Source organism: Callithrix jacchus, chromosome 3 (assembly GCF_049354715.1).
Source record: "Callithrix jacchus isolate 240 chromosome 3, calJac240_pri, whole genome shotgun sequence".
In the NCBI taxonomy this organism is placed as follows: Eukaryota; Metazoa; Chordata; class Mammalia; order Primates; family Cebidae; genus Callithrix; species Callithrix jacchus.
In genome coordinates, this window is record NC_133504.1 from 173141138 (window position 1) to 173717853 (window position 576716).

A 576716-nucleotide genomic window follows, 5' to 3' on the forward strand; every position below is an offset into this window, starting at 1 on the left:
AACAAGTACTCCTAACAGCATTAAAGGCCAAATCTGTCCTCTTTCCCTGACTTCCTCACAGCATGTTTATATTACAAGCCATTCAGGGACAAAGAAACCTTGACTACCCATTGTCTACTAGGAACCAGCAGTAAGCAAAATTCACTTTGAAAGCACCGGTGATTCCATTACATTGAGAATTACTACCAAGATTTAGTAGAAAATAAATAAGTGCTCAACCACTAATCCAGATTACAGTCTGATTTAGCTCATTATAAAATTCCAACAATTCAGATTATTTTTAATGATCTTAGCCAAAACTATAAAGTTGTCACATTACTAAAGACACACACATCTTCCCTGTTTTGTAGAAATATCACGGAGACCAAAAGGCTACAGAAGGAGGAAATTTGCCACTGTCTTTGCAACAATAAATCAGGTATCTATTCTGGTGTAGAGATAGGATGTTGAAAGCTGCCCTGCTATCACCAGTGTAGAAATTAAGAGTAGTACAATACATGTACACTGAAATTTGCCATCGCGTGTTCGTGTAAACTCAATGTGCACATTTTGTATTTCAAAAAGAAAAAATAAAAGCAAAATAAAATGTTTATAACTCTACTGTCTATGTTATAGGTCTTTTTCAAGTAATTTTGTAATTATTAGATTTAAACAAGACTTTTTCTTATAGTATTTTCTAGATCACAGATATCTCTGCATGGTGCTAAATGCTATGAAAACAGGTAAAAACAAGGCCAGCAAGCAGACAGCTGCTGTATCCAGTGCGATTGGAGGATGTGACAAGGGAGTAGAGACCTGCGGAAAAAGCATGCCAGATAGACAAAGGGCTCAGGACAGACAAGTTCTGAGGGAGGAGGAGCATTTCTACATGAAGAACCCTCAGAAATTACTTGAACTCTTTCAAATTACAGTTGTGAGATTATATCTGAAATGAGAATCACAGAGTTCACTCCAGGTGTTTGGGGAATAGAGCAAAGAAAGGGCATTGTTCAAAGCTTCTGAGATGCAACACTGCTGCTCCTATATACAAGACCGATCTTTCCTTTCCATCCCTTTCAAGTCTTGTTTGCTTTGGATATGGTATGGCTACAGAAATCCCTATGGCCTCTCCTTTTGCCCATAAGATAAAAGGTCTTATTCTTGTTTTCCATTTCTCTTCCTGACCTCTACTCCTCTCTTGCAGAGGGAATCGCTTCTATTATATCAAAATTCTGAACTATGTCTAAATTATGTTTTAAAAGCTCCTTAAAAAGTAATTGCTAAACATAAGCACAACAAAATCAATGAATGCATATATGAGTTTTCAGATTTTAATTGCTGAGTATCTATGTGAACATCAGTATTTTCTGGCTATGAAATGCAAAAATAACATTTACTTAAATACAGTTAATGCCCAAAATTTAGGTAGTTGTAATGAGTTGTAATAAACAACATACTTGTAATAGAATTCACAGTTAGAAAAAAAGTCTTAAACTAGAATACTCTGAAAATTTTCCCTGCATTGTACATTATAAAATACGTATTTACAAACACTAATTAATAGTGTACTCATGGGGCCAGGCATGGTGGCTCACTCCGGTAATCCCAGCACTTTGGAAATCAATTGCGGAGGATAGCTTTCAGAATTTCGAGACCAGCCTGGATAACAGAGAGAGATCCTGTCTCTACAAGCAAATTTTTTTTTTTTTTTTAATTTATAAAGAAAAGAGATTTATTTAGTTCATGGTTCTGCAGGATGTACATGAAACCTAGTGTTGGTCCTCAGAACCTCACAAATGTTGCAGAAGGTAAAGGGGTGTTCTCTCTCCCTCTTTTTCTTCCTCTTTCTTCCTCTCCTTCTCTCCTTTTTTTACTTTTCAACATCCTAGTTCCTCACCTCTACTCAATACATTCCTCTGAACACCTGATTCCTTGTGATTCTCCCATCCCACTGAAACCTCCAAATAAATAAATAAATAAATAAAATAAAATCACCAGAAGAGCTTTCAAACTGTATATTGCACCCGTGACCAACACTATTAGTATTTTGGGGTGAGGCCCTAGGAATTTTTTCAGAAGCACCTAAGGTAATTCTAATATTCATCTTAGTGTAGACACCACTGCTCTACTGAACCATATGATTGATGCTCAATGTATCTTGCCTCATCGAGTCATATCTACAAGCAAATTTTAAAATTAGCTGGACAGGGTGGCACATGCCTGTAGTCCCAGCTAATCAGGAGTCTAAGATGAAAGAATCATCTGAGCACAAAAATTCAAGGCTTGCAGTGAGCTATGATTATGCCACCGTACTCCAGTCTGGGCAACAAAGCAAGACCCCTTCTCTCTTTTAAAACAATTTTAAAATAGTGTATTCACAAATGTTTGTTCACTATTTTAAATTTCTACAGCCTTGTTAAATATGAAACCCAAGAAATGGCAAAATATCTAGGAAAATAAGTGCACAGCTACAAATTTGATTACAAAACAAGTATTATAAATAGGCACTAGAAAATACATCTTATCTTGCAAACTCAATAATGGTTCTTCACACAAATAATAAAAATACAAAAAATAAACCTCACAAAATTATATTATAGAACTTACTTTAATAACTTTCCATTAGTAACTTCTTTTTTGTTGATGAATAACTTTGATTCAGTGTATATTCATCTTAACCTAGTGAATAATAAATAATGGCTGTGATTTACAATAAAATGGAATAAAGGTTCCATGAGTACCTGGGGTCAGTGTTTGATATGTCAACAGGAAGAAAAAACAATGTTTGTTGGCTCCCTTCTTCAACAGCATATGGAGCAGTATGTTGGAATCTTAGATTTGATGATGCTAAGGCTTCCCTGTCGACAGAAAAAAAAAAATTGAGCATCGTTACTCTCATGCAGAGTTCCCCCAATAGGTATTGTATTTGCAGGAATATGCCTAGAAAGTATCCAAAACTCAAAACAAACAAAAAGGGATTAGAACAAAATGATGACATAAGAAGTGTTTTTACCGAGTTACATAAAATATAGGCTGTTTCTTTTTTTTTTAAGTATCTAACTAGAGCAGCAGTTAGAAGCGAGACTACCAGGACCTGAATACAGCATCTACTAGTCACTTCTTTGTCAAACCTGGACTAATTACCTCTCTGTGCCTAAGTTCCTTGATCTTTAAAGGGAGATAAAATGTCTCTCTGATGACTAGGAAGAGTAAATGAGTTTTATATCTAAAAAGTACTCAAGCAGAGTATACCATGTAATAAGTTCCCACATAATCAACAAAGATCAGTGTCTGTGTTGTGCCTTTCCCAAAATAAATGTGCATTTCACTTAGAAAAAAAATCAAATCAGGCTAAGAATGAACTGATTTTTCAATTTAAGGCATATCAGTTCTAATAAAGTAACACTGTGACTGTAACAGATATTTTCATGTCCCAGAGGCTGAATAGTTCCATCACTGATATACACAACTCCTAAGAAATGAGAAACCGCAACTGAGAACAATCATTTTTAAAGACTTATTTCTAACATTAAAAGAAAGAGATACATAAGCTTTTAGAAGAGAAAGAAGAACATTCATTAATTTCATGAAGGATTACGAAGTAATGGAAGCTAGCAAAATAACTATTAAGCCAAGAAAGTCTTTGGCATGTAATTGCAATAGAAATTTTTCTATTCTAATTGTCAATCATTATTATAATATTAAGTAGGATATAAAAAGGAAGAAACATGAGGAGTCAGAAGAAAATAAATAATAGCCCTTGTAACTATAAAATCTTTTTAAAAATTCTGTATTAGCAACACTCAATGCTAGTAAGATGTAGTAGCAACAAAAGAATTTGATATTTCTGGAATCCTGGATTGGTCAACTACGCCTCTGTGTTCCCCTTCCAAATCTTAATGCGCTGTTTCTAAACTTTATTTACATGCATACCATCTCCTGCTCCACACCCCCTCCATTCCCACCACGAAATCTGACATGCTGGTCCTGTCCCTTTCTACTTGTCCCATCTCCCATACCGGCTCATAGGATATGGAAAACCATTTAGGGAGGGTTTCCTACTGAAAAGCTGTGGCATCATTATTTAGCCTCTGTTTACTTCCACTCCACAGAAGAAAGGAAAAATATATTTTGCATTCAAATTCTCAGAAGAGCAAACAAGAATTTCCTTGACATGGGATTAACTAGAGGATGGTTCTGCACATCTCCTCAACAAGGTCTCTGAATGCTAATTCTCTGCCTAGCACCCAAACACAACAAAGAAATTCATTATCTTGTAGGCTTAGGGACTTACTTCCTCCTGTAAACTTTATTCTAGGCATCCATGATGGAAAGATTACAATCAATGAAACCATTGAAATTGGTCAAATTAGGTAATTTTGCTAAAGCTTTATGTCTGTCATTTTAAAATTGTATATGATCACACAGATTTTCTTATAATTAATTCCTTTAGCAAGTACCTAGAATGAAACTAAGTTCTGCAATATTAAGACAGTCATAGGCAATTCTATCAAGATCTGATTAAACAAAATTTCCAAAAGCAAGACTGCTTTTATGGAAATATTTCTAAGACTAGATTATCTGAATGCTTCCTTCAAATGCTGAAAACTCAATTAATCTAGTAATCTGACACCACATAGTTATGAAATCCTGCATATTTTTTTACCTTGAAAAGTTAGAATAATCAATTAAACTATTCCAGCACTGTGTGCACGTGTCTGTGTGTGTGTACACCTGTGAGGGTACGCACGCACTTACAGAGAGAATAGTGCAATTATTTGGACGTTTGAGGCAGAAAAGACAGCAAATGAAAGGGAAAAATATTCTTCCTCAATGAGCTAAATTAACCCTTTGGTTTTCTGAACTTTTCAATGGTCAAAACTAAACCACTAAAAATAAAGAAAAAAACTGTACCACTATGCCACATGCAGTGCCATATTAAGCACTGTGGAAGTGTACAAGCCCTGTGTTTATTCAACCTGAGTCTGAGTTGCAGGGCTTGAAAAACAGTGTGACCAAGAGACAGCTCTAAAAAGAAAATAACAGTATCAATTTCATATAGTTACTTGTGGCTGAAATGAGGAGTACATGTTAAATATATAGTCAATTTACTAATATGCCTGAAAGTTGAAAAAAAAAAAAAAAAAAAAGACTCTTAAGGAATAATGTTCTACTCACACTTCCGCCACGTTGCTCTAGCTTCTGTAATGCGCTGGTGATTGGCTCTTTGAATTTCTTGTCCATTAACCTTTTGGAAAGCTTTCAAAGTAAGATTAGGGGGAAATGAAATGACTTTAAAATTAACCACGTTCACCATACACATAAGTAAATCTTCAGGAGCACCCCTTGTTTTAGATTTCAAGGCTTCTTTTAGGAAGCATCTCATTGAAATTTACATATAAGGGGTACCTCTGTATGTTTTAAAAAACAATGACTTTACATTCTTTTAAGTAAAACCAATCCTATAAGATCTGCTATAGTATGCTATCTGAAGTTTTCTAAAAAATAGCACATTTTGCAATTTTGTAATTTGCAAGAACATTCAGAGGACCAGGATGGAAAGCTTTGCCTCTAAAACACACATTTTCCCACAATAAAATGGGAAGAGAGGACAAAGGGTGGAGGATTTACCTGAGCAATTTAGTAACAGTGAATGCTCTGGGGATGGACAAGGTCCCTCTATGGTCTTTCAGTTGCTTTCTTCAGACTGAATTACCCTACTGAATCTGTATACACCCTGTATAGCATAGAAGTTCATAGGCAGATCTGTGGACCATCAGCATCAGAATCACTGGAGATGCTGTTTAAAAATGTAGATTCTTGGGTCTCACACCATACTTAATTGAGAATCTCAGGGAAAAGCCCAGATGCTACATTTTAAGCAAGATTTTCAGGTGATTTATTCCCTCTTTAAAGTCCCATACATTTGCAGCTCAGAAAAGGTATAGTTTATTTTGCATAGAGAAAAAAATGAGTTGTATATAGGTTCAATAACTGGTTTTAAAAAACTTTTTCTAGAAGAGTACTCTTTCTTCCAATAAATATCTAATATAAACGTCTATAAACCAGATGAAAATGAAGGCTTTGAGGCTGAAGGGTGTGGAAGATGGGGGTGAGGGATGAAGGGGGTCCAATAGCACTGCACTGACATCCTCAGTGGTGTTTGTCTCATAGGGAGTGGCTAACAGACCAGCAACTAACCCTCACACAACCTACTTCTAGACCTCTTTATATAACACCAGAATCTGAAGGTCAGGGTGGTGTCTAAGTATTCCCAAAGTGCCGACAGCCCAGGAAAGCTAGAGGCCCTTTCAGTCACTCCTTGCCTAGGAAAAGCAGAGCTCTGAGGGGGAATTCAAGTGACCAAAGAAAATGCCACCAACCCAGAAAGATTAAAAAACAAAACAAATTTATACAATTGTTAGTCTGGCCTTTTCTTTCTGCCACTGGAGGTGGGACTTGGCTATTTAGGTAGTTAAGGTTCTGATCCTTGCTTGACTGACTTTGATGAAGGATCCAGTGTGAGTCATTTTCTTTACATCTCACATGCCCTTGACCCCATCCCAATTTTCTCAGCAGATGTCTGTACTGCTTATTTCTACATCCCCACCCACCTGCAAAAAAAAACAAAACCAAAACCAAAATTAATCTCCACGAGGGCTGAGAGCATGCATTATATTCTCAATGCTTGGTGTACCCGGAACAAAACAGAAGGGGAAAGTGCAGAGTGCAAGAGATTATTACACTACTGAATATTTGAAAGAGTCATTTTATACACTAGTGTGAAATTCCTGTAGTTGGTCAGCCACACTTCCTGACCTGAAGCTTACAAATATCTGCCAAGATTCTCTCTCTTCTGTCCTAACACTTCTCACATGTCAAGGCTTGAGAATCTATTCTATGTCTTCTGCCCACCTGAAACCTCATGGAATTTAAATATCACCTACCAGTATACCTATCCTGATAGAGTCACCATCACCCCTATTCCTAATAATGTCAACCAGGTGGTTCCGGGGGTGTATTACACTCTTTGTAGAATAGGAAGTTAAAAATACAGTTCTAGTATCTCTCATATGGATGGATCCAAGAAAAAAACAGTAAAACCATGATCAAAATCATGCCTCAGCTGTGAAATACAGAAGAATGCAGGCAGGGAGGTCCTATCTAAGACTTCAATCTTTCTATCGGTATGCAGTATAGACTTTCCCTTGCCTAATGTTTGGCCCTTGCCCCTAGCTCTTGAATGATAACCTCTAAGCTCTTGGAATGTCCTGCCGGACAGAGTATCTTTGTCAACATGGGTGTTTAGGGGCGACACCAGGCAGTCTATACAACGTAATTTATGGTGGGAACTTTGGTTCAGAGGATATTAGCTCAACTTCTAGAGAGGCTGTTGATTAATGTCAATCACACGACATGTGTCTTGCCTACATAATGTCTTGCCTGTGTGACAGACAGCAATAAAAAATTTGGCAATACTCCATGCACGTTGCCAAACATTGCTGCTGGAAGAAGTAAACGCTGCATGAACCACTCCACTGGGAGAAGACAACTGAAAACTCCATTCCTGGTCTCTCTTGGACCCTGCCCTATGTGCCTCTTACCTTCGCTGATTTTAATCTTTATCATTTTGTTGTAAGAAACCATACAGATCCTGAGTTCCCTGAATCCTTCTGGCAAATAATCAAACTTAAGAGTGGTCTTGGGAACCTCGTGAGCTGCATAGTGTCCCAGAATATATTTATAGTAAAGATTAAAGTTACACATATCAGGAAAAAGTCTCTTCCTGAATGCAATTTACAGATTCACTAAAACACCAAAATGAAAAACAAAGAAAAACATTAATAAAAAAAATAACGTTTGCTAACATGGAATTACACAAGACAGTATATGAGCACTGCTTATAATTCATAGTTAATCAACATGAGCAAAATATCATCTTACTGTTCCTTAGCTTTTATCCAACTTTTGGCTTTTTTTTTTTGGATGAAGTCTCGCTCTGTCACCCAGGCTGGAGCGCAGTGGTACAATCTTGGCTCACTGCAACCTCTGCTTCCCAGGTTCAAGCAATTCCCCTGTGTCAGCCTCCCAAAGCTGGGACTATAGGCACACACCACCACCCAACTGATTTTATGTATTTTAGTAGAGACGGGGTTTCACCATGTTGCCCAGGCCTGTCTCAAACTCCTGAGCTCAGGAAATCCATTCACCTCTGCCTCTCAAAGTGTTAGGATTACAGGCATGAGCCACCATGCCCAGCCGGCTTACTTTTTATTATAACCCTAAACCCTGCTCATGTAGGTGCTTTCCATTTAAAAAAGAGAAAGTAATGCTGTCCATTAGTAAAATGTTTTACAAACGATCTCTCCATTTTTTTGCTAAAAATTAGATTTTGTAAGGTTTTGAGTTATTTTAAAGATTTGAAGCTATTAAAGCATGAAGATATATGGACAGTGAATGACACATACAGCCAGCCATTATCTAATCTTTGAAGTGACTTACGCTTGTAAGCAGATGCTTCAGATGGTCATTTAGAGAAGGACCAACCACAACACTTAGCTGAACTAGAGCATTCAATCCTCTTTCAAACACTTCATCATCCGAATGGACCTGTAAGGTTGGTTGATTGGGGGTGTAGGCGGATCAAGGGAGAGAGGATGATAAAAGGAAAGACAGGTTAGAAAAAACAACAAGCAGGTGGAGAAAAGCATAAGATTAAACATTTAAAATCAGAAGAGAGTCAACAAAATCTAGAATGTAAAAAATAACCTTCAATACAGGACATCCAGAAGAAAAAAGAAAGTTTTGATCTGACTAAAGCAGTAACTAAAACATATCTAGCAGACAGAAAGACTGAGCTGACATTATTTTCTCTAATTACTTACAATGTCCCTATTTACCTTTAGTACATCCTCTAAAAGTGTCTTCAAGTATGTAGTCATCTGGCCCTGAGTAACAGTAGCCTAATTCTGCAAATATGTCAGAATCACAGGTAAAGGACTCATTTGCATTTAATTTGGAGTACAAAAAGGCATAAAATATTCTAAATATATTACAGCTTTCTTTTCTATCACATGTTTTGAAATAGAAAGTACAATAAGATAAATGACATACCAGAGCTGCCTTTAGCACAGGAATCAGTCTAGGTAGCAAAGGAACAGCTTTTTCAGGAGCACCTTTGACCAAAAGTAATTCTCTAAAACCCTCCTTTGACACAAAGGTATATGGATGCTTCGTCTCCCTCAGACCCTGCCAAAAACCAAGAAGAAACATGATTTACTACCCATTTCATTATGCTAATAACAGACAAATTCAGTCTTTACTTGCCTAAACAAAAATTTAAAGTTTCATTATTCTTTTCCTACTCATGATTATAATTTCAGCAGTTACAATTTCAATTATACTGAGAAACTGGGGGGACAAAGGGTCACTTGGTATCCCAAGGTAGGCTGGTTCCAGGACCTCACTGGATACCAAAACCCATGGATACTCAAGTTCTTCATATAAAATAGCATAGTATCTGGACATACTATATATACTTTAAATAATCTCTAGATTTTTATAATGCCTATTACAATGTAACTGTCATATAAATAATTTTTATATTACATTGTTTTATTTGTATTTTTTATTGTTGCATTGTATTTTTTTAAATCGTTCTGATCTGCAGCTAGTTGAAACCCTAGATGTGGAACCCATGAATACGTAGGGTCAACTGTACATGAGACAGGAGTAATTTCTACCCACAGAAGGGAAGGAAGGGAGAAGAAAAGGAAAAAAGAGAAAGAAAGAGAAATGGGAAACAGATGAGGCAAGCAAAAATACAGGAAGTAAAGAAGAAAGAGAAAATAAAATAGGAAGGAAGGAAAAGCAGGGAATGGAAGGAGGAAAAGAGGTAAATGGAGAAAAAATGAAGGGAAACTCACTAGGATAATAAAAACATTTTGTTATGTACAAACACTTTCTGAAAGCAGGGCAAATTAGTTTAAAATATGTTTATAACTACTCCTTTATGAAAGTATGACTATGAGATTTCCCTACATTTACAATGATTTTATGACTTAATGAGTTCCTAAATTTCCTCCACATTTAAATATTTTATATTAACATATTTAGACAAGTATCATACTATGTGCATTTTAAAGTCATGTTAAGATTTTACATGTCATTTGTAATACTGAAATGCAGTATGAAACCATTAAAAAAAACTGTAATTTCTCACAATGCCTTTCACCCTAAAGGCATTAGAAACAGTTAGAACTCTTATGATATAACCAATCACAGCAAGTCAAGATCTTTATCTTTTAAAAAAGATAAAGCAAAACATACAAAAATCAACAGTAAACTCCTTCAGTTTGACTCATTATGAAGTAAACATAATCAACTGCAAAATCATGCTTAGAAATACTAATTTTCTTCCATTTGACCCAGCAATCCCATTACTGGGTATATATCCAAAGGATTATAAATCGTTCTACTATAAGGACATATGCACACGACTGTTCACTGCAGCACTGTTCACAATAGCAAAGACATGGAACCAACCCAAATGCCCATCAATGATAGACTGGACAGGGAAAATGTGGCACATATACACCATGGAATATTATGCAGCCATCAAAAACGATGAGTTTGTGTCCTTTGTAGGGACATGGATGAATCTGGAAACCATCAATCTCAGCAAACTGACACAAGAACAGAAAATCAAACACTGCATGTTCTCAATCTTAGGTGGGTGTTGAATGAGAACACATGGACACACGGAGGGGAGCATCACACACTGGGGTCTGTTGGGGGAAAATAGGGGAGGGACAGCAGTGGTGGGGAGTTGAGGAGAAATAGCATGGGGAGAAATGCCAGATATAGGTGAAGGGGAGGAAGGCAGCAAATCACGCTGCCATGTGTGTACCTATGCAACAATCTTACATGTTCTTCACATGTACCCCAAAACCTAAAATGCTATTAAAATAAGAAAAAAAAAACTAATTTTCAACTAATTTTTCCTTCAGATCTAAATATCTGCTTCTAAATAGTAATCAAGAATTTTTTTTCTTTTCTTCGAAGCTGTCATACTTTTGAAAACCATCATATCCTGTCAGCCACAAGGGCATCATTTTGGATCACAGGTTCCATCATTTAAGCAGTGTTCTACATCCAGTTCATTTTAAAGAGAAAAAATCTCAGATTAAAGGCAGAAGTGGATTTCAACAGTGGTTTTTCTGTCACTATTTACCCATTAGTAAATATGGACAGGAGAAAGATAGAAATCTACTCAATACAGAAAAAAAAAAGCATTGACATTTAGACAATAGGTATGTAACAGGCTGACTCTAAACAGAAGTTAGAGTCCCTTTAAGGATATTCCAAATTAAAGGGTTCCCTGTGTATTGTGATCAGCTACAGTATATTTTCAAAGCTATCACCAATTTTGATTAGTCTAAAAAAAAAATGGTTCACCACCTGGTATAAAAGGATTAAGGTTTAAAAAAGAACTAAGGAAACATCACTCATTTTTTGTTTATGTGTTTGTCTGAGACAGCATGTCACTCTGCCATGCCTGGCTAATGTGATTTTTTTTTTCTTTTTTTTTAAGAGACAGGGTCTCTCTCCTCCCTCTGTTGCTCATGCTGGTCTCAAACTCCTGGGCTCAAATGATCCTCCCACCTTGGCCTTGTACAGTGCTGGGATGACAAGCATGAGCCATAGCACCCAGCCTAACCTTTAATACCAACTTCAAAAATGAATTTCAAAATAGGCTACCTATAAAAATACCCTGCTTGTAATATTGAACGATAAATTAAGAGAAACAAAACTTACAGTTTTTGCTAGTAACTGATCAGTTACTGATTACTCTTGAGAGTAAGCATATTTGGAAAATTAAAGGAGGAACTAGAGATTTTGATGTTTCATTTTAATTAAGGAATCTCAATTGATAAAATTACTTATTTCTGTTCTGCACCCACTTGGTCCGCCCCACTGGTTTTCTAGGAAAGGCAAATGATACTAACCTAAAAAGGCACTGCACCATATTAAGTCACACAGTAACTAATCCAAGTAAAAATATCAGTGAAAGAACTCAGATGTTTTATTACTAGTATCTCGAAAACTCTAATCATCTGTTTCTTAATAATGACAATGAAATTACCCTTAACTTTTAAAAAGGCAAGTAATTAAAAGTTTAAATACAAGACAACTGGTTAAATCATTTGTCTTTTTATTCTAACTCTAGGAATAAAATTCACAGAAGATAGCAATGATTGATTTGAAGCTAAAACTCCAACTTTTTTTTCCTGACACAAATGTTAAATTATATAAAAAACCTATCTAAAGCTTTTTAAAAATAATCTAGAAAACCACCTCCATGATATTGTACCAGAAATGTACAAGTAAAGCATAGAGCTGGAGGGTTCTCCAAAAGAACATTTAGGTAGGTAGTATCAATTTCCTAAGAAACACATCATGTCAGCATGATTGGTTGTATACAGAACCACTAACCATTATCTGACATAGTTTTAAAGTTTAAATCCTGATGTTTTCCTGATTTCACCAGTACCAAAAAATCTTTCTCTTCATTATGAGTCCACATATTTTTCCTTTTTTGAAATAAGTATAAATATTTCATCCCCTTATCTACAAATTCCTAAGGGAGTGCAGTGTTTCAATGCCTATTGTGTGCTTCCTTTTCCAAAGGGACAGAATGAAATTTACTGACAAACTGCAAAGTAACATTTAATGCAACTTTTCAAGTATTTTTTCTGATAAATATTCAGAAAAGATGGCATATTTACCTCAGCTAAAGTAATAAGAAGTGGATCAAACGAAAGACTTTCAAGAGGACACTCCCACTGTAATCTGTGTTTCACTGAACCATGTACCAATCTAAAATGTAAAAGACAGTAAATTCAACAAGAAAAATATAATTATATATTAAGCAGGGGTCATCTAACATACAGTATAACCATAAAATGATTTTGTAACATGTAGGAATACCATAAACTTTGTAAGATAGTACAAGGACATTTTACAAAGCCATGTCAATAATCCTACAAATTACTACTCTTTCAGCAAAATTGTTTGGCAACCCCATGTGTTAAGGCTACAATTTTGGTGCTTAAACATGTTGCTATCTGTGAATCTTAACGCAAATGTTCCAAGTGATATCTTTCAGTGATATGAACACAATAGGTAATCTACAGAAATGAAAAATGCAAACAAAAAAATGGAGTAATTATTAAAAATGTTACCAGGAACATTGTTTTTCAGATATAGATCATGTATCCCTAACACTAATAATCTGAAGGCAAAACCAAGTTTTATCTCTGTTAAAGAGGAGAAAACTGAGGCAGGGAAGGTAATATGGCCCATGAAGGGTTATAAAGTGGTGGCCCCTGAATTAGGGTTTCTGCTTCTTTTAACAGTTTTTGAGGCATAACTCACATGCAATAAACTGCATATATTTACGGTAAATAACTTTTAAGTTTTTATGTACAAATACACTCAAGGACCTATCATCGCAATTATGATAGTGAACTTAATTCTCAACTTAAATGCTTCTTTGAACTCCTTTGTAATGTTCTTAACTTCTTGTCTCCTTTAGGCTTATTTTCTTAAGAGCAAGACGTCTCTGTAAAATTGTTTTTACATCTTTGCAACAATAAATTGTTAAGGGATAAGGAGTAGAGAGTTAAGAACCTTAAAATAGGGTTTCAATTCTAAATCTAAATGTGAAATAACAATAAACTGAAGAACATTTCTTGAGCTTATTTTTCACCTCAAATCTGAAAATACCATTAAAATCTAGATTTCTTGAATTTTGGAACAAAAAAATAAATGTTGTGATTCTTTCCACAATCAAAATAAAATTTTCTATCATCTAGAACAGGCTAAAACTGAATATACTTCAAAGAAATAAATGCTTTTTAGCAATTAATCCTAAAATGATACATTATCCATTTAAAAAAAAACAGTTCTGATATCTGTCTAGAAAGGTAGCAGGAATTATATCTGAAAGGAAGCAAAATCAGCCACACGTATTTAAGAAATATAAACAATTTCATTAAATTGACAATTTCCATTTTACCAACAAAATAGGATTCTTTAATTTGCAACTTGCCCAAGTCTGTGAATGCTTAAATTGATTTTAGAAAAAGGGGTCAAGTAAATTTCTTAAACTAATTGATGGTTTATCACAGATCTCAATAACTGTAGATTGGAATTAAATGGTTTTCTCCAACAACATCCAGGAATCTATACCAGTCCAAAACAAAGTGTTAATAAGACACCTTTATTTCAACCTCACTAGTAAATAAAACTTTCAATACATTTAAATTGAATACTATATTGATGTTACTCAGTAATTTTGAGTAATTTGGTCAGTTATAAATCATATTGATTTTACCTGCAAGGAATACCTCCTTTAGAGTAAATAGCTGCAAATGCCGAAGGGGGTCGAGACTGTTCACCAAACTAAAATGAAAAATGAAAATAATACTATCACCTGTACTTCTGAGGTCAGAAGCAAACAGCCATCCTGCTTTTCAAACTGCCAAGCTGGTATCAAAGTGCACCATTTCTACTCAGCAACAGAACTGAGAAAAATTGTCAATCCTCTCACTACTAGAATACCACAAATACACTTTGTACATCTCTTTTCACCCATAACCATTCAGAATGCTTGAAGGCAGCTGAAACCATATATGGATTAATAGTTCTTTCTACCCTCTTCCCCAACTGTGACCTTTCAAGGTGAGAACTAAATGGAGAAGAGGTGTTAAGTACAGGAAAAGTATATTTGTTTTTTTGCCACCTGCACATCTCCTACTTGTCCTCCAGCCAAATATGGATGGTGTGCATAGTCATTTCTCCAAACCAGCTTTAGGCTTCCATAAAAAAACAAAGGAATACACTGGGCAGGAGGGAGAGAATTGAAGATGGAGAAGATTCTCACAAATATATGCCCAGATGCGTTTTCTTAGATGTATAACTTCACAACCTTTCAGTTTTGCTATATATTACCGTAATAGATTGACTTTATACCTACTCTCAAAGATGATTTAAGAGATGATCAATCACAATAGCTAAACAATCACAGCATAATTTTAATATAATTGACCAGAGACTTGAAGAGAATTTAACAAAAAGTATTTTATCACATGGTGCTTTTAATATAATCAAATGAAAAATAGTTGTCTCAATTACAAAATATAAATTGACCTGTTTTAAAGACATAACTATATTTCTTTTTCTTTTAATCACACACAGTGGTAGTTTTTAAATGTGCTTAAAGTTTAGAATCAGCTCTTTTCTCCTCTGGAAAACATGAGTCTTGAGTAAAAGCACATAGGTGGAAATTTGTTCAAATTAAATTATAATAAAAGATTCTTATCCAAAACTCAATCCATTGAGTTTTTCTGTAAACTCAATGGTGAACTCTGTGAACTCTGGTGAATTCTGTGTAACAATTCACTACAACAGGAACGTTTCACTCATCTAGTCACAATTTCTGCTGATAAAGAAATACAAGTTTTAAAAATTATTTTCTAACAAACATAACAATAAAGTTATTTGAAAAAATACTACACATATGGGGAAAAAAATTAAGACAAATTCACACTATACTGTCAACATATTTTACTTCCATCTACAAGCAAATTATCTTTTTGGCTCTTACAAGCCATGAAAATAATCCCTAAATTCTCAAAATCCCCACAGAAACTAAATTTCTGATTGAAATGCTAAACAATTCCTTTCTTTGCATTTCAATTTTGTTCTAGAGATTAATCATGGTTTCATCTTCCACATCCCACAAAATCAGAATTTTTTTATGAATGGATTACTTTTATCAATTTTAACCAAATTTTACCAAGTCTATTAAAGTGAAAAATGTTATCCCATTCAATTTTTAACAATATCAGACAATATTTAAACTCCGCCTTAATGTTACATACCATTCTACACTGAATTACGATTTGAAAAAAATTAACTCAAATATTTAAAATGTATACACTTTAATGTACATAAATCACAATAGCGAATTCACAAAAAATGAACACACTTATGAGTTGAAAAATCTAACTGTAACCAGCCCAAAGGTAAACACTATTTTGACTTCCAACTCATTTGTCTTACATCGGTAGCCTGTACATATCTTAGACATGCTTTTCTCAGGTCAAATTATTTAATTATTATTTCCCAAAACCTTCCTCAATTTTTACTAAAACTTAGGACTAAGGTCACTAAACATTAATTCAAACAGTTCTTTTTTAAAGAGAGGAAGAAAATTGAAGTGTCACCATAAACTCCCTCAACTAAACATAAGCAAAGGAAGTGAGAGCAACAAGATTATCCGGGCCTTCTTCAGGTAACAATTTCCTTGACACTGTAGATTACAAAAAGAAGAAACGGAACACAGCTGCTCAAACTATTTTTCACTTTTGCTTTATCAAGTCAGATCCTCTCTTTCTGTCTTAGAGAGCTCACTATACCCTGGCTTCCTTGCTTAAGTACCTGCCATTCTCTACCTGCCATTAAACTCAGTCAGGAGCTTCAGCCACTCTCACAATCCCCATCGAAGGTTGAAATCACTAACATCTTACCTTAACAAAGCTGGGCCTGGAGCAAATAACAGCTGGTGTTGCACAGGTGTGTTCACTTCTGAATATTTATTTTTATTGCATAAATCCCATGTTTATTGAATCTTGTTAAATTGTTATGAGAGGGCAAAGGAGACTAGTACTACAATGATTTCTGGTGGAGCTAATTTACACAATACAGAGGAATGGTCAGAAACCTTTATGCAATTATGGAAGCACGAAAAGCATTCTGTGGCAACTGAATACAAGTTTATTCATTGATATTGGAAAGCAAAACAACACAGCAAATAAAATCTAAAGCTAAAATGCAGTTTTTTATGCACTACAATGCGATAACCCGAACAGGTTAACTTGTGTCTTACCTCCATACTCACTGCCACCTGTGACTGATTATCTCAGCTCATCATAACAAACACATGCCCTTCTCTCATCATTAGGTCAAAACTAGCACAGGGACAAAACTCAAGACAGCATCCAGAATTGTTCAATGCTGTGAGAAATGCCTTCAAAAAATCTAGTGAGTTACGAATCATTTTGGACCTACCGGGTTAATTGTTTTAGGGTTCAGTTTATCACTTGGTCGAGGATGAAGTTTTCTTGCAGACTCCGGAGAACTGGTTGACAATGAGGATTTGCTTCGTTGAACTGCATTCCTGTATTTTATTTGTGTGCCTGATGATGTCCTTTGATCATCGTTACCTGGACAAAACAACATCCATAAGAAGCAGGTAAAAGCAATAAAGTTCACCCTGCCTCCACCTGTAACCCAGAATAGTGTCATTAACAAACTTGGCCTCTTCACTTAAAAAACAAAGCTGTACCTGTTACTCTGTTTTTCAAGTGTGTACCTCCAGAGCACTCTGATTTCTGCATTGTTTCTCTTTCACTCCTGCAGTTAAAAAAAAAATAAAAAGTTGACTTCAAAATTTTTTGGAGAGTTATTCATTATCAATATAGACAAAAAAACATAACAGAGGATACAATACAGTAAAAGATACATTAAAAAAGTTATGATATGGAGCAAAATACCAGAAAGACTAATGAGAAAACATGAAATCATGTCAACTTCAATAGTATGAATAACAGCAAAATAATCATCTCCAAGAAAATGTCTAAAAGTAAACTTTTCTTCCATTCAAACTGTCAAACTGTTAGAAACTCACTTGCAATCCTCTGGCCACATTAGAAAACAGACTAGATTTCTGAAAATTGAGCTTCTATAGTTTACGAGTAAACAGGACAATTTTTATATACAATATACTAATGTAATTTTCAGCAACAAATACATCCTCTTTCAAAATCCTGTATTGGGGAGTTTCTTTCCAAAACAATTGCTTTTTCACTTGTTAAAAATGTTTATCCTTTACCTTAAGGACAAACTACGGTTGGCTCTCCATATATGCAGGTTCCACATCTACAGATTCACCCAACCACGGATACCTAGAACAGACTGGGGGACTTCAGCATGGGTAGATATTTGGGTATCTGAAAGAGGCTCGAGGGGAGGGAGTGAGTTCTGGAACCAATCCTCCACGGACACCAAGGAAAAACTGGAAGTGTGGTCAATGTTTTTAAATATTATTCACCTGGGAGCATGCCACTGACAAACCTGGAGCATGAGGTGTTTGTGAAAGAAAATGCAATAAATCTTATCCTCAGTAACACTTTTAAGTGGTTTTTCATAAGGTCATCGCTCATTTTACAAAACAAGATAAAGATTCTAATTATAGATACTAGAATCCATAAATCCACTTAACCTGGAACACTTAAATTATGACACAATATCAGAAAGCAAACCAACCACCCTATGAAGTCCACACAAGGAACTGCTGGAATCCGTGTCAATGGTAGGAAAGTGTACTTTCTATCATTGTTTGGGCAGCTGATATAGCCTATATCTTTCCCTGTATGTACTTTATTTCTCCCGCACTCAGGTTTTGGATCATGAACTAAATTGCTTGTTAAATTCTCAGTCAGCAGAGGCCACGGTTTTTCGGGCTTTCTAATCCAGGTCTAGAAAGCTCCAAAAGTGTAGGACGAGCCCCACTAAAGAAACCCTGTTCCATTTGTAAAGCTCTGTAAAATTCTAAAAGACAGACCCTGAGCCCGATAGTCATTATCCCAATCCCCCCCCTTTTTTTAAATCATAAAGTAAATCCAAAGGGTAAGTATTAGGTGGTCGTAAAATCTGCTTAGGGGGTCTTAGAATCGTCTTTCCATCTTCCCAGCCACCCCTCCTACACTTCTAGATACTTAAAGGCGAGTCCAGGGCCAGGATGCTATCAAAGTTAGCAAAAGAGGAAGACACAAGAAAACAAAAAAATAAAAAAAAAAAAAAGCGAGATTTTTTTAAAGGGACAGAGGGAGAAGGAGTTTACCAGTTTCAATTAAGGTTAACGAATGCTACTCTCGATTGACTCCCCCGGAAAAGGAGGGGCACACTTCAAGCGCTCAGGTTCTCAAGAATCCTTGGCAACAGGGTCCGGCGGCCCTAGCAACAGATCAGGAAGCAAGCCTGGTTGGCCGAGAGCGCGGACGGGACACCAGTACCCGCGGTTCATGGCTCTGGGGACCCGTTCATACCGTGCCTCTCTCCCGCCGAGATCCACACACCACCTGCCTCTCGCCGGTGGGGCTTATGCTCGGCTCTTGGTCTCCCAACAGCCGCGGCTCTCGCCACCGGCCGCCCGGGATCTGGGAAATGAAGGTCCACGAGGCCCACCCCAGAATCTGGTCGCGCCACGAAATGACATCAGACGCAGGCTGCGTCCTCTAAACCAATAGTAAGAGGTCGTGGAGGCGCCCCGGAAAAGGGTTGCCCAGGCAACCAGGCGCCAGTCGTTCAGAGGGCAGCTGTCTTTCGCGACAAAGAAGCACCAGGTGGAGGATGTTTTTCGAGTAAGAGTTGCAGAGAGCAGAGAGAAGATAACGGGTTCCCAGTCGCCCGCGCCTTAACCTCTCTCCAGTATGTGAGCTTAACTCTTAGGCTTTTCTCGCACGCTTAATCCTCATTGTTCCTCAGCTTTCTTGCCCTAGATCCCTGGAAAGCTGAAGACTGTGAACTCCCCACGAGTCTTCAGGAGTGAGAGCCAAAGCCATCTGCATGCCCAGCTGTGGGATTTCCTTGTAGTTTACTGTCCTATCTAGCTAACTCATAAGCCTAGCTGTGGAAATTAGTTAACAGTAGTATTTTACTAGTCTTATATGCCATTTCACTCTTCACAGTACATCCGCATTTTAATAGCAAAAATCACGATTTGTGCACCACATTATTTTTAAATAGTAAAAATATTTAATAGTAAAAAGCACGATTTTATGCTCCACATTATGACAACTGATGCTGCAGAAGAATGCATATCCCCTTGCATTGCATTCCACTAGCAACAATTTGGGTTGTCAGTTAAGTCCAAGCCCTTTGAACCTATCCACTGCACTCTTCGTTAGCATCCTCTACTGTTGCCAACCCAAAGCCTTAACTTTTTGCGTGTGTAACACTAAATTGGCATTGTCTGAGCACTCTAAGCTCTGTAATCCTCTGCTCCTGTAGTTCCATCCTTGCCACTTGACTACCATCGCGGAAACATCTTCATTAGACTGTGAGTTTCTTCCGGATAAGGATTTTATCTTTCCCCTTTTTATTTCTCCGGCTTCAAGCATAATGTAGCGGGTATTCAGGAAATTCCCTGTGAAAGAATATGATGAATGAATAAATTCTGTCTATATCTAATTTCTCTAATGTTCTGTGAACCTTGCCTACAAATCTATTTTAATTTTAAAATTCATTATAATGTATGTACCTATCTTTCTTACTAGACTGAAATTGTCTTCGTTGCTTTTCTATCCCGTTTCTAGCACAAGGCTTGTTTAACTAATGTTTTAAAAAAGAAAAAGGAAATTTTAGAAAGTCTTACATCTTGTATCTTTGGCTAATTTTACTTAATAATCTCTCCTCTCCAGCCTCCTCAAGACCTATTATATTTTCCTTACCCCTAGCATCTTCAGTGTTAGACTCAGTAGCTCCAAGTTCATGACTTTTTAACCCCTCCTCCTTCGACTGTAAGAATAATTTGTATTCAGTGTCGCAGAGGAATGACCTGCATATATGTTCTGGAGTTAGGCTGTCTGAAACTCACCTCCACCCCTTATCAGCTATGAGTTGTTGTGCATGACAACTCCTACAAGCTTCAGTTTCCTCCTCATCATTGGGTTCTTGTGAGACTTAAATTTGTTTGCGCACAGTTAAATACCTGACACAAAGGAAGTATTCAATAAGTATTAGCTAGTGCAATTATTCAGGTGAAAGCAAATTAAGACTGACATGGAGGACGTCATTAGTGGCAAAAGTCTTCCATGCTATGTGTTGGTGTATGAACCATGGACAATGATACGGATTTTTCAGATCTTTATAATAACCACAATTAGTGTAATCTTCTCCTAATCATGATTAAAACAGCCTCTTCTAAACTTTCTGTCCTCATTTTGGAAAATGAACAGAAAACATGCTCCTTGGCATTGCAACTCTATCAGGATATCATGCAGTAAGTGGAGGGTGCTTTCTTGAACACATTAGTTTGAGAAGCCTGTGAGGCATCTGGGGGAGCTAACTGGCAGGCAGTTGGATATGCTCATCTAGAGGGCAGGAACAAGACCTGGGAATAGCTATGGATTTTAGAGCCATCAGCATATGTAGACACTGGGCAGGGCCATAGGAGTAATGCCTTCTCAGAAAAGCTAACAGTGTGTAAGAAATAGAGCACTGATTGTAGACTTTCATCTTCTATTAAAATTTTAAGGTTTATTTTTTTATTTAAGAGAGAATGGGATGAGGGAAAGAAGGTGACCTATTTGTCTAGCAATATGGTAAATGATTCTGAAAAGACAGAATATGCAATATATTTTCCGTTTGCTCTCGTATAGGTACATTCTTACCTTTGTCCTGTTATTTGCTCTGGGATCCTGATCGATATGAACTGTATCAACAAGGCTCCAATGCCCTCTGGTTTCTGTTTGGGTTTGGTTACTGAAGAACACTCATAGGAGATTAGAGAATCAGCGGAGAGTGAAGTCAGAGTATTCATTCTCCTGCTCCAATCCTTAGCAGCTTCCCTAAAGTTGGTCATACCCATAAGTGAAGGTTACATCTTTCTTCTATGGTCTGATTGTTTGTGTTCTTCCAAAATTCATAGGTTAAAATTCGAATTCCCAAGGTGATGGTATTTGGAGATGAGGCTTTTGGGTGGTGATGAAGTCACAGGGTTGGAACACTCATGAATGGAATTAGTCTCCTAATAATAGAGGCTGAGAGAGGACCCTCACTCCTTCCACTATGTGAGGACGCAGTGAGACAATAGCACCTTTGAACCAGAAAGTAGGCCCTTACCAGACACTGAATCTGTTGGCACTTCCCAGCCTCCAGAACTGTGAGAAATAAATTTCTGTTGTTTATAAGCCACCCAATCTATGATATTTCACGATAGCAGCCCAAATAGACTAAAAAACTTTCTAAATGGCAAACTTCAGTTTTAGGCACAAAATCTCAGTGGTTACTATCTCGATTACTGTACTGTCTTGTGATTCCCTGTACCTTTATAAATAAAATGTATTCAAATTGTCCTATGTTTAATTTGTTACTCCATATTATTATAACATTATGAATTAGGTAATAAATCTAACCAAAGTAAACCACTCAAGGCACTTTTTTTTCTCATTGTCCTGGTTTTCATTGTCTTCTAAAAAAATTATTTATTCATTATTTTATATTTATTTACATTTAAGTCACCAAAAAGTTTTAAGAACATATTAGCAGTATGAACGTGTTTGTCTTAATTTTTATGAAGAAAATCTCTTCCTTTTTGTACAAATTACAGACACAGTAATCATTCCTAATGATTATTCATTCCCAAGTCCCATCATCGAGAAATTAGATATAAGAAATTTGTATAATTTCCAGTACACATAGTCGGTAAATGTTATAAAGTCATAGAGTGTCCACTTATGCATGGAGCAAATTAAGCGATGACAATAGCTCCTTAGTTGAAAGCAAATGAAATCAAAGTGAGTGAGCATATAGGCTAGCATTGTTCAATAGAAAAATGATGCAAGTCACATACGAAATTTTAAATTGCCTAGAAGGCACATTTTTTTAAAGGTGAAAAGAATCATGTGAAAGTAATTTTAGTAGTATATTTTTATTTAACCCAATATGTCCAAAATATCACCTCAACTTGCAATAAACACTATTAATGTGATATTTTTACATTCTTGTCATTTGTGCTAAGTCTTCTAAAGCTGATGTGTATTTTACATGCATAGCACATTTCAATTCATACTAGCCACGTTTCAAATATTCAATAACCACAGATAGCTAGTGGCTACCGTATTGGAGAGTACAGAGAGCTGTGGCCACTGAGAATTGGGCAAACATAGAATGAAGTAAATAAATTTGTCAAATAGCTACAGAGTACATACTGTTTGTAGAACACAGTATTAGATGTTTGAAGACCAATCCAAATGTAAAGGATATGAATTGAGTATGAATCTCAGACTACAGAGTCTGCAAATAACAACTTCCTTTGTGATTCATAGTTGTTTTCAATTTCTTTTACTAATTTCTTTTCTTTCCATGAAAGTAGGTTGCCCTTCCTCTCCTTGAAATTGTGTAGAGAGGATAAGGCTTGGAGGAATGTGGCATCTGGTCCTCTGTTGTCATCTGCTGGGATGTACATACTTTGGTCTTTCTGGTCCTCAGTCATTTATCCTTTATTCAGGTAAATTGCTCATGTTTGTTTTTCATTCCAGGTTCTCATTGAGCGCTAAGTCCAGTTTCCTCTTAACTATCCAGAAAGTAGTCTCTTCCTCCAATCTGAAGCCAAAGAAATTCAGCTGTTAGTTTTTACCTTATAGAAACCACGGGAATCTGTGAGGTTGCCTTAGAGTCTTTTGTCTAGACACATTACAAGACCATTTCTTCTCATTCTGTACTCTAGTTTCAGGGGTATTTAGGCCCTTATTAGTTCTGGGGCATTGCCCTGGTAGGAGTTTGGAGGATGGGAGAAGGACAGGGCATACTGTCTCTTTGCTCTCAGATCTAGACTTTGGCTCTGACTGATGACATATTCTTCTCGTTTTTCCAAATAATGTCTGGTCTTGACCTTAACTTTTGAAAGTCCAGAGTCAAGAATTCAATTCTTAGTGTCAGAACTCTTAGGATGACAACTCCTCCCTGAGGCAGTAAACATAAAATAGGTTAGCTATAGTTTGCATGGAAAAAATGCTGTGGTGTAGCAGGAAATGTTATTTTTACAGAAATAATTTATGACATTAGTTTATAATCTATTTTAGAATCAGTTATAGAATTGTTGCCAACTTTATTGAGGTATAAGTGATATATAAAAAATGTAAATAAGCTGTACAATGTGATGTTTTGACATATATACATTGTAAAGTGATGACTGCAATCATGTGAACTAGTATACCTCACATATATTCATTACATGGATCTATTAATAGTAACTATATGAGGTTACCGTTTTGGTAATGTATACTTATACTTAATAGTAATCTTATGAATTACTTTTAAACTATTATAGAAACCATAATATCAAAATGAAAGAGAATGTCATTATCTATTAAGATATAACAAAACAATTTGAAAGAGATTAAGTCAAAGATTCCACTGAGAGTAATTACAATAATTAATATAATATATAATTATTAATATATATTCACAAAATGGTAACCTCACAGTTACCATTTTGCATATATGATGAGAACATTTAAGATCTATTCTCTCACCAAATTTCAAGTGTACAATGCAGCATTGTCAACTGGAGTACCATGATGTACAATATATCTCCAGGACTTAGCCATCCCGCCTAAATAAAACTTCGTAACCTTTGACCCTGATGTCTTCATTTTCCTCATCCCCAACTACAGATTATTTTTAATTCTTAGGTGTTAGTCAGAATAAGATACTGTTTAATGAGAATTTTATTCCACTTAGCTCAGTACAACCAGTTAAATTGATGGTTAGAAGTAAATAAAAAAGAAATGGCATTTCTCCTATGTCCATTAAAAAGCAAAACATCAACCACTGCACAATCAGTTCCTTAAATGTTAAGTAATTACTGTTCGGCTGATCTGAGGTTAATGAATCTTCTTTCACCAAGTCATTTGCCAAAGGACAAAAAAAAAAAAAGAAAGCCTTGATATGACTTCAGTAGACCTGAGGTGGGACCTGAGATTCTGCCTTTCTTACAAGCTCCTAGGTGATGATAACAATACTGACCCAAGTCATAAAAAGAAGTACTCTCACTATAGTATTGAGTAGCCGGAAATATGGAGCTGCTATTTTTTTTTCTAGCATACTTCCTACTTACATGAGGGAGCAAATCTTTGCCATTACCCAGAAATATTAAGAGAACACCTCAAATAGTTTTTATGTAAAGGGCACACTAAAAGTTTTATTATTCTAAACTGGGGGTGTGGATTTGTCAAAGGAAATCTTTAAAATATTGTTAAAAGAGCAAAATTTATGAAAATATAAATACAAGAAATCATTGCAGGTTTGATTCAGAGTAATATATATATATGTGTATATATATATGTGTGTGTATATATATGTGTGTGTGTATATATATATATATATATATATATATATATATATTCAGCATAGCAACAAATAGCAAGAACCATTAAAAACTCTAAACTTTGCAAAAGTGACCCTTTTGTTATCCTACCTAGGAGCTAAAGGAGGCTAATTCAATTTGCTGGCAGAATTCAGTCCCACCTGCTTATGATCCTGAGATTCTCCCTTCTTGTTAGCTATAAGCTGAAGGCCTTTCTCAAATTCCAGAGGGCACCATATTCTTTATTCATTTCTAAAGACTCATGTCATTAGATTAGGCCCATCTGGATAATCCATGGTAGTCTTTCCTTTTCAAAGCCTTCAGCATTAATCGCATTTGCAAAATCCTTTTTGCCATACAAAGTAACCCCTTACACTTCTGTGGACTAGGGTGCTGACACCTTTAATGGACTGTTTTTCTGCCTACCGTGAAGCAGGATCGGCCTCTAGAAACAGACCTCTCAGACCCTGAACTAGGAAGGAAGAGGTGTTTTATTATGCCTGGGAGCGAGGTGACATGTATTCTCTAACAGCCAAGCTCATTTAACAAAAAGAAGCTCTGCCTTTATATATGCTTACAACACTAGATATTACACATGAAAGGGTCTTGGGTTTACAGTTTTAGAAATTGCATGTGAAAGGGTCTTGGGTTTACAGTTTTAGAAATTGCATGTGAAAGGGTCTTGGATTTACAGTTTTAGAATTTACATGTGAAAGAGTCTTGGGTTTACAGTTTTAGAAATTACATGTGAAAGGGTCTTGGTTGATAGAGTAGGAGTTGGGTAGGGGTTTGACCTTGTGTAAGTAAAAGCAATGCCTTCCGGAGAGATTCTCCCATACTATGCCTGCTATCTACAGGAAGGTGACTTAGGAGGTGCCAGTCCCTTTTCTTCTATTGAAATGCAGTGTAGGAGTCAAGGAGGAGGTGATCTTAGATGTTTGGGTCTCCTTACTCAACTACACATTGACAACTGCAAAGACATTGGACTGAAGATGGCTTTATCTCTTCCTGTGTTAAGTGAAGAAATAGAAGTAATGATTTTCTTTTTTTTTTTTTTTAATTGCATTTTAGGTTTTGGGGTACATGTGCAGAACATGCAAGATAGTTGGATAGGTACACACGTGGCAGTGTGCTTTGCTGCCTTCCTCCCCTTCACCCACATCTGGCATTTCTCCCCACGCTATCCCTCCCCAGCTTCCCCCACATGCTGTCCCTCCCCTATTCCCCCAATAGACCCCAGTATGTAGTGCTCCCTTCCCTGTGTCCATCTGTTCTCATTGTTCATCACCTGCCTATAAGTGAGAATATGCGGTATTTCATTTTCTGTTCTTGTGTCAGTTTGCTGAGAATGATGTTCTCCAGATTTATCCATGTCCCTACAAAGGACGTGAACTCATCATTTTTTATTGCTGCATAATATTCCATGGTGTATATGTGCCACATTTTCCCAGTCCAGTCTATCATCGATGGGCATTTGGGTTGGTTTCAGGTCTTTGCTATTGTAAACAGTGCTGCAATGAACATTCGTGTGCATGTGTCCTTATAGTAGAACGATTTATAGTCCTTTGGATATATACCCAGTAATGGGATTGCTGGGTCAAATGGAATTTCTGTTTCTATGTCCTTAAAATCAGTGTGCAAAAATCACAAGCATTCCTATACACCAATAACAGACTTAAAGAGAGCCAAATCAAGAATGAACTGCCATTCACAATTGCTACAAAGAGAGTAAAATACCTAGGAATACAACTTACAAGGAACGTAAGAGACCTCTTCAAGGACAACTACAAACCACTGCTCAACGAAATAAGAGAGGACACAAACAGATGGAGAAACATTCCATGTTCATGGTTAGGAAGAATCAATATCATGAAAATGGCCATACTGCCCAAAGTAATTTACAGACTCAATGCTATCCCCATCAAGCTACCATTGACTTTCTTCACAGAACTGGGAAAAAACCACCATGAACTTCATGTGGAACCAAAAGAGAGCCCGCATAGCCAAGTCAATTCTAAGCAAAAAGAACACAGCAGGAGGCATCACACTACCGGACTTCAAACTATACTACAAGGCTACAGTAATCAAAACAGCGTGGTACTGGTACCAAAACAGAGATATAGACCAATGGAACAGAACAGAGGCATTGGAGGCAACACAACATATCTACAACCATACAATCTTTGATAAACCTGACAAAAACAAGCAATGGGGAAAGGATTCCCTGTTTAATAAATGGTGTTGGGAAAACTGGCTAGCCATGTGCAGAAAGCGGAAACTGGACTCCTTCCTGACACCTTACACTAAAATTAACTCCAGATGGATTAAAGATTTAAACATAAGGCCTGGCACCATAAAAACCCTAGAAGAAAATCTAGGCAAAACCATTCAGGACATAGGAGTAGGCAAGGACTTCATGACCAAAACACCAAAAGCATTGGCAACAAAAGCCAAAATAGACAAATGGGACCTAATCAAACTTCACAGCTTCTGCACGGCAAAAGAAATAGTCACTAGAGTGAATCGGCAACCAACAGAATGGGAAAAATTTTTTGCAGTTTACCCATCTGACAAAGGGCTGATATCCAGAATTTACAAAGAACTAAAACAGATTTACAAGAAAAAAACAAACAAGCCCATTAAAAAATGGGCAAAGGATATAAACAGACAATTTACAAAAGAAGACATACATGAGGCCAACAAACATATGAAAAAATGCTCATTATCACCGGTCATTAGAGAAGTAATGATTTTCATGGAAGAAAATAGTTTGATGGTTAAAATCAGAGCAAATCTTCAGTGGAGTTAGTGCCTGGGAAGGGGCATTAAGGGGCTTCCGAGAATCTGGATATTGGTTACGTGAATGTGTAGACACATTCATGTAACAGGTGAACATACATGATTTGGGGACTTTTCTGCATGCATACATGTTTTGTTAAAGGGTTTATTTTTAGCGGAGCAGGCATGGCTGTGATCCCAGCATTTTGGGAGGCCAGCGTGGGCAGATCATGGGAGGCCGGGTGATTGAGACCATCCTGGCCAACATGGTGAAACCCTGTCTCTACTTAAAAAATACAAAAATTACCTGAGAGTGGTGGTGCATGCCTGGAATCCCAGCTACTTGGGAGCCTGAGGCTGGAGAATTGCTTGAACCTGGGAGCAGAGGTTGCAGTGAGCCAAGATGGTGCCACTGCATTCCAGCCTGGCGACAGAGTGAGACTCCATCTCAAAAAATAAAAGAGTTTATTTTTAAAAATCAAAGGAATCACTCAAAATATTCTCTTCATTGATATGTGGTTTATGCATAGAGTTGGTGCATTAAAAATATAGTATATGGAACTTTAAATATTTCTTTTAATTAAAAAAAATTAAGTCATCAAATTTTGTAAAATTTCATTGTATTCCAGATTTTGATATTTGAGTAGTGAGTGACCAAATAACATAATACATAAATTCATGTAGATTTTTTTGAGAATAATAAATCTATAAAGACAACTTACTCTTTTTTTTAAAGAATATAATTCTTTCTAATCAAAGAACTAACACAAACCATCTGGGCAAACCAAGATCAATTAAATAATGTTCTTGTCCATTAGGAGCTAATGAGAAATTAATCTGTTACAAATACTTATAATTCAGTGAAACTAGCACTTCAATAGCAACACATATAAAATACACTGGTAACCTACTTGTCTTAGTTTATTTTCTCCTGTGATAACAGAATACCATAGATTGGGTAATTTATAAAGAAGAGTATATTTGGATCATTGTTCTGGAGGCCTGGAAGTCCAAGATGGAGGGGCTGCATTGGATAAGGACCCTCTTGCTCCATCATAATGTGGTGGAAGAGCAAGTGAGCATGAGAGACAGAGAGAAAATTAGACTATGTTCCTAGTTTTGTCAGGAACCCACTCCTGCAATAATTACATTAATTCATTCATAAGGGTGGAGACCTTATAGCTGAATAACCTCTAGAAGGTCCCACTTCTTAATGCCATCAATTATATTTGGACGTGAGTTTTTCAGAGAACATTCAAACTAGAGCACCAGTTAAAGGAGCAAGTAATTCTATTTTAAGAGTCACGAGAATAACAATTATGGAATGCTACAAAAATGTTTTCTTTGAACTAGGCCATAAAGAATAAGTTAGAGTATTCAGGTAAAGAAAAGTCAGAAGAGTTTGGTTGGAGAACTAAAGATAGCCATCTAATTTTGACCTGCTGCAACACCACCAGAGCTTCAGTAAATTTTTTTTTTTTTTAATGTGTAACCCCACAATGATAGGGAGAGCAGAGGAAGAGACAACAGCAACAATACAATTTCGTTATCAGAACCTTGACAACTTGCTTAGCAGATCTCAGAATGCCAATCCTCAAACCTCAGTGAAGAAAGCAAAGAAAAGGCTCATTTTACACCCCTAAAACTTGAAGGGCTAGTAACTTGAAGGTCTTAGTGGCAAACAGGTGCAGCTCACATGAGGAGGACTAAGGTAAAAACACTTAGAAAAGTTAGAAATCTAGATCCTTCTATTCCCCTTCTGAACTGCTTCTGATTGACTTCTCTCCTACTCAGTAAGAAATCTGTAAGTGTATTCTCTACTGAGGGTTAAGTAGAGGATCTCTGACACGGCACAGGTGACAGTGTGACTACTCTACTGAAAGTAGAGTAATTAGAGACCATATGCTTCCCAAAAGTTAGTTCAGAAATCCTTAGTTTTGTCATACAACTTGTGTCCAGATAATGGCAGCCAGTCCAATATTCTCCAGAGAGGAGAATAAACAATTCTTCACTCTGTAAGCTGATCATCTCAAGGAGGAAGACATTTAAAAAATATCCAATAGATGGCATGACAGTGAAACTCCAAGTTAACAAGCTTTTTCCATAGTTTTAGAGCTTCCAAATATTTTTCTCACTTTCCTTGATTATGAACAGACCCCAAGATACTACTCAGTTTCTTTTTTCTTTTTTTTTTTTAATATAGTCATGGATTTTTGTTTGTTTGTTTTCTTTTCTTTTAATTGCATTTTAGGTTTTGGGGATCATGTGCAGAACGTGCAAGATAGTTGCATAGGTACACACATGGCAGTGTGTTTTGCTGCCTTCCTCCCCTTCACCCACATTTGGCATTTCTCCCCAGGCTATCCCTCCCCAGCTCCCCACCCCGCTGTCCCCCCCATTCCCCCCAATAGACCCCAGTGTGTAGTACCCCCTTCCCTGTCAGTTTATTTTTTCTTAAGAGCCTTTATCTAATTGTGAACAATATTGTATTATCTTTACTTTCCTAGGCTTATGCTATGTTTAAATAAATAAATATATAAACTGGGGTAAACTTAAAAAGAAACAGTAATGAAACATGAACCATAAGGCAAGGAAATTATAATAGAACAAACATAATAGCAAAAAAATATAATTGTAATAAAATTATAATACTCTATGCTACAGAAGCAAATTACCCCATATTAGTTTGCTAGCGTTGCCATAACAAAATACAACACACTGTATGACTAAAACAACAAAATGCTGTTTATTTTCTCACAGCTCTGGGGGCTAGAATTCTGAAATCAAGATGTTGGCAGGGTTGGATTCTTTTGAGGGCCGTGAAGACAGAATCTGTTCTAGGCTCTCTTATTGGCTTATAGATGATTGACCTGATGTTCACACAGTAGTCTCACTATGTGTGTGCCTGTGTCCAAATTTCCCCTTTTTATAAGGATAGCAGTCATTGGATTAGAGGTCCATCCTACTCCAGTTTTATCTCATCCTATTACCTCTGCAGTAGCCCTATTTCCAAATAAGGTCAGATTCTGACATACTGGATATTAGGGTTTTTAAACGTGAATTTTTGGGTGGGCACAATATGACCCATAACAATCCCCAAATCACAGTGGCTGAAGAAAATAAAAGTTTTTCACTTACATACTGTGTCGTGCAAGTTAGATAGCCACCTTTCATTCTGTGGTTCAACGTGTGGAGAAAAGAAGTGGCCTCACCAAGGATGGACAGCAGGTCAACAGCAGAATGAAGGGGACACACCAGCTCTACCACCTCGGCCCAGGAGAGACACAAATCACTTCCACCTCACAGACATTGACCAGAGCTAGTCACATGCCCCGATCTAACTGCAAGATGTATCAGAGTGGATATTTAGTGAGCTGAATGGGCCAGAATTGATCACACAATTCATTCCCAGGCAACCCAGTCAGACTTTTACCTGATTAAGTTGAACTAAGAGACATAGATTGTATCCAGTCAGAACATAATGTGTAGCAGTTTATGTGACCACCTGTCAATAGGGCTTTGTGCCAAGTGCATGCTGTTAAGGCAGAGAAAGCAATCCTACAGAACAAGGAAGAGCACGGAGTAGAATAAAAGAGTAGAGGAAAAACAAGAAAAGTAGACGACTGTGGAGCTATGTGAGGCTAATTCTATGATAATCATCTGAGTCTTTGAAATAAACATTCTCATTCAAGCAATAGGCAAGTATATCCAGTTGCCTTTATATGCTCACCTTTTCTTCCTTACTAAGAGAAACCCAATTTGTTCAGGACAGTGACATATATATAAAACATAATACAATATATACATGCATATTAAAAGTAAAAATAAAAAATAGACTTCCCATTGTCCTCAGTGTGATACAGGTCTGGCCACGTGATGACAAATGAGTATATGCTGCTGATTTATGAAAAAGCGCCTTTTTTGATGCAAGTGACATATTTTCTTGTGGCTTCATTCTTTATCCTTTTTAGAATGCAAGAGTAAACATGGACAAAAAATGCAGAAGCCATATGCTAATAATGATGGAACAAGAAGGCAAGAGGAACCTGGGGCACTTGGACTTCAAGTAGCTGTCAAACCACTTCTAAACTGCATCTCTCTTCCTGACCTCTTGTTTTTTGAAAAAAATAAGCTGACCAAATTTCAGTGGTTTATTTTCCAGTAAGTTCAACCTAACTCAATGCCTAGGTTCAATACTAGAGAAGAGACTCTTCTATAAAAGCAAGCTTGAAGTGTATATTTTTCTTTTTTTAATTAATTATGGTAAGAAAACGCAAGCACATAACATAAAATTTACCAACTGAGATCCATTTTGAACTGTACAGTCCCGTAGCGTCAAGTATTTTCACATTGTTGTGCAACAAACCTTTTTCTTGTGTTGTTATTTGAGGATGGGATCTTAGGAGTTAATTAAGTTGAGATTAGGTTATGAGGGTGAGTCTCCCATGATGGAATTAGTGCTTTCATATGAAAAGATAATAGAGTTTCTGTGTGTGCACTCTCTTGTTCTCTCTCTCTCTCTCTCTCTCTCTCTCTCTCTCTCTCTCTCTCTCTCTCTCTCTCTCTCTCTCGCCCCCCCAACCCTCTCTCTGCTAAGTGAGGACACAATAAGAAGGCAGCCTTCTGTAAGCCAGGAAGAGACCCCCTTACCAAGATCTGGTCATGCTAGCACCCTGATCTCATACTTCCAGCTCCAGAACTGGGGGGAATATGATTTCTGGTGTGTAAACCCCTCAGTCAGTGGTATTTTGGTATGGCAGCCTGAGCTGACTGAGACACACAATACAGGAAATAACTTTCATGTCCATCAGTGGGAGAATAATTGGATAATTATTGAGCATTATTTATCTATTAAAAAGAATGAATAAGAGATGAATGTATTGATTTCATTAGTGTCCATGATCCTTTTTAAGAGAGAAAAAAAAGGAAGTTGTAAAGTGACGCATATGGATTGAACTTCTGTTTGTAAATGAAATTAAAACAACTAAAATACATGCATATTTTTATATATAAACGTACACACATAGACATATCTTATTTACCTGTCTATCCTTGTGTTTGCCTCTATCCACCCCCATTTGTCTGTCTGTGAATCCATCTGATCTATCTAATGCTACCTGTTAGTCTAGAGAAATGCTTAAAATGGCGCTTTCTTCTGAAGAGTGTAATTAATAGCAGAGGAAAGATTAATTTTATTCTTTATATATCTCTGCATTGTTTTACTTCTTAAGCAACTTTGAAGTTTTGTAATTCAGACAGAAAAAAATTAGTTTTTTTAATGGTGGGGATTTTAAAACACTTTACTATGTAGCTTAAGAATTAAAACACTCAAGAGAAGGTTGATCAGAGATATTTTCCATCTGAGTATTTCTTATCTCATCCTATCCCATATGGTAAAAAGGAATTCTCTCATTAGTGGAGTATGCTATTTAAGTCCTAATTACAGAAAGCCTGTAAATATTTGGAAATCTGTAAAGTTAATTGTATGATTTCTCAAAGCCAGTTATTATAAAGAGAAAAAGAAAACATTATCCAAATAAACTGCTTGAAATGTTCTAAAACACTGTGTATTAAAAATATTTATCTTCCATACTTCATTTTTTAGAGTTGAAAGATACACTCAGAGGCCAAATAGCAAAGATCCCTTATTTTAAAGTTTAGACAAATGAAGCCCAGAAAGTATTCACAACTTGCCCACAGTCTACAATGAATTTGTAAGAAAAATGAAGACAGCAGTTGAAAACCTAGTGATTAGAAAACTGTATGGAAAACTATAAGAAAATTATGTTTCATCTACTTGGTACATACAGTAAACAACCCTAGAACTTAGTAGCTTAAAACAATAGGAATTTATTACTTTTCGTGATCCATGGGTCAGGAATTTGGGCTGAGCTTGCTTTCTTTCCACATAGTGTTGGCCAGGGATTTTTCACTTGGCTGCATTGAGCTCAAAGCTGGTTGTCTTGGTGCCTTTCCATGCTTCACATGATGAGCATGGGTTTCCTTACAGCATGGTGATCTAAGTGTAGTCCAACCTCCTTCCAAGAAGGAATGTTCCAAGAGGATCAGCACCAATGTCTTAAAGCTCACACAAGCTCTTTTTTTACCATATGTACTAATGCCACACTGGTCAGAGCAAGTCATGAGGCAGACATATGACTGTCAAACCACAGTCTATAAAAAAGAAGGCATAAGTGGGTATAATTTTATGTTAACCTTTAAGCAACAAGGAATCCTAATTTAAAGGAATAAATGTGACTACACTGGATTTTTTTAGTATAGGAGTTGGCAAACATTGGCACTAAGTCCAGCAGACTAAAATGTCACTGTGGTCTACTGGCTGGCACAGGGACTTATGAAGGTCAGGTGATTAATGCAGTTTTAGCTCAGATCTATCCCACAGTGGCTCCAGTGAGTCTCTGAACCCAGGCTGTGATTATTTCCCCATTTCTGGGATGCATAATATAAATAGACGTCCTCAGAAACTGGCAGAATTTTCACATTCATTCCTTGGCCTGTGAAGTGAGGGCTACAGTAGTAGAAAAGGCCAAGAGAAACCACTAGAACAGCATTTACCTAGGAAAATAGTAGGCCAAAAACAACATCACATGCCTAGAGGGGTATCAGTGATGAATGCCACCAACAAGCACTGAAACTATATAGACGTTGTAACTGCCATCACATTTCCATTCAACTCACCTATTTGACCAGTGTGGAAAACTGACAAAACTAGGAGAAACACGGTAGATTTTCACAAAGCTAAATCAATTACTTCAGACACAGCTACTGTACCATATGTGGTTCATTGCTTGGGGAAATTACCGTATCTTCTGGTACCTCGTATGCGACTATTGATCTGGCAAATGCTTTTACGCTCACTATGCATTAGTAAAGTCTCAGTGATTCTAGCATTGAAAGTTAGAGTTTGGGAACACAGATACAGTGATGCCTTTTACGCTCACTATGCATTAGTAAAGTCTCAGTGAAGCAGTTTGCTTTCATCTGACAAAGCCAACAATACTCCTTTACTGTCCCACTTCAGGGGTATATGGGCTGTCCTACCATGCTTCATAATTTAATTGACGGAAACTTAGATAGCCTTTTCCTTCCATAACAAATTACACTGGTTATTTGCACTGATGATATTATGATGACTGGACTGAATGAGCAAGGAGTAACAACTCCACTGTATTTATAGGGAAGACATTTACATGTCAGAATGTGGAAAATAAATCTGACCAAAATTCAAGTACGTCCACCTCAGTATAATTTCTAGGGATCCAGTGGTATGTGGCATGTCGAGATAGTCCTTCTAAGGCAAAGGACACATTGTCGCATCTCACCACAAAAAGAGACACGACACCTAGTGGGCCTCTTTGGATGTTGGAGGCAACATATTTGACTCTTGGGTGCAATATTATAGCCCATTTACAGAGAGACCCTAAAAGCTACCAGTTTTGAGTGAGGTCCAGAGCAAGAGAAGGCTCTGCAACAGCTCCAGGCTGCTATCCAAGCTGCTTTACCATATAATCCAGTACATCTAATGGTGTTTGACGTGTCAGTGGTAAATACAGGTGCTGTTTAGAACCAATGACATAAAGCAATCATTTTATTTAGGTGAATGATAAGCACACTTTGAAACTTTTCACAAATTCTCCCAAATCTTTCATTTTTCACTCTATACCTTTCACCTGGTGTGATGGTTAATTTTATGTGTCAACTCGACTGGGCCATGATGCCTTGATACTTGATTAATCATTATTCTGGATGTTTTTGTGAGGGTGTTTTGCTAAGGGATTTACATTTAAGTTAGTAGACTTTGAGTAAAGCAGATTGCCTTCCATAATGTGGGTAGTCTTCACCCAGTCAGTTGAAGGCCTTAATAGAACAAAAGAATGACCTTCCCTGAAGCAAGATGGAATTCTACAGCTTAACAGCCTTCACACTTGAACTGTAGCCTTGGCTCTTCTGGATCCCTGCTCTGCAAGTTTTGGACATGGCAGCCTCCATAAATACATGAGCCAGTTCCTCAAATATCTTTCTCATTCACACACACACACACACACACACACACACACACACACACACTATTGATTCTATTTCTTTAGAGAATAATGCACTTGATTTCTCCATATTTTGTATAAATTCTAGTTGTCCAGTAGGGCAGCCTTGAATAGCAGTATCAAAACTCTGTAAAAAGGCTAATCTGTGTATCTGTGTTCCCAAACTCTAACTTTCAATGCTAGAATCTCTGAAGTACTTGTTTTGCTGCTGAGAGGAATTGGCTGTCTTTGGTCTTCGGCTCCCACATTGGTTTAAAGAAAGAGATCAGTGTTGGGAATAAGATAGCTCCAAAGAGCAGAATGAAGGGAAATCAACGAGTTGGCTCCATCAGTGATTGCTATAATTTTCTGATTAAGGACTAATCTAGGAGAAAACCTTCCCGATTAGCTGTTTTCTCCGGGAAGATATCCCAATACTTGTCATTTCATTTTTTGCTCCACATGAACGATCTTACCTGTCTTATTGTTGAGATATGAGTAGTGGAGTTAAAATAAACTTAATTTTAAGGTGTTTATTATTTGTTCATATTTTTATTCAAAATTGTTAAAGAATCATATGCACCAATATTTATTTCTCTGCTATGTTCAAAGAAAAAGATTCAAAAACTTTGGTCGAATTTTAAGGTTTAGCCACTAGATGGCAGTGGTTAACCACCTTTCAGTTTGTTAACCTGCATTCAATTCCAGCTAATGTTTTCTATTGTCCGCTGGCAAATTGAAGAGAGGAAATACATAAAGGCTATTTACTGGAGATGTTGAACAAGATAGAGATTTTATTAATGGAGTGTTGAGCAGATTTTGTAATTCGACTGCTAGCAAAATTATTTTCTTTATTGTTATATATTTGTACTATTAAAAGGAGAAAATAGGATCGGCATTGAAACGTACAAAAACATGGTCAGGCTAAATGCAATCAGCATTGACTGGAAACGCTTATCTTGACCAAATGCTAAGCTGAGCAGAATGACTACAGCCTGATACATCTGCTGAGCTGCTTTGAAACATTGTTTTTGATCACATGTAAGAAACCCTTTGCATTTTCATGACACCTGCACCCAAGAACACTACCACTAGGGCTTGTGACTGTCAAGAGAGACGCTTTCTGCCGGAGTCTTTTACCTTAAACTGAAGAAAAAGGGATTCCTCTAAGAAAATGTGCTTGGAGACTTAGGATTTAAACTTTATCACTGGTTGTCTCTTTGTATTATATTTAACATTAGATTTTTCCAACTTATATAGAACATTCAGTGTGTGGTCTACGATGGTCTTTTGGGGATGGAGTGACGGCAAGGTAGAGCTCTGGAGTCATGTGATCCATAGGTAATATTATGTTGCTATCGTTTAAAAAATATTTGGAGAGGCAGAAGTCTGAGCTTAAAATTCTTAGGATCTTTAATAAGTGGAGAAGATTTGGGAAATAAAAATAATGAAGCAATCCAAAGAACAATGGAGGCATTTCTCCCTAAAAACCTAGAGGAGGAAGGATGAAAATACTAGAAAAGTTGACCAAGGTATACATAGGTCTTAAAAACATTTTTTTTTTTTTTGAGATGGAGTCTCACTCTGTCACCCAGGCTGGAGAGAAATGGTGTGGTCAGCTCACTGCAACCTCTGCCTCCCAGGTTCGAGCGATTCTCCTGCCTCAGCCTCCCAAGTAGCTGGGACTATAGGCGTGTGTCACCACACCCGGCTAATTTTGTATTTTTAGTAGAGACTGGGTTTCACTATGTTGGCCAGGCTGATCTCAAACTCCTGACCTCGTGATCTGCCAGCCTCGGCCTCCTAAAGTGCTGGTATTAACAGACATGAGCCACTGCACCTGGACCTTAAAAACATTTTTAAGCAGCAAGGGAAGAAATTAATGTTCAGTAGAGTGCCACTTCAAAAGGAAAGGGGCAAAATACTTGGCTAACAGCACGTGACTTGTAGGAGAATCAGTGCTCTTGGATATAGGCTAAGGAAGGTCACCATTAACAGCCAAAGTGAGTGTCATAGTCCTAGTCACAGCAACCTCCACCCCCTTCACCTTCTACAGGAGTAGATAGGAGTAGAAGGCAGGAATCCATGCTCAGACTATTTAAGGAGCCAAACCTTCAAAGTGTGTTGAGAGACTAAAATCCCCCAGCCTATACCTTCATCTTATTCTTATTTATGAATAAGCATCCCTTAGCCTTCTTTTCCCGCAGCGTGTTGCACTCATGTCCCTCCGTGACATAACAAGGAGGAAAATAAATGCATACATATTGGATGCTATTTTCCGGATGCCAAGTCTCTCTCCAGGTAGTAATTAGGAAGGAGTTTTATAGAACATTTAGCAAAAGCACCCTGGGCATCTGAAAGAGTTAATTTCTCTCTTTATACAATTACTACCAAAGGATTGCTTCTGGGAGGAAATCTATTTAATTCTGTTCATAAAAGACATAAAGCTGGGGACTAAAATTGTACAGGAGGAGATGTGCATCGCTAATATCTTTAAAAACAGAAAAGAATGGGATTCAAAAGGCCTCAATAAATTTAAAAGAAGACCTTTTAAAAATAGTGATATATGCCAGATGGCACACACAGGAATCGATATTCTGAGTCCTTTAGGGACCAGGTTTAATTCTTTTGGGTCTCATGTAGCATCTGATGCAGCACTCTGCACTTAGTGGGCACCTAGTTAATATTTATTAAAATTAGATTGCGTGCGGAACAAGCACACACACACACACACACACACACACACACACACGCTGGTCATCAGAAGTACCCATGCTGAAAAAGGCACTAATGCTACAAGCATTATATCAAAGGTATCATTTCACTCATTTGCTTAACACACATTTTGTGATAAGATAAATAACAACCTGCGTCTGCCTTGAAGGAGTTCATGGTTAAGGGATGATTCTTCTGAAGCACTATCTTGCACAGAGCAAAATGACCCAGTTCTCCAAAGCAGGGTGGGGTAGGCTTGAAGGACCTCCTTTATAATAGAGCTGCCTCCCTGCGCTGGTTATGAAGCTCTGTTTCTCAGCCTCAACCCTCCCTTTCACACTCTATTTTGCAACGCTGGCACTGGGTCGGTAGACGGCATTTCTCCTGTGCTGCTGGCTCCCTCATAAACTCTGCAAATAGGGATGCTAGAAGCAGACTGGAAGGCAGGCAAGCTGCTGAACGGAGGTTCTTCTTTTCTGTTGGCTTGCTGGTCCTGTTGGTGTCACGATGGCTCAGCAGGTGGTTATGGTGAACAGATTCATTCCAAACCTTCCAAAGCAACCTTAGCTGCTTCCTTAGAGATACCATCCCCAGTTTGTCAGCCACCCAGCTGCTTCTGGACTCAGTTCCATAGCCACAGAGAATGGCAGGCAGGGCCATCTCCACCTCTTCAGTGGTCTGGATCCTAGCACCACCGTCATCTTTTCTCAGTTTCTAGGTCCTAAAAACTTTATTCTGTTCCCTTTGTATCACCAGCCCTGGGAGGGAGTAGCAGCAACTTTCTGAAGCTACTATCTCTGTATCCTCTTTTCACTTTTGTAGCCTTTGTGTTCCTCCTATACCTTGTTTACTCATTCCCTCTATGACATTCTACTCTTAAAATTGCTGGGTGTGCTCTTAACCAAACCCTGAAGAACACCCTCCGTCATACCTTTCTTTTTCTCTTGCACTACTTCTCATCTTAGCATCTGTGAACACCAAGTCCGTTAGATATCTTCTTATTCATAGTTCCCCACACTCCATTTGAATATAAGCTCCATGAGAACATAAAATTTGTGTTTTCTTTCCTGCTGAATTCCCAGACCTCAGAACAGTTTCTTCTATTTAGTACGTCTTCAATATGTATCTGTCAAAAGAATAAATGAATGAATGAATGAGTGTAGAATGAATAAATGAATGGTTATTTCTACTGGCTATCATTATTTCTACTGCTTTATCCTTCCACTCTCTGCTGTCTGATCCTATGTCTATTCTTGGCACTCTGTTACGCTCTCTAAACTAAACAGCTTCAATAGCTTCCTTCTAGGCTAGTTGGCACAGGATAAGACTATTGAAATTGGATACTATAGCTTAGTGGTTCTCAACTGTTCTCTTGGGGGTTATTGGGCAATGTCTGGAGACCACTTCATTGTCACGACTAGGAGGCAAACGTTCTTCTGGCATCTAATGGATAGAAGCCAGGGATGCTGCAAAACATCCAACCGTGTGTGGAACAGCCCCCCATGACCAAGAATCATCTGGTCCAAAATGTCAACAGTGCCGCTATTGCTGTTAAGAAACCCTGATTTACGTGTTAATGGTTTAGAAACAAGAAATTCCTCAGATGATACTTTCAGGCATCTTTTGGTCCTGTTTATTTATTTCTCTGGCTGTATAAGGCCAAGTATCCTTGATGAAGAAAGATACAACTCATTTTGTCATGGCGAAAGACCCAGATGTTTTTTAACAGAATGATATTTAAAATGCTGAGAGCAGAATATCCGGAGGACGGACTAAATATTTGGCTATCTGGCTGGACTTTTGTAGAGTTATACAGACAAAGCCTGTGATTAAAAGGCAGAGAGCGATGTGATAGCCAGAGGGCCGGGGTGGGGTGAGGGCAGGCAGTAGGTTGTTTATGATGTTGCATAAGAAATGTTTAAAAGAACAGAGTGTCTTCTTTCTATTGATCCAAATCCCCTAATAATAATTATAAGAACCGGCTGTTTTCCTCCCAGATAATCCAAAGAATAGCCATTAACTGGAGACAAAGAGTTTAAAAATGACATAAATCACTTGGGAATTTACATTTTGAAGGTCATTGTGGATGAGCCAGGTGGTCTCCTTCTGGACTTCAATTATCAAAATACATTTTCCTAAAAAAAAATTGACCTGCTTGGGTAATTGCTATGCTGATGAACTCCGACCCTAAGCTTCCTCCTCTACTCCCACATTTCCTTGAACAAGTTCATTCTATCACCTTAGCTACCAAAATATCCACAAGGTATATTTTTCTACTCAGTGTATGGCTGCAATCCTGTCTAATGCATCAAGCAGAATACAAAGTACTATGCAACTGTTAGAAATTTTTCCGGCACAATTCCCAGAGTCATTACTTAGTGTCATCTTCTTTCCAAACTGTACTTACTAACTTTTTAGTAAACACATTTGAGCCTTCACCCATATTCATCATCTTTAAATTATAACTCTTCTAATCAAATAATTGAAGATGGTCATTAAAAGAACATTTAGTTGGTTTCACACAGTTGCCGCTAAAATTGCAGTTGTTTAAAGACATTAAAGATAGTTTGTCCCAGGGGGTACCTGTGAAGTTTGCCAAATAACACAGAGATGTCCAGCTAAATTTACATGCCAGATAAACCACGTGTTTTTCAGCAAAAGGATATCTCATGCAATATATGGGAAAGCTTTGTGCTTGAAAAATTGTGGTTTATCTGAAATTCAAGTTTAACTGAATGACCTATATTTTTATTTGCTAAATCTGAAAAACCTAGTGCTTGTCTGCCAAGGTTTACATATTTGCAAACTCTTTTAATACAGAATTTCTTTTAAATAATATTGGCAAGAATATTTTCTTTGTGATTCATGAACTCTTTCTGTCATGAAGAGATACTCACAGAATAATTAGAATCTCTAGGAATATTTACCACACCAAAAATAATGCAGTCATGAACTCTGGTTTCAAATTATCAACCCATAATGTCCTGAAAACAAGTTCTGTGATCTTGACCATTTGCAAAGTGCATAGTTGCTATGTCTGTTAGACTCTAATGCAAGTAAAACTCAGTTCCCGTCTCTCCACTTAATCACAGGTCCCAGAGGAAAACCCAGTGATTTCCCTTTTTGTTGATGATCAGTGGACATGGCATGTGAAGAAAATAACTCCTTAGCCATGTCACATATGGTCATCAAACCAGACTTGGCTCAGCTGATCTGATTACCTGAGTTTTCTCCTGATTAATTCTGAATGACACAGAAAAATCAATCATGAGGACAGCCAAAATAATCATCTAGTCAGATGATTCACTTATATAAACTTGACCTTAACCTCCTCCTCTCAACCTATGTTCATTTCAAAGAGATTTTAACAGATATGTGGGGGGAAGAAGTAATAGCATTGTTTTCCTCAAAATCTACTGTCTTACAAGCCAGTGATTTTAAGCGATTCCATTAAATGCAATTAACTAGCTTTAGGAATTCTTTTGTTTTGCTTCTTTTCTTTATACTAAAGAACGCACACTATAAAATCTTATAAAACTTCTACTCTGAATTGAATACCAAACACTGAGTAATTCAGCCCCAACCTCACAACTGGAAACACTTAGGCACATTTTTTTTCCTCACACTATACTGATATTTGTATTCGTGAAAAATATATACTATTAAAAAATAAAGATGTTTGCCTTTCTGTATTTCAGGACACTATGACAGAAGTCGCTTCACTCCTGTGTGAAAATTATGTTTTTTCTCTTTAATATAAATGCAAATGCCTTCTTACTTTAAAATTACAAAGATGAAATTCTTAATTGTGACCTATTCATTAACTCATGATGCAGTGATTAAAAGCCTGCTGTAATAGACATTGGTTATAGACACTAAAATGAGGGCAGAAAATGAGGAAGCAAAGTTATACATACAGTGAGCGATAAATGTGCCAATAACACAGTAAAGAAGCTTAAAAGTAGAAGATTTCAATAACATTATCTAAGATGTCAAAGAATTCTCCTGGGAGGTACTGCACGTACTACATGCTGTCATTTTTTTGTTTGTTTGTTTGACAGGGAGTCTCACTCTGTCACCCAGGCTGGAGTGCAGTAGCGCAATCTCGGCTCACTGCAACCTCCACCTCCCGGGTTTAAGCAATTCTCCTGCCTCAGCATCCTGAGTAGCTGGGACTACAGGTGCTTGCCACTGTGTCTGGCTAATTTTTGTATTTTTAGCAGAGACAGTGTCTCACCATGTTTGCTAGGCTGATATTAAGCTCCTGACCTCTGATGATCCACCTGCCTCAGCTTCCCATAGTGCTGGGACTGCAGGCATGAGCCATCATGCCTGTCCCATGGTGTAAGTTTTGAAGGAGAAATATGAGTTTGTCACCTGAACCAAAAGAACAAGAACATTCCCTGGACACACTTAAAAAAAAACAATCAACTCCCCTCCCCAGAACAGCACACGTTATGACTGCGTGAATAAAATGATGTATTTGGAAGCCCCTGGCATTTTAGGGGGTTTGAACTCCAGCATAAAGCAGAGTGGGAATGAGACATTGCTGCTTCCTTTTGAAGTAATGATGGATCAACTAAGAAAATCTGAGAACAGGGGCTGAGCTGTCAAAGTGAGCAGATTGGCTCAAGGGCTGAAGGAATAGTAGTGGTGAACTGTTGAGCAAGTGAAGGGAGAATGAAAAGTCCCTACAGAGGGGAACTAAGAAGCCAGGGCACTGAAGAGGAATTGGTGACTTTGAAAGTGAGAGGGAGTTGGCCTTGGGATAGTTGGACATGAATCATTTGTTCAGCCAACGTTTATTAAGTAACTGCTCTATGCCAGCTCTGGGCTCGCTGTGGTTTGAGTGTGGTTTCTCCAAAATACAGGCATTGCCAGTATGATAGTACTAAGCATGGGGGTTTTTAATGGGTAATGAGGCCGTGAGGGCTCCTCCCATGTGAATGGAATTAAGTCCCTTACAGAGGAAGCTTCACACAGTTCAATCACTTGCCCTTCTGCCATGTGAACACACAACATTCCTCCCCTCCAGAGGAGCTGCCCTCATGAGACAATGAACCTGCTAGTGCCTTGATCTAAAACTTCTCAGCCTGCAGAACGGTCAAAAGTGAATTTCTGTTGTTCAAAATGAAAGATAATTAAAATCATATGCTTTCTTTTATTAGTTTCCTATTTCTACTCTAACAAATTATCACAAACATCGTGACTTAAAACAACACACATTCATTATTTTACTGTGCTAGGGGTCAGTAGTGTGAAACGTTTCTCACTGGGCTGCAATCAAGGTGTCAGCAGGGCTGCATTCCTTTCTGGAAGATCTCAGGAAAGATTCATTTTCTTGCCTTTTGCAGCCTTTTGCAGCTGCTAGAGGCTGCTCACTTTCCTTGGCTTGTGGCTGTCTTGTCATCGTCAAAGCGAGTTATGGTCGGTAGAATCTTTCTCATCTCACATCACTCCGCGGGGAAAGTCTGCCTCTCTCTCCCACTTTGAAGGATTCCTGTGATTATACTGGGCCCACCGGATAATCCAGACTCATCTTTTCATCTCAAGGACAGCTAATTAGCAAACTTAATTCCACCTGAAACCTTAATTCCCCCTTGCCAGGTAGCACATTCCATGGGTTTCAGGGATTAGGGCGTGGACATATTTGAGAAGGAGGCATTATTCGGCCCACCATACTTTTTTTAGAAATGTATATTGTAATATCCAAAGACCGTGGTAGAGTGCACCAGCCACAGAAGCCACGTGACACAACAGCGTTGCAGAAAGGAAAATCCTTGTTCCATCCACTGGCTTGTGGCATGGGACAGAATTGGAGCTTAGGACTATTCAAGGTAAAATGAGGGGAAATCTGACCAGTGCTGCTTTACAAATTTCTTGAAATAAAGAAGGAGACTTTTTGCTTGATCTAGCTTATATCCTGTTAGAAACACAATAGCCAGGCAGAACTGCAGGAGAAAATGTATCATTAAATAGAATAAGACTAAAAGACCGGGAAAGTTTGATCTTTTCCAGGTGGGATAAGCAGTGGACAATGTTTCCTGTTGCTAGGCTGACTGGCGGTGGTGGCCAAGCTGTTTATCTTTAAGAAAACATACCTATATCTTTTTACTTGACAGCTGCAATATCATCTGTCTGGGGGTTGTTCATCATTTAAGAAAGGGTGAAAAAAGTCCTCTCCCAGAAAGTGTTCAAATCCGTGAGCTGAAATGATGATAACATCATGAGAGGGATCATAATTTATCTGTAGCATGTAAATCACTGGGGGCCCCCTCTGAGGATGCTCGCTAAAATGATGAATAGCTCTGTGCACTGTGAGAGCAACCCCGAGGAATTCACCAGCCAGACTTTGACAGGAGCGCTGCCTCCCAGTCTCTTCCGGATGGGAAGAAGCAATGACTTAACAGGTTTGAAGATTCAGTTTTTTTAACCACTTGTTAAAACATTTAGTTTGACTTTATCCACAAAGGCACAGTTGAACAATGACCCTAAGAAACCGATCAAGATCCAACCTGGTCTGGGTGATGCTGGCCTGCCAGACATTTTTTCCCCCCCACTGGATGTATTCAGCTATGTCTCAACTTGCTCTTTGCCAGTAAAACTAGTCCTAGCGCCAAACATTTCCTACATTTTCTAACACAAGAGGTCTCTCGTGTGTCTACATACCCTTGCAGCCACCTGCAAAATACAGAAGCGAAAATGGTAGAGAAAAGGAAATGTCATTCTGTTGAAGTTGTTTCTGTAGTGCACTGTGGAGGTGTGGATGATTGAATTCTTTTTAGTTTTAGCAATTGTTATGGGCTGAATGCGTTCACCCCTCAAAATTCCTGTGTCGAAGCTCTACCTGCCAATGTGAAAGCATCTGGAGGTGGAGCCTTTAGGAAGTAATTAGGTTTAGATTGGCTCATGAGGGCAGGACTCTCATGATGGGATTAGTGCCCTTGAGATAATAAAAAAGACAGAGGTGTCTCCCCCCTCCCTCTTGTCTCCCTCTCTCCTTCTTTTCTCTCTTTCCCTCTGTCCCTCTCTTCTTGTCCTCTCTCCCTGTCTCCCTCTCTCCCTCCTCTTTCTCCTCGCTCCTTTTCTCCCTATCTCTCCATATGCCCAAGCATTGAAAAAGCCATGTGATCTCTCAGTGAGAAGGTAGCTCTCTACAAACTGGGAATCTGGCCTCCCCACCAGGAACCAAATCTGCCGGCATTTTGACCCTGGACTTTGAGCCTCCAAAACTGTGAGCAATAAATGTCTGTTGTTAATCCACCCAGTCTACGGTACTTTTTATAGCAGCCTGAGCTGACCAAGAAAGTAATTTAAGGGTAATAAATATCTTATTAAATTACATTTTGCCTGTAGCATCCATCATAGAGCTTCAAATATAGAGAACACTCAGTGTGATATTATTAAAAACAATGAGAGTGGAGATGATAAGAAACGTGGGTGGAGTGCTTACTCTGTGTCAGGTACAATGTTAAGCACATCGTATATATGATTTCATTTAATTCTCACAGAAGCCACAAGTATTAGGTACTATCTATCCATATTATTGCTAAGGAAGTTAACATGTGGAGAGGTAAGTTGACCTTTCCAAAGTCTCCCAGCTAGGAAGCGGCAGAGCTGTGTTATAACTCCTGGTGCGTCTAACTACAGGTTGAGACACTTAATCTGCATGATCCTAACTGCATTAGTTTACCAAGGTTTCCATGACAAGTTATCACACACAGCGGGCTCAGAACAAGAGAAATTCATTTTGTCACAGCATTGGAGGGTAGAATCAAGGTGTGAGCAGGACTGTGCTCCATCTGGAAGCGCTAGGGAAAAATACTTCCTTGTGTCTTCCTAACTCCTGGGGGCTCCCGGCATCCCTTGGTACTCCTGGGCTTGTAGACTCATTGTTTAAATCTCTTCCTCCATCTTCACATGGCCTTCTGTCCTGTGTCTCTTTATGTATCCTACCTGATTCTTTTCTCCCCACAATACCATTCATTGGATTTAGAGACCACCATAGTCCATTATGACCTCATCTTAACTACTTCAGTTTGCAAAGCCTCTATTTCCAAATAAGGTCCCTTCCCGAGATTCAGATAGCCATGAGTTTGGTGGGGAGCACACTGTTCAACCCACTAAGTTCATGTGGGCTGAATTCCACTCATCTTCTTCTACTTCTACTATATTTGTGTCTCCTTAAAATTTATATGTTGAAATCTTAACCCCCAATGTGATGATAATGGGAGGTGGGGCTCTTGGAGGACAATTTGGACATGAGATTAATGCTCTTATTTAAAAGGACTAGAAAATTTCTCACCCCTTCTACCACGAAGACTCAGCAAGGAGGTACAATCAATGAGACAGAGAACAGGCCCTCATCAGATATGGAGTCTCCCTTGATCTTGGACTTCCCAGCCTCTACAATATTCAGAATAAATTTCTGTTATTTACAAGCTACCCATTTATGGCATTTTGTTATAGCAGCCCAAACAGATTAAGATAAGTCCCTTATCTGAGCATCCTTCTTTCCCGGCAGGATTATTTCTTGCTGGGCTGGGCATGGTGGCTCACACCTGTAATCCCAACAGTTTGGGAGGTTGAGGCAGGTGGATCACTTGAAGTCAGGAGTTCCAGACCAGCCCGGCCAACAGGGAAAAACCCCATCTCCACTAAAACTACAAAAATTAGTTGAGTGCAGTGGCACACACCTATAATCCCAGTTAGTCGGAGGCTGAGGCAAGGGAATCACTTGAATCCAGGAGATGGAGGTGACAGTGAGCCAAGATGGCACCACTGCACTCCAGCCTGGTTGACAGAGTCAGACTCCATCTCAAATGAAAAAAAAAATTATTTATTGCTGGATTTCCTTTGTAATTTACTACTACCCCTGTTTAAAATGTTCCTTCTGCTGATCCATGCACACAGCAGCATTAAACCTGACCCTATCATGAAATGTTTTATTTCTTGTCCATGTCATTTTCTTGGTACAGAATCAAAAGTTGCTTCTAAAGTCTTAGGTTTGTGAAATTTTATGACTGTGGAACCCTTGCATTGCTGTTTAGGATTTGAAGTTTCCACCCCTGGCTTGTTTGCTACTTTGGATCTGGATCTGTTGAGCTTTACTCTTTGGTGTCCATTCTGTTCTTAGCATGGGATCCAACAGAGCCAACTGAATTCTTGTGCAGCGACTGTTCATTGGATGGCTACATAGAGAAATGAGTGGAGGGTACGTGTGACATCTTGTCAATAGTATATCTTCAAGTTGCCTTTATATCAATGAAGAGGAATATGCCATGAGCATTGGGTTTAGCACAACATGTAAAAGATACTACAAAACTCTGCATACCCTTCCTTGGCAGGTTCTAAGACTATAAAAGAGAAGATACTGTATTAGTCTGGGTTCTCTAGAGGGACAAAACTAATAGGAGATATACATCCATACATAGGAGTTTATTAAGTATTAACTCACATGATCACAAGGTTATACCATATGCCATTTGCAAGCTGAGAAGCAAGGAGCAAGCCAGTCTGAGTCCCCAAACTGAAGAACTTGGGGTCCAGTGTTCAAGGGCAGGAAGCATCGAGCACAGGAGAAAGATGTAGTCTGGGAGGCTAGGCCAGTTTAGTCTTTTCACATTTTTCTGCCTGCTTTATATTCTAGCCACACTGACAGCGGATTAGATGGTGCCCACCCAGTTAAGGGTGGGTCTGCCTTTCCCAGCCCACTGAGTCAAATGTTAATCTCCGTTAGCAACACCCTCACATTACTCAGGATCATTACTTTGCATCCTTCAACCCAAGGAAGTTGACACTCAGTATTAATTATCACAGACACAGACTGTCATAGTGGAATTCCCAGTCCAAATGTTCCAGCTTAGGTAACAGAGGAATAAGAGCTAAGTGAGAAGGAAAGGGGTCCTAGAAGCTGTGTCACAACCTTGTTCATATATACATATATATTTAAATTAATTATTATTTTTTTAATTTTACTTTAAGTTCTGGGGTACATCTGCATATTTTGCAGGATTGTTACATAGGTACACACATGCCATGGTGGTTTGCTGCCTCCATCTCCCCATCACTTACATTAGGTATTTTTCCTAATGTTATCCCTCCCCAATCTCCCCACCCCCTCTGTCCCTCCCTTATCCCCCCAACCCCCAACAGACCTCAGTGTGTGATGTTTCCCTCCCTGTGTCCATGTGTTCTTATTGTTCAACACCCACTTATAGTGAGAACATGTGATGTTTAGTTTTCTGTTATTGCGTCATTTTGCTGAGAATGATGGTTTTCAGATTCATCCATGTCCCTGCATAGGACATGAACTCGTCCTTTTTTATGGCTGCATAGTATTCCATGGTGTATATGTGCCTGACTTAAATATAAAAATAGCCCTTCCTTAGCTGACACCCCACCCCTTACTAAGACAGCGGTTGAAAACTTGTAACACCGATCTCTAAGATTCACACAAATGAATAGGGTCACCTTTATTAAGACAAAACACAGGACTATAGTTTTTGGAAAAGCAGGACAAGTTTGGTGTGGATATTCGAAAAACAAGGTGAGGTCTTTTGCTTCAGAGACTCATATCTCTCTTTTTGTACAAGGACCTGCTCTTTGTAGAAAATGCTAGACTCTCCATCAACACAGCTCTTGTCCACGATTTATCTGAGCACAAGTGAAGAAGCCTTGTGTTTCCAACAGAGTGTTCACTAAATTCTCAGGGATATAAAAAGACAATATTGGAGGAAAAAAAGAGAGAAAAGGACAAGAAAAAAGAATAAAAGGGAAAAGTGTGAGGTGCGTATAAGTCTCTAAAATCACTACGCCCTGGAAGATGACAGAGTGGTAGGTGTTAGCACGGGCTTTGGTGTCAACCTTGCCAGGCTCAGGGACCCACTCTGGTCATTTCCTCACCCACAGCTTGCCCACTTTGGACTGGGGCCCTCAGCAGCTGTTGTCTGGCTTCCCTTATCCCAGCTCCCTTCTGCCTGCTTCCTGCTTCCTGCCTTCTTTCTTCTTTTCTGAGTGTTGAAAGTACCTAGACTGGCATTTCTTCCAACAAGATCGAAAATCCACACGCTCCTTCACTTAGTAACCCAAGCCCTTTCTTTGTGTTCTTAACTCTAGGAATGTCATCTTGAGCTGACTGTCAGGACGGTGGCATCGGTCTAGATAATCATGGTAAAATATGTCCTCTTTCAGATATGTCTGTCTTTCCACCTTATTTATTTCATGGAACTCTCCTGAATAAAGCTTGTTATTTGGTCCTGGGAACATAAAGCTGAAAAAGACAAATTGAAGATCTCAAGGTCTTTACTGTGTAGGATGCAGGGAGTTAGTAACTACAGAAAGGGGTGCTAAGTGCTAGGGAGGAAATACACGTCAGATATTCAGATAGCAAAAAAAGACACTGGTCGAAATAATTTGGGTGCTACAGAGTTACATACAGCTTCTCAAAGGATGTAAATTGTCACTTACTATGTTTCACACTTTGATCTGACCTTCTCCATAGAAAAAACAATATTATTTCAGCAGGAAATTTATTCGATTACCACCCCCACAAAAAACCACACACACACACACAATTATTTGATAACTGCATTGTTTGTGTCTTACACCCAGCAAGTTGGATTTGAAAGGACATTTCTTAAGCACCTGCTTTCCTGGGTCATTCCTCTGGGAAATCAGACATAGCCTAAGGGTGTACATTAGGCTTTCTCAGAGTTCCCAAAGTACCGCAGACTGGGTGACTTAGCAACAGAAACTTCTTAAAGTTCTAGAGGCTAGAAGTCTAAGATCAAGGTTTCAGCGGGGTCAATTTCTTCTGAGGCTTCTCTCCTTGGCTTGTAGATGTTTGTCTTCTCTCTGCCTTCACAGGGTCTTCCTTCTGTAACAGTTTGTGTCCAGATTTTCTCTTCCTCTAAGGATGCCAGTTATAATGAATTAGGACCACTCTAATGACCTCACTTTAACTCAATTACCTCTTTAAAGCCTTTTCTGTAAATGCAGTCACATTCTGAGGAACTTGGGGTTGGAGCTTCAACCCATGAATTTTTGGTAGACACAACTGGGCCCATCACAGGATGATCGAGGTGTGTACTTCAGAACCAGACAAACACAGGGTCAAATTTAAGCTCAAACTGTGCGATCTGAAGGGATCTTTCGGGTCTCTGGCCTCAGTTATATTTATTAGGAAGTAAGATTAATGAGATTTCGCAAGGGATGTGCTACACTTAGCACTAGCTTGTGTCTGGTAAATTGCAGCTACTTGATAAATGGTAACTGTTATTCCATTGCTAATGCTCAGTGTCACCAATGATAGTTTACGATGCTTCTCCCGGCAGCCGATCCTCTCTTACTATTACTTCTTCCCTCTCTGCTATGTTTTCAATTACTGGAGCTCTTTGATAAACATGTTTGCCCTGTGGATTCCTGCCCCTCTTATCAGGACAGTTGGGAACATAGACATTTCTAGCCTCTCTTTTGTCTCAGTTCCAGGCACTGATCCTGCACTTTGACAACATTTTCTTGACTCTTACTGGAAATAAGAAAAAAAGAAAAAGAAAAAATTGTGGTCTTTGCCTTCCAGTAATGCAATGGAGTCTTTTTCCTTGGGGTTTGGCAGAAAGAGGCGCTGGTGGCAGCATGACAGGGTCATGTCCTCCTGCTCATGGCTGCTGTTCCTTTTGAGCCCCCCCCCCCAACACAGATGAGGGCCGTGGGGAGCCCACAATACCACCTGTCATCAGGAAGCCCTGGGAAACACAAATTGTGTTTTGGAATAAAACAAACAAACACGCCCAAGGTTATTTGTGTCACCCACTTGGCCTGCGGGACCCCAGGGAAACATAAAACCAGTAAGCAGCCCTTTGATCTTACACCTTCTTTGGACCATTTTAATCAATTAACCATGAAGTCCCTCCACTTCGCTTATGCAGACCTGTATATAAAATGACTTTGGTCTGGCTGACACTTTACTGCATCTGAGATCAAAGATTGTAGCAAATGCCAAATGCAGCCAGGATAATTCTGAGCCTTTTTTTCCCAGCACGCTCCTCCCCCAGCTCTTAGAAGCACTTTTCTTGCAAGGACAGAAAGGGGAGATTTTGAAAGCTGATGGACACAAAAACGAGCTTCGTGAGGATTTAAGGAGCCCATCAGTACAAGAGGTGAGGTGGTGGCTGGCAGAGGAGGCTGGGATGCACTCAGCTAAAACAAAGTACATTTTAAAAGTTAATAATGCCCAAAGAAGGAAAACATGAAAAATGCTTTCTGAAGTCATTTTAAGAGTGGCCTCCTGTTTAGTTGTGAGATTAATTAGATCTCTGGAAGCAGACACTGAATCCCCTGGACTCAGGATTGCAGCCTAACCTAATCACACACTATTAGTGATATATGGTACCGTCATTCTCAGGAATAAAACTCCTTCCCATGCGTGTGTGCCTTAGTGAGCCAGTGTGGGGGTGGGACTGTGCTTCCCACCATTTTACCACAAAGGGAAATTGAGAATGATCATTTGCGGCCACCCTACTGTGTCTTGGGCCAGTGCTAGGAATTTTATGTATTATCTGAATGTTTGTCATCACAGTAACTCTGGGGAGGGCAGGATAGATTATCTTCATTTCTCAGAAGATGAGCCCAAATCTCAGAGCAGTTCAAAGGCTCACTGGTGGTCAGACACTGACCTCCAAACCACACCTCTTTAATAATACCTACTTGTCATTGCTCACTTGTGTAATCTTTCACCTGTGGGCTTCATCTTGTGAAATATTTGGTCCACTCGACCCTCTGACATAATTTATTTTCTTGATTTCAAGTACAGACATCTATAACTGCTGATCATAGCTCTCGGTCAGCATGAGGTAACCAGGGTCAGGATACCAAGCTCATAAATTGCCAGTCAAAAAGAAAGAAAGTGCAGACTCATTGCAGGAAAATAAATTACACCTACCTGAAAGATGGAAAATATTAATTATTGTAATTCTTGATTAAGCACCTTTTATGTACCAGTCACGGCTGTGGGTACCTTGCTCATGTCATCATTAATCTTTCTTCCTGTCCTGTGACACAGCCATTCCTATCCCCATTTTATATATATTATGGATAAAGAGGAAGGGGAAAGACTTACTCAGTGTTTCTCAGTAACTGGGATTTGAATTTTGAGTTCCTTTCATACAATTTCTTAATCTCGATTAATTTCCTTTTTAGAATTCCAGAGTTTGAGAATACAGACTATGAAGGTTTAGATGTAAGAAGTGCTGTTACTACTTTGAAGAAAATGTGATACTCTTAAAAGGTTCTTCCAACATTTGAACATTTCTGCAAGGTAGAGAGATCTCACTGAGCCATTGTGGTCTGGCCCTTGGCTGGATGTGAATGCCCAGTGGACTTCCAACCTGTGAGCTTCATGAAGCCAGCACCAAAGCAGTTAGTGGACCATTAAGTTTAATTCTTATTTCATACAAAAGTATCTCCTAATACTGGTTCCAATAGGAAGACAAAAAAGCAAGGAGTTTTTTAGTAGCTTTAAAAAATAAGTGACTCTATATACTGTCAAACTCAGAAAAGGAAAAATTACCAAAGAGCAAAGTAAAATAAACTTTCAATTCAATTCCAAGAAGAATCAAGAAGCTGGAAACATATCCGGAGTCCACATGTGCAGAGTTGAGCCGCAATCATCATACGAAGCAAAGCAGAACATTTGGTGTGAGCTTTGGAAAGGAAGAGAGCCTGGCTCTGTGGCTTGGGGATTGTCGTCCAGAGAGCTGGGTATGGAAAGAGCCCCCTGCATCATGTCATGCTTAACAGCACATGTGGTAGGGACCAGGGTTAGAAGCATTGAGTGAACTAGAACAAGCAGATGTCTGTGTGGTTAGGAGGCAACTTGGTTGACGAAGAATTCTGAAATTCTAAGAAGGTAGCTTAGGTTTATAATCCAGTTGGAAACCAGTGAAGGGAGGTGGTTCCAATATAGGAACCAAGGCACTGGATGAGGATGCTGTCACTGCTCTGGTTGGGTTTGGAATCTCTCTTTTAAGAACAACAGAATCTCAAACCAAAAAGAAATTCTTCCTCAGCATAAGTGTAGCACATAGGATATGGGACAGAACCGCTTATAATAATAGCTAGTAGCTATTGAGTGTTTAATAAGTGCTGATTCTAATCACTGGTTATGGCTGAAGTCATTATACCCTCAGAGTAACCCTGTGAAGAGAACACTTTGTAGATGAGGAAACAGAGGCACTAAGACTGGTAAATTGACTTGCCTAAGATCATGTGGTAGATGTGTGTAGAGTTGAGGTTTGACAGTTAGACACTGGACATCAGACATAGCTCACTAAGCCACTGTATTTCAGTGGCTTCCATTGCATATTAGAGCACTAATGCATTCACACAGCTGCTATTCAATCTACATTCTTTTCAGTAGGTTAAAGAATTTCATTCCAGGGTGCGGAAGGTCATATAGTATTTCCTTATCATTATGTTTAATTTTTACTTCATGTGAATATGCTTCTCAAAAACATAAAAATTAGGGATTGGGACACAATCCTGAAATAATGACTATGTGATTGCCCTAAAGGTATTATACTAACCGAATTTCACTGGACATAGATTTCTGTGGGAAGAAGTTGCCCCAGGGATGAATAAACTGGAGACTCAGACACTGAGACAAGGCAGCTGATTCCTTAAGGTTAGCGCTAAAGCTGAGGGGAGTATCTACCTGGGCAGCTACTATGCATCAAGCACCCAGATTAGGGCATTACCCACATAAATATCAAGATCATCCATCCCCTCAGGAAAATAGAACTGGGATGGCATCACCATTCAACATGGGTCTATTTTATTCTAATATGGGTACCTTTTCCTCATATCATAGTATCACACAAAGGCAAAAGAAAATTTAAAAATGAAAACTTTGCAGGCTCTGGTCAGAGCACATGACCGTAGTAGCCTGTCCTTCAATTCTCAATGAAAGTTCAACTATGACAAAAAAGGAATTTAATATTCATGGATGATTAACTAAAGCAGAGGTCTCTCAAAGTTAATTTTTTTTTTATTGTGGTAAAATATACATAATATAATATTCAACATTTTAACTATTTTTAAGTATGTAATCCAGTGGCATTGAATAAATTTACATTGTTGTAAAGCCATCGCTTCCATCCATCTCCAGAACTTTTTCATCTTCCCCAGTGAGACTATGTACTCATTAAATAACTCCCCATTTCTGCCTTCCACCAGCTCCTGGTAACCACTATTCTATTTTTTGTCTCTATGATTTTGACTTTTCTGGGTACCTCATATAAGTAGAATTATCCAGTACTTGTTCTTTTGGGTCTGGCTTGTTCATATAGCATAGTTCTTCAAAGTTCATCTATGTTAGAGCATGCATGAGAAATTCTTTCCTTTTTGAGGCTGATAGTACTCCATTATATATTTTATATGCATCTCGCTTTTTTGCTTATCTGGATATGGACATAGGTTGCGTCCACATTTTTGGCTATTCCTGTTTTGTGATATAAGTTAAATAAATATTTTAGTATATTTGATTATTATGAATATACTTATTTTTAAATAGATTATTTCCTAGTATGTCCACTAGGAAAATACAGATATTTGGGAACTAAGTAAAAACACAAAAGTGTGAAATAAAACTAAGTATTGCTGAAAGTTGTAGATACTGTCTCCCCTTGCTTTCTGGATTATTTTGCACATATCCTGGGGCATTTGACTTCCTTCTTGGGGAGCACAGGCACCAAGGGTGTGTTCCTTCATTCCTGTGGATCTTTGAATGTTATTCTTTGGTCAAGTTAAGTAATCAGGGAGCTGCTTATTTGGCCTTCATTTTGTTTACCCTTATAGAATTGAGTTTTTTTCAAATTTGGTTTTGGTAGCGTGTCCCTGAAGGTAATTACAACAAAAGACAGTTCTAGAAAAGTTGTTACTCATTTGAGGTTACTTTGGTTGAGAATGTGACTCACTTCCTAAACCACTGTCCCTTTTATAAAATTTCTCTCAAGTTTCAGTGTCAGGAAATTCTGGGTTTCTCTGGACACCTGATATGTTTTCATTTTCTGGATGTGAGCTCTGATCACATTGCCCACTCTGGGGCCATTTGATTGCTCAGAGTTTAATGTATCAGTTTCTTTACCATTTTTCCAAGACCTTAAGACAATTGCGCATTAAATACTTAGATTTTTTCTCGTCAGCCAAACCTCATTTCATTTTACTCTTATTTATCTCATTAGAAAAATCACATTAAGAGAGCTACTAATCATTGAGCTTATACCATGTACCAGGCATATTTTGGGGGACTTTGCATGTATTATTTATTTCTAACAATTACATTCTAAGACATGTACTATTTTCTACAATTTAATGATGAGGAAAACCAGGTATGTTTGACTCCAAAGCTAATATTCGCTCTCTGCTTATTATCATAGATGTCATTTGGAACCTCAGGTTCAGTTTAGAAACCAAGGCTTATAAATCAATGAATCAAGGAGGATAAATCTAACAGTCCCCAAATTCTAAACTCTATATGCATAAGCAGTGTCTCAAGAAACAAACAAACAAAGTCATTTTGAATCCCTCCTCTGACATTCCTAGACCAGCCACCAGGACAATTGCCTAACAAGGCAGAGACTAGCTACCTGTTTCCAAATTCATTTCCTCTATCTCCCAGGAAACAGCTAAATTTCCTTTCACAGTTTCCCTTGCAGGCAGGTATGTCCATGTGACTGAGTTCTAGCCAATGAGATGCCCCATAAAAAAGATTCATTGCAAGTGTGCCACAGGAAACACAGCAGAGAAGGGGCTGTCTAAAAAGAGGCAGGGGCTGGAGGGAAGTTTTATAGGGTCATGCTGGAGGGGCCTACATGCAGAATGAGGTTATGCTGCTGGAGCTGTGTGTGGAGTGAGGTACTTGATAGCAAGTTTTCTATGATTAGCTCTCTCGGAACAATTGTCCCCAACCCCCACCTGAGACCCCTTCCTTGTTGCTGCTTACTTATTAGTACTCCATAAATGGGGGTAGTCCTTCATGAATGGTTTAGAACCATCCTTTTGGTGTTGTTCTTTTGACAGTGAGTGAGTTAACATGAAATCTGGTTGTTTAAAAGTGTACAACACTTCCACCTCCCCTCCTCTCTTGCTCCTACACCAGCCATGTGAAGTGCTAGCTTACTGTTTGCCTTCCATCACGGTGGTAAGTTTCCTAAGGCCTCCCAAGAAGCCTAACAGGTGCCAGAATTATGCTTTCTGTACAGCCTGTGAAACTGTGAGCCAATTAAACTTTTAAAAATAAATTACTCAGTCTTGGGTATTTCTTTATAGTAATGCAAGAACAGATTAATACAGAAGCCTTACTATTTTCTTCTTCTATGTCCCTTTATAGAGCCACCATTTGTAGAGAAATCTTCTGTTCACAGAAATGTAAGAGTGATAATGATCACTTCATGCCTATTCCATTGCTAACTCAATTAGATAATGTGATACTTGGAATTCACTTCAAGGCTCCATTGTTGACTTTGTTGGTCTCAGTATGTTGTAAGCATTTGTGCTTTCCCTCTACTCTGCCTTTCTTTATCTATGACTGTCTTGGTAAATTCTTTCACTACCCCCAATGCCAGCCCCATCCAATAGCACCTGTGACATTTTGATGGCCCATATGGGAAGTGCTACTCCTCGGGGACCAGAACCTTCCAGAGGAAAGATGTCTGGCCACTGTCATCAAATTGGGTGAGAGTTGAGAGTTTGCTTTCCTTTTCCATCTTCTGGCGGACAAACTTTAGTATCCCTCTGGCAATTGAGGGTCACCTGTCAGGGGCACTCCCTGGTGTAGACTGAAGGTCAGGGAGTGAACAGGTTTGGCTGCCTTGCTGGAAGGGAAGAAGGCTCTGTCCTATTTTTTTTTTAATTAAAAATCTCCTATCCCTACATGTAGTATGATTGGTAGTGGAAGCTCACCCAAGGTGAACCTACACATGTTTTAAGGAAATCAGACTCCTTCTGTCTCTAAGTTGAGAACTGTGATGCTCACTAGCTCTCTTGGTCCAGACATCTTAAGCCAAGTGATTTCAGCACTTAAGCCAAGTGCTCTTGCGTAGGGATGGCTAGTTTTCCCTCAACTCTTTCCCCTTATACCTGGATTGAGCACCAGCATAACTTGTACCTGGGCTGCCTCCCCAGTATAATTTTCACCTGGACTGACCTGGGGTTGCTCATCCGGGTTCATTCAGCATAAGACCCTGGTGCCCAGAGATTCTTTCCAATACGTAAGATGCCCCTTTGGAAAGTGCATCTCAAAGATCCTCTGTAGATGTGAGTGGAGCCCTTATCCTTCTGTGGGACACCCCAAGAGAAACTGCAGTTCATGTCCCCAGTGGATGTTTTTATCCTGGTTCCACCATGAAAAAGCTCATCAATCCCTCAGACTCACCGCTGGGCTGCATTTTAAAGCATTGGGATATATTTAACCCCCCCACTCTCAAAAAGAGACATCTAATTTTCTTGTGTAAAGCAGCATGGTCCCTGTGCAAAAACATCCCCGAATTAGCCTCCTCAGTCTTTTATAACTGAGAGAAGAATAAGGAGGACAGGGCTAAGGAGAAAGAAAAACACAGGGACAAGAGGCAGGCTCGACTGTTGGCTGCTTTACAACCCCCTATCCCCACTCTAGGTTGCCCTAAGAACACTCCTCCAGGTACCTGCCATTTGTGCAGAAATTTAGGCCACTGGAAGGCAAAGTGCCCCAGTGGGATAAATGAGAACAAGCCCACACAGCTTTCTCCCTCTGCAGAAAGTTTGGCTGCTGAAAATGGAACTCCCTTGAGGGTCAGGGCCCACAGGAACTTACCTGAGGGGTCAGGGCCCCCATCAGATTCCCAACTCCTGATGACCTTGGGCTGAAGGGGCTCTCTGTTCTGGCTGGCTTCCAAATCAGACATCATCATCAATAAGGCAAAGTGAAAAGAAATTCTGGAGGCATCAAGTAAAATTAAAAATTTCCCTTTTGGGTTCAGGAGCTGCCTCCTCTGTACTAATTTTCTCTGAGCAACTGTCCTTCAAATCCTGTGGAGTAATGGGTATAAATGGCACACCCTCACTCCAAAAGAAAAAATTCACACCCGTTTATATTATTTAACGGACCTAATACCATTCTCCTATCAGTCCTAAGTAATGTCTAAATTAGGGTACTAGCTCCTCACAGATTAGCTCCCGCATATCAGTGAGAACATAAGATGTTTGACTTTCCATTCCTGAGCTACTTCACCTAGAATAATAGTCTCCAATCTCATCCAGGTCACTGCAAATGCCATTAATTCATTCCTTTTTATGGCTGAGTAGTATTCCATCATCTAAACATAAGGTTATGTCCTTTCCTGATTTTGGTATGAGGGTGATACTGGCTTCGTAGAATGAATTAGGGAGGGCTTCTTCTTTCTTTATCTTGTGGAATAGTGTCAAAAGTATTGGTACCAATTCTTCTTTGAATATCTCATAGAATTCTGCTGTGAATCTATCAGGTCTTGGACTTTTGTTGTTGGTAATTTTTAAATTGCCATTTCAATCTTACTGCTTGTTATTGGTTTGCTTGTGGTATCTAATTCTTCCTGATTTAAGCAAGGAGGGTTGTATTTTTCCAGGAATTTATCCAACTCTTCTAAGTTTTCTAGTTTATGTGCATAAAGTTGTTCAAATTGAGGCTCATTTTTGGCTGATAATTGTTTTGTTTGAAAAGGCTGAAGAGAGGATTCCAGTCCCTTCTGGATTATAGGGTTTCTGCTGAGAAATATGCTAATCTGATAGGATTTCCTTTATAGGTTACCTGGTGCTTCTGTCTCACAGATCTTACAATTTTTTACTTTATCTTAACTTTAGATAACTGATGACAATGTGCCTAGGCAATGATCTTTTTGTGATGAATTTTCCAAATATTCTTTGTGCTTCTTACATTTGGGTATCTAGATCTCTAGCAAAGCCAGGGACGTTTTCCTCAATTATTCCCCCAAATACGTTTTCCAAACTTTTAGATTTATCTTCTTCCTCAAAAACACTGATTATATAATCCCAGACTTCTTGGAGGCTTTGTCATGTTTTCTTATGTTTTTTTTTTTTTTCCTTTGTCTTAGTTGGATTGGATCAATTCAAAAACCTTGTCTTTTAGCTCTGAAATTCCTTCTTCTACTTATTCAGTTCTATTGCTGAGACTTTCTGGAGCATTTTGGATTTCTATAACTATGTCCAATGGTTTCTGAATTTCTGATTTCTTTTCCTTTTCGATATCTATTTCCTTGACTATTTCTCCCTTCACTTGTTGTAACAGCTTAATAACTAATCTCCTGAATTCTTTTTCATGTAAATCGGGGATTTCTTCTTGGCTTGGATCTATTGCTGGTGAACTAGTGTGCTTTTTTGGGCGTGTGACGGAGCCTTGTTTTGTCATATTACCAGAGTTGTTTTCCTGATTCCTTCTCATTTGGGTAGGCTCTGTCAGAGGGACGGTCTAGGGCTGAAGACTGTTGCTCAGATTCTTTTTTTCTCACAAGGTATTCCCTTGCTATAGTACTCTCCCCCTTTTTTTATGAATGTGGCTTTCTGTCAGCCAAAATGCAGACTGTTGTTTTCCTTTTAGGTCTAGTCACCCAGCAAGTCTACCCAGCTTCAATTTGCTACTGGGGGTTGTCTGCAGAGTCCTGTGATTGAACTGTCTATGGGGTTATAGGCCTGAACACGTGACCTCTATTGTGTTATTAATAATTTCCTCAAATCTATTTTCTGGTTCCTTAATTTTCTTTTCAGTTGTATCTGTATACTTTTTAACTTATTGATGCTTAAGTTGAACCATTACGTTTTCATATTTCTTTCATCATTTTTAAATCTACTTGGTCTTGTTCCTGGCTTATAGTTTCATTTCTCTTATTTCTTTAAATATTTAAATATACTTTTTGATATTTTATGTCTGATAAATTCTACTGCATATATGATATGTTGATTTAATTTTGCTGACTCATTCCAGTTGATCTTCTGTCGGCTTATTTCCTTCAGTGTTTTATTGTTTATAATTTTGGATTTTGAGCTAATAGTTAAATTGCTAGTATTCATCCTTCACAGAGTATTGATATCTGCTTCTTCCAGATCCCCTCTGACCTATTAGGATCATTTTGATTTATTGAGATATAATGTAAATTTAAATCTCAAATGCACGGGAAAGTGTACCTATGGTTACAGATTTTTCCAGCTTCCTATTTGTTTTTGGTCCTTGGTAATTTCCTCTACTTTCTTACATTTTTGACTATAAATTTGAAAGGGTGTCTTTTTTTTTCTATTATATCTAGGTATTTTTTGGCAAAGGGGATTTAAAAGATTATTTTCTAAACAATTCTAAAATTCATATAGAACCAAAAACAGCCCACATAGTCAAAACGATACTAAGTAAAAAGAACAAATCTGGAGGCATCATATTTCTTGACTTCAGTGCTACAAGGCTGTAGTTTCCAAAACAGCATGGTACTGATATCAAAATAGGCATGCAGACCAACTAAAGAGAACAGTGAATCCAGAAATAAAGCCAAATACAAATACAGCCAAATCACTGACAAAGCATACAAAAACATAAATTGGGGAAAGGACACCCTTTTCAATAAATGGTACTGGGAAAGCTGGAAAGCCACATGTAGAAGAATGAGGGGTCCTCATCTCTCACCTAATACAAAAATCAACTCAAGATGGATCAAGTACTTAAACCTAAGACCTGAAACTATAAAAATTCTAGAAGATTAACAATGCAAAAACTCTTCTAGAGATTGGCCTAGGCAGAGTTCATGACCAAGAACCCAAGATAAATGCAACAAAATAGAAATAAATAGATGGGACCTAATTAAACTAAAATGCTTCTACACAGCAACAGAAATATTCACCAGAGTAAACAGACAACCCATAGAATGAGAGAATATATTTACAAACTATGCATTCAACAAAGGACTAATATCCAGAATCTACAAGGAACTCAAACAAATCAGCCAGAAAAAAAGTAAATAATCCCATCAAAAAGTAGGCAAAAGACATGAATAAACAGTTCTCAAAAGAAAATATGCAAACAGCCAACAAGCATGTGAAAAAAAATTTAACATCACTAATTATCAGGGAAATGCAGATTAAAACCACAATGAGATACCACCTTACTCCTGCAAGAGCAGGAATAATTAAAAAGTCAAAAAATAAAAGACATCGAAATAAAAATAAAAAACGTGGTGACAAGGGAACACGTTTACACTGCTGGTGGGACTGTAAAATGGTACAACAATTATGGAAAACAGTGTGGAGATTCCATAAAGAACTAAAAATAGGACTACCATTTGATCCAGCAGTCCCACTACTGGGTATCTACGCAATGGAAAATAAGTGATTATATGAAAAAGACACATGCACATTATATGAAAAAGACACATGCACAATTGTTTATAGCAGTACAATTTGCAATTGCAAACATACAGAACCAACTTAAGTGCCCATCAACCAATGAGTGGATAAAGAAAATGTGGTATATATACACCAAGGAATACTACTCACCCATAAAAAGGAAAAAAATAATGTATTTTGCAATAACTTGGATGGAGTTGGGGCCATTATTCTAAGTGAAGAATGGAAAACCAAACATTGTATGTTCTTACTTATAAGTGTGAGCTAAGCTATGAGGATGCAAAGACATAATAATAATATAATGGACTTTGAGAACTGGGCAGAGAGGAAAGTTGGGAGGTGGGGATAAGGGATAGCAAACTACATGTTGGGTACAATGTACACTGCTTGGGTGATGTTGCCCCAAAATGTCAGAAAGTACCACTAAAGAACTTACTCATATAACCAAGAACCAAGTGTTCCCCCAAAGCTATTGAAGTCAAAGTATTTATTTTTTCTGAAATATTTCTGGAAATGATAGATGTTCAATGTATTAATTTTCCAGTATTTTATAAAGGCACTGAATGTATTCTCCAGCTCCTTCAGACTGCATTTCTAGGTTCCAGCTTGGCAGCAGCAGCCAGGTGTACAAGTAAGAACTTGTAGGAGGGTAAGATTAATAGAAAGCCAACAGCCCTCTTATTTGTAAGTTATTCTTTCTTGGGAAGTGTGGCTAACGATTCCCTAGAAGTACAGCCCGGGGTCTGCCCACCTGTTTTGTGTTTGGCATCCCCAGGTGAACAGCATTTATGTTAGCTCTGCAGTGGGTATCTGTCTTCTCCAAGTTGTCAATCCCAATCCCAGCTGCCTATGACCTGCTCTTCTCAGTGCCACAACAGAAGAATAACTTGGATTGCTTTCCCCATAATTTCTGCCAGACTAAATGCCGCCTTCTCCAGAAATCCTCGTTTAATTCCCTTTGATCCAACTGATTATATCAGTCCCTTTTCTCTGTTACTGCTAATTACGTTACTTCCACCTATCACACTGTGCTATTATTAATTTCCTAAGTACCTGTTTCTCTTCTCAAAGTAGCAATTACTTAATGACTTGTATCCCAGTGTATTCACTTGTGTTTATTTAATCCCTAGGAAGGGTTCTTGAGATTTTTTCATTAATTAATAAATTCATTAAGCATTCATTTATTCAATTAATGTTTACTGAGCACCAGCCTTTACTAGACATAATGTTATCCCAGGGCTACAGCAGTAAGAAGATGCAGTGGCGGGAAATTTCCATTGAATTGAATTATTTCCTTCTCCTTTTTATTTATTTAAATTGTCATTCTAGCATATTTTTCTTCTTTTATAAAAAATTTTTCTAGTCTTCCATGGTTCCCTGTTGCAGTTATCGTACTTACCATTTTATGAGGTATTTACTTCATTGAATGCCCAAGTCTCCAGCACGATCATTTGTTCTTCCAGGACAGAGCACAATAGCTTATTTATTTTGGCTCTTGATCATCTAGCATTAGCAAACTATGGCTTGTGGGCCAAATTTGGCTTGCTGCCTATTTTTAAGCCTGTGAGCTAAGAATGGTTTCTATGTTCTTAAATACTTGAAAGAAATCAAAAGAAGAGGAACAATTTATGATACATGACAATTCTATGAAATATAATTTTCTGTGTCCATAGATAAGGTTTTATTAGAATGTAGCCTTTCATTCACTTATATATTATCTGTGGCCATCATTTACATATTAATAATGCAGAGTTAAGTGGTTGCAAAAGAGACCATATGGACCCAAGGTAAAAAATATTTACTATCTTGTTGTTTATAAAAAAAAAATTTGTGGACTGCAAATATGGCACAGTATCCTTTTTGAATGAGGCTACTCCAGAGGCAGGTAAAGTATGGGCTAGGAGAAGAGACGAAGAAAAACAATCCCTCACATCATTGTGGCAAACTTTGCCGAGGCACCGATTGGGTTTCTCTAGAGGAACAGGAAACATTTCACTGAGAGGACAGTTATTCTGTCATGATATCCATATCATTCCAGAGGAGCAGTAAGACTGCATGACCTCATTACAGAATAATAGTTGCCAAGAGCAGAAAATGGAGGTCAACTGGATGGAGGGGAAGGAGTGGTAGGATTATTGCAGAAAGAGAAAGGGAGAGAGCAAGACTGGTGAAGTGGTAGTGGGAAGCAGGGCAGGGGGAGGATGTAGAAGTCTTCCATAGGCCCTCTAAATACAGAAGTGTTTGAGGAAGTAATTACACTTTTAGTTAATGTTCAGTCTTTCTTTTAAAAGAATATTCAATGACTTTATATTTGAGTTTTAAAAAAATTTAAATTCCTTCCCCTCCACAGCCCTTTGTGATCTGACCCCTGCTTCCCCTTGCAATCCCAGCTCACCCGTCATCACCCTGTCAGCCTTGATCTCCCCACATGCTTACTATTGCTAAAGCACACTTTTCTCACCACAGGATTCTGCAGGTAATGGTTTTCCTTCTTCCTGGAATGCTCTTTCTTCTCAGTTGAGCTTCTTGTTTGTCAGATTCCACTCAAACCTCACCTCCGTGCCGAAACCTTTTCTGACCACCTTCTAGAAAACAAGTCCCATAACACTATCACTTCCTATTCCAGTAGCCCTCACAGAACTTATTGCCATTTTGACTTGTACAATTCCTTGTTGTTTTACTTGATTTTTTGTCTTTTCTGCTAGATTGTAAGTTCCACAAGGATAGAGGCCACTTTTGTATTGTTCAATATGTTATATTCAGCACCTGGCACATTCAGTCATTCAAAATTTATTTAAAGACTATCTGTTTGGGAGTTTTTCTAATCTTTTGGGATGAAAGTGTTAGCTATTGAGTAGCACACCCCCTACTAGGGAAGATATTTGAATAGTCAAGAGTGATGAGATAACTTGTTTAAGTAGTAATTATCTAGAGCTATATGTTTTATGAACATATTCCAGACACAGGTTTCTTTAGAGTTTAGTCCTGGGTTAATCACTGGCCAGTGCTTCCTTTCCCATCTTCCATGTAAATGGCTAAATCTTTCCTTAGATGTTTTTCATGGGAATCAGGCTCCAAGAGGGCTCTAATGACCCTCACTTCATCTCTCGTATTCAAGCCCTGGTATAGCTGCCTCATAGGTTGAATTAGAACTAAACCTGGAGCTGGTAGAGTACTGCAGGAATGATGCTGTGTGACTTTTAAGACTAGGTCATAAAAGGCAGCTTCCACTGTGGTGTCTTAGACTACTTAATCTAGGGGAAGCCAGCTACCATGCAATGAGGACGTTCAAAAAGCTCTATGAGAGGCCCATATGCAGAAGGACTGAAGCCTTGGCCCTTAGCCAGCTGCAGTCAAGCCATCAAATGAAAGCAGTCCCAGCCTATAAATATCAAAGTCTAGTTCCAAAAATCCTAAGAGAAGCTGAGAAAGAATATGATGATTATTTTTAAGCTACTATGTTGTGGGGAGATTTGTTATATAACAATCAATAACTAAAATACCTCTCCTTCCTGTGACTGTCTGGCTGGCCAGAGTAATAAGTGTATAGCCTCTTTTTTGTCCTTCCTAATATTTTGCCCTCCTCTGTGGCCAGCATAAACTAATGCATCATGCTAGAGATAACTTTATTTCTGCATCTGCCCTGATGAGAAATGTCAGGTGTTACAGTGTGAATGCTTAGGTATCCCCATTCCCCTGGTGTGATGGTATTTGGGGATGGGGCCTTTAGGATATAAGGCAATTAGAGTTAGATTATGTCATGAGGGTGGAGCCTTCCTGAGGAGATTATTGGCCTTATCATAAGAGGAACCCATATCTTGCCACCACTGAACATTTCATCAATTCAAGTGTAAGCACCAAGCAATGACCATGAGTCTTAGTCTGTTCAGACTGCTATAACAAAGTGCCATAGACTGGACAGTTTATGAGCAATATAAATGTATTTCTATAATTTTAGAGGCTAGAAGTCTGAGATCAGAATACCAGCATAGTGTGTCTAGTGAGGCCTCTCTTTCACGTTAAGGACTGCCAATTTCTTATGCCCTCACATGGTAGAAAGAACGCAATTCTGTAATCCCAGCACTTTGGGAGGTCAAGGCAGGAGGATTTCTTGAGGCCAGGAGTTACAGGCCAGCCTGGGAAACATAGCAAGACCCTGCCTCCTCAAAAAAATTAAAATAAAATAAATAAAAGGGCACTAATCCCATTGACCTAATCACCTCCAAAACATTCCACCTTCTCTACTTTGGGGGTTATAGTTCCAATGTATACACTTTGAGGGGGCATAAAGATTCACCCCACAACACTATGTGAGGACATAGTGTTATAAGTAAAATTTTGATGCCACAAAAGAAATAGCACTCAAAGATATGTCCTCTCAGCAAGGCAGTTTACTCCTATAGAAGGGTGCGGGGCACACAGATGGAGCAGTGATGGCCACTGCATGCTTGGACAAGGAGGAAAGGGGTACTTATGCCTGAAGAGGGTCGTCCCTGCTGCCATGTAGTCCCCTATTGGCTAGAGTTAGACTGCACAAACTAGACTCATCCCGATTGGCTATTTTAAAAAGAGCAGGGGTCCGAGCTGGAGTGGCAAGCTGGGTGTTTTGTCAGGAAGGACAGTTATGGACATCTCAGTGCAGGTAGACAGGGGTGATCATGTGACCGGAATGAGTCAGGATTGTGGGGGTGGGGAGGGGGACAGATGTGAACTACCGATGAACTGGTGGAGAAGGTTGTTTACTGGAATTACAAGAAAAAATTTAAAGAATAAGAGAGCTGACATACAGATTATTTGAAGAGAAACTTGGGGTTCACTATAATAGTGAGAAGGTACTATCTGCAAGTCAGGAGAGCCCTCATCAGAAACCAAACCAGGTAGCGCCTTGCCCCCGGACTTTCCAGCTTCCAGGCCTGTGAGAGTAAATTTCTATTGTTAAGCCACTCAGTCTATGTTTTTTTCAACAGTAGCGCAAACTGACTAAGACACTGGGTAATTTTTCTTGATCTTTGAAAAATGGAAGGCCACAGTTATAGGAGGTCTTTAGGGTATCAACATCAAGATTTCTTGGGGAAGATGAAGTTCTCCAGTGCAGAGGTGGTAATAGTCTCTTTTTATGTTTAAGAGTTTGAGTGCAGAGACTGCCAGAACCTTGAAAGAAAAGCACGAAAGGGAAAGTAGTGGAGTTCAGGTCCTGTAAGACAGCAGGCTGGGATCCTGGCTGAGGAATACATGTGAGGATAGCTGTGGAGGAACCTTCTGGAAGTTTCTAGAACACTAGCCACATGGGGCTTAGGGAGTAATGATGGTCTCTTGAAAGGAAAATAAATCTTAGATCCCCAAAATCACTAAGTTAAAGGCAAAAGTCAGGCTGGGAACTGCTTAGGGCAAACCTACCTCCCATTCTATTCAAAGTCACCCCTCTGCTCACTGAGATAAATGCATATCTAATTGCCTCCTTTGGAGAGGCTAATCAGAAACTCGGACGATTGCATCCATTTGTCTCTCATCTACCTATGATGTGGAAAACCTCTCCCCGCTTTGAGTTGCCCATCTTTCTGGTCCAAACCAATGTTCATATTATATATGTTAACTGATGTCTCATGTTTCTCTAAAATATAAAACCAAGCTGTGCTCTGACCATCTTGGGCACATGCCATCAGGACCTCCTGAGGTTGTGTCACAGGCCTGTGTCCTCAACCTTGGAAAAATAAAATTTCTGAAATAACTGAGACCTGTCTCAGATCTCAGTTCACATTTTGGCAACCATGAAGGGATTCTGAGTGCTGGTGCCCCTGACCTTTGACAGATCTCCTATCTGGAGATTTGGTACCAGCATGAGCTAACTTTATGGCTAAAACGAATAGGATAATTTGCTGAGGTCTGGGAGTATCCCCTCCAGAGAATCCCTGATCTCCTCAAATGTAGTTGAGATCTAAAGTTGATTTTGCTGTTCAACTTCCTCTTTTTTTTTTTTAGTTTTAGTTGTTTCCAACAAGGAAGACAAGATTTCTTGCTTCCATCACAATGGAAGGCAGGTAACTCCTTTATGGAGTTTGAGCTCGCTCTAACAGGGGAGATGAGTTTGACTTTTTTTCCTGCTTCTCGGATGGTAGACAACAGTCTTCAGCCTGAGACCCATTTGTAGGTAAGTTAACAACCAGCTGATCTTAATTTCTCCTTACAATTAAAGCACTAATGATAATATTGTTGGAGTTTTTTGTTGTTGTTTGTTCTAATCTTTCTCCCATCAGATTTGACCAACTACCTGACTTGGTCAAACCTGAGTGAGAATTCCAAATTATGGGGAACAAAGCATCTCTAATTTGGCTGAAATTCTTTGCAGCTGCAAAAGGGGGGGAAAAAACAAAAACCAAGTGCTTGGTTTCTGTGTTTGCTTCTTGTCTTTAGAAAAAAAATGTTTCTTCATTTACTTTCTTCCACCTCATACTTTCTTCCCCCTTTTCCATCTGTAGTGCCAAAAAATCTAGTGAAAGCTTCAAATGACTTCAACCCCTTTAAATAATTCAGAACAAAGCTGCCACTCACACTTTTGGGGGTGTTCTATTTCCTTTGTTGAGTTGCAAGAGTCATAGGCAGCTCTGTTTTCCTGTATTGCATGACCTGACCTCTTTGGCTTTGGGAGTACCATGTACTGTGAGAGGATTTGACCTTGGTGTGTAAAACGGCAGACAAGAGCTACAAAGTTAGGGGTGGCTGAGGACAGTTTACAGGAAGTGGTCTTCCTGCTGTTTATTTTCTCCTGGAAGTTGTTGTTTAAGAATCCTAATTCTAGTTCAGAAATGCATTCTGAAGGATCTTCTCTATTACCTTTCTTCCAAAATTAATCTTGATTCAGCTTGTCTGTGTGTATTTGCATGAGGAACTAAACTGTTGTTTTCATAGGTAAATGAGAGACTGAGTTTTCTCAGCTCCAAATTAAAAGGGCATTTTGCTCCTTCCAGCAGAAAGGCCCGCCTGGGTGACTGAGGAAGTGGTGGGAGTGTTTGGGGGTTTGACTTCTAATGATGTGCAGTGGCCCCACAGGAAAATCCCCCAAATTTAAGCAATAGCTCATCTAGGAAATGCATATAAGTGCTGATCACTCAGTATTTTGAGCCCTTTCAGAGGTTATAGACCTCTGGGAGAGAAAATGAGACATGTAAGAGTGTGGAAACAACTCGGTGGTCACATGCTGAGGAGTCCTGTCCAAAAGCAGCACGTGTCAATCCACCACACAGCTCAGGCCACAGCTCAGGTCCTCCTTTAAAAACAAAAGTGGGAAGCAACCTAAGAATGAGAAAAAAAAAAAGAATGAACCTCTTTCAAGCACTCTGTAAGTTTTATGGCCCCTCTCTTTGCCAGAGTTTAATGTAAAATTGAAGGAATATGGTATTTGTGCACATTTACATTAAAGTAAAAGAGCCCTAAGGTCTACCTGCAGACTGTAGAGTTCCTAAGTTCTCTCTTTCTCTATTTTCTTTTCTGCCTGCTTCAAATCTGCTGTTATTTTTCTATAAGATAAAAACTACTCTTTGGATCTAGCAGCGTCTTTTTTGCAAGCCGGTGAGTTTATATTTATCTCATGGCTAAAGTTCTGAAGTAAAAGGTATAGGTTTTCTCTCTCTCTCTCTCTCTCTCTCTCTCTCTCTCTCTCTCTCTCTCTCTCTGAGTGTATATTTAAAAGGCCTTTATAATTGCTATAATTGTGTTTAATTGGCAAGTAAATTCATTTTAATTTTCCTCCAGTGCAACAGGCTTTTTCTTTCTGTACCTTATGATGTAAATTTGCTATTTGATTTTCACCTGAATTGTTTCCTTTAATATGTAAATTTAAGGCTATTTAGCTGACAACTGCCTAGGGTAGTGAAGCAGGTTATGAAGAATTTGAAAGTCTAAGACAGGAAAAACAAGAAGGTTTTCCTCAATCCATAAGATCTACTTCTGTCAACATACTTAATATATCTATGTATTTATATGTTATGTACACAATGTTTCACTACTCAAAATATTTAAAAGAGCTCTAATTAATTTGCTTAAGAAAATAAAAGTGCTTGAATCAAATACTTCATCAGGGAAAAATAAAAGACTAGTCAAATGCTTTTTCAAGTTCATATAACAAGTAGAATCTTTAATAAATAAGCTAGCTTTAAATTATTGGTAAAATAATATTAGAAATGTTTTCAGAATTGCCAGCATACATTTTTGTTTACATTTATTGATCAAGAACTTTTATACTTATCCTTGCCAAATGCTACAAGGTGTCAAAATTTGGCATAAGTGTTACAAAAGAGTAAACCTAGCCCCAAAGAGTAGGCAGTCTAGTCCACAGACAGTAAGGTTTGTTTTGGGAAAGGACTGTTACCATTTTTGTTTCAAAGCTCAACTATAAGTTACTTTCTACATGATTTCTGCAGAATTTGAAAACTATTGGTGAGTATTCTTAACTTGTGGCAATATAGTTATTTGCGTAGGTGCAAAAAGAATCTGTTTTCATTTATAACAGTACACAATTGGACAAGCTGGTTATTTCCAAGGATTTGCCTGGAATGGTGTGCTTTCCTTTAAGGAATCAAACTTGACTTATGGAACCAATAAAACCCCTTTGGGAAAACTGGCCTCATACATTGTCTTCACAGTCTCAATACAGGGTTCCTGACCTGTGATAAGTAAAGAGTGTCACGTTCTGACAGGTCTGAGAGCCCCAAGTTTATCTTGGGACCTCAAGATAAGAGGAATTCACCCAACTCATAGGTATTTGATGGTACAAACCCAAGGCTCAACTCAGCTTTAGAAAAGTCTTATCTGAGATTCCCTCTATGGAACAAAGTTCCATCAAAGCCAATTTAAAAGCCTATGTATTAAAAATAATTGTTCTGGCCAGGTGCGGTGGCTCATGCCATTGGGAGGCCGAGTCAGGTGGATCACAAGGTCAAGAGATAGAGACCATCTTGGCCAATGTAGTGAAACCCCATCTCTACTAAAATACAAAAAAATTAGCTGGGTGTGGTGGAATGCATCTGTAGTTCCAGCTACTTGGGAGGCTGAGGCAGGAGAATTGCTTGAACCCGGAAGGTGGAGGTTGCAGTGAGCCGAGATTGCACCACTGCACTCCAGCCTAGCACCTGGTGACAGAGCAAAACTCTGTCTCAAAAAAAAAAATAATATTCTTGCTGCATTATAGAAAAATAATTAGGCTAAGTATAATAAAGCAAATTAGTCCTACCATAGTTTGTCTTAAGTGAAAATGGAAAACTAGAGAGAGAAAAAATATGTTTCAAAGTCTATAGTATACCTGTTGTTAGATTCTACTCTTGCCTAATGTTTTTCAATTTTTTAAACTATTATTATTACTATTATTTTTTTGAGACAGAGTCTCACTCTGTCCCCAGGCTGGAGTTCAGTGGTGCCATCTCAGCTCACTGCAACCTCCACCTCCCAAGTTCAGGTGATTCCCCTGCCTCAGCCTCCTGAGTGCTGGGACTACAGGGGTGCACCACCATGCCAGGCTATTTTTTTTTTTTTTTTTAGTAGAGATGGGGTTTCACCATGTTGGCCAGGATGGTCTCAATCTCCTGACCTCATGATCTGCCCACCTCGGCCTCCTGAAGTCCTATAAATATAGGTGTGAACCCATGCCCGGCCAATTTTTATTACTTTCTAAAATTTGGACCAAATTCTAATTTTTTTGACTATAAGTCTTTAAAATTATGTTTTCAGTTTTTTCCTTCTTCCCACACTTCCCCCTCTATTTTCCTAATTTGGAGTCACTGAAAACTAATCTGTGCTTCCTTAAAGCTCTGTGAACCAAAGCTGGACAGCCTAAACTTCAGAAGGAAATAACAGCAACCTATTTACATACATAAGCCACTTTCCTACTTGCCTACTGATGTGTGGATGTCAGTGTAATGTGGCCTATTTCAGTTTTCCAGGATTGTTCTTTTGTTTGTCGTTTTTCTCCCTTCCTCCTCATATTTTCTCTTCATAGGACGTGGGACTTCACAACCTGCTAAAAGCTGAGCTTTCCTAATAACTTGGGACCTACTCATCTAGGAATACAGCATTCTAGCCATGAGAGACCAGGCAAACTGTGACCAGAGACACATTTTCTTCTAAAACGTTTTCTCCAAAATATTTTTAAAAAGAAAAGGGGGAAAATATGAAAGTAAAATCAGTCTTGGGGCCCCCAAATCACCAAGCTAAAGGGAAAAGTCAGGCTGGAAACTGTTTAGGGTAAACCTGCCTCCCATTCTATTCAGAGTCACCCCTCTGCACATTAAGGTAAATGCTTACCTGATTGCCTCCTTTGAAGAGGCTAATCAGAAACTCAAAATAATGCAACCATCTGTCTTTTATCTACTTATGACCTGGAAGCCCCTTCTCTGCTTGGGTTGTCCTGCCTTTCTGGACTGAACCAATGTTCATATTACATATGTTGATTGATGTCTCATGTCTTCCTAAAATGTATAAAACCAAGCTGTGCTCTAACCACTTTAGGCACTTGTCACTAGGACCTCCTGAAGCTGTGTCATAGGTATGTGTCCTCAACCTTGGCAAAGTAAACTTTCTAAAATAACTGAGACCTGTCTTAGATATTCAGGGTTCACTGTCTCATCCAAGCAGGCTGCCACCTGGCCATCATACTTTAAGAAATGTTATTTTTAAGTTCCAGAATTGCCTGTGAGGTATAAGTTTGCTGCTTTCTGAATCTCAAAAGGACAGCTCATTTCTTCACTGCAGTCTCCTGCTTTCTATGTAACTCAGAGACAGGAGGATTCCAGGTATATTCCTGAAGACACTGATGCTATGTGCATGAGTTTTATGAGGGAGTGTTCTGGAGGTCACCACCTGTGGATGAAAGAAAGGAAAGTAGGCTTGGGCAGAGGTAAAAGTTGCACTGTGATGCTCTGTTAAAGAAGGTTTCAGCTGATCCCACGAGGGCCTATGAACTGGGATGGCCCTTCATAAATATCCCGAACTGGGGAGAGGGGTCAGATATTTATATCTCTGCATCACACTGCTCTAGGAAAGGTGTGTGATATAGGGCAAGATGCTTCCCTTTATCCAGGTAATTCCAAAGTTGGCCGAGAGCTGCGGACTGTCAACTGGGAGAGGCCAGAAGCTGGCAGGATAAGTCCTTTAGTCCTGACGTTTTTCTGGTAGATACATCACACTGTCCATAGGAGACTGACTAGGGCATGTTGGTGTCTCCTGAGAAATGGGGTGGATACACACTTGTATTACATTGTAAAGCAAAAGAAGACTTAAGCTGGGGTGAGAAAAGGAACATGGAAAGGTAACTTCCCCATTGTTCTCAGCCCAAAGATGTTTTTCCTATTATGGACCCCCTGGTTGGGTCCCATACTGAAACTCGTTTTCTATGTACCGAGATTCTGCTTTTAAAAGGAAAAGAATTCAAGTGAAGGAGATGAGGTGCTACACAAACTATTACCTTTTAGATTTGGAAATGAGTCAATCCTTTGAGCAACTTTTTTTCCTTTATTTCTACATTGTTGCACATTCCTGTTTTTGTGTGCGTGTGTGTCTGTGCATGTGTGTATATGTGTATATCAGGGTCCACAGCAGCAGCCCTGGGTTTGACTCAGTTGCACTGCCTGGGCCTCTTGCCTCCTGGGTGTGCCCAGTTGGGAAAGAGTAGGATGTGAATTGCTGTACTGCACTTCTTCATTCTCAGACTATCTTTTCTAATGATACAATTGTGTGCCAATTTTCTAAAACATGAAAGCATGTATAAAAAAAGGGAAAAAAGAAAACAAGTTTAAATGAGGAAACAGATATAATGATTCCTATGATTCCTGCTTCATTTACTCAACTGTTAGACCAGCAGGTCCTTTTTTTTGTTGTTGCCAAATGATAAGTGATTTATTTCCCCAACGGGGTATCGTGCATGTCATTCAGAAATGTGTTCCTGTTCATTCAGGGTTCCGTGAAAGAGCTGACAAACATCAGCGGAGAACTACGGCTAACACAGAAGAATAGGAAGAAAAAAATCAATGTAGAGATGTAATTGAAAGCAACATGTAATTGACAGTGGTGGAGGTAATTGAATGGTAATATTGTGAGCAGGGACCAAGCAAGGTCAAGCAAGTGCAAGATTAGGCAATTCAAAGATGTTCATCTTTCTCCTTTCTGAGATAACACAAGCCTCTGAGATTATGGTTAAGGCACATTATCAGATATGCTCATTCAAAAAGAAATTCCTCTATAGTTTTTTTATCCTTGTCTCTTTTTTCCTTACAAAGAGTATCTTTTGAGCTGGATTAAGTCCAAGGATGTGACTTTGCAACTGATATAACTGGACTAGGGCGAGTTTGGTCCTGTCCTTGTGACTATGTTAGCAACAGAATTCAGTTGCTCCAGGTCAGCCCACTCAATCAAAGCTTATCTGTTGAGAACAATGACCAAAAATACTGAAGCAACCATGATATTCCATCCCTCCACTTTCATTTTTTGGAAGAAAATTCCAATAAAAAGCACTATTTTGTTTTCCTTTACTAAGTGGAATATATTTTTTAAAAATGTGTTTTTATTGGGAAAGTGAGTACGATTCATGGGCATTTTTAAAAACCAAAATAACTACCCTTGAGAAATACTTTCTACTCCAGCATTAGCTCATGGGAATGTTTATGGAGTTTGCCTTTCAGTTCCAGTGAGATCAATATTGCATTATGGTTGAAGTCAGGAGACCTGGATTGTGTGACCTTGGGCAAGTCACTTACTCTCTCTGATACCATCTGTGTGAAAACAACAATGAAAATGATTCTTGCCTCTTCAAGAAGGGAGAGTAAGATTAATGATAGAAGATTTTCTAGACAATGGTCTCTGTGGCTGTTTTCCCTGCTCCCTGTTTTCTTGTGTGTGCTTTTTAATTTTTGATTCTCTTTTGAATCTAAATTCAGCTGGCCACTTACTGACACAAAGATCTAATTCCAAATGCCAATGGCAATACCTCCACTCAGCTGAATTTTATATGTCTGGACAAGGCCCTGAGAAATGCTGTATCCCTTTTGTGAGAGGAGGAGGAGGAAGGCAACAGAGAACTCCATTTGGAAAAGAATTCTTGCACATACATTGCTTTCTTAACTCTGGGTGATTTTGTGACTTTTTATTCTCAGGCACCTGTTTCCTCAACCTCACTGTATCTGGCTTCTGATTTTTACCTCCATTGATCAATAAGCTCATGTAAGGGATGACTCAGGTTAGTCTTGCTCTTCCAGCTTGGATCTCAGGATGATCCCCAGAGTATACATCAAGTGTTTGCCCCACTTATTCTCAAGCTGTGACCATAGGTGATAAATCAATACTTATTGATTCATTGAATGACCCTGTGACCTCACCAACTTTTCCAGCTGCCACTCCCTCTTCTTTTGTTATCAGACTTATTAAGAGAGCAGTCTATTATTCCTTGACCACGACCGGCCAGTGACTACCCCATTACTTTATTAAAACTTCCCCTTTCTTTCTTTCTATTCTGGGATTATATTCCAGAAATGTATCATCTAAAGTGGGGTTAGTTTTCTGGTTAAGTTCATTCTGTTGTGTTACTTAATGTACCCATTTTCTCAGCTTCAACTACCACCTGTATGTGGCTGAATCTCATATATACAAGGTGGCCATTCCACTCCAGAATTTGCTTTACAATATCCCTCCCTAGCATTTGTCAATCTAAGAGCACATTCTCAAGGCTTGTTTGAGAAGACCACTTTGTGAGGAATCTGGAATACCAAACCAAAGAGTTTGGATTTTTATCCTACAGTGGGAGTTAGAGATATTTTTTCAAATAATCTAGAGGAATACATTGTTTTCATTCAGCAGCGTAGAGGATGGGTTGGAGGGCAGAAGACTGGGCTTTCCCAGCCCAATTCCGTCACCATGATGTAACTAGAACTCAGATTTTAATTGACACCTAATGCACAGGATTTTCTGCTATATTTCCAGTTGACTCATTTCCCAATCCTCTGGTCTTAGTATACAGGGCAGGAAAAATGTACATGAGATTCAAAGCATGAATTGGCCAGCAGTCGTTTTCTTCTAACCAGCTTTATCGGTCTTCAATTTGTGAACATTCACTACTATTCTTAACTTTCAGTGCTACTTCGAGTATTTATATCCTCAGAGATATTTCATTTGGAAGTTTAGAGGAACCACAATTAGGCACAGCCAACTAGCTGCTATTCTAAAATGAAAATCCCTTCTAGTTGATGTTTTGAGACCTCACTGCAAACAGATGCTCAGAAGACACATATGGACTATATGGTGAGTTAAGAAATCCTGAAAATGGCCACTGTTGTGTTACACACAAAAAACAATTGTGCACCTCACGCCAGCCACACTGAATTCTTTTGTTTCCTTGACTACATGAGTTCTTTTCTTCCTAAGGCCTACACATAGGCTGCTCTGTCTGCATAAACTCCCAACCCCTATCCCCACACAAACTTCCATCTGCCTTCATCCTAGACTAGATTTGATCCTTCATGACTCAGTGTAAATGTCATTTCCTCACAGAGGCATTCCCGAACCTCCTTATATGTATTTGATTGGATCCTTCTGCCATTCTTTCTTCTAGTATCCCATAATTTCCTTCAGGGTGCTTACCATAATCTAGAATTATGCACTAGTGTGAACATTTGTATAATATCTATTACCCACTTCAACTTCAAACCCAACTGCATAGTGTAAACTCTAAAATGGCTGAAGTGATGTCTGTTTCATGTGAACTGTGTATCAAAAGTTTAGTGTATCCTCTTGCACATGATAGATTAATAACTGATTTTTGACTATACAGGAGAGAAAATAAAGATAACATATATTTTACATAGTTTTATGGACTTAAGGTAAAGCTTTGTGTGAAGCTTCATATCCTTGTATAGCTTCCTTTTTTACAAACATTATTTTTAAAATAATGGTCACTTTGAGGTAGATGACACCATAAAGCTGGAGATCCTTAAGTACTGAATCAGTTTCAATAATCTTTTGATCATTTATCCAGAAAGAATTTCTGCTGACAAAACAAATCATCCAGAAAAGAAAATGCTCAGAGCAATCTAAAAAATAGGGGTTTGTCTATATTGCTTAGAAATAATTTCAGAAAATCTGTAGTGAAAACAAATTTCAAAGATTGAGATAGTTATTAATGAATGAACACATCTTAAATCAAACGCATGTCAAAACCCCATGCCATTTCCTGATGGTGCCTCATTCATGTGAGAATTTAAATTAAGCACATTAGAGATGTTTAGCTACTTTATCACTTCCGATTGCAATGCACATTATTCCAGGTAGTAGCTTTGATTCTAATATGCATGAAAATTTTTGTTTGTTGTGATGCATAGAGTTCTGTTGGATATGCTCTAGAATAATTTTTATTTAAAGTAATCCTACTGGCAAGACCTTCTAAGAAAGGAACATTTTATAACATGATTACCCTCAATTTATCTTGTTTGCTAGTAATTATTTGGCTATAGGATTTTTTTTTAAATGGTGCATGTACAGAAGGTATTTGTATCTCAAGGCAAACAATCCCCTAACAAACTTGCTATCTCAGCTCATATCCCAGACAGCCATCATTTTATTTTGTGTCTTTATAAGTAGGAAGGAGAAATAACAAAATCTGGAAGCTGTGAAGGTTTCACTTTTGTTTTCCTTAAAAAAAAAATGAGATTCAAAGCATGAATTGGTCAGCAGTTGTTTTCTTTTAACCAGCTTTATTGGTCTTCAATTCATGAACATTCACTACTATTCTTAACTTTCAGTGCTACTTCGAGAATTTATATCCTCAGAGATATTTCATTTGGAAGCAAATGTAAAGTCTCTAGTCTGGAATGCCTAAACCTACATAATCAAGAAGGAAAAAATCACTGGGCTGTGGAGTAAGGCTCCAAGGCTTAAAAGTCCCCTAGTAGAGTTGGTAGTTACTAAGCTACTGCCTTAACTACAGACAATGTGGTCTGAAATACCTGAGATGGAATCCAGCTCTTCTGTTTACGAGCCCTGTATGCATCTGTAGAGCAGGAAGCACAATAATCTTAGAGTTTTATACAGATGAAAGAGACATGTCATAGAAAACCCTGAGCATAGTACCTGGCATATAAGAAGCACCCAAAAAACAGTGGCTATGTGGATAACACATGTCTAAATCACATCATCTTCACAGATGTTGCCTTGTTTAATGAACGATTTAAACCCCTTAGAAAAAAGAAACTCAATGGGAATAAATATTTTACAGTAGCTACATAATTGTTTCTATAATTAAAATTTAGACATTTTTAAACAAGAATGAATAAATGGTTGGAATGTCTGTGTCTGAGAGACCAAGTGTGTGTATGTGTGTGTGTGTGCGTGTGTGTGTGCATGTTTTTGTTGTTGTTGTTGTTTACAAGGAAACAAAGACATTGTATCATGGTGGATGAGGATTATTTCTCCCAGCCAACGTTGTTTTCTGTCCTGGATAGCACATCTTGATGTCACCAACCCTGGCCTAAGAGGGACTGTCATTTATTGTTTTCTACCTGGTTGTATTGAGGAGGGGGGACCAAGGAAGAACAAAAACAAGAATATTTCATCTTAGACTTCATCTTACAGTTTTTGAAAAAATTAATTAAATACCTTTTTTTTTCAGGCAAATAGTATGTTTTTATATCCATCTCTTTTATGTGGCCATTTCAAAATCAGTCCCCAGAAATAACATGTGAATCTCAAACCAATTCTTGGCGACAAAAAGGTATAGGTTTTCTTCCTTACTCTTTATCATTTTGATTAATTCTTAAGGAGTGGCCTATTGTGCAATTTCTAAGAAAACCACCAAGCTGTTAATGAAGTAAATATCTGTTTAATTTACAAACATCAGCAGTGTAACTGATATTAGTCTGGAGAGAGACAAAGCACACTGAATTGTACATGTACATCTAATTTTCTTTGTAAAAAAAGTTTTCAGGAAGAAACATCTGCATCTTTACAGGGCACCCTGGGATTTTAATGAGTGAAGAGCACAGTCCACTATAAATCATTATCAATTCTACACTGTAATTTAGCAGCAAACATGTTAACATGGGAACATTAAGATAATTAAGGAGTTTTATTGTTTGGGGGAAAAAAAAATCACAGTTCTTGACATGACAGTCTTTTTATCCCCACCCCACCCCCAGAAAAGGGCAAAAAAGGTCAAGGACATATTACTTTGCAAAAGGTCTACTTTCTAGTGTTGACTGCTACACACCATTTCTTTTCTGTGAGGACATGCTGCAGAGCGGCCACTTCTTTCTGTACAATGACCATCTCGTATACAGACTTGTGTTTTCCTCTCCTGGACTTTGCACGCTCTCTGCAGGTGTCCTGAATGAGGCCAGTGGGTCAGTGACATCAGTGATCAGATGCCAAGGTCAACAAACAGACCAACACATATTTATCCCAAGATAAAACCCGATGTTAGTACTATTGCCAAAAAAAATCCTGATTTTTAAGTTTGAAAAATGTACAAAAATATCAGGATAATTATAAATTAATATATATTAAAGCATCAAGGAACAGTAAAAGCATGGCCTAAAATGTTAAGTACAATGTACTTTGATATAATAAATATTTCTCATGGAAACTGAATACTGTATAGGGCTGTTTAGAACTCATAGAAACAAAAAAATCATATTACTAATTTATTTATCAATAATCTATTGGTTCTTTATCATCTCCTTTATCATTTATATTACAAAAAAATTAATACTGGAAAATGGTAGATAAAGACTTTTGTGTGCTGCTTCTGCGGACATGCTGACATTTAAAAGGAAGATAAAATTTATTTTAGCATTTTCATTTCCTCTCATGAATGGAACCCAGATCCTCAGGACACTTTATATTTTGCACAAAGTATTTCTCATCCATTTGTTCTGTCTGTGAATTCTGGAGTTCCATTCCCTTGCCTTGCGTCCTCATTCACATGCATGTGCTTGGTATGTCCTAGTGAACTTAGTTGATGTGAAGGAGGGCACACAGGTTTTATGCTCTGGGCAATTTCACATCAGCGCACAGTCGCTCCACTGCCCCTGGTGCATGTGCTTCTGCTTGTCTTCAGCATGTTACAAAGATGGACCCAAGTAGCGATGGTTCCTGTCGCTGTTCTAATGCCTCCGGGTATATCTTTCTTCATACTTCTCCAGCATAGGGGAAGCTTGAGTTCAAGCATTTCTTCTTTTTTTTTTTTCCCAAACGCAGAAAAAAAGTCTTTATTCTCATAATAAAAATAAGTCTGTTCTGTATTTTACAATATATTTCAAATATTTCCACTATGAAGCATTAATTAGTCCAACATGGTCAAGAAGTATACAACATTTTTCAGACAGAGCTGCGGGGAGTGCGTTTAGGACACACACCTCATACAGCCGCACTTCACCACTTTCTCAACCTCGTCCACAAAAGAGGACCCGTCAGTGCATTCGAAAGAGTATTTCCGCCGTTTGCTCCTCAGAGGTCCACAGCACTGCCCTCCTGTGCACCCACCTCGGCACTCCAATCGGGACACCTTCTTGGTTGTTTGGCAAGCGGCATAACCTTGCTGCTTTTGGTAATAATCTCTTATCCGTTCTCCTCGACAAGAGATTTCTAGAAAAGAACAAAAAGCACAAGCATTTTTAAGAACAGCTGGAGAGGATGTGGAGAAATAGGAATGCTTTTACACTGTTGGTGGGAGTGTAAGTTAGTTCAACCATTATGGAAGACAATGTGGTGATTCCTCAAAGATCTAGAACTGGAAATACCATTTGACCCAGGATTATATATCATATATATATATCACCCAAAGGATTATATGTCATTCTGTTATAAAGACACGTGCACATGTATGTTTATCGCAGCACTGTTTACAACAGCAAAGATTTGGAACCAACCCAAATGCCCATCAATGATAGACTGGATAAAGAAAATGTGGCACATATATACCATGGAATACTGTGCAGCCATAACAAAGGGTGAGTTCATGTCATTTGCAGGGACATGGATGAAGCTGGAAACCATCATTCTCAGCAAACTGACACAAGAACAGAAAACCAAACACTGCATGTTCTCACTCATAAGTGGGTATTGTACAATGATAACACATGGACACAGGGAGGGACATCACACACCGGGGCCTGTATGGGGGTGGGGGGTCTAGGGAAGGGATAGCAGGGGGTGGGGGGCTAGGGGAGGGATAGCATTAGGAGAAATACCTACTGTAGGTGACGGGGGGATGGATGCAACACACCACCATGGCATGTGTATACCTATGTAACAAACCTGCACATTCTGCAACATGTACCCCAGGACTTAAAGTATTAAAAATAAAAAAAAAGAACAGTCGCTGTAAGTCCTGCAGAGTGACTGTGAACCCACAACTCAATTCAGGAGATAATGCTGTTGTTTCTCCTTTGTAACCTGCATTACATATTATTAGCTGGTGGTACTGCCTCCTGTTCTTTGAAAAATACTTTTTGTTCTTTATTTTCAGCAAAGTGAATGGTATATATGTAGACCACAAATACAATGCTATTGCAGTGACAAGTAAATCTTTTGTTTCATTGCATAAAAGGAAAAAAAAATACACATCTTCTGTTTTTACATTACGAACAGCTGGTTTTGTTTACCACAGGGAGCAGTTTCAGAGAGTATGCAATTTAATTTATTAGACCTGGAGTTTAATATTATCCAATCTGTTACTTAATACAAGTAACATTCCACTAACTTCATAAATTACCCCGGTATGAAGTATGTAGTTCAAAAGAGAGACATCTGCTAAAGGCTTCCAAGGGCACGTGTTCCCTTGGCTCGTCCCTCTGACACACAAAACGAAATCCGTGCCAGCTGGAGCCAAGGCGAGCTCTGATCACGCAGACAAAGGAGGAGGAGGAAGGTGAACTCAGAAGCCAGCCTGTTTCCATTCCTCTCACCCACATGATGTGCTGTGATAAATCAGTCGGTTCTAAGGTCGAAGGTCATTTTTGTACTGAAACTAGAGTGGAATTATTAGCACCATCTCTGTGCCAGAATATAAATTAATAATTTGTATGAATGAGAACAGCCAGTAAAGGTAAGAGAGGCATAAAGTAAATGTGATTCTTTATCAGGTAAAAAGGAATATTTCTTTCACAGCAAATCAAGTTGTGAGAAGCATTTGAAGGCTGCGTACAATCCTGCGGTGGAGGTTTAGGCCATTTCACATCTGGTCCTTCATAACACTTAAAAATAAATCAATAGCAGCACTGAAGTAATGCGAGGACTCGGTGTTCTCTCCTATCACTCCCCTCTCTCTGTCTCTGTTGCTCCCGTTTTTTCACCTCTTCTCTCTCTCTTTTCAAAGAGGCAGGATCCCTCTTGCTTTGCCAAGAGAGAGAGGTGCCCGGCAGGGCTGGCTTACCTACCTCGATCGCAGCTGTCCCCTGTGTAACCGCTGCTGCATTCACAGTAGGGCTGCCCCAGGCCTGAAAGCCTGCACTTCCCATGCTTGCACTTGATTGCCTGGCATGGATTAAATAGATCCTCCTCTTCATCACAGAGGACTCCACCATGGCCCTCCAAGCACTTACAGCTGTAGGAGAATGCATTGATGGGCAAGCAGGTGCCATGCACGCATCTGCAGAGGGGAGGAACACAGGAGTGGGAATGCACTCAGAAGAGGAGGTAAGACTGGACGGAGGTGATATAAGAATGGAGGATAATTGAAAAAATATGAAGGACAGAGTGCTAATGCCTAACTCATCTCCCTGCCCTCCTTCCCTCCGTCCTCCCTTCTTTCCTTCCTCCCTCCCTCCCTTCCCTTCCTCCCTTCCTTCTTCCCTGTGTCTAACTTATCTCCCTTCCCTCCTCCCTTCCTCCCTTCTATTCTTCCTTCCCTCCCTCCCTGTGCCTATCTCCCTCCCCTCCCTCCCTCCTCCCTTCCCTTCCTCCCTGCCATCCTCTTTCCCTCCCTCTCTCCCTTCCCCTCTTCCATCCTTCCTCCTTCCCTCCCTCCCTCCCTCCCTCCCTCCCTCCCTATGCCTAACTTATCTCCCTCCCTTCCTTTCCTCCTTTCCTACCTTCCCTCCCTCCTTCTCTCCCTTTTCTCCTTCCCTCTCTCCCTCAATCCATCCTTCCTTCCTTTTTCCCTTCCTTCTTTCCTTCCTTCCTCCCTCCCTCCAATCCATCCTTCCTTCTTCCCTGCAATCCTTCCTCCCTCCAATCCTTCTCTCCCTCTAATCCTTCCTTCCTTCCTTCTTCCTTCCTTCCCCCCTCCCTCCCTCCCTCCCTCCCTCCCTCCCTCCCTTCCTTCCTTCCCTCCCTCCCTTCTTTTCACCCTCCATCCCTCCCTCCCTCCCTCCCTCCCTCCCTCCCTCCCTTCTTTCCACCCTTCATCCCTCTCTCCCTCCCTCTCTCCCTCCCTTCAGTTTGGCTTTGAGGCTTTCAGGTATGTACTCAACTAACAAGCAGCAGAAACGTACTTATTTCCAAGGCAGGGGTCATTGGTCCGTTGGTCACAGAGGGGCCCCATCCATCCTTCCTGGCACTCGCAGGTGAAGCCTGCCTGGCTGCTGGGCTGGCAGGTGCCATGGGCACACACCTTCTTGTGGCATGGCTCACAGCCAGGCAAAATGCCTGTTTGCATTGGCACCTTGTGGAAGTCCTGCAGCTCACTGTTGATGTAGAGGTTCCGGATGCAGCCGTGGAAGCTGGTGCCGTTCTGCCCAGGCGCCTGGCGCAGAGATGCCACGTTGCTCTTCCCTGGCATGCCTGGGGAAGAACACCAGGTCAGAGGTCAGGCTCTTTGGGGGTTCCTCGGCCATTTACTATCCAGAAATCCTGATGCTTGGGACCCCACTGACAACCTATTGTGGCAGGATATTTGGGCAGGGTGGTAGGGGAGTGAGGTGGAGAAGAGATGTGTGTTTTTGTTTTGTTCTGTATTTTGGAAGATGCTCCAGGAAGTTTGAATCCACAACTAGAATAAAATACCTAGTTCACTGGTGGTCAATCTTTAACTTTTAAAATTTGCATCAAAGAAAACATTACATGTACACAAATACATAACCTAGAGGCAAAGCTGCTGTCCTTAAAGCAAGACTGGGGGAAGGGAATGCTTCGTCTCCGTTTGCCCTCCACCCCCCACCTCCAGGCATACACTCCTGGAAGTCTGGAGCTCCATGAAGCTCAGTTTGTGGTGCTCTGACTAACTCTAGCCCTTATCTTAAAGACGAGGAGCCAGGGCCCAGGAAGCCCTGATGACATGCCCAATATGACCCAGCGAGTTCAAGTGAGTCAGGCTGACGAGAAGAAACTCCTCCATCTCTAGAGCCAGGGCGAGGTCCGCCAGGTCTCAGAGGCTTAGCGCTGGCGTTCACAGTGACCATTCACCACAGCCCTGCCACATCCGAAGTTAGCAAGGAATCCAGCTCACTCCTGGCAACGTCTCTGAGCTTGGCCAGTGATGCCAATGCCTAAAAACTCACTCCTGATTCTTTTCAGGGCAACACCTCATTCACAACATTCTTTTTCTTCCTAATTGAGAGTGAAGACTACATAGTCCAAGAAATCAGAAATATAAAAGAAATCTCTTTCAAAACGGAATATTTGCAATCTTTGCATGAATACATTCCACTAGTGATAGTCATCTGGTAACCCTCAATTTGGCAAAATGGAAGACTCTTTTCATGGCCTAAGCCAGACCCTTAAATAGTTCCTGGAAGGTATCCTTCAGGAGGCGCCCATCCAGGGAAGGGAAGGGGAGGTGGAGGCTTTCAGAGTGCTGACCACACCACCATTGCCTCCCCACACCCCCCAGTTATGCCTTAACTGTGCCTGGACTTTGGACTACTGACTGGAAGTTCTAGGCTGAGTGAGACCCAATTTCTCATTCTATAGGGGGTTTGTTGGTTATAAAGACAAAGAACTGTAGCAAACTCTGGGTCTGAACTTATGCCACCTTCTCCTTTCCCATCCACGGGAAATGACTCAACCATTGGCATTCAAAGCAGGCACCAAAGTCAGACAGCTAGGTGTACGTGTACAAAACCACTAGGTTAGAGGGTAAGGATTTCTGGTTCTGCGTGCACTTGGAGCAGTTATTTCTTCTCTCTGGGGCTTAGTATTGTCATCTATATACCATGAGCATATGAACCAGAGAAGTTGCCCTAAGTTTGCCCTAAGTAAAAACCACCAGCAGTGCAGGCTCAAAGGCAGCTTCTCAGGCTCCACTCTCTCCCCCTTCTGAGGTTCTGATGCTGTAGGAACAGGAGAGGTGCTGAACCCTAAATATCTACATGCAGCTCAGGTGATTCAGATAGTCCATGGTCACACTCTGACAGGCAATGAATGAAGTCTCCTGGCTGTGAAGTTCTGTGAGTGCAGGACTTTCGTCTATGTCCCTCTTGCTTTGGGTTGCTTTCTAGAGCAGGGTCAAAAGGAAGAAATTTACCATTTCCAGGAGAGGACTGGTGGCAGAAAATTCCTTGCTCTGGGGTAAGTTTTTCTAATTTAATTATATCCATCCATCACAAGGACTTTAATGACCACACATTTATGGTCCTTTTTTCAGTGGTTAAAAATGAACTTCTTCCAAAACTATTTTTAATAGCTCATTTTGATGTAGGCACAACACATATGTGCACATGTCAAGACTAAATACAGATTGGCAAAGTTCCACGGCACCGAGAAACTATTAGTCAATCTGTTCCTTTTTGTTCCAAAGCTAACAATTAGGCCCAGCTTTGACTAGAGTAATTTGTAAATAAAAATGTTTATACATCATATATTTGACTTTCAATAGGCTACCATAAAATCAAGAATTATTCTTAGTCAATCTTTTCATGTGCTCGCTAAGAAAAAGCTAGGTCTTTAGTGATAAACAGAAGTAGATCCATGTTTTTTTTAAGCCTTTCCTCTATGCCATGGACCTGTTTGGAATTCAGTCAATCAGTCATTCAATCAATCAGCAGATAACTTAGCAGACACCTTTTAGCCTTATTTGTATAGGCTTCAAAATGGCAAAAAAAAAAAAAAGACCAAGTATCAAGCCTAGGTCCTCTGTCCCATGCCAGGACAAGGAGAGCATTTATCGCATATGCACAGATCTCCATGCACGGGTCTTATTTATTGATTTATTTCCCTATTAGGTAATAAAGGCTCAGTTGGACTGTAGATAGAAAACTGAAAATTACATTATTTTGTGTCAGCCAGGCACGGTGGCTAATGTATGTAATTTTACAACTTTGGGAGGCCTAGGTGGGTGGATCATATGAGGGGGTCAGGAGTTTGAGACCAGCCTGCCCAACATGATGAAACTCCGTCTCTACTAAAAATACAAAAACTAGCTGGGTGTGTTGGTGGAAGCCTGTAATCCTAGCTACTCAGGAGGCTGAGGTGGGAGAATCACTTGAACCTTGGAGGCGGAGGTTGGAGTGAGCCAAAATCGTGCCATTGCACTTGTAGCCTGGGCAACAAGAGTGAAACTCTGTTTCAGGAAAAAAAAATTATTTTGTGTCAGGACCTATCATGGGTAGTTGATAACCAAGGGTTAAGCTGCCTCTCCATATATCCATATACTCCCGAAGGGGCTGAGGCATATATTCCTCTAGAGGCTGCTTCTCCTCAGATGCTGGGGCATCACCTTCAGGCAGTCCTCCTTGGGTAGCATCCCTGTTTGTTTTGTTTTGTTTTTTAATTCAGGGGTATATGAGCAGGTTTGTCATACAGATAAACCATGTCATGAGGGGCTTGTTGTACAGACTATTTCATCACCCAGGAATTAAACTTATTGCCTATTAGTTGTTTTTCCTGATCCTTTCCCTTCTCCCACCCTCAACCCTCCCATAGGCCCCAGTGTGTGTTGTTCCTCTCTATGTGTCCATGTGTTCTCATCATTTGGCTCCCATTTGTAAGTGAGAACATGCAGAATGTATTTTTCTGTTCCTGTGTTAGTTTTCTAAGGATAATGGCCTCCACTCCATTCATGCTACTGCCAAGGGCATTAGCTTAATTCTTTTTTATGGGTATATAGTATTTCATGGTGTATATGTACCACATTTTCCTTATCCAGTCTAGAATTGATGGGCATTTAGGTTGATTCCATGTCTTCACCAGTGTGATTGTGCTGCAATGACATACAGGCATGTGTCTTTATGACAGAATGATTGAGATTCCTTTGGCTATATACTCAGTTGTGGGATTGCTGGGTTGAATGGTAGCTCTGTTTTTAGGTCTTTAAGAATTACTACACTGTTTATCACAATAGCTGAACTAATTTACACTCCTACCAACAGTGTTTAAGTGTTTCTTTTTCTCCACAACCTTGCCAGCAACGGTTCGTTTTGACTTTTTAATAATGGTCATTCTGACTGGTATGAGATGGTAGGTATCTCACTGTAGTCACCATTTTTAAAGGGAACTTAGTTAACTCACTCACCTTTTCTCCCTCTGCTTCTCATCCCTTTACTCCACAGTATTCAAAGCTGTGGTCTTACAGGTGTCTTGTGTTTTTAAAATCTGAATCACCCTTGAGACTGCACTCTAAGCTGGGAGGAAGTGGCCCATGGTGCTCTCTGGCAGTGGGACTGGGATGCAAGTGGCTTCCTTGAGGCCTGGGTGGACAGATGTGCTATTTGAATTTTTCCAGACCCTCTACCTTCAGAAGGACAGGTACTTTTCATTTTGTAGTTAAAAAAATTTTTTTTTCATCTTTATTTTTTTGGAGAAATGTTCTGACCTAAACAATGCCATCCTGTTTCTTTTTTTTTTTTTGAGATAGTGTCTGGCTGTTTCCCAGGCTATCCTGCAATGGTGCAATCATGGCTCACTACAGCTTAAACATCCTAGGCTTACATGACCCTCCTTTCTCAGTCTCCCAGAGTGCTGAGATTATGGTTGTGAGCCACCATGCCCAGCCTCCCTGTATTTTTAAAATTTGTCTTGTACTACATTCTAAAGGGGGTCAAAAGATTTAACAAAGTGGTTTCCAATGAAAGCATGATAAAATCAAATGAATGAAAAGTCCATAAGCAACAAAAGGCCACAACACTTAGATTTCTTCTTTTTCTGCTTCACACCAAGAAGTGAATGGCCATGCAGGTGACTCTGGAGTCAGGAGGACCTGGACTTAAATGAGATGTCTATTACGTAATAGCTTTGTGAACTTGGACAAGTTATATAAAATCCTTGAGACTGCTCCTCAGGGACTACAAAACAGAGAAAATCATACCTACTTCCTAAGATCTCTGAAGATTAAGGCTATAAAAGGAGCACTATGTTGTGGACATAGCATGTACTCAATAAATATAAGCTATTTTCTCTCAAATCACAGATACACTTGTGACTTTGCTTCCCCCATCCAAAAGCAACCTTGTTAACTGGAGTGCCAGCAAGAATGGAAGACTCAGTTTTAATGAGACCCTCCACTGTGATTCCCATGAAGCAATTAGTCAACTTGCTGAGTAGACTCACTATGCAATACTTTATTTATAATGCATTATAGTTCCTTGAAGATCCCTCTGCATTCCCCAAGTTTTAGGGAGTAGAGTGGAAATTTATTCTTCAACTTTGTATCCTTTATGTATCCATTTACTTAGTGCCTAGTATGTGGTAGGTACTCAATAAATATTTACAGAATTGAACCAAAGATTTCAAATTGTTTCTAAAGCAATTCAAGTCTGTCAAAGTGTTAAGAATTTCTACTACTGAAATATTAAAAACAGAAGTGCCCTGGACTAAGGGAGTAAAGACAAGGCTTTGAGTGGTTGAGATAATGGTGTAGCATGGGTTATCATTTTCCAGAGAATGATGTGAAACTCATGAAAATACCTGTCGTTCTGATGAAATTGTACATTAACCTGTTCATCAAAGCTTTTACTTATTTATCTGTAAAATAAGTTAGCTTTATCAGTCAGTTCAAATAAATTCAATGTAGTTTAATTCAATGCTTCTCAATTCAGCATTAACTGCCTTCTAGCTCCTTTACCAGAATTTTGAAATTTTCTGCCTCCAGTTTGTATTTGTTCCTTCAAAAAAAGGCAAGATTGGGAACTCCCTCCTTTGTGGGTCCTCTCCGATGGGCTCCTTTAGAACTTTGCTTATATCTCTGTCCCTCATTTATTCACTCATCTGCCTTCTTTTCACTTAAAAATAAAGCCCAGCATCTTCACTCTATGATTTCAAGCCCTAAGCTACCTTTCCAACCCACTCTCTTGTTCATTCACCTTAAGGTCTTAGTGGTACAGAACTATTGCTTGTTATTCCAATACAATTTGTATATTTAATTTGTTCATTCAATCATTCAGTCAATCATTAGATCACATTGATAATTATCCTATCATCCACATGAATTAGCAACTGGTAGTGTAGAAGCTCCAGCATGGTAACATTTTACTGAGCTGATAGGGTATGCCTCCTTAAGGGAGCTGGGGTGGGGTCATATACTCTCCATTTTGCATTGAACTTGTTTTATCATTTTCTTTATTGCATGATTTAACCTCTAACCACCTTTCCTTTTCCATAGACCAGATCAAATATAAGATGAAATTATACATAAATCACCTAGCATGTCATTGATACAAAATAACTATTAATTAATGTCCTTCTCTACCCAGATGATATATTTAGTTAGAACTAGAGATGGGATTATAAAATGATTCTTTAATACCCACCTAGAGATCTTTCTGTTCTGTCTTTGCTGTCCATCTTTCAATGATTGATCACTATTGGTCAGTGAGAAATACTGATGCACTAGGCGTTAATAAACTTCTGAATTTATCCGCGATGAGAATTACACAGTTTGAGGACCAACTGAATTTGAAAGAGAACTTACCTCCTACATAAAGTGGAGAGTCAAAATTCAGAGTGGACTGCTTTGACAAGTTGGTGATGATTTTGGGGCTCCCACCATCCACAGACAAAGAGAGACTCTGATCCAGGGCGAGTAGTTCCACAATGTGGAAGTTTCCATCATTGATTGTCTCCACACTACAATGGAAAAAGAAAACTTGGCTGATTCTTCCATTTTCTTTTCATTAAAGCAAAGTAGTTAAAATACAAACTTCAATAAGTGCTCCTTGGGAAAAAAACATGGCTATCTAACAGTAATGAAGATAAAGATAATATTAATGAAGATAAAAACAAGTAGTTGAATTTTTTTCAAAAATAGTTATTTTCAAGGAGATGTGATAGATTGCAGCTTCTCAGGAACTGAATACAAAATAAGTTTGTTCTTCCATGGGAGAAGTAGAAATAACTACATTTAATCATTGTCCATCCACATTCTCTCAAAATGTAGCAATTACAAAGGATGATTTATTTATTTGCTTTTAAACCCCATAAAAGTTCTATTTACCAAGATACTGTCACTTCAAATTGTTCTGAAAAGACAAGGAACGTAGGCCAGTGCCAAAAACACTCCAGACACATCGATGTTAGGTAACTGCTGGCTTCTTCTCTTAAAAAAGCCTTTATATTAGGACTTACCAGAAGCAAACATACACACAAATGCAAGGAGAACCAACTTGGTGGGATCTCAGCACTTTTTGAAATTTGTTAATAATATCCTCTTGCTTTCTGTGCATTTTTCATAGGGGTACTCATCAAATGACATTACTGTGAAAAGTCTATGCTCAGTAGGGACATGAGAACAGCAGATTAAATAAAATGCTACACACAGTCATATCTAGGAAATGGTGCAGTGACAGTGGTTCTCCAGATTCTTTTCTAAAATTTTCCAGGGCCAGCTCTAACAATTGTTACTGTCACCTTCCAAAAACCTTGGAAGGGCATATAGAAATTGATGTAGTGAATAAATACAAAAAGATGAAATGAGGTAAATGGAAAATGAACATGAAAAAATAAGATGAAGTTGAGTGCAATTAGTAAATATGTGTTACACGGTTTTAAAGTGTGGTTGCAAATCTAACTCTGGTGTTACAGCAGGCATAAAAAGCAAACCAGAGCAATGAAACAAGACCGAAGAAGAAATGGGACCAATACCCAGTGCAGTGTCAGGAACATACTCACCTTTCGCTATACAAGCAAAATATGGCATAATGGAAGTTGGGATAAAAAAGTTAGTAGTGATTATTAAAGATCTAACATGCCGGGATACTGACTGGGAAGACTGAGAAAGGTTCCAACATGGAAACAAGGGAGCAAGTAATAGATTAATCCCAAATGTGAACACTTAATATTCCAGATGCAAGATGACTCCTTAAATTTCTAGGTACTGATATTTAAATTTGCAAAATGGTGAAGCCCAGGGAGTAACAGAAATGCATTAACATATTTCTGCTTGGTTCTCACCACTGGAGTCTGATCACATTCCATTGTATTGCTGACAGACAACAAAACGTTTTTTGATTTGAGAACAACAGAAACCATTCTGCAGAAATGTGAAAACATTTGACATTCTTTCTGTTTAAGTGGTTAGAAGAGTCCACATGTGCAGGAATCTTTGATAGCCTGTCTCAGATAATGACTTTATAAAATGAAATATTAGATATGTCCATCAATATTTTTGCCTTTTACACATTTAGTCATCCTAACACTGAACATCAATACAATTGGCAGAGGAAAAGAGACCAGAAAATTATTTTCTAAGTTAAATCACACACCATCCATTAGTGGTTTTAAATATGACTCTTTTCTGAGGATGTGCCAAGTAGTAACGTCAGCTGGTGGTTAAGCATATAGACTCTGTAGTCAGAGAATCCTGGATTTGAATCTTGATCCTGCATTTATTGTTTGAATTAGACAAGTTACTTTATTACTAATACATTTCAGTTTTCTCTTTGGAAAATGCTAATAAATATTTCTGCCTTCCATGGTTAATTTGAGGACTATGTAAAGTGACTGAAAGATACACAGCATAGCCAAAATGAATGTGAGATATTATTATCACCATCACTATCATATCAGCACCCCACCCAACCATGATCATCATGATACAAATAATTCAATACAATTTCTGATTCTTCTTGATGAAAGAATTTAATTTAGCTTTATTTTAAATAGTATTTATAAGATAATGTTAAAGCCTGGCAGAAATATATTAACTTCATTGGAGGCATATCTTGTTCAAGTTACTAAAAGTTTTAAAATAAAATATTGAAGTAAAGGTAGACATAGAAAGAGCAGAAGTCAAATCCTTTTTACTTTGGCATTATACATAACTCTCCAAGTAGTTTCATATGGATGTCATAGCAACATCAACCTTAATAAATATTAATAACGAGGTCCTGCTTTTCTCTTTAAAATTGCAAAAGGGGCTGGGCGCGGTGGCTCAAGCCTGTAATCATAGCACTTTGGGAGGCCAAGGCGGGTGGATCACAAGGTCAAGAGATCGAGACCATCCTGGTCAACATGGTGAAACCCCGTCTCTACTAAAAATACAAAAAATTAGCTGGGCATTGTGTCGCATGCCTGTAATCCCAGCTACTCAGGAGGCTGAGGCAGGAGAATTGCCTGAACCCAGGAGGCGGAGGTTGCGGTGAGCCAGGATCGTGCCATTGCACTCCAGCCTGGGTAACAAGAGCAAAACTCCGTCTCAAAAAAAAAAAAAAAAAATTGCAAAAGGAAGACCCATGCAATACTGAGGAATAGATTCTTGGTCACGTATGGGTCTTAGACATTCAATTTAGGCATGTCATTGTCAATGATGGTGTTTGCTGCAGTATAGTTGTATGGTCTAATTTAACACACTTTACAGTTTTACACACCCTAATGCAGTGTGTCAGAGGGGGACCTTGGAGGTAGGTAGTTGCATCATCAATTCACAAATATAAGGGAGATCTATTAGGAATAACATAAATTAATTTTTTTTACCAATACTATTGGATGATAGCTATAGATAATCATTATGCTTCAAGAATGTTTAAGACAAGACCTCTGAAAATTCATTTTATAAAACATATTTGGAATTTTCAGTGGCAGTCTTGTCAAGGGTAATGCTGAGAGATTAATCTTGCTCGGCTTGTCCTAGGTCTCATTAGAGGTATCATCTTTGGTTAGTGTGACCTTAGGCAACTTTTCTTTGTAGTTTTTTTCTTTTTCCTTTTAAGAGAAGTGCAAATAGTAAGAGCAAAGGATTATACATACAGCACATACTATGGGCCTGGTACTAAGAACTTTACAAATATTACCTCATATAAGCTTCACAACAAGAGGTGGGTACTTAGAACATCCAAGGTGACATATCTAGTTAGTGGCTAAACAGTTCTGAAGCCAGGTTGTCTGGCTTAAGTGTATGTGCCCTTTTTTTTAATTGGAGACAGAGTCTTGCTCTGTTACCCAGGCTGGAGTGTAGTGGTGCGATCTTGGCTCACTGCAACCTCTGCAGTGAGCCTTTCAGGTTCAAGCGATTTTCCCTGCCTCAACCTCCCAAGGAGCTGGGATTAAGGGCACCCACCACCACGTCCAGCTAATATTTTGTATTTTGAGTAGAGATGGGGTTTCACCATGTTGGGCAGGTTGGTCTCAAACTGCTGACCTCAGGTGATCCACCCACCTCTGCCTCCCAAAGTGCTGGGATTTCAGGCGTGAGCCACTGCGCCCAACCTGTGCTTTTAATTATTATGTACTACTGTTATAATCAACAACCTGAGGAATACCTATTCCCAGACAAATGGCATATGTTTTCACCACTAACAAGCTTTTAATACATGATTTCTGCCCCAAATTGCCTGAGAATAAAGTTCTATAGTAAATAATCTCATATGATAGCAAAACTTGGTTCATTTACTAAAAAACACTGGAATGTTAACAAAAGTAATAATCTTACAATGAGAGTTTGAAGAATGCATATAAATTATATGGATTTAAAAACTGAGTTTGCATTTTATTTTCCCAATTAAGAGTGAGATTCAGACTGATTATACTTTTCTCTCTCTAAAAGTTTTAAGTGTCTAATCTGATCACATCAGAATTTCATAAGAGTTATCGAGATTAATTCCATTTATATCTCCCTGGAATTAAATAAAGCCCCATTTTGACCTTTTAACAGGTAAATATAGTAAAGTTACTGTTTTTAGATTTTTTTTTTTTTTAGACAGGGTCTCACTCTGTCAGCCAGGCTGGAGTACAGTGACATAATTACTGCTCACTGCAGCCTCAGCCTGCTGGACTCAGGGGATCCTGCTGCCTTAGCTTACTAAGTAGCTAGGACCATAGGTGCATGCCACCATGCCCAGCTACTTTTTAAATTTTTTTGTAGAGATAGGTTCTTGCCATGTTTCCCAGGCTTGTCTCAAGCGATCTTCCTGTTCTGGCCTCCCAAGTGCTAAGATTAGAGATGTAAACTGTGACTGGCCAAGTTGTTTTTCAAGATGGTATTTTACACATGGGACCTAAAGAGATTTTTTCAGTTAATAACATTCTAACTTGGTGTTTCATGCTTCTTTCATAGCATGAGGTAATCTGAGGGATGTCCAGGAATCCTTTGTCTACACATTTGCTTAAAATTAAAGCAGTGATTGACATGGCAGTTGCTACACAGTAAGACTGCCTGAGCCATAATCCACTTATCAGTCTATCACTGCTGTCTCCTATGTACCCACATGCAATGCATGGCATCCTTTGGGTTCTGATAAGTATCCATAAACTCTCTTTCACCATCCACTAGAAAACAATATATTTTATGACTCACGAAACCCACAAGTGAACCACTTAACTTTGAGCCTTTCCACTGGGAATTTGAAGTGCATTTATTATTCTTACCATGTGGTTTAGTTTTACTACACTCACCTATTTATTCAGATTTGTTTTCTTGAATTTATACACTGTAAATGGATTCATGAAAACAAAGCAGACACCCAACCATTGGTGGACTGCTCCAGAACAATAGTTAGAGACTTGGGGCTTAAAAGAGGGGCTTTAGAATGTCTCTGATTTTCTTTCTCCGCTTTGTTTACACGCAACAGATTAACACTGATATTTGAATATTCCTACCACAGCCATCAACATTAAGGTATTTATAGTTTAACAAACAGTTTGTTTTTCCTTATGTGTGCTCCAACTTTTTGCCTTAAAATTTTAAAGTATCTGGTGGCATACTCCATGCATTGGAATAGAAAATGGAAACGAGACAAACCGTACTGGTCATTGCATTTTGGTTTCTCTGCGCTGATGATACTTCACCTTTGAAGTGGGAGTGATACTAAAAAATATTCTCGGTCAGGTCCGGTGGCTCACACCTGTATTCCAGCACTTTGGGAGCCTGAGGCGGGCGGATCACGAGGTCAGGAGATTGAGACCATCCTGGCTAACATGGTGAAACCCCATCTCTACTAAAAGTATAAAAAAATTTAGCCAGGCATAGTGGAATGTGCCTGTACTCCCAGCTACTCAGGAAGCTAAGGCAAGAGAATTGCTTGAACCCAGGAGGCAGAAGTTGCAGTGAGCCGAGATTGCGCCACTCACTCCAGCCTGGATGACAGAGTGTGACTCCATCTCAAAAAAAAAAAAAAAAAAAAAAAAAAAATTCTTGTATATCTCTTTAAGTCAAAAGGAATAGTAAGCCCAATGAGATTAAAGATATCTATGTATACTCATAAGAATTTTTCAGAAGAAAGTTTTATGAAATAGTTTTTCAAGTAATATTTTAACCAGTACTTTTAAAACAGATTACTTTGAATAAAATTCACTAAACTAGAAGGGCTCCTCTAAACTTGAACATACTGTAGAGTGAGATGTCAGGCTATAAAACTCCCATTTGGATATCTATTTTTCAGTATTTGGATATCTGAGCAGGAAGAGAATCTGTGAATAATCAGCATTACTCATTATCGTGAGCCGGCTCTGTGCCAAGCACTATGCTAGGTACTTTACATTCATTCAGTTCTCATAACCAAACATGAAAAGCAGATCTAATGGCATTTATTGAGATGAGGAAAATGAAGCACAAAGAAATGAAGCAACTTGACCAATGTTATAAGCTAGTAAATGGGTGGGGGGGATCTTTCCATATGGCATATCAAGAATGGCTGAATAAACATCTTAAAAACAAGAAGATCATATAGGTTCTGTCTACTGTCTGTCTCCCCAATGAGACTGAGCCTCTCAGATACAGAGATACTCTTCATTGAGTTTCTTTTGTATTTTTGCTAAAATGTAAGCCTGTAAGTTGCACAACCCTATGGAGCTAATCGAACATAACAATAGGTGACAGAAAGTCCCCTGAATTTGAACAGGTTGACTAAATATGAAAACTGATCGATGTATGAACCACTAGTAAGGTAGTTCATCTGATTTCCTCTTTTTTTTTTTTGTTTTGTTTTTGAGATGGAGTCTCATTCTGTAGCACAGGTTGGAGTGCAATGGCATGATCTTGGCTTACTGCTACCTCTACCTCCTGGTCCCTGTTCAAGCAATTCCTCTGCCACAGCCTTCTGAGTATCTGGGATTACAGACACGTGCCACCACGCCCAGCTAATTTTTGTATTTTTAGTAGAGATGGGATTTCACCATGTTGGCCAGACTGGTCTTGAACTTCTGACCTCGTGATCTGCCTGCCTCAGCCTCGCAAAGGGCTGGGATTACAGGCATTAGCCATCATGCCCAGCTTCACTAACTCATTTTTAAACGGTAGTTAGCTGTGTTTCCAAAGAAGCTGTCTGGTTTGGAAAATGACATTAATATGAATCTTAAAAAAAAAGCATATATTTTTAATTAATAACTTCTGTTTTAAAAAGTTTAACTTTTCCTACATGAAAAGAAAGTCACTTTGAAGGACAGCATAGTATTAGCTAACTTAAGAATAAAAATCTAATACTCCTGCCCTGTCTGAGGACCTCTTGCTTAAATTTAGGCTGCTATTCATTTTTCCATTCATTCATGGTACTATTACTGATAGGGTTTGGCTGTATCCCCACCCAAATCTCATCTTGAATTGTAGTTCCCATAATTCCCATGTGTTGTGGGAGGGACCCAGTGGGAGAAAACTGAATTATGGGGGCGGTTTCCCCAATACTGTTATCATAGTAGTGAATAAGTCTCAGGAGATGTGATGGTTTTATTGGAGTTTTCCCCTTTCGCTTGGTTCTCAGTTCTCTCTTGCCTGCCACCGTGTAAGACATTCCTTTCACCTTCTGCTATGATTGTGAGACCTCCCTAGCCACGTGGAACTGTGAGTCCATTAAACTTCTTTTTCTTTATAAATTATCCAGTCTCTGGTATGTCTTTATTAGCAGTGTAAGGTGGACTAATACAATTACTGAGTCCCTCAATGCTATTCCCTAAGTGCTGTAAAAATTACGCCTGTGTGCCATATTCCAAATCCATTCCCTTGTTAGGCAGCTCATTTCATCTATGTTGCTGGTTGTGGGAAGTAGAAAAGTTCCTTTTTACGGTTTCCTTTCTTGTTAAAGAATAAGTATACTAGTCGCTCTTGTTAAGCCCTATCCTATATAGCTGTTAAACACGCTGCCTGCAGGCACCTGGTACATTCTATGTCCTTGTACTTTAACCAAGATATCTGTGCTGGATGTGCTCACAGGCATGTCCCAACTCCCCATTGCTTTACCTGTTTAGAAAAGTTTTAAGTTGTTAGCCAATCAAATTTTAGTTTAGATTGTAAGGTCCGGCTCAAGCCAACGGAGATCAGACACAGCAGTAAGGATGACCCCAAATGCATAATGGATACATTCGTGTGTTTTCCTTTGTTCATTGTGCTCTTGTGGCACAATAGCTAGGGAGGGTACCCTTACTGCAGTCCAGGAAGTAAAAATTGTTTTGCTGAAAAATCCTTTGTCCCAGTGCTAATTTTTCTTTGTGGCATCAAGCATCTATTTCCAACACTGGTTAGAGCCCTAAATTAGGCAGTAGGTTGTTGGCAAACGTTTAACAACTGGTATTGTCAAAAAAGCAAAAATCTGGATTTGTAGGCTTTGCTGAATTTTTATGGTGGGAATACCCGCAACATGGCTGATTTTAATGTGAGCATCAAGCATGATGTTGTAGAACTTGGATATGGGAAGAGACGCAGACAATTGGCTCTCAAAGTATGTATTCCTTTCAGACAAGGGATTCTCAAAGTGCAGTCCCTGGCATACAAGATCTCCTCGAAACTTGTTAAAAATGCAAATTCTCAGGCCTTCCTGAGACCTACTGAATCAGAAACTAGGGGTGGTGCCCTTAAACCTGTAGTTTAACATTTCTTTCAGGTGATTCCAATGTAGGCTTTTGAAAACAACCTTTCTACACAGCTGCTTGTATGCTTGGTGCTGTTAACAGCAGGCATGTCTTCTCTCAGGATGTAAGAGATAAGATGAGAATATGTGCATACCACTTTATTTTTACTGCTAAAAGAATAATGACTACATCTTGAGTTTTCTTAAATGCACTTAAAACATGTTAACTAATATCTTAACTTTTAAAATATTTGACTGTGTTTTCAAAGAGGCTGTCTGGTTTGGAAAATGACATTAATGTGAATTTAAAGAAAGAAATATATATTTTTCATTAATAACTTTTGTAAAAAATGTTTCTCCTTATCTAGATTTAAAGAAAATCTTGTTGAAGGGCAGCAAATTACTAGTATAGACTTAATTTCATAAAATAATTGTCTTCATACTGATTTCTGTGAAACAATAGTTGACATCTAAAATAAAAATTTTAACCAAAAATATCCTATAGGAATAATTACAATGTATTACTTTCCCCCTCATTTTATCAGATTTCATTTTGCTAAAATAAAATCAATTTTCTTCAATGTGGAGAATTAATCAGGCAATTGAAATGATGCACCTGGGATATGAAATTATTTCCATGTGCAAGGCCCAATAACATGGTAAAGAATGCAAAATTTAGAAAATCATGTTTTACCAAAGTAAATTTTATATCACAAAAAATGGCAATAAAAACAAACTGAAGTGGAAACAAATCAAAATTTGAAAATTTACTTCACCCAGACAAAATATTTATTAGCAACTTATGGGACAGCTGATTGCAACAATGTTATTGATAGATTTTACTATGGGGATGGAGAAGTACTATCTTTTATCAAAGATTTTACATTGTAATAAATTCCTGGCCCAGGACAGAGGTTGCCTTGCTTGGCATTTTCTGACATTTAAGAAAAAGGCCAACAAATTAGCCATAGCAGAGTTAAGTGTTGAGAAAAATTGCAAATTGAAGGAAGGAAAGGAGAGGATTAAGAGTAGATCCACTGCACCTGTGATGCCTTTCAATGAAAGAAGGAATTCGATGGGAACATAGGTTTGGATGAAGCAAATGAAATGAATTCAGTTTTGGACATTCTGAATTTGTGATACCAATAGCCATCATTGTTTATCGTTTCCAAGCATTGTTGCAAATATTTTATTTGTATCATGTCATACAATTCTTACCGTAATCCCACAGAAAGGACACTATTATTTATTGTCCCATTTGTCAGATGAGGCCCAGAGAGCTGAAGCAATCTGCCCCAGAAACATGGTTAATTGATGACTGAGCAGGGACTTGAATCAAGGCAGACTATCTCTAGGGCACTTGCTTTTTTCTATTATTTCAATTTGATTTTTGAGTGGTAGTGACATTGAAATGGCCCAAAATTCAAAGTGATATAAAATGGTATTCATGAAGAAGGCTTGTTTCTATTTCTTCTTTTCTATGTCTAGTTTTTCTTTGAGCAAATTCGTGATACTTGTTCTTTCTCACATTTCCTTCCTGTCTTCCTCTTTTCTTCATCGCTTCCTTCCTTTCTTCATTTTTTCTATTATTAATTTTCTTAATATAAAAATAATATATAATTAATATGTATTAATAAAATGTATTATACATACCTATACATCTGAATTCTTGGTAATTATTGCCTCTTTTATTAAAAAATAAGGTCATAGCTTTTCTTGATTGGTGTGTCACAAACCAAAAGGCAAAAATTAAATTAAAGCTACATTTGCTCTAGGCCTCATATTTTGTATCTCTATTAGGTGATCCACCAGCAGAAACATGGGCTTGCAGCTCCTAATAAGGAATATGCAACATGACAGTCCTTTTATAAATGTCACAAGATACACTCCATTCTTTGTTAGGTGAAATGGCAATGAATATAAAATGATAAAATGAAAAAACCTCTTTATGGTAGGTCCTCATTAGGATATAATCCCTTGGGTTTCTACAAAGTATATAGAAATATTTTTGGGCTAGGTGATGTGAATACTAACTTTAATAAGCCAAACCAAAACCTTCACTATGGTTTGAGAATTCTATGCCACATCATTACATAAAATTAAACTAAAATATATATACAATGAACCACAAATTTCTGAAATCATTTTATGGGCTGAAACACACTGAGGCAAAATAATTGAAGGCCTAGTAATGTCTAAAATCTTGTCACTAATTCCTCACCTTTTGGAGATAAAATAAGTATTGTATTCAACTTGGAAACCAACAATTATGTGTTTGTTTCCATGCTCCAAATATTTCCAAGGGGTGAAGATACTTGGTGGACAGGTCCACCAAAAAGGACTTATCAAATTCCATTCATGGCTACAAGTGGTATATACTTTCCCAGAATTATTATGAAGCATCAAATAAGATGGGAATTCTTTTGAAGCACCTTGATACACATCAGAGTATCAATAACATGCAGGCCAGTGTCTCCACTTTATGTCATAATCAATGTCTACTCACTTGTTGCCAAGTGTGTTTGATCTACAGATACGTTTTGTTCATCGTATATGGCATTTAAAATGCAGACTAATATCTAAAGGAGAGGAAACTGTATATTTAAAAAAGCCCAGGTTTCTCTCTTTTTCCTAAAAATCCGGTGTCTGACAAAAGCTAAGTCCATATTTTCTCCATGGGGAGCTGAGTAGATGCAATCCTGTTTTGACAAATATTTACTTTTGGTTCATTCCAGTCACAACCACTTCTTTTATATGGTAACATCAAGGCTATTTGTGATCAAACAATACCTATCTAAAAATTTAGATCTTTCACAGAATGAAAGGGTGAGAGCATATTATTTTCTTGCATTTAACCTGTTTAATCATTTATGTTGCTTATCTGGAAAAACTGAGTATTTAGGAGTTTGTGACCCCTTCTCTAAAGGGTGAATTTCCATGTGTAAAAAAATTAACTAGCTAAATGGTCTGCTGGACGTTAGGGAATTGGTGTTAGGTTCCAACAGAGGGGCTCTGGCAGTTAGTCTTATGCAAGAAGCTCTAAAATTTATACCCCACGAACACCATGTCTCCAGAATATCATTAATATCATTACATCATTAGAAAATTTCCAAAACGAACAGTCAAGATGCCCTATGACAAGATTGTATGAATCCATTTGCTTATTCTGTGTAAGTTAAAAATGAGCAGGGTCTGTGTTCCTTAAAGCTCAGGGCAGTGTTTGGCACACAGTGGGTGCTCAATAAATGTGTGAGGTATGACTGGCAACCTGAAGTTACAGTGCTGGGTATCTTCATTTGATTATCTGGAGCTCCCTTCCAACTTTCTTTACCCAACTCTGAGCCCTGTGAAGCTCATGTGCAAGCTATATTACTAGAGTCTGTAGATTCCTTCTTTCCTACCATGCAGTGTGGCCGTTGGGAACACAGACAGGACATCTTTGGGAAGAAAGAGAGTGAAGTTGTGTATTTCAAAAGCTGGTTGTTTCCTTGTGAGCTTACTGCAAACCTCTATTAAAGGTCCCAGCTCCTGGCGGGCAAGCCTCTCTACAAAGCCTTTACAAAGCATGAGTTGCTCTCTACCCTTGATCCTTCAGGCATATGGGTAGCAGCACCTCCCTGCATCCCTGTTTCCAGCTCCAGGTTACTGTACTATACCAGTCACCTCTTTGTACATAGCAGTCCCTTACAAATCCCTCCTCAAACTATCCCATTTGAGCATACCCTCTGTTCCCACCAGGTCTCTCACTAATATCCTCATCCTAAGTCCTGCTGGAGCCAACTTAGTCCCTCTCCTCCTTATTAACAAAATAATAAAGGAGAAGCAGTTCTTCATTAAGCAGTTTTTTTCACCTTTACCCGTAACTGAGAGATCTTCACCTGTAAATGGCAGAAGCCGGGTGAGAGCCGGTGTCATAGCTGGCACGAACACGCCCCCGATAGAGTTCTACTGCGATATGGTCTTTGTCACCCTTATACAGGAGGATTCCGCTGTCTTCATCGGTGGCAATCTAGTAGAAAGTAACCTTGGCATTACTAAGATGTGTAGACAGCCAAACATATTTTATCAGAAAGAGACTGCTAAGTGAGGTGAAGAGGTTTTACTATGGTTTATGTTTTCTTGATGGCTATGAGAAAATAGTGCTGAAATTATTACTTGGAAGGTGACTTGTTCTTAAATTGCTTTGTTGCAAATAAATCCATAAAGAAACTTAAAAAGAACAATAAGGAATCCTCAAGTAAGCATGTTGGATATGTTTAGAACTTTCTGTGCTGGAGATTTTCACTAACTTACTCCTTTTGCTCCTGTTTTTATTTATAGTACCTGTGAAAATGACTACATTGTCAAGGATGGATTTTTACATTCTCACATTAAAAAAAGATTCTTCACAGTTATGCCATGTGCAGGGGGGAATCTTTTTTTTTATCCTGCTCTTCAGCCCTGTTTGGCTTTTAAGGAATTAATTAGGTAAGTTAAGACTTAAGCCCCAACCTCACTGTGCAGTTCTCGTAACAATTTGGCGGGGTAAACACTGGAAGGTAGAGACTCATGCCTTCTAGGATTCTCTTCTTCCTGATCTCAAAAGGACCCCCTGTCCCTCACTAGAATATCAGGGTAAAACAGAAAAAAAGGTGGGGGTGGCAACTACAAGAAATTGTCTAAGTCATTTACCAGATAAAACAAATATATAGACCTAATTCGCCCCATGTACACTATATTTATTTATCCCTAATCTACTGAAGCTTCTTCCATAGGGATCTGAACGACTTGATCAAAGGTACACAGTGAGTTGGTGGAAAGAGTTAAAATTTGAGTTTGTTAATTTCATGTCAATTCTTCAAAGTTCTGGGTGAAGAGTTAAAAGGTGCTGGTTGGCAAGGCGCGGTGGCTCACGCCTGTAATCCCAGCACTCTGGGAGGCCGAGGCGTGTAGATCACATGAGGTCAGGAGTTTGAGGCCATTGTGGCCAACATGGTGAACTCCTGTCTCTATTAAAGCAGGAGAATTGCTCCAACCTGGGAGATGTTGGTTGCAGTGAGCCCAAGATCATGCCACTACACTCCAGCCTGGCAACAAAGCAAGACTCTATCTCAACAACAACAAAAAAGAGGTCTTGGTTGAATTCAGGTGTTCTTTATCAGCTGCACTCTTCCTAGCTGCAGATTTCCTAAGAAAAGCATCCCCCTGTGCAGAGGCTGAACTGCAGAGTTATAAAAGTAAATGAATAAAATGTCTTTCCCTGAGCACAATACAAAAAGACATATTAGTTTTTACTGTCTGCTTATCAAGTAATAGATAAAAGTATTTGGTTTTCATTTCGTCTTGAAAACAAAAATGTTGAAGAGAATAATTACTAACGCTGTCCACACAAGGAGCATTTTCTGTTTTTAACTGTCTATTTAAGACATACTATCAATCATTCACAAACTACCACAAATGTTTATTCTTTGAAGCTGAATTTTAAGATATCATCTCTCTATAGACAGAGCTCTCTTACCTGAAGTGTGATGTTTGTCTGAGGCCGAACCTTGGCCGAAGGAATCTGAAGGTAAGACTCTTTGTTGATAAAATTCACACTGACCAATTTTTCACACTTTTCTCCCTGATAGCCAGGCAAACACTGACATATTGGCTCATTTATTCTGATGATGCACTGAGCTCCATTCTGACAATCAAAATTATCACAGGGGCTGGTACGAGGGAGGACCATGGGGGGAGAAAACTCACAGAACAAGCCACTAAAGAATAAGGAGAAAAAAATATGTTAATACGATTTTACCTAATTGCCAATCTGAATTGAGACCTGTATGACCTAACTCTATATTATAAATGTGCAGTTCTTTGTTTTCCAGTTTTCAAATATTCTTAACTATTAATCAAAATCATCACTGTGCTGTACAACAGGTATTCCAAACTTACTCATCCTGTCTAAATGACACTTTGTACCTTTTGACCAACATCTCCCCAAATGCCATCCCTCTCCCCACGTCCCTGGCAACCTTCATTCTACCCTTTGCTTCTATAAGTTCTACTTTTTGTCTTATTCGTTTTTTTATTTTAATTTTGCTGGGTACCTAGTAAGTGTATACAATGATGGGGGACAAGAGGTATTTTGTTACAGGCGTGCAATGCATAATAATCACATCATGTAAAATGGGGTATCCATCCCTTCAAGTATTTATCCTTTGTGTTACATACAATCCAGTTATACTCTTTTAGTTATTTTAAAGCATGCCATTACACTATTACTGACTACAGTCACCCTGTCATGCTAGGTCTTATTTAATACGAGGTCTTATTCATTTCTGCTTTTACCTGTAACCTTCGGGGCATATGCACGTATAGCCATTCACTGCATCCGTGCAGTGGGCTCCATTTTTACACTTGTTGTCTTGGCAGTCGTCAAAATCAATGTCGCAGTGTTCACCTATGTACCCTGGTGTGCAGTCACATCTGTTTGAACAAGTAGGTAATGGTTTCAAACCCAACTGAGCCAAAATAAGTAAACCAGGCATTTTATCTAGACAGAATGACATCATCTATAAAACGCTTACTTACAATAGGCTCATAGAGCCCCACATTAAAGGAAACCTGGAAATTAGAACGGTTCTGCAGTGTATTCCATGTTCTATCACTGTGAGCTACCAGATAAATAGTGATTTTATCTCCTTGATGATAGTGAGCGACCACAGTCCAAATAAGAATAGGATAATTGCAGCAGAGTAACTCCCTCCCTCTCTCTCCTTCCTCTTCCTTCCTTTCTTTCTCTCCATTTTGTTTGCTTAACAGTGCCCTATATTTTCAGTTTGGCCTAATTCATTTGATCATCGAGATTATAAAAGAGCTATGTTGTAAAATTTTCTGGGAATATTAAATGTATTTTTAAAAACTGTTTAACATTTTTAACTTTACAACAGAAACTAAATACATCAGAACAAAGTATTATTTTAAGAAGAACGGTAATGACAAAATGGGTTGTGATAGAGGAACTGATAGCAAATTCACGGGGCCAATCCCATGGACAGTTTTCAGTCTGTTCACCATGGTGGTAAAGGGTCTTGGCTGCACTGATGGTGAAGAACCAGGAGTAATAGTACAGCTGACACCCACTGCCCACTTTCTCTGGCCCTGCTCTAACCACCTGGCATCAATGGATTCACTGAATCCTCTCCATGGTCCTGTGACATTAGTGGTTTTATTTCATCCAATCTACAGGTGAGGAAACTAAGGAACAAAAAGGTAAAGTACTTTGCCCCAGAACGCTCAACTTCTAGGTGACAGAGCCAGGAATCAAACTCAAGCAATCTGACAAGAAAGCTTGTATTTCTAACCCCTGCACTATGCTGTTGGCTAATTAATTCCGCAGGCTCCCTTTCAATCTGTGCTTCTCTAGTGCTGACCACCGGGATCTCTAGTTATGATACCAAGGATACAGGATTTTATAACTGCATGAAGAAAGGCAGTGTGGCACATGCAGCAGTTTTCAAACTTCATTGTAGACCTACAGGGGTCCATGGAACCCCTACAGGTATGGCCATAAATGCGGATGGGCTTCTGGAAGCCTCCCTCTACCCTCCCACCATTTCCTCAACACTCTACTGTTGCAATTTATTAGGTTTATACATTGGCTTCCAAGAGTGTTTGTGTTTTGAGTTTAAGAGCGAGTTCACTGAGTATAAATATATATATATGTACACACACACACATAAATATGTATATATATATGTGTGTATATATATGTATATATCAGAAAACCATAACTTAGCTCTGCAGAATTCAGGCTTTGCAGGTATACAGAACTGTGTTTGTACCCTGATTTTATTCTTTTTTGTTTTTTTGAGATGGAGTATGACTGTGTCTCCCAGGCTGGAGTGCAGTGGCACAATTATATCCTGGCTTCGTTCTTAAGTGTATGTTATCAACTTTATTCCAGATTTGTTGAGGTATAATTGAAAATGAAAATCATTATATTCTAAAGATGTACATGATGATATTTTATACATACATGCATTGTGAAATAATTACCACAGTCTAGCTAATTAACATATCCATCACCTCACATAGTTACCTTTTTTCTTTCGTGGTGAAAATATTTCAGATCTGCTCTCTTAGCAAATTTCAAGTATATAATACAGTATTATTAACTATAGTCACTATGCTGTGATATTAGGTGTCTAGAACTTATTTTTCACCTTCGAACTGAAAATGTGTGCCACTGACCAACATCCTCTCATCTTCACCCCAGTTCCTGGTAACCACCCTTCTAATTTGTTTTTCTATAAGTTTGACATTTTAAAATTCCACATATAAATGAGATCATCCAGTATTTGTCTTACTATGTCTGGCTTATTTCACTTAGCATAAGGTGTACATAATCTTGATTAAATTACTTAATCTTTGTAAGTGTTCTTTTCCTCATTTTCAACATGTATATAATTCCACCTCACCCATTTAAAGATTAAACGCAACTATGTGTAAAGTAATTAGTATACTTTTTATATATGATGCATGATCTATGAATGGCTGTTTTTTAGAATAATTCTCTATATACATCTTTATAATTCTATGAAAGTTTTTAGGGTTTGGTCTGTACTAATTATCCACTTTTGTATTTCAAAGCTATTAGTATCTGAAGTAAGGATAATTAAAAACACCCAAGTGAACGTGGCATTACTGAATGCTAGAGGTTTTGTCTGAAAATGCAAAATCAGGATTTGAGAGTTACTGGAGAGTGGATGAATTAAAACAAATGGGAGTATATAGCCTCTAAGAGTAGCAAACAGACTTTCAGCTCTGAATGTATGAATTAAGAAATAAAATGAGCTCACTGCATAAGCATGCTTGCTTTTCAGCCAGTTGGTTTTAATGCTAAATCATAACAAAGCAAAGTAAACAACAAGTCTGAAGTTAAATAGACCCTAAGTGGCCATATACATTCTCAAATAGATGGACAAGGCCCGAGAAGAGACCTTCCATCAATGTTAATGTGAGCAGAGCCGTTGAAGTGCCAAGCATTAAAAGAAAGAAGAAATGCTTTGAAACACTCTGAATTATTTATCTGAAAAAAGAAATCAAAGTGAAAGATAAGAGAACCACACATCCACCATAGTGGCTGTCTAAGAGCTATTTTATATTCTCTTCTCTCCAAATACTAGTTTTCAAGACCATGAGAGCTTGGAGCTACATTATGTCCAACATTTTTGTCTTTCTTTTGCTCCTCAGACTGAGTTTCAAAACAGAAAGAAAAAATTTAAATAAGAATTCCTTGGTTTGTATTATCAATAAAACCTATCACATTCCTTCAACTCTATTATCTGAGAAGGAGGGAGGAAGAAGCAAAGAATATAAAACACACTGTTTAGAAGCCCAAAAGCTGGCTACATAAGATGCATGTTTGAAAATACTGCTTATGGTGTATCACAGTCTAAAAATATCTCAAAGCAATTTGGGAGATTTATGAGGCATATAACAAAGCAATAAAAGTAAAACCAGTTCTGTTAGCTTAGTAATAAGAAAATGAAGTCGAAGTAACATAGTATAACTTGTCTAAACAACATTTGTCAGTAGAGATTTTCCTTAGCAGTTTCACATCATTTGGTTTTTAAGTCTATTTTGTTCCTGCAGCTACCTTTCCCACAATGTGCAATAATTTACAAGTCAGGAGTAATAGCACACACACTGATTTAACCTGTTTTCTGCTAAACATACATACAGCTATGAAACAAGCTCATGAATCATGACTGAAAACAGTGGGTTTCCAATCATTTAGTCCATAATGCAGCAAAATGCACTTTTAAGAATGTCCAATCTATCTGGTAGTGAGAGGAGATATTTAATTAAGAATTAGTCTTTTTGCAGACAAACTCACTTATTTTTTAATGGTTTCAGTTAAGTCTTACTAATACTTTATCTCATACTTACAATGCACAAAGTCTTGTGAAATCTGTTCAGCAGATGAGCAGTTCTGGAAAACTTGCCTTACTGGCTAATTTCTTTAAGAAATGATGTTTATTATGTAAGAAATGTGTTTTCAATTTGCCAAATTAAATTTTGAGTGTACCATTGACATGAGGACTAAAAACAACTTACCTACCGTGTTTGGTTGAATAAAATATAATGTAGAGTTTTGTATAAAGTGAAAATGAAATAACATTGGTTTTTTTGCATAGGGTTGTAAACTAAAATATAATGCAAAATAGAATCAAATTTATTATTTCCTTTTTCTAAAAGACATTGTAGGAAATCTGGAGGTGCTACAACTGTATCTATGTGTTCTACTGTTTTGAATTTTAAACCAAATTAAAGTAAAAGAACATTGTCAAAAGAGAGCTTGGGAATAAATATTTCATTTAGATTGATATTTGAAAAGCAGTGAGGATCTGGCGATTCTAACCCCACTCTCCCACCCAACTTAAAATATCTGATAATCTGTTCAGTAAGTATAAATATTTTAGCAATCCAGTTCAAATCCCAGCTTCTCTTATAAAATTCATCCTGACCTGAGTGATTGTTAATTCTCTGAATCCTATAGCAATTAAGCTTGGGTCATTTCACTAAGAAGATGAAGTAAGTGAAGGTGAATAGCTATAAAGGACTATAAAATCATAAGATGGTATTATTACCATGTGCTCCGGCCATGGCAGGCACTCAGTAAATATTGCTCAAAGTAACAACAATGCGGTTTGCTAGTTGTCCGAAGTAAGCACAGCTCAACTCCTGTACCCAACTGTGTAATTCCTAAGAATCCAGTTTATTTGCTATACAAAATCAACTGTAATGTTAATAAACTATAAAACTTCTTATAGGTAACACATAGTAAAAAAAAAAAAATCACCCAACTGGAAAGTATAAATCCTAGCTCTAGCTCTGCCAATAAATAATCTTAAGATCGCTGGACAGTCAACTAACCTCTGTGAGCCATGGTTTCCTCATGTTTAACATGAAGAATTTGGACTAAATGATCTCGTAACTACTGCCAGCTCTAAAAAGAGAAGTTGCTGTTGAAAGACCCTTAAAATATTTCAGGATGGTGGCAAAGGAATCACACAATTTGATAGCAAACATATTTCAGGAATCTTTCTGGGAAGGAAAAAATAAGTGATTTTTGAAGCTCTGTGTTCACTTGAGGTTGTACACTTAGCGTGGTTATAATGCTTTAACACCTCGTGCAAAAAAAATTTAAGATGGAAAAGAAACTACCAATAATTACAGTGACCCTCACAGGTATACCTGGGCCTCTCTGGGTCAGCCTGAGACATATGGTCACTCTATCCTTCTCACCTTGGAGAGTAAAATTATTGTTTCAGACTATAACATCTTCAGTTCCATTAAAATCAAATTCTATTTTACCAAAGACTGACCTTCAGATAATGAAGCATCTGGAATATATTACAAATGTCACTGTATGGGCCTTCAAATAAATTTAGAGGTAAGTATTTTCAAAGGCTGCTCAGTGTCATAAGTGACTTCACACACACAAAAAATCATGGATGAAAGAAAATATTTCTTCTTTTATTTATTTATTTTTTAAATCTGTTTGTTTATTTTTTTTTTTGAGATGGAGTCTCACTCTGTCACCCAGGCTGGAATGTAATGGTGAGGTCTAAGCTCACTGCAACCTCTGCCTCCTGGGTTTAAGTGATTCTCCCACCTCAGCCTCCTGAGTAGCTGGGACTACAGGCGTGTGCCACCATACCCAGCTAATTTTTGTATTTTTAGTAGAGATGGGGTTTCACTATGTTGGCCAGGATGGTCTTGACCTCTTGACCATGTGATCCTCCTGCCTTGGTCTCCCAAAGTCATGGGATTACAGGCATGAGCCATCATGCCTGGCCTTCATTTTTCTTTAGTGTACTAAACAAAAAGTCCATACTGTATATGGACAATTAAAAAATTTCATTGTTACTAGTGAATAGGTTCCTTTAATCCTGAGCAGAGGTGTGAAGCTAAGGATGAAGGAGAAGAAGCGCTCCTCAAATAACACATTCCCTACCCTGACCATGAGCCCAAAAGGCAGCTTTTGACTTACTTGAATCCCTTTGGAGTTAGGATGCATTTGGAGTCATGCTGGCAAGGGTTCAGGTCCTGGGCACAGAAGTCCAGCTTCTCCTCACACAGCTCACCTGCAACATGGCAAACAGCTTTCACTCATAAAAAACGGTCAACAGGCTTCCTGCCAGCACACTGTGTCATTGTCATGGGTCTTAGAGGTTAGGGCAGCTTTTTATTGAAAACAAAAGAAAGCAGCAGAGCCCAAACCAAAGCCACAAGGAATAAGACCAGATGTTCCCTTATCCAGTTCTGGTTCTGCTGCTAAATGGCGTTGTGATTTTGAACAACAGGACTATTGTGATCTGTGACTAATATGGGCCCCTTCCAAATAGATTACAGGAATTGGGAAAAGGAAATCGGAATGCTTTTCATTCCTGCTGTTTATTTTGTTTTTTTTTTTCTTGATATATAGTATAGACCCAAGGGATAAATGAATAGCTAACGATTTTTCACAAACTGAACGCACTCAGGTCACCAGCACCCATATCCAGAAACACACCAGGTACCAGCATCCCAGACGCCTTCCCCGTCGTCCCCGCGAAGAAGACCACTATCATGACAAGACATCAATAGGCTAGTTGTGACTGCTTTCGAGCTTGACATAAAAGAAATTATTCCATATGTGCCCTTTTCTGCCTGGCTTATTCTATAGTTTCATGTTTGAAAAAAAATTCTCAACTCCTCCTAGTCTCTAGTCTTAAAAGTCTAAAAGAAAAACACTTTGTTACTGTCTTATGAATCATTTCCACAACTCAACAGAATACTCCTTAGAGCCACATCCTCTGAGATATAAAGAAAAAGTAAAAGGAGAATTAATTCAGAGAGAGAGAGCATATATTTTTTCGAGGAAAGTCGGCTAGCTCATGAAATAGAACTTCTATCAACAAATGAGAGCTGAAGGCATAACCACGCAGATTCTAGGTACGCTTTGTTGAATCACGTGACTGATCATTTCTTTAGAAAATTTCTTCTGTTACAAATAACATGGTTATTATTTCAGATATATTAGACCAAATGTAATTTTCATTTAGAAGACTTTCCCAATTGTTGTGTAAGGTGTTAAGGTGACTGGAAAGGTATTCATATATATAATGTATATTAACTTACATAATACCTTTTCTACTTTATTTCTACTTTCAAAATGTTTTATATGCAACAAGTGGACAAATAAAATGACACATTTATAGACAGCTGTTCATTTCTGGGAAACTACTAAAACTATCATTTGTAACAGCACTGGTTAAAATTTCAGGAGTGTGCACCTTGTAACAGCACCCCTTTGTTACAAAATGATCCTTTAAAGTATTACACCACTAGTGGGTAGAAATCATTGCCTGACAACTAAGTGTGGCATATTATTTAGGCTTCGAGGGCTTTTTCCATGATGCAAATTAATAAATGTATTCATCTAGTTATTATATTAATCTGGTATATGATGTTAGTTTTTATCTGTCTCTTAAAAAGAACTAACTGCACTGAAAGTCTCATAAACTTCTGCAAGTTTTCTGAGATACAAATGATTTTTAGCAACATATGCAGATGAGCTATTTTTAAACAGGTTTTATTTAAAGCTTGCAGTTTCAATTAGTATTACTCTAGGTTGGCTATCTTGATGAAATGCATTCATCATATTTTATCAGCTTACTATGATGAAATCACTTTCAGTTTCTAATCAAATCTATCTGATGGAGATACAGGCTGTTTATAGTAGTATTTATCCAAGACAGTGTGTAAAAACCGATGGTAAAGAAGGACCATTTGAGATATATAATAAATGCCATTTTATATATTTTTCACTTTATACCTAAATAAGAAATTGTTTTAAAATTATAATAAAGGGAAATGTTTTATTCCTTATTTACTCTGACGCATTCCAACCCAATTCATCCAATCTAAGTCACAGTCCATGAGGATTTACTATATGATGTTGTGCTATAGTTGCTGGAGGAACAAGGGTGAACGTAATGGATTCTGCACCTAATCTGTTCCCAGTCTACCAGCAGAGAAAGTCTGAGCTAGGAAAGAAAAGAGTCAGTGAATTTCATCTCTAAAAAAATAAAACCAAGAGTTGAGCCTTGTCTACAAGGAATTTTTCCATAGACTTGATAACAGGAAGGAGTGAACAAGGACAAAGTTCTAAGAAACTGTTAGCTAATCACATTGTTAAATCTCCAAACAACAGCTTTAAGACTAAGCAAGCCAACTTGAACATTTAAAACTACAACAATGTCAAGTATTCCTTATCTCTATAAAAGTGGCAAACTAGCAATAATCATCATTATTGAGATGGTATATGATACTTCTCTGCGACCTTTGCATAGCTATACACCTGACTTTAGTAATATAGGTTGATGACTTATACATGATTTGATTTTTGGCCAGGTGCAGTGGCTCACACCTGTAATCTCAGCACTTTGGGAGGCCGAGACAGGTGGATTGTCTGAGGTCAGGAGTTCGAGACCAGCCTGACCAACATGGTGAAACCCTGTCCCTACTAAAAATACAAAAATTAGCCGGGTGTGGTGTCAGGTGCCTGTAATCCCAGCTACTTGGGAGGCTGAGGCAGGAGAATTGCTTGAACCCAGGAGGCGGAGGGTGACAAGAGTGAGACTTTGTCTCAAAAAAAAAAAAGGATTTGATTTTATTTATCATCACCAAACATTATAAGGCTAACAAATATTACAAAAACATTTTCTGCATCCCATTACTGCCTAACTTGCTTTCAAAGACCAATCTTTCACCCTACGTTCACGTCGCCTGGGCTAATGGTTTCTCCTTATGCTTTAGTCACATCCTTTCACACTTCTGCTGTCACTTTTCTTATCCATTACAGTTCCCTTTTCCATGGACTCATGCCAGATTTTTCCAACTATTTCTTATCTACCTCTAATTTTATATCGTGTTGGATTGTGCCTATCTTATGGCATACATGTTGTATACATTTGTTTATGTACTTATTGAGCATTTAGATCGTGCTTACGATATGTCAGATAGTTTTAGACATTGTATAAATATGCAGTCACGTAATATTAATTACAATCATGTAAGGTAAAGTTTTAGGGTTGCATTTTTACGTGTGCGTTTTGTATTACCTGTGTTTATCTGATTCCGTTTCCTTGACTGTAAAATCACTAAGGGCAGAACCCTTGCCACATCTGCTTTTGTGTTTTTCCCAGAGTGTGGCATGCTGACATACTCAAACAATAGTTATGAAAAGGAAGAATCTAGCTTTTTAAGGCTTTTTAAGGCATGAGCTCTATCTTGTTGACCTGTAATCAACTTGGATTTCATTTTAGCCTTTAATTTTAATTTGTTTAATTTTGTATTTAATTACTCACTCATGATTGGTAATAACATAGCTTATGCTATTCTCTTTAAGCTTTACTGTAAATTTTCACTGACTAAATATTAACATAAATGTTTTCACTGGACTGTTTCTTTAATTTTCCTTAATTATACTGGATTCTGCTATACTTGAGGGTAGGGCAGCTTTCAAAACAGGGCAACAGTGGTGAGGTTCAGGAACTCAAAATAAGATGGGAAACTCAGCAAGCTCGTTAGACAAATACTGGACTGCATATCTACTTCTCAACCAGCAAGAGGAAACTGGACAGCTAAAAGCTGCATTGGCTTTCCGGGAAGAATAGAGATAAAATGACTAACATTAGTGAGCTAATGTGTTTTTAGTTCCTAATACTGAAAAGTTCCCCCAAACCTCACAGTATTATGAGGACATGATGCCATTTTTACTTGGTTTTTATTTTTGCTGTAAGGGTAGTCAGAGATAGTACTGAGTTAGTGGGAAAATAATGAAAAATATGGGAATTGAGTTTGCTTTTGTGATGGCTCAGGGCCTGAGATAATACTATCAAAGGCTGCCTCCGTTCTGGAGATGATAAAGTTTGAGGTGACGAAAAGGAAAACTGAAAATATTTTTATTCCACTATACAGAGTTAGTGTTGTAACTGATTACCTTATAAGCAGGCCTTAATAGGTTTAAACTGACATCAAGAAAGATAAGTCAATCCATTGGAGTGGTTTAGGGCAATGTGGTCGAATACAGGGTAAATGTTGGCGCCCATGAGCCTCTCAAGAGATGGGAGCCTAGACAAGCTTTGACTCCATGACCTGGCTTCAACCCATTTCTCCAAAGGAAACCCTATTTATTTATTTTTGGCCATGTACCCTTAAAATTTCCCAATAGTGTAGAACACAAGCCTGGCATTTGTGATTTCACTTTTGATCAAATGAGTCGATTAGTTTTCATCTTGATTCTAGTTTTCATCTCTTGTTGATGAGAAGTTAAAGCATTCTGAGTGTATGTATATATGTTGGTTGTGTATGATTCAGAGAGAAAGAGTGGCCACTGAGGAGTCTACGGTTACCTCTTCAGGATAAGAGTGGTTAGTAAATGACTTACTATAACTGGTAATAAATATTGCTAGTAACCAATATCTGGGGATGCCAGAACTTCTGGAGAAAAAGTGCCACATGCTGTAAACTGAGGAATCTTTTTGTTACATAGGTTTATTTTTTTCTTTTTTCTTTTTTTTTTTTTAATATCATTCCTTATTTATTTAGTAGGTAATTCGTTGCATATTTTTTTTTTTATTTTTTTATTGGATTATAGGTTTTGGGGTACATGAGCAGAGCATGCAAGACAGTTGCGTAGGTACACACATGGCAGTGTGCTTTGCTTTTCTTCTCCCCTTCACCCACATTTGGCATTTCTCCCCAGGCTATCCCTCCCCACCTCCCCCTCCCACTGGCCCTCCCTTTTTCCCCCCAATAGACCCCAGTATTTAGTACTCCCCTTTCTGTGTCCATGTGTTCTCGAGATGAAGTCTTGCTCTGTCACTCAGGCTGGAGTACAGTGGCATGATTTTGGCTCACTATAACTTCTGCCTCCCAGGCTCAAGCAATTTTCCTGTTTCAGACTCCCTAGTAGCTGAAATTACAGGTACCCGCCGTCATGCCCAGCTATTTTTTGTACTTTTAGTAGAGACAGGGTTTCACCATGTTGGCCAGGCTTGTCTCAAACTCCTGGGCTCAAGTGATCCTCCTGCCTTGGCTCACCAAAGTGCTGGGATTACAGGCGTGAGTCACCAGATACAGAGTTTTGTCTATTTCTTAGATCACCTCCTCCTGATTTTGTCCGTCGAGTATGTATGGCACATAGCGGGACTAGAAATGACCTATAGTAGCACTATTACGACTTGTGAAAGAGCATGCCAAAAGTGATACCCGCTCTTCTAAAAGGGAATTATTTTTCGAATGCACTCTTGAAAAGGAGATAAAAATGCTACTTATTAAAAATCTGTGAAGGTGTTTCTTCTGAAAAATGTCATGGAGTGTTAATGTGCCCATTCATCCTGGCTTGCACAACTGTCCGGGTTTACACCAGTTGTCCCAAGGTAATAGTCAATAGTGTCCCTGGGCACTCACATAAGTACCCTGATTTGGATGATAAATGTTGTGGTCACCTTCTAGGTGGAATAGTAAAAGCGGGAGCATCAGAGTTGATAATATTCTGAAGTGACGACTGAATCAGCATAAAGATACCCCAGGGAGGAACTGTTATTGCGGAAAATGACCTTTGGTGAGTTGTGTTACTGTCTGAGATGGCCTTCTGCAATTGTATTCAATATACAAGAGTTGTCTGATTATAGAACTATTTTATTGTTCTTGGCCTCAGTTCTTCATCTATAAACTGAGGCTCTGGAATTAAAGATGTGTAAAGTCGACTGTGGCTCTAAAATATCCCTTTTCTTTGATAAAAAGGAAAATGCTTCTGAAGATATGTTTAATGCAGATAGCAAGCTACCAGAGGGAATATCACTCTTTGCTGTAAAAAACAACATTATTGCATTCAGCGGTAAAAATAAAGTGTCAGCATGTGTTCAGAGCCCCCTGTGGTACCAGTATTGTGAGTATCATTACAATGAGGCAGAAACCTCAATGCACATTGGTAGTTTTTATGAGAACTAGTACCTGAGTTTGGCTTGACCCTGTGTTTCATTTTAGATCTATGAACCTAACTTTCCTTTTTGTTTTGTTTTTTTAGATGGAGTCTTGCTCTGTTGCCAGGCTGGAGTGCAGTGGTGCAATCTTGGCTCACTGCAACCTTCACCTCCTGGGTTCAAGTGATTCTCCTGCCTCAGCCTCCTGAGTAGCTGGGACTACAGGTGCGTGCCACCACGCCCAGCTAATTTTCGTATGTTTAGTAGAGACGGAGTTTCACCACATTGGCCAGGATGTCTCGATCTCTTGACCTCGTGATCCACCCACCTTGGCCTCCTAAAGTGCTGGGATTACAGGCGAGAGACACTGTGCCCAGCCCGAGCTGTTTTTAAGCACAAAGGGGCCCTTCCTATTACCTTCATTTGTATTTCCTTCCTAGAATCTTAAGTCATGTTTTTCTTTAAATTTGTTATCACACCTACAGAAATAGTTTTAGAACTCTTCTACAAAGTTCTTCCCTGATACTTACGGAGTGATCTGCCTGTGGCTTTTTCAAATAATTAAAATGGAAAATCAGATTTTTAACATCACCATATATTTTGAGTTCCAATTACATATGGGAACCTGCATCAATGCTAGAAATATAATGGTAAACAACAACAACAACAACAAACTATTCCTATTTTCATGGAGTTTATGTGTGAGAGGAGGAGAAAGACATTAATGCAAACATTTCCCAAGTACAGTCGTCTCCCTTCATCGGCAGTTTTGTTTTCTGTGGTTTCAGTTACCCACTCTTAACAGCGGCCGAAAAATATTAAATGGAAAATTCCAGAAACAATTTGAAAGTCTTGAATTGCATACCATTCTGAGTAGCTTGGTGAAATCTTGTGCCATTCCACTCCATCCCACCTGGCACGTAAATCATCTCCATCCAGAGTATCCAGCTGGAGAAGCCTCCTGCCCATCAGTCACTTACAAGCCATCTCAGTTATCAAATCTATTATTGTGGTATTGCAGCCCTCCTGTTCAAGGAAACTTTGTTTTACTTAATAATGGCCCCAAAGTGCAAGAGTAGTGATGTCGGTAATTTGAACATGTCAAAGAGAAAGTTTCAAGTGCTTCCTTTAAGTGAAAAGGTGAAAGTTCTTAACTTAATAAGGAAAGAAAAACTTGTACGCTGAGGTTGCTAAGATCTACAGTAAAAATGAATCCCCTAACTCTGCAAAATTATGAAGAAGGAAAAAAGAAATTCAGACTAGTTTTGCTGTCATACCTCAAACTGCAAAAGTTACAGCCAGTGTGCGTGCTAAGGGCTTAGTTGGGATGGAGAAGGCATTTAGTTTGCGGGTTGAAAGACATGAACAGAAACATGTTCTGATTGACAGCAACTGGCTTTAGTACTCCGTGTGGTTTCAGGCATCTCCTGGGGGTCTTGGAACGTATCACCCGCAGATAATGCAGGGACTGCTCTATGTATAAAATTGCCTCTGTGTTGAATGCTAAGCAGGAACATTTGCTGGGGCTCTAGAAAGGGGACTGTTTCTTCTGAAGAAGGACAGAATTTCTTCTAAAGAGTTGAGAGTTGAAGCAAGGGTTAAGTGGAGAATGAAGAGCTCTGACAGAGGCTTCTGCAGGAGGCAGCATGAAGAACAGGAGCCCTGAGAGATGGGGAGTGAGCCTGGGAAAACATGGGGCCAGAGGAGCCACAGAGGTTGGCGGGGCCACAGGGTCGAAGGTCTTAATTCTATCAATAATAGGCTGCCACTGAAATGTCTTGAGTTGGGGCATGGTCAGATGGCATCTGCACTTTGAAAAGAGCACGCTAGGCATGGTGGCTCACACCTGTAATCCCAGCACTTTGGGAGGCCAAGGCGGACAGATCACCTGAGGTTAGGAGTTTGAGACCAGCCTGGCCAACATGGTGAAACCCCATCTCTACTGAAAATACAAAAATTAGCCAGGTGTGGTGACTGGCACCTGTAATTCCAGCTGCTCGGGAGGCTGAGACAGGAGAATTGCTTGAACCCAGGAGGCGGAAGTTACAGTGCGCCAAGATTGTGCCACTGCATTACTCCAGACGGGGCAACAAAGAGCATAACTCCGTCTCAAAAAAAAAAAAAAAAAAAAAACCGAGAAAAAAGAAAAGAACACCCTGTCTTCAATGGAGGATGGCAAATTGCATAAGTCGGGATATAAGTGCACTTGAGAGGTGACCTCTTGTGCAGGGTAGGGGTGGGGTGGAGGTATACATGGCCCAAAGCAGTGGTTAGGAAGCAAAATAGATGGGACTTTGTGATGGACAGATAAGCACACGGGGAAAGAGAGAGGGAGCTGTCTAGGATGTCTATGATTTGGGCATGTAAACTGGGAATTACTTTTTGGTGACATAAAGGCCATGGAGGAAGACCAGGCTTTCTAGTGCAAACACAGAGATTAAAATATAGTGATATGGTATTGAGGATTCGATTGTGCCCCTCAAAAAAGCAAACAAAAAACCGGTATATTTGAGTTATTTATTTCCTCAGAATGCGACCTTATATTGAAATAGAGTTTTTACTGAGGAAATCAAGTTAAAATAAGTCATTAGGATCGGCCCTAATCCAACATGGCTGGTGTTATCAAAAAGGGAAAACTGGATATCAAGAAAGACGGGCATAGAGGGAAGATGATATGTAAAGCAGGCATAGAGGGGGAAGTCCACTAGACAGGAATCCTCGACAGGAATCCACACCATGGACACCTTGATTTCAGACCTGTAGCCTCCAGAATGGTAAGATAATAAACCCTGTGGTTTGTCTTACAGTTTGCAGTAATTTGTTATGGAAGCCTTAGCAAAACAATACAGGTAGTAAATTTCAAATCACTGGAGGTTTACAGTGGGGAATAAAATGTTCAACTTATGCTACTATTTCTTCCTTTTCCTTTTTTTCCATTTTTATGTCTCTTTCCTCTCATTTTATTTCATGTGGCTGTCCTCTCCTTTGTCTCATTTTCTTAGAGGACTCTAAGCTTCTCCAATAGTCAGTCTGTAATAAGCAGTGCACAAAAGGAGAAGGAATGGCCCATGACAAGGCTCCCTGTGCTTCCAGAGAGTCAAGAGGTAAGTGGAGCACAGTAGTGTGGATGAATTCTACATTTGTGCTGTGCCCAGAAGCCTCTCTGCAAAGCACTGTGAGTTGTGATTGACTGGGTCCAATCATCACTTACTCCTCTGTTCAAGGGAGCTGGTATTGGCAGTTAGGGCTTGCAAGACAGGCTATCTACTTAATAACAACAATTCTCTTCAAGGTCTTAGAGGTGGCAAAGGCAAGAGAAACATAGACTACTGTGTCTTGCAGAAGAAAAGTGAGTCCAATGCCTGTGTCATCAGCTTTATGGCAAGTTTGGAAATGATCTTGAACTTTGAATGACAGTTGCAATTATTAAATACTTATGGTGTTTGTGTGTGTGTGTGTCATACATATATATATATATATATATATATATATATATATATATATACATACATATATATACACACACACACATCCATATATATACTATCATTATGTATGTATATATACACACCCATATATAAATCTGCTATCATTAAGTATAAAAATAATTTTGACTCCGGGCAAGGTGGCTCACATCTATAATCCCAGCACTTTGGGAGGCTGAGGTGGGTGGATCATGAAGTCAGGAAATTGAGACCATCCTGGCCAACATGGTGAAACCCCATCTCTACTAAAAATACAAAAATTAGCTGGGGTGTGGTGGCACATGCCTATAGTCCCAGCTACTCAGGAGGCTGAGGCAGGAAAATTACTTGAACCCAGGAGGTGAAGGTTGCAGTGAGTCAAGATTGCACCACTGCACTTCAGCCTGGTAGCAGAGTGAGACTCCATCTCAAATAATAATCATCATCATCTTGAAAACATTTTACTACTTTATATTATGTTGACTGGGTGCAGTGGCTCATGCCTGTAATCCGAGCACTCTGGGAGGTCGAAGCTGAGCTCAACATGGCAAACCACTGTCTCTACTAAAAATAAAAAAAATAGCTGGATGTGGTGGTGCACACCAGGCACAAGAATCACTAGAACCTGGGAGGTGGGGGTTGCAATGAGCTGAGATCATGCCACTGCACTCCAACCTGGGCCAGAAACTATATATATGCTGGGTGTGGTGGCGGGCACCCATACTCCCATCTACTTGGGAGGTTGAGGCAGGAGAATAACTTGAACGCAGGTCTTGGGGAGTGTGCAGAGGTTGCAGTGAACTGAGATCATGCCACTCCACTCTAGTCAAAAGAGCAAAACTCGTCTCAAAAAAAAAAAATATATATATATTATATATATATATATAATGTCATAACATCCAAGCTCATCACAAGTGGAGGATATGCCACTTGGTTTCCATTTCCTGCACATACTGTCAAATTTCTTAAACATACTTTTTCTTTAAAAGCTACTACTTAAACTCATTAAGCATTGTTGAAAATTCTTAACATTAGTAATTTTTTGACAAATGAATGAATAGTGAACATAGTATATGTTCCATGGGAGTTAACATTAAATGTTTCCTGAAATGAATAAGAATAGTTTAAAAATAAATTTACTTATAATATCATTAGCTTATGTGTACTCTGTCAGAGTGAGGTTTTTTATTTAACCAACAAAAGCTGATTTCAAGTTTAATTTCATTATACAATGTTTGGGAGAAACTTTTTGTGCTAGATCTAGCACATGATGGAAGGACGAGTATGACAAAGCGTCACCCTGGAGAAGTTACTATATGGAAAATGTAGAGAAATAAGGTCAACATCTAATTTTCTACTATTTTTCTAACATGGCTTATTTGTTCTCTTTGCTAAATAAGCTGTGTTAATTACAGAGAGGACATTTTGAAGAATTGTTCATTGGTGGCTGGACTGTTTTGTTGTTGTTATTGTTTGCTTTTTTAACCCAAGACAGAGTCTTGCTCCGTCGCCCAGGCTGAAGTGCAATGGTGCAATCGTGGCTCACTGTAACCTCTGTCTCCTGGGTTTGAGCAATTCTCCTGCCTCAGCCTCCAGAGTAGCTGGGATTACAGGTGCATGCCACCACGCCAGGCTAATTTTCTTTGTATTTTTAGTAGAGACAAGGTTTCACCATGTTGGCCAGGCTGGTCTCTAACTCCTGACCACATGATCCACCACCTGCCTCAGCCTCCCAAAGTGCTGAGATCTCAGGCATGAGCCACTGTGCCTGGCCTTGGCTGGACTATTAATTGCTTTCTATCTATGAAGAAATCTGGGCAATGGGATGTTTCATCTAGGCTTATTTAGTCCTCAAAGCCTGCTTATCAAAACGGTGAGTCAGTTGTCCCCAGATTAAGATTTCTGAAATTTTCCAACTCAGATCACTGTTTAAAAATATTAATTTGTTTTACTCTAACTGGATATTAGTTCCTCTATTTAATTTTCCCCAAAGTTAGCTTTTTAAATTCAAGTTGGGCATGTCTACAACAAAATAATTTTAGATAACAAACAGTACATGGTGTTGCTGGCACACATAACCCTTGCTACTGTTGCTACCTTCTGCTAATGTAACTAGATTAGATTATTCTCTCTTTGAAATAGATAAAAATCTAAGTCCATTCTGGATATCAAAGATGTATGAAAGAGGAGATGAGGGTACTAGAGCTTACATTCCAGCCCATTTTTATTCCCACCATAACTTGTAACAAACTGGTTGTTGTTTTTTTATTTTTTTGAGATGGAGTTTTGCTCTTGTTACCCAGGCTGGAGTGCAATGGCCTGATCTCGGCTCACCACAACCTCCACCTCCTGGGTTCAGGCAATTCTCCTGCCTCAGCCTCCTGAGTAGCTGGGATTACAGGCATGCACCACTGTGCCCAGCTAATTTTTTGTATTTTTAATAGAGACAGGGTTTCACCATGTTGACCAGGATGGTCTTGATCTCTTGACCTCGTGATCCACCCGCAGCCTCCCAAAGTGCTGGGATTACAGGCGTGAGCCACCGCGCCCAGCCACACACTGTTTTTTTTTTTTTTTGTAAGAAATAATTATTCATATTGATAATAATGAAGAAGAAATTTAGGACAGCAATCTGGATAACTGGACCAGAATTCTAGTACTAAACTTAATCATTTCGACTCAAGAAAGATTTGAATAAATGTACTAATTTTATTCTCTTTGACTTAGCTCAGCAAAGGAAGATATCAAAATAAGCAACCTAATGGATAACATAAATATGATTTAATTCTTAAAAGTATGCTATTTGAGGGCATGGGATACTTTTACTATATTTGTGTATCTCTCCATTTCCACTGCATTCACTAGTAAATTGTCTGGCACAAGGTAGGCGCTAGATTTAAAAAAATTGGAAAGATAGCATTTATTTGATTGCTTCTTGCAGGCAAATGCTTTTTAAATGTTAATGGAGATCCAGATCACATAAAGAACAATGTAAAAAAGCAAAGAAAGAATTAAAAAACTGGTAGCAGATTTGTGTTCTGAGATACTAGCCTGAGGTATGCCCTTGTAGACTGGACAAGATGGGTAGACTGTTGACTTTCAGATATCCCTACTATATTTTTATGCCTCACAATTACCATTCCAATGGAGGATGGAGAGGATGAGCTCCGTTATTAAGAAATTGCACTTGTCAGCACTTAAGTGGCATGTCTGAGGAAGGTTATGATGAATGGACCCAAATGTTTCTCATTTCCAAATTTTGTAAATTCAATCCAATTCTGATTTTAAAAAGTTTTTCCATTTGCTCTTTATTTATATAAACAGAAACATCTCTTTCCTCCTACAGAGCATGCAGTGTGGCAGAGAGATTGATGATCTATAGCACAAGGTGGATATAGCTGATGAGATTATGGGAGTCATCTCAGGGCAGCTTAAGTTGGACCTGAAACAAAAGTATATACATTTTCTCCTCTTTTGCTAAACCAAGCCATCCCTATTTGTTACATACTCGAGGTCCAGGCACCACAACACAATAACACAGGCCGATGCCCAGTCTCTAATCTGAATATTCAGTATCCTCAACAGTGGAGACAGCAATAATTGGCTTTATTTCCATCAGTAAGTAAAGAATTCCTGTGCATAGGGCATTTCTGTTGATTGTTTTTTCAAAGAGCCAACTCTTCCTGAAGATTCCTGTTTTAATAATCTGATGCTTTCTTTTTTGTGTTGAGACTATTCTGAAGTGTGTCCTATCAACTGGAAATAATAAATTGACCTTCAATATATAATAAGTAAAGTATTTAGACTTCCTGCACTTTCCTAAACTTAATTAAATCCAGTTTTTGGTGCAGAAACATAGGGAACTCACCAGAGGGCTCCAGAATTCTTGAAGATACATTAGCCATTAACAGATGTTCTCTTTGTGTAAAATATGTGCAAAATGGGACATGTACATCATCAGAATACTGCCATAGAGAAGCCCCGTGAGATCAAGTTTATCATAATTCAAAATAGGAAGGTTCAAGAAAATATGCTATAAACATAGATATGAAGATGTTTCAAAGAAGGAAAATCAGTTTTCGGTATCTATTTTTGTTTTTGAAGTGATATGAAATGAGTTTCTGGAGTCTGTTAGAGAGCTTGGTCTGTGTCCCTACTCAGAAGGAATGTTTTTCTTTAGTAAAGTAGCTATATTATATTATTGACGCTCTTGGGATATAAGAAGTGATGGTTATATACTGAGAAAGATTTTACCTGATCTGACCTTGCAGTAAAGAATCAAAGCCAAAGAGTTTGCCCAGTAGACAAGGGCAATGTTTTATGGATTCTGGTATCACTTTCAATACTTAGTATGGTGTCCTGCATAAGATATTTTCTCAATAAACATCTGGCATATTATTTAATAAAAAAAACCTTAACCTCTCCAAATAAACACAAAATGAAGTGTTTTTCAGTACTTCCTTATTGGAACACTGAGGCTAAATAATATAGCCAATTCCAGCAGCTACTGAAACTTCAGAAAATATTTAACTCCGTTTTCAAAATAAATAAATAAATTCAAATTTGAAAAAGACTTGGTTAAACTAAATTATTGTTCTGGGCTCAATGGGTACTGCCTATTCACTAAAGAGCAAACAAGATCTTTAAAATGTTTTTTGAGATTCTTCTGCCTTTAAGAAAGCTTTGAAAGGCTGGAGGATGAATACAAATGACATAATATTATTGGGCTGCCAAAGTACTCTCTCTAGTAAAAACAGACGGAAACTTTATTTCCCTTATTTGAGGCGCACAAGTATATCTGCAACTATAATGACCTTGATATAAAGACCTTACACATCTCAAAGCAAATTTAACAGAAGTCACTGTTATTAAGAGATCATGAAAATCTAACAATATACACAAAACCTACAAACCCAACTCAGCTAAACCCAAGATCTCGTCAGCATTCTGTATTTTCTTATGTTTCAAAGTAGTACATGGGGGCAAGGAGGACCAAAGACCTATCCGTAAATAAAATCTTTCTATATGAAGTGAGCATACAAAGTAAAATTAAATAACAATAACAAAGACAGACAATACTGAACAATATGGGGAGAGAAATTTCCATTCTATACATAATTTACCTTAAGTAATTTTCTTTATAAAAATCAGAATAAAGAATTATAAGAATTCTTCCGCCATGAGGAATGGCATCACACAAATCTGAACCATGTCACTGTAGTGATGATGGTCGGAATTAAATGATGCAAAATTCAAACCTGTCTTGCAGGGCAGCCTTCGATATTTCTGGGGCATAGACATTTACCAATTCAAAGTGTCTTCCTATACATGATTACATGTTATTCTCAAATGTCTATGGGAATGATATGACAGATATCATTCCTGTTTCACAGAAGAAAAATAAAGACTGGGAGTCATCCCAGAATTTATAAATATTCGTGCCAGGATGAGATACCTGAACTTTCCCCCTTACCTACACAAACTAACCACCTGCCTTATGGGATGAAAGGTACCCTAGTTCTCAGGAGGGAATTAATTCATTAGTTGTACAGACATTCATTCGGTGCTTTTTTGATGTCAAGATAAAATAGATGGCTTGGCTGCACTTGAATTTTGTGGATACAGCTTTCCTTACATAAGGACAATTGTGCGTGGCGAGCTGAAGAGACAGCAGGAGAGCAGAAGGAAAGCTTGTTTGGCATAAACAATGAATCAGAAATGAGCTATTGTGAGATAGAAAAGAAGCCATGCCTGGAAGAAGACTGCAAGGCAGAAGGGACAGGCTCCAGCCGAGGCCCCCACCTCAGAGCGCAGGCTTTGGGGCCAATGAGACAATCGATTGCATCTGGGCCTCTACTTACAAGGTGCGTATCCTTGATTAAGTGCTTTATAACTGTTTCATAAAAGTTTCTGCCCACGTTTGCGTTGTTCACATAAACTACAGAGTTCTTTTAAATTAACAATGCATCAACTAATGACATACAGTCTTTTTATTTAAAAAAATTTCCCCAGTTGTTAGAGAAAACGAAAATTCTATTTCCAATTAAGTTTGAATTAAAAATATAGAGAATTATTTGACTGCTTTTAAAAGCAAATTCAGTCAGCAGCAAATTCTTGGAAATAAAAGAGCTTTCATAAACATAAGCATGAAATTTAGTCAACACAGGAAACCACATGGTGATTTAAAACACTTGGACTGCCAAGATTGTTTCTGAGAGTATACACAACAATTTAAGGACCTATTCCTGTGATGGAATAATTGCTACTAGGTTTCTGAGATAGACTCAGACCTTAGATATCCCTGACTCAGACCATCAACTGCTTGGTACTTGTAAAGAGAAAAGATGGTGTTTGACCTAGGAAGGTATTAGATGCATTAATCCACAGAGAATAGCATATGTTATAATGTTATATTCTATAATATGGAGCCATTTTTTTCATGTTTCTCAGCTTAAACTCTGCACACTGTAAAAGTAAGTCAGCAAACACATAAATCATCCAAACAATGCAACAGAAGAAAAAGAAGGCCATAGCAAGAGAAGACAGAGAGACCAGCTATATAATAAATTTTTTTTTTTTTTTTTTTTTTTTTTGAGAGGAAGTCTCACTCTGTCTTCCATCTGTAGTGCAGTGGCACAATCTCAGCTCACTGCAACCTCTACCTCCTGCGTTCAAGCGATTCTCCTGCCTCAGCCTCCCAAGTAGCTGAGATTATAAGCGCATGCCACAATGCCCGGCTCAGTTATATATTTTTAGTAGAGATGGGGTTTCACCATGTTGCCCAGGCTGGGCTCAAAGGATCCACCTGCCTCGGCCTCTCAAAGTGCTGGGATTACAGGCATGAGTCACCGTGCCCAGTCTATAATAACTTCTCTATTATCCCCATACTCCGACTGCAAATGCTTCAGATACAACTGGAACTATCAAGAAAAGCAAACATGGTGCTCCTTGTAGGAGGCTGTGCCTGCACTTGGTACTTGAAGACTTTTGGTAAGCTGAATAATTAAAAATTCAACATTATTAGTTAAAATTCTGAGTCTTTAAGATAACATTTCATGATAATTTCCCAGACATGGCTATCACTGTAATAATTCTATGACTCACTTTCTTGAGCCCTGATGTATTTGGGGAGCTGGGTGAATCGTACCGATGTCAATGATTAAATATGACTTTTTAAATGCTGAAACATACTGCCTAGCAGTCACAGCATCCTATAATATGAGTTTATAAGCCAACTTCTTGGGCTTTAAATATTTATTTCATAAAGTGTTTCAATGAATGTATACATCTTCTAATATTTTTCATGTTTCATGTTACTAAAGATATTTGCTTAAGGTTATGGGAACAGTCTTTTTTTTTCCTTTCTTGTCCAGAGCCAGAGAACAGTCTTTCTAACTTAAAAATTTTTCTATCTACATCCTTATCTACAATACTAAATAACCTATGTTTTTCATCATAAAAATAATACGTTTGTGATATATTTCAAAAGGAAAAGCATACAGACAAGCATAAAATAAAAAAAAAAGATATTAGTCCCTTTTTCTAGCCACCCCTTCTTCCCACTCAAAAAGTTTCTATTAATTATCTTCTAACAATAGATAAATTGCATTTCAGAGGCCCATTTTATAGTGTTTGGCACAGCGATGCATAAAGATCTGAATGACTAATTTGACATAGTGTTTTCAGATTTTTATATTTTGTCAACGTACCTTTTTACCGTGTACACATAGTGAAATCTATGTAACTTTACAAGAAAGAGGGAGACTAAAATGAAAATGATAATAGACTTAAAAGGCAACTAACCTTTTTCCACCTCATTCAGATTAGCAGCTGGCAGCGACAAAGACAGAAGAGACAAAAGACTTTTTACATTGCGATACAACAGCAGAGCACAGGAAGCCAATGCGCAGCATTAACAACAGAGAAGCAGGGGTGGGCGAGCGAACTGAAGCAATCTTGGATTTCTTACCTACGGCCGGGCCACACGCACAAACATGGAGAAAATGAGGCAAAAGGTAAATGCCATCACAGGGAGCTAGAGGTCTGCATCTAAACCAGGGGATGGAACAACCAGCAGCTTTACTGTCTAAGATGGACACTGAACGGCTTGTGTATTCGCATCAGAGATTCGGAAAACAAAGAGAAAATGGGTACAAAATGGAAAATTTAAAGTGGTCTGAATATTGCCCACAAAATGTGTTCTAAGGCTTTACATTTTGCCTGGAGACCTTCATTTTACGGAATTTAAGTAATCCCATTAAGTGAAAGGAGGGCTTAAAATGTGATCATCTGTGCCATACTTGTATGCGGTCCTGTAAGAATAAGAGTTAATTAAGACACACAGTCTTGATATAGCTGATCCAGGGTTCTGATTGTTGGAAAATATACAAAAGCAGATATTTCAATTAAACATCTAAGATAACACTAGAGACTAAAAAAAGCTGTCCATTTAAAAAAAACAGGGGTGCCATATTTATAGTTTTATTTTTATAGGTCTTAGGTTTATGTCATTTCAGGAGTTCCTTGGAAATTTAGCTCCAAGAAATGTCTTGTCTCTAGAAAGAAAATGATCATGATTTTTAAAAAACAACCTAAGAAAAACAAAATCAAAACCAACAAAACCTCTCAAGCTAAAATTAAAACTTTAGATTTAATTTTAAAATTATTTATTTAACAATTCTGAAGTCTTACTTTCTTAACAGTACAGGGATTTTAATTTACTCTTGTCTAAAATATACTAGTAATCAGCAGTCATGCATTTTGCAACTGGAAGGACAGATGATGAAGTGGAGTGTATGGAGAATGGTTTTGGTGATTAGGGTGGTGAAGTCACAGCAAGATTTAGATAACAGGAAAAGAGTATTTGTCCCTACAGTTTACTCTGTTAATCCCTGGAGCAGAAAAGAGCAGAGAATTTTCTCCTCTAACAAATCAGTAACTACTTCTGTGAGATTTTGGTCACATGGGGCTTAAATAAAGCTTAATAAATTCCCCGATGGTGGCTCATTTTATTTTGAATGTTTCTAGTCATGTTTTGTAACCTGCTCATCACATCATAACTTCTCTGTCAGATCTCTCTCAGATCTCTGAATTTGTTTCATTGACATTATGTCCGTTCTGATTCTTGACATAGGTGTCAAATACAAAAACTGTCACAATAATAATTTACACATTTTTTTCTGTAAAGCATTGTTTGTTCCTATTAAGCCGGGTTCACTTCTCATTGTATGCCTTTGGGATATAGTGTAAAACATTTTCAAAGAAAAAAATCAACTTGTTACTAGGATGATTTTTAAACACTGACCACATTATTATATTCCCTGAACATAACAGGGCTTCTGCTCCCAGATCTCATGCTCATTAATCAGATCCCAAACTTAAATTTAAAACCATATAATCACATTATCAGAAAACTCTAGAGCCTAACTCATACTTCTCCATAATTAAAGGTCACTTATGTGTCAATGATTTCAAATTCTGCAGATGGTTGTCTGAAATTTTGTAAATGAGCTCATTTCACGTGTGCACAAAAATACTACAATTAATAGATGAGTTATAAATTTGCCCCATTTAGATAACTTCTCTCATACCAAACTGTCAAATTCTTCATGGTCCCCAGTACCCATTCCTAAGATAAAATGGTAGTATCTTCATGTTCTGTATATCATGCACTTTCTCTTTAGTATTTTTGTTGATCCTTTGCCCAGATTAAGTCAAACTGACATTAGCAGTAATTATAAGTAAAAAGACTAAAGCAGTCCCAGTTCTTGTGGAGACCCAAATGGCTCTTAACAGATAGTCATGGCGAATTCCCACACGACAGGTTTTATAGTATCACATTTTGGCTAAAGAATGGTTTGGCTAAGCTTTAGGCATTTATGATATGTTTCAAAGAAAGAGATCTGATATATTTGGGGAAGTGAGGCTTCATAATAACACTTCTCCAAGGAAACTTCTCTGAAATGACACTCAGAATTGGAGAAAATATGTGTTCAAGAGGAGCAGGTAGGTGTAGGGAGGGAGCTGGGGAAATGAAGGGTGAACAGGTAAGACAAAGACTCAAAATAAATGGATAAGGATAAGGAATAGCAAATCTAAAGCCAAAGCAGGAGGACCCCTCCAAACCAACTCAAAAAGTCCTCCACCACATTCTAGAAATTTTATTGTCAAGAAGACACATAGAACCTGGTTGCAGCCATGCTCCCAAGTTTAGGTTTTCATCAGGAAACATTATTCCTGGTTCTGTGCTTAGGAAGGTTTTGGTTAGGCAAAGTTCGCTTGAAATGCTTGGGTCCGATTTGTCTGGTGGAGTGAGAGTGTGTTGGTTTAAGGAGGCCTCCAAAATTAACTGGGTTCTTAAGCCCTTTCTATAAAGATCAGAAAAATGATGGAAAAAGAGAGTTATTCTATTCCTAAGAAAGTACCAGGTCGCAGATATTAGTGCAAATATTGGGCTTCTTGGACAAGCCTAAATTAGTCCATCCAGTGAAGTTAAATTCTCAGGGTAGCTCAAAGGTTCCAGGATTTGTGGTCACAGGCTACTGTCAACTTTCTGAGGCATGATAATATTGGTAACATTAGTGTGAAAGTCAAAGCTACATAATACATTCTTTCCAGACACTCTAGAAAGGTGCATGTTGAAGGTACTTGTTATCCTTTGTTTATGTAAAATATCAAAGAATGCTAAAATTCTGCCCACTAAGCAGTCTAAGGGCTCTATATATGTACTAGAACACTTGGTAATACAGCATGTTCAAATTTCTAATGGAAACTTAGTATGTTATTACTGCTTTATATGACATCTGTTTTACTGGTGCCAAAAAATAAAAATAAAAATAAGATCCTAGAAAAGGCAGCTTCAGAGGCACTCAAACAGATCTGGGTTGCCAAAACAGAGCCTCATTATTCTACCTAGCATTTTCCCATCAAGAAAAGTACCTAGTAGTTAGGGTACTCCATAAAACCTTCAATTTTAACAATTTTCCAACAAGTCCCTGGGAAAATTTAATTATACAGATGTATGTTCATCTTTCATGTTGGGAGATGTTAACTCCAGTCACCAGCATTGTCATTTCATCCTTTGATTTTCTTGCTATGTATTAAATTACATGAAAATAGATATAATTAATGAAATGCACCAAGAATGAAAATGGTAACTTTGAGTAGAATGACCAAAATTACTTCTTCATCTTTTTCTTACTAATAAAATGTGCAAAATTCTTGTTTTTCCTTTGTTAATGTTAAGTGATTCATTAAAGGAAAAAGAGTATATTTATGAAGTTTCTAAATCAGAGTCACAAAAAAAAATTAAAAAATCGAATAGGCAAGTCATAATCTTGATGTTGACTTTACAGCAAATTGGTTTGAATAGGGAGGAAATTTAGCAATTAATAGTCTAATGAGATGTGCCATCCAAAGAAACGAATTGTTAGAAAAATGTGACAGTCTCGTAACCCTATCCAAAGTGCTCAATATCTTCCTGACTTTTATTTTGAGGGACCTGGGTTACTAGAGGCAAACACTCACAGGTGAAGACATAAGAATGAATATGAACTATCTCAAATGCTTAATAATGTTGTGGCTATTAAATAAAAGTCCTCTTTTCACATGGGTACTGGGGGTTGGTTTGCACAGGGAAAATGGTTTGTACAAAAATGCCATTGAATTGTGGGACTAAAAGCTTTAGCACAATAGCTTTAGCTTCTTTTATTACTGGATAGCATGGCTTTATAATAGATGCATATGTTTGAACAGAGATTGCTGGGTCTTTTATTTGGTTAGCTAAAACTATCTTTAAGTCCTTATGTTATTTACATTACATCTGATTTTCAAAATGCTTACCATCTGTCAAATAACAATACGATTTACTAAACATATATAACGTAGTTTCAATGATGCTTTCAAAAAGACATATACTTATTAAAGGCAAAATATTTCCCATTCTTTGTACCTGTATACTCAGGTGGGCAGAGGCATGTGTAGTTATTAATGCCATCGACACATGTAGAATTATTTTCACAGTCATTATCTTCACAATCATCAATGTTGACTTCACAATTTTCTCCTTCAAATCCATCAGCACAAATACACCTGAATGCCAGAGGAGGAAAAGGCCAAAAATGTCTTTTATGCTGCATTTTAAAATCATGTGGTGTAAATATTGAAAAAAGCATAATTACACTCATCAACCATACAGCCATAGAGCTTTTAACTACCAGAAATTGATTTTTTAAATGCTTTTAAATGACATGTTGTAAACGTCAATTTAAGATAATACCCACCAAAGCAGAAACCATTCAAAAAATAAAATTTAGCTGGTTGCAAGAAGGCAAATGGCTCCATGGTCTCAAAATCAATAAACCCACTATATTTGAGGTCTAAAACACAGGCAGATTTATTCCACTGCCCTAGATATCTTAATCTTGAGTCACGCTCTAATGAAATAAATCAGGCTTCTTTGCTCATAAATGAAGAGGAACTGGTTTTAATTTTTAAAATTACAACATCTACTAACATATGTATAATGTCCTTGATATCTTGAAACAAAAATGAATCTGAAAATAAAATTTTGTCTTCCTTGCATTTACAAAATGTGAATGTTCTCTTTGTCTTAATAATACAATTTTCCCTCAGCATAACACAATCTTGAGTATGTATTGAATAATTTTTAAGTAAAGTCTAGATGAATAAGAAACAACTTCATAACAGAATGCAGAAGTGAAGTCTATTTCTTCTAAAAAGTGAAATTCTAACTAGTTTTAGTAGTATATTAGCATTCTCATGTGACATTAGTAATATCATTTAATAAAGAGCTCCAGTTCATAATTCATGAAGTACATCTGAAGTAATTGTACCATATGATTAAATAACTCCAGATTAAAATCGTTCACAACATGTCTACTTATATTGTGTCTTAGAAATAAATCATTAATTTTCTGTTTCAGTGGAACTCATATCTTATCATTACACACTGTTACAGCAGGAAGCAGAACAACAGATGAATATATGACTAGCAGTAGGGGACTAGTTGGATATTAATTAGTATAATGGAGCCAATATTAATACTTTGTCTTGCCCTAATCTGACCTGATTAATCATAATGTGTGTATGTGTATGTTTTTAAATTATTTTTGGTTTTGTAGCATCCTGTGCTGAGAATACTGTAGAGTTTTCATTTTTTTTTTTAATATTGCAATATCTCTGAGAGGGACAAATACATACTGCCCTTTCTCTGGCATTCTTTGAAAAAGACTGCTCTTTGATTTGAAAAGGAAAATCATGTTGGCTTAGTTATCCTTGCTCCAGTACTTCAGATACAGACTATCATAGACTAATGACCTACCAGAATCCATCTTCTCCTTCTTTTAAGTGGCAAGTTCCTCCATGTTTACATGGGTTACTGATGCAGGCGTGAATTGGGACATCACAGTCCTGCCCCTGAAGAAGAAGGGGCAAGTAAAGTTGAATGTAAATAAAGTAGTTCTTCGCACATAGAGAAATCACCATAGAATACTAAAGGCGCACCAAGAGAAGTTATATTCTCAAACTGGGACTCTTAAATTGCTTCTACTTACCTTGAAACCATATGGACAGGTGCATCGGTAAAAGTCAACTGGATCACTATTACATGTGCCATCATTTTTACATGGATTTGATAGGCAGGGGTTACATTTAGCTAGAATGTTGACATCCACAGGACCTGAAAATTAATTGAAAAATATGAGCAACTGATGCTCTTCTAGTTTATTTATTATTTGTATGCCTTAACATAATGGTACATTTTATATAAAATTATTATTGGTCACATATCTATACGTGTCTCTCATCCACGACAAGCCAGAAATCAGCATCATCCTATAATGCTGGCCGGGTATGGTGGCTCAAGCCTATAATCCCAGCATTTTGGGAGGCCGAGGTGGGCAGATCACCAGAGGTCAGAAGTTTAAGACCAACCTGGCCAACATAGTGAAACCCCATCTCTACTACAAATACAAAAAATTAGCTAGGCATGGTGGTGGGGGCCTAAAGTCCCAGCTACTTGGGAGGCGGAGTCAGGAGCATCACTTAAACCTGGGTGGCAGATGTTGCAGTGAGCCGAGATCACACCATCGCACTCCAGCCTGGCAATGAATGAAACTCCGACTCAACAAATAAAAATAAAATGCAACAGGAGGCCTTCTCAACTGGATGTACTGTGAGACTCTGAGGTCAGTGTGGCTCTGAGTTAGTATCTGAGGTTAATGGTGCCAGTATCACCAAGTGAGTCCCCTCATGGGCTGACTAGTTGATGTGGATGTGTTTCATGGCCACCGTCTGTATGTACGTCAACCTTCTCCCGCTTCATGGAAATGCATATCGCAGTCCCAGAGAGGACTGTGTGTGTTGTTGTGGGGTGGGGTGAGCAAATTTTATAAATAAGTAGAAACTTATCATTGCCATTAAAAACACAATACAATATACCTGCCCAGGTAACACTGGCTCAGTAGTACAACTTTCAATAGGAGATACAAAACTGGGCCACTTAATGCATATAGAAATAAGCCAAAACCATAAGCTACATTATAATCTCCCTTGTTTTTTTTCAATCAGCTTTTTGGTTCATTTGCACAATATGTGATGGGTAATGATTTGGTATCTTACTCTCTGAGAAGAAAACATCTTTGAAATGATTTCTACTTGCAATCTCGTGTTTGGGACATAGCTTTAAAAAACTTAATCAGCTGTACAATGTCTGGAATAAATGCATATTTAGCCACAGCCATTTTCCTTTGTTTAGACATTTTTATTTGACTAACAATGTGGAAATCGTACTGTCCTTGATAAAATTATGTTCCACCTATGTTACTTTCTGCATTGTGTGTGAGAGCTCACTACACTTTTGGCAACTGTGTCTGACAAGGACACTGACACCTTTATATATAAAACACAAATATTTTTTATTGTAAACATTAATTATATTTCACCAATCTCTCTGTAGTTCTTTAACCTCTTTGGAACAAACAAGTGGCAATAATTCTAACTGCACATTTCATCACATGTAATTTCTAGAAAAGTTATCTGGATAATTACATAGCAGCTCGGCAGCCCCACCATCACTGCTCTAACCTTCTAAGGTACCTTCACCAAAAAGCTATGTAACTTCTACTCACAAAAAATACCTGCATCAAATTATTCTACAGAGTAGAGCCATGTTTGAGTTGTTGGTCTACCAACAGAAACTCATGTATATAAAAGAACATGAGTAAATAGAGAGGCCACAGAGATTCGGTGTATCTCTTCATATCCTTTACCCTGAGAAATACTAGTACATATTCAAGTAATGGTATTGAAATAAAATCCATGAAAATGATAGTGCTCTGTATTGTTTAGTTTTTCTATTGATTAAAAAATTCTTGAAATGTTTCTACAGATAATTTCTGGGTTTGGTTTTTTTTTTAACCATTTGGAAATAGTTGACTGCTCCGAGGATGACTGTACTAAGGGAACGAGTGCTTACTTCTTCTAGTGATGCCTTAGTTGCTAGGAGAGACCACTCCAGTGCTAATGTCCCCTACATATTGTCTTGGTAACAAGAATAACTAAAGGAGTCTCTATATCAAATTACAACTGGGAAACTGCTGGCATTAATTCTGAAGTAAAGTGAGCTCCATAGAAATTTAATTTCTCCCTGCCCTCCCTAATTTATTTATCAATTAAGGGCAGAAAACTTAGCTGTTCAGCACACTGCAGAAATGAATGGTGACAGTTAAGTCAGTTAAATTAGCATAATACCTAACAATAAATGGTTTTGCGTTTGCTAAAGTTGTATACGAGTCAGCTAGAGGAAAGAAAATAGCTAATTGCTAGTGGATCCCTTAACTAGGTTACAGGAAAGAAGAACCTAACTCAGAACAAAGGCGTAGGATGAAGTGGTTAAGAATGTATGCCAGCAAAACAGCAAGTCAGCAAATGCAAGGACTGTAAGCATTCATCTGGCCACATCCCAAGGCCTTGAGAAAAAATGTCTTTTGGCCTGTTACTATGCTTTCAACCTTGTAAGGCTATGGTTTAAATAAAAGGAGTTGAGGGTTGGTAGTTTGTAAGTTCATCCTGTGGAATGTGACATGTTCAGAAAATTATGTTTGAGTAATTAGATGAGAAATTAAGAGATTGTCTTAGGGAAGAAAATGGAATACATCTTGAAGAATTTAATAGAGTATACTGGCAGGATCACTGCCTGGCTGAAGCAGTCCATGTTCATTTTACCACATAGTGGGGATTTATTTAATGAATGTCCACTAGACCATATCTGATTAATAATCACTATCTAATTTCTTTGCGTTTTATTCAAGACCAAATTTGGTTTTCCATAGAGATAATTATGCTGAATTATTTTCATATCTGGAATTTGTTATGGGAGATTGCTGCTTCCTCATATATGTTCAGTTTAGCTTAAAAAAAAAATCAAGAGAACAAGCATTCTCATATACCCAGGACTCTTTCAACAACTTTTTACATCTGCTGAACTGCCATTGCATATGATTTGGGAATATAGCAAAACATTGAGTTTCAACTTCTTCAGGTTGGTAAAATTCATGGTTACCAACTTTACCAATGGTAAAACTAGCTATCATTCCATTTGCTTCTCCCTTCTCATATCCTTTTAAACCTTCCATGATCACTTCTTATTTTTAGCACTTGAGTTTGAGTGAAGGGTAATAAAAAAGATGTTTGTAAGTCAAATAAATTCCACATTGCAACATCCTCTGATATCTCTAAAGGTCTATAAATGATATAAATTGTTTTCCTTTTCTATGTAGCTTATAATTCCCCTTAACTAAAAATCCCTTTTAGAATGTGATTTTTATATCTACCTGGTTTATCTAAATCTGCTTATTTCTGTAGTCTAATCTCTTGAAATGGTATTCCTTGCATTTGGCTCTCCTCCCACTCATCTTCCTGTCCATATTTTGCCCTTCTAAGTTCATCTTATGTCTTCTATTTGCAACCAACTTGTGATTCATTTTGTAACCACTACACTTTCTCAGGGCTCCTCTCCTGCAATCTTCTTATGCAAGGAAAATGACAACTTTAATCTGTTTATACAAAAAGGAGATGACATCAGAGCTAAAGAGAGATGCCAAATAAAGTCATCCTAAAATGAGGGAAGAGTTAAGCACACCTCTCCACAAGCAAACCAACACTTGGCAGAATTTTGCACACTTGATTAGACCTAGGTGAAAAGATGGTGTCCATAATATGTAGCAATCTTGGGCACAGAATCTGAAATCCATCAACCCAAGTTAAACCCAGATTCTCTACTTAAGTGTGTGGCATTAAAATTATGGCAGCCTTTCCAATAGGGTGTATTAAGCATTAAGTGAGATGTCAATGAATGTCAAGCAGGGAACCCAGTGAGATAAGCACAAAGTCACAGCAAGTGGTAACACTCTGTCTTAGATGTCCAGAGAGTTGGAGTACGTAGGGGGAACAAAAAGTGTTTTACTTCAAAGGAGAAAAGCAGTCATTTTCTTGTTTGTCCCAATTTCAACATAGACAAAGGCAAATTAGATCTTGCCATTTATCTATTCATTGCAGACTCCCTAAGAACCTTCTATATATGCTAGGAGCTGCTCAAATCTGGAGAAACTATAGGGACTATTACAAAACCCATGGGACACAGAAGTGGGCACTGGGTATAACACTGAGAGTTAATGGCTTTATGCTGTCACAGAATGAAATTGTGATTTGCAAATTAGCACAAGCAGCAGAAATAATAGTACACCTTTAAGAAACAGAAGAGGTTCTTTTTGTTCTTTCATTGCTGCTCAGTAAAGAACTGTGATCTTTAAGCTTTTCTCCTTTCAAAAGCTAACTAGTTCCAAGAAACATTAACATATTGTTAACAAATTAGCCTTCATGAGATGTGTGCCATGGAGGGGAAAGGAAATGTAGCTTCAGGGATAAAGATCTTTACTAATGTCACTGAAATGAAGGAGAACAGTATAGGCAAACTGGATTGATTTAAGATTTTGTCTTGATTAAGAGCACTATAGTGTTAGCTGTATGGGTGGAGGGAGCTATATGGGTGGTTAGCTTAATAATTCAAAGCGGAGGAGGACTCATGATGGCGCTGTGAGAACAACCCAGGATTGGAGCTCTCGTTGAATCCGCAAACGGTGAGTCTGAGCTGCATTTCAGACTGATCTTTGTTGCCCACAGAACGGGGAAACTCCCAAGTATAAAAAAGACACGGGACGCCAGGCAGTAGGTCTGCCTGGCGAAGCCGGCAGCCAGGGCGGCGGCGGCCAGCCCTACCCAGCAATCCCCACAGGGCGCGCTTGTCCGGGTGCCCTGTTGAACCGGCAACCTGAGTCTTGAGAGGGCTGGACTTGAGACTGAATGAGACTTGGACAGTAGGCCAGCCCAGGGGATTGCAGGGACAGATCGTTTGGGATACCCAGTGGGACGAACAAAACCGCGATTTCAAACTATCCCAAGCAGACGGTCCGAGACGCTCTGTGGGGGAGGGGCGTCCACCACTACCGAGGCAACCCGCCCCAACCGAGATACACGCCCACTGCTGACGCAGCCAGCCGTTGCCGAGGCAACCCGTCCCTACTGAGATACACGCCCACTGCTGACGCAGCCTGCCGTTGCTGAGGCAACACGCTACAATGAAGAGACTCCACCCCAGGGCGTGGCGGAGACCACAGCAGAGCCTGCAGGAACAGGGCGAATCACACAACAGCAGGGCGGAGTCTTGGCAGCCAAACAGTGGCTAGTCTACCTTCTAGCTGGGCAGGACACCTAATCAGACATCGAAAAATAAAGCCCGAACCCCCCAACACAGAGCATTTGAGAAAAAAAGGGTTTTTTTTTAATGAGCTCTGTTGCAGCAGAATCAAACATAGCAGCCTAACAGCCCTGAATGAACAACAGAGCTCACAGCTCAGCAATTGAGCTCCAAAAAAGTACACAGACTGTCTCCTCAAGCAGCTCCCTGACCCCTCTATATCCAAAAGACTGACATTTGGCAGGCATCATCCAGGGCAAAGATAGCAGAAAAAGAAATGGGTAGCATCCCTCACTGTGCCACAGCTGCTAGAGGTGCACACCAGACAAGCAGGGCCTGGAGTGGACCTCAGCAGTCATACAGCGAAGGGGCTAGGCTGGTAGAAGAAACACCAAGTAACAGAAATACTTCATCATCAACAATGTGGGTGTCCACTCAGAGACCCAATCGAAAAGTCAGCAACTACGCAGACGACAAGCAGATAAACTCACAAAGATGGTAAGAAACCAGCGAAAAAAGGAGGAAAACACCCGAAACCAGAACACCTCGCCTCCTAGAAAGGACCAAAACTCCTCACCAGCAAGGGAGCAAAGCTGGACGGAGAATGACTGTGACGAAATGAAGGAATTAGACTTCAGAAGGTGGATAATGAGAAACTTTTGTGAGTTAAAAGAACATGTATTAAATCAATGCAAAGAAACTAAGGAACTTAAAAAAAATATGAGGAAATGATAACAAGAATGGATAACTTAGAGAGGAATATGAATGAATTAAAGGAGCTGAAAAACACAATACAAGAACTTCGCGAAGCATGCACAAGTTTCAATAGCGGAATTGACCAAGCAGAAGAAAGAATATCTGAAGTCGAAGACCGACTCAATGAAATAAAACGAGAAACCAAGATTAGAGAAAAAAGCGCAAAAAGGAATGAACAAAGTCTCCAAGAAATGTGGGACTATGTGAAAAGACCTAATCTACGTTTGATAGGTGTACCAGAAGGGGACGAAGAGAATGAATCCAAGCTGGAAAATACTCTTCAGGACATCATCCAGGAAAACTTCCCCAACCTAGCAAGACAGGCCAACACTCAAATGCAGGAAATACAGAGAACACCACAAAGATATTCTGCAAGAAGAGCAACCCCAAGGCACATAATCGTCAGATTCAACAAGGTTGAAATAAAGGAGAAAATACTAAGGGCAGCCAGAGAGAAAGGTCAAGTTACCCACAAAGGGAAGCCCATCAGACTCACAGCAGATCTCTCGGCAGAAACACTACAAGCCAGAAGAGAGTGGGGGCCAATATTCAACATTCTTAAAGAAAAGAACTTTCAACCCAGAATTTCATATCCAGCAAAACTGAGCTTCAGAAGTGAAGGAAATATAAAATCCTTTGCGAACAAGCAAGTACTCAGAGATTTTGTCACCACCAGGCCTGCTTTACAAGAGCTCCTAAAAGAGGCACTACACATAGAAAGGAACAACCAGTACCAGCCATTCCAAAATCACACTAAAAGTTAAAGAGCATCAACATAATGAAGAATCTACAACAACTAACAGGCAAAACAGCCACTTAGCATCAAAATGGCAGTATCAAATTCACACATAACAATATTAACCCTAAATGTAAATGGACTAAATGCACCAATCAAAAGACACAGACTGGCAAATTGGATAAAAATCCAAAACGCATCAGTGTGCTGTATCCAGGAAACCCATCTCAGATGCAAGGATACACAAAGGCTCAAAATAAAGGGATGGAGGAAGATTTACCAAGCAAATGGAGAGCAAAAAAAAGCAGAAGTTGCAATACTCGTCTCTGATAAAACAGATTTTAAAGCAACAAAGATCAAAAGAGACAAAGAAGGCCATTACATACTGGTAAAAGGATCGATAAAACAAGAAGAGCTAACGATCCTAAACATATATGGACCCAATGCAGGAGCACCCAGATACATAAGGCAAGTTCTTAATGACTTACAAAGAGACTTAGACTCCCACCCAATAATAGTGGGAGACTTTAACACTCCACTGTCAATATTAGACAGATCAACCAGACAGAAAATCAACAAGGATATCCAGGGCTTGAACTCAGACCTGGAGCAAGCAAACCTGATAGACATTTACAGAACTCTCCACCCCAAATCCACAGAATATACATTCTTCTCAGCACCACATCACACCTACTCAAAAATTGACCACATAATTGGAAGTAAAGCACTGCTCAACAAATGCAAAACAACTGAAATCATAACAAACAGCCTCTCAGACCATAGTGCAATCAAGTTAGAACTCAGAATTCAGAAACAGACCCAGAACCGCACAGCTTCATGGAAACTGAACAACTGGCTCTTGAATGTGGACTGGGTAAACAATGAAATGAAGTCAGAAATAAAGAAGTTCTTCGAAACCAATGAGAACGAAGACACAACATGCCAGAACCTCTGGGACACATTTAAAGCAGTCTCTAGAGGAAAGTATATAGCAATAAGTGCCCATATGAGGAGAATGGAGAGATCCAAAATTGACACCCTATCGTCAAAATTGAAAGAGCTAGAGGAGCAAGATCAACAAAACTCAAAACCCAGCAAAGACAAGAAATAACTAAGATCAGAGCTGAACTGAAGGAGATTGAGATACGAAAAACCCTTCAAAAAATCAATAAATCCAAGAGCTGGTTTTTTGAAAAGATCAACAAAATAGACAGACCACTAGCCAGATTGATTAAAAAGAAAAGAGAGAACAACCAAATAGATGCAATAAAAAATGATAAAGGGGAAATCACCACAGATTCCACAGAAATTCAAACCATCATCAGAGAATATTACAAACAACTCTATGCACACAAACTAGTAAACCTGGAAGAAATGGATAAATTCCTGGACTCCTGTGTCCTCCCAAGCCTAAACCAGGAGGAAGCTGAAACTATGAATAGACCAATAACAAGGTCAGAAGTCGAGGCAGCAATTAAGAGCCTACCACACAAAAAAAGCCCAGGTCCTGACGGGTTCACAGCCGAATTCTACCAGACACACAAAGAGGAGCTAGTACCATTCCTTCTAAAACTATTTCAAACAATCCAAAAAGAGGGAATACTTCCCAAATCATTTTACGAGACCAACATCATCCTGATACCAAAACCCGGCAGAGACCCAACAAGAAAAGAAAACTTCAGGCTAATATCCATGATGAACATAGACGCAAAAATCTTCAATAAAATATTGGCAAGCTGAATGCAACAGCAAATCAAAAAACTTATTCACCATGATCAAGTAGGATTCATCCCGGGGATGCAAGGCTGGTTCAACATACGCAAGTCTATAAACGTAATTCACCACATAAACAGAACCAAAAACAAAAACCACATGATTATCTCAATTGATGCAGAGAAGGCATTTGACAAAATCCAACAGCCCTTTATGCTAAAAACCCTCAATAAACTCGGTATCGATGGAACGTATCTCAAAGTAATAAAAGCTATTTATGACAAACCAACAGCCAATATCATACTGAATGGGCAAAAACTGGAAGCATTCCCTTTGAAATCTGGCACTAGACAAGGATGCCCTCTTTCACCACTCCTATTCAACATAGATCTGGAAGTTCTAGCCAGAGCAATCAGGCAAGAAAAAGAAATAAAGGGTATTCAAATAGGAAAGGTGGAAGCCAAATTGTCTCTATTTGCAGACGACATGATAGTATACCTAGAAGACCCCATTGCCTCAGCCCAAAAACTCCTGAAACTGATAAGCAACTTCAGCAAAGTCTCCGGATATAAAATCAATGTGCAAAAATCACAAGCATTCGTCTACACCAATAACAGACTTAAAGAAAGCCAAATCAAGAACGAACTGCCATTCACAATTGCTACAAAAAGAATAAAATACCTTGGAATACAACTCACAAGGAACATAAGGGACCTCTTCAAAGAGAACTACAAACCACTGCTCAACGAAATCAGAGAGGACACAAACAGATGGAGAAACATTCCATGTTCATGGTTAGGAAGAATTAATATCGTGAAAATGGCTATACTTCCCAAAGTAATTTACAGAATCAACGCTATCCCCATTAAGCTACCATGGACTTTCTTCACAGAACTGGAAAAAACCACCATGAACTTCATATGGAACCAAAAGAGAGCCCGCATAGCCAAGTCAATTCTAAGCAAAAAGAACACAGTGGGGGGCATCACACTACCAGATTTCAAACTATACTACAAGGCTACTGTAATCAAAACAGCATGGTACTGGTACCAAAACAGAGATATAGACCAATGGAACAAAACAGAGGCACCGGAGGCAACACAACATATCTACAACTATACAATCTTTGATAAACCTGACAAAAACAAGCAAGGGGGAAAAGGATTCCCTGTTTAACAAATGGTGTTGGGAAAACTGGCTAGCCATGTGCAGAAAGCAGAAACTGGACCCCTTCCTGACACCTTACACTAAAATTAACTCCAGATGGATTAAAGACTTAAACATAAGACCTGGCACCATAAAAACCCTAGAAGGAAATCTAGGCAAAACTATCCAGGACATAGGAGTAGGCAAGGACTTCATGAACAAAACACCAAAAGCATTGGCAACAAAAGCCAAAATAGACAAATGGGACCTAATGAAACTCCACAGCTTCTGCATGGCAAAAGAAACCATCACTAGAGTGGATCGGCAACCAACAGAATGGGAAAAAATTTTCGCAGTTTACCCATCTGACAAAGGGCTGATATCCAGAATTTACAAAGAACTCAAACGGATTTACAGGAAAAAAACAAACAAGCCCATTCAAAAGTGGGCAAAGGATATGAACAGACACTTTACGAAAGAAGACATATATGAGGCCAACAATCATATGAAAAAATGCTCATCGTCACTGGTCATCAGAGAGATGCAAATCAAAACCACATTGAGATACCATCTCACGCCAGTTAGAATGGCGATCATTAAAAAATCTGGAGACAACAGATGCTGGAGAGGATGTGGAGAAAAAGGAACACTTTTACACTGTTGGTGCGAGTGTAAATTAGTTCAACCATTGTGGAAGACAGTGTGGCGATTCCTCAAGGCCTTAGAAATAGAAATTCCATTTGACCCAGTAATCCCATTACTGGGTATATATCCAAAGGACTATAAATCGTTCTACTATAAGGACACATGTACACGAATGTTCACTGCAGCACTGTTTACAATAGCAAAGACCTGGAATCAACCCAAATGCCCATTGATAATAGACTGGATTGGAAAAATGTGGCACATATACACCATGGAATATTATGCAGCAATCAGAAATGACGAGTTCGTGTCGTTTGTAGGGACATGGATGAATCTGGAGAACGTCATCCTCAGCAAACTGACACAAGAACAGAAAATGAAACACTGCATATTCTCACTCATAGGCGGGTGATGAAAAATGAGAACACATGGACACAGAAAGGAGAGTACTAAACACTGGGGTCTACTGAGGGGAAAAGGGGAGGGCCAGTGGGAGGGGGAGGTGGGGAGGGATAGCCTGGGGAGAAATGCCAAATGTGGGTGAAGGGGAGAAGGAAAGAAAAGCACACTGCCATGTGTGTTCCTACGCAACTGTCTTACATGCTCTGCTCATATACCCTAAAACCTAAAATCCAATAAAAAATTAAAAAAAAAATAATTCAAAGCAAAAATGAGAAGAGTTTGGTTAACAATCTGTCTCTGTCAGTTACTTTAATCTTTGAAGGAAGAGCTGTCGGACCTCAAATCCATTAGAGCTTGCAGGCAGACTTGCTTACTTGACTCAAATCACTAGTTATGCACCTGGCACCACTATTGTTACCCACTGAGTACTGTATCTCACTTTGATTTATTACCAAAAGCTCCAGACAAAAACTTCCCGCTATATTCTAGAATCTGCCTTCATTTTGGAATCCTTTGGAAACATGAGTCAAATAAAATCCTGTAGCACTGCCCTTGTATCAAGCCAGAAGTACATCAAAGGAAACTCAGGGAAGTATGTCAGGGATATTTGATGTTGGGTATAATTAACCAAAAGGAGATTTTGATTTAAAACCAATGCTTTTATGCTCCATTTGCAATTAAATTATGGCATTTCTCAAGTATTATTAATATCAAATGCATATTTGTTAACAACATTCCATCATGACATCACTCATTTATCAATATTTATTGAGCATATATATTATGCCAGGCACTAGGCCAGGTTTTAAGAGACCAAAGACAAGTGAAATGCCTGAGTTTCTGAAAAACTTACAGTTCAGCAGTAAAGACATACATGTATCAATTAGAGAACGAATGCAGGGAATGAGAATGCATATCTTAGAATATGCGTTTTAAGTTTCTGTGAGCCATAAAGGGAGAAGAATCCACTAAGTGAATGGAAATATGAGTTTGAAGTTCTTAAGAAAAGCCATGGCTAGAGATTTAAAGGCATGGATTGAAATCAATTGAGAATTTAATAGGGCTAAAGAGAGAACGCCACACGTCTACATGAAAAAGTGGGTGAAAAAACAAAAGGAATGATGACGCCAAGGGAATGTAGAGGAAGGAGCAATGGCCACCAGTGTCGAACATGTAAGAGAGCAAAGAAAGATAACTTAAAAAAAAGCCACTGAAATTGGCAAGATGGAGGACACTGGTGTCCTAGTTTCAGTGGAGGGGTGGAGACAATCTCCAGATGATGGGAGTTAAATTCTGTAAATTTGCATTGCAAAAATGGTCAACTAAAAACACAAAGACCAAATTACTAATCCTCTTGGATTACCAGGCTTGGCTATTTGCAACACCTCGATGTGACTTTGGGCCACTAAATGAACTTCTTGAGTCAAAATTAAATGGAAGAGACAATAATTATTTTACAAAACCTTTTCATCAGAGAGAATATGGATGTAAAACATGTAAGAACAAAGTTTTAATTGTTAGTTCTCTTTATCTACTAAAATAAATCTCTGTTAAGTTTTTCCCAGTGTTTTAAGTTTTAAAAAGTATAAAAAGAGCCCCTACTTTGTTTAAATGGCACTTTTAACAGATTACCACATCCAAACCTGAATGTTCTCTTTAGCCAATGAGCAAACCCAAATCCCCCAAATCTAAGGCAATTCCCTAGATATAACTATGTACTAGTAATATTAAATCTGAAAATGTAAAAATGTAGAAAAGATTGGACCAAGTTCTCAATAATGCTTCAAAATTGATCTAACTTGTGAATTTTTCATCCCTCTAGTTTGGGCTGAATTATTTAATCACCGTCATACGTAATTAAATGACTAAGGACAATATCAATAATTTTGAGACACAGAACAAAAGCTCTCAATCAAGCTTATCAAAAACTGATTCAAAATGGTAAATATCGATCTTGCTAAGAGAAACAATAATATTACAATGTTATCACTGAGAGTTGTGAAATTTTTTATAGGAATCCAGAATTTAGAGGATTCCTAACATATAAAATTAGAGAAAGAGATCAACCATGTGCTAAATGTTGATTATCTTGGGATATGTCAAGGTCTCAGGTTTCTTTGACCCTTCGGCGGGCCTTTACAAATGAAGTAATGAAGTCTGTTCAGCACCATATCCCGGCCTTTCTTTTGAGCTCATGGCTACCAGACCTCTGCCCATTTGGACATCCTCCCATCTTTGTGTTATATTCCATTTGGTTCACAAGAAGAATTTCCTGTTGGCCTCTTGGACCTGACAGTATCAGTTTACAATTCCATAGTCATTTGGTAAGGATGTATTATTAGCACCTTACACATATTTCTATAACCAGACTTCCATACCAATGTTTAGAATTATCTATAAGTATCTATCAGTAGAATATCAGTTTCATGAGGACAGAGATTTTACTCTGAATTGTTTATTGTTTTTTCTTACCACCTAGAAACAGTGCCTTGTACATTGTAGGAACTTGAATAAAATTTGTTTAATAAATGAAGAAATACATTATTCCTTTCCATTAGACTGTTCACTCTTTAGCACATGTAAGTGTTTAATAAATGTCTTTCAAGTAAAAACAATAACAATTTAGTTGCCTCTATAGCCAAAATTTCCTGAACAAAGAGAAATGAAGGGAATATTGGAAATTAACAATGTTCCACTTTCCACACTGACTTTCTCAGTGAATATCTGGAGAGGACAAAACCTGTTTCATTGCAGACTGCTTAATCACCCTAACGTCATCTCATATTTAAAAGATGAGGACAGGACATTTGGGTTGTAAAGACAAGTCGTGGCCATCTGCTTCCCACTCAGGAATGCTCTACTTGAGTATTAATTAAATATGATCTGATAATCAATTTCTTTCTGTTCATTTATTTCTATTATGCATCAAAATGATGAGAGTTTACCGTAAAGAACATACTTTTTTTTCTATATTAAAATAATTAGTGACTCAAAATAACAGCATGGCATGGCATCTTCTAGCAGAAAAATATCACTTAAGTTATATTTAAATATAGCTATGTAAACATGTATTCAATTAAAAATATTCATCTTCCTGCTATATTTTGAAACTAAACACTGACAAACCTCAATATTGGGAGTTGGTACTTACATAATTTTTATGAAAAAATACATTAGACTGGCATAACTGGAGGGAAAGTTAAAATATGTAAACTTGAATCATAAAATATTACAAAAAACATTATTTTGTTGCTTTAAAACTCATAAAGCATATATGCTTAACAGTATAGTACTCAGTGGATTTCCTTAAATGAATTATTTTAATTAATAGATTAAAATATTTGGCATTCTACCAATCCATTTTCATAAGCAAATATTTCTAGTAAAGCTTTTGAAGTAGTTCAGAATTTTCATTTTCTAAGTATGTTTCAATAATAGGGTAAAAGTCTTATTTACACCGCAAATTTATTTTGAAAATACTAAACACTAGGGTCTATTGGGGGGAAAGGGGGAGGGCCAGCGGAGGGGGGAGCTGGGGAGGGATAGCCTGGGGAAGAATGACAAATGTGGGTGAAGGGGAGAAAGGAAGGAAGACACACTGCCATGTGTGTACCTATGCAACTGTCTTGCACGTTCTGCACATGTACCCCAAAACCTAAAATGCAATAAAAAATTAAAAAAAGAAAATACATTTATTGAAAACTATAAAATAAACTTTAGCAGTAAGCTTTGGAATCAAAATAAAGGTTCAAATTCTGACTCCACTCAGCAGATGAGTGATTTTTAAAAATTGCTGAATAACTCTAAAACACAGTATTTTCAGATCTCAAATGGGGAAATGATAGGATTCACAATAGGAATCGTAGAAAGATTAAGAGATAAAACCGATGTGAAGTACCTGGCATTAGGTAAACTACTCAGTAGAACTTCGCTATCATTCTTATCATTATTCGTAGCAGTAGAAGTGTTGGCAAAGATCCAATCTAAATTGTCATTAAACCTTGAACTAGCAGAGTCTTCATTAATAGGACAATGAAACTTCAAAATAGTTTGACAAATGCAATCTATTGATCTGATAGTTTAGTGAATATTTAACTGAACTTCCACAGTTGAACTGATAAATTTAGGGCTTTACATCATCTTACAATTAACGAGTTTCAGCTCAACTGTTTTTGGTGGCCTGGAACAGTTCCAGAAGTTTCCTACAGTGCAAGCTCCGCTCCCATAGTTCTGCCCACTTGTAGTGCTATACTCACACTTGTTTGCTTGTCCACTTATGCCATTAAATCTTTCATAGCCATCCTTCTTTTACACAAATTATTCCTGAGTTCTTATAGCAACTACACTCTCCACTATGGTAGCCACTAGCCATGCATGTATATTTAAGTTTAAATGTAAATAAAATAAAAATTAGTTTTCTCAATTGCATTAGCCATATTGCAAGTGCTCAATAATCCTATGTAGCTAGTGGCTACCATATTGAATGGCACAGATTTGGAACATTTCTATCATTGCAGAAAATTGCATCGGACAGTGCTGAAAAGAGCTAATTTTCCCTCAAACATATTTCCATTCATGCTGCATCAAGGACATTAAATTTTGTAGCCATTCAATAAAAAAAAGCTCAAGTTAGTCAGATAATTAGTGAGTTACACAAAAATGTATGTACATATGAAGATATGTACAGGCAGACCTCAGAGATATTGTGGGATTTGTTCCAGACTACTGCAATAAAGTGAATATTGCAATAAAGACAGTCAAACAAAGTTTTTGGTTTGCCAGTGCATATAAAAGTTATTTTTAACTATACTGTTATATATTAAGTGTGTCTTAAAATGTACATACCTTAATTATCAAATATGTTATTGCTGAAAAAATGTGAATAATATCTGAGCCTTCAGTGAGTTGTAATCTTTTTGCTAGTCAAGGGTCTTGCCTTGGAGTTACTGGCTGCTGACACTGATCAGGGTGATTGTTGCTGAAGGCTGGGGTGGCTGTAACAATTTTTTAAAATAACACAACAATGAAGTTTGCTGCCCTGATTGACTCTTCCTTTCACCCAATATTTCTCTGTGGTACTTGATGCTGTTTGATAGCCTTTTATCCACAGTAGAACATTTTTCAAAATTGAAGTCAATTCTCTCAAATTCTGCCAGTGTGTTATCAGATAAGTTTACATAATATTCTAAATCCTTTGTGTCTATTTCAACAACGTTCACAGCATCTTCGCCAGGAGTGGACTGCATCTTAACAAACCGTTTTCTTTGCTCATCCACAAGAAGCATCTCCTTACTCACTGAAGCATGCGATTGCAGCAATTCGGTCACATCTTCAGGCTCCACTTCTAATTCTAATCTCTTGCTGTTTCTACCACATCATAGTTACCTACTCTATTGAAGTTTTTCAGCTCTTCAAAGTCATCTATGCAGATTGGAATCAACGTCTTCCAAACTCCTGTTAATATTGATATTTTGCCCTCCTCCCATAAATCACAAGTGTTCTTAATGGCATCTGGAATGGTGAATCTTTTCCAGAATGACTTAAATTTACTATGTCCAAATCCATCAGAAGAACCACTATATACAGCTGCTCTAGCCTTATGAAGTGTATTTCTGAAATAATAAGACTTGAAAATCAAAACCCCTCCTTGATCCATGGGCTGCAGAATGGATACTGCAGCAGCAGGCATATAAACATTATTCTCCTTGGGTATTTCCAGCAGAGCTCTTGGGTGACTAGGTGCGTTGTGAAGAAGCAGTAATATTTTGAAAGAAATCATTCTGAGCAATAGGTCTCAATAGTGGGCTTAAATTTAGGAAACCATGTGTAAACAGATGTGCTGTCATCCAGGGCTCTGTTGTTCCATTTACGGAGCATAAGCAGAGTAGATTTACCATAATTCTCAAGGGCTCTAGGATTTTCAAAATGGTAAGTGCTCAAGCACTGGCTTCAACTTAAAGTCACCAGCTGCCTTAACCCCTAACAAGAGAGTTAGCCTGTCCTCTGAAACTCTGAAGCCAGGCACTGACTTCTCTCTGGCTATGAAAGTCCTAGATGACATCTGCTTCCAATAAAGTCTGTTTCATCTACATTGAAAATCTGTTGTTTAATGTCACCACCTTCATCAATTATCTTAGATCTTCTGGGTAACTTGCTGTAGCTTCTACATCAGTACTTGCAGCTTCACCTTGCACTTTTATGTGACAGAGAAGGCTTGTTTCCTTACACCTCACGAATCAACCTCAGCTAGCTTCCAACTTTTCTCCTGCAGCTTCCTAACCTCTCTGAGCCTTCACAGAAATAAAAAGAGTTGGGGCCTTACTCTAGATTAGGGTTTTGTTTAAGGGAATGCTATGGCCGGTTTGATTTTCTATTTGGATCACTAACACTTTCTTCATATCAGCAATAAGGCTGTTTCATTTTCTTATTATTGGTGTGTTTGCGGGAGTACCACGTTTAATTTCCTTCAAGAACTTTTGCTTGTATTCACAACTTGGCTAACTGTTGGGCACCAGAGGCTTAGCTTCTGACCTATCTAGACTTTCAACATGGCCTTCCTCATTACATTTTCTGTTGTTGTTGTTGTTAACTATTTCTAGCTTTCGATTTAAAGTGAGAGATATGAGACTCTTCCTTTCACTTGAACACTTAGAAGCCATTGTAGTTTTATGATTGGCCTATTTTCAATATTGTTGGGTCTCAGAGAATTGGGATTCCCAAGGTAGGTGGGGGGGAGAGACAGAGAGAGAGAGAGAGAGAGAGAGAGAGAGAGAGAGAGAGAGAGAGAGAGAGAGAGAGAGAGAGAGGAGAGAGAGAGAGGACTTATCTTGAATTTCTGAGAACATTTAACAAATTAATGTAAACTGTGATGCTCTAAGTGGAATACAAATATACAGGTTTTCTCAAATTTGTGTTGTAATTTTTTTTTTTGAAAAATACCTCTAGGGAATTATAAACTTTAAGCAATACAGTTAAGAATCAGCATTATTAAAAATAAAGTATGAGTATCGCTGGGCACAGAAAGGTGTAAGAGAATCAGTTTGCAGTTTGTCAACTTCCCCATGTAATTTGCCTAGTAATGTGTTGAATGGAAGGTTTCATGCCAGTTTCACCTTCCTTGCCTCCCCTTTTGACAGTCATCTCTCTCCCCCTTTACAGAATGATCTACTTCTCAGCCCAACAGAAAGTTATCACAGAGTACTGTCCCAGTAAAGATCTAGAATGGTAAAAGACCAATTACTGCAAAAATTATTGCAATCAATGCACATAATCCCAGAGAGGTGTTGCAATAAAATTTTACTGTCAACTTTAAATAAAATAAAACATGGAAAAATAATTATGCATTTTCAATCAGTGATGCACTAGTATTTTTTTTTTTTCATAGCAAGCTTCAGTTTTTATTTTTTCCCCTTGCAGCTGAACAATTGCAAGCAGAAAGAAAAATTGAGTGCTTTATTTCTGCAACCACCATGCTAATACTGAGTGAAGGACAGAGAGAGATGAGAGCTCTCCTTCTTTCCTTGTGTGTGTGGTTTTTTTAAATTGAATTTTAGGTTTTAGGGTACATGTGCACTAGCATTAACAGCAATAGTTCAAAGAAGATGTAAAAATTTACAGACTAGGTGGCAGGAAATTTTAAAATTCCAATTATATACATATTATTTGGAGCAAAAATCAAACAATTTTTGGATGTATTGACAATAGGAAATCAAGGAGAAAAATTACATTTTAAGAAAAAAGGTAATTTATTTATTTATTATTATTTTTGTATTGCATTTTAGGTTTTGGGGTACATATGAAGAACTTGCAAGATAGTTGCATAGGTACACATGTGGCAGTGTGATTTTCTGAAAAAAGGCAATTTATTAAGGAGGATCTTCTTTTTTTCTCTTCCAAATTTAGCTCTGGTATTTAGATTCCTGAGCTAATGACAATATTTACAATGTGCTGGAAATTACCTTTTGCAAACATTTACCACTATGAAATACATTAGAGGCCAAATTAAAAACACTGAGGGTATATATAGTTTTGAAAATTACTTTTTTATTAATATATTATGAAGTATCCTATATCACTGTTTTTCAGTGTTTTGAAATGTCATAATAATACAATCAGCGGCTAACTTACATTGAATGCTTCTGTGTGTGAGGCAGTCTTTTACCTATATTAACTCACCCAATCTTAATAAAATCCTTTCAGCTTGTAACCATCACCACCTTTGCTTACAATGAGGAAACTGAGGCACAAACCAGTGAAGTAATAAAACCAAGTACTGAAGAAAAGTGAAGCTGCAATTCCGTTCTAGCCAGGCTGGGCTTCAGAGCTCACACTACAACCTGCGGCACAGTATTACATACTTACATATGTTTTTACTGCACAAATATTCAAATGTTTAAAGCTTATCTTTTGAGTTAGGTTTCCAAGTCATGAAAGGCAAGACCATACCATAAAGTTCCCTATGCTCCATAACACCTAGGATTTAGTTTTGCACATAAAATATGCTTAACATTTTCTGATTAGACATTTAACATTTTCAAGAATTTCTCTCCTTTATCTAATAATCTTGAATGACCTTCTTAAAACACAGATAATCTAAGAATCATAGTAAACTTTATTCTATTTTTCACAGAAACATAAGTCCATATAGTTGGCTACCATCTGTGGAAATCTATACAGAACAGCTTGAGTAGTGGTTATCTCTAGGTATGGTGATGAATGGTTAATTTTATTTCTTCTTGCAGAAAATAAATTGTTTCTTACTGTTCACATTTTCCTATTGGGGGACGTATTATTTTTATAATAAAAAAGGAAAACAATATTAGTTATTTGGATGATATTTAGAATTCACAAATACATCAAACAAAGGGAAAAGAAAGGGATATAAACAAGCGAGAAACAAGAACATCAACACAGGAAGGCCGCAGAACATGAGGCAAGTCAGAAGGTTTGGGCTGGACACCTGGGAGTGCCTGTTTCTCCTTACCTGGGATGAGGAAGCCACAGGGCCCTGGCAGCCCTAGGAGCAGAGCACGTGTTCAGAAAGGGCAAAAGCAAAACATTTGACTTGTTAGAGACTATGAAAGGAATTGCCAGAAATTGTGAACTCTGCATTTTTGATACGTTTTCAAGAAAACGTGATCATTTCCAATGGACTATTTCAGAGATTTTATTGAAAAGCCTAATTCTTTCCTTGGGCACTTCAGGAAACTGCTCTGTCTTATCCAAGCATAGTCTGAAAATATAATTATTTATTGGGCTTCTCAACTCTACCTTTGGAGTGACAATTGGTTATCTTTTTCTTTTTTTTACTTAACATAGTAATTCTTAAAAGAAGTACAACTGATTCGAAACCATACCTTGACAGGTAAATTTTTTGGAGGGAGTTGTGAGTAACAGTTTATCTGCCATTTCTCCAGGACCAGCACAACGAGCAATTCCGGGCTCCTTATATTCCGACTTCACCCAGTCGGATAACCACTGCATGTTACAATCACAGTAAAGAGGGTTGGCTCCAATTGCTCTGGAAAAACAACACCACAAAAGCACACACACATACACACACACACACAAGTATGGAAGTATTGTTATTTCCTAAGGGCACAGAATTCAATGTGATGCTCAGCAGAAAATCCCCATAGATTTATTGAGGATAACAATCTAGCAGAAAATAGAGACACTGGGGATTCCCCATTTTCCTGAATGACATGCATTGGGATTTAGTGAGTTGTCACTGGTGTTAACACTCATCTTGCTTTAGAAGGTCTGGTAATATTTTCACAGACATGTTTATATTGAGTGTTAGCTCACCCTGAGTACATTAACACTTCATTCACCGATTATTTACTGATGACTTAAATCACAATGAAAGGTTCTGAGGACCCAAATATAAATAACACATTATTCTTACCTCCAAAGAACTCCTCCTGCAGAGGAGATTAGCATTAGCATTACGATATACTCACAGTGCAAAGAATTTTCTTTGGAAGTCATATAGGAGAAGTATTTACAAGATGATGGTAAACAAACAGACTAACTGTTCTGGGAGACTAGTGATTAAGAAAGTCTACGTTGTGTAGGATAGTTAATTACGTAGAAAGAAAGGTTGCAAATAATGTTGCAGATAAACGACAGGTAAGTACAAAGAAAGAACATGAAATACTGAAGATATCTAGAGCTCGCTCACCAGAGCTGAGCTGGACCTGCACTGGGTGTCTGTCCCTTCTCAAGGTTGTTCATTTTATCTTTGTTCATTAGTAGTAGTGTCAGGAAAGTAATCAAGGTAATAGCTAACATTTATTGCACTATTACTATATGCAGGAGCTGGGCAAAGCCATTTACATGAATTACTTCATTTTATCCTAAATAGTAACTTTATGAGGTCCATATAATTAATATTTCACGTTATAGATTAAGAAACTGAGACCTGAGAAGCAAACCAATGGACTCATAACCTTATGAAGCTTGGATCGAAGCAGTAGATTCACACTATGGCATTTAAAAACTGCTTAATTCTGATTTACAATTAGCTTCTAACAAGTAAAACTTCTAGGTCCACTGTCAGTATAGTTATTTGTTTTACGTGGTCCCCCAAATATATGTGTAGAATCATAATACTTGATATTGTGGAAGTTTTAATGCCCAACTTAAGAATAAGAAGGCAGCGAATGCTATGCTTGTGTGTATGTCAGGTTCAAACCATTCAAATTAAAAATGAGCAAAATGATGTATTTTAGTCATTTGATCTTATCTCTGCTGATTTGCTATGATGGGAGAGGAAGTGGGAAAAGTGAAAAAGCAGAGCTCTTTATGATCTAGGGGGTAAAAGACAAGGCACAAATGAAATGGAAGGCAGAACAAGGCACAGGACAAGGAAGGCTCCACTTGCTCTCACTGTTGGGGGCAGAGGCTGGTAACAGGGAGGGAAGTACTGCTGAGATCAAGCAGCGCCTTTCCTGTGCAGCCATTTCTGATGCCTGACCATAACACTAGCGGAACGCTACCTCCTCAACCAGGCTGCAATATCTGCACCTCTGGGCCTAGCAGCTTCCTTCATATTGCAGCTCATGCACAGGGCAGCCATGGAGCTTGTAAAAGAGTGACTTAGAGGTAGGTTCTTGGTTCCAAGATGAAAACGTAAAGGCCCTGCCTTCCTGGACCTAGTAGTGTAGTGGAAGGAATGTTAATAGGCACCAGTGTGATAGATTGATGTATGAAACGTCAATTGATAACACAGACTCTATAAGGCAAATGCAGACATAACATGATTATTTGGATCTCCAATGTAATTCAAAGAAGATGTAAAACTTAGACTTTTGGGCAGGAAATTTAAAAATTCCAATTATATACATGTTTTTGGAACCAAAAATGATTATTCCTTTCTCAATTTTGTAAACTCACATCTTGGAGTTCGTGGGTTTTGGAGAGAAGTGTAAAACCAGGAGAGGATATGGCAGGAAATCTCTTAGGAAACGGGCACAACTGATACTGATATTTAGGCTGAAGCAGGTAGTTGCCACCAGGCACCCAACTCAGCATGACCCAAGGAGGCGCTGGATCCTGAGGCTGCTCGCTGGATTTCCTTGTAGGTTTGCCATGATCTTAACATTGTAAAAATGGAATAATGGAATTTGACTGAAATGAGGTTTTTGGACCCCACTTATCTCATACTTCTCAAATGTTTTTATTGTACTTCCAAAAACTATGGAGGTACAAATAAGTTGCAATCAAAGAAAACACAAAGGAAAAACCGTTTCACCCAATCTAAGCATTTGGCTATGTCCTACTTCCAAACTATAACCTTGAAGCACGTTGAATTGGTGTTTGCATGGTGGCACAGTTGATGCTGAATAAATAAATTCATTTTGAGCATATCAGAATAGGCTTCTTAGAGAAGGCGACATTTGGGATGTGACTTAGAAAAGCAAGGTTTGGATAGATAATTGAAAGGGAGCTGATATTCTATATTCAGAAAATAATAAGAAAAAAGCACAGGCTAGTAAAGCGGGAGAGCCATATTTGTAGAAGAGACACGTTTAGTTAAGCAAAGGTAATTTGACTAATGTAAAATAAGAGGCAGAAGGGAAAATTAAAGCCATCTTATAGAAGGCATCATATCCAGTTTGAAAATCTTCACATTTTCTTTAAAGATGAAACCAATCACATGTTATGACATTAGAATAAAAGAAGTGCCAGAGGACTGTTCCAAGTCACTCACTGGGAAGGGTTTGACCCTAAACCTATATTAATAAACTAGATACTCACAGGTGTGATAATGCAGAAAGATCATTGAAAGCACCTTCAGGGACAACAGAAATGTCATTTCCATGTAGAGAACTAAAAGAGAGAAAAAGGAAAATTAAACTTCCTACATTTCTGAACTCGAGTCCAGAGAAATTCTAAGATTTTAGTTTATAATAAGCATTTAAAATCAGTGCAGAGAAAGTGGCCTATAAAATAAACAGTCTTGATACTACTGGGTATCTGAGAAAGCAAACAGCTTCCACTTCACATTATGTGTACAAAATAATTTCCAGAATGAATAATTAAATGTAAAATTAAGAATGTATTGAAAGAAAGTCTAGAAGAGCTCCCTTTTATAAACGTGGGATGACGAAGCTCTCAAAGGCTCAATATAAAATCCAGAAATCATCAAGGAAAAGAGGGGGAAATTTTTGACGACATAAAATACATCCAAACAATAAAATATTCCATATAAGAAACAGAATGATATATATTTGCAACTTAGATAAGATATAAGGTTTCATTCTTCTTTTCTTATTCCTTTTCCTTTTTTTTTAGACAGAGTCTCACTCTGTCGCCCAGGCTGTAGTGCAATGGCACGACGATCTCAGCTTACTGCAACCTCTGCCTCCTGGGTTCAAGTGATTCTTCTGCTTTGGCCTTGTAGCTGGGATTACAGGCCCATGCCACCACCCCCGGCTAATTTTAGTATTTTTAGTAGAGAGTGTAGGGTTTCACCATGTTGGTCAGGCTGGTCTCAAACTCCTGACCTCATGATCTGCCTGCCTCAGCCTCCCAAAATGCTGGGATTACAGGTATGAACAACCGCGCCTGGCCAGGATTGATTCTCTTATTTAAAAAACCCTGCAAGCATAGAGTCAAGTAGATATCTACATTAATAAGAAAAATGTAAAATACCTAACAGAGAATAGGGAAATGATAAAATGAAGCTCATTAGAATAAAAAGCGTAAGTGCCCAGTAAACAAATACTCAAATGCTCTACTAATTAGAAATGCAAATTAAGACAGGAATGCAGAATAACTTTCAATCTGTGATATGGACAAAAATAAAAGAATAAATTATATTCAATGGCTGCAAGAGTGTTTTGAAAAAGGCACTCTATTAAATAGATGGTGGAAAAATAAACTTCTAAATGGACAAAGTCTTGTCTGGGGAACAAATCCTCCCAAACACTTGACTGTACCTTCCCACGCACCCGAAGTTCTTGCCAAAATGCCAGCACATTTGCACCAAGATGAATGAATAGGATGTTCATTAGAGTACTGGATGGTACTTATGAAGATTTGAAATTAAACCAAGTTATAGTAAAGACGAGGATGATTAAATCAGTTTCTCCCACAGATAGAACAGTCTATATCAGTTAAACAGTTGATTTATATAAATATATTCTATTCTTATATGTATTTATATTCATATATATGAGACAGACCAGAAATATGCAAAAGCATATGTTGAATAACAATAGACAATGGCAGAACAAAAACAGATCCTATTAATATTTGTGGCTTTTAAAAGTTACATAGCCATTGACTGGGTGCGGTAGGTCACACCTGTAATCCCAGCACTTTAGGAGGCCGAGGCAGATGGATCACAAGGTCAGGAGTTCGAGACCAGTCTGGTCAACATAGTGAAAACCCATCTCTACTAAAAACACAAAAAATTAGCTGAGTGTGGTGGTGTGCGCCTGTAATCCCAACTACTTGAGAGGCTGAGGCAGGAGAATCCTGTGAATCCGGGAGGTAGAAGTTGCAGTGAGCCAAGATGACACCATTGCACTCCAGCCCGGGTGACAGTGTGAGACTCTGTCTCAAAAAAAAAAAAAGTTGTACCGGGCGTAGTGGCTCACGCCTGTAATCCTAACACTTTGGGAGGCCAAGGCAGGTGGATCACCGAAGGTTGGGAGTTTGAGACCAGCCTGACCAACATGAAGAAACCCCATCTCTACTAAAAATACAGAATTAGCTTGGCTTGGTGGGTACATTCCTGTAATCCCAGCTACTTGGGAGGCTGAGGCAAGAGAATCACTTGAACTTGGGAGGTGGAGGTTGTGATGAGCCGAGATCATGCCATTGCACTCCAGCCTAGGTAACAAGAGTAAACTCTGTCTCAAAAAAAAAAAATAAAAAAGGCTATACAGCCATGAGCATACATCTATCAGAATAGAAAAACAAATGCATCTGCAACAGGACCAGCGAGCCCATCAGTTTTAACTGTGAATTCTGAGGCAGGAGAGCAGGATCAAGGATCATGTTTTATTTCACATATTTCCAAGTACATTTTTATAGTAAAAATATTTTTATATATTATGTAATTCCTAAAGAAATTAATTTTGAAAGTTTCTTTCAAAGTTAATTGAAACTATATGAAACACATCTTCATGTTACATATAAACAAATAAATAACTATAACAACAATGAGTATTACTAAAAAGAAAGTTATATTGTCCAAAGCAAAAGTGTTGGAAAATGATCCAGTAAGACATAATTTTTCTATTTTCTAATTTATAATAAATCCTAATGCCTGTATCTTTAAGCACCAAGAATCAACAAAGGAGTTGAATCCTTAAAAAGACAACCCCAAACTCCTATCTCTGAGAAAAGAGGTATTTTGTTGAACATGAGATGCTTACAGTAATCGAAGAGACTTTAATCCATCGAAGGTGCGAGGAGGAATACATCTCAGACGGTTGTAACTAAGAATTCTGAAAGCATACATAACAGTTTGTTTTATTTAGGAAACCAGAAGGGGCCAAATATTTTCCAAATAAAGCAGTTAAGAAAGGTTTATTAAAACATCTTATTAACTGACAGTGTTAACACACAATATATTGTTATTTTTTGTGTTTTCTCCCTAACACAACATATTTATTTCCTAAATACACCCGAGAATGCTTCCCTCTGCCTACCCCGCCCAACCATCCTTTCCCTAAGGTGCATTTTCCTTATCTTAAGGATCTCCCCTAACCTCACCACAAATATAAACTATCCTTTGTTTCTTTTTCAAAATTAAATACTTTTTCTAATATCTACATTTGTTCATGTTTTATGGTTTTGTCTATTTCTCCCAACAGAAACATCCCTTGAGGATAGAGACTGTCTTGTTCAGTAGCGATGTCCAGCATCTAGAGAATGCCTTTGGTCCAGTGAATTAATGAATACTCAGTACCACACTTTCACACTCACAAGGTGAGGAGCTGGGTCATGTTGCTGAAGCTCTGATTAGAAAGGGTGCTTATTCTGTTGTTACTTAAGTCTCTAAAAGAGAAAAAGAAATGGAGTACACTATTAACCACAGAAAGGAAAATATTAGTGATTCTTAGAAGGAGAAGGGTCTTCTTACTCATAGTCACAGCAGTATTGTCAGCATTCAGCTATTATCTGAAAACAATAAAACACCGAATGACCCACTGGGGTAGACCGTAGTGTTATTCATGATGATTTATACCCCACTGTTTTGAAATTAGGAGTAATTATACAAATACACACACACACACACACACACACACACACACGCACGCATTGCTTTAGCTGATAAAGTGTGTGCGCAAGGGGTCAGTTCACTTCAGAGCAGCTTCAGAGCAGAGTTCATTTTCCTTTATCCCTCTGCTTCCAGCTCCATAAAGCTTTTGATATTTTACAGAGAGCTTCCTTGGAGGTGACTTGCGATAGACAAATTATATAGGTGGGAAATCCTCATCCTCAAAAGTCCTATCAGATACACAGACTTTACCCTTATTGATACATATGTTCACTGATATACAGACTCAAATTTGATCACTAAAAGAATCCCTGATTAATTACATTCAAAATGCCATCAATAAAAACGTCTGTGCTCCTGCCCCTGGCTGAGTCATGGTCGTCACATAGTATGTCCTCGATAAGTATTTGTTTTATGAATGTTAAGTAAATGGGAGAGATGTTTAATTTTTACCAATGTTTAACGTCTGTTTATAAGTATAGTTTGTACTATGGGTCGTAATTTACATTCCATGAACTTGATCCTATTCTCATTATATATACAGTATATATATATATACAGACTATATATACACACACACAATAAATATATATATACATACACATATGTGTACATATATACACGTGTGTACATATATACACATGTGTACATATGTCAGAAATATATTAAAATATATAGAGAATATATTATACTAAATAATAACTACATATGTTCTTTAATTTTTTTCTGAAGCAAAATAAAAAATATATGAATAAATGGAAGGTTCAGCAAAGCTGAGGATAATCTATTCCTTTATTAAAATACAAAAATATCAGTAAAACGGACCCATGAAATTGTGAAAATGGTAAGAATCTGAGGAGCTTTATACTCATATTTTTAGCTGCTGAAGAACTATTCCTAAATTTTAAAATAAATGTATCTGTATTAGCATAAATAACTTGCCTAGAGTCGTATAATGAGTCACTAGTAAAACCATTTTTGGATCTACAAATCCTCATTTGTCATTTCGAACTGGCTCAAAAGTAATCACATGCTGTCCAACAAATGACCCAATTCTGCTAAAGTAACCCTTTGTAAATTGCAGCAATTTAATGGTTTATTTAACAGAACAAAATGTATGTAATCTGCATTAGTGCAATAACAGCACTTCTTGCTGCTATCAAATAAATAAGTAGAAGCAGAACAAGACACCTTAGGGGATATCTTTTCCGGTTATTTAATCATTTGCCATTTAAATAGTCCTATATACTTTCTATAAAGTGTTTGATTTGCCCATACTTTCAAGGAAAGTGATCAGCAGCAGTTTTAACTAGCTTCAGTGTACCTAGTTTACATCAGGCATTTAACATTTTTGGCTACTTAGGTTTCTAGAATCCACTTAGAAATAATCCTTCTGATTCTAGGAACACTAGTAATCTGCTTGTTATGCTAGTCATATTTACCCTAAAATCAGATAGACTTAAACTAACGTTAAGGTGTTTTCTATTAAGATCTGCTATCTGTTTCCTGATTTTTTGTGTGTTCCGAAAAGTTTTCTCAATTACCAATAAGACTACTCTAAAAGTATGGTTTGTATGTAAAAGATTATATCAATTTTTAAACATTGTGCATATAATTAGATCAAATGTTTGTATATTTAAATATTTTTTGTATTTACAACTCAAGGATGGTTAAAAGTTGCTTACATTAATGAAAAAAGATTTTATTTTAAGCTAAAAAATCAATATTTTGAAATTTACACTCAAAATGTTAGTATCTTTGTCAAATTTACTTAAAGACTACATGAATATATATGAATTTTATAAAATAAATTTTAATACCAGAAACCCATAACTGACTTCATAATGCTTTGTGTAAGAAACAAACATAATAAACTAAATTTATGTTTTGGTAAAGTCATTTCCACCTACCACCTTTTGCTTAGAGTCAAGAATAAAGGCATTGCTTTCTATCTTTCTTTCCTTTGTTTGTCATAAAATAACACATACCATTATCAATAAAAATACCTAGGTTTACTACGTTTTCATAATTCTCTGATTACTTAGACTTCATTGTATTGGTGCTTTTTTGAAGAGGGGGAGGGCCTTTTGCTAAGACACTCCATCTCCCGACTGATATTCAATGAAGATGGAACCAGTGGTGCAGAACCACATGAGCAAGGAGGGGAGCATCTAACTGCAAATAATTTATATTATCTGAAAGGTTGACTGAATCTTCTGTCCCTTGCCATCCCCCTTTTCTGTAAATAGAGTAAGTCAAAGAAAAGTGCAATATATTACTCACATAAGTGTTAAATGTTTGTAGTTGGAGAGTTCCTTGGGAATCAGTGTAAACTGGTTTCCATCCAGATACCTAAAAACAAGGAAATAATATTATCTTCTTACACAGTAATGGTGGTCTAGCATAAAATAAGTACACTGTACTTTACTCTTAACTGAAGCAAGGAACCCCTTGACAATTTTTCCTTTAAGATGTCATGTTCCAGGCATGGATTATTATTTAAGAGAAGTAAAGAAAAAACAAAAATCAGAGTTGTCCAATACAGCAGAATTCTTTGTGGATCACTTAGACTAAATTATAAAACCAAGAAGAGACTCATGAGTCCAGTTCTTTGTGGTTGATCTAACAAGGCAAGCCAAGCACTTAGCCATCTGTGTGCAAGGAAGGAGGTTTGTTCAATTCACCATATTTTTAGTCGGACTTCAGTTTGCTTGTGTTTATGTGAACACAATACATGAAATGCATTAATTACTAACAAAATCTTGCTGCTGTGGCCAAGACCACTCACTGCTGCCTTAATATATGTCAATACACTTGGCGAATAACATTGGGCACATTAAAGGCATATTTGGGGATTTGAACATACTAGGTTTAAGTTTAAACATAGTTTTAACCAGTATATATCTGCTTAGTGATGATAACATTAGGATATTTTATGGGAATATAAATTGATCAAGTGTACATATATATATGTAACAGTAATAATCAAATAACCACATAAAAGTAAAATTTTCCTTTCTTATTAGAAAGGGAAATAATCAGAAGAATAATCAAAAAATAGGCCTTGGGCTAACTGGAAAGACACAAAGATAATCGAACGCTTGAAGTTATATCTATGATGCCACAATAAGGAAAATAAATTTCATCTCTTTCCAAGGCTGCTTTTCCCAGAACATAGATGGTGAAGTACAAATGTCTTGCAGAAACTGGGCCATCTGGCTACAGATGTGCCCGCAAACACTTCTGGGACATTAAACATGTGACCCCTTCTACCCCAGTGTCGTGGTACATTTCAAGATTCCGGGTTGAAGTTGGTATTTTTTCTGGATACAGAAGTAGCTGAGAAGTTGCCTAAGATAATCTATTTCTAATATTTCAAAATAAAAACAATGATATAAAAGGCACTAGTTATCAAAAATACAATTAGTGTTTGATTAATAATTGGGTCTATGTTATGACTCATCATGTCATCTAATTTTTCCGACGATATTTCTTCTTCCACTCCTCTCCATTTTGTTCTTTCCTCTACCTAAGTTTTTCTTGATAACACTAGAGGGCAGCATCATCCTATATAATTCAGCACTCTCCCTTTATTCCAGAAAACCCCGAAGGTCAGAAAGATTCACAATGTGAGCTAGGAATGTTTATATGTAAAATAATCTAAGGGGGAAGTTATATGGAACTGATTAAAAATAATGGATACCATTTGTTCAAACTAGTCCACCGATAATACCAATTTTTGCGTCTTTAATTATTTAATGTAATACACATATGAAATTCTTCTAATAAAACATGCCTATATGTTAACTGCTGAGAAGCATTCTGCTGACTCAGTAAGGTTACACGAATAAGCTTGCTAGGGGGTAAATCTTGAATTCACAACAGATGAGTTAATATTTTTCTCATCTCTATAACATACTGTTTCTTAGGAAAAAAAAAGACTACCTTTTAATAATTTGTTATAAAATAGATAGAAAATTCAGCTTTTTGTATAGTTGAAGAAACATGTAGATAGCACAGTGCATAACCCAAAAAGGATGTCCACTGAAGCTTAATAAGAAATGTTTAAAGCTATTTAATGGGAATAAAGTAAAGGGACCAAGACATAGAGCAGTTAAAATAGTAGAAGAAGGGATTTAACATCAAAGGTGGTCTGCGTATAAGCTCTTCATTGGTGTACTCATAAAATTAATGCTTTGAACACAGAATATTCCATAGGCATTTAGCCTCCCCACAGAGGAGGGTTTCAGAAGATCCCTATGTGATCTTCTGAAATAAAAAACATGACTATAAGAATTAAATGGTTAATTACACACATATACATCTGTAAAACAGTGCTTCTAGTTGACTGGTAATGAGAGGAACTGAACACTTCACAGTAGTTCAAATCTTTAAGAGGCATGTTCTCTGCACATGTGCTTAGATTGCGCCTTCTTCCTCTAAGCGTTCCATTCAGGATCAAACTTTTGATTCAAAGAATTGCACATGGTTTCAAAATAAGATCCTTAAAACCTGAAATGACATCTTCTTGAACCTCATTATCTATGTTGCACAGTGTCAAAAGTTTGTCAAACCTGCTCATTTGGAATAAGTGTCTCATTTGGAATAAGTGTGTACTTATTCCAAATAAATGACTGATACACATCTGTATAAATTCCATTTAGGTTTAAATCATTATTGATCTATGGTTCCATATAGATTTAAAAAAAAAACAGAGGCAAAGTGACTCAGTTGTATTCAGATCAAGTATACCAAGAATATGACATTAGGTTAGAGACAAAGGAATGGAATGAAAGGGGCATGGAAGCATCATTATTCTGGCAGCACATTTTCTAATTAATTCCATTCTGCAATTGTAGCATGAGCAGCCAAGGGAGTGTGGGAGTGCAGAAGGTCTAGATGTGTATATATTAGGTATGTAACTTGTGGTTAAATATCAGTTATGAAAATGTCAAGGATAATTGGTCTTGTACCCTTTAGGATCTAAAGGACTTTGAGTCAAGCCACCAGAAGCAGCATCTCTTCTTAAGGGAAGAGATCATGCTAGTTTCTTCCATATACCAGATAATTATATATCCCATGTGGTAAAATTTTCTCCCAGCAGTCATAGAGGTAAAAAAAAATCCTGTATGGAATATCTTAGACTGTAAATAAACTAAATGTCCCATGTGATAAAATATTCTCCCAGGGGTCATAGAGGTAAAAAAAAAAAAAAAAGGTTTCCCATATGGAATGTCCTAGAATGTGAATAAACTAAACATAAAGTATTTCACAAAGTACATTCTATGGGCCATTAGTCTTGTAAGTTGCTTCATGAGAAAAGGAGTATAGGAACAAATAAATGTGGAAGACACCTTATATTTCACCACTGTTTCTTGAAGAGTCATAGTACACCTTAGCATAGTAAAGGCACTGAGAAATTCTATAGCGCAAACATACACACACACACACACACACACACACAGAGAGAGAGAGAGAGAGAGAGAGAGAGAGAGAGAGAGAGAGAGAGAGAGCAATTCCCAAGGGCCTCTAAAGTAGCTCTTGCATTAATTGTTTACCGTTTTACAGGGTAATAATTATCCTTAGAATATAATTTGCAAAGAAGATTGTAAAAATTTGTGTTTGGTCTCCATTCCTGTGTGTGTGTGAAACATTTATCATCAAGGAGAATGAAAAGAAAAGAAAGACAAGCTCTACTTACAACTCTGTGACATCTCTGGGAATACCTTTTGGCAAGACCTTCAAACCCTTGTTGCTACATCGGACAACTGTATCCAAACACGTGCATTCGGTAGGACAGCGAGAATGTGGGGAGCAGCTATTGTCATCATTTCCTAAATTGCAGAGGAAATACAGGAAAACCCAGATTTGTGGTCTTGAAGGTGCTAGAGGGATTTTATGCCTTTAAATTAACTTAACAAAGAGTCTTTGGCTATATAATCATTTATTTACTGGGCATTCAGCATTTGCAAATTGATACCATACGTTCTGTACAGCACTGTTTTCAGACTGCCTAGAGAAGAATACCAGAAAATGGTTTGCAATTTGTAAACTGTAATTACAATCACCAGTACAATTGAAATTATTTGTACAAATTATATTTTTAATTAGAATATGTAAATGTAAAGTGAGTTACACAGAAACTGCAAGAAAACAGATAGGAAGAGACATAAAGGAGTAATTTAACTTAAAAGTTTAGGTCCTTCATTTAGAAAACTTAAATTAGCTCTCTGTTGACTGGAAGTAAGAATAGAACTTGCTCTATGTATCTGATAGGGCTATGTGCGAATCAAATGTGATGATATAGAAAAAGATTAAAGAGTGACAACCAGTATTTTTGTCAGATTTACTGAAACTTGTATTTTATAAGTTAATTTCTTTTCTCCTTTGAATATGGTAGATAATAAAAAACATGCCTGGGATAATAAAGAAATGTTAAAATAAAGCTATATAAATAAGATCCATCACAAGTTGAAAACTAGAAAATCTTCTAAAACATTCAGAAATGTACATCAAGTAAACTCAAATGTGGAAGGGAAGTCTGAGAAAGTAAGTGTCCTAGTACTAAAACAAAACGCCAACAACAAAGCAAAGGCACAGGATCATTATTTGCTGATCAGAAATATGCTATACATTTGTGCAAAGCTGCATCCGAACAGGCGTGTGAATGCCTGATAACCAAAGATTTGACAAGGATTTCTTACCATCATCACAAGTGAAGTCCTGAATGGCCACATCCTGGATGGGTATTTCTTTTAGGAAGTATGGTTTCTGACATCGAGGATTTCCCGTGACAATTCTCTTCTTCCTGAGCCACTCTCCCAACCAAGCCAGGTAGCAGTTACAGTTAAAAGGATTGGCCAAGAGGTTTCTAAGAGCCACAAGCAAACAATGCATGGTTTTGTTGGGGTTACATTTCCTTCTCAAAACCCCATGCTACCATTCTCTGCACTATTTCTGCTGAAACGATTCCTTCTTCTTTGTATTCCCTGCCCCCCCATTCATACTCAGAATCACATGCACCATATGGAATGTATTTTTTTTTTTTTTGCTCAAATATTTATGCTTGGAACTTAAACAATAACAACACTTTTACATAAGGCAATTCTTCACATAATTTCATGCAAAAAATCAGGTGAGGTAGAATTTGGGGTTTATACAGTGGATCCTGATAGATACTTCATTTAGAAATAATTTAAACTTGTCAGAAATCTGACTTGCTGTCAAACTTCTCTGCACTGATAATGCAGTAGTTTAATATAAAGATGAAGGCTGATTACCTTATATTATTGAGTTTAACCTGACAACAGCTAATTCATTAATTTGTCATCTCAAGATTTCCATCTCTTATTTGCTCTAGAGAATAGGTTTCCCATCTCAACTGACAGCTGAGTTGATTAAATGCCAGTTATAAAAATGAATTTACTTCTGCAAATCTCAATACTTTTGGCATCTCACCACTTCAGCATAAACCTATTGACAATCTCATTATTTATAAACATGCCATCTTTAATATGCGCAAATTAGTCACTCGATGTAAAATGTCACATTTTATGCAGAAAGAGGATTAAGTACTTTACTGATGGATGGATGCTTCTGTCAAATTATTTCTTCACGGACTTAAGCTATGAATTTTTTTTCCTCTATCTTTATTCCCCTCCTTTTAAGTTAGATTAGTATATTTGCCTGCAGCCATTACTGGGGAATCTTATGAGTTGTATAACTAATAGTTTCAAATGCTGCTTTTTAGATACTGAAATACATTGTTTGGAGGTGTGTGGCTTTTTAAAATTTTATATTTTATTTATTTATTTTACATTTCTTGAGTTCTTTCTATAGGCCTACAAATATTCTTTATTTCCAAGCTGTCTACATAAAATATTCTCTTGGATACGCTCAACCTATTTCTTCAATATTTTGTTAATATTATAGTATATGCCCTCTAGTAAACAGCTTTAATTGTTGATCTGGCCATCCTAATATATCTCTTGTCATTTCAAATGATCCTTTTTTTTCCTTGAGATGGAGTCTTGCTCTGTCGCATAGGCTGGGGTGCAGTGATGCCATCTCAGATCACAGCAACCTCTGCCTCCTGGGTTCAAGCAATTCTCTTACCCCAGCCTCCTGAGTAGCTGGGACTACAGGCATGAGCCACCATGCTTGGCTAATTTTTTTATTTTTTATTTTTTAATTTTCAGTAGGGACAGGGATTGGTCATGTTGGCTAGTCTGGTCTTGAACTTCTGACCTCAAATAATCCGTTTGCCTCAGCCTCCCAAAGTGCTGGAATTACAGATGTGAACCACCATGTTCAGCCAATCCTTTTGAGCAGATTTATTGGCAATAACCCTATCAATTCTCCATTTATAATACTTCTACTGAAAATACTCCAATGTGAGAACACTGGTAAAAATCTATAACATTTCTTTTATACACAGCAATATCAAGTTATAATAAATTTAAAAATTAGAATTAAGCTACATCATTGATCACATCATTATGAAAGAGAATTCACTAAACAATACTGTAATTTTTTTTTTAAATTTAATGTAAGAGAGTAGGTAATACTTTAAAAAAAATTAAATAAATTTGATGTAAACAAGTTTGTCGTTTTTTAAGTCCTAAACCCTTGATCCCATTTTAATGAAATGCACAATAATGCATTAAATACGTTAACAAATAAAATAAATGGCTCAAGTAATACATAAAGAAGATTTTTCATACTTACAGAGTAGATAAAGAATGGAGAGTATCAAATGCCCCTGGTGCAACTGTAGTAATTTGATTATCATATAAAGAAAGCAAACGCACAGAACTCAGTCCTATGAAACTGTCATTCCCCACACAGCTTATTCGATTGCTTCTCAACATCCTGGGTTGGGGGGGAAAGGACATTGTTATGGAGACAAAGCATCAGGCAATCAATTTTTGCCTATCTGAGGATCGAAATCATCCTTGCACATATGTAGCATCCATTACTACTTTTAAAAAATGTTCTTTTGCTATTAGATATTACTATGACTATATACTGGGGATATCTTGCAAGAATGAAATGCTTTGAGTTGTCAATGATTAATCTCAGTTACAAAAGGCATGGTGAGTCTAGGCATGGATTTAAAATCCCACAATGAGGGCAGAATGTTTTCTTTTGATGCTACAATTATGTTTGCATGATTGCATAATGTCCTAAATCACCTACAGCTCCCTAAGTCCTTGGAGCCCTGTGATTTGTGTATTCAGTGTAGTATTACATTTGAGGTTGAACAGAAGGGAGGCAGAAAAGAATCAATAGCTATTGCAGATGAAAAACTAAGGGCGTCTCAGGGACTTACATATTGAGTCAATGTCAAATGGGGTGGGGGAGCCAAAATGGATAGAATATCCACAAAGACTACACAAATAATTTTATTTATGAAAATTAGTTCATTGTTTTAAGTTGAGACCTCAGAAAGAATCAATAGTAACAGATTCCATATCTACAATAAAGTTTAAATACATTTACCATGAAAAAATACTGACTTTTTTTTGTCATTACCATTAATAGGATTAACACTATTGTCATTTCCTTGTTATTGCTGAAGTTTTGGCTCAATTATCAATTCTTTGCTAATTATTTATTTGTCTGGCTTAGAAACCGAACAAAGAGCTCAAAATCCCATGTGAAAGCAGTTATGAGTATATGCATAATCGTCTTACGTCTTATTCAGAATTCCTGAAAGATTAACTTATTCCTTAATTTTTCTAAACATGAGTTGGCTACTAAAAATTAAAGAATGTAAAAGAGAGAGGTAAAAATAAAGGAACATAGTTTCACTTTAAAATTCCAGATTGCCCTATAATAAACAAACACAAATGTTTGCATTCTGGTAAGTCACAGGTAAGCAGAAAAGATGATGTTCTCCTTATGAAGGCATCATTTTATGTTAGAAAACAAATGCGCAACAGAAACGCATTCCTATCAGTGCTTTCCTTTGTCTTAAATGATGAAGAGCACTGGGTCTTAATCGTGCTGGAATCGCATGCCCCTGGGAGAAGCTGGAGAATAGTTAGATCTCTGTTGTTAGAAAAATCCATAAGCACACATACGCACAAATTTCACCTGTGATGTCAAGGAATTCAACAACTGGCTGAAATATGTATATGAACTAGTAAGTGACCCATTAGGGTTCAGAAGCCTAGGGAGAATGGAAATGTGCTCTCAAAATCTTCATAGCTCCAAGTAAAAATATACCAAGAATAGGTGTGTTCAGATAAACTTGTTCTAGGATTTTGACTACCCTGAGTTTGGTCCTAAACTGCTCTATTGCACTTGTTGGAACATAGCCAGATTAAGGAGAGAGTCAGTGAATACCTGTCTCAGGTGCTAAAACATAAGCACTTCAAAAACATCCACAGAAATATAATGAAAGGAGAAAGTGGAAATTAAATAACTTTTTGTAGGGAGAGTCCTGTGAATGAACAACAAAATAAGAAGAAATACTTTGATAAGTTCCTTGAGGTGGTGTTATGGATTGAACTGTGTCCTTTTTAAATTCATATTTTGAAGCCCTAACCCCCAAATATGAGTGCCCAGTCATGCACCACATAACGATATTTCGGTCAGGCAAATCTATACAAAAGTTGTCCAATAAGATTGCAGAACAGCTGAAAATTTCCCATTGCCTCGAGATGTCATGGCTATAAACATGCCATAGCCCAACACATTATTCCCATGTTTGTGGTGATGCTGGTGTAAATAAACCTACTGTGCTCCCAGTTGTATAAAGTATAGCGTAACAATTGCGTATAGCACATAACACTCCATAATGACAACAAACAACTATATCATTGGTTTATGTATTTACTGTTCTATTAATTGTTATTTTAGAGTGTACTACTTATTAACAAAAAGTTAACTATAACACATCCCCAGGCAGGTCCTTCATGAAGTATTCCAGAAGAAGCATTTTTATCCTAGGAGATGACAGCACCTTGCATGATATTGTCCCTGAAGACCTTCCAGTGAGACAAGGTGTGGAGGAAGAGGACAGTAATATTGATATATTGATTATCCTGACCCTGGGCAGGCCTAGGCTAATGTGTGTGTTTGTGTTTTAGTTTTTAAAAAAACCGTTTAAAAACACAAAAGTAAATAAATAAAACATTTTTAAAAAATAGAAAAGAATTTAAAAATTCTTATATAAATATAAGAATAAAAAAATTTGTACAGCTGAAAAGTATGTGTGTGTTTAAGCTAGGTGTCATTATAAAAGAGTAAAAAAAAGGGGCAGATCCAAGGTGGCTGAATAGGAACAACTCTGGAGTGCAGTTCCCAGCAAGAACAATGCAGAGGGTGAGTGATCACTGCATTTCCAAACAAGTTATTACTGCTTACAGACTAGGAGATTCCTGGGCTGAAAAGCACCATGAGTTTCCAGCATGGCTGTTTCAGCTGGCATAGCAGGTCTCCGTAAAAAACTCACACAAATCTGTGCTTGGAACACCTGGGAGACAGACCTGCCCATTCAACTGAATAAAAGGGGGGCTGAAACAGGGAACCAGGTGATCTGGCTTGGTGGGTCCCACCCCAATAAAGACCAGCAATCTGAAAAGCTCTGGATTAAGAGTTTCACAGCAAGTGCAGCTGGATCCGGGATGGTAGAGTTCTGTGGGGGAAAGGGCATCTGCCATTACCAAGGCAGTCTACCACTACTGAGGCAGTCTGCCATTATCGAGGCAGTCAGCCATTACTGAGGCAGTCCACCATTACAGAGGCAGTCCACCATTACTGAGGCAGACTGCTATTACCAAGGCAGTTCTAACTATACCTTTATAAACAAAACCGCAAGGAAGTTCACACACCATCTGGGCAGAGTCCACGTCAGCTCAACAATGCCTCTGCTGGCAGACCATGACTAGGCTACCTCTTTGCTGCACAGGGCATCTCTGAAAAAAGTCAGCAGCATGTCAGGAACTTATATATAAAGCCCTACCTTCCCAGGACAGAGCACCTGGGAAAAAACAAAGGTTATGAGTTCCACTGCAGCAGACTTAAACGTACCTGCCCAGCAGCTCTGAACGGAACAACAGAGCTCAGAGCTCAGCACCTGAGCTCCTATAAGAGACGGACTGTCTCCTCAAGTAGCTCCCCAACCCCTGTATATCCAAAGAGACACCTCATAAAAGAGAGCTCAGGCTGACATCTGGCAGGTATCCTTCTGAGATGAAGATAACAGAAGAAGAAATTGGTAGAAACCCTTATTATTTTGCAGCTGCCACAGATGATCCCAAGGCAAGCAGGGTCTGGAGTGGATCTCCAGCAGTTCTACAGCAGCGGGGTCCTGACTATTAGAAGGAAGACTAAAAAACAGAAGGAAGTAGCTTCATCATCAACAAAAAGGATGTCTACTCAGAGACGCATCTGAAAGTCACCAACTACAAAGACCAGAGGTAGATAAATCCACAAAGGTGGGAAGAAACCAGAACAAAAAGGAGGAAAATACCCAAAACCAGAACACCTCTACTCCTCCAAGGGATCACAACTCCTCACCAGCAGGAGAACAAAGCTGGATGGAGAATGAGTCTGATGAACTGACAGAAACAGGCTTCAGAAGGTGGGTAATAACAAACTTCTCTGAACTAAAAGAACTTGTTCTAACCCAATGCAAAGAAACTAAGAACCTCAAAAAAAGATTTGATGAAATGCTAATGAGAATACAGCATAGAGAAGAATATAAATGAATTGATGGAGCTGAAAAACACAGCATGAGAACTTCATGAAGCGTACATAGTTTCAATAATGAATCAATCAAGCAGAAGAAAGGATACCAGAGACTGAAGATCAACTCAATGAAATAAAACAAGAAGGCGAGATTAGAGAAAAAAGAGTAAAAAATGAATGAAGCTTCCAAGAAATATGGTATTATGTGAAAAGACCTAATCTATGTTTGATAGGTTACCTGAATGTGACGGAGAGAATGAATTCAAGCTGGAAGACACTCTTCAGGATATTATCCAGGAGAATTTCCCCAACCTAGCAAGGCAGGCCAATATTCAAGTCCAGGAAATACAGCGAACACAACAAAGATATTCCTCAAGAAGAGCAACTGCAAGGCACATAATTGTCAGATTCACTAGGGTTGAAATGAAGGAGAAAATGCTAAGGGCAGCCAGAGATATAGGTTGGGTTACCCACAAAGGGAAGCCCATCAGACTCACAGCAGATCTCTCAGCATAAACCCTACAAGCCAAAAGAGAGTAGGGGCCAATATTCAACATGCTTAAAGAAAAGAACTTTCAACCTAGAATTTCATATACAGCCAAACTAAGTTTCATAAGCGAAGGAGAAATAAAATCTTACAAACAAGCAATTGCTGAGAGATTTTGTCACCATCAGGCCTGCCTTATAAGAGCTCCTGAAAGAAGCACCAAACATAGAAAGGAATAACCAGTACCAGCCACTCCAAAAACATACCAAATGGTAAAGAGCATCCAGATAATGAAGAAACTGCATCAACTAAAGGGCAAAACAACCAGCTAGCATCAAAATGGAAGGATCAAATTCGCACATAACAAAGTTAACCTTAAATGTAAATGGGTTAAATGCCCCAATTGAAAGACACAGACTGGCAAATTAGATAAAAAGTCAACCAATGGGTGTGATGTATCCAGAAAATCCATCTCATGTGCAAGGACACACATAGGCTCAAAATAAAGAGATGGAGGAAGATTTACCAAGCAAATGGATAGCAAAAAAAAAAAGCAGGAGTTGCAATCCTAGTCTCTGATAAAAGAGACTTTAAACCAACAAAGATCAAAAGATACAAAGAAGAGCATTACATAATGGTAAAAGGATCAATGCAACAAGGAGAACTAATGATCCTAAATATATATGCACCCAATACAGGAGCACCCAGATATATAAAGCAAGTTCTTAATGACTTACAAAGAGACTTAGACTCTGACACAATAATGTTGGGAGACTTTAATACTCTACTACTGTCAACATAGACAGATCAATGAGACACAAAATTAACAAGGATATCCAGGACTTGAACTTCAGATCTGGAGCAAGAAAACCTAATAGACATTTACAAAACTCTGCACCCCAAATCCACAGAATATACATTCTTCTCCGCACCACATCACACCTAATCAAACATTAACTACATAATTGAAAGTAAGTCACTCCTCAGCAAATGCAAAAGAATGGAAATCCTAACAAACTATCCCTCAGACCACAGTGCCATCAAATTAGAACTCAGGATTTAGAAACTAACTCAGAACCACACAACTTCATGAAAACTGAACACTGGCTTTTGAATGTTTACTGGATAAACAATGAAATGAAGGGAGATATAAAGATGTTCTTCAAAACCAAGGAGAATGAAGACAGAATGTATCAGAATCTCTGGGACACATTTAAAGCAGTGTCTAGAGGGAAATTTACAGCAATAAATTCCCACATGAGAAGCAAGAAAAGATCTAAAATTGACACCCTATCATCAAAATTGAAAGAGATAGAGGAGCAAGATAAAAAAAAAAACTCAAAAGCTAGCAGAAGACAAGAAATAACCAAGATCAGAGCAGACCTGAAGGAGACAGAGATACAAAAAACCCCTTCAAAAATCAATAAATCCAGGAGCTAGTTTTTTGAAAAGATCAACAAAATAGACTGCTAGCCAGATTAATAAAAAGCAAAGAGAGAAGAAACAAATAGATGCAATAAAAAATGATAAAGGGGATATCACCACAGATTCCAAAGAAATAAAAATTACCATCAGAGATTACTACAAAGAAGTCTATGCACATAAACCAGTAAACCTGGAAGAAATGGATAAATTCTGGGACACTTGCACCCTCCCAACCCTAAACCAGGAAGAAGTTGAAACCCTGAATAAACCAATAATAAGGGCTGAAGTGGAGGCAGCAATTAATAGCTTGCCAACCAAAAAAAGCCCAGGTCCAGATGGGTTCACAGCCGAATTCTACCAGACATGCAAAGAGGAGCTGGTGCCACTCCTTCTGAAACTATTCCAAATAATCCAAAAAGAGGGAATCCTTCCCAAATCATTTTATGAGACCAACATCATCCTGATACAAAAACCCGGCAGAGACTTAACAAAAAAAGAAAACTTCAGGCCAATATCATGACAAACATAGATGCAAAAATCTTCAATAAAATACTGGCAAACTGACTGCAACAGCACATCAAAGAGCTTATCCATTATAGTCAAGTAGGCTTCATCTGGGGGATGCAAGGCTGGTTCAACACACTCAAGTCTATAAACATAATTCACCACATAAACAGAACCAAAAACAAAAGCCACATGATTATTTCAATAGATGCAGAGGAGGCCTTCAACAAAATTCAACAGCCTTTTATACTAAAAACTCTCAAAGAACTAGGTATCAATGGAACGTATCTCAAAATAATAAAACTATTTATGACAAACCCACAGCCAGTATCATACTGAATGGGCAAAAACTGGAAGCATTCCCCTTGAAATCTGGCACTAGACAAGGATGCCTTCTCTCACTACTCCTATTCAATATAGTATTGGAAGTTCTAGCCAGAGCAATCAGGTAAGAAAAAGAAATAAAGGGTATTCAATTAGGAAAGGAAGAAGTCCAATTGTTCCTATCTGCCGATGACATGATAGTATATTTAGAAGACCCCATCATCTCAGCCGCAAAACTCCTAAAACTGATAAGCAACTTCAGCAAAGTCTCAGGATACAAAACCAATGTGCAGATATCACAAGCATTCCTATATGCCAATAACAGACTAAAAGAGAACCAAACCAAGAACAAACTGCCATTCACAATTGCGACAAAGAGAATAAAATACCTAGGAATACAACTAACAAAGGATGTAAAGGACCTCTTCAAGAACTACAAACCACTGCTCAATGAAATAAGAGAGAACACAAACAGATGGAAAAACATTCCATGCTCATGGTTAGGAAGAATGAATATTGTGAAAATGGTCATACTGCCCAAAGTAATTTACAGATTCAATGCTATCCCCACCAAGCTACCTATGACCCTCTTCACAGAACTGGAAAAAACCACCTTAAATTTCATATGGAACCAAAAGGGAGCCTGCATAACCAAGACATTTCTAAGCAAAAAGAACAAAGCTGGAGGCATCACACTACCTGACTTCGAACTATCCTGGAAGGGTAAAGTAATCAAAACAGCATGACATGGGTACCAAAACAGAAATATAGACCAATAGAACAGAACAGAGGTCTCAGAGGCAACACCACACATCTACGACCATCTGATCTTTGACAAACCTGACAAAAACAAGCAATGGGGAAATGATTCCCTGTTTAAAAAATGGTGTTGGGAAAGTTGGCTAGGCATGTACAGACAGCAGAAACTGGACCCCTTCCTGACATCTACACTAAAATTAACTCCAAATTGATTAAAGACTTATACATAAGACCTAACATCATAAAAACCCTAGAAGAAAACCTAGGCAAAACCATTCAGGACATAGGCATAGGCAAGGACTTCATGACTAAAACACCAAAAGCATTGGCAGCAAATGCCAAAATAGATCATTGGGATCTAATTAAACTCCAGAGCTTCTGCACAGCAAAAGAAACAATCATTAGAGTGAACTGGAAACCAACAGAATGGGCAAAAAATTTTTGCAATGTACCCTTCTGACAAAGGGCTAATATCCAGAATCTACAAAGATCTAAAACAGATTTACAAGAAAAAAAAAAACATTCAAAAGTGGGTGAAGGATATGAACAGACACTTTTCAAAAGAAGACATATATGTGGCCAACAAACGTGAAAAAAAGCACATCATCACTAGTAATTACAGAAATGCAAATCAAAACCACATTGAGATACCACCTCACGCCAGTTAGAATGGCAATCATTAAAAAATCTGGAGACAGGTGTTGGAGAGGATGTGGAGAAATAGGAACACTTTTCCACTATTGGTGGGAGTGTAAATTAGTTCAACCATTGTGGAAGACAGTGTGGCGATTCCTCAAGGATCTAGAAATAAAAATTCCATTTGATCCAGCGATCCCATTTCTGGGTATATATCCAAAGGATTATAAATCGTTCTATTATAAAGACACACGCATGTGTATGTTAATTGCATGCTCACAATAGCAAAGACCTGCAACCAACCCAAATGCCCAATGATGATAAACTGGTCAGGAAAATGTGGCACATATACACCATAGAATATTATGCAACAATCAGAAATGATGAGTTCGTGTTGTTTGTAGGGACATGGATGAATCTGGAGAACATCATTCTCAGCAAACTGACACAAGAACAGAAAATGAAACACCGCATATTCTCACTCATAGGCGGGTGATGAAAAATGAGAACACATGGACACAGAGAGGGGAGTACTAAACACTGGGGTCTATTGGGGAGAAAAGGGGAGGGCCAGTGGGAGGTGGAGGTGGAGAGGGATAGCCTGGGGAGAAATGTCAAATGTGGGTGAAGGGGAGAAAGCAAACAACACACTGCCATGTGTGTACCTATGCAACTGTATTGCATGCTCTACACATGTACCCCAAAACCTAAAATGCAATAAAAAATAAAAATAAAAAAATAAAAAATAAAATAAATAAAATAAAAAAAAAGCACAATGAGTTTGTGTCCTTTGTAGGGACTTGGATGAATCTGGAAATCATCATTCTCAGCAAACTGACACAAGAACAGAAAATCAAACACCACATGTTCTCACTCATAGGCAGGTGCTGAACAATGAGAACACATGGACACAGGGAGAAAAGCATCACACACTGGGGTCTGTTGGCAGGGAATAGGGGAGGGACAGTGGGGGTTAGGGAGGTTGGGGAGGGATAACATGGAGAGAAATACCAGATATATAGGTGATGGGGAGATGGAGGCAGCAAGCCATATTGCCATGTATGAACCTATGCAACAATGCTGTATTTTCTGCACATGTACCCCAGAACCTAAAGTGCAGTACAAAAAAAAGTTAAAACACTTTTTTAACTTAAAAAAGTTAAAACATTAAAAAGTTCATAAAGTAAAAACGTTTATTAATGAAGGAATACATTAAAAAATAAATGTAGTGTTTATAAGGCCTGTCTTAGTGTACAGTAATGTTCTTTGCCCTCAAGCTCACTCACCACTCACTCACTCACCATTCACCCAGAGAAACTTCCAGCCCTGCAAGCTCTGTTCTTATTAAGTGCCCTACATAGTTGTAGTATTTTCAATATTTTGTACCATATTTTTACTGTACTTCTATGTTTGTGTACTTCCTATGTTTATATATGTTTAGATACACAAATGCTTTAGGTTGTGTTAGTAACAACTGCCTACACTATTCAGTATGGTAACATGCTGCACAGGTTTGCAGCCTAGGAGCAATAGGTTGTGCCATATAGCCTAGGCATGTAGTAGGCTCTACCATCGAGGCTTTTGTAAGTCCACTGTCCACTCTAGGATGTTTGCACAAGGGCAACATTGCTAATGACCCATTTATCGGAACATATGTATGACTACATTTGGAGAGAGGGACTTCAGGGAGGTGATTAAGGTTGAGTGAGATTATAAGAGTGGGGCCCCATTCTGAAGGTCTGCCATCCTTCTAAGAAGAAAATGATACCAGCCAGCTCTATCTCCCTATGATCAGTCAGAAGAAAGGCCATGTGAAGAAATAGTGAGAAGGTGACTATCTACAGGCCAAGAAACGAGGCCTCATCAGAACCCACCCTGTCAGCACCTCCATCTTCAGCTTCTAGCCCCCAAAATGACGAGAAAATACCTTTCTGTTGTGTAAGCTCCCCAGTCTGTGGAAGTTCATCATGGCAGCCTGAACGGATGCCTACAGGTGGAGTTCCAGCCCACTGCCTTCCTCCCATTCCGAGGTACTTCCCTGTCAGAAGTTTCCAGTAACAAGAAGCAGTCCTTCAACTGCTGTCTGAAAGGGAGGCTTCTACTTGTTGCATTTTTGTATTTTTTCTGAGACAACTCTGGAAAAGGTTAGATGCAGCCACCTGTGGTCTCTTTTCCATCCTCTTCCTACACATTCCTCAGCATCTCTTTCATCGCAAAGCTGAATGAATGTTTGCCTATCATTTGGAAGGGGTATCAAGTTAGCCCTCAGGATGGGTCAGCCGGTCCCAGACTGGTCCTGCTGGGTGGTCAGGTTTCAGGCTATTCCTGCAAAACTCAAGGAGCACACTTCTGCTTTTACTTGCAGGGAGGATGTTTGGGGTGGGATTTGAATTTGGGATGCTATAAACACATCTTGCTGGCTGTGAGGGAATGCCCTTCTCCCTCCATATCTGATAAAGAGCAGACAATGGACTCAGCCATCAGCCCACTGGTGGTACATGGCTCTCACAGGCTGCATGGGGCAGGGTTGTGGGTTTAGGCGAAACAGACTTCCCACTACAATCACCGAGGACTGCTTCTTAGTTACAAATATTTTCCTTTCTGTCTTCTAAAGGCTTCAGAGTTTGGTTTGTCTCTTTTCCAAATTTTAGGCTACCACTTTGTCAAACATAATTATATACCTCATAGATAAAATATATATGTGTGTGTAGGCAGCGTGGAAAATTCAAGCAATATAAAAAGTGTTGTACATACTTTTGATTGAAATATCTCAATCTAATCCCCATCTTTCTTGGACAACAACCTTTTGGAAACATATAATTTTTTTCCCCAAACTCCCTACCCCTGAGCAAATAGATATAACTCTTAGCATGTTTTTTTTTTTGAAAAAATGGTGAAAGATATATCACCAGCCAGTCTTTCTATTACACCAAGACATTGCAGGGGCAAAAAACAATAGTCTCCAGATAAACTGTCAGAATTATTCTACTGTAAAGATTCGAGAAGATTTGAAAGCTAGAGTCATTGGGCCAAGAGAGAGTATAGTATAGAGAGGTGTTTGAAGACAAGGAAATAAAATGACCATTTTTAGGCAGGACAGTGTAGTCAGATCCATATAAGCACTGGAGCAAGAATGATCTACTTTGCAGAGGAGACAGCAGCCATGAGGAATGCCCCTGATCATTTGCCATGAACACACCAAAGACAGGAATACTGGGGTAGGGGACCATCTGCATTCACAATGTGTGTATGTGTGCGTGTGTAACGGAGAACATGTGAAAGAGATAGAGTGAGTGGGGTTGGTAAAAGTAGGAGGTGTTTCTCTTGCCAGGATTATAAAGAACAATAAACTGCAATCCTTAGGTAGAAGAACTGCGATGCAAGTACGAATACTTACAAAGTTTTGAGGCTTTCCAATCCCTTGAACATCTTATGCCGCACATTTTCCAAACGATTACTTGTGAGAAGTATTTCATTTACACCAGATGCTCCTTCAAATGCTCCCTCCTCAATATCTGTGATCTTATTGTTGCTAAAGTTTCTGAATAAAAATTGTTGGAACAAAGATTATAAATAATTTCCAATAATGAGGACATTGAAACATGTTAGATCACTTTCTTCTAATGATCCAAGTCTTCACACTTCAGTGCCCAGCACTGCCAGGGATCTGAAAAGATTCCACTTCCCTACTCCATCAAGACAAAGGAACAATAATACTAAGAGGGAATGTCTATGGTTAAAAGAAAAGCCAGCCTGACCCATGTTAAACCCTCCAAGGGTCCCCAGGAATATAAAATTCTTGCGGTCAGGTATTGGGTTACACAAACCTTTATGTCATCTATAAAACCTAACAAGAAACTTTTCAAAGAAATATCCCTGATTAAAATTGTCCAATGAATTAATGACTGAAAGAAGGCAACTGGGTAGAGAGATAGATAGGCTAAAATTTGTTAGTGTTTTACAGATAGCATCAGAAATGTATTTGAATATGGGTTTATTCCCAGTAAAACTTTTCATGTAATAATGCGTTGAAACAACCAACTTAACTGTCAGTATTATGTATGATACCAACTACTACAATGCTCGACAGAAAGCAAGAGTATCTAGTTGAGATCAACTGTCTGTCAGCTTTTTCTTTCTCGTTCTCACTGACCAGGAGTGTACGCCAAACAAGGTTCATTTTTATTCATATTTTAATTTTTCTTATAGAATCACACACAGTAGCTTCTTAATAAATATTTTTTGCATTGGAAATCATCTTATAGTTAAAAAGAAAGTGCATTTCATAACAGTGAAAAAGTAGGGCAAGTAAGATATCAGAAACCATTTGGGAGGTAGCCTAATACGGATGTCGACACGCAAGCAGTCTGTTCTGTAACTTACAGTCTATGATACTAAGGGCCAGTTACATATGCGGACACAGGGCTAAAGGGAGCCAATGCTTCTTTCCTCCTGCTGATGTTTCTGCATGTGTGAAGGGTGATCCATTGGCCCCACAGTATTGACCTATATCCTGTCAGTCCCCCACACCTCCCCAGGGGCATGGAGTTACCCACTGCAAGTTTCTGAAACTGCTGAGCTTATGAACTTATTTTAAAATATGAGTTGTGGACATGTAGTAACACAGATGAGCTATCAAGCCAGTTTACCAATCATTAATTTTGACTATCTTCTAATGAAAGTTTAATGACGCAAAAAGTCCAATAGTTGACATGAAAGTGCTGAAAAAGAAATAACAGCATGGTTTGGGGAATAGTAAAGGAAGTTACAAAACATTACGGAATGCATTTTAATGTGCTTAGATTGCTGGATTCCTGCTGTGGCCACATAACAGACCAGCTGTCTGAGATAAAGCAAGATGCTTAGGCTCTGCCACGGAAAATATGGTTGACACTGTTGAACATACAGAAAAGTTTGTTGCAGAGATTACCCTAAATTCATGTCACAGGCAGTCACACAGGGAAATTTCCCTGGATTTTTAGTATCTTCTAATATTCTAAGAAACTTACATAAAACGAACACAACAAAACATTAAGAAAAATTTTAAAATAGCTAACAAATGACTTACATTTTACGTAGTTGAGGAAGTTTCTTAAAGATTCCTGTAGCTTCCAGTACAGTAAATTCATTATTATTGAGACGCCTGGAGAAAAAAGGAACAGAGAAGTTTTATTACCAATAGTTGGGAAAGGATTAAAATTGATTTCTCTAAATGAATTCTAACATCATTTAATCATACCATGAAAATAAAAGGAAGTACATATATCACAGAAGATTTGTGGAACATATCGATTTTTCTTTTCATTTTATTCAAATTTTAATTATCAAAATAAAATATGTTAGGAAGCACAGAGTAAGGAAAACCAAAGCTCAAAACCAGCTCCCAGTAATCTCTAGAACCAATTCTCTCCAATTTTTTCCAATATTGTCCCCACTGAAAAGGATTTTAGATCATTTTTCCCTGTTTGCTTCACAATTGGAAAAAAATTACAGCTTTATTAGAATGCAATTCACATGCCAGAACATTTACCCTTTTAAAGTGTACAATTCAGTGGTTTTTAGTACATTCTCAGAAATGTGCAATCATCTTTGCTATCTAATTCCAGAACATTTTTATTATCCCCCAAAAAAACCCCATTTTTATTACCAGTCACTCCGGGTGGCTATTTTCCCACAGTCCTTGGCAAACACCAGGTTACTTTTTGTTTTTATTGATTTTCCTATTCTGGGCATTTTGTATAAATGGAATCATATATGATGTAGCCTTTTCTGTCTGGCTTCTTTTGCTTTGTATAATGTTTTATTTCTGGGGTAGCATATGTCAGAGCTTCATTAATTTTTAAGAATGATTGATATTTCATTACATAGGCACGACACATTTGTTTATCCATTTATCAATTAGGAGACAGTTGTGTTGCTTCCATTCTTTGACGGCTATAAGTGATGCTGCTATGAACATGGTGTGCATGTTTCTGTCTGGATATGTGTTTTCATTTTTTGGACATATACATAGGAGTGGCATTACTGGATCACATGGTAAAATTTGTGATTAACTCTTTGAGAAACAGCAAAAAAGATTTTACATTCAGACCAATGATGCATGAAGGTCCAATTTCTTCCACTATGTTACTCTCCCTTTTTGTTTTTTTCATAGCCATTCCAGTGGGTCTAAATTGGTATCTCATTGTAGTTTTGACTGGAATTTCCCTAGTCACAGTTGTCATGTGTTTATTGGACATTTGTATATGTTATTTGGAGAAATGCCAATATGCATAATTTGACCATTCTTTAACTGAGTAATGTACATTTTAATCTGAATTATAAGGGTTTTTTTTTATATACTACGAATATGTGTCTTATTAGATACATGATTTGCAAATATTTTCTTCTCAGTACTGATTTTATTGTATAATTTAAAAAATTATAAATCTCTTACATTACATACATTTGCCAAAGTCTAAATTGGAGGCTAGTTTCTACTATAATTTTTCCATGACAAACAAAATTATTTAAAGTGCTAGGCCTGGCTCAGTGTGTCATGCCTCTAACCCTGGCACTTTGGGACGCAGAGGCAAGAGGACTGCTTGAGCTCAGGAGTTTGAGACCAACCTGGGCATCATGGCAAAATCCCATCTCTACAAAAAAATACAAAACTTAGCTGTGTGTGGTGGTGCATGCCTGAGGTCCCCGCATCTTGGGGGTATGGGGGTGGAGGGTTGAGGTAGGAGGATCCCTTGAGCCCAGGAGGCCAAGGCTGCAGGGAGCTGTGATTGTGCCACTACACTCATGCTTGGGTGACAGAGTGAGAGGCTGTCTCAAAGAAAAAGAAGTGCTATTGTGCTGGAAGATATCACTTGTTTGTAACGTTATAGGTCATAATCATAAATCCCTATATGACTATAAAAAGTAAAATTCAGGGCCTTGGTTGCAAGGTCTTCGTGCATTTCTAAAATCCTTGGAGTTGTGAAATAGCTTCACCACCTAACAGGAGTTAAAAAAAATCACTATAACTACAAGATAGTTGATTTCTGTCGATGCTTTGAAAGGCATATTTTATTTTTAGTTATTCAAATTGCTAAAAATTAATTAAGTACAGGCATGAGTATAGGCACAGTGGGAGATAAACAATAACACACAATCCGTGTCATCAAGGAGCTATAATCTAGTTAAGGACAGAAGGATTATATACCAACAAACAGACAACGAACTTTGCAAAGCAGTAAATGACAAATACCAGATGGTGCCACATATAAACATGCGTAAGATGTTTAGAGAATGATGAAGTTTTGCTAGTTTTTTTCTTGAATTGTTAGAACACTAGCATTAAAGGTCCTCTTTTTATAAATAAAGTCAGTAAAAGCAAACCACGCATGGGCATAGAATCTATAAATGCTCTAACAAACATATTTTAGCACCTAATATGTGCAAGGTCCTATGGTAAGGTTGTAAGTGTAAATGCCATCATAGTCTGCCTTTTCAGCTTCTCTTGCATTGTTCAGAAAAAGCTATCCTTTCTACTTTAATACTTGATAATCACTGAATCTTTCCACCCATAAGCCAATGAAGTAGTAAATTAGGTTAGATGGACTCCTTGAATATATTGATAGTTAACAGAGATTGAAGATGGAGACTCTCAAACTACTTTACTTAGTTGCTGTAAGGATTAAATAGATTAAAAAACGAAGTATTTAGAAAATAATTTGGGAATAAATAATACCCAATAAATAAGCATCAAATGAACACTAATAGTATTAAGAGCTTAGTGAATTTTGAGAGATAAATTAATTTCTGTACTTAATTGTATGGTTGGCTAGAAAGAAAAACACACGTAGCCTCTAATATATTCTTGTACAAAGAAGTTATGCCGATGAAATCTATATTAATTAAAATTAATGCAATTATTAATACTAAAAAATGTCAAGACAAAAATTTCTCTGCTTTAATGCTTTCATTCCCTCCACCTCAACCAGAATTTTGTTGGGGGATGAACTTACAGCTCTGCCGTGTACTGGGGAATGTGATCCGGAATTTTGTTGAGTTTTTGATTAGAACAGTCTACTGTGGTTCCTTCACAGCGACACTTTTCAGGGCAAGCCAAATCCGCAAAGCAGTCTCCACTTAATTTTGATCGATAATCTTCTGTACCTATTGAGAATTCAAACCAGAAAAAAGATACTGAGTCTAAAGGTTAGAATATTTATTAGTTCGTAGGAAGAAAAAAGTAAGGTAACTATAGATTATGTAGCAGGGAGACAACTTGGGGAATTTTGGTCAATGGATGTCAGGAGGAAGGTTAAAAGAAAGGCTTGGAATTTTCTGGAAAAAAGAGTGACCAGATTCACATGACAGGAAAACATTAATAAAGTTGAGCTTTTCACAGCTGTACTTTCTGCTGATCCAATTCTGAGCCATTCTAGCCTATTTCACAGCTAGTCACACAATGGATATTCATTGTTAAAAAGTTTATTTTTTTTTCTCTGAGTCAAGAATTGAAAATATATCAAGTAATAAACATGATCCTATATATCATTGTAAATTAGGGCTTTCAAGGCAAATAGATGTACTCAGGCTTTCAAATTTTCTATGGACTTTTTACTATTCTCTCCCTCTCACATAATCTCAGAAATGCCTAAAAAGCCCTCTTTTTTCATTTTGATTTTGTAGAAAGAGACAGGTAAATCTTGATTTAAGCCTCAGCAGCTTGTCATGCTGTAGAAAGCTGCGTGACGTTCCATGGTGCTTGACGGAACCATGTTTTACTCATACCTTGCAACCACATGGTTAGATCAAGCACAACAGAAAATCTCGCTACATTATCACTACACCAACCACTAGGCCAAAGGCAGGACCAAGAGGAAAATGGAGGGAAGGAGGAGAAAAGCTACAGACGTTCTGGAAATGTAATACTGTTTACATGACATGCATTCTTCCCGCAGAATGTTTATGACCATAGTAAGAGTATTACTACCGAAGATTTCCTGGAAACACAAAGAAGGGGCTATACGGAAAAGGTGCCTCCACCATTCCTCAGAACTGCAGAATGGAAACGACAGCTTTCGGGAACAACAACCAGGAAGAAGTTGAAGGTGAGCTACAAGGACAACAGAGAAGCTCAAAAGATCTGTGGTTTCTTCTTGAAAAAAAAAAAAAAAAAGGTGCAAAAGACCAAGACTAGAAGAAGGTATATCCGGATTGAAAAAGGAGGGTATTAAGTTTCAGATCACACACTTTTACTTACAGCCAAAATGGTGAATTCCTGCAAAAGTAAAAATCACCAAGGAGAGAAAGAGTAATCCCAATTAAGATTAATATACATATTTATAAAACTAAGCTCTCTCTTCCTTCTTTATTATGGTAATTATAGAAAAAATGGTATGATGTGATGGGAATCGTCATGCTTTGTAACATAATATTTTGAAGTGTGGTGGTCTCACTAGAAAACCAGTGTAATAAAAGATGCATAGTGCAAATTAAGTGCTCGAATCCTTTAAAAGGTGAACTCTCTGTAACACAGATTTTCTTTTATCACTATGTAGAGTGCCATATAAAATGGCATTAGGCAGGTACACATATAAAAGTGAATGAAAAGCTAATCATGGAGATCCTCAAGGGCAATCATTAGAACATTTAGATTAATCCTGACATTGTGATGTACAGTTTTTAATGAACTTTTCAACTTATGAATGATGTTTAGTGGAAATGGAATTAGAACCTCATAAGTTTACAACAGTGAATATAACAGTTTCATCACATTTGGCACTTAATGTCATGATATTTATTGAGGATCTGTTGTCTTATGATTTAAGTTTCACTCCAAAATAAAATAAAAGGTCACAAAGTCTAAGGGACAGATACACTGGGTATCTTATGATTCAAATAATCTGCATTCAACACAACAGCAATAATGCTTATTTCACAGTGGCTCTTAGGTAGGCTCAAATTTTAACTAAAAGTTTTGGGAAAAAAAAGGAGAGGAGGCCCAAGTGATCCTTTCATGTCCTGACTTTTACAATTATTATGCTGAAATAATGTAAAATAAATTATCAAAAATTGAAAGACATATTTGATATAAAAGATAATTTCCAAATCCTATTTTGGCTGCTGTCTGTAACAGAGAAAAACTATCAGAATATATGAAAACAATCTGACTTTTGCTCTTTATTCAGTGAGCTGAAAATATTAAACATCAGTTATTAATAAAGTATATTTAAGTGAAATGGTTGGAATAATTTGGTACCAGTTACATTACTGACATAATTTTAGGATTTAAATCATATTTATGTTTTATTCTGTAGGTAGTTTGGTGCGTAGAATAGAGCTTTTTTCTGGTTAAACAATAGCTATCAGATTACTTTCCACTTAATTGGGTAAAGTGATTAATATTAAACATTGTCAATGAAGGCCAATCAACTGTTCTTTTCAACATGTTTACTTTTATGCAGCCAGTATAATATATATAATACTATTTATCATTCAAGCTCAAAATAAGTAATAGAACCAAATCTACTAAATCCATAAAATTATCCAAATTGTAATTCAATATGGCAAGCAATAAATATCTCTTTAAAATAGAGACTAAACTGAGAGTTCTTCTTAAGAAATTAAGGAAATGTAGACTAACACTGTACACTAAAGCTGTAGAACTATCCTTTGATCTATAGCTCTTAAAATACATTATAGTCTAGAAAATACCCAAGAGATGGTGAATGTGGCCAATCAATACTTAACATATAATGGTCTAAAACAAACAAGTCAAGAGGCATTTTACACAATTGGCAGGCAAGAAAAAGAAGTAAAGAAACATATTTTAAAGAGCTAGTTCTAGAATCATCAGTCTTGATAGTGCTAGGATTGAAGTAGTAAAACATTGTGATTACTTTTCTTAGAAACATTTTATCCATCTGCCTAAATTGTTCAAGGCATTTTGTGTCCATGAACTTCTGATGCTTTCATGTCAGACATCAATATTCTTTCTATGGAGTTATATTTTAATTCTGGATATAAAAGAATGTAAAGTCATAAACAAGAAACGACTGCAAATAAATCAGCAGGAAGCTGCTGTTTTTCTATAAACAGTGAAGCAGAAGTAAAGCAGTAAGTACAGTTTTTAAATATAAGCATCTATAAAAAAGTAAAGTCTCATGATTGAAAATAAAATTCTGTGAGTCTGTAACTACTTTCATGTAGAACTAGCTCTTTGACATCAGAGAGGTTTCTGTCTTTAAAACCAGCTCAGTAAGCTGTATTTTAAAAACAGATTGGAAGATCAGATATACAATGGAAGGAAAGAAAATGATTTAAGTAGAAAGCCACAGCTTCAAACATTTTAGCTACTGTGAGAAACTTTAGATAATGCGTCAAAGTAAAAGAGAGAGAGAAAGGTGGATTTTAATAATATATATGTTTAACGTCAGAAGCATGCAAAGGTCAGGTTTTCAGGAAACAGCTACAAGTGATATATGCATAAGTCAATCTATATATAGAGTATCCACTGTACTTTCAGAGGCATGCATATCAGTTTTAGAAGCTATATTTTATAAGGCGAGGAAAGGGTGTCTGCAGTTAGTCCTACTACCGAGCACAACCTACCTGGAATGAAATACTGTTCTTTAGCTAAATAAAAAAAGAGAAAAAAAATAGAAGATGCACCTGAATGTCAGCAAGCAGAGATATGAGTTATATTAGATTAAGAATGGACTAAAGTTACTACAATTAAATGAAAAATGTATATTCACAGAGGTGATTGAAGTACAATAATGTACACTGAGTAGTAAATGCATCTATAATTATGGACAACAACCAGCTTGGTTCTTACATTAGCTTTTTAGTATGAAATTAACTGCTGAATGTGAAATAGGCCTGGAATAGTTAGGTAGCATACTACCAAAAACACACATAATTAATTCTATCATAAAAAAAAGAAATATTAGATTAAAGCAAATAGTAAATTTGAATGACAGAAGCCTTCCATTTAATATCAATACAATGCATTTATATTTAGCTTTTTACAAATAAATGCAATATTCTCAAGATGTTTTAAAAAATAGCTTTTGGAAAAAAATGTATCCTCACAGTTGTATGCAAAATAAGAGAATGCAAACTGAGAAAGTGCATTCAGAGTAAGAAGCCAGGGATCTGGAGTCCCTCCCGGCTCCCCACAATCCTTTGAAGCCCAAACAAATCATGTAACCAATACTTAATCCACTTTCTGAAGAAATGAAAACAGTTAGTTACTTGAGGTGGGTCAAGAGAGAATGATACAGTAAACATGAGACTTAACATACTTTAAAGATGTTCTGAATTAGCTAAAAGCCTCTTATTAAGTTTGAATTTTGGAAAGGTGTATGAAGTATCTAGGCATCTTTTCAACTTGGTCAACAGCCTATTTCTTCTGCTGTATGTAGTATTAAAAATGTTACAAATAGAAGTATTATTTGAATTGTGTCTACATTTCTCTTATTTTATTATTCATGGGCAGAAGAAAAAGAAATATAATTCTACAATGTTCATTAATCAGCCGAAGGCCAGCTGCTTTCCTTAGGTCTCATGTAACCATTGTTTCTGGTCACAGGGGAAATAACATGTAAAGAAATTACCTGAACAACGAAATTTCTTGCTTTTGATCTGTCCAATTCTTTTGTTTGCCAGGCGGCGGGGGCTGGTGCAACGGGCACCACTGGTCTCAATTGGGTTGGTATGAAGATAATCCGCTAGCCACTTGAGATGGCAGTCACAAATAAAGGGGTTCTGGGCCAAATGCCTTTGGAAACACATACAGAACCATTTTATAGATGATTTGCAATAGACTCAACTCTTACATTCAGAGTGGAAACAATGTCATCAAATGTGATCCAAATCATGTATACATACATAGTTTGAATGGCCCGAAGAGGTGAAAAGGTCCCCTTGGCGATGGTCTGAAGCTTGTTGTCATATAGGGAGAGAAGGTTCAAGTTGTGGAGATCCTGAAAAGCATCTACCCGAAGGCAGTTTATCTTGTTGGCATTCAATAATCTGTTTGATTAAATAGTTGCAGAATTAAAGTGTAGCATCTCATTAACTCACCTGCAAGAGTTTGTCCTTTTAAAGAAAACCCAGTCAAGAAATATATTTCTTTTAATCTCAACACTAACTTTTTAATTTTATTAATTTAGGAATTAGAGGCTGGAGATGTGGGGTTTTACCATATAAAGCAAAAGTCATGTGATCAAATGAACTCAAATCTGGTGGTACTCATACATGTATTCAATACAAATTATTAAGCTTTCCCTCTGGAAGATGCAAAGGTGAAACAGTACACAAAGGTGGGTGAGAGAGACCCAGCCTCCACTGGCAAAGACACCATAAAAAAATGCCCTCAAACATTATTAATCCCTCAACATACTGTGGAAAAGTAGCTTAGGCTATTCTCTTTTCCTTTTCTTTCTTTTTTTCTGAGATGTAGTTTTGCGCTTTTTGCCTAGGCTGTAGTGCAGTGGCACAATCTTAGGTCACTGCAACCTCTGCCTCCCAGGTTCAAGCAATTTTACTTGAACTACTTGAATCCCTGCCTCAGCCTCTCGAGTAGCAGGGATTACAGGCACATGCCACCACACCCAGCTAATTTTTGTATTTTTGATAGAGATGGGGTTTCACCATGTTGGCTAGGATGGTCTCGAACTCCTGACCTTAGATGATCCACCTGCCTTGGCCTCCCAGCCCCTCAAAGTACTGGGATCACAGGTGTGAGCCACCATGACTGGCCTTAGGCTGTTCTCAAAACAGTAGCTGGTGTGATCCTTCTAAACATAGAATAGATCATGTCACCCCTTTCTCAGAACCATGCGACAGCTCCCAATTGGCTCTGAGCAGAAGCCTAAGTCATCACAACAGCCTGTCCTGTAGCCCACTCTTCAAACCCTGCAGTCTCCCAGTTCTCTCCTCCTGGCTGTTTCAGCTCCAATCACTGATCACCTTGCTCTTTCTTAAACATACCAAACTCTCCTATTCTCTGTCTGGAATGTTCCTCTCCCAGATGTCAAGCTTGCTCTAATATTGCCTTCTCAATCCAGCTTCCTGGACCCCGCTCCTTAATACATGTAGGCTGTCTTCTTTCTCAACCCCTAGCACTCTCAATTTCTTTGACTTTGATCTGCTTTTTCTGTTTTCTAAAGCATATATATTTGTTCTGCTATGCACAACTTATTTATTATGTTACTGCTGTCATCTATATGTCCTGCCGTCCCCACAGTGGATCATCTTTATGTCTCATTCATTTAATTTCCCTTTCTTTCCCAACTGCCCAGCACATACTGGCAGCTCAATAAATATCAGTTGTTGAATGAATACTTTACAGTCCTCTTGGAGAGTCACATGGTACATGGCTCTACTATAGGGGCTCAAGTCTTACAAACACCTGTTTAACTTTTTAACATAATTCCACAGACTCCTTTTTCCCCCATGTATTATATCAATATTCTGTGGAACTGTGGTTTATGGATTATACTTTGGCAAACATCATTCTTGCGGATGTGACTGTGTGAGCTTAGGCTTATTCTTCAGCATGTTCTCTGCTCTCCACTTTCCTCAACCACCTTCTGAATGCAACTTCCACGCAACAAAGGCCTCCTCCCTCTGGGTTCTTCAAAATGTTATTTCATGCTGTGCAGTCTCGTCATCTGTTTTATGCAGACTTGCTTGTTTGTCCAATGACAGTTTCTCCCTCTTCAGGCAGGACTTTTTTTTTTTTAATATTCTTTTTCTCCATCCCCAGTAGGCACCACTGGTCTCACTCGGGTTGGTATGGAGATACTCCGCTAGCCCCTTGAGATGGCAGTCACAAAAAAGGGGTTCTGGGCCAAATGCCTTTGGAAACAGTGCCATCAGCATGATCCAAATCATGTATACATACATAGTTTGAATGGCCCAAAGAGGTGAACAGGTCCCTTTGGCGATGGTCTGAAGCTTGTTATTATATAAAGAGAGAAACAGTATTTTTCTCCATAGGAGTGGAGAAATTTTTTAATTCCTGGCTTAAGTGGGAGAAACGGTAGGCAATACTAGGAAACAGCATCAAGCTATATCTAGCTATATTTAGTCCAGTGCTTTGATAGTTAGAACTTTTAACAAATATGTAACAGCTCAAAAAATATGTGCCATGTGGTTTGGGTATGACTCATTATCTAATATACTAAAAAGTATTTTCTCCTTTGGCAATAAAACAATCTCTATTAACATGGGATATTTCTATTTTACTTGATGTTTTTAAGGGGCTACGTAAGCAAGGTCCAAAGTGATGACTTTCTCATAGTGACTCACTTGGCTGTGCTCTTTGATTCCCCCATCAGGAGCTGAGTTTTCATCTTCCCTCTGGTATATCCAATACCTGCTTAAAAGCCCTCAAGAAATGGTGGGTGACAGGGGTTGATTAACCCTATACCTCTCTTCCCTGGGCCACAACACAAGTAATGCTGATCTGTTCTTTAATTAATCATATAATTGAATAAAACAGAGAGCAAACAAGGACAATAAATTGTGTGGAGCCTGAATAAACTGAAAGATGCTGTTTTGCATCATCTTGCATCTATGCAGTTTGTACTCACTTTAACTCAGTGTGGCCCAAGGAGTAGTAAAATAAATATTAAGCAACAACTTGTTTTGTTTCTTTTATTTACCTGCCTCTTCTCTCTAATATCTAACCAAACAAAACTAAGACACTTAACTTTACCAAGTTCTCAGCTATCTGTAAATACATAGTCATGCCATTTTCCCCTCTGGCAGACATTAGAATGAGCCTTAATGTAGAGATGAAACTTTACAAAGATGGCTTTAGAAGGAAGGTTTATCTGTATAGATCTCCATATTTTATTAGCATGAGTGTCACATGAACCACCAATAAATGTGCATGGAAAGAAAAAGAAGGTGACATAATAGTAGTAGACAGGACAGTGATAGTAAGAAGAATTGTGAATAACTGGCATGGAGAGTAATTCTAGGGAAATGTGGAGAATGGCAGAGAGATGAGTCACAAGTAGGCAATACTTGATTACAGCATCAAGCTATATCTACAATGTGTACAGACATCTAGACTGTAAATGGCATAATTTTATCAATTTAGAAATAATATTTAATAATGGAAATGCAAAGCTTAAAAAATTTGAAACCCAAATAAAGTAACAAAATCAGTATTTATGATGACTCATTGATCTATTGTAAAATAAATTTACTGGTTTATGTAGCATTGAGAAAATAGAGAGAATTGGGGCAGGGGTGAACAGAAAGGAAAGCACTTCACATAATAAAGTTCATTACTGTTTCATTAACATTTTGCTTCATTTGTTTGTGTGTGTGTGTGCTGGGGTATAATGTAAAATACATCTCTGCATAATGGCAAAACAGTGTAAGACATATAATAGGATGTAATTAAGAAAATAAGTTTATCAATTCAAGAATGAGATCTATATTCAGGAAGATGTTGGGATTAGGAATAAATAGTTACCAAATAAATGCCAAGAAATGAATATACTCCAGAGAGGAAATAACATTCTACATATATAAGAATTTTAAAGGATATTTACTAAGAAAAAAAATGACAACACAATTACCTTTGTATCTAAAGCATCTAGGCCATTGTGTGCCCCAAATGAGGTACTCTATGTTTGATGACATGAATACAATTTGATGATTAACCACTACCAGTTTCAATATTCGCATTTTTCCCAACTTTACTTTTCATATAGGCATGCATTAAAACACATGGTGTTACATCTGCTTTTTTGCAAATACGTATGGTAAACATTTCTTTTGAGACAAACGAGTAGTATCTATTGTATAATTAGAGTGATCTTTGATTTACAAATAATTCTCTCTCAAAAGGTTAGTCTGAGGACTATTGTGTGTTATAGCTCACCGCACACCATCTGTGTTTGAGGGAGTTATTGCAGCACTATGGTGGCTCCTGCAGAATCTTTGGACAAAAGTTCATGAGTATATCACCATAGCTGTCTCAGTTCCAACTACTGGTTGTATTAAAACAGAGATGTTTCACAAGGATGGGGATTATAGAAGCTTTAGATATACAGCAGCCAGAATGTATCCATTCATGATAGTGTAGAGAAAATGGTTTGGGGACTATTCCAAAAAGTTGTGCCTTCAAGTAAATAACCACAAATGTTAACTAATCTTTTCTAGTTTGCTAAACTATATTATTTTGAATCTAATTTTTCTAAAGCCTCCATAAAATATGAGATAACAAAGTGGCTAATATATATAATTAGGCTCGAGAAATCCAAAACAATCAAATACTTACAGGAGCTGTAAGGAAAAAAGTCCTTCAAATAAACTTTTGGGGAGTTCTGTGATTTTATTTCCATAGAGGACACTGAAAAAATGTTTTAAATGAAAAAAATTAGACACCAAATCTGCATAACAAATTCATCTAATACATATTTACTCAGGCATAGAGGAAGGTAGTAGGCACTCTATTCTTCATAAAAGTTACAGCTGAACAAACTTCATTCACAAACGTCTTTTTGTAAACAAAAATAAACATACAGTAAACAAAAGTAAACATACAGCAAACAAACTTCATTCACAAATGTCTTTTGCCTGATTACAGATCAGATATATGCTTATTGCAGAACATTTGGAAAACAAAAAATAAAGATTTTATATATATATATAATTTCCACTTGCATTGTCCTTTCATAGAAATGTTTCCTTTTAAGTTGTTTTTCTACACACATGCATACACAGTTCATATTTAACAATAGTGAGCATACTGTATATAACAAAGAAGAATGTTAAGTGTAGAATCCATTGCACCCTTTAATACAGCTTTAATATGGGATGAGTTTGGGTCTCATGATACTGGTAAACAGTAGAAGAAACCTGAATAAAGGTAAAGCTTTTCTTTGAAACATATAATGTATATGCTTGAGAAATGACAATCTCTGAAAACAGCAATTGTGAATATGAACTTGGGAGAATTTTTGAAATTTATGTTCTCCCCCATATGTATAAACTAAAATGAATCATGATGGTATCCAGCTCTGATTAGACACTAAGTGTAGCCACTAAGGAACATGAAATCATGTCAGTATCCCTGGAGCCTGGCACAGTTTTTAGCATAGGGAGCTTCTAACACTGGATTGATCAGTAAAATGATAAATTAGAAGAAAAACAAACTAAGAAATAAATCAACAAAAAGGGTGATGTGAGGGGATGTCAAGAGCAAATAAATGGAATGGCTGACTCATTGTGTCAGCTATTAACAACAGGTATACAAGCCAGGTGTGGTGGTTCACTCCTGTAATCCCAGCACTTTGGGAGGCTGAGGTGGTGGATCACCTGAGGTCATGAGTTCGAGACCAGCCTGACCAACATGGAAAAACCCCATCTCTACTAAAAATACAAAATTAGCCAGGTGTGGTGGCACACATCTGTAATCCCAGCCACTCGGGAGGCTGAGGCAGGAGAATCACTTGAACCTGGGAGGCGGAGGTTGCAGTGAGGCAAGATTATGCCATTGCACTCCAGCCTGGGTAACAAGAGCAAAACTCCATCTCAAAAACAAAAACAAAAAGAAAAAATCAAAAAACAAAAACAACAACAAAAAACAACAGGTGTACAATGAAGCCCATATACTTTTAGTTCCCCAATGTAGGGTACCTCAACTATGTGTAGAGGAAGATAAAAATTATATTTTGAAAGGACATTTTGGCAACATATAGTAAAAATCATAAAGATGTGCATATAAATTACAACTTAATAGTTCTGCTTTTGGGAGTTAAATTTAAGAAAACACAGATAAACACAATATTTTATTTACAAAAGGTTAGTCATGGCATCATTTGTAACAGTAAAAAAATATACACAAATAAAATGTCACCAAATCCTAAAATGGGAGATTGGTTAAACACACAATTCATATTGATAAAAAGCGAGTATAGAAGAGTATATAGTGATACTGTTTACCAGTATTGTGAGTCCTCATGATACAACATTAAGTAAAAAAGAGGCATATTAAGGTATTATGTTCATTTTGTTTTAAATACATATACCTTATACATATATACATAAAATAAAAGGGAAACATATCTAGATGGCAGATGATTTGCCATCTAGAGGTGATTTGACTTTACATCTACATATAATTGTGTATTTTGATATCTCTCTAAATAAGCATGTATTATTTTCAAAGATCAGAGACATATTCTCTTGGGAAATAAAAAAATGGCTGCCATAGCATATAAATGAAAAGCTGAAATGAGAATCTAAATAATTGATATGTTTGCCAGCAGTATATAATCTCTTTTTGAAAAGGAAGAAAATAACAATACAAGAGAAACAAATAAGTGAGAGAAAAGTGTTTCCTCTTTCAAGACATCAGAGAGAGGTAAGGTATATGATAAAATGTGAAGAAAATTCTCAACGGAATAAATAAAGTTGGGTGCTATTACAGTGTAAAGAGATTCCATTTGTCTCTTTAGATTCCATGATAGAACTTTAACATAGAACATTATAATTTCATTTGTAGAAAATGTACATTTCTTCAGAAAGACGAATCAGAGAAGAAACAATTTTAAAAATCAAAGAACCAAAGAGAGGATTCTATACTGTCAGGAACATGGCAGAAAGGGAATTAGAAAAAGTACAGCGTGAATAAATGAATATTTTGTGGTCAGGATCAGGAGAAAAGAGGGCATTAGGAAACACAAGTAGGTGAATAGGATGGCACCAGTTTGGTTAATTCAATTCAAGTCCTCAATTAATTCATTCAACAACAGAGACTGTGCACTTACTATGTGCCAGTAACTTTGCCAGATTCTAAGTTTGGTACTCAATTCAATTGAATCAAACCATCATTTTTTGAATGTCTATCATCTGCCCATGTCCCAGGTACTGATAGGCCTGAGATAAAGAAGGTATGGCTTCAAAAGGCAATCCAAAAGAGTAATTTTGAATAGTCAAAGAGTCTGATATGTGTATAAATTATGGAGGACTCACATAAGGATCAGGGGGTGGATGATTTAGGAGGCTGTTCACTTGAGACTTTTGCTTTGATGGTTGGCCCAAACAGCATGAAAGGAGAACAAGGAGATGCATCATATTTATATTGTGGGGGTTATTTCTTTTTCTAAGAAATCATTCTGTTTTCTTTAAGACCATTTTACAAAGTACCTTATGCTATTTTTAATGAGATAAAATGGGTAAATGATAAAAAAGGAGGAATTACACTAGGAGGCAGGAAATCTATCTGCATAGGTATTATTGCTATATGGAGTATCAACCATAAAAATAGTATAATAAAGAAATACTCAGTATGATGGGAATGACATTTCTCTAACAAGCTCTGGCAGGACTAGGGCTGGACATAGTATTATACATAGCAATGAGATCAAAATGACAGCAAGGAAAATAGGTTAAAATATAAAAAATCCAAAGACCAGGATAGAGAAGCTGGATGACAGCCAAGGAAAACAGGGCCAAAATCTATAAAAATGAGGGAAAGAAATATCATCACATAAAGATATAAAGTAAGACAAGGCCAGTGAGAATTTATGCTACACTGTTAGGAGAAAAAGAAATTTTCAAAGAAATTGAAAGTTAAAAGTGGAATCAGCTGAAAAGAAAATCAATACATGAAGGATGTGTATAATATTATCCAAATACTAAGAATGACCAATTGAGAATCTTCTCTACAGTTTCTTACACATGACTTCTGTTTAGCATATCACATAGACAGTATATACATATGAAATATTATATGTCAACAACGTACAAATAGTCCAACAAAGATTTTTGTATGATCGTCTTTTGGAACAATAGGGAAATTTTAAGGCAGTTCTTGTACCTGCTGCTATAAGGAAGGCCAACAATGTTAAACACAGTTTAGCTTATGAGTTTCAGCATTAGGACAGTGAGAGGAAACAATAGCTGATGACCAGTTTTTGAGCTCTCCTGCTCTTGTTGAAAGCTGACAGAGGACAGAAAACCTATTGAAGAGAAAGAAATGTCCCAAATAGCAACCTATGAGATGACTATCATGAAAAAGGTGCCATGGGCAGAGACTTTATTATTCAAAAAAATGTCAAGGAAGTTACACATTTTTTTCAATTGTATACATTTGAAAATTATAATTATAATTTTAGAGGAGTACATAAAGCTAAAGCAGGGGAAAAAACAGAGGTGCTACCTTTTAATTTTCATTGAAAACCTGTAGTAAAATGCAAGACACTAGGCAGAAGAGTTAGCAGCAGTTTAAGAAAAGTTCGTGTCGTTTGTAGGGACATGGATGAATCTGGAGAACATCATTCTCAGCAAACTGACACAAGAACAGAAAATGAAACACCGCATATTCTCACTCATAGGCGGGTGATGAAAAATGAGAACACATGGACACAGAGAGGGGAGTACTAAACACTGGGGTCTATTGGGGGGAAAAGGGGAGGGCCAGTGGGAGGGGGAGGTGGGGAGGGATAGCCTGGGAAGAAATGCCAAATGTGGGTGAAGGGGAGAAAGCAAACAAAACACACTGCCGTGTGTGTACCTATGCAACTGTATTGCATGCTCTGCACATGTACCCCAAAACCTAAAATGCAATAAAAAATAAAAATAAAAATAAAAAAGAAAAGGCTGCTGGAAACGTAAGTATAGTTTCACTGTGAACCCCTGTGGAATTTGGGAGCTAGTTAAGGACAAAAGGAAATTAGAGTAAGTGAATTAAAATGGTTTACAAAGGGCTAATGAAAAAATGGGAAAAGAGAAAAATCATATGTTGAGGACCTTAGACATTAAGAAAGTTTCTCTGGAATAACTGAAATCCAGAAACATACAAATTGCTTTGTAATAAGAGATTAATTTGCCATGGTCATACCCATTATCTCTTGATGTTTTCTCTATACTTTAACAAAGCCAGCAGGGAAGTAACTTTACCCTCATTTCAGAGAGGGAAGAACTAATACTCAGGGAAATTCATAACTTGCTCAGCCTCTAATTAGAAAGTACTAGAGCCAGGAATTGAACACAGCCATCTAGTGTCCTAAAGGTGATATACTTAGCAGTATGCTACACTGATACTACTATTAAAATGTTTTGTTAATATAGAAGGAAGTTTCCAAGTAATAAATAGAAAACAATAAAAACTGTTTATAGACAATGCTAAAAACACTAGTATGCTGAATTCTTAAGAAATTATTACTAAATGTTATAGAAATTTTAATGATGTCACATTGAAAGAAATTTTAAAATCCCTGAAGATAAAATGACATGATGAATGTTTGCTTTTGAAAGATGTTTTGTTAATAATCTATTGCATATTATACTATGTATTATATATTATACTATATATTAATATAACAATACAATTTTATATAATACATAATAAAAATAAATGGTAATGGTAATAAAAAATACGACATAGGATTTTGTAGTAAAAGAGGCCTTAAAGCACATTAGGTAAATCAAGTCCACTTGTCTCTAAGAGATGCAATTTTGGTGATTAGATAACTTGAAATTTTTATTTATTTATTTATTTTTCTGAGACAGAGGCTCACTCTTGTTCAGGTTGAAAGGCAGTGGTGCAATCTTGACTCACTACAACCTCCGCCTCCCAGGTTCAAGCAATTCTTGTGCCTCAGCCTCCCAAGAAGCTGGGATTACAGGCATCTGCCACCACATCTGACTAATTTTTGTATTTTTAGTAGAGACAGGGTTTCACTATGTTGGCCAGGCTGGTCTCAAACTCCTGACTTCAAGTGATCTGCTTACCTCAGCCTCCTGAAGTGGTAAGATTACAGGTATGAATCACCATGCCTAGCCAAAATTTTTATTTTTAAAGAAAAATGCAGTAGAGGTACTTGGCATCATATCACCTTTAAATATTTTCATTTTTTAAGCAAATGTAGTGATTAAGTTAATTTGGCTATATTCTTGAGTACAGTTCTAGAAAGGCATGGTATTAAAATACGAGGTGTAAGCGAAACTTGTAAGCAAAAATTTTATTTAAATAAAAAGAGGTGTTGCCTTGTACTTGCTTGGTTTCTGTAGTAAACTACCTACTCCCAAGTACTCTGCTCCCTTCTGGAAGATTTTATCTCCCAGTCACTATCAGAATCTCCAGCACAATTCTCTTCTGGAAAACCTTTCACTGGCTTTCACTGGCTTTCCTTCCCCACACTAATTAGAGCATCCCAGACCTCAAGTTACCAACAATTGCATTCTCTTCATTATTTCAGTTTCAAGCATCCGCTTCTGTCCAGTCTCACAGTGATAATACTTTTTGCTAAATCTTGAAACATCAGGCATACTCATGCTGAAGGTCCTTAGTACTCATCTGTTCCCTCTGTCTTGAATGCCTTTCCTCTACATATCTGCACTATCTGCACAGTTCAATTCCATAACTTGAATCTTTAGATATTTGCCCAGTATCACCTTTTTGGGAGGTCTTTGTTGATCATCCTATTTAAGGTTTTAGCCTACCCCCAGCCACAGCATTCCTTATCTCTTTTTCTGTCTTTATTTTTATTCATTGCATTTTCATCTACAGATAGATGTAATACTGTAAATATATGTAAACTTTATGTATACTAGATGTTTGCCCATTTATCTAGTTTATCACTGGTCTCTTCCATGAGGCAGGGATTTTTGTGCTCTGGTCACTCTGCAACTCCAGAGCCTCTGCTATGGCCTAGTGCATAATAGGGCCCAATGCATTTCTTTTGAACATATTAAGTGTGCTTCAATGAAGAAAAGAGTTATTGTAAATATGTGTAGTTATGTATTTTATGGAGGGGAAAAAAGTTAATCTTTGGAAAGTGAACTCAAATGGTGAACATAACCAGGAAAATGATATGTGTTATAATGCATGGGCTTTCTCTAAGATAACTCAGTTATTTGATTATCTTCTAGTTTATCTGTTTTCCAATATTATGCAGCTTTTCCAGTTATGGCAAACAGTTTGTATTCTTCCACATACTGCTACATTGTGAACTGGAAAACCCCCAGTGACTTAACTCCCTGACTCAACTGCAGTTTGCTTTATCCACAAGTAAAGAAAAAGGCTTTTCTATGGCCTTCTAACATAACTGTGTGCATGAGTGCTCTCATCACAGAATCTTAGATTTCAATGCAGCAAGCATGTTATTTTACCTGTTAGCAAATAGAAAAAGGAGTGACGACACATTATTTTAGTGTTTATATAGATTATTACATAATTTATAATAATTAATTACAGGAACCCTGTTGATCAACAAACATAATGTAATTTATTGAGAGAAGTAACAAATTATAATAAGCTGTTCTTATAATTTACTTTTAAATTTCTTTTAATTCTCACAAACACAGACGTATCAATTAACATTATTAAGGCAAGAGCTTAATATCAAACTCTACAAGCAAGCAGATATAAATAAGAATTTCCCACTGATTTCTCTTCTTCTTGACATTTAATGGTTATCTTTGAGGACCAAAGATGTGGAGGATCAGGAACTGATAAACTGATATGCTGATTTGCCTTTTGTCCTTCTGTATGGTGGGGAGGTTGTCAATGTTTACTCTGGAAAGTACTACTGTTCAAGATGGTACTGATAGTACTTTATAGACAATCTGACCAGGTGATCTGAGTTTTACTTTGAACTTACTTTAGAACCTGACAGTACAGCCTGAGAGCAATACATGACTACACTCTATATTTTCTGCCAACAATTGTTCCTTTAAACCTGTGCTTCTTCTAGTCAAAACCTTCCAAGACAAAAACAAGCAAAAGTGAACCCAAGCAGATACTGCCATTTAAGTAACGGTTTTCCATTTTCCTTTTTAATGAAAATTGCAGTTTTTTTGACAGACTAACATAGCAATCTGAACACCCATGTGCCCAGATGAGCACTCTAATTCAGTTCTCCCCTTGGAAAGAGTGCCAGCAAGTTGTTCCACAAACTCCAGGGGTTTATCTGGGTCTCACACATGTGTATCCTGGCATTCTCACTGGCTACCCCTGACCTCTGAAATCTGAAAGATTTCAGCAGGAATTGACATCAATAAGAACCCTTCTCTGAGTAACACCTCTTTAAAAATAAAAACGTGCTGGCTTCCACTTCCAAATTTTAAAATCTGATCTAAAGATTACTTGGTGGACTTTTGAAGATTTTTCACAAAATCTGATTTAAAGGTTAGTTGGTGGACTTTTGAAGATTTTTTTGCAAAGGTGAAGTAATATTAGTGACAGCCTCTATACACTTACTTTCAAACTTCTTTAATTTACATAGCTATCTTTTTGAGGTTCTCTTGACATTAAAAAGCTGTCATATTTTAAAATCTTTGTTCTTTGAGAGATTTAAAGCTTACTCTTTTAGGAAAGTATTAGGGTGATGAAAAGGAGCAAAGGTTTCCTCTCAGTGGTCATCTTCAACTGTTCTCAGCAAGACTTGTTTAGCACTTCTAAGGAGATGATACTGTCCCCAGACACTAGCAATATGCTTTCCAAAATAAATACTTTTTTTCTTTTAGAAAAAAAAGAATTGTCACAAGGGATCTGATTTTTGCCCTCCCAACAGCAAAATTATCAAACCATAGAATATACACCCCTAAGAATTGGCTAATTTTAGTGATGGGTGGCAGGCCTCCATAAAAACAATGGGATCCACTAGTGATGAATAATAATTAACATTATTATTAACTCATTATTCATAATGAAAACCTGAGAGCATTTCTTAAACCCCAATTTAAAAAGTGTAGCCACTCTTTGCTGTGGCTGTTTTTCTTCAGTAACACAGTGAATACTTACAGCGAATTCAGAGAGCGTAGTCCTTGGAAAGCATCTGGTGCAAGTTCAGAGATCTGATTATTGCTCAGGTCACTACGATCAGAAATAGGGTTAGGTTACATTCAATATAATGCCAGTGAGATTGATTGTGGAAAAAGCTACGTATGGCTTTTAAACGTTAGTTTTGTACTTATCAATACATGTACAAAATGTGCAACATTTAACATCTGAAGGATCCTAAATATAAAAAAAAAATACTTTTAAAAATAACCATTGTCTACTTTCCTATATAAGATGCCATGTCTTATTTTGATAATAGAACACCTGAACATTTGCAAAATATATCGACCATAAACATTCACATTGCGTGAATCAGTTTGCTAAATTACAGAGACCTTTAACAATTACATAGTTAGTTTAGATATTAAGATTGAAATATTATTCCAAAATCAATAATCAGTCACATCACTTACTATTTAAGCTGTCAAACATTTACACACTCATACTTAGGTTTCTTTGCATCGTCACATGACCTGTGTAATTTGTAACGTTCCATATATTGTAGAATATGGTTCACTCACATTCTTCTAAGCTTTTTATACGGTGAAAAAGCTCCAGGAGGGATGACTTTGATTGAGTTCTGTTCCAAACGTCTGCAATGAAAAATTCAATTTTTAACTGGAAATACAAACTTTCAGACATGTTTAATTCAAGCTCAGTATTCATGTCAAGAAGTAAAGTTGATATTCTTCATGAGTGATATATTTTTTCCTTAAAAATAACTACTAAATTTAATTTGGGTGTCCCTAAATGTGAAGCAAATTCAGATTAAAAACAATGCAATTATAAAAATAATTAAAACTTTCAGATTTTTAAGTACTACACATTCATCAATATTTAAGTCTGGTCTTTGTCCAAAAAATAATACCTTTAAGAAACTAACTTAGGAGTACATTTTAATCACCTGAATGTAAGTAAGAGAAATAGGTAGAAATGCTGAAGAGATCTATTACATATTTTAGTTACAGCCACAAGTCTTCCACAAAGAAAACTACCGTTGAATATTAAATTTTATAAACCTTTTATTTCCTCTGCAGAAAGCATATTATAGGTTAAAAACAATTTTATACTCACAAAATTAATTTTGAAGCTTCTTATGAAGCAAAATGTTAAATTCTAAATTCATATATGCTACAGATATTTTCAGCAAGACAGTCTAGACTTTGGATTCATTATGTGAATATTCCACATAAAACCACTGCAGCAAAGTGCATTCAAGCACAACTGAAGTATTTTTATGGTATACTAAAATTGCAAGTTGAAAATAACTCTGAAATCATCTACTCTGTGGTCCTGCTAACAGAAAAAGACAAGATTTTACCCACCTAGCTATGAAACACACAAAGAAGTAGATTTCATGAAGTCTTTTAATAAATATATTAGTCTATCAAAAAAATGTTGCCTCTCAGTCTCTTTTCTCTTCAAAGAACCATTGTTATGATCAATTCCCATCCCCTTCTCCTCTGTTCTGCTTTAACTCCCAAAGAGCTGACTGCAGTGAATCATATATCCCAGGCTCACTTGCCAACAGGCTTCTGTGAGATTTGCCAATGACAGACACTGGCAGGGGGGTGAAGGGTTGGGGTGGAGAAGAAGCCAGGGTATTTCTTCTCTTCTCTGTCTCAGGGGATGTGCACAGCAGTGGTCTCGTCTCCTTCCTAATTTTGGTTTGATGGGGCCACCTCCTAATTTTGTAAAAGACCACCTTCTTCTTCTTCTTTGTAGCCCTGGGGTGATAGTAGTTTTTTCTCTATTACCTTCCAGCAACTGTTTAGTCCCTTCTCTGTATTAAATCCCTTGTTTTTCAATAGAAAAATAGAGTTCATTTTCAATAGGAAAATAAAGCCCACCTAGCATGAGCTCCACTTCCTGACTGGATTTGAAAAAATATGCATATATATTATGTATATATATGTATGTATATATACATATGTGTATATATTTAAACATATTATAAATATGACAACATATTGATCTTATATGTGTCATATACATTAATTCATTTTTAATGAATGTTGGTAATACTTTAGCACACACAGCCACGCACACGTAACATTTAATGAAAATAAACTCAAAACAAATTATCCCTACGACATTAAATCAAATTGCCAAATTTTGGTCTTTTCTGATTTCAAAGCCCTTGTCACAGGGCCATGGCTTTGGTTTTTCTTCAATAGTATCAGGGTTCACTCTCTGACCTCTTTATTTCACCAATCAATAGGTTTCCTCAGTTTTCACTACTCTGGACTTCACTGTAGCATTTGAAATTACTAACACTTCTTTTTCCCTGTGATGACACATTCTATCTCTTTGGTGCTTACTGTACTTGGAAAATGTTTAAAAACCTAAATCCATAATGCACTACTCAGATCAGTGAGTTTTACTTTAGTGTTTTTTTTTTTTTTTGCTTACACACTTATTTTATATAACTGAAGTATTACTGCATATAGAATTAAGTGTATTGTCTTTATACTTAATATCATTCATACATGCATTCCTATATCATTAAACATTTTAGAAGACATTACTTTTAATGCCTTCATAATATCCCATGGTTGAAACACATCCCATTTCCTTAATTCTTTTTTTTTTTTTTTTGGACATGTATGTCGGTGATAATTTTATACTAGTATTAATATTAATAATGCTTAGTTATTTAAAGACAATGAAACCATGGCTTCCTTTGAAATCCTTTCCTTATTTTCTTAGGTATAATGAGTTTCTCCTTTTCCTATACACCCAAGGACATCTTCTTAACTCCTCTGTTCCTATTTCACTGTATTCTATTCATTTTCACATATCCATGCTCATTGGGTTCTTGGCTCCTAATAGGCAGATTTATTCCAGTAGTCAGTAAATAAACTGTCTGAAGGAAACATGGATTTTTCATCTGTATTATTTATCTAGGTCTTAAGAAAGGGAATTTTTTTTCAAAAGCTCTAAATGTAGTGAAGGACATTTAAATTATTTTCCTGTTACTTTATTGATTAGAATGTTTTGAATGATGGTTAAAAAAACCCCTCATTTTGGCCATTATTCATTCTTATAGTAAAATTTTAAGTTTAAAATGTAATCAATAAAAATACAGAGAAAACGAGCTATAGATGGAATCATATTGACTGGTTAGAAGACTTTTCATATCCTGGCCAATTAAATATCATTTCAATGTCTTAAAGATTTGCTCACAATAACATGATGCTATGGTGAGAAAAAATTAATAATGCTTAGTGACTAGTAGATTTCTTTTAACAGTAATGCAAAGCTAGTTCATATACTACTTTTCATAGATATTATTTCAGGTTCTTGGAAATAATCTAAAGAAACCAGTAATCACTAACTCATTCATTAATTCACCCTATAAATATTTAATGTCTACTCTGTACAAAATATTATGCTATATGACTAGAATTCAATTAATATCAAAAAGCAGACATGTTCATACATTTATGAAAGTTTTATTGATAAACAATCTAATTTCGCAGTTAGATTTCAAAACAATTTCCCCAGTATAAGTATTTTTTTAATGCTATATGCAGCATAGAGACTTAACTCACAAATGTGGCCAAACTAATTCTATAATTTAATGTAACTGAAGATTTTCCTTGGACATTTTAAAATTCATTTATTATTTTAAAGTTTCAAAATAGAATACTCTTAAAGATCACTAATTTTTCTAATGACACTCAAATATGTTATGGTAATTTCTGTAAATAATCTACAACTAATTTCACTGATTGTAGCAAAAAAAAAACCCCAAATATGGGCGGGGCGCGGTAGCTCAAGCCTGTAATCCTAGCACTTTGGGAGGCCGAGGCAGGTGGATCACGAGGTCAAGAGATCGAGACCATCCTGGTCAACATGGTGAAACCCTGTCTCTACTAAAGATACAAAAAATATTAGCTGGGCATGGTGGCACGTGCCTGTAATCCCAGCTACTCAGGAGGCTGAGGCAGGAGAATTGCCTGAACCCAGGAGGCGAAGGGTGGGTGAGCCGAGATCGCGCCATTGCACTCCAGCCTGGGTAACAAGATCGAAACTCCATCTCAAAACAACAACAACAACAAAAAAACCCAAATATAAAATAAATTAGGCCTTTGTTTTGTGAAAATGCATGTTCAAAAAGTTATAAAACAAAGAGGAGCCATGATGAAATGGTATTATATTTTTATATGCAAAAATAAGACTTCAGGCATAGTAGAGTGATGCTGCCTGTATCATGTGTTACTGTTATGTGCCATGACTTGATCTTCATATTGCACACTATTGGATTTGCATGTACAATGACATGTACCAGGACATGTAACATGGATTTGTTTACTTTTATTCATTTATCTTTTTATTTTCAATCTTGTTCCCAAAAAAGTATTTGAAACAGAGTTTAAGTTATTATCTACACTGACTCAGCAGCTAATTGGTTTTTATTACACTGTCTCAGCAGTACATGAAAGCAAAACATAATTGCATTCTTCATTCAGAGGGACAGATTCTCAAGCAGAAAAATATTCTACCATGGACAGATGTCAAACAATAAATTTTAATATATTAAAAAATGTCTTTTGTGTCTTTAGTGGACAAACAATAAACTAATTTGTACTTATTGTAAACTTCTGGGTCTTTAGAACAAAAGGGTTTTCTTTTTCATTGTAAGAACTTTAGAATATATTTGATAAACTAAAACCAACATACATTTCAAATGATGTCCTTTGTCCTACAAAAAAGAGGAAAAGATATTTAAATCAGATTATAAAAAAGGAAGAAGAGAAATACTATAGGTTTTAGGTTGAGGTAGAAAGAAAGGACAAATAAAATTTACATTTTCTAGTGTTGCTGTCCTGTAATCTGTGCTTTAATAGCATAGAAACAGCTGAATTTTATAGAGTGCAAATTTGAATCCATTGTTCCATAAAGAACCTAATTAACAACATTCCAGGATTACAAAATTAGATTGTATAATGGCTAAGATATATTTGCATGCCATGGATAAAATCCACCATAATTAAGAGATTTTCCAACAGTCCTTCTGAGAAAATTCAGAATCGTGGGTTTCAAAGTAAAAATAGATTTACAAAGTGAATAGAGGAAGAAAATACTGTAAACCACATATTACAAGAAAGAATTTTCCACATAAAAGGCACTAGCATCTTTTTTCCCACATAATTTATGTAGATGATTGCATAACATTCTATCACTATATGTGTTTGTGTGGTTACATACATACGTACATGAAACCAAAGCAATGGCTGTCACCACTCTTTCAAACATAGAAGGAAATTTTAGTTACATGCTTAATATACAAGAAGAAGACACTTTTCTAATTGCATCAATAAAAATAACTCAAAAGTGTGTTTATCCAATAAAAGACTTCTCTCCATTCTGTCCCTGCATCTACATTTTTTTTCTTTTGCTCCCTAATTACCGCTACTTCATTATACATGTCTTCATGCCTTTAAAGTTCCTAAAGAATGAACTACAAACGATATATAACACTTTCTGGTGTCTATTTCAAAGAATATAGGAAATAAAAAATAATGAAATATCCATCTGCTTTAATACACAAGACCCTTAGAACGTGTCAGTTATGGGCAGGTATCTTTTAGCCCAATGAAGTCTAATTCTGCCAACTGTGGATTGATGGGCTCTGTAACACATAAAATACTCTAGTGGTTTTCAGTGAGCAGATCTTACATCAGTAAACAACATGCAGTGTGTATGACTAGGAAATTAAATAACTAGTTCTAAAGACATATACAAGACATTAAACAGTATTAGCACTTTAAATGACACTCTCAGCTCTCTAGCATTCAATTCTTAGACATTATTTTCAATGTTTTAAAATACTGTTATTTTGACAAACTATATAAAATCACATTCACATGCCAAATCTTACACAGTCCTCCTCGAGAGATATTTCTATGCTTTATAGACATACACAGAATTTTTCAAGGTGTGACATTAAGGGATTAAAGTATGAGCTTTGCACTTATATAGACTTGGACTAAATTTTGGATCTGCAGTTGATTAGCTCTGTTGACCTTACAAAAGCTATTTTCTTTCTCTGTGTCTCAGTTTCTCTTCCTGAAAAATGGGAAGTATAGAACTTACCATAAATGTTTTCTAAAAATTACATGAGATGTAGAAAAAAAGATGGTATTTCATTTCTTATACAAAAATAGTGAAATAATAAAATATGTATATATACACACCATAAAAATATAATATATAGCACAATATGTTAAATAATAAAAAGTCTGCAGCATATACAGTAGTCTCCCCTTATCCACAGGGGATACATTCCAAGATCCCCTGAATGTCTGAAACGGCAGACTGTACTGAACCCTAACATACATACATGCCTGTATAAACATACATGCCTATGATCAAGTTTAATTAAAGAGATTAACAATAACTAACACTAAAATATAGTTATAATAATATATTAGAATAAAAGTTATGTGAATGTGGTCTCTTTCTCAAAATACAGTAATATTTTCAGACTGAGGTTTACTATGGGTAATTGAAATTATGGAGATCAAAACTGTGGATGAGAGGGGACTACTGTATAGTCATACCCCCCCCACCCCCATACATACGTTATATAATAATTAAATAAATGTATATATAAATCTAATGCGATTTGATTTTTAGTGTGAAATAAATATATATGCTTCCGCATCATGTTTTTAAACAAATTAGCAGTCCAGTTTGGAAGACAACTCAGTAACTGTATATTAAACACATTCACACATACGTCATTCACACTGAAGCTGAAAAAATATAACTGGTTGCAATCTCTGTGATCAACAGGATTAAAATTTAGCACTATCTGTAATTTGGGGACTGCCTTAGAAACACAAAAAAGTTTTTATAATACCCAGTAAAATATGTGTTTGGATTGATTGTGTCTGTAATGCACAGCCCAGATGCTGATTATACATGGCAATAAAACTGACAGTTCTTTGCATTTTCTCCATCTGCTTTTAACATAAATGGCAAAAACAGCTGCCACAGAATAGAGCATAGTCTTAATGGGGCAAGGGGAGGGGAAGCAGAATGACTGTAGCTTCTGAATCACAAATTATCTACTGTAGTCAACACATTCTCCTCATAGGTAAGACTGGGCCATCATTTGAAAAGGAGGAAGATAATATTCCTTTCCTTTAATGTTAAGGATTACCTTGCCTATTACATATAATTGTTAAGGAAGCACTTTCTATTTTTGGGATGTTACTTCCAATTTTAGCAGTAAATCATGACATTAAATCTTTCCTATATTCCTACACAAAATGCTCCAACATATTTTAGCCTATTGAATTATTTGTTTTGTAACTGTGGTTGCCAGAACTTTGGAAATAAATAAATCTCTTCAGCAGCTTAGTGAATATTGGTCTCTAGAGCAACATACTTTGCATATAGCTAGAATTTTTGCCTTAGGATTGTGTCCATACTAATTGTTCTTAGCAATTTCTGCCTTGGGATTACTTGTTCCTCAAAAGTATTCATTTAAAAATTTTATTTTACATTTTGTGATGTCATTCTAAAATACATATTCCCTGAGTGTAAGTTCAATTGATGTTTTTATGGTAGAGAAGTACCTCATTTTCCATTTGGTCCTTAAGCATCTGAAGTAAGACAAAAATATCTGTGTGTGCACCTTCTGAATGAGTGTTCAAATTTTCATGCAGGTATTCACAAGGACACATATTCAAATACAAAGATATACTCAATATATGCAACCAAATGGTGTAGACTCAGGAAAAAAATGGGCTTAGGCACATGGCCCACAGATTTCAGTGGGATGGAATATGTCACTATCATTATGTTTTCATATATGATTTTAAAAATCAACCCGAGAAAGAAAAATGCTTAGAGGTTTTGTTGTTTTATTTCTCATTAATAACTATACATTTTAGACACTTCCTATGACTTAGGCATTGAGCTAACTCTCCCACTTGCTGATCATTCTAGTTTTAAAAACATTACAAAGATCATCTTTCTGTATCACTTGGTTAACAGTATTAGTCAATAAGCAGACAGTAGTTTTCATGATTCTCCACTCCTGTACTGAGTTATTCTCCACATTATCCATCACCTTTTCCCCAAAGTTTAAATAACGCTGATCACTAGTAAATATGAACTATATAATTTTCACCTGTCTTTCCAGCTGATTAACCATCAATCTACAACATAATTGCTAAAATGCAAATAATACTTTTACTAATTATGAAAATAAATAACATTGTGACTATGCCCCAGATGTCTTCATTCTTATGTTAGAGCCTACACCAGTCTTATTTGACATTTGAGGGGACCTCCATTTTTTTCTCATAGAAGTTTTAGGGGAATCAACTGCATGAGCCATAGAGCCACCTCTTAAAATAACTTCCCATCACTATCTGCTGCTAGTTCTGCCTTCATTATCCCTTACAGAGTTTGTTGCTGTTGCATTCTCAGTGGGCTCCTTTCCTTCAAACCACCCTCCACTCTATGTTAGAGTGATTCTTCTATCAAAGAAATCTAATCTGTGGCTCACATCTGTAATTCCAGCACTTTGGGAGGCCGAGGCAGGTGAATCATGAGGTCAGAAGTTCGAGACAAGCCTCACCAACATAGTGAAACCCCATCTCTATTAAAAATACAAAAAAATTAGCCTGCATGATGGCTAGAAACTGTAATCCCAGCTACTCAGGAGGCTGAGGCAGGAGAATCACTTTAACTCGGGAAGCAGAGGTTGCAGTGAGCCCAGATTACGCCATTGCATTCCAGCCTAGTCGACAGTGTGAGACTTCGTCTCAAAAAAAAAAAAAAAAAAAAAAGGAACCTACTATGCTACTACCTTGCTAGAAAATTTCCCTCATATTCTATTGTCATCAGGACATCTCTTCTTACAGATTTGGCTTCCACTTTATATTCTAAAAACTGCAAATTTTAATTTTTCCAGAAACACACTACTCTATCATTATCCTGGGACTTTGCACATGCTGCTTCTTATGTCTAAAAAAAAAAAAGCCCTCAATTTCACTGCCTGCAAAACACATCCTAATTCCTAAAGATTATTTGATTCTCCAAGGCAGACCAAGGTGACCCTCCCTTTTTGTTTTCTGTGCACATATATTTTACTACTTATATCATTTTAAAAATTCTGTTTGTGGAAATCTTCAATTTTCTGCACTGTAAACATTTTAAAGATTGGAACTGTCCCCTTTCATCCATAATGTCTGATGCAGAGCAAGCACTCAGAAATGTTTGTTGAGTATGTAGTAGTACATTTTTAAAATGCTACTTTTCTACATGCCCTTTTTGTGTTGAAATAGTATTCATCAGATTCCTTGGACATTTAAAGAGAAACCAGTTGGACTTTCTGTCTGTCCCTATCATTTTAATCTCTGCACTTATTTTAATATTTCTTTTTCTCCAATTTGTTTATAAGGTTATTATATTCATTTTTACTACTCAATTAATATTACAAAAATTTGATTCCATCTTCCACATTTTTCTCTTGAGAAAGATATCACATAGTTTTCTGCTTAAATTATCACACAATTTAACAAAAACACATGTACAGCATTTGTGTGTATGAGTATACATATGTATAACATGCATGTTACCCAAATAACTTACTGGGAAATTAGGTACAAGAAAGAAATAAGTTGTAAAAAATGAATACAAGTGAAGAATTTTCTTATCATGAATACAAAGCCTTCATGAAAATGTTGTCTGCACATACTGAATATATGACGCCTTTTGAAGATAATTTTTCTACTATTCTTTCAATAGTAGAATTCCTTCTGTTCTATCATTCCTTCGATGACAATTAGAGACTGCTCGAGATATGCATATACCATTAGGAATTTTACCGAAATAAAGATGCAAACACTCTAATGATTAGTAGTAAACTCAATAATGGCTTGTGGAACTACAAGTATGCTTTCATCTATAAATGTATTTTACATAATATATTTTACACTATTTTGCTATGGAGCTATTAAAGTTGCTATAAGGAGTACACTGAGTGTGGCTACAATTAACTGAGAATTAACATGAGAAGCTGCCAGGTATAGTGGGTCAGACCTGTAATCTCAGCAGTTTGGGAAGCCAAGGTAGGCAGATCACTTGAGCTCAGAAGCTTAAGACCAGCCCCAGCAACGAGGTGAAATCCCATCTCTACCAAAAAGACAAAAAATTAGCCCTGTGTGGTGGCATGCACATGTTGTCCCAGCTACATGGGAGGCTGAGGTGGGAGGATTGCTTGAGAACTGGAGGTGGAGGTTGCACTGATCCGAGATCACACCACTGCTCTCCAGTCTAGGTGACAGAGTGAGACCTGAACTCAAAATAAATAAATAAATAAATAATAAAAAATTAACAGGAGAAGCTTGTTCTGTGGAACACTGTTTTGTATGCTGAGTAATGAGATGTTCCGTGTCTGTAGGAAGCTAAAATATTTTCCCTTTTTCTGGGCTCATCTGTTAAAATCATATTATGAAAACTTGAGAAACTATATTTAAAAAGAAACCATAATCCAAAAACACAAGGGAATAAAAATAATAATGAATGATATTTACATGAACAATTCTTTTATATAAAATGACATTATGACTACTAAACTCACACAAAAATAATCCATAGAGGAATCATTGTATTTTTTTTTCTAACCATATATATTAGTACAGAATAAGAGATAAAATAATATTGACTTGTTTAACCCTAGGATTGTTTATTTAGTGACATTTCTAGGCACGTTATATTTGATAGAGGAAACCTAGTACTTTCATACTACATAAGAAATACCTAGGTAGTTTCTGCTATTGTGAGGATCTAGAACAAGATTTGAAAACACAATTCTAATTGCCTACATTGGAGTGACAGCTTCTTATCTCAAACCAGGTTTTCATTTTAAAAAATAATACGCTGGGCGCGGTGGCTCACGCCTGTAATCCCAGCACTTTGGGAGGCCGAGGCGGGTGGATCACGAGGTCAAGAGAACGAGACCATCCTGGTCAGCATGATGAAATCCCGTCTCTACTAAAAAATATGCAAAAAATTAGCTGGGCATGGTGGCGCGTGCCTGTAATCCCAGCTACTCAGGAGACTGAGGCAGGAGAATTGCCTGAACCCAGGAGGCGGAGGTTGCGGTGAGCCGAGATCACGCCATTGCACTCCAGCCTGGGTAACAGGAGCGAAACTCCGTCTCAAAAAAAAAATAAAAAAAATAAAAAAAATAACACAACTATTGTCTACACTACAAAAGAATTAAAAAGATTTTACTAACCTTTAGTAGATGTATTTTACATAATTTATTTTACACTATTTTGCTATGGAGCTATCAAAGTTACTAAAAGGAGTATGTAGCTATGTAGCTTCCTATATAGTGTTCCCATGGGAATTAAGTGAAACAAACTAAAATGTTTGAAACATTTTTTATCACAAAAAAGGTTTTTATTACGTATGATACAATATAATTTTAAAAAGTACTATTTCTTCTATATTTCTAACATATAAAATATTGAAAGTGTTTTCATATTAGTTTGCCTGAAAAGCACTAAGTTATAAAAACATAAAATGTGAAGCCAAAGTAATGTTGTAGGCTAGCTAATTTGTGGGTGAGTTTGAAGTAGTAATAATATCAGAAAAGTATAAAACTGAAAAATGGTAACAAGTGCTTGGTGTGTTAAAAGTGCTCTAACAAAATTCTGAACTAAAGTAGAATTGCTCAAATTTTAACTTTTATAACATTTTCTAAATTTTGCCTATTTTCCATTGCATTTTATTATCCTTAAGTTGAATATATTTATGTTTTAAAATATTTTCACAATGAAACAATGAAATTCCTTCAAAGTGAAAACAACTGCACTTTAAAATTACCATCCTATCATACCATGTTACATTTAAACATGTTATCATTTGCCTTACTTATTTTATTAATATTGTCTGAACAGTAGTCAAGTTTATCTATATGTGCTGTAAAAATATTAGTCAAAGTGTGTATTGTATTATTTAACATTTAGCAAAATTAAAATACTAACCATTACACAGCATGATAGTCTATTAGTTGAAATATTACTAAGTACATCTTAATTAAAAATCCATACTTGATTTCATGAGTACTTGTAATTATTTTAAATCAGCCAGTACACAATAGGCTAAAGGCAAGTTGACCAAATCTAACTTCCATATCTTTACATTTAAAAATCAGATGACTTTAAAATATATGAATTCAAAATTAGGTATTATTTAATAAACTAATGATCCAAAATTTTGAGTAGGACAAATGAGAAATAGCATGCGAAAAGAGTTAAGACTATATGGGAGGTAGTTATCTAAACAGAAATAAACAGAAAAAGACATTTTAAAAATTACATTTGCAATTTATGCCTACAACAAACAACTAATACCCAGAATCCATAAGGAACTCTAACAATTCAACATGAAAAAAAAAAAATTCCATTAAAATGTGGGCAAAGGGCCGGGCGCGGTGGCTCAAGCCTGTAATCCCAGCACTTTGGGAGGCCGAGGCGGGTGGATCACAAGGTCAACAGATCGAGACCATCCTGGTCAACATGGTGAAACCCCGTCTCTACTAAAAATTACAAAAAATTAGCTGGGCACAGTGGCGCGTGCCTGTAATCCCAGCTACTCAGGAGGCTGAGGCAGGAGAATTGCCTGAACCCAGGAGGCGGAGGTTGCGGTGAGAGGAGATCGCGCCATTGCACTCCAGCCTGGGTAACAGGAGCGAAACTCCATCTCAAAAAAAAAAAAAAAAAAAAGAAAGAAAAAAAAGAAAGAAAACATGTAAACAACCAACAAACATAAAAAATGCTCAACATCACTAATCATCAAAGAAATAATAGCAGTTGTTAATAGCCATTCTGATTTGTGTAAGATGATGACGTGGATGCAGAGAAAAGGGAATGCTTAATTACTGTTGATAGGAATGTAAATTAGTTAAATTTCAATCTTTATGGAAAACAGTACAGAAATTTCTCAAATAACAAAAAGTAAAATTATTATTTGACCTATCAATCCCATTACTGGGTATCTACCCAAAGGAGAAGAAATCATAATATAAGACACCTTCACTCATATGTTTATCATGGTATTACTCAAAATAGCAAAGTCATGGAACCAACCTAAGCATCCATCAACGACTGAATAAAGAAAATGTGTAACATACACAACATGGAAAACTATACAGCCAGAAAAATGAATGAAATCATGTCCTCTCCAGTAACATGGATGGAGCTGGAGGTCTGAAAAAGTCAGCCAAGAGTAAAGGCAGGAGGATGTAGGAGCAAACACGAGAAACCAAATTGTTATAACTTATGTTCTTACTAAATATTCTCTATGATTCATGAAATTTCCATATAATGGTTTGAAAAGTCAATACAGAAAGTCTACAAATAGATTGAAAAGAACTAGATATCAACTTTATTGCAATCTATCACATAGCATTCAAAATTTTATACCTCAAAAGGTATCTAAGTAATTAATTCTGAGGATTTGATATAGTCAGAATCCACTTGCTATTAATTATCCTGTTGCCATAGACTAGATCATGTAGAGACTTGAAGGAGGCTTTGCATCTATTGAAGAATCGGGTTTTCAACTAGCAGAGTTCAAAGCAGAAAAGTGCTGGGATGACCCTAAGGCAGCTAACAGCTTTCCCTTTTACAGCTTAAGTTTATCATATGTTATACATTGTACTTTTCTCCCTCTATATTTTCTTCATTAGTCCACATTACTTTGCCACATTTAAAAAAAAATTTTTGCTATGAAGAATGGAAGCTTGGAAGGTCTCCAGATTGTGTGTCCAAGATCTTCTTTCCTGCTCCCAACACCGTCTTCCTCCCCCTACAATATGCTAGATATTGGGGCAGAAATGGTGAGGAAAATAGACATAATCTGCTGCTATCGAGATCATAATAGGAGAGTTTTACATTATTCCAAATTACTAATTAAACTGTTGTAAGTGCTGCCCAGACAAGATTCAGGGAAATAAGAGAATATTTACATGTGTTTAATGCCGGCACTTTGGGAGGCTGAGGCGGGTGGATCACAAGGTCAAGAGATCGAGACCATTCTGGTCAACATGGTGAAACCCCGTCTCTACTAAAAATACAAAAAATTAGCTGGGCATGGTGGCGCGTGCCTGTAATCCCAGCTACTCAGGAGGCTGAGGCAGGAGAATTGCCTGAGCCCAGGAGGCAGAAGTTGCCGTGAGCCGAGATCGCGCCATTGCACTCCAGCCTGGATAAGAGCAAACTCTGCCTCAAAAAAAAAAAAAAAAAAAAAGAGAATATTTAACAGAGAATAGGAAAAATGACATTATAGTAGTTATAGATATAAAGTAATATTAAGCAGCTCTCAGTTTTGCCAAGAATCCTGTATCTTAAGGCTTTGTCTTTCTGTTCATTCTAAGATCTCTTCACAGGTAAGTTTCTTAAAGTTTCTCTTGTCCTTTTTGTGATAGTATCAGTCATTCTCTCTTCATGATTTTTAAAATTTTTCCTTTTATGATATTCCAAAAAGACAAGGCTATGCCTACCTCCTTTATAACTTGATTGAGGAAAGAACATGGGCTTGAGAGTCAAGGAAATGTATGACTGAAGTCATTTTAGCCACTTCACAATTGAAGTTTTTTACAAAATTTCTAAGTTTTTTGAGGCTGTTATTTTTTAAGGCTTTTTTTTTTTAAAAAAAAAAAACAATGAAGTTGTCAGACTGAAAGATTTGAGTTAAAGGTCTATAGGCTTCATTAAAGAGGGAATATGACTGTAGAAAAAGATGTCTAAGACATCTGTAAGATGATTAAGTTAATATATCTCCATAATAGGGTACCTATTAAATGCTGGGTTCATCAGCTGAGAATAGAAAAGAGATCTCAGAAATGTTTAAGGAGTGGAATTCCAAATCAATATGCAGAAAAGGGAAATTTAATAAATTTTTAGTATTCTACACCCATTTTAGCCCATGTTATTAAAAATTCTATTCATTTACTTTTTCTCCTGCTGATTTTATGCTTTTCAAGTACCAATTTGTCTACAGGAAGACAACAGGCTGCTCTCCTCTGGTTCTATTTATTAAGTCTGGTTAATACAGCTTCATCTTTTCAGAGACAAACCTGCTCTAATGTTTAATTAATTTTTAATCTATCCATTCACCCAATAAATATTTATCAAGTGCCCACTATGTGCCAAGGTACTAGATTTTATTTTGCTGGGTATTCAGTAGTGATAAGAACAGAACTGGTTCCTGCCTTCATAGAACGTTTACTTTAGTAGAGGAGATATATATTTAAAAATAAACACACAATACTATATAATTACAAAATATGATGATTAGAGAGAGGCAGTCAAAAGCAGACTCTAATCTATAAACAAGAAGGGAAATCCTGCATTATGGTAAAATGATCAGTATAATGAGGCCTGTTGGAGAAAACCACCAGCCTTTATCTGACATAGACTTTTGCATTAGTTTTACTATTTTATTTAATTTCATAAATATCTCTATCATAGATCAATAAGAAGATCAAATGTATATAACCCAACATTGCAATCCAACTGCATTCTAGCATTGCAGGTTCTCAATAAATGTTAGTCTCTTTCTATTATTCCTTCTCCAAATTATTCAAATCTGACTTTAAAGGAATATTTTCCATCTATAGCTTAATAAATAATTGTGTTAGCAAATAGCAGAAGTACAAATTTGTAGTAGGAAACACAAAGCAGATAAAATGCATCATTATTTTTTACTTAGATTTACAGGCAGTTGATCACTCCTATATGGCACATATATACATTCTTTTTGTTAGAAATATATTATGAGGCAGTTGTAAGAATAAAGGCATATCACACAGTAGGGAATCAAGCCAAAATTATTGAATAAAATATCTTATAACTTGCAATAAAGAAATCCCACTGACAATTTATGGTAAAATTCAGATATTAAAAAATTTTTGAATAAAATGGGGGAGTTCATAATTTTCTGTTCATCATGGAATAAAAACCTGCCATCTATAAAGATATTTTCACATTTAATAATCTTAGTGATGGTCTTTCTTCTTAGAAAATGTAAGGGTAATAAAAGAAAGAAATTACTAAGCTAGTAAGTTATGCCACTGTAATGAATGAAAATGGAATTATTTTGTTGAGTTGAGGATCAATATTATTTATTACCAGATGCTCTACTGATAAAGCTGATAATGTCATAATGAGGGAAGTAAAATTCACCAGCGTTTTCACATCCTTCCTCATAAATTCAATTTATTGTAGCTTTACCTGATACACCAACTTCTCCATATAGGCAAAGTCTGTGGGGCATATTATTTAGTATAACTTTAATGCAAGTAAATTCCATCATACAATATTTATAGAGCATACAAAGCAGAAGAAAATCACTATGATAAGAAATAAAATAGACTACAGAAGAAAACCATTTTAAATGTTTCATATTGCTTTCAATATGTTATGTTTCTATCTTACTCTTCTTTTATCAACCTGTAACAGCTTTTTGTTCCCCTTCCCTATGATCTGGATTTGATCAATTCTCTCCTGTGTCCGATTGATCTTGCTCCCACATCTATCTTATTTAACTCTCACACTCTTGTTTCTCTCTAAACTCACTCTTTCTGACTTTCCAATGACGGCAGGTTTCTGCATCTTAGAATTAATCCAAATTTGTCCATTACAGAGCAACAATTGTCTTTTTCAAAAAATCCTTTCTCAGCCAAACTCTTCAAACTGCGGCTTATCTACTCTCTCGAATATTAATCGATACTCCTTTTCTTAACACTCTGAAAGGTGGCTTATTGACCTATCACTCTATCACAATGGAACCCTATAAGAACAATATGTAGGTCAAATTCCAAGACCTTCTCTCAGACCCCAGCTTGGTTAACTGGCAGCAAATATTGCCTCTGGAGATCATTTTTCCTAGAAGTCTCTTCCTCCCTTATCTGTTAGAGCCCTCTGCTGCTTTTATTTAGGTTCTTGAGCTCTCTTTTTCAACTCTCCTTTTCATCAGCCAGTTGATGGCTTTAAATATAGACTGTCTTTTATTATGTTACTTACTCCAAAATCTTTGCCTCAAGTCCTTGTCTTGCTTGCTCCAACATTATTATAGTCTGTATTATTTTAGTACTTCTAAATGTATCACTGGTCCTTAAGTATTTCACAAATTGAGTTCACCGTCATCTTCCTTCCCAGTTTTGGTCCTCCTCATCACTTTCTTATATTCAATGATATAACCACAACCTCCCCATCCCTCATACTTGCAACTCCAGCAGAGTCTTTGGTTTATTTTTCTCCATTACTCCTTTATCTCATCAAATCCCAAATCCTGTGAATTCTGTTCCTGCATTTGCTATCACAGCTCTTTCCACATCACAATTCCTACTGTTATTGACTAGCTTCTGCTCTTCGGACATCTTCACTGGACCAAAGAAATAGCCTCCTAAGAGGCCTCCTGCCTTGCAATCTCTCCTTTTGTCAAATCACTGGGACACAGCCATCAGACTATTCTAGAAAAATCAGTTTAAAACTCCTATGTTCAAATGCATTCCAAATAAAGTCCAAGATCCTTATATCAACATGACCACCCATGAATTGACACCAATTATATTTACAACTTATTTTCTGGTACTATCTCATATATGAAATATCACCCAAGCTGAATTCCTTTTTGATCACATCTTGTACTCTCATTTCTACTGCCTGGCTCATGACGTTAGATTAATTTTGAAAGTCTTGTCTTCATTTCTGCAGTTTCATTCACTACCTAGCTTTCAAGGCCTAGCTCATTCTTATTTCTACACAAAGGCTTCCATGCTTGAGTTATTAATTATGAAATGATTACTATATGCTAAGTACACACAGCTCTGTGTGTTAATTATTTCATGTTAAACTGACAACCACCCTTAGTTTTAGATGAGGATACAGGTTCTCAGAGGATATCTAACTTGTCCATGGTCTCACAAATAGAAATGATAGGTAAACCTGGGGTTCCAACTAAAACTTTCTGACTCTAGTTAACCATCGTAACTTGCCCTCAACTTTATGCCCTTTGTAATACCTTGCCCTTGATGTGTTCGTCTCTTATTAGGTTTTTCACTGTGTACCTCATTTAACAGTTTTCAATTTGCATGTCACATTGGCTAATCACTTGATAGAAGATCTCTGGAAAATTCATGGTGCTTTTAGATAGTAAGTGGTTATTTAATACATGTTTGCCCGTATAGGTGACTATATAGTTCCCTTATGAGAAAATTTACTATGTTATTCTACTCTCTACTTTATCACATCTAATATCTTCTGACCAAGCTTCAAGGTCTTCAGTGATCTGTACTTTTAAAATTAGATGGAGATGACTGGGCATGGTGGCTCACGCCTGTAATCCCAGCACTTTGGGAGGCTAAGGCAGGTGAATCACTTGAGATTGGGAATTTGAGACCAGCCTGACCAACATGGAGAAACCCCATCTCTATTGAAAATACAAAAAAATTAGCTGGGTGTGGTGGTGCATGCCTGTAATCCCAGCTACTCAGGAGGCTGAGGCAAAAGAATCACTTCAACCCAGGAGGTGGAGGTTGGTATGAGCCAAGATCGTGCCATTGCACACTAGCCTGAGTAACAAGAGTGAAATTCCACCTCAAAAAAAAAAAATTAGATTGAGATGTGTTCTTTAGGGCATTATTTTTCATAATGCCTCAACATTAACCTATTATTCTAATTAGGTTCAACTAAAATCTCTCAAACAATGCCCACTGCCACCTCTGTTCTTTGCTGTCAATGTTTCTTTTTCAGAAATGTCACCTGTCTCTTCCCAAGTTATAACTTATTCTTCTTTCAAGGTTCAGCCAAAAAATACTTAAAGATGTCTTCTAGAGGTAAGGTAATGTTCTATCAATTAAAATTTTGATGAGAATGATATTATTATGTGTATACATTATTCAGTGTCAAATTTCCAGAATCTAGAATTCCTGCAGAGGTTCACCTCTTAAACTGCAAAGCTCTAGGCACCCTATTAAGCACATGGGAGATACCTTAAACTAATGGCAGCGGGTCCTATGAACTAAGATTATTCTCATATAAGGTATATTAGACAAGTTACTTTATCGTAATTAAATGAATAGGTTAAAAATGAGATTTTTTTTTAAAAAAACAATGTTTTGGCCTACTACATAAGCTTATTCTAAGAAGTTATTCCTATTATTTTTAACCAAAAAAATCCAAGATAATTTAATTTAGTTACAATTTAGAAATGGCCTATAAAATAGCTGGGCGTGGTGGCTCACACCTGTAATCCCAGCACTTTAGGAGGCTGAGGTGGGCCGATCACCATGTCAAGAGTTCAAGACCAGTCTGGCCAACATAGTGAAACCCCATCTCTACTACAACTACAGACAATTAGCAGGGTGCTGTGGTGTGTGCCTGTAATCCCAGCTACTCTGGAGGATGGAGGCTAAGGCAGGAGAATTGTGTGAACCCAGGAGGTGGAGGTTAAAGTGAACAGAGCTCGTGCCATTGCACTCCAGCCTTGGTGATAATGTGAGACTCTATCTCAAAAAAAAAAAAAAAAAAAAAAAAAAAAGAATTAGCCTATAAAATAAATATAATGGGTTGGATGGTTAAGAGGGGTTTTCTTAATGAATACTGGCGCAATGCTTTTCTCTAGCGGTTACTTTTCAAGACTGCAAAAGCATTCCATTTTCTATCTTATGTGACCTTGTTTCATCCACATGACTTATACTTGGTGAGGACATAGAAATGCATTCAGCAGCTGCACACAAAATATGTGTAACAAACCTACCTAACAAACCTATGACTTCTATATATGTATCCCAGAACTTAAAGTATAATAATAAAAACCCAAAAAACAAACATGTGTGCTGTACTTTGTCATAAGAATTTAACTTTTAATGTAGGTAGACATTGCTTCAAGTAGGCTAAAACATGCATTATATAAAAAATCTTTACATTTGTCTTTATAATATGATCCTTTTAACACTTTGCATTAAACGATCAAATAAAATAGTGAAACTGCATTTTAAAACATGAGCTCCCAAAAAGGCAGAGAATCGCCTAACTGTATTGTCTCTGTGTTGTTCACTAACCCCAGCTTGGTCCCTTTTTATACTTCTACTGCTCCAAACTGAGACATGGACAACCATAGATGTTCAGCCCCAAAGGCTAGAACCAGGTCTAAACAATCCTGCTTGTCTTGTTTTTCCTAAAAAGGCATTCCTTTTTAGGAATTCTAGCTGTGCAAGAAAAAACATGACAGCCACTTTAACACAGTATGTTTTTAAACAAACAGAGTAAGAATCAATACACTTCTGAAGGGAACACTTGTCTAAGCCAGTTGATCAGATGTGCCTTTGATAAACCCAGAATTTCCCAAAGAAAAGCAACGTTTGGTTCACTGGGGAGGTGGAGAGATAAAAAAGAATTTCAGGCACATACATTTCTGTGATGGTCTCTGGAAGATTTGTGGGGATCTCCGTGAGACCTTTCCCACGACAGTCTACGATATTGTTGCTACAGGTACAGGCGGCAGGGCAGTGCAAAACGCTACAAGAAGGAGCCATAAATGACTGGTGACCTAAAAAAGAAATAAACAGCAATTACATATTTCCTCCTGAATATTATGATTGTGAAACATACAGACTTAGCTCAAGTAACAAAGCATTTCACAGAAATAAATCTCTTTAAATATCTGATCATAAAAGGGTGCTATATTTCTAAAATATATTTTAGGAGGCATGCATTTATATATTCAGGTCAATAAAGCAAATGAGAGAAAGTAAATGAGATTTTAAAAACTGGTCATAAAACTGCTAATTTTTAAAACAATCGTGAGAAAAGCTAAATTCAGTTTCAAAATCAGAATTATATTCACATCTACTCCAATTTCAAAAAAAAAAAAAAAAAACCCAGCAATGCCAGACTTATTTATAATCATTCCTAATGAGCTTAAATAAGGCTTGGTCCTTATCAAATTCATGTGGATTTATTTACTTTGTAATTTCTTTTCAAAAAGAAAACAAAACAGTAATACTTCCATCAGAAGATATTGTTGCTCAAATTAAATAATCATATGCCAATAAATGGGGAGAAAAATTAAATAATCCAGAATTTGATGTCTGATAGGTTCAAAATTACCAATTTCTCTAAAATTATAATAATAATTTGTATAAAGTCATTCTGTTATTGCTAATAAAAATGATTCTTTTTGGGGCTTCAAGTAATTTAAAATTTTAGTATACGTAGCTCCCTTCTTTTATGTATAAAAGATGTGCTTTTATAACTCAATATTTAGAACAATTTTTAAATGAGGCATTAATGGCTGAAAGGTGAACAGACTATCAGCATAGTTGTACTAAATAATTATCCGGAAATGCATGGTTTCTGCAAGACTGTGGGGCCTGCCCTCTCCAACCTGCCGGGAAAAGGTTCTGTTGGTGATGATGCCAGGAAAGGCTGCAAGTCAGCTGCTAATCCTATTCCTCTAAACAAGCTCTTAAATTACAAAAATACCCTGAGTCTAAAAAAGAAATGTGAACTTGCCTTCTTCCTCATCTAGAAAACAGAAAGGAAAAAGTGAAGAAAGAAACAAGTGGTTAGTAACGAACTGTTAGTCACTTCATTACTTCATTTTTAAAAAAAGCAATCAGACATATTGAAAACATTCCATGATATAATAGGAAAATTTTGCTTAGGTTATAAAACATGAAAAAATATGTATGAAAATCTAAGGTAACCATGTAATAGCATCAAGTACTAGTAATGTCTTCCTGCCCTGCCTTTAAAAATCTGTTAACTACTTATCATGCATTATTTGTTTCTTAAAATTTTGTTTGTTGTATTTTAAACCGACACTTCCGAAGCTGACACAGAACCAACCATATATATATAAATAAGATACTATGTATCAATATGGATGTGTGTGTGTGTATGAGTGTGTGTGTGTGTACACGTGTGTGTAATCAAACCATCTCGGTTGAGATCCCTGGACTAAACTATGTAAACTTCAGCAAGGTTATTCTTTTTCACAGCATTTCAATCTCCAAAATACAGAGGTAATATTACATTTCTCAGACAGTTGTTATGAAGGAGGTGAAGTGAGGTAATTATATGTGAAATAGTTAGGTTGGTGCTTATGCACATTAAAAAACTCAGTAAACATTAGCTATTGATTGATATTTCTATTTCTTATTTTTTATTTTTTGAGATGGAGTTTCTCTCTTGTTACCCATGCTGAAGTGTACTGGTGTGATCTTTGCTCACAGCAACCTTCGTCTCTGGGTTCAAGCGATTATCCTACTTAGCCTCCCAAGTAGCTGGGATTACAGGTATGCACCAGCATGCCCTGCTAAGTTTTGTATTTTTAGTAGAGACGGGGTTTAGCCTTGTTGGCCAGGCTGGTCTGGAACTCCTGACCTCAGGTGATCCACCTGCCTCTGCCTCCTAAAGTATTGGGATTACAGCCATGAGTCACCACGCCCAGCCTTATGTCTTATTTTCATTTTCAATTTTGTTACTAAAGTCGGTCATTTAATTGTTTTAAGTAGAACCGAGCCATTAGTATATATGTACGCATGAAAAGCATTTTGTTATTTTGCGACTATGGCTGAGTTGCACTTTGAACACTTTGAATTTCATAGCAGGGATCCAGGATTACCTAATCACTTTTTTTCAGTTGTTAACGTAAACGTAGCTATAAGTTGTTACTTAACATCATTTAACGATTTTCTATATTTCCCCGGAGTGAAAAATGAAAAGTGTTTTATCCTAATTTAGATACAAGTAACCAGTACTTCCCAACCGATACAAGGTCTCAGAACATATTTTCACTGAAAAAGAGGATCTCCATAGAGTGATTAGTGCACAATTGTACATTAGTGAATGACACTGAAACCTTTGGCACATGCAGCCCTCACATTCTGTTACATAACAGCATACAATAAAAACAAAAACATCACTCTTCTTTCTCCCTTACCACTGCAGACAAATTCTCGTTTTTGAACCTCAGCTACATTATGGCCTCTCAGGTGGGAGGGGCCCATACACTGAGTGTACAGACCAACCCGGGGTCTTTGGCGAAGCCAGTCAGAGAGCCAGGCCAGGTGGCAGTCACAAAACAGGTTGTTTGAATGGAGTCGACTACATGAGAAAAAAGAAGTGTAAAGCAAGAAAACAGAAAGTCGTTATTTCATTAATAATAATATCCACCTTCATTTCTTAACAGAGAAGTATCTAGGCAAATTCCAATAAAACTAGTTTTCCTAAAAATTAAACTGATGTACAATCACAGAATCAAGTCTCTCTTCATCTAGTCTGAGCTAAGCAATTTATAGAAGATTGAATATGTCCATACAATTACGTTTTAAATGAACATATTTCACTTATGTTCATTTAAAAGAGGAAAGAGAAAAAAGTAAGTCCAATGCCAATTGCGCCACGGTTCCAACATCCTGAGAGCCAATGGGGGTGGGGTGGGAGAGTGGGGAGACAGGGCGGGGGGCAAGTTAGTAAAAGTTGTAGCTCCTAGTTTGAAATATCAGTAAGTCCCGCCCTTATGAGTCTCTATCGAAACCACTTGCTAAACCTTTTCAGCAGGTCACTTTCATTTTTTGCTGAACAAGACAGAATAAAAATTTAATATAAAACACTTTCACATTGTTATTCTGATTTCCTTCTTTTGTTGTTTAATCACAGAAAAGGGATTAGCTCCTTTGGCTACTGGAAACCTATCCTCAAAGGGCAGGGGCTGAAATTAAAAGTCACAAATGGCTGGGAGTGAAGGAATTAAATGAGTCGCTCTATGTTGGCAGGATCCACACAAGATCATGGATTGCTTCCAAGTGGCAAATAGCACTTCTCCATTAATAAAATATCAGACAAATGTATCCACTAAATTAGGTAAATGACTTCAAACTGGCTTTTATGTTTTCTCAAACTAAAGAAAAGGACATCCAAAGCTATAAATCAAAGCACCATTCCCAGAACCCTCTATGACAGAGTAATACCATTTTAGTCCTTTTAAGCTGATGTGTTCAATTCTAACCCAATAACAGTAATGGATATTAAAACATGGAACTCAGTCCAGAAAGATAATTAGACTATAAAAATGAAAATTTTAAGTAGCAATGATACTACAGAATAATGAGCCAACCAAAGCAAAGGAATTTAAAGTTTAATGGCTGCTTTACATTCTCCTGAGCCTGTAGATAAGAACCACATTGTTTTGCCTCAAAACTAGAAGGCATACCACAGAACAAAAAGCTACATTTTGGGGAAGATGGGTGACCTCTGGCTCGGTTTGCTTGGAAGTTGAAGTTCTGTCCTTTGGAAGCCACAGAGGCACATTCCATATCCTTGTACTCTAAAATTTTCCATCTAAACCACGCACATTACAAAAATTCCAATTAGGTGTGCACACATTTGAAATAAGAAAAGAATGAAAAAATGGAAAAACCTGATGAGTAAGTCAAACTCATGGATTTCTGTAAGAAAATAAGGGACACTGTCAAAAATTCAGATGAATGTTTTCACAGTTTCATTGTCTTTATTTTTGCAAAGATCAAAAACTTGATCAATTTCTTTTTAAAAAATTACCTTAAGTTAATGGAAATTATAGTTTTGAGTGAACTGGGCTGTTAATTGAGTCAGATTAGTCTCAATCTGATAGCCCCAAGAATACAAAATTTAGCTATGTCTTTATACTTGTAGAAGTCCATTATTTTGCTAAATAATATTCCAAGGACATTATAATGATGTGTTATTACATATAGTTAGATTTCGGTAAGAAAAAAATAATTATTAAAATTGGTATTGTCTAATTCATTCAAAAGCTGGTAATTCAAATTTTTATTAAAGAAATTAATATTTTCCAGGGACAAACTATCAGAAAATGAGGAGTATTTTGATAATCTAATCAACATGTTTTTACCTAACTTAAAAACACTTTTTTTTCCCAAGAAGTCTGATGCTTTGGTTTTGTTTCCAATCGTGTCCTACATGTTATATGTAATATATTATTTTAGGTCAAGGTGATTCTGAAATTCAGTTCAAATGAGATTTATCTCTGAAATTCTATAACTTAAAGTCCATCCTGGGCTTTAAGGATTTTAAAGCCTACTCTGGACTTTAAGGACTACTTTTTCCTCAAGAGAAAAGAAATAGCTGTAGTCAATACTTTATTAGAACAAAAATATCTTAATGTTCATCTGCAACCCCAAAAGAGATACTTATATAAATGCTGACACAACCTTAATTATAGAAGCACTAGAGGGTGATGCTATAATTTCACATTATAAGGAATGTTGGAGAACCAGTTTAGCTTTATTAGGTCTGCTTGCAGTACAGTAATAAAATCATAAAGATTTCCCATTTATCATTTCTGACAGCCAATCAAGGAGTCTTCCATTTCTTAATGAAATGTGACCTCCACAATAGCTCAAAGTAAACGTTGTTTTTTTTAACTCCAAAGTTCCATAATGCATATCAGTTAAATCTTTCTAGTTTCCAGAATAATAGCTTATTTCCATAAATATCATATATAGCCTTTTTCAAAGTTGAGTTTTCCTTGTTTATCTCGTAAACTAGTGGTCCCGTCCTTTGCTTACTGAACATGCTATTTAAGAGGAAGCTTCAGTTGATTAATACAACCTTTACTTATATTGTGACTACTTACAAAGTCCTAAGTTTAGGCATATGGTTGAAACTTGCCACAGAAAGTCTAGTAATGTTGTTATTGTTGAGAGTGCTGTAGAATTAAAAAGAAAAGTTAGAATTTTTAGATTCAAAAATTGATTGATCATTTTATATATCAACATAGAGAAAACATCTTGTACTATGCTTATGAAAGACCTGGTAGAGATGGCATAGAGAATGCCCCACTCTAGAGACAAGTTAATAAATAATTTTCATAATTTAACATATTACTGTACATTGAGTTTTGTTCAACATTTACTATAAATTTCTGGCTTCACTCATAGCATCTTTGACTATTTACATTCTACTTTATGTACCTTGTGCATGCATGTCTATTTATGATATTGGTTAAGAAATAAACATGGGATAGTTACAGTTGGAAAATTTGCCCAATTACATTTCCATAGAGAGGCATTATATGTAATTAGTGTCCATGAGTCAATGCATGTATTTGAATTAATATTCTCTTACTGAATTCTCATAGCAGCAATACAAAATCATTTCTTTCAGGCCTTGGAACAGAGTTCTGATAACTATTTTTTATCGTGGACATCAGCCACTGCTGAAACTTGAGTAGAAAGAGCTACATCCATATTTGGTATTTGCATCAGGTGGGGATGAAGTAACATGCTGTGGCACTGTGTTAAAAGATTAATCCATTCTAATGGCTTTTAGTTGCAGTAGCATATATTGGCCTTTGTTTACTGCTGGGTAGCAGCTATCATAGTTTCATGAGGTAGCAGATCCAGGAATGTGCGTGGTGAAGAGAGTTATGGTAAAAATAAATATCATCCTTGTTTGGTCCTAATTTTTCCTCAATGCAACATTGTTAGTTTTATTATTATTATTATTGACTATTACTACTACTATTACTACTACTACTACCACTACTACTCATTCATTCATCAAATATTTCCTGAATGGCAATTATTTTATGGTAACATGGAGTATTATAAAAATAAATCAGCCATAAATCCTGTCCTAAAAATCCTTCAGAAAAATTTGGTTGTGATAAGAAAGTGGTAGAAGTTATCCCAGGGTGTACATGTGAAGTGTGGACATGGAAAGTAATTCTAACACTGGGAGAGACTGAAGGTACACACTAAAGTGGTAACTAAGGAAGGCAAATTCCTCTGAAGGAGGTAGGAGAAAGACAGCATCAGTGGTCCAGGTAGGTGAAGTTGATATTGGACAAGTGTTTGAATTAGGGGTTGCCTACAGAGGCTGGGCAGAGAACAGAAATGAGAGAAGCAGGCCACGTGCAAAAGTATACAATGATTTGCAAGAGAGATGGAAGAAAGCAGACAGTTGGGGAAAGGGAAGGACGTGGCAAGTAGCAATCACAGTCTCTCTTGGGGCAGCTAGCGACTAGCTCCAATGGACTGTTGACCTGCTGTAAGAGAGGGCTGTTAAACAATCAGATTTTTCCAAGGGAATCTAGAAATAAAAAGTTTTAGATCAATCTAATGTTGACATGGTGGCAACTAATTAAAATATTTCAAATAGTCTGCAGACCACTTATGTTTGTACATTCTTGAGGCCACTTTGAGCCAGTTGGTGGCTGCAGTTATCAATGGTGGGATCAGAGGTTCAGGGATTGACAAAAACTTTTCAGTAAAACAGGGCATGTCAGCTAGAGACTGAGATCATGCAGAGACTGTCTTTACTACCTTGTTTTGCAAAGTACTGAATTATATAAGAACTAATCTAAGTGATTTGAATTAAGTGATTAAAAAATAAATCACTTTAAGGGGGACCTACAGAGCACTGAATTTGTTGGTTCAGTTTATCTAAAAGCTTTTAGCATTTTCCTACCTAGAGGTGAAAGAAGTTGTCTTTTTCAAACGCCATTAAATTATATCCTGATGGTTGAATGCAAAGGTTAAACTTCTCAATGGGATTTGCTTTCAAATGACCCCTTTTCCCACCTTCAAAATTTGTGCTTAGTATGGCTAAAATTTTTATAATATATAGCATTCTGAAATATGACTTTGGGAATAAATTGTTTTAAGTACTTCACACAGAGCAAACATGCATTAATTTTGAACTATAGTTTCTTATATCTCCATGCAAAGTAAAACTTCCATTGAATGCCCAAGACTTCACTTATCAATTTGAAGTCTTTTCTCAAACTGTTGGTTCACATGATGCAACTGAAGGAATACATTATCTTCGTATTTTATTCAGTACTGACACTGGAAAGAAGTATTGATACTGATACCCAATGACCAAAAAATATGTGGAACCAACACTATTATTATTATTATTTTCTTTTTGATACGAAGTCTTGCTCTGTCACCAGGCTTGAGTGCCGTAATATCATCTGGGCTCACTGCAACCTTCACCTCCCAGGTTCAAGTGATTCTCCTTCCTCAGCTTCCCCAGTAGCTGGAACTACAGTCACTTGTTACCATCCCCAGCTTATTTTTGCATTTTTAGGAGATACAGGGTTTCACCAAGTTGGCCAGGCTTGTCTCGATCTCTTGACTTTGTGATCCACCTGCCTTGGCCTCCAAAGGTGCTGGGATTACAGGTGTGAGGTACTGCACCCAGTCTATATTTAAAATTAATAATAAATATATGTGTTAAATATGATTACTTGTATATGTTATGGTTATGGTCAACATCTATTCTGAAATAATGGAAACTTCTATGTTGTACTTATTTAGTTGTGAACATTTTCTCCCATGTCTAAATCTATTTCTGCACTCATCTTCAAGATTTTCTTTGTAGTAAGTAAATATTGTAATACAAAAGACATCTTGATGTACAAATATTAGCCTGTATAATCATGGAGCACCTCTCACACTTAAATCTTTATTTAATCATCTTATTCTTTTGCTACCATGCATATCGCTTGGCAGGGAGTTTGGTATTCAGTGGATGTGAATCACTGTGATTCAATGAAATTAAATTATGCCCATTCTAACAAAAAGAGAAACAAACATGTAAAAGCAGCACTTCAAGGGCTATATTTCATTTTTTAGTCCAGTGTCCAAAGAAAGGGAAAATATTGATTTAGATTTATTTTTCAATGTTATTTTGAGATGGTATCTAAATATTAAGACAATAAGCAGTTACAGCTATATCCTACAAATCAGAATCTGACAATAAACTGGTTCTCCGTGAAAATGCAAGTGTCCAACTGCTTCCTTGCTTTCATCTCCCTTGGCTTTTCACTTGACTTCTTGGACCCTAGTCACTCTTTGTACACTTACATATGTCCTAGTTTAACACACTTTCATCAATGATCCAGGGTGATTATCTCATTTTCTCCCATCTAGCTTCAGGATAATCAGACATTCACAAATGTCATATGGAATTAATTTTTTTTTTAATCTAAAACACAGGGAATCTGAGATTTAAGATGATGCATAAGTTAATGTTCCTTCATGATTTCCACATAAGACTGTTCATCCTAAAGAGTCATGAATGGTGAAAATAAGCAAAACAGACAGTCATATTTCTAGAACGCTCTTTAGTGCAAATTCTCTTAAGCAAGCTCCTGACCAAATGTTTATAATAGGTAAACTTTTGTTGGATTTCACAAGTGATTCGGACTTAATAAATTCTTACCTTTTCATTGCCTTGTCCAATTTTGTCTTAAGTTATTTATCAACTGATTTTTCTAGAGGTTGTTTAAAGTATGAGGATTGAAAAAAACAGGATTTAAAATACTGTCTGCTCAACTTCCTAAAATTTTAATATAAAATATTTCAGTCCTTTTAGAAGACATTTACATTGTCTTCTATCATATGCTAGTTTTAATTATTTCTTCAGCAACCAAACTCTGACCAATATATACTGCTTTAAGATGTATATATTAGGGTCCTTAAAAGAGTTTCCAAGATTTTGGATTTCTATTTTAATTCCATGAACCATAAAATGTCACCTTTTGGTGTATTTCTCATTCTAAAGTCACTTTTTAGATATTTTGGTTAATCATGACAATCAAAATGTATCTTCAAAATGCATCTTCATAAATGTACTGCTTCTAAAGACAACGATATTAATTTACAGCAAATAAGCAAATGTTGTTACTATATTTGTGGATAAAAGGTTTCAGTGCCTAGCATAGTGTTTGCTCCACCCTATAAAATATACACAGTAGGTATTTAATACATTTATGTGCATAAATACATATATCAAATAAATACACTGAATTTATTTTAAACCTATTTTAAAGAATTTAAGTTTTCTGAAAACTTAATAACAAGGTACTTTGTGGGATTTAATTCATCCAAGATAATCAGCAAACTGCATAGAATGGTTGGCATCATTCATATTTCTAGTTTGGAACATTAGTTTAATAATACATTTTTGGCTTGATCAGCTCTGTTTGATTAAATAACTCTTGTGGTAGTCTATTTAATGAATTTTAGTGATACTAACTATGGTTTTGCCATGAGGCCGCTACTATAAAATCAGTCTAGTTATTCTGACTCTGAGAATAATTAGAATCAGTTGGTTTACCATCAGTGAGTTGTGTATATTAAAAATGGTTCTGGTATACAATTTAAATAGTGGTCTTAAAGCTAAAATGTGTATAATAAGCACTTTGAATATTTTTCTCATAGAAATTTAGACCATTATTAATAGAAACAAAGGTGGCCTCTCCTGTAGTTAGAGATCAGTCTATATTTTTATATTTCACATTTTATCCCACTCAATACATTCACACATAAATGCCTTTTAAATTAATTAATAACTCAGTACATTACATAGCTGGAAATTCTATTAATTTTCTCACAATTAAAACCAAAACTTTATAAAAATGCTGCTAAAATAAGCCATTCTGGCTGAAAAATTTTTTTTTCAGAATTACATTCCATTCCCAAAATTAGATTTACAAAGTAATGAATACTTTTTGTGTGTGAGGAAGAGGATTTTATGATTTCCTGATAAGTTTTAACAAATTGACTAAAAATTCAAAACACCCTCACATTTAATTCAATTTTAGATTGCTGACTAAATTTTGTCAAGGATGAAAATCTGTGGAGGAATTGTAAGTGTATTTAAAAAGCTACAAATGTGAATTTTGGCTGAAAAAGATTCCAAAAGTGTATAGGCGGCACACAATGCTTTAGTAACTATAATTTTCGTTAAAATTTGTAATTTCATTAAACTTACTTTGCTAAGTCAAAGGTCAACAGAGATTACTTAGTTACCTCTAAACAATTTGTTAGTCATGTCTACCCAGCAAAGAAATAGGGCGGTTGCCAATTATAATTCAAGTCTGCATGTTGTACATTACTAAGTCAGCAGTGAAGACTTGAAAATGGATCTAATGGGTGTCTTATTAACCATAGGAAGCAGATTTCAAAGTATTATTACAAAAATAATGTTAAATCGCCCGGTTAAAAATTTTATTTTTTAATGAGAAACTGTTTCCGTTGCCTAACAACGACAAATTACTCCAAGATATCAGCTACTAAGGTTTGTTTTTTATGTTGTTTTTCCTGTAAAGTTGACTTTATCTCAATATTTAGCAATGACAAATTCTGTGAATCCTACAAAAATATTTTATTTAAGAAGAACATTTGAGTGACCTTAGACAATTCTACCTAAACATACAGATATGGTACGCAAGGTTTTGCACACATGCATTTCGATTCTTCTCTGTGTTCACCATCAGTTATTTAAGCTATCTTTTGAGAGACTATTTTGACAAAAAGGTTTTAAGCTAACAGATAAGCTTTCCACATTAGTCCTGTCCAGACACAAAGCCCCTATTAAAAGAGTAAGAGAAATAAGCAGGACTTACAGCACTTCCAGGTCCCGAAGAGCCCTGAACGCCCCATCTTCAATACAGCTGATCTGGTTGTAATCCAGTTGTCTGTTAAAAAGATTAGAAGAACGTATGTAGAAGGGATGGACAGTAGTCTGGGTAGGTGATGGGAAGTTTCCTGAAGGGTCTATGATACACTGGACACACTCATTGAAGTGCCCTCACAAACACACTCATCTGCTTACGGATGTCATAAGCCATTCTAGCCTCTATGCTGCCACTGAAATCTCTTTTTGTTCTGAACTGTCTGTGCAAATAGCAGCCCTTGGAAAGCTCCAGTAAATAATAACTGCACCTTATATTAAATGCCATAGGAATGCAATTTCATTACATCAAGAAAAGCTATCCATTAAGAGCTTTCAGCGTCATCTTGCTGAAACAATTTCATTAAGGTAAAGGACTGTAAATCACTTAATGTCACATGCACCCCCTCAGTGACCTAACAGAATCCATTTATCAGAGAAGCCCAGCTGCATGTTAATTTCACTATCCTTGGCATGAAAGAGCAAGACTACTTTTAGGTTTTCTTCTTTTAAAAACAGTTTTCCTTCAAGAACTCCAAATAGAGAAAGGGAACTGATATCCCACACAGCTTGCTCTTATTCCCAACCAGAAATACACTTTAGAAAGCTAGAAATTGTTCTATATTAAGTGCCACTATTCCAATAATTCACATTCTTTATCATTATATATAAATCCTCTGAATTGTAAATATAGCATATTTTTGAGGTAAAGAACTTCCAGAATTATATTCCTCTCCAGAAAATAAGTTTTAAGTATAAAAAAGAAAGTAATAACAATTTTGTTTTATTAAAACATGCTAATTTTGGTTTAAACCATTAAGAAACATACACTACAGGCACATCATAAAAACACTACATGTATCCATGGTAAAAAGCCCAAAAGATGTGTCAGCCAATTCTAAATAATGCATACTTAAAATGAATGCATCTTCTTCAATATCTTAAGCACTTATTTGTTAAAATTCATAGTATAAACAAAGAATGCTCCAAACTTGGTTATGTCTACTTTGCCTGCTGCTTGTTCTGGAATTAAAATTTCCTTGTTCATATTGAGCCTTCTGCTTGGTTGAAGTTAACAGTGTGTCTGTACTACACTCTTTTTTTTTTCCAAACAAGCAGTTGTTGTTTAAATATAGTAGCTTGAATCTTAGAGATGTTGTTATTTCAGTAAAAAAGAAAAAAATCATTTTAATGTTAGAAACAAAGTGTTTCATGATCAGGTGAGTTTTCAGCTCTGCAAGCACTGGGCGAGAGAATGTGGATGAACTCAGGAGTAAGATTATGATCGTCATACGAATGTATCCTGTCCTTGTTTCAAGTTCAGCATTCACTGAAAGGGCTAATTTATATTTGGGGTCTGTTCTTAAGGAACTGTTTGAGCATTTTTATAAAATAGTTGTTTCTCCCACAAGACTACTGAATAAAGGTGCAAAGATTTAATCTAGTAATTTTCAAGTTCCTTACTTTAGAAATTTTGTATATAGACAATGTCTCATGAAATATACATCTCAGTTTTAAGAAGGTCTCTAGGGGTACATTCATACAAGAGGAAGGTTTACATAGTGTTGTGCTTCTATGACTGCACCTGACGTCATGCAAATGGTACAACTTAGGGCATGCTACATTAACAAAGGTGCACTTCAAAGAAGATACAAATTTACTGCTTTTATAAACTAAGCTTTTCCTCAAATCATAGCTAACATCCATGCTACTATAATAGCCTAAAGCATTTCTGCTTATTAAGAGGTAATGCAGAAGTATAATTTTATTTCTAAGAAGACATTTAAAGTCTCATGATGTAATATGCTGCTGTGGTTCCAAGAAAACACTTACATTCTTGAGCACTTTTGATTTTTACAGATTAAATTCATTTAACAATTAAGTTAATAGCCTTTTTATTTTAAAGTGTTTTATATATATATATATATATATATATATCTACACTACTATTCTCTAACCTCTTGAACAATTTATCAAAGCCATTTAAATTAGTACAATGGCATGAAGTGTTACCCTTGACACACTACAAAAGAGAAATTGTTTCCAGACAAATTGGCAAAATCTTTTAATGCTATCAAATTTGCCTAATGCAGTCTCCAGGTTAATATGTAAAAGGGTGAGCTGTATGTTTGCCCATATCTTATTATCCTTAGCTGCCAATGTATAAATCAATGCTGACACAGCTTCTTTTAAATCATGCATACAATACACAAAGGGGAACCTCCAGCATGCCAGAAAGCACTCAAGCAAACCTTGTCCTGCAAGAAATGGAAAGCAGACTACTTCCTTTACAGGAGCAGAAGTTGAGATGCTGCTGGAAACTTTGGTAATTTCATTGTTCTTTAACACTGCTCATGGTTTCATGCTTCTTCATATTCTTAACAGAAATCTAAGCCCCTAGTCATGCTAAAACATTAAGAATATTTGGTTTCCACAGGATTAAAGTTTTCCTTAAAAGTTTTCTCAATACTGTTTTGAGTCCATGTATTTTCTGAACATGAAGGTATCTCATGAAGTTACTCATAGGAAAGGAAAATCCAAGTTAAACAAGTGAGTAATTCCTCCATTAATTTGTCACTTTTGTGATCTTCAAAGGAAGTTTTACATAGTGTTGTGCTTCTAAGACTGCACATGAGAAAATCTCTCCCAACAGACATCCATTTGTCTGCATATGGTTCAAGATAAACAGTGTCAAAACTATGCAACAATGTAATTTATTTCAGGGTTTCTGGACTATTTAGCTGCACTCTTTTTCTTTCATCCTGCTCACTCCCTTCTCCACTACCTTGCAAGCTCTGGGTACTTCTGACTTTTGTAAACAGAAAAGGATCTGTTCTCTGCCATACTTTTAGTGACAGGCTGCCCTCCTTTAGATGTGATTTCCAATTGTGCCATGAAATTATTCTGAACTAAGAAAAATATAAGAGGAGACTTTTTCACTTTTCCAAAAAAATTATGCTCCAACTATTCACTAAGACATAGTGTAAATTTGTTGATCATTAAAGAGATTTGGATGTTAAAGGTGGAAGTGTCATAAGTGGTTTATTTAAGACCTTTGGCTGACCTAACTTAGCACAGACTTTTGTGTCTTCTTCGTCCTTATTTCTTGCCTTCAATCTTCTCTTTGCTTTCTATTTATATTCCAAATTGTGTCTCTATGTGATTCTTTGCTGTCCAAATGAGTAAATTTGTGTTTTGAAGAACTGCTTTAATCTCATGTATATAATAGGGTTAAAAAGAATAATATTCATGATCTTGGCCAGGCGTGGGGGCTCACGCCTGTAATCCCAACACTTTGGGAGGCCGAGGCAGGTCAATCACCTGAGGTCAGAAGTTTGAGACCAGCCTGGCCAACATGATGAAAACCTATCTCTGCTAAAAATACAAAAAAAAAAAAAAATTAGCTGGGCATGGTGGTGCATGCCTGCAATCCCAGCTACTCGGGAATCCATATATTCAGATATACCACTCTATGCTTCGTACACAAAAAGTTCTGAAACTCATCTGATTTTCTTTAACACTAAAGGTAATTTATCATAGTTTCAGATTTATCAATACAATGTTGCTAAATATAAGTTTTAAACATAGGTGTACTACATGACAAAAATGTTAAACATTTGCCTACTTGGCATCCTGAAATATAGAGATGTTTCCATCATTTAGGTTTTCTTAAGGGATTTCTTGGCATCCTGAAATATAGAGGTGTTTCCATCATTTAGGTTTTCTTAAGGGATTTCTTAATTCCATGCATTTAGGTTTTCTTAAGGGATTTCCTGTTTTATTCTTTTAAAATATGGATATCATACCTTGTTTAAATTACATATACAGTACTTAGATTAATAATACACATAAAACTGCAATAATTTCTATTAGTGTGTTCCTACTCAGCAAATTCACATTTTACTGCAGCATGCAACTTAAAAGTTTGCATTTCTAATAGGTTTTTTTGGTAAGAATTAGAAGACATAAAATGTACTTAACTCTAACAATACAGAACATGACAACCTTTAATAATTTCTAAGCCAATCATGATATCTCAATTTCTCAACAAAATTATTATAACTGTGCTTCAATTTTGTATTGTTTTGTTTCAGTCAAGGTGCTAGAAATGGTTTACTTCATGTTCATATTAATTATTGTAAGATAGAAAACTCCAAAAATTTAGTTGACTTAAGACACATCAAAATGACTAAAATTAATGAAGGGATAACAATTTTTGGCTATTGTAAAGCAACCTAATAAAACATAAATCAGATGGGAGGAAAAGAATAAAAAGCTGTAAATATATGAGCATGTTTTCTTCTACTTCTTCCCATATGTGTATAAACTTCAAGTCAATGCAAATGTCTGTATATACCAATATTTATGCCAATCATGGCTTTTAAAGAGTAGCCATAAATATAAATTATAACATAGAGTATAAGAATTATAAAAACGGATCCATATAAATGAACACCCTCAACCTAAGTTTCAGCAACTATATTCTTTACCTCTGCATAAAAGCATATCAGTATTAAACTGAAAACTGGCAAAGAAAACAATCAAGGTAAGGACCATTCTGAGGACCCAAAGTAATTTACATTATGTGAGAATTTGATCCTTTTACAATCTTTCAGGCAACAATTTGTTTTTCTCACAGGAATAAACAATCTAGTTTTCATAGGAATTGCCTATGGTATAAAGTTGCATAATTTTGTCAATTTGGAAGGAAGAAGCAAAAGATAGCAGTAGTAGAGATGTGGAAGAAACCTGTTTTAACATAAATTGAGGGAAGGATAACTAAATTGACAATAAGTATTGTTAATTGTAAGTAAACTAATCAAAATGGTAGAAACTGAAAATGATAATAATAATTGCTAACATTTAATGAATTCATAGCATATGGTGAGGTCTGTAGATGCCTCATCTCATTATTTCTCATGATAACTTGGGAAAGAGAAATTAGCATCATCCAGATTTTAAAGATGAGAAAATGAGACTCGCAGAAGTTTGGTAATTTATATATGGTAGGTAGCAAATAGTCTGTGAGGTTTTCATTGGAATGTAGATGCGTGTACTGCCATAACTACCACTCGATACATAGTGGCCCAGGAAACAGACTCAGGAGCCTTTTGTTCTTCAAATGGGGCTTTCAGCTAAATCAGCGATAAGTGTGGAAGAGACCAGTAGGTAAAAAGTACTACAGAATGTCAGAAAAGGCAGAGATTACTCTAAGCTGATATAGTCATGAAAGAAAGGGGGGAAAAAACCCTCAGATCTTTAAAAAATGGATAGAATCTAATTAGACAGAAAATAAATTGAGTATTTCCTATAGAGGAAATGGGTCTACCAACAAATAGTTGTGAGCAGAGGCACTGCAATGTTCACAGTGAATATATGCAACAGGGAGACCTTGAGCAAAGAGCCTGTGTACAGATGGAAGGGAAGAAAGGGCTAGGAGCCTGGGTCAATGTCAGAATGTTAGGACTAGTCAGACTGGATGTTACAGCAATTAATAATCATCTCTGCTCTTTCAGGAAAGAGTCTATAATTCCTATAGATACTGTAGAACTAGGCAACATTAGGCCTAGTTCTAGAGTCCCTGTAATCTAGGATACTATAGATACTAAATTATTGGCCATGTTCTGCTCTATCCTGAGGGCTTTTCCATACTGTAAAACAACTTTTTAAATAAACTGAATACTTTTAAACCATGTAGTAATGGAATAATAAAAAATGCTTTATGAAAAAATCTGGCAACTTTGTTAAAATTATCTAATGAGATTACAAACTAGAGGTCAAAATTCAATCAGCAGGCTATGATAAGCGTTCAGAGGTCATAAAGTGTGTTGTTCAGTGTAAAAAGTGCAAAAAATCAAAGGTCCACTCTGTCTCATAAGAAGATATAGCAGCTATGGCTCACTTATGCCAATTCAAATTTTATTTAAGTATGTGAATTGGATTCCAGGTTACTGAATCAGACTGTTGTGTGTTTTGTTTGTTTTATTCTAGAAAGCATTTATGAAGAAATATTGTTAGATTACATTTTTACATGACAAAATACATTATTGAAGAAAAACTGCTGAAAGCACTCTGAAGACAAAGCAAAATGCAAAAATGGAGAGGTTATTAGTAGCAAACTTTATCACAGTTGCTGGGAATTATCACAATTCATTGTGCTTTCAAGAGGAAGTGCAACCAGGCAAAACACAGCACCATGGACAGTTCCCATAGTACTGATGGGGACATCTGCTGAGTTACTAATTTTTTATATATATGAGTGCCTGAGACAACCGCTTTTTATTTAGATAGATAGTAAACGAAGGCAAGTTTCATTTCAGAAAGGCACATTTCAGAATGGCAATAAAATAAAATCTTCATTTACTAGCTAAGTAAAAAGTCCTCCCTATAGAGGTTTGTTCCAAAGATTCTACACCACACTGAAGACCTGTGGAATTTAATTGAATAAGGATAGCAAGCTCTCTGAATGAGAAACAAACCTATCCTTTACAGTCTCTTCAGCTTCAGGTTTACTGAAAATACTTTAGGAAGAAGCTTGGGTCACAGACATCTACAGTTTCAATTCGATACCAATGGATTTGAAATAAAATCCAATGAACTAAACAACAACAACAACAACAAAAATCTAACAGATTAAAGAAGACATTTTGCAATCATGACTTAACTTGTATGACAAACCTAAATGAGGTCTTGCATTTGCCACTCTTTTCTCTGTTTGTTACATATTGATTCTATATCAAGTGAGCTACCCTTGCTCTCTTATCATTCGGAATTAAGTAGATGACAGTGAAAACTAGAAAACATATATTTAAAATGAGAGAAATGTAAAAATATGATGAAATATGTAAGCATCTCTGTGTATCTGGAATGGAACTGTGAGTTTTCCTTCTATGGGTTCTAATGGATCCATCGATACAAAACTTGAAAATGACAGAGTTCCAGCAGAAAAACAAAATTTCTAACTAATGTAAATAGCTCTGTAACAACACATAGATTAACTCTATTCTGTTTGCCAAATCTTTTTATGTTAATAAATAATATATTCCAAATTGGGTGACTTCTTTCCTAAAATGTCATAGGAATATATATATATTGATATCTTGGCTTACCTAAAGAGAACCATGATGAATCATCTTGTGACTTAAAACCTTGTCTAAAAAGTAATGCATGTACAAAAAAAAAACCCATAAAACTTTCTCCAACATATTGTTTACCAAAAAGCATTTTGTTCCTGGAAAAAGATTATAAGACTAATATGTGATTAATGGAATTGAGATGATGCAAGGAAATTGGAAAGAGATACATTTATTTATAAACAAACAGTAAATTTTGATTGGAATAGAGAATGTACTTTGTGGATGTATTGCAAAATTAAAGAAGCAAAATAGGTGTGGTTTATTTCACACAGTATATTTAAAATAATTCCTTTTTGAATTTAATTAAATTCAGTAATCATATTGAACTCACTAAAGAAACTAATGGTGATGTAAGTTAGATTTTGTTTTTGTGATACAACTAAAAAATAGTGATCTATGTAAATTTAAAGTTTATATATTTGTAATTTTTTCTTTAATCCTAGCATAACTATAATTATGAATGTTTTATCTTAAAAACAAGACTTTTGAAATATTCTGGTACTTGGTAAGTACTGTAAGTACTTCAAGAATAAGCTCACAATTCTTGGCAGTATAGTGAGATTTAATTTAATATTTTTCTAAATTATCAATTAAATGGAAATGCCTAATAGATACTTGAAAACAAATCAGTGGCACAATGTAACATGACCCTGTTCAAGATTTGTTTAGAAGGCAGGAGAGGCTTTATTGTACCAGTGTTTAAGCATTTCAATATATATGCACGTTTCTAAAGAACATTTTCATAAATATAGGTTATATTTTGTTAAAGCATCAGTTGATAATGATATGCTATTGATACCTTAGTTCATATTTGGTTTGAGAGTTTAAAAACACAAATGTCAATCCTATGAAAATGTGACACCAGTGACTATAATAAACACTATAATTTAGTAGATATTTTCCTATGATCTTATTATTCTCATAGCACATCTCAGTGTCTAAAATGTCAAGGGACAAAGTAGTTTAAATTGTGGCTGGGAAAAATAAGGTAGCAAAATAAAATACAAATTTTAATCCAGTTAAGAAATGAATAGAGAGAAGCAAACAAGTTATGGGAAGTCCTCGCTAGAGATGTTTAAGAGCAAGATAAATGTCCATCTGTTTAGAATAGTTCTAGTGTGACTTGCCTGGAGGAAGGAGAATGAGATCCGCTAATCTGCAAAATTTCCACAGCATCAATTTCATATCACTGGGATACCGCCTTGAGCATATTTAGCCAATCCACAAGATTAAAGCAAATGCTTTTAGTGAAAATCTTGTGAACACTGGAATTTGCTCTAAGGCTTAATGTGGTAAATCCCCTAAACCTGTTACAGTGCATCAGACTGGGCTTTTACATAGTGCCATACAAAGTATGGCCTCGATACAGCTACGGTACATAATCCTGGGCAGCTTCCTTTAACTCTGAACATTAGTCATGACGGCATTATGCAGGGTTTTTCAACTTGTAAATGTACATACTGGTGTGATAAATGCGATGAAGTACCTTCTTCTTACACCAAATTTCAACTTTCAAATGTACATACTGGCGTGATAAATGGAGATGAATACCTTCTTCTTACATCAAATACTAATAATATTGATAACGCTAATATTAATGGAAATGTATTAAGTCATGCCAGTGACTTATGATCACCAGTTTCATAATAATATCAATAAAATGTACCCTCAGTTTTAATATATTTTACCAGATAGCCTTCGTAAGTTTTAACGATAAAACTAAACTTCATACAAAGCCCCATAATATTGGAACTTTTTTTTGAATATTGTAGTTTGAACTATTTTTTAATTCTAGAAAATGCCTGTTCCTATAAAATTTTCATAATATTGCAGCTGTCATCCTAATTCATACAATTAGCCTATACATTCATTGTGATATTTTAATATTTCTCTCACTGTCTTTCACATTACATGGAAGGGAATAAATTGTTCTTTTGATCACCATCATTCAGTACCCACAAAGTTTCTGAAGCCCCGTTTCTTCTGTAGGAACATAAGCCTCCAAAGGTGAAACGATGTAGATGCTGCAATACTAAGCTCCCCCTATAATTTCTAAACCACTTCTGCTATTCAGGATACACACCACTTTGCCTTTAAAAAACAGGGGCAGCTGGGTGTGGTGGCTCACTGCTGTAATCCCAGCACTTTGGAAGGTCAACACAAGTGGATAATTTGAGGTCAGGAGTTCAACACCAGCCTGTGTAACATGGTGAAACTCCATCTCTACTAAAAATACAAAAATTAGCCAGGTGTGGTGGCAGGCACCTGTAATCCCAGCTACTCAGGAGGCCAAGGTGGGAGAATCGCTTGAACCTGGGAGGCAGAGATTGCAGTGAGCCGAGATTGTTCCACTGCACTCCGGCCTGGGTGACAGAGCAAAACTGTTTCAAAAAAAAACAACACAAAACAAAACAAAACCAACTGGAGAGTATGCACATTCCATCCCTTACATTAGACACACAAACACACACACCGCTTGCACTATGGTTTTAGTCTTCTTATCTAACCATTCCCTGATAACTTCAAGAGATACTTTTATTTCTCTTTTCTCAGCACCTACAACCTTTAAGGTCTTGGTCACAAATCAAGGTCCTGGGTATATTCGTTTAGTACTTTCTAGTATATGTTCTTTTTCTATTTTGTAACTTCATGTCCAAGTGACCCATAATAGAATAGTCATATCTAGTCAATATTGCTAATCACTTCATGTTCGACTTTCCTGTCTCCTTACAATGCATTTTTCAGGGTTCACTTTTAGCAGTTGATTAGTCAAACACTTGCAAATGAAATGCTGTATTTTCATAGCATTTTACTGTTTTAAAAGGTCTTTCATGCATCTTCTTTCCCTAATAGCCATACAAAACCCAACTATTGTTTACCTTGTAAAATTAAAACTGGCCAGGTGCAATGGTTCAAGTCTGTTACCCCAGCACTTTTGGGAGGTTGAGGTAGGAGTTCGAGACCAGCCTGGACAACATGGTGAAACCTCGTCTCCACTAAAAGTACAAAATTTAACTGGGTAGGGTGGTGGGCACCTGTAATCCCAGCTATTCAGGAGGCAGAGGCAGGAAAATCACTTGAACCCAGGAGATAGAGGTTGCAGTGAGCCGAAATCTAGATCGTGCCACTGCATTCCAGCCTGTGTAACAGAGCAAGACTGTCTAAAAAAAAAAAAGAAAAAAAATTAGCTGAGCATGGTGAAGGGCACCTATAATACCAGCTCCTTGGGAGGCTAAGGCCAGAGAATTTCTTGAACCCGGGAGGCAGAGGTTGCAGTGAGCCAAGATTGTGCCACTGCATTCCAGCCTGGGTGACAGAGTGAGACTCTGTCTCAAAAAAATGAAAAAAAAAAAAAAAAAAAGAGTAAAAACTCAAAGAAGCAGACTAATTTGCTCATATCTACAAGTCCAAAAAATAACAAACTATTCTGAAACTCCAGTCTTAAACTCATCCAACTGCATAAATGATAATAAAAATATTTAAAATTTGAGAAAAAATTATGCCTCACAGGGGGAAAGATTTGAAAACTTTGCTAAATCAACATTCCATTAGATAGGACATTGACTAGCCTCTTTTATCTCTAATTAAACTTTTAAAATCACATGTTTTAAGGATAAATACAAAATCTATAAAGAAGAATCTCATCATGACTGGTCCGTGCTTCCACACATATCCTGAAATGTGGGAGAAGGGCCACTTGTTGACTTGGATTCCCTAAATATCTTTACTAAGAAGATTAAAAGCCACCTGTTTTAAGGAATTAGAGGTAATACTATTATAAGATTGCAAACAGCATTACTAAGAAATGGTCAACTGTAGCTATTGCTGTCCTTTCACAGCTAAGTGATGGCAACTTCAGTAAGTGCTACATAGGATTCTTAATGCAGTTCTGGCCAGGTAGATTTAAATACCCTGTATCAATGAGTCTACCTGAAGACTTCAGGAAGCCCTAACTGGCAAAGATAAAAAGAAAGCAAATAAAATCCTATTAAATTAAGCACCCCAAAAAACCTAAAGCCATAGTTTTAATGGCTTTATACATTTATACCTTAGAAGATTGTAGCTTTGAGTCTTTTTCTGTACATTAAGAAAGTATAATTTAAAAAGAAATCATTTACATTAAGGAGAAGACACAGAGGCCAAAATCTGTGGCTTTATAAACAGTTGTCTTCTTTGACAAGGGAAAACATCTGTCTTACTTTTGCTACTGAAAAAAAAATAGCATTGGATCCAACCATGGAGAATTTTGAATATAAGTTAATTCTTGAAAAAGTGCCTGCCCTGTTTATTACTAGCTAAGAAATATTAAATTCCTGACAGTTAATCTCAGCACACAGGGGCTTTTCTCCCCTACATTCCAAACTAACGTAAAAGCTAAGAAAAACATTTATGCCCTACCATTCATAGTCTATAAAAACCCATCATTTTAAGAAGCTAATATCGTATTTTAAAATTTAGTGAGATATATATTGATATTATGATTGTCATTGAGATCTTAAATCTAATATGTACCTTTAGAAATATAGGCACTTTAAAAAATGCCTATAATTGAAACACCAGACTGAAGGTTTATCAAAGGAAAATAAAGAAATACACTTTTCTTTTTTTAAAGGAGGCTATAAGTATATTCTTTCATGAAGATATGAGGGAAAACGTAAAAAAAGCATTCACACAAAGGGAAAGACACAATTTTGTCATTCTCATGCTTTTGGCATTTAATGAAAATGGTGATTATAAAACTCTGGAAAAGCCTATAGCTTTAGGCTACAGGTGTCTCCAAGAAGAAAATACTATCTACTCTTCCCAGAAAATAATAGACCACATTCTGAATTTCTAATAAACACCAACAGCAACTAAAAACGTAGTTATGGAAGTAAGCTGACAGAAAAATTAGGAAAAAAAACACACAAATATCTGTTAATCAAACCACTTCTTAGGTTTCAAAAGATTAATCACAAGGATTAAATAATAAATTTAATGATGACTTGTTTCCAGGCATCTTCTAAATGAGTATCTTGTCAAACAGCTCGTGAAAACAATTTACAACTTACTGTTACAAGGTCTCCTACACAAACATAAATATATACAGGGCTTTTACCATTTCTTTCTGACACCTTATTTAATATAAAATTGACTTTGAAAATAGATGATAAAACACTATAAATTTAAAAATATGTACTTACAAATTTTTAATGTCAACTGCCCCACGGAAAGCCTTCCTCGGGATTGCTTGAATTTGATTTTCACTGAGATCACTAAAAACAACAACAGAAGTTTCAAGTTAGAAAATATTATTTACAGTATATTTTAATCCAAATATTTGACAAGTTCTAGGACACCAGAAAGAAAAAAAAAACCCTAAAAGAATCATAATTAGATTGATAGCATTATATGCCATTTCTAATATAAATATTTTATATTTCTAATATAAATTAAAAAGTTGGAATAATGTCTTCTTGAAGTAAGCTTCTAGATCTTTAATTTTAAAAGAAACTGTAAATATAGCACTTGTAAATTTAAGAGTCACTCCACATCTGTGTAATAGAAACATTGATTTAAAACATGGTAAATTGTTCACGATTCAGTGTCAGATTATTCTGAGGTTTTAGTAGTTTATATCACTGGCATAACTTAGAAAGTATGTAGGAAAGCAGCCTACTTAAGTTCCCTGAGTAGAGTGGGTAAAAACTGATAAAACCTGAACAGTATGATTAAGTTTTCATAGCACTTCTAGTAACTTGAAAATGGTACATGGAAGAACTGGCCCAACAATAAAATCACAGTTTATGCATAAAATATTAATAAGAGGTTGATATAAACCTTCTTTAAATAATTCTATTATAATCATACACATAGACTGTCTATATTTGCATTTTAATTTAATTGATAAATATGTTTTAATCACCGGAAAAACCACTCTGAGTTGGAAAGAACAGTTTGTAAAAATCACTCATCTCATGAAACGGATCATTATTTTTCCTTCTAAGAATTCCAATGCAATTCTATGAGCTCACACAGTATTATTAGCCTTAATGAGTAGAATATAAATATCCATGCAAGAAATGTCAATGAAAGCAGAAAATTCTTATCTAGTTTTAAGTAACATTACCATACAGCAGAGTTGAAATAGTAAACAAAATAAATTATTAAAGCAAAAATGTTGGTATGAAAATTACCTTTAAAATTCTAAGATAACTGATTCTCACAAGGAAATATGAAGCTACTAACCACAGGAGCCTATCAGATGAAAGCCATTTTACAATATGAGGATGCATAATGAACGGATTCATCCATATCCTCCTCTTCCCCACTGCTGCTTATGATATGAATTTCTTGTTCATACACTTGTGGTTGTACAATAGAGAGAGAACTGGCAGATACAGTGATTTAGTGTGTGGTCTTGACCTTACTAGCACCAACTTTTAAGCAAAGAAGATTTGCATTTATATCTCAACATCCTCAATGATCAAATAAAAAAAAAGTTTGCTAAGCAATTTGTAAAAAAATAAATACCAGTCTATTTAAAGAGTAAAGGTCTGTAGCACAACAAATTATTTCAAACAATAAATTTACAAAATGTGCTTATATAGGAGTTAAGGCAGCCATCCACTTCCTAAGTGATGTAGCATGTTACTGCTTTCAATAGTTTCAGTATGTCCCTAAGAGTAATAATCCTTCATTTCCTTAAAAATTGCTTATTTCTCAGTTTGCCATTGATTTAGATTGACTTCCTTTCTTTGTTTAATTACATCAAGTTAAGAATATTTAACAATAAATATTTCAAAGCCTTGATGACAGACACACTGTTCAGAGAAGGCTACAGAACAAAGAGAAAACAAAGAGACAGAGGAGACACAAAAATAAGAAAGTAGTAAGAAATGAGGAGGAAAATATTGCATTCCAGAAAATTTGAATCTATCTACAATGCCTCCTGAAAACCATTTAGTAGTGTTTCTACTGTTATGTCTACGCCAATTCCATGTTTTTGAATCTCATATTATCTTCCACTTCTAAGACAAAAAAAAAAAAAATGCCTTGAAGAGCGTGTAGATGAAAAAAAATGGCAGAGGTGTTTGCTCCAGACCTCGTTTGCTCCTGCAGGAACTGGGCAGAACCTATAGTCTCAGTCCTGCTCAGTCCCTAGGCACTTGTCTTAGAGTCATGGAAGTTGAGTGGCTGGATGAAAGTCAGGGAGATGATTTTAGGTGGTTTGTAAAAAAACAGTGAAAAGCAGTCAGAATGTCATTCCTTTTAAATTTGATTTTAGTCCTTCAAATTACCTTTGACAGAATTGGAGGGCATCAAATAGCTGTATCCTTCAAATAGAAATTTTTTTCTTTTTGCAAAAGTGTGAGAGTGTACTGCTCAGTGCCTCCTTATCCCCTGAAGGCTAATGGTTTGTGTGTGGCTGTCCCCTGAGTAAATGGCTCCACAGGCCACACTATGGGGTCTCAGCTCCGGTGCCAAGGATTAATTATGGATCCCAGACCCCTTCAGTTAAGTGGGCCATGTGCACCCACAACAGGAAGAAGAAACTAACACATTTCTAGCACCAACTATATGCAATAGTTGCTTTTTAAGCAGAAATTATCACCTTACTTAAACTATATTTCCTTTATTCCTCATAACCCCCTTGTAAAATAGATACTGTTACTTGGTTTTACAGGAAAGGAAACAGAGCTTCAGAGATATTCGGCGTTTGTGCTAAACAATGAGACAAATTGTTTAAGTAAATATGTAGAATACATAGGTAAATATTTAGCCAAGATTTCGGGATTTCTAAAGATAATTCCAGGAGCTACTTAATCTCAACATGTCCTTCCTGTGGTCTGGAATTTAGAAAGCTTTTTCCTATCTCATCCTAGCCTCTGACTTAATGTCATTTGCAAAATGATGCATTAGATTGTTTTAACAATGATCTATGTTTTCTCTATATAGTCATCTGAGGGTTCGCAGTTATCTCAATCCAACATATTGTTATTTAATATCCACTACATGTTGCAAGGGCTACTGAGTTAGATAAGGCCAATTTCTTGTCTTCGAAAATTTTCAAATTGAGTAAAGAAGATGAGGGGAATAGCCAAACAGAAGGACGAATAAAGTAAATTCCAAAAAAAAAAAAAAAAATTATTGAGAGTCAAAAAACTAAGAAAGCACTTGGAATAAGAATGAAAAGATCATGTGAATGTGTCAACATACAAAGGCAGACAGGCAGGGGTGGAACAGCACTTCCAATGGCATAAACAGCAAAAACCAGGCATAAAGGCAGGAACACACTGAAGTTTTTATGAGAATAGTTGCGGTCTGGTTTCCTAAGAGGGTACAACATATGCAGTGGAAGAAGAGGAGAAGGGGTGGGAAGGGCAAATCAATGGTGTGCTGAGACATTACCGACAGCCATGTATTGTTCTGTGAACTGTGTGGAATGAGCAAAATGAGTCAGAACTACTAAGTCAGTGAGATGGACCTGCCACGGGAGGAGTCTGTAATTTTATCACCAGCTAATAGAGGGTGACAGTGTGTTTCACAGCAAGGAAATGGCTTCATTTGAGTTGATTTTTAGGAAGATTAATCTGGAAATTGAGTTTCAGACTTTTTCATACCAAGTGGGGGATGTATCCTCATTTCAGCAGACAATGATGTGGAGAGGAAGGTGATGGTCGGGTGGAGGAGATGGGTTCTTCCTTAGGTTAACAAATTGGCAGTGGAATTTAGGATGGATACATGGGGTGAAATGTTCAAGTTTAGTTATACTGAATTTGGAAGACCAGATAAAGACTTATATAATAGCTGGGGAAAGGACAGTGGGAATCTCAAGCAACCATCAACCCTCAATTCATTGCTTCCTTACTCTGGGGCAGTTAGTGTATGAGGCATCTCCACACTATAAATAGAAAAAATAGAGAAGACCAATAATGACATTAGTAATGTATGAAAAAACAAAACTTAGAAGCGGATTGCATGTAAAGATGGACCGGATAAGGGACAGAGAGGTTACAGGAGTCACTCTGAAGTTAGACTAACCATTGACGAAGTTGGGAAATCAAAAGAGCAGTTTGGAATACTGATTATGATTTGGTTTTGAACATTTTTTAAATCTATTTTTTTTTTTAAGAAAGGGGTTGCAGGCCACGATAAAAGATCATTTGGAATGTGTTGATTTGTGACTTTTATTTTATTTTATTTTTTGAGAGAAGGAAAGAAAAAAAAGGAGTGAAGGAGAGGAAGAAAGAGGAAGAAAAAAAGGGAGAGAGAACAGAAATGTTGCTTTATTCTAAAAAATGGTTATTAATAATGGCCAATTAATATTTCATTTAAACCTATGAGTAGGTGTGATGTGGTATTGACAAGAATGTATATTTTGTGTATTTAAAGTGGAGAGCTCTATAAATATATATTAAGTTTACTTGTTCTGGATCTGAGTTTGAGTCCTGGATATCCTTATTAATTTTCTGTCTCATGGAGTCTAAGTCCCTATGTATCTGGGTGTTAGGATCGTTAGCTCTTATTGTTGCATTGATCCTTTTACCACTATATCTTTGTTGCTTTAAAATATAATTGGAGATTTGTTGTTGATGAGAATGAAGATAGTTTATGGTAAGTAAATTATGAGTGCTATCTGAGAAAGGTAATCAAGGAGACAGGGAAAAGACGGAACAGTCATTGGTGGCTTGGTTGACCCAGGCCACCTTCCAAATAAATTGAGATCTTATGTGAAACTTGTTTAAAACTGATGAAGCTTGGTAGTTCTCAGCCGTCAATGCTGGGGAAAGAGGTGGCAGGTGGTGGGTGGCAGAAATTTAAGGAGGGAGGCGGCTTGCCACAGCAATTGAGAACACTGACTTCAGGGCCAGACCATCTGAGATTAAATTCCAGCTCTACCATTTATTAGTCATGTGACCTTGGGTCACACTGCTTACCATCACTGTGCCTTAGTTTCTTCATCTGCAAAAAAACCACAATAGTTCCTATTTCATAGGATTGTTAGGTGGATTCAGTGAGTTCACACCTTTTAAATCCTCAAAAATGACTTGGCACATAGTAGGGACTACAGAGGTGATGGCTTCATACATGTTATAATTATTCTACTTGGAGACTCTTTTATGTGGCCCTGAGAATACCTGCTAAGTTCCCCAAAGATCACTGTAGTCGATGTGAGACATTTCTGATGGGAGTGTACTGTTCTGTGAACTGTGTGGAATGAGCAAAATGAGTCAGAACTACTGAGTCAGTGAGATGGAGTTTGTAATTATATCACTAGGTAATAGAGTGTAAAAATGTGTTTCAGAGGAAGGAAATGGCTTTACTGGGGTTGATTTTTAGAAAGATTAATCTGGAAATTGAGTTTCAGAGCAGGTAGGGAAAATGGGCAGAGAGGTGTTATCAGGTAGTGTGTCAGAGTCAGTGGGTCTCCAGTAAAGTAGGCAATGGTTTTAGAGAACACTACATAATAAAGTTAGGAGTTAGTCTCTGGTGCAAATATAAAATCATCAGTAGAAGTTAACATAGGTGTCATCTCTGGGAGAACTTAGAGCTATTCAAGTTTGCTGAGTTAGCAAATAATGATGGAAAAGTATTTGTAAAGGAGGAGTGTGCTAATGATACACAGGATACTGGGGACTTAGGATTGAAGATAAGAAAACTAGGTTAGTTTTGTTAAGAGGGAACTACAAATGCTCAGGCATGATAATATGGAATTTTTAATAGAAAGTAAAAATACTGAGCATCTTAAACTTGAAAACTGTTTACTCATTATTAAGACCACAGAGAAACGAAGGGAACTGGAAAGACTTCCCCATTCTGAAGCTCATCCCAAAGAAAAGATATGAAGAAGTGTAAATATAAGCATTTTGAAATAGGAAAGATGTTACATTCTTGGTATTGGACCAATTGGAAAGATACAGGCCACCCAGAGCCAAGTCTGAGAAGTGTCTTACTAGCTAGTCATGAAACAATGGCATTTCCTGTTTAAGACCCTCCTCCTTTTACTATATCCAATCCATTCCCAAAACCACCCCAGCACCATCTCCAATCAAGTCCCTTTCTCCATTCTCCACTGCCATGGTCACTGGTAGAAACTTCATCAACACTCTTCATCGATGACTGAGACTCCAAGCTGATCTCCCTGCTTTGACTTACGATTCCTTCCAAGGCGTCTCCCACACTGGCCCTAGAATTGTATTTCCAAATTTGAAGTTATATCAAAACACTTCTTCCCGATGTCTTCCTGTCTCAGTTAAGAAGACACCATCTATACCGACATTCAGACCAAAACTCTGGAGTTCTCACTGATATAGCATAGTCTTCTACAACCTACATCCAAACCACTAGCAAATCCTCTCAACTCTATTTTCAAAATATATCAAGAATCTGACCTACCTGCACCTCTTGTCTCCTGGTAGGTGACAAGACACCTACCATCTCGTCTTGTCTGAGTTACCTAATAGTCTTCTAACCATCTCTCTGCTTCTGCCCTTGCCTTCTTAGAGCCATATCTTGTCAGATTTCTAATGAAAATTTTAGATATCTTGCCTCATTGCAAAGGAAAGCTCAAACTGTCATAAAGATTTACAAATTCCTCCCAAAATTTGGTCAACACGCCCTTTTTGACCTTACCTCTTTTTACCCTTCCCTTCACCGTCTCTATTTCAGCCACACTGGCCTCCTTAGTATTACCTTGAAAACTCCCATTCTCTTATTTCAGGTCCTTCTTGATACCTGCCGTGACTCTATTTCCACCTCATTCCTTCAATCGTGAATTTCATGCCCCCTTAATTCACCTTTTATATAATCATATTCCAAACTGTTCAGCTTTTGCATGTTCTCCTTTTGCCTCAAGTAACTACTTCCTATCACCATGAGATGCAGAGTTAAGCATTGTTCAAGATGAAGACCAACTCCTCCACTGAGCCTAATGCTAAAATCTCCATAACCTATCAGCTATGTGATGCTGTCAAGGTACTAAGCCTCTCTCTCCATTTGCTTATCTGTAAGATGAACTCACATAAATATCTCTAGGATTGTTTTGCCTAGTTACAAATAAGGTTTGTATTAATTATATAAATTAGCATTTACATCATTAGATAATAAAATTATTGCATAATTATTTTCATTACTGGGGCGTTGCTTGTTCCCTTTTTTGAACTCCTAAGGTGACTTGTGCTGTTATTTATTTTAATTCTGTAATTTAAATTGAATGTTTTAGGTTCCATATACAAGTGGTATCATGTGGAATCTGTCATTTTTTTCTTGGCTTATTTCATTTAACATGAGGTCCTCCAGGTTCTAAAAAATTTGACTTCATAGCAGATGGTAAAATGGTACCTACCAGTGGCTGTGGTGGTTACAGGAAAGTGGGTTGGGGAGATGTTGGCCAAATAATATATATTTACAATTACATAGGAGGAATAAATTCCAGAGATCTACCGTACAGCAAGGTGCCTATAGTAAATAACAATATATCATATTCTTGGCAAATGCTAAGAGAGTAAATAAGTGTTCTCTGTACAGAAATGATGACTCTGCGAGGTCATGATTTGTTACTTTGTTGATTTAACCATTCCACAATGTATATATACTTGAAAACATCATGTTTGCAATAAATATCTACAAATTTATATTAATTTTAAAAACAAAGTTGAAAAAAATAATTTTAATTGAATTCCTTTCCTAAATAACTTTCTCTCCTGTTAGACAACATGATAAACAAATAAAGGCGGGATGTTCATTCATCTATTTCTTTTTTTTTTTTTTGAGAGAGAGAGTCTTGCTCTGTTATCCAGACTGGAGTGCAGTGGTGCGATCTCGGCTCACTGCAACCTCTGCCTCCCAGGTTTAAGCGATTCTCCTGCCTCAGCCACCTGAGTAGCTGCGAGTACAGGTGTGTGCCACTAGGCTTGGCTCATTTGTTTGCATTTTTAGTAATGACAGGGTTTCACCATGTTAGCCAGGATGGTCTTGATATCCTGACCTCGTGATCCACCTGACTTGGCCTCCCAAAGTGCTTGGATTCCAGGTGTGAGCTACTGCACCTGGCCTCATTCATCTTATTTCTGTAGAACTGCTGGTATGTGGTACACCTTTATCAAATGTTTGGAAGGGAGGCAGGGAAAGAAAAAGAAAAAATTTATGGCCAGGCATGGTGGTTCACACCTATAATCTTAGCACTTTGGAAAGCTGAGTTGGGTGGATCACCTGAGGTCAGGAGTTCGAGACCAGCCTTGCCAACGTGGTGAAAACTGTCTCCAGTAAAAATACAAAAATTAGCTGGGTGTGGTGGTGAGCACAAGTAATATCAGTTACTCCGGAGGCTGAGGCAGTAGAATTGCTTGAACCTGGAAGGCAGAGGTTGCAGTGAGCTGAAATTGTGTGCCACTGCAATCCAGCCTGGGTGACAGAGCAAGACTCTAATCTCAAAACAAACAAAAACTTAGAAAACATGGCAACTTGCAGGATACAAGGCCAGGGAGACTTCTGTTAAGTAGAAGTCTGTGGTTTGAAGCCTGATAAGTAACAAAATCTGGTATTATAGATACAACCCGAGGAAATCCGGAAAGAAAACTGGACTTCTGAGAGGACTTTTAAACATAATGGTATCAAGGCAACACAGGCGAGGAGAATGGCAATGTTTTATAAAATGTTGGAGATAAGAGACTACAGCTCAATAAAGAGATCAAAGACAGAAGTACAGATTAAAGAGTCTTTGTATCCTGGTGGGAATTGAACTGCATGCTGCATACATAAATCTCCTTTCAGGTGATATGCATCAACATATTTCAGATTTTCAGGTTATTATCCCCAAGAACCTTATGCTTAGTTTACTGAAGATTTTAATATTTGTAAATGAGAAAGTCAGCTGTGGTCTTTTCTCACCCTCACTCGTATTTTCTCATTCATTTATTCAAAAGCCGTTATTGATAGCATAAAATCTGATGTGATCATTGCTTGATGATAATTCTGTTTCTTTCAGGGTACGTTTTTATCACCTTGACTGCTGCTTCTTCATCCATATGCATCTCTTCTACATAAGTCTTTCCTCTTGCAAATCTTAATAACATTCTATGTAGAATAAGTACTTTGAGCATACATTGTCCACTTCATGAATGAGTTCTTTTCAGGGATTATTGAGGCTGTTCCTCCACCAAAATTGTCGCCCCACTCGTGCCACTGGAAACCGGAAGGAACTTCTAGTTCTCAGCAACCGAAGTTTTATTTAACATAGTAATAATAATCTCTTTCGTCTAATCTCTATTATGCCTTGATCCCAGCATTTCTTGCTGTTAATAAAAAGTATCAATAACTTACTGACAATAACTGTAAAATTCCACAGACGGAAGTGTAAAAATGTATGCACTTTTGAACGGATAGAAAAGGTAATACTCAATGCTAACGTTTATTGAGCAGCTACTAACTTCCAGGCAATACCCTTTATTTTATTGTTTCTATAACCAAATCAGGATGTATCCTCTTATTTTTATTTTGGAGATGAGGAACTCGGGTTTGCAGAGGTTAAATTATTTACCTGCGGTCATATAGCTAGTAAGCAGTGGGATTCGAGCTTTCTCTGTTGCTTCTCAAACCTCATACTCTCAAGCACTGCTATACTGCTTCTTACAGGAGGTAGCTTCTATAGAGGTCTGGCTCTTTGGTGTTAAGGTTCAGTCACCCTGGAGCTGTGGTTTCAAAATGTTGTTTGAATATCACCCATAAAAATATCTAGGAACATTATTTTTAAAAAGACTTCTGAATGCAACACCAGAAATATTAGGCAGAATCTCTAGGGAAGAGGTCCAGGAATCTATATTTTTAATAAGTCTGCCTGGCAACCGTTATGCCCATGGTCTTTGAACCCCATGTTAGTAGCGCATTGGAACTCCTCTGATGAATAGTACCTTCTAGCTTTTGTTTGGTTTTTAAACATGGCATTTGTTTATTTGCATCTAGTTGGAAGTTGTAAATGCCGACAGAAAATAAAAACCAGGAAGCCCCATTAAAGCCAAGAAGCGTGTATACACTCTCTGGACAAACGAGAGAGCTGGATAAGAAAGCCCGCTGTTTTGTAACATGAAATTTACCATTTCACCCATTTTGAAGTGTACAGTTCTCTGGTGTTAAGCACATTCGCATTGTTGTCTGACCATCAAACCCGTTCTTTTTGAGAGGTCACTTTAAACTTCTTTTTTTGCATAATGTATACTGGGGCAGGTCTGGAACAGGTAAGTTGGAATAGAAATCCTTGTCTCCACTCCACATAAACTAAAACCAGGTGACCAAGTGATCTTCGTCAAGTTGCTGAGATTCTTTGACTTATGTTTCATTTTCTCTAACTGGGAAAAATAATACCAAGCACTGCTGTGTCATGGTTCCTGTGAGGATCAAATGCTCCCATCGATTCCTTGTGAAGGTATGAAGTGCTTCACCAGAGCACATAAAGGCACTGGCCCATCTTGCTTTCTGCACTTCCATTCATTCAGTTTAGCTCACTTCAAGAATTATTTATGAAGTCAGTATCTGCTGAACACACTTAGAAATGAAAAGATAAAAATAGCCTAGTCCATGCTCCCAAGAAGTTCAGATTTGGAAAGGAAAGTAGATAGGTAAAGTGATCATTGTGCCACCACTCTGATTAAAATAAAAATCAGTAAGAAAATACAGAAAGTCCTGAAGTCATAAAGAAGGAAATGTACTCTGTTACTGCTTGAAGTGTTGCGGGTGGTAGATGATCATCATCTTGCAATAGAGTTTAAGTTCATATATACAATATCTTTAATACCTATACATTTTTTCCTTGCCAAGCCTTTGCACATGTTTCTCTCTCTGCTTGGAATAGTCACATGATGTCCTTTAATTGGTTAATCCTCCTACTCATCCTTTGGGGCGGAGCTTAAACATTCTCTTTTCCAGCAATTTTCTTTGAAACATGTTAATACTGGAGTAGGCTTCCTTCCCTGCATCCTGGTAGAATATTATATTCAACTGATGCCATAGTGAATTGTAATCATTAGCTTCCTTGTTCACATATCCCACAGTGCTGACATTTCCCCAGGAACAGTGAAAAATTCATCATTGTATCCTCCATGCTGAATGCAATGCCAGGTTATGGTCAATAAATCATGAAATTAAAGTGCCCATCAATAATTAGAAAATTATACTCATGGACATTACAATTCTCAAGAAAAGTACTTATTTACCAGGTACTTGATGTCTTTCTTAGGGAATATTATATGAAAATGTCATCTGACACTCTGATAAATTAAAACACTGATGACTTGCTCTTTGGTTCCATAAGATATGGTAGATATATATTTTTTTCATGATCCAAATATCTTTAATGAGATCAGTAATGAGATCAGGTAAGATAAATGTATCAAAGTTCGAACAGTCGTGTTAATGTAAGTACCTTGAATTTTAAGTGGTAAACAGTCTTTGAAAGTTTGTTCAGCCTAAACTATACTCTCATTCTCAGCTTCAGCTGATGAACTTTAAAATCCTTTAATTCTCTCAATACTGTGTCAAGGGATATGTATGAGTTTCATAATTTAGTCAGCATAGCATGGATACTAACCAGGAAATAATCATTTCCTGAATACCTGACTCCATGACATTGTGTCAGGAATTGCATTACTCATTTATGAAGACACATCAAAAATGTGATGCTATTTTTCTCATCAAAATGACTGCAATATACTGAGGAAGATCAGCCATGCATATGTAAGTAAAGAGCAGACATCAACTCATGATGACATGCATGGAATGCATGTGTAAATAAAATAATGGGATTTAACAAGAGTGAGGTGGCGTGCAAATCAGGAAATGCTTTTGGAAGAGGAGGACACTGTCCCTCTGAGGGACGGTGATGAGAATGGTCTGGTAAAAACAAATGAAAAATTATTTCTATAAAGGAGACCAGCATGGAAAGAGGAGACACAGGTCTGTTATGGGTGACATTGCTGGAGATGAAGGGTAAGAAAATAGTACTTTCTGCATTTAACAATTAGAAGGAAAAAAAGAGGTTGTGTTGGTATTCTAAAACACTGACTAGAGGACTACTAGAGGACAGTTTCAGTTAATCTCAATAAGGGCAAATAGTTAAGAGAACCTTCTTTGTCAAGACCTATTATAACAAAGGTTTTTAGGGATCTTTGTGCTAGCACAGCTAAAGCATGACATCTAATTGTTTCAGAAGAGCAAGTGTTGTTCTTTTCTGTCCCCTAAACTCAAGTTTTTCATGTCAGTGTATATACTCAATTCTGACTTTGTAAAAACTTGTGGTCTATCAACATAGCCAATCACTATAACTTCCTTCTAGTAGTATTTATAGATTTCCACAAAAATGATTCTTGATCATGATAAAAAAGTGTTCAACTTCAGTTGAAAAAATGCCTAGAAATAGAGACTTCATAAATTCAACTGTAAAATATCAAATCTTCAAGAAAAATGGCCCAGAGAGAAAAAATTATTGCAAATGACTTTAACAGCTTTATTGAGATATGACAACATACCAAAAAGTTTGCCCATGTAAGCTGTACAATTCGATGATTTTTAGATTATTTATGGAGTTATACAACCATTACCATAATCTAATATTAGGACATTTTCATTACCCACCCAAAACCTGTGTACTCATTAGCAGTACTCCCTTTTCTAACCCCCAGCTTGTAGCATGTATCTGTAGGCCATTTATTTTTACTGCTCAATAATATTCCACTGTATAAATATAACACATTTTTGTTTATCTATTCCTTGGCTGATGAATGCAGCAGACTCTGTATGGCAATTTTAAAATCAATAAGCATCTCTGCTGGGGACTAGTATATTTACTATTCTCTTTGGTTCCTTTGCAGCACTTTTATATTTGGTCTAATATTTCTTAGTGTAATAAGAGTCCATTTATTAGAGCATGGCTATTGAAGAATGCCTACTGCTTTGGATGTGTCAACCATTTTTTAGATACCACACTTCTCTTAGAAGTCTTGGGCAGGCCAAGGCGGGTGGATCACAGGCCAAGAGATCGAGACCATCCTGGTCAACATGGTGAAACTGGGTGTCTACTAAAAAATACAAAAAATTAGCTGGGCATGGTGGCGCATGCCTGTAATCCCAGATACTCAGGAGGCTGAGGCAGGAGAATTGCCTGAAACCAGGAGGCGGAGGTTGCAGTGAGCTGAGATTGCGCCATTGCACTCCAGCCTGGGTAACAAGAGCGAAACTCCGTCTCAAAAAAAAAAAAAAAAGAGTCTTGTCTGTTCTGGTTCAACTCTACACATTAGATCACATTGCTCTTCCCTTAATTCTACCATATACCCACAACAGTGCTGCCATTTATGATACACTCTTTTGATCATGCCAGCAGAATTTGAACAGACTACAGGAACACCTTTTAATTTGTTTTGAATTTGAGATTAAACAGTTTCCAGAAATGGGAATTGATGTATTTTCCTGTCATGTCTATCAGCACATATGTGGATCCATGCTAATAACAGAGCTGAATATACATATTCCATAATATATTATATGATTTATATATCCTAAATGTGTATGTGTTTGTATATATACATACAAGAAACAGGAGGTAGAGTAGGGAATAGAGAGAAAGAGAAAAAGAGCATGGTTTTTTAAAAAAATTGGCATGTCTTTGCTTCTCATTTGTTCTAAAGATTTTTAAAAGATAGAATGTAATAGTGTTGAAATACTGCATCCGCTTTTAACAAAAAAGCCAATACCGCAATGCTGCTATTTTATTGCCCACGACGTATGGTTTCCAGTTGAGCATCCCATTAACCTTAGAGTGCAATGATATAATTTTAATTATATAAATTGAAACAGCAATGTATAATACCTATATCATGTAAAAATGGATTCACTTTATGTGAAAGTGTCTAAACTATATTTCACTATGAGGTAATAAATTTGCTTTAGATGGCAAACCTGCCTGTAAATTTAATTACTGGTAATTTTATTTTCCTCCACGGTTTAACCTCTCTTAGAGTCTGACCAAGAATACCATAAATCTGTAGTTCCATGGGGTACTTTGGAAACTACTGAGTAATGATAAATGAGTATTTGCCAGATTTCAACTTCAGAAAAGCAAAGAAACATAAATGTGGACGGTAAATGAGTATGTGCCAACGTGTAAATGTCATTACAGATTAAATTCCTAGTTTGATTAAAAGTATACTTACTTAATATACTTTTTTTCCTATTAACTTTTTGCTCCTATATACAACTAAATAATATATTTCGGGAAAAGAATTATTTTCATAGGTATTTGAAGTTCCTAATAACTGAGTATATGTTAGAAAAAAAATGAGCTTCACATAAAAGACAGATATTTGCATTAGTTTAAGAGAAAGACTAGTTATACATAGTAGTACAGTCTTGCATAGCATAATCAGGTATCACACAGCATGACACTCATGGAAGACTGAGGAGAGGGTTGATGGTGTGGGAGAAGTGTTCACCATCAGTGCTTTCTATCCTTTAGAATTCCCTACAGGGAAGCTATTTCCAAAAAAGTAAAAGGGAAGCATGGTTATGATGGGTGGAAATTAGTACATTTCAATGTTAATTCAAGGTAACTTAAGATAGTATGCCATCCTGTGAACAAGGAGAATACAGCAGGGTTTTAAGAGCCACGTCACTCAAAGCAGAGTGCCTGAATCCACATCTGGCTCTGCTACTTCCTGGCTTTATTACTTGGGTAAGCCATTCAACCTCTCTATACATCACATCTTCATCTGTAAAACAGGCATAATAAAATTACCTACCTCATGAGGTCATTGTTTGACTAGAGCTTGTGCAATGCTTGGTGAGGAGCTCAGCATACAGTAAGAATCTGAGAGATGCTAAACTTGCCAGTCCTGTGTGCAACACTGCATGTTTCTGTTTGTTCCCTTTACTTTAGTACGAACTTGAAGGCTGCGCCTTCAACTTAGTTATATAAGAATTTCATCCCAGTTGTGTCATTTATTAGCATTACGACCTTCAGCCAGTTTTTCTTTCTCTTTTAAACTTCTCAAAGCTTCAATTTCCTGATCTATAAATTAAGACTAACATTTAGAACACATTTCATAGGGCTGCTGGGAAAATTATATGAGATATTAAGCACAGAGCCTTAGGCATATTAATAACGTTCAATGAATGCTACATATTACCATTTTAATGTGGAAATATATACCAACAAATAAGGTTTTGGGAGATGCACTACACTTTGGGCAAAATTTTACACACCAATTATATCTATCAACGTACAGTTTAAGATAAAATAGAAAACCCTTTCCACAGCTAAACATAGTATTTGTGAATTATATCGCTGTCATTATCAATAAATACTTTAAACAATCCCAGTAAGGACTGAGCTATTTTAAGATACATCTTAAATTCAGAAAATGTAAATCCGTCCTACACAGTTCCTGAATTACAATGAAGGATAATATCTGGATGCATCATAATGTTCTGAATGTAAAAAGTCATTTGATAATTTTCGAAAGGCAATCTTAAGCTAATCTTTCCACAAAATGCACAAACCACCCTTGATTACGCAGCCAGCAGATATGTTGAGAGAACTGAAGTCACATTTTCATGATATCAAAATTTCTGAACTGTATGTAAAAGAGAGTTGGGCACAGATATAAAAGCTGAAAGGCAACTTCTGGTTTTAAATTTTTTAATTTAGTGGGCTACCCTGGGTGAGCTCTCATGAATGAAGGTCTTGGGGGTGAGCACCTGCAAACTCCAGCATCCCTGCCACCTGCTCTGTCAGCAGAAAGGCCTCAATTCTGGCAGCAGCAGAGGGTGCTTCTCAGGCAGACTGTCTGCTCTCCCAAGCACATCACCTTGATGGACAGAAGGAAAATGGCCAAAGTGCAGAGAGCACTCATCACAATATGGAAAATCAAAGAAATGGCTGAGAGCTGTGTTGGAGTAATAAGGAAAGAGAGGATTTTCTTTTCTTACCCAGTCCATATCCTAGGAAACAAAGAGGAAAGAGAGAGAGAAAGGATGATGGGGAGAAAGGGGAACTGAGTAAAAAAAGGGAATAAGAGGAAAAAAGATAGCAGGTGCAGAACATACAACAAAGCCAACTTGTGCAAAAGAAGGAAGAATAAGAGAACAGGTTTTAAAGCAGAGAGTTTTGAAACAGTCCATTATATTTCTCTGATGTAATTAGTAGGAAGGTGCTTCTATTCTCAGACATTGTTCTAATTGCTTCACACCTATTATTCATTTAGTATTCACAACACTAAGAAGTAGCAATTGATGCCTCCAACACACAAATGGGGAAACGGAAGCTTAGAAAGATGAACACATTTGCCCCAAGCACTTAACAAGTATTAGGGAGATACCAGGACACAGAACAAAGTCATGGCCCTCAGGAAGCTAAACATAAAATGACACAGGCTGGATTTGCTCTGCCTTAAAAAGATGCTTAAAGTATGAATGAGAACAAACTACAAATCCATTAAATATGCACATTTAACACACCATCCCTATTTATTCACTTTGCACAATTATTTCTTTATCTTTCGGACCAAAGAGTTTTGCAATTAAAACATCTTATCAATTCTACCTTGACCATGTCAGATCATATGATTTCAATGAGACAAAATTTACTTTAAGATTTTTAGTGTAACTCAGATGCTTTGGTTGTTTTGCCAGCTGTCAATGTGTATTTTAACTCATCATACTTTTATTGAATCTCTTTTAATAATGTATGTGATAGCATTTCACAATACAGATTGATGGAGAACTGCATTCCAGCACCACCAACCTTTCCATTTGCTTGAAACTCAATTTAGATGCCAGAATAAACCCAGACACAATTTTGCTGTGTAAGTCAATCTACTGGCCACCAAATCAATTCTGCCCAACTACTGTTCCAAAAAGGCACTTAAATCAATTTGCTACAAAGGTACTGCATCAAATGATGTATGCACAAACTCGACGTAGCTATTCTACTCTGATAATTAACCCCAGTAGATTCAAGGCTCACGTATGAATAGAGTGCTCTGCCTCAGTGTATCTTTTTGAGAGCTATTCACTGATAAAATAATTCCAACACATACATGCTATTTATGTGTTCATTAGTAGGAAATTAACCAACAACATATAAATATATTTCATTTTATACGGTTTTGGAAAATTTTATACATCTTAAAACAATTCAGCGTAGCTTTTTCTGAATTATACTATTCCTTTTAGCTGCATTAGCTGGAACAAAGGAGATATCCTTTAATGAGTTAATAGAAACTGACTGAAATTCAAAGGAGAAAGAAGCCAGTGGATGAATTCCAAAGAAATCATAACATTAACATTGGGGAAGGAAGTGTAAAGTTTTTACTTATCCCCCACACAAAATGTTACATTGGTCACATTACTAAGTGTGACTGAGTGACAGCTTCTGACAGTGGGATGAACTTCAGGAAGGTGTAACAGAGATGATGCTGAGAGAGCATCAGAGGTGGAACTGGGACAACAGTGACCTCTGTCCCTGGCTAGGGCTGCTGGGTGGCTTATAATATTGGAAAAAATAAAATAAAACCTTTAGTGGAGGTTTAAAAATGATGCATATATATACACACCCACAAACCTGCATATTATATTCTCATCCTTCTGCTTTGACTGAATTTGCATATTGCCACTCGTGGTAAGATAGATTATTCTGAGTCAGATACTAGGGTCTCCTTTTTCCTTTTACTTTGTTACTCAAGCTAACTTTTTCTTCCTAAATATGGATTCAGATGCTGGGACTGACTGGATCATAACTGTAATGTACCACAGCATAACTTTTCATTGTGTTATATAGGAAGGGATATAATTCCAAGCCAAATATTGAATTTACACTATGGCTTTTCCAAATATGCCTAATGAATAAATACCTTGTGCAATTCTTTATAGCATTTTGACTCACAGAAAAGCTGTCTAAAATTGGAACAGCGTGGAAAAATATATTATTTGTATTATCTGCATAGTTGAAAATAGTGTACCCAGTTGGAATGAAGTTTTCCTTCATCAGAAATACTGCTAGGTAAAGTTTTTCATTAGAGTAGATCTTTAAAATTAGGATATGTTCGTGTCCATTTGTAGTAAGTCACATGTTCTCTAGCAGAAGGTAAGGGTCCCTTCTACTTCAATGGTTATCATTGATTGTTTTTTTCTAATATTAAAGTTTATACCATTGGAAAGGCATGAGGAATAAAATGGAATGGAACTGCAAATATCTACAATGTGACAGAATCAAGATTCCAGTATAAGAAAGACTGTTTTTAATGTCCCAGTGGGAAAAAAATGTAGCTCCAAACCATAGGACATCCACACGGCTAAGGCAGTTGGAATAGGATTTAATATTCATTCTTGTCACAGCATTAGAGAGGCTATGCAACATTGTTCTTATTTTACTATGGAGAGACAGAAAAGTGCTTGATTCTCTAATGGTTGTCTGGAGATAAAAGAAGCATCATCAAAATACCATGAAGATTCAAAGTTACTCAATTATATTTTGCTCAAGTTCAGAACGTCATCAAAGGCAATTTTCCTTTACTAGGAAACAAAAGTTAATGACATTGAGAGAAAGAATGCAGGTTCTCAGTTACTAACTATGCTCTTGGCAAATTATGTTTCAAATCATGTTTTTAGTAATCTGAGAAAAAAACACTGAGTCGTCAATCTTGAAATCACTGCAGTGGATTACACACTGTATTTTAATTTTCCTTGTGACAGCAATAAATCCAATAGTTTCACAGTATTTTTTTCAATGTAAGTACTCCAGCTTTCAGAACTTGAGTCTTCCCCATAAAGTTTCTAATTATTAGTTAAATTCCTCAACAGTCTTGTTAATACTTACACTATTGATGTTCTATTTTTAAGCAAATCAAATAAAAAAATTTTTTCTGTCAATTAAACAACAATAGAATAGAACAAAACCAATACATGGTTTCCAGTTTTTAAATAATTTGACTCAGTTAAAACATTCAACAATTCCCCATGGACAAAGTGTCCCCACAAATAAAATCTAGTAAGCAGTAAGTAGAAAAATGAAACTAAGTTTCCAAATAATCCTACCCGGATTTCCTTCAGTTCCTGGGCATATAACGATGACTATTTTCATAGTAAAAATAATTACTTTATTTGAAAGCAATTGATTTAATATTTTTAATTGGTAGTAGTATATTTATTTAATAATTTTGAAATATCAGTATAACAAAAATTTAATTTTCAAGAAAAACAATGAACATTCACAATTCAATAGAAACAAAAAATGAAAGTCCATCTAGAAACGGTTGCAGTATTTTTTCCTGTCACTCCTGAAGTAGAAGTAACTCTTAAAAAATAATACTTTGGGGCCAGGCATGGTGGCTCACGCCCGTAATCCCAGCACTTTCAGAGGCCAAGGCAGGCAGATCACCTGAGGTCAGGAATTCAAGACCAACTTGGTCAACATGGCAAAACCCTGTCTCTACTAAAAATACAAAAAATAGTCAGGCATAGTGGCTCACACCTGTAATCCCAGACACTTGGGAGGCTGAGGCACAAGAATTGCTTGAACCTGGAAGGCAAAGGTTGCAGTGAGCTGAGATCACACCACTGCACTCCAGCCTGGGTGACAGAGTGAGGCTCTGTCTCAAAAATATATGTGTGTGTGTGTGTGTGTGTGTAATAAATAATAATACTTTGGGATGCTTTAAATTACTATAATCATTGGGTCATATAAAAGTGCAGACTTTTAAACAATCATTATATTTAGTAACTTTAAACTAGGCAATACTAGCATCAATAGGAGTTAAAATCTCAAAATATTTGGAAAAAAATATATTTCTTAAGTGTTTCAGAAACAATGAATGGCAAGTTAAGTAGATAGAAACAGACCGACCCATGGACTTTTTCAGACTCCAAGGATTACTATGTAGATACAGGCTTGGTAAAATCCTAGCCTATTAAATCTCCATTTCCTTTTAATCAATCTTTCCTCTTTCTTCAGAATCACTTTCCACATCTTTCTACTGAGGAAAGTCTGTGAACTCCTCTAATACTACTTTCCATTCCCTTCTTGCTCCTCAAATGTCCAGTGAAGTAGCTGAAGAACTCCCATGATTCTCAATTTATTGATAACACAAAGCAATTACTTTGGCATTCATTGACTGTTTTCATGTGTGCACATGTGGGTGTCCTTGTGTGTGTGAGAGAAAGAGAGAGCGGCTCTTTTAGATTTTACTTTTGTTCTGAAACTTCAACCTAACCAGGCCTTGACAAACACAGATACTACGGATGCCAAGCATTTCCGCTTTGTCTCCTCTCCTGCAAACAGGCGGCAGGTCCCCCTGGCCTGACTTCTCAATCAGTTTGCAACTCTTTTCCTTACATGAAGCACAGGCTATAGCCTGCTCCTATGATAACTTCTTATCTTTTAACTTCATCTTTTTCTCTTATGTCAAGAAAGGGTGTTAAAATTCAAAGAAGAGCAATGTTAGAATAAGTGTAACCTTGACCAGACTTTTAACAACGGCATCTTTTGAAATAAAGCTACTTCTGCTCTTACAACTCAGGGCGTCCCTCAAGACTGATCACTGCAGAGCCCAGTAAGATCCTCTGCCTCCTTCTCTAGGAAGGCATCTGCGTGACCCTTGTCCCTTGCTCACCAGTCTCAGAAATTCCTCACTGTCTGCCCTGGTCTTCATTGATCCCATTTCCTTCCCATCTGACAAAGAAAATTTTTAAGCTTGAAAGTTGTTGCCAAGAGATTTAGGGTTTTTCATTATTAATTGCCTGAGGAAGTCAGAATCTTATGGGTAATGTGTGACTAACAGGGAAGAAGGTTGATGTTTTCCTTCCAAAGGATGGCCTGCTGAAGAATCTCGCTGCCTTTAAGCAAGCATTCATCACGGCCACGCCTCTGAAATTTCTATCCTGTTCACAATCCACATATAGTACAGATTCCTAGGTTTTGCCTTTCACATTTTCTGCTGCCATTGTTGAGTGAAAATAATAGCAATAAATCAGATCCCAAACAAAAATATAATTTCATTTCATTCATAAATATATGATGTAATTTCATTTACATTATTTCATTTGCTACAACACAGAGAAATTGCAGCACATTGGATTTTCTGAACATCTATCTATTTTGATAGAGTTTCCTACTATCTCTCTGTACATAGAGCTAATAGTTAGTAATATGAATAGCTGGTCTTGAAATCAGGAGTGCCATATTCTGTACTCAAAACTTAGTTAATTATTTGAACAAAAAGATACGCAGAGGGATGTTCTGATACAGCTATTTATTTTCAAGTGATGCATATTTTCTTTTATTTCTCCTTAATTTGTAATTTTGAAATTTCCAAGTCTGAGCTTTTAAACACTGCCTGACTCATTTTGATAGAAAGAAAAGGGATATCTAAAAGGTTAGTCTCGAATGCTGATTTTTGGCTTTTCTTGGCTACAGACACTAGAAATTCTGGAAACAATTTCAAACACTTTCTCTAAGCTTCTCCTACTATTACTGCTTCCCTCTTTCTTCTACATCAGCCATCATTTAAAGAGTGGTGATTTCTCAGATTTACTTCCCATTTTTACGTGGAAGTGATGTTCAGGCCTGATGGGAACCATGTCACATCACATTGAGTTGATCCTTTTTTTACTGCAAAGTAGCCATAATATGGTCTCCCATGGAAAAGATAGAAGAAACCAAGCTCATTGCTCAGATCTGTTGTTAACAATTCTCAGCTTCCCTCTTCAACAGCTTGCCTCTAGAGACAAACTGCCTTAAGTGGGCAAACCACTGAGAAAATTCCCATCTGACAACTGTCTTCGAAGAAGGGTCAAAGGAATTAACCCGTAGTTAAGAGGGCAAGGGTGTGCTTAAGTACTTTAAGCACACAGACAGTTGTTGTGCACAGAGATGGGAACAGCTGGTTTCTATCTCTGATGGAGAATTAACAAGAGGAAATGAACAGCGCTTTGGTAAAATAACGACTTTTAAGCAAGAAGGAAGAAGCCTCAATAACATGCATTATCCATCCACTGTGGGCCAGGGCTTTGCATACTTTGACATTCTTAGGAGCTCAAGGAAACCACAGTTAAGAAAGTTGCCTCATTTGTTCGAAGTTGTGGACCCGGTAATAGGTAAAACTTGTATTTGAGCTTAATTTTATGGAATCAAAAAGTCCTTTCCACTATCACAGTGGTTCTTAAATTTTAAGAGAAAAAAAGAGAGCTTAGAACCCTTGAATACTCATGAAATCTGTGGATCTTTCTTGGAAAAACACACATATACACACCCACAAGTTCATATACATGGTTTTATCTGGTTCCTAGAGAACCCTAATAGATCATCTCTATTAAAGGGTGCTGCGGATCAAGAAATAACAGAAAAAAAAAGAGTCTGATTACAGCATAAAAACAATACCAGGAAGCAGAAATGACAACGTCTAAAAAAGAGGAGATGGGTCTAATTCTCGTTGTTTCTGACCTTCTATATATCCTTTTAAACCTGTCCCTTAATGAGCATCCCGATAGAGTTTTTATTTGTGTAAAATGCATTTGATGTTAAAAGGTTACTTAAGATTCCTTTTAAATAGATCCAAATTCATAATGAAATAATGAATTCTTGAAAATACGATGCTCATGTAAGAAACATCTCCATTTAAGGTAACACATAAATATAAAAGCAAGTCTGGAAAGAGTAGTTTCCAAACACATTGAATTACTGAAGTAGAAACCAATTTATCATTTTAATAGCAGATAATTGAATAACAGGGTTGGGTGCAGAGCTCTCTGAATTAATGGCCAGGAGAAGGGCGAGAAGAATGGAAGAAGCTGATATGATTGTTCGCAGGACAGGACTGATCAGAGTAGCCAGTGCTCCACTGAGTCACCCCATTGCAGCTCCATTTGATGCATGAGATATTGAGAAGACACTTATTATGTGTGCAAATAAAGGGTGTGATATTATTATAAATACAAAGAAAGTATGGGTTAGGGTTTCTAGACAGAATGCAATTAAGTCGCAAATTGTGTAACAGAGACAAAGGCATTGGGTAGCACATGCAGAGATGAGTAGCCCTGAAGTATTTGAGAAAGCTTCCTGGAATAGGTGGATCTGACAATTAAACAGTGTTGGAATGCACCGGGAGGGAGAGGTGGAGAACTGTGAAATCAGCAGGACAAGAAAACATTAAAGCATTTTTACCTTAAAAATGGAATTTGAAAGCAAGCATTATGTTTTTAAAAGAAAGGTATAAAAATGACAATGGCAACAGCAAGCATTTATTGCACTAAAACTGCACTGGGCTATCCACTGCTGCATTATTGCCAATTCTACAATGAATACTATGATATGGTCCAGATGCTCTCTATTAACAGTTGATGAACCTTCCCAAGTTACTGCTTTTGTCAGGATTCCAACATAGGTTTGTGTGACTCCTGAGCCTGAGACAAGGAATTTCACTTGCCTCCTTTTTACTTACCTTAGTAAACCTACCTCCTACCTAAGGAAACCTACCACAACTGCAGTAAAATCCCCCAAGACAGTTACACCTGAATACCAATCAAGTTGAATAATATCTTTAAGAAACAACTTTTAGCAAAATAGGAGAATACAAATAAAACTGACCTTCTTACACATTAAGGTGTTCACTTTCAGCTGGGCCACAATAATTCTCCTTAAAAGAGCCTCTTTTTGGATATATACCCAGTAATGGGATTGCTGGGTCAAAAAAAAAAGACTATAAATCGTTCTACTATAAGGACACATGTACACGAATGTTCACTGCAGCACTGTTTACAATAGCAAAGACCTGGAATCAACTCAAATGCCCATTGATAATAGACTGGATTGGAAAAATGTGGCACATATACACCATGGAATATTATGCAGCAATCAGAAATGATGAGTTTGTGTCGTTTGTAGGGACATGGATGAATCTGGAGAACATCATCCTCAGCAAACTGACACAAGAACAGAAATTGAAACACCGCATATTCTCACTCATAGGTGGGTGATGAAAAATGAGAACACATGGACACAGAAAGGGGAGTACTAAACACTGGGGTCTATTGAGGGGAAAAGGGGAGGGCCAGTGGGAGGGGGAGGTGGGGAGGGATAGCCTGGGGAGAAATGCCAAACGTGGGTGAAGGGGAAAAGGAAAGCCAAGCACACTGCCATGGGTGTACCTACGCAACTGTCTTGCGTGCTCTGCTCATGTATCCCAAAATCTAAAATCCAATAAAAAATTTTTAAAAAAAAGAGCCTCTTTTTATCCTTTTCCATTTGCCACAACGGCAAATGGTGGCTATACTTTGCTTTATCCTTCCTTCCAAGCTTCCCAATCTTTGCTTAGCCTCGAATCTAGGAAAGTTAAGTCTGTCTTCTCAACTCAGAAAATGGAAAACCCCTAGGAAGGAATCTCTCCTTCCTTCTACCTCTGCATTGGTATCTATAATATCCACAGTAATCTTTGCCCTAGGTCCCCTCATCTCCAAGGATAACATCCTTTGGGTGCACATGAATACAGACCCCTTCCAGCATTTGTTTAACTCGTATTTCTTTTCTCCTTTCTAGTCAAATGGCATTGTATCTGCCAAACCAGTAGACTTTTCAATCCAGCATGTCATTCTGACTCCTTTGCTTTCCTTGAATCTCTGGCTGTGTCTCCTGGTTCTTACACCATGCTGAGTGATCCATTTCAATCTAACATCTTGTTCCTCTTCTCCAGAGAAATTATTATATGATGAGGCTCTTCAGGGGTTATTAAGTTATCTCATCTGCTTTCAAGGCTATAGTTATCCTCAAACATTCCAGGATAATTTTTAAAATAAATACTTGCAGTACCTAAGACTTCTTGGTACTTAGTAAGTGCTCAATCCATACTAGCTAATCATTGTTATAAAGCCATTCAACATCTATGTCCAAATTCCTTTTTTTTAAAGATTTTCTCCTCTGCTAATAGCCGATGACTTGATACTTCAGCTATGTTTCAATATACTTCTGATGAATGAATGAATGAATGACTAATAAACTCAAGTGCCTTGAGCCAAAAGTTATCTGCTTGGGCCAAAATGAATTTATAGTTTATGAGAAAATGTATCATTTCTATGCCTTGTCCCCTAAGGCACCAATCCCTTGAACTTTTAGCCCTCAAAGTTTTGTCCCTGAGAAATATTATAAGCCTGTGCCTGTTCCATTCCAAGAAGGTAGCTATCTCTCATGTGAAAAGAAATTAAATCCAATCTGCTTGTGTCTGCACACAGTAAAATGTAAATCAAAATTCCAGGAGCCTTTTTATGAGACCAAAGCGAATCCTTTGTGCCTTACCCAACACTTCATCTTTTAATAAAAGACTTTCTAATCACCAAAGCTATGCATATGCACTCACAAATAATGGGAATAGTATATGGTGAAAATGTCACTGCATTCCCTGATATATTCCCATAAAAAACTTGGAGATTTCCCAGGCATGATATGACCTATGAGAAACAAAATTCTATTCAGTTCTAAGATTTGTATTCATGTTACTAATTCTAGTCACTTTTAAACTACTAGAAAAAGAAAAAGGAGTCTTTTTCTATTTCAATATGAAATAGCAAAATTTTCACTTTCATTTATTTTACTTAGTCATCTTCCTCATCTGAAAAACTCTGAATCCAAAACACAGCTAAACGCTCCCTAGAAGCACATTAAGTAGACGCGAAACTTTAGCCTTTCAACTGAAAGGAAAATTCCATAGAGTTTGCTGGCAATACAGCAAGGCCTCCCAATCTCTCCTCTTTACTCTCAAGGTAAATCTCATCACTGAACATGAAAACTGTGCTCCAGCCCACACCCATTCCAACTCATCCTCCATGTGACTCAGTGAGAGTAACTTTTTAAAATACAAATGTGGTCACCACATTCCTATGCTGATTTCAAAGTTTTCAAAGTCTACAAAATATCATTTCTCTCCCTTCCCAGTTTCACATCATGGTTTCCTCCTTGTACCATACCCTTCATGAAACTGGTCCCCCTTTCTAAACACATGCTGCCTCCCTCATCCGGCAGGGAGCCTTTGTGCATACTCTGTTGCCTCCCTGCCCACCCCCACAATCTCTGTCCTCCATTGGTGAAGAAACAGAAGCTCACCACGATCTCATTTCAACCCAGTTTACCTTTCCCCAACCTTTCTCCTCTCCTACCCCTAACTATCACATCTATATTTTTCTTCCTCTGTTCTCACACAGCTATCTATTCATACTTTGATTAGATTATTTGTAGCTAACATGTTCTTGTTTTATTAAAATTACTTTATAAAATATGTGTTGGGCTCTCTTATTAGGCTAAATTATGTATGGGTCATGATAATTACATAAAGAATGTTTTTTTTCCTAGCAAAAGCAAAGTACTTTATAGACCTTATAGAGTCAGAATAAAATGGTTAAAGTATAAATTTCTGGGCTGCTGTGCACTAGATGAAATATTTGATAATCTACAAGTAGATGATCACAGTCTTACTTGTGAGCAGGTAGAATCCACTTTTACAAAGCCTTTCTGCAGCTTGGAAGAGAGTCTTTTCCAAGCAAAGCCCAAAGGCTGTCACAGCCTTAACTCAGAGAGACAGAAAGGGTACTGACTACAGGTATATGTTTGCATACTGTGTATATGTATATGTATTTTTGCAAGTGTGGGGGTGGGTCTGGGATGGGGGAAAGAGACAGACAGAGAGAGAGAGAGAGAGAAAGAAAGGAAGGAAGGAAGGAAGGAAGGAAGGAAGGAAGGAAGGAAGGAAGGAAGGAAGGAAGGAAGGAGAAAGAAGAAAGAAAAAGAAAAAGAAAGAAAGAAAGAAAGAAAGAAAGAGAAAGAAAGAGAGAGAGGAAGGAAGGAAGAAAAGAAAGAAAGAAAGAGAGAGAGGAAGGAAGGAAGAAAAGAAAGAAAGAAAGATTGGATGAAGGAACATGTTTCTTAGCTCACTGCAGTCATTCTTTTGCAACAAATCTACATTTGGAGGAAGCAAGCTTATCTAGACAAACTGTTGACTATAGTGAAATTGTTTAGTTGAATCAAATTTAAGTAGAAAATAGAAAATTATTTGCCAGTGCTATGAAGATTTAATGTTAAGAAAACAGTAACCTGTGGCAGGAACACAAAACATATGAGCTTAAAGAAAGGCATCAGCAAATGATATAAAATCCAGGTTGCAAAAGAAGAGAGTGTAAACTAAACCAGGACCCAGAAGTCCCCTTTAGCCACACTGACCACAGGTTTTCAACGAGTTGGTTGAGGGGGGGTTCAAAGTCAGTCTTAAAAGCACATTGTGTCTTAGTTAAAAGTTTCCTGTTTATGAAGGAATTTTTTTAAGGAGACTTCAGCCATTTTCAATTAATCCTGTTGTGGCTCTGAATAAAAAGCCTTGGTAACATCAAGAAATTTCAGTGGAGTTGGGATTATAGTTTTGATTGCAGTAAAAAATCTTGTGCCCAGAATGCAAATAAAGGCCAAAATGCTTGTAAAGGCCTGGTAATCAGTGTTTGGGCATGATAACTCCTTAATAGGTGAGTCTCTTAAAAATTATGCCCACCATACTCGCAAATGTTACAGAATAATTAAATGTGTTCCAGTTGGATATTTAAGAAACAGAATCTATTGACATCTTGCAAATAAATCCAATCCATATCAAATAATAAAGTCTACAAAAGAAACTTCTAGAATTTTAAAATGACTCCAATTCCACATTGATCTAACAAAATGGCAATTTCAAATTCAGAGGTAATTTTGTTTAAATGACGCCATTCAGCCGATGAGATCATTTCAGCAATTTCTGAGCTGAACCATTTTTATTCCTTGTGTTGTTTTCTATTGCCCTGTATCTCAGCGTTGCTTGTTTTTAGGGCTGTACATACCAGCTGAAGTTCAGAATATACTATGCTATTTGCAGACCTGCAGCAGTCAACATCTGTAGAAAAGGATTCAGAAATTGATTTAAAGTCTGCAACATAAGCATATCCAATCCTAATAGTACACAAGACCATATATCTTCTTTGAGAGACTGACACATGGTCCCCACTCTGACTGGTGATAATGCATCCCTGCCAAGCCCAGATGTAGTTTCAACTCCAGGGAAATGCAATGTAATGATGAATTGGTATAACCCAATCATGCTAACATTTGTATTTGGAAATCCTACAGTGTAGTTCCGAATTTTTTTTTATTTCCCCTAACCATGTTTCTTCGAGTCTATCAAGATGTTCTGCCAGGATGACAAGCATATGATCAAATTTAATGGTATATAAAGATACAGCAAACTGCTTTCCAAAGCAAAATTTCATAGTCAAAACTTTTAACAATTAATTGCACTTCTGGCAACCCCACTGAAAATTAAATTAAATGGTGTAACTATTTCATTATTAGTCTCTGGCAAAAGAAACCTAATAGATGGAAAGTTTTATGTAATTAAAAATGGCAAGTGATCCGCTTTCTGTGTGCTTTTTAAGTCATAGTTTTAACTCTGTGATGTCTCTTTCTCCTGTTATGTTGTGAGTTCCTCAAGGGCAAGAGCTGAATGAACTGTATTTATCTACGGTTCTTAACAGAGTACATAACATAAAGCAGGCACTTAATACATATGACTAAATCTTTGTATGGGATCAGATATTCATAGACTGTGAGTTCTGGAATCCAAGTTTGAACCAAAGCCCTACTGTTAATGAAGTCAATGGCTATTAGAAACGGAATTGTGCTCCCCTCCCACCGGATTCACATCCCCAGACTTGCTCCTCCAGGTACCTCAGACTTACTTAGATGGGGTCTTTACAGAAGTACTCAAGTTAAAATGAAATCATTAGGGTGGGCCTTAATCTAATATGATCAGCTTCCTTATAAAAAGGGATAATTTGGACACAGAGACAGATACCACAGGGAGAACATCATATGAAGATGATGGCAGAAATTGAAATTATTTTTATATGAGCCAAGGGACACCAAAGATTGATGGCGAGCACCAAAGATTGATGGCGAACCCCCAGAAGCTAAGAGAGAGGCATGGGATAGAGTCTTTCTCCAAGCCCTTAGAAGGAGACACCCCTGCAGACACCTTAATCTTGGACTTCCAGACTCCAGAACTGTGCGACAATAAATTTCTGTTGTTTAAGTTACAGAGCTTATTGTGCTTTGTCGTGGAAGCTCTAGTAAACTGATACAATGGCCTAGGATAAGGCATTTCACCTCTGTGTGTCTTACCTGTATGATATAAATAATAACTCAGTACTGTGTTTGAAACATGGTGAATGCTCAATTAAAGTTTCCTGAAAATGACAAAGAAAATAGTAACTCATCCAAGAAATATCTAGTAAGTACATTTTATGTGAAAAGCGCTGCTCTATTTGGGGGTAGGGGGAAGAGCTGTTAAGACTCGCCCTTATAGAGCTAACATTCTAATCAGAGAAGATAGACAATGGCAGAGAAGTAAACAATACAGTATATCAGAAAATAAGAAACTATGGAGGCAAGTAAAGCAGGGAAGGTGAATACAAAGGAAGGGGTTCAAGGGATACAATTTTATACAGGCTTGTTAACAGTGATGACATCTGAAAAAAGGCACATAAACCACATGAAGTAGGTAGCACACTGTGTAGGGAAGAATATTCTAGATAGAAAGAATGCCCAGTGTAAAGGCCCCAAGGTGGAATTATTCCTGACATGTAGTGATAACAAAAAGGACGCCAGTGTTGTGGAACAGAGAGACCAGAGTGTTAACAGTAGGAAATGAAATCAGAGGGGGAAGTCAGGGAGACTGTGGGAGCCAAGATAAGGCAGGGGCTCGTGTTGGAGCCAGTAGGCTGCTTGGAGGTTGATATGGCTCATCTCTGTCCCCACCCAAATCTCATCTTGTAACTCCCACAATTCCCACATGTTGTCGGAGGGACCCAGTGGGAGGTGATTGAATCATAGGAGCAGGTCTTTCCCATGCCGTTCTCATGATTATGAATGGGTCTCACAAGATCTGATGGTTTTAAAAACGGGAGTTTCTCTGCACAAGCTCTCTCTTTGCTGCCATCCACCTAAGATGTGACTAGCTCCCCTTTGCCTTCTGCCATGATTGTGAGGTCTCTCCAGCAATATGGAACTGTGAGTCCAAAAAACCTCTTTCTTTTGTAAATTGCCCAGCCTTGGGTATGTCCTTATTAGCAGTGTGAAAATGAACTGATACAAGAGGCAACTGCAAAGTTATGAGCAGAGAGGTGACATGGTCTTTCTTATGTTTTAAACAGGATCACCATGGATACTGTTTAGAGAAACCTAAGAAGGGAGGTAAAGTGAAAGCAGAAAGGTCAGATAAGAGAGTATTCCAATAATGGGGTGAGGGCTGTAGGTAGCTTGAATCAGGCAATGGAGATGTTGAGACGTGATATGATTCTGGGTATGTTGTGAATGTAGAGTATTCAGGACTAGCTTCAGGATTGGACATGGGGTATGAGGTAAGGTGGGGTGTCAAGGATGACTCTTAGTTTTTGCTCTGTTTTGTCTTGGGATTTTTTAAGACAAGGTCTCACTCTGTCACCCAGACAGGAATGCAGTGATGTGATCATGTCTCACTGCAGCCTCTACCTTCCTGGCTTAAGTGATCCTTCCACCCAGCTTCTCTGGTAGCTGGAACCACAGAAGCACACACTGACACCCAGATAATTTACAATTATTTTGTGGAGACAGGGTCTCCCTATATTGCCCAGGCTGGTCTCAAACTCCTGGGTTCAAGTGATCCTCAGGCCCTGGCTACCCAAAATGTTGGGAATACAGGTGTGAGCTACTGCATCTGGCCTGACTCCTAGTTTTTTGGCCTCAGCAAGAAGATGACATTCATGAGAAGGAAAATTTGCAGAAGAAGCCAGCTTGGGAGACAGCACCAGAAATTCAGTTTTGCACATATTAAGATGGAGATTCTGCCTAGTAGGCATCCAAATGGAGATAGAGGAGAGGCAGTGGTATCCGAGTCTGGATTTTAGAGAGCAGGTTCACAGCTAAAGATAAATTTGGGAGTCATTATGGAATTTAAAATCAAGAAATTATATGAGATCACTAAGTGAATGAGACAAAATGCTTACATTTATTAAGTGCTTACTGCATTCCAGGCAATTTCCTAAATGTTTTACATATGTTATCTCATTAATCCTTGTAACTAACTCTATGGTGATTAAATAGTTTGCATTTTCCATTCCCTCTAATTTTTAGACTTCACCCAGTTTTACAAAGGAGGCTGTTATTCATCAATTTAAGTATTGTTGATCACGACCAAAAGAGTGAAACAAAATTATTTTGCCCCTAAATCAAAGGTCAGCAAACTTTTTCTGTAAAGGGCCAGACAGTAAATATGTTAGGCTTCGCAGGCCATATGGTCTTTGTAGCAGTTTCTCCACTCCACGGTTGTAGCTGGAAAGCAGTCATCAACTGCTCATAAAGAAATGTGTGTGGCTGTGTTCCAATTTAACCTTATTTACAAATCCAGGAAAAAGGTGGTATTTCACTTTAGGTTACAGTTTGTAGACCTCAATCTAAATACGTGATTTGAATTAATCTGTGGTTTCATGTTCATAAAATCAGGAGACAAATATGCAGAAAAGAAATGCAATATTTTCCAGTAAGTAAGCCACTCTAGATAATAAGTTTTGATGTTTGCAGATTTTATATTATAGCTGTCTTAAAAGTAGATCATCCTCAAATCTAAGAAATTCTGAAAGGCACATGGCCTTGTGGGCCTCACCTGGGATGACTCCAGATGTTCTATACTGAAGATTCCAGGGATGGAATTACAGTAGCAGAAAAGGGAGTAGGTATATGTACTGAAGCACTGCTTGACTAACAAGCATACAGTTTTTAGGTAGATTATATATTTAAAAAGGTGGTGTGACTTTGGGAAAGCTACCGCATATTTTGTGCAGGGGGGGGTCATCTTATTATTTTGATTCTTAATCCTTTACTCTGGAAAACAATTATTTCTGATAATCTACTTAACTGAAGTCTTAGAACATCAGGACTTTTTGTCTTTTTGATGCTTACTATATTCCAGAAGATTCAAAGGTAGCAAAATTGACTAAGTTCAACTGAGTGAGTTATACATTGTAAGAAGCATGGCACATATCCTAGTACAAAGCCATCACTCAAGGGCTGGGTATGCTGCCTGACACGTGTAATCCCAGCACTTTGGGAGGCCAAGGCCAGAGGATCACCTGAGGTAAGGAGTTCGAGACCAGCCTGACCAACATGGAGTAACCCCATCTCTCCAAAAAATACAAAATTAGCCGGGCATGGTGGCATATGCCTGTTATCCCAGCTACTCAGGAGGCTGAGGCAAGAGAATCGCTTGAACCCAGGAGGCGGAGGTTGCAGTGAGCTGAGATCATGCCATTGCACTCCAGCCTGAGCAACAAGAGCAAAACTCCATCTCAACAAACAAACAAAATGAAACAAAGCTGGCACTCAGTAAACATCAGCTCATTTACTCATTCAGAAACTATATTGTATTCAAGCCTCTAATTTACTCTATAATTCAGACCTCTATAAACTCTCACATGTACCCCTAGTCATCCCACAAATGCAAATTAAATTTATCTGCACAATATTTACATTGGTCAACTTTTGATGACAGGGTAAAGTTAACATTTAGCCTGAGCTTCTAAGCATGCCACAATCCATTTTTACCTATTTGCTTATACCTATGACTTCATTTGGAATGCTCTGATCCAGTTAAGAGTCAACAACCTATTATTCTTCAAATAAAATCTTCCTAGGCAAATTTCTAAGATTTTATTCTTGTTCTTTTCATATGAAATGTCCTTTGCCTTCACGAAATGAAATTTCCTGTCTTGTTCTAAATGAAGGCATGTCTGTTTTTTCCAGAGTGAAAGTGAAAGCACAAATTCAGCGTGGCCCTTCTCAACCACTCCAGCCCATGATGTTTAGTCCCTTCTCTAAAATCTCACTATACTTTGACCTACACTCATTCCATTATAATTTTTAACACTAGTCTCGAAAGCCCTAAGCATGAATTCTTTTAGCCATACTCATTTCATTATTAAACTGTACAGTCTTCCTAAACTGCAGACTCCTTGAAGTCCAAGACCACATGTTTTTAATTTTCCTCCCAATGGAGTAAAGGATAGCGCCTTGAATGCAGGGGATCAATCAATATCTGCTGTGTGTAAGGACCATTGGTTGACATACCAACTAGAAATTGTAGCCACCTGCACTCCAGAGAGCATTTATAATCCATTCTCTAGCAAAAGGCTGCATATACACACTTTCTCACAACTAATACATGAAATAATGAATGAATGATCTCAGGAATCTAGCTCAAGAAAATAAGGAGCAACGTTGCCAAACATTTTTATGAGCAAATGTGTCCTTCAAAAAAACTTTATATTTTAATAAACATATAAAACAAGTTAAATGTCCATTAATAGATGACAGGATATATAGATTTATAGTTCAATACCATCAGACAGTAACCAAATTCATATTAATATAAATAATGAATAATGTGAAAGTATATTCATGGTACAGTGGTAAGCAAATATGCAGAAGATAATTATGTATGCCATATGTTCTCAATTTCTAGAATTTAGATAACTTTGACATGCACCTTGCTTCCATATACTTCTTTCCATTTCAACAGTCCCTGCTCCTGGTCAGGCCTTATCACATTTCCTCTGGGCTACCATATCAGCTTTCTTTTTTTTTTTCTGTACACCAAAAATATTTTATTATATATATATATTTCAGAGATGTCATTTTTCATTTATATGTCATATGTCATTCATCAGACTGTTACTACAATCTGTGGCATAATTTAGGTAAAATTTACAATAGTATTTTTGTTGCATAAAATTTATAATGATATTTCTGACATACAAAATCACAAAAGGATCAGTGTGCATGATATGGTTTCTTTTTTTTATCCTTGCTGGCTATATCAGTTATTTTTTTTATTGCATTTTAGGTTTTGGGGTACATGTGAAGAACATACAAGATAGTTGCATAGGTACACATGTGGCAGTGTGATTTGCTGCCTTCCTCCCCTTCACCTATATCTGGCATTTCTGCCCATGCTCTCTCTCCCCAACTCCCCACCCCCCGCTGTCCCTCCCCTATTCAGCTTTCTAAACAGACTTCCTAACTACAGTTTACGTCTTCAAATCTCTACTATTCAGCCCCCAATTAAAGCATCTCCCTATCTTTCCACTTATATCCTGCCAGTTTCCATACATCTATGATCCAATCCGACCATTTACTGAAAATACCTCCCACTGTCCCCACATCCCTCAACATTCTCCCAGGACTTCAACCCATCCACTTCTAGTGGTAAGTCTCTTTTCTTGTTTTAATGGTGTGGTGCAGTTATCCTGAAACACCTACAAAACGCTTTCCTTTTCCATTTTCATATTTCACTTCTTCCCGCTCCCTGCATGCAACCCAACCTGTGCTGTGTCATTCCCTTTAGGGTCAGCATCTGCCTTCTCCCGATGGCCATTCTCTGGAGGTCAGAAACACTGTTACTCATTTTAGTATTTCTCCAAGTGCAAAACACGAAGCTTTATCCACAAGGGAGTCTAGAATCTTTTAATTCTTTTTTATTTTTATTTTATTATTTTATTTTATTTATTTTATTTATTTTGAGACGGAGTTTCGCTCTTGTTACCCAGACTGGAGTGCAATGGCGCGATCTGGGCTCACTGCAACCTCCACCTCCTGGGTTCAGGCAATTATCCTGCCTCAGCCTCCTGAGTAGCTGGGACTACAGGCATGCGCCACCATGCCAAGATAATTTTATATATTTTTAGTAGAGATGGGGTTTCACCTTGTTGACCAGGATGGTCTCGATCTCAACCTCGTGATCCACCCGCCGAAGTGCTGGGATTACACAGGCTTGAGCCACTGTGCCCGGCCCAAATCTTTTAATTCAATTTAAATTTAGGTAAGTGCATTTTACATACTCAGTCTTCACTAAGTGAAGCTTAATTTTTTTTAAAAAAACCTCCTTTTAAAACCATCTATTAATATATAGATTTGGGGGTCAAAAATATTGGACCAAATTATTGTTCCAAAAATCAATCAAGGAAGTTGACCCTCTAAACAGACATATTACAATAATTAAAGATGAGTACCAATAACTTAAAATCCACCATAGTATATAGAGCATGTTTAAGTTAATCATGAAGTGGCAGATAAATTACACGTAAATTGCAAAGACAGTTCTGTAAACAGAGGGAAAGCCGGAGTTAAAAACCCACTGGTTGGGCACCCTTGTTCAGGGAGTGACTTGTCCAAACATAGAACATGGTTCTGAATTACTATTCCCTTTTTAAGAGGTTAGTTTCAAACTGTTTCCTAAAACTAAACCATGGTTTTAGGATACAATGGCAAAAAATAGCTTTGTATGTTTACAGAAGGAAAATAACATGACATTTTATTGTGACATTAAAAGAATATGCAACGTAGCCTGTTCAACACTGTGCAGTCCCCCATTCTAAATGGGAGACAGGAACATAAACACACCACGCGCTGGGAATATGAAACATATATCTGGGCTTCTTTATTTAAGTTAATCATTATGTCATATGTTAACAATATGTTATTATAGGGTTTAATTGCTTTTGTGTCTAACAAGTTCTTTTGTCAGTTAACCTTTCACCCATAGATAATGAAAGACCACCTCTGTGTGTCACCGGCTAGTTCATTAGGCAGAAACGCCTACTGTTTCCTCTACCAGTCTTAAGTCAACACACTGCCCATACCAAGCCAAAGGCATTCTAACAGCTTCTAGTGGCTTTCATCTGATGGGTGGTTGCTGTAAGATTCATAAGCTAACTTAAATAAAGTATGCAGTATCCACACGCACACAGAGAATCTGAAGATACCTTTTTCTAGCATTCCTTTGGAAGCATACCTTAACTCACAGAGAGCAACAGTGCAAGTGATAACACTAGTTTTTAGGAAGTGGAGGAGAAAGTGGAAGAATCCAATGTGGCTATGAAGAAATAAATATCATCTTTGTGAATTTTAAAAATTCAAATGATTCTTCTTGAGTATATTCTACCGCAGTGAAAACTGTGCAAATCAGAGCACAAATACTTAAGTACTTTAATTAAGCAAAGAACACACCCCTCACATTTCAGTTTTCAAGATTTATTTTTGCAATTAAAGTAATGAATCTATTGAAGGAAATTTCAGTTTTTTTAAGAGTTCTCCTAATTGTGTAATTTTTTCCAGCTTGTAAAATACCCGATAAGAGCTCTTCAGATTTTCCAAAACATTCGCCTTGCATCACGTTGTGAGATACTTTGAAGGCAGCATTTATGCACTTAGAACAGGATACTCAAGTCAAGGAACAACACTTATTAACTCTGAAATTAACTAAGTCACTTTGCTTCACACCTCTGGTGGCCAAGTATTGAAAAAAAAAAAAAAAAAGGCAAACAGTCTGCAGCTATGAATGAAGGCTCAGGAGTCCTTTCATAATATTCCAGTTGATCGTGGTCCTTGTTGAGAGGTCTTACCTCATTTCCCACACATTTTCTGACCTATTTTGTCTGCCTTTTCTCAGAAGGATTTTTCTTGCTTCACTGTGGACTAAGCAGTAAACTAATTATCTTGTTCAAATCCCTTTGTAACGCCCCTAATCCTATTAGTCGTAAGAATGTCTGAATACTGATTGCAAACCTTTTTTTTCCTTTCTTTCTTTTTAAAGAGAGAGAAAGGTCCAGTGATTCTGTCCTAAGGGATGGGGAGGGGTTGCACTGAGACGCTCTAGCCAGTCCACTGAAAGCAAAGGCAGTTCTGGCCAGCCAAAATTGCAGGCCACCTAACATACAGAAAAATTTCCCTCCCTCTCTCCCTCCCTCCCTCCCTCCCTCCCTCCCTTCCTTCCTTCCATTCTTCCTTCCCTCCTCTCTTTCCTTTCTCTCTTTCTCTCTCTCTTTCTCCCTCCCTCCCTTCCTTCTTTCCTTCCTTCCTTCACATTCTGTCTCTTTCTCTTACACACACACACACACACACACAGAGATTTAGTTACCATTTATATCAATGTGAATGTCTTACAATAATCAAGTTCCAAACACTCCTACTCACAGCAGAGCATGCTGAACCCTGGCCCCATCCTCCAGGAGCTCAACTTCACTTTCCTCCTTTTATCAGGGACATTTTAATGAAGAGGGTGACACTTTTCCAAGAAGTCAAAGAAGCCATATGAAGTAGAGGAAATGAACAAATGTTACAGTGGACCTCAACCAGCCCTTCCAGTCTTAACTTCTTTTCTTCAAAGAACTCTTGCAAGCCTGTTAAAGCACTCTCTCTCAGCCTCTGTAGAAGATGCCAAGACCACTGCCTCCTGCTGTCTATTACTGAGAGAACTTTAATCACTTTTCCTTTTTTGTTCCCACTGGGGAAGGGGCCAGACTGCAGCGAAACGCCTGCAGTCGGAGTCGTTGTTAAATAGCATAAAATTTATCTGACTTCCATAAAAGATGCATTCTGCCCTTCCATTTCTGCTTTTGCTAGGCGGACTGCTCTGGGGATAGCTGCTCTGTCTTAAACAAACAAACAAACAAATATTTGCTTTAAATATAGAGGCACAACATTACTTCCTAGCATACAATTTTCCTAGTCTACCTTGTTTGCCTACTCCATCCCCTTCCAAAAAAGTCTATGTTCTTGACATGTAAAGTTGACTTTTTCCCATTAGGAAAAGTGTCTCCTTATTGCATTATTTTTTTCTGATAGTGAAAGAAGGTATTGTTTTAGAAATGATCTTCAAGAAGATATGATATGAGTTAGAGGAAAACCCTTTCATTAACATTACTTCTGGGGCCTGAGATAAATATTACAAACATGAAAATGCAGATTCCTTAGGTCAGATCTAAGGTTGCCAACGTAACACGGTTCCAATACTTAGTGCTTCTATTTTGATCCATCGCCATCTTTAGCAACCAAGCAGCCTGTAAAGACACAGAAACCTGGGTTTCTTCTGAACAGTTACTTGGCATACAAGGAAGGGTTAGTGAATGACAAGTGTGTGTGTCGATGGGATAGATGTGGATGTGGACCTCAACATACAGCTTGTAGTGAAAAGGAAGCATGCATCACTCCTTGGTTACACATGGCCCGCTGCTCTAAGGAAATTAAAGACCTAAAGAAAGTACGATGAAGTTGTTAGCAGTAAACTGTAACCAGACTACAAGGTCCCATGGGTGGTAAGATGAGCAAATTGCATGCTATTTATACAATGTGTTATTGGATACAGAATGATTATAGGTAGTTTAAAGAAATGTGTTTTAGATAACAGGATGCATAAACAAATAGATAAGTAACTTGTGGTAAAAGTTAGGTTGAGGGTTATTCATTCATAGTAACTTTTGTCCCGAGTAAGAGGTGAACTATAAATTTAGTTGTGTTCTTGGTGAAGAGAAAAGATATTCTGTCTTTGATATTAAAACATACCAGCTATCCAGGAAAAACAACTTTTTTTTTCCCCTGACGCTGCAGTAGAGTGCATACTGCCTTAGAGGCCACATGAGAAAACAGTGCATGATGTCCTCAAAAACATTTCTACATAAATACAAGAGTAGATGTCTCAGCAGCATCTTAGAATATCCCTCAAGAAAGTCAAGGGCATAACAGCAAGTGATTCTGCGGGGATGAAATTCACATAGATGAGCATGAGCCTGCAACAAGCTAGATGGTCTCGCTGTAAGACACACCCTAAATCTGAAAGGATTAATGTAATACATGACAACATAGACCATGTGAAAAGAAACAAGAAAAAAAGGAACTTGTAAAAATGTATACTAATCTAAAGATAGTAATTCTTACAATGTATTTCCTGGACTGTTTATTTCAGTATAACACAGCCAACATCTCATGTTCTACATACAGTTGTAGAAAACTCATATAATCTTTTCCTGGTTAATTTAATTTCAGTTTTTCTTCAAAAGTGCTAAATGGAAATAGGATTCGTTATCCTCATTTATTTAGATCATGATAGATTGATTTTAACACCCTCCACTGATGTCCACTGCCAGCAGATAAAATGCAAGCATGACATAAAGAAATCGACTAGACCTGGTCCCTTTTCACCTTCCAGCTTCATTTCTTGCTACTCTCTTCTTCACTCATTACATTTCTGTTACTCAGATGCAACAATATAAATTTATGGCACCGGGGTCATTTTCCGTTTTCTCTTTCAAATGCAGTTGGGTCTTGGGTCCTTCTCTGCATTTAGGACTCAGCTGAAATATCAATTCTCAGAGAGGCTGTCTCTGATTCTCACATCAAAAATAGCTCTCTTCTTTTCCCACTCCATCCCATAACCCTCTTTATTTACATCATGTTATGTATTCTTATCTGAAATGATCTTATTTGCTTCTTTTTTCTTATTTTTCAATGCATTTGGATTATATGTACATTTTTTCCTTTTTTTTAACTGTACATGTGCAGATCACATGCAAGATTGTTGCTTAAGTACTTACATGGCAAGATGGTTTGTGCCACCATCCCCCCCGTCACCTGTACCTGACATTTCTCCCCACGTTATCCCTCCCCACCTTCCCTCCCACTATCCCTCCCCTAGCTGCCCCAACAGATCTCAGTGTGTGATGCTCCCCTCTCTGTGTCCATGTGTTCTCATTGTTTAACACCCACCTATGAGTGAGAACATGCAGTGTTTGATTTTCTGTTCTTGTCAGTTTGCTGAGAATGATGGTTTCCAGATTCATCCATGTCCCTACAAAGGACACAAACTCATCATTTTTTATAGTATTCCATGGTGCATTTGTGCCACATTTTCTTTGTCCAGTCTATCATTGATGGGCATTTGGGTTGGTTCCAGGTCTTTGCTATTGTAAACAGTGCCTTGATGAACATGTGTGTGCATGTGTCTTTATAATAGAAGGAGTTATAGTCCTTTGGGTATATACCCAGTAATGGGATTGCTGGGTCAAATGGTATTTCTATTTCTAGGTCCTTGAGGAATCACCACACTGTCTTCCACAATGGTTGAACTAACGTACACTCCCACCAACAGTGTAAAAGTGTTCCTGTTTCTCCACATCCTCTCTAGCATCTGTTGTCTCCAGATTTTTTAATGATCACCATTCTAACTGGAGTGAGATGGTATGTCAAGGTGGTTTTGATTTGCATTTCTCTAATGACCAGTGATGATGAGCATTTTTTCATATGTTTGTTGGCTTCATATATGTCTTCTTTTGAGAAGTGGCTGTTCATATCCTTTGCCCACTTGCTTCTTAAAACTTTATTCATGTATGTAATCATTACTTCTAGGTTTTTCACCATCAAATATAAGTGTCATGAAGAGAGAAAACTGTTTGCTTCCTTTATGTAAATAATTGTGAAATATAATAGGCTCCTCCATAAATATTGGCTGAAAATATGAATGAAATATATTTTCTAAATACAGAATAATGTGTCTTTCCAAATACAGAATAATGACTTAAATTACAATCCACATTTTATAAAAATTAGGATTGCATAGGAAATTTTATGGAAACATATGAAAAAATAATTTCTGCCTTGATTATGAAACAAGCAGAGGAACCGATAAACTCTCACCAAGAAGTCTTGAAATGATATTCAGTTACTTTTCATCTATTTCTAAAAGCATCTCTGTGTGCCCAGGATATGTTCACAAACTGCATGTGTTTAAGAGATAGCCTGATCCCCATGAAGTAGTTTCAAAAGAAAGTCAAAATCAAAAGTCCATCTGTGTTATTAGAGGACCTGACAGCTCATAACAAACCCACAGCAAATGGACCTATTTCCTAAGACACAAAGCTCCGTGAATATGGAGGAAAAGTGGTGTGATTTGTTGGCCAACAGCTCTCAGGTCACAGTCCCTTCTAATCCCCAACTGATACCGTCAACTTCAGTGACCAGGGCTAAAGTGGAGTTCAAGCGGGGAGCAGGCTAGACGTCACTTCAGCATGTCAGCAATTTCCCATTTAAAAATTAATACTGTACAATTGCCCTTCCATTAGCAGTCAAATCAGAGTCCTAGAAGCCCTTGTTTAATTGAAAAAAGGATGCAGCACACTATAGAGGCCAGGCCAGCAACCCAGCGGAAAGTCTAGCAGTTAGATGGGAGAGATCATCTGAGTCGTAAAATACTGTAATTTCTGTTGTGGCCACTTAGGGGCACTCAAAGGCCTAGAAATGGTCTTCTGAGTCCTAATATAGAACCCATCACTTTCAGTGTGAAAACAGCAACAATATCTCGGCATATCCTCCTAGTGAGTATCAGTTCCCCTCACATGAACACAACTCAGTTTTCTTAATTAACAATAATGAAAAACCTCAAAACACATTTAAAGGCAAAGAAAAGCAAGTAAGTGGGTACCATGAACCAAGACAGTATTCTCCCCTTGGTAGCCAAGAGTGAATATGACAGAAAAAGGCACAAGGGGTCTAATGTGGCATGACAGCAGGGCTCCATCTCACCCCGAGTGGCAGGCATGTGGGCATTTCCTTTATTCTGCATGTTTATGTGTGACATTCTGTGTACGTGTGTGTGCTTTGCAAAATATTAATTACTTCTGATTATGGTTACATTTCACAATGCGGACTTTAAAAATTCATACTAAAAATGAATTTGAATCCAAGACCTCTAAGTGCAGAGATCAAACACATGACATTAAGAGCCAAAGATGGATTTAAATCTACTTCTTTCACTCCCTATGAGACTTAGCCCTCAGTTTTCTCTTTGCTGTGAATGACTATGAAGTGGTGTACTGTGGATGAGATGAGTGAAAAGTAATTAGTCCAGCATGGATCACACGGTAGCAACTCAAAATAGGTTGCTTCTTTTCTTCTGAGCCCTACAAGTTTGTAATTTAGGTCAGAAGGCTTAGAAATGAATTGGGGAATGGTGAAAAGTGGTAGAGAACAATCGTTTAAGGGATATGAATTTCAATAACATTCTACATGTAGTTGGGGAACAAAGACCTTGAGAGAAAAACAATTATCTATGCATAGCATCTAATCATTACTGGGTCGTGTTTAGAAGACTGTTACCAGTAGTGATTATCAGCCATTGTTAGAAAGGTTTCACTTCAAAAAAAAAAAAAAGTGCAAATTCATAGTTTTCCCTGTGTGTCTTCACTTGTTAAAATATATCAGCGATGTTGGAAAAAATGAGAGCTCCTACAAGAACGTTGGCCTACAGCTGTCATTAACTAACTTTGGACACAAAATACTGTATTCATAAGCACATCTGTAGATAGGCTTTTTTTTTTTTTTTTTTTTTTTTTTTTTTTTTTTGAGATGGAGTTTCGCTCTTGTTACCCAGGCTGAAGTGCAATGGCGCGATCTCGGCTCACCACAACCTCCGCCTCCTGGGTTCAGGCAATTCTCCTGCCCAGCCTCCCGAGTAGCTGGGATTACAGGCACGCACCACCGTGCCCAGCTAATTTTTTGTATTTTGAGTAGAGACGGGGTTTCACCATGTTGACCAGGATGGTCTCGATCTCTTGACCTCGTGATCCACCGCCTCGGCCTCCCAAAGTGCTGGGATTACAAGCTTGAGCCACCGCGCCAGACCTAGGTTTTGTTTAGTTTTGTTTTGTTTTGTTTTTAAACCTAATTGCTCTCTATTGCCAAGCTGGAGTGCAATGGCACAGTCTTGGCTCACTGCAACCTCCACCTCCTGGGTTCAAGTGATTCTCCTGCCTCAGCCTCTCAAGTAGCTGGGACTATAGCACAGGTCACCATGCCCAGCTAATTTTTGTATTTTTAGCAGAGACAGGGTTTTACCATATTGGTCAGGCTGGTCTCAAACTCCTGACCTTGTGATCCGCCTGCCTCAGCCTCACGAAGTGGTAAGATTACAGACATGAGCCACTGCACTTGGCCATAGGTAGGTTTTTAAAATGCAGCCATATGCTTTCAACTTTTAGAATCGATAATGACAAACTTTTCACCAAGTATCTTTGATTCTCTGATCTACAGACTCATTGTGTAAGAATAAATTTTTTCCTATGACATTTGAAAATGAAAAAAATGGGTTCTAACAGGCTATAGGACATGCATATGTCCATTAACAGAGACACATACTCTTAATGTTTTATATAAAAATACTGACGTTAATACCCTTTTCCTAAAGGAGCACAATCTAAGGAGCCAGCATGGTTTAGTAGAACCCGCGATGTTATTAAAACTAAAAGCCATTGGTTCAGGTTGGATCACAACCATTTACAGGCTGTGGATTCTCAGGGAAAATCTCTGTTTGATTTAAGCCTGTCTTTGCCTTTCAACCGAGGATTGAAATCTGCTTATCTTGCAGATTTTCTAAGGATCAAATGAGATAAAATAAACATACTTCTTAAGCTCAGGACAGCTATCCCATAAATGTCACATAGTGTTTGGTTAAAGCTTAGACAATGTTGGTCAGGTAACATTCAGATCCTGGGGTGCCTCTACGTGGGCTCTACTCCCAACTCCTAAATTTACCAGTTCTGAGACCCTGGGCAATTTACCTGCCTCTCTGTAACTTTTGATTTCTCTGAGAAAAACAATGAACTCTTTCCCAGACAGTTGTTTTGGAGTTTAAATAAAATAATTTAAGCCTGGCCCATATGCAATGCTTATCATTGCATTTTTATCATCATTACCAAATAACAGGTAATCTTTTTATTATGCATCTGTAGCTTTTCAGCCAAGTATCATATCCTGCTCTCTAGAGCCCCACTCTTGTTTCTTAAGTTACGGTTTAAGGCTCTCCCTCTTGCTCTTTTCTTCTTCAATCAATTTCCAAAACCTTAAGCTACTCTATGTATGTGTTCCTCACAATTTTAGTTATCACCAGCATACAAATAGCCCTACCTGTCAAACTCTACATCCTTTCTCATTAATAGCATCTTACACGGTGCATCTTTCTAGATCATCTCTGACTGGATAACACATTGCCAAATCAAGTGAAATATGAGTATTCTGCAAAACTATTTTTCCCCTACCATCTTTCCTCATACAAAACTTCCTATTTTCTAAAGAATCTGATTCCCTGTCTCTGCACTCATTCTTTTACTAGCTTTGAATTTGTCTTTGTATACGTCACTTACAAATCTTCCCCTTCTACGTTGCCTCCTACACAGTGAAGGTTGTACTCAACGCTGTGCTCATCTGCCAGCATTCCTGGTGATATCCCTTCCTTCCCTACAGCCTCTACATTTCAGGTTTGGAGCTCCTTCATTCACGCAAGTATTGGTTAAGCCAAAGTCAGCTGCCACGGGTTAGGCACTGCACTGTGCACTGAGGGTGCAATGGTGAAAAAGGCAGCATCCCTGCTCTCAAGAGGCTCAGTTTATAAGAGAGCACTGAGCAAAACACTCATTCACACATTAGTCTAATAGAAAAGAATGCAGGTTTCCAGAGAAGCTCCTAAGGTGACAGCAAATCCCACACTGAATTGTCAGAGATAGTACAGAAGAGTCTTGAAAAATGCATGATCATACAAAGGATTGAGGTAGGAGAGAGAGGCAGGCAGAGAAAGGGACATATGAAAAAGCATGGAATCTGCAGTGCAGTGTAGATGGAAATAATGCTACCTTTGAGTTTTCTCCATTTACTACTTTAAGTTTTCATTAAAAACCACTTTTAATGTAAAGTGTTCATATAAAATCTGTTATCTTTGTGAATATTTGAAAGACTCTAAAGCATTTCCTATGGGCTTAAAATTGAACTCACTAAAAGGAATTCTATGTTTTGAGAATGGCTTTTTCCCTTCACAAACTGATTTATGGACAGGAAGATTGAGAAAATAATATTTTTAGAAAGTAATTTCCAGCAAGTTAAAATTGTATCTAATCAATATGACATTTCTTTAAATGGGATCCTTGTTCTCTCCAGTAGATATACACCACCCACATATGTATAGACTATTTTTTTCTGAGACTATTTCATTCATATAAATAGCCATTAGAAGCTTGGAAAGTATTTATAGAAAAAAAGACTTGTTGAAAGCTCAGAAGAAATGGATGATGGGTTTGTTTGTTTGTTTATTTTGGTGAAATGGAGGCTCGCTCAGTCTCCCAGGCTGGAGTATGGACCATGGGTTTTAGAAAAATGATATTTAAAAAACCTTAAACAAAACAATTACAATAACTCTGCAAAATAGAATAAAGCATAAAACTTAATGAGAAAATTAAAATGTATTGTTTAAATACAAAGTCGTTCATCACAAAAATCAGGTTTGTTCGTATCCACAAAGTCTGAAGGTCAAAAACAATCCAGAAATTGCTGGAGCTAAAATAAAACTGCATGAGCTTCAAACACGGTTTAAAACATACCAAAAGTTCAGGGAAAATAAGCAAACACCATCCTTTGGGGAAAAGACAAGGGTTTTCATGAGACAAATTATGCTTCATCAATCAACTGAAATTTTCAGAAAGAATAAATATGTAAACAAAAAATACATAGACATAGCTTATTTGGACTTGCAACTATGACATTAGTAAAGTCTAGTTAATTGTTACTTTACAATTTGAGTTACCATGGTACTGAGGTGGATTGATAAATACAGAAATAACCACGAAGGGATATCTAGAGATGGAAAACAAAAGGTAATGAAGACCTGGTAAATCTCTGAAACAAGGGGCCTCTCACAGAAGTTTAACAAATGCTTCTGTGACTATTTTCAAAAATATACAAATGCCCAGAAAGCAGATGTGCACATTGATTTTGTTTCTTAGTGACACACTTTGCATTAAAACAAATACATTCAACTAGAATTCTGTGGAATCATGATAGATTTCTGTATTTTGATTGTCAGATCTAAGTATTTTAATAAAATTAGACAAATATAAAATGGTATGTACATTTTGTGAATAAATGGCTAACATAGTATTTGAGAAAAACCCATACGTGTGAAATTTTATTATATAAGATGCTATAACATGCCTGGGATTTTTGAAGTTTATGGAAAACCTCATGGGCTTTTTGAATCACTTGAACTTCTTGAAGTATTTTCTGAAATTAGTTTAAAAAATTTTTTCTAGACTAGAATTTTATTCTGGATTTCCATAGGTATTATGATGGGTTAGTAATCTAATTCAGAAGGAAGACCTGTCAGAGAACAACAAAACTTTGTCATTTTCATGAAATTAAGGCGCTTTGAAATTCATAAGCAGATAAAAGTGTTTTATGGCTAGTTTGTACTAACTTGATCAATTTAACATTCCTGGAAAGTGGCAGTAGTTGATGGAAAAGTGTGCCAAAAAAAACATTAGTTCCATGTATGTTCTATGCCAATTCTGAGTAACAAGACAATGAACAAATGCTTTCATTTATACACTTAATTTACTAATTTTATGAAGTAATCTAAAATATTACCTTTTCCAGAAGAATCAATCTTCAAAGTAAACCAATGAAAAGAAAGAGAGAGAGAGAGAGAGAGAGAGAGAGAGAGAGAGAGAGAGAGAGAGAGAGATTGCCAGTAGATTCTTTAACCATAAATGGTACATCAAGTTGGTCACATGAAGCAAAATTACATTCCTTTAAGGAAACACATGTAATGCAACATGATACTTTAAACTCAAACATTTAAATGAACTCATAATTATCCATTCTTAGCAGTGTGAATACAGAGTAAGCTTAGAAATTTCTTTCCTCGTAAAGATAATTTTAACATACAACATTCATATTTGGATAATGTTTATAACTTCCATCTTCACTATTTTACTCCTTCATTCGGTATACAAATGTTTATTCTCTGACCCTTAATTGCCAATCACAGTACTGAAGGTTTAAGAGGGAGGTCCCATGTAAAATTGTGAGAATCAAATGCAGACCTCTTGTGGCCAGTGAGAATTCTCCCACTTTTCCATTTGTAATCAGAAGCACTCTTCTTCCACTTTGAAATATAATTTAAATCCTAAATGACAAATTTGTGTAAACATGTTAAACTTTTTATTTCTCAAATTCTAATTCAGTCACACTAAAATTATAAATTTTAATTTATAATTTGCTTAAATTATAAGTTATAGTATACCTATTTATAGGTTCTTTAATTTGGTAAATATTCAGGAATGTTGCAGAAAATGTCAATAATGAGTATTTGAATTATATTCAATAAGGGTATCTATTTAAATCTTTCCATTTTTCTAAGTCTCCTTTTCTCATTTTTAAATATGCGTCCTTTATCTCAATTAAGCTGGTTTTCCAGAAATTAAACAAAACAAGATCATCCCCAATCTCAATGTTTTCCCTATGTCTGGACATGGATTAACTTTGGTTGTACTCTAAAGATGTGAGTCTAGTATATACAAACTGTGAGTCACTCCTCTGGGGGAAGGCATGAAAGAAACATGGGGGTAACCAGATGACAGAAGCATAATAGAGATTTGGATAGTCATGTCTTAGAAAACATGGAAACTTATGGAACAAGAAATAAAGGCAAGATGAATAGGTTAAACATACATTATCTAACCACCTCCTCCCACGCCCCACCACAATAAGCAATTTTAAATAGAGTGGCCAAAGTTAATAGTGCCAAATGGGAAAAAGAAATATCAGAATATCGAGTATTGTGCACACCCATTTCACTCCAACCTCCTATTTCCATTCTCATTTTCCACCCTTCTTTCCTTCATGGATGCTGGCCTTCTTTCCGTTTCTCAAAAATCCTGTTTTGTTGCTACCTCAGGTGTCTCAGAGGTAAAGTCACCTTTATGGCAGTTTGGCTCCATCTCATTCAAGCCACTGTGCAAATGTCTTCTCAGAGAGGCTTGCCCTGACCAGCCATTCTGAAAGAGCCTCTCATGCCCCCTTCTGCCCACTGCCTGTCATTACACTGAAGCCATCTTTATTTAGGTATTTACCTGCTAACATTAAGGATGTAAGCTTTCTGGAAGTAGGGACCATGTCTTATCTGTTCACATTGATGACCTATACAGCACCATTTGAAACTGTCAGCTTTTTTTTGGTCAATGAAAATGATCAAATAATAGCAATTTTCTATGGCTAAAATGAATATTCTTGTATATGAAACTGAGTAAAAATGCATGACTAATGAAAAGTTCTTCCACTAATTTTCACTTTAACTTGTATTCCTTTTTCCCCAAATAGCCAAAGACAGATGAGGGGCTACGTCTGTGTTAAATATTCCAGCTATGTTAATTCATGCCTGAATTAATTATGATCTCATCTTGACCTCTCTACTAAAAGTCAAGCAAATTAGAAAATATTTTTGTGTTTGTAGCATATTACCCATAATTCATGTTGACAAGGCATGCAATTTGCAATTTTTTTGTGATACAGATGTATCAATATATAAATTTGATCCATGTCATTGAGATGACAATTAAAACGTATTATGCAGTGTGATCCTGGAAGAACAAAAAGGAGCCAAGAAATGACATCTGAAATCTACTTGCTAATGACAGAGCACCGGGCTAATAGCAAAAAGTTGTGGGGCTGTTCCATCCATGCATCCATTAGAACCATGCCAAAACAATTCCTGTAGATCTCTAATATGCAGAGGCTGAATTTGCTGACAAAAATGAACAAAAATCCAAAGCATAGATCTGACAAATAATCTTGCATGGGCATGCATAGGTGCTGTCAAATGGGGAATGGGAAGAAGGAGGAAGGCAAAGAAAACATTTCATTCAGAATTAAAAATGCTTAGAGCCTCCTGACATCAGCGCTGGATTCCATAGGCTGTGTTAGTGAATCGCAAGACTTACCAGCTTCCTACAGGATCCCTCTCATCTCATCACATTGTAAAAATAAATCTATTTACATTTTTCTTAATTTTTGGGGACCTGGGGAGAATGGAATATTGATGCTTCCAAAACAAGTCTCTACAAAACACGCAAGAAATGATTTACAAAGCATTTTAAATGGCTTTGTAAGCAAGTCTGATCCATGCTTTTAAAAAAGTTCATCGTTAAATTTAAAGCTTTCCTTCTAACTCCTTCATATGTTGCTCCTTTTAATGTCAACAGGAAATCAACAACGAAGAAGAGACATATGGTGAAAGGAGGGACAGAGGAACTCATCATGAATCAGCTCTCTTCACTGTAGGCAAAAAATGAAAAGTTTATATTTTTAAATGTTACTACAAAATGTTCCGCTGGCAAGCCTGGGAATTCTAAGTGGCAGTAAAGATCAGACTAAAGTCACTTTCAAATGCACCTTGGATTTGAAAACTGTGTCTGACTTCTTGGAAAAGGCGAAAGTCTGATACATATTTCTTAGTCATGACATCCCTCAAATCCTTCAACAAATTTAGGAAATTGGAGGTCATCTCCATTTTAATGTCTGGGCTAAAATGCTGGCACTGCTAATTACCTTTTCTTTTAATTTCCTCTATTCTACTTTCAGGTACCAGTTTCGGAAAATCAAGAATGGTGTTTTAACATGCTAGGGATGTCATTAGAAACTATCATAGAGTGTGTGGCTTTAAGAGTAGAAATTTATTATCTCCTAGTTCTGGAGGCTAAGAACTCCAAGATTAGGGTGCCAGCATGATCCGTTTCTGGCAAGGGCTTCCTTCCTGGCTTTCTTCTTGCTGTATGCTCACAGAGCAGACAGAAAGCAAGAACAAGCTCTCTGGCGTCTCTTCTTTTAAAGGCACTGATTCCATCATTAGAGCCCCATGCCCATTACCTCATCTAAATCTAATTACTTCCTAAGAACCCCACCTCTAAATACCATTGCATTGGAGATTAGGATGTCAACATTTGAATCCCTTCCTCCATTTCTTCCTCCCTTTTTTATTTCTCTCCCTCTCTTTTTGTCTCCTTTTCCTTCCCGCCTTCCTTCATTTCCTTTCCTAAATTTCTTATTCTCTATGTCTTAGTTTCCACATGTTTAATCTATGGCCCCTAGTCCCTAAGGTTCTACAGGGATAAAATGAGGCAATGTTTGTAAAACACTTGACATCTAATATTGGTTAAATAAATAATAGATACTATTTTCAGGTACATTTGGAAACCATGAGGGTACAACATAGTGTCTGGCATAGTAACTGGCATACAATGTGTCGCATCAATATTTGTTGAACAAATTAATAATGAAAGATTAATCCGTTGGTAAAGGAAGCATAGTGAGTGCTTCCACACATATAGTGTGATTCTCAAAGGCTTAATCCATCTGCCTTAATCCAATAGTGCCACGTTAGAGTGCTGGTCATGCACCCATAGTTGTAGTATATGGACAGAGAAGACCCTGTTGCTAAAAATACATGCATGAGAAGTAAGGGAAGTGGAGTTGTGCTTAGGCAGTTATTTAAGAATACAGTGCAATGAACTATGAGCCTACAGAAGGATGTGTAGGGAATGATTTTGGATATTAGAGGCAGTGGTTATCAAGTATTATTGAAATCTACCATTTGAAATGCCTGGTTTGGCCTTATTTTATTTCAAGAACCCATATAGACAGCTACACAGAACCCCTATGAGCCATGTTTATGTACCACATTGAGTTACTTTAAATCTAACCTTTTCCAGGACTAAAAGAAAGGGTAGAAGCAGGCGCAAGGGAATCTCTGAAAGCTAGGACTTATCCTACAATATAGAAAACCGTGTGAAGGAAACACACCGTAATCAATCTCCTGTTCTTAATATTCAACTTCAATACAAGTTGTAATCCCAAAGCAGCCACCATTTTTGAACTTCTACTCTATAATAGTCACTGTGTATATTTGTTTACACACACACACACACACACACACACACACACACACACACACACACAAACTGTTTAATCCTTATCCTTAACAGCAACACAGCCAGGTATATGCCATCTTCCCCATTTTAAAGATGAGAAAATTGATTATCAGAGAGGTGACTTCAATTGCTTAGTTAATACAGGGAGCAAAGAGAAAATCTGAGGTTGGTGTCAAGTATATTCTAGATCTGAAACCACTGTTTTGTACTCCTTTCTCCCAAGAACAACTGGGGAAGCCCATGGGAATTTCAGTTTCTCTGAGTGGCTTGTCTCATGAATCCAGGTAGAAAGAAGTAGTAAGTAAATCATTAAAGTAAATAATTATATAGATTTAGACATATATAAGCATATATACATATATATGTGTACAGGTGTGTAAACACACTATTAAAATAATTTAAATGTATAAAAATTATAAGATATGAAATGACATACATACAAATAAATTGTGAGGATTCTTGTGATATTTACTGACTTTCAACTGTTGAACGGTTTCTAGCTACTCTAGAAGTATTTGTTTTCTGAAACACCACTACAAGTGTTACTATATTGCACTATTTACAAATGTTTTGAAATTGAAAGTGTGTAAAATACTTCCTTACAAGGCGGAGCAACATTGTGAGTCACAATGGTGCCATCTACTGGTAAACTATGAAAATAGAGAAAATAGTATGCATTTAAGGGAAACAGAAGAAAGTAAATAACATACTCTGATATCCTTCCTGTTAATCAAAAAATTCCAATAATTAGTTTTTTTCTGTGGGACAGGGATGAGAGTTATGGGTAGAGTTAATGTGCTGGAAAGCAAGCAGTTCGCACCATAATCCTTCACATTTGTTTTCTCCCTTTAAATTTAACACCATTTGTGTATGTTTATGTGTGTGTTATTTTTCCTACTATTTACTTGAGCCAGAAATAAAAGAAAATGACTTTTCAGTAATTAAAAACAAATTTCTATATGTGACAACTTAGAATTGTTCTTAATACTAATATGCAGTTACTTCTCCCAAGAAATTCTCTCGCGTTTTAAAAAGTCTTTGATGTCTTAGTTTGCACAATGTATGCTATTGGGTTTGAGTTAGTAAAATCATCCTCAAGCTTTCACTGTGGGTTGTCAAAAAATCTTACGACACCTTTTTATCAAAGGAAATTAAATATTCAGTTTATCTTGTGGTAGATCTATCGGCCGTTCTCAGTATAACTAGGCTTTTGGAATGAGAATTATAGTAAAATGTTTCATTACTGGTGTTTCTTTCAGCTATGTATAATGGAGAAAAATCGGACCTTTCATAAGATATATTCATAAAATGACAGAAATCAAGTCTTGATTAACCACGTGTTTTTTTCTACATATAAATTTGCTATAATGCATTTTGAGTTCTTGTCTTTAGTCCCAGCACCATTTAGGACTTCCGTAGACCACTTTATCTAACCATGTATAACTTGAGAGAATTAAAACTAACAACAGCTGAAGTGAAAAAAATGTGACCTTGTCAGAGAAGTGGTTTTTAAATTTATATTTATTTGGCCTCCTATACAGAGTCATCCATTCCCATGCCAGTTCACCTGAAATTTATGGTCACACCCCACTATGTACCGAACATTAAGACAGAAAATATCTCTGCCTCTTCCAGTGGTACACTCTAGTATAGAAGAGACATGACAAACCCTTAAGATCATTTCATACGGAGAAAAGTGCTGAAAACTGAACGAGCTGAATGATAGTTATGGCTACAGCGGAGCTTGGCAGGAACACATGTGCTATTCAGGATGACTGTGATCATAAAGAACACAAGAAGAAGTGATTTTTGTACCCACCAAAGGGATAAGAAGGAGATGGCTGTGTGAAGATGAGGCAAGACTAGCTAAGATTGTGGGAAGCAGGCATATAAAGTCCTTATCCTTAACAGCAACACAGCCAGGTATATGCCCAGGAGTGAGCTGGGCATGTCAGAAGAAGACAGTTCTCAAGTCAATGATGGAGCAAGAGAGGGGTAAAAAATATGTTAGCAGAGAAAGCTGGAGCCCTATCTCTAAAGCATGAGGCTATGGACAAAAATAAATCAACAAACACAGAAGCACTAAGTAAGGATGAAGGGGATTAGGATGAGTCAGACAATAAATGCAATAGGCCCTCTAATATAATTTATTTAATTTCCATGATCACCATACATGCTGATCTCCTCTCCCAACTCAAGAGACATGGTAATGAAGGATGAGGTCAAGTAACTTTCTGAATATCTTTCTGACTAGCAAAGAGGAAGCTCTCATTTGGAGTCAAGGCTTCAATCTCTTTCCATTCATTCCTGTGGTCACATTTAAACTTGTCACACTTGAGTAAAAAAAAAAAAAAAAGATTTGATAGCAGTTTTAAAACATTGGCATGGAGGAATTTCCTGTGGCTGGAAGAACATAGAAGGCAAGTCAGATACACTCAAGATCAGGCTTAACCTGTTTAACTGAACAGGGAAATTTTTCCAATTGAGTCTAATGTGAATTGAATAAAGACTGAATGAAAGACTTGTTGAGTGGGAATTGTATTTTTCCTCTTTTTGTGAGTAGAGTTTAGCTCATTTTAAAATTTGTTTCCAAGCTTATGTTCAACTTCAGTAATAGAATTTACAGTCTTTTAAAAAGCACACCAGAGTAAGCATGGTTAAAACAAATGATAATCTAACATTAATTTTAACTTTCAAAGTTAAAGGACAGGAGTTGATACGATTCTGTTTTCATTTAAAAATATTGGGAGGCCGGGCGCGGTGGCTCACGCCTGTAATCCCAGCACTTTGGGAGGCCGAGGCAGGTGGATAACGAGGTCAAGAGATCGAGACCATCCTGGTCAACATAGTAAAACCCCATCTCTACTACAAATACAAAAAATTAGCTGGGCACGGTGGCGCGTGCCTGTAATCCCAGCTACTCAGGAGGCTGAGGCAGGAGAATTGCCTGAACCCAGGAGGCGGAGGTTGCGGTGAGCCGAGATCGCACCATTGCACTCTAGCCTGGGTAACAACAGTGAAAAACTCTGTCTCAAAAAAAAAAAAAAGATATTTGGAATGGAGCATTTTTCTCAGTATCTCAGAATCATTATAGAAAAGAGAGTATTATGGATTAAATTGTGTCCCCCCCCAAAAAAAAATTCATGTTGAAGCTCTCGCTTCCAGTGTAAATGTATTTGGTGACAGGACCTTTAAGGAGGAAACTAAATTAAATGAGATAATAAGTATTTAGCCCTAATCCAATGGGAATAGTGTAGAGTGTATGCACACAGAAAACGCCATGTGAGGACACAGCAAGAAGACAGCCATCTGCAAGCCAAAATGAGGAACCTGATGTCAAACCAAACCTGCTGGCACCTTGAACTTGGATTTTCAGTCTCCAGAACTATGAGAAAATAAATGCTGTTCTGGAAGCTTCTCAGTCTGTGGTATTATGCTATGGTAGCCCTACTGAACTAATAGAGAAATAATGACAATAATACATTCAAGAGTGACATTTTCAATATACAAATACAATATTCATTCATTTTCCAAAGATTTATACACATAAAGTTAGAGTTTATGAAATAAATGCCTCAACAATGGCCAAGATATATTGCAAAATTGTCTGATTCAAATACTGTGTTTTCACTGAGTATCTATGATGTTCTGAAGATAAGATGTACTGAAGATAAGAATTTAGTAAGTCAAAGACCCTGCTCACAAACTATTTATAATCTACCAGTCTGGAACATAATTTTATGTATGTTTGATACAAATAACAAAAACTATGTGAAAAATGTTAATTCTCTTTGAGCTTCAGTTACCTTATCTATAAAAGCGGAATACAGAATCATTCCACTAGGAACCACTAAGGTTGAAGCTCTCATGCTCTCTGAGAGAGTGCACTGGCCATGCTCTCAACCAAAACATACTGATAGCTACAGTTAAGCTGTTGGAAGGAAACTTGGAACTTTCAGATAAATAGTTTGTAAATAAATATTTACAAACTGCCTTATGAATCTTAACCTATTAATAATGCTTTGGTAGTTATAAGAGTTTTAAATATGGCAATATTGAAAAAATTGTTAAGTGATCAAAATTATATCTGATATAATTATCACTGAAATATTTTAAAATTAAATATTCACTTCTCCAACCTGTACCTCCCAGTATTCTAAATTATAAGACGTTTTATTATCTCAAAATATTTCCTTCTTCCACCGCACACTTATAGAAGTAAATTTTTATATGTATTTTCTCTAAAAATATTCAAACTTTGTTATATCTATCTTTGGTCAATGTTGTATTACCATAATCACTCAAAATACAATTCATTCCAAAAGTACAGAGAATGTTTCCTATAGTCTGGGTTATTAAAAGGAGCTTCCTTCATACTAAAAATGTGTTCATGCACAAGATATTCAGTCAAAATTCATTAATCTTTGAGATCTGCTGAACACTATTAGTGAGACAAAATATGTATAAAGAGAGTTCAATAAGTAGAGGGGAGGAAAAACTAGAATAAACATATTTACATAAATACTGGCTGTAAACTTCCAAAATTTGACGGAAAATATAATTCTATACATCCAGGAAGTTCAACAAACTCCAAAATGAAATCAATGAAGATCACACTTAGACCCATCATAGTCAATCTGTTGAAAGACAAAGGCAAGGAGAGGCTCTTGAAAGCATTAAGAAAAACGTAGATCATCGTGCACAAGGGATCTTCAAGAAGACTAATAATTTACTTCTCATCCAAAACCATGGAGGTAAGAAGGCAATGAAATAACATACTCAAAATTATTTGAGGGTGGGAGGGAAGATGTCATCCAAGGATTCTACATTCAGCAAAACACTATCCTTCAAAACACTGAAGGAGAAATTTGAATATTTCCATATTTAACAAAACAATAACAACAACAAAAACATAAAAAGCCTGAAAAAAGTTGTTGCTAGTGTGCGACATAAGAGAAATACTACAAGGAGTCATTCCGGCTGAAGTAAAAGGACACTAGAGAGTAATTCAAATCCACACGAAAAGGTAAAAAACTTTGTTAAAGTAACTATACATAAATATAAAAGATAGTATAAATATATTTTCACAACTGTTTTCATCTAATTTAAAAAACAACTGCATAAAGCAGCAGTTCTAAGTTGCCCCGTTAGACCTAGGATGGGGAAGGATGTAATTTGTATGACAATGACAGCATAAAGTAGCGAGGGGGACACAAGCTGTCTTGGAACAGGTTTTGTATACAAATGAAATCAGGTTGGTATTTAATTAATTTAACAGACCCAATTATTATAAATGAAGATGTCAATTGTAATCTGCAAGGCAGAAGCTAGAAAATCAAACAAAACAAAAAACATAAAAACAAATTTCACAAGGGAATTAAAATTACACACTAGAAAATATATATTTTACATTCAAAAAGACTGTATGGAAGCAATAAGAGAGAAAAACACATAAAATATATAAAATGAATTCAAATCACAAAACATGATAAACTCATTACAAAATGACAGACATAAGTCCTAATTTGTCAGTAATTAAATGTACCAAATATTACTTTACTAAGTGAAATACATGAACTGAATAATGAAATCAAAAGGTAGAGCTTCACAGAATAGAAAAACAAAGAAAAAACATGATACACCTACATGCCATAAAAAAGATATTGACTTCAAATTCAAAAACACAAATAGATTGAAAATAAAAGGATGGAAAAATACCCATTGTGTAAACAGTTCCCATAGGAGAGCTGGAATTACTTATACTAGTAATAGAAAAAAATCTGTTAATAGAAAAAGAAAAAAACATTTTACAGTTAGAAAATGATCAATACATTAGGCAGACATGAAAATCATTAACATGACACCTAAAAACAGAGGTCCAAAATAAAAAGCAAAAGTGGCCAAACATGAAACAAGAAATCAACAATTTATAAATAATAGTTGGAGACTTCAATAGCCAACTTTCAGCTATGAATGGAACACCTGGTCAGAAAATCAGTACCAAAATAGAAACTCAAAAAACGCTATAAATCAACCAGACCTAACAGACATCTATAGAATACCCAATAACAAACAATACACATTAATTCCATATGTACCTGGAACATCTTCAGAACAAGTCTCAATTTAAAAGAATTGAAATCATATTAAAGTATGTTATCTTAACACAATGAAATAAAATTAGAAATAAATAACAAAGGAAAATTTTGGAAATTCACAAATATGTGAAATTCAACAACAGTAAGCAATGACTTAAGGGAAGAGAACAAAAGAAAATTCGGTAATACTTTAAGATGACTGGAAACAAAATCATACACAGAAAGCAAAACACTGGACAGAGCACTTAGTAGAAAAGTAAATAAATGGCAAACATCATTTTTCATGAACCAGGAGATTTACTATTATTACAATGCCAATAATACTCAAACTGATTTACAGTTTCAATATAATCACTATCAAAATATAAACTGACATTTTGGCAGAAATTGAGTGTTAATCCTAAAGTTGTTCATATGTAAATTCAAAAGACCCAAATTGACAAAACGAACTTGAAAAAGAGGAAGAAAGTAAAAGTATAAAAATAAGCACTAACATTCATGATTGATTAATTTTTCAAAAGGTCCCAAGACAATTTTATAGAAAAATAACTGTCTTTTAATAATTACTGCTAATAAGCTGAGGATTTCTTTTTGGGGTTATGGAAAATAGTCTTATAATTAGATAGTGGTGATGATTACATAACTCTATGAATATATAAAATCACCAAATTGTACAAGGTAAAAGCATGATTTTTATGTTATATGAATTCTATCTCAATCAAAGTTTTATTTAAAAAAATTATTAATAAGGTAACTTATCAGGTCTCAAATATCTAATAAAATGATGCTTGCATGACAAAATAGTATTAGCCCATGTACTCTGTAGTTTACAGTATAAATGTGAAAGATTTTATCACAGCATACAAAACAATTAATTTGGATTTTCTTTTATATTAAATCAGCAGTTCTGATACAGTTGAGGATAAAAATAAAATATGCAGTAAAATGTTGTTGGAAAAAACATTTCTCACATATGATGATTGATTTTCACTAAACTACACTCAATAAGAGAATAAATCAATCATATAACAAATATTGTGTTTCATTCAGCTATACATCAAACCTAATGTATACTAAAGGTGAGACTCAAAAGAGTCAGTAAACTGGTTTTTCATAAAACCACTTAAAAATCAAGAACATGAGCATTCTTTTTTAATTAACCAAGTTAAAAATGATTACCTTTTTGACCATTTTTCAAGAGTTAAATATAAATGCATACATACATATGTGTGTGCATAACTGGGTCTGAGAGTCCTAATAACCCTTAAAATATTGTCTTCCAAAGCCCATATTCAAAATAACATAAAATGAAAGAAGACTAATGATGGTTTCTCACAAGTCTCAGTTTTGTGCAAGAAGACTAATGATGGTTTCTCACAACTCTCAGTTTTATAAAAGAACATTAATGATGGTTTCTTACAACTCTCAGTTGGATATGGGCTTTAGAAGACAATATTTTAAGAGTTAGTAGGACTCTCAGACCCAGGTATGCACACACACTTAAATGTATGCATTTATATTTAACTCTAGAAAGATGGTCAAAAAGATGATCATTTTCAGCTTGGTTAATTAAAAAAAAAGAACGGCTTATGAATTCCAGTTCCAATCTTATAAGCTCTGTGGGCGTTTTTCTAAGTTACTTACTTAATCTCTCTAGTGCAGTGTCCTCGTCTATATACTGGGAAGATAAGTGGATCTATCTTATGATAAGTCGATTATCATTATTAAACAAAACAATATGCTGGGTGCATAATACGCTGGGTGCATAAAAAGTGTTATCTACTAATATTGCTAGCTAATTAAAGGTACATAGAAGCTGCTTGTGGTGCCTCGACAAGCTGTGTCTGGGCACACAAAAATGTGAAAGACAGTGCTTTAAAACATCAGGTTTTTCACAAAAACAATAAAATACCTAGAAGTACAGACAATATTTTAATAATGGAAGTGAGGGACTTCTTCAAAGAGAGCTACAAACCACTGCTCAAATAAATTGGAGATGAAACTAACAAATAAACATCCCATCCTCATGGATAAGAAGAATCAGTATCATGAAAATGCCCATACTACCAAAAGCAATTTATAGATTCATTGCTATTCCTATTAAACTACCACTGGCATTCTTTACAGAATTAGAAAAAAAAAATACTTTAAAATTCATATGGAACCAAAACAGAGTCCTATAGTCACAATAATCCTAAGCAAAAAGAACAAAGCTGGAGGCATCACGCTATCCAGCTTCAAATTATACAAGGCTATAGTAACCAAACAGCATGATACTGGTATAAGAACAGACTCACAGACCAAGGGAACAGAATAGAGAACCCAGAAATAAGACTGCACACCTACAACCATCTGATTTTTAACACACCTGACAGAAACAAGCAGTGGGGAAAGGATTCCCCCCTTAATAAATAGTGTTGGGAGAAGTGGCTAGTCATATGCAGAAAATTGAAACTGGATCTTTTCCTAACACCACATAAAAAAATAAACTCAAGATAGATTAAAAACTTAAATGTGGACCAGACGTTGTGGCTCACATCTGTAATCCCAGCACTCTGGGAGGCTGAGGCAGGTGGATCATCTGAGATCAGGAGTTTGAGACCAGCCTGGCCAACATGGTTAAACCCAATCTCGACTAAAATAAATAAATAAATAATAAATAAATAAATGAAATAAATTAGCTGGTTGTGGTAGCAGGTGCCTATAATCTCAACTACTCTGGAGGCTGAGGCAGGAGAATTGCTTGAACCTGACAGGTGGAGGTTGCAGTGAGCCAAGACTGCACCACTGCACTCCAGCCTGGGTGACAGATGCTCTTTCTAATAAAAAAAAAAAAAACCACCACAACAAGATTTAAATGAGAAACCCAAAACTATAAAAACCCTATAGCAAGATCTAGGCAATATCATTCAGGACATAGGCACAGGCAAAGATTTCATGATGAAGATGCCAAAAGCAATCGTAACAAAAGCAAAATTTGACAAATGGGATCTAGTTCAACTAAAGAGCTTCTACATAGCAAAATAAACTATCATCAGAGTGAACAGACAACCTATACAACAGGAGAAAATTTTTTAATCTATCCATCTGACAAGGGTCTAATACCCAGCATCTACAAATAACTTAAAAAGACTTAAAAGAAAACGAAAAACATTAAAAAGTGGGCAAAGGACATGAACAGACACTTCTCAAAAGAAGATATACACATGGCCAACAAAAGCATATAAAAACAAAACATCATTCTCAGCAAGCTAACACAAGAACAGAATACCAAACACCACGTGTTCTCACTCATAACTGGAAGCTGAACAATGAGACATATGTACACAGGAAAGGGGAACATCACACACTGGGACCTGTTGGTGTGAGATTGGTGAGGGGAGGGATAGCATTAGGAGAAATACCTAATGTAGTTGATGGGATGATGGATGCAGCCAACCACCATGGCACGTGCATACCCATGTAACAAAGCTGCATGTTCTGCATATGTACCCCAGAACTTAAAGTACAATTTTAAAAAAAAGCTCAATATCATTGATCATTAGAGAAATGCAAATCAGAATCACAATAAGGTATCATCTCACACCAGTAAGAATGGCTATTACTAAAAAGTTAAAAAACCACAGATGCTGGAGAGGTGTGGAGAAAAGCAACAGTGTTCCACTGTTGATGGGAATGTAAATTAGTTCAAACATTGTGGAAGACACTGTAGTAATTCCTCGAGGAATTACTACAGAAATCTAGAGGCAGAAATATCATTTGACCCAGAATTTCCATGACTGGGTATGTATTCAAAGGAATATGTTCACTGCAGCCCTATTCACAATAACAAAGGCATGGAATCAACCTAAATGCCCATCAGTGATAGACTAGTTAAAGAAAATGTGGTACATATACACCATGGAATACTATGCAGCCATAATAAGGAATGAGATCATGTCCTTTTAGGAACATGGTTGAAGCTAGAAGCCATTATCCTGAGCAAACTAACATAGGAATAGAAAACCAAATTCTGCATGTTCTCACTTATAAGTGGGGGCTGAATGATGAGAACACATGGTCACACGGCAGGGAACAAATAACTGGCGTCTTTTGAAGGGTGAGAGGTGAGAGGAAGGAGAGCATTAGGAAGACTGGCTAATGGATACTGGGCTCAGTATCTAGATGATGTGATGATCTGTGCTGCAAACCACCATGGTATATTTATTCAATGAACCTAAAGCCCATCAGAGACTGCAGCTAGCAAAGACTGTTGTGGGTTTGCACATGTACCCTTGTGGGGAACGCTCCCGTGTGAGGCCCCTAGGAAATGGGCCTCGCCATACGGTGAGCTTGAGCCCAGACACAGATCCCCAGTTGGGGGAAGTCGAGCTAAGGGAAAGCAGGAACCGAGAGAGGGACTATGCTATTCAAAATAATAAACAGTCATTACTTTATGGATATGAGGACATGGGAGGCATTATATTATTTTACAACTATTGTGGCAAGGAACCAAAAATGAACACAATGAAGCAATAAACCATTAGGAACCGAAAGTGGACACAATGCCTCTGTGTCCGGGCTCAAGCTCACTGTATGGCGATGCCCATTTCCTAAGGGCCTCACACGGGAGCGTTCCCCACAATGCCTGAACTTAAAATAAAAGTTGGAAACTAAAAAAAAACCCCACAACAGTCTTTGCTAGCTGCAGTCTCTGATGGGCTTTAGCAGATCTGTGGTACTATAGAAATTATATACAAATGCATATGGGCACAAGAGCTTGTGGGAGGTGGGGGTGGGAGAAGAAGCCTCAGGAGCTCTTAATTTAGAAGTTGATGGTATTCTTTTTTTTCATTTACATATTGTCTAGGACAAAGCATCTGTATAAGAAAACTGTCACTTAAATAATTATAGAGAAACACCATGAGCCACAGCAATGCAAACTCTGTTCTGTTCCAAGCTTTTCTTGGTTCCTCCAAGCAGCTGAGTCATTCTGTCCCCTAGGCTTCTCAGACTGCAGCTCACTCATCATTTACTCAAGGGCTATTGGAGTCATAGAAGCTGGGTTTCCACTTTGAGCAAGATAGAAATGGCCTTGATCTGAAAGGAATTTATAATCTAGTAGGGCTAGAAGGTAAAAAAATATAAGCACAGCATCACCAAAAATGGAAGATTCTTTGAGCACAGCAGTGGGTCAGCAAACTGAAATTTTGGCCTGCAAGTGACAGGGGATGAGGGAGAGCTTTGTGCTGAGATCTGAGCATAGCAGAGCCAAGGAACTCTCAAGCTTTTGCCTAAAACAAAAAATGAAAATGTGCAAAATCCTAGGGTTCAAACAGATCAATTCATGGAAGATCGAGGTCTGAGAAGGGGTTTGGCATGAGCTTGGGGCTGTGGTTTATATTCTTCTGGTGGAATAACTACATTTTTTTTTTTTTTTTTGAGACGGAGTTTCGCTCTTGTTACCCAGGCTATAGTGCAATAGCGCGATCTCTGCTCACTGCAACCTCCGCCTCCTGGGTTCAGGCAATTCTCCTGCCTCAGCCTCCCGAGTAGCTAGGATAACAGGTACGCGCCACCATGCCCAGCTAATTTTTTGTATTTTTAGTAGAGACGGGGTTTCACCATGTTGACTGGGATGGTCTCGATCTCTCGACTTCGTGATCCACCTGTCTCGGCCTCCCAAAGTGCTGGGATTACAGGCTTGAGCCACCGCGCCCAGCCAACTACATTTTTATATAAATGTTTTTATCACATTATAGTATAATCTGAGCTCCTCTCTCCTATCATTTTGTTATGAGTCTTTGGAGCTAGATGCCCAGTCATCTGGATATTGCATGCCCAGCTAATCGCTGAGATGAAAAAGCTATTTAATAAGCCTCTGTTAAACAAGAGTAAAACCCGTTAATATCTAGCATGCAACTCACTATATTTTGTATGGAACTTTATAATTTACTGACATTTATTACTATTTTGATGCAGGTGGAGATAACAATAGTTGCTGATCACCACTGTTCTCTCATTTTTTTCTCTGCTTTTCTATATGGGTTCCCCTATCTCAGCATCTGTTTGAAAAGACTTGGCTATCTTGAGCACTGCCAATCAAAGTGTTTTGTTTTAGTTTTGCTTTTGATCACAGAATAGGCCTTTCACAGTGCAGTAGAAATTATCTTTGGTCTTTGGCTTTCCTCCACTATGCAAATTTTTCATTGGAAACTTGAGGGCTTGAAGTTCCCAAAGAAATTTCTGGTTTTCCCCAGCTACTTCCCCATCCAGAATTCAATCAAAAGCTTGAGAATATGAGACATCTCATATTTTGCTAAAATCACTTCCATTTAGCTTAACTCAAACAAAAAAGGTAGGCAAACAGAGATTTCACATTATATCCCTTGGCCTTCTGAAGATACTTTTATGTTCCTGCCAATTGAGGGTGCTGATGATGTGCTAGCTTGTTCGGGACTAAGCTACTGAGACTCCAAAGTCAAGTTCCTCACAAATGCCTGCCAAGAAGCAATGCTGAAGGAGAGTAGTAGAAGAGATGGCAGGGCCAGGGAGGGGGAAGATATCATTTGGTTAAATCAAAGAGAAATAACAAAAGGCAAGCATTTATAGAATGTTTTTTAGTCTAGTTTTGTTCCTCATGAACTGAAAAATAATTATTTTTCCCAGATTATACTAACTGGTATTTCTGTTTCTAGTATAATTATCAAATAGCTGTTTTAAATAAGTTGTTTATAGACTGTGTTGAATTTTAGAACAGTGTAATATATAAACCTAAAAGTGCAAATTATCATACATATACAGCTCAATGAAGCTCAACAAAATAAACTCATCTGTGTTTTCACATAAGAAAACTAAACATTGCTAGCAACTCCCTACCCTATAACTCTTTTCAGTCATTTATCTTCCTAAAGGCAAAACCAACTTTGATGGTTATTATAGGTTAGTTTTGGCAACTTTTAAACTTGGTATAAATTAAATTTATATAAAGGAAGCTATTTGTGCCTGAAATTGTTTTTGTTGGACTTTGTGTTGCTGTACGTAGCAATATTTGTTTATTGCTATATGGTAATCCATTGTTTAAATATTCTCCAACTTATTTTTTTGTGTTCCATTGTTGATAGGGTAGTTAGTTTGTTTCTGTTTGGGCTTTTAAAAATACCTCTGGCAGGCACTGTTTGATACACAAATGTAGATGTTTTTGTTGACTGTATACCTAGAAATGGAATTGCTGGACCATAGGGAATGAGTAAGTTTAATTTTAGTATATACTACAAAACAGTTTTCCATACTACTTGTACTGATTTATGCCCCCAGTGGCAATATTTAAGGGTCCCTGTGGTTGTATGGTCTTTTCTAACACTGTTGCTATCAGTTAATTTTATTTTTTAAGAATATTTTAATAGCCATCGTAATAGATAAGTGATGGTATGTCACTGTGATTTCAATTATCATTTTCCTGATGGATAACAACATTGAGCACTTTTTAATGTATTTATGAGCCATTTATATATTCTCATTTGGAGTGGCTGTTCTCTTTTGTTTTATTAGGTTATTTACTTTTTCCTTATGGATTTATAAGCGGTTCTTAAGATATATAATCTGTATGTAAATCCTTCAGTGGTTACATATACTACAACCTTCTCCCACTCCTATTCAGGAAATAGTATCTTTGATAAATTTTTTAACTTTAATAAAGTCGGGTTTCTCAATCTTTTCATTTATAATTGATGTTTCATATGTCTTATTTAAAAATCAAGAATGCTTAACCAAGGATTTAGAAAATATTCTATGATATCTGCAAGAAATATTATTGTTTGGTCTTTCATCTTTCAACCTTCAATCTACCTGTAATTATTTTTGTGTACGTCTGAGATAAAGAGGAAGACTCAGTTATTTACAGGTGTTAATCTTTTGACCTAGGACCATTATAGAAAAGATAATATTTTCCTCAAGGCAGGGAAAGAGAGACTGTAGTATCACGCAAGAGCTGAAGCAGCTCAGAAGTGACACACATCATATGCTATTGTGCAGATCTAGACACTGCTCAACTAACTGTAAGAAGAACAACAACAGCCATGGCTAAGTGTGTGAATATTACTGTTGCTGTCATATTTTAAAAGGATAAAAATTACTCTTCTATCACATGAGTATGTGCATTCTGAGTCATCTTATGTCCTCACACAGAGAAACTTTTTAAAATGAAATTAATTTTAAACACCACATTCCTTTAAAAGAAAGAACTCAAATGGATTTTTTTTGCTTTGTTTTGTTTTGATTTTTTAAGAATTAGCCAAAAACAGAAATAATTTGCCACACTGGTTGGTTTCCAAATAACATCTTTTATGGAAGCTTCACTATGGCCACCATGGACAACTGAGTCTACCAATACCACCTTCGATTTGGGTTAAATTTAATTACAATAGCCTCCATGTTCTCCTATTGATAATCATGGCCAGACAAATAAGCACAAAGATTATTATGTGCCAGACACTATGCTTTGCACTCTCACACATCTTATTACTTAAATAACAATCATGAAAAGAAAAAAAATTCCAACGCTACCCTAAACTATTGCAATTGCAAAATAAAAGCACATATATAATTTGCAATGATGTTTCTGTCCTCCTCATATTTCTTAGCATAATATAACTCCCATAATCCAAATTCTATATTTTCCCACTGTTTTCCTAGATTTCAAAACTTTCCAGGAACTCTAAGAAATTTAACAAGACAATTCTCTTACTTCAAGAGTTTCACATAAATGTGCTCCAAAGAGAAGCCAGATATACTCAGTAATTAAAGAAAATGTTCTTATTTTCTTGTATTCCTAGTATATGGATTTAGAGTATGTGCTATATTATTTAATGCTAAATATAATCATATCTATATGATGGTGATATATATATATATATATATATATATATAATCTTAATTATTATGCATGACAACTGCCAACCCAAGTAGATAGATCATAAACTTTTTAGGACAAAGAAATCATGTGTTAGTTTTTTTTTTTTTTTTAATTCAGAGTATCTGGCACAGAACATGTACAAACTTAGCACAAGAATAGTCTTTTTCCCACTCACTTCAAAAATCAGAGAATTATATACAAATAAAATCTTTTATAGAGGTTCATACAAGTGTTATAAAGCATGCTTCAGAAAAAAATACTAATTGTAGAATATTGTAGTGTTTCACAATATTGTATTAATAGTAGACCCTTTAAATGCTTTTTCTAGTCAGTCTGGACCCATATGATATTCTGAATAAACTCTCAAAATTTTTCAAGATACAGTAATGATTTCGTGGATATTAAGTTTCTCCTATATAAATACAGATTCCAAGCTATTTAGCGCCTTTTCTACATTTGGGTGTAATTTTATAACTATACAGAAATGTGCTGTTTTGTTTAAATATGTAGGACAGACATGGATTTCTAAGAATTCTAGGTTTTCTGGGCAAGAATTCCCCTTGTTCATTCATTCATGTATTCATTTGTGAACTTTTTGGAGCACACACCTTACACCAGGTTTTGCACGGGATTATTGAGAAATGTATGTAATAACTGCTAACACCCACTGAGCTCTTCCTATGTGCTAGGCACTCCTCCAAGAGCTTCCCTTATAGTAACACTCATTATCCAAAACTTAACCTTATGAAATTCAGAGAATTAAGCTGCCTATCCAGGGCCACAAAGCAAGTGAGGGATAGAGCACAGATCTGAATCAGGGATATCTTATTTCAGAGCAAGGGTTTATAATCACTAGGCTACTCTTCCTCTACTCTCAGGATAAGCAACAAATTGAACAGTGTTCTCAAAAAAATGTGAGATTGTAATCTAGGGGACGTTTAAATGATAGCCTACAACATCTGCTTAATACACTTAAAAATTTACTAGGACACATTAGAAACTAGTAATAAATTCTTAAAAAATGTAAACTGTATCATCAGACTTCATTCTTCATTATAGTCAAACAGCATGCTCTCTGTTGTTGACTAAGAATGCACACACTAATGAAACAATGATGCAACTGCAAAATTGTAAAGGCTTCAAAATTTAATGACAGACTGTTCAAGTCCACATTTGGACACTGCTGTAGACAAATAAATCATCTTTATTGAGGCAAAGTTGACACTTCATGTTTGTATGTGGCCCAACGAATCTATCTTCCAAACTTCCAACTTTGGGTGTTTAGTTTGGTTTTGTTTTTTTTTAACTCGGTTAACAGCCATTAACTTGTCTTCTAGGTCTGCACTGAATGATAAACAATTATAAAACAGAAAACTGCTCTACCATAGCAAATTAAAATTTTATGTAAGATCTGCACCTGCAAGGGGCCCTGACTATGACAAGTCTCCGTGAACCAAACGCTTTGCTAACAGAGCACATTCATTTGGATCAAAAACACTGTCGACTCTCGCCTAATAGAGTCATTCCTTCTTGGCTAATTAAGACAGTACCAAATAAGTAAATACATAAATAAATACATAAAGTCACTTATTCAGTCATGAGCACCAAACGCTCCCAGTAGGTAGTCTTTTCTCAATTCAATTTCCCCAATGGGACTAGAAGAGGAAATGAAACAACAAATTGCACTCCTGATGAACTAAGCAGAAGCTGCTATTCTATAGGGAGCCCTGCTAGGTCAATTAGTTCATCATGCTAACAGAATAGCAATCCAGAAACTAATGCCCCAGCAACGGAAGGTTCCAAAAAGTGAAATTCAATGGCCTCTTGTAACACTGTCTCCAGTGAAAACTCCTGGGAATTGGTGTATGTTTTGACAATGGTATATTTCAATAGATGATACTGAGCAATGATTCAGGCAAAATAACAGCAACATTGCCTTATTACATATCTAGATTAATATACTTACAACCTAGATGTATTTTTCATTGGATGGCACTTGAATTTTCTGAATCAACTTAAAAAATATGAATGACATAGCACTATTTTAAATTAATGTCATCTCTTTCCATTTTTGAATTGTATCTGGATCCCAAAAGATTAAATAGAGCTAAACTTCATTTTTATAAGCTCAACTATTTTAAACATTATATTTAACAACCAACAAACTTCAGATCTAAATGTAATTTAATATGAATGATTATTAAATGCATTATTATAATGAAAATAGATACATCTCTTGAGAAATTCAAGAATTGTATGTAAATGGTATCGCTATTTTTTAATAGCAGTATCATCTTACAGTTACACACTATTTAGAGCTTACAAAGTACTTCAACTTATATTACCTTCTTAGGCATCTCAATATTTTGTTGTTTAATAATAAAAAAGTAAAATTCTTTATTAAAAAATCAAAATCCTTTACCATATTTTAATTGAAAAAATATGTTACCTTATTATCCCCTATTATTGTTCCATATTTAAATACCCTAGGCAAATTGTGTAGGGCAGGAAGTATGGAAAAATGTCATAAAGGAAACAAAAGTTATATTAATTGTTTAATGCACATGTTAAAATTAATATCCCATGTTATTCACTGTAACTAGATAAATAATTTTTCTGCAGTATAACAATAACACTATATTCCTTTTATTTCTTTAAGCTGAATAGGCAATATATCAGTTAAATAATTGAATATAAATAACTTACAAAGTAACTACAACAATAAATAGAACAAACATAAAATTTTTAAGTGCCATTTTTAAAATAAGAAATGAATTTATCTTTGTTTCCATAGCTTTGTCTTTACTCCAACAAAAAAATAAAGCTAGTTGATGTAACTCAAGTTTCATGCAGATAAATCAACTTTTTATTTTTTTTATTCTGACTTAAGAAATGACTGCCACTTAATTTTTTTCAGTTACACTTGAAACAATTGAGTAATAGTGTTGGGGGAAAGGGAAGACTTCGGAGCCTTTGGGTCTTTTGTTGAAATTTGAGTTCCAAGTCTTCCCAGCTGTATGACTCTAGCATGTTACATATTCACTATGCCCATACTTCCAAGACCATCTTCCTGTCTTTTTCTTTTATCTGCTCAGTTACCTTTAGGACACTTGTTCTTCCACTGCCCTTAGAGGTTCAGAGTGTCCACACTTTCCACTATCCCTCTTTCCCCTGGAGCAAAGGAGGATCCTTGAATAAGGATTGCCAGTCAAATGAAAAAAGAATAAAACAAAACACTTGAAATAATTTTTTAAATTAAAAATAAATCAAAGTACTCTCTAAACTGCCATAAAAAAACTCCTTGATAAAATAGTAATTTTTTAAAACTCAGATTTATTAAGTGTGATGATCTAGGCACAGGGTAAATGCTTTCCCTGTGTTATCTTGTTCAACTTTCACTACCAACCTGTGACAGGGTTATTCATTTCCCATTGTTAGATGAAAAATCATGAGGTTATGTAACATAGTCAAGGTCTCACAATTTGGGATCATACAGGCATGAACACCATTCATAATCTCTTCATTATGTCAGGTGGTAGACTGTAGTTTAGACTTGAGGTTGAAAGGGATCTTTTACTTTCTGCTCTGAACCTAGGTCTTGGAACTGCTCACAGAGGTAAGTGAACCTACCCACCCAGCTGCGTGGCTGAGCACACAGATTTGCAGATGGAGCTGGTCAGGTCAGTATGTTTTGTATCTGAAGAGTCCTCTCTAGAAGCTCTATCTCTCACAGAGAGACATGATGCATTAGATCATTCACCAAAGGTGGAGGAGAAGCAAACGAAGCACAAAGCAGGAAGCCCGGTAGTTAAAAAGGAAGAAGCCAAACTGGCTCTTGCTTTGGAGGTGCAATATTTTAGCTTGCTAGCAAAACTAGTTTCAACAAATGTCCAGTTCTGATCAGCATGGTTAATTAAAATTCTTCCCAAGAATTAAATAGAGAGACATTATTCTTTCAAGACAGTGTCCTTGGAGTGATTGAAACATGATGAGATGGGAGAATCATTCACCTTTTACCAACAACTTAGACATTATCCATTTCTACCAGGTCTTTCTGACTTCAGTTCTATCTTTGGTCAGAAGACGATGGATGAGGATAATGATGTCAAAGATGACGACCAGCCAGCTTACATTCAGTGGCTCATCACTGCAGCTGTATCTTTACCATTAGCCTAAACTTGCTTATATTTTAAGCTTTTGTTACATATGCCCTAAATAGCCCCACCCCGAAATGGATCCACATGCCCGCCTTCTCTAGATACATCTCGGTTTTTAAGTACTATGGTAAAGCCTCAGCGTTGAGTTGTTGTCTGTATAAAAGTTATGGGTACCACCCTTGAGCAGGATATTTTAACACATGGCAGTCCACATGTTTATCTGAAATTCTCAACTCTTCTCAAACTTCTGACTCTTTCTTAGACATCTGAAGCACCATAGTCTCATGGATTTCTCTTTAGCTTTCTTTATTAGTTCCTCCTTCTTTAACTGATCATTAAATGTCAGCATTCTTTAGGGCACTAAGTGCCCTTCAGTGCTTTTCTTTGTTATTCCATATTTTTCCCTCCTCCATAACTCAATCCAGTTCTATGTCTTCAATTTCCATCTGTATATTTATTACTCCTAGATTCATGTAGACAGTCCATAGCTTTCCTTTGTCTTCCAGAACCATATACCCATTTTTAATAATTTGCTCTAAGTTCTACAGTAATCAAGAACTAATTTGAAAACAAAAAGTCTCATGCCCAACTTATGAACTCCCCTATAATCAAGCCTATACCTCATCCTGTATTTCATATCTCATTTGTGCAATCAGAAACCTGGGAAACATAGTATACTTGTCTCTTTCTCTACCTATTTATTACCACATGTTACAAATTGTATCTTCTAAAGATTCTGAAATGTACCTACTTTTCTTCATTTCTATGGCCATCCTTCTGTGCTACGATGCTAAAAATCTCTCTTCTATATTTCTAAATTGCCTCCTCATTTCTCCACACCAACTTTTACCATTCATTTAATCTTCCCAATATCAGTCAGGGTAACCATAATAATAAGACTTATAGAATTTATACATATGCTCATTAACCCAAATTCGCACATTAAAGTAAAAGCCCCCCCCATTAAAAGATACAAATCTAATAATGTCACCTTTATGGTAGTAAGAGAACAATAACAAAACCGAAATGATTCGGTGTACAAAAGTCACTATCTGTAACAGAACTCTGGGTTCTATGAGATCATTCTCTTTTCCATCTCCTGCCTCACATCACACCTGTATTTCTCTTCAGTCAGTGCATTTATCTTTAACATCATTATCCTCATCCATCATCTTCTGATGCATCTTCTGAACTCTCAGACACTCTACTTTCTACCTGTGACAGTTCCTGGAACTTTTCCTTCTCAGGTGGCTAAAACCTTCATTCTTCAATCTCGGCTCTTCAGTAAGGGTGTTTTTTGTGATATAGTTCTAGGAGAGACACCCTCTTATATAGTGTTATATCACTGTAATGTTTTCCTTGTAGCAATTAATTGTTTGATATAACTCTTATCTACCAGACTGTAAGCTGTCTCACAGGTACACCTATAACCGTTTTAAACATTAAGACCGTATTATATTTGTTTACATTGTAAAAAAGTATAAAGGTAAGCAAAAAAAAAGACCGCATTATTATGATTGATACATATAAGGTACTCAAGGAACACTTGTTGACTAAGTCAATAAACAAAAATAGGGAGAGACTAGATTCACGTAATGCAATTCAATTATTGTTCCGGTCACTTTACATATATTAACCTAATCAAAATTCACAACTACCTATGACGTAGTTAGCATTATTAGCCCTATTATATAAATGCAGAAACTGAGGATCAGAGAGCTCATGGTTTGTACAGGGACACATAGTTCCTACATGGCAAAGCCGGGATTGAAACCCTGTCTGGTTCTAGACTTAAGACTGTGGTATAGGCACTTTTCTTATAATAGTATCTCAACTAAAATTCTTCTGTAACTTGAACAGAATATTTTTCTTATATAAAATATCATAATTTTGAAAAATTACATTATGCTACTCCTATTATTTTATTATCCAGCCATAGCATGAAAAAATAAAGTTTAATTTCCCCCATTAGTGCAACATTTGATGTAAATAATACTTTTTTATAATCTTTCTACCATATTGAATATTTTTTATATTAGTAGACTCATTTAAGCTGCTTGGCATATTTTACAAGATTGCTTGAATACTAGAAAATGTGCTTGTATCATCATATACTTGTAGCATCCTAAAACTAACCCTTTATTTGATGTTCTATATTTTGATTCAATGACAATCTTATATATATGTTTTCCATGGGTTAAATATACAATTAATATAAAGTATAACTGAATCAATTTATAATATTATTAGAATTTTCTACTGTCCAAAGTATAGACATTATTGACTGAGCTAAATACCAAGTTAAAATATATCACAGATGTTAAACAAAATATAATTAAGTGTTCCAGGATTAGCAGAAGTTATAATTGATAAGTGATGCTGGAATCCACACATACACAAATGAAATATACATTGAAACAGAAGAACTAAAACCTAGAATAAATATACACATGGAAGGGATGTTTATTTCTACTAGAATTGGGGGGACAAAAACAGTACATGAGTGAGAACAAAGCAGAGGATGCTATCTGGCAGCTAGAGAGGAAAAGTACCAAGAGGAAACCTACGATTATAAAAGAGAGCCCAGCTGAAAGTACATAAAGGATCCTCCAAAATTCTGGCCATAAAGTTATTTCTACCTCCCCAGGGCTATTTACAAACATTGATACCTCCTTTTTCAAACTCCAAATTCTGAATGCACTTGTAGCACCTGTCTCTATTTCTGGATGTCTCTGGACTCTTGAACCAGTGTCAATCTGGGCTGTTAATGCTCTGCTAAGACCACTGAAGCCAATGAGGCCAAATCAAATGCAAAGACCCTTTTCCTCATTTTGCCTCTGCAGAAATCCAAACCAAACAAGTAAAACTCTCTGATTTTTCCTGAAACATCTGCATCCTGTTGTTCCTTCAGTTTTTTTCTCTGCCCTCTCCTGGATCATCTTTGTTCTCTTGCTCCACCCCACTTTTCAGGGATCTCAGCTGTCTTTGCACTAATAACTCTACTATCCCTCTTGTCTGTTAAGAGCTCTCCTGAGCGCCACAATCTTACACCAGGTACCTCATGTACATGGCTTCATGGGTAGCTCACAGGTGCCTCAAACATAGTATGTAAAAACTGAAATCGTTCTCTACTCGCTCAAGTCTGTTCTTTTTCTTGGAGACCGAAATGAATAAATTACTGATGTCTCAGTGGTACTGCACACCATGGGTTCCATCTTTGACTCCATCCTCTCCTTTACATCACATAAAGTTACTTCTAGATCACATCTGAAATAATGTGTCCAATTCTGACAACTACATGTGATTAAAAATAAACTTGAGCTTGTATGTAGGAGGAGAGTGGGTATATGGGAGCTCTGTGGTTTTGTTCTGTTTTTCTGTAAATATAAAACTGCGCCAAAAAATAGCCTCTTGATTTTTTTTTTTTTGACAGAGTCTCACTCTGTCACCCAGGCTGGAGTGCAGTGGTGCAATCTCGGCTCACTGCAACCTCCACCTCCCATGTTCAAGCAAGAGCTCCTGTCTCAGACTACCAAGTAGCTGGGATTACAGGCATGACCACCATGCCTGGCTAATTTTTTGTATTTTTTAGTAGAGATGGGTTTTGCCATGTTGGCTAGGCTGGTCTCAAACTCCTGAGCTCATGATCCACTCACCCTGGTCCAAAGTGTTGGGATTACAGGCATGAGCCACTATACCCGGCCTTAATTTAAAAAATTTAAGCTTAGAAATAATCAGAGAATACTATTGGCAATTGCAAGGTATTTCAAACTATATTATCTATATAACAGGTATATACACCTGAAATGCTCATTTTGACAAAGAAGATTATGACAATTTATATCTGCCTTGCAAAACTGTAAAAGAAAATGAAGACATATTTGGTTTATCCCATGAAAATAATGCAGCATTCCCTGGAAGAAACTACAGAGAAGCAGCCTTCAGTTTCTTATACAGAATAACCTAGTAGATAATCAGCTTTGAGAAGCAGTGAACCACTAAATCATTTATTCAACACAGCACTTTTAGGCTTAGGAAGTGCTTTGTAATATCTGTTATCCTATTTAATTAACATTAGAACTTTGTTCCTAGGTAGGAGGACAAATAATGTTATCCTTACTTTATCAAAGAAAACGAAGACAATGAACCATAGATTATTTGAGTGATGTTTTGAAAGTTAGGTAGGTAGGTCCCTGCACAAGAGCACCTGAATAATACTCATATACAGTGTGTCTTATCCACTAAACTTGCTACTCTGGGGACTCCCACTAGCATACAACAAGTCTTCAGAAAAATATGAGTTTAACAAATAAACGAATTAATTAATCACTTAATGCATACATCAAGCCAGGATTTAATTCCAGGCCTTTTAACTTTTAACAAAGAATAATATATAATTAAATGACTAAGATTATGGAAATATATATATAAATTAATCATTTATTTAATGTTTTATATTTTTAATGATAATCCCAATTTATATCAATTTATAAATACATAATATTTATATAAATTTATAAATATATATAACTTATGTATTTATATTATTAATTGTATGTATTTAATATGTATGTATTTAGATGTATATATTTAAATGTTTAAATATATATAAGAGATTTGTTCTCATATATATCAAAACAAAAAAAACCCATATATGCATACACGAAGGGGTTAAAAAAAAAAAGAGATAAATAGGGGTGGTTACATCAGGCAATACAGAAATCCAGAAATTAGAGAAAAGCAAAATTCATTCTTGGAGTAGTTTAATGAAGAGAACACTTAGAGTACCCTGAACTGGCCTTTCTCTAGCCCTGCCTCTCCCCTGAGTAATATGAAAAAAGATCAGGTTTTTAAAATAAAGCTCTTTCACTTATCTATACTTATTTTGCAAATTACTAACCTTTCTGGTAATAACAACACCTAGAAATAGAATTATCATGAGGATTATATGACAAGTATATGAAAAGAACCAAATATGAGGGGTCTGTAGACAGCATGGCAATTCAGACAGCAAAGTGATCAATCTTGTAGGAGTGGAGAACATTCCCTGAACATTAATGAGATATGATTACCATTCCTTCTTTATTTTCATTTTTGCCTTCATTCATTATTTTAAATAGATGAGAATAACTGAAAAAGTGCTGGTGACAGTATCTTGCACATAAAAAGGGCTATGTGTTGTGTGTTAAATACATACACACATACACTTATACCTAAACACATAAGCATTTATTAAAATCTACTGTATTAAAAAATCAGAGATATAAAGGTAGAACAAAGCCATTATACACTTTTGTTTTTGTTATTATATACTCTGTGCCAAAATATTTCCAAGGTGTGCATCTGGGTGAGAGAATATAGTAATGAAATGTAGTTTGGGGGGGGGTTAAAACATTTATTACTAATAGAATATTCTTGTGACCTGTCTTTTAAAAATATTATTTTACTTATGTTAATTTTACATTATAATGTTTAACATTAATAAAAATAATCGTTGTCTATGGTATCTCATAAATTTCAGCATTACATAATAAATTGCTTAAAAATGTGTGGCTTTGTTATTGTTTTCTTTTAAAATTGTCAGCTCTTGTGTTTAAATGAAGGTATAAGTAAGATGTTAGCTTATAACATTCATATTTTTAACAGTTAAAGTTCGGTCTACATCAGATCAGTTGAGTGATTTAAATTTTAAAAAATTATCTGTGCTAAGACCTAGCATTTAGCTATCTATAAAAGTAATGTATATTATTTGCATTTTGGCCAATGCATTTTTGGTATAGTATTTTATTTGCACTTCAGCCAATGATGCTATGATTATTTAAACTGACCAGGAAAGAGAATTAAATAATAGCTCTCTTCCATACTGTTGCTGGAACACTCTTCAAAATAAGTAAATTGGATCACATCCTATACCTCCTGAAGAAAATACCACAATGGTCCCTAATCCTATTGAATGAAATCCATATCCTTTGTTCCAGGCCCTCAATCAGGTTCTTGCCTATGGATGTGTACCTTCAAAAACTCTGCCCACTGCAGGCACCTGGGAAAATACTAAACACATGTCCCTCCATCCTCCAAATCTCTGTATGTATTCCTCCTTATGCTGGGAAAGGGCAACAAAGCTCTATTCTTCCTTCACATCTCGCCCAGGATTTACCTTCTAATTCTGTCATACGGCAAAATACCCACTCATGAATGCATAACATTTACAAGATATACAAAAAAAAATCATAATTATGTAATTAAAATGGCAATATGCGAATGGTCATCTTTGTAAGGTAACTATTTCCGTACTGTTTATCTTAGAGTAAAAGGGGTTTGGGACAGGTGTAGGCAAATAAAAAGCAATTATTTCTACCAGAGACTCTGACTAATCATGGTTTACTGTCCAAAAAAGCCAGCCATCACCACCACCGAAAAAGCCTTGTGATTATTTTTTCATAACTAGCTGTGCACTATCGAGTTATATAAAGAAAAAAGAAATTACTCTGTTCAAGATTACCGCCATCAGCTACTATAGTATTAGACTTCGGTGTTTTATTTACAGAACTCCCTATGGATAAATGATAGAATGGCATAATGAGTATACAAATGTCTTTTCAAGAATAGATTTTGAAAGCTGTTTTTATAAAAATGCCTTCTGGCAGAATTATCTAAATGCACAGTGCAGTGTGCTGAGAGTCAGAAGGGCTTTGTTGGCTTCTAATTGATTCAATCCTTAGCAGCATGAAAAAGGTAGAAGCTAAAATACTTTGGGAAGGTTTGGATCTCTCGCTCCATGAGGTCCTACAGCTGGAAGAATAGCAGATTACAGTGTACAGTTGTCTTCTATTTATAAAAGAACCTAGTGCTTTAAAAAAATTCCCATTTGAATAGACAAGATTAGTAGGTTGCTTGGAGAGGTGTAATGCTTTGGATCACACCCATCGGGGTAAAATCTTATCATTTGGAAATGGTAACTTAACAAGGCTCTAAACAAGGATTTTATATAAGTTCACATTTAAGAGAAACTTATAAAAGTTCCATACACATTTCTAAGTAAAGACTGAGAGACATATTTTTTAAATGACAAAATGATACATTGTAAGCTTATGCTATAAAAATTTTCAAGCCTTTATTTTCCTTTCCTTAGAAGTTACATATTTTCCTTTCCTTAGAAGTCACATATTTTCAAACTTCTTTTTCATTTTTTTTTCATTGAAAACCCTTTTTGCCTGCTTGATTTTAATCCAAGGATCACTGGATTTTAATCCAATGACACTGTCGTTTGACTACTTCAGATGGTGTATTCATGATCCTTGGATTAAAATCAAGCAGGTAAAAAGAGTTTTCAATGAAAAAAAACATGAAAAAGAAGTTTGAAAATATGTAACTAATATGTAACCTAACTCAGCCACCAAGTACTCTTTTATTGTGGGATTGAGGCTGATGCTAATGCAACTGAGAAAAGTCATCATAATTATAATAAAATAATACCAACATGACCATCTTCTATTAATTCATGCTGTGCAAAGCCAATCTGCATACAAATCCAACCACAACAGGACGTGATTGATTCAGCACTGCTGGTTCTCCCAATAAAGAGTGCTGCCCTCAGTCTCTATGATCACCAATACAGCCAGTGTTCATACACGTGGCTCGCAAAACAAAACAGCCAACCCAGTTCAGTTTGACAAGCCATGAATTGACAGTAATAAGCATAGCTTTCAAAGTCTACAAAATGACAACGGCATCATCCTCTTTTGTAGGAAGCTCTTGCAGAAAGAAAAGTATGAAAGAAGAGGCAAGATGAAAGCAGGCCAGCCTGAATTACAGTGTCTGGAAAGCTCACAACTCAGGGTTATGAGTTATGTATTTTCCATTCCTAGGTACACATGCACATGCTATATGCAGTAAATCATGTGAACCTCAAAACAAGCCTGGTGCCTTTCCTAAATAAACCAAGAGGGTGAACATATGATAAAAATCAATTACTCAAGGTTTTAAAGACATTAAATATTTCTAAGATTCAAGAGCAAACTTTAATTTTTGAAAAATGTTCTCTAGCAACAAGTGATAATGCCAGCACTTGTCAGAAGATAATCATATTATCATGTTTGGAGAATGCTTCCCACTGGTTCCAGACTGATGGGAATGGGAGAACAGAAATGTAATTAGGCTTCTGTTTGCTGCTCCATAGGATCTCAGAATGAAAGAAATTCAAACAGTATCGGCAAGAAAGTACTCATATGTATCTTTAAGTGGTATACAGTTATGAGCCATATAAAGATGTCTCAGTCAATAATGGATCGCACATACAGTGATGGCCCTGTAAGATTTTAATGAACCTGAAAAATTCCTGTCACCCTCATGATGCGGTAGCCATTGTGATGTCCTAGTGCAATGCATTACTCAAGTGTCTGGGGTGAGCTGGTGTGAACAAACCTACCGTGTCACCAGTGATATAAAAATATAGCACATAAAATTATGCATTTATAGTATACAATATTTAATAATAATAAATGACTCAGTTATTGGTTTATATATTTACTATACTATTTATCATTATTTTAGCATGTACTCCTACTAATGAAAAAAGTTAACTATAATACAGCCTCAGGCAGATCCTTCGGGAGGTATTCCAAAAGAAGGCATTGTTATCCTAGGAGATGACAGCTCCATGTGTGTTACCGTTTCTGAAGATCTTCCAGCTGGACAAGATATGAAGGGAGAAGACAGTGATATTAATGAGCCCATGTACTGCTAGGCTAATGCATATGTTTGTGCTGTAGTTTTTAACAAAATGTTAAAGAGTAAAAAATTGTTACAAATAGAAAAACACTAAAAAAATAAAGATATAAAGAAAGAAAAATATTTTATACAGCTGTGCAATGTGATTGTGTTTTAAGCTGTGTTATTTTGGGTCAAAAATTTTAAAGGATTAAAAAGTTCATATAGTAAAAGTTACAGTATGCTAGAGTTAATTTATTATTACTAAAAAATAACTGTAAATAAATTCAGTGTAGCCTAAGTATATACTATTTATAAAGTCTACAGCAGTACACAGTCATGTCCTAGGACTTCATGTTCACTCAGCTCTCACTCATTGAATAAACAATGCAACTTCCCATCCTGTAAGCGCCATTCACGGTGAGCACCTTATATAGGTGTAGCATTTAAAAAAATCTTTGTACCATATTTTTACTATACCTTTTTAATATTTTGGAATGTTCAGATACACAAATACTTACCATTGCATTAAAATTGCCCACAGTATTCCACATAGTGACATGCTGTACAGGTTTGAAGCCCAGGAGCAAGAGCTTTTTTATATAGCCTAGGGGTACAGTAAGCTAATCCATCTCCGTTTGTGTAAGTACCCTCTGTGATGTTCACACAATGATAAAATTGCCCAGTGATGCACTTCTCAGAATGTATCTATATAAAAATCTCTCATGCTAACAACTGGTGTACTATGAATTTCTCCTGAAGAACATAGGTATACTATTCTCCACTGAACTGATAAGTAATCTCTGATATCATTGAGAATACCACATTCTTCTCTTAGTACCTGGTTTCTTCCTCTAGAAGATGATAGCAGGGTAGTACTATCAATGATACCCATTTTGAGAACTTTTTTTCAAAAGAAGACTAAGTTGTCTTTAAAACAAATAAAAAAAAGAAGCACATCAATTTCAAGTCAATTTTACTAAGTCTATCTTTTTGAATAATCTCATTCAGAAACCTCTTCTGACAACATGAGTCAGGTTAGGAATTATCAGAACCTACAACTCAGAAAGATAACCAAGTCGCCATTTACTCAAATATTCCATCATCCGGTATTATACAGTTGAATCAGAAATCATGCAAAAATATGTTTTTAACCAGGCACTTCAAACTATTCAAATTTTCAACAATATGCTTTCAACAAATGAATTGTGTCATGAAAATTCCAGCTTAAGTCTAAATGGATAAGCCATAAAGGCAATTTATCTGTTGAACAATGCAGTCAGCTTCTGTAAAGAATGCACTTTCTATGCCAAATGTGATCTTTCCACAGTTGAATAAACACTTGGTGCAATGAAATTGCTTCCAGTCCTCTTGGTGGTTTCTGTTCGTGTGTATTTCCCTGACTGTTGTATCTCCATCTCATACACTTTCCCAGTCATTCAAAACAGGTATTTCATGCACCAGGAATACCAAGATGCTTTTGAGATGGATTATATGCATCATGGCTGATGCACTTTTAAAAACTACCAGGTTATCACCAACCAGAGGAGCCTGAAGAACTACAGACATTATTCTGCAACAAGTTCCATAATTTACAGAGGTAAAAGGATTTACCCCTACAACTCTAACGGTTTTTACAAAAAGGCTTTTTGGCCTTTACAGCCAAACAGATTCTTATGATAAAAGCAACTTATCTGCTTACTCCCTGAGGCACAGTGTATCTTCCATCCTTAAGCGGATTATTATGGGTGCTGTAAAATTACAATTCTGGAAAAAAATTATGTAAGATTATGAATTCAGGTACTTCAGGTATTTTTTTCCAATGAACTTGAAATTTAACTTGAAAGAAATCATAAACTTTCAAAGAATTTTGTAGCATCAAATTAAGTAATAAGTTTCAGTAATTTATAATGAAGTAAAAAAACCAAAGGTACTGTTTTATGGTATTTGTGGAAGAGTATAATTGTCTTTGTATATATATTTTCTTTTTGTAAAAAAAAGACCTTTTTCCAAAATCTTGAAAATAATGAATTTGAAAAACAACATGTTGATATTTTCTGTTACATTTAATCATACTCCTTTTAATAAAATTTAATCTTAAAATGCCAATTAAAGCAACACTACTTCTAAATTAAGAATAGAACAAAAACCTACACTAGTCATTCTTCAATGCAGAAGTAGGCCTACAGTGCCATAGGAACTTTGTGATGTATTTTTCAAAAGACATTTCAACTCAAAGTACTAGTGGTTTTAGGAACTCAATCCATGTACCAGATCCCCTCTGTCAGGAAATATCAATGCCTGTACAGTTTGCATTCTAATACTATCTCTGTATTATTTTCCCTATCATCCACTACAAAGCATCAGCCTTGAAAATTCTGTGACAGTACTTGCCTCCCCCATGTTTGTAATTTATATTTTAAAATGCTTATTGGTAAAGGCAAGATCAATAGAGCCAATTATTCAATTCACTGCAGTATTTGTTCAGATGTTACTTATATACAATATTTTACATTTCTGTCAGACAGCTGACTTTGCATTTAATTAGAATAGTGAGGTTACATTTTAGAATAATGTATTCTGATGCAAGACTTGTCTGGCCTATAAAAGTGATCCCAGTTTCTAGCAGAGAAATAAATATATTGGAGTTACATGTACACATTCTTTCTTGATAGGGACTATGATCAAAGAAGTCTGGAGACCCCTGGAGAGTTTCGAATTTTAACTTCTTATGGAACAAAACCTCATTTATCAGATTGTACAAAGCTAGCTGGGATTCTTAGATGCAAAGAAAAGAAATTTGGGTAATGTAAGCAGGGAGAGTATTTATTGGAAGATTGGAAAACCAAGGTCACAAGCAAGTAAGAACTAAGGGAAGATACTTGTTGTGTCAAAAATCAGACATTAATACATGTCTGGCAAGAGAGCCTCCATTACTAAAGAGAGCTGACTTTGCTGCCACTGGTTTCTGGGTGTTTCTACAGCTACCACGACAACTAGAATAAACTCTCATCTGTACCTCCTTCTTCATATCTGCTCCTCATTAAAAATACCAGATACGAATATGTAATTGGCTGCGAATAAGCCTTTTGCTCACCTCTGGTTGCTAAAGCTTCAAAAAAGTGAGTGTCTGGCCCTTTCCATTTTTGTTTTGGAAACTATAATAGTTAGGGGAAACTAGATTATTCTACAGCCATAAAACATTCTCAAAATCTCAGTGGTTGAAAAAAAACACCACACGACAACAACTTCATTTCTCACTCCCTTTAAATGACCCATTATACATTAGCTGGGGACTCTGCCACACGTTGTGGTGGTGTTCACTCCAGAAGAGAACACCACTCTATCCAGCTACCACGTCAGGGAGAACAAGTCCTGACACAGCAGTGCTCAAAGTGGCGTCTAGGAATTCCTGGATATCTGAAAGTTCAAAACTATTTTCACAATAATATTTAGATGTTATTTGCCTGTTTTTGTTTCATTTTTATAATGATACATTAATTCTTCTTTAATAATAATTACAATAATATATTGATAATGATAATACCCTATAATAACTACAACATGTTAGTAATGATAATACCTGTAATGGCAATTTACAGGCATAAACTCACAGAAATGATCTCATTTGATTATCATATACTAGAAAAAATAAATAGTAATATCTACCCACCAAAAACACCCATTAACTTTATGGATAACAAGACTAAGAACAGATATTTCAAGCACAAACTGTAGTGAACTAACTATATATATTTTTAGACTTTGCTTTTGTTCATATCTCCATTATATATATTTCTTTTCCTTTTTTTTTCACTGAGACAGTCTTACACTGTCACCAAGGCTGGAGTGCAGTGGTATGATCTCCGTTCACTGCAACCTCAGCCTCCCAAATAGCTAGGACTACAGGCACATGCCACCGAGCCTGGCTAATTTTTGTATTTGTAGTAGAGATGGGGTTTTGCAATGTTGGCCACACTGGTCGCAAGCTCCTGCCTCAGGTTATCCGCCCACCTCGGCCTCCCAAAGTGCTGGGATTACAGGTATGAGCCACCATACACAGCCGTGTCTCCCTAATATTTTTAATGCTGCTCCTCTTCCTGATAATTCACTTCTCCCTTTAAGCTTGGTTTTTCAGTCCATAACCTAACCATATTTTAAAATTTAACTTATTGACTTTCATTGGCTTCTTTGCTCATGTGAGTTTTGCAAATTCTTTATACATTCTGGATACAAGTCTTTTATCAAATGTAAGATATGCGAATATTTTATTGTAGTCTGTGGTTTGAATTTTCATTTTCTTAACAGTGTCATTCAAAGAGTAGAAGTTTTACATTTTAATAAAATCCAATGTTTCATTTTAGTTTTTTACAACTGTGCTTTTGATATCATATTTAAGAAAACTTTGCATTGTCTTTTTACTAGAAAATATGATCTTCTATGTCGGGTTTTCATAGATGTCATATTATCAATTTTATGAAATCCTCTTTACTTCCTAGTTTCATGAAGATTTTTGTGAAGGAAATATTTGGGGCTTTTGTCAAATGCTTTTTTCTACATGTTTAGAGATGAATATGTGTATTTTCTTTTTTTTAGTTTGTTAATATGATAAATTATACATTGCTTGCTTTGCTGCAGGTCCAGGGTTGAAATCAGTTGTCTGTAAAGCTGCATGACCTACTGGAGGCCCATCCAGGTTGTTGGCAGAACTCAGTTATACGCGGTTCTAGGACTGAGGTGTTCCTTGTCTTGCTGGTGTCAGCTGAGGGCCACCCTTTGCTCTCAGAGGCCTCTCTCTCTGTTGCCCATGGGCCCTCCATCTGGGAACCAGCACTGGCTGGCCAAGTTCCTCTCAGGTTACTACATCTCTTTTGCCTCTTTTGCTGCTGCACCTAGTATTTTCTCATGGTGCTTTCTCCATTCTCTTTCTAATTAATGCAAAGTGGAGTTTTCCAGAGGCTTCCTGACACTGAGATATTTCAAGAGTGAATGCAGAAGCTGATACGAAAATCTAGCTATCTTCTTTTTAGTTAAAAATTTAGATTTCAAAAAATGGTAAAGAATGCTATTTTTTTGAGAACACAATTATTTTTATATTAATATGTTACTGATATAGATATGGAATGGGTTTATTTTACTCTTAATTTATAAGTTAAAAATTATTTAAATTATAAATTATTTAAAAGAGTAAAAACTTTTAAATTTATAGAAATACTTTTATAATTTCAATTTTAATTTCCAATACAATAAATATCAATAGATATAACTACTATAAATCCTTTTAGAAACTTCAAAAATGTTTAACAGCGTAAAAGAGTTCCTGAGAACAACAACAAAGGTTAAGAACTGCTCTGGAGGGTCTCACACTAGCACTGGAATAATCCAGCCAGAGAGACCCCATTATTGCTGTTCACATCTCACTGACCCACAGTAGTCGTAGACTCGCCCTACCAGAAGGCAGTCAGGTAATTCTGTCCTGTAAGACAGACAGCTGGAAATACTAAAAAAAACAGCATTGATAACTACTGCTGACACCACACCCGCCTCTACCAAGACTCATACGGAGAGGAATCCCTCAAAGGAAATGTGCATAAGAGGCTGAGAACTTAAAACTATAAAAAAAGCCCACCACATACCCTGTGGTTCATGGGAACATGTTTCATTATTTAGAAAATGCAGCAATTCGCATCTCCCAGTTAGAACAAAAACCATCTGCCTACAGGAGAGGTCATGATGTATCACACAGCTATTTGTTCCTTGTAGGTTATAAATCCCAGACAATTCTCTTAAGCATTTATATTTTCCCATTTCTAGAGTATGCCTTGGCATAAGTCTGTCACAATATCTGTGCTAAGGAGAGACTGGAATGTATAACGCATATGAATAGCTCTCAATAAATCAGTGGTTGAGGACTGAAGAACAGAATTTTAGTATGCTTTGAAATATCAAAATGTGAAGATTGCATATTGTACTTCTATCTGATGCTATTGCAGAATCATTATCCATATTTCAATAAGTCAAATTCAATTTGCAGGGCCTCACAAATGCTGCTCAACAAAGGAATATTTTATGAGTTATTTATGTTTGAGATAGTTTAAGAAGATACAATGTGTCACTTGCATGACACACTTGTGTCACACAGACACAACCCTTTATTAAAGAAGCATTTTTGGCATAATTAATATTTTATGTCTTGGATGAAGCCATAAGCATTTTATTGTAAAGTACTGAAGAGTAACACCTGTGGGAAATTATTGTTAAATCTCACTGCTGTCAATTCTCTTGCCTCCTTTTAATTGGCTAATTTTAATCTGCTCTTTGTGGGAAAATCAGATAGTTCAGCTTAACATCATTATATGTAAAAAGAGTCAACAAGCTCTTTAATATACTTACACATACAAGCTCTTTCATATACTTATACATACACCACACATATGGCATTGATGTCAGGGATAGGTGAAAGTGCATTTTGCTTAATTATTTTCCTCACATCCTGGATTTTGGCTACGTTGCAACTAGTTGAAATTAAGTGTATGTAGTTTCTAGATAAGTTACATTTTACCAAATTTGGTAAGATGCATCATTCAATTCTCAAAGGGGAGAAGAGCATAAGCACCTACAAGTAGAAAGACAATACTAAGCAAAATTTGCAGAAGTAACATAACATAAAGAAATTATTATTTTATTTCTCCTAAGATGAAACTGTATTCATTTTCTTCTTTTGATCTACAAAATGAACACTCATATTTCAGAAGCACAGTGTAATGACAAGAATCACAGGAATTATAATCAGAGATCCTGAATTTTAATTGAGAAGTCCTAAGTGCCTGGTATGTGCTCTTGGTGGCAAACAGCAACCCTTTGCTCACCTAATATTTCTTAAGATCCTGAAGAGAAGTGCAACCAACTTTATTTCACAGATGAAAAAACCTAGGCTCAGCAAGTGAAGGTGCAGATATGATGGCAAAATCTGTGCAGTTAACTGCTCACTGTCCTCCACTGACTTTCCTTTAACATACACTAGGCTCTCTGACCATGGCCAAGCTATACAACTTTCAAGAACTTCACCGATTTATTCACATCTCCCTCCATTCATTCATTAATCTCTTAATGAATTCATTTCACAACTGTTTACAGAGCATCTACTAAGACTGGCTCACTGTGCAAAGAGCTGAAAATACAAAACTGTTAAAGAAAACTTTATAATATCTGTTAGAGAAATTCGATGGAATTATTTATAAATAGGTTGTAGATTATAAAATGCCAGTGTGTTGCCATATTTGTTCATTTGCCATTTGATTTTGCTTACAACTGTGTAGACCAGAGATGACTGTTGGCTCCAAACAATCCCTAACCCTGGCAAAGGTGATCTAATCCAAGAACTCTCCCCAACGAGGTCCTCTATAGCACAGGGACTTACTTAGTCAAGCAAATCTGGTCTCAGTGAGTTAAGACTGAGATACCCAAGAAGAGATTCTCAGAAAGTAGGAGCAGGAATAGCAGACAGATCAGCAGAATGACTGTAAGGACTTTGAAAGTTCTTTTGCATTCTGAATTGCATTCCAAGATAGATTTTTGATGAAATCTATCTTGCACCCATGAAAATGTTTTGTTTTCTTGCTCCTATGCTCAGAATATATCTTAGGCCTTTGAGTCTTTCAGTTTATATATTTTAACTTGCTTTCAAAACCATAAAGCATATACATATACATTGTTACCACCAGTATAATTACTGACAAGTGCTGCTGCTTGGCCTGATTTCATTAAATAGCAAAAGATTTAAATTTTTGGCTAGTATGTGCTAATCTCCTTATGTGGCTATATTCCAGGATTATCTTTCAACGGTTCCTTTCTAAAATAATATTAAGCTCTTTTCTTGGTTTGCTTTAATCCATTTAGCAGCTCACAACTCTGAACCAATTAGTGAGAAATATTCTTAGTGACACAACTGTCAGTACAATTGTTAAGATGGATTCTTATATCTTATTTTTAGTCAGTTTTACTGAGGTATAATTAATAAGCAGTAAAATTAATGAATTTTAAGTTTATAATTCAGAGTTTTAACAAAATGCATGCAGTCACGTAACCACTAAAACTATCATGATGTACAATGTCATCACCCCAATGTTTCCTCAAATATGTTTAATCTTAATCTCTCTCCGACCCTTGACCCCTGACAACCAGGAATTTTTTTCTATCATCATAATTTTGCTTTTACTGGAATGTTATAGACATGAAAATGCAGCATGGGGGTCCTTTGCATCTAGCTTCTTTCACATAATATAATGCTTTTGAGAGTTATCGGTATTGATAGTTTTTTTTTTCATTACTGAGCAGTATTCCATTGTAGTATTCATGCATATCACATTTGCTTACAAGAGCAAAAAGCTAATGAACAGTTGAGTGCTTTTCTGGCTTTTGACTATCATTTTTTGTTGAAAAAGCTGCTCTGAATATTTGCACATACATATTTGTGTGAACAAAAATTTCATTTCTGTTGGGGCAACAGTTAAGAATAGTAACATTGGCTGGGCATGGGGGCTCATACCTGTTATACCAGAACTTTGGGAGGCCGAGGTAGTCAGATCACTTGAGGACAGGATTTCAAGACCAGCCTGGCCACCATGGTGAAACCCCGTTTCTACTAAAAATGCAACAACAAAAAATTAGTTGGGTATGGTGGCAGACGCCTGTAATCCCAACTACAATGGAGGTTGAGGCAGGAGAATTGCTTGAACGCAGTAAATGGAGGTTGCAGTGAGCCGAGATTGTGCCACTGTACTCCAGCCTGGTTGACAGAGCAAGACTTCAGCTCACAAAAGCGAAAACAAAGACAAAAAAAACAAAAAAAAACAAAATAAAACACAACAGAAAAACAGAATAGTAACACTGGTCATATAGGGAGTACATGTTTCATTTTACAAGACACTGCTGAAATGTCTTTCAATAAAATGAACCATTTTTACATTCCCCTTAGTGATATGTAAGAGTTCCAGTTGTTTCACATGGTTGCCAACACTTGGGATTGAAAGTCCTTTAAGCTATTCAAGTGTGTGCTTAGTAGTATCTCATTGCATTCAAGTGTGTGCTTAGTAGTATCTCATTGCATTTTTAACTTTCATTTCTCTAGTGAGTAATATGTTAATCATATTTTCAGGTGAAATACCTATTCAAATATTTTGCCCACTGGTTAATATCTATTCAAATATTTTGCCCACTCAGTAGTCATTTCTCTCTCTTTTTTTTAATCATTGAATTGAAAGAGTTCTTTACATGTTCTGAACACAAATCCTTTATCAGGTGTGTATTTTAAAAATCCTTCTTCCCAGTCTGTGGCTTCTATTTTGTTTAATTGTATCTTTTGGAGAAGAAGAATGTTTAATGCTTCTGCTGTGTTCTATTTAAGAAATCTTTGCTATAGCTCAAGTTAAGATTTTCTTCCATTATTTCTACTAGAGGTTGCATGGTTTTAGCTACCAATATTTGCATATGGTGTGACATGGGAGTCGAGGTTTATTTTTCAGATGTGGATGGCAATTATTCAATATCATTTCAAAAGCTTATTATTTCCTTATTTCATTACTTTGGTAATTTCTTGAAAATTGACTAACCATATATATGGATGGTCTATTTCTTGACTCTCTTTTTTATTTCACTAATCTATGCCTACCTTATGCCAAAGCCACACTGTGTAGAGTACTGCAACTTTACATTAAGTCTGAAAATCAGTTTTGTACATCCTCCAACTATATTCTATTTTTTTCAGATGACTTTGACTATTCAAACTTTTATTTCATTTCCATATCAGTTTTATACTTGGTTTGTCATTTTCCACAGAACAACTTATGGAAAGTTTGAGTGGAATTGCATTCAATCTATAGATCACTCTATACAGAATTGATACAGTAATAATATTGAGTATTCCAACTCATAGCATTTTTCTATTTATTTGAGACTTTTCTAACCTTTCTCAGCAATGTAGTTTTCAATATTCAGACCTCACGTATATTCTATTACATTTATGTGTATATATTTCATATCCAATCCTATTGTAAATGGTGATTTATAAATTTTCAATTACCATTTGCTCATTGCTAGCATATAAAATATATTTTTTATACATTAGTCTTGCTTACTGAAAATTTGGTAAACCCACTTGTAGGTTTGAGTAGATTTTGGGTAATTCCTCAAGATTTTCTACAAAAAAATCATGTTAGAAGGCTCTACTGCTTCCTTTTCAAACTGTATGATTTATTTAGAGACTTATTAGGCAGGCTAGGATATCTGGAAAAACGCTGGATAGGAGTGCAAATCCGTGTCTTGTGTCTGAACTTAGAGGAAAAACATTTTACCATATTAGAGCATGTTAACTACATGTTTTTCAGCAATGCCCTTTGTCAGTTTGCATAAGTTCCCTTCTATTTCTAGTATGCTGAGGATTTTTATCATGAATGGGTCCTAAATTTAGTCAAATATTTTTCCTTTTGAAACCATCTGTTAGTATGTTGAATTTCAATGCTTCATTTTTCAAATCTTAAAGCCAACCTTGCATTTTTGGGATAAATCCTATTTCATCATGATGTGTCACATTTTTTATTTATTGATATAGTGCTTTATTAATTTTTAAAAGGAGTTTTGTTTCTATGTGAATGAAGGATATGGGTCTGCAATTTTATGTTTCTGCAATGAATTTTTCTGATTTTTGTATCATAAAGTATATTGAGAAGTATTTTGTGTTCTATTTTCTAAAAATAAAAATATGTGTAGAGTTGAAATTACACTTTCTTTAAATGTTAGTGGAATTCACCAATGAAGACTTATGGCCTTGAAGTTTGTTTGCTCATCATTTGTTAGTTTTGTTAGGTTGTTTGGTGGAAAACTTTCAAGCTATGCAATTTCTTTAATCAATACAGGTTACACTACATGCTAGCTATTTTGGGAAAATTGGGATTTCGTTTTCTCTTTCTCTTTCTCTTTTTTTTTTTTTTTTTTTTGAGATGGAGTTTCACTCTTGTTGCCCAGGCTGGAATGCAAAGGTGTGATCTCAGCTCACTGCAACCTCTGCCTCCCAGGTTCAAGCCATTCTCCTGCTTCAGCCTCCCAAGTAGCTGGGATTACAAGGCATGCACCACCATGCCTGGCTAATTTGTTTTTGTATATTTAGTAGAGATGGGATTTCACCATGTTGGTCAGGCTGCTTTTGAACTCCTGACCTTGTAATCCGCCCACCTTGGCCTCCCAAAGTACTGAGATCAAAGGCGTGAGCCACCGTGCCCACCTGAAAATTAGGATTTCTAAAAAGATAAAGGTATCAGAAAAACTAAATAACATATTTCTAAATTATACATGTATCAGAGAAGACATGATAAAAGGGAAATCAGAAATTGTTCAAACCGAACATGAAAATGAAAACATATCACAGTTTGTAAAATACAGGTAAAACTGTATTTACTGAAAAATTTACTTAATCGTCACTCCATTGTCTTCTGGCGTGTGTAGTTTCTGCCAAGAAATCTGGTATTCTTATCTTTATTATTCTGTATGTTATGTGCATTGATTTCTCTGCCTGCTTTTAAAATAGTCTCTTCATCACAGGTTTTCAGTAATTTTATTTTAAATTTTATTTATTTATTTGATGGAGTCTCATTCTGTTGTCAGGCTGGAGTGCAGTGGCGTGATCTCAGCTCACTGCAGCCTCTGCCTCCCAGGTTCAAGGGATTCTTCTGCTTCAGCCTCCTGAGTACCTGAGATGACAGGTGCGTGGTGCCACACCAGGCTAATTTTTTTATTTTTAGTAGAGAAGGGGTTTCACCCTGTTGGCCAGGATGGTCTGAATCTCTTTACCTTGTGATTTGCCCATCTCAGCCTTCCAAAGTGCTGGGATCACAGGCGAGAACCATGCGCCTGGCCAGTAATTTTATTTTGGTGTGCTTTGGTTATGGTTTTCTTCATGTTTCTTCTGCTTTGTGTTTATTGAGCTTATTAGTTTGGGGATTTGTAATTGTCATTACATTTGGAAAAAAAAACTTATTACACGTATTTTATTAAATATTTTTCTGCTTGTCTCCCTTATTTCCTGCAACCTTAACAGCATGTATGATATGCCCCTTGACGTTTTCTCACAGAAGATATTTTGTTCGTTTCTTTTTTTTCAGTACTTTTTCTCTGCTTTATTTTTGTTTGCTTTCTAGTGCAATGACTTCAAGTCACTAACTTTTTCTTCTAAAGTGTTTAACCTATTTCTGCCCATATATAGTTTATTCTTAATTTTTGATGTATTTTTCATCTACGGAGCCTGACTTGCATCTTTTCTTATCTTTCATTTTTCTCCTCATCATGTTCATGTTTTTCTCTATGTCCTACATGTGGAGCATAATTACAATACCTAATTACCATCTTTGCCTCTTATTCTTCTATTTAGTACCCTCAGAGACTTTTCCTATTGATTGTTACTTGTCTTGTTTATGGGTGTAATTTTTCTCCTTCCTTGCATGTTTAGTAATTTTTTATTGCCTGTAAGATATTGTAATTTGTGCAATATTGGTTTTGGGACTTTTGGTTTATCCTTTTAAATATTGTAGGACTACATTCTGGGATACAGCTAAGTCATTTGGATTTGTTTATTCATTTTCAGAAATGCTTATAAACTTTGTTAGGGGAAGTCCAGAAGAACATTTGATCTGGGGCTAATTTAGCCATGCTACTGAGGTAGTATTTTTCTGTGGACTCTACCCACTGCCTTGCATACAAGGGTTTTGTCCTATTGCTGGTAAGAACAAAGTCATTCTCTTCCTTGCATGAACTCTTGAAGTTGCTCTACATACTCCTTTACATTGATTCACTCCTTCGTTTTACCTAGTTTCATCGCATGAACCACAGACCAATAATCTACCAAATGCTTGTCTGAACCCCTCTGCACTGTTCCAGAGCTGTTTCTATACAATTTCTTCCTCTATGCTATTTTACCCTCCAAATTCCAGCTGCCTTGTCCTCCCTGAGCTTCGATGTCTTTCTCTTCTATTTAAAAATACTTTACCTCTGTTTGGGCTCCATTCCCCACAATTTTTTAAAATTCCTTCCAGATGTAAGCTTGGGGAGTTGTGGAGCTCACCTTGCTTCGAATCTCTCATAAATCTCTCTCCTGTGCTGCCTATTATTGTCCAATCTCTAAAACCATTGTTTCATATGTTTTCTTTTTTTTAATTGCATTTTAGGTTTTGGGGTACATGTGCAGAACATGCAAGGTAGTTGCATAGGTACACACATGGCAGTGTGTTTTGCTGCCTTCCTCCCCTTCACTCACATTTGGCATTTCTCCCCAGGCTATCCCTCCCCAGTTCCCCCGCTCACCGCTGTCCCTCCCCTATTCCCCCGAATAGACCCCAGTGTATAGTACTCCCTTCCCTGTGTCCATGTGTTCTCATTTTTCCTCACCCGCCTATGAGTGAGAATAGTTTCATATATTTTCATTAATTTTCTAGTTAATGTAGGAGAGTAAATCCCATTCCTATCATTCCATTGCAGCTGAAAATTTTTAAAATACCAAACGCTCAAAATAGTAAAAAGCAGGTCTATGTTAGTAAATAACACATGTTTACAGTGCCTCGTTTCTATTGCTTATGGAAATTATAACTGGAAGATTAGAGATTTAAATTGCTACCACAGAAACTGAAACAGCTTCAATATTTATGCATTGTATAAAGATGATCCATGAAGAGCTCACACTTAGTATCATTAATAGTTGGATAAGGTGACATATATCCTCTAATGTAACCTAAAGTACATAATATCATCTGTAAATTATTATTGTCAAAAATGTTATAATAAATGTCAAGTTATTTTTTAATAATCTTTACTAATTTTAGAGCAGTTTATGTTCATCACAAAGTTCTCATATACCTCTTTTCCCACATGTGCAGAGCTTCTCATGTCATCAATATTTGCATGCAGAGCAGTACCTTTGTTACAACTGATGAGTCTATATTGACATATCACTATCACCCAAAGCCCACAGTTTACATTAGGAATCACTTTTAGTGCTGTGCATTCTGTGGGTTTAAATAAATATATAGTAACATGTATCTACCATTATTTAGTAACTTGCATCTACCATTATTTAGTATCATACAGAATAGTTTCACTGGCTTAAAACTCCTCTGTACTCTGATTTTCTATCCATCTCTCACCCAACCCTGATATTATTGTCTTCATAGTTTTATCTTTACCAGAAAGTGAGATAACTGGAATCATACAGTATGTAGTCTATTCAGATTAACTTCTTTCACTTACTAATATGCATTTAAGGTTCCTCCACGTCTTTCCATGGTTTCACAGTTCGTTTCTTTTTAGCACTGGATAATTTTCCATTGCTTGGATGTACCTCAGTTTATTCACTTACAAACTGAATGGTAACTTAGTTGCTTCCAAAATTTGACAGTTATGCATAAAGCTACTTAAACATATGTATGCAGGTGATTGTGTAGTTATCTGTTTTCAATTTATTTGAGTAAATAACAAGGCACAGAGATGATTAGTTTAGTAAGAAATTGGCAAACTGTCTTCCAAAGTGGTCGTTATCACATATTTAGACGAACTTTCTAGTTACTGAAAATACAGGTGATCAAATGGTTCATGAAATAGAAGTGTGGATGAATCAAATAAGGCACAATATTAGCAACTGCTGAGTTTATGTGATAACTATCTAGGTGATACATTTTTCCAATATTTCTGTATGTCTGATCATTTTCCTGATTTTAAAAAAAGCTCAAAATTTTCTGAAACTCCATGAGCAATCCTTATGGCATCTACATATAAAATAAGCCCTTATTTGTTTATCAAAAGGATAAATAGTCATTTACTAGCAAAGCACCACTATCTGAAGAAATAGGTAAACTTTAATCACATTTTTAAATTAGCAACAAGGAATGCCATGTCCTGCTTACATGCTGATAGATTTCTTAGCTCCTCAAATAAAGAATGTTACTTTTTTCTATTGTGTGAAACTTGCAAGTATATTTTACTAAACAATGCTACCTTTTGTAAAATTGATTTTTATAAGTCACTTTTAGCATTTGGGAGATTTGGGGAAAATTGTATAGTTACTGGCACAGAGCTTCCAAAATAAATTATTCTGCCTTTTCCAACTATAATAAATTAATTTGCAAATTGTAAATAAATCTCTGGATCTGAATATAATAATAAGTATCATAGTGACATTATATCTACACATGTTGTATGTAGGGAATTATCAAAATCTCTTCACCACATTATTAGGTCACAAGAACAACTGTCTAAACCCACTATTATGGTGATTATTGTTTTCAAAACAGTTTTTCCTTATGGTGATTATTGGTTTCAATATAGTTTTTCCTCATTCTTGATTTTAAAAATAATGTTACAAACTATGCATATAAATTCTAGGCACAACTTTTACTACTCGTTGTACAATTTTTAGCATTACAGATACCACACCTACTAGATATGTGCAGGCCTGAGGGGAACAGTCTGAGAAACCAACTGCCTGCCTCAAATGAAAGAAACTGAGTTGGGGAACTGTCCCACCTACTTGGACTTGACCTCCTTCTGTAGTGAGAAACTCACTACCTCAATGTAAGCAGCTGTTACATTTTAGGTTTCCATTGTGACAAACTTTCTCTGTGGGAGGACATACAAGCCCAGAGGGGCTGAATAAGTTTTTGATAGGACTGCCATATGCAATGAACACCAAAAACCAGGTGGTCCAATTCTAAAGGGAGTATGAGCTCTTTATTTGTCTTTTATGGATCCCTACTTAAAACTCCGCATGACAGGGGAGGATATGACTTGTGATTATTAGTTTATAATACTGATAACACCTCCCATTTTATATACTTAGAAGCATTTCCATCATTTCAGGCAAGTACATATACTTCTACATTGCTAGAGGTTTTGTTCATTTAATGTTAATCTTCTTTATGGATGTATTCACTTTCAGTGGGTTTCTTTCAATTGTACCTGAGAGAAGATAATGTATTCATATACAGACTGTAGAATTAAATTTTGATCACATTTTTCTATTTGAGAATGATTTAGACATTTAAATACCAATTTTGTCAATATTTGGCATTTTATTCAAATTTGTTAATAATGTTAGTATGTTCCATTGGCATTTCATTCAAGTTTATTAATATTGTTAATATGTTCCACTTGCTTCTTCCTATCTTTTCTATTTCATTCAGTCACTTAACATATATTTATTGAGAAATTAATTAGATAGAATACAGTATTGAATTCTCCCTCCTCTTATAGAACTTATAAGTCAAGTAAGGAACATGCATACGCAGAAATAAGGTCTCTCGAAGAGACCAACAGGGAAGAAAATCACCCGTATTTTTAACCATCATACAAACAGGCAGTAGAAAAATAAACTGATGCAGGGACAGGGGGATCTCAGTGTCACTGCAGCATTAAAGGTGAAGTTGAATTTTTTAGTAACTGAATGATACATCAAAACTTCGAATTTTGAAGTTACCACTTTCTACAGCAGAATTACCTCATATTAAAAATATATATAGAATAGTAGTTCTCAAAGTGATTTCCAGGGTCATCTAGGGGTCACTGGGATACTTTTCAATGGGCCCCTGGAGGACAGAACTATTTCTGTAACAATACCGAAATGTAATTTGCCTTTTTCATTCTCAGTCTCTCATGACTGTACAGTGGAGTTCCCAGAGGTTCCATGTTGTATGATATTACAACAGTTTGAATACAGTAGAAGCAGAGAGAGAGGAATCCAGGTGTCTTTTAAGGAGCTAGACACTAAAGAGATTTGTAAAACAAATGTTAAACAATAATATTATTCTCATTATTTTTTGTTTTGAAAACTCTGTTATTTCTTTTATAAATATGTTTACATATGAGTTTATTGTTTTTAAATATATTTCTTTAAAAATCTCTAAATGTACTATTTAAATTTATAAAATGATAAATTTAGTATCTATAATGCACATAATCACAAGCTCTTGGTAGTCCTGTACAAGGTTCTAAGAATATAAAGGGATCCTAATGCTTCAATATTTGAAGAACAGTGACGTAAAATATTTTTAAAATAACAGCATGTAGCACCTTTTAATGCATGCCACTGTTCCTTTTTTTCTCCTCAGACATCTACAAAGTATAAAATTAAACTCTAAAATTAGATCCTTTGATGGGTTACTATGCAGATGTTATTGTAATGACCAGGTCATTAAAAATATTAAAATATCAACTCATGAAATTTAAAGGGCTCTAAAGGAACATAGAAGTTAACGCCTTCAATTGGTGATGAGAAAACCAAGGCCAAGGCCGACTAAATGGTTTGCCACAAATCAGGCTGTTAGTTAATGCAAAAGTAAATCCAGAGCCTGGTTCTACTGCCCCTCGCTCTTCAAGTGATATGACTCAGATAAAATACTCTTCTATTCATAATCAACTAAATTATCATATTAAGATATTTTTAAGTACAAACTATTTTCAGGCCTCTGTTTATAAACCAGAAAAAAGAAAATCATAGATTTTAAGCAACAGGTGTTCACATCACTGCTATTGAATCTGCATATTTTACTGATTCATCAGTCCTCCATTTCACCATTGCCACAGTTATTTACAATGAGACAGCAGAACCTGAAGAACAAAACGCCTCAAAAAGACTGATGATACCATTCTTCATTCAACAATCATGCAATGGCTGAATGTGCGCCCTACTATTAATCCACTTATAATCCGAAATTAAAAACATAATAACCAAGATGTTAATGGTCTAGATCACTAAGATAAAAATTTTAGAAACCATACAAATTGTGAATTATTTAAAATTCACTTATGCACATACACTCTTGCCATGTACAATTCATTAATGTTTCTTCATAGTTCACTGCTCCGTTCTTTCTAACTATAATTTCAAAGATGCTGTAAGGAAGAAATAAAAAAGCAACAATATAAAAAGCTAAACACCAAATCTCACAATTGTCGCGATGCTGACAGCTTTCCACTCTGTGGCTTATCGACATTTGCGGTTTTTAGAGTTATCAGAAAAATGATCAATGTATCAAGTGAACATAAGCCTATAATAAGTTTATATTGTCACAGCTAAGAAACCATGCATTAATTTCTTCAGGGTATCATTATAACAACATGTAGTCATAAACAGAAGCTGCATTTCCTGTTTACTGGCTACAGAAGAAACAGGAAAATAAGGGACGAAGCAGTAAATAGGGACAAAGGAAAGGGAAAAAAAGAAAATGAGGAGAAAGGGAAGAGAAGGAGAGAGGAAGAAAAAGAATACAGACTGGGAAAAGTGGGAGAAAGCACAGGAAGAAGGCAGCAGGAATGGGATATGAGCTCAGAATTTGCAAAAGACTCAACTTACCAGATAGATGATCAGCAGGAAGCTATTGACTCTCAGGCAATAAAAAAAGGTCTGGACTGCTTAAATCAGGCTATTTAAATGCCAAAGAACAGAAATGACATTCTAGATAAAAAGTCCAAATACATAAAGCAGTAAGGGTAAAACTAAAAGCAAAAGATTAAAGAATAATTTCTGCTTCATGTATTCACTAAGAAATCTTTCCCTTCACACAAACAATAAGCAGGTTAGAAAAAGTAACTCAATCAATTGCTATTATTAAGCCATGCACTTCAGAGTACCTTGATACGGCAACCCTAGCAAACACATACAAAGACTCTCTTCATACCTGGTGTTCATTCCTCTAGTCACCCTGCATGTATCACCACATACAATTCACTTTGTACCTTCATCAAGTAGGCATTATTCTAAAACCCACTTTCACACGAATGGGGAAAACAAAGCATGGGGAAGTGATGCTAATGATTCACACTTCAAAAGTGGCCAAGCCAAGATTAGAACTCAGGCAGTTTAAATTGTATTAGTTTAGCCACTACATGTACTGTACATTAGCCACTGCATGTATTGCCTCTCACATATAACAGCAATTTCTAAGAGACAAAAAGTCACCAGCTTCTGCAAATACATCGACAACCTGCTCACTGTTACTCTCATTGAAAACCTTCCTTCCCCATATGATTCCAAGCTAACTTCTGCTTCTCATTTAGCTTTCCCTGGGATGGACAGTGCCTCTTCCAGGTGCTATGTCAGAGAAACACCACACAGTATTATAATTGCTCTTGCATTGTATGGTTCACCCAGTACCTTCTGAACACCTGAAGGATATGGAATTGGGTCTCACTTAGTTATCTGTATATTTGTGGCCCCTAGAAATGAGTTTAGCACATCAAAAGGAATCAATACATATTTATCAACTGAGTAAATTAATGCTAAGGGGGGCCTTAAGGAATTTTGTAGAAGCCAATTTATTAAACACAAACACATATACATATGCATATTAAAAACACACACAGGCCAGGCGCGGTGGCTCAAGCCTGTAATCCCAGCACTTGGGGAAGCCGAGGCGGGTGGATCACAAGGTCAAGAGATTGAGACCATCCTGGTGAACATGGTGAAACCCCGTCTCTACTAAAAATACAAAAAATTAGCTGGGCATGGTGGCGCGTGCCTGTAATACCAGCTACTCAGGAGGCTGAGACAGGAGAATTGCCTGAACCCAGGAGGTGGAGGTTGCAGTGAGCCGAGATCGTGCCATTGCACTCCAGCCTGGGTAACTAGAGCGAAACTTCATCTCAAAACACACACACACACACACACACACACACACACACACAAACTGTGTGTAATTTATATATAAATAAACTTCATATTGGAGGATAGACAAAATTTTAGTTGGATTTACACCAAGAATATAATATTAGTTACTATTAAACCTGTGAGTTAAACTTGTGTGTGAAAATAGAAGCATGTTAGTCTCTGTAAAATTTCCTTCAAAGCAAATAGGAAAAATTACTTTATAAACCATTTCATACATTATTGAGTTAGATATTTCAAAAATTGAGATTCATGCTACATGTCATTATAAATTGAAATGCGGAGAAATTGATCTATAAGAAGTCAACAATATAGTTCAAACAAAGTGAAAAAGCAGTTTTCTTGAGTATGATAACAGCAACAGAATAAGGTGATGTTTTTCTTCCAATAAGGAACGTTTGGTTCTAAGCTGCCAAACTAATTTTGATTATAAATTCCCTAACAACTCTGAAACGCCATGGGGAAGTGATAGGTCAAAGTCAGATGTGTTACTTGAAAGAAGTGACTTGAGATTAGAAACGCTGCTTCACATATAAATATAATGACATTTAGCATCTACCACCTATTATTTCTAAAGAACTGAGCAGACAATGAGAAAATAATACTTTCGTATATGTAAACACACTGACAACATAATGCTTTTACCTGTTAGTTTCTTCAAAGGCAATGTCTCACCATTAGGTTTAGGATATATGATATTTATTCCTTTGTAAACACATTTACAACAAAAAATGGTGTTTAAAATGGGAAAAATTAAGAGGTCTTTTCAAGCTCTAGAGACAAATACCACCCAAATCAATACACTTGCTTTCAATTTTTTTATCATGATTATTGGAGCTGCTAGTGGGCTTAAAAGTCCCCTTGTCCATGCTTTGCTTTCTCCTATCCAGTTATTTATAGAATTCATACACAAAATTGGGATAACAGAACTAATAAACCAACAAAGATCATAAAAATGGAAAACAGGGTCCTTCCCAGCATAAAAGTCATAATTTAGCAAGATCTACGCTACAGAACACAGTAAAAGATACAAATTATCAAAGACAATTTTCAAACAGGACAAAGTTAATTGTAGAAGTTAGAGAATTAACTATAGATAACACAAAATCATTTCTTTTTAATAAAAAGTCAAAGAACAGTTTTTTGCTTGTTTGTTTTTGTTTGTTTGAGACAGTCTTGCTCTGTCACCAGGCTGGAGTGCAGCAGCAGGATCTTGGCTCACTGCAACCTCCGCCTCCTAAGTTCAAGCGATTCTCCTGTCTCAGCCTCCCGAGTAGCTGGGACTACACGGTTGGACCTCCATGCTTGGCTTGTATTTTAGTAGAGACAGGGTTTTACCATGTCGGCCAGGATATTCTCAAGCTCCTGACCTCATGATCCGCCTGCCTTGGCCTCCCAAAGTGCTGGGATTACAGGTGTGAGCCACCGTGCCCAGCCCTAACAGGTTTTATTAAGCAGTATTTCATTTTTTCTCTTTGGGTTTTTCTGGGAATACTTTAGACTCATGCCTATAGAGATCACAGGCTCACAAAGCAGACAAAACTTGTTTTGAAGCCATGTTCTGCCCTTTACGTACCACGTAATACCAGGTAAATTCCTCTCAAAGTAATTACTTCCTCACCTGTAAAATGGAAGTAAAAATCAACCCTTCTCTAAGACTGAAGAACCAAATGAAATTAAGCCTTCAAAACCAGCTGGCGTAATGTGTCGTACCAGTAAACGTTACGTGTTAGACTCTAAAAGCAGATGAAGAAAGACAGAGAACTCTCTCATCCATTTAAAGGGACAGAGTGATAAAAACAATGATGGATAAATGAAAATCTCTCTTTTTGTTAAAAAGATACTGCACAGAATATTCATAAAAAGCAGGCACATTCCATCAAATTCTTCCTAGAACATTCCTGTTTCTTTGGAGTTCTTCCCTGTAATTAAAATAGATAAATGGATAATCACTAAACTAACAAAGAAATACGAGAGCACAATATTTGTAGCTGAATATATATTTCCATACATATGGAAAAGGGGCCAATAACATTAACTATTCACGCAGTATGCAAAATAACTTCCTACATTCTCACACATCTCCTTTTGACCAGGTACAATGGTGGTTATCAGTGATGATCGCAGTGGATTTTTCAATCTCAGGTGACATAAATAATTACGCACTGTTGTTAGAGAGCCACACATGCTGTCTGCATGGACTGCAATGGGAACATAGGCACAGGGAGTCTGAAAAAGTGGGGGCTTCAGATAGAATCATCCTAGCATCTGTTGAAGAAAAGATGGAAGTGGACAGCAGAGCTGCCCCTAGGACACCTCCAGGTACTTTAAAGAAAGATACTTCTTCCTCAGTATGTTACAGAAACATGTTTTAATTCACTGATTCTATTGGAGAAATGTGCTTTATTGTTTTGTTATAATAATACACAACACTCAAATGTGTGAGTGTGAATGTGTGAGTGGGTATGTGGTGGGATGGTATCTGAGTCTGTATGAGGCTGTACATTTGTGTAAGACTGTGGGAGTATCAAGGCCAGAGTGCGTTAGTGTATGAGTGACTGAGAGCATGTACATGTGTGACCCTGAGAATGTGTGATGGTGTATTAGTGTAAGTGTGTAGAGGGAACTTTATAAGGTCCAGGTAACATCTGAATGGTGCTCCTTACATGTGGTGTTCTTGTGCACTCCCAAGCCCACAAAACCATAAGTGGCACTCCCAAGGAGTGACCCAACTAGAGATAGGAAGAAGAAATAAGAAACCCGGCCAACCACCAATGATGATGTTCTTTATTAGCAGTGGCAATCTGTTGAAAGGAAGGGGATGTGATAATATTAAGACATTTCTGAAAGAGAATGCACATACATGTATACACATATACATATGCACATATATAAACACATACATATGTATAAATACACACACACACACACACACACACACACACACACATATATATATATATATATATAGAGAGAGAGAGAGAGAGAGAGAGAGTAATTAAAATAGGTAAATGGATAATCACCAAACTAAATCTATCTATCTAGCTAGCTAGGTATCCACTCTGTTAACCCAGAGGCATTGTCTGCCTCAGGGAGGATTTGAATCAGTAGACCAGAAAGACAAAAAAAGAGATGATCAATTGAAATATTCAATTTTCAAAACAGAAATTTTTAGTCTATTCCAGCAATCTTTGTGGAAAGGAAAAGGAATTTTCTATACTTTGAAGGCTCCCTTTCACACATCAAGCAGGAAACCTGGCTACTCAGATCATGTGGTTTTAGTGGCAGATATGATATAAGGTAGAGGTTCTTAAACTTCATCAGATCACAAATTCCCTGAAGGGCTTGCTAAAATGTAGCTTGCTGGGGCCCTCCCTCCGACAATCTGATTTGGTTGGTCTGGGGTCGAGACCAAATATTCTCACTTTTAACAAGTTCTCATATGATGTGGAGTTGCTGGTATAGAAAACACCTCAAGAATCATTCATGTAAGGAAAGTTCTCTCCAGATACTAAGCCTTTCAAGGAAGGAAAAAAGGGGATTTGCAAGAGAGAAAGGTAGCTTGAAAATGATACATGAGTCTCTAAGAATATATCAAAGACCTTCAACCAAGAGGGTGGAAACCTAAAACACAGAAACTTCAAAGACCCCCGGATAATGACATGCAATATAGATAGGCTGAGATAGGGCTGGTCCCCTGCTATCTTTTTACATATAGCATGATGCCAAAGCAGTGACACCAGAGAGGGATGGGGAGGTCTCTAGACAGTGATTCTCTCTGCCTCTGGTTTCTGTGCGGGGGACCCAGTGGTTCCTGTGTGCCCTGGAAATGATGAAACATGACAAGGGGAAGGATAAACAGAGTGGACAATCCGAGGACACAGAGAGATCAGGGGCTGGCAAACCTTTTCTGTAAGGAGCCTGAGAGTAAACATTTTAGACTTTGCAGGACATCCAGTCTGTTGCAACTACCCACAACTGCTGTTGTAGAACGAAAACTGACAGCCTTAGCCAACAAGCTAAATGGCTGGATTTAGCCCCACGGCAGCTGGATTTTACTTGCATGCTGTAGTTTACCGAACTCTGCTATGGAAAACTCGAAAACCAGAGACAAAGAAACTCCGGCCTCAACAGCATGTATGTGCATTACGACCCTGTAATGCCCAGACCTTGGTGGGCGAAAACACAAGATACTAGGCGACCATATCCCCGAGGACATCAATGAGGACAGAGACAGCACACACACCAGAAGGAACCCCCTTGCTCATCATGAGGACATGGGAATTCAGCCCTGCTCCCTGGACCATCTTGGGAAGGAAAGAGAAAGGAATGTGGACTCACTTAGAGAAAAACATTCCTCACATGAAATATGAACTTTAAATTGACTGAGGATTTAGTCAACTGCAATTGAATTCCTCTGGAAAAAAAAAAAACAGAAGTACTGGCTGAAATAGCTTCACTTAGCAAAGTTGTTTTCCGTCTCCATCATTGAGGACAGGGTCTTGTTACTGATAAATAAAGCGGAATAGCATCTTTTGTATGTCTGAGTGTGACATGTAAATATCAAACCCCATTTCAGGAGAGAAAAAATATATCGCTTCTGTCATCTTGTAGTGCACAGGGTCCTGAAAAAATTAAAGTCAGGATATATAATACTTCCTCAGAGCAAATGATGTCAAAAGTAGAGGTTGCCTTAATTCCTCATATTTACTGCTTTCAGAGCACCTGTCAAACTTTATCATGAGCATTCTTTACTTTTCTAAATTCTCACCACTAGATTGAGAATCTAAATTATAGGAATTACTTAAAAATATTTTTTTTCAGATTCCTGTGACGATCCAAAGCACAGAGTAGGTGTCCAAATTTTATGTTGAGTTTATGTGGTTTTTACAAAACTACAATTAAAGATGTTGCTGGGAATCCTCCTCATTGACCTCTTCATCTACGTTAAGTGCTACAATATAGAAAGACTGTTGTGGTTTACCACACATGCATACAATTATTCTCAATTACCTTCAACCAAAAAAGGCCAAAAAGTTGCATGTAGAGTTTTTTCCTTCCAGAGGGCTACGCAGAACTTTCATCTGAGTCAATTTAATGCCTAGTCTTAGAAATTCTTTTGCATCTCCACCTCCCATTCTTTCTCTTGTTTTTTTTTTTTTTTTTTTTTCTATCTCGTGACACTATTTCAAAAGAATGTACAAGTAATTTTGGTTCAGCTAAAGGGTTCCATTAAAAGTTTCTCAGCCTCAAGAATCAAGTTTACAGAACATAAAACATAGACACAGTTTGTCTAGTAAGACTTCTTGTTGTACACGACTATTGAGTTTTCAAGAACAGAAAAAAAAGGAGAAAGTGAGAATGAGAGTGGTGTTATCTGTCTTTCTTTGCAAGCCAATCAATCTTCAAAAGGAAAGGGACCTCTCTCTTCCAAAGAAGGCTGACGAAATGAGCCCCAAGCCCTATTACCCCTGTAAGAATGGACTGAATGGATCTTGTCTAAGGAAGCTTTGCCTGCCGGAATCAACTTGCTTCCTGGAGAGATAATGAGGAAGTGCCACAGTGAAAAAGAGGCAACCTTCCTCAAAGCGGATTCTCTCCTTACCCTAAACACTGATGGCAAAGATAGGGGCCAAGGTCAGGGACCTGTCAGAAGCCTTCAGTGAACTGAGGTGGATGAAAGAAAGCCAGCAGAAATAAATGCTAAAATCTTTCACTTCAGAACTTTTCTGAATCAGTCAACACGACAGCAGAGAACTAGTGTGTACAAATATAAACATTTTATTTGAAGTTATTTTCTTATGCTTAGGATATTTTCTGGGAGACTTAAACATGTATCAAATGCCTCCATAAGTGGCTTAAAATAAATGAGGCTAAATATCTGAATTCATTTTCTTAAGCTTCTTACATCCATACACTGAAGTTGAAAACATACGATATAGTTTTATATGCTTGAAAAAGAACAAAAGATTCCCCAATATACTTTACTTACAAACTACGTATCCCGTTTGTTAGTGTTTCTGTAAGCTTAAGATGTTCTCTAAGCACAAACAGAAGCATCTCAATTATTGTCACTAAAAAAAAAAAAAAAAAAAAAAATGAAGTACCATGTAATGAATGCCTTATCAGAAAGTAAGCAAGCAATAACTATTTTCTGAAGGAGCAATGGCAGACACATTTTTTGAATATGATTTTGTACTGCGTTTCCTTATTTTTGTAATTATAATTATGTATCCACTGTGGATTTATATTAATCTAAAACATAGAACAGCCAGGTGCAGTAGTTCTTGCCTGTAATCTCAACCCTTTGGGAAGCTGACATAGGAGGATAACTTGAACTCAGGAGTTAGAGACCAGCCTAGACAACAGAGTAAGACTCTGTCTCTATGAACATATCAGAAAATGACCGAACATGTTCCATCTGTAATCCCAGCACTTTGGGAGGCCGAGGCAGGTGGATCATCTGAGGTCAGGAGTTCAAGACCAGCCTGGCAAACATGGTGAAACCTCATCTCTATGAAAAATATAAAAAGTAGCTGGGTGTGGTAGCACTCAGGCCTGTAATCCCAGCTACTCAGGAGGCTGAGACAGGAGATCGCTTGACCCCAGGAGGCAGAAGTTGCAGTGAGCTGATATTGCATCACTACACTCCAGCCTGGGCAACAGAGCAAGACTCCATCTTAAAAAAAAAAAAAATCAGAAAATTAGCCAGGGGTGGTGATGCATGCCTATAGTCCCAGCTATCTGGGAAGCTGAGGTTGGAGGATCACTTGAGCCCAGGAGGTCAAGGCACAATGAGCTGTGATCACACCACTGCACCCTGGGTGACAGAGTGAGATCCTGTTTCAAAAATTAAAAAAAAAACTAAAATAGTATTGCATGATCTAAACACAGCTCATAAAACACTAAACACTGCCATTTTCTTATTTTGCTTACAGGTCAGCTCAGTTCTTCCCCTCTCTGATTTATCCATCCACATCCTCATATCCCTACTGAGCTCCTATTACTTTGATTGAGATAGGTACATGCAACGAATGATGACAGGGAAAATGGGACATGGGTAAGTACTTATTATTTTGCATTTCCAGCATTTTCTCCCAACATCACATATGGTTTGGGTGAGATTATCAATTACACTGCCTCATCTACTTCTGGGCAACGAGAATGGACCTACTCTACTCATAGCCAATCTTATTATTCCATTCTCCTCCACACTGGGATTGGTCAAAAAACAGAAATGTGGTCAACCAAGGCTAATCATATTCCTTCCAGAAACATTTGATATATGTATTTTTTAGAGAGAGGAACTCCTTGATTCTGTCATAATGAGTTCAGGTAAGCTAAGAGCAGTGAAGGGCTATCATTTATACATTGTGCAAAGTGTTGAGAACCTGTTTCAGAATGAGCAAAATAGAGGGATATAAAATAAAGAGTAGGAAAAAGAGAGGAAGAAGTGGATCAGGAAGAGTAGAGAGAAGCAGTAAGAGAGGGACGGAGGGTAGATGAGATTTAGAATGACAAGAGGCACAGGAGTTAACACTGAGCATATCATTTCAGTCTCTGCTTCCAGACATGCCAGAAACCAGCGAATCCCTGGTCTTCCATGTTAAGTAAGCTGACAAATTATGGGATAAACTAATTAACACAATCTTTGACGCTTGTCACCAAAAGATTCCTAATTCATATAGCATCAATTCTGACCTCAGTATTAAGACACAGCTACATACAGCTAATGACAGTAATTTTGCCTTTTATTATGAAGGTTAAAAATAATATTCCATAGGAAAATACAAAGAACAGCTCATAGGAGCTCACACAGAACTGGTGAAAGTGAACAGCCTCTACACAAAATATGGATGAACACATATAAAGGATAAGAGAAAGGGCATTTCAAGTGTAGGGATGTGAGTGAGTGAAAAGCAGCGTGGCAGGCACTGTTCTTTCACTGGCTTAGTCCCCCTTGCGTTCCCTTCTCCCTTAGCCATCTTCCAGGTAGGGACACCCATGACCGGGTGTTGGCCAATGAGATGTGAAACTAAGGCTTCTGGAGTCAGCTTCTGTATTTTCCTAAAAAAATAAAAATAAAAAAGACAGAAGTGGTGGGGGAGAGGTGGGGTGAAGGACAGGACCATTGGGTATAGCCCTTTACCCAGGCCCCATTCCACATCTCTTTTTTCCTTGCCTGGAACATGGCAGAGAGTTGAAGGCACAGCAGCCTTCAACTGAGGTGACCATCATGAGGACAAAAGTTTACATAGTAAAGATGAAATGGCTGAGAGGCAGAAAGATCTTGGGTTCTTAAAAGCATCCCTGGGGAGTCACACTACCTCTGAACTGGCTGCCTATCTGTGGACCTTTTCTTTTTTTTTTTAATTATACGTTAAGTTTTGGGTTAAATGTGTGGAATGTGCAGGTTTGTTACATAGGTATACACCACATGCCATGGTGGTTTACTGCATTAATCCTCCAACATCTATGTTAGGTATTTCTCCTAAAGTTAGCCCTCTCCAACGCCCCCACCCCCTGGTGTCCCTCCTCAGAAATTAACTTCAGATGGATTGAAGATTTAAACATCAGATCTAACACCATGAAAACCCTAGAAGAAAACCTAGGATGTAGACCTTTTATTACATAAACACCAACAGCAGGTTTGTATATTCTTAACTGATATGGGAGTGTCAGAAATAACAGCACATGTGATGAAAAACTGGAACTGATATCCAGCAGTTACATGTGTTTATGTTCAAATGTCTGCTCTGAATAGCTGGGGCCTGCTCTGAAACTTTGAAATACTCGGAGAACAAGCACTCAAAATAACATAGATGCATGAAGCAGTGAGTTGAAGCTGGAAAGAGATTGTGACTAGATTGTGGAGAACCTAAAAAATCACAGTAAGGAGAATGCTGTTATTTGGTATAGTGCATCTGAAATGTCTTAATCTGTGTAGATAAGACATGCTATAATCATGAGTTCATTTAGCCCACTGATAATAGTAAGAAGAGCCTTCAAAAATCCTCTTTACATTAGTATGTAAATCAAGTGGAACTTCAATTAATACTACAATTAATACTGGTTTCGTGACCTTCTAATGCCTTAAATTTACCTCTGAAATTTTATTTTAAAAGTTAAGAATATTTGGGCTTAAAATTCAAAGCCTGTAATTAATTATTAGATCACCAAAAACACCTGGCTTTTCACAGAAGCTATCTGTTTGCAAATATATGAATGAGAGAAAAGATGGATCAAGTTTTTCTAAAAATAACCTTCAAAGCCCGAAAATGACTTACATGAAAAAACATTATGTATAATTACACCAAATGGCAGTTAAGGTATTAAGCATAAAAAATGTGCACTTAATGAAAAGCAGGAACCAGAAAACAAACTATTAGAGTATGGTTACTGGCTGACTTTTTTAAGTTATATATTTTATTTGGCATTTTTAGATTGTATCATTCTTAATTATCTGCTAAAATGTTAAAATGGGCAGGTCAGCTTTCTTTTTCTCTTTGCAGTAGAGAGCTAATGGGTGAAATGTCCAACTATCCTGAAATGCAGGCCCTTTTTCAATTACTTGAATCATTATTGAAATTAATGCTTACCCTTGCATATGTGGAGGCAGAAAGGATGCAGAAAGCTGTCTTTGTGGATGCGTTATTCCATTTCCAAACACTCCACAGGGCACAAATGCTCCATCCCAGTATTTCTCTAAGTGTAAAGTCTGCTTTTCAGAATAAATCATTTGCACACAAGCTGGCAGGCATAATACCCTGATGGACAAGAGCAAAGACCAACTTTCCCTTCCTCGTTCCTTTCAAGTAGAAAAATCAATTGTAGATGGCCTTTCTGATTTGATATTTTTTGACATATATACAAGAAAATAACTTTTCCTATTGCTGATTTAAAAACTTAGAAACGTTGCTTAAAAACATGTTTGCAATTTTTTAAGCAGGAGCTCTTTTTCCACACCTCCCACAATTTACAGCAATCCTTTTGAAGAAAGAAATACTTCCACTGATTACAAATTTTATTCTATAATGCCCTGTTCTCTTATACAGGGTTGCAGGAAAATACCTAGATTTTTATAGATCTGCCTAGATTTTTATAGATCAAATTTCACATTTAAATATTTCCCTTCCAGATCCTTATGAAAGTGAACTAATCTTTTATTCATAAACTTGATTCGCAAAGCTTTTAAATCTGTGTAGGAAGTGTATATGTTTCTTCCTAGATTTCTCCTTTGGTTGGGGGAAGGGGTCTTCCTGGAATTAATTTTATTGACTGCAGTTTTAAAAAATATTATTGTCATCATTAACTTCCCTCAGATTTCCAGAAAATTCTGATTAGAAATACATTGCTGTGTTGTAAGAATTTACCTAAACTGAACGCCCAATGGAAAACAGGTGGTCCTACTTTTACATATTACCATGGGAGAGAAGTGAAACCTGAAGACAGAAACAATATTAAGCAACCATAGACATAAATTCTCTTCTGATTATTCTTCTGCTCTGCAGAAATAATTATGATAACATCGAAACACAACTATAGTTTATCTCTGTAGATTAATGGAACATATCTTTGTTTAATTTTGTTTTCAAAATGCCATTCTGGCTTACTCTTATTTTTACTTTTTGCTGTACATGTTATATATTATACACATGTTTCAGATTAAGAAAAAGACATAAATCACAAATACTTGTACTCACTCATTTTAATGTCTGATTGTTTAGTCTATTATTACTTGTTCATGAGATTCACCATAAATTCCTCATTTAAAACAACATATATTTTTAATTAGGTATATGAAGCAGAATCCAGTTCTAGTATGTATTCTTATTCGGTTGCTTTTATTATCATGGTTCAATAATCCATGAGTGTTCTTACTGCTTCAGTCTCAGAAGGTGTACTTAATAATCTACAGACCCAGTCCCAAAGCAGTTTTTAAACATTAAAATCCCTTTTGAAAAGTATTTTTTCACTCTTCTTGGAAAACAAATTTTAAAGGAAACATTTTAATATTAAGAAAAATAATACAAACAATATTTAAGTTCTAGAACAGAAGTATTTGGCTAAAATATATTAATTTATAAAAATTAAAGAACAAAGCAAAGCCTTTGAGATTAGGTTGAAGCAAAACCTTCAAGAATAACCTTCAGGAAAAATATGTTTGTCCATTCATTTTAATATGGTTTTAAACATAAGAACCTTACTTTTTAAGTGAATAAACATATTTATGAGAACTAAAAAGAAGATACAAATTTTAAAAAACATAAAAAAGTAAAACATACCACAGAATATAAAATAATTTATACAATTAAACACAAATATTTAATTAAATAATGTAAAATTGATGTTTATATTAATAAACACCAATTTAACTGAATGTATGCAACCCACATCAAAACTGTAACAATTCATAAATCTGCTTAGAAAATTAATCCATGAAAAACAAGTCGTCCCTTTGTTTTCTCCCCCAAGTCCATAGAGCCACGAGAAAATACACAATGAGAGCCTGCCTCTTCGGAGGTACCCTTGTCAGGTTCCCCTGGGATGTCGCTGCTCTGTGCCCTTGTTGCAGAGCTCTCTCCTCTGCCTTCATCTACCCTCCATTCCCCAACTGACTCCAAGCCCCAACCAAAAGTTACAAATTAGGCAAACAGAACCATTCTTGATCAAATGGTTGAAATCTCCCAGTGAAATCAGTGAGTTCTTTGTCGGGGGCACTCTTACCTACCTCAGGAAAAAGGTCAAACAGCGCAGGAGAGGAGGACAAGATGGACGGGGACGGAAAGCATGCGCTAATTAGGCTGTCCCTGGGAAAATACTTCTCACCAGGAGAACTTGGCCATTTTTTGATAAGTCTTTCTTAATTCAGTGTAGCAAAATGATACAAAAAGTAAATAACAAAGCAGGAAACATCATGAATGGTGAATTTTGAATTAAGGTTGAAAAGAACTTTAAACTTTTTTGAATTTAAACTTTCTGACTATGATTGTTAAAAACTATTTATGATATATTTATAGAAACTTATTGGGTTGGGAATCCATAAAAGGCAAATGCTTTTTATGTAAATTATACATCAAGAAACCTAAATTTTTTCTTTGAAAGAGAAAAAATAAATAAAATATACTTAGAGATACTGAACATTTCTTACTCAAGTTTTTATGTTGTTGAATCTTTAAAGGTATTGGCTACTTTAAAAATTCAATATGCCATTCTAATGTTATACCTTATAACATTATGTATGTATAAAGTAGCTAATATATGTTCAATCAGGACAGGCCAATATATTAGGTTGGTGCCAAAGTAATTGTGGCTTTTGCGATTACTTTTAATTGAAAGTAAGGCACCAACCTATATTTAATGTATTGATACTTCATCACTAATGTTTTTAGAAGTTTGGATTTAATGCTACTGCTAACGTGAATGAAGTGATGTGTACAATCTCAAGAGAGATCCTGAAATCTAATATTTTAAATATGCTGTTCTCCAATTTTTGCTTTAGTTTTTAAAAGTACTATATGCTTTAGTTATTTAAAGTTAAAAAAACATTTAAGTTCATCGATGGATGGGTAGGCAGATGGATGAATCGATAGGAGGCAGAGCAAGGGAAGGAGGAAAAAGCTCTAATAATAAAATCTAATATATGAAATAAATATACCTCAAGTGAATCTGGTTGAAGGAGGTATGAAATTCTCTAAGAAGTTTCTGGAGATCCTTAGGATATGGTTTGAAAACCAACTCTCCAAAGGAGCCTTAATATTAGATAAAAAAAAAAAATCACTAAGGTTCTAAAAAAAATTCTGTAAAACTAAAGATGTCCTCTAAGGTTAAAGAAATATCAAATATTGACCATGCTTATTATAATTTGTTAATCAACTCTGATTAGAATTTATTGAGATATATGGCTGATATAAAATAAGAATATGGATTCATTTCGATCCCTCCATTTGTTTGTTTGTAAAATAAGGATGATGGCTCACAGAGTGAGCTCACAGGATAACTCCTAGGTTGACTTTAAAAATTAAATGAATTCATACATGTAATGTGGATAGAGCATTGATTGGTACCTAGTAAGCTCTCAATAAATGCTATCGATTTTTAACAAATAATCTCTTACAACTATTATTGCTTCTAAAAGAATAGTATATACCATGCATAGTTTTTCATAAATTTTATTAACAAATCTAATTCAGCCACCCAACAAATCCTGGTTTTAAATTAATCACATTTTAAAAATTTAATTTACACATTTAAATTTATATAATTTTATTCAATTTTCATAATTTTAAAAATTATTGAAGTTTTCTACTATTGAACCACTATGCTTCCTGTAAAGTATAAAATAAAATCAAAGATATTTTTCTTAATGAATCACAGTACAAAGAAAACTGATTTACTAAGTATATTAAAACTTACAAAGCATTTTCACACTGAGAGCTCCATACTGAGTAGAAAAAGTTTATTTCACAAAATACAGATAGAAATCATCCCTAGTATGTGAAAGAAGACCCTGAGATTCTAAGAGTTTAAACAACCTCTCCATGATTACAGAACTTTCACAATTTTAGGAGTCATTTTAATTGAATATGCATTAATAGAAAACATTATGCCATCAAATATTCCTATTTGCTTTCTTTCCTTCCTTCCCTTCCTTTATCCTCTTTTCCTTTTTAAAAGTAACTTGTTAAAAGAAAGGCTTGTATCTTTAAGTTGGATTCCTGAGGCTCTTCTCATATTTAAAGTCCTCTTAACATTTGTTTAGGATGAAACGAGGTAATCAAGCCATTTAGAACTTCCTAGGGGAAGATCTAGCCAAAGTGACAAATGACTTACCTCTTACTTTCAGAGACTTTAAAACTCCCACTAATCTATAGGCATTCCTCTATTCAGCTTTTTACACGGCAGAAATAAAATTAAAAAGGAATAGATAATAGGCATTCAGTTGATATTTGTTGAACTTTTTGGTTAATGGAATAACTTAATACACAGGAAAAGAGAGAATGTTAAGTTTTCCAATCCCTATGTATGTTTCAGCGAAGATTAAAAGTGTAGAGAGGGAGTAAGCAGTCTTGACACATGACCTGAGCTGGAAGAGAAAATGAGGAATCCTTCATTTTCATTTTCATACCTAGGTACCATATCTTTTCTCCACTGTGCTGCTCACCGAATACTCTTTCTTCTCAAAAAGTGCTTCACCTTCACATCTTCTTAAAATGCATTCTCATTCTTGGGAAGAGCCATTTCATTTCACTTCCTCATCCTATTAAGCCATCTCCCTCCCACCACAATAAATCTAATTCTCGCTTGAAGTCTTTCTAGGTCTGTTAAACATGAGGAGAGCTAAGTCCCAGCAAACTGCAGAGCTGTCTTTTTCTTTACTGTCCCCACATTCGTACTCATTCATTAAACAAAAACAAAAAATGCTGAATGCCTTGTGTGGCAGCCACTGGCATTGTAAAAATTTTTTAAATATAACAAAATGCACTGATTCAAGATTTCTGAGCACCTCTCCTCTGGTCTTCATCTGTTGGGTTCAAGCCCTAAGCTTTGCTTAACTTGGGTCTAACATCTGTAGACAAAGGTAATGGCACCCTAAGTGATGCTGCTAACTCTAATCTTGCTCCCCTTAGTATGTCCTCTTGATTGGCACAAATGCAATCTTTTCAACATATGAATCTGAATATGATTTGTCTCTAATTTTAAAGTTCTTGGTTGATCTCCATATTGAATAAAGTGACATCTAAATACCTTCTCATACCATGTAAAGCCCTTTGTGATACTGGCTTATGGACCTTACCAGAAATCCCTCCCTACACCCTGAAACACACCATTCTTTGGCCATGTGGAACTGCTCACACATCCATCTGTGCTTTTTCACTAACTTAAGTTCCTTTCCCTCCAGACCCCACTTAAAAGTTGCTTTCATCATCACCATAGTGGACTATAAAGACTTTTTATAATTGGGATTGTGTTGAATACCAGTTCCATGGTGGCAGAGACCATGTCTTAACTTACATTTAGAACTCTTACTGTGCGCTTGGCAAGAAATGACTCTCAAAGTTAGGATATTTTCCTGGTTTCTACTGACATATGTCTATCAATCTTGTCTATTTCTTTTAAGAACCCAAAATGATTGCCCCAATTTTACAGAAACTTCGTATCTAGTTGTCGTATCATATGAATATATTATTCTTCAGGACACTATTGACTTGAATAATCCAAATCCCTAGCATCTTATGTTTATCTGCCCCAAGGTGACTACTGTCTATGCTATTAGAAATACCGTCTTTTTCCACATTAATTAGAAAGTTAAATGTCTAATGAGAAAATGTATTCACTGAAATTAGAAATGATTGAGACAACCCTAGTTTAACTAACCTCAATATGCATGAGTTCATCAAACTGCAAAATGGGAACATTGCTACCTAAATCATAGGGTGGTTCCTAGGACTAAGTGAGATAAAATGTATAAAGCACCTTAGAGACAGGCTGTCTCACAGAGTAGGCACCTAAATTTTTCTTTCATATTTTTCTTGATAATTTCTTCAAAATAATCATTTTAAGCTTACTGTGATATTCTATCTGCCTCACCAATTTAAATTCACAAGAAAGTAAGACTTGGTGTCTGATGTGAGTAAGAACACCAGACTTCTATTCATTACTGTAACTTTTGGCCCACAATTAATTACTTTGCATTAAAAATTCAGTGGATACATGCATCAACATGCAGAAATATGCCTCTGCTTTATTCTTTTGCTTTGCTTCCAGTAAGCTATGTAATAAAACCAGTCTGATAGCTCTATAATGTCTAAGATACAACTTACCTTAACTGAAAACTTTCTATGAGCAATTGACAAGCAGATTCAGTAATCTATTCTAAGAGACACATAGGCTTGGGAAATACAGAAGGAAAGAGAGCATAAAGGGATAGGTCTGATTTTCTTCATCAATTACATAAGTTCTTAACTTTAAAAACATTAATATACACAGTCAACCAACCACAGGTCTTATAGCCCTTTAAATTAAAAGTGCATATTATAAATAACCATAAAATGCATTTCTGTAACAATTAAAATTCATGTAGCACCTGAACTAATTCCTTAAATAAGTTAGGAAAAAGTATTAAAATGAGTTTTAATGTACATGATGTTATCCATAAAATTTAATAACTAATAACCAATTTAATCTATGTAATCTATCAATAAAGGGTTAGCAGAGTTTGTGACCATAGCAATATTAATATTGTACAACTAAGATTTCTAAAATCAAAATTTTAAGGTGGCGGGAATAAAAGAGGCCAAAGTCTAATAACTAATTTTAAATAAGCCATATCTGATAACAGTATGCCTTTCACACATCCCTGAGTACATCTTTCTTTTCATGTCCTATATCACATACCAGTAATTTCAAAGTACTTAAAACAAAAGAAAAAGACTGAGCACTACCTACTACCACATTTTACATAATCTTTCTTTTAAAGCTAGTAATGATATATAGGTATTATGCAGTGGCGTATATCTAGCTCGTGCACAATGATATAATATCCCCATCTTATACTTCAGAATTAGGAATTTGAACTAACTATGGCAAAATAGCATATCTCTAATTTGTTCTTGTTACTAAGTTATAATATTAAAAGAGAAAATTAATAGCAGAGTTAAGTAAAATTAGTTGTATTAATATGATTAAACATCACATCCATTTCATATTCCTTAAACCTCTTAGGGCTAACAAATATAGCCAAGGAAAAAGGTAATATTAATAATATTCTGTTACCTAATAGTGGTACTTGCTTTAAAACTTGTTAAAAGCATTAAAATTCCAAATCAAGGTATCTGGCTTTCAAACTTCCCCAATTAAAGAGGTAATGGAAATATAATGTAACCTTGATAGGATTAGCACACAACGTCCAGGTTGAAAGACAGTGGTAGATGTTAATTTAAAATATTTCTCAAAAAATTACACATTACAAAATGCTTAACTAAATTTTTAATCAAATTCAATTGAGAAGAAAATTTTTATTTGTTTTACTTTGTGACAACAAATATACATTTCTTTCAAGGTTTTTGTCTTGTTTTATATTAAACTTGCTTGCCCTACAGACTGAGAAGCAATTTTTCTGTTTTCTACATTTACAAGATCATTAGTTTACCAAGGAGATTTCAAAAAGAAACACCCAGTGACTGGAGTCCCTGAATCTTTAAGCCCTGGGCTGGGAGGTATGGAAAGTGGCCGGAGAGCTTTGCACTGAAGAAGGAGCGTTTCCAGGCAACCTTGCACAGTTGAGCAGCCACAAGCAACTGAAACAATGGCTAACACTGGCAGAGATCCATTAAAGGGGAGTCTGCAGAAATACACTGTGTATGTTTACCCTTCTTCTAAGATTAAAAAAGAAAATCTAAATATGAGCTAGAGTAAATAATACAAAGAGAAATACTAGAGAAATAAGCTTAGAAAAAGAATCAATATCTTCTCTATGTTCTTTTAAACGGTTTAAATGCATTAGATACTATTTCAGAAATATTAACCTATTTGTGTGAATAAAACATTCACTTTTTCCTTGGTTGTCAATCTGCATTATGACTAGATTGTGTTAGGCTACATTTTACTATGCACCAATATCTAACTAGGTGATCTGATCTTGTGCCACTAGTAGCCTCAACTTTCATACCTGTCTGTTTAAAAATGAAAACACCCTAAAATTAAAAATTGATGATACTTAAGTAATACCGTATTCTGGGATATTTGGCCTGGCTGGAGAGGAAGGAATAGAGTAGAGGTGATTAAATACAGCCTTTTATAGAATCAGCTATCCTCAAAATTCTAGAGACCAGACTCCAAATTCTAAATAAATCAAATTTAAATAAATCTTATGCTGTCTTTTGTTCTAATATTGATTATGTTTCATTTAATGACATAAAGTTACTGAATTACATCCCAAATTAAATATCCACTAAAAACAGAAACTGAATAATAAAAAGATCCAAGTATCTTTGTAATTATTTATCTTGTTTCCTATTTAACAACATTATATACAGCTCCATTTGATCTATGTATGTAAAACATACTCTTTATAGTGCTAGGTCTTTAAAAGTCTCTATCTTATCAGTCAAATGTATGCATCAGATTTATAAATTGAATTATATTAGATGACCTAATAATAACAGTAGTAGTAAACTGCTATCTCTTTCCTTAGCTATTTAAAGAAAATTTTGAGCTTGACAACAAACAGAGACATATAAAAATAATCTAATAATCAGATAATCACATCATTTTCTTGCCTACTTCGAGGTAGAAATCAGTCTGAAAAGACCATCTTGAATATTAGAAACAAAGTAAAGTTTGGGTTTACTTAAAATTACGGATTACACAGTTTTCTTAGAGTTGAGAGTAGACCACAGTTATGTATTAAATCAAAGTTTTCCTTTGATATGTGCTTCATACAACTACCTGCATTTGATAGGAAAAGTAGCATTTAAAATGTAAGCTTTCCTTAAGACAATGTCTTTTTTTAAAAAAATGTCATCTGTCCTGAACACACACCTTGTAACGAAAAACAATAAGCAGAATATTCTCTTGAAAAGAATTCTACAAACAAAAATGTGAGTAGTAATTAAACATTTTTTTTTCATTACATGAAATAAATCAAGACTTTCTGTCATGCACTAGCAAAGTCAGAAAACCCTCAAAGGCACAAATTACTCCATTCAATGGCTCTGCAGTAATAGCAATCTACATAAGCACCATCAATTTGCAAGCCATCACCAAAGCCTTATCTGTTTACTAGTAGAGGAGGTGTTAAGCAGTATGATTTAATATTCAATCAACCAGAAGAAATGCATTACACATTGAAGCTATGTGCAACGTTGATAATTACACACCTGTTGCCATGGTGATTTTGGAAGCCGCAGTGGATATAATTAAAATTCCAAAACCAATAAAATCACCTTACCAAAACTTGATAACTTTAATCAACACAAAATTAGGAAAACATACTTCAAATCATTTTAAGCAGTAATTTAAAAATGAGAAAAGGTTAAAAAAAAAGAAAGAAAAGCCAACATGGCATTTTTTTTCTTGCCCTTCCTTCTTTTTCTCTCTCTATATGTCTCTCTCTCTCTCGCTCTCTCTCTCTCTCTCTCTCTCTCTCACACACACACACACACACACACACACAAACACACACACGAAAGCTTGCCACACGTGTCCATTTTTTTCAAAAGTTTTTTTCTTCAAAATTCTCAAAGTAATTGTATTAATTCTGTTATCATATTGCAGCAGATGGTGACAATATATAATTAGATTTGGTAGGCTTTGCTCACTGAGATCAATTTCTATAGTTTCCTCTACCATTTAACCATTTAGATTGTTTGCAAACCCTACTTAATAAAGAGTAAAGACATTTATAGCATGCTGTGCTCATTCATGCAAAAATATAGTCAGTTTTTAAAAGCCATGCAAGGTACCTCCAAGACCTTTTCCAAGAACATGCCATGAAGAATGTTTTATTTTTGTTTAAAACAGTCATCAAAACTTTGGAACAGTTTTAGTGCCCTTAACAATGTGCATGGTGATTGCACAGTTGGATGAGAATTTTGTGCCCTTGGTCATCCAATCAGTTGAGGACCCAGATTAGGACTGTCAAATTGTGTCAAGACTTTGCAGTGAGTGCTCACTAGAGTGCCTTTAATCCTCCAAGGTTTTCTCAAATGTCACTGCCATCTGGAGGAGAAGGAGCTTCCCTGCTGGGTTCCACTGACCACAAATTACCTTCTAAAGAGAAAGACAACAATAGAGAGCAGTTAATAAATATTTGATTTTTTTTTCCAGAAGGGAAATGTAAAAAAGAGAGAGAGAGAGAAAGAAAGAAAAAGAAATAAAACTACCTTTGCATCTTAATTTAGCATTAAATGCTTTAATGCAATATACAAAAATGACAAATTGATGCCCGCCTGATAGTTAATTTGAGGACAACTGCAAAAATTCCTTAAAATTTTTTTAGCAAACTTTAAGAGGATACTTAGGTCACTGCTAACACAGAATTATTTTTTTGCGGTTTCCTCTGGTTTTAGAATAACTGATCATTTTATCCTATACAATGAACATGATTACTTTTAAGTTATGGGAAGTACGCGTTATTATGCAGATCACATCTCTTTCCAATGTTAAATGAGCAGTGTTACCAAAAACTTAGTAAGTTGAGATTAGAATAAGCTAAAGTTTATTGCAACATTACTTCTAATCCCCACTGCAAGTTCTATAAAGAAATCTGGTTTTAGTTTCCTAATTTAAGGATATGACTATTATAAGCCTCTTCTCCAAAGAAAGTCACTTCCTTGTCTGGCACAAAAAAGACTGGGAAATAGGAAACCAGCTGCATTGCCTCTTTTAAGGGACACTATCTGCAGCTGCATTTAGAATCTATAAGGATCTAATGTCTTTACCTGTATTCTCCAAGTGCAAGAATAATTCCTTATAATAGAGTTGTAAAATATTTTGAATACAGTGTAATAAATAATGCATGTGGTCTGTTCAATATTAAATAACTACATTTTGGCTTTTTAAACTAAATATTCTTCATTATTTGCACCAGCTCCTGCCTTTCTGTTTATGAAATTCATAAAGATTATTTGTTTGTTTCCTATGATCCACGAAAAAAAAGAGTATTTGTATAACAGGTCTGGATATAGCATAAAGCTTTATTATATTGCAATTCAGCTTCATACTACTGTCATTATACTTGCTTTTTTAGGAATGTCTTTTGAAAGTATATTCTTTAAGTTCAGAACAAAATAACTGAGTTTATGCCTAAATTCTATAATTTTCATCAAGCTTCTAAATAAAGCTCCTTTTTCCTTTGAAGTTAAAACTTTAACTCTCATGATGTTCTAACGTTTTACCTTTGTGAAGTGATAATTACCTGGCATAAATATGTAATTCCACATTTGTTATGAATGCACCCACAATCTGAATCAATACAAACCTGTTTTTCCTACTATAGCACCTCTAGCTGAAAACCAGGCTCTAGTCTAGAACAAAGACAAGATTAATATACTCTGAGACTCATCTGATGCTTCTGCTGGTTACATTGCTGCATTCAAATGGCATCTCCAGATTATACAACAGATTTTATGAAGGTGTGTAATTCATATTATTTGTTCTGTTTTACTGCAGATTTGTTCACTGAATCAAATATTTCTTAAAAGATAAAATATCCAAAGTCTGCTATAAAGTTTAATATGCCTTGAGTACTTGGAAGTTACAAGTTAATATTTTTCCAACAGCCAAAATTTTAAGTACTGTTTATTTAATCTGACATATTTATATGTACTAAATCTAGCCTTAGTGATTAATATTTGTTAGGTATTAACAAACTCCTCTACTCTCTAACCTGTATCAATATGAGTTGAGAAAAAAATTAACTCCTGATAAACACCAGAGAACTGATGACAAAATATCAGTTAAAACATGAAGATAAATGCATGAACTATATCTGTTATGTTAAGAAAAATGTAAAAGGTGAGAAGAGGCTTTTATTCTGCACAATCGGCAGGAGTGACAGGTTCAACGGACGATGAATGGCGTCATGCATTGAATTACAGTGATGATTTTAAGTTCAGTAAGTGACACATTAAGTACGGCTATAACACAAGAGTTTAATCAATCTTTAGAATACAAAGAGAAAAATGACTGTACAAAAGAAAAATTGCATTCATAGAGACATACAGCATTGACATTTTGCCAGCATACACAGAATCTATTCAACAAGCAAAAGAGATATAATGTTATTCTCATTCTATAAGAGAAATACAAGTATATGCATGGTTTAAAAACACCAACAGAACCCAGGAATATGACTGTCATGGGCCAATCATGAATAAATGCTAATATAAGAACTAAGAAAAGCTATCCACCGCCCCCATCAGAGAGACAGTCATCAAAACATAAACTGCAATATCATTTATAAGACTGCAACATTCACAATCATAAACAAACTAAGTTTCTTAAGCAGGAGTATTTTTCAACACCTCATTGACACACTATTGTTTATATGACATGATATTTACTCATAGGGACAAAGCCCAGGGCTTTCCTTTCATATTGTCTCCACGTCAGAACTGCCCAGAACTGCCCATCCACCCTCCCCAGCTCCATGTGCCCCCGCTTCCCCACTCACTAGCCTTGTGCCTGGGTTGGTCATTGGTGTCCTCATCTTTGTGAGTGGAGGTTGTCACCTGGCAGTAATGATAATTGAGTAACCTGGGGAGGTGTCTGTGCAGAGAGAAATCAGGGTGGGCATTCTTATCTGCGTGTAACTGCCCAGTGGGGTCTTCTTGCCCACTGCCCAGAAAGAGCCAATTTACGAAGACAGGGGAATCATAATAGAGGAAGAGTTACTTTCTATTTCCTAATATATTATGTCGTAACTACACATCCATAGCCAAGTGATATTTATGCCATTTATGAAACAGACTATAGGCTGGGCATTGTGGCTCATACCTATAATCCCAGCATTTTGGGAGACCAAGGTGGGTGGATTACCTGAGGTCAGGAGTTTGAGATCAGCCTGGCCAACATGGTAAAACCCCTCCTCTACTAAAAAGACAAAAATTAGCTGGGTGTGTTGGTGGGAGCCTGTAATCCCAGCTACTCAGGAGGCTGAGGCAGGAAAATTGCTTGAATTCAGAAGGCAAAGATTGTGGTGAGCTGAGATAGCGCCATTGCACTTCAGCCTGGGTGACAAGTGTAAAACTCCATCTCAAAACAAACAAACAAAAAGAAACAGACTATATCAAACCTCAAAAACAAACATGTACAATGAATTTGTGTGTTCTATAGTTACTGAACAGTGGCCAATACTGTACTAACACTTTTCAAATATTTTGTTTGCAGTATTAAATGTTATTAAAAAGAGAATTTAATAAAAAGAAGCATTTTTATATTATATTGCTTTTATAAGTGAAAATTGCAATTATTTAAATATTTAATTTTTTTTGTAGAGATGAGTGTCTTACTTGTTGCCCAAGCTGGTCTAAAACTCCTGGCCTCAAGTGATTCTCCTGCTTTAGCCTTCCCAAGTGCTAGGATTACAGGCATGAGCCACCAAACCCAGGAATTTGAATATTTAAACAGAAAAATCTCACTAGTGTTTCCCTAATAACTGAATAATTGTTACTAGCTTCCACATTTTTATTTTAAAAATGAAATATTTACATAAAAATGATAGGCTTAATATTTTCAATTCATTTATTTTCTGGATTTTAGTAAGAGACTAATAGACTATTCTGCAAAACAAGTAGAAATGATAGGCCCATCAGATGATGAGGAATCTTATGAGATGAGCCATAGTGATATAATGATAATATGATGATGATTCACTATGTCTCTCACACGGACTTGAGAAATTGAAGCATTATTGGCTCCAGTAAAAGAAAACTTGCTCGTGCTTTGGGGAATCTACTGGTTCCAGACTACATATAGGTTTTTAAAAAATTGTGTTGGAGGATATTTGTACCCATCATTAAAGCAAGAAGAAAAGTGTAATCACTGAGAAAATACTCTATCAACTACTTTAAGAAAAAAAAATCACTATGGAATTGAATGTATGCTCTGCTCAGTGCTTATTGATTGAACTATGCTACAAATGGTTAAGTTTTAAGAAACAAGGTCTTAAACTTCAGAGGGTTTGCAATATGAACAAAAAGTACATGATGCCTATCTCTTGGTCATTTATGCCAATGTCAGAACTGTCCACAGCTTAGGAAAATAGTCACTTTTGTTGCAGTTTATTTTAAATGTAAATGCCACACAGAATGCAAATACTAAGATGAGTTACTCCAAGTGCAATATTAATTATGCAGATTGAGATCAAAAAGTAAAACACTGTGCTGTAAAGTTGTGTGGTTGTGGAATAGACATATGTTATTATTGTCTTGAAGAGACAGGAAGACGTGCAGCACATGCCTAGAACACTACAGGCCAAGATGCCATAGGAATCAGACCTTTGTGCTGAGATGCCTCACCAACCCAGACCTCTTATTAGAACTCAACCCATAGAGCCAACATTTTATTCTACATCTCTACAATGATGTCTAATAAGAAATTCAAATATAAAATTCCTAAGAACATGGTTCTCAATCTGTGCACAAAAGCAATTTGGGGAATTCATGGGGTTTTTATGATACTTTACATTTTTCAAGGAAACACAGTGATACTGAACGTTTACTGAAGTCCACATCAAATACTAGCTTCGAGTACTTTGCAGTTTAAAGAAACACGGAGCTCACAGTACATTTCTTTCAATAGTATCAAATCTTTATAAATCTGGGATTTAGTGGTTACCATTTTGAGTAAAAAGGAAATTACTGCAGAAGAGGAAATGTGGGTGACAGTATCCAATCTCAATTTAAGGGCAAGATGTTGTGTAGAGCCCAATAGGTGTGCACATCCTCATTAGGAAGAGATTGTATTTATATAAGATGGAAACAAAAATATTAATTTTATTCCAGTCCCTATGTATTACTTTATCAAACAGCCACTGAATAGTTAAGACATAAATATTACATGGTTTGGAACTAACGCCAAATAAATAAACTCTCAGGCATTTATTTTGGACTGAGGGTGAAAATTTCCTAAGAAACCAAGAAAGTATGGAAATCTCTCATCCACATCGACTTACTATATGGTACTAGATATCCAATCGCCTTTTTAGTTCAATATCTTCACTTTCTCTTTAGGAACAGCACAATTTCAATATTACCAGTCCAAGCACCTCAGGTGGAGTTCACTCTACCAACTGATTCTAAGAACAGGCAAAGTGGGGTCAGGCTAATCAGAACATCAGTCTTCTCACCACAGTGATTTGCTTAGATTCAGAAGCAGCCATATGATTTAACTGGAATCAATGCAGTGAGGTGTCTCACTGGGATTGCTGCAAAAGTGCCATGCAATATCTTTCTGTAAAACTTGAATCTGGGAGAATGAACTCCCAGAGGTGCAGAAGGCCGCTATGTGAAACCACAGTGAAACCAATATAGGATGTCTAAAGTTCAAGAGGTTGACAAACGAATTCTTAATATAATGAGCACTTATATTCTAGTCACCTGGGATTACACTTGCAATACTACATGTCACTACCTTAATCTCTCCATGTCTAGTACAGTGGATGTCACTTAGAACCTGGCAGCTCACAGCCTTGCCCAACTAGAGGCACTGACACCATCTGGAAGCCTGATAAAAATGTGAATCAGGTAGGGCACGGTGGCTCACACCTATAATCCCAGCACTTTGGGAGGCCAGGATGGGTGCATTGTCTGAGATCAGGAGTTTGAAACCAGCCTGGCCAACATGATGAAACCCAATCTCTACTAAAAATAAAAACATTAGCCAGGGATAGTGGCACATGCCTGTAGTCCCAGCTACTCGGAAGGCTGAGGCTGGAGAATCACTTCAACCCAGGAGGCAGAGGTTGCAGTGAGCCAAGATCGCACCACTGCACTGCAGTCTGGGTGACAGAGCAAGACTCCAACTCAAAATAAAACAACTCAAAACAAAACAAAACAAAACACAACAATGTGTGTCTCAGGCCTCATCTAAATCCAATGTATCAGAATCAGCATTTTAACAAGTGACTTGGATGCACACTAAACTCTGAAAACTTATGAATTAAAATTAAAAACCTTAGTCAAATACAAAAATAAATACATAAATAAATAAATGGTCACCACTAGCATGGTGTTGGTACACACCCTTGTTTTTCTTTTTTAATTAGATTATACTGACAGCATCCAGACTTTTATCCAGTGCTTAAATTGGAACAGTACTAGCATTTTGTATGGTTTTCCTAAAATAAAGATTTGTTCACAAAACAATGCTATTGCTTAAAATCCTTCCATGGCTTTCTAGTGGTTTAGAGAATAAAGTCAAAGCTCATAATACATAGCATAAAAAGAACTCAGAGCTAAGTCCCTGACTACCTACAAGCTTTCTTTCTCTTCACCTCACCCTTTGCTTCTGTCGCATCAGCCTTATTACACAATGTGTAATTTTGAAAGGGTATCATACCCTGCATCATCACTACTCTTGCACATTCGGTCTCAGATGCCTAACTTGGCTTAAAAGAATCAAAGTCTAGCAAAATAGTACATACCATGGGCTTTTAGCTAAGCCTGATGTTTCTATGTCTATAATTTATAAAAGGCACAATCCTTAAGAATTTCTGACATATTTGCCACTCAAATTTGAATGACCCAATGGTGTTTCATATTCTGACTTATCTTTGGTGAAATACACTGATGTCTGTAACCCAGTGCCCACTAAAAAATGCCACAGGACTAAGTAATGTAAACAATGTAGTCTTCTCCCTCAGCACCATACAATAGACCCATGTAATCAAACTGCACTATATCCCCTAAATTTGTACAAATAAAAAAATATTCAGTCTTCCTAACTATGAACTTAAATATTTGGCACAGTGAGTTACATAGCTGAAACAGTATATGGTATCATGAAAAGTCCTTGGATTCTAAGGTTGAATAGATGTGGGCTTGAAACCTGCCTCCTTTGCCTAACAGAGAAGCATCCCTTGGAAACAATCCCTCGGTGTTCTGTAAAATGGCAGTAACATCTTGCTGACACATATGTGCCAATCCGCTTCCTTTTCTTTACCATCCTCCATCTGGCTACTAATCTGACTAATTTTCTGATATTTTCCAAAGGATAATTGGTATCATCTGTGATGGTTAATACTGAGTGTCAACTTGATTGGATTGAAGGATGAAAAGTATTGTTCTTGGGTGTCTGTGAGGGTGTTGCCAAAGGAGATTAACATTTGGGACAATGGACTAGGAGAGGCAGACCCACTCTCTATCTAGGTTGCGGGTACCATCTAATCAGGGGCCGGCATGGCTAGAATAAAGCAGGCAGAAGAACGTGGAAGGATGAGACTTGCTGAGTCTTCCAGCCTTCATCTTTCTCCTGTGCTGGATGCTTCCTGCCCTCAAACATCAGATTTCAAGTTCTTTAGCTTTTAAACTCTTGTACCTACACCAGTGGTTTTGCCAGGGGCTCTCAGGCTTTTGGCCACAGACTGAAGGGTGCACGTGGGCTTCCCTAAGTTTTGAGGTTTTGGGACTTGGACTGATCCACCACTGGCTTCCTTGTTTCTCAACTTGCAGACGGCCTATCATGGGACTTTACCTCATGATCATGTGAGTCACTTCTCCTTAATAAACTCCCTCTCATATACACACATATGCTATTAGTACTGTCCCTCTAGAGAACCCTAATACATCATTCAACACTCTATCTGTTACAGCATAATTTATTGGCAGTCTTTCATATCTCAGTAGATTTGGATTTAAATAGTGGTTCATAACCGGTAGTTATTTTGCCCCTCAGAGGATATTGGACAATTTCTGAAGACATTTTAGATTGTTACAACTGAGGGATGCTACTGGTATCTAAATAGGACAGCTTCTCATACACAAGACTTGTTTGGTCCAAAATACCTACAGTGACCTGCAGCGATGGCTCATGCCTGTAATCCCAACACTTTGGGAGCCCAAGGAAGAAGGATAGCTTGAGCCCAGGAGTTGGAGACCACCCTGGAAAACCATCTCTACAAAAACATTTCAAAATTTAGCAGGGCATGGTGGTACATGCCTTAAGTTCCAGCTGCTTGGGAGGCTGAGAGGGAAGAACTGTTTGAGTCAGGGAGTTGGAGGCTGCAGTGAGCCATGGTCATACTACTGCACTCCAGCCTGTGTGGCAGAGAAAGACTCTGCCTTCAAAAACAACAACAACAAAAATCCACACTACCTAGGTTGAGAAACTTTGGATTACAAGGACAAATGCAGAATCTGCTTACAGAAATCTTGCTTCTAGGTACTGCTTTTCAGGAAACTGGCTTCATGAAGATAGGAGAAACAAGGTCAAAACAGTCACATAGAAATAAGTATTCCAGAGCAGGCAAGGGCCAAAGGTTTGTAAAGCACCCATGGTGAATGGCAGGGTCTCTGCAGGGAAAAGGGTTAAGTGTGCAATAGGATGCTGGACCTGGACACTCAACTCTCAACCTTGGCAAAAATTCCTGTGTCCTCATTGAGGTACAAAGCTAAAGAGCCACAGGTTTTCAAGGACCCAGGGAGATTTGGACAAAAATATATCAGCACTGACCAAGATAGACTAAGAAGAGAACTCTTGCCTTATTTTCTGAGTACTACCCAATATCCTCTATGCTTATAGGATTTTAGTTTTTGGGGGGTGTGCCATAATAACTGACATTTAATTTCTTACCCGCCTCATACAATAGGAACTTAAAATTTAATTTAATTTGATTTAAAACATAGATACCTGTATAGTATTTCATAAAAATGTTAGTTTAATTCTACCCACATAACTTACGTATTTTACAATCAATAATTAATGGCAGGTATCACCAATATGATCACTCCCAAAATTAATCTCAGTATATTTATAGAGCTCCTATTACAAACATAGGTGGCAAGGTAATCATTATAGGATCTAAAATTAATCATGTTCTCTTCTCTTCCAAAAAGGCATTATAATAGAAGAGAAAAATATCCTTCATAGTTAAACAAAAGAAAAGTACAGAAAAAATAACATGAACAATACTCTCATGAGACAGAAAATGATTTTCGGAAGCTAGGGTTATCAGTAGTGTCTTTAACCACGGGTTAAAGGGGATTAGTAGGATTAGAGATTCTTATATTTGACTAAGTGAAGTTCAACAGCAACCATTCAGAAAACAGTTTACTAGAGTAGACAGAGCAAAAGATTCCAGAGTGTCAAGGAGGGAGACAGGACTCACACAAATCATATGTGAAGAGTTTGGAAGTAAAAGGAAGGGAAAAAAGAAAATGTTGACTACATATCCACTCTCCCTGCCTCAATCAGTTGCAACAGATGGTTATTCCTTTCATTTAAACCCTTATATGCCCTGGCAATGTCAAAATTTTTGCTAGCATTATTTCAATGCAGGCAGAAAGAGAGAGAGAGAGAGAGAGAGAGAGAACAAGAGCAAGCACATTTGTGGGTGTGTGTGTGTGTGTGTGTGTGTGAGAGAGAGAGAGAGAGAGAGAGGAAATATAAAATTTTGGGGACGACCATGAAATCATGTATAATACCTAACACATTATAATCAAAATGATTTCTCACTTACCCAATCCCAGAGAAACTTATTTTCTCTTTATAGCACTTAGATCATTGTCAACTTTATCAGAGGGGTATCTGTCTGATCAGGCATCTGTCTACTCTCCTGGATTGTAAGCCATGATAGCAACATTTGTCTTTATGGTTTCAACGAAATATTCAACTTTGCATGGACTAGGCCCTAAACAAACAAAAATAGATTATTGAATGAATGTCAATTCAATTTTCTTTTTTAAGTTTTAAAGGCTCATACCTGTAATCCCAACATTTTGGGAGGCCAGAGAGGGAGGAATAGCTTGAGCCCAGGAGTTCTAGACTAGTCTGAATAACATAATAAGATTTTGTCTCTACAGAAAAATAAATATAAAAATTCGCTTGGCATAGTGACACATGCCTGTAGCCCTGGCTATTCAGGAGACTGAATTGGGAAGTCTGCTTAAGCCCAGGAGGTTGAGGCTGCCATAAGCCATGATGTCAAGTGAAATAGTCCAGGCATGGAAAGAAAAATATTGTATGTTCTCATTTATATGTGGGAGCTAAAAATGTTGACCCCATGGAGGAAGAGAGTGGAATGATAGACACCAGAGACTGGGAAGGGTGTATGAGTGGGTTGGGGGATGAAGAGAGAGGTTGGTTAATGGATACAAACATACAATTAGACAGATGGAATAAGTTCTAACCTTTGATAGATGAGTTAGTAGCTAACAACAGTGTATTGTACTTTTATTTATTTATTTATTTGAGACGGAGTTTCACTCTTGTTACCCAGGCTGGAGTGCAATGGTGTGATCTCGGCTCACCGCAACCTCCGCCTCCTGGGTTCAGGCAATTCTTCTGCCTCAGCCTCCTGAGTAACTGGGATTACAGGCATGCGCCACCATGCCCAGCTAATTTTTTGTACTTTTAGTGGAGACGGGGTTTCACCATGTTGACCAGGATGGTCTCGATCTCTCGTGATCCACCCGCCTCGGCCTCCCAAAGTGCTGGGATTACAGGCTTGAGCCACCGCACCCAGCCGTATTGTACTTTAAAAATAGCTAGAAGAGAGGAATGGAAATGGACCCGAATATTCAGGTGATGGATGCCCTAAACACCCTGAACTGATTATTATACATTCTATGCAAGTAACAAAATTTCAGATGTATCTGAAAGTATGTACAAGTATAATGCATTAAAAATAATGAAAAAAAAGGAAGGAAGGAAGGAAGGAAGGAAGGAAGGAAGGAAGGAAGGAAGGAAGGAAGGAAGGAAGGATTAGTTTCCTAACTTATACATTTAGGCTTCTAATCATGCACCACTATCCACAGCTAGCCAACTATGCTGTTGACTATGCCTGTATCCCTAGCACCTGGACCACTATGAGAACACATATTTGTGCAAAAAAAAAAAAAAAAAAAGTGGGGGGCTGATAGCCAATGAATGGCATAATCAAATCAAATAACTATAAGGTAACTAAGAGGTTAAAAAAGGAATAAAATAAATCAATATTTTAATTTTAAAGTAGCATATTCAAATTTAGACTCAAAATCCTAGATCAATAGACTTATGCTAAAAGTTCTATACTGGGTATTACTTTATTATGACATAAAGTTCAGATTTAGAAATAGCATGAGTCAAATTCCATGCCCACTTCTTCTCAAATGTAAATCTATGTGAGATTTTGTATAGAAAAAATGATGTGGTACAAATCTGTTAGCATATATGATGTGTTTTGATTATTCCAGATATCAACACTGAATAAGCAACACTATAATTCATTTTTCCATTTTGGAATTTATCAATTTATTGTCAGGAAATATTAGAAATTTACTTTTATTTTTATTATTTTAATATGTGTCTATTAGAAAAACCATCTATGCAATCTACATCATCAACCATATTTGGCATACAATGCTAAACAGATGTTCATATTATTTTATCCCACAGTGGGATATAAACTTAAGGGAAATCACTAATCTCCAAGAAATGTGATTAATTAATAGTAATACTAAACTGTACACATTTCTAAAAATTATATCCTAATCTGCCCGTTTATACAAAGAAATCTAGCAACCGACTTCAACTCACTGAACACAAAATATGTTCAATTACTTTTCTACACTAATGCCATTATTATCGTCAGAGATTTTGACTACCAGAAAAGAACAAATTCTAGGAAGTTAACCATCTGGGCAAAAATGCAATTTCTTACAAAAATTATAACATCGTATTTGACAAATATTACTGAAACAATCTAAATTCAGCAAATTCATAAATGATTACAGAATTAGAAGTAAAGGTACAAATCTACTTCATAACTAAAGAGGCCATAACTATTTCTAGTACTAAGTGTGAGTACGTAATACATTTAGTTAATAGTGATTAATTCTTTAAAAACTTGTATCTGTCAATAATGAGTTAATTGGCTATTTTGTTGGTGTTCTTTTTCAACCTCACACAGTTTTAGGAGGGCAGGATGTTTACGGTAGAGCAGAGACCTGAATACCTCCCCTGGATACAATTACTTCTGTCAAATGATCAGACTCAGTAGTGTTCCACTAGATTAACTTGCAGACGGAATTCTCCACTCACTGCTGGCTGCTCCTGGTTCTTGTGGAAATAAGGAATGACAAATGCCTTGCGGAAATTTTCTTTCACTCTATTTGAAAACAGGGCTATTTAAAATGCCCTTGAAAATGTGTTTGGCAAACACTAAAAGTTACAGTAAACAAAACAATAGGTGGGGCTGCCTAAGCACCTTTAGTGGTTGCTTCACTGTCAGTGCAAGAAAAAATAAAGTGTGGTGGTATAATCATTGACTCAGTATAGTATCTCATCCAATTCCTTCTTACACAACAGAGGACACATTCTCCATGGGTACTGAAGGGGAATGCAATTCCTTCACTTCCCCTTTGCTAAAGTCTATGCTTCTGAGCAGAAGGTCAATGATCCCTTGCTCTTTATTTCAATACACCTTAAAGACACACCTGCACAATGCAACGTCCTCACCATTTGGGGACTAGGGACAACATGTTTGGAAGGCCCCTACATTGGCTGTCTTTTTGTCCATCCCCAAGCATCTGTATCTCTCTGTATTGGTTCGTCTCACCTTCTTAGTAAGGATTACCTAGTTGTCAGTTTGACAGCGAAATCAACCATCCCTACCCTCCTCATTCCTTCTTTTTTTTGTTTTTCCACCCATAGAACTGATCATGTTCTAATATATTACAAAACGTATTATGTTACTGTTTTTGTCTATCTCTTCTGGCCATAAATTAAACTTTACAAGGGAAGGTATCTTTGATCATTTTGTTCATTAATATGTACTAAACACCCAGAAGAGAAGTAGCACTACAAGGTTTTTAATAAATATTTAATGAATGAACAAGATACAGATACTTCCTTGGTTTGAAAGGATTATAATACACAAAGGAAGAACTACCACACATAAACGAATATGTCCAGGGATTTTTGTTTTTGTTTTTGCGGTTGTCACTTATCTTTATCTTCCCAAGGGTTAGAATAATATTAAATAAAGAAGGTAGTATGGAAGGGAAAATTATAGATTAAGAGAAAGAAAGGGTAGTACTTCAAAGAATAAATGCTTGAGGGGATGGATGCCCCATTCTCCAACATGTCCTTATTTCATATTGCATGCCTGTATCAAAACAGCTCATGTACCCTATAAAAATATACACCTACTATGCTCCCACATAAATTTTTTTAAAAAATTTAAAAATTTTAAAAAGAGAAAGAGAATAAAGAAGAAAAGAAAGTTTTGGAGAAGGCAAGATTGATGGGGGAAGGTATTCAGGTTACAGATAGAGGGGATTAGTAATGAGATATGAACAAATTACCAATACTTAAAGACAATTAGAATAATCCTTAGATTAATTTGACAATATGTCAGGTACCATACTATGAGGATATACATTGATGATATACAATGTGGTAAAAAATGGAATGGTATTTCTGAAACTAAATTAGATTTTTTTTTTTTTTAATCACACTGACTTCCCTTTCTGTCAATGACTTAGGGGTCTTCAGCATAGAAATCCAAGGCCCTAGGAGAGTTCTACAGGCTGCTGCATGATCACACCATGGCCTGTCTTCAGATTATAAACTCAGATCTTGTTAATGTCTTCAAGACCATCTATGCTCCAGTCACATCTAATCCCCTGTTTTACCTAGAAAGAGTAAGGCCATTTGATACACTTTAAATCTGTGCTTGTTGTTATCCTTTCTGGGAATGTTCTTTGCCCTGGAGTCCATATGAAAATAACATACAAATTCATTTGTGAAGAGTCTCTTTAACCATTTCCTCTGAAGATTCCTCCAAACACCCCAAGCAGTATTAGCAACATACTCTTTTGCTCCTGAAATCCTTGTTGGTGTGCCTTTCTTGGTAGTAAATTCTGAGCATCTGGAAAGCAGGGAGTGTGTTCAATTACTTTGCACACCCCTGGCACTAAGATTGTTTCTGTCATACAATGGGTTTTAATAAATATTTGTTGAATATGTGACCAAGTAGACCCCTGAGAAATTATAATTCCCCATTTCCTTAGCCAAAAAAAAAGAAATTAAATTAGTTTCAGTTACATTATCATGTTGAATAGTTCTTTTCAATACTAGAAATATTTGTAATCCATACAGAATGTATAGTTTGTGTGATTTTTTTTCTAAATATTTAATCATTACAATTTTTTTTGAGAAGGTCTTGCTTTATTGCTCAAGCTGGAATGCAGTGGTGAGATCATACTTCATCATAATCTCAAATTCCTGGGCTCAAGCAATCCTCCTGCCTCAGCTTTCCAAGTAGCTAGGACTATAGGCACATGGCACCATGCCTACCTAATTTTTATTTATTTTTGTTGAGGTAAGATCTCTGTATGTTGCCCAGACTGGTCTCAAACTCCTGGACTCAAGTGATCCTCTCCCCTGGGCCTCCCAAAGTGGTGGGATTCCTGGCATGAACCACTGTGCCCAGCCCACAGTTATGATTTCTCAATCAAAGGAACAATAATAGATTGTTGATATTGTTCTCATAAAAGAGATTGTGTATGTAATAAAAGATCCCTCCCTGCTGTCTTCCAGCAATACATTCATTTTTCTCTTTTCTGAAAAATGTTTTGACAGTAGGCTCATGAGCCCAATTTTCCAGAACGTATGTAGCCATTATTCCCAAAATAAGCTTCACTGTTTGTGTCAACAAACAAGGGTGAAAGTGCCTTGCTGCGTGGCTCCTTGGCCATTTCTGTTATTTACATTTAGACTCCACCAGAGTGGGATATGTAAATCATGTTAACATACACCTCCCATATTTCTGACTAAATGTGATGCTGGGAATACCCTACTTCAAAGCTAACATCAAAGAATCATGTTCCAAATGTTTTAGGGATAGATTGTGTCATCAACTTAAATCAATGTATTATAATTAAAATAATTTTGCCATCAAAAAAAAACAGTCATTGTGACCAATAACCTATCTATGGAATAAAACTGACAACTGTAGGCTAGCTAGCACATGCCCCTGTTCAGCAACAGAGATTTTAAAACACTTTCATCCTCCGTAATTCTAACACGAGGGAAGAGAAATCCTTATAAGAAACCCTGTCAAGATAAAAAAGATGTGACAACTTGAATGAGAACAGTTTAAAAATTTATGAGAGACTGAAAATGAATCATTTAAATATACCAAAAAAAATCTTTACTTGTGAGTGATATCCTTGAAAAATTACCTAATAATTTATCAAAAATGAGCATCTCTTTTCAAATGAGTGACATTTTTCAGGTTTCCTTCCTTCTCCTTGGATTTACAACTGATTTTTAAAGCAGCTTTCAAGCAATTGCTGTGAACTTAGGGTTTGTTCCACTGAAAATCTGGCATATTTAGTGCCTTCATTTTTTTTTTCTTTTAAACCATAAATTGACTAGGACCTCTAAGGTGTCTTGGTTCTTCGTAACACACAAGAAGCAAAAGAAAAATCTCAAAATTTTGTCCCTTGAGAATATAGGAGCATTTGCTACATGTGACATTAACCTCTGTGCTTCTTACTCAGTTATGTATATATGAGCCTAAAAATATTTAGTAGCTCAATTTTGGACTTGGTTTATCTGGAGTGTCAGTATTGCCTTTTAGTACTAGGCTAATCTAGAGAGACTACTGAATTAAATGTCAAGTTATCTAAATTTCAGTCCTGACTCCACAGCTACCTATCTAGTTCATCAAGTGTCAAATACTTAATTTCTTTGCTATTTGATATGGTTTGGCTGTGTCCCCACCCAATCTCACCTTAAATTCCTACACATTGTGGGAGGAACCCAGTGGGAGGTACCCGAATCATGGGGGTGGGTCTATCCTGCACTGTTCTTGTGATAGTGAAGAAGACTCATGACATCAGATGGCTTTACAAGCAGAGTTTCCCTGCACAAGCTTTCTTTTTGCCTGCTGCCATCCATGTAAGATGTGACTTGCTCCTCCTTGCCTTCTGCCATGATTGTGAGGCCTTCCTAGCCATGGGGAACTGTACATCCATTTAACAATCTTTCCTGTATAAATTACCTAATCTTGGGTATGTCATTATAAGCAGAATAAAAACAGATTAATACACTACTTAACCTATCCTTTGCTAAAAAGTGATAAAAATATGCAACTACTTCATATTGCAGTAGTTTACTAAAAGAATTCTAATAAAATGCTTTGAAAACTCTTATAAGAGGAACAGGAGGCAGTTAGATATCTGAAGAAAAGTATAAAATTCTTTGCTGTATTCTCAGGAGCCGGAGCCAAAACCAAACAAAAATTTTATCAGGTACCAAAAATTTTTAGAAAATCATGTGGAATTCCCACATGGTCTCAACATTTTTGAATTTAAAATGTTGCAAATGTGGCTCAAATGACCATGGTAATGACTGGAAGGTAAGTGACTGAAAGATTCATGGGCTGCAGGCACCTCTCTCACACTTGGAACAGGTGCAAACTAGTCCTTAGTTGTATCTATGCCTTCACTGTATATTCTGTGTCTTCACATTTTAAAGGAGAAACTAATTTCAGCTCATTAAAATGGAAATTTGTGGAGGCTTCTTTTGGGAGAAGAGGTGGCAAGAAACACAACACAAAGACTGTATTACGGGCCAGGCATGGTGGCTCAAGCCTGTAATCCCAGCACTTTGGGAGGCCGAGGCGGGTGGATCATGAGGTCAACAGATCGAGACCATCCTGGTCAACATGGTGAAACCCTGTCTCTACTAAAAATACAAAAAATTAGCTGGGCATGGTGGTGCGTGCCTGTAATCCCAGCTACTCAGGAGGCTGAGGCAGGAGAATTGCCTGAACCCAGGAGGCGGAGGTTGCAGTGAGCTGAGATCACGCCATTGCACTCCAGCCTGGGTAACAAGAGTGAAACTCCATCTCAAAAAAAAAAAAAAAAAAAAGACTATATTACTCTGATGAACGTGTTTGGGCTATGGCCACTTTGATGTCCTAGAATGTCACCATGGATTGGGAAGTTATACTGTTTCACCCTATACCCCTGGAATATAACTTGATAGGTTTTTGTCATGAAAATCCGTAGCCTAGATATATCAAGAATAACATGTTGGTCAGATAAACTCAGTTTTCTACCTCTCTACATCTATCTGTTGTCGTTAGCAACACACCATGTATCAGAACAATGTTTGCCCTCCTTTGGAGTATCTGAGCAGAGAAATTAAGCAAGTCCTACATTAAGTAATTTACTATTTGCACTTACTCAGGGTCTTAATTCTGCTCACCCCACCAAGGCTCCTTCCACTGGCATCAAATACTTCCTCTTCTCAGATGCCACTTCTTCGGGCTTTTTCTTGTCTATCCTATCTAAGGTAGCATCTCCAAAGATATTTTGTCCTCTTTCCTGCTTTGTTTTTCTTCACAATACTTGTCAGTCCCTGACACTCTATTATTTTTGTTTACATTTAACTGTCTGATTCCTCTACACAACACCAGTTAGTTTGTCTGTTTACTACACTGTGTATCTAAGATACTCAGCACAGTCAGTCCTTACCACCTTTTAGTACTAAGCTAATCTAGAGAGATAACTGAATTAAATGTCAAGTTATCTAAGTTTCAGTCCCGACTCTATAACTATCTATCTAGTTCATCTAGTGTCAATTACTTAAGTTCTTTGCAATTCGACATGGTTTGGCTGTGTCCCCACCAAATCTCACCTTAAATTCCCACATGTTGTGGGAGGAAGCCAGTGGGAGGTGCCTGAATCACTGGAACAGGTTCATTAATCCTTTCACCATGTAATAGAAGATGAAGCAGTATTTGGATTAATGAATAAATGCCTAATTATCATTGTAGGCAATTAATGAATAAATGCCTAAATTATCATTATGGGCAACAGGCTATCTCAAGGTTATAAGCACAACCAAACATATTGGTTACAGTACGATACAGCTGATGAAGAATCAGTGACTGCTAAAGTGTTATAAAATACCTAAAGGTATATCATCATGTCAGGTATGTATGTAGTCCTCCATGAATGGTAGTTATTATTAATTATTAATTGTATATTATTAATGGTATTATCATGACTATTCACTGTAAGTCCTAAAACAGTAATATTTCTCGATTTTTCTATCTGATGATACAGCCCCCTCTAGATATTCAAATCTACTTTGCTTTGAGACTAGAAGTACTATCGCACCTCTAGTATACTCAGACACAAACAACCTATATTATTCCAACCTGACATCTGGTGATTCAGTACTGGTTCTTTGACTCCTGAATTGTGTTTTAATGAGCAATATTTCTATCTTGTGCTCCAACTTGAGAACGATTTTTTTGGAAAGTTACACAGCTCCAGTATTTCACCTCATATATTTTTTAATTCACCTTGTTACATAATATAAGCTCAATAACAATTATGTTCCTCTATTACACGTATCATCAAAAAGGTAATCAATTATATGGCATTGTAACTTTTCAAACATTCATGGAATAATAAGTGAAGCCATTTCACATCTACTTTATATTGATTTAACCTCTGTTGTTAAAAATAGAGAGTATTGACACTGACTATGCTCACTGGTGATTCTGTTCCTCTCCACCCTGTAGCTCCAGTCTCCATTCCATGCTCTGATTTGCACACTGTAGTTCTGACTCTGCAGATGAATCACTCAAGCTCTCTGATATGGTTTGGCTGTGTCCCCATCAAGAGGTCATCTTGAATTGTAGTCCCAAATTTCCACATGTCATGGGAGGGACCCAGTGGGAGGTAACTGAATCATGGTGGTGGGTCTTTCCTGTACTGTTCTTGTGATAGTGAATAAGTCTCACGAGATCTGATGGTTTTATAAAGAGGAATTCCCCTGTACAAGTTCTCTCTCTTTGCCTACTGCCATCCACATACGACATGACTTTTCTTCTTCTTGCCATCTGCCACGATTGTGAAGCCTCCCCAGACATGTGGAACTGGGAGTCAATTAAAACTCTTTCCTTTCTAAATTACCCACTCTTGGGTATGTCTTTATCAGCCGCATGAAAATAGACTAATACACCCCCCAGTCCTCTGTTTTCCAGTTTGGTCTATCCAGTGTGAGGCACTGGTAGGAGATCTCTGACTGCTTCTTTGTCTTGGAATCTTCCTGGCAGTGGCACCCCCATTCCTCAACACCAACTCTCACTGGGCTTTGGTAACACTGTTCTCTCTCTTTAGCCCTTTGGGACTACACAGAAAGAACACCACTGCATATATCTAAGATGAAAGTTCTAGTATTTAATTTATTTAACTGGTGATGCCACTACATCAGAGGATTCTGAACTTATTTAGTCAATCCCTAAAACATATTTAATACTTACTATATATATGAAAAGGCTTGCTTTAGTGTGCTGGGTTCTATGCCAAGACATCACATGCATTACCTTGTTTAATTCTCCCAACCATTCTATGAGGTTTTATCATCCTAATTTTACACATGAGGAAACTGAAGTTTCTAGAATTTTAATTGATTTGCCACATTAGTAGTAATTAGTGTAACAGGGACTCAGACCCAAGCAGTCTAATTCCTGAACTCTATATTATAAAAATTGAGGTACAAAGAGTATGAAGATGAATGCATGGAATTATAAATATAAATTCAACATGTACTTTTTTAGCTCAGGGAGTTACAGTGAATTCAAGGAAGGTGATGTTTTTGGACAAAACAGAAATGATTTAGCTCTGAGTGCAAAATTATGTGTTTTGTCTTAACAGAGTTCATACTAATTAGAAAAGGAACCACTCAGTTATGGGCAAATCTCTCTCCTTAACAATTTTAAAAATTAGTTTCGTATTATGCTTTATTGCCAATCTTTTAAAGTTGGTTTTGAGATAGTAGGGTAAGAAGGATTTCACTTCTAGCTGTTTCCTTTGCTGTGTCATCTTCTTAATTCGATGCAATTCCATTTGTCTGTTTTGAAAACATGAACTTTTAAAACATAGCTTTATAAGGAAATAATACAGGCATGCATCCTCAACAGGGACAATGTCATCCCGAAGGAAGCAAACAGCTCATGGTGGTGCAAAATTCTTAATATTACCACGATTGTGGTCTCCAAGGTTCAACCCAATGCAACATAGTACTTTCCGTTAGTATTTAATTTATCTAGTATGAGATAACTATATTTTCTTCCTAGAGATGGGATGATTTTAAAATGATCAAAAGTAGGGACACAGGGAAAATACAATAAATAAATTACTGAATTCTCTCATTCACTTATCAAGGCGAACACAGTGAGCTTAGAAAAAATAGCTGAATAATTACTTCAAAGCTACAACTAATTGCATCAATTGGCGCCAATCTTTGGCATAGGTACCTATTCCTTGTTACCTATTAGGCAACAATCCAAAGTAAATGAAACTGACAAACTAGTTCTAACTACTCCCTAATAAAATTCTCTCTGAAACCATTTTTCCTAATGTTTTATCCTAGATAATTGCTACCTTTACACATGAAATAAAAACAATACAATATCATATTCTCGACTTGTATTATTTTTCAAAACAAATTAATATAGGAACTGTCAATGGCTCAAAGCTTGAACCAAATAATGAAAAATCAATTTCTTGGCAAATTGAGTTGGCCAAAGCATCTTTCTCTTTGTTCTGTGTGACAACAGGGGCCTATAGAGAAACATCTGTCAGTTAACAGATTTTAAAAACAAGCTGAATTCCTGGTTCAGAGTTATTCAGAACAAAGTAAGCAAGAGTGATTCTCAGCTGCTAGAATGTGACTGGCAAGGCAAATTGCAGAGTACTACAGAGTCAATCTGTTTTCAGTGAAGGGGGAGGGAGAAAGGAGGTGAAACATACACGTAATCATACAATGATTTAAAAAAGAGTGCTTAAACAATGATTCAAGGGCCTATTCTGGATTAGTAGTAAGAAATTGAATTCTATCTTCAGGCTTATTTCACCCAAACTGATTATTTAAAAATAGAGTGTGTTGACAACCAGAAAGTTAGCACGTATCCAAGTTCTCAGCTCATATAATAAAACATAAAAGGTGTCTCAGTCAATTATTAGTCCATTGAATTTTTTCCCCAGAAGAATTTAAAAGCACACTATAAAGTTTAACAGCTTTCACTTTAATATGTATAAGGGTATTCTCTAAATATGCTACTTTTTCTTGTATATAAAAGGATAATTTCTAAAGCACAAAAAACTTACCTCATTTGGTAATTCCAAACTGATAGTCCTAAACTTTCCCCTTTCTTCCCCTAAACTCTGTCTCATAAAAACTTATTGCCAAGTCCATAATGGTAAGGTAAGAACCATTTGAAATATTTTACTCAAGAAAAGCAACCACAAACATCAAAATGAGCTTCTTCAGAACTCTGAAAATAAACTGATGTCATGCAACAATCTGAGGATAATTTATTCTAAGAAAATTGCCAAATATCAATAAAAATGGCAAGTTTTGTATGTGGGGGGGTTCGTTTGTTTGCTTGAGAAGGAGTCTCGCTCTGTTGCCCAGGCTAGAGTGCAGTGGAGCAGTATCAGCTCACTGCAACCCAGGTTTCAAGCAATTCTCCTGCCTCAGCTTCCCAAATAGGTGGGATTAGAGGCATGAGTCACCGCGCCCAGCCAGACAGTATGTTAAGATGGTAATATTCCCCACATTGTTTGACTGATTCAACTCAATCCTGATAAAAATCCCAGCTATCTTCTTTGCAAAAATTGACAAGCTCATCCTAAAATGGATAAACAAGGGACTAAGAATATTCAAAACAATCACGAAAATGAAGACCAAGTTTGGAGGTCTCAAAATTTCCGACTTCATGTTTATGACAAAGCTACAGGAAACAAGACAATATGTTACTGCCATAGGAACAGATGTGTATCAATGGAATAGAATTGAGAGTTCAGAAATAAACCTTTACAGTTATGAGCAATTGATTTAACAAGGATGCCAAAAGAATTAAGTCATGTAAGATAAATATTTTCAATAAAGGGTGCTGGAATAACAATATCCACATGCAGATTAATAAAGCTGAATTCCTACTTCCCAACATATATTTTAAAAATTACCTGAAAACGGATCATTTGCCTACATGTAGGAGCTAAATCTATATATTTTTAGCAGATATATAGGAGTAAATCTTTGTGACCTTGGATTAGAAAATGGTTCCTTAGATATGACACTAAAGGTACAAATGACAAATAATAATAAATTTCATCTAAATTACAAACACTTGTGCTACAATTATACATCATAAAAGGGAAAAGAGCACATAGAATAGAAAAATATTAGTATATTAGATATTTCATATGAGACTATAGTCACAATACATTAGGTACCCTTGCAACTCAAAAATAAAAAGGCAAATAGCCCAACTGAAAACGATAGGTAAAAGATTTTCTAAGCATTTCTCCAAAGAAAATAAGCAAGTGGCCAATAAACACTGAAAAATGCTCTATTTCATTAGTTATAAGGAAAATACAATTAAAAGCACAATGACATACCATTTCACACTAAGATGGCTAAAATAAAAAGACAGACAGTAAGAAGTGTTGAAAAGGATTGTAAAATGGCACACCTATTTTTTTTAATGGACTGGCAGTTCCTCAAAATGTTAAATATAGAGTTATGATGTGACCAAAAGCAATTTCACTTCTAGATACACACACAAGAGAATTGGAAACAATCTCTAATACACCGAAGTTTAACATGAGTGCTCATAACAGCATAATTTATGACAGCCAAACCCCAGATGCTCATCAACGGGTGAATGGATAAACAAAGTAAGGTATATCCATGCAATGAAGTATTATTCTACAGTAAAAAGAAATAACTTACCAATATGTAAGTAAACCATGGAAGAACATTGAAAATATTCACTAAGTGAAAGATGTCATTCACAAAAGGCCACATATTGTACAATTTCCATGACATGAATTATCCAGAATTGACAAATTCATGTAGACAGAAAATGTTTGCCAAGAATAATAGGAGTCAGAAGAGTAAAAAGCGACTGCTAACGGGTATTGAGATTCTTCTGTGAGAGAATACAAACGTCTGAAAATGAGACAGGGGTGATGGTTACACAACTCTACAAGTATAATAAAACCACCGAGTTACATACTCTAAAAGGCTGAATTTTATGGCATTTCAATTATACTTCAAGAAAGCTCTTATTTAAAAATACCTAGTGGCAAAGATTGATGTAAGAAAATATTAGTGAGCAAACTTACTAGTAAAAATCTCTTAGTACAGTGACTGACATAGTATTAAAGAAATGTTAACCATAATTAGCTGTAATTGATTACCATTTGAAAACAAATGCATTTAGCAAAATAGATTTTGAAAATTTACAATAATATAGACACAAAATCTCTCTTTCTCAGGAAGAATGCAATATTTTTAAGGATTGCTGCACTCATTCACACTTGAAGATTGATAACACTTCTTTTGTAAGTGAATATCACTTCATAGCAATAATTAGAAAATGTATTGGAAAAGTATTTTTCTGATTTAATTTTCATTTACCTCCAGATAGCATTAATATTTTCCTAGTGCTATCATCATATTATTTCTGTTTTTTCCTATGTGAATTCATAGAAATCTTTGTGAAATTTACTGAAAATCAAAGACATGCCTAATATCATGAGACTGCGTAACAACTGAACATTGCTCCTAATGCTTTCTGCAATATTGCAGAATAACTTTACAACAGAGTCATGTGTCCATCCTCAAAAAAAAGCTGAGTTTTCTTAGATACAAAAATTTGTCTACAGCAAGTTTATTTATTGGTTTGTTTTTTTACTTTCTTAGAGGCTTACTTTAAAGAGAGCTGCAATTAAAGACCCAATTTTAACATAAGCATGGAAACCAGTTTTGGCTATACCACTTAATGAATTTACCTATATATTAGGATGTCTCTTTCCTTATCAAGTAATAAAGCATATAATCTGCAAGATTTTTCTAATTCTGTAATACCAGGACCTGACACCTTAACCTCTAAATGATTTACTTTGTGGTAGGAACTACTACCATCCATGTTCCCCTCTTGCTATCAGTTTTCTGGAAATAGGAAAAAAATACCCATCTCAAATCAAAGAACCCCCAGAAACAAGTGTGAGAAATTAGAATTTGTGTGTATATGCTAACAAACATAAATGTCTATCTTCTGAGAGTATACAATTATTATGCATATAACACTTCATGCTTTCCAAATGCTTTAAAACTATTAATTTGTTTTTCTTTGCAAACATGCTGTAAATCAGCAAGTTATAACTCAAACTTCTAGAATAACACTCAAATGAAAAATAACTAATTTTTCAAAATTCAAAACTGATGCCGTGTTATAGTGAGGAGTAATTCACAATAGTGCTAATCTAATACCAACCCCATCATTCTCACCTAACACACTACTTTTATTTCATGCTTTGCACAATTACATTTAAGATTTCGGTGGCATTTGGAGACTTTAAACCAACAATAAGTTCTATGCAGGAAAGGAGTTTGGTAAAACCTTCTGATTTGAGCCGTGATGCCTCCAGGAATATTGATTTGTTCTAAGCTAGTTGAAAAGAAAAATCTATATACCAGTTGATAAAGACAAAAGAACCATATAAATAAATTGATCATTCAGCTAGATTTGTACAATTAATACTGCTAAATTTGTGGTAAGAGAAGTGTAAAATAATATAGTATATAATACAGTGTTACAGTATAAGGTTTACATGAGAACACAATAAGAAAACAATAAAAATCTTAAGGAAAAGAGAAAAAAAGATGCAAAGAAGAAAATAAAAATGATAAAATTAGGATAGCTAAGGAATTTGACAGTCGTGAAATGGGCAAGCAGGTTAAGAGAAGTCTCTTGAGATCAGAAGAAGGCCTCAGAAAACTAGACCATAGTACTTCTCAGGATGGTTGAGATGCAAAGAAAAACAGTATCATCAACTGCTGAGGTTGGTTTTGACTCTAGCATATTATTCCTAAGCAAATTAATAGAACCTGTCTGATTATTTTCAGTGACATGAAAACATCAAATATCATGGATACGTACTGTCAAATCAGCTTAGACTGTTACCCAGAGAAGCATTTGCTACGAAGGATTCAAAGCGTAACTTTGAGAGATGTTAGCAAAATCCATTTTCAATCCAAATATACACTTAACTGATATATTTAAATAGACCCTAGTCCTATGATTTTACTAGTATGCCAGCAATGACTTCCAACACCAACTGTCAATCCTCACACAAATGCTATCTTCTTTGTGAATACCTCTAAACAGTACACATTGATATTCCCTTATGCAATAAACACTCTCAGCAAACACACGCGGTGAAACAATTCTCTTTACTGAATAAGTATGAGGTCTTTAGAATTATAAAAATTAAAATTGTTCTAACATGATTACAAATCATATATTTTAATTGTACATCTTATTCTGATTGTTTACTAAAATATAATTCTGTTACTATAATAATTAAGTTATAATGTTTGTTTATGTTTCTCACCTCAATGGACTTTAAATTTCCTGGCTAAATAGTTCAAGTCATTTCATCCATGTATTTCCTTCCCTAATATTGTTCCTATTATAATGTCTGAGGCACAGTTAACACCCTATAATATTTAGTGAATGTCTGAATGCGTAAATATTCTCAGCCTTAACTACTTGCCTGAATGCTAAGCTATCTTCTACCTAGTGGACATTCTCTGGCTGAAGATATCTGTGACTCAACAGGTCCCAGTATTTTGTCCCATTCTCCAGCTTTCATAACCTGATTTAGTGACACTCCCATGAATTAATCAATATCTCTGTCTGTCATTCTTCCGCCATCTTTCTCTTCACTCCCCACTTTCCATGCTCTGACATGCAGACACACAGACATGTGCACACATGTGAACGCATGCACATACACACATTTATTTTGGAACATTCTCATTTTCAGTTCAAGGCCCAGCTCAAAGTCACTTATCCCTTACAATAGCATCATCATTTTACCAGTTTATTTTCACATCGTCACTCCTGTTGAATTGTGAATTCTTTAATTCTGGACTCCCTACTTGACTCCATTTTTTAATCCACAATGTTTAGTAGAGTGCTTAGGACATAACTAAAACCTAATAACATTTTTAAATATTTTTCTTAACGTTCCACATATACAAACTCCATTTTCAAATATAATTTTTTTAAATTGTAATTCTCTTATTCTATTTATTGTGGCAAAACTGACGATTAGAGCTAAACACTAAAAATTGGAAAATCTAAAAACACAAAATGGAATACATTAACTAACATTTTTGAACCTTATAGCAAATTTAAGGAGTTTGGTAGTTTTCTACCTTTCAGATTCAAAAACTAATTATTTGTTTAATATTAAAATACCAAAATAGATTTCTCATCTTCATGGAGAGAATTGTGTTCTACTTGCGATGAAAGAGAAATCATCTAAGAATTTATAGTAGTATGTGTTCCAATTCAAGCATTAGCAAAATATTCCTATGTGTCATTCATCAAATTACTTCACTTGTCTGAATAATTTCTTATCTACAAAAGAAGTCATTGAATTCAGTGGTATTCAAAATTTATTGATAATTTGAATTCATATTTTCTTTAAAAATCATTCAGAGAACTGAAATGGACATTCTAACTTAATCAACAACCTTCTTCTTCTCTCCAGAAACCTGTAGAGCAGTTCTAAGAAACTCTTAGTTTCCTTTGAACACACTTTAATGACCACTGCATTCTAAGGAGTCCTAGTGACTCTCCCATTGTATAACTTATTTATGTAGAATATACTCTAAAAGCCAAAGGCATGATGTTCCATAAAGTCATTGGCATTGTTCATAAAATTAGTGTGTAGCCATTAGAGCTAAATTCAAAGGTCCAAATTTGGAAACAACATTTAAATTTTCAGCATGTATGAAATAGACACACAGGTTCTGCTTTGACAGAAATCAGAGTGCCGTCATTCAAAGGAGATGGATGATGATAATTAATGGAATGGGCAGTGATAGCAAGTGCTTCATGGCTTCAAATAATTTTAAAGTTTTCATGCATCGTAAGTAAGAAATATATCTGGCATATGGGTTACTGAATTTGAGTTATAAAAGTTAAAAAAGTTTTATCACTTCACATAATAAGAAATAATGTTTTCTATTCTCCAGTGAAATGAAATAAAATTATAATTTTAAAGCTCTTTAGCAAGTCTTTGCCTATAAACAATTTACCCACTAATTACAAATCATGCTTGCCAATTATTAAAGAAGGAAGAAAAACAATTACTCAATGTCATTTCCCGTCTTGCAAGTACTAAATAAAAACAACAAAGCTGTAATTATTCATTTTTCTAAAATAACTTTTTCGGAATTTTTGTTTATTTACTTTTAGGATTTACCCCATCCTAGCCATTGATATTATGTGAACCAACTCATTTACACTGGATTATGAGGTTTCATTTTATAACTGAACTAAATTAGCTTCGTGGAAAGTAAATAAGCAGTTGGAGGGGAAAGGTATCATTCTCAGTTAGCCAGACCTCTGCTGGCCCATGTTTAATGTCATAATACAACAAAATATTCTGGCAAATGTTGCTGTTAGGAACTGGCTTCATTAGAAAAATCAGGAAAAAAGCTGTAGCTCTGCATGTCCTCAGCATATACTTGATAATTAAAGCCATATGCCTCAATCTGGAAAGAATATGAGTAATAGGATGGGAAACAAAGAAACAAGCTTAGAAACCTGCTGTTTGGGATGCTTTCATGTATAACTATATCAAAAAATGTGTTTCACCTTCTTAAGATGAAATTTAAATTTTACAAAAATAATTATCCTGTTATTTCCTAATAAAATTCTCACTAAGATAAACATAATCAACATTCTATGCTTCTAAGTATTAGGGAGCTAACATTATTTAATGAGCAGATTAAACTCTGTGGTTTGGGGAAAATAAAAGGAAAAGAAGACATATTCTAAGAAACAATTATCAAATTTTCTAACTGGAGCCAGAACTCATTCATGTACTTGAAAAAAAAAAAAAAAGGTTTCAGAATGCTTTCAACATGTCAAACAAATAAGGGCAAATTAATAGAATAAAACCTGAGAAGATAATTCCAAGAAGACTCAGAGTAAGAGTCACTTAGAGTTCATTAAGTAAGTCTTACCAAAAGAGGTTAGTCTTAAGCCAGGCTTTGAAAGACAAGGCAGAAGTGGAATAGTTGAAAAACCAAGGAAAAAATGCAAGCACATGCAACAAGAACCAGAAAAAATAAAAGCTCAAAGTTGGTAACAAGCAAAATGGGTAGCCATACTTTCTGGGGTATAGAATCCACAAGGGATTTGGTACAATTAAAAAAATTTAGGGTCTGTGGAAGGATTCGGAAAAATTAAATGCCATTTGAAACATCAATTTAATAATAAACTAAGTCTCACTGAGTTATCATACATTCTTGGGTAAAAAGAGACACGTTTTTAAGGGAAGAAAAATGACAAAGAAACAAGACACACTAGACTCTGAGAAAAGGTATATGACAATTGAAATTAGTCTGAAATACATATAATAAAGATATCTAATGACTTTACTTGCAGACAGAATCATCCTTAAAATAGAATTATCCTTAGAACTGTAAATGTCAGAATATGTAGTTCACTTTCTATGCTATTTATACTTCAGCATCTTCCAAAACAGATTTTTGAAGGGCACAGAGAGAGTAAAATCATAAAAGAGCATTAAAATAGTAAATCAGGGTGAACAAGAATATACTAGAAACACTTAACTAAGAAAAGCCACTGCCATTTAACACAAAACTGAGCACTAAATTTTTGGCAGCCAGAGGAAGGGCTAAATAAAGTATATTTCTTTCATCACAGTATTCCACCACGAAGCAAATATTTATCAGTCACATTTCATGTATAAAATTATGGTCAACTATAAAAAAAGAAACAATAGCTCATCAAGAGTTTTTTTCCCCCTAGTTTTGAACTCTGAGGGGTATTTGTTGTTTTGACATTTATATGAAAGATATCAAACAGTATGATGAAGGAATGGTGTTCTTCCTAGCAAAAACAAAATTCAAAAGTTCTAGATAGGGCTATTTCTGAATATAAACTTTGATGAAGTTAGGGCAAAATATTTAATCACACATATCAAAGCAGTGACTTAAAATAAGTAAATGCATTAGGTATGCTCTCTTTTGGTAATCTGATGTAAAAATGTTTAAGAACATTAGAAAAAATGATGCTGAAGGTATTTTCTAGGGCATTTGTTAATGTTGTCGGTATTGTCCAGGGCATTTATTAAACCCAGGCTTTTCCTCCTTTTTACTCTTTTTTTTTTTATTAGATTTATTCCATCTTACCCCCTGGCCCTGACTTTCTACAACATATTATGGTGGGTTTGCATTTGTTAATCCTGACATTGGCCGCAGTTCAGTGGCTCAGAGTTGGTCATCAAACTAAAGCTGTCCCAAGGATATCTTTCTCCAAGAGCATTGTTCTGAGTCATTCTTACTGAGTTTAGGCTGTTCCCTTCAGCAGAAGTGAGATAAACTTGAGAGCAATTTGAAAGCCATCTTCTACTATTGCTTGATTTTGTATTTGCTGAAAGATAAGATGAGGGGAGAAGAAAGAAGAGAAGGCAGGTCTTAGAGGGTGAGAAAGTAGAAGGGAAAAAGAGCTTAGGAGGGAATGGGGGAAAAGAGAAAAAGGAAGAGGAGTTGAGGGTGAGAAAAAGCCTTCCTGTTTCCCTATGGGTTATCTTTTCCAGCTTTAGTAAGAAATATATATATATATTTCTTTTTCCATAGATGTTCAAGGGTAAGTACCATTTTGGCTGAATGCCCATATTGTATATGTTATATTCTAGTCTTTTATTCCTCGACTTCCTTTGCAGAAAACTCATGGAAAAATAAGATCAGATTTAAACTGATGCCCATGTGTATTTGCCTTAATGATAAATTTCTTATAAAATCTTTTGAATCTGACTCATTCAATTTATATAAATTGATTTCAATTCAATTTAAAGCTGTCACCATTAATTTTAAATATGCATGTGTGCACATATAAGCATTTATTCTGATAATTGTTTACAATCCTTTAAATGTTAATGTCCTTATCCAAAGAGAGAATTCATTCTTTTCAACCACAGTTAACTGCAAAGATCGGTTTACTTTTGCCTGGAAAGCAAGATATCAGAATTTTGATAAGAATAAATATTCTGCATATTGAAAGTTACAAAACATTGTTTAGCTGAAATTGTTTACAAAAGGAACTGAAATTTTTACTATCTTTGCCTAGATGGGAGATTCCTGCTCTAACCTCCCAAGTCTTTCCACTCTCACAGAGAGAGCAGTACTTTTAAACATGACCAGTTTTAATCCCTTTATCTGCAAAATGGAGATAATAAAAGCACTTATATGACAGGGTTGTTATGAGGATCTAATGACATATTTCTACAAAAGTACTTGGCAAACTCTGAAGCATTTTTAAAATGGTACTTATTCAACTAATCCACTGATGTAGAAGACTCCTTTTACAAACTGTGTCCCTAAGAGCTGGTGGTTAGAAGGTGAAACTGTATTGACAAGGAGTAATAAAGAGCCCAGAGTGTTTAATACCATTAGTCTCTTTAGTCCTGAAATTCATCATTGAAACCTATAAGGAAGCCCTCTGCTAAACACTACAGGGAATTAAAATGGGGCATAGATATTGACTTTCTTTTCCTAGAGCTTATTTTGGGGCATAAGACATAAAGTATCATGATTAAAGGGAATAATGCACGATCACTCTTAAATTATAGTATTGCTATTGTATAAATACTACAGGATTTCACTTCAGAAGAGATTCATGGAAGTGAGACATAAACACAGACTGTGAAAAAATGGCTGGATTGAAGAAGCAAAAGAAAAAAATCCAAAATTATGAAAAACCTGGTAAGCACAGACGAGTCTGCATTCACAAAGGGCTAAATTACGCGTTAAAGGAAAATAAATGGCCAGGCACAGTGGCTCACACCTGTAATCTCAACACTTTGGGAGGCTGAGGGGGGTGGAGCACAAGGTCAAGAGATTGATACCATCCTGGCCAACATGGTGAAACCCCATCTCTACTAAAAAATACAAAAATCGGGAGAGAGATCCAACATGGCTAATTGCTAGCAGCTCGGGATTGTAGCTCCCAGTGAAAGTGCAGAGAATGAGAGGACGCCACACTTTCAAATTTTTGTCACTCATGGACCAGAAGATTCCCAGTGGAGGAACCCCACAGGTGGCCAGCACGACTCTTGTGGCCAGCATGGCGGTTGTGTCGGCGCCTCAGCGCAGCGGCTCTTGGTGAAGAGTAAATGGGATTGGTTCCCCTTTTGACTGACATTTGGAGCTCCGGGAAGGCAGAGTTGCCTATTACAGACTCAAGAAGGAAGCCAGACCAGAGATTCCCAGGCAGAAGAGCACCATCAGTCTTACCGCTGCTGTTTTGGCCGGCACAATGGGTTGCTCAGATTCCTGTGCTGGGAATCAATAAATTGGACGTCCACTCAGAAACCTAATTAGAAAGGCGGTAATTGTGGGCCGGGCATGGTGGCTCTCGCCTGTAATCCCAGCACTTTGGGAGGCCGAGGTGGGTGGATCACGAGGTCAAGAGATTGAGACCATCCTGTTCAACATGGTGAAACCCCGTCTCTACTAAAAATACAAAAAATTAGCTGGGCATGGTGGCGTGTGCCTGTAATTACAGCTACTCAGGAGGCTGAGACAGGAGAATTGCCTGAACCCAGGAGGCAGAGGTTGCGGTGAGCTGAGATCGCGCCATTGCACTTCAGCCTGGGTAACAAGAGCGAAACTCCGTCTCAAGAAAAAAGAAAGGTGGTGATTGTAAAGACGACAGATGGATAAATTTATAACTAGGGGAAGAAACCAGGCTAAAAGGCTGAGAATACCCAAAATGAGAATGCCTCTCCCTCTACAGGGGATTACGTTTCCTCATCAGCAATGGAACAAGGCCTGATGGAGAAGGACTGTGTTCCATTAACAGAAGTAGGCTTCAGAAGGTGGATGATAAGAAACTTCTGGGAGTTAAAAGAACTTGTTCTAACTCAATGTAAAGAAACTAAGATCTTTGAAAAAGGTTTGACAAAATGCTAAAAAGAATAGACACTATAAAGAGAAATATAAATGAATTAATGAAGTTGAAAAACACAACGCAAGAACTTCGGGATATATGCACAAGTTTTAATAGCTGAATTGATCAAGCAGAAGAAAGGATATCAGAGGTCGAAGACCAACTTAACGAAAATAAAATGAGAAGACAAGAATAGAGAAAAAAGGATAAAAAGGAATGAGCAAAGTCTCCAAGAAATATGGGACTATGTGAAAAGACCTAATTTACGTTTGATAGGTGTACCTGAATGTGACGAAGAGAATGAATCCAAGCTGGAAAATACTCTTCAGGATATTATTCAGGAAAACTTTCCCCACCTAGCAAAGCAGGACAATACTCAACTCCAGGTAATAGGGAGAACACCACAAAGACATTCCTCAAGAAGAGCAACCCCAAGGCACATAATCGTTAGATTCACCAGGGTTGAAATGAAGGAGAAAATTCTAAGGGCAGCCAGTGACAAAGGTTGGGATACCCACAAAGGGAAGCCTATCAGACTCACAGCAGATCTCTTGGCAGAAACCTCACAAGCCAGAAGAGAGTGGGGGTCAATATTCAACATCCTTAAAGAAAATAACTTTTAGCCCAGAATTTCATATCCAGCCAAACTAAGCTTCACAACTGAAGGAAAAATAAAATCTTTTATGAACAAGCAAGTACTCAGAGATTTTATTACCACTAGGCCTGCTTTACAAGAGCTTCTGAAAGAAGCATTACACATAGAAAGGAACAATGAGTATTAGCCTTTCTAAAAATATACTAAAAAATAAAGAGCATCAACACAATGAAGAATTTACATCAATGACTCAAAACAAAGGGATGGAGAAAGATTTACCAACCAAATGGAGAGCAAAAACAAATAAATAAATAAAAAGCAGGAGTTGCAATTCTTGCCTCTGATAAAATAGCTTTTAAAGCAACAAAGATATAGTGGTAAAAGGATCAATGCAACCACAAGAGCTAACGATCCTAACACCCAGATACATAAGACCTATGAAGAGACTTAGACTCCCTAGACTCCCACACAAAATGGTGGGAGACTTCAACATCAATATCAGATAGATCAACGAGACAGAAAATTAATAAGGATATACAGGACTTGAACTCAGATCCAGAACAAGTAAACTTCATAAACATTTATAGAGCTCTCCACTTTAAATACACAAAATATACATTTTTGTCAGTACCACATTGTACCTACTCATAGGTTTAAATGAAATATTGATCGGCCATTATTAAGCACAATTTTTGGCATAAAAGAGGTTTTCAATACCCATTTTTAGAATAAATCAACATTCCCGTTCTCTCTCCCTCTTTTTCTTCCTCTTTCTTCCTCTCCTTCACTCCTTTTGTTCTTTCTTTCCTTCTCTCCTTTCTTAAAAAAAATCTTTTAAAATCACATTATAGAAGAGTATTTAATGATGGGAAAATGATCTTGGTACGGCATTAAGTGCAAAAGGCAAGTTAGAAAAGAGAAAGTACAGCTCGATCCCAATTATGTCATAAATACATGTTTTGTAGCAGACTGACGGGCTAAACACCCAAGTGCTCACACTTTTCTATAGAGAACACACATTACTCTTTTTTAACCAGAAAAATAAAATGTTTGAAAAGCAAAAAAAAAAAAAAAAAAAAAAAAAATACAAAAATCAGCTGGGCATGGTGGCATGTGCCTGTAGTCCTAGCTACTTGGGAGGCTGGGGCAGGAGCATTGCTTGAACTCGGGAGGCAGACATTGCAGTGAACTGAGCTCACGCCACTGCACTCCAGCCTGGTGCCCAGCAACAGAGCAAGACTCTGTCTCAAAAAAAAAAAAAAAAAAAAAAAGGAAAATAAATTTGGGGAACTCAAGACAGCCACTTGTCTCTTATCTGCCTATGACCTCAATGACCCCACCTCTGTTTCAGGTTGTCTCGCCTTTCTGGACTGAACCAATGTTCAACTTACGTGTGTTGATTGATGTCTCATGCCTCCCTAAAATGTCTTAAACCGAGCTGTGATCTGACCACCTCAGGTATATGTCATCATGATCTTCTGAGGCTGTGTCACAGATACACGTCATTAACTTTGGCAAAAAATACACTTCTTAAACTGAGACCTGTCTCAGATTTGGAGGTTCACATGTCAAAGAGAGGTTCTGGTGATAGAGGAAAGCAGGAAATACAAGCCTGGAATCTGGCTGGCCTGCATTTAGCAGGATGCTACAAGTCCAACTATGTTTGTAACTATTTTAGCTAAAGCACTGGCTTTCAACTAGTGTTAGTGCCTTAGAATCACCTGGAGGATTTGTTAAAACAGGACCCACAGGATCCCTCCACCCTCCAGATTCTTATTTAAAGATTTGTTCCGGGCCAGATAATTTGCATTTCTAACAATTCCCAGATGATGTTTACACTATGGGTCCCAAAGCCACACTTGAGAACCACTGTCCCTTCAGAAGGATCAAGCCATGGATAAAGTTTAATCTGGCAGATAATTTGGAGGGAGAGAGAATGCAAAATAAAAGTCACTAACAGAAAAATCTGGGTATGATGTAATAAGGTCTAACATACAGTGGCACTAACTAGAAACAAAGAGGCATTTTCTCCTATGCACTTCCCACTTTATCAGTCTTCCTGCAGGGTTCCAGTGCAGGGAACCAATATTACACAGTATTTCTCCTGGATTCTCTCAGAAAGGCATCTCATTTCCGCAGCCTGATTGAGCTGTAGAGTCAGGAAGTAATCTCCACGTGTTTGGGTTTCTTGGGCACTGGGTCAGAAGCTAGTCACTGGCATCCTACACACCAGCTTGACCTTTATGGCTCCTTACTTACTTATATACTCCTATTTTACTTAAGACTAGAAATGGTGTAGCCCCTGAAGACTTTCTTGCTAGTAGCAGAGCCAAGCGTTAGTGAGGGCCGGGCAATGAGGAAACAAGAGAAGTGGCAAATGTGAAAGACAGTACGGTAGAAAAACCCACAGAATTTTGGCAATTGACTATCCAATGAGTGACATGTAGCCTGGGTTTCTTCAGAGAAATTTGGGATCATTAATAGAAACAGGAAAAGCAAGAGGAGACATTGGTTTGGAGGAGAACTGCTAAATTTAGCTTATTTATTTATTTATTTATTTATTTATGTACTTACTTTTTTAGAGACAGAGTCTTGCTCTGTTGCCCATGCTAGAGTGCTTTTTTTTTTTTTTTTTTTTTTTTTTTGAGATGGAGTTTCACTCTTGTTACCCAGGCTAGAGTGCAATGGCGTGATCTCGGCTCACCGCAACCTCCAACTCCTGGGTTCAGACAATTCTCTTGCCTCAGCCTTCCAAGTATCTGGGATTACAGGCATGTGCCACCATGCCCAGCTAATTTTTTGCATTTTTAGTAGAGACAGGGTTTCGCCATGTTGACCAGGATGGTCTCGCTCTCTTGACCTCGTGATCCACCCGCCTTGGCCTCCCAAAGTGCTGGGACTACAGGCTTGACAGGCTAGAGTGCTTTGTCACAATCTAGTCTCACCATAACTTCTGCCTCCCTCTTAAGTACCTGGATTACAGGCACACACTACTACATCTGGCCAATTTTTAGTACAGACAGGATTTTACCATGTTGGCCAGGCTCGTCTTGAACTCCTGGCTTTCTGCCTGCCTCAATCTCCCAAAGTGTTGGGATAATAGGCATGAGCCACTACACCTGGCCTAAATTTAGCTTCTATGTGTTTGATGGAGTTGTCTCAAAAACAGAAGGATGAATCTTTCTAGCAAAGAGTTGGAGATAAAAGGCATAAAGCTGGATAGACAGGTTGGAGTGGGCTACGCAGATCTGAACATCACGTACACAAATGTAATAGTTAACACTTAATCCCTTTGTGATATCAGTGAAGGAGGAAGGGAGAGTGAAAGGAGCTTAAAACTGTCCAGGAAAATCCTTTCATTAAGCTATAATACAGGGATGAGGAAAGGGAGCAGTGGAAATAAGAAAGAGGAAGTAGCTGAAGAGACTATCAGATTCAGTGACAAGAACATGATAAATGCATTTCTGGAACACAATCTTAGCGAAGCGGCAGGAAGAACAGTGAATATATGATAAGCAAACACAAGACAAGTTCAGTACAATTGTTTTCTCCATTTTACATCTTAGGAGGCTGGGGCTCAGAAAAGTTGAATAACTTAGATAACACAGTGCAAATGCAGTCCAGAGATTCAAACTCAGAGCTGAGTGATTCCACCAGGACACCAAGGAACTTCATTTTTGTCTACTGAATGAATAGTATAGTCATGCAACTGAGAACTGATGTACACTCTTAAGACCAAGAAGAAACTGAATGAGAATGTTGGAGAATGTTGGAACTGGGAATATAGCAGTTGGTATAAAATAGTCACAATAACCAGGACACATACATAAACATACCAACCTATAGATTCTTCATGTGTGTCTGTAGATTTTCCTCTAATAGCCTGACTTATAACAGTGATAAGAATTGTGTGTGACTACACAACGGACCAGTAAACTGACTATAGTGTAGAGCAGCTACATCCCTGGAAACCAGGAATCCAGTGTGAAAAGGTTCCTTGATCACTGGTAAGGATCAAGACAGCTCTAAGGACTCTTGCAGACCTTGAAGGTCTGCTAGGTAGTCATGCTTTTTATTGCTGAGAGACAAGAAACATCTTTATTGGAAAAAATGCATTTCAAACCAGGGCTATTCAAAGATACTCCCAGGAAGGTGTTTTGGTTTGGGGATGTTTTGTTTCTTGTTTTTTCGGTTTTCAGGTTTGTGTGTGTGTGTGTGTGTGTGTGTGTGTGTGTGTGTGCTGGCCCAAAGCCAGTCCAGCACTGCCTCTTCTGACTCTGAAATCAGAAGAGTCCTGAGAAAACAATAACTAACGTGGAAATATATTTGCAGACCCATTTTGTTCATTCCTTTAATGATCTTCACTGAATGCCTATTAGGTGCAATGCATTCTTCTAGAAAATGTGATCTTGACCCTTGCGGAATTCCATAGTGGAATTAATTAAAAGCCACACAAATAAATATAATTCCAAACCTAGTTAAGCATGAAACAGTGCTGTTATTGTTAAACTGCCATTTTTTTCCAAAGTAAAAATCAATATGATGCATCTATCATTTTCTAAATTTAATACTTTTCCTGCTTTTCATTTGAAATTTAGTTCTATAATAATTGTTAAAGGAAGAAACCTGAAAAGCAATAGGTGACTTTATAGCCTAATAATCACATCTTATTTTACCACCTGTCTTTAAAAGCCTTTATAGTTTTAAATAACATTTGCAAGCACAATAATACTTTTGTACATTCATACAATGCACTGGGTAACAAATTTGAAAACACAGGAACTACTTAAGAGAAATATTTAGATTGTGCCTAATTTAAATAGATAGTCCACTGGGCAAGGACTGTGTCTAATTCTATGTTAGGTACAGCACATTGCAAAATGTTGGCACTCAATAAATGTAAAATAATAACAACAGTCTTTTCCCCTTTAAAGTATATAATTACATCTACCCCCTACTGTGAACCAAGCTTGGTGACAGATCTTTTGTTTATTAAATCCACAGCCCTGAAGGCATACAGTACTGCAGCTTCAATAGGAGCTGCAGTAAAGTCCTCTCTACTTTAGGTAAAGCTTTAAATGTCTACAAGTCTCTAAGGAACATCTCAACTTAGTCCTCCACCATCTATATTACTTCACCATACGTAAGAAGCCTTAGTTCTAAGTCCCCAAAGTGCAATCCAAACACTAAGTGGAAATGTGTTCTCAAAGTTAGTTTGGAAATATGTCATGGAATAAAATTACTCTTAGCTAATTTACCATTTCTCTCTCCTAAAGAAACATGTCAAGCTGCCGAGCAAAGCTCTGTAGGCTTTATCCAGGAAACATTCAATAGGTTCCCATGCTTGTGTTCAAAGTGAGCTATTATCCAAGTAGCCTGAACTGAGAAGGAAAAAAAAAAATGACTCATGTACAGCTTTATTTGAGACATTTGCACTACAATGAACTAAGCAAAGCAACAGGTCAAGTTAAAAAATATTGCAAAAAAGCAACAGCAGCCGAAGCCCCTTCAAGGGGAATTTTGGACTGGAAAGCACTTTTAATTCATTTCATCATTATTTTCTTCTAGTTTCCCGTGTTTGTGTTTGAATGCTTGCACTTGAACATTAGTTTCACAATCACCTATTCTACTTTTGGTATTGATGAAGTTCAACATATGCTCAGCAATTCACTGCTGCTAAAATAAGAAATGCAAATTCAGCTAAGTGCGCTCCAAGTCTAATGTTAAGCTAGGCCCGAGTTTCTTTGTAGTTTTTGTAGAGTATTATCATTAGTAGAGAAGGGTTAATGGCAGAGGCCGATGATTGTTTAAAAATTCACATTACCAAAGTGGATTACATTGCATCTACTGAGGGGATCAACAATGTAAGCCTACACTAAGCCATTATCGCAGAAACAAAGCTTTCATTTTAAGCCTTTGGAAACAAGCATAAAATGGACAAAAGAAAAAATTCTTCTGATGTAAGAACAAGGCAAGGACTACATGCTTTTCATCCAAACTCAGTTTTAGAATCAATGATGAATGTACAAAAACTGGACCCCAAATAGTGCATCATTAAATTAAAACATATCAGCATTTTGGAAAACGTTTCTTCTATAAGGCTAGAAATGCAACGGAAATCCTTTATTTAAAATTCCTTTTCCGCTGGTTGAGAATCAGTCACAACAAGAAGATGTAGATTCTTTAGGATTCTCCCATTATTTTTTGTTCTTTTATCCTCTAATGAGAACTTTTTTTTAATGATTTTGAAAAATGCATTCTTACAGCCAGGGTCATGGAGTGGCCTTTGTAGTAGTAACTCATTACGAACTATTTTGGCATATGATAACTAAGTGCGAAAGCACCAGTTACTGAAAAGAACAAGCCCTGGGCCTAGGCTAGAGGTACTTGACAAGGATTATTTATGCCTCATAACAAACTTAGAAGTACAGTACTGAAGTCCCATTTTACAGACATAGAATCTGAGGTTCTGTCTTAGATAAGCCACTTTAGAGAACCTAATAAAAGAGCAATGATTCAAACTCAGATTTGACTGAAACTGCAGCTAATGCACCTCTAATTCTCACAGTAGCTTCTAATGACTAGAGAAGTTTCAGATAACTGAATGTATTTTAATAAGCTGCCTGTGGAATTTGCTATGCTATAGGGTCTTACTGTAATTATCACTTAAAGGTTGAATGCTTTAGTACCTTTAAACATATGAAATTGAAGTCTGTTTTATTTTTCTTTCCTTTCATTTTAACAAATAGGAGTTCAATTATGAAGCATTTTTTCTATTTAAATTAAATCTAAATATACTGTGTCATCATTAACATTGTGTGACAGACAGATACGTAGCACATCATGAATATAGCAGCACGTTAATAAACTCAAGGAGATATTACTTTCCTATTTATGTCATGTATCCAGAAGCAAACCATCTGACATCATAAACTCTTCAGAACATGGCTGTGAACTAGTAAGTAAACCAAACAATATATTTTTTTTTAAAGCTTTCAAAGAGTCAAAATACTTCACACATTTTTCCCCGCTAAGCCCATGTGTTTTACACATAGAATACTGCAGGCCTCACTTCTGGGTTTATTCATACTTATTTTAAACATAAATCTTCCAAGTTACTTATTTGCTTTTCTTGCTCACGGTAAACCAAGAACAATGAACTGAAATAGAAAATGGGGAGAATCCCTAGAGATTAAAAAAAAAAAAAGCTCAAGCCTTGCCAGAAATATAATGCTGCTACCCAAATATACTCACAAAAATTAAAAATGCATAATATACCAACAGAAACTAATGTGTAAATAAAGTAATTCATAGTAGCTTTTCTGGTATCATATTTCTCACATAAGAGTATATGATTAGATATAATACACATATATAGAATACATTAATATATAAATATAAAAAAGGCAATACTTTCACAGAGATTCCTGGGAATCAGTTAGAATGCTCTTTTTTTTCTATTTAGAATTTTAGACTTTAAGAAAGGAAGTTTTATTATATGGAAGTGTTTTTAGTAGATGACTTTAAGTGAGACTTGTTAAACTAAAATAAATATCAAATATACTGGAATCCAATAAGTGTAATAGTATATGGTAGCAATTTTTATAGTATAGTGTATCCAAATTGTCTCCTATCTCTTGGCTATAATTTGTGTACGTACCTTCTGTGAAATAATGCCTTGTCTCGTCTCCTTTATTGAGGATGTATTTAAAAATTAGGAATGGCGGGGTTTTGATTTTTGTGTAAATGTTGATAAGTATGTAATAAAACCTTAATCTAGGCTGAACGGTAAAAATTAAGTGCCACAGAACTGACGACACGTTTATAACCTGAAGAAGTGTAAACTCCTTGTATGTAAAAGACCTTTGAATAAATCTTTTTTCCTCCCACAAGACTTAGCAAGCAATAAACCTTAGAATAACTGAGTGAATGAATGCGTAAAGTTCTTTATGTTTTGCCTAGCTCACATTTGTGGAAACTGGGGAGAGGCCAGAGGGAAGTGACTTTATCATGGAGTATTACTATCCCTGCCTGGCTCACTCTCTCTCTCCCAAGAAAATAAAACTGCAAAGTAAGCAGGAAAATCATGTATAGATAAAGGTACTTTGGATATAATGGCCTTCAAAGTATCATAAATATAAATTAATATGTAATAAATGCATAGAATACACAATAAATGTATCATAGATTATGTATGTGTGTGTGTGTTGAAAGCCCATGGCTATAGACTTTCGATATATTTCAATTAATGAGTGACTGATTTATTAAACATCTACTACATAATGTAAAGAGTTCCAGTAGAACTCTGTAATGTCTCTACTATTAGACATATACCAATGCTACCCTAAATAGAACAATTTTAACAGCTTGAAATTTTCACTTTCTTATGCGTTTTATTATAATTTTATCAATGAATACATAAATCAGACAAAGTCAAGTGTTTCTTCCCTTCTCCCTTCATCAACTTCCACATTGAAGTGAGAAATACTTACAATCTGATACATATTCTTCCACTTCTTTCTCTATGTTCATAAAGTATCTTCAAATTTAAAACCAAAATGGATTATAATAAGCACTTCACAAGCCTACTTGCTTTTCTCACTTAAGATATCACAGATACCTATCTAGGTCAATGGTAACAACGCTAATTATTTTTTAAATATCCACCTAATACTGTGTACTCTGAGTTCATCACAATTTGTTGAACTACCGCGTTGATGAAATTCATGACTTTTTCCAGTCCAGTCCGTGTTCTGACAATCATGGAGAAAAACATTAAGTCTTGAGGGAATAACTTCATGTATTGGCACTTTTGTCTTGAAATATCTCTTCATTGAGAAATTTGAAGGTTTTTTTTTTCCAAGCTTTTTGCCATTTCAAATAATAATACATACAGTGTTGAAGATGTTTTTGGTACTGTTACTTCTCTAAAACAGATTGCTAAAAATGTTGAACCTTGAGTATGATCACATTTTTATAATTTTTAATTTTACTAGGTAATACAGATTTCTTTCCAAAAAAGTTAGAGTTCAGATTTCCACATACAAATGTGTTTATTTTCCCCACACCTTTAACAACACTAGGCATTATTAACATTTTTCCCTTTTGCTAATTTTATGCAGGAAAAGGGTATCCATTTGCTTTTATTATTTCCCTAATAAGTTTGGGCAGCGTTCCATGCATTTATTGGACATCTGCAGTTCTTTGTGAGGTACCTGTTAGACCATTTTATTTCAATTTCCCTTATATGGTTTGTCTTTTTAAATCAAGTCAAAAGATCTCTTTTCATATGAAAAACAAATACATTTAACCTGTCCTACTTTTTCCTTCTTTCCATTAGTTCATGGGAATATGAATATATTGTGAGCCAAGAATATAGAGAGCCAATACTGCTAGAATGGTTTAAAATAAACATTAATGACATTCAAGGAAAAATTGCAATATTAGCTTTCTAAAATACTAAGCTTGACATGGACAGAGGTTTTGTTTCGTTCAGCCATGTGTCTCTGAAATCTAGAACAGAGTCTTGTAATCAGGAACTCAGTAAATACCTGCAGATACATTTATTCAATATATCAAACTGTTGAGTAAGTATGTCTATGTGTATATGTATGTGTGGGTATATGTATATATATATATGTATATAAGTATATATATACTTATATATATGTATATACCTCTAAAGCTGTAAAATATCTGTTTCCCAAGCGGGAAGGAAGGTTGTTTGTACTTTGCTACCATTTGGTGTTTCTAAGCCTTATCAGATCTCAGTATTACCTCATTTAATGAATTATTTATATTTCATATATGAGAAAATTAAAACTCAGAAAGTTGCCCAAGATACCACAGCCAAAGAACAGAGAGCTGGAATATGAGTCAGCTGTTTTTGATACCAGAAACAGGTAGTTTGCCCTGTGTCATACTGTTTTATTGCCATGTATTCCTAATATGGGGTTGGTAGAAAAATGCTAATTACCTATTGTACAACTTTGGTTGCTCCTGGACTGAGAAACAATCAACTATGATATACAAGAATGGCATTCTATTTGCAGTCATAATAGATAAAAAATATTTATCTTTGTAACCTTAAAAATCGTTATAAGAACATGGACTTTAATACAAGGGTCCCCAACCCCCGGGCCTGGACCAGTGCTGATCCATGGCTTTTTCGAAGCGGATTGCCCAGGAGGAAGTGAGCAGCAGGCAAGTGAGCACAGCAGCTGCGTAACATTCTCAAAGGAGGGCATACCCTATTGCCAACTGTGCTTGTGAGGGATCTAGGTTGTGTGCTCATGAGAATCTAGTGCAGAAGAGTTTCATTCCACAACCATCCCCCTCATGCCATAGAAAAACTGTCTTCCAAAAGCCTGTCCCTGATGCCAAAAATGTTGGGGATCACTGCTTTAACACACACTAGCAGTAAAGTGGATATACTTAAAAAGAAAAACAAATAGAAGGCAGAAAGTAATCAGAAAGCCACTCATGTGTTCTGGATGTTTGCTGCCTGCAAATCTCACATTGAAATGTGACCTCCAGTGTGGGAGGTGGAGCCTAGGGGGAGGGGACTGGATCATGGGGGTGGATCCCTCACGAACGGCTTAGCACCCTCCCCTTGGTGATGAGTGGATTCTGGCTCTGAGTTCTCATGAGAGCTGGTTGTTTAAAACTGTATGGCACCTGCCTCCCTCTCTCTTACTCCTGCTCTTACCATGTGATGTGGCTGCTGCAGCTTTGCCTTCTGCTATGACTGTAAACTTTCTGGGGCCTCAACAAAAGCCAACCAGATACCAGTGCCATACGTTTGTTACAGCTTGCAGAACTCTGAGCCAATTAAACCTCTTTTCTTTTATAAATTACCCAGTCTTAGGTATTTCCTTATAGCAATGCAGAATCAACCACTTACTACAGAAAGCCAACAATTGTACAGTAGAATGTGATTTACCAAATTAATATGGTTTACAAGCAAAATTCTGCATCAAGCCTAGAAACAGTATCCCAATCATAGTACTGAAACACATTTATTGCATCAAATTCTAACATAACCATATAGAAGTTATCAAGACCTATATTTCATAATAAAAACATACATGTGTTTCAGGCCACAAAATTAATGGCAACTTGAAATAATAAATATAAAGTTTATTAACCAAGTTTGTGTGCATATATAAGTTAAATCTCAGTTCTTTGAAGAGATATTTGCAAAAAATAATTACAAACTATTATGTGGTGTAATATAGCAACTTCTCCTGGATGAAATTTGATTATCAGTGTAGACCATTTTCTATAACTCTAAATACTCTTATTCATTCAGTAGAATCATTAAATACTTTTTTCTCCTTTCATGTTTAGAATGCTATTTCTCATAACTATGGCCAGGGATCACCAGTAACTGGCTATCACAGGTTCTCCTATGTGTTTACGATTAGCGGACAGCATACGAAAATTCCACAGGCAAAAATGTTAAACTTTTGTGACATTTAAACCCAGAATAGTCTGTTTTCCCTCTACTGTTGTATCAGAATACAAATCTAAAAATTTGATAAAGGAAAGTATAGATACAAATAGTAAACGATTAAGGAAGAAGAAATGGTTATCACGCTTGGGCCTTGACAGCTGAAATTACTGCGGGAATGTAATATTGCCATGAAATCACTTGACTAACACTATTAAATGAAAGTCCCTCCTATTCAATTGCCACATACTTTGCTTTGGCAATTCACAACCTTTGGTATTATTCTTTGGTTAGGATTAGAGTTCTTTTTTGTCAATCTTCTATGTGAGCAACATTCTTAGAGAATAAAAAAGCTTGGATTAAGGGTTAATATTGACCAAATACATTTTAAATAGCTGAATAAAACAATCCCACTACCGAAAATTCAGCATAAAAATTATTTTTATTTCTTAAAGACAATAACCCATGAAAATTATTTTAGAATAAAATAATAATAAAAGCAAGAAAATTTATTTTATTTTTTTTTGAGATGGAATCTCCTCTTTCACCAGCGTGCAGTGTTGCGATCTCAGCTCTCTGCAACCTCTGCTTCCCTAGTTCAAGCAATTCTCCTGCCTCAGTCTCCCGGGTAGCTGGGACTACAGGCTCATGCCACCATACCCAGCTAATGTTTTTGTATTTTTAGTAGAGACAGGGTTTCACCTTGTAGGCCAGGATGGTCTGGATCGCGTGATCTTGTAATCCACCCACCTAGGCCTTCACAAAGTGCTGGGATTACAAGAGTGAGCTACCACGCCCAGCCTTATATTTTCTTTAATATATATTTTAATTTTACCTATAACTATAAAATATAATTTATATAACACTTTATAAATAGGAATTGTTCAATGTTTTGTGAACATATTAAAAATGATAATCTAAAATAATCTGTTCTCAGTATTTCACTAGAGAATAAAATTACAATCACATCATGTATGTGATAGTTTCTGATTACAATAATCCAAAATCCTCTTGGTTCACAATAAAATGCCTAAATAGGTGATTAACTCAAATTTTCCATACTGTAACTTAAAACGAAATATTTAACACAGTTAGTGGAAACCTGATATATAATCTTATAAGAAAAAGTTTCATTTTCTTCAAAATAAAACTCTGAGAGACTGTTCTGAAAATACAAACTTCTCAGGTTGCACACATAAACTATCACAGTCATAAAAAACGACTAAATTCTTTAGCTAATCTTATTCATGAAATATTTCAAGTACTTTTAGAAAATGCCAGATTGTGGCTAAATGCCATTATTCTATTATGCCTGAAAATAACCAGTGGCTTGCAGCAGTAAACAATTCAAATTGCATTTCTTGTATTAGAAAGCTAAAATGTTCACAGAAATAGAACTGATATTGAAAGCCCTGAGAAATTCAATATGTTTTCATGTGAATACTAATTCAAATAGCTTATTGGATACACATTTATAGCGGCTTAATAGAGTATATTTCAGACAAAATTAATTTAATTTTACAAACAATAAAGGCTCAATGTTCTGTATAATTTACCAAATCTTCTATAAAGAAGAATCCATTCTCAATTAGAATAGTTACACGCAAATATTATCATTGACTGGACTATTTTCTGTAACTCTAAAATGTTCCTATTCATAAGAACAAAACTTTTAAACCAAACTAGTACTATTCACTTCCAATAATGTCACATATGTAAACATTTTTGTAGTAACATTTTATAAATGTTTCCATAATAATCTGTATTAAATAAAAATCAGAATTACCATGTACTGTGCACCAAATTCTATATTAAACTCGTTACATCAATTATCTAATTTTTCATTTATAACACTGCCTTTCAAATACAAAAAAGTAAAGAAACTCAACATTATTTCATCACATTTTCCAAAAGTTATTGTTAAAATATTTACCTGTGAACACAAATATCTGAGGGATAATCTTATTTTAAGAGCATGGTTTTAAAATTAGATATAAATTTTAAAACAATTTGCTAATTGCTACCAACTTTTCCCATACATACATTTTTTAAATCAAAATTATTTTGATATAAAATACTGAGTTCAGCCCTGGCACCATGGCTCACACCTAAAATTCCATTGTTTTGGGAGGCCAAGTGGGGAGGACTGCTTAAGGGCAAGAATTTGAGGTCAGCCTGGGCCAAATAGCAAGACCTCCATTTCTACAAAAAAGTTAAAAAAGAATTTGCTGAGTGTGATGACATGTACTTGTAATCCTAGCTCCTAGGAAGGCTGAGGCAGGAGGATAACTTGTGCCCAGGAGCTTGTGGCTGCAATTACCTATAATTGCACCACTACACTCCAGCCTGGGCAACAGAATAAGAGACTGTCTCTGAAAATAAATAAATTAATTAATTAAAAAAATTCAGTTCATCCATAAGGATTTTTCAATTACCTATACTGTGATAAGCTCTAAGAATACAGATAATAATAACCACATTCCCTTCATTGAAAGATTTATGAGTGGAAAGCAACTTGAAACTCAGTTATAGAATGAGACCAAATAATATGGAAAAGCTTCCAGAATAAAGACCTGCAGGGGCTTGGGTTTGGGATAGAGTACTCTGCAGCAACTGGGGCAAAGTCACTGCAAGGAAGCATGCCTCTAGCCAGCAAACCCATTTAGTGCAAATGCAATAATCCAGAGAAGGCAAACCTGGGACGATTCTAAAAAAGACAGGAGAAAAAGAGAGACTTAGAGGGAAAATTGTCAGGTCTGAAGGCTTATTGAATGTGGGGATAAGAGAAAAGTCTCAGTGTGATACCCAGGTTGGTGTCCTAGGTGACTCAGGTTATGATGGTGCTATGAACTAACTCCAAAGAAATACAGCAGTAACAAATTCTTGGCAGGATGAATGATAAGACTGCATACAGAAAGATAATGGTTTTTTGCTGACTAAATTTGGGTTTCTAACATTTCATCCAAATTTGTACAGATAGTAAATAGAGATAGAGACATAAACTCTATTGGCAGCTCATGGTGGTAGTTAAATTAGCAAGTGTGTCCAGAAAGCATGTGTACAGTAAGAAAAAGAAAAAAAGAGTAAGAAAGAAATCTGAGGAAATAGTGAGTGATGGATGAGAAGGATATGGTGGTAAATTTTGTCCAAAGTAGTTGATGAAGAAAGAACCACCAGATTTGGTAAGAGACTAGGCGGGTCATCAATGATTGCTAGTAGAAGGAGCGTTAGTAGTGTGGAAAAGGTACTGAGGTCATCACAATGGATTTTTAATCAATTAATTAAAAATCAGGTATTAGATATAGCAAATTAAGTATATCAAAATGTCTAGCTACAGAGACGAGAGAAACGGGATCTTACATAAGAAAAGCAGATTTTATTTGTTGTTTTTCTTTTTTAATTTTATTTTTTGAGGACAGAAGAATCTTGAGCATATTTAAAGACAGAGGAAAAGTGGTAATAAAAAGTTGTAAGTTAAGAAAATAGGAAAAAAGGAAATAATTGGGGAAAAATGAAGCTGTGAAAGAAGAAAAGAGAGAGGATAAAGAAAAAAGATCCGTTATAAGCAGAAAGAGGTTTCACTGCTTTATTCGGAAACTAAAAGTAAAAATCTGAGCCTTTAGAGGATTTTGGCATAAAGAATGCTATAATTGATGTTCTTACTTAAAATCTTTCAATAATCAATAAAGTTGTGTGTGAAACATAGAAAAATAATTTCATTGCAATAAGAATATTGCTCTTTTAATTTAAGAATATGAGAATATCTAGAATACAACTTTTGGCAAATATAGTAACAGAAACAGTATCACTGTTAATTGACTATACCTAAAAGCCGAGGAAGCTTGTTTACAAACAAGAAGAATCATATCATTTACAATTTTGAATTAATTGAAGATAATAATGATGAGTCTGATGACAGAATCCTAAACTGTCTTTAGAATGGCATAAAATTACACTTATTCTCAAAACCTCCCACATAAGACTCCACAAAGAATGACATAGTCTTTTTCATACAAGTAAGTTTAAGTAAATGAAAAGCATGTGAACTTTCCATGCCCTTTTGACATCAGAATTTCACTAAATTAAAGTAAAGGTAAATATATATGTTTGCATGTACATATGTACCACTAGAAACTTGACAGTACTTCGTATAGAGCTATATTTAAAACAGCATCTTTGAAACAACATTGCTTTACCAACATTTTATAACTATATATACATGTACAAAAATTAAGCATTTACATAAGCCTCTGTTTACTAAATACCTACCTGCTATTAAGTAGGTAGGTCATCAACGATTGCTAGTAGAAGGAGCATTAGTAGTGTGGAAAAGGTACTGAGGTCATCACAATGGATTTTTAATCAATTAATTTAAAAATCAGGTCTTAGATATAGCAAATTAAGTATATCAAAATGTCTAGCTACAGAGACATTTTGTCTACTGCTATTAAGTACTCCATTCCTTCACTAATCCACCAAGAGTCTTTGAGGTAGTTAATATCCCCATTTTTAAAGAGTTAGTGACTGATATTCAAAGTAGTTGGGTTACTCTTCAAGATCATGCAGCTGAGAAGTGTCAGAGCTGGGATTCAAAGCTTCATGTATTTGACTTCAAAGCTCATGTTTTCTATGCCACGTTGTTTCCTCTCCTATATTTCCTGTCTGATTTACTGTTGCAGTATAAACCACTTCTCTGGTAACTAATCCATATAGTATAATCCTCTGTTGTCATGTGATTTAATACAGTAGGTTACTTATTGGCACCTTGGAGCACTCCAGAGATTCCATGATGAAGTGAAGGCATTTTCCACTCTTTTTGCCATATACACAAACTTCCAGATGATGAGCTGATCACGTAAGCTACGACATCCAGTTTCTTTATGGTAGCCTTCTTCCTTGGCCTTTCTAACATCTCTATCTGGTGAACCGCTAATGCCTCAAGGCCCCATCACTTCCCAAGTCCAAGCTACACCTCTCCATAAAGTGTATCCCTTACCAGGCAGAGGTAATGGCCCCTGGCCTGGTACCCATAGGACACTTTTAAAGCACTTATCACTAAAATCATAATAATTAATCTTTCACCCACTGTAATGTGAGCCTTTCAAAGACAGTAGAGTATTTTATTCAATGTAGAATCAGCAGTTCCTAAAGCAATGTGTAGCACCTAATAATAGCTGCTGTGTAGTGAAAATGATACGGGCTTTAGAGGTGGTCAGGGGAGAAGCAATGGGTCTCAAATCCCAGTTCTGCCTCATGCTATCCTTGTGAGCCTGGGCGAGTTACTGCCTGTGAAATTCATGTCCTTAACTGCATGGATATAATATTACCTATTGTAAACAGTTGTTATGAGGATTTTAAAAGAACAGATACAAAGAATTAGATTCCCTGGTATACACTTAAGCCTCACTAAATGTTAGTTTCCTGTCCTTTTACCCCATTGTCTTGAATGTCTGAATGCAGCATAGGTAAAATTCATAAATAGTAATTGCATATATAGATTGAACAAGTATTAATCAAATGTCTAATAAGAATAAGAAATTGGCTGCACCCAATGATTCACATCTATAATCCCAATACTTTGGGAGGTCAAGGAGGAAAGATCACTTGAAGTCAGGAGTTTGAGATGAGCTTAGGCAGTAAAGTGAGACCTTGTCTCTATGAAAAAAATTAAAAATTTATCCGAGTGTGGTGGTGTGCTCCTGTAGTGCCAGCTACATGGAAGGCTGAGGTGGGAGGATGGCTTGAGCCTAGGAATTCAAGGTAGCAGTGGGCTATGGTGGTGCCACTGCACTCCAGCCTGAGTGACAAGGAGATCTTATTTTAATAAAGAAAGGGAAAGAAGGAAGGAAGGAGGAAGGAAGGAAGGAAGGAAGGAAGGAAGGAAGGAAGGAAGGAAGGAAGGAAGGAAGGAAGGGAAATAGAGGGGGTGGAGGGAGGCAAGGAAGGGAGGGAGGGAGGGAGGGAGAAAGGGAGGGAGGGAGGGAAAGAAAAAGAAAAAAGGAAGGGATGGAAGGAGAGAAGGAAAGAAACTGTAGTAGATGCTGTGCATATCAGAGAAATGAAATTCTGCACTCAAGAGGTTGACAGTACTATAATAAAAATACAAATTTTATTTATATATTAGTTAAGGTAGAAAATTGAGTACTATAATTAAGTGCGTGGATACTGCTATGGAGAATGCAAGTGAGGATTTAACTTTCTTTGGTTGGGGAAATACCAAAAGTGGTCACCAATAATCTGAAATCTGAAATAAGGTTTGAACAAGTGATTATAATTTGGAGTCATGATATACAAGAAAGGAAATCCTAAGTAAAAGTACAGTCTGGGCAAAGTCACCGAGGCAAGATTTCTCCATGAATGAAAACTGGTTTGTTTTGACCTGATTAAAAAAAAAAAAAGCACAAAAAACGCAGTGGGATAAGGACCTCAAATTGCAGGGGAAAAAATCTATTGAAAAATTAATACTTAGGGTATTATCTGGCTTATAATTCTCAAGCTTCCTAATTTGGGTCCCTCTACCCTATGTTTTAGGATTTTCAAGCCAAATTACACAAAAGAGAAAAAGAGAATTAAAATATAAATTGTTATACATTATGCATAGATGCACATTCTACTTACTGGTGTTAAGAAAGGAGCATAAGCTCCCTTTCTAAATGAATAGGTTTCATTTGATATTAACATTGACCACAGGTGACTTACTCATCCCTAGCTTGCAGGATCATGAAAACAGGAAGTATGAGTAATGATCAAAAGATAGTCTTGTGCATTTAAAAATAAAACAAAGAACGTTTCTTCAGAGAGGCCAGCATCATTCTCCACTGACCCGTCCCCTCTCCTCCATGTTCCATTCCCAAAATGTTCTACTGCCCCCTGCTGCTTTAACTTCCAGAAATTTTTTTTAAAAAGGCTTTCATTATCTTCCAATGACTGAACTGATTTTACCACTTACTTGTTTTCTCTCTTTTCTTCCAAAATGAACAAAATTCTAGGGTTTGTTTCTTGGCCAAATTGGAAGCAATGAAGACATAAGAATTATGCATAATTTGATAGGAGGAACTTACACTTGAAAATCTAACATACACTTAAGCTACCCTACGTGGGCAGCATAAGGTCTTTAGGATTATTATTATTATTATTATTATTGAGGCAGTCTCGCTCTTTTGCCCAGGCTGGAGTGTGGTGGCATGATCTCAACTCACTACAACCTTAGCCTCACAAGTTCAAGTGATTCTCCTGCCTCAACCTCCCAAGTAGCTGGGATTACAGGTGAGTGCCACCATACCTGGCTGACCTGAAGTGATCTGCCTGCCTCAGCCTCTTAAAATGCTGGGATTACAGACATGAGCCACTGTGCCCAGCCAGGATTATTTAATTACACATTTTTATGAGGAAGTAATAACTAATCTCCAAATCCATCATTTGCCTCTCATTCTAATGGTAACCACAGTTTCTTACCCAAGTATACAAGTTGTGTGTTAATTATGGGGTTCTCATGCATGGCATTCTATATAAATGAGCTTAAATTTAATAGAAAGAACACCTGACTTATGTTACAGAAATTTGTTCATTAATTTCAGTTTTTTAACAGGTGATACAGACCTTAATTTTTTCCCATGAGATGTTTATCTAGCCTGCTCCAGTTCAGCACACATTTGTTTTTCCTTCTTTTTCGGTGTATATACGTCTGTGTGGGGTGTGTGTATATTTACACCTCCTGTTACTATTCTGTATGTTAGGTCACAGGGGTCCACAATAAACAAAAGCAAAAGGAAGAAGCAAAGGCACATGGAGACTTACCAGTTTAGCAGTGACTAAAAGGCACAGTATCATCCCTAAGCATGGCTTGCTTTCCATACTACATTCAGCTGCTATGTGCTGAAATGAAGTAAGAATACATATTCCTTCTTTGAAGAATTCACAGTCTAATGTACTAGCAACAAAGCTACTTCTCTTGCATTTTGATCTTAGATAAATGAAGATGTCACAATTCACCAACTAATTAACCTGGCATATATTAAAACCAGTCTCCATTCATTTTGGAATTATATTTTGCTACATAACAGACTACCTGAAAATGTAACAACTTAAAATAAAAACCACCAATCACTCTCTCTTAAAATTAGGTAGTTTGAGTGGGCAGTTTTTGCATTTTGTACGGTATGGTTGAGGTGAAGGGATGGTTGGAAGTTGCGAAGTGGCCTGAGCATTGGGACTGGCTGGGTGCACAGATGGGAATGTAAGCTCTGCATCTTCATCTTCCTTCATGTACATCTCTTTGTATCACTTCTTGGGCATCCTCATAGCAAGGTAGCTGTTCCAAGATGGTGCACTCCAACCACAAGTGTTCCAAGCAAGAAGACAGTCCCTAATATGTAAGCGTCTGTCAAGCTTCTGCTTGCTAACGTCTCATGTCTCATTGGCCAATGTTCATCATATGGTGAAGCTCAGATTCAAGGAAAGGCACTACACAAGGGCATGGAAACCGAGAGGTGTGTTTCACTGGAGCCAAAGTAAGAGTCTATCACAATTCCTCTCCTTTCTTCACAACAAAGTATCTTCGAGTTCTTCAAATACATTCTATATTATCCATATCCACTACCTTGTAGTAGTCCAATTTTTAGTTCTCTCTCACTTTACCTTTTCCTTCCTTTCATTTCCTTTTCTTTTAAAAAGATACCTCACTGAGCTTTCAATTAAGAGTAGGGGGATAAATAGCATGATTCATTCAATGAATAAATGTGTATTGAGTATTTTACAGTAATATACATTGGTAAGAAAACACCTTCTCTACTGTCATAGCTAAAACTTTGCAGGAGAAAATCACATAAGCTTCTAGTCCCTCCAACCCACCCTCAAAATGGTAATTATGTTTCTATTTTATAAATTTCAACATGTCTCAACACTGCTTAAATGTTTTCCATGCTGTTCTCAGCCTAACAGGTGTGATTCAAACTCAGTTATCACCTCATGTAACATGGCAGAGACCAGCCTTCCAAGGTTCATGTCCTATCACTTCCCTTGAACTTAACACTTACTCACCTTTGCGGTTCTACGTCTTTATTTTTACCACTCCATCTAGCTGGAATATTCTTCTTCAGTCCTAAGCTCCTAGTGCATGTAATTTTATTTTTAGAGCCACATTCATGGATTCTTCTATGAGGCACCCACATAAAAAGAACAAACCACATACATATGCCTACACAGATGGTGATCCTACCTCTGACTTAAGCCTGACACTGTGTCACTGCTGTTTGTTTATCCATTCAGTGGAGTGTGGGCTCCTCAAGGTCATCATGCTCATGGCCACACAACAAGGCATTTTCTATTAACACAGAAGTTGGCACAAAAGAGAAAAAGAAAGAAAGAGAGGAAGAAGGGGTCCAAAGTGGTTCCCACTGGAGGTCATGGCGCTTGCGAAGTCAAGGTCATCAGTTCAAGGCTAACCTGAGCAACCTCATAAGCTCAAACTGATTGGCAAAAAAAAAAAAAAAAAAAAGAAAGAAAGAGAGGAAGAAGCATCTGTCTTTCATTTCTATGAAATGTACTCTTTCATATATGATCTTCAAAATTAAAAAAAATAACAGTTCTGTAATTCCACATTAGCTTTAAGACCTCAGAGGTTCTCCGAGATGAAATGTGTTCTAATGATAAATGGAAGCTAACAAATAAATTTCTCTTCAATGAAAGGAATGAAACAAGTAAAATAGAAATATAAAGAGTCACAACACTTTGTTTCAGTCCTGACTTGCAAGGGCACTGAGAGTGGCTCTGTAAATCCAGCCAGCCACAGGAAATCTTGAATTAAATTCTACTCCTTCTACAAAGAAAATCAAAATGATCAACCTGTATTAAAGGAAGTCTTGCACAGTGTACAACTAACATTTTCCATGTAACACTACTTGAACTTAGAAGTCATCAAAGATATAGATAATAAATATTTCAAAAGTATATTATTTGAATTAATAATAAAATATGTCTTAAACATTAAGTGTAATGTAGATAAAGGAATAAGATTTAATGTAGATAATGGGATAAGATAAGATTTTATCAGTGAATTACAATTGTGTGATTCACTAAGCCACTGAATTCATGGCGATAGATCCTACTGGATAATAAATGTTTGCTTTAAAATTGCACCAAGGCCTTCTAGAGTCAAGCCCCATTTAACATTCCATTGCATCCTCCAATCGCTTGCTCTCCTCTCTTGCTCCCTGACCACATTGGATTCCACAGTCATTGCCTCTGGTGGATGTTATACCCTGACCTTAACCTCCCTCCTTAAATATATCTCCCCTTTTTCACGATATGCCTCAAGTGCCATCTCCTCCCACAGTCCTCATGAACCCTTTATCTCAAAGTGAATGCTCTAGCCCCTGACATCATGCTGCCATTTCAATTTCAATACTCTGAAGGCTGGTCACTGCTTTATAGATGTGTCCTTCCATTCCTCCCATAGAAATTATGTTTTGTTTAACTTGTCCATCCCACATTCCCTGGCATGTAGCAGACACTGGATAACTGACAGAATGATGACACAAAATGAAATTTCCATCACATCTTTTAATTTGAATAGTCATTTACTTAAATGGCTTTACTTTCATGAACACTAGAGAAAGGCTGAAATCTACATCAGATATCTTAATTTTAGCCAGTTCTTCATGTATAATAGGCAAAGAGAACAAAATATTATAAATTGAAAAAAATACAAATTCCCTGATATGAAAGAAATAGATGAGAAAATGAGTGAAAGCACAACTCTGAAATGTGTCATATGTTTCTGCCCCTTTGGCAAAATGATGAAAAGCAATAAAATTAATCTTCATTTCTCTAGCTCTATTTTTGCCACTTATTAGATAGGTAACTCTTTCTGTAAAATTGGGTCAATAAGATCTTCTTTTCTTAATTTCACAGATTACTAGTAAGAAATACATATGGAAATCCAGTCCTTATAAACTACAAGGCAAAGCTTGATTATTATTGAGCCAAAAATCAACAGTATATTTTTTGCACCAAAATATGATTGAGTCTGATGAACATTTAGCCCGATCACTGTCTAGCATAGTTAGGAAGAATTTTCCTTCGAGAAATAAAATATTCATCATTTCTAATTATAAATGGTACTGTTGTCAAGACAACTTTTCTCGGGAGAGATAGGATTATTCTAAAATGGTCTTCGTTAACATTTTTATAATCTCAATTCTTATTTACAAATGAAAATACATCCTCCCCTACTAATATCTCATTAGTATGAAGACTCATCAATTTAAAAGAAATGTTACTTAGGGAAGCTTTCAATAGCGTTTTCTTCCTTAGCTCTTCTAGTGAATTAGAATTCATGACATGATAATTTAACTACATAGCTCTTCAGTTAAAAGTAGGGAGTCTGAAACTAATACTACATAAGTGGCAGATACAATAGAGTTAGTATGCCCCATTAATGCCTGGCCATTGGTGCAAAACGACATTCAGAATGGCATGAAGAACAAAAGGGTAATTGAATATAACAAGAATCTAACGTTAGCAAACATAGGTCTATTTGGCCATTCTTATAAGCGTGGTTCACGGCAGCACTGCAGAAAAGAGACATTTTCATAGAGAAAGTTTCAAATAGGCAGTAACATGCTTTTCTCTTTGTTAAGATAAAAATAAAGATGTAGCCCAAACATTTTGAGTTATAAAATATAGTGTTATCATTGTTCATAAATTTAAATTTTTATAATTTTTTAAGCTCTTCAATATCTTATTTGATTCCCCTATCAACCGTCAGGCAAAATTTGTACTATATGTTAAGGTAACACAAGGGTTAATGAGATTACTCTTTTAAATTAGAAAACCATATATACAATATCCAATTTTAAAAAAATAAAACTGAAAATTCATTAATTGCTACTGTATTTTAGGCTCCTGGTAGCATAATCATACTCAAATGAAGCTCTAGCCAAAAGGTAGTTATTTTTTAAAAAAGGAAGAGTTCCATAAAAGCCGACTGCTTGATTTTAGCAATAGAGATTTTTTCTCTTGAAATTTAAAATAAGTAATCTCTAGTAGTTCTTTAACACACAATATAATTTTAAACAGAATATATGTCCATTACCATGTTAGTGAATATACAGGAAATAAAGACAGAAAGGATGTATTTGTGTGTGTGTATGTGCATGTCTGCACATATCTGTGTGTGTGAAACTAAAATGTACTCATCATATATTATACATATTAGGACATATAGATATGTAGCTAGCTAGGGAACTAAGTTTTACAAAGTGAAAATTGCACAGAAATTATAAAATTTTATATATTCTAAACTACGAAAACAAATGAATGTTCTTACACAATATAATTCCACGTCCCTTGTCAAGATAAATGTATTATATTAAATTTTTGTAATCTTAGAATGTCTTTTGATAAAATATACCCTACATAATTCAAATAAGTAAAACCATTCCACTTTCTCTACTGAGAACAAAACACAGAACCAAACAATTATGGGAATTCAATACCACCCTAAATGATTCATTGTGGTAGACCTTGAACTTAGTTCAGGGTCTTTACTTTTTTTAAAGTAAGGTATGTGGTTTTAAAAAAGTAATGTAATAGAGTCATGTGATTTTTTTATTTTATAAATTTCATTACCTTAAAAATCAGAAGAGATATTCCCATATGTTTTAATCTAATCATAAAATATTTACTAAAGGATTTTTATGAGCATTAAAATGTTCCATATATTCCACATTGACCTTTATTGTGAAAAGGTTATATTTATAAGATTAACTTTACCCTAAATAAAGATATCATACATTTTAAAATAATGATCCTATTGCAGTTTTCTAGGCATGATCTTAACAGAGTAATAATTTTGATATTAATTACCAAAAGATAATTAACATAAAATACTGTATCATTTTAACAAGTGTATCTGTTGTGGAGCCCTATAGATAGCCAAGGCAAAAGAGAGTATTTTGGCTTTGACAAATGGACAACTGCAGTGCCAGGAAACCTCAATAGACTATGGAATTGGCTCCCCCTGTCGGGCCTTAAAATCCACATTTTTGACCATCACATCACCTCACATCCCAGACGTAATTTTAAAAAAGGCAAAATGAACAATGTCAACAAAATTAAAGACCTGCAAATCACACTGTCACGAGTGTACCTATGCAACTATCTTTCATGTTCTGCACATGTACCCTAAAACCTAAAATGCAATTTAAAAAAAGGACCTGTAACACTGCAAACCCTGCCCTAAAAATCTACTCAGCTTTATTTTTCTCGAGAGAAAAAGAAATCATGAAAATCAGCATATGGTAAAGAAAGTAGGAACTGATTTTGATTTAGTGAAGTAGATAAAATATCCAAACAAGGTAATAGTATCACAAACAGCATTGATTTCTTTCCTCATTGACAAAACACATGTGCTCCTTTGAACCAGTATAAAAGAAAGTATAATAGCTACTTCTACACTAAAAACGTGGTTTGAGATAAAGTTCTGGTAACAAAATTTGTTTTGAACTTTGTTGATATATAAATATATTAGAAATAATGACTTTTAAAAGTCTGTATATTCTTACTAATAAAGCAATATATGGCTTTATGTCTCAAACAACAGCTATATTATAAAGCACCCACTGGGTGGATTGTCTTTGGCTTGAATACAACTGGTACAGCAAGAGCAAAGAAAACTCACATAGGCCCTGCTTGCTTATGTATATAAAATATTGGGGAAAACATATTGCAAAAAGTAATGTAGTCTGAGATAAATGTCAAAGTACATTGTCAAACTGCATTTTTGCAATATATAAAAGCACTGCAAAATGTAATGACAGATATCAAATTACAACTATGAATAATGACAATTTTACAATTATTAAAAGTAATGCAATAAATTACAATCCCCAATTTCCAAACAAAGAGCTTACTATCAATCTCTCTGATATTGCCTCAGCTCAGCAAAAAATGCCACACTTGCTATCAGGGCTACTTGAAAAACTATAAAGTTTTTATCAAAACAAGACATTGTAAAGGGAAAGACAAAGAAATAAATCAAAAATCACAACTAAGCAACAAGACTTTCTTAAACCTCAAGCAACATATCAAGATGTTTCTGTCGTATCTTCATTGTGTTGCTTGAACTTAGTAAATCATTTTAACTGTACCAATTACAACATTGAGGTTAATAAGCCTTATCAATAAGTCCAGAGCAATAAAGGGGTTAAAATGCTCCAACCTACAGGAATCCCTTGAAGGAGACTGCTTTTCCTTTAAAGAGTAGGTTATATAGCAAACTCTGAATCTGGCTGTTCCCATAGGTCCACAAGAGAACTCTGTGACTTCTGAATAAGAGGTACAAAAGGAAAGGACAAATATCCAAATTAGTGCCTTCTGGAAATTCCTATAAGACTATTTCCTTTCTATTAAACTAACAGAAAATACTCATCCCTTTTCTGCACATCTGCCTTTAGGACCCAGGTCTCAAGCAAACATTGGTACTGTCTCTTAGATACATATGGATTAAATAGGCTGTGTGCACTGGCCTGGGAACTGAACCAATATTTACAACATTGTTTCTATGGGAAAACATGTTCCAAGTACTAAATAACTTGCAAACCTTTGGAATAAGCTGACATTAAAACTTTTATGAGATACATTATGAAGACAAGGTATCCTTTACAGTAAACTCAGAGTTAATTCACGTGTTGATCTCTTCTTTTTATCTCCCATTTGTTTTTCCTCATAGTCTAGGAAGTAAAATGCCATGATTTAAACAAATATATCTTTTTTTCATAAAAATCCTATGAGATTTTTTAAAAATTAGCAATAAGAACACATATTGCATCTTTTAACAACTTTAATTCCAACACAGTCCCCCCACCCTATTTCAATTAGCCTATTTATTAGATTGACATTTTTGCCTGGGGATTGAAAAATTATGATTTTCCTGGATAGAAAACACAGATTTTACTGTACTTGGTTTCTCATTTATCTGGAATGACTTTTCATCTGCTGGCCAATAGCTCATTCAAAACATCCAAGTTCTTAGCATTCAAGTGGAAGGGGGAAAACCCCTCAGAATATTTTTCCTCTACACTCTGAGGCAATCATTAGAACATCTTAAAAATATGAAATGGTTACAAACAGAAAATTTCCTTCCAAATTTTAAAATTCAGGAAAACATAAAGTTTCACATCAGGCAATCCATTAATTTTGAATTTATTAGTAAACACATGAACTATTTCCTAAAGACTCACAGTTGATGACAGCAGTCATCTATTTCTATTAACTATTTTAAAATATTTTATGAAAGCAGGCTACTATAAAGATTTTTTAACAAAGAAACGAGTACTAGGAAGTATGGTAAGAAATGCATATGAATTAAGGAAACTATTCGTAAAGTAGCAAAGAAAAGCCAGCCTGGGTTCAAAAAAGGGGGGAAAATGGCACTTTGAAAATCAAAATATATTAACTGTAAACTCTATTGAAAGTTCAAGAGCTTCCAACGGCATATAACATAACGTGTGTGTGTGCATGCTGAGCTGTCAGCCTTTGCATTAGCAGAGAAGAAAGTGTAATTTCACACTGGCACTAATAAGTCATAAACAGAACATTTCAAGTTAGAAATGCTATCCCCTTTCATTCCCTTTTAGAAGGTTTCAATTAATTTGATGAAATCTGCACTAGCTTTTCTTTTCAGAGGATAAATTCGGTTAAACACATTAAAGAAAAGTTCCCATTTGTTCCTGTCACAGATATTCCATCACAATGAGTCAGGGCGGTGCGGCAGCGTAAAAGAAAGTGGCACATTTAGTCAACTAATGCACAATACTGTTTACATCCATAAAGCCAAGCGTTTAATAAAAATTGGAAGGTGGTTACTTCCTGAGGCTTATGTAGTATCTATAGTTCAACATCACAGAATGGAATAACAGGCCACAGTGGGGTTGTTTACCTGTCAATCACTTGTCAGTCCTACAGGTTCTCTACAAATACCCCTTGTACTTGGAAACTTCTTTACCAACTGTTGTAATTAGAACTTTTAAATACAGCAAGAGACACATTTTCTAAAACTACTAATTTAAATCACCAGCAGACACAAAAGGAAAGGTAATGTCATGGTAACTTTTGTGCAATTGAAAAATTACATTTTAAAAACTTTTTTTCTAGTTCAGATCATTGGTTTATTTTTTATTTTATTCTCTTTGCTTAATGCAATATTCTGCCCTCTGCATATTTCAACATTTGAAATTATTGTAAATAGGTGGGAAAATAAAATAAGCAGTAAGTTAACTAATATCTCTGTATTTAAATAGAGAGAATAGAAACTGTTTAATCAGTTTATTCTCATAAGCATAACAAAAGGAGTAATTAATTTGTCTAGCTTGTTAGTCTCTCTAGAAAATTTACAGTATGTAAAAGGTTGGTGGACAACACATGATAGAAAACTTGTCTGAACATACTTCTACCTCCCAGACATTTCCTTGGATTGAATACATATCATACATGGCACAGACCATCATACAGATAAAATGCAAATGTCTCCTTTTGAGCATCGTGGCAAAGAGCATGTTAATGTGAGCATGTGATTTTAGTGACACTTTATTTCATAATATCTGTCCTTCCATTTTTCCTTTCTTATTTTTTTTCAAAATAAGAGAAATGAAGCCTGTAATTACAGATTTCCCTGTAATTATGCATTTTCGGCAGAGCAACAATTTAAAATTTTTTAAAGAAATAAATCATTGTGTACAGCAAAAATCTTTCAATATAGCTTCTTGAAATCCTGAAAATATTATAAGTTTGCTTTGTTTTATTTCACTTTATCAAGATGAATGACTTCTCAGGAAGCCTGAATACCTTTCGGGGGCTACTGGGCAATGACTGGATTGAATTGGCAATAAAGGAATTGGGTTGGATTGACTTACTACTATGATAGCTGATGGTCATCTGCCCTTCACCTGAGCAGCTATCTTAGAACTAACTTCACTGCACAAACCTGAGTGAAGATTTCCTCCAAAAGTCATGACCAAATTAAGAGGTGATAGCATAAATCGACTTTGTTCAAATAAAATTTAAATTAGCATCTTTCCATAGGAATAAAATTTGGAAACCCATTTTACCAACAGAGGTTTTTAAATTAAAATCATTGTACTCACAATGTATCAAAGAGGGGCCCTCAGAAACTTTCAGGAGTAGGGGCCTCTTTGTCATCCTTGCTTTAAGCAAAGAAATTCCAGTTAATCTGCTTTGTTTTTTTTTTTTTTTTTTTTTTTTTTTGAGATGGAGTTTCACCGTTGTTGCCCAGGCTGGAGGGCAATGGCGCAATCTAGGCTCATTGCAACCTCCGCCTCCCGGGTTTAAGTGATTCTCCTGCCTCAGCCTCCTGAGTAGCTGGGATTACAGGCACCTGCCATCATGTCTGGCTAATTTTGTGTTTTTAGCAGAAACAGGGTTTCTCTATGTTGGTCAAGCTGGTCTCGAACTCCCAACCTCAGGTGATCAACCTGCCTTGGCCTCCCAAAGTGCTGGGATTACAGATGTGAGCCACCACACCCAGCCAGTTAATCTATTTTATAAATAATTATTTTGTATCAGATTCATTATCAAATAAACTTCAATGGCAGAAACATCAAAATTATAAATGTTTAAGGCAAGGCTCCTTTGCAATCTTCCAATGGTGGAGTACTGCCAAATACTTGGCCCCAAATCTTCAACATGGGTTTTAAAATGGAAAGTCACTTCCAATATCAAATTACTTTTGTCTTTTTGAGTTAACTAGTCTTTGATACTTCTTTGAAATGATAACACCTCAGGTATATTAAAATTTTGATTAAGTAGAACCTCCGTTTTATCACTTTCTTCTAAACAGTGCAAGTCTCTTTAACTGATTCTCGCATGACATGCCATTCAGACCTTTTAATACCCTCATTGTTTTTCTTTGACTGCCTTTCAGGATGAGTATTTGGCTTCTGGTGTCACTTCTCCATTTAAAAGATGGCCTGTTTTATGAACCTCAGAAGACACAACTTCCAACCGTGGCTATCTACCTTTCATTAACAAGGCTAGCCAATCTTCAGCTTTCTCATCCATAAATTACATCATAGCTGCTTTTTACAAATAATTTTACATGTGTAAAATAAAAGGCCATACATAGCTTCTTGTAAAAGTGTCAGACAAAATGGGAATTTCCTTTCCTTCCTCTTAGAGCCAAAACTATTAGCCAAAATTAAACACAAAACAAAAAACTTTCTAAGTGTAACTGGAGAATTTATGCGTAAGAAACTGATACTCTGATACTTTGACATTTACTCTAGTGATTTCAGAATATAATCTTCTGTGTATGAAACATGATACACAGTGGGAGACTGAGGCCTTTGTATATTTATCTGGCTTTATCTAGTGACCAGCATAACACATGTGGGTATTTTCTTTCCATTTTTTTTTTTTTTTTTTTTTTGAGACAGAATCTTATTCTGTAGTCCAGGCTGGAGTGCAGTGGTATGATCTCAGCTCATTGCAACCCCTGCCTCCTGGGTTCAGGTAATTCTTATGCCTCAGTCTCCTGGGATTGCAGGCATGAGCCACCATGTCCACCCAATCTTTGTAATTTTAGTAGAGACAGGGTTTCCTCATGTTGGCCAGGGTAGACTCAAACACCTGGCCTCAAGTGAACAGCCTGCCTCAGCTTCCCAAACTGCTGGGATTACAGGCATGAGCAACTACACCCAGACAATATGTGGGTACTTTCTTAAGACAAAAAAAAAAAAAATGAGAGGCATCATATACAGTTCTGTAAATTTCAGGAGGATGTCTTTAAATATTGACAAATGCAACCACCATGAAATGGTAGAAAAAAGGAAGAAAAAGAATTGGTGTCCCTAGACCAAGTAAAGACAGGGCAGCATAGTCTTGGGAGGACCTTCACACAGGAAGCTGGGTTCCCTGAGCCACAGTGAAGGCTACCCCTCCACGAGCCGGGCAATCTTGGGCAAGTCACATAACATCTTTCACACCTGTTTCTTCACCTAAGTTTCTAAGGTCCTTTCCAGCATGGGAAGTATATTATCCTTCTCATTCTTACATGGAAAAATAAAAGCTACATTCATAGATCTATGCCTCTAGTTATTCAAATAGTAGAAGATGGGAAGTGTTATCAGGAAGAAAGCTAAGAATTTATTCCAAACCCTGAAAAAACAGTAATGCACGTCCTTTCATGATTCTAGTTCAGTTAAGAACTTCACTTGATAATCACTTGAAGCTCAAACAAAACACTGAAGGAACCAGCTCTCTTTGCTATTTATATAGACTTTGTTAAAAATTTCAAAGTCTTGTCTCACCCAAACCCACCATACAATATACAACAGCTATTTCATTGCAAATATCTTTTTAAATGTCCTTCCTCTCTTTTCCTAACAGTTTCATCCTGAATTATGACTTTAAACCATGGTGGTGTTTTTGTAACTGAACTCTAGGCTTCCAGTCTGTTTCTTTCAATTCACAGTCATAATCTTCCCAGAGCATGATCTTAATCAGACCACCCCTGCCTATCAAATAAAGTCTGAATGAAGTTCTTAGCCTGGCATCTCAGAGTCATAATCCAATAGCTTGAATGGACTCTTATTTCTTAATCTAATACTGCAAACATAGGAACTTTTCCCAGTCAAGGAACACACCATTTAACCATGTCAACTAAGTCATCCTTTCTACACAGACGCTTTTGCCCCTCACATGCCTTTGGAAACTACAGAAATCCACTTAAAGTGAAGTATCTGTTGCCTTTACAGATACCCCATTCAGAATTTATTATTACTCTAGGGTCCTGTGACACATACATGATACAAAATTACTCAGACCATCGGATGGAGTCATTATCATTGTATCATTATTCAATCATATAATAAATACGGCTACTTAGGGTAGACAAAAAAATAAAGAGAAAAGAAAAAGCTAGGAAGCTGTCTCTCTTCAAAAATCAGACAAATACCTTAGCCAATCATCTAACCAAATCATCTTATACTAATGAGTTTGATATAGAGAAAGTATATATGCGTTTTAAAGTAACCATCACATCAGACAGCACATGAAACAGCTGTGACTTTATTATTGCTAATAAAAAAGACTTCTAAAGCTCAAAACTAAAACATTTCCATAAACACTATCTACCTAGTACTATGCCAGTGTTTCTCATTCTTCTTCTTTTTTTTTTCTTGTTTAAATTTTGAGATGGGTTTCACTCTATCACCCAGGAAGCTGCTCTCAAACTCCTGTTCTCAAGTGATCCTCTTACCTCAGCCTCCCAAGTAATTCTAACAAATCTATGAACTAATTAATATTACATTCATTTTACAGAAGAAAATACTGAAGCTCAGAATGATTATTTTTCCTAAATGGTCACAGGTTGACTAAATGGCCGCAACAATTCTAATAAAGATGCTCTGACACAAAATGTGCCTTTTTTATTAGAAATTAACAATTAATTATTTCTATCCCAGAGGCAGAGGAGAAATGAAGAGGTTGTTTTATTTCTACAATTTAGACTATGCCAGTGAGTAGGGCAAAGAAGATTCATGATAAACTACTCATCTGAAAGGAGAATTGGCCAATGAATCTTGAAATTAGTGTATCTGCTTTCCATAAAATTACTGCATTAGGATAGATCTGCACCAAACCTGAACGAGAATCTCAGCCATAGTCCATCCATTCTCTTCTTCAACACATGTGCAGGAGCACTCAATGCACACAGGACTCACTGATGCACACACATACATACACACAGTGGTACACAGGAGCTCCAGGATGTCTCTACCCTAAGATCCCTTATCCCCTTCTTCAGGCATCTCAAAACGACATCAAAAGAGAGCTGCAAATTATTTTTGGAAACTACCATGGCACTGTGTTTACAGATTAGATCAAAGTTCTCTATAATTGTTTTGATCACCTATTACTGCATCAGCAAAATTTTTTGAACATGGACCTTCACCATTTATAACTTATCTCTGTATCTATAGATTAGTATTACTGTACCAATATGCATTTTTAAAAATAGACAAAAATAGAGATACTTCAAAAATGAGAGAAAATTTGACTAGAACTTAGGAAATTCTAACATTTTCTTCCTATATTTAGAGCCATGGTATTACACATAACATTGCTGTTAAAAAAAAAATCATTGGAGGTTTCTTAGAGGCAGACATACAATAACGGTCAGAGTGCAAGCTGGATTTCAGGCCCCATTCTCCTCCTCTTCCGCCAAACACTTGTATGTAGTGTGCAATCTGCACCCAGTGATACATTACTAAAAAGTAGATTAACTTGGGCAATCCTTGAAGAATGTGCATACCACACTGAACGCACTGAATTACATTACAACTATTTACTGAATGCTTTTCCTGGAATGATTTAGATATCTGAGGAATATCACACAAGTGCAAGACATGCATTTATTAATTCATTCACTTGGAAAAATAACTCTGGTGTCTGTTGTGCTGGACAATGGGCAAACCTATCAGACTAAATTCAGTCTCTACTTTTAAGCTCAGTGGAAATGCAGATGAAAAAATATAGATGGATGCTGACCACATTTACAGGGTTCTGGGCCACACAGAGGAGGGACATCCAATCCAGCTGTGACTGAGTAAAGGCCAGTGAAGATAAATTTTAAGCTTAGCCCTAAAATAAGGTAATGGGCATAAGAATTTAAGTCAAGGACACAGAAGCTGTCCCTGCAGACTTTGCGATTGTCTCATATGTAGGTTATTATGAGAAAAGATACAGGAAAAAATAAGATACTAATACAAACACTAACCTTTCTTTTGAAAATCATGAGTGTAATCAGCGAAAAAAAATAACACGAAAGTAGGCTGACAAAACAATATTTTCTGGCATTTATTCAACACATATTTACCAAGCAACTACCATATGCCAGGCATTGGCAAAACAATAATGGGTGAAAACCTACCTGTTTTCAAGCACTAGAGAAGACAGAGTATTCATAAGTAATCACACAAATACACATGTACAGTCGTCCCTTGGTATCCACGGGTGCTGGTTCCAGGACACGTGCTCTAGGCTATAGAGCCTTATATGGCCTTGTATTTGCATATAACCTAACACATCCTCTCACAGATTTTACATGATCTCCAAACTACATACAATAACTAATATAATGTAAAGACTATATAAATTGTTGTTGTATTGTATTGATTATTGTTTGTATTTTTTCATTGTTATTTTTCAGTTCTTTTTCATTGTTCAAGTATCTTTGATCTGCTGTTGGTTGAATCCACAGATGGGAAACCTGCAGACACAAAGGGCTGACTGTATTTAAAAACAGTTGAGGAAAGTATCCTTATACTGTGGGGCTGTATAAAGGAAACTTGATTTAACTGGGGGGGATTAGGTAAGGCTTCCCAGTGAAGTTAAGTTCAAGCTGGAATATGAAGGATCTAAACAGAGTAAAGCAAGGATATGGGAGAATGACGAGGTGTAGGGACTGGGGGATGAGCAGATACAGCAAGCAGTTCCACAGGCTCAAGAATCTGCATATGTGAAGTCCCTATGGAGGTGAACATGGAGGCATATCTCAGGGACTGCATATGCTGGTGCAGCTGGAACAGAGAGAGAGACAGGAGAGTGAAGAAAGCAAGATGAAGCAGTAGAGAGGTAGGGTATGCAGGCCTCAGAGGCCCACTATGAATGTGGGTTCATGTCTTAACTAGAAAGTCACAAACCGGAAAGTCCTCTAAACTCTGTAGGTCACAAAGGGCTCCTCCCTCCTCCCCTCTCTCCCTTCCTTCAGAAAACACTGATTGAGCATCTACTAGTCTACTTTGTACAATATACTATTTTGAATACTAAGAATACAACAGTGAACAAAACAGTCTCTGTCCTCATGAAGCTCATGGTTTAAAGGAGGCAGATAAAGAGATCCCTAAAACTGCATAAATAATATCTACACCGCAGGGTTTCTGTGAGGACTCTATGAGACTGTATGAGCATGTAATTTATGAAATGTTAAAAAAAAACCTTTCGTGGGGTTTTTCTCTTGGATGAGGTGATAAAGCACCAATGTGGATTCATAAAGTAAAAATTTGGAAGTAGAAAACTGGAGTCTAGGTGAGACAAAATAAAATTAAGACATCCTGACCAAGAAAATAAAAATGGCATCAACAATAGCAACTACTCAAAAAGCAAGCTGGGCTTGCAGGCACTTGGTCATACATAGCTTTTTCTTTTTTTAATAGTCATCTCAAAAACTGAAAATGTGGGTTTTATCATCCCTCTATGAGGAAATGAGTCACAAAGAAATCCAAATTCCAAGAGGTTCCATTTTATTCACAATAATTAAAAATGCTATAAGAGAAAACGGATCCAAATTCCTGTGGTAAAAATCAGGTGAAAAATTAAAATTTAAGTTCTTCATTGGAGAGGATGTTATTGGTTACTTCCCCACCTCCAACAGCACCCCCTGCCCCACCTTTCTCTTTCCTATTAGAGTCCTGCTCTGATTCACTTACACAACAATGAAGTCAAGAGATATATCTCAACTAGTTTAAAGCAATCAATGTACAGACTTTCTTTGGCAACTTCACCAAAGTTGGTTCAATCTGATTGAAAGAAGAGACTTAAAGCCCATCTTGAGGGGAGATATCTCTTTTGCCCTCCCGTCTTCCCTTCGCTCTCTCTCACTGGTCATAAAACAGGAAGCACAAGGCACACTGATGGCTGTTTTGAAATAAAGCCTTGGGACACTGACAGTGAGGCTAGAGAAATGAAGAGGGAGAGAGTAACTAAAAGCTATGGCTCAACCTACATTTGAAATTCTAGTTTTCGTAAAATGATGAATTCCCTTATTATTGAAGCCAGATTTGGATAGGTGTCATTTATCTGCACCTAATCCATTAACCATAGCCACTTATTTTGTATATTTCAATGTTTTATGTCTTCTTGCTAAAGTAAAGGGAATACCTTAAAAGTGAAGGGCTTTAACCAAGGCATCACCAATAAGCTCACAGACTAGAAAAATTATCCTGGGTATACATCATCACCGCAGCATTTCAGAAATTAAAGGGAAATGTCCTCATTTCAAGCGCATATGTAGAGCACATGAACTTAGTAATGTGTCAGTGTTTCTAATAAAAACATCACAGTGAATATTTACTGAGAATTTACTAAGTCTAAGCACTTCCCTGACATCATGAACTCATTCAATCTTCACAAGAAGCCAATGAGGTAAGGAGCATCCATCCACAGGTGAGGAACCCAGGCCTAGCGAGTGTCTCCTACCCACCACACTGCTGAAGCCAAGATTGGAATCCTACCCTATTTGCCCACAAAAACTTGGCTCTGTACCACGGAATGCTGACTCACATGCCATTTTTTTGAAACTCCCAGATAAATTACAAAATGATGTTTCCATAATAAATATGATGGCATACAATAACAGCCATGAGTATTTACCTGGAAATTCTATTGACTTATCAATTTGCACATATAAACACACTTTGTTATTTCCAACTACAGTGGGTGTTTAAAAATCAGACATCATGTCACTAAAATTTTGTTTCATTTCAGAAGCAAGTTTTCTGTTTCAATAATAGAAATCTGACTTGGAGGAAAAGAATAAAAGTCTTTATGAAACAAACATCAATACACATTTTTTTAAAAATAAGAAAATTGTTTTTAAAAGAAAAGATCTTATTGAATTTATTTAGCAAGTATTTATCCAGCTTATCCTGTGTGCTTATTAGGCCTGTATTAAGTGCTGTGGGAAGCATAAAAATGAAAAATATTAAGAATTTGCCACCAGTACCTTGAATTCTAGAAGGAGAGAGATAGGGATATACTCACTATGAATCTGCCACCTGTAGCTTGAACTCTAGGAGAGAGATAGGAGATATACTCACTATGTTATATGACCATTGTTACATAAAACTATGGAGACAAAGAGGTGCTTCCAGGAACAACTGCAGAGGGAGTAGGCTCAGATAAAACCCTCCAAACAAGCTTCACAGGAGAAGGAAACATGTGAATTTATCAAGTACAGTTTTTCAGTCAACACACAAGTCCCAACCAAGGACCAAAACCAAAGACGATAATGAGATGAATAAATATGAACCCTGATGGAACATTTCTTTGAGATGTATAAGGCATCCTGTTAACAAAAAACAGGGATGGGAGGTATTGTCAGGCAGTGAAGAAGCAGGAAGAGACACTCCAGGGAAGAGGGATAGCCTCTGCTAGGCTCTCTGCTGTGAGAGGCTTCCTAATGGAGAGCATTGTTTGCCTGAGACATTGATTCATAAATGGGGTCACAGTTTCTTGGGTTCAATCAAGTAGGTCAGTAGAGCACAGAAGGTGGGATCTAGTTATTGGGCAGTGAATAATGTTTATCTGGTGAAGAAGGCAGAGGAAATATCAGAGGCATGTCCCTAGGCTCAAGAGTAGCTAGCTTCCTTGAGTCATTCCTTATGTTCGTGGTATAGTGAGAAAACACCAGGAAATAAGAACAGTAGCTTGAGACCACTTAGAGAACTTGAAGACCAGCATTGGAGTTTAGACTACAGCAACTGGGTAAGTTTATAGGAAAATAATGATTCTGTTATTTACTAGCCCTAGAAAGGGGGGCTAGTAATTTGGTTAACCCCTTTAAGCTTCAATTACTTCATGTATAAAATTTGAGATGGTGATATATATTTATCAGAGTACCTCTGAGTGTAATGTATGGAAAAATGTTTTTTTAAATCTAAACTGCTGTGCCTGTATACAAAATGATCTTTGACTTGGCAAGGGCCATGATCCTAGCTGTATTTATTGATTGATTTATTTTTTATTTTATATGTATATTTTTGAGATGAAGTCTCGCTCTGTTGCCCAGGCTGGAGTGCAATGGCGTGGTCTCGGCTCACTGCGATCTCCACCTCCTGGGTTCAAGTGATTCTCCCACCTTAGCATCCCAAGTAGCTGGGACTACATCCACAAGCCACCAGGCCCAGCTAATTTTTTTGTATTTTTAGTAGAGACAGGGTTTCACAATGTTGGCCAGGCTGGTTTCGAACTTGTGACCTCAGGTGATCCACCCACCTCAACCTCCCAAAGTGCTGGGATTACAGGTGTCAACCACAGCACCCAGCCTCCTAGCGGTACTTTAGGAGGATACTTCTGGTTGTTAGACAGAGGATGGTATAGATGAAGAAATACTAGAGCAGAAAGCACTGTTAGGAAGTACCTTATCGAAGAGGGAAAGAAGATGGATGAACCAACTGTGAAGGTAGAATTGACAGAAGTTGACAGTGGAAATAAGGGAGAGAAAAGGAGCCAAGGGTGACATTCAACTTTAAGTTTGGAAAATGATGGAATAAGGGTGGGGAGAGAGGATAACAAGCTCCCTGTAAGCACAATTAACAATGCATAAAGTGAGGTTTAAAAGCAATTACCGCTCTTGTCCCCAGAACAGTTAATATACGTGGTACAGAACACTGTACTGTTTTCAAATGCCAGCCTGCCATGTGGGCACATTACATCATCTGTTTGGGTCTCAATTTTCTCATCTGTAATTTGGTTCTTCTTCATTTTATTGGAAATCAAATGAAGAACTATTAATATATATAAGGCACTTGGAAGAGCCTCTGGATCATGTTCTTACTTTTTGCGAGCTATACAACTAAGTCCATCCTCACCATCACCACTTCATCCAATCAGAAAATATTTATCTTTGTGGAACACAGATTGTATTAGGAGTAACACAGGTTGGGCATGGTGGCTTATGCTTGTAACCCCAGCACTTTGGGAGACCGAGGCAGGTAGATTGCTGGAACCCAGGAGTTTGAGAACAGCCTGGCCAACATGTTGAAACACTCTCTCCACAAGAAATACAAAAATTAGCTGGGTGTGGTGATGTGTGCCTGCAGTCACAGCTACGTGGGAGGCTGAAGTGGGAGGATCGCTTGAGCCTAGGAGGCAGAGGTTGCAGTGAGCTGAGATCACACCACTGCACTCCCTGGATAACAGAGCAAGACCCTGACTCAGAAAAAAAAGTCAAGAGCAAAAATTTCTGTGTGTCTGCTCTACAGCCTCCCTGGTGCAACACATATGGCGTATCAGTGTCAGTGTGCTTTTCTCAGTTTTCTGATAAAGGAGGTGCTCTGATTTGGGGCAAGAAAAATAACTGTAAGATCACCTGAGTAGTCTTTATAAGCTAAAAATAAATCAAGATCATAGGCAGAGCATGTTTCCTGGATGCAAGCTTTGGTCTGTCCAGTAAATGGCCCAGCAGGTCAGGCTCAGCAAAGGGTTGCTAATCTTTCTTGCAGGTGATGAACTCACCACCTTCCGATGTCACAGGCCTCATCATTGTCTCATTCCCATGATCTTGCCCTCTAAGATACAGTTGTGTATTTCCCAGCTGAGCTGTCCTGAGTCACTGAGGAGTGAATGGCTGGAGTTGCTAATATAAGATAATGGCCTTTTATGTGCAGACACTGTGAATTCTTCTCCACCCCTTGTACAGGGAAGACAATTTAAGTGGAATGGAATAAATTGCTGAATTTAATACACTGACCAAACAGAAAAGCCTAACAAAAATGTCAGAAGTGCATGCTCTAGAATGGCAAAGAGCTGTGGAAGCTCACTAAATGATGTAAGCTGTCCCTTAGCAACCTATGTAAAGACACAAAATGATGAGACTAAACCATCTGCCTTAGTTGTTTCCTACTATATTGCCGATTTCAACTTTGTAGTAATTTTGTAGTCATATTGTTTCATCTGCAAATTAAGCAAAACGAAATCTCTCTCACACACAGATGCGTATAAAAATATTGGGAAAGAACTGACAGATAATACAAAAGGTCTTGTAGGACAGGCCTTTCTCCAGGATTTCATAAACAGAATTGATATATTACAGTGAAGAAATTGGTACAAAATGTCACCTAGGCCTAAGGGCTTAGATACATTGACTGAACAAGTTTACTGATTGCTATTCTTTTTAAACTTAAACGCTATCAAGAAAGAACATATGCAAAGATATTAAAAAGATAATGCTTCAAATGCTGACTTTCGTTTATTTACCATGAAGGATGATTGTGTGGGTCCTTTGTACTCCCTACTCTTTTCCTTCAGCCTATGAACATTTGAGCACCCAGTGCATGTGAATAGTGCTCTATGGTGAACAGAGTTGCATATATATGTCCAAGTCCTCACAGAATGTACAACCTATGGAAGGGATTTTGTTAGTAGGCAATAATGACAATGTAAGAATTAACAGCTTCTAACACATGCTAGACTTAACCAAAGCAGCACATTCTTAAGTCCCTAAGCTAGTGGTTTGTGGATTCATTACGATAAAAAGTAGGTGAAAACATCTGCATATGGGAAGGCGTCATCATTTGGTACTGCACAGCCACACAAGGAAAGGGGCGCCACTCCCCAGGCAGGGTGGCGGCACTCTCTCAATAGTATGTTGCCCACCTCTTGTTAGGATTCAAATTCTGGCAGGTTGTTGCTAGGCCCTCATTCACTCACTCAACCTGTATTTCTTGTATATCTGCTGTTACTGTCTATGTTCACAATGCTTCCACATTAATTGGAAGTGACAGACAATAACATAAGCAAAATATATACTATGATACATACATATGATAGAAACGAAAGGAGAAGAATATATCAGGGAAGGGGAATGGGATGGTTCGAGTGCTCTGCTTCTTTAAGAAGAGGGAGCCCAAACTAATTAAAAATAGATCTTTAGGCACAGTAAAATCTAAAGATTGAGTGTGTGTGCAAATACTGGGTATAATTCGAAGTAAATTATTTATATTACATTTATTTAATATCAAGCTTTGAAATAGTTTGGTTTGAGTCATACTCTAATTTTATGTTTCTGTTTTCTTTTCTATCTTTTCTCTAATTATTAACTATAAATAAAAATTGGTGGCCCCAAAGCAACATACTAGGGGGGGTCTGAGAGACAGGACAGTAAATTCCAGTAATGATTAATACTAAGTGTCCTGGTAAGAGACAACATTCAAGTGCCTTTGGAGAATTATAAGCATTTCTTCCATTTGTTTTTATTCCTGTGTCTACACCCTCATATCTAAGGTATTTTGTCTTCAAATACTGGAAAGATTGGCCTTGGCAAAAATACTAAACAAATTAGTTTTGCAATGGCTTCAAAGTCCACCAATCACGTACAAATTGTACATAAAAAGCTTTTGGCTCCAACACCTTCTGCATAGAGTGAGAAAGACTCCTGCAAGTTCACACCAGCTTAGATGATGCACACCTAACTGTGTTGCTAAAGAATGCTGTGCACAGCAGGTGTTACACAAAGGGCTTCTGCTGCTTCAATTGGCTGAGGCAGAAAAGAGAGAGAGAGAGTTAAGCTATAAAATGTTAAAGTCCTTAAAACAGTTGAATGTGCACACACACAAGAAACACACACACACACACGCACACACACACAAATACCTAAAGCAAATAGTGGTGCCAAGTTAATGAAATTGTTATAAAATATTCTAAGTTTTTCTATTTTTCAAGGTTGCAACAGAATGCCAAATTTGTCTCCAAAGATGGATTAAAAAGAAGAAAAGAATAGATCTATTAAGCCAATGCCCTATTAAGACTCTTATACATGACAACATTGGTACAAGAAAAATAATAATATATGTCAACCCCATAGGTCTTAAATGGTCTTTATTAAAATCTCAATCAGAAGTAATAAATGTAACTATTCTTTGGAAAGGCTAAAGGCTGGCTTTGCTCTCTGGATTAATGTGAATAAGTAGTAATAGTTAAGAAAGAAGAGGGACCTTTATAGTCAAATAACTTTGAAAAACAAATTTTAAAAGGTTAAACAGATTTATTTATTGCCGTATGCCTTTAAGATTAATACAGAAGTGTACACTGTAACCACCATAGGTGACATGACTTTCATTATTTCCCAACACATTTGACCACAGTACACTTTTCTCGAATCACTGGAGAGCACACTGTAGGCATCACTTCTTTGAAATCTAATATAAAATTAGTACAATAATAAACAAAAGGTATTGGAACAATATATTCTTGAAAATTGGGGATAAGAATGTACTTTTAAAAACCTAAAACTGAATCATACTATTCAACAACAACAAGAACAACCACAGTGAGTATCTTGTAATAGATATCGCAGTGATGATTGGGGGCGAAATATTTATTCGGAAATAACAAAACTTTTTATCAAAACATGGTTACTCACACTTGAATATTGTTCTTCAGCTCACGTAACTTAATTTAGAAAACAGAGAAATATCTGGACTCAAATGTTGTTTTAAATCACTTTTCTCTTTTTAAATCAGACTATGGCTTCCAAATGGGAAAGGATTGAAGAATAACATTTGTACATCCAAATAAAATTGAATTATATTTATAGTTCATTATTACCCCTCTGTCACATTTACTTAATGTTCTTCATCTGATTTTGATCGGGTTTCCCATTTTAGATCAACAGAATGATATCTGATGAATCAGAAAAGAACAAAATATAATGTTGATCATAGTAATGCCTGCATGTCATGCTTCACTGGGGAATTGACAAGAACTAAGGAAAAATTCTTTTCCAACCTTGTTAGGCGAAAACTCTTGCCCTGAAATATGATGATGGATATACTTTGTGATTTTTAACATAATTATTGTAGCTACAAGCATTTTTCTTGTTCATACAACATTGCTTTTTCAAACGTATTATTTGCTGCAGTAATTTCCCGCTTCAACTAAATTCCAAGGGATTACATGGTGGGTGGGGAGGGGAGAAAAGGTATTTCCTTTATCAAATGTAACTATGTTGCTTTCTCATTCCCTCACGTTCCTGTGTAATAAAAAAAGAATTCAGGGTGGTCACTTGGAGTACCTGATTAACAACTTTCCTTGAAACTATTCATTAGGTGTGGAATTCATTCCCCTTCAAGAGAGGGAAAGAAAGCCCACACCAACTCAGAGAGAAGCTCTCCTCTTAAAACAGACTCCAGATTCCTTTGCCTTCAGGGTATTCAGGTTCCACACATTCTGTTATCCTCAAAAGGTCAGGAAAATTAATTGTCCAGGGTGCATAATGTATTTCCTAGGGAGAATTACAGAAAATGATGGTCCCTGCTTCCAACCCATTACAAAAAGATTATAACACAAATATGAACATATAAACCTTTATTAACCAAACCCATTACATTCTCTTCATTTGCCCTGTTTAATTTTTAAATTATTTCTTCATGTTACCACTAGTGATGTTTGAGAGACAGGTGATTATTAAAACTACTTCAGTTGTACACCACTTACCTCATATTGAGAGATTATCAAGTATCAAGATAACTACTTAATAAGGCATGAACATCAAATCTCCTTTAATCAGTTTTTTAACCTAAGCTTTCAAACAATTCACATTTAATAGCGAAGCCATTCAAAATGTAAGCTAATAGTAGAGAGAATAATCTCAAATCACTTATCCACAACCTAATTATTTAATTCCTGGTTTATTACCATGAATAATTCCACCATTGTGAAGAGTTCCCTGTAAATTTTTGAAAAACAGGTAGAACACATCTTAGATATATTTTGATCTCCTTCCTTTCCCTCAATTATTTTCAAATATTCTCTAGAGGTTTGTAGGCCTTCTGCTAAATTCTGGTAATGTGATGGTGAATACATTGGGCATGTCCCTCCCTTATCTGACTTACTAAATACTTATATATAATCAAAGAAACTCATCTTCAAAAAGAAAGCAAGTACCTTTGCTCAGCATCTGCAGCCAATGATCAGCAGAACTATGAATGTAACTAGTAAAAACCTATTGACTTCTGATCCTGTGCTTTTTCCATACTCCAACAGATATCATCCCAAATTCTATCTATTGGTAGTGTCTTTATCAGGCTTAATTTCTCACTATTACATCAAAAAGGTATTTATTAGCCAACCTCCCTTGTACTAGATACTACATGTGAAACAAAGATAAATATAAGACAGGAATCTTGGCAAAGTTAATACACATGTTATAATTAAAGAATTATATGTGACACATTATATGAGACAGCAAACAGTGATACAGTTTTAATGATAAAAGGAAGCAAAAAAAAGTAAGTACATACCACTTACTATATGTCAAGTACCATAGTAAGCTCGGTTCATTCAGGAAATAATTTATTTCACATAACACTTCCATAAGAAACATAATCCCAGCGTCCTCATTTTACACAAGGGGAAACTGAGACACTTGGCAGGTAATTGAGTGACATTTCCAAGATGACATATTCAGTGACTCAAACCCAGGCAGCCTGAATCAACGGTCTGTACCACATTATAATGTACCATAGAATCAACAGTCTGTACCATATTATAATGAATGATCATGTGGAGGTAACTAAAACCACTGAGAAAGCTTTAATAGAGGAGGTGAGGCCGATCTAAGGAGGAAGGAGGAAAGAAAGAAGTCCAGAAATATGCTGGGAATTCCAGGCAGCAACAGGAAAATCTGCTTGCTTGAAATGCCTCAGATGTGCTGTGATAGCCTGATAATGTTGAAGAGGCCATACAGAACTAGATTATGGTGGGTCATCAAAGTCAAGTGAAAGAGTCTGATACATAAGGGAGGTTAATTTTAACTAATCACTGCCAAGTACAATACAGAGTACTTTTAGATATCTTATTTTCCAACCTCAATAGATGAAACGGCTTACAGTAACTATCAAATATATTTTTTAGTGCAGATTGTATTTAGAAGTTACGCCTATTTTTATGAAAGGTAAGCCTGGAGAGTTTATCTAAAATAAATACTAAAATATTTATTTTTAGTTTCTGTGCAGAGATTTCAAAAAACTAATGTATGAAATTTTAATACTGACATTCTCTGTATAAAAGCACAGCACTGACTTTCTTAGCATAAAGGCAACACATTTATCTACGTTAAATAGAATTTCCTATAATTTCCCTAAATACTTGTTGTTCCGCTTTGTGTTTCTTGAGCACTCATTATGCCCATCTCCCACTTCCCCCTGCACACCCACCATCCCATATCACGTGACTGGCTTGGAATGTCAGTTGGTATAATGAACTATAACATTTAAAATACACTGGCTATCCATTATATTAAATAAACAGGTTTTGTTACTCCTCTCTTTCTCTCCTCTTTCACTCTTTTATACTTCTGGGCATTTTTTTTTTAATCTTGCAACTAACTCAGCCAGAAGATGGGTTCTTATGTAAAGCAGAGAAAATGTAAAGCAATATTCCTATTTATGGGTTTTTGTGAGTAGAAGCTGGGTAGAGAAGTAGCTTTTAGAAGAAAACGATCCATGTGTGTTAAAAAAAAATGAGGAAACTTGCAGAAAGGCTGAAACTTGATAGAAGCAGAGCATATAACATCATACAAAGTGCCTACATAATGCTCAGTAGTGTTTTGCAAGTGAGGATATAATTCTAAGTTAAAAGCAGTGCTTTTTATTAAGAGATTTTAAGAGCATTCCATCTTCCAAGCACTTCTTTATCAGGAATAATACAGACAGTGGCTTTTATTCTGAGGAATTTGAATCTAAACAACAACAACAACGAAAATGGATAAGCATTTCTGTTTCAGTATGAATATAAACAGTATATTTAGAAAAAACTATGTCATAATGATTTGTTTATTTCTGGAAAAATTAAGAAAGATTTTACTTTAATAGCATGTAAACCGGTAAATGTTTTTTTAAGTTTCATATATTTGAACATAAAGCTTCTTATCCAGATAAATGAGAAAAAAAGATATAAATTTTAGAAATAGTTTTAGAAAAGTATCTTTAAAGGGTTACTAACCATACAGCTGCTCTTGACAGTGCACATCATATGTTCCAGTAGTTATCACCCTGCCTCGGACCATTTCTTTTTGATTAACTGTCTCATAAAAGAGCAAGAGTAAATAACAGTATTTTACAATGTCTAATCTTATAGTTATTTCTAATTAAGTGAATCTGAATTTTCATATTAATGACATTATTCTTCCCTATTTTGTATATATAAACCTCTTTCATCATGAAGTAACTATATCCAAATTAATGATAAAAATAATATAATTATGATGTAAGTTTTACCAATAGAATATGCTTGCATATAAATACCTACATTGAGACAGATTCTAAACAATGTAACTACAGTGGTAGTTTGACAGATGCAAAATGTTTAAATCAGTATTCTAAACACTTTAAGCTTCTTAAGAGAAACTAATTAATAACTTCAAATGTTTTACCATATAAAACGTATCATGTAAATTCGATAATATTTTATACTGTTTATACAAAAGCAGTGTTCAATTAAGATATATTTTAATATACTAGTCTAGAAACTTATAACAAGAATACCAGATTTAAAATTTAATTTAAATTAATATCTTAGATAAAAAGGGTCAAGGTTAAACTGTTTGTCTTCCTTAAACAGTTTATAATGTCTTTTGTGTTTTTACTTACAAAAAAAATCTCAATGAAACTTGGATATTAAAAACCTCCCAGGAAACCAACAATAAAAGCTGCTAAGAATTTCACAAGTTTTTTTTTCCCCCTTAGGTGTTAATTAAATGATCATTTAACACTGAAATGTAAACACAACATTTTCATCTCCTGACAGCACAGCCTATTATAAATCCCGGGTAATAAAAGTCTTGGTGTTAATGCTCTGAACCAAGTTCCCACAACACTCTAAGATGCCTTGTCGTGTCTAAGGTTAAGCATCTAGACACAAAACAAAGCTTGCGCCTACTCGACTTCCAGTCCAATTTTCCCATCGCCCAGTGACCTAGGTAACACTTTGAGCAATAAAGAATAAATTTAATTTCTCCAGCATTTTGTGAGGATTAGGAACAATTGTTGGCTTGCAATGACTTTTTATCCTTGGATTCTTTTTCCTCCAGAGCATTCCTCTGGTCCTAAAAGAGAATTCTGATGGTTTAAGACATAGAACAAACAGAACTTTAAATTAGGCTTTTTTTCAATCAATTGGAACTGTCGGAGGGGAAGCAATCAACCTTTCTCTGTGCTGTTCTCAGCTATTCACATACTTCGAGCTTTAATCTTTCACTAGAAGAAGAAACCTATCGTGATGGAGCAAAGCTATTTTTTCACATTCTGTTTCCAGTCTTATTTATTTCTCTTCTAAGTTTTTTTTTTTTTTTTTTAACACTTAAATCAAGTTGCCATACTTGGCTGTAAACTTTCATTTGAGGGATGTTTCAAGAGACACAGATGTTCTCTTAATAACGTTTCACACCTCTATGCTGTACCCTAGGCCATGGGTGTTATCAAGGACTGGTCTTTTTACTCTCCATTGCTTACTTTTCTAAGATTAATTTCTTTTAAAACGTTCATCTAAAGGTTTCTTATATCAAAAATTATTAAATATTGCAAGGTTAACACTCCATAAAAAAATTGAGTGATTGTAATCACGGAGTATAACTCGGTTATAGGTAACATGTAATGAATGATACACTCTATCTATTAACTATTATCAAAGTAGATAATGCTATCTACTATGAGAAGTACTGGAATTGTGGGAAAAAAACAACATAATACAAAATGACTTCCAGTTCAAACTTGTTTTATCATGTAACATTGCTTCAATTTAAAAATGCTAAAAGATTTGCAGATTTTTACTGGATTTTGACATAGTAGTCTAAAAATACATTTAAAATCACCTATACAGTGTTCCATAGATCAAATCATATGTACATATTACAAAACATATTAAGCTTCTATTATCTTAAAAAATGAAATTTTTATTAGTACTTAAAATGTTCCTTTGCAACATATGTATATCTTTTGAACAACTTTCAGCATACTTTACCTATACTCTAAGGAGTTCACTCAGCATTTTCTAGGCTTTGTATTTTTCCTTTGTCATTCAGAAAAACACAAAATTAAAACAGCAATCTAAATATATACACTAACATAAATAGTCCCTGAGTCACAGTCTCTTTATTTCTTTCTCTAATTTATTTTATAGATGAATTTTAAAACTATATGAATCATCAACTGGGAGAGCATGAAGAAATCTCATTAAGAATATCCTGGCCCTAATGTACCTTCTACAGCCACGTAAAGAGAAATAACATGGTACAAATGCACATTTCATGTCAATTTGCAGTGGCAAGAAAATTCATGTGACTACACATAGTTATGTGTTATTACACTAAGGGTAAATGCAAGAGGGCTGTGCAATAGAATCAAGAACTTTGCTGCATGAGGAGAAGTTGCAAGGACATCTGAGTGACTATGAAAGTATGACAATAGTACAAATATAATTCTGTAACTTTTGAATGCAGAATTTAAATTTTACTGTGCTATCCTAGAAGGTAAACAGCATGATCCTTCCCATCTTATAGATAAGAAAACTCGACAATAGGGGTTTCTACTGACTTCCAAGATAACAGAACAGCAAGTATCTGGGTAGACATTCAAACACTGTCATTTTACACCACCTCCCTTAAAATAGAAATTAAATTGATTTCAGTGTCTTAAAACATAAGGTAAGTACATTAAAATTACCTAAATATAACTAAAACCTTATCAACCCTTATTCCTAGAAATAGTATTTATGTAAATTTCAGTCCCCAAAATCACAACCATTAGATTGTAGTGACAATTACATTATTTACAAACTTTATTATCTGATGATGTGTATATAATTTTTACATGAACATGATATACCTAAATTCACAGATTTGATCACTCCCAATGTACTCTCCAGGCATTAATTTACATAGTAGAGGTCAGATGTTAGCAACAGCTGAGGCCCACAAACATCACATATTTTATGGAGCCACATATTTTGTTAGTTTCCCTCCTGAGCATGGATCACAGTATTGTACAAATTCAAGTTGGCAGACCATGAGTACTTGTCGGTGGGGTTAGAAACATTTGCATTTGCGAAAGCAGCCTTTTAAATAAGTACAGCTGAGTGAGAAAAACCTTCTTGCACTTGATTTTGTTCTGCTATGAGCTGTGCTGTGGACTGCACACTCAGAGGGTCCACTCTGTGTGCTGGCAACAGCAGAAACATGACAATTGCTGGCTTTCTTTAGTAACAAGTCTATTAGTAATCCCTTTGAAGTAAAAACCATCAACATGAGATCTGGTAAAATCTCAACTATAATCTTAATCTTCATTGGATTTAGAATGTTTAAGTCATAGGATTACAAGTTGATTTAAAAAATAAAAGTAAAAGTAGGTCCTGTTCAGGGCTCTGCACTTTTATTTCTTTCATGAGGAGTGGTAATAGCTACTCTGAGCTTTGTTCAGATATCCATACATCAAGTCTGTTGTTTACCTCTTTGAAAGTAAGGTTGTTTTGGTTATCTAGTGTTACCAAAAATTATAAATTTTCAATTTTTAAAAAATTTCTTTTCAAATAAAATACTCCTTGTATGTCTCTATTTTTTTAAGTGGCAAAAACAGAGTCCTTGGGGCCCAATAAGTAATTAATAAGTTACCTAAGTAATGAAGGACTTGGTGTTTTAATCATTGAAAGTGAACACTTAGTTCTAAGTTTTATCTCTTGATACAAAGTCAATCTGTTCCCCTTAGCAAAGTATCAGTATATAATTCAGATAGGATGTTCTTACACCAAATTAGAACACTGACGCCACCTTCGACCCTTCGACGGAACTTTCATCCTCAGCACATGAAGCTCTTTGGCAGTCTCAGCAACAGAAATCAGCGGTAGCTATCACGGCAGCGCGCTGGTGAGTAATGATGTCGGTCTGGCTGAACAACAGTAACCGTAGCAACTGTAACCTGCAATTCCTGCACAACCACTGTCGGATTTATTGTGGCAGAGGCCAAACAGGCCAAGAGTAAAATGAAGCAGGAAACTATGGCACCTGACACCTCTAGAAGCCCACACTTTAATCAGAGCTGGCAGAAATTAATTCAAGAGAAATTTGTACACGGGCTCCACTGTTGTATTCTACTTTTATGGTTGACTCCAGGAAACCTATGAGACTAAATCGACATCCGAGAACTAGGGAGTTAGTTTTATATAAGTATAACATTTTATTAAACGAAGGTATATTTTGCTTAGGTGAAAAATGGATCATTTTGATTGTGCTGTGTCTACTAAAACCCTTCAATGCTTAGGAAACCTAGGGGGATCAAACATTTAATTGAGCAAGTTATCCTTTAAATTTAATTTGGTTCTTCACTATTTATAATGCTGTCCCAAAGATACTATTTGCTCATTCAAGTTACAAACCTCTGAGCCCAACAGAGATTTAATTCAATACATTAAACACTTAACGAGAGCTTCTAAAGGTCAAGCCTTATGCTAGACCCTGGAGATATATATTTTTTTAATTTCATAATACACATCTAACTAGCATTTACATGCATTATCATAAAAATAATTCTAAGATAATTATTGATATGTATAATAATGGCTATATCTGCATAGTGAGATAACAGGTAATTTCTACTTCCTATTTTCTATTTTTTTCTTATTTTTCTGAATCATTTTTACAATGAGCATGTGTTGCTTTTATAATGATTAAAGAAACAAAAACTAAAGCTCCTTCTATGGCAGTGTTGGAAAGGAAAATAAACAGAATTTAATTATATATTGGTTATGCTTAACAAATTATTGCCTTAATAAAAAATTAAGTTTTCCTCTTTAGAAAGTCCCAATTATTATAGTTATCAAAAACAATTTTGAGAATCTGAGATCCTATCTGACAGATAATGAATTATGACCCGGCCAATGAAATTAAGCAGTCAAAATCTATTTGTCTCAGGTAAGTATTCACTAGGCCATAAAGAGTGTCCTTGGCCTTAAAAATACCATTCCTAATGTTAGATAATTTAGTTGCTCCAAACCTCACTGGGGAATAAGGAATGGCATTTGAGAACCAGAAATAAAAGTTTTTATTCAAAGAAGTAGAGAAAATCAGTCACTGGGACATATGCAGTTATTTTTATTTGTTTGTTTAGTTTTGGTTTGGTTTGGCAGACATAAGTGAAAAATGGGCTTCTATAAAGTGCTTTGGATACTTAAGCTTATGTTAGAAGCCTCAGTAAATACAATGTACTCAAAGAAATAAACCAAAAACCACAAAACAAATATTTATAACCAAATGCCTAACCACAGTACTACCAATGAAATTCCTCTCTAATTTGCCCAAATTAGTAGTCACAAACTCATCAGAGAGTGTGAGTCAGTTACTCCTAAGCTTCTTTTAAGGTTCACTTATTAGGAAGATTTGTACACCGTACTCATAAATTTCAATCAATCGTAATCAACTATTTCAGAGTTTACTGTAATCTCTTCTTCAGTTAACCAGCTCCACATTTCTTTAAAAATAATTTTCTCTACTCTTAGATTCATATTAAAAATGCAACTTTGATTTTGGAGGAGTAAAGGGGAAGATAAAGTCTCTGTATGAGTTAAGAAAACTTCATGCTGACTTTTTTTTTTTAACCTCTAACCTATCGTCCCTTATTTTAGTTTCCCTTTACTTACACTTTCCATCTGTCAACAAGTGCTTGTAATTTTATTACACTGTCCTGTAGTTTATGCAGAGTTGGTATTATTTTACAGAGTTCTGTTAATGGACTGGATAAATGGTAATGCTATTTAAACTAGTCTCCTACTCCAACAAACACAGCTGCAACTGTACTACTATTTCTGAGCAAACATCTTGACCTGAACATGTAGTGCTCTCTCAACCCGTCCAAAGAGAAATTGGAGCAGACAGCAAAGGAAAAGCATATTTGACCGCTAGCAGCAACCAAGCGTGTCAAATCATAATTCATATACAATGCACCCTCCTTTTCTTATATATTGCAGTTAGAGTCCATGAAAAGCATGTGTGTTTCTTCCCCTGCCATCTTATTTTCAGCCACTCGTCAAACAGTGATTATTTATTCCAAAGCTCAAAGGAAAGCAACGCAATGTCCAGTATATCAAACTAGCTTTAATCTAAGCAAACAACACTAAAAATCAAACTTTGGTAAATAAACTGTATATTAAACTGGTAAACTCTTTTCATTAGCGATATATCTGGGAAAACATAGTATTAAGTATGAATAAAATATACAGTAACTAAGAAAAGAAAGAAATCGAAATATCAATTCGTATCTCAAAACAATCTATGCAAAGGAGGTAAATCCTACATTTTTTTTAATGAGTTCTGCATATAGTATGTCTCTACTGCATTATACAGTATGGGCAACCATGGCTTGCTTTAGAACAGGAAAGTATTTGAAGTATTTGACAGTAAACACACACACACACACACACACACACACACACACACACCAAGGAAAGTATTTGGATGTTTTATGTATATATAAATATATGTTATATATATATAAAACAATCAAATACTTTCCTTGTTCTAACATTTTTTCCCACTGTCAAAAATTCCACCTTTTGTTCTGTCACTTGTCCTTCTTGTGAAACAAAATTTGTTTTTAAATGAGCATTATAAAGGATATTGTGTATATAGGTTTGTGTACAGTTTCTCATCTCCTAGTATATTTGCTTCAGGTGAGCTACTAGGCATCTGTATCACATGAAGACAACCTTAACTTGCACCCTTGCTTTTCCTAATTACACCAGCTTTTAGTCAGCTTTACAAGTGTTTGTTCCTTTGTTTATTAAAGACTTACAAGGGTAGTTGTTTAATTTAATTAATAATCACCATCATAAACACATGGCCACATGCAGCTTATAACTTAACCTCTCAAGAGAAATATCACTCTTAACAATTTGCCTAAGTCTAATTCAGATGAGGCAACAATAAGATTCCTGAATTGAGTATGCAAATAAAAATTCCACCTCTAGTTTTCTATGGGCATCCAGTGCCTAAATGAGATGTCAAATCTCAATGCTAAGCCATCAAGCTATATAATTTCAGAAACCGAAAAACATTCACATCCCTCTTGCAACTAGTTCCACCTAACAAACACTGCTTTAGCTGTTATTACTCCCCAGGACAAATCCTTTGAGCCAGAAAGACACAGAAAAAAATCTGAACCCATTTTCCAGCTTCCTGTTTCCCCATTTTCTAATATGCATTTAATTAATTAGAAAATGTTGTCATAGGTTTATGAATTCTGCTCCTTTAATTCTCTTAAAGATTTCAAGTTTTTTAAATATAACAGCTGCATAAAGTTATAAAATCATAACGAAACATAAAATCTCTTGGTCCTCTATGTGACATCGTCAAAGAGGCAAAATGTCAAGCAGAATATAATTGGCTGATCGGGGATTCTGCAATGGGTTAAACCACATGAAAACTGGGGAAATTAATCCAAGTCAATTCCTTGAAAATCCCTTCAGTCACCAATAACTAAAGCTAAAAGTGAAATACTATCAAAATCAATTCTTTGACCTTTTTTAGAAACTAAGCACAAATATTTATATATACTTCTCTGATATGCATGCATATATTCTTTATAGCAAACCTACATCCAATTTCCTTAGTAAAAATAGTTCTTAGATCATTTTTGTTAAAAAGGCAATTCCAAAGTTTCTTTATTTGAGTTTTAAAATTTACCTAAATTGGCCCAATTGGACAGCGGGGAACACAAAAAAGAAGAGAAAATGTCAGTTGATTCCGGCTATCCTTAGAGAAACAATGTCATGAAGGACTCCAGAGAGAGGATCTAGTATGTCAGCTGGGGAACATGGCCCTATAATAAGGTAATGTTGTTAAGGTTTCAGGAGGACATAACAAAGATCCTGGCTATCCTGGGGGGTGAAGGGTGTGGGAGGACAGTCCTCCTTCTTCTGGAATTGATAACCATATTGAACTAGTAGGCCACAAAGTCAAGTTTAGAAAAAGAAAATATGCTCACTTTCTCTACAAACACTAGCATATGGGACTTCCCACCATCCAGGTGGGGGCTCTTGGAGCAATTTACTTTATATATCCCAGCAGTTTTTCCACAATATGCATGTACCTCAATAATCATTGCTATTTATTTTTCCAAACCTTTGAAGCTTATCTCCCATCTGCACAAAATCATGCATATGGCTGAAAATCTCCTATTAAATGCTTTCAAAAATGTGTTTTCACTATTACACATTAGGTCAGTGCAAAAGCATTCCAGGGAGGAAAAAGTGATTCTCCCTAATACTCACATTATGCACCTTTAAGGAATTACTTCCTTTAATAGTCTATGACGTATTTGATATGAAAACCTTGCCATACAGTCATTCAGATTGCAGAGGCTAAAATTCTGGCTTTAAAGGAAACATTTAAGAGGAAATTTACAGCCCTATTTAAATACCTTATAATAATATTTTTGGACTAATAAACACTACTACTTGATCCCAGAAACAATACCAAAAAAGCTAACATTAAAAACCCTCAACTTTACAAGAACACACTGCCAACTTCCTCATACGAGGAAGCACAGTAGCAATTTTCTCACTTCAGAACTTAATCAAAAGTTTCCTTTAAAAAGTAGGTAAATCTCACCATCATCACATCACTCCCTGAAAAAATAATCCAATTACCATAACACATACATAAACCACTAAATCCTAACCAAATAAAACACCTGGAACCACTAGAAAACAAGTCATAAATTTCCCAAAGAAAAAAAACCACAAACTTGTAATCCATTAATCTATTGGTGAATAGATTCCAGGAAAGCACACAGAAACAGATCCAAAATGCATTTAATAAAACACAAGGTACTACCCAAAGCAACAATATCTATTTGTGTCTACTTACAGCCTGTATAGCTTCGCAGTCCCAAGAAACAGCAACTCAGGAAACAGCTGAAGGTGATTTCTATTTAAACGCCTTTTGAGAAAACAAAAACAAAGCTTATGTTACACAGAAAATACCCAACAATGAGACTGTGATTTGGTAGTGTCATGCCTCATCCTGTATTTCAGAAAAGAATGAAATGACATTCAAGAGAATTCAAGCATTGCAAATCTAAAGTTGGTTACACCTTTTGTTACATGACTCTTTAAAGCAGTTTTCCATTGTGCTTACTAAGATGATGATTACTGGGGTCTAAACTCTAAACGCAAATCCTGTGCAACATCAGTCAACCAGAATATACACAATGATAAAGGATTTTTGTGACTCAGTCTTAGGCGCCTTAACTAGGTGACTTCAATATTTAGCAGAAATATCACAGCAAATGGTGTCTACAATAATTCATACACAGTCCCAATTTGCCTGAAATTTCAGCCAAGGAATTGTGAAGAAATGAAAATTTGAATTTTGTTAGCTTTTCATTTAGTTGGGAGAAAGAAAAAAAAAAAAAAGATGAGAGACATTGTCAGCATGATTTGTCCCACAGGCAAGATCAGGAGGAATACCAACCCAGAGTTCAAACCTCAACCCACAGCTTCCAACCCTTAACTGAATTTAAGGTTCAGCATTATAACTATAGTGGTGTCAAATCTGTTTAAGTAATGTTTTAAAATGTGTATGTAAATTGGAATGTTTTAAATGTTTTAGAAAACAGTGTGATTGCAACTCTAACTCAATTTAATCCCTCATGCTTCTAAGTTCTTCTGGGCTATGCCCACCTATTAAAGTGGGCAAACACTATCTCTGATGTATTCATATCCCAATCCTATCTGTTTTAACTGTACAATTTAATATTTGATTTAAAATAACTGTCTATTTCTCTGCTTTTCCCAAATCCAAATAAAATTATAAAGAGCTGATGTGACATTTTGCACTCAAATGACTTAGAAGCTGCTTAGCTCGAGAGGAGCATAGATATACAGTACAGCTTCTGCATATAGTTCCAGAAACTAATGTCCCTCTGAGGAAACCAGAGATAGTTCTTAAGTTTTAAAAGGGACAGGAAAAGAGGGCATATCAATCTTGACATATTGAAAAGGTCATTGGGTAGATGCAAAATTACCCTTATTTAGTCTCCAGAGGACCGAAATGGGCCCCAGGTTGGTAACTCCTAAGAAATTCGATTATGGAGAAGACCTTTCTAAGAATTAGTGATTAAGAAACGGAAACTCTCAACTCCTTATCTCAAAATGTATTCAAGCAGAGGCTATGATTTTTTTCGAAAATTATGTAATTTTAAAAAATCCTGTTTGTAAATGAGAAGCTAGACCAGGTAAACTTCAGAATTTCTTTCAATTCTAAAAATTGCCATGAAGCAATTATGGCACCATAACTTTCTTTATATGAACTCAGAAAGAAGTTGATCATTTACAGAAGCATTCTAAGCACTTAATAAAATGTATACTAATAAAAAGGTGTGCCAATACAAGTAGGAGCGAAAAGTAAAATTAGTGGCAAAAAAGTGAATTTACTTCCCACTTGTATTAATTTTTTGAATGGAGCACATAACAAGGTTAAATTTAAAGTCAAATCAAAAGCTTTTATTTGCTTTTATTTATTTGTTCTCTGCTAGGTATGGTTCTGAAGAAGGGGTACTTCCAGAGTCTAGCATTATACAATTTCAATGACATACAGATTGTTACTTTGTTATATTTGCCTCTAAAAATAGATTACAAAATATTTGTAACAGTGGTAATGAGAATTTTTTCTAGGAACCAACCACTCTTGAAAGGACCTCCATTGTCCAGAGAGCCAGTTCTAATTTCTAAAACAACAGAAATGAGCTCTCATGATGTGATCCAAACCACCAGATTTACCAGCCTCATTTGTTATTCTCTAGCCAGAGCAAGTATTCTCTGCAAGCCCCTAGGCCCTGCAGAGGCAGTTCTCTTTATGGAGTATTTCTCCTTTTCTCCAAATGGTGCTTTCTTACATTCTCTGTGAACCTTCCCCTGATTCCTCTACAAAGTTAGTGCCTCTCTTGGCTGTGTCCCCATAGTATTTGATAAGTAAGAATCCCTTACACTGTGAAATATTTATTCATGTACTGGTCTCTTTCCCACCAGACTGTGAGCTAGCTCTTCAAGCATAAAGACTAAATCTTTGTATTCCCTCCCTTCTTCCCTGGCACTTAGTAAGTTTTGAACCATATGAAAAGCCAAAGAGAGCAGCTTGCTCTCAGTCAACATTTCCTAATCTCTGGCACTTAGTAGGTTCTTAGGAAATGCTGAATGAGAACAGATTGCTCTCTTAGTATTTTGAAATATTTCAGCAGGCCCTAGCATTTACATTTTTTGTTAAACCAACATTCCTCTGGCACACTTCCTAAGGCACCTGCCTTGGGTTTCATGCCACTCTCCGGCTGTCAAACCTGCTTTCACATGCCTCAGACAGGAGTTTCCTCCTTTCCATTCCATCAACATCCTTGGTGATGTGATTCTCAATATCATCTAGAAGCTGGAAGGAATTCAGTGTATTTAAACAAATTCAGATATATACACGAGTAACAACTGCTACCAGCTTTCTTGTTAACGGGTCTACATCAGTATAGCATCATATACTGAGAGAAAGTAGATTTTCAGATTGGATACAAGAAGTGCTTTTTTTTCTTAATTACTGTCCTTTTCTTATTCTCAGTGGTTCCTAATGCACTGTGAAGGTAATAGCTAACACCTGTTCCTAATTCACTGTGCAAGGAATAAGCCTACTAGGTGATGGTCACTATTCTGAGAGGTTTACACAAGTTATCTCATTCACTCTTCACCACATCCCTGTGAGTAAGTACAATTCTGCTGTTCTGGAGAGAGGTACAGAGTTGAAAGACATAAAGCTAGGGACTGAATGCAGGTGTTGTGACACTAAAACATACCCTCTGAATCACTCTTGAAAAGCTACAGCCTAAAGATTCCTAAACAATAATTCAAAATAATAGAGTGCTGAAACCTTCCTTTTCACCTATTTTTCCTGAGGCAAACATAGCTTTATTTGATCCATTTCGTCAGTATCTATGAACTAAGCAATGGGAAAAAAAACCACAAAGTTTTGTTTTTTAAAAAAAGCTACCTCTATGTTCAGCTCACAGTTTTAGACACCGGTTGAAAATTAGGTATTTTAAATTTGAGAAAAAATGAAAATATATATGAAGCATTCTTCTCTAAATTCAAGTAGTTTATCATTATTTCAGGAAAGTTATTATGAGTGATCTTTATATGTCTAAACCCACCAGATACATTTCTGTTTTTAGGATGAGACGAGGCAGTATCACACAAAAAGGACAGATAACAGTAAGTGATGTGATAATACAGATAGAAAAAAAAAAAACAGTGTAAGTTTTCTTTTTATTTTCTTTAAAGCAGTGTCAAGACAATTTTGGCTCCACTTTTTCTATTCTCTCTTCCATCCACACTAAGGTTAAATGGTTATACAAACATTAAAATAAATGGCGAAACTTTCAAAATATTAAATAAAGAAACAAATTAAAGGATATATTCTTGCACAATTGCCAGAAATTAAATCTTTAAAGTAAAGAACATTTATTTAAAATCTATATTTTAAGGACTATTAAGGTACATAACAATTACTAAACAGAGCTAAAGTAGCCTAGCTTCTAATGTGACAGAAAATTTCTTAACAGCTTGAAGATGATTGTGTCAGAATAAGATCTCTAAAATGATAGTTCCAGAACAGGAAATGGCATGCAGTGAATTAAAGATATCACAGAGAATTATTTATGAGAGCCAACATAAATTAGCTGGGTTAAACAGACCAGGTGAGCCAATTATCATTGTTCAGAGCACAGACATTCAATGGAGTCAAGGAGAGACAGAGATACAGTGGTATCTAAGTCTTATGTCATCACCCCTAGATGGAATCTGCCCATAAGATCCCAGAAATGCTTGATAATTCTCTATCTGGCAATTCACAGTTTCAGAAAGGTGTTTAATGTATGTCTCTGAGATACTTTCTCCCAGGGCAAAGATGAGAAGGGATTCCAGTAACTGTTTGCTCTGTGCTATCAGCTATTTTTGAGTTTGACTTTCAGAGGAGTGAGTGATCTTTCTGCATTGCACAAAACACCACTGGCCTCTAAAATACTGATTCTTAACAACCTCAATTTGAAGGGCAGCCTGAACATATTGACAAACACTGTTTTGAATTATTATCTGCCAGCTGCATCTGTGACTCTTGTCCTTTAGCAGAGGTTATAGTCTCTTATTTTTGCAACTTTCATCTCAATTCAATTATTGTTCACAACCTTTCATCTAATTCAAAATGTAAAATGAAAACATTTTTACCAAAGCCAGTGAAATTTTGTACTCCGTATTTACATGTCACTGTAAATATAAGGTGTTTTTATCAGGGTGCTAGTTCTGTAATAAATGCTGCCTTAAAGCCTACCATTTCTAACCTCCTATTCCTCCTACATGAATGATCAAGTGTAAAACTATTTAGCCTCCTCTTTTGCCATCTTCTCTGGTAAATTGACTTCTCTTACAAAAATATTTTTATTCTAACACCTTTAAAGCAAAGATTCTAAAATTTATTTTGTATTATGTAAATAAAATAAAGTTTACATTTGTATCGGTGATATTAATTATAACTTAATTCCTTGTATTCTTGCTACGGATGCCAACACTTATTAGCAAAATATTGCTTCCTCTTTTGTCCCCTTACTTCTTGGTATTTCTCTACATATTTGGAAAGACTATGAGAAACACTCTGAAATAACTGGAGAATTGTTCACATTTTCTTCACATCTCTTCTGTTGACCATATACTATGTTAGGAAGAAATTCTTTTAATGTAAATATGATTGTAAAAAGCGAAATGAATCATATACACACTTTAGCAGCTAAGATAATATAATTCCTAAACTCAGCTATTGAGAAACAAGAGAGCTATGTTGAAATGCAGAATAATAATTTTTTAAGTGCTGTATGCATAGCATTTCATGAAGCTATGTACATTATCTTACTACTATCACTATGAGATATAATGATTATCCCTATTTTAAAGATGAGGAAGCTGAAGTTTTGAAAGATAAAGCAAGGTGATCAAGATCCCTGAGTAGAATTAAAACCAAGGATTTTCTGATATCCCTCTTACTTAATGTTTCTGATTTTAAAAGGAGGAAAGGGAGCTTGTATCTGGTTAGAAGCATAATCAACAATACAACCAATGAGTGTTTGCCTGGTATTCCACGGGACACCAAGCACCAGCAGATAAAATAAGATGGTGACGAACAGGGATTTCTAGATAATTCAAACTCTGTGCTTTTACTCTAGAACTTCAAACAGTAGCACAGAGCCAATGCTCCAGAACTGTCTGTCTGTATTCAGAACTGTCCGTCTGTATTCACAGTGTATGGACGTTGTAGGGAAGACATCCAAATAATTTTCTGTAAGTATCATCATAAAGCAACATTGATGAGATCAAATCATAGCCCCATTATTAAGCTTTCATTCTAAAGGCATTTTCATCAATACTCTTTCCAGTCCAGCAAATAATACTTGGTTTGAAAAAAGGTAAGGGCAATATATATGACGTCCATGTAGAAATGTTTCTCTTTCCATGTGAAGTTGTGAAATTCAGTCTAGAAGACATAATTCAAGCAGAAAGGTATCCAAAAGAAATGAGAGAGGGAATTAAATGTAAAATATTTGACATTGGCTGCTTCCACAAATACATTGTAACAGTGCAAACTCAACTACTCATTTCAGTGGAGATACAAAGGACACAGCATCCAGCAAACACTGTCACAAAAGAGGACCCAAAACAGATGTGGGAAAAATAAACACCCTCGCTGCTTCAGAATTTATAAAATGGTCCACAAAGAGCGAACAGGCCTTCTCAACACCATTCAACTTTAAGGCCCATAAAAAATGTTGCATGAGAAACTCTCTCAGATGGATTCAGTGTTCTGCTAAACTTGTAATAGTGCACATGGATTAAAGCTTTCTATGACCAGCATTAGTAAACCGAATTTAAAATCAACCACATTGCTTATAAATAGGTCAACATCATTGGCATTTAATGGCTATTATATCTTTTAGAAAATTTTTATTTTATGCTATCTGCACACTCAGCCTCTGTTACAGAGTTTGATGTGTCCTTTAAAGAGACTTTCCAAGAAAATGACTGCCATGATTTTAAACTTGTGTGGAAAGATACCAGAAAACAATTCTTTTGAGATGGGCTTGGATTCTTTTCCAAGGAGATTAGCACCGTTAGATTGTCATTGTGTTAATAAAAAGTATGTGTTATGTGTTGCCTATGAACTTGTCGGATTAGTCAGAAGAGACTAATCCTTGATGAACAGAGAATATATCCAGATCCTTGATGAACAGAGGATAAATGATGCTTTCTTTCAGACCTGTTCTACAACATATTCTCTACTTGAACTCATGTGTAAAGACCTACAACAAAAACCCTACCACAGCATACTTCCTCAGCCTCACTCAAACTGTCTGTCCCATGCTTAGGAGTGGCATGTGTATGCAGGGGGAACTAATTCAGCATCTCCTTAAAAAAATGTGTCTTTTGCATGCCATCTTATTAGAATGTAGTATTTAGTCAAACATAGGCTTCACTGTAAAGAAACTTAGACTTCTCTAAATTAAAAATAATATGTTCTTTATATCAACTTGGGGGAAACCTTAAATGTCTACGTTAACAGTGTGACTGTCCAAGATTCCTTACATGGCTTTATCATAATATTTTCAAAGCTCATTTTCAAGCAAAAATGAGTATCAAATGACAAAGCCAGTGGGAAAAATGTCATTTCAAACCCAATTATATTAACACTAGGAGAAGTTAAAGCAATATTTGTCTTAAAAGCACACATGTACCAATTACTAGTGGGTAAAAATGAACACTCCACGTGCTTGCCTTTATTATTTTCTCAGTTTCCTTATTTTAAGTGTATTTAAGACGGTTGTGATGTTCACACAAAGCCTAATGTCCAAGATTTTTCACAGTATGCTACTGATTCTTACCAACGTAACCTAGGCATATATGTATTTCGCTTTTCAGTCTTGGAGTGAATAATAAAATGTCCTATAATAACCCTAAAAAATTTCAAAAACTTTCTCATACCCTTGCATTTGTATTATCAAGGAACTTTCAAAAGGAGATTATTTTCACTAGTGGAACCCTGACATGGCCTGGGTCCCCCTAAAAGGCCATAAAATAAAAGTGAATGACTACAGTATATAATCCCATAAACAGTATGTGAACAACATGATTTTCCACAAGCCCACAGAGTTGCTGGGTTCCAGTGTTATTTTTTTGAACCGCTAAAACATTATGAGGCATCCAAAAAAATCTCAAATTAATAATTTTGCGTGGAAAATTTATTGCAGATATACATAGGTATCTTTCTTGAAGTATAAAAAGAAATATACTACATAAGTGTCCTGATTCTTTGCTACAGCTTATTTGTAACTTATTTTTTCTGAATTTCCATTGAATTAACTGGTCATCTCGGTAGAGTACACTTCATTTGAACAATTTTTTGATTAAACAGGAGACCTGCTAATTGAGGCACATTCAGAAGGCTTCATTTTCATCCCAGATAAACAGGTAGCGCTGGCAATACAGAGCATCCTAGGAAATATACCACTGCACATGTTAGGTCTGAGAGTGCAGAAACAAACTGTCAAAACAGAAAATAATGTGTGCTCATGGTATGCAGGCATGATTACAACTTCGTCCTTTTACAGTGATGTATAACCACATTCTAACAATGACGTGTCATCTCATCTTCTAAGAGAATAAAGGGAATGGGAGGGAGGTGTTAGTTAAAGAGGTAAGAAAGAAAGAAATGAAAGGAGAAGAAAGAAAGAAGGAAGGGAAGGAGAGAAGGCGGAAAGAAAAAAGGGAGGAGGTGTTTTACTATTAACTTGTTCTTGACGTTTATCTGAATATTTGGTATTTCATTCACTCTTTGAAAGAAAAACACTATCTTTTATAGCTGTGATGCTTTGATTTGCAAATAATGACTTCACCATTTCATGATACAATTAAATTTAAATCAACAACATGACTGTTTCTTGCAGATTAAAAAGCTGAATTTTTAAAAAGGTGCAGATCTTTATCTTGTTTTCAGATTTGCCTTTTCTATAGATCAAGTTAAAACTCCATCAACATAAAATAAAAAGAAAAATGTGTGACTATGAAATAGTCACAAAATGTAATTTAGAACTGTTTTATCATTTTAAAATGAAAATGACTTAAAACCATAAATTACACACGAATAAAATTAATAATTTTATTTTATTTTATTCTTCACACAAGAAATTAAAAAGTTAAATCTTGATTCAGTGTATAAATGGGATTTATAATATAAACCTAATTTTACACCTTTTTCATAATTCAGAGTTCCAATTTTAAATTTCACAACTAAATTGTTAAAAACCCTATAAATTTACACAATACATACTTAGAAGTTAATCTATGGATTACTCCTTGCCTCTCACATTGTCTCTTGCAGCTTTTGAAAAAGCAAGCAATTTTTTGATGTCAATAACACTTACTAAAATAAAGATATATACCACAGACCATAGCAGTTTGATTATGGAACTCTCTGGATAGTTTCGGGTGAGTTTTTAGTTTTTAAATCAATACACTGAACAAAATTTAAAATAGTTTGTTTCACAATAACTTGAATGCATTCTTTAGCAAACCTGCCTTGCCATTTAATGTATTTAAGAATAAATAAATATTTGAAAAGTATATCTACTATGTTTCTAAGAAATGGTTTTGAATTCCAGAGTCCCAAGGAGATGAATTGGCTGTCAGATAACAATGTGCTTCCATCAGATGGACTTGGCAGTTGTAAACAAAAGGAATTTTCTCAGCTTTTCCTCACAAATATGAAATATTTGCTCTTGGCCAACAGCTGGGGTGATTTAAAGAAGTCCTGCATATATATTAGTTTTCATTCAAAATTACAAATCCTCCTCCCACTCTGAAACATCTGACTTAGTCTTAGTAGAACAGAAAAATGTTCTGAGATGAAGTGACATTCCCAGAGGAAGGAAAAGTCAAAAAATAGTACCTACTTACAACTCTAATCAAATTTCAGAGCATATAGCATCTGGTTAATAAGTTGTAGGAAAAGTTAATTTATTCAAGATGAAAGTTCAGACAATGCTCTGAAGTGACTTGAAAAAGAATGAGAAAGTTTGTTTAGTTCTAATATTCCTGAAAATATTTAAAACAACAATATTAACCAAAATAGAGACTGCATAATAAAACCATCAAAACTCCTTCAAGGATTTGGAAGTTAAGAACCAAACTCAAGATACTTTCCTGTGAAAAGGAAAGTATTTTCTTTCAATTATTCTTGAAAACACAGTAAATGTTTAAATGATAATTTATCTATTCATTTTACCAAATATTTAAATTATATTGATACGTTTTTAAATAAAATGGATGAAAATCTCTGCATGTTACTTACTAGGAATTAGCTATTCATATAGTCTGTGAAGGAGATCAAAGAATACATACTTTCAGAGTATTTTTTATATATTTAGAGATAGGCTATGAACTGATAAACTTTGTTATGAATGCTACCAAATGTTTATTACTATGTTTTTATTTTCCTCTAAAATTAGTTGAAAGTAGTGATCTTAAATTTATTTTGAATTACGCAATTATAGTCCCTGTGTTGTAATATTTAACATAGACAAAGATTAATAGTAAAATAAAGTAGATCTATTTCTGTGTTTTACTTGAGGTGATAAAAATATAGTCTACATATTTATAAATATCTTGGAAGGGGACAAACAATTTTTCTACTATAGGCAATTACCAGGAATTAACTTCTCCCATTTTGCCCAGTGAACCTGAATATGTGTTGTGCCTAAAATGAACATTAGATTTCATTATTTTTTGAAAAAAAACTTACTTTTACTTAAAGTGATTGTTAAGATAGGCTTGAAACCTTATTAAAATCATTGTTGTTGCTTTTTCTAGAGCTTTTACTTGCCTTCAAAATGCAAACATATTAAACTTAAATAATCTAGACATATAATTCACACTTCAAATTACAAATTCTGTAATTTATCTTATTGCAGATAGAGGTTTTGTCTTTTGTAGATATATACTGTAAACATTTTTTAAAGTCCTCAAGTAATATGTAAAAAAAAAAAGAATCTTAAAATCTGGAGTCTACATTTACTTTTCTTGGGGAAATTAAACAAACAAACTTTTAATGTCCACAATTTGATAATGCAGTTCTTACTTTCATAATCTTTAGATTATTTTTCCAGAAGATATATTTTTAAAGCTAGTGTAAAACAATAAAATGAAACTGTGAAAAGTAGCTATTAATAATGACAACGTTTACCACGTTACATATCAAAAAGTAAATATCAGTAAAACCTAAAATATTTCATCAAATGTCAATGATGACACACAAAGCATCACCATGAAAATAAAAATAATGATTGGCAAAACTCTCTTCCCTAATGCACCATTAATGCAAATAAAAGTACCACCTTTCATTCTACATGAGCAAATAAAACAAATCAAATGAACAATAAGAAATGTTTGTACGTGTTTAAGCATGAAAGCAATGATTATCACTGAAATACGTGTCTCAGGAAAACAAATCTGTATTTTTGAGCTTCATTACAAGTTAAAACATTTTATTCAGAAACTCTATTTGTCATAAATTAGTCTGAAAATCACTCATTCAACCTCCTTTTTCTGCAAATTTTCAAAACCTAAGATATGAAATTGAAGACATGATGCTTGGAATTTAAGCATTTTTAAAAACACAGTTATGTTGTCATAACTTTGGAATTGAAAATACTTACAGTCTTTCCAGTTCTTTAAGATCCTGGAATGCTCCTCTTTCAATGGCGCTAATCTTATTCTCCATAAGTTGACTGAAATGCAAAATACAACATGCTTCTTAATGTTACCACTCACCATCTGAATATATTTCAATTCAGCAACTGAAAACTTAACCTCTTTCTCTTTATAGAGTTAAATTTTGCTCTGATTTGAGATCCAATAACAAGTTTAATAATAACAATATATCTGAGGAAACTCATGGAAGCGAAATAACAGTGTCCGCATCACAAATTGTAATACAAATGCAGTTTCTCATGAGATTTACTAGTCAAAACTCTTACCCCTAAACTAATAGTGTGTCTGAAGAGTAATCCTTGACACTGAAGCTTTGATAGCTTTTTTTGGTACACTGGTTTTTAACTTAACCAAAGAATCAAAATACAGTAATTCATCATGCACATACTTCAATTCTGACATGGATACACATCAGCAACTGGAATAATTTGTAATGACCAAAATGTGTCTCTTAAAGCTTAGAACACTGAATGCACAGTGGTCAAAATAGTATGGCTATTGGCATGTCAATATTTACAATCCTGTGGGCAAAAACAATTTAACATTACATTGACTCTGAAGTGGTGGTTTACTCACAGCTAATTTAACCCACTAATTAAAGAAGTAATCATATTGCAACAATTTTACAGAAGCTACACAGATATAAAATATAAAAAACTCAAAATATGATTAATGTATCATTATAAACACTTTCTCCACCAAAAACTCGGCTGTAAAGTTTGAATGCTTGAATTTAAAGCTTGAAATTAGATTTTTTCAAAAGAATGAATATTTTTGTTATTAATAATAAAATGCAGATCCACTTAAATTTGTTTTAGTTAATTTCCAATCCTAAAACTATTAAATATTGCACATTACTTATTCATTTTGCAAAAACAATTATTCAACATTTTTATATGCATAAGGCACTTAGGGTATGGTATAACAATGAACTGAGGTCATTTCTGGATTATTGGTTCTATGGCATGTTTCCAATCTTAAAATAAAAGTTCCAATTTTTATTAAACATTGTAGTACAATGATAAACACACAAAAAAAGGAAACCATGACCTTTCTAAATTTTTTATGTTACAGTCATCAGAATAGTTATAAAAACTGAGATCAGTAATGATTCAAAATATGCAACCTTAAAAAATTATTCAAAAACACAGAGGAAACACTTACAGAACTCTTAGGTGTCTAAGACCAGCAAAATCTGTCTTCGTAATTCTTGTGATGTTATTTCCATTTAAATCCCTAAAAGAAAAACCAGAAAGTGAAAGTTCGATTTTATTTATATGTTTACCTGCTTAAAGTAAAATTTAGGGTAAATCACAACTAAAAGTTAATTCAATTACTAAAGTAGTGTACAAAGTATGAAGGAAGAATAAAAGGATAATCTTTGAAAGGATATTTTTTAAATGACTCACCACGTTTACAAAGTTCATTCTTGCTGACATATGACAAGAAAATGAGGTGGTTACATTATCACCAAAAAGTTCTCGTTTGTTGTGTTTTGTGTAAAGGAGAGTGCTTTCCATTTGTTTCTATAAGGATGTGTATATTAATTTCACAGGTATTCTGCTATTTTACTATAACCGTTAGGCAGACCCCTCCCAAAAATGTTCCCTTCAAGAAGCTAAATGCCCAATTTTCTCATACTATTCAGGAAGATATTTGATAAAAGTTTAGAACACTATCCTTAGGTAGCATGGTGGCAAAACTTCCTAAGGCACAGAAAAAAAATTAGTGCCATCAAAACAACTGCACTTCAAAGACTTGCATTTATAGGCATTTACCTTCCAACAATTCTGTTTGTATAAAAACTTAACTCTTCATTTGCAGTTCAGGGAATCCCGCTGTGATTGTAAGGGAAAACTACTAGCAGGAGCGAACATGAAAATAGTATTCAGGCCCTGACATTTTTGTTCAGATTTCTGCACCACTTTTCCTTTTAAGAGTCATGATTTCCCTTTCTGGCATTTCAGGTCAAGATCTAAACTTGCCCTGGTTCCAATCATTTCAAGTAAAACCAGGCTTTAGTGTGCTTTGAATGCTCTTCATAGAAGTAAGTTCTCTATCACCTTTGACTCTGCAACATCGTGTTTGAAATCTGTATTCAAACTGTTTCCATGATAGAATTTTACAAGCTAGCACCCAGTAAACTATTTTCTGAAAACTTTTAGTGAATCTCTCATAAGGATGTGTATTTTTTCAAGAACCTGCAACTCAATTGCTACGACCCCTCCCCTCCATCATCCACCTACCCAAGTGCATTCCATTTTGAGTAAGACACGTTAGTGTTTAAACTTTAAACTGTCCCGAATGGCATGAAGTGACAAGTGCTAAGAGAATTCTGCGTGGCGTCTCTTCCTTTCTCCCCAACCCACTTCTCCAGGTTGAGCGGAGTACCTTTCAGTTGTTCCTAGGATTGTTGGGCTACTCGATATAAGGTGAATCTCCACCCCACCCCCAACCCCACCCTACACAAATGAAGATCGAATCCTGACAAGACACCCCTAGTAAAGCTCCGATTTGGCCAGCTGGTAAGGAGGAAGAGGAAGCAGTAGGGGTGACCTAGTGAGGCTAGGGATAGAAGATCCATCTGCAAAGGAAAAGAGAACTCCACTTGGGCCTTAAAACTGAGAGCGAGGGAAATGGGTTAGATAAGAAGGGCAACTAGAAGTGCAACGGGCTGAGCGGGTGAAGACGTGCGGGTCGGGGCACCTCCTCTCCATGGCCCAAAACCCTCACATCCCGGGGGCAAGCAGGCCGCGGGACAAGTCCAGACGCGCTGGCCCCCGCCAGCCTAGCCCAGCGCCCTTCGCTGCCTCCGGGCCCACACGCAACCGCGAGAGCGGAACGTGCCCGGGGCGGCCGGACTGGAGCGGGGCGGTGGCCTCGGCGTTCACAAAGAGAACGGCCTTCATGCTCCACTTCGCTGAACTCTGGAAGCGCCCCTCCAGGAGCGCGTGGGCCGTCAACACAGGGTCTGCATTTACTTCTTCATTAGAGACTCGCAGAGACAGGAAGGCGGGGACGTCTGCGGGCAGCGGACCGCGAAGAGAGGAAGGCAAGGGAGCTGCTGCCACGTGAAGGGGAGCAGAAACTGCCAGAAAGGTGGCTGGGGGCGCAGGGGTTCGGGAGGAAGGGCCGCAGGGGGCAGCCAGGCGTCGCGGGGTCGCAGCAGCGATAATTCCCGGTTGGGCTGGTTCCGGTTGCAGAACCAGCACTAACTTCGCTTCACGGATGGGACGCAGTCCTCCCGGCTCAGTCACCCGCGGGGACAAGTCCCATGGGGCCTAACGCCGTCTTCCCCTTCCAGGAGAAGTGGGGGGCGGGGGCCGTGCGCGGCTACTATGCGAGCTGTCGCGGTCCTGGGCACCCTTCTTCTCCGCAACCTGTGAGAAGCACGCCCAGGCGCTCCATGACCTCTTCTTCCTACCCTTCGCCCCCAGGAGGGTGACACAAAATCCGGGAGCGCAAGTTTCTCTCTTTTGAGTCTCCCTGCTATCCCCTCCGCGCCAGCCTGCGACAGAAGCGGGGACTGGGCTCTGGAACCGACCTGGAGTGCTGGCAATTGCAAGGTGACTCCGATTATGGAGTCTGGAGAACAAAGTGGCATCTCACTTGCTCCGGGCATCCTTCAGTACTTGCCCCTATCTACTCGCTCCCCAGCCCCAGAGAACTAGCCCACAGGGAGCTGCGGTGGCGGGAGGAGAGCAGGGGAGGGAGACCTAGCGCAGCTGCCAGAGGACCCACCCCTACTTGGAGAGTGGCCCTTCCCTGGCCAGTACCCTCCCGGAGAGATCAACCCCAGGATGCGCATGGGGGAAAGCTAGCGAGGGCTGCCCCAGGCACAGGACCCATATCTGCCAGGTTCCTCCAGTGGAGGCAGGGGTGCACCGCCCGGATGGGAAGAGGGGAAGACGAAGAGCGCATACTCACAGTCTCTCGGTGTTGCGGGGTATATTCCTGGGCACGCTGCGCAGCGCCAGCCCGTGACAGTCCACCGTGCTGCCCGAGCAGGAGCACTGCGCCGGGCACGCCTGCGGTGCCACCTTGTTCAGGATCGCCAGCACTAACCCCAGCGACAGGGACAGCATCTGCCAGTCGACGCCGCGCATCTTTCCCCGCCGCCTCCTTCCTCGCCGGCGCTGGGGGCTTTCTTTAGCTTGCTACTCCGAAGGAACCGCGCAGTGTCTGAGGCCCAGTGCCCGGCGGGGCTAGCAACCCAGAGTGCCAGGGGAAATGTGCACAAAATAATATGGAACAAGGCAGTAGAGCCCCCACAGGCACACGCCTCCCACCTCCCTCTCCACCCTCCTCTGGTAGAGCAGGAGGTCCTTGGGCAACTTTAGGTCCTGAGGATGAATCGGCCTGGCCAGGGCTGCAAGGAGACCCCAAGAGCAGCAGAGAGGAGATCACGCGTCTTCTGTCTCCCAAGGATGAACTTGGCGGTAAAAGAGCTGGGGCTTCCAATGGCCCTGAAGGTGCAGGGGCCTGTTGTGAGGGGGAGGGCGGTGATCCCACGCACGCTTCTGCAAATCCGATGCCAGTGGAGAAGGTACGAGGCAGAAGACGGGTGCTCAATAGGTATGATGGTCCCGATCAAAGTGGGCTCCCGGGGCTAGAAGGCGCGGGAGCCCAGCGGGCCCATAGCAGAGCGCACGGGGCAACTGGGCATGGCGCGCGGGGGCGCACGGGGCCGACGCGCAGTCCTGGGGGCGCAGGGCTCGGGACTGTGCTCACTCACGCGGCCTCTCCCCCGCCCTCGGCTCCGCCGCAGCCTGGACCAGTCCTCGCGGTCTCCCGACAGCCGAGGATGGTTTACAAACACACATGCACTTCGCTGAAGGATGTCTAGGCAATCCCGCCCCCGGCTAGGCGTCCTTGGCGACGCTCTGCACCAGGACCTGCCCTGAGGTCACACAGAAAAGAGAAAAGGGCAGTCGGACCACCGCAGCCGGGCAGAAATGTCCACTAGTCAGTACCCCGGTGAGGAAATCCAAGAGGCCAAGTGGAGGACAAACGCTGCTGCGAAGACTGAATGGGAACTGACTGGGGGCGGACTTAAAGGGAGGCAGACCGGAAGGAGTGCAGAGGCAAAGGCCAAGGTTGGAGGTGTCCGCGTCCTGCTGGGGCGTACTGGAGAATGGCTCGGTGGCAGGTGGGCGGGTGGGATCCGCTACTCCGGGCAGAGCCGGGCGGCAGCTGAATGGCAGTCGTGTGTGCGCGCGTGTGAGCCCCGCTCGTCTCCCGGATACGCCGCAGCTCCTCGGCAGACACCTGATGGCAAAGGTAGAAAAAACCAGAGCTGGGTCCCGGAGGGTGCAGAGCCAAGGCCGGCCCTGGGCAGTCTCCCACTGGTGGTTCTTCCTTCACAAAGTACAGCAACTTTTCCCAGGCTTTGAATCCCGTCCCGCAGGGCCACAGTGGCGGTCCCCTCGCCGGCGTCGCGACGCCGCCCGGCTCCTGGCGCTGCACCTGACCCGGCGGCCGCAGTCCTGGGCAGTCCTTCTCCTTCCAGCCCCTTCCCCTCTCCCGCTGCAGTCCTGGCCTCCGGCTCCGGGGAGCGAGGTGGGGGAGAGGGAAGGCGACGACTCAGAGCTGGGACTCGGTGGCTCCGCCGACTCCGGAGCCCCTGGCAAGTGTCTAAACAATAGGACGGACGCAGCAGCCCAAGTCTCGCTCGGCTGGAAGGAAGGTGGGTGGTGGTTGCAAATGGAGTTGTTCGCTGGGGCTGACTGGCGCTCCGCGCAGCCAAACAAAAACCCGGCCCGCGCCTCCAGAGCCGGCTGCGAGCCCCGGGCGCTCCCTTTTCTGCTCAGCACTCCCGCCGTGCCCAGAAAGCGCGGCAGCTTCGGCCTGCGCCCGGACGCCTCCGCGCTCCCATCCCTCGCCGCCGCCTCCGCCGCCGCCTTCTTTTTTTTAACCACAGTCTGCGGCAGCCACCACCGCCGCCTCCAAGCTCCGCCGTCCAGGCGCTTACCAAATAAATAACACCAAGTCCGAAGTTGAGCCGGCGCGGGCCTTATATAGCCGCCCGAGCCCCCGCCCCTCTTGCCCCGCCCCTCGAGGCCCTGCCCCGCCCCCTGGCTGCGCTCTGGGAGCCCGCACCTCGCCGGGGAGAGGGGAGAGGTGAGGCTGGGGCTGCTAGCGCCTGGCGGAGGCGGCGGCGGCGGCGGGCGGCGCGCGTTCCCGTGCGCCCCGGCTCGCCCCCTAGCTCCCACGCCTGGGCAAACTTTGCCCGAAGATGGAGGCTCCCGAGCCCCAACCCCCAACTCCCTGGCCCCAGAGGTGACCCGGGCTCAGAGATAGTCGTTTGCAGTGGGAGAATGGGGAGAGGGCGGCTTTGAACGCGGCTCATAAATAAACAGCCCTGCCAGTGCCTCTCCTGCAGCTTTTGCCACGCGATCCTTAAGGGGGCTGCTCACTGTTTGCAGCGCAGCAAGAGACAGAGAGACAGAAACAGAGAAATTATGTTTTAAATTTAAGAAAAATCCGACCGAAATAGATCTGCCTGCGCTTACAGACACACACGTGTATTTTGGGGAGCTGAAAAGTTCAGTTTTTGCAAGTTGGAAAACAGCATTTTCAAACCTTCTTGCTTGACTCTCTATCTCCAAACCACCCCCTCCGTTTAACCCTTCGTTTGTAGGCACGCACTTAACCACACCATGGTCAGTGGATGTCTTGGATATACAATATGCCCACGCTGCCAAAACTCTTAAGGGCTTGAATGTATCTGTGTGATTTTTACTCTCTTAGGAGAGAAAGGAGGGGGAAAAATAAATCCCTGGCAACACACATTATACCAGAAGGTTTTCTTTATTTCAGGGCAGTTCTGGATATTCCGCCCCCCCCCCGCCCCACTATGTTTTGAAAGATAATTTCCTTGTTTCTTCTTGTCTCTTTAGTGCGATGTACGTCTGGCAACAGCTTCCTTTCTCACCCCTTTTCCCCCCAGCAAAAAACAGTGTCACTGTAAGTTTGAAGGACATCTGAATGACTCCACCCCTCCTCTTGGATTTAAATACTCATCATCTTGTTGTTCTTCCTCCAATTTCTACTTTAAGAAGCTTTCACCGGAATTTGTGCAAGTCCTGGCCTAATGCCAACCTCATATTGTAGTAGTTATTTGTATAATTATTAGCAGCTTCCTTGAAAGCAAGGCTTGTCCAACTCTGTATTTCCAGCATCCATGCCTGGCACATAGTAGGTTCCCTCATAATTAACCAATTTCTTTAACTCAGGAATATATTCAACCTAAAATCTCTGCAATATCCTCATTAACTTTTTTCCTAGTTAACATTTTCTAAGATGTCCTTTCATAATGGCTACTTCTACTTATCTCATTTTGCCTGCCTTGGAAAACTTAAGCCTTTTCGAGGACATGCCCAAAGGCAGGGTACCATCTGATAACTGAATTGGAACTCTTAGGATTACTCATTTTAATGCCACAGATTTATATTGCTCTATTCTTTTAAAGCCTTCAAAACATTTGACATTTATTAACTCATTTGTCCTTCTAGATTTTAGCTTAAAGGTCTGTTATGTAACTTCCTTAAGGAGGAGAAAAAAGAAGTCCTTGTCACATTTTCTTGTAAGGAAAATGAGATAAAGAACAAGTACCTGTCATTGAGGAAGGAGCTCCCCCACCCTCCAAGTGATTTTTCCTTAGTGTGTACCAATAAATTACGTGGTTAAAATATGGTTACTGCTACACTATTTTATTTAATTTCACAACTTTAATACCTTGTCAGCAAGAGTTATTTGTACACCACAGAGAACTGCTGTACCTTATTTTAATTGAAAGAACATATCCTGTATTCCAAATAGTTATAAATAATATTGCTGATATTGTTGCATAAGTGAAATTCATAGACCTAAGTTCAAGTTTAATTCTATCTCAGATCACTTTCTGTTTTGTGTAAAACCCAGGGGAAACTGACAATCATGTACATAGCAATATGCCTACAGAAACATCTTTTTAAATTTGATGCCAATTTAAATAAAAAGCTATGTTCAGTGGATTTCATTCATAAAAAAAGACTGTAATTAATTCCTGAGAAGCATATCTTATTAAGTTTTTGTGTCATTAACTTTTTAGTTGATAAGGAGAATTTTATACATATTTATACATAAATAACCAGGTCTCCTGTTCTTTAACATACTACTGCATTTTCCATTAGTATTACTTCAGGATGTTTGCTGAAAGCCTTGCAGGCTTCGGTAACATTAACTAACTTCTAGGTCTTAATTCTTTATGGATTATTTTGCTTCCAAATGAGTTTCTGAATTTCTCCTTCACTGTTACACCAGCCTGAAGAAAGCCTTCTGTGGTGCCTCTTGTCACCACATGAGGTCTCCATAAATCCTGACCTGGATTAAGCAGAAGTGGAATACACTACAGTCAATATCCACTTCTCCTAATATCTTGCAAAAAAAAAAAAAAAATCAGTTCCTACAATAATTTGGAAACAATGTAAACAATAACCTATACAGCAAAGAAATAAAAAGCATTAGAATAATATGTAGGTTATTAAATGTCTAATAAACTTTGCATTTTTTAAATAAAAAGGTTGTGAAGTTGGGTTACGTGGAAAAAGGGAAGAAAAAAGAATTTATGTAAAAGAGATAAAGAAGAATAAAAATTGTAGTTCTTTCTCTTTTTAAACAAGGTAGGTAATAGTAATTGCATTGATCAAATTCATAAACTTACAGCTTAATTCCTTGCATTTAAGTGCCTTCATGTTACGATTTTCTATTATTGCAGTATGTGTTCATTTTAATTATCTGATATTTCCCACAATATCTTTGTATTGGAAATGTAGATATGGAACCCTGATAATAATGGAAATTAAGATTTAACCAAGATTTGTTTCAAGTCTACTAAGTCCCAAGCTATTTGATAGAGATACGTCCACAGTGATGGTTCCTATTTAACCCCCTACAGTACAGGATGTTGGTCTTCACCCAAGTCACAGCTTATTAAATTTCAGAGCTGGAATCTGAACCTAAGTTCTCTGACCTCAATTCTCAATTGGTTCTTCTTCACCTAATTGTATCTGTCAATCCACTGGAACTCTTGGGGATCAAAGAATGTATAGATCTTCAGGAACTATCACTCTCATACAGGAGATGGTCATATCTCTCTGCATACACTGCTTAAGGTCATCTACAGGAAATAGTAAAGAACTAGGGTCCTCAGCACCAGCACTGCAAGGATACTGAAACCTGCCCTGTTTCTGGACATAGCTTTGACTTTGAGATGATTCTCTAGGTTAGTGGTTCTCAGCATGTGGTCTCTGGTCCAGCAGCATCATAATCACCAGGACAGTAGTTGGAGATGCAACTTCTCAGGCCCTAACTCAAACCCACAAAATCAGAAAATCTGGGAACAGAAGCCAGAAGGCTGTGTTCTAACAAGCCATCGAAGAGATTTTGATGTTCATTAAAATTTGAGATCCATTGCTCAAGAGCTGCTCTGTGTTTGTATCTGAGACACTTTAGTATGGAGAATGAAGCAGCAAAGAATAATAGATAACATCTGCTCAATTGTCTTCAGCTTCTCTTTCCTGGGTGTTGACAATTATACATTACTGATTACCTCTAGGGGGCACCAAAATATTTTCATGTACAGCTCGGCAGAGGCAGTAAGACTTTAGTTTTATTTTCCAAGGAAATGGCCTTCAGAAGTGGAAAGGGCTTCCTAATTATTACATCGGCAACCTGCCCGAATATGTCTCAATCCATTAAAAAATCTGTAATATTTATATGGGTTTTTTTTCCGATTCAATACTACCTTAATACGGATCCATTGATTCCTATTTATCATGATTATTGTGAAAATTGCAATGATATTTTTCAACCTAACAGCACAGGGCCTGACATAGAGTTAGGTGCTTATTAAATAAACAGTAGTGTTATTATTTCATCATTACTATTAATATCTGAAAATTTCTAAAATGTTATATTTGCATTGTGAGAATAGATTATATATTTCCTTTAGTCATTACTATGATCCAATAGCTTCTTGTATTGAGTCCTGGGAAGAGCTGGGTTGAGGGTGATACTTTATAAGAAGAACAAGTCAACTTACAATAATCAAGCCCTGCCCACACCTACAGTATCCCATGAACAAAAGAGTGGTGATAGATATAATTAGTTTTGAGTTATATGTGTCACACAATATAAACTAATCTTTGAAGAGGTAAAGTTAGTTTGCCACTGCCATAATAACTGCCTGTTGATTATTCAGTAAAATTAAAAGAAGTTCTAAACCTTGATCTGCTGATAAGCGGGAATGCTTGGTTAGCTTTGAATATGCTGCTTAGATCTCACCTTCGTTTCCTTGTCTATACATTGTTGGGATTACATTAATTGAACCATAAATCCATCCTTCTGTTATTAGTAATCATATAACTATATTTATTAAGCAATGTCTGTGTTCCAAACTCTGGGCTGGTGCCCTTATGTATCTTAGCTTCTTTAATTTTCACAGCAAACCTCTCACTTGGAGACTATTTTTATCCTTGATTTATAGTGAAGAAAATTGATGTTTACAGGAATTTATTCAACTGGCCATGTTCATGTAGCTAGCAAGGAGCAAAGTAGGCACTAGAATTCCAGTTCAAACCCAAACTCCATTTCACAAACATCGTAATACCCTACCTTTCAAATTCTATGATTTGAGTATACCGTGCAATGACTTGTTCTATATATAATGAAGACAAAGATGTATTGGGGGAAGAAAGATTGCAGTGGTTTAAAGTGACATTTGAATATTAAATATGTAAGATACTTGAGCTAGAACAAAAAAGAATATGCTGATAATAGGAAAATGATAGTGGGAAAAGTGAAGAAAAAGATAGTTAATACTCAATGCACGTTAAAAATATATTAATATCAAAATGCCCAGAGGAAAATACACAGTAAACTTTTTAATAATTTTATGAGTCAAATAAATTTTTAAATTGTCGATTTTCTTTAACCATTGAGGAGAAGGAAATACAGTTGTAAATGATTTTGAATGGCCTAATCTTCTGACTCTACTAAGTCTAATAATGTGCCTTCTGGATTTTCACAGAAAAAGAGAAAAATCTTTCTAGGTTACTTGGAAGGAAAGGAATCTCTCACACCTCCTGCAGGCTTCTTCTACTAGACTGAAAAAGGTTGACCTTCCTTATGCAGGGTCACAGTATCAGGCTAAAATTACACAGAAATGTATTCTAGTCTAATAGAAACTCAAAATAAATATTTTCAGATCCCAAAGCTATATATTATATATCATAGATAAAAATCAACTCTGATTAACAGAGGCAGTTCATAACCACTATTGGAAAAATACAGTTCAAAGTAAATGCCTCCCTGATGGCCAAAAAGCCATTTCCTCATTCAAAGAGTCTCATTAGTATCTTAGTACAAGAGTTAGAAAACTTATTCTGTCAAGAACCAGCTAGTAAGTAAGTACTTTAGGCTTCATAGGCCAAGAGGCAAAAAATCAAGACCATTATGTACGTGCATAATCTATTAAAGAGAGAAAACACATTTCCACAAATATCTTACTGATGTAATTAAAAACATAACAGTTGATCATAATGTTTTGGTTAGACATGTCTACTAATAAGAATTATGGAATTTGGAGGAGAAGGATAACGCTTTATTTAATTAAGTTTCTAAACAAGTGTTTCAAACGGATTGCAAAGTTTCGTATGTTATAAGGCATTTTTAGCTTACTAGCTATTCAAAAACATGCAATGGGTCCAATTTGGCCTGCTGCCTGTAGTTTATAGATCCCTGCCTTTGTCCAGAGATGTGATTATCAATGTACGAGGTCATAGTTTGCTAAGGGGTTATGTTAATATTCAAAGGGATGCTGTAAAGATAAGAGTTCTGAGCTCCAAAGTGGCTGCTCTGTGACAAGCAGTAAATGTCTTCCTCAGTATTATCTACCAGCACTGCCTATTTCTTCAGCTCTGAAATGCAATTCTGCAAAAGCATTTAAAGAAAATTTAAATCCATTTCATTTTAATACAAAATAAATTAGTAAAAGATATGCTGCATATCCATTTCTTGCATGTGAGCTATGCTTATCTGTTGAACCAGATGGTCCTCATGTATAAAATGGAGATAACAATAAGTAACATTTATTAAGTATTTATTGTGTGAAGGCATTATACTGAGTGTATTCCTTTATTTTCTCATTTAATCTTCCTTGAAAACTGCATTGCCTTTGAGATGACAAAGTTGAGAGACAGAAGCATTGAGGTTAAGTAACCTGCTAAAGGCATGCAACTAGGATAGGGTCGAGCTAGAATCTAAACAGGGAAGCCACGGACCAGAGCACTGGAATGCTCACTAATTCATGAATCAAGGGAAATGTCTGATAACAAAATGAAAACTGTATATGTGAATGAACGAAACAAACTGTAAAATCAAGTATCAACGTTTCTATTCGTATTATGATTATTTTAAATTGAAAATAGTGAATGCAAAACTGTATATATTTAGTCAAGAATCACTGCAGTGAATATAATCTGACTTCAGCCAACTCTTTTTATCCCTTTGGTTCCATATTAATAGGATTATTTCATTTCTCTTTCAAGATTTGATATACACTCCCCTTAGTTACATAAAACCAAAAAAATATTTCCCCCCCGAAACATGGAAATTCCAAAACATCTGAGACATCAGTGAAAAACAAGTCTATGTAAATTTAAAAAAATTATATGAAGAAGAATCTCCAAATATAAACAAGGAAGTTTAACTTTCCAGTAAATACATTCCTTTACATTTTGTTAATAAGGGATATCTTGCTTTGTAAGAAGAATCAATTCATAAAGTTGTGTGTCCTTTATTGTAATTATAAAATAACACAACTAAAAAATGTTTCTAAATATGATTTCCCAAGAAATGCCACGAAAAATTATGAAAAATAAAATGTGATTTATAATGCCATTTGGAAAAAGTGTATAAATTAAAGTAACTTTTAAAAGCTTTTTCATTCATTCTAAATTGCTTTATTTTGTGATTAAAGTAGCTCAGTTATGTAACTGTAAGTCTATTCAAGATCACAGTCATAACTATCTTTTTTTTTTTTGCCTATATATGAGCACACATTTATATGGCTGTGTATGTGGATTCACTTATATATATTCTCATTCCTTGGTGACATTGCAAGAATCTTATTAATTTTAATTTTTCTTTCCTAAACTGTCATATGTGGAATATAAAAGATTATGTATTATCCTACCTCAAAGTAATTTCGAAGCTTCAACAAGGAAATAAGTAAATGCACTTGGAAAGTTCAGTTCCGGAGCAAGATGGCATAGCTCATGTTTCCATGCTTCATCCTTCTATGTATAACTAAATGCCCTGGAAATAATTCAGAAGACATTAATAATAGGACTCAAAGAGCTGAGAGGAAAGAAGACTGAGTAGGAAGCTCTTAAGAATAAAGTGAGTTCCCTGGGTTTTCCTTCTTTCTCAATAGTGCTAGGAGAGGACAAGCCCAAGAGAGACCTAGTGAGGTGCTCAACAACTTCTCCACATGTAAGAGACCAGCTGTTTGAGATCTACCTCAAATAGCAGCTTTAAAGTTTCCATAGTCCCAACCCAGCATCTCCCTACCTTCCATCCAGTGTCTCCTTGCCTTCCATTCAGTGTCATAAAGAGACCTAGGCCCAGCTCTTACAGCTTTCCACTGCCCCTCCCCTACCCTCTCACAGAAGATAAATCAGGATATTTCTTTAGACCCTACAGGCGGCACCAGTAGGAACTGAGCAGGAGCCGCAGCAGAACCAGGGTAGCAATTCCAAACTAAACTGCCATTGGTCACTTAGTTCCAAAACTAAACTGTCATTGGAACTAAAGCCCACAGAAGTAGGCCACAGCCTACATGCTAAACCTAAAAATGGTGAGTACAGTCAAAAATAGAAGGTTTAAATAGGAGCAAGAGTCTCCTAACATAGTAACCAAAATGTCCAAGATATAATAGAAAATCACTCATTGTACCAAGAACCCAAAAAATCCACAATCTGAATGAGCAAAGACAATCAAGTAATGTTCAACTGATGCCAACTGGATGTTGGAAGAGGATATCAAGTCATTTTCTGATAATAAATAAAAAACTAAGACAATTCGTCTTACCAGAAGAACTACCCTAGAAAATGACTAAAGGAAGTTCTCTAAGACAAAAGGGAACGATACAAGAAGGAATCTTGGAACATCAGGAGGGAAAAGAATAGATAGTGTAAATATATGAGTAAAGACAAAATATTTTCCTTCTCTTGTTCTTTCTAAATTATATTTGATTATGGTTGAAGCAAAATAATAACAGTATCTTTGTGATTCTTAATGTATATAAAAATACTAAAAACAATTTTAAACAGATGAGAGTCGAGGGGTGGAAAGGGAGGTCAAATATTTATGTTTCACTCAATCTGGCAAAATATCAACATTATTACACTGTGTTAAGTTACATATATGCAATGTATGCTTAGAAAAAGCACTGAAAGAACTTGTACAAAGAGATACACTCAAAGACACTAGAGGGAAATCAAAATGGAATTCTAAAAGATGTTCAAGTAACTCACAGAAAACCAAGAAAACCAGACAAATTTAAACAGAAAGGAAACCACAGAGAAAAGTAGATAACAAAAGATTAAATGGCTAACTTAAGTCTTAACATATATATTTGTACATTAAATGTAAGTGATCTAAGTGCAACAATTTAAAAAAATAGATTAATTAGCGATTAAATGCCATAGTCCAACTCTATGCTGGCTGTAAGAAACACACTAAAAATATAGGTATGTAGAAAGTAAAAGGATGAAAAATATAATCCATAAAAACATTAATTAAAAGAAAACAGGTTGGAGGCCAAGGTGGTGGATTACTTGAGATCAGGAGTTTGAGACCAGCCTGGCCAACATGGTGAAACCCCATCTCCATTGAAAAAAAATCAGCCAGACATGGTGGCACAAGCTGTAGTCCCAACTACCAAGAGGCTGAGGCAGGAGAATTGCTTGAACACAGGAGGTGGAGGTTGCAGTGAGCTGAGATAGCACCACTGCACTCCAGCCTGAGCAACAAGAAGGAATGGCTATAAATATTAGATAAAGTAGATTTCAGAGCAAAGAAAATTACTAGACAGGAATATTACATAATGAAAAAAAAAGGTCAGTCCATTAAGAAAACATGACACTTCAAAATGCATATGCAATATCATAGAGGTAGAAATAGGTTAGTGTTTGAAAGAGGTTAGGGACAGGCATGGAGAAGTAAAGGTGTGATCGAAAGTGTGTAGCATGAGTGAGCCTTGTGGGGACTATATAGATAAATATCTTGATTGTGGTGGTTAAATGAAACTACACATGTGAAAAAATTGCACAGAGCTACAGGCACATGCACACACACAAACACCACACACAAATAAATTCATGTATAACTAATAAAATCTGAATTAACTCCGTGAATTGTAGCAGTATCAGTATTCTGGTTTGGATATTGTACGCTTTTTGTGCAGGCTGTTAACATCAGACAAAGCTAAGGGATGAGTGCATGGGACCTCCCTGTACATTTCTTTGCAACTTCCTTTGAATTTATAAAATTATAAACTTAAATAAAAGATAAAATAAATTAAAATATAAAATTAAATTAAATTAAAGTTTTAATTTGAAAATTAAAAAATTAAACAACCAAGCACCTAAATTTGTACACCTTGGGGGTATAATATAATTGAAGTCACAACAATACAAACTAAAAGGCGTTATTCCTAAACCCTGCAGAGGGCTAAAGATTACTGTACAGATACTGAGGGATAGGGAAAGCAAAGTCCTTAAAGATTCATAAATATGAGCTTTGGGTTATGAGCTGTGAGGGAGGAGTAAGGAAGATCCAGAGAGGGGAGCTATTTATAGAAGTGGGAAGATTGAGATATGAAGGTGACAGTAACTGGAGGAAGGGATAAGACTGACGGGGAACAATGTGAAGAGAGTGTATGATGTGTATATATGAGAGAAGAACATGACAGGGCATAGGAAGGATTTCCAGAAGGGAAAAAGGATATTGGCCATTATGAGTGAGAGTATGGGAACCAGAAGCATGCAGTGAGACATAAAGGAGACATGTGCACAAAGAAATAAACAAGAAAGAGAGAAAGATGTGGTTCATTCATTCCGGGGAGGAAGAATTTTATAGATGGACCAACAGCTTTCAGTGAGAATGTGTCTTTAGCTAGGACTTCTCACACCTAGAGCTTATTCCTATAACCATTCTCAATTAGCTGGAAGACTTGGACAGGACATTTACACTAGCTGAGCCTTTGGCTCTTGATCTATGAAATAATGAAGATACTGTATATAATTGTTAATGCCCTTCAAGTTATGACAGTCTATGATTTTATTGCCACTATGTGGAACAAACAAGCAAAGTGTTTTAGATGCTTTCTTTATTTGAATGTTGATAATAACAAAGAGTAAAATGTCTTTAATGGTTTGGGACTTCTCACTTCAGGCAAAGCAAAAAATAGGCAAATGCTTAGTTGGAGAAAGATAGTGGGAAATACTAAAAAGAAAAAGAAGAGGGAAAAATCCCTAAATTCCTAGATCTTTAAAAAGAAATCCTAGGTGACATGGTCAGATCCCATCTCTACCAAATATATATATATATATATATGTATATATATATATATATATACACACACACACACACACACACACACAAATTAGTCTGGCATGTTGGTGCATACCTGTAGTTCCAGCTACTCTGGAGGCTAAAGTGGGAGGATTGCTTGGGCTCAAGGAGGTCAAGGCTGCAATAAGCAGTCACTGCACCACTGTACTCCAGACTGCGTCAGAGAGCAAAACTCTGTCAAAAAACAAAAATGAAAAGAAAATTTATCTGTATTAAAAGCATTGGTTTTATGTTGCAAAAGAGCAATGTTAATGACACTCTCACATATATATTTTATAATTTTATCTTCATAGTAATAAGGATATAAGGCAGTAATTATTATTCCCACATTTCAGTAGAAAAAGCTGAGATTCACACAAGTTAAGGAACTGTAGTTAAGTAACAGAAATAGTTATAGGCAACGTCAAGAAGGCTATTCAAGTCTCCTAATTTCTATAATAGTTTGAATGATTTCCAAACAGGCTTGAATACATGAAAGCAATGCTAGTCCATTACAAGACATTACTACATACTTAGTAGAACATCTAAAATAAAAAGTAGAGACAATAAAAAGTTTGGCAAGGGTGTGTAAAAACTGGATGTACACATTGCTCATGGAAATTTAAAATGGTATAGCCACTATGAAAGATAGTTTGGGATGTTCATAAAATAGTAACACTAAATACACATTGACTATATATTCCAGTCATCACATTCTTGTCTGTTTGTCCCAGAAAAATGAGAATTTTTGCCCACACCAAAGTCTGTACACGTTTTTATAGCAGCTTTATTTTATTTTTACTTTATTTTGTTTATTTATTTATTTATTTTTGAGATGGAATCTCACTTTGTTGCCCAGGCTGGAGTGCAGTGGTGAAATCTTGGCTCACTGCAACTTCCGCCTCTTGGGTTTAAGTAATTCTCCTGCCTCTGCCTCCTGAATAGCTGGGATTAAAGGAGCATGCCACCACACCTGGCTAATTTTTGTATTTTTAGTAGAGATGGGATTTCACCATGTTGGTCAAGCTGCTCTTGAACTCCTGACCTCGAGATCCACCTGCCTCAGCCGCCCAAAGTGCTGGGATTACAGGTGTGAGCCACTGCTCCTGGCCTTATAGCAGTTTTTTTTGTAATAGCCCAAACTGCAAGCAGACGAAATGGCTTACAACAGGAGAAACGTTAAACAAATTGCGGTACATCTATCTCATGGCATACTACTCAGCAATGAAAAGGAACAACATATTGATAAACACAGGAACATGGATGAATCTAAAAACACATTAAGCTGAGCAAAAAAACCTTTTTTTTTCTCAAAAAGCTACACATTCTATGGTTCTGTTTGAATAACTTTCTCAAAATTACAAAACTACAGAGGTGGAGAACAAATGGATGCTTATCAAGTGTTGGGATGGTTAGGGGGAAAGGAGCAGATGTAACCATGTAGGGATAGCACAAGGCAATCTTTGTGGTAATGGAATAGTTCTGTGTCTTGTTCAGCATAAAACTATAGACACATATTATACTGAATTTGTTGGGTATCTTTTGATATTATACCATATGTATTTTAATACTGTACTATAATTATTTAAGTAACCACTGGGGAAAAGTGGGTGAAGCACACCCAGGATTTCTTTGCACTACCTTTGAACATTTCCATGGGTCAATAATGATTTCAAAATAAAAAAGGTAAAAACAAACAATATTCATGTCTAGAATAGGCTATGGCATAATAGTTAAGGGCACTGACTTTGCAGTTGATTTTCCTAAGTTTGAATCCAAGTTACACAACATAATAGCTTTATGATAGTGACTGAAATATACCCCAGTTTTCCTATCTCTAATAATGGGACCATAACATCACCTATTTTATGAGATTGTTGTGATATTTAAGTAAATTAATATAAGTAAGTTGCTTAGAGTGGTACACAGCACCTAAAAAACTCTCACTAAATGTTATCTATGATAAATTTTATATTATGGCTGTGGTGAATCTTATAAATGCTATTGTTTCTCTATTTTCTTTTAGTGCTAGGAAGCACAAAGCTAAACTTTGGGCATATTGTTTGGTATTGTGCAAAAATGATATTTCTGCATGCTAACCATGTGACAGTCTTAACTTATTTTCCTAATGTATTTTGCTTAGCCATTTTCTATTATTCCATGGCATTTTATAAACTTTGGCTATTTCCTTCTTTTAAATTGTACTTTAAGTTCTGGGGTATATGTGCAGACCATGCAGGTTTGTTACATAGGTATACATGTGCCATGGTGGTTGGCTGCATCCATCACTCCATCATCTACATTAGGTATTTCTCCTAAATTCCCATCAGTGATAGATTGGATAAAGAAAATGTGGGCTGGGCATGGTGGCTCACGCCTGTAATCCTAGCACTTTGGGAGGCCGAGGTGGGTGGATTACCTGAGGTCAGGAGTTCAAGACCAGCCTGGCCATGATGGTGAAATCCCATCTTTTTAAAAAAAAAAAAAGAAAGAAAAAAGAAAATGTGGCATATATACAACATGTAATACTGTGCAGCCATAAAAATGATGAGTTCATGTCCTTGCAGGGACATGGGTGAAGCTGGAAACCATCATTCTCAGCAAACTGACACAAGAACAGAAAACCAAGCACATGTTCTCACTCACAAGTGGGAGTTGAACAATGAGACCACATGGACACAGGGAGGGGAACATCACACATGGACACAGGGAGGAGAACAAATGGACACAGGAGGGGAAATAGCCAAAATTCTCCTAATGCTATCCCTCCTCTAGCCCCTAACCCCCAACAGGTTGGGGGCTAGAGGGATAGCATTAGGAGAACTTTGGCTATTTCTCTACTCATGTTTTTCTAACCAATTTCCCTTTATGCATTTTGACACACATTTCTGAATTCTTTGTGGAAATAAGACAGGATCTTTATAATCAAAAAATAAAGATTAAAGGAGTTTAAAAGTAGAAAACTAGTACTTAAGTAAAAGTAAAACACCCCTCTTCCCTCATGGTACAATGGTGGTGGCTTAGAAACCAAGAATTTTCAATAGATGGTTGTGTCAAGATACTATTACTTTCCACCAAAATTCTTTTCTGCCTCCTATTGGGTGAACAGTCTGCATAGCCCAGAATCCCTCAGGTAGGTAGAGCTGTGTGACTCAGTTCCTGCCACTGTCTATGCCATTTGCAGGTCTGTGCCTTAGGGTGATGGCCATGCCTGCTTCCTGATCCTCTTTTCCTCCTCCTGCCAGGTGGAGCCCATACAGCTTTGCTCAGGCAGATAATGAAAATGCTCTAGTGGATGATGAAATAATGTAAGAGAAGAACCCTGGATCCTACAATGGCTGGGTGCAACTATTTTTACCTCTATCCCTATTAAAGCCATTGAAAGGACAATAGCATTCACTCCTGGGTAACTGCAACTCATAAACTGCAGGATTAAATAAGTAGAAAAATAAGTGTTTGCCTGTGGTGGAACAGGGAAGAAACACACATACAGACGCACAATCTCGCACACACACACATACAATTTAGAGGCAGCAATTGTAAATTTCCTTAAATGTGTTAGCATAGTGGTTTCAACCTTGTTGCACACTGAAACAGTGTGAAAGTTCCAGAAATAATGATGTCTATATTTCATCTTCTACCAGAGTTCTCTAGAACAACAGAACCAATGGAAAAAATGTATGTAATTTATAATATATTGATTAATATTATATCAATAATAATTATTAAATTACTATACAGAGTATATTTAAGTCATATAATAATTACACAATTATAAAAATATAAATATTTATAGCATATTATAATTAATATTTACATTATATATATATATAGAGAGAGAGAGAGAAAGAGAGCATATCTGTATACTATATATATATATATGTGCAGAGAGTGTTTTTATTAGGGCTTACAAGTACCAAGATCTGCAGTCAGCAATCTGGAGACTCTGGAGAACTGATAGTGTAGTTTCAGTCCAGAAGCTGTCAGATGAGAGATCCAGAAGGAGCTGATGTTTCAGGGTGAGCCTTAAGGCAGGAGGAAACATGTCCCAGCCTAAAGTGAGGCAGAAGGAATTTCCACTTCCTCAGGGAAGATCAGCCCTTTTTTTTTTTTTCTATTCAATAATAGAACTTCAGCTGATTGGATGAGGTCTACCCTCTCAGGGATGAAAATCTACTTTACTTAGTCTGTCAACTCAAATTTTAAGTTAATCCCAAAACACCATCACAGACACACCCAGAATAATGTTTGACCAAATATCTAGGCACCTCATGGCCCAGTCAAGTTGATACATAAAATTAACCATCATATACTTGAAGGTACATTCATCCAGCATATGCTTTGGGCATCAAAAATTTTAAAGCTCCCTATATACTCTAATGTGAAGCCAAGTGTGAGGACCACTAATCAAGAGAGTGTGCTCCTTGTAGAAGACAGAGGGACTGTGGGGACGGACACTAAGTAACCACTGGGGAAAGCACACCCAGGATCTTTGTACTACCTTTGAAAATTCCTGTGGCTCAATAATGATTCCAAAATAAAAAAGGTAAAAACAAACAATGTAAATGTCTAGAATGGGCTATAATATAGTAGTTAAGGACAGTGACTTTGCAGTTGGTTTAAGTAGGGTTCTTTAAGTAAACAGGGTATTTCCCCAGCCCTGAAATTCCTGAATACCTTAGAATCAGTATCAGTCAATTTTCATAATCAACATCCATTTTTGGAGTATGCGGAGCAAGAGAGAAATAAATCATGGGAGAAAATGTACAAACAAATATGCCATTCATAACAAAAAAAGTTCAATAAAACTCTACTCAAAACTTATTTCCTTTTAGTATAATACACAATTTAACTTTGGAAGTACAGCAGTTACCAAAACAAGAATCTTTTACCCCAGGACAAGTTAAAAGTGTTTTCTTTTAGTATAATGCATTATTTAACTATGGAAATACAGCAGGAACCAAATACGAACCCTTTACTCCAGAACCAGTTAAGTAAATAAATACTGCTTGTTTTCCCCTCTTATGGGAAAACAGAGACTGTGAAATAATTTGATTTACTAAGCCCAGCAATCAAATCTAAATAGAAGTCAAGAATCTATTGTAAAAATAATCTTTTTTAAAAACACCATTATGTACTCAGGAATGTATACCATTGCTTTTATTTAAGAAAATGTCAATTTGATGATTTTATGTATATGCTTTTATCTGATAAGTATAACAGAGGTATGTGGATATATGCACACATATATGTATATTTATCTATACATATATATATTTCTGATATGTGAATGATATTTGATATTTTGATATTTATACTTTTTGCTTAATTAGTATGTTTGTTAATTTATAATGATGTATTTTTCATATAATTAGCTGCTTTATAATTCCACAAATGTAATAGAATTATCTATAGTTGATAGTTCTATAAACTTAATCTAATATTTAGATTTGCAAAGATATGACAGTATAGACATTTACTTTTCTTCAGTGGTTGTATAAAGATGTTTATTGGTATTTACAGCTATAGATTAAAACCTATTACCTTTACAAGTTAGGAAAGGAATGTGAAGAAGTAATCCTGATAGTGTTTAAAAACCTTATTTTTAAACTCTATCATACATAAAAGATTCATAAATTGAAATCTGCATAATTGGCAATTAAAAGCTGTAGGACAATGTTGTCTCTCTGTATTGTTAGAATTAAGTTCCAGCTGTTTTGAGAAAGCAACCAGAAGATTGAGAGAAACTGCCAAGTATCCTGGGGAGAAATTAGCTACATTAGCTTTCATTATTCCCAAATCATTGTGCCACGTACAGTAACTGTAAATACTACAGATGGGGTAAAATATCTCAAATTTAAGAGCTCATCTGCTTTTCACAGGGTAAGGTATCACATAGTTTTGAATCTCAATCTCACCAGGGGGCCAAAAAATTAAGTTCAAAAATTAATTTGACCTAATATTCACAAGTCATAATGTTTCTTGGCCAGGTTAACGATTAAATAAATGTCTCCAATATTCATTTCATTTAGAGAAATGTTTCATTTTTATTAAAGAAACTGATGTTTGGTGTCATAGCAATTAGAAAAGTCTAAATTATAATGTGGTAATAAACAACTATCATATCTTTATGGCTCATAGCATCAACAGTTATTTATTTGCCTTATCTGTCTGTCGGTGTTTGGCTGAAGCTCTTACTCAAGTTTCTCTTGATCTAAGGCTGATGAAGCAGCCACTACCTCAAACATTGTTATGGTGGAGTCTCACACGGCAATGACAAGCTCCATCCAGGAAGTGACATTCCTTTCATCATAACCCACTGGCCAGATCTGATCACATAGCCCACTCCATTTCACATGGGACAAGAGGGCTATTTCTACCATGTGCCCAGGAAGCTGAAAGCTGGAAATAGTTGGTGGACAGTATTTGGGACTATCATTTTCTACCCTTCAGGTCATCAAATATCCAATCACTGTACCTTCCATAGACAAAATATACTCAGCCTCTCCCCAAAGAAGTCAGTCTAAAAGTCCTGTTTTGCTATGGCATCAAGCTCAGAGCCCAAGCTCTCCAGGTGTGATGCAGCAGATTCTATATAAAATCTGATTGTGATTTTTTGCTTTAGTCAGGCATAAACTTAAAAGATTATTTTTTCATGATCCCCAAATATACAGCAGTAAAACAGGAGCAGAATGACTGCATTTATTAAACACTCCCATATGAAGAATAACATAGACATGGCAGACACCAGTGCGATTCATAATGGTTCTGAAATATTACCAGGTAAAAACGGTGAGGACCCTCCCTCTTGGGAGATGAAACTGTGATAGAAATGTTCCTTGATTAGACCCTGATCTTGCTCTGCAGCAGAGGGGCCTCAAGTCTGTTTTATGTTTGTTTGTTTGTTTTTCTTTTTTCTATGGTCTTTGACTATTTTCTATTTGTGGCATCTATAGCAGCCATTAAATAAAAGTTCATCATCCTCACAGGCTGAGTAGCTCTTTAACAGTGCCCATGCTTATAAACAGAAGAGAAGGAAGGACTGTTCTAAGTTTCTCAAAATCTCAGACATTTGCAATTTCAGGCTTATATTTCCTTTAACTGTAAAATAATATTCTAGGGCTTTTTTCTTTTCTTTTTGAGATGGAGTCTTGGACTATCACCTGAGCTGCAGTACAATGGCGTGATCTCGGCTAACTGAAACCTCCAGCTCCCCACTGCACGGATTCTCCTGCCTCAGCCTCCCAAGTAGCTGGGATTACAGGCACACAACGTCACACTCGGCTAATTTTTTGTATTTTTAGTAGAGACGGGGTTTCATCATGTTGGCCAGGCTGGTCTTGAACTCCCAACATCAGGTGATCCACTCACCTCAAACTTTCAAAGTGTGGGGATTACAGGTGTGAGCCACCGTGCCCGGCCAGGGCTTTTAATCTATTTGCTTCAGTGGGACACATATAGTGATAGCTTCCTGCACTTCCTTTCTCAATATGCGATATACATTTATATTAGCTGTATCATTTTATATCTTCACATCCATATCTCTTCTTCTCAACATAGTTATATGGGTATTTCAGGCCTTCCAGGATTAGAAGAGACTCATATTTATCATTTTTTCACTACTCATGTTGTGTAATCATAACAAATACACCATCATAAGCCATTCACAAATTTTTAACAATAGACATGACCAGGCCTGCCTAGGACAAGAGAACAAATAGACACGTGTAAAAATTTTAAAATTATACAGTTAACAAACTATTGAATAAATTAATATATAAATAAGTAAACTATTACAAAGTATCAAGTTAACAAAGTATTAAATAAATATGCTATATTCTCATACTCTGACCTTGACATTAATACAACAAAATTGAAAAGTATGTATACAGGACTGTTTTCACTAGATTGAAAGTTGGAAAAATATCAAAAATAACTGCAGTAATTACTATGGCTTATAGTTGAGTGTTTTTTTATGGGCTAGAAGTGTTCAGATTAGTTATAAAAATATATGATTCATATTTGGCCAGAAAATAAATTTTACCTTAACTAACCATGTTGATATTACAGTCAAGATTTTTCATATAGTTTGTGTTCTAATGACAGTAATGTCAAACTCAATTAGCTTATAATATTCAGATTGGTATTTCTATATAAATTTTAACTTGAAAAAATTTTGCTTTGCCAAGGCAGTAGTAACCAAAATTATGAACAGATTTTGAAAATCAACGCCTAAGTTCAAAAATGAGCTGTGTATTTTTATATATCATGTTCAAATATGATGAGGAGGTCCCACTGATAAATGATGAGATCATAAAAAATATTCAAAATGTTTTACTTTTATGTATGAATTGCTGTCATTTCTATTGTAATTTTACAATCTTTTAAAAGTGTCATATAAATTTAACTCTTATGTTCTTTCAAATTTTGAAAAGTTGTATATTATTTTAGAAAGGAGAGAGCAGTGTTTGTTCAATTTTATCCAATTTCCATTCCATCAAGATTACATTTTTATCTTAAAATGGCAAGAAATATAAGTCAATAAAATGGCAGGCCAAGTATGGCGGCTCATACGTGTAATCTCAACGATTTTAGAGTCCAAGTCAAGAGGATTGCTTGAGACCAGGAGTTGGAGAGGAGTCTGGACAATATAGTGAGACCCATCTTTACCAAAACAAAACAAAACAAAATTAATTAACTGGGCATGGTGGTGGAGGGCACACACATAGTCCTAGCCACATGGGAAGCTAAGTGGGCAAGTTCACTTGAACCCAAGAGTTTGAGGTTACACTGAGCTCTAATCCACTGTACTCCAGCCTTAGTGACAAAATGAGACTCTAACCCCCACAAAAAGGCAAAAATTAATTCAAGAGGAGGATTGGATTTGAACAGATGTTTATTCAAAGAAGATACACTAATTGCTAGTAAGTACAGGAAAAGATGCTCAACATCATTAGTTATTAGGAAAATGCAAATCAAAACTACAATAACATATCACTTCATGAACAGTAGGATGACTATAATCAAAAAGGCAGACAGTGACAAGTGTTAGGAAGGATATGGAAAAATTGGAATCCTCATACATTGCTTCTGAAAACGTAAAATGATGCCATTGCTTTGGAAATTATTTGGCAGTTCCCCAAAATGCTAAAAGTAGAGTTACAAATTGACCCATCGATTCCACCCCAGGTACGTATGCAAGAGAAATGAAAATATGTGTTAATAATAGCATTATTAATGATAGCCAAAAAGCAGAAAATGCCCAAATGTCCAGCAACTATTGAACAGATAAATGTGGTATATCCATACATTAAAATATTACTTTGTCACAAAAAGAAATGAAGTTCTGAAATATGCTAAACATAGATGTAACTTGAAAACATTATGTTTAGTAAAAGAAGGCAGACGAAAAAGACCCTATCTCCATTTGAATGTTTAGAGTAGGTAAATCCAGAGACAGAATGTAGACTAGTGGTTTTGTAGGAATTGGGTTGAGGATGGGGGATTGATGGGCAGGGGAGAAGGGAAGAATGAGGAGTGGCTGCTAATTGGCATAGAATTTTTCTTATTGGAATGAAGAATGATTCTGGAATTAGGTAGTGGACATGGTTGCACAACTCTGAGTGTACTAAAAATTACTGAATTGCACAGTTTAAAGATGAATTTTACGGCACATGAATTATATCTCCATGAATCTGTTATTAAAAAATATGAGAGGCCAGGCTCATTGGCTCACACCTGTAATCCCAGCACTTTGGGAGGCCAAGCCAGGTGGGTCATTTGAGGTAGGGAGTTTGAGACCAGGTTGACCAACGTGGAGAAACCCCCATCTCTAATAAAAATACAAAATATTAGCTGGGAGTGGTGGCGCATGCCTGTAATCCCAGCTACTTGGGAGACTGAGACAGGAGAATCGCTTGAACCCAGAAGGCAGAGGTTTCAGTGAGCTGAGATCATGCCATTGCACTCCAGCCTGAGCAACAAGAGTGAAACTCCATCTCAAAAAAAAGAAAGTATAAGAAAAATAGAATATTCGATGATTACACAAGTATGTGAATATACTAAAAACCATTAAACTGATCATTTTAAATGGGTGAATTGTATGGTAGGTAAAATTATCTCAATGAGACTATGAAAAATGGCCAGAAGAGAGTTTGTGTAGAAATCGGTATTTGTGGCCGGGCGCGGTGGCTCAAGCCTGTAATCCCAGTATTTTGGGAGGCCGAGGCGGGTGGATCACGAGATCAGGAGATTGAGACCATCCTGGTCAACATGGTGAAACCCCGTCTCTACCAAAAATACAAAAAATTAGCTGGGCATGGTGGTGCGTGCCTGTAATCCCAGTTACAGGAGGCTGAGGAGGAAGAATTGCTTGAACCCAGAAGGCGGAGGTTGCGGTGAGCCGAGATTGCGCCATTGCACTCCAGCCTGGGTAACAAGGAAACTCTGTCTCAAAAAAAAAAAAAGAAATCGGTATTTGTAGTTTTTTTTTCTCCTCATTTGTCCTAAAAAACATTTATTTCCTTGTTCCAATGTCACTATGTTTTGTTGCAGTATCATTTCTGCTACGTGTTTCATGTGTAGTTGCTATAAGGTTAATTTTTTCAATTTTTTTTTTTCAAGTTGGTTGTTCCATCTTTAGGCAGATCCCAGAAAAACAAAAACAAAAAAACAAAAAACCCACACAAAATTGTGTGCAATCTAAATTTCTCTAAGGAATGTCATTGTTATTGGTAAACTTTTCCATGCCTTCTAGTAACAAATTCTATTTGCTGTAAGTACACCAAGCTTTTTGGTACAGTTCCTAACTTATATACATATTTTATTATCTAGCACTTTAACATTATTATGATGACCATAAAATAAATCAATGCTGAAAATGGAAAATTGTATTTTAGTTCTTCAACCAGAATGCATGCTTTTCACAACAGATCTAAAACTAATAAAATTAACTTAACTATTTTCTTTGGGGAGTTGAACAATACTTATACTGAATATAAGAAATATTAGTTGTTCAATACAGCTTTTGTCCTTGGTACAAACAAGTTGAAATAAATAATATATACTTTTTATTTATGCATAATTATAAAACTATATTACTCTTTAAACTAGTAACCTTTTTATTTGTCCATGCCAGGTAGTAATTATTTAAAGCTATTTTTTTCATCCATTTTACATCATCAGTTATGCTGGCAACAAATTTTGAAATAATTTTATTCCTTCCTGTAAATACTATTCTCTCAGTACCATAAAAAGCATTGTTATGGTCAATTAATATTAACATCTAATATTTTCTAGATTGGCATTAATATATTGACATTTTTAAAACTTGATTGAGTGTTATTTATTGAATAATATTTATTCAATCTTTTTGAGTATATTTGTGAATTATTTTTATATTATATTAGAAATAATTTGTGAATTATCTTTTATTTTCATGGGAAAGATATATTGTGTAATTCTTTAACCAAAGATTTAAGTGTTTCAAGTAGTAGATACAATTGTTAGCCAAGATTAAACTTGAAGATTAGTCGAGAAACATGTAAATGCGGTAATAACATTCTTTGCCATCGTCTTAAAACCAGATGACAATTTATACTTTTCTCCATTTAAATAATTTCAATTTGAAATTAACTACAATATATTTTATAATATATATTCAGTGAAAAACCATAGTCAGATTGTGTTTTGCTAAACCGGGTGGAGTGGCTTATTTCCTGTAATCCCAGCACTTTGGAAAGCTGAGGCAGGTGGATCACATGAGGTTGGAAGTTCAAGACCAGCCTTACCAACATGGAGCAACATTTCCCAATATTTAAAAATTAGTATTACTTAAAAATATATAGATATACAAATATACATACATAACATGTCCAGTATGATACTAATCCATTGTCACTGAATGCTAAGTATGATACTAATCCACTATCTCTACTAAAAGTACAAAATTAGCCAGGCACACTGTCAGAAGGATGTGACAGCCATTTTCTGGGATCATAATTCAAAAAATGTAGCAAGGTACATGAAGTTCCTGAGACTCATCAGAAATATGTAATAGTTGCTTTAATGGAAAATATCTTCCTTGTTCATTTGTGTTGTTTTGACTAGTAAATAGTAAATTTCCATTAATTAAAAAATACATACTATGTTGTTTGCAAATTTTACATGGATCATGTCTAAGGAGAGTCTTCTCACTTTGATTATTTCTACTTCCATAACACTGTAAGCAGGCTGTTTCTTTGAAGATTTTCTGCTTCCTTTTCGTTCTTCTCTGATTTGCACTTTTCTGCCATCTGTTTCTATCACTATTTCAACTTTTACATGCTAAAGGATTAAAAATAAAATGTAACTTATTCTTTAAAATGCACAAAATATTCAATTATCATCCAAAAGAAGGAAAAAATGTAAAACTTTGGAAATTTTAATAATTTTCATGTTTTCAAAAAGTTAGTTTTTCCAAAATAGTCAAAATGATCTATTTAACACACAGGAAGATATGTTATTTTGCGATATTCATTTTATTACATATTTTAAAATCAAAAGTTTCTGACTATTATTTAAAGCAAAAGTAAAAGCAATTCTAGCATTTGGTGTCCATCAGTGATAATGGATTAGTATCATACTTGACATGTTATGTATGTTTATTGGTATATCTATACATTTTTAAGTAATATGAATTTTTAAGTATTGGGAAGTGTTGCTCAGTTATGAGAAACTCAGTCATGTGAATCTCTGCATGGCTTACTAATTGCTATCATCTATGTTCCCCTACGAATATCTGTAATTATATATGCATGCATTTTTGTAGTATTTTGATAGCAGATTTACATAGACCTTTGAATGACAGTGAAGATTGTAGTAAATTCCAAAGTTATGGTACTCTTTTCTTTTCATTTTTTTGTCATGGAGTTTTGCTCTTGTTACCCAGGTTAAAGTGCAATGGTGCAATCTTGGCTCACTGCAACCTCCACCTCCTGGGTTCAAACAATTTTCCTAACTTGGCCTCCCGAGTAGCTGGGATTACAGGCACCCGCCACCACGTCCAGCTAATTTTTTGTATTTTTAATAGAGCGGGCCTTGAGCATATGTGGATTTTGGTAGATGCAGGGGTCCTGGAACCAATCCCCAAATTATACTGTGGCTGTATATATATGGCTTATTTTAGAGTCTTTACTGTAATGGTTTAAATTATTGTTTAGTTGATGTGTCCAGCCCATCTTTTCCTCCCACTATGGGTGCAGTCATTCCATTGAAACTTCATTGATTTGGGTTTGGGTGTATGGCTTGCTTTGGCCATGGAATGTCACCAATGTTGCAAAATATAACACAAGCAAAAGCTCGAAATGTGCTATATGATGGGGCTTGCCCTCCTGTGCTTCTACAATTTCCATAAAAATAACATATCTTGGCCATGCTTCTAGTCTACAGAGTTTGAAAGACACATGAAGCAGATCTGGACCCAACTTTTAGCTTTGAACCAAGCCAAACCAAGCCCAGCCCAGCATAGATCAGCCAATTCTCAGCTGACTTGCAGATGTGTGAGCAAAGATCAATGATTACTGTTTTAAACCACTAGTTTTGGGATGATTTCATAATGTTTATTATTATGGTAACATATGACTTTTACAGCTTTTATTACTTAGGCATCACTTAAATAGCCATTTCTTTCTTTTTTTTTTTTTGAGATGGAGTTTCACTCTTGTTACCCAGGCTGGAGTGCAATGGCGCGATCTCGGCTGACCGTAACCTCTGCCTCCTGGGTTCAGGTAATTCTCCCTCCTCAGCCTCCTGAGTAGCTGGGACTACAGGCACGCACCACCATGCCCAGCTGATTTTTTGTATTTTTAGTAGAGATGGGGTTTCACCATGTTGACCAGGATGGTCTCGATCTCTTGACTTCGTGATCCACCCACCTCGGCCTCCCAAAGTGCTGGGATTATAGGCTTGAGCCACCGTGCCCGGCCAATAGCCATTTATTTCTTTTGCAGAAACAATACTGCAGCGGGATAAATGTAAGATTAAAGCTAAAAGTCTGGTAGATGCAGCTTCAGGTCTTGTTTATGAGACACGGTTATGTTCAAATCATACTTGCTGTATGACCAAGACAACAGTCAAAATCTAGTAAGTCAGTTACCTAGAACTATTTTATTGAGCAACAATTTCATAAAACACATCTCTCAAGAAGTCTTTTTACTGTGCTGTGAAACAGTAATGTGAGAATAAGAGTAATGCTACTTGTTTAGAGCATTCTGCACTAAAAGTTCATTTCGATCCATCTTCTTAAGTAAAACATGATACCCTAGTGTGCCTCTAAAATATTCAGCTTGGGAAAAGCAGCTAGAAGAGACTTTACAAATATTTTTTAAATGTGTTTGTTGAAGCATTTGGAGCAGGTAATCGAGTGTTATTTTCATTACTACATGATTAGTGGCCTGATAGTTCAGCTGTTTGCAATGTTTAGAAATTTCTCAACCTCTAAAGTATTAAAATTTCAAACCAAAGTAGTATTCTGCTCCTTATTTAAGGAATGAAGGTTAAAGATTTATTAAAGATATCTATAGGTTTTACATAGATTAAAATACTGCTAGAGAATGTAGGACTGTCCCAGAAATAATTCATACCTACATCTGAATATATTTACTCCACCAACGTCCTCTTATCAAAGGAACCTCCCTATCACTTTTGGCAGAGAGTAGCATTTTATTGTCTTCTTCCAGAATAACCTACTTAACAGTATGCTACTTGTATTCTCTGTTTACAAACTTTAAAGAAATGTCACAAATTTGTGTTATCCCCTTTTAGAGGAAACTAAAAAGCATGGATAATGAAATTCAATTAATAACTATTTGTGGCTTTAGGATTTAGACAGTCAGAAAAATATATGTAGGAGTGGACAGGAATATGAGCTCTCTGTACTGCTGTTTTCAATTCAGGTGTATTAAGGGCAGCAGTAGGCATTATAAGGTGCTTATGAGTAGCCAGGCATAAATCAATGTGAGTTAATAAATTATTAATTCACAATTTCTTATTTCACTACTTGTGTGTTTATTATATTTGAAATATAAAATAATAAAATTAGATTTGATATTCTCTACCAGAGGTTCCCAGAGAAACCAAATCATTGCTTAGCCCTGAAGACAGGTTCATCATGATCTTTAAACGGTTTTGTTTCCATCGTAGAATCCAAATAGATGCTCATGGCTAGCTACTTCTTAATAATGCTGTCATGATTGTACTCTAAATTCTCTAAATCAGTACCTTAAATTTTTAAAAGTGATTCCAGTATTACAAAATAAAATTTTATTCATTTCCTGTATTGCTGTAACATATTACCACAAACTTGGTGACTTAACCCAATTTATCATCCTTCAGTTCTGGAGGTCAGAAACCCTGAAACCAAGTGGTTGATAGGACTGCATTCTCTGGAGTCTGTAGGAGAAATCATTCCCTTGACTATTCCAGCTCCTAGAGGCCATCTACATTTCTTGGCTTGTGGTTCCCTTCTGCATCTTCAAAGCCAGTAGTGTAACATCTTTAGATATCTCTTTCTCTGACTTTTATCCTTCTCAGACTCAGTAACTATCCTGCTTCCTCCCTCCTTCTTTCCTTTATTACGGCCATTGTAGTTATGCTGCACATACATGGTAGTCCAGGATAACATAGTCATATCGAGATTCTTAACTAACCACATTTGCAAAGTCAATTTTGACATGTCAGGTAATAGTCACAGATTTTGACTATTCAGATTTAGACATCATTGGGAGGCTATTCTCTCTACTATAAGGACCAAGACCACAGAGATCCAAAAATCTTCACTTTTTTTTAACTTTTGCCAAACTAAAGATTTGAAAGGATTTCCTTTTTTTTTTTTGTAGAAAACTTGTTGCTAGCAATACACATAAATAGCTTATTATTTACTTGATAAGAAAATAGTTCAAATTGTATATGTGATTTCTGTATTTTAGAAAATACCCTACAAATTTTTAAATTACCGGTTTTACCTTATAACTTGTTTTGATAATAAGTTGTAATTTTTTGGGGTAGTTTTCATTGAGAGGTAGCAGATCCCCAGGTAAAACTTAATTATAGAAAATTTATAGAAAGTGAACTGTGATAAAAATGGGTGATATATATAAATTTCAGTGTATGCAATTCTTAAGCCTTACTTATTAGAAAAGTATAATTCCAAAATATATAAATATGTATTAATTGCTATAAAATAGGTTAAACAATTGGCCACAAAACAGATCCTGATAAAGCGAAACCAAAATAAATTTTTGCAGGAATGGCAGCAGAAGGAAACCACAAACCAACCAGGTCACACTATGATACACTGATAACAAAGTGCTTTTTCTGAATTTCTTAGAAATATGCTACCTGTGTGTAGTTGCAGGTAATTGAGTGCTAATTTCATTGCTACATGATTGGTGGTCTGATAGTTCAGCTGTTTGCAATGTTTAAAAATTTCTCAACCTCTAAAGTATTAAAATTTCAAACCAAAGTAGTATTCTTCTCCTTATTTCATTACTACTCAATAACTTTGCTAAGAATTTCCTGGCAGCCAGATACTTTAGTATCACACCATAGTAGAGTCTTCAGAAAACTCTCTGAAATAATAAGCTAATTCTGATATAAGACTATAAAATACATTGATCTGAATAACTTACTCATAGATTATTTGTAAAGAGCCTTTAGGCATATGTAAATCAAGACATTTCTGAAATGTGTGCCATCCATGCATAAGAATCTCAGAAATTACTTGCCTTTTGGAGAACAGAATCAGCTCAGTTCATCAAGAAGATACTTGTGAATTCTTTTTTTTAAAAAAAACCTTTTATTTATTTATTTGTTTGTTTGTTTGTTTATTTGTTTGTTTATTTTAAGACAGAGCCTCTCTCTGTTACCCAGGCTGCAGTGCAGTGACACCATTAAAACTCATTGCAGGCTTGACATCCTGGGCCTAGTGATCTTCCCATCTCAGCCTGCCAAGGAGCTGAGATCACAGGCATGTGCCATCACACCCAGAAAAGTTTTGTAATTTTTGTAGAGACAAGGTTTTTCCATGTTGTCCATGCTGGTCAGGAGCCCCCGGGCTCAAGTGATCTGCTCTGCTCAGCCCTACAAAGTTGGTTTTTAAGGCCCTTGTGTTGTTTTAAAGAATTGTTAGTTAAGATCCATGTCTCCTCAAGGAATTTCCTTCCTGTCTCCATCATTTGATTTATTTAGCCTCTATTTTGGCTGATTCCTTCTTATTCATGAGAAATCAGCTCAAGCATTGTCAGATGTCTGCTTAAAAGTGATCCCAGATCAACCTATGCAGTTAACTCTATTAGTATTGACAACATTCTAAGTTCCTTTGGAAGCAGGGAACCTGTGCTATTCATCTTTGTAACTCCAAATTGCAGAACTTTATAGAAGTTTAGTCAATTTATAAAGAAGGAAAAGCATTACAGAAGGATTATAATGACAATAATAGTTAACTTTTATAGAATATTTGCTAGATGCTATGTGCTCTTTAAAGTATTTCCTATATATATCAAGTAATTTACATTCACAACAAAATAATAAGATGGGTTCTGTTTTAAAGATGAGGAATCTGAAGTACAGCAGAGAGATTAACTGACTTATTAAAAGCCATATAGAGGTGGGAACTATAGACAGAAGGTATAAACAAAAATATGTAAAAATGATGGGGCATCCTGAATAAACTTGAAAGGCAGTCTAGGCCATGAGGACTGCAATTCCAGTAGAACTGAGGTGAACACACCCATTAGGATACCAGCTGGGTCACACAAGTGAGTACTTGCATCACCTCTCCCCAGTTCCAGGCAGTGTAGCTCCCAGCTCCAGGAGAGACCCCTTCCTTCCCCTTGAGTAAAGGAGAGGGAAGAGTAAAGAGAATTTTATCTTGCAACTTTGTTGCCAGCTCAGCCATATTAAAATAAAGCATCAAGATGACTTCTAAAGCTCCTGACTCTAAGCCTTAGCAAACAGATGACATTTTTAGACTCAACCTAGGCCAGAGGGTGACCTGTTGCCCTTAGGGAAAGGTTCTAGTATTAGTAGGCTTCACTACCTGCTGACTAAAAAGCCTTTGGGCTTTGAATAAACGTCAGCGATAGCCAGGCAGTAGTTGCCATAGGCCTGTGGTAAGGGTGGCCACAGGGTGAGACTCCTTCTATTTAAGGAAAGAAGAGGGAAAAGTAGAGAGGGTATTATCTTGCAACTTTGTTACCAGCTCAACCACAGTAAAATAAAGCACCAAGCAGATTCCTAAAGTCCGGATTCTAGGTCCTAAGTCCTGGAAGTCATTTCTAGATTCACTCTGGGTTAGAAGGGACCCTGCCACTCAGAATGGAAAGACTTAGTCCTGGAAAGATTCATCACTTGCTAACTAAAGAGCTCTTGGTCTTTGAACAAACATCAGCAATAGCCAGACAGTAGTCACCACAGGCCTTGGGTGTGACCTGGTACTGTTTTGGTTTTAGGTATGAACAAGCATGGTTCCTGTGGTGCTGGCTATGGGAGGACGTAGACCACCTCTCCCCCAGCTCCAGGCATCTCAGCATGGAGAAAGAGACTTCATTAGTTTGGGGGACATTAACAGAAGAAGACCAGAGACTCTGCCTGACAATCCAGGAAATTCTCCTGGATTTACCCATGACCACCAATTTGGTACATCTATGAGTCTATAAGAATCATAGGTTTACTAGGCTTGGGGTACCTCTTAGTGTAGATATAGCTTCAGTGACAAAAGACTTAGACCAAAGCATTAAATTCCCTCTGAACTCTTGGAAAGCCTTCTCAAGAAGGATGTTAGCAATCCAGCCTGGACTTCAATATTAGAAGAAATACCTAACTCTTCAATGTCTAGACATTGAACATCTATAAAAAACAACACCATCCAGGAAAATATGACTTCACCAAACAAACTGAATAAGACATCAGTGGCCATTTTCAGAGTGACAGAGACATATGACCTTTCAGAAAGAAAATTCTAAACAGCTGTGTTGAGAAAACTCAGTGTAATTCAAGATAACACAGAGAAGTTCAGAATCCTATCAGATGCTTTTAACAAAGAGTTTAAAATAATTTTTAAAGATCAAGCATAATTTCTGGAACTGAAAAACTGAATGACAAAGTGATGAATGCATCAGAGTCTCTCAATAGCAGAATTAATAAAATGGAAGAAAGAATTAGTGAAACTGAAAACATGTTATTTGAAAATACAAAGTCAGAAAAGACAATATAAAAAAAAGTAAAAAGTATAAGGCACACTTAGAAGATTTATAAAATAGCCTCAAAAGGGCAAATCTAAGAGTTGCTGAGGAGGAAGAGAAATTGGGATAGAAAGTTTTTTTCAAATTGATAACATAACATTCCAAACCTAGATAAATAAATCAATATTTAAGCACAAGAAAGTTATAAAACAATAGTCAGATTTAACCCAAATAAGACTACCTCAAGACATAAATAATCAGTCTCCCAAAGGTCAAAGATAAACAAAGGAGCCTAAATGTATCAAGAGAAAAAAAACAAGTGACATGAAAGAAGTTGAATACATCTGGCAGCAGACGTGGAAACTTTACAAAGTAGGAGGGAGTGGCATGACATATTGTACGTGCTGAAGGAAAAAATCCTCTATCCTAGAATATTATATCCAGTGAAAATATCTTTCAAACATGAGGGAAAAATAAAGGCTTTGCCAGACAAACAAAACAGGGATTTTATCAACACCAGACTCGTGCTAAAAAAAAGTTAAAGAGATTCTCCAATCTGAAAGAAAATAGCATTGACTAATAAGAAATCATCCAAAGGTTTAGTAAAACTTACTTGTAATAGTAGGTACACAGACAAATACACAATATTATTACACTGTAGTTGTGGTGGGTAAATTACTCATATCTTGAGTAGGAAGACTAGAAAATGAATGTCTCAAAATAGTAACTACAACAACTTTTTAAGACCTAGAAAATATAAGACATAAATAGAATAACCGGAAAGGTAAAAATCAGGGAGGATGAGGTTAAAGTTTAGAATTTTTATTAGTTTTTCTCTTCACTTATTGGCTAACTAGTTTGTTTGTTTTGCAATAATGTTTAAAATAATGGGTTATAAAACGTTATTTGCAAACCTTATAGTAACCTCAAATTTAAAAATCTATAAGACCAGAAAACATATAACAAAATGACATAAGGAAGTCCTTACTTATCAATAATAATATAGCTTATAAATGGATTAAGTGCTGAAATCAAAAGACATAGAGTAACTGAATAGATTGAAAAATAAGAACCAATAATCTGCTGCCTACAAGAAACACATTTCACCTATAAAGACACCTATAGAATGACAATAAAGGGATGGAAAAAGATATTCTATGCCAATGGAAACTAAAAATAGCAGGAATAGCTAGTCTTACATTAGATAAACTCACATTTAAGACAAACTATAAAAAGAGACAAAAGTCATTATATAATGATAAATGAGTCAACTCAATAAGAGGATACAACAATTATAAATATATATGCACCTATCACTGAGTAACTCAGACATATAAGGCAAATATTATTAGATCAAAAGAGAGAGACCCCAGTACAATAATAGCTGGAGATTTCAGCACCCCACATTCACCATTGGCCAGATCAGCCATCCAGAAAATCAATGAAGAAACATCAGACTTTATCTACAGTAAAGACCAAATGGACCTAATAGATATTTACAGAACATTTCATTCAATGGCTACAGAATACATATTTTTCTCCTTGGTGCATGGATCACTATTAAGGGTAGACCATATGTTAGGCCATAAAACAAGTCTAAGCCTTCAGAAGAGTTGACATCATATTAAGGATCTTCTCTGATCACAATGAAATAAAACTAGAAATCAATAACAAGAGGAACTTTGGAAACTATACAAACACATGGAAATTAAACAATTTGCTCCTGAATGACCAGTGGGTCAATGACGAAATTAAAAAGGAAATTAAAAATTTATTGAATAATTGAAAATGGAAACACAACTTACAAAATCCTATAAGATGCAGCAAAAAAGCAGTAATTAAAAAGAAAATTTATAGACATAAGCATCTAAATCAAAATGTGGTAAAATTTTAAATAAATAACCTAGTGATGCATCTTGAAGAACTAGAAACGCAAGAGCAAACCAAATCCAAAGTTAGTAGAAGGAAAGACATAATAAGGATCAGAGCATAAATAAGTGAAGTTGCAACATTAAAAAACAGTACAAAAGATCAATAAAAGGAATACCTTATTTTTTGGAAAGGTAAATAAAATTGGCAAACCCTTAACCAGATTAACTAAGAAAGAAAGAGAAGACCCAAATAAATAAAATCAGAGAAGAGAAAGAAAACATTGCAATGGAATGTCTTTGACACCAAAGAAATTCAAAAGATTTATAGAGACAACTATGAGCAACCAAATGGCGATAAATTGGAAATTCTAGAAGAAATAGATAAAGTTTTAGACATATACTGGCTACCAAAATTGAAACAAGAAGGAATACCCGAACAGACTAATAAGCAACAACACTGAATCTGTAAAAAAAAAAAACAAAAAACAAAACAAAACAAAAAAAACTCCCAGCAGGGAGATACCCCGGACCTGATTTTACCAATTTTACCAATTATTTAAATGAAAAATACTAATTCTACTCAAACTATTCCAAACATAAAGAGGAGAAAGTAATACTTCCAAACTCATTCTGTGAGTCCAGTATTACCCTAATAGCAAAACCAAAGACAGATCAGAAAAAGAAAACTCCAAGCCTATATCTCCAATAAACATTGTTGCAAAAATCCTCAACAAAATATTAGTACACCAAGTGGGATTTATCACAGGCACTCAAGGGTGACTCAACATATGCAAATCAATCAATGCGATACATCATATCAACAGAATGAAGGATAAAAGCAATATGATCATTTCAATTGGTGCTAAAAAAGCATTTGATAAAATTCAACATATCCTTCATGAATAAAAGCCCTTAAAAAAACAGGTTTAGAAGAAACGTACCTAAACACAATAAAAGTAATATAAGACAGACCCACAGCTGGTGTCATACTGAATAAGCAAAAACAGAAATCATTTCCGGTGAGATCTGGAACAAGGTAAGATGCCCACTATTGCAACTGCCATTCAACATAGTACTGGAAGTCCTAGATAGGCAAATAAGACAAGAGAAAGAGATAAAGGGCATCAAATTGGAAAAGAAGTAGTCAAATCATTCTTGTTGGTAGTTCTGTCCCTCTAGGAGAACCCTGACTAATACACTCCCTAAAGCAATCTACAGATTCAATGCAATCCCTGTCAAAATACCAATGACATTCTGCATGGGATGACAAAAAAAAATTCAAAAATTTATATGGAACCACAAAAGACCCAGAATAGCCAAAACGGTCCCCACCCAAAAGAACAAAACTGGTGAATCAAATCACCTGACTTCAAGTTATACTCCAGAGCTAATGGTAACCCAAATGGTATGCCACTGGCATGAAAACAGACACATATGCTAATGGAACAGAGTGGAGAACCCATAAATAAATCCATACCACTACAGTGAATTCATTTTTAACAAAGGTGCCAAGAACATACATTGGGAAAAGGATAGTTTCTTCAATAAATTGTGCTGGGAAAACTGTATGTCCATATGCAGAAGAATGAAACTAGATCCCTAACTCTGGGTATGTACAAAAATAAAATCAAAGTGGATTAAAGACTTAAATCTAAGACACAAAACTATGAAACTACTGAAATAAAACACTGGGAAATCTATACAGAACATTGGTCTGGGCAAAGATTTCTCAAGTAATACCCATCCCCACCAAAAGCATACACAACAAATGCCAAAATGGACAAATGGGATCACATCAAGTTAAAAAGCTTCTTCACAGCAAAAGAAACAATAACAAAGTGAAGGGACAACCCACAGAATAGGAGAAAATATTTGCAAACTACGCATCTAACAAAGGATTAATAAGCAGAATATATAAGGCGCTGAAACAATCCAACAGGAAAAATTCTACTAATTCGATTACAAAATGGGCAAAAGATCTGAAGAGACATTTCTCAAAAGAAGACATGCAAAATGGTAAGCAGGTATATGAAAAGGTGCTCGGCATCACTGATCATCAGAGAAATGCAAATCAAGGCTATAATGAGACATCATCTCATCCCAGTTAAAATGACTTTTATCCAAAAGATAGGCAATAATAAAAGCTGGTGAGGATGTGGAGAAAAGGGACCGACCCTCTTAGACTGTTGGTGGAAATGTTAATTAGCAAAACCACTATGGAGAACGTATGGAGGGTCTTCAAAAAATTAAAAGTATGACTATTCTATCAGCTAGCAACTCCACTCCTGGGTATATACCTAAATGAAAGAAGACCAGTATATCAAAGAGATATCTGTGCACTCCCTTGTTGGTTGCAGTACTATTCATAATAAGCCAAGATTTTGAATTAACCTAATTATACATTAACAGATGAATGAATAAGGAAAACATGACACATATACACAATGGTGTACTATTCAGTCATAGAAAAGAATGGAATCCTGTAATGTACAACAATATGGATGGAATTTAGGGCATTAGGGTAAGTGAAATAAGCCAGGCACAGATAAACAAACTTCACTTGTCCTCATTCACTCTTGGGAGCTAAAAATTAAAACAATTTAACTCATAAAGATAGAGAATAGAATGATGTTTACTAGAAGTGGGAATGGATAGTGGTGGGGAAAGAAAGTCAGGATGGTTAATGCATACAAAACTATAGTTAGATAGAATAAATAAGATCTAGTATTTGATAGCACAATAGAATGACTATGGTCAACAATTATTAATTGTACATTAAAAATAACAGAAATAATCTAAATGGAATGTTGATAATGCAAAGAAATGATAAATGCTTGAGGCAATGAATACCCTATTTACCCTGATATGATTATTACACATTGCATGCCTGTGTCAAATATCTCATGTACCATAGTAGGTATACATAATATTTACTATGTACCCATAAACAGTAAAAATTTAAAAAATAAGAAAAGATGAGGGGAGGCAGAAAAGAAAAAAAAATGGGGGAATTCAGCAATAGTTTGATCCTACTGGGTTCAGGAATATCATTTTAATCACTCACTCATTGTAATCCATCAACCATTCAGTCACTCACTCAGCAAGTAAAACTTTGTCATTGCATTCTACTTGCTCAGCAAAGACTAACTTTGATTAAATCCATTTTTTTTTTTTGCCTACTCTACATCTGTATTTGTGGCTAGAGAAAAAATATTGCGCACGATTGAACATGGCCAGAGGGAAAAATTAAGCATGTTTACTGGTGCATCATTTTAAATAATTCCTAATCACTAACCTTGAGTGACCCTACTATACACTCTTACTCTAGGTCTGTAACTCTCTTTAATGAGTAGTATTTCACCCTTTCTACTCTCTTCACATTCCCAAAGTTTCTCCCCATTCTTCACTCTCACCTGGGATGATCTTTTTCAATCACATGGAAAAACAGAAAAACAAACAGTGAAAACTGCAGCACAACCCTCAAACCACATCAAGCTAACCTCCGGCTCTAGATATATCACATGACTTTCTTGTTTTCAATATGGAAGAACTGCTTTTAATTTACATTTTAATTTTTGTTGTTACATACAGGATCCCGGAGGAACCCCATTTACATAGGTGGGAATTGTACAGGTTTCCTTATAAGAGTATTACTTGGTCTTTTGATCACCTTTCAAACTCTATGCCCCTAAGTTAAATAAACCCTCATCACAAATTACTTTTAACAATATTAATGACATTATCAGAGGTCCTTATCATAATTTTGTGGCAATCTAAAGACTGGAAACCACTTGATGTGCCAGAATTTTTTCTCAGTCATTAGAGCACAATTAGACACCAATACTTTAAAATTTCCCATTCTTTGGAATCTAAAGGCATTAACCCTGGAGGCAGTGCAGCCTATAAAGCTTCATAATGTGTGAAAAGTGTGTTATTTATCTGTAAATTGCATAAAGGTAGATTGTTTTGAAAACAGAAGTGGGAAATAAGAGCTCATGAGATGCTCTGCTGAAGGGTCTCAGGTATCAGGTAGATCAATTTTAGTCATTACTTACACCAATGTTGCAGATATGAAAATTGAATTTCCCCAATCCATTCAGGCCTGCATATTCTCTAGAAAGTCTTATTTATGCTGCCATGATACACAAAATTTAGTTTGAAATCCCCCTTTTACACATTACAGTTTCTGGAGTTTCACTGTTGGACCATTTATCTTTCCTATTATATTCACTTATCTGATCTCCTGTCATGGCTTTAAAATACAGACACACACACACACACACGCACACGCGGACACACACACATGCACACGCGGACACACACACACGCGGACACACACACACACGCGGACACACACACACACACGCGGACAACGTTGAAACATCGAGACCTTTCAAATCTGTATATTCAGCCCAGAGGGTTCCCTGAACTACAGATGGATATAAGCAACTTGACATTTCATATCTCCATTTGGATATCTAACAGTTATCTCAAAATGAACGCATACAAACCTGAAACGGCGATGTTCATACCTACTCTAACCTCTCCTCTCCTTTAGTCTTCTCTCTCAGTAGGTAGAAAATTCATCATTTGAGTTACTTATTCTAAATTTTTTTTGCTACTTCTTGAACATACTAGAAATACTCTGAGTTTTTGCACTTGCTCCCTGAGTATAGAACTTTTTTCCCACAGAGAGCAGCATGCCCTGTTCCTTCACTTCTTCCCATTGTTTGCTCAAATATTGCCCTATTTGTTATGCTTTCTCTAACCACCGTCTCTAACATTGCACAATTCATCTCTCCTTCCCTTGCACACTCTTCTCGCTGGCTTTTTCTCTATGAAATTTATTATTTGACATACTAAATATTGTACTTATTTGTCATATATATCTTCTCACTAGAAAAAAGCTGGACTTCTGATGTACTCTGTTCATTTTATATCCCAACATCTAAATAAATTAAATATGAAGTAGAATTCAACAAAATAACTCAAGCTCTTTGCATCAAGCTTATGGGATGACTTGAAGGTTGAGCCAACCGTGATGTGGATACAAAGGACAGAATGAGTAAGGAAACAAAAAGGGAATTCACATGACAAGAACTACCTATCAGAAAGAAAGACTGATGTATAGCAGCATAGAAAAAAATGAACATCAACTTCTACCTGAGTTACTACTAATAGAAAATGTAGATACTCATGAAATAGTGGCAGCAAGATTTGTACTACTTTCAAGGGAGCAACAGTGAGTCTGCAATACTGAAGGTGTAAGTTCTTACACAATGACTTTAAGAATTCTCATCATTGTAAAAATAATATCTTACAGTTGAGGAATCAAAGCAGAAATATTAACAGGTAGCAATGTTGACAAGTGAATGTCTCCATATTTTTCTCAAATTTCATTATCAACTCTTGTTTACTGAAGTTGAGCAATGAAATAAAGTATTGTAGAAAGTAACAGAGTCCTAAAGATAGAGTATGTATTCTTCTATTTCAGAAAGGGCCAGCATCAAAAGTTTATGCTGAATATGGAAATTAGACTGTCTGATCTTCTAAAGTAAGAGCTTTTGCAGGTCAAATACCTAATTGCATGATTAACTTTTACTTCGTTTTTCATCAACTAAATTGGCATTTGAATATTTGGTCAGCAAGAGAACTTTGGATATTTTAGAATCAAATGTTTCCTTGTATTTGTTTAGCTTCTTGGTGCAGAGTCTGAAGCTCTGAACTTTTTCATTGTGCGTGTTTGGATCATTGTGACAACACTCTTTCATCTGGTTTCAGTGGTGCGTTCCTGGTCTTCGATTTAATAAAGGCTGAACTCTCCTTCCATCAGATACAGCCATAGAATCAATGAATGTATAAACAGCAACTCACTCCCATATGTAGGGCAGGACTTTATAATTTTACAGAGATTTTGTACAAAATCAGTCATGCTTCTTTGTATATACAATCAATTTATATGAAACTGGCATAGAACTTTCCCCACCCATTTCTGGCCCAACTGTCTGAATATATATCTGAATTTGTTGTTGATTTAAAGAAGCAGTGCCTCATGCTCCTTAACGTGCAGGTAATATGTAGCATGTTGATCGTGCTAATGCCTGTGAAAAAGGTCAACAAGTAGATTCACCTCCTAAAAACTGGTTATCACAGTGCTTTGCATGCACGTGGCCCTCAAAACCTATTGGCTAAATTTCTGCAAAATATGAGAGCAAGCCATTTGTTATACTATTTTTAGACAATAAAATTTCCAATTTCTTTGGTTAAGATCAAATTTCAGACCCTATATAGATAGGTGCAGTTGCTAATTTTAGTGTCCATTATCTATCTATGGACTAAGCGAATCCTATGTATTAAGAGAAAGAGTGACTTTTTTTTGCAGCCTGAAAAATCTATTGAAGTCATTGTGTAACCTCTCTCAGTGTTTCCTGCTGAAAATCTACTTTTGCAAAATATGTTCTCATCTCTATTTAAAGTTAGGTATTCTGGTAATCTAACTTAGAAACATCTACAATTTTCCTCTTCACACGAAGATCCTTTTTGGAAAATAGCATGATAAATAAAGTTAGATACTTGCTTAAAATTGTGTTTACTAAGCCAAATGGCTTTGGTAAATTATGTTTAATTTTAGTTTAGAGAAAGCTTACGGTGGCAGACATACTCTACATTTCTGCATCTATGAAATAGGATTGACTTTTCAGTTGAGAAGTGTTTATCTTGATTATAAAAATGTCAAACAAATAAGTATCCAACGTATCATTAAACAAATAAATTACTATTGACCATTCAAACAGGAAAAGTAGTCCATTTGCTATGTACCTTTTGTAACAGGTGGTTCTTGTTGATTTCTATGGGTTCCTGGAAATCACTGTTTTCTCTTTTCATATGGTAGTACTTCTAATCGGTAAAATCAATTTCAACAAATTTGAAGAAAATACATATAGCCTGTTTGTATGTGTATATGTAGCAACAATATAAAATAGAAAAGACAAAAACTTTTCATACGTATAGACATCCATCTTTACATTAAAATATTTTCATTGATTGTTTATTTGAAAATTTAATAACATAATAATATATTCATTGAATTTAATTATCCTAGGATTTCAATCGCTTTTTGAGATTGTCAAACTCTCATCCTGACAAGATAGTGGATGAAATATTCTAAAATCTCCTCCAATTACAAAATACATAACAGTACTGGATTTTAAAAGGAAGCATTTAAATATGCATAGATGATCTGTCAGAAGGCAAGAACAATATTAGGGAAGGATAAGAGGTAAGAAGAAATAAAAAACAAGCCTAAAATCCATGCATTAATTCAGAGCAGTGAAGGTTGAAACATTAAAGATATCTCCAAGCACACACACTAACCTGGAGCTTTAATAAAAAATGGCCACCTAAGAGATGGGAGATAAAGCCTGGAACTCTTACAAGATAGGGAGTCAAATCCTGTAGGACAGTAAAAAGCTAGAAATTCAAGAGTTCTAAAACCTCAGCAACAGAGGTATTTGGAGGGAACATTTAGAGAGTAGGTGTCAGACATTCTCTGCAAAGATGAAGAAACTTGGCTAACTTGACCCTGGGTAAGCAGGCAGTAGGAGTCTTTTTTGAGACTCTCCTACAAGACATCCCTATAACGAACTTATGGGGGTAAACATATTGAATTTAAAGTGCTGTTGGTTTCCTTAATGAAGGAATTCACTTCCCATCTTGTGCTCAAAGAATTATTCCACATAAAGTTTCAAATAAATGAGCATACAACACAAACACATGAGGAAACAAGGCACCCTGAATGAGTCAGCAGAAACAGCAAAAGGCACAGTCGGATTCATGAGAACCCAAAATGACAGAATGATTTTATACACGAGAAAGCAAACTAAATATGGCCCGAGAAGGACTCCATACTTCTATATTTGAGTCATTGTGGGTGAACTGCAGCCCAGCTTTGGTATGAAAACCTAATTTAGGAGTATGCTCCTGTAACAATCTGTGAGGCTTGGCCAGTCTCAGTGGAGTACTTCAACCATTCATACTCTACTGATGTTCAAACTGTGTTCAAATAAGACAAACGCTGAGCTGAGCTGTAACCAATACAGCTGTTTCTGTACCTCACCGCTGATTTTTGTTGTCCCTTTACTTTTTGTCTATAACTTTGCTCTAATCAGAAGGCAGCCCTGGAGTCCCTCTGAATGTGCTGTGATTCTGGGGTCTGCCTGATTCACGAGTCATTCATTGCTCAGTTAAACTCCTTTCAACTTAATTCCACTGAAGTTTTTCTTTTACTGTAAAGAATCCAGTGAATTTGTTAAATAGTCTTTTGATAGAGCAGAAGTTCAAACAGGAAAAAATTTATCAGAGTAGAACAGGGAGGCAAAGAGTGGGACTACATGAAAAAGCATAAAGATATTTCAAAACAAGAAGTCTTATCAGATTCTCATAAGGTGAAAATAAACAGAATACTAAGAAAACAGTAGTTACTAATTTTATCATAAAAAACCATTATACATACATTTCTTATGGCCCAGGTAGACTTTTAACTCTATTAGATAGGTACTATTATTATTGTATTGTTTGATAGATGGGGAAACACGTAAGTCATCAACTAAATAACTTTCCTAAGATCCTATAGTTGGTAAGTTGCTGAATCAAAATTAAAAGCTAGGCAGTCTAGCAGTGAAGTCTGTGCTTTCATGCATTTATTTTATCTTTAAAATTTATTAAAATATTTAACTTTTTATTTTAAAATGTTTAGTTGACAAATATATGTCAGTACTTTCCATAATTAAAATTTAATGGATAAAAACTGTGAATTTTCTAAAACCAGATAAAAGGCATAAATCTTCAGATTTGAAAATCACAATCTGTCTTAGAAGGATAAGCAAAAGGAAATCCGAACTCAATATATCATAGTGAGACTACGTCAAAGACAGATAACTCAATATATCATAGTGAGACTACGTCACAGACAGAGATGTAGAATTTTGACGGAAGAGTGGGAAAACTAAAGAAGTTAAAATGTTGAGGTAAGGCAACTATTTACCAAGAACTATATAACCAAAAAAACCAAATTTTTGTTTTTTCAAAAAGAGCAGAAGAACAGAGATTTCAGACAAAACTGGATTTTAAAAGAAATGGATGCATTTTAGTTAGAAGAAGAATGATTTCAAAGGGATTTTTTAAAAGTTGGCAAGCAAAGGAAATGATAAACATGTTATAACAATGTCTATGGTGAAAGCATTAGAAAAACACAAAATGGGAAGTTTGTAAGCGTGCATGTGCACATTTGTACACGTGTGTGTGTGTGAGAGAGAGAGAGAGAGAGGAATTGATTAGAGCTTAGATGTTCTCTAATTCTCCCAAATTGTTTAGAAGGTGTATAAATACATTTATTTACTTAGTCTTGTTAAGTGAAATATGCAATTAAAAAATGAATAACCACTTAAAGAAGAGAATGCCGTATATAATCACAAACTACAAAATGGGAATAAATAGAGAAAAAAAATCAATAGATATAAAAAGAAAACACACACAAGAGAGGAGCAAAAGGAGCACAGCAGACCAGGAACAAAGCAGAAAATAAGATGGTAAAAACACATTCATATGTATTAGTGATCAGAAAAAAAAGTAAGAAAAAGGATTACTCTTGCCAGAGGTGATATAATGGAATAATTTTATTGAACTATCAACAGAATTACCATTTGGCTTTATTGTATCTTATACAATATGCTGTTTACTGCATATATGTCTTCAACTATATGAGTAAGAATAGCTATAAGAGAAAAGGTACAAAGTAATATATTAGACATATGTTAAATTAGATAAAACTAGGGTGCCTAGCTAATGATAAAAGATCAAGTGCCAGAAAGACACAATAATTCCAAACTTAGACTGAATATCATAACTTGAAAATTTACTACAGCAAGATTTCTACATCTGCAAGAAGAAACAGATAATATATCAACATAATTGGATATTTGAGCATACTGCTCTTAGCATTGGATAGATCAAGTAGATAAAATAAGTGATAGGTAAGCTTGATCAAAAGCACATACATACTATAAAATAGATAACTTTGATTCAACACACTTATTCTTTCTCAACGCATATGAACATTTATAAATTTGACCCATGTCATAAGGTGTAGGTCATAGAGCAAGTCTTAAAAATTTTCAGAAAACTGGTATCATTTATACCACATTCTCTGTCCATAATGTAATTGATTTAAGCATCACAAACATCAAATGCCTATATATTTCGAAATTAAAAACTCACTCCTAAGACAAAGGTATGAAAGGGCATTTCATAGAAAATAGGAATCATCCATAAACATATGAAAGATTCTTGACATCATTAGAATTACAAAATGTAAATGAAGGTCTCAATGATACCTTTTAGTTCTAACAGATGGGCATATTTTAAAAGTCTGAAAATACCAAGTGTTTAAAGGGAAGTAAAAGTGTTCATGGCCCTTGCAGGTGGGAGTATGTATTGGTACAAACACTTTAGAAACCAATTAGCATGATATAGTAAGGTTCAGGATATTAAAAATTTTCAAATCTGCAATTGCACTCCCGGGTATACATCCTTCAGAATTTCTTACATGTGTCACTGGGAGATGTGAACAAGAAAGTTTCCAACCACATCATTTGTAATATGAAAAAAGCTGGAAATTATCTATCCATCAGTAAGAAAATGTATAAATTGTAGTATCGGTACGAGTGACTCTCACATTATTTTGAACAGGAAGAGCAAGTAGTTGTAACATAGTCATTTTTTTATTCTACTGAGGTGGTTGACTTCTTATTGATTTGAAAGTTTTATTTATATAAATAATATATTGAAGGTGGCCCTCACCCAAATTGTTTTACATTTCTTTCTTTGTTTATGTCCTTTGTATACACACTTTAAATATTATATACATTGATATTTTATACTACAACATTTATCTAAACCTTTAAAGTGATTTTTGCCATTGGTACTTTGTTGAGATCTTTCTCAATCTCCAAGATTTTATTACTATTGATCTATGTTTTTTTCTTATACTTTTGCCCTCCCTCCTTCCCTGCCTGTCTCTTTCTCCCCTTTGCTTTTTTTTTTTTTTTAAAAAAAACAAAGCTTTCCATAGAATACATTTTGCATAAGAAATAAAACATTCTCTTCTCTTGTTTTTCTAGGAACAATACATTCCATTCTAATGTATGTTTTTACACTGGTACCAAACCATTTACAGCAGTTCTAAATATTTTTTATGTTTAATTACATAAGGCATTTAAAACATCTGGGAAAAAAGATCCCTTAAATAATCTAGTTTTCGTAAAAAATTTTCTTCTCATTTTCATGTTTACAAATGACCTCTTGAAATAGTTTTGCAAATTAAAGATACATTCTTGAAACTTTTAGTTGGGATGACTATTTGGATAGGGGAGCTATTGATATTTTTATTATATTGATCTTTGCTAAAAAATAACAGGTATTTTTATTTATTTAAACTGTCTTTCTCATGTTTTTTAGTGAGATTTATAGACATTTTTTCCAATGATATCACACATTCTCAATAGATTCATCTACACATTTTAAAATTTTCCCTGCTATGATAGATAGGTTTTTAAAATTATATTTTATAATACTAGTCTTTAAAAAAATCTGATTTTCTGATTTTTGCTCTCTCAATTTATCATCACTTTGAACATTCTTGTTATTTCTAAAATGTTTGCCATTGGTTTTCTAATAATTGTACCATCAACAAATTACTGTTTTTATGTTCTATCAATTCTAATATGTAACTTTTAAAAAGGCTAACAATGCAGTGATTGAACTGGCTACTTCTTTGGTAGAAATGTTACACTGGGGAGAAAGGGCATCCTGACATTTTTTTGCCCTCTCATGATAATAATTACAATATTTCATCAAGTGTATTATTGCCTGTAGATTTAAGCTAGTCTATTATGTTTAAGAATTACTTTTTCCCCTACAATGAAATCATCTTAGTTTGGGCTGCTATAACACAATATCTTAGACTGGGGAGTTTATAAACAATTGAAATTTATTGCTCACAATTCTGGAGATTGGGAAGTCCAAGATAAAGGTGCAGGTAAATTAGGCATACATTTGGGGCCATCTGTTTTATAGACAGGATCTCTTGCTGCATGTTGGCATGGTGAAAAGGCAAGATTGAACCCTTCAACCTCTTTTATAAGGACCCTAGTCTCATTCATGAAGGTGGAGATCTCAGGATTCAATACCTTTGAAAAGGCTCTATCTGTTCATACTGTCTCATTGGGTATTAGGTCCCAACTAATACATTTTACGGGGGGATACCAAAATTTAGACCAAAGAAGAAATGATATTGATTGCTACTATCTATTACAATGGCCAAATTGTTTTTCCTTTGACTTGTTAATACGGTTATCTTTCTATCTATCTATCTATCTATCTATCTATCTATCTATCTATCTATCATCTTCTATTCATCCATTTTCTAATATTAATCATCATTGTAATCGTGGCATAAGACATGTTATTCATGGCATATTATCCTTTTACATATTATTTTATATACACTTCACTAGATTTTTGTTTAGAGATTTTTCAACTACATTACCAAATAAAGTTTTAATATTATTTTCTTTTTTGTTCTACAGTTTTTCAGATTAGGTTTCATTGCTTGAATAGCTTTGTAAAAAGAATTGGTAAACTTTCTTTCCTTATTTAGATTCTGAAACTGTTTACATATTAAAGGAATAGAAATTTTAAGTTGTGAAGAGACTAGCTGTCCCAGAATATACAAGTAAAATGTTTGTTTTGTTTAATTTGTTAACAACTTTCTTAATTTTCTTAATAGTATGATAGATATTTTAGTAGCCAACCAATATCTTTTCCTTCCCCTATAAATATCTCTTCATTAAATAGGGAATTCTGAGCTTGATTAAGGCGCCAATGTCCTCAGTGTTAAGAAAGAAAGGCACTTTCCTTTAAGCCAGGGTAGCCATGTAAAATAGTTTTGATTAATGATATGGAAGTGGATAGGTGGAAAACTATCGTAAAAAATTATTATTTCCTTAATAAAAAAATTAAACTCACTTGTCAGTTATTTGTTGTCCTGGACCCTCTGTCTTTTCTGCCGAGAATGTAGGCAAACTACTCATGTTGCAGCAGCTATCCTGTGAGCATGAGGATAAAAGCCATCTCCCCAAAGAGGAGAGAAACACACACCTGGGTTTCATTGCCCACCTCAAGACTCCTTACAGTGTGAGAAATATAAACCCCTATTAGGTTAAGTCATGCAATCATGTTTCCAACATATACAGTTGAATATAATTTCAACTCACAAGTAATTAATTTATGCAGGTTTTCTACCCTTTCTTGAGTCAATTTTAGTAACATTTTCCAAGATGTCATACATTGCAGGTACATGAAAATATTTCAAATATAGATTTAGCTTAAATGTTTTATTATTTTAGCAAAAATCTGCTGTTAACCTTTTATTTTTATTATCGAGTTTTTATATTTGTGCTCTTATTTTTCCTTTTATGCTTCTATCTGGGTTTTAACTCTTATTTTCAATGAAGGAGATTTTGAATTTATTTGTTACTAATTTTTTCATGCTGTTTCATTTCTTTTCCTCACTTACCTTTCCCCCCAGTTTTCAGTTGAATACCTAGTTAATTCAATTTAGTATTTTTAGAAATAGAATATAAGAATTTAGGTTCATGTATTTTCCTGAGTTTGTTCCTACTGTCAATCCTTTCCCGTTTTGTATCCTCATTCACTTTATTTTCTGAAGATTTTAGTAAATGTAATTTTGATTACTTCTTTTGTTGTTTTTGTTTTACATTATGTGCTGTCTGCAATTTTGTGATCCTTATATTGCCTCAAGGTAAGATTGTGTAAATAATTCAGTTCTTAATTTGAAGCATGAATGTAACTATTTTGTGGCTTTAGTATCCATCAGTTAAAGGAAACATTTCCTTTAACTGATGGATACTAAAAAAACCTTCTCTTTATTGACAGCTGTTTATTTCCATTTCTATATTTTGAATTAATCTTATTAATTATATTATTTACGTACTTTGTATCCCCTTCCTACCACTTACCTATCAAGTTAAATCTCTTAGTACTGTCATTATCAATTACTCTTCAAATTTCTGATAATTCTTTATATACATAAGTATTAGTAAATATGAGTATTCCAGTAACTGAATTTTCTGTTTTTCTGCAAGTCAACTAAATGTTTGATTCTATCATCTTGGTAGGAACTAAATTTTATTCAATTTGAAGGGTTTGTCTCCTCTTTCTACCATGTTGCCGCTAAATTCAGGATGGGATCGGGTGGGGGATCTAAAGTACACTGCACGATAAAATCGTTCCCCATCCCATCCTTTTGGTGGAGGGAGAAAAGGAGGGCTTCTTAGCATCTATTACCTGTCCATGCAGACCTACATTGAAGTGTGACTTGGCTGTTGGCCCATGAGGGCTGTGTAGGTTCTCCAGAGAAACAAACAATATATGTGTGTACATACATAAGATTATATCCATTGCTGCTTAATGACATTTCTGTCAGTGTCTGTCTGCGTCTATAGCAGTGGTTCTTCAAGATTATAGTGGAGCTAAAAATTTCCTATCACCTGGTAACATTGTAGATATTGAAATAATGTAGGGTAATCCATTTATTCACATGTTTATAGTGATGCTTGTATAAACTAATCTAATGCGCTGCCAGTTATATAAAAGTTCAGCATATTCAATTATACATGGTACACAATAATTGATAATGATATCAAGTGTTACTGAATTATGTTTTCACTACACCACCTTTTTATTATTTTAGAATGTACTCTCTCTACTTATGAAAAGAAAACCTAACTGTAAGACACCTTCAAGCAAGTCCTTTCAGAAATATTACAGAATAAAAAAGCATTGTTATCATGGGCCCTCCATGTGGGTCAAGACGTGGAGATGGAAGACAGTGACCTTGGTGATCCTGTCCCCATGTAGGCTTAGGCTAATATGTGTGTATGGGTCTCTGTTTTTACCAAGAAAGTTTAAAAAGTAAAAAATAAACATAAAAATGTTTAAAATAGAAAAAGTGTTTAGAATAATGATATGAAGATAGAAATTTTTTTTTTACAGCTGGACAATGTGTTTTTGTCTTAAAATAAGTCTTATCACCAAACAGTCAAAAAGTTTTTTGTAAATAGTAAAGTTTGTAAAGTAAAAACATTATAGTAAGCTAAGGTTAATTTATTATTGAGGAAAGAAATGTTTGAAAATAAATGTAGTGTAGCCAGAGTGTACCATGTTTGTAAATCCTACAGTTGTGTACAGTCATGTCTGAGGCCTTCACATCAATTCACTCACTGACTCACCCACAGCAACTTCCAGCTGTGTAAGTCCATTCATGTTATGTGCCCTAGAAAGGTGCAGCATTAAAAAAAATTTTTTATACCAAATTTCTACTATACCTTTTCTATATTTTTACATGTTTAGATATACAAATAATTACCATTTTCTTACAATTGCTTACAGTTTTTAAGACAGTAACATACTGTACAGATTTTTAGCCTAGAAGGAATAGGCTATAACATATAGCCTAGGTGATTAGCAGACTAGACCTTCTAGCTTTTATTGGTACTCTCTATGATGTTTGCTTCTAACAAGGAAGTTCTCAGAACGTATCCTCAATTAATAATTACAGATGTAATTATATCTATACACACACACATTGAGAGAGAGAGAGAGAGAGAGAGAGAGAGAGAGAGAGAGAGAGAGAGAGAGAGAGAGAGAGAATTGTCTCATGTGACTACAGAGGCTGAGAAGTCCCAAGATTTGCAGTGGGCAAGCTGAGATCTTGAAAAGCTGGTGCTGGAACCCCAGTTGGAAAAGCTCTTAGACTCTAGACTCAAGAAAAGTTAGTTCTTCTATTCTGTCTGAAGGCAGGAGAAAAACTTATGTCCTACGTCAAGCAGCAAAGGGAGTAGAGCTGTGTGTCTTTCTATGTATGTGAAAAAAAAAAAAATCTAAGCTGACTGAATGAACGCCCTTGTGGTCCAGGGGATCTCAGAGAAGCCTTGGAAGCTGAGTTCCTGGCCGTGATGGGATGGGAGGTGGGACATGCTTCTTATACCCCCTTGCTAACCACCATTAGGCTTTGTTTCTTAAGGGTTAAACAGAAACCAGCCCTTTGGAGAGACTTGCTCCACAGTAGATAACAACCAATTCCCTGACACTGCCCTTCTTTTTTGCAGAGTTGACAAAACAACCAACCAAATTTCCTTCCTGGTAACAGACCACAACCCATGAAGTGGTTTGTATCTGTCTATGGAGGATGAACAGTGAGGATTTTCATGGCCTCTGCGTCACCTTTTGCTATCAGGGGGCCAAAAAGTCCACCCTGGGATCATGTTGATGTTGTCAATTTTTGTACATGTGACCTAGATGGTGGGAATGAAGTTTAATTGAGCATATGCACGTTTCTCCTTTCATAAATATATACGGCTTCTTCTATAGTATGTTAAATATGTATATTTGGTCACCCTGCTCAGCATAAATTCCTGTTTTCTTTTCCTTTCCCTTGAAGTGTCTGTTTCCAGCTTCTGACAGGAGGCTATGCTACCCAGTTGTCAGAATGATCACACTGCAGTCTGCAACCCTTTAGGAGAAATAAAGCCCTCCTTTCCAAATTTGTGAACTTCATCATTCTTAAGTTGGCATGCATGTGTGTGTATTTTCTTTCCATAAAGTTGTTAACATTTTGACACTGTGACCTAATTTTAGGCATCTGATTTTCACAGGCAAATTGCTGAAATTGGTCCTGTACTCCCTTCTGGAGTTTTTGACTTCTTGGTTTGAGTAAGACTCTTTGAGGGAGTATACAATTTAATTAAAAGGCTATCTTGTGTTGGACATGAAACCTCAGGCTAGGAAAAAGTCCATCTTACCGGTCGATCTCTTTGACATGACTATGAGCATCTCCGTTCAATTCTTAGTCTATAGTAGCTGAAGTGATTCCAAGCATCCTCCACTGTGGATGCTGAAGTCCAGATTCCTGCTAGGACCAAGGCACTTATTTCTGGCTGGCAGGTGCATTGTTGTTGCAAGCTCACAATTGAGGCATGCCCTTGTAATTGCCCTAGTTAAAGGGTGCTTTGCCTCCCAAGTTAGTCCCCACCCAAAGACAGCCCCAGCCCAAAACTGGTCAATGATTTCTCAAGGATCATCCAAGCTTTAACACTTTGCATGGTATAGGTTAATATTTTTGTTGTGGCATCATTGATACCATCTTCTCCTTCTGTCCAGCCCTACTGACCTCACTTCCCCACAGGGTACTCCCTAGTGCAGGCTACTTGCCATATCAGAATCTTCCTTCTGTAGTAGCAGACCTGAGATACCATCTCTCTAATGGAGCACTACATTTCAGAATTTACATTCAGATTTTTAATCACAAGTATAGTGATTTTCAAGAACTAGGGAGCTATTCCTATGTGTTTGAGTTTGTTTAACATTTTCTATTTCATCCTCACTACTTCTTGAGATCAGCACTATTATTCCCATTTTACAGATGAACAACTTGAGACAGAAAGGATAAACAGCTTGTCCATAGTCACAGGCTACATTCAGGCTAGTCTATTGTTAGAGATGAGTCAAGAGACAAGAAGTACAGCCTTCAGGCAATTTTCCCTTAAATTTCTCAAGAAGACCAGAAGGCCACAGATGCTGCATCTGATTATGTTTAATCCACTGCAAAAAATAGGACCCCGAGTAAAGGGCCTGATTACTCATGCAGAAAACTCTTGATTGTAAATCTTGTTTCTCTGAAATATGGGTGGCTATGATGTGATGCCAGAATTTTTTTTACTACTTCCTGCTGTGCTGCATCATTTTCTTGGACAAAGTAGTGTAAGACTGTCTTTCATTCTGTCTCTATCTGAATATACTAGTCGAAATTCCTTGACATTTGTACCTAATGCTGTTTTTGTCATTTCACTAGTGATTAAAATGTCCTGCACCCTTTCTGCCTTTGGTCCTTTTGCCTGGTTTCTTGGAAGAGCAACATAGGGTTTGAAGTTGGCATTTAAAGTGTCCTATTTAAAAAATAGTTTGACTTTGTGTATGTAATGTTATTTTGTGAACATTTTCTCATGCCAGGAGCTATTTTCTGAACATAAACTTTTGATTCTAATTAATCAATATCACCCTATTGAGGGACATTTTTTTCTATTTTAATTTATTTTATTTTATTTTAATTATGTGGTGCATTTAATTTACACCTCTTTAAATTTTACTTAGGTTAGGTTCCTACAAATCGGATTCCTGTGTCAAAAATTATGAATCCTTTGAGATTTTTGATAAATAATGCTAAATTTGTTTTCAGATAAATTTTTCTTTTGTCAGTTTAAATTTATTTCTACCACCTATAAACAAAAAAGTCTTTGCATAGAAAAAATCGATAATTTGATCTATTAAATTATTGCATATGTAAATTTTCATTTACTATTTGATTTTTCTTAATGACCTTTTAGAATCACATTAAAAATACTTACCTTTTCCATGTCATTCTTATATTCAATGTGTTTCCCACTTTGCAGTTTGCCTTTGGTGTGAACTTTGATTAGAATCTCTATTTCTGTTTTGTTTTACTGATCCAGCTTTACTTTTTGTGAAGGAAGGTATGTTTTGGATTATTATAACTTTAGAGGGTATTTTAATATCTGGGAGATAAATTTCTCCTTATTTCAAATTATTTCCCACAATTCTCCAGAGTTTAAACCTCCAGATAAGCTTCAAAATCATTTTGGCAAACTATAAAATAACCAAATTGGGATTTAAGTATAATCTATTATTAAATATGTATACTGTGCCTATGAAAACAGTAAAAAAGAAACACATGTAATCTTTGTGCCCATCAATGGGGGAATATTAATTAATTAATAAATGAAAGAATGTTTAAAAAGAGGCACAGTAAAAGTAGCATATTTCTAGTTCTAGTGTAGTAGAATATATTTATATGTCAGTAAGGAAACAACCTTATGAGGGCAGGTGGCTTACATTTGTAGATGGTAAGGAATTAGATGGGAAGGGTGCTACTGCTTATAGATTTCTTTGAAAGACAAAAAGGAATGTTTGGTTTGATTAGAAGATTACAGGAAGTTGTAAAAGACTTTGAATGAGTTACTGATATGATACAATTAATATTTAGTAATTACAAGAACTAACACTGATTATGTTTATGGTACATGTCAGGAAATCTTCTAAGTATTTTACAATGCATCAAACCTGTGCAAGAACTCCATGTGGTTGCTATTACTCTTATCCTATTCTACCTACTGAAAAAGAGACACAAAGATCAAGTAAAATTTTCAAAGTTACATAGGTTAAAATGTGGCAATATGGCTGTAGAGTTTACACCCTTCACTGCTAATTTATACCTGCAATAGTACAGTCTTTCTTTCCATTACTATCTAGCAAACACAAACCTAACAACACAAAACAAACACATCTGCTACAAGGAGATATTTTTTCATGACCAGTGTTTTCCTCTCAAGAATTTCTGTGAAATAGAACAGGGACAACCCAGCTGATAATGCTTTCAAAGTTCATTTGAGAAAGTATCCACAACAGTAGTTTGCATTGTCACATCTGTGTTAAGAAAAAGCTAAACAAACCCGTTTTGTTTGATTCTACATGATACAGATGAATGGCTTTCTGACACTGTACCCACCACTCATGTTAAAGCATTTCAGGCATATTACCACGTGCTTTCGTAGTTGGATTGCCCTTGTTCCTTAGAAAGTGAAAGTGTATTTATCAATAAAACTTTAAGAATAGGCTTTTTTTTTTAAATTTTTTATTGGATTATAGGTTTTGGGGTACATGAGCAGAGCATGCAAGACAGTTGCGTAGGTACACACATGGCAGTGTGCTTTGCTTTTCTTCTCCCCTTCACCCACATTTGGCATTTCTCCCCAGGCTATCCCTCCCCACCTCCCCCTCCCACTGGCCCTCCCCTTTTCCCCCAAATAGACCCCACTGTTTAGTACTCCCCTTTCTATGTCCATGTGTTCTCATTTTTCATCACCCACCTATGAGTGAGAATATGCGGTGTTTCATTTTCTGTTCTTGTGTCAGTTTGCTGAGGATGATGTTCTCCAGATTCATCCATGTCCCTACAAACGACACAAACTCATCATTTCTGATTGCTGCATAATATTCCATAGTGTATATGTGCCACATTTTTCCAATCCAGTCTATTATCAATGGGCATTTGGGTTGATTCCAGGTCTTTGCTATTGTAAACAGTGCTGCAATGAACATTCGTGTACATGTGTCCTTATAGTAGAACGATTTATAGTCTTTTGGATATATACCCAGTAATGGGATTGCTGGGTCAAATGGAATTTCTATTTCTAAGGCCTTGAGGAATCGCCACACTGTCTTCCACAATGGTTGAACTAATTTACACTCCCACCAACAGTGTAAAAGTGTTCCTTTTTCTCCACATCCTCTCCAGCATCTGTTGTCTCCAGATTTTTTAATGATCGCCATTCTAACTGGCGTGAGATGGTATCTCAATGTGGTTTTGATTTGCATCTCTCTGATGACCAGTGACGATGAGCATTTTTTCATATGATTGTTGGCCTCATATATGTCTTCTTTCGTAAAGTATCTGTTCATGTCCTTTGCCCACTTTTGAATGGGCTTGTTTGTTTTCTTCCTGTAAATCTGTTTGAGTTCTTTGTAAATTCTGGATATCAGCCCTTTGTCAGATGGGTAGACTACGAAAATTTTTTCCCATTCTGTTGGTTGCCGATCCACTCTAGTGACTGTTTCTTTTGCCGTGTAGAAGCTGTGGAGTTTCATTAGGTCCCATTTGTCTATTTTGGCTTTTGTTGCCAATGCTTTTGGTGTTTTGTTCATGAAGTCCTTGCCTACTCCTATGTCCTGGATAGTTTTGCCTAGATTTCCTTCTACGGTTTTTATGGTGCCAGGTCTTATGTTTAAGTCTTTAATCCATCTGGAGTTAATTTTAGTGTAAGGTGTCAGGAAGGGGTCCAGTTTCTGCTTTCTGCACATGGCTAGCCAGTTTTCCCAACACCATTTGTTAAACATGGAATCCTTTGCCCATTGCTTGTTTTTGTCAGGTTTATCAAAGATTGTATAGTTGTATGTATGTTGTGTTGCCTCCGGTGCCTCTGTTTTGTTCCATTGGTCTATATCTCTGTTTTGGTACCAGTACCATGCTGTTTTGATTACTGTAGCCTTGTAGTATAGTTTGAAATCCGGTAGTGTGATGCCCCCCGCTGTGTTCTTTTTGTTTAGAATTGACTTGGCTATGCGGGCTCTCTTTTGGTTCCATATGAAGTTCATGGTGGTTTATAGAATCTTGTAAGTATTTCTGAACAGCTTCACTTTGCCATGGCTTTTTCTAGAAGTGGCTCTATTTTTTCATATTCTGCTAATTTATATTAATTAAACATACTGGCTGGTTATCTAAGTGAAATCTCTAAAAAGGCAAATAGTGTTTTGAAAATGTGTTGGCTAAATACACTTCCAGAGAAAAAAATATATAGCTATGTCAAAAACTTTGTAAAATTGTTAATAATTTAGCAAGTGGTGAGGGACTTTAACCTTTCAGCAATTGGCTTCTAAATCCATATTCCTCATAAGTGGTAGTCCTGTTTTTTGTTTTGAAGAGAAATCAGAAATAAAATGTAATTGTTGAAATATCAATTATTGGTAAATAATAGCTAAACTGTCATAAAATAACAAAAATAAATTCTATTAAAGAGAGCCAACTATACCACGTACTAGCCCAAAAAATAAAATAAAAATAGTATGTTTCAGAGGGATTTAAAACTTATAATAGGTGTGTCTACTTGTGAAAGGGAATGTGGGAAAAATTTGTGAAACTCACATAGGGAATGTAATGGGCCAAACCTTTGAAATTTAGGGGCCCCTCAGCATTTACAAAAGGCTCTCAGCATTACTTTTTCAAGTTTCATAGGTCATGGTCTTAGAATTTCTGTCAGCTTCTCTTTCGGGTCTGAGTTTTGTTTCTTTACTGCCTTGAAGACGTGCCTTTCCAGCCAGGTGTGGTGGTTCAAGCCTGTTATCTCAGCACTTTGAGAGGCCAAGACAGAATGAACACTTGAGTCCAGGAGTGCAAGAGAACTATGCGCAATACAGAGAGACTTCATTTTTAACACAATTTTAAAAATTAGTCAAGCTTTGTGTGGTACCTACTTGTAGTCCTAGCTGCTCCAGAGGCTGAGGTGGGAGGATCCTCTGAGCCCAGGAAGCTGCAGTAAGCCATGATTACACCACTATACTCCAACTAAAACAAACAAACAAACAAAAAAAAGTTATGCATTTTCAATCTTTTCCATTACCAATCTCAACCATGTTCAAAACACCTTATTGCTACTGCAGTCATGTAATAAATATCTTTTCTCCAAATAACAACTGTTTCCAAATAACGACTTCTTTCCAAATAACGACTGTTTCCAAAAAGGAACTGCTGCTGGCATTAGCTCATTTGACTATTCTGCTGTCACTCATCCATTTGACAAATGCACAGAGGCAGCTGTAGCATCAGGAGCGCATGCTCAGAAGTCAGACTGGTTCTGTATTCTGGTTCTATCACTTATTAGCCATAAGAGCTTGAACGATTTATTTAACCTCTTTATTATTCTACAGAATGGAAAATAATTAGCTAGAGTTGTTTTGGAAATTAAAGGGGATAATACCATAGAAGATCTAGAATAGTACTTGGCATATAAAAAGTTATATTAGTTATCATACACTTATTCGCATTGTACTTGAGTGCCTAATATGCACCAGCCACTGTGGTTGGCACTTGGAATATAATGGTGAGGAAAAACAAAGCATTCTCAGACTTCATAGAATTTGCATCCTAGTGATGGTGATAGACCTTAATCAAATAATCACAGAAATAAATGTAAAATAGCAGTAGTGTTAAGTGCTTTGAGAGAGGTAAATGGTGCTATAAGAACTTAACACACAGATTTGACCTAGTTAAGTAACTCAGGGGAAGATGCCATGGGATGTGCTGATTAGAATTAGTTCATATTAACAGAGTCAAAAAGGAAAGAGCACTAAAAAGTAGAGGCCATGTAATGAGAGAAATCAGCATGAGCACAAGTAAAGATGGAATGTTAGTGTGTCTAGTACAAAGTGAATAAGGTAAGGCTGGAGAGATGGATGGGAACTGCTGATGAAGGGCTTTACAGGACAAATATAGAAGTTTTTAGCAGCATGGCCACATATCATATTTAATGCGATGAGATACTGGATTGCAGAGTGGCATGGTTGGCTAAGAGCAGACATGTTGACCTATTTAAATAAGTTAATTCAGGAGAAAGACAATGGGTACTTGTATTAGAATTGTATAGCAATGGAGAGGATTGGATGGACTTAACAGATATCTAGAAAGTAAAATTGCCAGAATTTGGTATAAATTTTGTTGGGGAGGGAGGGTGAGCAAGGGGGAGCAGTTATGGATGACTCAAGTCTCCTGGCATGTGGAACTAAGATAGAACTGACTGAAAGATTGGAGGTCATGTGCCTGATTTAAGATCTTTTGCATTGGAGATACCCTAAAGGACACAATTTTTACAAGTGTTTTCATTAGTTGATCATCTTTGTAGCTTTCATGATCAAATTAAACTTTTAAATCCAGAATTTAATGATTTTTACCAATTCCAAACGTTTCTACTCTTTTCTGCTCTGTAATTTTTCCCAGTTCTATTTTCTTTCACTTAAGTCAAGCTAAGCTCATCACTCCTTGAGTTCCAACGTGTTGTGTCATCTTTTCCCCGCTTTCTTCTTTTCTTTTTGAAATTCGGTTAAAGTTATTCTCTTTCAAGTAAACTTTCATGAGTAGCACATCTGATTACAATGAATGTCTATTCCCAATTCCATCCCCTGTGACCTGGTCCAGCATTTTCATGCTTATTCACATGCAAAATTGTACTTACTAATATATGGCTTTATAAGATCATTCTTTCCTTAGTTTATGTGCACAGTTTCCTTCTATCTATATTGCATATTTCACTCAGATCAGGGATCATGTCCTATATTTATTTTCTATTTGTTCTTTGGTTCTTGAAACAATTTGAAGTCTTACTGGAATAAAAGAAAAACACTTTATTGTCTGACCAATTTTTCCGAGCTGGGTGGGAGGCAGGAAAATGACTGACTAAAGCATGATTTGTTTATTGTCTCAAAGCCACAGAAATATTTCATCACTCGTGTATTTCCATTTTTTTCCCTTCTCATATCATTTTCAGTGAATGGAATTCATTCAGAAATGCCAAACTGTGGGGTCAGTGTGGATTAGTAGCATGAGCATGAGTGTTGAGTCCTGAAAAGAGCAGATTTCATTTATCCGTGTGTGATCCTGGGCATTCCTCTTAACCTCTCTCCATCTGAGTCTTCTCATCTTAAAAGTGAACATTGATTCTACACACTCATTCAGTCTTGTCTGTTCAGATCCCAGCTTCGTATTTCTGTATATATGCTAGTAACCCCTATAAATACATTCACAATCCAAATACACATCTCCAACTGAGCATGATGTTGTTTCCTTCCTTATATCAGCATTTACAGAAAGGAAAATTCTAAAAAAACACTAACTCAAAGATTTTGGGGAATAATGCTTAAACATGATAACCATTTCAAAACCTATAACGGTCAAATGGACTTTCAATGTCAAAATATTCCGGAACTGGAAAGTGACAAATATATTAGAACACACACAGAGAAACCTGTTTTCACTTTGGAGTAAATACTTTTTCTTTCTCATGAAAAGATTGCTGCACTGAATGGTAGAAAACTGCCAAAATTTAGAGGAAGTTAAGCAATATCAGTGTGCAATTAAAAATAAATTAGTCATAGCTGCAGTAAAGGGGATTTCCATAACGCATTTGAGAAGTTTAGGAAAACTAACATTAAACTGCCATTGAAAAGCAAAGATTACTTGCACCATTTAAAATAAGAGCTTAAAAATTCAAAAGGGTAATGTTCAGTTTTTAAAATATGTTTTTCAACAGCAAATGAATCAATCTATAAATCAGGATATTCTGTACACAGTTTACAGAATCATCAATGTTGGAAAGTTTAGAATATTTTAAAGTAAATATATCATCAAAATTTTAAAGTTTTACTGACAAGGCAATAAAATGATCCAAACAAGAGTTCTGGAACCCTACAAGTAGCAGTTTCCTCCATATTAATACTGTTTTCCAAAATGTACTTTACAGCCTTAAGGAAAAATTTAAAGGGTGAAACTGGATTTTAACTTGAAAAAACAGCTGAAACTTATCACTTGGGCAAAGTTTGTTGAAATCCAAGAGGTTTTAAGAGTTCGTCTTGTAGACTTTTCTCTAATATCCAGTGAAGAAGTTTTGTACTTTTATCTGGATAGGGAAGCTGATGGAAAGTTGGCAGGCATCCTAATTCCATCGTTATCAGGAATCCCCAGCTGCCAGACTGCTCCTAAGCCACATCACCTCGGGGTATATCCTGGGAAGGTAAATCATCGCCCTCCCAGTGTGTTGCTCCAGCCCCTGAAGACAATGTCTAGTGTCTTTGACTGCCAAATACTCTTCATCTTTCCTTGAATCTTCCTGCTGCATTATTGCCTGAACTCCTTTTCACCCTTTGGAAACTCCACCCTGGCTGCTGCTTGAGGCACTGTAGAGTGACTGTCATGACAACAGGGTTGAAATTAGATTGTTTCAGTTTGAATCCTGATGTATTAATTAGGGTTCTCCCAAGAAAGCTGGTGGTATAGTGTTAAGGCCTGAGAGCTGGAGAACCAACGGTGTAGATTCCACTGCAAGTCTGAAGGTCTGAGAACTAGGAACACCCAGGGCAGAAGATTGATATCCCAGTTCACACTCTCAGGCAGAGAACAAATTCACCTTTCTTACATCTTTTTGCTCTCTTCAGTCTCTCAGTGGATTGGATGATGTTCAGCTATGGTGGAGAGGGCCATGTGCTTTACTCAGTCCACCTATTCAAAGGCTAAACTCTTCTGGAAACACTCTCACAGACACACTAAGAGATAATGTTTAACCAAATTCCTGGACATCTTGTGGGCCAGGCAAGTTGACACATAAAATTAATGATCCCACCTGGATCCACTGTCTTCTGATTTTGGAAACTTGGGAAAGTTATTCAATCAGATTGAGCCTTAGTTTACTCCTCGATTAAAATCCAGGTAATAATAAGAGGACCTAAATTACAAGGCTGTTGAGAGGTAAAGAGTATATGTAATGTTCATGTTGTGAGCCCAATCCACATTATAGAATTCCTTAGGTGGAGATATCACCTAAGGAGATATCAGTTTGAGCAGTCTTTGTTCTCTTGACCTTGCTACTTACCTCTTCCCCAAAATGCCTCCATATTGGATACCATTTCATCTGGGTCCCTCAGCCTAATAAAATAATTAGATCTGGGATATTAATGTCATATTTTCTTTAGCATTTTCACTTTAAGACTCTTGGTTTGTTTTTAAACCATATGTAATCTCTCTTGAGAAGCTTCCACCAGCCAAATTTAGGAGCATCTCTGCCTTGATCTGGTTATCCTTTCATAAACTATTCCTTATACTCTGTGCTTCTCACTAAATGATAATAAATACTTGTCTTTTTTGCACATAAATAGTACAGTGTCCCCTCCTTACCATGGTTTCATTTTCCATAATTTTGGTTATCCATGGTGAACTATTTAAAATATTAAATAAAAAATTCCAGAAATAAACAATTCATAAGTTTTAAATGCTACATCACAAGGCCCATGTCATTCATCAAACTTCATCTCAGCATGTGGGCATTTAATTATCTCACATCATCACAAAAAGAAGGGTAATAGAGTACAATAAGATATCTTGAGAAAGAGAGAGACCACATTTACATAACTATTATTACAGTGTATTGTTATAATTCTTCTATTTTATTATTAGTTATTTTTGTTAATCTTTTACTGTGGCAAGTTTATAAATTAAACTTTTTATTGGTATGTTTACATGGGAAAATTATAGGACATGCAGAGTTTGACACTATCTGTGGTTTCAGGAATCCAGTAAGAGTCTTCAAATGTATTCCCCAAGGATAAGGGGGATAAGGGGACACTACCGTAATTCAAAGGCAGGGAGTTCATCTAGGTTTATCCTCAAAACAGCCAATAATATGTGTTAATTAAGGAAATGAATATGATAGTTGATGAATAACTAAAACATTGGCATGTGTTTTAGTCTGTTCTCACACTGCTAATGAAGATCTACCCAAGACTAGGTAATTTATAAAGGAAAGAGGTTTAATGGATTCACACTTCAGCATGACTGAACAGACCTCATAATCATGGTGGAAGGTGAAGGAAGAGCAAAGGCATGTCTTATATGGCAGCAGGTGAGAGAGAGCTTGTGCGAGGAAACTCCTATTTATAAAACCTCCAGATCTCAGGAGACATATTTACTACCATGATAACAGTATGGGGAAAACTGCCCCCACAATTCAATTAACTCCAACTGGCCCTGTCCTTGACATGTGAGGATAATTCAAGGTGAGATTTTGGTAGAACACAGTCAAACCAAGTCATTCCACCCCTGCCCCCTCCCAAATCTCACAGTTCACAACCAATCGTGTCTTTATAACATTCCCCCAAAATTTAAACTCATTTCAGCACTAACTCAAAAGTCCACAGTCCAAAGTCCCATCTGAGACAAGGCAAGTCCCTTCTGCCTATGAACCTGAAAAATCAAAAGCAAGTTAGTTACTTCTTAGATAAAATGAGGGTACAGGCATTGGGCAAATATACTCATTCCAAATCGGAGAAATTGGTCAAAACAAAGGAGCTTCTGGCCTGCGGCAAATCTGAAATGCAGCAGGGCAGTCAAATCTTAAAGCTCCAAAATGATCTCCTTTTACTCCATGTCTCACATCCAGGTCACACTGATGCAAGAGGTGGGCTCCTAGAGCCTTGGGAAGCTCTGCTTCTATGGCTTTGCAAGGTACAGCCCTCTTCCTCAATGCTTTCATGAGCTGGTGTTGAGTGTCTTCAGCTTTTTCAGGTACATGGTGCAAGCTGTTGGTGGAGCTACCATTCTAGGGTCTGGAGTACAGTGGCCCTCTTCTCAAAGCTCCACTAAGTGCTGCGCCAGTGGGGACTCTGTTTTGGGGCTAACCCCCACTTTTCTTTTCTGCAGTGTCCTAGCAGAGGTTCTCCATGAGGGCCATGCCCCTGCAGCAAACTTTAGCCTGAATATCCAGGCATTTTCACACATCTTCTGAAATCTAGGCAGAGGTTCCCAAACCTCAATTACTGACTTTTTTGCAGGCCCAACACCAGGTGTAAGCTGCCAAGACTTGGGGCTTGCACCCTCTGAAGCCATGGCCTGAGTTGTACCTTGACCCCTTTTAGCCATGGATGGAACAGCTGGGATGCATGTCACCCAGTCCCTAGGATGCACAGAGTGCAGGGTCCCTGGGCCCAGCCCATGAAACAATCTTTTCGTTCTAGGCCTCCAGGCCTGTAATGGGAAGGGCTGCTGTGAGGATCTCTGACATGCCCTATAACATTTTCCCCATTGTCTTGGCAATTAACATTTGGATCCTCATTATGCAATTATGCAAATTTCTGCAGTGTGCTTGAATTTCTACTCAGAAAATGGGATTTTCTTTTCTATCTAATCATCAGGCTAAAATTTTTCCAAACTTCTATATTCTGTCACCTCTTGAATGCTTTGCTGCTTGAAATTCTTTTCTGCCAGACACCGTAAATAATCTCTCTCAAGTTCAAAGTTCAACAGATCTCTAGGGCAGGGACAAAATGCTGCCAGTCTCTTTGCATAGCAAGAATGACCTTTACTCCAGTGCCCAACAAGTTTCTCATCTCCATTTAAGACCACTACATCCTGGACTTTATTGTCCATATCACTATCAGCATCTTGGTCAAAGCCATTCAACAAGTCTCTAGGAAATTCCAAACTTCCCCATATCTTCCTTTCTTCTGAGCCCTCTAAATCTTCAGAAAGTTGCAAACTTTCCTATATTTTCCTGTGTTCTTCTGAACCCTCCAAACTGTTTCAACCTCTGCTTATTACCCAGTTCCAAAGTTGCTTCCCCATTTTCAGGTGTCTTTACAGTAGTGACCCACTTCTGGTACCAATTTACTGTATTAGTCTGTTCTCATGCCACTAATAAAGACATACCCAAGACTAGATAATTTATAAAGGAAAGATGTTTGATGGACTCACAGTTAAGCATGACTAGGGAGGCCTCAACATCATGGCAGAAGGCAGAAGAGAAGAGTAAAGGCATGTCTTACATGGCAGTAGGCAAGAGAGAGCTTATGCAGGGGAACTTCCATTTAAAAAACCATCAGATCTCAAGAGATTTATTCACTACCATGAGAACAGTATGGGGGAAACTGCCCCCATGACTCCATGATCTCCACCTGGCTCTGTGCTTGGCATGTTGGAATTATTAGAATTCAAGGTGAGATTTGCGTGTTACACAGCCAAATCACAACATGATTTTACATTTTAGTGAAATCATATCAAAGTGTTAACTCAAACATTAGAATTATTATACTTATTTCAGGGTCAGTTGTAATAATATTTTTGGTCAGGGACATGGTCCTAAGAACCCAATAAATTACACAATAATCTTTCTGTTTGCAGGGTATTCTATGGCTAAAAAATCTTCTACAGGTTTTGGTGATTGTGAGTAGGTTTGGGCATTAGGGGTTCTATGAAAGAGCCAAAATCAGCACGTCTCTTCCTTACCTTCAAGAAATGGGACAAAAAAGCCAGACAGCTATAGCCTACAGTATTATTACAGAAATCTGATTTTAGAGACTGTGTTTAGTATCTGTGGGCTAGTGGACTTCCGAATAATGAATTCCAGAGGTGGACAGTCTATACACTTTGCTACAGATGTCATTTTATATTTTAAGACTGTAAGGCAGTCTTCATTACTTGCCATCTTAATTACTATGTATCTGAAAACGCAGTCGTATCTCACAAAAGTAAATGTTTAATGACTGGATCAAGGATGAATTAATTTAGTTATTATCCCAGGTACAGAGAGATTATGTCACAGTTATGAGGAGTATACTGTTTGAAGAAGAGAAAACAGAAGAAAGAATAGCACACAGGTGCAAAAATAATTCACACATATATACCCCTCCTCTTTCTTTCTCATCCTTAATCGGAAACACTAAAATGTTTTTTTTTTCTTTATGTGCTTATAAATAATCAAGTAGAGAGGGAGAAGTTAAACATACAAGAATTAGAGGGATAATTGATATGGTTTAGATCTGTGCCCCGTCAAAATCTCATGTTGAATTTCAATCACCAGTGTTGGGTTTGGGGCCTGGTGGGAGGTGATTTGATTATGGGGGTGGTTTCTCATGAATGGTTTACTACTCTTCTTATGATAGGCAGTGAGATCTTATACCTGTAATCACAGCACTTTGGAAGGCTGAGGCAGGTGGATCACCTGAGGTCAGGTGTTTGAGACCAGCCTGATCAACCTAGTGAAACTTCATCTCGACTAAAAATACAAAATTATCTGGGTGTGGTGGCACATCCTTGTAATCCCACCTACTTTGGAGGCTACACTTGATCTCAGCAGGTGGAGGTGGCAGTGAGTGGAGATCATGCCATTGTACTCCAGCCTGGGCAACAAGAGTGAAACTCCATCTCAAAAAAACATAAAACTATGAAATACCTCCCTTCCCCCTATGTGCTTATTCCTACTACTGCCATGTAAGAGGTACTGGCTTCTCCTCTGTCCTCCACCTTCCACCATGATTGTAAGCTTCTTGAGGCCTCCTCAAAAGGAGAGCAGGTGGCAGCACCATCCCTCCTGTACAGCCTGTGGAACCATGAGCTAATTAAACCTCTTTTCTTCAGAAATTACCCAGTCTCAGGTATTTCTTTACAGTAATGTGAGAACAAATTAATACAATAACCAAGGAGATAAAATCTTGGAATAGACCACAGATAAGTTGATAGAAACCTCAGAAACCTAAGGATTGATCTTTGAAAGATGGAGGGACATTTCCTTTATTGAAATAGGAGGGAGGAGAGTTGGTGGTGGAGGACTTGAGAAGGGTTTACATAATAGTTGGAAGGACTTCCTTTCTGAGGGCTTCTATTTTCAACATAAAATGTGAAAAGAGGTTGTCAACTAGGAATTGGGCAGGGAGAAGCAAGTTCAGTGGGGAGTTGAGGTGGGAAATTTTAAGGGAAGAAGAATATATGAGATATTGTGAGTTCTGGGAGAAAATGAGACTCTTAGCAGAGTAGAGTAGGTTTTATAGCATATTTGAAGACCCCATTAAGTATTAGGAGCATAAATTTAAAATGAGGCTTACCTCTTTGGCTTGTAATAAGTTAGCCTCATATACAAAACCATTTCCATGGCTACAGATGTAGGTAAGGGAGAGGATGTTTTCCTGAGATTTCAGGAATTCACTACTAACTGTTGCAGGCATTTCAGAATATTCCAGGAAATCTGTACCTGCAGGATAATACAACAGGGGCAGCTAAGGAAACATTCACTGACTTTTCTCTTTTTTGGCCCTAGCCTAGCTTAGGATTACATGAGCTTTCATTCATAATATTACATAAGTATCCAGGTTTCAAGGTAAAATGTTTCCAATCTAACTTAAAATAATTCAGTGATTTTTCCACTGTATTCAAAGATGAAAATTCATGCCACTCTCTTCAGGCCCTGGATATCTGGCACTTCTTCATTCTCTAGGCTGCAACTGGATACTACCTGTCTCGCTCTACCACAGTGGCTTTTGTTAAGAATCTTGAACAAGCTGTGATCTTTCTGGTGTCTTCCTCCTATTCTATTACTTGGGGTTTACCAGAGAAGAATTGGCTTATGTGATTATGAGGATTGGCAAGTCCAAGATCTGCAGGGAAGGCCATAGGCTGAAGACGCAGGCAAAAGTCGGTGTTGCATTTTCACGCCCAAGGCAATCTTCAGGACAAATTTCTTCTTTGGTTGCAGGGGGAGGGGGATTAGTATCTTCTTTCATGGCTTTCAAATTTGATGAGGCCCATGTCATGCTATAGAAATTAATCTGCTTTAATCAAGGTCTACTAATTTAAATGTTAAGTTCATCTAAATAGTATCTAACATCAACATCTAGATTGGTGATTGACTAAAATCTGGGTACCACAGTCTATCCAAGTTAACACAGAATTAACTCTCACATCTATGCAATTATATACCCTTGATACCTTTTCTCTTCCTTGTCTCTTGGCTAAATTGTCATTTCTGGGCACTTTCTTGATCATCTCTCCCCAAAACTAATCAGATGTCACTTCTATATGTTCTTAGGGGACACTCTATTTCCTTAACTAAGTTGTGGTTTAATTCATAATCATGTGCTTGATTTATGTTTAACTCTGCCTTCTTGTGGAGATAGGGGCCATGTTTGATTATTCACCACTGTGCTTACTGACTCAATAACAAAGGAGATGTTTGATCAGAACTGATGAATTAGCAAACACTCTTTATGAATACAAGAAACCTCTATATGTCAACTGAACAATATTTATAATGTATTTATAACCATTACTCTCCTATTTCAAATATTTCACCAAAAATAACACTAAATAATAGATTAGTAATGTTTGTTGTGTACTTTCAATATGACTGGCATGCTTCTAGGGACTTAATATTAAGTTACTCTATCAAAACTGTTTTGTACCCCATTTCAGATTTTGCATTATTTTACACTATTTTCGATTCTCTCAGCCTCTCTGTGTCTGAGATTTCTCTGGGCCACACTTTTCATCTTAATTCTGATCCCACCAAACCAAATTTGCTGGAGTACAACCCAATTGCACCTTGCTTCATGCCTTGCTGCTACATCTTTCTCCCTCCATCACCATGTTTTATTTTCTTACTGTGGCTGAAGAGACATGTATAATCATTTTAGGACCCATGAGGCTCCCCTAGTTGCTTAACCTGGGAGTGTGGGGGAGATACAATGCTGAGAAGCAAAGCTTCTCATTGAAAGAAGATAGAAGATAAAGTCTTTTCACCATCACTGCCCCCACCACCATCCACAACACATAGTACTGCACAGGGCCCCCTGGGAGATGGTTCCATGAGATTGAGAAGTCAATCACCATAATACTTAAGAAGGACAAGTTGGCAAGAGCATGTCTCCTCCCATTTCCTCTCCCTCCTTCCCTGTTTCACTTTCCTTGTCCATCATTTCTTCTGTCTTGGCATTTAACTCTTCAATACAATCTTAGCCCATAAGTGTTGTCAAAGTCTTTTTTCTGGAGCATCTGGGAGTATGAATTAACTTAATTTCACAACAAGAGGATACGATCCAGTTTGTTTCTAAAATGCTCATCTTGGCTGCAGCATGCTAACAGCTAAAAGCAGGAGAAGTGAGAACCTACTGTATTAGTCAGGGTTCTCTAGAGGGACAGAAGTAATGGGTTATATACAAAGGGGAGTTTATTAAGTAATATTAACTCACGCCATTACAAGGTCCCACAATAGGCCTTCTGCAAACTGAGGATCAAGGAAGCCAGTCAGAATCCCAAAGCCAAAGTCTGATGTCCGAGGGCAGGAAGAATCCAGCACAAGAGAAAGATGTAAGCTAGGAGGCTAAGTTAGTCTACCCTTTTCAGATTTTTCTGCCTGCTTTATGTTTCAGTTGTGCTGGCAGCTGACTAGATGATGCCTACCCAGATTTAGGGCAGGTCTGCTTTTCCTAGCCCACTGACTTAAATGTTAATCTATTTTGGCAATACCCTCACAGACACATGCAGGATTAATACTTTGCACCTCTTTGGAAATTAACGCAATGATCCTCATGAAAGATGAAGGTGGTTTGGGCAATACTGCCAGAAATAGATGTGGAAGTAAGTGAACGAGTTTGAGATCTAGCTTTCTCTTCCCTTCTAGTTGTTTTCATGTGCATTGCCATTGTTGTTTACACACCTGCCCATTCAACTATGAATGCTCTGTCTATAGGAATTGCTAGCATGCTGCAGAAAAGTAGTATATTTTCTGTTGCATAACTGAGGCAGAATAACAATTGAAGACATTTAGAAAATCATACTAATAGGTTGCTCATAACATTTCATGTACTAACCCTAGGAAAAGATGTATATATTTATGAGTATATTTTGAAAGTAAAAGGGGGTGCTATTCATTGATATGCCAGAACAACAACAGAAATAAATCAGGACAGTCTCAGGAAAACCTGGATGTATGTTGACACTGAGTATACAGCCACTGCATTTGGCTTTCTAGCAACTTTAAAAATTACAGCAGTCCAATAAATCTTTCCACTTACAAGGGATACCTCTATCAGAATCTTTACTTGGCAAAAGTTTATTAGTATATTAGTTGGGGTTCTCTGGAGAAACGGAACCAACAACATGTACGTATGAAGAGATTTATTATGAGAAATTTTCTCAGACAAGTATGGAAGAGAAGTCCCACAATTTGCCATCTGACAAATAACTGTAACCCCAAATAACTGGTGGTATAATTCCCATTTATGTCCTAAGGTCTGTGAATCAGGAGAACCAATGATGTAAATCCCAGTCCAAGGTCAGGAAAAGACATATGTCCAGCTCAAGTAAACAGGCAGGAAGCAAAAGGGGTGCATTCCTTTTTCCTCTGCTTTTTGTTTTATTCAGTCTCCCAAGGGATTAAATGATGGCCACTCACATTGCGTAGGGCAATCCTCAGAGTCCACTGACTCAAATGGTAATCTCATCACCAACCAGCCTCACAGGTACATTAAAAAATGATAATCTAAGCCTCCTTATCTCTATGTCAGCCAAACTAACATATATAATTATTCATTACAATTAGCTGTTTATTTTTTAGAACTGAATACAAAATAATATGAGATTCCTTTTTAAAATATATTCCATAAAATATGTTTAATAACAAGAAACTTGAAACAATCAATGCTGAGCACTTGTTAAATAAACTTCCAAGCTTAATGCATAATTTAAAAGAATAAAGTAGATTTATATGTTGATATGGAAAACTGCCCTAGTAATATTAAGTGAAAAGCTAGATTCAAATAATAGGTATTATAGAATATCATATGTTTTCTCTGAAGGCATATACAAATTCACGTGCCCATATAAAAGTTATCTGGAGGAACATGGCCATTTAGGAACAGCTCAGGATTGCAGCTCCCAGTAAAAGCACAGAGGGTGAATGAATGCCATGCTTCCAGACAGATCTTTATTGCCCACAGACCAGGAGATTCCCAGGCAGAGGAGCTCCATGGGTCACCAGCATGGCTGTTTTGGCTGATGTGGCTGTTTTGCTGGTGCCCCAGTGCAGCGGTTCTCCATACAAAACACACTGCTCTGGTTGCCCTTTTAAGCTGGCAATTGGAGCTCTGGGAAGGCAGATTCACCCATTCATCTGATTAGATGGGGGACTCAAACAGGGAGCCAGGCCAGCAGATTCCCAGGCAAAAAAGCACCATGAATCTCAGCACGGTTGTTTCAGCTGGTGCAGTGGGTCACCACATGGGAAATCACACAGATCCCAGTGCCTTTTCAGCAGGCAACTGGAACACTTGGGAGACAGTCAACTGTTCAGCTTAAAAAAAAAAAAAAAAAAAAGAGGCTGTGATGCAGGGAGCCAGATGATCAGGCTCAGTGGATCCCACCCCTACAAAAACAAAAACAAAAAACCCAGCAATTGGAAACGCTCTGGGTTGAGAGTTTCACAGCAAGCACAGCTGAACCTGGTATGGTGCAGCTCTGTGGGGGAGGGGCATCCACCAATAACGAGGCACTCCACCCCTACAGAGGTAGTCTGCCACTGCTGAGGCAGCTTGCCATTGCCGAGGCAACCTGCCATTGCTAAGGCAACTCGCCATAACAGAGGGTCCACCATTACAGAGGAGGGCCACCATTGCTGAGGCAGTTCTAACCATACCCATATAAACAGGACTGCACAGAAGTTCACGTGGCAGTAAGGCAGAGCCCACAGCAGCTCAGCAAAGCCTCTGCAGGCAGACAGTGACTAGGCTGCCTCCTTGCTGGGCAGAGCAGCCTTGAAAAATAAGGCAGCAGCACAATGGAAACTCATAAATAAAGTGCTAACACCCCAGGACAGAGCACCTGGGGAAAAAACGGAGTTTATGAGTTCTGCTGCAACAGACTTAAACATACCAGCCTAGCAGCTCTGAATGAACAACAGAGCTCACAGCGCAGCACTTGAGCTCCTACAAAGGACAGACTGTCTCCTCAAGCAGCTCCCTGACCCCCGTATATCCAAAGAGTCACCTCACAAAGGACTTATCAGACTGACAATTGGTGGGCATCATCCTGGGACAAATATAGCAGCAGAAGAAACTGGTAGCAACCCTTACTCTTCTGAAGCTGTTGTAGTTGATACCCAGGCAAGCAGGGCCTGGAGTGGACCTCAGCATTCCTACAGCAGAGGGGCTAGACTGTTAGAAGGAAAACTAAGAAACAGAAATAACTTCATCATCAACAATCTGGACGTCCACTCAGAGACCCAATATGAAAATCAGCAACTACAAAGATGACAGGTGGATAAATTTACAAAGATGGGAAGAAACCAGTGAAAAAAGGAGGAAAACACACAAAACCAGAACACCTCTCCTCCTACAAGGGATCACAACTCCTCACCAGCAAGGGAACAAAGCTGGATGGAGAATGAGTGTGATGAAATGACAGAATCAGACTTCAGAAGGTGGGTAATAAGAAACTTCTGTCAGTTAAAAGAACATGTTCTAACTCAATACAAAGAAACTAAGAACCTTGAAAAAAGATTTGATGAAATGATAACAAGAATGGACAATGTAGAGAGGAATATGAGTGAATTGATGGAGCTGAAAAACACAATATGAGAACTTCGTGAAGTGTGCATAAGTTTCATAGCCAAATTGACCAAGCAGAAGAAAGGATATCAGAAGTCGAATATCAACTCAATGAAATAAAATGAGAAAGCAAGATTAGAGAAAAAAGTACAAAAAGGAATGAACAAAGTCTCCAAGAAATATGGGACTATGTGAAAAGACCTAATCTATGCTTGATAGGTGTATCTGAATGCAACAGAGAGAATGAATCCAAGCTGAAAAATACTCTTCAAGGTATTATCCAGTAAAACTTCCCTAACCTAGCAAGGCAGGCCAATATTCAAGTCCAGGAAATACAGAGAACACCACAAAGATATTCTGCAAGAAGAGCAACCCCAAGATACATAATCCCCAGATTCACTAGGGTTGAAATGAAGGAGAAAATACTAAGGGCAGCCAGAGAGAAAGGTCAGGTTACCCACAAAGGGAAGCCCATCAGACTCACAGCAGATCTCTCAGCAGAAACCCTACAAGCCAGAAGAGCGTGGGGGCCAATATTCAACATCCTTAAAGAAAAGAACTTTCAACCCAGAATTTCATATACAGCCAAACTAAGCTTCATAAGTGAAGGAAAAGTAAAATCCTTTGCCAACAAGCAAGTACTCAGAGATTTTGTCACCACCAGGCCTGCTTTAGAAGAGCTCCTGAAAAAGGCATTACACATAGAAAGGGACAACCAGTACCAGCCACTCCAAAAACATACCAAATGGTAAAGAGCATCAACAAAATGAAGAATCTGCATCAACTAATGGGCAAAACAGCCAGCTATGATCAAAATGACAGTATCAAATTCACACATAACAATACTAACCCTAAATGTAAATGGGCTAAATGCACCAATCAAAAGACACAGACTGGCAAATTGGATAAAAACCAAAACCCATCGGTGTGCTGTACCCAGGAAACCCATCTCACATACAAGGATACACAAAGGCTCAAAATAAAGGAATGGAGGAAGATTTACCAAGCAAATGGAGAGCAAAAAAAAAAAAAAAAAAAAAGCAGAAGTTACATTTCTCATCTCTGATAAAATAGACTTTAAAGCAACAAAGATCAAAAGAGAGAAAGAAGGACATTACATAATGGTAAAAGGATCAATACAACAAGAAGAGCTCATGATTCTAAATATATATGGACCCAATACAGGAGCACCCAGATACATAAGGCAAGTTCTTAATGACTTACAAAGAGACTTAGACTCCCACACAATAGTAGTGGGAGACTTTAACACATCACTGTCAATATTAGACAGATTGACCAGACAGAAAATTAACAAGGCTATCCAGGACTTGAACTCACACCTGGAACAAGCAAACCTGATAGACATTTCAGAACTCTCCACCCCAAATACACAGAATATACATTCGTCTCAGCACCACATCACACCTACTCTAAAATTGACCACATAATTGGAAGTAAATCACTCCTCAGCAAATGCAAAAGAATGGAAATCATAACAGTCTCTCAGACCACAGTGCAATCAAGTTAGAACTCAGAATTTAGAAACAAACCCAGAACTGCACAGCTTCATGGAAACTGAACAACTGGCTCTTGAATGTTGACTGCATAAACAATGAAATGAAGGCAGAAATAAAGACGTTCTTCAAAACCAACGAGAATGAAGACACAACATGCCAGAATCTCTGGGATACATTGAAAGCAGTCTCTAGAGGAGAATATATAGCAATAAGTGCCCACATGAGAAGAGTGGAGAGATCGAAAATTGACACCCTATCGTCAAAATTGAAAGAGCTAGAGGAGCAAGATAAAAAATACTTAAAACCTAGCAGAACACAAGAAATAACTAAGATCAGAGCAGAACTGAAGGAGATAGAGACACAAAAAACCCTTCAAAAAATAAATAAATCTCAGACCTGGTTTTTCAAAAAGATCAACAAAATAGACAGACCACTAGCCAGATTAATAAAAAAGAAAAGAGAGAATAACCAAATAGATGCAATAATAAACAATAAAGGGGAAATCACCACAGATTCCACAGAAATTCAAACCATCATCAGAGAATATTACAAACAACTCTATGCACATAAACTAGTAAACCTGGAAGAAATGGATAAATTCCTGGACACTTGCCTCTTCCCAAGCCTAAATCAGGAAGAAGTTGAAACCCTGAAGAGACCAATAATAAGATCTCAAGTTGAGGCAGCAATTAAAATCCTACCACACAGAAAAAGCCCAGGTCCAGATGGGTTCACAGCCGAATTCTACCAGACACCCAAAGAGGAACTGTTACCATTCCTTCTGAAACTGTTCCAAATAATCCAAAAAGAGGGAATCCTTCCCAAATCATTTTATGAGACCAACATCATCCTGATACCAAAACCCGGCAGAGACTCAACAAGAAAAGAAAACTTCAGGCCAATATCCATGATGAATATAGATGTAAAAATCGTCAATAAAATACTGGCAAACTGATTGCATCAGCCCATCAAAAAGCTTATCTACCATGATCAAGTAGGATTCATCCTGGGGATGCAAGGCTGCTTCAACATATGCAAGTCTATAAAAGTAATTCACCACATAAACAGAACCAAAGACAAAAACCACATGATTATCTCAATTGATGTAGAGAAGGCCTTTGACAAAATTCAACAGCTCTTTATGCTAAAAACCATCAATAAACTAGGTATTGATGGAACGTATCTCAAAATAATAAAAGCTATTTATGACAAACCAACAGCTAATATAATACTGAATGGGCAAAAACTGGAAGCATTCCCTTTGAAATCTGGCACTAGACAAGGATGCCCTCTCTCGCCACTCCTATTCAATATAGTACTGGAAGGTCTAGCCCAAGCAATCAGGCAAGAAAAAGAAATAGAGGATGTTCAAATAGGAAAGGAGGAAGCCAAGTTGTCTCTATTTGCAGACAACATGATTGTATATCTAGAAGACTCCATCGTTTCAGCCCAAAATCTCCCGAAACTGATAAGCGACTGCGGCAAAGTCTCAGGATACAAAATTAATGTGCAAAAATCACAAGCATTCCTATACACCAATAACAGACTTAAAGAGAGCCAAATCAGGAACGAACTGCCATTCACAATTGCTACAAAGACAATAAAATACCTAGGTATACAACTAACAAGGAATGTAAAGGACCTCTTCAAAAAGAAATACAAGCCACTGCTCAATGAAATAAGAGAGGACACAAACAGTTGGAGAAACATTCCATGTTCATGGTTAGGAAGAATCAGTATTGTGAAAATGGCCATACTGCCCAAAGTAATTTAAAGATTCAATGCTATCCCCATAAGCTACCAGTGACCTTCTTCACAAAACTGGAAAAAACCACCTTAAACTTCATATGGAACCAAAAGAGAGCCCACATAGCCAAGTCAATTCTAAGCAAAAAGAACACAGCAGGAGGCATCACACTACTGGACTTCAAACTATACTACAAGGCTACAGTAATCAAAACAGCATGGTACTGGTACCAAAACAGATATAGACCAATGGTACAGAACAGTGGCCTTGGAGGCAACACAACATATCTAGAACCATACGATCTTTGATAAACCTGACAAAAACAAGCAATGGAGAAAGGATTCCCTGTTTAATAAATGGTGTTGGGAAAACTGGCTAGCTATGTGCAGAAAGCAGAAACTGGACCCCTTCCTGACACGTTACACTAAAATTAACTCCGGATGGATTAGAGACCTAACATAAGACCTAACACTACAAAAACCCTAGAAGAAAATCTAGGCAAAACCATTCAGGACATAGGGATGGGCAAGGACTTCATGACCAAAACACCAAAAGCATTGGCAACAAAAGCCAAAATAGATAAATGGGACCTAATCAAACTCCACAGCTTCTGCACAGCAAAAGAAACAGTCATTAGAGTGAATCGGCAACCAACAGAATGGGAAAAAGTTTTTGCAATCTACCTGTCTTACGAAGGGCTGATATCCAGAATCTACAAAGAATTAAAACAGATTTACAAGAAAAAAACAAACAAGCCCATTCAAAACTGGGTAAAGGATATGAACAGACACTTTACAAAAGAAGACATACATGAGGCCAACAAACATGAAAAAATGCTCATCATCACTGGTTGTTAGAGAAATGTAAATAAAAACTACATTGAGATACCATCTCACGCCAGTTAGAATGGCGATCATTAAAAAATCTGGAGACAACAGATGCTGGAGAGGATGTGGAGAAATAGGAACACTTTTACACTGCTGGTGGGAGTGTAAATTATTTCAACCATTGTCGAAGACAAGTGTGGCGATTCCTCAAGGACCTAGAAATAGAAATTCCATTTGACCCAGCAATCCCATTGCTGGGTATATCTCCAAGGGACTATAAATCATTCTACTATAAGGACACATGCACACAAATGTTCATTGCAGCACTGTTTACAAGAGCAAAGACCTGGAAACAACCCAAATGCCCATCAATGATAGACTGGACTGAAAAAATGTGGCACATATACACGATGGATTATTATGCAGCAATCAAAAACGATGAGTTCCTGTCCTTTGTAGGGACATGGATGAACCTGGAGACCATAATTCTCAGCAAACTGACACAAGAACAGAAAGTGAAATACCACATGTTCTCACTCATAGGCAGGTGTTGAACATTGAGAACACATGGTCACAGGGAGGGGAGCAATACACACTGGGGTCTGTCGGGGGGAATAGGGGAGGGACAGCAGGGGGTGGGGAGTTGGGGAGAGATAGCAGGGGGAGAAATGCCAGATATAGGTGAAGGGGAGGAAGGCAGCAAATCACACTGCCACATGTGTACCTATGCAAGTATCTTGCATGTTCTTCACATGTACCCCAAAACCTAAAATGTAATATAAAAAAAGTTATCTTGAGGAATATAAATTTACTTTTCAATACATTGTATAAATCAGTAACATCAGGAATGGTTTATTTAGATTCTTATGAGGTTTAGCTGATTATGTGAACTCCCAATAAATGTATTTCATTTATGTATGTTTATAGTTTTAATTTTTTTTTTGATGCAGGGTCTCACTCTGTAACCCAGGCTGGAGTGCAATGGTTCAAACATGGCACACTGCAGCCTTGACCTCCTGAGCTCGAATGATCCTCCCACCTCAGCCTCCCAGGTACCTGCCATCACAGGCACATGCCATTGTGGTTGGCTGGCTTTTAAATTTTTTATATAGATGGGGTTTTACCATCTATTAAAATATTTTATTATTCTGGGAAGAAAAAATGGACATAACAGAAAGAAAGATTTTGTTAAGCCTTCCTTGATAGGCTCTGGAATTTGGGAAGCACTAGGGGCAAGCTGTAAAGAACTCTGGGGTTAGTTCTAGCCTAACTTTTAAATCTCTTTCTACATTTACTTTTTGCTTAACCATGTAAGCCTCCAAATTCTGTATCATGAGAATTGCATTATACTACTCTAATACAGGTTGCGTATACCTTATCTGAAATACTTGGAACCAAAAGTGTTTTGGATTTTTTTCAGATTTGTGGATATTTGCATGTATATGATGAGATATCGCAGAGATGCAGCCCAAGTCTAAACATAAAATGCATTTATGCATCACATACATTTTATACACGTTGGCCGAAAGTGATTTTACACAAAATTTTAAATAATTTTGTGCCTGAAACAAAGTTTTAATTTTATCATCTTTGTTGGTTGGCCTGCTTGGGTTGGGGAACCTGGCCTTGTGCAGAAAAGATGTATCACAGCTGAAGGAGTATGGGAGGGACTTTTTACTTTGTGGAAGCTGAATGAATTGTGTTGTGCATCTGCATTTTGACTATGATCCATCATATGAGTTCAAGTGTGGAATTTCCCAATTGTGGAATTGTGTCAGTGCTTCAAAAGTTTGTTGGGTTTGCCAGTTGTTTCTTTTGCTGTGCATAGCTTTTTAGTTTAATTAAGTTCCATCTGTTTATCTTTGTTTATGTTGTATTTGCTTTTGGGTCCATGGTCATCAACTCTTTGCCTAAGCCAATGCTCAGAAGAGTTTTTCTGAAGTTATCATCTAAAATTTTTATGGCTTCGGGTCTTAAATGTAAGTCTTTATTATATCTTGCATTCATTTTTTTTTGTTATACATCTGTTGACTGCATTTGGCTTTATGGCTGGGTTCTCTATTCTGTTCCATTGGTCTATGTTTCTACAGCAGTGTCATGCTGTTTTGGTAACTATAGCCTTGTAGGATAGTTTGACGTCAGGTAATGTGATGTCTCCCTATTTGTTCTTTCTGCTTAGTCTTGCTTTGACTATGTGGGCTCTTTTTTGGATCTATATACATTTTAGAATTGTTTGTTTCTGGTTCTGTGAAGAATTATGATGGTATTTTGATGAGAATTGCATTGAATTTACGGATTGTTTATGGCAGTATGGTCATTTTCACAATATTGATTCACCAATCTATGAGCATGGAATATGTTTCCATTTGTTTATGTTATCTGTGATTTCTTTCAGCAGGTTTTTGTAGTTTTTTTTTGTAGAGACGTTTTACGTCCTTGATTAGGTATATTCCTATGTATTTTATTATTTTGTTTAAAGAAAAGTCTGTTTAATTATTCATACAAGTCTCATGACAATGTTACAAGCAGCTATCTTACTTATCCGTTTTTACAAAAGAGGCCTGGAGAGGTCAAGGGACTTGCTCAATACCACTCAGCTGGGCAGAAGAGGGAATACTTTTACGCTGTTGGAGGAAGTGTGAACTAGTTTAGCCATTGTAGAAGATGGTGTGGCAATTCCTCAAAGACCCAGCAATCCCATTATGGGTTTATACTCAAAGGAGTATAAATCATTCTATTAAAAAGATACATGCACATAAATGTTCATTGCAGTATTTTATTTTTTATATTTGGCAGCTGTTATAAAAGTGGCTGAGTTCTTGATTTTGATTCTCCACTTCATCACTGTTTGTGTAGAGCAGTGCCATTGATTTTTGTACATTGATTTTGTATCCTGAAACTTTACTGAATTCATTTATCAGGTCTAAGAGCTTGTTGGGTGAGTCTTTAGGGGTTTCTAGGTATAAAATCACATCACCGGCGAACAATGACAGTTTGACTTCCTCTTTACAGATTTGGATGTTCTTTATTTTTTTCTCTTGTCTGATTGCTCTTACTAGGACTTTTGGTACTATGTTGAATAGAAGTGGTGAACATAGACACCTTGTCTGTTCCAGCTCTCAGAGGGAATGCTTTCAACTTTTCCCTGTTCAGTATAATGTTGGCTGTGTGTTTGCCATAGAGAGCTTTTTTCAGCCTTAAGGATATCTCTTCTATCCTGATTTTGCTGAGGGTTTTAATTATAAATGGATACTGAATTTTGTCAAATGAATTTTTTCTGTCTATTGAGATGATCATACTACCTTACTACTGCAAGAATGGCTATAGTTAAAAGCTAAAAAAAAATAGATGTTGTGGATATGGTGAAAAGGGAACACTTTTACATCCACCCAAATACATGCATGCATGGATGCATACATGCATACATACATACATATATACATACATGCGATGGTATACTACTCAGCCATGAAAAGAAATCAATATGAAAGCAACCTGGATGGAGTTGGAGACCATTATTCCAAGTGAAGTAAATCAGGAATGGAAAACCAATATTATATGTTCTCACTTAAAAGTGGTAGCTAAGCCATGAGAATGCAAAGCCATAAGAATGTTATAATGGACTCTGGGGATTGTGGGGAAGGGTGGGAAGAGGGCAAGAACTGAAAAACTACACATTGGGTACAGTGTACACTGCTCAGGTGATGGGTGCACAAAAATCTCAGCAATCACCACCAAAGAACTGATCCATGTAACAAGATACCATGTGTTCCCCAAAATATACTGAAATGATAAATAAATAAATGAAAAAAAAGCATTGGATTTCTGAGTATTTTGGATTGCAGACTTTTGGATTAGGGATACTCAACCTGTAGTTAAAACTCTTGGTTGTGACAGAAAATTTATTCCTGAATTAGGAAAAAAAAAAAAAACACTGAAAAATGAAGTCATTGACTTACTTATTCTTTCATTCAAGAAATAATGTTTAGGTGCTTACTGTGTGACAGGCATGGGTCTGGATGCTGCAGTGCAGTATGACAAAGCAGAGAAACCTACTGTCCATTAGAAGCTCAGAGCCTTGTGGAAGAAGCAGAGAAGTTACAAAGAAAAACCAGCTGTATTATATAATGGCAGATATTGTTGAATTCAGTGGGGAGACTTCAACAATTAAGGGTGTAGAAAATGACTGGAAGCACTTCTTTAGAAGAGTGTCAGACAGGGCTTTTTATCCCTGTGGTTGATATTTGAGCAAAGACCTAGAGAATGTGAAGGAGGGAGTTACATGGATAGCTGCCAAAGGGGCATTCCATGCAGACACTATAGCAAATGCAGTGACTGGAGTGAGAATTAGTTTGGCCTTTTCAAAGCAAATCAGGAGCTGCAAAGGAGTGAGCAAAGGGATGCTTGAGAAGAATGTACTAAATAGCCCAGAAATAGAAATGGCTTCAAGAAACATTTGGCTCAGGGTTCCAATGATGTTGCTCAAACTTAATTTCTCACCATTTCTAGGCCCCACTTGCCCCATGTGGGCATGGGCTTAATAATTAAAAAATATATTTAAAAAACCATATTGTGATGTGATTAATCAAGATTAACCAGATAATAATAGCTTCCAATCACTCAAGTGGATATAACCAACATATAATTAAAAATGAAAATTTGTCCCACAGGCCTTAAGGTCAGAAATACCATTGACAATTTTAGCATATGGTTTATTTAAGATAAACTATGGTAAAAATGTCAACCACACAATTCTATTAACCAAAGCCTGAAATATTGAAGTATTGTTTACCAAAATTGCACCCCGCCCCCTGCTGCTTTCCTCAAATTGTACTAAGCCTGGTTTTTAGATAAAGTAGAATATTTTCATTCTTGTAATATTCATGTATGTGTCAGGCTTATATCAAAATTTAAAAACGTTTTATTTCTTACCACAAATAAGCACATAATGAAGGCTGCTGAAACATTTTAAACTATATTTGTAGTTTGGAAATTTGGCTTTTACACAATGATTTGGCTCAATAATTACATTTTCATCTTTTAGTTTTAAAATGATTGTGTGCATGCATTTACTTATTCTCACTCCCCAAATATCATTGAAATTATCCAAGGAATCTAAAATGAGAATATATTCATTATGGCACTGAAACACAGAATTTTCAACAATTATTGAGAATCTTGGATATATTCTTGGAAAATATCAAGCAAACAAAGGCAAAGGAGAGGATGGCCTATTTGGAAGGTGGGTGGTTTTTCTCACCAGAGGATTGAAAAAATGAAAACCCAGCTTTGAATTATAAGAATTTGAGGTGATAGTTAGCTAGTTAGATAGTCTAGAACTAAGTAGTGTATGTAAAAGTTTTTTGTACTCAAGTGACAAGTCACAGAAATTTTTCTCAAACACCTGTTGGCATTCAACAAACATGGATGGACAGCAACGACTTGCAATAGTGTGATGTTTTCCTAAAGGCTCAACTTAATGTCACTTTTACCTTTCTGTTTGAAAATGCAACTTAAAAACAAATTCTTGGCCACTTTACCAGGTAAAGTGGGCCAGAAATCCGCCATCTGCTTTAGTGGCTGGAAGGACCTATTAGTAAAGAAAAGCTTCTCATTCTGTGCCTTTTGATCATCTGGATCCTCAGTCTCACACATTCAAAGCACATAAATTTTAAACTTTCTCTTTCTTTTGTTGGCAAAGGATAAAAACTTAAACATAATTTCTGAAAAACAAACTAAAAGTCATATTACCAGACAAGCATAGAGTTCCCTTTTAAAGAATGGGAAGACAGAGGAGAAACACCACATATGTAACAAGGATCAGTAGTTCAAAAGAAAATATGCTGAAACATCAGTAAAATGAATTTCTCTAAAATGGACTTACTTATTGAAACAAAAAAGCAAAACAAAAAGTCCTTTTTTCTTTTATTCTCAAGAAAATTTGTAAAACATATTGTATCAATATGGAACAATCTGAGATTACAAACTTTGTTCCTGAGGAAAATTATCACTACAAAATCTTGGAAAATAAATCTCATATAAATGGGAAAATTTATTACAGGTTTTATTGTGAATTAGTGATTCAGGGAACAAGCTAAATAGTTTCTCCAGAAGTAAATTAAACAATGAGAAGAAAGATAAGTTACTGAGGATGAAGTTCTAAGGAAGCCATTATATTTACAATGGAAATGCTAGGGAATAAAAGCAAAGTAAATGGAAAAATATGATAATCGAAGACATAACAGAAGAAAACTTTCCCAAGAGGGGCAAAAGGCTGTCCAGATGGTCCTCAACTTAGGAGGTTTCAACTTACAATTTTTTTGACATTGTGATGGATTTACCAGGATGTAACCACATTATAATTTGAGGAGTATCTATACCCTTAAGATTTCAGGGGACTACTGAATCTTTACTGAAATAAATAAATTAATAAAAAGTGCATCTGTATCTACACATTTTATAAATAATTTTGGAGATATATAACAAATTCAATTAGTATCCATTGTGAAGAAGAGGAAGATATTATGTACAACGAAGAAAAATCTAACTAAATATAATTTGAAAGAAGAAAGAGACACTGCGACAATCATTACAGAGCTTATAGAAAAACAATATTTGTAACCTTCAAATTTTATATAGTCACTAAAGTTAATGTTTACTTATATGGCCAGAACTTACAGGTACCTTCTAATTTCCACTCTCTTCATATATTATTCTTGCAATTGTGTGTGTCTATCTTATTTTTTTCCTAAAAGTCTAACAAGATGTGACTGAAAGTACCATGTAAATTTCCAGTAATTCTTCTTAAAAGAAAGGAACATCCAAATGTCACATGTTGTCACTTATAAGTGGGAGCTAATTGATGAGCACTCATGAACAAAAAAGGGATCAACAGACACCAGGGTCTACTTGAGGGTGGAGAGTGGGAGGAGGGAGAGAAGCAGAAAAACAAAAAACAAAAAACTATTGGGCACTAAGCTTAACACCTGGGTGAATGAAATAATCCATACAACAAACTTCCATGCTGTAAGTTTACCTACGTAACAAGCATTCACATATACCCCAAAACCTAAAATAAAATTTTAAAAAAGAGAGAAATCATCATTTTCTCATCTCACTCTTTATTCTACTTGGAAAATAAATGTGGTGACAGGCACTACTCGAGAAATTATCTTGCATCATGAATACAATAGCAGAGCAGAAAACCCAGATCACCGAAAAAATTCATAATGCTCTCATATCAGGCCTGGATACCCTGAGCCCAAACTTCTTTTATATATGAGAGAAATAAATTTTAATGTTTCTGAAGCTATTGTTCATTTGAGATTTTCTTTTATATGTTGCTAATCCTGAAATTAACTAATGTGACATATGAAAATTTAAACAGGTATTTGCAGACTTATAAAGATTCAGAAAATAAAGAATCTGAAAGTCTTTTCTGAAAAAAGTTATTTAGAAGAGTATTTTAGCCATCTAAGAAATGAATAACAATAATTACCACAAGTATAGATGAAACTGGTTGTAAGAGAAGTGGCCTTAAGCACAATAAAACATGAGGGTTGATTTCTAAACAACGGTTAAAATTGATATAATGCAGAAATTAAACGTATACTGTAACAATTAAATTAATACCAAAACTCTGGTTCTAAAAGTTTAGATTATTTTACATAATGTGTGAATTGTGGGATGTGAGAGGAAGTATGGTATGCAAACTGCTGATCTGATAAGGAATAATCAGTGACTCATTCTGAAATAAATCATTATATTAAAAAGAAATAGTGGTTCAAATTTTTAAACACATAAGCATCCACTACTAGAATGAAAGTAAGCAAAGTGTTGGGGTTTTTTCTGGTGTAATATTCTTTTTTTTAATATATACTTTAGGTTCTGGGGTACATGTGCAGATCATGCAGGGTTGTTACATAGGTACTTACATGGCAAGCCGGTTGGCTGCCTCCATCCACAGTCACCTATATCTAGCATTTCTCCCCATGTTATCCCTTCCCAACCTCCCCACCCCATGCTGTCCCTCCCCTAGCACCCCTGCAACAGACCCCAGTGTGTGATGCTCCCATCCTTGTGTCCATGCATTCTCATTGTTCAATACCTGCCTATGAGTGAGAACATGCAGTGTTTGGTTTTCTATTCTTGTGCCAGTTTGCTGAGAATGATGGTTTCCAGATTCATCCACATCCATAAAAGGGACATGAACTTATCCTTGTTTATGGCTGCATAGTATTCCATAGTGTATATGTGCCACATTTTTGTTGTCCAGTCTATTATCAATGAGCATTTGGGTTGATTCTAAGTCTTTGCTATTGTAAACAGTGCCACAATGAACATATGTGGGCATGTGTCTTTATAATAGAACAATTTATAATCCTTTGGGTATATACCCAGTAATGGGATTGCTGGATCAAGTGGAATTTCTGTTTCTAGGTCCTTGAGAAATTGCCACACTGTCTTCCATAATGGTTGAACTAATTTACACTCCCACCAAAGTGTAAAAGTATTCCTATTTCTCCACATCCTCTCCAGCATTTCTGGTCTCCACATTTTTAATGGTCGCCATTCTATCTGGCGTGAGATGGTATCTCAATGTGATTTTAATTTGCATTTCTCTAATGACCAGTGATGATAAGCATTTTTTCATATATTTGTTGACCAAATATATGTCTTCTTTTGAAAAGTGTCTGTTCATATCCTTTACCCACTTTTGAATGGGTTTGTTTATTTTCTTGTAAATCTGCTTAAGTTCTTTGTAGGTTCTGGATATTAGTGCTCTGTCAGATGGGTAAGCAAAGTTTTTATGCTTTTGGAGACAGTATTAAATAGGAACATGGAAGATCCAGCAAAATATTTGAAAAGTAAAAACAGCCAGGTTGCATAAATAGCCAGAAATCTGTATTATAAAGTAATAAAAGTAAGAGCTCATGTCAAATTATTTGAAGTGTAAGTGAGATTAATTTGACTTCATGTTCAGAAACACAGTTAAAATTGAAGTCAAAGTGAATAATTTACTCTGTTATGTTTCTGAAAAGCCCAGAAGTCCAAAAATCCCTGGTGCCTATTCTCAAATGAAGAATCTCTTACCCTTCATCTCTTCTATCCTCTCTGTGGAGTTTAGAATATTTCCCCCAAAAAATAGAGTCTAGATTGGGTAAAAAAAAAACATTAAACTATTTGCTATTTATAAAACAAAAGTACTAAATTAATAAAGCACAATATTCGAATAAAGGAGTGGGCAAGTATATATTGGACAAATTCAAAGAAAAAGAAAGAAGTGGTAATGCTAATATGTTAAAGAAAACTCTTTAAAGATAAAATAATTTACTAAGGCAGAAATGATTTCTATAAAATAAATGTAACGTCTACAATGACTGTAGTAGCTATAAACATTTAGGTGCCAAATAACCCAGTATGTGATTATAAATTCTATATTTATATATATAATAAATATATAATATATAAATAAATAAATATAAATATATTATTTATTTCTATATAAATTATATATATATTTATTTCTATATAAATTTTATATATAAATTTTTATATATAAAATTTTTAAAAAATACTCACACACAGATATATAAATATATAAGATTGATTTATTTCAAAATGATAAAGATACACTACATATCTAAATCTAAGAAATGTGGTCAAAGCTGTATTCAGAAGAAAGTAAATGGTTTTAAGTGCATTTTATAATAAACAATAAAGAAAAAGATAACCAAGTATATAACTTAATTGGCTAGAGAAAATAATAAAGAAATTGATAAGGTTAGAAAAAAGAGATAATGCAGAAATGCAGAAAAACAATAACAAAACTTCCTTTTTTTGAAACAATAATACACAAATTTAAAAGTAAAAATATACATTCTTGCAATAAGTAGGGGAATATAACCACAGATCAAGAGGGCATACAATGTGCATGAGAGTAATCTGCAGAAATGGCAATAAAGTTTGACAACTTCATTTGTAAAAAACTGCAATGCACTAAAAGAGACTTTAAAAAACCTGTAGCAAATTAGATTAGATACACAAACTTGAAAAGATCAGAAAAATTTTCTAAAAGCCTATGTGCTAAAAAAGGCCTGCCCTCAATAATTTTCTAGGTGAATTATTTCAAGATTTTAAAGAATGAATATTTGCTGTACTTTTAAAGGTGTTTCAAAATAAAAAAGGGATATTTTCAATTCATTATAGAAAATCCTAATAATAACAACTATTATTTAACTAGGAAGTTGAAAGGAACCTCTTACCATCTGCCTTATATATATATACAGATTCAAAAATCCTAGATAAAATAATATGGCAATCCCACCTTATCTGTAGTTTCACTTTCTGTGGTTTCAGTTATCCACAGCCCCAGCCATGGTCAGAAAATATGACATCACCACTCACTACTCCTGCATATGTGGTTACTTGAAAATAAGCAGTATATGATTCTGTTTATGTGATGGATTACATTTATGGATTTGCGTATGTTGAACCAGCCTTGCATCCCTGGGATGAAGCCTACTTGGTCGTGATGGAGAAGCTTCTTGATGTGCTGTTGCAATCTGTTTGCCAGTATTTTATTGAAGATTTTTGAGTCAATGTTCATCATGAATATTGGCCTGAAGTTTTCTTTTTTAGTTGTCCCTGACTGATTTTGGTCATTTTATCAGAATGATGTTGGTCTCATAAAAGGAGATAGGGAGGATTCCCTCCTTTTGTACTGTTTGATACAGTTTCAGAAGAAATGGAACCAGCTCTTCTTTGTACCTCTGGTAGAATGTGGCTGTGAACCCATCTGGACCTGGATTTTTTTTGGTTGGTAGGCTATTGACTGCTGCCTCTACTTCAGCCCTTGTTATTGGTCTATTCAGGGTTTCAGCTTCCTCCTGGTTTAGTTTTGGCAGAGTACAAATGTCTAGGAATTTATCCATTTCTTCCTGGTTTAGTGGTTTATGTGAGTAGAGCTGTTTGTAGTAATCTCTGATGGTAGTTTGTATTTCTGTGGGATCATTGGTGATATCCCCTTTACCGTTTTTTATTTTATCTATTTGATTCTTCTCCCTTTTCTTTTTTATTAATCTGGCTAGCAGTCTGTCTATTTTGTTGATCTTTTCAAAAAACAGCTCCTGTATTTATTGATTTTTTGAAGGGATTTCGCGTCTCTATCTCCTTCATTTCTGCTCTGATCTTAGTTATCTTTTGTCTTTTGCTATGTAGAGAAGGCCTTCAATAAAATTCAATAGCCCTTCATGCTAAAAATTCTCAATAAACTAGGTATTGATGGAGTATATCATAAAATGATAAAAGCTATATATGAGAAACCTACAGCCAATATCATACAGAATGGGCAAAAGCTGGAAGAATTCCCTTTGACATCAGGCACTAGACAAGAATGCCCTCTCTCACCACTCCTATTCAACATAGTATTGGAAGTTCTAGCCAGAGCAATCAGGCAAGGAAAAGAAATAAAGGGTATTCAATTAGAAAAGGAGGGAGTCAAACTGTCTCTATTTGCAGATGATATGATTGTATATTTAGAAGGCCCCATTGTCTCAGCCCAAAATCTTCATAAACTGATAAGGAACTTCAGCAAAGTCTCAGGATACAAAATCAATGTGCAAAAATCACAAGCATTCCTATACACCAATAACAGACAAACAGAGAGCCAAATCAAGAGTGAACACCCATTCACAATTGCTACAAAGAGAATAAAATACCTAGGAATACAACTAACAAAGGATGTAAAGGACCTCTTCAAGAACTACAAACCACTGCTCAAGGAAATAAGAGAGGACACAAACAGATGGAGAAAAATTTCATGCTCATGGTTAGGAAGAATCAATATCATGAAAATGGCCAGACTGCCCAAAGTAATCCATAGCGTCAATGCTATCCCCATCAAGCTAACAATGACCTTCTTCACAGAACTGGAAAAAACCACTTTAAACTTCATATGGAATCACAAGAGACCCCGCATAGCCAAGACAATCCTAAGCAAAAAGAACAAAGCCGGAGGCATCACACTGCCAGACTTCAAGCTATACTACAAGGCTACAGTTATCAAAACAGCACAGTACTGGTACCAAAACAGAGACATAGACCAATAGAACAGAACAGAGACCCCAGAAGAAACACCACACATCTACAACCATCTGATCTTTGACAAACCCAGCAAAAACAAGCAATGGGGAAAGGACTCCATGTTTAATAAATGGTGTTGGGAAAACTGGCTAGCAATGTGCAGAAAGCAGAAACTGGACCCCTACCTGTCACCTTACACTAAAATTAACTCCAGATGGATAAAATATTTAAACATAAAACCTAACACTACAAAAATGCTAGAAGAAAACATAGGCAAAACCATCCAGGACACAGGCATAGGCAAGGACTTCATGACTAACACACCAAAAGAAATGGCAATAAAAGTTAGGATAGACAAATGGGATCTAATCAAACTTCAGAGCTTCTGTACAGCAAAAGAAACCATCATTAGAGTGAATTTTTGCAGTCTACCCATCTGACAAATGGCTAATATCCAGAATCTACAAAGAACTAAAACAGATATACAAGAAAAAAAAAAAAACAACCCCATTCAAAAGTGGGCAAAGAATATGAACAGACGCTTTTCAAAAGAGGACATATATGAGGGCAACAAACATATGAAAAAATGCTCATCATCACTGGTCATTAGAGAAATGCAAATCAAAACCACACTGAGATATCATCTCATACCAGTTAGAATGGTGATCATTAAAAAATTGGGAGACAACAGATGCTGGAGAGGATGTGGAGAAATAGGAACACTCTTACACAGTTGGTGGGAGTGTAAATTAGTTCAACCATTGTGGAAGACAGTGTGGCAATTTCTCAAGGATCTAGAAATAGAAATTCCATTTGACCCAGCAATCCCACTATTGGGTATATACCCAAAGAGCTATAAATCGTTCTACTATAAAGACACATGCACACATATGTTCATTGCAGCCCTGTGTACAATGACAAAGACTTGGAACCAACCCAAATGCCCATCAATGATAGACTGGACAAAGAAAATACACCATGGAATACTATGCAGCTATAAAAATCGATGAGTTTGTGTCCTTTGTAGAGACATGGATGAATCTGGAAAACATCATTCTCAGCAAACTGACCCAAGAACAGAAAGTCAAGCACCGTATGTTCTCACTCATAGGTGGGTGTTGAACAATGAGAACATGTGGATTCAGGGAGAGGAGCATCACACACAGGGGACAGTTGGGGGGGTAGGGGAGAGACAATCAGAAATGGGGAGGGAGGGAAGGGGGGTTATGGATAACATGGGGAGAAATGCCAGATATAGTATACACCTAAAATAAAATAAATAAATTTAAAAAAGAAAAGAAAAGAAGCAGTATAATACCATAACAGTCAATCTGAGAACCAAGATGACTACCATGACTAATGGCAATCACTTGGCATGAAGTGGGAAGGTACCAGATTTTACTACACTACTCAGAACAGTTTGTAATTTAAAACATATACATTGTTCATTTCTGAAATTTCCTTTTGATACAAGGCCTATGTAATTAACCTCACATCTTCTCATCATGTAGGCATTTTGTCATCTCATGTCATCACAAGAAGGAGGGTGAATACAGTACAATAAGATATTTCAGACAGACAGAGACAGAGGAAAACAGAACAAGTATTTTGTTATACTTGTTCTATTTTATTAATAGTTGTTAGTATCCTACTGTGCCTAATTTATAAATTCAACTTTATCATGCATATGTACATATCTGTATGTACATATATGTTTGTAGAGTTAGGTATTATCTGTGGCTTTAGGCATCCATTTGCAGTCTTGGAATCTATCCCACATGGATAAGGAGGAGTCACCATATTACTACAATAATAGACTTGGATAAAAAGTGATGATAAATTTGTGTGTCAACTTGAATGGGCTACATGGTGCCCAGATATGTGGTTAAACATTATTTTTGTGTCTATGAAGGTGTTTCTGGATGAGATTAACATATGAATCCATAGACTGAATAAAACAGATTGACCTTCCCAATGTAGTTTAATTCATTGATGGCCTGAAGAGAACCAAAGGTTGAATATGAAAGAATTCCTTCTTGTTGCCTTACTGACTTTGAGATGAGACATCACTTTCTTCTACTTTTGAACTCAGACTTGGACTGGAACTAACAATATTGGCTCTCTAGAATTCTATAATTGCAGGATCGTAAGGCAAAGATGTTGAGACTGTCATTACATTATCTCTGGATTCCTTAATTCTGAAACATGGGATTGTGCTTCACTGTTCCTTTTAAATGTAGGCATGGACAAATGACCCAAAGAAATGTGAGTGGAAGTGACTTGTGTTACTTAGGGACAGAAAGTTTAAAACCAGTCTGATTTTCCCTTCTTGCTTCTCTGGTGATTATAGCGGCTGTTAAGATGAAGTGGCTGTCAGCCTGGGTTCCTGAGTGACTGCCTGAACAGAACCCCGTTGGCATCCCAAACCAAACTTTTCACATGAGCACAAAATATTTTACTATGTTAATTTATAGGCGTTGTGATTGTTTACTTGCCTGACATAAAGGTATTAGACTATGCTGGCAGGCAATATTAATAACAATTCAGCATTTTGTCTGAACAGATAAAAATCGGATGAAGATTTTGTAAATACTAAAAAGGGCATTAGAAAATACAATACTAATACCCTAATAAGAACTTATAATAAAATATATATAGAAGGAAACTTATAAAAACTAAATTTAAAAAAAATTTTATGTGATTTTTTAATCTTAAAGATCTGGTACATGGATATAGTTTCAGTTTATTATCTGTTCACATGTATTCTTTTATTTATTGTCTTTTGGGTATCAAAAAGATACAAAAGTAATTATATATTTTCAAAAATTATTTATTTTATACTTACAATATTTACATTTTCTCACTATGAAAAATGGAAGTATTACATGTGTCTATAACAAAACATATGTTCTTCAGATTTTACATAATAAATAAAAGCTTTGTCCCAAAGAGTCACCTTCTAACACTTCTAATTAAACAAATCTTTTTAGACAATAACTCATTCATCTTTTAAAATCCCCATATTCATTAATACACTCTCTAACTTATCACAAGTGGACTCAGTTGCTTACATTGCCTCTAGCTGTGTTCTACCCTTCTGCCATGGTGTCATTGCAATGTCACCTTGTTCACAACTCCTTTTCAGATTGGCCTATCTAGGAATATTCATAGATTTTATTTTTATCTGCATCATGTCATCCACTACTCTTCACCTGGTAATAAGATTATATATGTAAATATCATCTACTGTGTTCAATTGTAAACTTCTTGAGGGTAGAATTGAAGTCTTATTTAAAATTTTCTCTCTTAGATCTTCTTGTAAGCTACTTATTACAAGAAGCTTATCATGTAAGAGTGCAGAACAGGTAGAAGAGTGCTGAAGTCATCAGCTCAATTTCCACATCCTGTCTCAGTCTTTGCAGAGCTCTGGCCTTTAGGAAGAATCTGTCATCTACAAAGTGGTGTTGCCATTGGGATTAAATGATTAATTGGACTGATTAAAGTGAAAAATAAAGAAAGAATAATTGACAAAGATCTAAAGAGACTTAGATTTATGAAGGGACCAAGCACAGCTACTGCTTGGACAATGCATGGTCAAAGAATAAATCAATACATTTAGGTTTACTTATCTAGGAGATATAGAAAGAAAAAACTCATAGCACAAAGATGAGCAGAGTTCTAATCATCATTCAAATACAAATATAAGGACCATTCCCTGACCTCACCTGGTATATTGTCTCTACTTACATAATTTATCAAAATCAGCTGTGTACTTAATTGTATTACTAAAATCTAACTCTCACCTGTACCATAATTTTTTCTTGTTTTCCGATACAAAATTGGATATTATAAATTCTGGAAGTAGTCCATTTCTATTCCCTAAGATTATATGAAAAAAAAACTCATATAAATGAAGCCATTACTTACTCTATGTGCATTGCCACCATATGCTCTTTATTATATTTTTAAACAAACACTTTTTACATAATATAATGTTATTGGTAATTGTTCAAACCCAAAAGCATTGCTTTAGTACATTTCGCAAATATCATATTTACAACTGCCTTGGAATTGCTTAAGTGCTCATGGACATGTAACATGTGTTTTGTAAGGAGACACCCATATGGTTCTGTGTTGTTCATCCTTGTTATACATTGTTTGTCTGCTACTACATAACCCAAACTACAGACTTTGACTTGCATGTATGGTTGACAGCACTCTTGATGTCATGACCCACAGGGGATTAAAACTGACAGCACCATAGAATTACTCTCTTCCAGTGCACCTATGATGCCATGCAGGCCTTGGAATTGACAAATGAATAATTCAAGGAGAAACTACAAATTAAGCTAAAAACATAATACAATGAAAAATGGACTCTATTTTCTCCTTCTCCTTCCATCTCTCTTTCTTAGTAGTCTTTCTCCTTCTCCTTTTCTTTCTCTTCTTTGTCTTTTAAAATGAGCTTGGTAAACTTTTCAAAATTTGGTTTATGCTTTGCTTTGTCATGAAAGATCACGGTAAAAATTATAGAGTTTTGGTGGGAGGGGGATTTCTGAGATCTAAGCTTACTATTTTAACAGCCAGCAGAGGAAGGTGACAAAGAACAATGAGTTATTATTTATAGACATAAGAAATGTTTAAGACCATTCTTTAAGACTACTCTTTTGAATGCATGAAAAGCATTTTTAGTTAAAGGCAAATTATTTTACAAGGTGGAAACTGTTGAATGGGAACTAATAGGTACCCAAATAATGATTTGTATTCTATCTTTTCATTAAGGAATTCAATGACTGAATTAAGAACCAGAATTATAACACTTGTTGGAACCTTACTTTGGCAAAGTATTCAGTTAATTTTACATTGTCTTCATAAATCGCCTAATGCAGTATGACCCAGTCACCAGGTGTTCTACACAAGGATTTTAATGATGTTGCCACCAAGCTCTCCAAACTCATCATTCTGCTGCCATAACTTCACTCTCAAGCACTGCACAAGAGTTTAAAATTCTTAAGAAATGTGATCCTACTTCATGCCTCTGCATTTTTACTTAAGGGATCACAATAGTAAAGTGATCAGGTACTCTTTTAAGAACTTTGTTATTTTCACAGGAACTTAGGACATGGTCCTGAAGATCCTGAGAAGCAACTGACAAGGTTAAACTGAGATGTGAAGCACCATTATTAAAATGCAATTTTAGTCTTATCTTTTCATCTATGAGATTTGTAAATTAGAAAGCAATATGGTCAACAAAGAAAGAGTTGTTAGGATACAGTTGTCCTAATTCAGGTGAGAAATCACAGAAACCAAACTATGGGATTTCGTAAAGATTTATGAAAACAATATAAATTAAAAATACATTTGGGATGCATCACAGGACTTAATGTTAAATTATGTATGGGGCTAAGTAGGAAGAATTGTCACAGCAGCACGTAGATTTCAGACTTCAACCATCTGAGTGGAGACTTCTTTGCTGTACTAATGAATATGAAAACAGAAAAATGTTGGATGGTTCACAATGACACCAGATTTTTTGGTAAGTATTTGTAGTCTCCAGTAATTACAGGCAGGCAAGGGCTATTGGTGTCTTCCACTCAATCTTGCTCCTAGTTTATAAAAAAGCATTCTTAGCTTTTTTGATCCAAGATAGCCGAAAGGAAGCTTCTCTGGAACGCAGCTCCCACTGAATGAGACACAAGACCAGAGTGATACCCAAGTCTCTGAGCAAGGTACTGGATTCATCCTCAAAACACTGGTTGAACAGTAGGATTAACCCCCCCAAAAAGGCAGTGAGAGGAGCCCAAAGGGGGTCAGCTGAGGCAAGGCAGGGAACTGCCCCACCAGGAAAGTGTGTCTGGCATGGAGGATGGGGGGCATCACCCCCTTGGTACTCTGAATCAGATACAGCGATTCACTCCCAGTAGTCCAGAACACCTCTCCTACCCAGAGAGATCACAACAACTCTCCAGCAAGGTAACAAAACGGTTAGAAAATGATTTTGACTAGAAGACAGAAGCAGGCTTCAGAAGATGGATAATAACAAACTACTCTCAGCTAAAAGAACATGTTTTAACCCAATGTAAAGACACTAAGAACCTGGAAAAAAGATCAAACAAAATGCTAACTAGAATAACAAGCCTAAAGAACATAAATGACTTGATGGAACTGAAAAACAGCACAAGAACTTCATGAAGCATATACAAGTTTCAATAGCTGAATTGATCAAGCAGAAAAAAGGATGTCAGAGATTGAAGATTAATTCAATGAAATAAAAAGAGAAGGCAAGGAAAGAGTGAAAAGAAATGAACAAAACCTCTAAGAAATATAGGATTATGTGAAAAGACCTAACCTATGCTTGATCGGTGTACATGAAGAGGACAGGGAAAATGAATTCAAGCTGGAAAACACTCTTCATGATATTATCTGGGAGAACCTCCCCAACCTAGCAAAGCAGGCCAACACTCAAATACAGGAAATACAAAGAATACCACAGAGATACTCCTTAAGAAGAGCACCCCCAAGGCATATAATCATCAGATTCACCAGGGTTGAAATGAAGGAAAAAGGTCGGGTCACCCACAAAGGAAAGCCCATCAGACTCACAGTGGATCTCTCTGCAGAAACCCTACAGGCCAGAAGAGAGTGGGGGCCAATATTCAGCATCCTTAAAGAAAAGAACTTTCAACCCAGAATCTCATATACAGCCAAAGAGAGCTTCTTAAGTGAAGGAGAAATAAAATCCTTTACAGACAAGCAATTACTGAGCAATTTCATTGCCACCAGACCTGCCCTACAAGAGGTTCTGAAGGAAGCACTAAACAGAAAAAAACAACCAGTACCAGCCACTGCAAAAATGAAACAAGTGGTAAAGACCAATGAAGCAGTGAGGAAACTGTGTTGACCAACAGGCAAAACAAACAACCAGTAACAAAATAGCAGGATTAAATTCACACATAAAAATATTAATGTTAAATGAAAATGGCCTGAATGCACCAATAAAAAGATACAGACTGGCAAACTGGGTAAAAGGTCAAGACCCATTGGTGTGCTGTATTTAGGAGACCCGTCTCACATGCAAGGACACACATAGACTCAAAATACAGGGATGGAAGAAGATTACCAAGCAAATGGAGAGCAAAAAATAAGCAGGGGTTGCAATTCTAGTCCCTGATAAAATGGACTTTAAACCAACAAAGATCAAAAGAGACAAAGAAGGGCATTATATAATAGTGAATGGGTCAATACAACAAAAAGAGCTAACTATCCTAAATATATATGCACCCAATACAGAAGCACCCAGATACATAAAGCAAGTTCTTAATGACCTACAAAGAGACTTACTCTCCAGCAGAATAGTAGTGGGAGACTTTAACACTCCACTGTCAATATTAGAAAGATCAACAAGACAGAATATCAACAAGGATATCCAGGACTTGAATACAGAACTGGAACAGACGAACCTAGTAGACATCTCCAGAACTCTCCACCCCAAATCCACAGAATATACATTCTTTTCAGCACCACATCGCACTTACTCTGAAATTGACCACATAATTGGAAGTAAATCACTCCTTAGTAAATACAAAAGAATGGAAATCATAACCAACAGTCTCTCAGACCACAGTGCAATCAAATTAGATCTCAGGATAAAGAAACTAACTCAAAATCACACAACTTCATGAAAATTGAACAACTGGCTCCTGAATGTTGACTGCATAAACAATGATATGAAGGCAGAAATAAAGATATTCTTCAAAACCAATGAGAACGAAGACACAACATACCAGAATCTCTGGGACACATTCAAAGCAGTGTCTAGAGGAAAATTTATAGCAATAAATGACCCCCTGAGAAGCAAGGAAAGATCTAAAATCGATACCCTATTATCAAAATTGAAAGAACTAGAGGAGCAAGATAAAAAAACTCAAAACCTAGCAGAAGACAAGAAATAACCAAGATCAGAGCAGAACTGAAGGAGATAGAGACACAAAAACCCTTCAAAAAATCAATAAATCAAGGAGCTGGTTTTTGAAAAGATCAACAAAATAGACAGACCACTAGCCAGATTAATAAAAAAGAAAAGAGAGAAGAATCAAATAGATGCAATAAAAAACAATAAAGGGGATATCACCACCGATCCCACAAAAATGCAAACTACTATCAGAGATTACTACAAACAATTCTATGCACATAAACCAGTAAATCTGTAGGAAATGGATAAATTCCTGGACACTTGCACCCTCCCAAGCCTAAACCAGGAAGAAGTTGAAACTCTGAATAGACCAATAACAAGGGCTGAAGTTGAGGCAGCAATTAATAGCCTACCAACCAAAAAAAGCCCAGGTCCAGACGGGTTCACAGCCAAATTCTACCAGACATACAAAGAGGATACCAATCCTCCTGAAACTATTCCAAACAATACTATTCCCAGTACCAATCATTCTGAAACTATTTCAAACAATACAAAAAGAGGGAATCCTCTCCAACTCATTTTATGAGACCAACATCATTCTGATACCAAAACCCAGCAGAGACTCAACAAAGAAAGAAAACTTCAGGCCAATCTCCATGGTGAACATAGATGCAAAAATCATCAATAAAATACTGGCAAACCAACTGCAACAGCACATCAAAAAGCTGATCCATTATGATCAAGTAGGCTTCATCCTGGGGATGAAAGGCTAGTTCAACATACACAAGTCCATAAACATAATCCATCACATAAATAGAACCAAAGATGATTATCTATAAATAAATAAATAAATAAAACCACAGAAATAAAACCACATGATTATCTTAGTAGATACAGAGAAAGCCTTTGACAAAATTCAACAGTACTTTATGCTAAAAACTCTAAATAAACTAGGAATCCATGAAATTCATCACAAAATAATAAAAGCTATTTAGGACAAATGCCTGCCAATATCATACTGATTAGGCAAAAACTGGAAGCATTCCCTTTGAAATCTGGCAGTAGACAAGGATGCCCTCTCTCATCACTCCTATTCAATATAGTATGGGAAGCAATCTAGCCAGAGCAATCAGGCAAGAAAAAGAAATAAAGGGTATTTAATTAGGAAAGGAGGAAGTCAAATTGTCTCTATTTGCAGACAACATGACTGTATATTTAGAAGACCCCATTGTCTCAGCCAAAACTCTTTTTAAGCTGATAAGCAACTTCAACAAAGTCTCAGGATATAAAATCAATGTGCAAATATCACAAGCATTCTTCTACACTAAAAACAGAAAACAGACAAATCAAGAGCGAACTCCCATTCACAATTGTTACAAGAAGAATAAAATACCTAGGAATACAACTAGCAAAGGAGGAAAAGGACCTCTTCAAGGAGAACTACAAACCACTGCTCAAGGAAATAAGAGAAGACACAAAGAGACGGAAAAATATTCCATGCTTATGGTTAGGAAGAATCAATATAGTGAAAATGGCCATACTTCCCTAAGTAATTTATAGATTTAACATATCCCCATCAAATTACCAATGACCTTCTTCACAGAACGGGAAAAATCCAATTTAAACTTCATATGGAGCCAAAAAAGATCCCCCATAGCCAAGATAATCCTAAGCAAAAAGAGCAAAGCTGGTGGCATCACTCTGCTGGACTTCAAGCTATACTACAAGGCAACAGTAATCAAAATAGCATGGTACTGGTATCAAAACAGAGTCATAGACCAATGGGACAGAACAAAGACCTCCAGAGCAACACTACATCTATAGCCATGTAATCTTTGACAAACCTCAGAAAAACAAGCAATGGGGAAAGGATCCCCTGTTTAATAAATGGTGTTTGGAAAATTGGCTAGCAATGTACAGAAAGCAGAAACTGAACCCCTTCTTGACACCTTACACTAAAATTAACTCAAGATGGATTAAGGACTTAAACATAAAACCTAACACCATAAAAACCCTAGAAGAAACCCTAGGCCAAACCATCCAGGACATAGGCAAGGACTTCAGGGCTAATATACCAAAAGCGGCAACAAAAGCCAAAATAGACAAATGGGATCTAATTAAACTAAAGAGCTTCTGTACAGCCAAAGGAACAATCATTAGAGTGAACCAGCAGCCAACAGAATGGGAAAAAATTTTTGCAGTCTACCCATCTGACAAATGGCTAATATCCAGAATCTACAAATAACTAAAACAGATTTACAAGAAAAAAACACACCCATTCAAAAGTGGGTGAAGGATATGAACAGACACTTTTCAAAAGAAGACATATATGAAGCCAACAAACATATGAGAAAATGCTCATCATCACTGGTCATTAGAGAAATGCAAATCAAAACCACATTGAGATACCATCTCACGCCAGTTAGAATGGCAATTATGAAAAATTCTGGAGACAACAGATGCTGGAGAGGATGTGGAGAAAGAGGAATACTTTTACACTGTTGGTGGGAGTGTAAATTACTTCAACCATTCTGGAAGACAGTGTGGTGATTCCCTAAGGATCTAGAAATAGACATTCCATTTGACCCAGCAATCCCATTACTGGGTATATACCCAAATGATTATAAATTGTTGTATTATAAACACACATGCTCATGCATGTTCATTGTGGCACTGTTTACAATAGCAAAGACCCAACCCAAACACCTGTCAATGATAGACTGGACAATGAAAATGTGGCACATATTCACCATGGAATACAATGCAGCCATAAAAACACGACAAGTTTGTGTCCTTGGTAGGGACATGGATGAACCTGGAAACCATCATTCTCAGCAAACTGACACAGGAACAGAAAATCAAACACCTCACATTCTCACTCATAGGCGGGTACTAAACAATGAGAACAAATGGACACAGAGAGGTAAACATCACACACTGGGGTCCATTGGGGGGTGCTAGTGGGAGAAAGGGTGGGGAGGGATTACCTGGGGAGAAATATCAGGTATAGATGATGGGGGGATGGTGGCAGCAAACCACCTTGCCATGAATGTACCTATGCAACATTCTTGCATGATCTGCACATCTACCCCAGAATCTAAAGTACAATTATAAAAAAAAGAAAAAAAGAAAGTATTCTTAGACCAATACTGTCCTTCACATAGGTACTTATTCACAATCAGGCTCAAATAAACATACATATAACCTGTTTTGTAAGTGCAAGCAATTCTACATCTCTGTTCTTTTAGGGACTCCTATAGTAACTTTAATAAAAAGGTTCACTTGAGGCAAATGTACTGATATTCTAATGGCAGGATTTAGCTAACCATCTGTCTCGTGGGAGGGATGTGTCCAAGAATCTTCTGATGAGCTTTTGGATTTAAGCCAAGAACACTCTTCCTAAAGGCACATACTGCTGGCCTCTCCAGCTTTCTAAAATTTGTTTAAGCCCATTTACATATCTTGCATATCACTAACTTCACTAAAAGTCTATCTTCTAATGTCCATTGTGCTAATCAGCAAAACCTGTAGTCATATTTGGAATGAAACACAAATAGTTGAAACACTTGAAGCAACCACTTCTGGAATGTGTCCTTTTAATTAAATGCCAGCAACTCATCCTTGGAGTCTTTTCCAGATCAGGGCAACTGGCTGCCTCTAGGGTGTGGATGAAATCTCACACACACATATGTATCATATTGACAATGCTGAAGTGAGTAAAGCAGATTACAAACAATATAACAAGGTAAAAATGATATACTTTCTTTGGGATCTGTTTAATTGAAGGTGGAAAGAAGGAATCCTCAGTTAACTTTCAATTAAACAGTCTGACCCCTGGGACAAAGACATGGCGGCACAGTCAACTTGAAAATCACTGATCTGTGATGTGTTTTGCTATTTTTTGTTTTATAAAATAGTGGAATATAGTGATATCATTTATTTATTTGCTTATTCTTTTACTCAACCTTGTTTATTATGTGCGTTTTGCCTAGGAAAAAGAGTCAAAGTCATAGACCCTTCTTTTCAGAAATTAACATTCCAGGGTGAGAGAGAAGTGTGTAAATATGATATAAATAATACAGTTTAGGAAGGTTAACATACAGAAGTTCCTCCCCATCTCAGCAAATAATTGCAATTGGGAATGAATTCTAGAATTTAACCTTGAAAAATGGTGAGTAATATTGGTAAGGTTGAAAAGACAATTATACAACCTGTATTTAAAATATGTCTTAGGGCACAATGTAGAGAAGCCGCATCAAGAATTGATTAGAGCTATGCCATGAAAGGAGGAATTTGAAAAGCCTTAGACACAACCTATGCCATAGGCCATGGAATATATGCAGGAATTTCACCACACAGAGAATATGTATGACACAAGGCCTTCATGTCTTAAGAAAACGAACACTTATAGATGAGCTACCAGATGCTATAATATAGCAAGAGTTGGGTGAGTGATCAAGATTTTCTACATTTAAAAAATTCTGCCAAAAAATTAATTGATCTATGGTTTAAAGTAATGGGATCAGGTAATATATGTTGAGTTCTTATCAGCGAATAAAAATTAAAATTAAAAAAATTACCTATACATGAGACAGAATTTGTGTGTCTGTATATATATAAACAGACAAATGCTATATATATATGTACTCATACACATACATATATATTTACAGACATATAAACGTGTATATATATGTGTGTATGTATATATATACACATACACATTTTTACTCCACATGTGTATTTATTATGTTTTATAAAATTGTGAGTGGAAGGAACTAGCCTGTTTTAAGTTCTTAAAAACATCTTGAATGCCTTTACAAATGTTACAAAGTTTCCAAAACTGTCTTGCCAATCACTGTTTTTTAATTTTACAACTTAATTGGACATCAAGGGAAATGTATTCCTTATGTTTCTGATCATTTTATATTTGACCCATCCAAGTGTTTCATAAGTGTCATTTGATGTCTAAAGGGTCTTAGAGGCTTATTTTTTCAAGTATGTTTAAGATTATTTTTTCAGAGTCAAGCAGCATTTTATCAGGATCAATGGAAACGAAATTCGAAAAACTCAAAATATTTTCAAGACTGATAATTTAAAGACATAAATAAATAAATATCTATTTATCATTTGAAGGTATATTATGGTCAAAATGTAAATAAATAAAAGGCATAGCAGAAATTAGAAATGACTTGTTCAACTATTTGAACAAAGACTACATTGGACCTTATGTGGTATGAGCTGAATGGTCCTGATAATTATCTAAATATTATGAATGCAGACTTTTATCCTGATATCCAAAATTACCTAATGTTTTCTTTAACTAGATCTTTTCTTCTCCCCCCAAAAATGTAGCAGAACCACAGCTGGCAAATGACCTATTAATTTGTTAAATTTTATTCTCCCAGTTCAATGAAAGACTCTATGACCTAACCTGAATCTTGTGAATAATCCACCTTGTCTAAAGGGGCAGCTTTGCATTGCATGAGCTCTGGGTCATACTTGCTAGGTTTGAATTTTGTCTCCACCACTGATTATGTGCTTTTAAGTGAGTTATGTAATTTCTGAAAGTCCTTCGATTTTTTACTTGTAAGAATGACACAGTTCCTATTTTTTATGATGTCTATAATTCCTCTGAAAGTATATTAGTATAATTAATATATTCAGAAATAATATTGGAAGCCATATTGGAAGGTGGCTACTGGAATTGTTTTTGTTATTGATGGCTTAATAAAAATAAGATACTTTTTTCATTAACATAATGAATGTCAGAAACGGTTAATATTTGTGAAATTATGGCTTGATGCTTAGAGAGAGAAGTATTAAAAATGTGCTTTAAGTAGTCAACTTGATTTTTTTTAAAAAAATTTGGATTTACTACATGTTTTAAAATTTTCACCAATAATCTCTGTCTCTGTATGAACAAGATAGAGAAATCTAGAGATAAATATTTATCCTTGAAGTTAGTGTCCATATGATTTCTGATTTCTACTTAGTTTGGGGAATTTTTTTTTTGACAGTCTTGCCCTATCGCCCAGGCTGGAGTGCAGTGGTGTGATCTCAGCTCACTGCAACCTCTGCCTCCTGGATTCAAGCAATTTTTCTGTCTCAGCCTCCCAAGTAGCCAGGCTAATTTTTTTGCACTTTTTAAAGTAGAGACGGGGTTTTACCATATTGGCCAGGCTGGTCTTGAACGCCTGCTTCAGCCTCCCAAAGTGCTGGGATTACAGGCATGAGCCACCGTGCCCAGGCAGTTTGGGGAATCTTTAAAATTGATTATGACTCTAATCTTGGTGGATCTCTGCCTTTAGAATATTGTCATCATCTATGCTAAATAGCCTATTCCCTCTGTTGGATGTAAGAGCAGCTAAAAGGACAGACACTTGAGCTTCATACAATGTACAGAATAGATCGTATAAACTGTTATGTGCCTGGTTAAATAAGTTCCTTTAGTTAATAACTGTAATACATGGCAGAATTTGATCTGATATTGACTTCCATTTAAGCTAACTCACCTGTCCAAACTTTTACTGGGTATATTGTCCATCGAAAGAACCACAGAGTTTTTCATTATCAAATTGGGTTGCTCAATTCATAATATAAATTTGTGGGGTTGCCATAATAAATAAGGAGGTGATCCATGCAAGCCCTCTAGACAGTTACCTGTGAGGAGTCAGAGCTTAGAGAATGCTTGCTGTTACTAGGCTAAAATGGCCTGCAACCAAAACAAGCCAAATGCCATCTACTTCCAATAATCCTTACCTGAGTTTTGGATTTTACCCTCAATTGCAGAGAAAGCTTTACATTTTTCAGAGAAAATAACCCAAGAGTGTGCCAGTGCATTGGCAAAGTTGGTCCAAGCCACCAATCTCAGGTCTTACAAGGTCGGTCACAAGTGCAGTCCCTGGGCTTGCCTTCCTTTTCAATACATTTGGAAGGCAGCGCTTTCTCAGAATAGAAAAGCAGGGAGCCAAGGAGAGCTTTTAATTATCTAGTTCTGAAAAACTAAGAAGTTCTACAGGTCCTCACGACATAAGCAGTGAATTTCTGAGCCTCTGGAACTTAGGCTCCATAAAACACCTTAGAGTTTTACCAATCTGTCTTTTTTGAATGTCTTTTCCAATGAGAAGCAAAGTATAGGGGTAGGGAAGAGGGAGAGGGTGTTTCTTCCTTTTTCAAAACAAGAAGACACTGAAAATCCTTGCATGCTGTATACTCTAAAAAGTGGCTTGTCTGATGTGACACAGTGCACACACATACACACAAACAATACACACATATATGTTATATGAAATACATGGAAAGATAATGAAACAATTATTCAGGTTTGGTGTTTTAATTATTTCTTTGTGTAAATATTTGTATTTTCTGATGGACTGTCATAATTTAAAATGATGACAATAAGACCACAGATAAAATCGGTTTCATTGTATTGTGCTCCCTTTCCTGCTTGCTTTTTAAAAATACACATTCTTCTGAGAAGATTAAATTGAGGCCAGAGCAAAGTTTTGTGAATGTTTGCCAAAATAACATTTAAAAAAAAATAATTAGTAGCATTGAATATGATCTGTGGTCGACTAAGAATTGGAACTTGGGATGTGGGACGAGAATATCTCAAGAAATTGAGGCATCCTGTGTCAAATAAAGACATCTTCCCTGTGTTCAAAAATCTGGCCTTGGGCTGGGCGCGGTGGCTCACGCCTGTAATCCCAGCACTTTGGGAGGCTGAGGCGGGTGGATCACAAGGTCAAGAGATTGAGACCATCCAGGTCAACATGGTGAAACCCAGTCTCTACTAAAAATAGAAAAAGTTAGCTGGGCATGGTGGCACATGCCTGTAATCCCAGCTACTGAGGAGGCTGAGGCAGGAGAATTGCCTGAGCCCAGGAGGCGGAGGTTGCGGTGAGCCGAGATCGTGCCATTGCACTGCAGCCTGGGTAACAAGAGCGAAACTCCGTCTCAAAAAAAAAAAAAAAAAAAAAAAATCTGGCCTTGTACAGGAGCTGTCCAGGTCAGTTGGGAGAAGTTTAACAGGGTCAGTCTCCACTCATCGTTAAAGTTTAACCTTGAGCCATTTACCTAAATCAAAAAGCTATTTTTAGGGTCAGATTATATACACTTTTCGTAAGCAGAAGAGGTATTGCATATCTGTTCCAAGTCAAATTTGGAAGCAGTTTTTCTTCTTGAAAGTTATATTTTTCCCCTGTAACATTTCATGGAAAACGCTTGCTCCAGCCAACACGTTGAGGCCATAGTTTCATAGACTGAAAATATACTTAATGTGAGTAAGCTAATTGAAGTCATGGGAATAGTAGGATTTAAGAATTTTTTGTTTACACTATAATCATGAAGTTGAAGAAATCTTGAGAAGTCAGCTACCTCTACTATTCTATTTAGGCCAAAGGATCTCCCTGGCCAAACTTGCAACAAATGGGTATGTATCCTATTTAAAAGACATAAGCCATTTCGTTATTATTATTATTGTGGTATCATCTGTGATCTGATTTTGGGGGTCTCCATCCATTTTCTGTCTTTCATTTTCAACAGTTCTAATTCCAATCCTGCATAAATTAGGAATTCGTGTGGTTGTGTTGTTAATTTCAAATAATAAAGATGCATCTGAGCTAGTGCCACAATGTGATGACTTTGTTATGTATCCAAATGGCTATGATGAATTACTGTTTCTTGAATAATCTCTTTTGGTAGGTTTCATTAGGATGGGCTACAAGGATGATTCTCTCCCCAGCTTGAGGGCAGAAGGAAGACAATGCTATTTTGTAGGATACATAAATTGCTGCTGATCTGCTGACCCATTTCCTTGGTATGAAGCAGCAACTGGGCCTGGAATTGTTTACTCTTCCCCTTAGATCATTCTTCAGTTTCTGTCATTTCAGGGTTGGATGTATATGTGTACTCAGCATTTTGAGGAAGAGCCCTGGCTTCTGCAAGATACCCTTTTTCAGGTCAGGAGCAACAAGAATGGACATAAGCTATAGTCTGATTTTGTAGAGTTCCAGCATGTACTCATGGGGTTCCAGTTCACTGGTGATTTCTTCTTTCAGACTGCCTGCACTGGGTTCCAGCAATGGATGAGTGGAAACAGTTATGTGGAAACTTCATACCCAGCCCTTATCATAGGGTTAGTAAATTCCCTATGATAAGTTTCTTAACATGTATCTATATAGCATATTAGTTCTGCTTTCCTCGTTAAACTCTGACAGCTACATGCAAGAAACAGAAGTAGGGATTAAAACTCAGGATCATCAGAATTCAAGCTGTCCCTCATTTCTGCCTGGTCTCAAGCTAGCTTCAAGCTTTTCTTTTGCGTTAGACAGTATTTTTATGCATCTTTAGAATGCATGGTGGAAAATATGAAGCTGATATTTTTGGAGTCATGTAAATGTTCAACCACCTGAAGATACATGAATTCGGTCATGTGGTATATGTCTTTCTCTGGTGAAAAACTACATTTTTAGGAAACAGACACTATCGGACTCATTGGCATAGTGTTCAGGGAGCCAGGCTCTAAAGAAGGGACTGGGCTAAGTCTGCTGCCTGCCACTAGCCCAAAGAATGGTAACAAATGCAGCAGTGATAGACTGCACAAAATGACTTTTAGGATTCCAATGACATTTTCATGTTGACCAAAGCTGGTCACTCTTTGCCAGTGCTGATAGTTATCAGAACACACTGATATGGTCATGATGATTGTTTCTGACTGGTGCCTGTTCTGATTAGATGGTCCCTATGCCATGTGAGTTGTTAAACATTTTCAATATCAACCCTGCCCACAGATTCTACTCAAAATGCTCATATATTCATAAAAAACCAATCCATGGAGTTTGTAATAGGTTGCAAATACAATACTGATATAAGGAAAAATAAAAATGAGTAGCAAGGCAAGGTTGTAGTCTCAGGGTGCATAATTTACTAGGAGAAAGAAATTCCCAACTACAAGTGCTGGAAGTACTGAACCCAGAGTAAGACGTGTTTGATTTATTTTTCACATTATCATTTATTATCTTTTTGACCATGTAATTTCATGGAGTAGTAAGTCTGTAAGAAAACAGGCTGCCTACACTATAATTTCATCAATTAAAAAGTGTATGACCTTGGCCAGTTAATTTAGTATGCTAGGGTAAGTTTTCATCTTTATAATATACAGATAGGACTGTTAGGAGAATAAGACAAAGACAGTATATGAAAGTACTCAGTGCAAAAGGGCACACATCTTTTAATTTCGCTGGATTTTTAAAATCCAAGAATCTTTTTAAAATTCAAGAATGCTGAATTTTTCAAGTTTCTCTTCAGCATAATAATTTTTTAGTTTGATCATTAACATAATCAGTTATAAACATAATCTATTTTTAATCATTTTTGTATTTGTATAATAAACCCTGGTTGATTTTTAATTTTCTCCTTCAACTAACTTACCAAAAATGTATTTAATTTAAAATAACTACTATATGTAGTAGGCATGAATCTTGATGCATAAAATCAATTGTGAAAGTAATATCACAGTTTTTATCACCTTTAAATTAATTCTGGCTTCAAGAACATGTGATCCAGGTTGGCAGGAAATGTAAAGCATTAATTTTGAGTCTCTTTCCTGTTACTAAGGTAGGATAAAGTTTTTAGGGTGTTACAAAATACTAAGACACTGGCTGGAACTCCTTGTCATATGTCATCTCCACGCCTCAGTTGCTCCAAAGCCATCTATGGTTTAGTCCTAGATCCCAAAGCTGCCATTTTCCTCATAGGATTTGCAGCTCTTAGACCATACCCAGAGCACAGATTGCACATCTCTGATGTTTTAGCAAATTATAAATCTCTCCTTTCTTGCTCGTTTGGGGGAATTTCTTCCTTTTAAAAATCAAAATGAAAGTTGATCTCCGTGACACAATCTAGTCCCTTCAATGGAATTTTTGCAAAAGTGGACAGAGAATCAGTTCAAAAATCTTTGAAGCAAGGATGTAAAAATCCTAACAGCTTGGGGTGGAATGTGGGGAGAGGATATAGAGAATGGCAGCATAATTTGATGACATGAATTATGACACCTTCCATTTCTTCCTTGATTTGTAAGAGTTTAAGCCTCACAAAAATATCAGTTTTTTTCTCAGGGGTTGCCAGAATTTTTTGCTAAAATCCTCTGAGTGCCATGTCTTTTCAGAGAACAGCTCTTTTATGAGCATTTCCATTCCTTATATGGTTATTAGTATATTCGGATTTTCTACTTTTTTCTTAATTCAACTTTGGGGGTTTCATTTTTTTTCTTGTGAAGTTATTCATTTCATTGGGATTGTCATGTGTAGCAGAGGATTACATGTAATACAGTAATTTTAAAAATCTTATCTGTTTGGGTGATTGTCTATTTTTCTTAATTCTAAATTTTGATTGTTTCCATTTTAATTTGATTGGATTACTTAGAAGTTTATATATTTTGCTGTTATTTTCCAAAAGTTCAGAACTTGGGTTTAGTTATTCATTCTACTTAAAAATTTCTAGTTTCAAATTTATTAATTTTTGCCTGTTTCCTCATCTTCTTCTTCTTTTTTTTTTTTTTTTTGAGACGGAGTTTCGCTCTTGTTACCCAGGCTGCAGTGCAATGGCACGATCTCGGCTCACTGCAACCTCTGCCTCCTGGGTTCAGGCAATTCTCCTGCCTCAGCCTCCCGAGTAGCTGGGATTACAGGCGCGTGCCACCATGCCCAGCTAGTTTTTTGTATTTTGAGTAGAGACGGGGTTTCACCATGTTGACCAGGATGGTCTCCATCTCTTGACGTTGTGATCCACCCGCCTCGGCCTCCCAAAGTTCTGGGATTACAGGCTTGAGCCACCGCGCCCGGCCCCTCATCTTCTTTAGGTGATTTTTTTTTTTTTGTAACTTGTTGAGGTAAATGTTAAGTTAATTTATTTCCAATCATTCTTGTTTACTATGAAATGTACTCACTGTTGTGCGCATGACTCTGATTCTGGTAGTGGTCACACCTTAGATTTCATGTGACTTGCTGTCATAGTAACTTTTTTTTCCTTTGGCCCTGATATGGCCCTCAGGTGATTGTGAAAATATGTGCCTCATTGTAACTATTTTGTATTCATGCAATAGTTTTGTTTTTATTGACCCAAAGCTTCTCTAGTTTTATTGCACTGTGTTCTGCAAATAAATCCTCTGAAATTCCATTTTGAAGAGTTCACATTAGTCACTTGATAATTTTAATATTGATGGCTTACTCTAAAGTCACATCCCCAGAGTTTACCTTATTTTAAGAAGGACAGATTCAGGGGCTGAACCTCCTGAGAATTAGGAGTGTCAGACACAGGAAAAGAGCCTTGTCTTTTCTCAAGCAATTAGGCAGGATTAAGTCAATTTTCTTCACTGTTTTTTTTTTTCTATTCATGCCCTCAAAAGATTGAATGATGCTCACCAACATTAGGAAGTCCGTCTGCATTACCCGGTCCACTAATTTAAATGCTAGTCCCTTTCAGAAGCATCCTCAAAGACACAATCAGAAATAATGTCTAATTAGGTACCTGGACATTCCATGACCCCATCAAGTTGACATATAGAATTAACCATCACAAGTCCACTTCTTGTTAACTTGGCATACATACACATCTCAAACTATATTTATTCTCCCAATAAGAGCAATAACAAATTTATATTTCTGCCTAAATACAGCTATCATGTGTACCAGCAAAAACCCCTTCTCCAGAAGAGGAGGTAAAGTATTTGCTTGATGTTTACTCTTTTTCTTAATATCCTGTAACTTAAATACTATGATATACAATTAAGAATACTTAAAAACCATGACATAAAGTCAGTACATATTATGTCGCATGGTAAAGAAATGAGAGATAAAAAGATTATGTATACATATATATATGCATATATATGTATTTATAACAAAATAAGAAATAAATGCTCAATAATTACAGTTGTCATTTCTATACGTAGTCATGGAGTTGCTGCTGGCATTTTTCTCTAGCTCTTTCACTACCTCTATATTCCCTTTATTCTCAACAAGTATCTCAGTTGGTCATGATTCTTTACCTGCTAAAGTCACTTAAATTTTCTTTTCTGAATGGTCTGTGTTATTAGCACTCCTCCCTATATTTAGTTGTTATAGTTTTTCATTAATGTTAATCACAGGGCATGCTAGTATTAAAAGACATCCTGGTAGATTTCCTTTATTCCAGATCTACTCTCCCTTACCACCACTGTGGAGCAGAATTCTAATTCTTGCTTGGTAGTCAGGATCAATCACCCCACCCAGCATAGTAAGTCTTCTTTGCCTAATGATTTAGAGACATGAGGAGGCTCAAGTAGCTAGGTAGAAGTCTTAGCTTCTAGTTTAATGTAATCAAAGTTATATCTCCCGGTGGAAGCAGTTATCCTTCTGGAACTAAAAGCTCAAGGTGAGCAGTGCATAAAATTGCAGGAACAGAAAATAAAAATTTCGCTAGTGAGTCACTGGAAGTAATAGTGAGTGGTGCTACTCTCATTCCCCACCCCCACCCCGCTTTATTCCTGGTCTATGAATCCTATCTATGGTAAGAATTGGACCATATATTGGGTACTGACTCGGAGCATATTTTCTGGAAAACCTCGTCCTTGCTTTGCAAGGTGTTGCCACCTCGCTGATTCTGTAACTGAGTCTTCAAAGGCCATTTTCACCATTCCATCCAGCCACCTGCTGCAGGATGGTGGATATCATGGGAAGGCCAGCGAATTTCATAATCATGCTATTCTCTCACTTCTTCTGCTGTGAAGTGAGTTCTTTAATAAAAAGTAATGCTCTGGGGCACACCATGATGGCGAATAAGACGTTTTATAAATCCATGGATGGGAGTTTTGGCAGAAGTACTTGATGCAAGAAAGGCAAACCTGGATCCAGAGTGTCTATTCTAGTAAGTTGAGAACACATTACTATCCATAATGGAAGCGGTGCAGTGATGGCAGTAGCCAGGTCAACCGTGATGAGTAGAAGTCCATGTTGCTGAGCCAATTCATAACCTTCATCACTGGAACCATGGCCACTATATTCCTGAATCCACTGATGACAGGGATGACTGGGAAACAAAGCCGACTGGTATTTTATCCTCGGGATTAAAAAATTCTTCCTCTGCTAAGATCACACTACGGTGAACATTTACATTGGACACAATATCTTTATGTATTTTTGTCCATTCAGAGAGGTCTAACTGTATATTTCTTTCCCAAATTTACCTGTCATCAGTTTTCCAATATGTTCCTTCCAGGTCTCTAGGCATCCCACTAAACCACTGGCTACAGGCCATGAACTGATAGATACTCAAACATCTAACCATCTCTCCTTCCAAGGAAAGCACAAAATTAGGTGCCCAGCCTAAATTTCTGGCCAATAGGAGGCTTGCCTTTACCACTGTTCTTTAGGGATATCCCAGAGAGGAGCTGTACTATTGTAGCTGTCCACTTTTAGGTGTTGCCTGCACAATATGCAGAAAAGTCTGTAAACCAGGCCTGACTCTTCTCTACCTCTGCCCACTGATCATAGAAAACTCTCTATGACGCCATAGAAATAGGCTGTGAGAGAAAAGACAGTGTAGAAGAAGTGAGAAATTTGGACCACTTCTTCATTTAGCTTGTATCTTCAGAACCTGCTTGGATCCTATTATATATATATATATATATTCTACTTAATCATGGAGTATGGCTATGCATATCCAGCTCTATGACTTGCTGGACTAGATAACAACCAATTCATAATGGGCAGCTTAGCTTTTATTGTAACTTGGTGGCCAATGTTTCATGGTCAAGTGTTCAGACTCTATTAAGGCCTAGTAACCAGGCCAAAAGCTGTCTATCTAAAGGAAAATGGTTATCTGCAGAAGATGGTGGCATCCTGCTTCAAAACCCGAAAGGCACTGCTGTCATTCATCCATATGGACCTGCCAAAGGCTCTCAAGAGCATCCCTGTCTGATACTTACACTTCAAGCACTATTAGATCTGCTAGATCATATGATCCAAGTGGTAGAACAGCTTGTAGGGCAGAATGGACCCACTGCAGGGCCCTTTCTTATTTTAGGCCCCACTCATAACTAGTAGACTTTTGGTTCACTTAATAAATAGACTGGAGTAACACATTCCATTGATATATTCCATTCACTAACATATTCCATGAGGAATATGTTGCCTCTGAAATACAAAGAGACCCACTGGTGTTATAACTTTTTCTTGGCAGCTGGAAGAACTAGGGACCAGATGCACCAATTTACCCTTCACCATAGAACATGCCCCATATTCTTTTGTTAATGTAATCTAGAACATTTCTGCTTATACAGATAAAGTAAGAATTTAGTAAACTTTTTATTCACTTCACTTTTAGGAACACCATGATCAATTAGTCAATGTCAAAAGCTGTTGAATATATTGTTCTTTAGAGAAGAGCTCAGTAATCATTCTTCTCTAGAGAACAGAACTCCCAATGGAATCTACAATCACCAAATTAGTTGTTCTCTACTAATATATTCATTTCTTACATTTACCTAATAAGAAACCCACACAGACACACTATGAGGAATACCTAATAATACATCTAAAAGAATTTAAGGCCATCCTTTCCCTGAAATTTTATATAATTTTTGAATAAAAGGTATCTTGTATTCCTTTATTATAAGGCATATTGTGTAAATCAAGAAACTTTTCATGTGATTGAAGTATTCAAGAATATTTTAACTCCATGGAGAATCACTTTTTTATTATTAGCTCATATCTGATGTACCGATTTCAAGTAAACAACATGTTCTGGTGATTGTGTTCAGTAGGCAGTTGATAGAAAATGTTGGACTGAAGGTACAGATAAAATATAAAAGAGTGGATAGCACAGAAATGAAAAAGCTTGCCCAAAAAATTGTAACTTGCAAAGAAAAGACAGAAAACCAAAGATAAAAAATTCTGGTGAAAATTACAAAAAAGGGATGGACAGAGAAAAGAGCATAAAATGTCTGGGACATAAAGAACTACTTGAGATGGGGTAATTTATGAAGAAAAGAGGTTTAGACTCAATAGTTCTGCAAGATATATAGAAAGCATGACTGGGAGGTCTCAGAAAACTTACAATCATGGAAGAAGTGAAGGGGAAGCCAGCATGTCTTCACATGTCAGAGCAAAAGAGAGAGAGAGAGAAGAAGGAGGTACTACATATTTTCAAACAAGCAGATCTCATGAGAACTCACTACCATGAGAACTCACTGCCAAGAGAACAGCAAGGGAGAAATCTGCCCCCATGATCTAATCACCTCCCACTAGGCCCCTCCTTCAACAATTAAGATCATAATTCAACATGAGATTTGGAT

General features: G+C 36.5%; 3 protein-coding genes and 1 long non-coding RNA gene across 32 annotated transcripts in view; 2 read left to right on the forward strand and 2 right to left on the reverse strand.

The window, feature by feature from the left end:
* KCNIP4 (potassium voltage-gated channel interacting protein 4) overlaps nucleotides 1-600 on the forward strand; it is a 1202281-nt gene extending 1201681 nt beyond the window's left edge. For all 9 annotated transcript variants that reach the window (XM_078367430.1, XM_078367427.1, XM_078367429.1 and 6 more), the window contains one exon: nucleotides 1-600. This exon is cut by the window's left edge and continues 855 nt beyond it. The gene's annotated coding sequence lies outside the window, so the exon portion shown is untranslated.
* PACRGL (parkin coregulated like) overlaps nucleotides 1-19319 on the reverse strand; it is a 60015-nt gene extending 40696 nt beyond the window's left edge. For 5 of the 17 annotated variants that reach the window (XR_013533162.1, XR_013533166.1, XR_013533165.1 and 2 more), the window contains exons 1-9: nucleotides 19155-19319; nucleotides 17393-17460; nucleotides 17116-17270; nucleotides 14378-14445; nucleotides 12768-12858; nucleotides 9094-9228; nucleotides 8482-8589; nucleotides 5158-5238; nucleotides 2721-2837 (exon numbers count right to left, since the gene is read on the reverse strand). Coding sequence is in view for 5 of the 17 variants with exons in the window: in XM_017970737.3 (XP_017826226.1) it covers nucleotides 2781-2837; nucleotides 5158-5238; nucleotides 8482-8589; nucleotides 9094-9228; nucleotides 12768-12858; nucleotides 14378-14445; nucleotides 17116-17270; nucleotides 17393-17460; nucleotides 17939-17985 (810 nt within the window). In the remaining 12 variants the exon portion in view is untranslated. Of the gene's footprint in view, nucleotides 796-2568; nucleotides 2838-5157; nucleotides 5239-8481; nucleotides 8590-9093; nucleotides 9229-12767; nucleotides 12859-14377; nucleotides 14446-17115; nucleotides 17271-17392; nucleotides 17461-17938; nucleotides 18012-18949; nucleotides 19063-19154 lie in introns of those variants that run through there. The other 12 variants (XR_001910816.4, XR_004741180.3, XR_004741178.3 and 9 more) reach the window with 9 other exon arrangements.
* Nucleotides 19320-19407: 88 nt separating this feature from the next.
* Nucleotides 19408-33537, forward strand: LOC118152404 (uncharacterized). The gene is made up of 3 exons (XR_004741182.3): nucleotides 19408-19536; nucleotides 23201-23338; nucleotides 31948-33537. It is a non-coding gene; the product is annotated as an uncharacterized LOC118152404 (long non-coding RNA).
* Nucleotides 33538-78977: 45440 nt separating this feature from the next.
* SLIT2 (slit guidance ligand 2) lies at nucleotides 78978-467638 on the reverse strand. 5 transcript variants are annotated; one of them, XM_078367431.1, is made up of 38 exons: nucleotides 465574-467638; nucleotides 462811-462882; nucleotides 461592-461663; nucleotides 450674-450745; nucleotides 246120-246191; nucleotides 233754-233825; nucleotides 227970-228041; nucleotides 225273-225436; nucleotides 222737-222875; nucleotides 202802-202873; nucleotides 202242-202313; nucleotides 193767-193838; nucleotides 189350-189493; nucleotides 189076-189239; nucleotides 188069-188092; nucleotides 184474-184624; nucleotides 181548-181622; nucleotides 179877-180020; nucleotides 168373-168516; nucleotides 166350-166516; nucleotides 165347-165479; nucleotides 161929-161997; nucleotides 159351-159422; nucleotides 158798-158869; nucleotides 156168-156239; nucleotides 153263-153426; nucleotides 133308-133432; nucleotides 133076-133170; nucleotides 131684-131823; nucleotides 127537-127563; nucleotides 110287-110380; nucleotides 104574-104711; nucleotides 103756-103996; nucleotides 102137-102267; nucleotides 89960-90114; nucleotides 83610-83898; nucleotides 82554-82765; nucleotides 78978-80760 (listed from the first exon to the last, which is right to left on the reverse strand). In XM_078367431.1, exons 1-38 carry the CDS (start codon nucleotides 465750-465752, stop codon nucleotides 80519-80521), a joined length of 4614 nt encoding a protein of 1537 aa, XP_078223557.1. In that variant the 5' UTR covers nucleotides 465753-467638; the 3' UTR covers nucleotides 78978-80518. The 5 variants fall into 5 exon arrangements, with proteins under 5 accessions (XP_078223557.1, XP_078223559.1, XP_078223558.1 ...); XM_078367433.1 differs by lacking the exon at nucleotides 465574-467638 and adding an exon at nucleotides 465191-465320; XM_078367432.1 differs by lacking the exon at nucleotides 188069-188092.
* Nucleotides 467639-576716: the final 109078 nt, after the last annotated feature.

Bases quoted from the DNA above. Each gene is read 5' to 3' on its own strand.
- SLIT2 (XM_078367431.1), bottom strand. From the start codon at position 465,752: ATGCGCGGCGTCGACTGGCAGATGCTGTCCCTGTCGCTGGGGTTAGTG. The intron at 82,766-83,609 runs GTACGTTTCTGC...TCCCCTCTGCAG, and splicing joins GACCCCTGCCTTGGAAATAA to ATGCGTGCATGGCACCTGCT. The intron at 80,761-82,553 runs GTAGGTAAGCCA...GTTCTTTTCTAG, and splicing joins AGGGGACAGCTGCGATCGAG to AAATCTCTTGTCGAGGAGAA.